The following is a 576,716-nucleotide window of genomic DNA, read 5'->3' on the forward strand; positions in this document are numbered from 1 at the left end:
ATCAACAACCTCCGATATGCAGACGATACCACCCTAATGGCAGAAAGCGAAGAGGATCTCAAGAGCCTCTTGTTGAGGGTGAAAGAGGAGAGTGCAAAAGCTGGTTTGAAACTCAACATTAAAAAAACTAAGATCATGTCATCTGGCCCTATCACTTCCTGGCATATAGAAGGGGAAGAAATGGAAGCAGTGACAGATTTTACTTTCTTGGGCTCCAAGATCACCACAGACGGTGACTGTAGCCATGAAATTAAAGGACGCTTGCTCCTTGGGAGGAAAGCTATGGCAAACCTAGACAGCATAGTAAGAAGCAGAGACATCACCTTGCCGACAAAGGTCCATCTAATCAAAGCTATGGTTTTCCCAGTAGTAATGTATGGCTGTGAGAGCTGGACTATAAGGAAGGCTGAGCGCCAAAGAATTGATGCTTTCGAACTGTGGTGCTGGAGAAGACTCTTACGAGTCCCCTGGACTGCAAGGAGGTCAAATCAGTCCATCCTAAAGGAAATCAACCCTGAGTGCTCATTGGAAGGACAGATAATGAAGCTGAAGCTCCAATATTTTGGCCACCTAATGCGAAGAGAAAACTCCCTGGAAAAGACCCTGATGCTGGGAAAGACTGAAGGTAAAAGGAGAAGGGGACGGCAGAGGATGAGATGGCTAGATAGCATCACGGATGCAATGAATATGAACTTGAGCACGCTCCGGGAGAGAGCGCAGGACAGGAAGGCCTGGCGTGCTATGGTCCATGGGGTCACGAAGAGTCGGACACGACTGAACGACTGAACAACAAATGATTCATACTATAAGGCAGGGGTGCAAAAGGGGGGCCCGTGGGCTCCATGCAGCCCATGAAATGTCTGCTGCCATGGCAGCAGTGTAGGCTGGTGGCTCAAATTTGGTTGGGGCTGTGAATCCACTTTGGATTTCAGTCAGAAACAGTCAGACCTCTAAAGGAGCCATCCAAGGTACTGTACTGAACTTATTTTGGAGCTAGGGCTCAGCACCTTAGATAGCTCCTTTAGAGTTTTGGCTGGTTCTGACTGAAACCCAGAATGGACTCATAGCCCCACCAAAATAGGAGCCACCAGCCTCCACTGCATGGCGGCTCTTCCTATTCCTTGCTTATCTCTGCTGCCTCATGATGAGAAATTGGAGAGATAAGCAGTGATTGCCTTGGAGAGACTGGGGCAGGGAGGTGGCTGCAGCCTTCCGCCTTCCCCAGTGACCCCGAATCAGCCCAGATTGCTCCTGTACTGCCTACGTCCATAAGGCCTCTCTCCACGTAACCAGCAGGCGTGCACACATCCTCTGGACAAAAATGGTCACCACCAATGTATCCTGAGCCTTAAAAAACCTCAGCAGTTCAGGTCTTGCATGTTATCCGGAGAGATGAGGCTTTTGCACAATTACCTTCTGTCATACTAGTAGCCAACAAGGTGATGTTTAGTTGTTGCAGGACTTGATTAGATTTTCAGCTATTGCAAAGCACTGCTTCTCTGGGAAAAATTGAATGCAGAGATTTATACCGTTCAACAGCTTTGTTCAACTCACTGCAGTGAGTTTTGCAGAGCACAATAAAACTACCAACAAGCTTGAAGGATACCCTAAAAACATCTATGTTTATGCTGGTGAAATTATTCTCTCTGGCAGTTGAAACATACTATGAAGTGAAGATTCCCATTCCATTGTAATGAAAACAGCATTTAAAGGCATTTTCAAAGCAATCAGCAAATGGATGTTCTACCATTCTCTCCTATCCCCCTTACACTAAATCTCTTTGCTTTAAATTTTTTATTAAGCCTTATTGCAATGTTCTGAAAAATTTTATAGACCCTTCACAAAGAGTCATTTCTAATTTAACTAGAAAGCAAGAAAATATCATTTCTTGTTATCAGCTCATCTGGTTACAGAACAATAGGATCCCATGTGGCAAATGTGTTCTCTCACTTTGCTCATCATTTTGTCCTCTAATGATCTTTAAATGCACTTGCACAGAGAGGGGAAGGGTAGTACGAGGACTGAGTTCTGGGGCTACTACCTGAGTTCAGAGATGAAGAATAGAAAGACCAAATCCTTCTCCCTTTGGCAATGACTAGTTCAGTAGCTGTGAATTCATTACAGTTCAGACGTTGTCTAGCCAATGCACACATTAGGCACTTCTGTGGCCTAAAGTTTTGGACAAAACATTATCCAAGCCAAGCTAATCTAACCCAGGGCATGGTCTGAAGGTATGTGAGGCAGCCACCTTTCTGAAGCCAAGCAGACTGGGTTTGGTCAGTTCTTGGAGGGGAGATCGCCTGGGAATCCCATGTAACTACTTTGAGCTCCATGAGGGAAGAAAGGTGGGATATAAATGTAATAAATTATTATTATTATACAAAATAAGATACTCAATCTAAACCGACTTGACACATTGCACAATGAGATTCTCCAGCTTCCAACTAGGGGTGTGAAACCTCTATCACATTCCCATGCCAAGAACATGCTTCAACAACCTACTTTAGATAGTGTGACGCCATTGTGTTCTGATACTCCAGAGTACAGAACCAGAAAAAGGATTTTGAATAAACATTAGGAAGAACTTCCTGGCTGTATAAGCTGTTCAACGGTAGAACAGACTGACTTGGAAGGTGGTGGACTCTCTGTCATTAGGGGCTTTAAGCAGAGACCGGATAGCTATCTATCAGAGATGTTGTCGTGGTGGATTTCCTGCACTAATAGCTGGCTGGACTAAATAATCAATGAGGTCCCTCCCAACTCTATGTTTCTATGCATTAGAGCAGCCTTCCCAACCTGGTGCCCACCAGATATTTTGGACTTCAATGCCCCTCAACCCCAGCCAGCATGGCCAATGGGTGTTATAGCCCAAAATATCTGTAGGGATCCCGGTGGGGGAAGGCTCAATTACAGTGCCATCCTTGGCAGTCTAGAGAAGAGTCAAGAAGCGGGCAGGTGGATGGGCAGCTTGAGAATTCAGCCTCAGCCTGAGCAATGAGTTGCTCAGACTGAAGAACCAGCCCAGAGCTACAGATCCAGGTTCAATCTTATTGGCACCTTGTGTCACTTGACTTCCTGCTGAACTAGTAGCTGCAGTACCACCCTCTAGCCATCTGCAATAGTGGTGCTGAAGACAGAAGAGAGAGTGCCTCCTTCCTCTGGCCAGCTGCCACGCTGGAACTGAGCATAAGACTTCTACAATTTCCCATTCAAGGCCCCTGTTAACATACAGAAAGATGGAAGAAATGAATTGCTTTTCAAAGCATGTGCCACGTCGAGGCTGGTTGGTTGAAACTGCTTCTACATGATGGCTTCTCCATGCAATGAGCCATTTATGTGTCCACAAACCCAAAATATTCTGGGTGGCACTTTGTGGTAGCATGAACGCAAGCCATGTGGTAGGGTCTAATCCACATAGTAATCTAGTGCACATAAGTGGCTTATTGCATGAAGTAGATGCCACCTGGCCCCTTCATGGATCACTGCCTTGTTGTGGCGAAGGGGCTTGCGTAAATCAGTGAAGCCATAAGCTATGCCGTGCAGGGTCACCCAAGACGGACAGGTCATGGCAGAGTGTTCTGACAAAATGTGGTCCACTGGAGAAGGAAATGGCAACCCACTCCAGTATTCTTGCCAAGAAAACCCCATGGAACGTATCACAAGGCTAAAAGATATGACGCCGGAAGATGAGCCCCTCAGGTCGGGAGGTGTCCAATATGCTACTGGGGAAGAGCAGAGGGTATTTCCAAGTAGCGCCAGAAAGAGTGAAGCGGCTGGGCCAAACCCGAAAGGACACTCAGCTGTGGATGTGTCTGGTGGTGAAAAGAAAATCCGATGCTGTAAAGAACAATATTGTTTAGGAACCTGGAATGTCAGATCAATGAATCAAGGTAAGCTGGAGGTGGTCAAACATGAGATGGCAAGATTGAACATCGACATCTTGGGAATCAGCGAACTAAAATGGACAGGAATGGGCGAATTTAATTCAGGTGACCATCATATCTACTATTGTGGCCAAGAATCCCTTAGAAGAAATGGAGTAGCACTCATAGTCAACAAAAGGGTGGGAAAAGCAGTACTGGGGTACAATCTGAAAAATGATAGAATGATCTCAGTACGAATCCAAGGCAAACCATTCAACATCACAGTAATTCAAGTCTATGCCCCAACCACTGAGGCCGAAGAAGCTGAGGTTGATTGGTTCTATGAAGACCTACAACACCTTCTAGAACTAACACCAAAAAAAGATGTCCTCTTCATCATAGGGGATTGGAATGCTAAAGTAGGAAGTCAAGAAATCACCGGGATAACAGGCAGGCATGGCCTTGGTGTACAAAATGAAGCAGGACAAAAGCTAATAGAGTTTTGCCACGAGAACATGCTGATCATAGCAAACACTCTTTTCCAACAGCACAAGAGACGACTCTACACATGGACGTCACCAGATGGTCAATATCGAAATCAGATTGATTATGTCCTTTGCAGCCAAAGATGGAGAAGCTCCATACAGTCAGTCAAAACAAGACCTGGCGCTGACTGTGGCTCAGATCATGAGCTGCTTCTTGCAAAATTTCGCCTGAAATTGAAGAACGTCGGGAAAACCACTAAACCGTTCAGGTATGACCTAAATCATATCCCTGATGAATATACAGTGGAGGTGAGGAATAGATTTCAGGGATTAGACCTGATAGACAGAGTGCCTGAGGAACTATGGACGGAGGTCCGTAACATTGTTCAGGAGGCAGCAATGAAATCCATCCCAAAGAAAAAGAAATGCAAGAAAGCCAAGTGGCTGTCTGATGAGGCTTTACAAGTAGCTCACGAAAGAAGGGAAGCGAAAAGCAAGGGAGAAAGGGGAAGATATACCCAACTGAATGCAGAGTTCCAGAGAATAGCAAGGAGAGACAAGAAGGCCTTCTTAAATGAACAATGCAAAGAAATCGAGGAAAACAACAGAATGGGAAAGACTAGAGATCTCTTCAAGAAAATTGGAGATCTCAAGGGAATGTTTTGTGCAAAGATGGGCATGATCAAGGACAAAGAAGGCAGGGACCTAACAGAAGCAGATGAGATTAAGAAGAGGTGGAGAGAATACACAGAAGAACTATACAGGAAAGATCTGAATGTCCTTGATAGCCATAATAGTGCGGTCACTGAACTTGAGCCGGACATCCTCGAGAGTGAAGTCAAGTGGGCCTTAGGAAGCATTAGTAACAACAAAGCTAGCGGAGATGACAGTATTCCAGCCGAGCTATTTAAAATCCTAAAAGATGATGCTGTTAAAGTGCTGCATTCAATATGCCAACAAATCTGGAACACTCAACAGTGGCCACAAGACTGGAAAAGGTCAGTTTACATTCCAATTCCAAAGAAGGGCAATGCCAAAGAGTGTTCAAACTACCGCACAATTGCGCTCATTTCACATGCCAGCAAGGTGATGCTCAAAATCCTACAAGCTAGGCTTCAGCAGTATGCGAACCGAGAACTACCGGAAGTACAAGCTGGGTTTCGAAGAGGCAGAGGAACTAGAGATCAAATCGCCAACATTCGCTGCATCATGGAGAAAGCAAGAGAATTCCAGAAAAACGTCTATTTCTGCTTCATTGACTACGCTAAAGCCTTTGATTGTGTGGATCACAACAAACTGTGGCAAATTCTTAAAGTGATGGGAGTACCAGACCACCTTACCTGTCTCCTGAGAAACCTGTACGAGGGTCAAGAAGCAACAGTAAGAACCGGACATGGAACAACCGATTGGTTCAAAATTGGGAAAGGAGTACGACAAGGCTGCATATTGTCACCCTGCTTATTTAACTTATATGCAGAGTACATCAAGAGAAATGCCGGGTTGGATGAATCAGAGGTCGGAATTAAGATTGCTGGGAGAATTATCAACAACCTCCGATATGCAGACGATACCACTCTAATGGCAGAAAGCGAAGAGGATCTCAAGAGCCTCTTGTTGAGGGTGAAAGAGGAGAGTGCAAAAGCTGGTTTGAAACTCAACATTAAAAAAACTAAGATCATGGCATCTGGCCCCATCACTTCCTGGCATATAGAAGGGGAAGAAATGGAAGCAGTGACAGATTTTACTTTCTTGGGCTCCAAGATCACCACAGACGGTGACTGTAGCCATGAAATTAAAAGACGCTTGCTCCTTGGGAGGAAAGCTATGTCCAACCTAGACAGCATAGTAAGAAGCAGAGACATCACCTTGCCGACAAAGGTCCGTCTAATCAAAGCTATGGTTTTCCTAGTAGTAATGTATGGCTGTGAGAGCTGGACTATAAGGAAGGCTGAGCGCCGAAGAATTGATGCTTTCGAACTGTGGTGCTGGAGAAGACTCTTACGAGTCCCCTGGACTGCAAGGAGGTCAAATCAGTCCATCCTAAAGGAAATCAACCCTGAGTGCTCATTGGAAGGACAGATAATGAAGCTGACGCTCCAATATTTTGGCCACTGAATGCGAAGAGAAAACTCCCTGGAAAAGACCCTGATGCTGGGAAAGACTGAAGGCAAAAGGAGAAGGGGACAGCAGAGGATGAGATGGCTAGATAGCATCACGGATGCAATGAATATGAACTTGAGCACGCTCCGGGAGAGAGCGCAGGACAGGAAGGCCTGGCGTGCTATGGTCCATGGGGTCACGAAGAGTCGGACACGACTGAACGACTGAACAACAAAGATGCCACCTGGAGGCAGTTTCCAGTGGCCTCACAGCTCTTAAGAAGTGAGCTTGTGGGTTTTTTCATTCACATCTTCTCCAAAAACTGTGGAGCTTTTTCTACATATACATCAGTGGAGGCATTAGGTTTGCACCTTGGATAGCTCCCTTAGAGTTCTGACTGAAACCTGGAGCGGATTCACTGCCCCACTGACATCAGAGCCACCAGCTTCCATTGATTGATTGATTGATTGATTGATTGATTGACTGATCGATCAATTGATCGATCGATTTCTATATATACCCACCACAGGGATTGATAGGTACATTATACTGCAGCAAAGTTTCAACACACAAATATTCCCTGGGGAGTCTAAGCCAAAACTACCTGGGGAGTGGAGGGGAGAGAAGGAGGAAGAAGATGATTGGCTGCAGTGACAACAGTTGTCTTTTAAAATGCATTACACTTCAGACTACATCCAGCTAATGCACACATTAACTAACCAATGTGGGCTAAAATGCTGGACGAAACATTACCCAAGTCAGGCTAATAAGGGAAGGTTTTAGTCATTCCCCCGCTTCCCATCCTGCCAACTGTAATTCCTGAATTATGTTCACAATGTGCCCATTACCCAACCAATGGGCTTTCCCATTAACATTTATATGGCATTGTGTATGAGGCATTCCCCGCCACATTCATTCACAGACGGGGAGACAGGACATGGAGCAGCACGCCTGATCCAGTCCAGTGAATTGCTTGGGCACAGTTTTAATTAGAGGCAGTTCAGCTGCTAATTTCCCTGGGACAACACATCGCATTGCTGAGTCATACCCCGCACCACACACACACAAACACACCTCTCCCTTAACTGCCCCCCCCCCCGGCGCAAAGGGATGCTTTCCTGCTGACTGAATGACAAACTGCACTGCAGAAGCGAATGGAGAAAGCGAGGGGCTGCGGGGTTTGCAGCTGCAGTCAGCACAGAAGCCAATGCTCTGTTCTTCTCCCAGCTCTGTAGGGAGCCTGCTGCTGCAAAAGGTTACTGCTCAGATTTTGTAATCAGTTCCGTTCCAGCACCAGGGCTGATCACAGCTGGGAGCCGCTGCCTCCACCTGTCCTAAAACCAGATGCTCTGGTCCAGTCTTAGATGACGTTCCCCTGGAGGGTTTTGCCCCCATCCCTGTAATGCTAGTTCGGAACACAGGGGGATCATTGTATTTAGACATCTTAGGATTTCTCATGCCCTTACTAGTTTGTGCATGATATTTTGCTAGAATGTAAGCAGAAGAGAGGTCGGAATCAGAGGTCGGAATTAAGATTGCTGGGAGAATTATCAACAACCTCCGATATGCAGACGATACCACCCTAATGGCAGAAAGCGAAGAGGATCTCAAGAGCCTCTTGTTGAGGGTGAAAGAGGAGAGTGCAAAAGCTGGTTTGAAACTCAACATTAAAAAAACGAAGATCATGGCATCTGGCCCCATCACTTCCTGGCATATAGAAGGGGAAGAAATGGAAGCAGTGACAGATTTTACTTTCTTGGGCTCCAAGATCACCACAGACGGTGACTGTAGCCATGAAATTAAAAGACGCTTGTTCCTTGGGAGGAAAGCTATGGCAAACCTAGACAGCATAGTAAGAAGCAGAGACATCACCTTGCCGACAACGGTCCGTCTAATCAAAGCTATGGTTTTCCCAGTAGTAATGTATGGCTGTGAGAGCTGAACTATAAGGAAGGCTGAGCGCCGAAGAATTGATGCTTTCGAACTGTGGTGCTGGAGAAGACTCTTACGAGTCCCCTGGACTGCAAGGAGGTCAAATCAGTCCATCCTAAAGGAAATCAACCCTGAGTGCTCATTGGAAGGACAGATAATGAAGCTGAAGCTCCAATATTTTGGCCACCGAATGCGAAGAGAAAACTCCCTGGAAAAGACCCTGATGCTGGGAAAGACTGAAGGCAAAAGGAGAAGGGGACGGCAGAGGATGAGATGGCTAGATAGCATCACGGATGCAATGAATATGAACTTGAGCACGCTCCGGGAGAGAGCGCAGGACAGGAAGGCCTGGCGTGCTATGGTCCATGGGGTCACGAAGAGTCGGACACGACTGAACGACTGAACAACAACAACAACAACAACAAGCAGAAGAGAAACAGGAACTCTTGCTCTTCACACAGGCTCATGCATGTCATGAATGAGCCTTAGGAGGAGACATGGGCACTTAAGTAAATATCTAGGCTAGAATCCAGAGGCATCTCCCATCACACAAAGGAGGCCTATGGCACAAGGTGCTTTCCCGTACCACTGCTAACAATGGAAGAAGGCTGCTTGCACACATGGGAAACATCACTGAATCATGGCCTAAGCTGTTCCTGTCCCATTCTCTAAATGGTACAACTGGGGAGTGCATCTACCCTGCTTACAGTGCACTAGGCTGAAAAGGTGCAACGGTCCCTAGGAAAAGTTATCAGGGCAGATATACATGGGGAGATGGGCATCAGATCATTTTTCAACTGATCAACATCGTTCATTTTCCTCCAAGCTTAACTTTAGGCTGCCTTCATAAGGGACACTATAGCTCCTGGAGTGGCATGGGAATCATTTCCCTGTAGACTGGTTCCATGCTGGTCCAATAATTCTGTAGAGAGGAACTGTGCAGGTTGTGCAAATAATGCCATTCTTTCCCGTGCCAGCCTTGCTGGCTCATAGGGAAAGGACAATAGGAAGGAACCTTGTCCCTCAGCCACCCACAAGGGTCATTACAGATCTTGCTGGAGTGGAGTGGGTCTGGACTATTAGGAGATAGCTCGCACACTGCACTGGTATGAATTGGACTTACGACCACCGTTTTGTCTTACCCTCTTTTTTTCCAGAAAAAAAGTGGCAGGTAAATTAGCCTTTTTAAATTCAAATGGCACTCCCTAGAGATGTGGGGCAGTTTAATGTCAGTGATTTTGTGGATGCAAATAAACCTGATCCTATGAACAGATATGGTCTTAAAGAAATACAGTTAGATCCAGATTTATGCTGAATCAACTGCACTGCAGAAGTGGACTTCCCCACCCCCTCCTTCTCATGGCAGCCCTTCCAGTCCCCTGAAAATACTACATAGAGAGTCCGGAGACCCTACTGAATGGGGTAAACTGTGGTGTGGAGGGGATCCCCAAAATGTGGATGGAGGGACCTTCCAGGAAAGGACTCCTTCCTCTAGTGGAAGGTCCCTTCTCCTGACAGAAGGGAGATCCTGGATCTAACCTGTATATTATCAGTAACCAATTGGCATCTTTCTCTCCCCCCCCCAGAACAGACCTTTCAGCTACCAACTAAAGAAGTAAAAGTGGCCACAGTATTTGTAAAAGCACAATAATATGAATATTTGAGCATGCGTATCCAGATGTTATGAATATATAGCTATGAGTTCTAACTCGGACCAATGGCTTGGACAAGGTTGGTAGTAAGAAACACCACAAACCTCTGCTGCTTTTCAAGGCTTCCTGGACCTGGAGAAACTTTTATTTCAGAAAAGATAGGATTTTGGAACTCAAAAAGGCATTCATCTGCTTTCTGTGATTGTCCTATACCCTATATATTGCATCAGGTTACATCCAGGGAAAGCTTTTTACACTGTCTCAGTGCCTCTAAAAAGTTTTTTATTCTTGGCATCTGCACGCTCCAAGGTTTCTGTTGCTGCAATCAATTTGTGGGATGAATACAGTCCCTAAAATGGGACAAAAAAGTGTTAGTTGTTTCTGGCTGCCTCTTTTAAATAAGCTTTAAAACTGTTTTTCTGTGTCTTTGAAATCTAGTCTGCAAATTAAGATCTGTAAAATCAGTTCACTGATGTCTGTGAGATACCACAATATTTTGGCAGTGGAAGAGGTACACAAAAATCAAGCCTCATTTCTCACCACCTAGCTCCATCTATGCTAACACTAACCTGAATGACCCAAAAAATAAAAATAAAGAGGCAAACCCACAAGAACATGCTTGTTTTTTGCATATGCATATGCATTTTTATTTTTTTTGCTTGTGATCATACTGCATTACTGGTTTTGTAATTTTAAATCTATAGAAAAAGCTCCTGGTGGGAGCCAATGAGCTCATGATGATGGGAACACACATCCAGCACATACCCCTGCATCATCACACACAGCACTCTCTAGGCTGGGGGCCTGTAGAATGCAGTCCTGCAGGGCAAGTGTTCAAGATCTACCCAAGTAAGGAAAGATTCTTTTGCCAAGCAGCAAGGGCCTGCCCATGCAGCTAGGGCAGTCACAGACACACACTGTCAGGGGCAACAGCAGCCTCCAATGGTTCATTCCATAGGGCATGGGGTTGAGATATGGGAGCTTGAGTCCCAGTAGGGTGGGGGTGGGAGAAATGCCCCCACTTACCTGGTGCATGCCCTGGGGAAAAATAATAATGTCAGGGGCAAAAGAAAGGGAACTCCCAGGACGCAAACACACACCGCAAATGTCACAGAGCAGTTCCCTAACCACTGGACCACAGTAGCAGACAGCAACTGGACACAACTGGAGATATTTGTCTTCCTCCTGTTCCCAGCTCCAAGACCCAGTCACAGGGCTTTTCTATACGAGGCATTCATCATGTACTCATCATTCCTTACTCACTGTTGTTACAGGTTCTTTACATGATGTTGAGACCCTTTCGTTTCACTTCTGTGTCTAATGAGCACTTTGGGTGAGTTTTTTTAGAGCAGGGAAAATGCAGCATTTAACTATGAAAGTGAAAGGAAGTGCAATTTCCTCTCATGTATTCGTGCTATTCTGCTGCCTAGAGGTCACATACTGGAAAAGCAGGAAAGGAAACGCTCCTTGTGTAGTGCTCAGATCTCAGTTCTGCAACGAACGTACATATAGCAGACTAACAGCTGATTAACAGCCTCGACAGTTACGAGTAGCCCATGTGATGCTCTAGCTGGTGGAACAGTTTGTTTCACATGCTGGAGACCTGGGGCACAACCCCACACTAGGAAAGTGGGAGGGGCTTCTGATGACTCCTCTAACCCGGGGTAGGGGACCCTTGTCCAGCCAGATGTTCTTGGACTCCAACTCCCATCAGCCTCAGACAACATGGCCAATGATCAGGGATGTTGTGAGTTGTAGTCTAACAACATCTGGAGTGACACAGGTTCTCCACCCCTGGACTAGCCACTCAGCTGGCAGAGCTTTGGTATAGGACTGCACCCTTATTTATTACAAAAATGTATCCCCTGGCCTGCTGGGCAAACATTGATTTATTATTTATTTGATTTATACCCCAACTTTCCACCCAAAAAAGAAAATGATGCTCAAGGTGGCTACCAGTAATAAAAGTGAAGATTTTTAAACACTTAAAACGATCCTAGAAACAAATAGATACAAAACTAAAAACCTCTCCAAACGGTGAACTCATCCTTTTAAAATAGGCATAATTTTAAAACAAACCAAAAGGATGGAAAAAGAGTTGCCATATAAGCCAACTTAAAACAGCCATTAAAAACACAACCACTAAAAGCCTTGGGCAAAGATGAAGGTCTTCACCTGGTACTGGAGATACAGCAGGCTTGGTGCCAGAAGGGAACCTCCCAGCAGAGAGAGATCCAGGGTCGTGGTGTTGCCAGGGAAAAGGCCCTCTCATGGGTCCCCACCAGCCTAACTTCTGAAGATGGAAAGATCTGAAAAAGGCCCTTCAGTCAAGATCTTAATAGCTAGGCAGATTTGTATGGAAGGAGGCAGGCAATCCCGGAGATAATCTGGTCCCACTTCTGCCTCAAACTAGTGCTGTGCCAAAAGAAGTCCCACATTTTTTGACCATTCCCATTCAATTTCACAGAAAAGAAATTGCTTTTGAAAAGAAATTCAGAGGAGAAAAGATTTTCAGAGACATTCTCGTGGGCTGGGTTTGTGGTTCTTCTGCATACCTTACTTATGAGGCAGTCCCAGTGCCAAGCTCTCTTGCCACCTGAAGCGGAAGAGAACACGTGCTGTCACCACATCGTAGCACCTGCCGCCACCAGTGGCACGTCCCTTCTCCCTTTCCCACGTCCTTGGCTTCCCTCACTTCAGTTAAAACCCAGGATAAGACACCTTGAGGTAATTTTTCCCATTGGGCTTTTTCAGATCAGGAAGTGCCAGAAACCTGGGAGGCTGCAGAGCAATGGAGAAATGTGCAACAGAAAGAAAACATACACAGCACACCCAGCACCCTTGCAGTGATTAGGTAAGCTCAAAAACACCACGAAATTCAAAATAAATTATAGTCTAACAATGTCTGGAAGGCCACAGGTTCTCCACCCCTGGGCTAGCCCCTCAGCTGGCAGATCTTTGGTACAGCACTGAAGGCAGAAAAATCGAAGACTCTTTAATGGGGGAAGGACAGATTTTGCCACAGCACTAGCACCACCTCACCCCTGAGATTTTTCTTTTCTTACTCTTAGAAATAAGAGGCCACTTAGCAAAATTTTCATCAACACAATGTCCTGGAATGATACTACATATGGGGCATTGCGAAACCCTGTAGCTCAATTGCCAAGGGGCTGAGGAGTACCCAATAGGAGAACCCAATATTACTCTCTGAAATTGGCCCCATAGGTAGGACCAGAACCACTGGAACACGGTGCCTCTGATACCCAATCCATGGAGTCAATTGAGGAGGTTACCATGGTCAATGGTATCAAAAACTGATGAGGGGTCGAGCAGAATTAACAGGGCTGCACTCCCACTGTCCCTCTCTCAAGGCTGATTCAGTCTCGTAACCAGATCAAAACTCAGAATGGAATGGGTTTAGATAATCAGTATCCTCCAAGAGTGCCTGCACTTGCTTCACCACAACCCTCTCAAGTACCTTCTCTAAAAAAGAGTTTTAGCAACTGGGCAGTAGTTGTCTAATAGTATTGAGTCCGGAGTGGGCTTCTTCAGGAGTGGTCATGCTACTGCCACATTAAGGATGGCAGGGACCACCCCTTCCCACAGGGAAGCATTCATCACTCCTTGAACCCACCAAGTCATACCCCCTTGGCTAGCTTTTATTAGCCAGGAGGGGCAGGGATTGAGAGGGCATGTGGTTGGTCACAGTGCTGCAAGCATCTGGTACTCATCCTCAGGCTGCAGCAACTGGAGCTGATCCCACAAAATCGGGCAGTTGGTAGCATCAGACACCTCTACTGGAACTGCACTATCAACAGCGTCAAGTTTGCTGCAGAGACAAGTGATTTTGTCCTCAAAAGTGTGATGCAGAAAGGTCACAGTGGGTTCTCGATGGGGCCAGAGCCCCATTTGCTGAGGATGGGATTAACAGCTTCTGGACCATCCAGAAGAGCTCTGCTGGATGGCTACTCAAGGACGTGAAGGAGGCAGCAAAATAAGCCTTCTTTGCTGCCTGCACTGCCATGCAATAGGCAAGATTATGTGCTCTAGAGTGTGCTCGGTCATCTTCACTTCGTGTCTAGCCAACATCCAGCCTGTTTCATTGACCACAGCTTCCCCAGATTACCAAGGGGCAGAGCGGGTGCTACAGTGCTGGAGAGGGCACTCAGGTGCAATCAAGTCGATGGCCCTCTGCATCTCACTGCTCCACAGTGAAGATTGGGCCTCAGCTGGATCACCAGCCCTCTTGTGATTCAGATACCTTGCAACCCTGATATCTGTATGCCCACAAGAACAGTGCCTGCACAACTATTGCTTGTTTATTATACCTCACCTTTCTTCCATGGAGCTCAAAGCAGAATACTTGGTTCTTCCCTCGCTTTTTACTCTTACAACAATTCTGTGAGGTAGCTTAGGCTGAGACAGAAAGCGTGACTGGTCCAAGGCCAACCAGTGAGCTTGATAGCTGGATGGGGATTTGAACCAAAGATTCCCCAGTCCTAGCCCAGTACGCTAACCACTACACCACATTGATAACTGGCTCCATTTTATCACAGAGTTCAACATACTTAAACCCACTGAAGCCAGTGGGTTCCAGCATACTTACCTCTGTGTAGGATTATGGCCTATATTTTTAAAAGTAGAGAATCACTCTTGATTAGTCACTGGGTGAGCCCTACGAATACACAGAGCTGGAGGTTTTAATCAGATACTGGACTGCCATCTCTAAGGGGGTAGTTGAAATCAAGTGAAACTTTTGTCAATGTTTTCTTTAGTTTGATACCTAAATCAAGAATTTTACTTCAGCAAAGCAAGTAACAATACAACCAATTTAGAAATAGAAGGCGGGGGGGGGGGGACATTTCCTATAAGCTAGGTAGCCAGTCTTCATACTAAATAATTCTTCCACTGTGACACAATCCTTGTTGCTGAGCTCACAGTTCTGTCAATTCCAAGGGGGCTCATTCCTCGACTGTGTAGCACAGTTGCTTTCTAAATATCCCCAATTGTTATTGCAAGGACGGAGTCATCATCTTAGAACGGCTCCCCTGTAGCTCTCAACTAAGAAGATGGGAGCAGACAGATTTAAGTGTTTGTGCCAATGTAGCACTAAACAGCACAGATGAACAGGGAGTATTCCGTCTGGCATTTTCTGTACTGAAGCATCCATTGCAGCGCAAGGCTGAGCAATTCAAGCTGCACATTTCAAGAGTGATTTAAATGGGGGAGCTGACAATTTGCACTCTCCATTCCGTCACCTAGAGGAAGGGCCACATTTTGCTTTGACTTGCTCATGCAGAGAGGGTTTTCTTCAGTGACTCATGTTAAAAAAAGAAAGAAAGAGGCCAGAATTTAACCGAAAGTTTTCAGTGTAGCCAGGCAACATATCTGGATCAGAGGAAAAGGATCTGCTTACGCTAGGCTACACAAGAGCAGACAAGTCTAAGGAACTGGAGGAAAGCATGGCAACTAATAGGATGCCTTGCAAGTGTAAAATGGCTTTTATGGTTTTTATGGTTTTATCACTTTTAATCTTTTAACTGTTTTCATGTATTTTGTTGCTGTGAGCTGCCTTGGGAGGGCTTCTGCCCTGGAAGGTGGCCAAGAAATATTTTAAATAAATAAATAATAAAATAGATAGTAGATCTTTACATGTTTCCTTCACTTGACCTTCCTTTGGGCTCTTACGACTGGAGTAAGCTGGCCAAATCACATCATGGTAAATTGTCTTTTAGAGATGGCAAAATTAAGGCACAAGCTGCAGTCTTCAAGCCCCTCAGATAAGACCAAGGTAACTTTGTTGGGACAGCCCAGAACTAAGTCTTTTGCAAGTTACTGCTTTAAACTGTTGTGATGAAAATGGCTTCAGAGTGGCTGGATTTCTGAAATTTAGGATACTTCCAGATGAGGATTTTGTTGTGAAATTGCACTGTCCATGGAATTTTACACGGGGCCCAGATGTCATTATCAACAATTTGTAGCCCTCCTGTGTTTTCCCACCACTTCGTCCATCTTTTGTTCTTGCCAGAAAAAAATCTCTTAGGGAGGAAAAGGCAGAATAGCTGCACAGTACATTTTGGCTGGTTATGCAAGGAGTCTTCCATCTAGAACCACCATTAGGCAACCTGACCAGCACCAGGCTTCTTAAGCCCCCGCCACTGGCATGGTGGTAAATTTTGAAGTGCAGGCACTTGTCATGACAGTCCCCTTAGCCATGCTCCCAAGGACAGTCCAGAAAAGCAGGCAGTTGTGTTGATCCATATCAACAAGCAATTTCTAGTAGTTTTCATCTCCACCAGGAGCAGGTCTTTTGTAAAGCTACTGGGTCTTAATTGATCATTCAAGACCAAGCCACCCTGAAATACTCTGCATTACAACAGGGATAGCTCACAACCATATACTGTAGCTGAGAAAATTCATACTCCTCCACCTGCAACTACTATAAGGACTGCAGCTAAGCTCAGAAGGAACAGGGATGACTGACCCGGGGGCAGGGGGCAGGAGGGATGCTATGAGCATCCCTGCGAATGAAAGGCACTGCATCCCTGCAAGCCACAGCTATGCTACACTTCTGGTCCCATACCAAACCCCGTTCTTACACAGCCTTTTGGCTGGTATATAGCTGGTTTTTTTTTTAATTTCCTTTATGGATTGGCACCTGCCACTCAATAACAGAAACGTTAGTCCCTCCACCACACCACCCTCCACCCTGACAGTTAAGTGCTGCTAACTTGGTTTTGAATGTCCTTGCTTTAGAGGAATTCCCTTATTTCTGTCAGACTGCACCATGAGGTGAGAAGCACCCCTGTATGTCTTCTCAGTCTAATAAATTGCTCAACAATTGGTTCAAATTCCCATTCCTTTGCATGAAGAAGTGAGATCTCAGAGCAGCATCAGCATCTCTGATTGGCAATTATAAGCCTGGAATCGCATAGCCAGATCCAGTAGGGATCAGTCCAGTTCTAAAAGGGGTTGCGAGGTCAGCCATCCCTTCTCCCTATCAGACAGTCTCTATTAAGGGAAAGACCTTGGAAATTCAAGAGAGATTTCACAGTTGGACCTGACCGACTGACCAATCATGGAATAAGCTTTCTATTTCTTTGACTTGGGACTAACATATCGCTGGGTGCAATGGCAGTCATCTGTCCTGCGCCCCTATCCCCAAACACTGACACTCTTTGAAATTGCTTGAAAACAAAAGATGTTTGGAAGCACACAAGTCAGGGGTATCAAGCATCTTTCAGTCCACAGCCTGAATTCCATTTCCATAAAGCTTTTCATGGCTGCATCCCCACAGTGGGGTGGGGCTGAAGGCTAAAGGCCAAATCCCCCCAAATACCAACACATTTTAACTTAAAGCCAGTAACTAAGCCACAGGAGAGGCATTTCGAGCTTTCAGAATGGGAAAAAGCTGGGAAACCACCAAACAATTGGCAGTTGGGGAAAGCGGGTGGGGCCATGAGAAGGGGGTGTGGCCATATGGGGGAACCCCAGAGGCCAGATTGGTACTGCAGGCAGGCCACATTTGGCCCATGGGCCTGAGGTTCCACACCTCAGGCAGAAACTTACAATGATGTCAGAAAAATTATAACCATTATATAGAATCATTTACAGAGAGTGAGTTAAGTCAGGGAGTGAAAGTATTTGTATAAAGATTCTTGTATTTTTCAACTTGATATGCTGTTTTGCCATTTAGAAGAATTTTCTTTGTTTTATGTTTAAATGCCATGCCATTTCTGGTTTGCTTTAAAGGAAACTCATTTTTCTTTTAAATTGCTATACTGTGGCTTGATTCTTCCCTCTGCCAACTCACCCTAATCCTATGGTTGTGCTATCAATATGGATGGATGGATGGATAGATAGACAGACAGACAGACAGACAGATGATATATAGATACACACACAGATATACATATGCACACATACATATATTTTTTGTTGTTGTTGTTCAGTCGTGTCCAACTCTTCGTGACCCCATGGACCATAGCACGCCAGGCCTTCCTGTCCTGTGCTCTCTCCCTTTTAAAGATATGGATTGCAGTTTAAGAGAGTGCCATCAGTTATTACTGTCATTTTTATAAGTGTGGGATCTTTTGAAGGCAGGGCAACTGGAGTGTAAGGCAGGGCAACTGGAGTGTAAGCAGGGGAAAACCCTGCTTGCCCTAATTTCTGAGACAGCTGTCCCCACCATCACCAAATCTACAAAAAACATTCTACTCTAGAGCAGCCTCCGCCAACGTGGTACCCTCCAGATGTGTTGGACTGCAACACAACTATAATACTGGGAGCTGTAGTCCAAAACAGCTGGAATGCACTAGGCTGGGGAAGGCTGCTGTAGAGATCAGACTTTATTTCCAGTGAGCCTTGGAGACTCAAGTCATTATGGGAGTAGAAACATCTGAAAAGAAACTTACAACAATGTCAGGGGAGGAAATTATAACCATTCTATACGATCATGTATATATGTAAAGTTCAGCTATACCTGCTTTCTTTGCTCTCTGGGAGATGGAGGGTCTTTACTGGCCACATTGTGTGTGTGTGTGTGTGTGTGTGTGTGTGTGTATGCTGAGTCATGATTGAATGAATTGAAGATTTGCCAAGTTGGCTTACAGTTCAAAAGCCCTGGATCCAGGCCAGCTATACCTTGGCAAGCAAAAACATTTCTTGGTTAGTTGAAAGGGAAAACTACTTCTACTCCAAAGCATTATAGGTAGGAGACAAAGTATTCTGGAGACAATGTTTTTACTGTTGAGGGACAGGTACACTGGCGATTCAAGCTGTGTGTGATCTAGACTGTTTTCCATGATTTAATTAATAAACTGGTAATTATGCCAAGTTTAGTTTGTCCAATACTTGAGGATGTTTGATGTTATCAAAATCCCATTATAGATTAAAGAAGCCATGAAGACAAATTAGCCACTGCATCTGAGACACAGCAGTTAGTCACGGTGATAACTCGGTTATTAGGACTCATCATCACATGCCATGTTGAGAGTTGGCCTAATGTAATGGCCATGGCTAAGAGTGTGAGGTGCTGAGCTGGATGTTCCTGCTTCCAATCTCACCTTCGCCACAAATTCACTAGAGAACCTGTCACAAAATATAGTCAGGAAGGGAGTGACCCAATTTTGGCAAAAACAATCCATAAAGGGAAAAAGTGAAGGATTGGTTTATTGATCATAAAGTAAGCTTTATGGGCCTCAACCCCACTATCCACAATGTGGGGATAATAATATGGCTTGCCTGGCAGGGATGTTGTAAAGGTTACTGAAACAATGTATGCAACTGGCTTTAAACACTCTAAATAGACTAAATAAATGCTATGCATTATTATTACTTTAGGAAGCATAATGTGTTGAAAAAAGGTGGGTAAAGGGGTACCTGTAGGCACCACTGTACCCCAGACACCTTCCTGGCACCTCCCATTGCAGCCATTTTGTGGTGGTGCCCAGGGGAGTTTCTCAAATTGTCAAACATGCCCACAGCCCAATAAGGTTGCCTACCCCTGGTGTAGAATATTTGGATCAGTGGTCTAGAATAGTCATGTCTGGGTTATCTGGGGTATCTATTGCCACTTCATTTCTGGAAAAACTCATGGTGGAATGGGCTAAAGTTTGGTTTACCCTCTCAGTTTGGTTTACCCTCCTATAGGAGGGGCAGCAAGGGCTTACATCTAACACAAATCGCTTTGTCCATGAGTCCCTTCCAGCCCTGAGCCTATGGGTCACAGTACCAGCTAAGTAGTAGTTTGAAGCACGGTGACCATTGCACCTGCAGAATATGACCTTGTATGCCAGTGTAGTGTCAGCCTGGCAGACTGTGGTTTGCTGCTACTATGCTGTCATCATGTCCTACCATCAGCATCTCTAGTAAGGCAGGGATGTGCACAACTGTGTATATAGATGAGAAACAGATGGATTGAGGCATGGTGGAGCAGACTGGCAATAACTTACCTATCCACCATCTGATTGGTATTTCAAGCCATCTTGGAGCCGGTGATATCAGCACAAATTAAAGTTGCTGCTGAAGTTTATTTATTTATTTATTGCATTTATACCCCGCCTTTTTTCCTCTTGCAAGGAACCCAAGGCGGCTTACATTATCCTCCCCCTCTCCATTTTGTCCTCACAACAACAACCCTGTGAGGTGGGTTGAGCTGAGAGTGTGTGACTGGCCCAAAGTCACCCAGTGAGCTTCCATGGCCGAGTGGGGACTAGAACCCGGATCTCCCAGCTCCTAGTCCAACACTCTTGCCACTACACCACACTGGCTCATCCTAAATATTATGAATAAATGTTATATAACTCCCCATTTTATACCATTACTTCTTGTCCTTTCCTCATAAACAGTTTTTATTTTATTGATGTATTTAATTACATTTAACTTTCTTCCCTTGTGGAATTCAAGGTGGTTGCATGGGATTCCCAAGTGGCCTCCCTTCCAAACACTGACCAGATCCAGACCTGCTTAGCTACAGCAAGGTGGCTGCCTCATATACAGATGTTATTCTGAATCCAAGTTCAGAATAAGAATTTGTCCCGATCAGAATGCTTAAATGTATTATGCGCTGACAGCTGGCATGGAATGGAAAATTAGATTCTGCACATGCATGATCAGTGTTCAAGGAGACTAGGCTGTTTTGTAAATGCATGCACAAAAAGTCCATCACCATTACTCTCAATGGTGTGTTACCAATACTCTCGCTGAAACTCTCCCTGGAACTCTTGCTGATCACTGTGAAACTTACCTGGACTACAAAGCCATGCAGCTCATGTGCAGACATCCTTTAACGTTAATCTCTTCCACTCAATGAAGCTCTCATTAACGGCTGCAGACGATGTGAACAAATCATCCAAGCAACTATCTTCCCTATTTGAGTAAAATAAATCCTTTCAATCATTTCTTGCCAACATACAGCTACTGTAGCTGCATCTGGATCAAAAATCCTCTCTTGTTTCCAGTTGTGCTTGTTTTGAGAGTAGGGAGTGTCTGAATTTCTGAGCAGGTCTCTACCACATGGCTAGCTGTGGGAACTACCATTCCCAGGGGGCTTTACCAGTGGAGGCTGGTGGCTCCGATGTCAGTGGGGCTGTATATCTGCTCTGGGTTTCAGGAGGAACCAGTCAGAACTCTAAATAACCTATCCAAAGTGCTGAACCAGTTGCTGAACCCTATCCCCCAAATAGTTTCAGCTGTTGTAATGTCACCAGCCTCCACTGGCCATTGCAATAAAGTGCATGCATGTGGCACTATCGGTATGTATGCACAAACAGTACCAGACAACTCTCAGAAAAAACTCAGTGTTTCCTCCCCAAGAGTTCTCAGATCAAACTCATAATTATTAAGCCAAATCTGAATCAAGCTGAGTGGAGCTCACTCATCACTAGTAGCAATTATGCTCATGATATATTGTAGCATCCTTGCAAAAGAGAGAAACCAAAGCAAGACATTAGATAGATAGGATAGGAACATAAGGAACAGCCTTATATGGCCTCAGACCATTGACCCATCTAGCCCAGTACTGTAGACACTGACTGGCAGCAGCTCTCCAGGGTTCCAGGCAGGAGTTTTTCCTACCCTACCTGGAAATGCTGAGGATTGAACCTGGGACCTTCTGCATGCAAAGCAGGTGCTCTGCCACTGTGCCACAGCCCTTCCCTAGGCAAGTTGAACCTGTCTTCCTTGCCTTGTACAGGAGGGTGCTGATGTAGCCATTTCAGCTACACACATCTATGGAATTGGCTGAATGCTGATCATTTCTAGTCCTCTACAGCTCAGCTTCACCCTATTTAAACTGGAACTGCTCTTGATACAGGCAAATTAGGTGTCTCTCTACAATGGAAGGGTTGAATTCAATGATTCATAATATGTGATCTTCAAACCTGAGTAAGTAAAGCAGTTTTGGGGATGAGAGAGGTGAAGTCAGGATTACAAGGTTTTGCCAGGAATGATTTCCATTTATGAGAACAATGCTGCTCCTGGGTGATACCCAGGGATGCTTTCAGCACCATTCATGAAGGCCACTTAAGTGAGTGTTAGACAAAACGATTTGAAGGAGGGCTGTTCTTGCTGTTCCTTATCAATGAGAAAATGAAGGCAAGAGGAGCTTGCCTCCTGAGCTGTCCCACTTCTTTAATGTCTGACCTTGGGGGAAGGGTCATTCTGTACCTTAGCCCTTCCCAGGCTTGAGAATGTGAAGTTAAAATACACTGCATACAGTAATTGTGAAAAGCGACACTGGTTCTTATTGCAGTATGAAGACTGCAGCAAACCCAGCAAATGAGGTAGACTGCTGAGACATGATGCAGCAGATTGCAACTGACCCCCTGCCATACACACCATTTCTAGTGCAAGTAGGAGAAGAAGAATTGCAGCACAGAAAAGGGGGGGGGCAGGGAACCCATCTACCAGAAGAGATGCTTTGCTTTGGGAACAAAATAGGTGCCTACATCTAATATAATATCAATGAGCTCCACGAGACCCACCCTTATAATGTTCTGAAGACACTCAAACCACTACGGAAACTAGTATGGCTCTTCAGGAGCTTTTGAAAGCTGGCACAGATATGTATTCATAAAGGATGCCATGGATAGGAATTGCTGGGCAGTGGTAGAAGGATGTCGTAAAAGGTGGGGGAAAGAGTTGTTGTTGTTGTTGTCTAGAATTCAGAGATTTGGAGTCTCTCAAGATGAATGCATATCCCTGCAGTGGAGGCTGTTGGCTCCGATGTCAGTGGGGTGGGGAATCCACTCCGGGTTTCAGTCACAACTCTGAAGGAGCTATCCAAGGTGCTTTGCACCTTTAGAATTCTGGCTGGTTCTGACTGAAACCCAGAGAGGATTCAGAGCCCCACTGACATCGGAGCCACCAGCCTCCACTGGGTCCCTGGTTCATACAGTCTCCACAAAATGTACCACAGCAGGAAGCAGGAAGTGCACAGCCATCACCCAGAGCTACACGCTACATGAGGGGTGAGGAACTGCTTTTGGCCCAAGGGCTGAGTTCCATTTCAGAGCAGCTCTTGGGGGCCACATCCCACTGGTCAGTGGGGCTGAAGGCAAAGGGGGGCAGAGCCAATGGCAAGTGGGGGGATTGAAAATATAAAAGACATCGGCATGTTGTAGCTTAGAGCTCTTACTGCCAGCAGCAAAGCCTTTGGAGAGGCATTTCAACCATTTAGAATGGGGGGGGGGGACAACTGCACAAAAGCCTGGAAACCACCAAACTATTGATGATTGGCAGAAAGGGGCAGAGCCATCTGGGGAATCCCAGAGGGCCAGATTTGGACCTCAGGAGGGCTGCACCTGGCCCCTGGATCAGACCAAGAGCTCACCTAATGCAGCATCCTGTTTTCCACAATGGCCAGCCATGGATGCCCCTGGGAAATTTAAAGATACTGTAGGTTAGATTCCTCCATTTCCATGAATATGGTTTGGAGATGGACACATGAAGCCTCATCTCCAAACTGTTGACCCCACGACCTTGAATAGCTGAGTCCTCCTGCTTGATGAAAGCCATTGAGCCCAGCTCACTCAAGGCTGAGCCTGAAACTTTCACACTTTGAAGACAGGCCAGAATGTTACCACATGTGTATCACTCACATGCATGTAAAGCTTTTCCTCTTCTTCCAAAGGTGCCTTTTCTTCCACCTGGTGCCCTCCAGATGCTTTTGACTACAACTTCCAGGATTCCTAGCCATTGGCCATGTTGGCTGGGGCTGATGGGAGTTGAAGTCCAAAAGCTCTGGAGGGCATCAGGTTGGGTAAGGATGAGCTAGAGGTTAATGACTCCAGGTTGACAGATGCCTTACATCTGGACCAAGGATCCACATTGTGCTTCTCCTGCAACATCAGGACATGGCTTTGGTATGAAACTCAGTGGCCACAATCCAATCAAAAGTTAAGTGAGCCTAAAACTACTGAAATCAATATGCTTGATTGAACCATTAAACTGTGACTGATGTGTATGTGTGTTGCAAAAAGAGAACCCCAGAAGGACCATCCAGCCTCCTTTTCATCCCCAGTGTGCTCATCCCAGTTCCTGCACTGAGCCTGCTCACTGAACAGAGGTAACTCAGTGTAGTTTCCTCTCATCCTGGAATAATAGCACTTGCTGATCCCTTAACTGCTGCTGCTGCTGCTATCATAGGCCATGCAGAAAACGTATTACAGCATTGTGGTATCAAGAAAATGGAATGTTTTATCTCGTTCCTTGTAGAACTAGTTCAGCCCTCTCCAGTGGCGTAACACTGTCATGAACTCCAGACAGGCAGGTTCTCCTACTCTGAGGCATCCCTTGACCATTTGATTTGGTCTTGCCTCATGCAAGGATGTGGCCTGGGCAAAATCAGAAGAAGGAATCAGCATCAGGTCTCCCAGGACCTGTTAGGGAGCCTTTGGGAAATAACCATTAGCTCCCATACTTCATTTTCCCTGCTGATCACTGAAATAGTAAGAGGCAGAGCCATGTTGCAGAAGGCTTTGAGATTCCAAAGTGAGTCACTCACACTGCCAGGTGTTACATGTTTGCTATCAATGGGATGGTGATGAAGACATGGGAAACCCTGATATATTCAGCCTGATAAACATGCATGGGGAGGAGATTCAGGCTTCAGAGGAGCCTAGCACAATTTCCTCCCCCAACACTTGCAATACTGCTATAGAAGAAACACTAGAGGGGAAAGGACTGCCTGAGGCTGCTGGAGGAAAGAAGCTCAGAATAGCCACATGCCTATCTGAGATGTTATTGGATCTCATCTTCAGAGGTAATTCCCTTGCCCCATTCAAGTACTGTCAATTTCCAGAACACCACAGTTCAGGTGCCCGATTACAACACCACAGCATTTTGCAGTGCCACACTGGATACTGATTAAACTCATGCTTACTCATACAAAACATGACCTTCAACTGCATTCAGCTTTCTGGGTGTTTTGGCATGTATGCCAGTATTACAAAGACAATGGGATTGAATTGGGGTGTCAAGGGATGGGACATAAATCTGGGTAACTCAATCCCCTTGCCGTATAATGAGATGGATATAGTGAAACAATGGGGCAGCACAAAGCTGGCCATTTCATCCCAGTTATTTTCAGAAAGTATTGCAAGCTGATAGAACTCTTCACACAACAGCCACCCATACTAGGGATATTTCATCTGGACTGTAACGCCATGGCATCTTCTGTAGGGAAGATTAGACTGGAACCTCAATTGAAGCTCTCCTGATATTCAAAATCTCAATGTGATGTCCATACCATGAGGACGCTACCTCTTCACTGTATGCTTTTGCACTCATGCATCTCCAATACTGGGATCCTTCAATGATTTCCATTATCCTCAAACCTGCACTGCATACACAAATGCATACCCTTCTGCATGTCCTTTCCATGTACATTAAGCATATAATCACAACAGAATATAGAAAATCCTGGGTGCATTGCCACATAATCTCCCATGCACATGTCCTGAGACCAACATAAATATCGATAAGCACACGTGCGCCACAGTGCAAGATCTCCCCAGCTATAAACTTAGGCACCTCTGGTTCAAGGAGAAACACACTCCTCGTCAAGAGTCTGAAACACCTGCAGTATTCAGCATTCATGGTCCTCCTCGCTCTGTACAGGTTCATGCATCTACACAATCACTGGGGATAAACCCAGCACTGAGCATTAGGGGCATGCACATCACTCCCCCCTCCATCCTCATGTATCCCCCCCACCCTGCAGTATCAGTAGCAGACATTATGTTCATATAAAACTTAGGGCTGCTTCACATGAGTTTTCTAATCTGTCTGTTTACAGCAGACATAGCATGCTTCAGGATTTGTCCCCATCCCCATTCCACCCATTACTGACATGCTCTCCATCTAGGGAAAATCTCATGTATGGATAAGGAGCTGTCTACAGCAGCAGTGGGTGAAAACTTGTATAGGAGGTGACTATAGAATTATTCTTATAAACTGTTGTGCAGGACCTTTCAAGGACAGCTCCATAAAGCCTTTTCTTTCCTGTTTGATCTACTCTGGGATTCTCTGGTGCCAGAGCTCCTTAATAGCTGAGAATCTCTGAGCATCACAGCATCCAGAGAGGGCACACCAATTCATTGCACTCCCATTATAGATAGCAGTAAAACATATGGGAATAGAGAGAGATGAAGGCAGCACCGGGAAAGTTACCCAGGAGTCTTGGCAAGAGTCTAATGCTGCCCAGATCTGTACCCTTAGAGTTCAAAGCAGCCTGATACCCATCTAATGAGGCCATCTAGGTCTGGAGCCAATGACAGCAAGCTGGCTGAGACTGTATGTGTGTTCCAAAAGGAGACTGCAGTAAGAAGGGTGAGCTAGGCCTTATCAGGAACAGACAGAGCTAATGACTCAGGAGCTGGAAAATCTTTATCTCCCATCTCATCTTGTAAGCACTCCAGAGCTATAATAGACTGGGAGCTTGGAAAGAGACTTGCCCTGTGCCAGCCAGTCAGCAAACAATCAGCATATTCATCCCCAGAGTTCTCATCCTGCAGTCTACCTCAGAGAGTTTGCCAGGGATTGCTCCCACACACACAAACCCCAGAAGGTACAAAAATGACTGAAAGTCACCAAGCTTCCCCTGTCCCTTATCCAAAGATCCAACTGTGCTGAAAGTTCACATTACTGAATTTCTCTATGCAATCACGGGCACAGGTAAATGATGGTGCAGGGAAAGATTTGTGTAAATTGAGTGGCATACGCAGCAAGCTGGCAGCCATCTCCACAATTCCTCATGTGCGTTCCCCAACAGTTGCAGTCATGGAGATGGGTGCTGTCTCACTATGTGTACTGCCCAGTTCACACGAACATTTCTCCATGTGGTCGTGTACCTGTGTACAACACAAACATATGGAGAAACTCAGTACCACTATCCACGCATATTTTTCTGTGCAATACTGGGTGGAACCTGTCCAAGGTAACAACGGAGGTACTGTTTGTTTGAGAAGTTACTTCCAGCAAGTTCCACCTAGGTAGAGAAGCCATCCTAATTTACTTGCCCCAGACTGTGTCATATGCAGTGACCCATTTTCTTTTTCACATATCCTCCTCTAATTCTTCTTTCTCACATGCCATCTGGTTGGACATGTTTGCACATCAACGCATCTGGTTTTTGGTGCAGTGGATTGTTCTGTGCCCAATACAGCCCATTCTTTCCTTTGGGGAACCACTGTACCCTGCCAAGTAGTGGCAGAGAGGGCTGAGTCAGCATACCTTCGGAGCAATGGCAGGGAGTGTGATTCCCTGCCTCAGCTATTGCAAGCAGGCATAGTTCTGAAAATGCAAAGACACTTCCATAGTGTCAAAGCCCCATAGGATCTGAGATATTCTTAGAATGCATCACCATGTAATGGATCCAACCCACTTCAAAGGTGGGCTCTTGTCCTTCCCGAAACCTCGCATGCATTGAATTTGAAATCTAAATTTTGGATCCATACATTTCCCACATCAGGAAAGTTAGTGAAGTGCTTCCTTTAGAGAAGCCTGCTATATATTCAGCGGGGGCACACTGCACCAATATCTGAGTGCACTAGTGGGATCTAAAGCCGAAGTGCTGCAGATCAGGTGACAGAGACCCGCTGCATGCCTAACACCCAAACTGCAGCATTGTCACAACCCTGAAACAGGACAGGTCGTATAGGATCAGCGTAGATGTGAGTACATGTGCAAAATATCCCCTTTTGGCATCTTTGCTTGCCTGACCCTGTAACTGTCCTGATTTTAACCTTGATGGGGGAGGGCGGTGACAGCTTCTGCCACATCCCCAGTCCAAACATCGGGTCGGGAGCTTGCGATTCTGCCTTGCAAAGACTGCAACAACCCAGGATGGGGTCTCCCCCCCCCGCCCCCTTCCCGCCCTCGAGGCTTGCCTTCCACAGCACAACCCGCTTTCTTGGGTCCTGCACCAATCAGAAGTGAACCGCTGATCAGCGTCCTCCTCCAGAATGCACCCAAGGCTCGGCTCCTTCCGAGCTCCTTGCTCCAAGAGCCCCGCGCCTCGAGAGCTGTCCGTTCAGCACTCTCGGCAACACGAGGCCGAGACGACCGTCCAGCCAGCCCGGCGGACAGCGAATGCCCGGCTTCGCCGCTTCGGGACGGCCTCCTTCCTGTGAAATCCCCGCTCGGGGCGGCGTGACCCCGGCACCTCTTCCTGCCTCTCCGCTAGCCCGCCCGCGCGGGGCGACCAGCCGGGCGAGGCGCTGGCTTTGGGGCGCGTGGCGCCTTCTCTCCCCGCCCCAGCCTTCGGTGCCAAAGCCCCGCGGCGACCCCGGGGGACCACCACCGGGGAGAGGGGGGGACCTCGTTTCTGATCCACCCCGAAGCGGCATCTGGGCAAACAGAGGCAAGCAAAGAACAAGAAGGAAAGTGAAACTTACTCGCTTGGGGGCGCGGGGAGACACACGCGCGCGCGCGCACGCACGCGCGCACGGACGGTCCAAGGAGGGCCGAAGACTCGGAGCCGGCAGGTCAGTCCCGCAAAATGCTGCAGTTGCTTCCCCCGCCCGCCCCTCCAGGGCTCCCGCGCGTCGCTGTCTTCTGCAGAGCTCCCGCCTCACTGGCGGAGGGGCTGCTCAGCGGAAAAAGCTTCTGCATTAATCGAGACGGGGACTCGCTTCCCTCGCCCTCCCCCGCCTCCTCGGTGGTGCAGTTCATCAGCCAACCCCGGAGGGCGGCTTTGGCCCCGCCCCTCCATCCCAACTCCGGCCCAAGAGCCCGCATCGAGACTTGCTGAGCTCTGCAGTCTGCATCGGGCGAGCGAGCAGAGGGGAAGCCTGCCGGATCAACGGGAAAAGTCAGCCGCAGCCGCAGCGGGGTGGCGAGCACGGCTGGAGGGAAAACTGCGCGGGAGAGCCGCGAGGGTGGGGCGCGGCAGTGTGTGCCAGCGACTGCTGCACAGCGAGAAGGGACGGCGTCAGTGCCCCAAGGAGGGGAAATGGGATTTTCCGTGGTCGTGCACTGACAGGCTGGGGAAGCTTGCGGTGTCGTTCAGGCAACACAGATAGCGGTGGCGGATAAAGTCTTCTCTGCGCCGCCACCTGTGCTGTGAATGAAGGGGAGGGAAACTTAGCAAGGATGTCGTCTTAGCTCCACTCAAGGTCAGAGAGGGGGACTTGTGATTATGAACAGGGCGGTCCTTTTGCCCAGTGAAATAGTCCATCGTATTGCACAGAGGCAGGAACACTCAGCACTTCTTGGCACAATAATACAGTGTCAAGCTAATGGTAAATTGTCCGCTCCGAGCAGACAATGAATCCCTAATATTCCTCTCCCACGCACCAGCAATGACCACCTGGATCTTTCTTACCATCATGATGAGGGTGTACTTTGGTCGAGTATGCCAGTGGTTCACAACTTTTTTCATTCCAAAGACTAGCCATCCACATGGGTAAAATGCAAGGGACTAGTGAAAGAAAGAAAGAAAGAAAGAAAGAAAGAAAGAGGAACTTGCTATATTCTGTGCTGGAACTGTCTATCACTCAAGAATTTGAATCTATCCAGAGAAAACTACCCACTGGTTGAAATCCCTACAAAGCTGCTCATTAAGGCATAGTAATGGGATGGTGCAGTAGTTGACACAGACAGGTTAGCATGACAGTATTTTGTATCGGTTCCCATGCGCCACAAACCCCAGCTTCCTTTTCCCTAGGAGGTTCACCCTTGGTGTGAGTGTTTCTTTTCTTTTATAGCCCAACTTATCCCAAGGGCTCAGGGCAGGTGAAAGGAGTTTTATCTGAGGTTAAAGGAGAAGATCCTTGCTGACAGAGGACTCATCTTCTAGACATTATGCTAACATTGCTAATGTGGCTCCATAACAAAAATGACTGACCACATGGCCCCCACATCTCTCTGAGAGCTACTAGCTATAAAATCTCAATTTGTGAAAATGAGCCCATTATTTATATGAAGCCATTCCATGATTATTTGGCTGAATCTTTTCGGCAATGGGCAGGGAGCAAGCTTTAGGCAGTCTGCAGAAGTGGACAATAAGATTTGCATTTTGTGAATTGCGTGTGGTCAAGCAATTTCCACATGGGAAATTAAGATGCCCCCACAGGTGATGGAAGTTTTTTTGCTGCTGCTGCTGCTGCTGTTGTTATTGTTGCCAGGCAATTGTGATGGTGACTGTGATGGTGATGGATAGCTGTAACTTTCATTTTGAGAGCTGACAGGTGGATCCTAATCTAGGACAACATTCTGTTTGTGACTCCCCTTCATGAAATACCTGGGATATGCTATCCTAAATTATATGCTAGGGGTGTTTTAACTCTACCACTCTGGGACATCAAAAGGTCTCCTGCTCTCTTAGGAACTCTGCCTATTTTCCATTTCTGTGTTTTATGACAAGAACTCCCTCTTAGAACACCACCACGGGACCACATATGTCAAAGGCCTCCTTAAAATCTGCCAACATGGGGGCAGAGGCAGTCACAGAGCAGGAATCAAGAGCCACAAGATGAAGATGGCAGTCCTGTACACACTTACCTGGGAGAAAGCCTCACTGACCTCAGCGGGGCTTACTTCTGAGTAGACATGTATAGGATTGTACTGCAAGACACTAGAGGCAGTGAACGCTGCTGTTACCCAGGCAACGTTCCAACCTGACCCAAAAGTCATTACAGTCTTTGCAGGTTAGGCATATCCAATGGGCAGCCAGGATGAGTGAAGACATCCCAGGCCCTAGGAAGCCTCTACTGTCCAGGGGACACTCCTGTATCCCGGTGGCTATCCCCCATGGGGCAGCAGCATGCAGAGCTGGGGTTCTTGGCTCTAGCTGCAGCAGATTCTGACAAAATCCACAATCTTCTTGCTTTAAACCCTTAGCCCTGCTCCCCAACTAGAACAAAGCATGCATGTTATATGTTAACATTTGCTCATGTTTTACACCCTTGTTAGCCCTGCTTCCCCCCATTCTGTGGAGAAAAGCAAGATGAGCTTGAGTAAACCTCAGAAGCAGTCTGGCAGAAAGGCTTGGCAAAAGGGAAGAAAATCTCCTACCAGCCAAGGCAGTTGTTGTTGTTGTTCAGTCGTTAAGTCATGTCCGACTCTTTGTGACCCCATGGACTATAGCACGCCAGGCCTTCCTGTCCTCCACTCTCTCCCAGAGTGTGCTCAAGTTCATATTCATTGCATCGGTGATGCTATCTAGCCATCTCCTCCTCTGCCCTCCCCTTCTCCTTTTGCCTTCAATCTTGCCCAGAATCAGGGTCTTTTCCAGAGAGTTTTCTCTTCTCATTAGGTGGCCAAAATATTTGAGATTCAGTTTCAGTATCTGTCCTTCCAATGAGCAGTCAGGGTTTATTTCCTTTAGGATGACTGATTTGACCTCCTTGCAGTCCAGGGGACTCGTAAGAGTCTTCTCCAGCACCACAGTTCGAAAGCATCAATTCTTCGGTGCTCAGCCTTCCTTATAGTCCAGCTCTCACAGTCATACATTACTACTGGGAAAACCATAGCTTTGATTATACAGACCTTTGTCGGCAAAATGATGTCTCTGCTTCTTACTATGCTGTCTAGGTTTGCCATAGCTTTCCTCCCAAGGAGCAAGCATCTTTTAATTTCATGGCTACAGTCACCGTCTGCGGTGATCTTGGAGCCCAAGAAAATAAAATCTGTCACTGCTTCCATTTCTTCCTCTTCTATATGCCAGGAAGTGATGGGGCCAGATGCCATGATCTTCGTTTTTTTAATGTTGAGTTTCAAATCAGCTTTTGCACTCTCCACTTTCACCCTCAACAAGAGGCTCTTTAGATCCTCTTCGCTTTCTGCCATTAGGATGGTATCATCTGCGTATCTGAGGTTGTTGATAATTCTCCCAGCAATCTTAATTCCGACCTGTGATTCATCCATCCCGGTGTTTCTCATGATGTACTCTGCATATAAGTTAAATAAGCAGGGTGACAATATGCAGCCTTGTCGTACTCCTTTCCCAATTTTGAACCACTTGGTTGTTCCATGTCCGGTTCTTACTGTTGCTTCTTGACTCTCGTACAGGTTTCTCGGGAGACAGGTAAGGTGGTCTGATACTCCCATCTCTTTAAGAATTTGCCACAGTTTGATGTGATCCACACAATTAAAGGCTTTAGCATAGTCAGTGAAGCAGAAATATATGTTTTTCTGGAAGTCTCTTGCTTTCTCCATGATCCAGCGAATGTTGGCGATTTGAACTCTAGTTCCTCTGCCTCTTCGAAACCCCGCTTGTACTTCCGGTAGTTCTCGGTTCGCATACTGCTGAAGCCTGGCTTGTGGGATTTTGAGCATCACCTTGCTGGCATGTGAAATGAGCGCAATTGTGCGGTAGTTTGAACACTCTTTGGCATTGCCCTTCTTCAGAATTGGAATGTAAACTAACCTTTTCCAGTCTTGTGGCCATTGTTGAGTGTTCCAAATTTGTTGGCATATTGAGTGCAGCACTTTAACAGCATCATCTTTTAGGATTTTAAATAGCTCAGCTGGAATACTGTCATCTCCGCTAGCTTTGTTGTTAGTAATGCTTGCTAAGGCCCACTTGACTTCACTCTCTAGGAAGTCCGGCTCAAGTTCAGTGACCACACTATCATGGCTATCAGGGACATTCAGATCTTTCCTGTATAGTTCTCCTGTGTATTCTTTCCACCTCTTCTTAATCTCATCTGCTTCTGTGAGGTCCCTGCCTTCTTTGTCCTTGATCATGCCCGTCTTTGCACAAAACGTTCCCTTGAGATCTCCGATTTTCTTGAAAAGATCTCTAGTCTTTCCCATTCTGTTGTTTTCCTCGATTTCTTTGCATTGTTCATTTAAGAAGGCCTTTTTGTCTCTCCTTGCTATTTTCTGGAACTCTGCATTCAGTTGGGTATATCTTCCCCTTTCTCCCTTGCTTTTCGCTTCCCTTCTTTCCTCAGCTACTTGTAAAGCCTCATCAGACAGCCACTTTGCTTTCTTGCATTTCTTTTTCTTTGGGATGGACATAGCCCCAAAACATGGCTCTTGAGAGCCAGCATCTTGTGTAGAGGAACCCAGCAGGAATCTCCAAGCTCCATATGCATTGTCCCTTGTACCAGGAAGCCATTAAATGCAAATGGGTGATATGTGACGGAATCAAACTGAAGTGCTTGGGGAATTCTAAGCTGGAGTTAACAAGATGTGAAATATGTTCTCTGTTACCTCAGCGAAGTCCCCAGTGTGGTTTAAGCATTTCCCACACTGGGGATAGGAACAGGCCACTATTCTTGCTCAACTAATCAGTGTCAAGTGTTGCTACATTCATCTTGACAGTCAATTGCATTGCGTATACTTGCTAGGAAAACTAATATAACTGAAGCCTCACAGCTGATATTCAACACAGATTGCAGTAGAGATTCTCACACTACCATTTTCCCGGAGTCTTATTTCTAATAAGCCCTTGAACTTCTAGAAATGAAAGAAAAACAAATAAAAGAACTATCCTTGTCTGAATGGACTGATGATGCTGTGAGACTGGTGGAATAATTAAAAGATCTATGTTCTTTACTAAGGGACAATAATTAGAATTGCAAACGTCAATAGTGTTTCCTCTTACTAGGTTGCTAATATTATCAGCTATTATTGCTGATCACTTTTGGATCTCTTTGATTTAAGCTTTTGGTAAGCCGAAATTCTTTGTAAAAAGCACCTGCAAATGAACTTGTATTCCCCTACCTCACACCTATTCACACCTTGAGTGCACCTTTTACATGCTTTAGGATTTGGCCCCAAACCCTAAGAAACCTCTTCTCAGATATAAGTTATTTTATCAACATCTTGTCAGGGATTTTAAATTACTATATAATATGTAACACATTTTGCTGGTGGACTTCCCCACCATGTGTATAGCTGTTAATGAAAACTGGAGCATACACGTATGCCTGCCTAAATGAGTAGGCCCCCACTTGTGCAATGTGAGCTGTGAAAAAGGAGTGGACATATCATAGCAGTCTTGAAATCTCTGCACATGCTGCCAGTGAGGAAGTATTGGGCCCAATTCAAGTCATTAGTACTGGTGTACAAAGCCCAAAGTGCCTCAGGACCCAGATACTTGAAGGACCATCTTACTCATTACTGAATGACTGGATTTAAGATTGACCTGGGAGGCTCTGCTTGAGGTACCTTTGCGGAGTGTGGACACCACACACGATGTCAGGGCCTTCTCCGTGGTAGCACCCCAGCTTTGGAACCCCCTTCTGGTACCAGTTGGGCTGTCCCACACAGTGCTGTCATTTAGGTGACAGTTAAACATGTATTTATTTGTGCAAGCTTTTGGAGTATAGACAAATTGTTGTTGACTGTGCTGATGGTTTCATTGTATTTTAATATATTTTTTAATTTTAGAATTATGATTTTAATGGTGTTTGTGTGCTTTATTGTGTTTTATACAGGTTGTTAGCCACCCTGGACTCTTTGTGAGGACAGGTGGGATACAAATCAAATAAATCACACAGGCAGGGCCCAGTCACAGCCTGGTGCCTTTCTGATGTTTTGGACTAGAACTTCCAACAGCCCCAATGCAGGAGTTGTGGGAGTTGTCTTCCAAAACAAGTGGAGGGCACCAGGTTGCCTAGCCTTGATGCAGGTGAGGCAGTGGTGTGTAGTGGTTAATCAGCCTTCCCCAACCTGGTGCCGCCCAGTTGTTTTGGACTATGTATTTTTGTTTATTTATTGGCACATTTTTATCCTACTTTTCAGACAATTATTGTCTCCCAAAGAGGTTCACATCTATCAAAAAGAGAGGCAGGCCCTGCCTTCAGGCTTACAGACTACAACCTCCATCACCCCTGATTACTAGTCATGCTGGCTGTCACTGATGGAAGTTGTCATTCGAAACATCTGGAGAGACCCAGTTTGGGGAAGGCTGGATTGGAGCATGACTAGGACTAGGGAGGTTTAAAGCTCCACTCGGCCATGAAGCTCACTGGGTAAACTTGAGCCAGTCATCATCTCTCAGTCTGACCTGCTTCACAGGGTTCTTGTGAGAATTTAAAAAGGGGGAGGGAAAGTTTTGCCCAGAGCTCCTTGGGAGATGGGTGCTATAAAAATATAATGAATAAATGAATAATGTGCATATGCTTCAGTTCTCATGATTAAAGGCTAAATGTAGAGTGGGGAGGAGGCAAGAGGCTGAGCCTTGTATCCTGTGTGCATCGCTGATATATCCAGGCTGTATGTGAACTGAGCTGTAGAATGCGTGAGGGAAATATTGTTTGTGCTGTGTGCACACAAATGTTACTCTCTGTTGGAACCAGGCACTTTTCTTCTATGGATATCTACATTTTGAATGTACATTTTATTAATTTTAGCATATCCTTGTCAGCAAATAAAATTAGTGTTAAATTACTTCTATGTATACATTTTATCCCCATTTAATTCCCCACTTTTGCCTTCCTCCTTCCCTTAAACACAGCCCTTGCCATTTCAAATTCACTATAAAAATGCCACCCAATTAAAAACTATGTTTGTTTGTTTTTAAGAAGAGCCATCCATTCATCATTTCTATCTCCAGGCACACAACAAAAATATAATCAAAATAAGTAGAAAAGCCCAAGTTAGAAACAAGCAGAGGGAGGGAAGAACAGAGAGAAAGAATAAAGGGAAAGATGAAGAGAGAGAGAGAGAGAGAGAGAGAGAGAGAGACTAGGGAAAAGTGAGGGAAGTAAAAACAACAACCCAGCAACTAATGATGCACAACACACTCATCTCATACTCCTGCTGGTTCCAATTTGCTCTTGCAGCATTGCTCTGTCACCATCTAACAGAATTTTACAGAGAATAAGGCCATGATATGGTAGGCAATTCCCCATAGCTAAGGCCTCTTTTAAGCACTTGCAATCTTATGCATGTCTACACAGAAGTAAGTCCCATTGATGTCATTAGAAACCAGCAGTCCTCCTCCTTAAAGCCTGCCTCCTTATAGCTCCTGTTCCATCCATGTTGGTCATTGGTGGTTTGTTGCAATGCCAAGGCATTTGAAGGCCAGACGATGAAGGACTTTCCAATGAGACATGGAGGAGGAAGAGGAGGTTTCTGATTAGAACAGGTAGGAGCATGTGCAAAGTTAGGAAAAGGCTGGAAGCTCCCTTTCCAGGGAATCAAGGACAATCATTAAATAGAGAGGAATGGAAACCAGAGCAGCATCTGACCAGGTGGTCAATGTGTCACTGGAAAAAGTATGTGGGTTAAGGCTGCAGCTTGTTGGGTTAAGGCAGCCTTCCCCAACTTGGTACCCTCCATATGTGTTGGACTACAACTCCACCTAGGCTGGGGGATTATAGGAGTTGTAGTTCAACACATCTGGAGGGCACCAGGCTGGAGAAGGCCTGGGGTAGGGGCTACAGAGGAACCTTATTCAGGCTGGACAGAAGGGCTCTTTGAGAATGCAGGCATGAAACAAGCAAGTAAATTTATTTATTTATTTATTTATTATTAAATTTATTAATCGCCCATCTGGCTGGTCACCCAGCCACTCTGGACGATGTACAACATACAATAAAAACAGTTTAAAACAATAAAATTCTACAATAAAAACATTTTCTAAAATACCCTAACCCACCCCAAATGCCTGCCTGAACAACAACGTTTTTAATGCACGATGGAAGCTCATTAAAGAGGGGGCATGACGGAGTTCCCTAGGGAGGGAGTTCCACAGAGTGGGGGCCACCACAGAAAAGGCCCTCTCCCTCGTCCCCACCAGTCTAGCTGTCCTGGCTGATGGGACAGAGGGAAGGCCATCCGAGGCTGATCTTGTTAAGCAGCCTGTCTGGTGCTGCTGGAGGCGCTCCTTAAGATAGGCTGGGCCGGAACCATATAGGGTTTTAAAGGTCAAAACCAACACCTTGAATTTGGCCCGGAAAACAACTGGTAACCAGTGCAACTCCTTCAGCACTGGAGTGATGTGATCTCGCCGGCGGCTGCCTTTAATCAGGCGAGCTGCCGCGTTCTGTACCAGCTGCAGTTTCCGAACCATCTTCAAGGGTAACCCCACGTAGAGTGCATTACAGTAGTCTAAACGAGAGGAGACCAGGGCATGTACTACCGATGGGAGCAGATGGTCGGGAAGGAAGGGGCGCAGCCACCGTATCAGATGGAGTTGATACAGCGCTGTCCGGCTCACAGCTGACACCTGAGCCTCCATGGACAGCTGGGAGTCCAAAATGACCCCCAGGCTACGGACCTGGTCTTTAAAGGGTAGCCGTACCCCATTCAACACCAGGTCAACATCCCCCAGCCTCCTCTTGTCTCTCACCAAAAGTACCTCGGTCTTGTCAGGGTTCAGCTTCAGCCTATTCCTCCCCATCCAGCTACTCACCGTCTCCAGACATTTGGACAGGGATTCTACGGCCAACCTTGGTGAAGATTTGAATGAGAGGTAGAGCTGCGTGTCATCCGCATATTGATGACACTGCACCCCAAACCTCCTGATGATAGCCCCCAGCGGCTTCACATAGATGTTAAATAGCATTGGGGAGAGGATGGAACCCTGTGGCACCCCACAAGTAAGTGGCCATGGGTCCGAAACCTCCTCTCCCAGTGCTACCCTCTGGTACCTGCCGGAGAGGAAGGACCGGAACCACCGCAATACGGTGTCTCCAATGCCCAACCCCTCCAGGCGGTCCAGGAGGATACCGTGGTCAACAGTATCGAAAGCCGCTGAGAGGTCGAGGAGAACAAGGAAGGAGCATTCACCCCTATCCAGAGCCCTCCTCATATCATCTACCAAGGCGACCAAGGCCGTTTCTGTCCCATGCCCAGGCCTGAAGCCCGACTGAAATGGGTCTAGATAATCAGTTTCTTCCAAGTGTGCCTTCAACTGCATCGCCACCACCCGCTCAATCACCTTGCCCAAAAATGGCAGATTTGAGACTGCGCGAAAGTTGTTCAAAACTTGAGGATCCAAGGAGGGCTTCTTTAAGAGCGGTCTTATCACTGCCTCCTTGAGGGCTGATGGCATCACTCCCTCCTCAAGGGAGGCGTTCACCACCACCTTGATCCCCTCACCCAGTCTCTCTCTGCAGCTCATAATGAGCCAAGATGGGCAAGGATCAAGTAAGCAGGTGGTCGGCCGTACCGATGAAAGCACCTTGTCCACTTCATCAGGAGGAAGAAGCTGGAACCGATCCCACAAAACCGGTTTGCCACAGGCCGCCTCTTGCTCACTAACTGTATCCACAGCGTGCAGAGTAACACACCTAATCTGATCAATTTTATCTGCAAAGTGCCTTGCCAAGGCCTCACAGGAGGCCTTAGAATGCTCCAGTGGTTCTGGAGCCACAGGACCGACCAGGCTCCGGACCACTTGGAACAGCCTCCTGGGACAGCACTCTGCAGACGCGATGGAGGCAGCATAATATTCCTTTTTTGCTGCCTTCACCGCCACGTGATAGGCTGAAAATACAGCTCTAGCCCGTGTCTGATCGTCTTTGGAGCGAGACTTCAGCCACCGGCGCTCTAGCCATCTCACCTCCTCTTTTCAGAGCTCGTAACCGCGGATTGAACCATGGTGCAGTCCGAGCCCTGTTCAGGGGGTGAGGGCGTTTTGGAGCCACCTGATCTAATGCCCCAGTGATTGCGGCATTCCAGCCACCCACCAGGGTCTCGACCGAGTGGCCGTTGGCATGCCCCAGAGAATCCCCAAGCGCGTTCAGGAATCCATTTGGATCCATAAGACGCCTGGGGCGGACCATTTTAATGGGTCCTCCACCCCTGCGGAGGGGTTGTGGAACCGAGAAGTCCAACGTCACCAGATAGTGATCTGACCATGACAAGGGGGGGTGGATATACCCCTGACTTCCAGATCACTCCCCACTTCTCCAGAAACAAACACAAGGTCTAGTGCATGACCAGCTACATGGGTGGGCCCAGTTGGAATAGGGTGCAGCTCCCAGGAGGCCATGGTCTCCATGAAGTCCCGAGGTGCTCCTGTGAGGATGGCCTCCGAATGTACGTTGAAGTCCCCCAACATACTACATAAACAAAACAAGCCAATGACAACACGCTCTGGTGCAACCTGACTATCATCATGGTGATGTCATCTGTTTGGGAGGTGCTGCTGTTCTCCTCCTGTGTGTTTGTAGTATGAAGAAAGGAAAAGTTTTATTCTGTGTATATGGCCATTGATATGGTGGGAGTCTTGATATTGATATCACATGGTGATCCATGGCAGCCCAGTGCAACCCATACCTTCCCCAGTTGCAGATCAGCATGATTCCAGCTTTTTAAAGGGCTCTGAGTCTATAGTCCTGGCTGTTACAATGACATGGGGAGTCACATCCTTATGCATACCTAATTCCCCACATGTTCATCCATAGAACCCTCAGCTGAAACTCAACAAAGGATAATGGAGTGACAAGAAATTTAAGGTCTGAATCAGGGATAGGCAACCTGGAGTCCTCCCAATCTTTTGGACTACAACTCCCATAATTCCCTGACAGCATGTCCAAGAGACAGAGATTATGGAAGTTCTTGTCCAAAACATCTGGAGGACACCAGGTTGCCTTCCCCTGGTCTGGATAATCAGTGAAAACAGCATTTTGTAATTTAACGTTGTATGTTTTGTTTTCTGTTCTTCTCTTCCCACATGTGCTCACTTGCATTTCTTAAGAAATGCCTTACATGTTTTGCCACAAAAATATTGTGTAGTTCTAGAAATGAGGTGAACTAGCAAATGTTGGGGGGTTGGATCCAGGAACTGCCTTCTTCAGGAAATCCCTCCACCCAGTTTGAGGGAACCCAGCCACCCACACCACACCACACCACACCACACCACAGCTCACCCCATTCAGCAGGCTCTCATGACTCTCTGGGCTGGCTTGCATGGTCACCACAGTGACAGCTGCAGCGTATGCCGGTGGCCATTTTTAACATGCAAGCTGTGGCAGGTGATCACCATACCTCATCATGTCATGCAAACTGGTAGCGTATGCGAAGATTAAACATGGGGTGTTTGGGGGTTATGCAGGGGGTTGTTTAGCCCTCACATGAGCCACCCTCACCAGGTTTGCACAGCATGATAAGCCACGGCATCCACTTGCCATGGCTTGAATATTCAAAAGGGCAGCTGGTGCACACGGCAACCCACTGTGGCTTAAATAACCCATGGTGGGCTGCGCTGTTGGGCAAACCCAGTCTCTGTGTAGCATTTTCGGGGGGCTGGAGGGGCTGCCATGGGGAAGAGGAGGAAGTTCACTTCCACCAATGCAGTTGATTCAGCATCAGTCTGGATCCAACCCTGAATGGATTCAAAATACTTCTGGACAAAATTCTAGATATTTTGAATTCACTGCTTGGTATGATTAAACTGAAGCAGGGCTAGCAGTAGCCCACAGCAGTCAGCTTATTGTTCGGAGTGGTTGAGATTCACAGTCATTATACTTAACTAAGTGAGACAGGGGTTGGATTGTGACAATTACAAGACAGGAATGGACTGCTAAATCCCTGGCTGCTAGTGGATTAGCTAACTCCAGTTGAAGGAAACAATGACCAGAATAAAAACGCAATTCTTCTTAGGGCCAATGGCTGCTCTGAGAAACCCTGAACACACTGGCAATAGGCAAACATTTCCAGAGGCTCAAATGGCTTTTGAGAAGCATAACCTGCCTGTTTTCTCACTAGAGTAGCATCCCACGTTTAGAGACTTATATAAGGAACTGGGCCATTGGTATGCAGGCTTCCAGGTTTACTCCAATAAGCAATATGGCACGCATAAAACGAGAGAACCGGCACTTCCCAAATTTTTAATTCTTCATGGAAGAGAATGGGAAGCCCGTGCACACATGGGCCTTTGGATCATGCCCATGCTGTGAATGGGTTCACTACTAGGGCTGCAGCCCCAATAGTATAAAATTTAATCTATTACAAGGTATGGAACATTTGGGATTAGAAAAACTGTGAGTAGGGGTGGTACATGGCAGTTGTTGTTCAGTCATTAAGTCATGTCCAACTCTTCGTGACCCCATGGACCATAGCATGCCAGGCCTTCCTGTCCTGCGCTCTCTCCCGGAGCGTGCTCAAGTTCATATTAATTGCATCAGTGATGCTATCTAGCCATCCCATCCTCTGCCATCCCCTTCTCCTTTTGCCTTCAGTCTTTCCCAGCATCAGGGTCTTTTCCAGGGAGTTTTCTCTTCGCATTCGGTGGCCAAAATATTGGAGCTTCAGCTTCAGTATCTGTCCTTCCAATGAGCACTCAGGGTTGATTTCCTTTAGGATGGACTGATTTGACCTCCTTGCAGTCCAGGGGACTCGTAAGAGTCTTCTCCAGCACCACAGCTCGAAAGCATCAATTCTTCGGTGCTCAGCCTTCCTTATAGTGCAGCTCTCACAGCCATACGTTGCTACTGGGGAAAGCATAGCTTTGATTATACGAACCTTTGTCGGCAAGGTGATGTTTCTGCTTCTTACTATGCTGTCTAGGTTTGCCATAGCTTTCCTCCCAAAGAGCAAGCATCTTTTAATTTCATGGCTACAGTCACTGTCTGCGGTGATCTTGGAGCCCAAGAAAATAAAATCTGTCACTGCTTCCATTTCTTCCCCTTCCATATGCCAGGAAGTGATGGGGCCAGACGCCATGATCTTAGTTTTTTTTAATGTTGAGTTTCAAACCAGCTTTTGCACTCTCCACTTTCACCCTCAACAAGAGGCTCTTTAGATCCTCTTCGCTTTCTGCCATTAGGATGGTATTGTCTGCGTATCTGAGGTTGTTGATAATTCCCCCGGCAATCGTAATTCCGACCTGTGATTCATCCAACACGGCGTTTCTCATGATGTACTCTGCATATAAGTTAAATAAGCAGGGCGACAATATGCAGCCTTTCCCAATTTTGAACCAATCGGTTCTTCTGTGTCCGGTTCTTATTGTTGCTTCTTGACCCTCGTACACATTTCTCAGGAGACAGGTAAGGTGGTCTGGTACTCCCATCTCTTTAAAAATTTGCCACAGTTTGTTGTGATCCACACAATCAAAGGCTTTAGCATAGTCAATGAAGCAGAAATAGACGTTTTTCTGGAATTCTCTTGCTTTCTCCATGATCCAGCAAATGTTGGCGATTTGATCTCTAGTTCCTCTGCCTCTTCGAAACCCCGCTTGTACTTCTGGTAGTTCTCAGTTCACATACTGCTGAAACCTAGCTTGTAGGATTTTGAGCATCACCTTGCTGGCATGTGAAATGAGCGCAATTGTACTGTAGTTTGAACACTCTTCGGCATTGCCCTTCTTTGGAATTGGAATGTAAACTGACCTTTTCCAGTCTTGTGGCCACTGTGGAGTGTTCCAAATTTGTTGGCATATTGAGTGCAGCACTTTAACAGCATCATCTTTTAGGATTTTCAATAGCTCAGCTGGAATACTGTCATCTCCGCTAGCTTTGTTGTTAGTAATGCTTGCTAAGGCCCACTTGACTTCACTCTCGAGGATGTCCGGCTCAAGTTCAGTGACCACACTATCATGGCTATCAGGGACATTAAGATCTTTCCTGTATAGTTCTTTTGTGTATTCTTTCCACCTCTTCTTAATCTCATCTGCTTCTGTTAGGTCCCTGCCTTCTTTGTCCTTTATCATGCCCGTCTTTGCACAAAACATTCCCTTGAGATCTCCAATTTTCTTGAAAAGATCTCTAGTCTTTCCCATTCTATTGTTTTCCTCGATTTCTTTGCATTGTTCATTTAAGAAGGCCATCTTGCCTCTCTTTGCTATTCTCTGGAAATCTGCATTCAGTTGGGTATATCTTCCCCTTTCTCCCTTGCTTTTCGCTTCCCTTCTTTCCTCAGCTACTTGTAAAGCCTCATCAGACAGCCACTTTGCTTTCTTGCATTTCTTTTTCTTTGGGATGGATTTCGTTGCTGCCTCCTGAACAATGTTACGGACCTCCGTCCATAGTTCCTCAGGCACTCTGTCTATCAGGTCTAATCCCTGAAATCTATTCCTCACCTCCACTGTATATTCATAAGGGATATGATTTAGGTCATACCTGAATGGTTTAGTGGTTTTCCCTACGTTCTTCAATTTCAGCCGAAATTTTGCAAGAAGCAGCTCATGATCTGAGCCACAGTCAGCTCCAGGTCTTGTTTTTACTGACTGTATGGAGCTTCTCCATCTTTGGCTGCAAAGGACATAATCAATCTGATTTCGATATTGACCATCTGGTGATGTCCATGTGTAGAGTCGCCTCTTGTGCTGTTGGAAAAGAGTGTTTGCTATGGTCAGTGTGTTCTCTTGACAAAACTCTCTTAGCCTTCATCCTGCTTCATTTTGTACACCAAGGCCATGCCTGCCTGTTATCCCGGTGATTTCTTGACTTCCTGCTTTAGTATTCCAATCCCCTATGATGAAGAGGACATCTTTTTTTGGTGTTAGTTCTAGAAGGTGTTGCAGGTCTTCATAGAACCGGTCAACCTCAGCTTCTTCGGCATCAGTGGTTGGGGCATAGACTTGAATTACTGTGATGTTGAATGGTTTGCCTTGGATTCGTACTGAGATAATTCTATCATTTTTGAGATTGTACCCCAGTACTGCTTTTCCCACCCTTTTGTTGACTATGAGTGCTACTCCATTTCTTCTAAGGGATTCTTGGCTACAATAGTAGATATGATGGTCACCTGAATTAAATTCGCCCATTCCTGTCCATTTTAGTTCGCTGATTCCCAAGATGTCCATGTTCAATCTTGCCATCTCATGTTTGACCAGCTCCAGCTTACCTTGATTCATTGATCTTACATTCCAGGTTCCTAAACAGTATCGTTCTCTACAGCATCGGACTTTGTTTTCACCACCAGACACATCCACAGCTGAGTGTCCTTTCGGCTTTGGCCCAGCAGCTTCACTCTTTCTGGCTGAAATTCCCTCTGCTCTTCCCCAGTAGTATATTGGACACCTTCTGACCTGAGGGGCTCATCTTCCGGCGTCATATCTTTTAGCCTTGTGCTACGTTCCATGGGGTTTTCTTGGCAAGAATACTGGAGTGGGTTGCCATTTCCTTCTGCAGTGGACCACATTTTGTCAGAACTCTCCACCATGACCTGTCCATCTTGGGTGGCCCTGCACGGCATAGCTTATGGCTTCACTGAGTTACGCAAGCCCCTTCGCCACAACAAGGCAGTGATCCATGAAGGGGGGTACATGGCAGAGGTGAATATAATTATGCATGGTGTGGAGAAAGTGGATGGGCAGGGGCTTTTCTTCTTCTCTGATAATACTACAACCCGGGGTCATCCCATGAAGTGGATTGGTGGGCAGGTATCCTGTGTTGCCATATGCCTTGGGCCAAAGACTACCTGAGCCACAGAGCGCAACTTTTCTGCTTCCGTTGCTGGCAGGCTACAGCTGCTCTAAATAGCTGTCCATGTGGGAAGATAGCCAGAGTGCTTGCCATGGGTCTTTTTGTTTTAACCTGGCAAGGGCCATGAACCTGGTTTTAACCTGGCCATGTTATGAACTGAGGGGAGTTTTAAAACAGATGTCCAGAACAACAGCCTGGAACACCCTCCACTCCAAGCAGCTTCCCAAAAGAACTTCAACTGTGCCTATTTGTAATGCGTGCGGCCTCAGGCCTGAAATGTGTAAAAGACGAACAAAAACGAGAGAGCATCTGGGCATATGCAGAGCATGTTTCTTCAAGCCAAGTTCTCACTCCCACCTCTTCACATCAGAGATTAAAAGATAGGGTTGTGGTTGTTCAGAATTGGCCCACTGCATCCAGATATTAAGCATATTTACTCAGAAGCAAATCCCATGGAGTCCAATGGAACACACTCCCTAGTACGTGTGCTCAAGGTTGTAGTCCTCACGTTTAGTCTATATCTGAGCCAGTTTTGTTAGGAAGGAACACTGATGCCATTCAAAGTATTGAGCTGCTTGTGAGGAGCAAATTCTTCATCCCTCCTAGTGTGGCCATGTGTCCTACTTGGCAGACGACAGTCCCCTATTTGAAGGGCTGTTTGGTCTAGGTCCAGCTTAAAGGTAAAAAAACCCCTCAGAAACATAAGAAAGAAGAGCAGGGCCTTGATGCTGGGAATTAAAAACTGAGAGCCAGTGCAGTGTAGTGGTTAGAGTGCTGGACTGGGTCTCAAGTGAGACAACTTCAAGTCCCCACTCAACCGTGGAAGTTCACTGGGTGACCTTGGGCCTGTCACTGACTCTCTGCCTAACCTACCTCACAGGGTTATTGTGAGGATAAAATGGAAAGGAGAAGGATCATGTAAGCCACCTTGGTCTCCTTGGAGGAAAAGGTGGGATTTAAATAAGATTAACACATAGACCCTGGACAGCAGATTGAACAGGTACACAGGTCACCTAGATGCAGGCTTCCCCACTATGGTAGATGTATTATATCTGTTTCAATTATAGCAATTATTGCTAAATGTGAGCTATACATAAATCTTAGAATAGGCACATTTAATGCATATCGGTGCCCTTTTTTGTCCTCCCTTTTGGTGAGGGGTAAGTGCCCCCCATAGCCACCATCACCCACCCTTGCATGGAAGCTCTAGCTGGCCTTTCAACAGCTAACTGTTCAGGACAGTGGAGGCTGGTGGCTCTGATGTCAGTGGGGCAGTGACTCCACTCTGGGTTTCAGTCAGAACCAGTCAGAACTCTAAAGGAGCTTCCCAAGATGCTATCCGAGTAGATGCACCACCCCTTTGACATTGGAGCCACCAGCCTCCACTGGTTCAGGAGCATCTGCCTCTGCACTGCTCAGGATGTCACCCAGAGCTCCTGCACCTGGGAGATGCAGCCATCACCCTAAGCCTTAATTGTGCAGCAGCTGTTACTGATTAACAGTCACCAGGCAGAGGGAGGGCAGCCAGAGTGGGAGAACCTTGCTGCTCAATCTCATGGTGTCAGTCCTGAGGCTGCAAGGAGAAATGCAGACGGAGAAGGCTATCCATCACCCAGCCTCCAGGGTTCCAATCAAGGAAGGGTGCAGAGGCAGCTCTCTGCTCACTGGGATAACAAAACATGTGATCGATGAGGGAGGTCACTGGGGAAGGTCAGCTGGGACTGCCACATCTTCTAATCACAATCACCGTTGTTCCCACCACCACCCTGAGTCACAGAGAAGGGCTCCATGGTAATCTAACGCCCAGTAGTTATTTAGTAAGAGGAAGTGGCTATGTCTATAAGCAAGCCTGGATGGCTTGAAGGACAAGGCCCACTGTCCTGGTTAAATGAACTTTAAAAAGTGCATAGGAACACAGGAAGCTGCCTTATACTGAGTCAGACCGTTGGTCCATCCAGCCCAGTATTGTCGACCCTGACTGGCAGCAGCTCTCCAGGGATTCAGGCAGGATTCCTTCCTAGCCCTACCTGGAGATGCTGGGGATTGAATAAATTGGTGATGGCCATCAACTTAGATGGCTTCAAAAGGGGGGGGGTGACAAATTCATGGAGGACAAGGCTATCAGTGGCTACTAGACCTGATGGCTATATGCTGCCTCAAGTATCAGAGGCAGTATGCCTGTGTACACCAGCTGCTGGGGAACTTGAGTAGACGGGTGCTGCTGTTGCAGTCATGTCCTGCTTGTGGGTTTCCCAGAGACAGCTAGTTGGCCACTGCGTGAACAGAGGGCTGGACAAGATGGATGTTGTTCTGATCCATCATGGCCCTTCTTATGTTCTTATGAACCTGGGACCTTCTACATGCAAAGCAGGTGCTCTACCACTGAGCTATGGTCTCTCCCATTGTGACACAACGGCATTATGGTACATAATAACACAAGGATTCTGTAATGGTATGCTTAAGGGAAGAATTAAGAGCACAAGGAAATCAGCAAGGGACTGGACTGCTGTATTAAAGGCAGCTCATTAGGTCTTGGAAAACATTGTGCGGTGGTTTGTGGAATAGTCATTAGTTACCCCCAGAATACCAAAGAAGGGCTTGGATCCAGAATCTTCAAAGAAGGGCTTGGATCTAGCTGAAGGTGCCACTTGTGGAATGGGACTTCCATGTCCCCCTCTCCCTCCCCTTCTACCCCATGCCTTCAAATCTCCTCCATAGGGTTGGGTGAACTGCTGCAACCATTTTCAACAGTTTTAGCTCAGTGATGGCATGACCTCCCACAGGAACTTGGCTGGCTGGCGCCAATGCTGGCCACATTTAGGCACCATGTTAAGACCTGGCTCTTCACCCCAGCTTTTAGGTCTTATTGATGGTTGTTGTTGTTCAGTCGTTAAGTCATGTCCGACTCTTCGTGACCCCATGGACCATAGGACGCCAGGCCTTCCTGTCCTCCACTCTCTCCCAGAGTGTGCTCAAGTTCTTGTTGATGGTACTTTGGCTTTGATTTGCTTGCTTGGGTTATTAATGCTGATTTTATACTGTTGATGAGCCTAATGGATTGTGGTTTTGTCAGATTGTTGTATTACTGTATCCTGCCCTGAGATCTATCGATAGATGGCAGGCTAGAGATATTATAATAAATAAATTAAAATGGCATGCTACAGGCAAAATTTCTCTGCTTTCTGTTACTTTGACCTGGACAGATAAATTGCTTTCATTCATTTTGATCAACTTAGGTTCCTCTAGATATTGTACCATCCAGCTAAGGATTAAAAATGCAGCTGTACTAGCTAACGTGGAACACATGGTGTACCTTTGATACTGATATCTCCACAGTCTATATGGCAGGACAAGACCAATGTTCAGACACCATTTTGAGATACTGGGCCATTTCTATTGTCCTCCTTTCCACTAACTGAGACAAGGCACAAGCAGGGCGGGGGTATGTGTCTCTTTGCTGGCTTCCCCTAGGCCAACCTAGACCCTAAATCACTGTGATGGAATTGCCTTGTTGAAATAGCATGACTAGTGGGTGACTCATAATTGGACTCAGCCAACTTCATCAAGACTGAGATGGTGATATTGTTGTTGTTCAGTCGTTCAGTCGTGTCCGACTCTTCGTGACCCCATGGACCATAGCACGCCAGGCCTTCCTGTCCTGCGCACTCTCCCGGAGTGTGCTCAGGTTCATATTCATTGCATCGGTGATGCTATCTAGCCATCTCATCCTCTGCCGTCCCCTTCTCCTTTTGCCTTCAGTCTTTCCCAGCATCAGGGTCTTTTCCAGAGAGTTTTCTCTTCGCATTAGGTGGCCAAAATATTTGAGCTTCAGCTTCAGTATCTGTCCTTCCAATGAGCACTCAGGGTTGATTTCCTTTAGGATGGACTGATTTGACCTCCTTGCAGTCCAGGGGACTCGTAAGAGTCTTCTCCAGCACCACAGTTCGAAAGCATCAATTCTTCGGCGCTCAGCCTTCCTTATAGTCCAGCTCTCACAGCCATACATTACTACTGGGAAAACCATAGCTTTGATTAGATGGACCTTTGTCGGCAAGGTGATGTCTCTGCTTCTTACTATGCTGTCTAGGTTGGACATAGCTTTCCTCCCAAGGAGCAAGCGTCTTTTAATTTCATGGCTACAGTCACCGTCTGCGGTGATCTTGGAGCCCAAGAAAATAAAATCTGTCACTGCTTCCATTTCTTCCCCTTCTATATGCCAGGAAGTGATAGGGCCAGATGCCATGATCTTAGTTTTTTTTAATGTTGAGTTTCAAACCAGCTTTTGCACTCTCCTCTTTCACCCTCAACAAGAGGCTCTTGAGATCCTCTTCACTTTCTGCCATTAGGGTGGTATCGTCTGCATATCTGAGGCTGTTGATAATTCTCCCGGCAATCTTAATTCCGACCTGTGATTCATCCAACCCGGCATTTCTCATGATGTACTCTGCATATAAGTTAAATAAGCAGGGTGACAATATGCAGCCTTGTCGTACTCCTTTCCCAATTTTGAACCACTCGGTTGTTCCATGTCCGGTTCTTACTGTTGCTTCTTGACCCTCGTACAGGTTTCTCAGGAGACAGGTACGGTGGTCTGGTACTCCCATCTCTTTAAGAATTTGCCACAGTTTGTTGTGATCCACACAATCAAAAGCTTTCGCGTAGTCAATGAAGCAGAAATAGACGTTTTTCTGGAATTCTCTTGCTTTCTCCATGATGCAGCGAATGTTGGCGATTTGATCTCTAGTTCCTCTGCCTCTTCGAAACCCAGCTTGTACTTCCGGTAGTTCTCGGTTCGCATACTGCTGAAGCCTAGCTTGTAGGATTTTGAGCATCACCTTGCTGGCATGTGAAATGAGCGCAATTGTGCGGTAGTTTGAACACTCTTTGGCGTTGCCCTTCTTTGGAATTGGAATGTAAACTGACCTTTTCCAGTCTTGCGGCCATTGCTGAGTGTTCCAAATTTGTTGGCATATTGAATGCAGCACTTTAACAGCATCATCTTTTAGGATTTTAAATAGCTCAGCTGGAATACTGTCATCTCCGCTAGCTTTGTTGTTAGTAATGCTTGCTAAAGCCCACTTGACTTCACTCTCGAGGATGTCCGGCTCAAGTTCAGTGACCGCACTATCATGGCTATCAAGGACATTACTATCATGGCTATCAAGGACATTAAGATCTTTCCTGTATAGTTCTTCTGTGTATTCTTTCCACCTCTTCTTAATCTCATCTGCTTCTGTGAGGTCCCTGCCTTCTTTGTCCTTTATCATGCCCGTCTTTGCACAAAACGTTCCCTTGAGATCTCCAATTTTCTTGAAGAGATCTCTAGTCTTTCCCATTCTGTTGTTTTCCTCGATTTCTTTGCATTGTTCATTTAAGAAGGCCTTCTTGTCTCTCCTTGCTATTCTCTGGAACTCTGCATTCAGTTGGATATATCTTCCCCTTTCTCCCTTGCTTTTTGCTTCCCTTCTTTCCTCAGCTACTTGTAAAGCCTCATCAGACAGCCACCTGGCTTTCTTGCATTTCTTTTTCTTTGGGATGGATTTCGTTGCTGCCTCCTGAACAATGTTACGGACCTCCGTCCATAGTTCCTCAGGCACTCTGTCTATCAGGCCTAATCCCTGAAATCTATTCCTCACCTCCACTGTATATTCATAAGGGATATGATTTAGGTCATACCTGAATGGTTTAGTGGTTTTCCCTACGTTCTTCAATTTCAGCCGAAATTTTTCAAGAACCAGCTCATGATCTGAGCCGCAGTCAGCTCCAGGTCTTGTTTTTACTGACTGTATGGAGCTTCTCCATCTTTGGCTGCAAAGGACATAATCAATCTGATTTTGATATTGACCATCTGGTGATGTCCATGTGTAGAGTTGTCTCTTGTGCTGTTGGAAAAGAGTGTTTGCTATGATCAGCGTGTTCTCTTGGCAAAACTCTATTAGCTTTTGTCCTGCTTCATTTTGTACACCAAGGCCATGCCTGCCTGTTATCCCGGTGATTTCTTGACTTCTTACTTTAGCATTCCAATCCCCTATGATGAAGAGGACATCTTTTTTTGGTGTTAGTTCTAGAAGGTGTTGCAGGTCTTCATAGAACCGATCAACCTCAGCTTCTTCGGCATCAGTGGTTGGGGCATAGACTTGAATTACTGTGATGTTGAATGGTTTGCCTTGGATTCGTACTGGGATCATTCTATCATTTTTAAGATTGTACCCCAGTACTGCTTTTCCCACCCTTTTGTTGACTATGAGTGCTACTCCATTTCTTCTAAGGGATTCTTGGCCACAATAGTAGATATGATGGTCACCTGAATTAAATTCGCCCATTCCTGTCCATTTTAGTTCGCTGATTCCCAAGATGTCGATGTTCAATCTTGCCATCTCATGTTTGACCAGCTCCAGCTTACCTTGATTCATTGATCTAACATTCCAGGTTCCTAAACAGTATTGTTCTTTACAGCATTGGATTTTCTTTTCACCACCAGACACATCCACAGCTGAGTGTCCTTTCGGCTTTGGCCCAGCAGCTTCACTCTTTCTGGGCTACTTGGAAATACCCTCTGCTCTTCCCCAGTAGTATATTGGACACCTTCCGACCTGAGGGGCTCATCTTCCGGCGTCATATCTTTTAGCCTTGTGCTACGTTCCATGGGGTTTTCTTGGCAAGAATACTGGAGTGGGTTGCCATTTCCTTCTGCAGTGGACCACATTTTGTCAGAACTCTCTGCCATGACCTGTCCGTCTTGGGTGGCCCTGCATGGCATAGCTTATGGCTTCACTGAGTTATGCAAGCCCCTTCGCCACAACAAGGCAGTGATCCATGAAGGGGGAGATGGTGACATAGAGGCCTGGAAGGGACCAGGTTGTTCCAGCCAAAGCCTTGGAGTGTATTGATTCATTTCTCTCTGGTTCCCACTGCTGTAGAGAGCCATTGGAACAAAGTAGGCTCCCTACTTGGATCAAAAGTGGCCCATTATTCCTTTTGCTATCGCAAAGGAACAATAAGGCTTTTGACTCATCCCATCAAATGTAGCTTCATCTCAAACAGACACTGAAAAATAAGAGTATTGGCTGATCCATTGGCCAGAGGCCAGAACTTGCTCTTCTCACCCCCACCTCCTTTTCTTCTCCTCCTTTGCAGACCTAGGAAGAGGTAGCTTTGTGGCACTTCATGTCCCTGCTCCTTATCAGGGCCAGCCCTACTATTAGGCAGAGAGAGGAAGCTGCCACTGGCAGCTGATTTTAGATGCCACTTCCATGAAAGGAGAGCAAATCGTTATTTAATAAATTAAATGAGCATAATGCAATGAAGGGCTGTGCACGGACCCACCCCCTCCCTGATCTGGCTCAGAGGCCGCTTCAGGGCTTTCAAGGCAGGGGTGGGGGATTGTTTCGGGCCAGTTTTTTAGGGGGTGTTACTTGCCAAACGTAAACTTCACACACACCCCCGATGCAGCCACCATGCTGCGCAAGTCCCCAGCTCCTCACCCAGGCCCTCGGGATGCGCACCAGCAGCCATCACGTTCTGGGCAGGAGTCACCGTCATCTTCACTGCTGCCACCACTGCTACTGCCACCATCATCGCCCCTGCTGTTGCCATTGCTACCGCTGCCACGCCTCTGCCGCCGCCACCACCATCACCACCGCTGCTGTCATCGTCACCCAATCCTGAGCCCTCGGGACCTGCGCCAGATCTTGTTGCAGGGAGCCGCCATTTTTAAAAGGGCAACTGCCTGTATTTCTGGAAATACAGGAAGTTGTCATTTTAAAAATGGCGGCTCCCTGCAACAAGAGCCAGCGCTTGTCCCGAGGGCTCAGGTAAGGAGCTGGAGGTGCTGGCGCAGCTGAGCTGGGCTGCTGAATCTCCGATGCACCCTGAAGCACTGCAAGCAGCCCCCGACTCACTTCAGGCCACTTTGTGTCCCCTCTGCTTGTGGCCCGGAGCAGCCCACTTCGACTCGGAGCTTGGGCTTCAAGCCAAAGCAGTCCACAGCCCTACTGGAATTTATTTTTACTGCCAGGAAGGGGGAGAGTAGCTTGTGGGATTTTCTGCCTGAGGTGCCAAAATATCTTGGCCAGTATTGGGTACTATGCACCATGACTTGGGTGGGGGGCTTTTGCTGTTCCACTTCAGGGAGCAAAATGCCTTGGGTCAGCCCTGCTTAGAGTTGTCTGCTACATTTTATTCATAGCCTATTTATCCAAAATTTGGCATTCATGTCCCTTCATTAGTCCTCTGAAGATTTCATCTGCTTTTGAATGATCTGTGAGCCCTGCCCATAATCCCCCACCCATGCAGAGCGCCGTGGAAGTGGAAATGTGCAAATTCAGCCCAATAACAAAGCACTGGTTGATTGGCTGGGAGATGAATGGTGCTGTTTTAACATGCACTTTTCCCGGCAACACACCAAATTGTAGCCTCCTTATGTACACATACATTACTACCTTCCTTTAATTACCTAACATCCCCATCTGCTTCCTTCCACTGATTCAAAATTTCTTGCCTAACTCCTAAACATCAACAGCTCAAATTTATCTAGCTTTCTTCATGCTGGAAATCACCATCACTTCCAGCTGAAAACTTCCAGCTGAGTTCCTGTGTTAGAACCTGCCTACCCTTCCACAGTCCAGTTCCATGATAACTTATAGTCCACTCCACAGTATAGCGTTGTCACAGAATGCCAGGAGCTCTCTTTAAGAACCTTTACCTGGAAAATGTACTGGATTCTCAAGGGGCCTTTAATATAGTAAAGGAAGACACAACATGAACTTGAATATTTTCAAGTAAATGCTGGGGGCCGGGGAAGGAAATCCCATTCACAAATTAGGTGCCATTTCTGAACAGGAAGTATGAATGCCCATAAGGCTTGTCATTTTTTTAAACAAATGTTTTGCTTTGCTTTGCTTTTTCTAGCACATTTCTATGCCTTTAAAGGCATGATAAGCAGGCATTCAGAAGGTGAACCATTCCCAATTCCCTGTGTTACCATGCCATGAATAACTTCACCAGCTGAATTTCTGTCTGTCACAGAATGACGGAAGGGATCTGTCCTCCCACCTGCAAACTAGTATCCCTAATGACAATTTGAACAAATTACCAAAGTTGGTTCAGGTTTGATGGAGGAAGAAACGTCACCGGTTAGGGTTGCCCATGCCATATTTTTCACTTGCTCTGCTATGCCTTTAAAAGTCACCTGACACACAGACAGTAGGTAGGAGAAGCTTTTTCTACCACTGGCCTTTGTGCCAGGAAAAGCATCAGCTGCTGACAGGTGTTAAAGATGCAGGAGCAAGACCAGTGAAAGTTGGCAACTGTAGCTGCGGTTAAAGAAAGATCCCAGACACCAGAGCACAAGGTTTCCTGCCAAGCCACAGCTTCTCATCTAGAAGCCTCCCCTCTCAAATCACGTATGGGGGTGGGGAAAGTGTACTAACTCTGCACATACTCAATGACACTCTTGCCTTTATTATTGCTCCACATACATCAGGGCTGAGCCTGCGTTTCAGTTCACAATATGCCTTGCTCAGATTAATTTGATTCTCGAATTCACAGCAGGAGTAGCTTCTCCCAGCAGCGATCTCCTTTCTGTACCCAGAACTATGTATAAATTCTATTTTTCTTTACAGCTGGAGGAGCCTAAACTATTGAAGAGAAGGCACCAGAAAGAACTCAAAAGCTGGTAAGAAGCAAGGGCAGACTGCCATGGGAGAAGGACAATCCAGAACTTAGCAGGGTTAGGTCATGTTGTAATTTGAACAATCCTCTGTCTCTCTCCCAGATGTATTAGAGGTTTTTGCAGCCCCACTGTTCATCCAGGCAAAGTGGCAGAAGCTGGGTCAGTTCCAAATAGCTATGGTGCCATCTGCTGGCAGAAAGGTGCAGCTCATCCTAACTTCCTACCATACAAGCGCCAAGGGTATTATTCAGCTGCTATGCAGCCCAACTGGGGCACACTATTTCTGTTTTGCAGGCCATTTGCTGGTACATAGGTCACCAATGGTAAATACAACAGGATTATAAAATATGGGATACATATGCCTAGAAATGCACAATGCAACAAGTAACAGTCAAGAAATCAGGCAGAGATTCTGTTAAGAGACATAGCCATTACTTGGCACACTACAGGTCTGATTCACTCTTTATACCACAGCTGCATTTACACCTATGTTTTCTGCAGTAAACACCCCCAGTATTTGCACCCCAAAGTGTGTGTGTGTGTGTCTACACACACACGCACACACACACACTTGGGATATGGGGCATTACTTCTTCCGGATTCCACATTAGTAATATAAGGAGAACATGTTTGGTCATGTTTGCTTCATAACAAATTGGTCCCACTGTGGCCCCAAATATATGGATGCCTTTGAAATGTGAAGCTGTCACTGGTTCTCCAAGACCCATGTGCCACTCGTGCGATGTGCCGGGAGAGATCTAGAGACTAGCATAGTGGCAACTTCATCTAACCCCTAAGTGGTGTGTCTCCTTCCATCAGTAAGCAAGCCTTGTCCTAGGTCATGATAGTTTTCTCATGGGCACAACACATCTCTCACGTAATAGCCAGTTCTGTTTCTGACAGTCCTACAGTCCAGAACCATCCTAGAGGCACAGAACAGAGCCTGCCGGGTCCTCCTCTAGAAAAATGGAGTCTTCAGCAAGTGAGTGATGTGACTAATCAACTATGCACATAACTTGCCTAGGACAAAGAAAGTACAGGCCAAATAGAAATGTGCTTTAAAGGGTGGTGTGTGGTGTGTGGTGTGTGTGTGTGAATGAGTTGGTCCAAGTTCCAAAACTCTTTGGCATTTTTGCCTCTGAAATGTTAGTAGTAGTGGCCCATCCGGAATTAAATAGGTGAGGTAGTGGCTGTTCTGAATCAGTGCCTGGGCACGGTAATGGACTGGATGAGGGCCAATAAACTGAAACTCAATCCAGACAAGGCAGAGGTACTGTTAGTGGGTGGTTCATCTACCCGGCTAGGTGATATTCAACCTGTTCTGGAGGGGGTTGCACTCCCCCTAAAGGATCACGTTCGTAGTTCGGAGGTGCTCTTGGATCCAGAACTGTCACTTGAGGCACAGGTGAACTCAATGGCATGGAGCACTTTTTATCAGCTTAGGCTGGTATACCAACTACGCCCTTATCTGGACAGAGATAGCCTAGCTACAGTTATCCATGCTCTGATAACTTCTTGTCTGGATTACTGCAAAACATTATACGTGGGGCTGCCTTTGAAAATGGTCCAGAAACTTCAGTTGGTCCAAAATAGGGCAGCAAGATCGTTAGGGACTGGCCAGTGAGCTCATATTACACCAGTACTTTTTCAGCTGCACTGGCTGCCAGTCCATTTCTGGGCTCTATTCAAAGTGCTGGTATTATGCTTTGGCATTCAAAGCCCTTAATTACTTGGGGCCAGGTTATCTGAAGGATCGCCTCCTCCCATATGTGCCTGCCCGGACCTTAAGATCATGCTCAGCGGCCCTTCTCCATTAGCTTCTGCCAAAGGAAGTGAGGCGGGTGGCTACTAGCAGGAGGGCTTTTTCTGCTGTGGCACCCCGGCTGTAGAATGAGCTCCCTAGTGAGGTTCACCTGGCACCGACATTGTATTCCTTTCGGCGCCAGGTGAAGACCTTTTTATTTTCCCAGGCATTTTAGCATTTTAGCTTTCTAGACTTTTAGCTTTGCTGTTTTAAATTGGTATATTCCTGCACTGCTGCTAGGTTTTATTATGGTTGTAATGTCATATTGTGGTTTTAATGTTCTATATATTTTAAATTGTTTTATTGTGCGGCGTTTGGTTTTAATTTTTGTGAACCGTGCAGAGAGCTTTGGCTATTGGGCGGTATAGAAATGAAATAAATAAACTCCTTTTTAAAGATAAGATATTCAGTTCATCTGCCATTCTGTAATTCTCTACCCTAGCCCCAAAGCCTTTGTTTAGCCCTATCACTAATAATGTACTTAATAATGTACAGTCTTTCCCATGGAAGAGAGCAGATGAGTAAAGCAAGACCCCACTGAGTGATGGGGGGGGGGATTCTGAAGCTCCTTGCTTGTCCTTAAAATATTACTTATTAGTAGCCCATCTGGAATTACATATGTGGCAGAGTGATGGCAGCACCATTCCTTCTGGGCAACACTCTTCCCTACCCCTGACAGTGTGACATCTGATAGGAACAGCCTGGCTTTAGCTCTGTTCAAAACCACCACAGGGTTGCTGGACTAAAACAGAGTGGCAACAGGGGCTTGCAGATGAGGCGTTTATCCTACAACCACCTTGCCTCAAACATGGAATTTTATGTGAGTCTAGATGCCATCTTCCGTTTGTAACCATGTTTTCCCACCACTGTTTCCGTCCTTTTTCTGCCAAGGGAAAACAAAATCAATTGAGAAGGAAAAGATGGTTGTCTTTTGATTGGTAGCACTAGGATCCCTTCGTTTGGAAGCAGCCTCCATCTGAAGGGCTGCAATCCTAAACGCACCCACCTGGAAGAAAGCTCTATTGCAGGGCCCACCCAGAAGAAAAAAAAGCAAAAGCAAAAAAAATAAAATAAAAATGGCAGCCCCAGTGGCTATGGAGCACCAACAGGGCTGAATTTAGCTTTTTTTGGCAAGATAATTTGCCCATTTGATGTTTTGTAGCCACTACACAGTGCCAAAATGGTTAAAATGTAAACAAGCTAAATTTAACCATACTGGTGCTCTGTAGAAGTACAGAGCAGTTAACCGATTGCTGTGATTATTTTAATGTGCCACTTTGGGGGAATTCATGTGGATCATTTTTATCTTTCATTATTTGTTAGGTTATTATTAAGATCCTCAGGAAAAGCCCTTCTGTCTGTCCTGCTGCTATCAGAGGCACACTTGGCAGGAATATGGGGGGTGGGCTTCTCGGTGGGTGTTCCCAGGTTCCCTGCCAAGGGAGGCCAGGCTAGCTCCATCTCTGTTGTCCTTCTGTTGGCAGGCAAAGATTTTTTTTTCCCAGACCAAGTTTTGGCTTTTAAGATGACTTGTTTGCTGAAGTCGGTTTTAATCTGGTTGGTGCTGCTTGTTTTTTATTAATGTATTTTAACTGATTTTTTTTCATTTTAATTATCATGTCATATTTTATTGTTAACCACCTTGAGCACTATTTATAGTGGAAAGGTGGGATATCAATCAATGGTTTGCCACTTAAAGAATGACTCCTATAGATTAACCAATTGAATAAATAAAATAAATACAATGAATGGACATCTCTAGTTTGTGGCAGACCCAATTTTCACAGTAATTATGACAATTATATTTGTGCATGTATATGTGGGCTGGGGAAAAGCCAGGTTTACTCAGTGGAAGGAGAGCAGTAACACTCTGCCAGCATCTCTTGGCTAGGGATGGTGGAGGAAGCTGCAACGGAACCAAATGAGTTTGGATTTTTATGAATTCGACCTGCAGATTCTGGACCAGCTTTCCCCTTATCAGGCAGATGCCACAGATTTGCAGACCGTTTTTCTAACTTTCCCAAATTTTGTCATAGAAAAATATCCCCCCCCCCAATTTTACAATGGCCAAAAATGTGCATTTCCCTCATAGGCTAAAGCATGAAAAATGTGCATTTTGGGTGAATTTGCGCATTTCCACACAAATTTGGAAATGTTTTTTTTTATTATTCCATTGATGGGTGGATGACAGAAGGGAAGGTGCCTGACAATCCACAAAACACAGATAGAACAGACTTTATACAATCCATCCATCTGTAATCTTGGCCCTGAGCTGCTGCAGTGAGCCACAGGCAGTCCACTCACTCTCCCTGGTTGCACTGTTCACTGTATGGCCTCATAATCACAGCCCCCCTCCCCAAAGATGCTGCTGCTGATACGTCTCAGCTGGCATCCATTGCAGATTAAAAATCCACTCAGTCACCAAGGCTATCTGTAATCATTAGGACAGTAGTATTATCCTACTCTATCCCTCCTGGGCAGAGTTCAAGTCTAGTGAGTATCTTAGCATGTGTTTTGTTTTTGAGCTAGCCAACTACCTTTGATATGATCTAACAAAGCTTAATTGGTCCATTTTGCCTCCTGAGCCCTAACCAGATTCTGCTATTGGCTACCTCCCTTCCAATGCAGTCTGTTTACTTACTAATATTGCCTGTCTGTATTTCAAGCTCTTTGCACGGGCAAATTGCTTTCCCTGGTCTGATGAGATACAATCAGTGCCTCTCATTGTTCTTCGAAATGCAAACAGAGCCCCTGACAGATCTTCTGAGGCTGTGCTAACAAGCATAGTGATCAAGGAGCAGATAACAAAGATCCCATGTAGAATGCACAGTTGGCACACTTTGCCTAGTGAATAGACCTGATCATTCAGAAGAGTGCACCCAAAATGGCACTAAATGTTCAGATAATAGAGCACAATTGCCCACTGCCTAGTTGAGGTGAGGAGTCAGGCTGACATCAGCTTGTTACAGATGTGAGCATCTCTAATCCACACTCACCAGATGGTTTGGTGTTGGGCTGCAGGAGGATAGGGCAGTGTCACAGGAGATAGAGTAAATTATAGAAGGGGGCTTGAGTTCAAAAAGTTAGACAAACACCGGGTTAGTTAAGTGATATAGCAGCAGGGAGAGATAAAAAGGACATGAGCCACGGTTGCTGGCGTTTTGCGTACTGAAATGGATAGTTACTGCAACTTAATGTACTCCTCCAGTCAAAATTATGCCAGAACGTTGGTCCCAGAACTCCAGCAAGGCTATTATGAAAGAGATGGTGGAGTCAGGGATGGGAAAACTAGGGCTGCTCAAGGTTGCCGATTCTCCAAACCCCACTTTGAAACTCAGTTTGCCTTGCTCCTGTTGTCATTTGTGACCTGTTTTTCTTGTCATTCGAACAGGAAAAGTGCACAGTTCTGGGCACATTTTTTTAAAAGGGCACATTTCTCCCATTGACTAAATCATGAAAATGTGTGGTGGGTCATTTTTGGTGGTGGGGAAATGCACACTTTTTTAAAATACGCATTTTCTGAATGTGATCACAACTTCAGGAAAGTACGAGCTATTTCTGATAAAATGTGTTCCTGTTCAGGGTTTCAAACGGGGCACATTCGGATGATATGCAAACAAATGAAATTCTTGTACATCCTTAGGTGGAGTTTCCATGTATACACAAATCACATCATTTAGGAATGTCATTGATCATTAACTAAGATGGCCAAGGACTGCAACTTTCCCTTTTCATGTTCTCAGTCCCTCCAAAATCAGGCCATTAGAAGGTATGTTGGGGACCGAAGGACTTTATAACTGCCACATTTTTGTTCTACCGTCTACTGCTGATTCCTGCTCTGACCTAGAAAAGCTGTCCTCCTTTCACAGGCCAAAACACTGTATTACTGTATTGACACACTACACGATCTCTCAGAGACCACACACTTCTACCCCTAGAGGAAGGTGAACTCTATTTGGCATTGGCACGACAAGGGGTATGTTACATAACTAAACAGTCTGGTTTTCCTTGAACAGAAGGCTGGTAATGGGATGAAGACAGACACAAGACTACACACCATCTGCCTTTAGGCAACAGCAACTAGAAGGAGAATCAGAAACAAACTACAGGTTAAGAACCAGTTTGTCCATGAACTGTACCACTTTAAAATGCAGAGAGGCAGTTGTATTGCTGAATGCCCCCACCACACACACACACACACACACACCCTCCCCATGAAAAGATAATGTGTCGGTTCTAACCTTCCCTGCCCCTGGATTTTTATTTAATTTATATCCCGCCTTTTTTCCTCATAAGGAAGACAAGGCAGCGTACATACTCCTCCTCTCCATTTTATCCTCACAACAACCCTGTGAGGTAGGTTGGGCTGAGAGTTTGGCCCAGTCACAAAGGCACCCAGTGAGCTTCCATGGCCAAGTGGGGACTAGAACCTGGATCTCCCAACTCCCAGTCCAACACTCTAGCCACTACTTACCTATGTGCATGTGGCTTTTGATGGCAGGGAACAGTGTCATACAATCTCCCCCACCTGTATTCTGAAGTGGTACAGGCCCAGGAGGGATGTACTACATGGTCCCTTAGGTCAGATTTCCTCTTACAGAATCAAAGGGTTGGAAGGGACTTCAATGGGACAAAACTCTGGTTCTTATCAAGATATTTCCAAACAGAGAGGATCAACATGCAGGCAACACAGGAGATAACTTTATTTAAACTTCAAATGGTGTTAAGACAGTCCAACACACCCAGAAGAAACAGGCTGCATGGGATGAGCAGCTCAGCCAAGACAGATGAGTTGGTGAAGAGCAATGTACTTTGCTTGTTGTTGTTTTAATTTTTATTTTGTTTCCTTTAAAAGCCTTTTCCTGGCTTTCCCCCCCCTTTTACCACAAGTATAAATGGTCCATGTTGGAAACAGTCCAGATGGCAGTCATTCCCCGTGATTGTTTCCGCAGCTATGTACAACATCTGGAATTTTTGATTTCATTTTGTCTACATCAGGTATAAAACGGATTGCAGGTTTACAAAGAACTGTCTGAGAAAGAAAGAGAACAAAACAAAACAAACAAAAAGGAGAGAGAGAGAGAGAGAGAGAGAGAGAGAGAGAGAGAGAGAGAAACAAAGAAGCAAGAGCAAAGGTAGCATAGAAACTGGGACCAAAAATCTTCCGAGAAATTTAGAAAGTGCTATAAAAAACCCTGGAAGGAATACCATGCAATTAAGAAACACAGAATTTGTCAAGTACACAGCTCTTCTAAAACAGGAAATTTTAATTTAAAAAAAGCATTTTAATTAGAAAAAAGCTAAAATCGTAAGGTTTGGGCCACCAGTCAGCAGTAGCTAATGAGCTAAGGAGACCCTAGACTTTGGTGCTATCCCAGCTTCACCTCCAAGCCAAGACCTTCATGACTTGGCAGGAGCAGAAGGATGACATGTCTTTGGCAGGGACAGTGGGGAAGGGATGCTACGTTTGCAGATGGGTCGATGAATTAGTGCAATTATCAGTGTTCCAGCAGCCTCCTTCTAGCTTTCCATGGGACTGAAACCCCCAGCTACTTAGCACCAACGCTCCTAGGTAGGAGCCACTAGGGTCCATCCAGCTTTGCCCTTTGGAGTGTCATGATCAGATGGATGAAATCCCAAATTCCCCATTTTTAATTAATTTGCAATATAGGGTTGAAATTGGGATAGCATTAAAATCTGGCCTCTCTTTCCCTCCATCTTCCAACACTGCATTTGCTGCAAGTAGCATGCAGGACGTCCAGTCCAACCCTTGGTTTTTGGTATTTGTCTCATTGCTCTTTGTCCAGTTGACTCTCGATGCTGGTGCTCTGCTGTTCCGGCTGAATAAGAAGGGGATCTTGCCCTGTGGCCTTTCTCCTATCTGGATACTAGACTGCACAAGATGGGGAAATCAAGCTGAGTTCTTTGGATTTGCGACCACAAGGGCCTATAGCTCAGCACAGCTATCATAGCTCAGCTACCACTTGTTTTGCTTATAGAAGATGCCAGGCACATACAGTAAAAACAACAACACACACACACACACACACACACACGGAGGATCTCCGGAAATACCGCTGAGAAGGATCTCCCAGCTGGGAAAGCTGCTGTCAGCGTGAGTAAACAGTACTGGAGCAGATGGACCAAGGAACAGTATAAGGCAAGGTTCATATGTTCTTGTCCAGGTGACTGAGAAGGAAACTTAAGTTCATTAGCGTTAACCCATGACATTTGCAAGAGCTACACCAGAACCATGGCCAAGGGATCAGGCTCCTGCATTTTCTGTTTTAACCTTTCACGTGAAGGAGTCTACCAAAGAATTGTGCTTGAATCTTGTCATTAGCGATGGCTCTGCTAGCTTAAGTTACCTGGGAATTTCTAAGAAGTTAACAGCATCTCAAGTTGTTTTCACTTCATTGGCAACCAATGCTTACACAGCATAGCCAGATCTTTTCAAATATATGTTGGCCAGGCCATTTGGCTATGGAAGGAATCTATGGCCTATGCTCCCATGTGGCCCAAGAGACAGAAGCTGCATCTGCCTACTACCTCTTCTTCCCATATGCTCCACCACCACCTTTTTGACTCCACCTCTGATAAGCCACTCTCCTAATGGGCTTGCTGTAACACAACAGGATCATGTTCGGAGGCTGCGATCAAATAGATGAGGGAGAATAGGTTAGAATTACCAAGACCAAGCTTCCCCAGCCTGGTGCCCTCCAGATGTGTTAGGGCTATAATTCCCAGGTTCTGGGAGTTGTGGTCCAACACATCTGGAGGATACCAGATTGGTGAAGGTGAGGCTAACAGAACATGGTTGTGTGATAGAGCCCCTGCTTTGCATGCAGAAGGTCCCAGGTTCAATCCCTGGCTTCTCCAGGTAAGGTGAGGGAAGATTCCTGCCTGGAACCCTGGAGAGCTGCTGCCAGTCAGTGTCAACAGTACTGGGCTAGATGGATCAATGCTCTGACTCAGTATAAGGCAGCTTCCTATGTTCTTATGACCCTGTCTGATCACATGTCAACTTCAAGGCTACTCCTGAACCTGACACTGCTTCTTGACAAGCATGTCAACAGCTGTTGCTCGGAGTGCTTTCATCCGTCTCTAGCTTAAAGGCAACCCTTTCCTTCTGGGCAGATCCCTCCATGCTTTTGCAAGGGTTGATTGATTACTGCAATGCACTCAATGTAGGGTTGCCCTTGAAGATGCCTCACACTTCCTAATGGGTATGACTGAGACACTGAACTCTTATTCAGACTGTTTTGTGTCAGATGCCCTGGTTGCCCATTTGCTTCAGAGCCCGAGTCAAGGCACTCCTTTTAAGTTTTAAAGCCTTGTATGGTCTGGCACCCTTATTCCTTAAAGACAGCCTCTCCTCATATAAGCCCGCACACCAGCTGAAATCTACTTAGCAAGCTTTACTGTCCATGCTATCCTTTTGGACAATGACAGTAAGACTCCAGGGCTTGCAAAGGATACTGTAGAGTTGGGAAAAGTGCAGGAAAGGGAGACTAAAATGATCAAGGGACTGGAAAAACTCCCCTGCAAGGAAAGGTTACAACATCTGGGACTGTTTAGCTTAGAGATTAGGTAAGTGAAGGGAGACATGGTAGAGGCGTACAAAATTATGCATGGCATGCATGAAGTGGATAGTGTATTATATTTTAATAAATATAAAATAAAACTTTAAAATTCTGACCTCCAAGACATACAGCCAATGGGCCTGCACACATTTGCAATAGGATATAAGGTCCTATTTGTCATGGTGCACATCCACCTTTCTTTCCTCCCCACTTAGGAGCAGGGAACATCATGCTGGAAACTGTGGGGCCCTGAAAGATTCATTTTGAGCAAGCCTAGGAGAATTGCAGATCTAGTCTGTTTACCTGCAAGCATCACAGAGACTTTTTAGGATCAAGGGAGGCTAAAGTTTCTAGTTGTAAAAATGCCCACAACACAAGTGGTTTTAGAACCCTTGTAAACAGAAATGGTCTAGTTCAAACTGTGTGTGTGTGTGTGTGTGTGTGTGTGAGAGAGAGAGAGAGAGAGAGAGAGACAGACAGACAGACAGACAGACAGACAGACTTCCAATTAATTTTAGAATGCCAAATTATCCTCAGAATGTTCTGCCCAGTTCACAATTTGCAACTTGAACATAGTCCTCTTGAACACAGTAGAACTTGCTTCTGAGTAAATATACCCTTGGGAAAAAATTATCTTGGGTTAAATCCATCACAAAGAAACTGAAGTTTAATTAATGATTCGGCTCACAGGAAGGGTGAACTTAAGATGGCTATTTTCCTCTACTACGGGTAGTGCCTGGCCATGTTTTAACCATCTGGATTATATACAAGTTAGATTTATTTTTCTGAATAAACAAAACCTCAAACTCTACACTAAACAATGTACTAATTCAAATCTTCACATACTTAAAATGTGCAAAGTAGTGGCTTTCTATGAGAAGTGGTAACCCTGTCCTCTACCTACCAATATCCTGTAGTGTACTTGCTATTATTAACAGTTTGCTATGATAAGCAAAATGGCCCAATCTCTAAAGGTTCTCCTAAGCAGCAGCCAAAACATACAAAACACTAAAACAGGAAGCTAGAACTGAATGAGGATAGGAAAGTGTTCCTCTCTAATTCATTGTGAATTAGCCTGGTTCAGATAAGAATCCCTCACCCTCAACGTTCTAGCCTGATATAGAGATCCCTTCACCCCACTTAACTGGGATTTATCACTATCAGATGTACTTTTCTGCCTTAGAACACCATTACAATAACACTAGGCCAGAGAAAGTGATTAGGAAGAAGGCACTGAGCTTTTTTAGGCTTATTGCACAAGCCTTACTCAATGTTCCCATCTTTGTGAAAAGTGTTGAGCAAATGCAGTGTAAGCAGCATGAGAAACAGGGTTGACCAAGTCCCATTAAAAGAAGCCATTTTGTTCTAGCCTTCTCCCACTGGCTCATAGCAACTGCTGGGAGGTGTACATCATACAATCAGAAATGAGTCAGCACAGCACATTTACTCACACAGAGTACAAAAAACTCCCCCAGCATGACGCATCACAGACACAGAGTCCAGCTTCCCGTGGCTGGTCCCGCAGACTCATTCAGGCCATTCAATTACAGGTTATTTACAGCATATCCTTATCCTACAAGAGCAAAAACAGGGGAGGAAGGCAAATGAAGAACCTTTATGTCAAACCCAGCACAAGGTTTGGCATCTTGTACATCACTGTGCAAAATAGCCCCAATACAACAGCGTGCTTGGGGTTAGCGTGGGGTGCTCAGCGAGAACATTGCAATTCCAAGAAAACCAACGAGGAGGAAAAGGAACAAACAGCATGGAGAAGGAAAGGCAGAGGGAGAAAGCACCAGACATGAAGACAGGGCCCATCCTGACTGGAGAGATGGCAGAGAAGCCCACCAGGCTGCACACACAGAAAATGTCCTACCTCTAGCTGGGTTAATGCAACTTCTGTTGTCTCCTTATGGCCACAGTCCTAGGCATGCTTACTTGAGCCTAAATCCTGTTCGACTCAATGGGACTTAATTCTGAGTAAACATGCCTAAGATGAGGCTGCAAAGAGTGCCTCCAAATGGTTGATTTAGGAACAAAACTGATAGTGCCTCATTATTTGTGATCAATGAATTTGGGCTTGACTCCACATTGGCAGAGTTATCCATGACTTTTCAATGGTTAGACAGTGATCTGCAAACTTAAAAGGTGATATGGCTATGAAAGAGTGACATGCAGGGATGGACGATGCAGCGCATGGGAGAAATGAGACCACCCTTGCTGCTTACCATGCTTCTTCTCTTGAGAAGTGCAGCTGGGTTCTGCTTGGGGATGCTCATTAGCAAAACAAGATGGCAGGAATTACCCTGAGCTTTTACATGTTCCAGAGAAAGAGGCAATGTCTATCAGCCACAGAGTGAGGCAGTGGTCCTTAATGCAACTGGTCAGCAATAAATGATGATACAGCAGGGGTGGGCAGACTTCAGGTTTCCAGGAGCTACTTGTTTTTTTTTACTAGAATCCTGAGATCCACCAACCAGAGCAAGGTGCAAAAGACATATACACACTGTTAAATATTTCTGAGTCCAGGAAATTGCTAATACAAGAACTGTGTTACATTCCTTCCACACACAAAAACAGTGTCATCCCAAGCTTTTTTCATTTCAGTATAATTTAGGGATGGGGGTGGGGAGTCTTTGCTAAACAATTAGGAGTCAGAAATCCTTGATTTACTGCAAATTATCTAGAGATCTACCAGTAGATCCATCTACCTTCTGCCCACCCCTGCCACAGAGTACTATTGCAGGAGAAAGGTGAAAGCACTAACCTGATAGAGGTTCATTCATTCCAACACTATTCAAGCTACAGCTTTTAGTGCCTTTTCTCTGAATTTTTATTATTGCATATGTACGTTTTTTCAGTACATACCATTGCCCATTTACCCCTTTTGGGTTCTGCCGTCCCCCTCTTCTTGTGTGAGTTTTTAGGTGAACTTCTTTTAAGTTAGTACTTTTTAGTATTACATGACTACAGACATTAATAATGCAAAGAAAATAGCTCCAACTGCAGTGGCCAGGAAAAAAATACCATGGGATTATATATAATGCAGGGCTAAATATTAGTAACCTGCTGTAGGGACTGAAGAAAGAGATCAAGTCTCCTCACCAAGTACTAAGGAAGGATCACAGAATAGGTTTCCACAGAGGTTTCCTTCCCCTCACCTGATGCTCATCAGATGTGTTGGACTGCAACCCCCATCATCCCCAAACAGCATGGCCAATGGCTGTGGATATGTTAAATAAAGAAAGTGTGGCAAAATGACACACTGAGGGTTTTCAAAACTCGGGATACATTGAATAAAGGCAGAGAGAACGGGCTGCAGTGCTTCATACAGCCTGCTAAAAGGCTGAATAGGTCATTCTCTCTAGGCTGCTCTTGTACATCAAGGATGCTGCAGTTCATCTCTGGTTCCCCAACTGCTGCAGCAGTGATTTAAAACTAAATTTGGGTGCAATTCTAAAGCTGGCCAAAGACCAGCTGAGGGGCTGTAAGAAGCGGCATAAGTGCTGCTCTGCCAGCAGAGAGAAGGATCCCAAAGCCACCTCATTTTCCCAACATGCCCCTTCCCCATGCCCAAAACATGGCCATTAACTAAATCAGTACTGGAGCTAGCATAGTTAATCCTCTCCCATTGGAGTCAATAGGGGGGAAGAATAAGTCCCCCTACTTCCCGGCAATAGGATTCCTCTGCTCAGCTTTTTAAAATTGTGCGATGAATGGTTATGTACACAGCAACCATGCATTTGATTGTGGCAGAATGTTTATCCAGGACTACTAAGCATCCAGTCCAATCCAGTCAAAATTTTCAACAGAACTGCTTGCTTTAAACCAGCCAGTGTGCGTTTTCTCCAATAGTCCAAGCCTATTCACCACCTGCTGGGTTTCAGAGTATATGAACAGCTCCAAGGTTTCAATTACATAAAACAGGATATATATGTACATATATGTATAGTTATACAAAGAGAAACAAGCACCTTAGATCTGCACAGGCCAAATTGGCCAGAATCTCCCACAGTGCTGTTGCATGGATCTATCCTTGAGAGAACTGTTGCAGATATATTTCAACAGTAGAGTTACCCTGCAGCCAGCCACCGAAGGAAAGCGGGGGGAAATTGCACCAAGCTATGTTTTTCTTACAGCAAAAAGGCCTCTTTGATTTTATGGTTCCTTAAGATGAAATTCAAGGGATAGAAACATTCCGTGCTCTCTGGCCCCTGTTCTGACTAGCAGCTGCTACATAGCAGACAAGGGCATTCATCTCAAGCTCTACGTTAAGTGAAAGCACATTACTAATATTGATAAAGGCTGGGGCTTGCTTGATGTTAATCAGAAAGTGGTAGCACCTCCACAGGGGTGGTAAGGCCCTTCTGGAATGCCTATCAAGAACTATACCTGCATGCATCTGTGACTTCACCATTAAGTCTGTTTTTTTTTCCCTCCCATTTTTGCCCCTCTGCCACTTGCTTTTTGTAATATCTTGCCTGATTAAGAGACCTAGAGATCTTGAATGCTTGCACATTTTTGTGTTTGTTGGCCTAATAAAAGCATTGCACTGATATGGATTTTGGAATTACTTTTAAAGAGTATCTCAGTTTCCTGACTTGGCCTTCTCCCTGACTAAAATGGAGAATCAGATCAAAACTTAATAAAAGCTCCTATTTGCCATGTGCTTGATATTCTTGGAGAAATTCAAATCCATGAACTCAGTTCTGCTGGAATGTATATTCATAACCCTGTGCAACAGGACAGGAAATTGGCTGAACCACATCAACTGAGAAATGTTGGGAGATCTGATGCAGGGAACACACGAGAAAGACCTCACAAGGTAGTAATGGGAGGGATGACCAACATCTTAGCCAAGAAATAAAAATAGAAGCCTTTCAGCTCCCTATGGTTTAGAAAATGTCTCAGATGTTCTTCTTGGCTCACTGCAAATCCATGGGCTTTATCACTGCCCATTCTACAAGTTAGGCCAATGCAAAAGACATCATGCAGAGAGTAGGGAAGTGTCAACACAAAAAGATGGAGCTATAGCTTTTTGTTTAGCCAAACCAAGATGCCCTCTGCCATCAGCTTCACAGGGCCCAGGAGGATCCACTTTGGAGCTCCAGTCAAAGTTGGGGCCAGGTAGTCTTGCTCCCAACCAGAAGGAGGGTAGACAGGAGCGAGTGTCTGGAAAAGGTGCAAAAGAGAAGCCACGCACCTCCTTCCCACCTGGAGAGGGGGAAATGGCAGGAAATGGCTGTTTCAGTGGTTTGGGGGCAGACGTGGAGCCTGATTTGGGTGCTCACTATCCTTCCTCATTCCCCACGTGGGGAATGAGCAAAGGCAAGCTACATCTAGAGTGTGCAATGGGGGGCTGAGGAAGGAAACTATCACCATAGGAGGAGGTGGGGCAAAGCCCGTGCAAGATTGCTGAGGCAGGTGCTTGTCCTCAACTGTGTGTGCGTGCGCGCGCGCGCATCTGTAGGCATGGGTGGGACTAGACGGCACTGCTGGCATCCCTGCCTCATGAGAGAAGTGGGAGGATGGAAAGTGCCACAGCTCAGTGGCAGGACACAAGCTTTGCCTGCAGAAGGTCTTAAGTGCAATTACTGGCATCTCCTGGTAGCACTGGAAAAACTTGTGCCTGAAACATTCTCCCTGTTCCAGCTGTTTTTCTACTACTAAATGAGAAATTTTGATTCCAACAGAGGCAACATCCTCAGCATACAGTGGCCTAACATGTAAACATGGCTCTGATCTCCTGAGGTCAATTGGCTAGACCAGTGTCAAAAACAACAGAAAGAGCTGAGGGAAATGAGGCAAAGTAGGTTGGAAATCTGGGTTGAGATTCTCCCTCTGACTGGCATTCTTTATTCCAGCCAAAGGGGCAGATGGTGATAATAAAAATTGAGTCACATTTCTTGAGGGAGACCTGTTCCACTCTGAGGTGGGGGCAACATTTGGCCTACTGCTATCCATTCTACAAATGAAATGTCTCCCCATATAGGAATGCTGGGACCACATACCCAGGTGCAGATGTATAGGTAAGCAGGGAGAGAAGAGTGGTTTTGTTCTCTGTGTCTAGATGTCTTGGGATGAAAGGCACCTGCCAGGCCATCTACTGAGCTGATCACCTAAAATAAGTTCCAAACAACATTGCCAATGATGGGAACAGAAATAAGCCCAGCAGACAAGACATTAAATATTACCCTGCCGTCCCTTCCTGGCCTCCTTGTGCTGAAGATGAGACCCCCAACATTTGGCCTGGGCTGGGGCTAAACTGCACACTAGATTAAATGTGTAGGTGGTCATATTATTATTATTTATTTTGGTGTGAGCGCATGGGCCTCTGAACCAGATCAGGACTACTGTGCATAGGTAGGCGGGCAGGTTAGTATTCCAAACCAGCTGCATCCCACCCTAAATTCAAGCCCCACACATAGGGGCTAAAACAAACGGGAAAACCTCAATCGGTGGCAACAGAGGTTTTTTCTCTTTAGCTCCCCACATTGAAGGGGGGGGGATTTGGGGAAACAACTGGGTGGGAATGTTGCCCCCCCTTTTACCAACGTGCAGTGGTCTTGATCTGTATTGGGGGCCAGTAGGCTTATACTAAAGGAAAACCAATGCTAGAATCAGCTACATGCTATGCATTTAACGAAGCGAGTAGTTTAGCCATGAAGTTCCAACATCACCACAGGCTGCTTCCTGTACTCAAAAAGAGCAAGATCTGCCAATTCATGAATAAGGGCTTCTCTCCCCCATACCCACCTTTGAAATTGTGACATTAAGGCAGAGTTTCAGGACCACGGGCAACGCCACAGTCCAGTCATTCAAGTTGCATTTTTGCTCAGATTATCGCAGTTTGACAGCAGCACAACTTCACTTTAAAGCACAAGCACACCCTATTTGCCTTGAAGACCCACGCTTTGAGTCAAGGTAGGACAGGGCTCTGTGGTGCTCAACATGCTTGTGCAAGAGGTCAATGAGGAAAACATAAATGGGCAATAAATGCTCATATATGCTGCATTACTTCCTGGCCCTCCAGTCTAGCCTCCTCCCTCTCCTATTCAGATTAAGAGGGGGATTTTAGCAGCAAATTGGTTACCTCTTAGAAGACTCCCTTAGCCATCATCATCAGCACCATGCAGGCAGAGCACTGCTAACAGTTCTAGATTAATTCAAAATGGGGAAAGTGAAGGCTAGCAGCCAGTTAAATACTTTCTGCTTGAAGGAGACAGAGGGACTTCAAAAAGGTGCCAATGACCATGCTGGCTGGGGGTGATGGGAGTTGTAGTTCAACATATCTGGAGGGCAGCAGGTTGGGGGAGGCTGGTGAGTGTACTCATGTAACATCTGAGATCAAGACTACTTACTGCTCTGGTTTTGTTCACAATTAAACCCTAAGTAAAGCACAGTTTACAAAATAGGGGGTAGGCTTAACGGGGAGGCCCTGCCAATTAATGGGAGAAGCCCAAGGTAAACATAAATTGGGCAATGAACAGCAGAGGCTGCACATAGGGAACAGAACATCAAGAATGTCACTTTTGTATCCTGTCTTATGGCAAGTTGATTTGTCATTTAGTTCTTTGGGCTCACGGAAAGCACTGCAAAATCTTCCATTCAATCCTGCATTTAATTTTTTATTACTTGTAATTAATTACCCTGGTGCTGGCCAACCTTTCTGGCAAGTCTGCAACAACTCAAGTATGAAGGATGGGATAGCACCATTTGAATGAACAGTACGATACACATGCGAAACCCTGTACCTTGTGTTTGTTTTGCTTCACTGCCACTGAGTCAAGGAGCAGTTAGCAATGTGCCACTAGGGAGACGGGTCAGCCACAGGCATGACTCAGCCGTAGCCAGGCCCATGGGCCCTTCTGTTCCTGTTCATCAGGCAAGTCGCAAACACCTGCAGCGTGTGCCACCTGCGGCATCTGTGTCACAGGTTGACTGCACATTAATTACATCCTAAACAGCAAACTCTTTCTCTGAATGTGGATCCACCATCCACACGCAAGAGGGCGGTATCAGCAGGCTCAGGGAAACCCCAAGGTTGAAAGTAATATATAAAAACAAAGGGTTAGGAAAAACAACTAAGGGGCAACCCTCCCCCCACCAATCAGGACTCCGCATGTTCAGTGACCAATTAATATTGACTATGTGTTTGGGGGAAGGAATGGAAAACTATGGAGGGAATGAAATGGGGTATCAGCTAGCTGGCCCATTGAATAGTAGTACTCCACACTGCAACATTTTGTTGCTGATCCCACTTGCTATAATTACATTATATTTATCTTCGGCAAACAAACAGGTTTTGACTTCAAGAGGTTTACTATGGCAAAATTGGGAGGGAACCCCTAAAGCTATATACATTCTGTTTGTTGACTGGGCAAGTACAGAACTTGGCACATAATCTGGAGTCCTGAAAATAGTCACTTTTACTTTCTAAAACCACATTTTCTAGACCTCATGGTTGCAGAGAAAATACTGAAAATATGGGCAGTGTCACCTAAATGCTCAGAACCATACGGGGCCAAGCATGACCTCTAGTGAATCAGAGTGAAGTCTTTGAGGTATTTGGCACTGTATATCTATCTACAGACCCAGTTACCAATCATTCAGTGTAAGAGAAATTCTAGTGGTTTCTATATCACAAGAATGGTGAAGGAGCAATGATTACATTAACATGTTCTATCAGTAAAACTATAATCAAAGGTGTTACGCTGGATCAGAAGAGAATACTGCATAGGGTAAAGGCTGTTCAGTGACACCACAAGTTCTGCTTTCTATATTGTTCTGTATATATCCTGCTGCAGTATACACAGAACTGCTACGATTGTTAAGTTGGAAAAGCTGCAATGTGCATTACGGAGAATGTAACAATTACCTGGCTTCTGCCACAGAAATGAAAATTCAGATGTCTACCTAATTTTATTTGGGCCAAAGGTCCCTTTCCCATTGTCTAATCTCTTCTGGCTGGATGTTGGCAAAGTGGCCTCACAACTTATCAGCAGGCCATTTGAGTAAGTTAGCGGTTAAGCCACTGGACAGACACCCGTAACTTCCTTTTCAAAGTTGCCCTCCAGGAAAACTAGTGAATGGGCTTGCGAAATGTGTAATGAACTCCTTCTCTCATCTGCAGAAAGTGTTAACTTAGGCTTCCCTCTTCCAAATAGGAATTGCATGGAAACTCCCTGTAGGAAAGTCCACAAGGCAATGCATGCCAATTTTATACATCTAATCCAAATAGCTCCCTCAGTATAAGAAAAGAGATCCAACCTAAATCAGAGCACGGCTTTGTACCTGTCAAGATAGCTCACAGTACTAGGGCAGAGAGGGAAAGAGAAACAAGTTTTTTGTTCTGTTTGGAAGGCCTAGCCCTATTCACTGATGTCTGCTTGTTTGGAAATCAAATGACATCCAACACTCAAACTGGAACACTGAGAATGTTGAATTACAGTGCTAGATTTTTGTTCGAACAAAGTCTGTAGAATATATCTACTGCCCTCTCTCCCCAAGGTGAGCAGAAGAGAAAATGAATCAAGGAAAGGGAAGTCAACAAGCATGTCAGTGTTTGTCGGTAGAGGTGGGAGACATACTTCGCTTTGGAGACATTTGATAGCTTTGCTGTCCAGGCGGAGGACCACAGCAAAGCATCCTCCCTTGGTCCCAGCCTACAGGTCTCTTGTGCTTTTAAGAATGAAATGACAAAGAATGGGGCTGGAAGGGGAGCCTATCAGCACATTGTGCATCTTTGAGAAGGCTGTGCTGCTGATTCAACCCTGTGTGCATCTAATGCAAGCTGCAAGGACCCACAAGGCGGGCTTGGTTACTGGAGATCATCCAGTCAGCACCGATATTAGTTTGGAGGGACCGCAGTAATGGAATTGACAGAGTGGTAAAACAAGAAGAGGGTGTACTGAACAAAAGACACAATGAGATAGAACGGCTCCTCCCTGTGGAACCAATGCCAGGTGGTTAAAAACCAAACCAAAGCATAATTCTTAGAACCAAAGAGTAAACAGAATGGCCCAGCTTAACCAAAATAAAATAATGGGGGAAGAAAACAAAAACAAAGCAGAGTTTATTGGGAGTCTGAATGTAAAAGGACCATCATGCAGATTAAATAAGGAGGGTACAAAGACAGAGTTAACAGTCCTAGGCCTTTGCCTATGTTTGTTGTGGTGGGGAAGCTGAAGGGCAGCATCCGGGGGAAACAGTTACGGCAGCAGTTGGTTTGCTGCAGTGGTGACTCTTCCCACTCTCGATGCTTACAGGTTCCTTTCTGGGTTTTTGCTTTTCTTTACTTTATAAAAAGATCCTCTTTTTAAGGAACCACAAACTTGGCTGCTGCCCTGCCTGCTGGCATTGCCCTGCAGAAATGCAGTGGCCAGTTCTGTGAGGAGGTCTCCAGAGTCTCTGCCCCACATAGGAATGTCAATGCTGGCAACCCTGGATCCGAGGAATTTATTAATGGCCCCCCACCGCGCCTCAGTCATACTGCAAAGCCCAGGAGTTTATGACAGAGGCAGAAAACCTAAGAATGAAAACCATCATTCTCCTACCACCATAGTCCTTGGGGGGGGGGAAGCAGTATCTTGCAGAGGAGCAGCAAACTGCCTCCTCTTTCATCGTCCATCTGCACAGATCCCAAAGCAAATGATGGGTGCCTCCCTGCCCTCTGTGGTGTTCTGTTCCAGACCACAGCAGGTTCCAGATACAAAAAACAAAGAAGAACCAGGAGCGAAGGCAGCCGAGACCAGCTCACTCCAGTCTCCGTTCCATCCTGATCCAGTCATCTTTAGAGTGCAGTCTGCACATTGGGGTCCAGGGTTTCTCGGTCAGGAGACTCAATGTAGTTGGCTGCTTCCTGGAGCTTCAGCAACATTGCCATCTGTATGGAAAAAAGACCCCCAAAAAGTTATAGTAGCCCCAGGGCTCTTTTTTTATTCACAGAGCTCAGTCCAAAGTGCCCAAGAACAAGCCAGCATGTCCCTGGTGAATACCCTGCAAGAATATGGAGAGGGTTATTGGTGATCAGGATTCCAAGGTAAATGAGGAGGGAAGCTCAGATCAGTTTATTATCTGTGCTTTGAATAAGATGGAGTGTCTTTACCAAGGCAGCAGACAAGTGTTCAGCCCTTGTGGCACAGAAAGGAGCTCAGACAAAGCTTAAATACAGTGTTTTGCATGATGGAGTCTTGTTATGGTTACTTACAGCTGCACTGTATACAGAAAATGAGGCTTTTTTTTTTAACAGTTATACCCATATCTCAATTATTATGTGCCTTTGATTCAGGTGGGTACGTGGACTACAAGACCTTGAATCTCAAAGGGATAAACATGCTCAGGGAAGGGCCTAACTCAGCTTCACAAATCCAGAGGGCTTCGACAGTTTCCTCCAAGGGGGGATCATGCTTAGAAGACAGGGGGCATCTGAGGAATTAAAGCTGCAACCTTAACAGATCATCTAATTTTTTTGTAAATTTGTACACTGCCCTTCAATAAGTATTACCTGGATGGTTATCAAGCTAAAGAATAACAAAAACCTTTCAAAAAGCACACAACAAGAACAATAATCAATACATTGGTGGGATAAATAGCAGATATTAAAAGCTCATCAGATGTTGAAAACTTGAGAAAATGAAAAAGTCTTTGCCTGACACCAACAAGACTTTAAAATGGGTGCCAGGCAACCCTCTCTATGGAGAAAATTCCATAAAGCTGCATGTGTCCTTTAAAGATAGACTCTGGAGTTCAAAAAATAACAAGACAGACTTGGTTAGTGAGGATGCATAAGCTAACACAGGACAGGTATGGATGGGCTAAAACAGTCCAGACCCATGCCTCTATTAAGCTTCTCCCCTATTGTCACTAATCCATCCTAGATTTCCTACACAAAGCTATACCTATACCCCTCAGTACAAAGCTGCCAGCAGCATGATTTCCAAATGATGGATTTCAAGGCTAGCTCACATACTGCTTAGAAGGGGCATTTGTCCTAGGTGCCCTACCCTAAAGGGGTTGCCAAGCAGCAGCTTCTCTTAGTGTTTACAAAAGGAATATAGGCTACTGTTTGCTTCTGCTCTCTACCGTAGAATGTCCACAATTCTGCCATGGGTATGTGTATTGGCAAAGCCAAAATTATCCCATGTAGCTATCTCAGTTGGTATGTGGAGCCAGCTTCTTTCTCTGGCTTATACGTTTATGCCACCCTGTGGCCAAATCCTCACAGTGCCACCCAGCACAGTCATTTTAAGGCTCTTTTCTCTTGTGAAGGAAATTGTGCTTGCTGAGGTCACCAATGCAGTCTCTGTTATGTGGCAGCGTGGGGCAGAGTCTCCCTCTTGCCCATATGAACATGCAGGCCCTAATGTGCTAAACGGTCCTCTCAGTCAATACTTGTGCTGCTGTTCTAGACTCAAAGACTATTCCCGAGAGAGAGAAAGTAAGTAAGTAAAAAGAAGAAGAGAGAGTAAGTTGCAGAAGGACACAACAGAGAAGGCAACTGCTATTACAGTAGTACAGTTATGTCCCAGTGGGCAGCTGGATGATACACACTTAGCAATTGCCTGTATTGTTGTGTAAGTCTTTAAAGCTGCTGCTGGTCTAGCTGGGACTTCGTGCCCTCCCCGCCCCCCATGTTATTCTGCAGATCCACCTGCCTTGTGGGAGAGTGGCCTGCATAATACAAGGCACTCAAGACAAGATGGTAACCATGGGCCTATTCTGTGAAACCAGCCATCATGAAAGCACCAAAGCCTCATTGTGTTTACTATGGAAAGCAATTCCTGGTGGCTCTATTTATGTATGATGCCAATAGTTGCTAGATGCTGTTCGAAACACAAAAGTGCCACAGTTACTGCCCAGATGTTTTATATCTACAACTGGTATCGATCTTGCACTAATTAAATGTTCAATTAAATATAGTCCTTGGCACGGCCAGCTCCACCGAGTGGCAAGGCCTGGCAGCTTGCCTGCGGTCCATGGATGTCTCAAGGGCCCAATGAGCTGAGCTCTGGAAGCAAGCATAATCTCTAAATCTATTCTGGGGTTGCTCTCCAAACTCACAGGAGATCAGCAAGGAGGGTGGACTAAGAGTTCTGGCAGTGTGCTCTGGAGATGGGGAGGAGGCCCCTTGCCTGGAGTGGGCTGGGAGGGACTCACTGCAGATCACCCACAAAACCTGGAGCTAGCTTGGGTCCTTGGAGTCCCGAGATGTTTCAAGCTTCAAACAAAGAAAACGCACACATGCAGTCTGCTGCAAGAACAAAAGGAAAAGGCAGAGTTTGTTATGCCAAGTGGAGAGGGGGGCAATCTGTCATGCTAGTCACCTCAAGTTTCAGAAGATGTGTGTTGCTCAAGCACAACGAATGGTTCTCCTATGCTTCAAGAATTATGAAGCAAAACTCATACTCTAGATTCTTTGAGAGGGCCCAACAAATATGAAGGGTACAAATGAGGTTTCTTTTAACAGAACAAAATGATACAATTTTATGGAATGGGGTTCATAAAGGGTTTCCAAGTGAGAGGGAAGATTCACTCGCTTTGTTTCATAGTACAGATGGAAACTACTAGCCTGCAGGATGGATGCAGATTTTGGATCCGGCCTGTGGCTCCTCCTCCTCCCCCATGCAACCTACCTTCTGCACAGGGAGAAGGCAATGGTTTTCCGAGGTATGAAAGTGGGGGATGGAAGGGTTAACACTCCCATCCCCACACTGCACCCCCCAACTCTCTGTCTCTTTCTCACACTCACACACACGCCCCCACCCCCGTGCACCAATTAGTCTCAGGAAAAAAGCTTTTATAAATGTTTTTTTCTAAGCCTAATTGTTGTCCCAAGGGGGGGGGGAGGATTTTCATCAAGGAGGAAGAAAAAGAAAAGGGAACAAGTGGAGAAGGGAAGGGGAGAGACAGAGGAAGAGAAAATGGGGTGGCTCTGCCCACTGCTGACTGGCCCCACCCACTTTTGGCTCTAGCCCCTCCCACCACAAACTCTGGCCCCTCCCATCTCAGTAAGCAGCCCCTGAGAGCTTACCTCTGGGGGAATACAGCCCTTGACATAAACAAAGATTCCCCATTCCTGCTTTATAGCCATTGGAAAGTCATCATATGGTGCCTGATTGGCTGAACTACTAGCTGGCTGGGGGATTCTGGGAATTGTAGTCCACCTCTGGAAGGCACCAGGTTGGGGAAGGCTGCAGTAACCGATGTGCCAGCTAAATGTACTGCTACAAAGAAATGGCTGGCAAGGTATGGCAGTGCAAGGATGACCTGGGCCACTCATCCAGCAGGATGCTTCTGACTCCCAACTTAATTCCCTCATGCCAAACATTACAAGTTTCAGTCCAGCCTATTCCTCGGCCGCTGTCCACCTCTGGAGCCTGAAGACATACCAAGGGGTCCGATTCCAGAGAGTTGGGTGTAGAATCCTTGCCACTCCGTTCCTCTGGAGGTGAGATGGTATTGTGGGGCCCCACACTGGGTGGGGGAAGGTGATAGAGCTTTGACTGGTCTTGTTGGGCTGACGGCCATGGCAACGTGTCTCGCACCCACTCCACAGGGTCCTCCCAGGCAGCTTTCTGCCCATGCACCTAGAACAGGGATAGGCAAGAAAGAGTATTGACACTTGGCTGGCATTTGTGACAGCAGTCAGAGAAATGCAGCTGCCACTCTTCCCATCCTCTGGTGAGAGGCAGGGTGGAGGCTCAGAGCAAATTCAAGCAGGAGCTAGACAATGTCTGAAAAAACAGATTTGCTGCAAGATACTTTGCTGTGGATAATTTAGAGCAGAGCAAAAGGGCAGTTTGTAGCCAAGCAATTTATCTCTGCGAATGAGTCTAGGCTATAGCACGTTGCTGGATGAGGATGTGGGGGAAAAGTACCTTGATCCCATCCTTTGCTCCCTCCTGAAGGTAGGGGATGATGGAATTATTCCACAGGTCGATGAACCAGGTTCGGAAGTCCTCAATACCAATGGGGCATGACAAGAAGAAACAAGGGCCTGGAAAGCAAAGTGAGGAGGGCAGGATGAGCTACCAGCCAGTGTGGGAACCCCAAACTCTTGTAATATTTTGTCCACTGGGGGTCACTGCTATGCCACCGTGGCTATGGCTAGGCCAGATACAGGGAGCCAGTATGGTAGACCTAGCAACTCCTCACTATACTGGAAAGGGATACATTAACATCTGGTTCCTATGCTCTTTGGGTTCAAGGGATCAGTTTTGCAACCAAACCGGGATTAAGGAATATACAGGGAGGAACTATATGGCATTAAGAATGTGCATAGCCAAAAGTTGCCATTTGGGTCTAGAACTGAACAATGACAATTCTACTGAGCAGCTCAAAGAAATTCAAACCTAAAGGGACAGGCTGAAACCCTGATGACTACTTATCTACTGTGGCCCAGTCCCACACAGACACCTTCAACAGGAATACCAAAGATAAATCAATGAATTTGGCTGTCAAAGAATAAAGCAGGGCTTAATTTGAGCCAGTGCTCAGCCCAGAAAATTCTCTTTAAAACTAGATCTCTAGTGCTTTGAAGTAATAACTTGACAACCCTCTGAGCATAGGCAGATTGCTTTTTTCTCACCACTGGGTAACCCTAACCACACACTTAACCCACTATAATTACTGACAAGGATGCTCGATGAGAGGCTACTGCTTCTATGCAGTCTTGAGCCCTGGAATCCCTCTTTTGTTTGACCATTGGGAATAGCACACAACCTGATCTGGGATGGTCTTTCATTACAGCTTCCCATCCCAGCTTCCTGAACTACATCTCCAGCCAGTGGGGCTCAAGCCTTACCAATGAGGAAATCAGAGGTACTGTGCTTCTCCAGGAAGGTGTGAAGATGGTACCAGAGCTTGGGTACCCAGTCCAGCACACGCAGCAGCTCTTCCCGGTTGGCATTGACATCACTATCAGACTCAAGCAGCTTCCGGCGTAGGTAGCGCACCAGGAAGCCATTGGCCGGCTCTACGTTATTGGAGAACGTCAGCATCCTGCAGAGTAAGAAAATGTGACAGGTCAGTAATGAGAACCAGAAGAGAGGCATGCATCTTAAGTGAACAATCCTCTTCCAAAGCTCTTTCTAGACCACCCTTCCTCAACCTGCTGCTCTCCAGATGTTGTGGATTTCAATTCCCATTAGCCTCAGGCAGCATGGCCAATGGTTAGGAATTCTGGAAGTTGTAGTCAAAAACATCTGGAGAGCACAAGGTGGGGGAAGGCAGGTCTAGACCAACAGTCAGAGGAGGGAAAGGAGTTGTACCCATTTCCCCACCTCAAACAACAATGGCTTATATAATGCACATATGCGCACGCACACACAAAACATGAATCGTTTACATAGCAGGATAACTGTTTTTGAACCCCAGGTGATCTTGGACCCAACGAGACAGAAGAAGAGATGCTGTCTAAAAACCCAGCACAATCCCTCTGTCTTTGGTGGATTCAGTGTTGCTGCCCTTACCTGAAGCTGAGGTGGAGGCCATGGTTTGGTGTCATCTTCACAGGCTGGTTGGTTGTTCCAATGATGTAAGGGCTGGTGAGGAAGAGGAACAAGAGCTCCATCAGGCACTACATATCCTGTTTGCTCTCTGCAGAGGGCACGTTTGGAAGTCCTTTACTCTACCACTTCACTTTCAACACAGCAGGATTAATCACTTGGGACAGTGTTCCTCAACCTGGTGGCCATGCTGGTTGGGGATGATGGGAGTTGTAGTTCAACACATCAAAAGGGCGCCAGGTTGGGGAAGGCTGCACTAGGATACCTGCATTACACCCATTTTAGAAGCAGAGGTCTTGGCTATGACTAGCACCATGTGTTCTTTTCTCATATCAATCCCTACTCTTCAAGACAATGCAACAAAACAGTGCTTCTCCAGAACTGTGCAGAGTTTGGGCAGGGGGGAGTGGGGAAGTTCCCCTAATAAGAATAGGAGCTATGCCAGAAGCTGGTAGAGAAGTTGTTCTATATTTAGGATTGTAAGATACTGTAAGCTTTCTTGAGCAGGAGTCTGGCCTACAAAGGCAGGATATACATTTTAATATAAAAACAAGTAAGTATACAATAAAACTTGGCTGAGCCCTTAACAACATATGAAGCCCTTCCTGGGCCAAATGATTCCAGAGAACCACAGTAATGGGGACACATCCCTCTCCAGTCAAACTCACAATACAGAAAAGAGTGGTGGTGGCCAACCTTTTCTGGCAAGCGTGCCACAACCATGTGTTTATGCACAATACAACACATACTCAGCTCTCTTTGTCTTTGGGTGGTTTTGCCTGTAGCTTAGTTGGAGAGCAGGCAGAAACACAATGCTGGACAGACAGGCCCACTAACTCTCCTCCCATGTCAGCCACCCATGGCATAGAACTAGTGGCGGGGAAGTCCTCTTCCCTAGGGTGGCAGTCAAGAGACAATGATAACGCAGGCCCCTGAGGCAACAGTAAAGCCATGCCATTGTCAACATCTGCCCACTGCGAGATGCAGCATAAGCAGAAACAAATGCACGTCAGAATGCACTGTTGCACTTGTAACTTCGAACATCCCTTGAGGGCAAGATCTCTATTAAGAGGTATGAGTTGAATGCTAATATATAGCAGTTTCTCACCATTTGTGGTACTTGCAAGTGAGTGCTCCATTGACAAGCTCACTGATGGAACCAGGTTCGCTGAGGTCATCAAGGAGAATGACCAATGGCACATCTATCCCTGTTTCCCGATCAATCTGATTGGCCAGATTGGAGAGGTAAAGCTGTAGGTCCTGGAAAGGAATTATGGAAAGTGGAAGTCACTCGGTCAAAATGGAAGTCACTCGGAGAAAATAGGTATGCACCCAATCGCTGAACGAAGGAATGTGGGAATGTTAGGAAAGGTGATCAGATGGTGGTGAATCCACCAGGATGGGTACTGGGTGTAGGACTGAGGACCACTATCCAGGAATGGAAGGGAACATTGGCAAAGGGCTGGAAGAGCAGGGTGGTGAAGCTTACGGCTCCAATTCCATACCTCCTTAACCAAGAGAAAGCCCCACTGAACTTAATGAGAATTGCTTTTGGGGAGAGAGAGAGAGAGATAGATAATTGCGCTAGACGATTAGGACAAGCATGTCTGAAATTCCTCTGCTAAAATTTCAGGGGGACTGTGATTTAGGAATGAAGGCTATTGGCAGGGCTGTGATCGGGGCCAGAGAGATTGTTCCTGTGACTGCAGAAGTGAAGGGGTAGCTGTTCCCAGCCAGGGGTTTCTAACCTTGCATGACTGCTGGTGCATGTTGAAAGTGTTGACAATGCCATCAGTGACCTCGCGGCCCGAGCGCTCCACCAAATATTCAGCCAGCCGATTGGTCAGGTATGTCTTCCCGGTTCCGCTTGGCCCAGAAAGGATAAGGCGCCGGTGCTTGAGCAGAAGGCTTATATAGTGCTGCATCATGGGCTTGGGGATAAGGGTCTCAAACACCAGGCTGTCCACACACTTCTCTTTCAAGCCTGCGTAGAAGATGGTGGCTGTCACAAGACATCCCCCACTCACACTCATGGCCCTCAAAACATCTCAGGCTCCCTTTTCCATCACAATGGTCCCTCCCGAGCCATGGCAAGCTCCTTTCTTCAATAATCCCCAGATGTTTAATGCTATCAGAATACTGACAACTCCCACTGCTACCACCATGTCAAGACCCTCATCTTCTCTTGGAGTTACTTAGCCCTACATAGCACATAGCAGTCTACCATTTCTCTCTCTCTGCTCTGAATGGGACTCTGGGAAACGTGTTTTATTCTAGCCAAAGTTAGTTAACAAATCAGGATGTCACACCATTGCTTGATACTGGTTTCTTTTAACAAACTTTGGTTAGAACGAACCATAGTTGTCCGAGTTTATATATAACACAGAATTGTGATTTGTTTGAAGTGAAAACAGAAGCTCTCCTTCTCTCTCCTTGTGGGCAGAGGAGGAGGAGATGGGAGGAGAAACGCAAAATCCCAAGCCTCGGTTAGGTAATAATCTGAAAGGGGCCTAGAACTGAGTCTTCTATTTCAACCCAACAGCAAAATGAGAGGAAAAAAAGTATTCCCTGCAGGTTAGCCAAGCACAGATCTTCACCTATAGCACCCTTCCCCAACCTGGTGCCCTCCAGATGTTTTGGACTACAACTCCCAGCATTCCTGACCATTGACTATGCTGGCTGGAACTGATGGGTGTTGAAGTACAAAATAATTGGAGGGCACCAGATTGGGGAAGGCTGACCTATAGCAATACAGTGCTGCAGTTAACAGCTGCTCCAATATACCATCACCATTTCTGAACTTGGCCATTATCTCCAGATGCTCTCTCACTCAGAGGTCCCTGTTTTGTTTTTCTCCTCCTCTGGCCCAGCCAGCTGCTTAAAGCTAGACAGGACAGAAACAAAGGAACGCACGGAGGTAGCCTGCCATATCACTAGTGCTAAATGAATGTTATGAACTAATTGTGGCAATACCTTTCAACGTGACAGCTATGCTGGTCATACCCCGCCGGCAAGGTGGCAGTTCTGGTGGCTCTGTGTCCAAGACTCGTTTGATGTGGCTGATGCTGTAGCCATAGACAGACTCAATGCTGAGCCCCAGCGTGAGAGCAGGGTCCATCTTGGCAACATACTCCTGAGTGAAGACAGGGAGGGACTCAGGTCAAGTCAGACCTTCCAGATGTGTTAGACTACAAATCCCAGCACCCCCAGCCACTTGTGGCCACCAGTTCCTATATCTCTGCCCCAATGCAAAGGAGGACAGTGCAATAGGCAGCCACTGGTTTGGCCTTAAGGACTGCACAGTGGTTCCAGAATAATTCAGCAAGAAGGCCTGTTGCCATTATGTCCTTATGGAGCTTTTTATTCTCTGTCTCTCCTGGGCACAAGAGGTGCCCTTCCATTTTTTCCTCCACTGCTCACTCACTTTGGAGAGGGCATTTTCTGAAAGTAGTAACTCAGAAGAAGACTTGCTAGATTGTTAAGACCAGCAGGTACAGCCAGTTTATCTCCATGAACGCTAGCATTTAACATCCTCCAGTCCATGTTTCTACATACAGCTAAAGCCCAGGAAGACAGATGTGTGGAGTACTTAAAACCTAATGGGTCAATATCCCAAATATTTCAAATGAGGTTTCTCAAGATGAGAGTGCAGCCCAAAGTTTATCATTAGCATCTCACCTTGAATACCTGACAGACAGCTTCATCCAGCATTTTCCAGTCCAGTTTCCCACTCACTTTACTACTGCCCAGGTAGAACTCCTGCTGCTTCAGGTCCTGGAAGCCAAAAAGGGAAGGATAAACATGGCTGGGATCTCGAAACTGCTGCCACCAGTTTTTAATGGCCACTAGATCAACTCGGTAGAGTCCCCACACCATACGTTTTGGCTGGGAGGCACTGCCCCCAGATACTGAACCTCCCTGCACTTCCACTGGTGCTTACCCCTTTGATGATGTGCTGAGGTGGCATGCGCACTACAATCCGTAGCGTCATCTCATCTTTCTGGGGGCCGGCACTGATGCCATCCATTGGCGACAGGTCTGGAAGGGAAAGAGACAGTACATACGCTGCGCAAAAGAAGACACCATTGGCAAGGGATGGGGTTGCCAGGAACCCCCATGGTGTCCACAAAAAACCCTCCTTCCTCTCTCTTCCTATAGTAGCCCCAAAGGCCACATGCAGTGGGGGGAAGGGGTGCACATGCAGGTGCACATACAAAAATGCCTCGGCTTGCAGCGATGGGGAGGTTAAAAAGAAGCAGGTATTTTTCAGCACAAAGTGAACTGTTAACAGTAGCTCTGTGATCCTTTCCCCCCTGTTCCCTGCCCCATACCTGTATCCGTCAAGCTGGGACTGAAAGGGTGAGTGAGCTGGAGCCCTAGAGAGCGTCGCGGAGAAGAGGTGGCAGATGAGCTCAAGACATGGCTTGGGATGGAGCTTGGCACTGATGAGGGCCCTGGAGCCACCTTCAGCCGGTCATTCTCAGCTTTCAATAGATCCACCTCCAGCTGCAGGGCATGGACAGAGAGCAGTGACTGGGGTGAGAGGTCTGATGGCAACAATATAGTTACCCAGAAGGCCAAAAACGGAGGCCATAGCAGCAAATTCTAAGAGATGGAGTTCTCCCCAAGGACAGGACTTTGGAAAGAGACTTCCACAGCCAAATACAATCCCAGGGTGCCTTTCCTACAGGACAGCAGGTGTCTGGATGTTCTCTACTTCCTGCTCATCCTGAGTAGTAATGTACTACTTCCCTGAGAAGTGATATTTAAACAACAGAGGATAGCAGAGTAATTTCCTAGGGTCATGGATCTTCCTTTAAAATGCTGCATAAACAAAATAGGACTGCTTTGAGCTCCGAAAGCCACAGCCCAGATCTTTCTCTCTCTCTCTCTCTCTCTCTCTCTCAACATTGGTCTGGTTCATCTGCCACTGTAGACTACTTCTTTTTTGTGTGTGCAACAATAGATGTGTTTAGAACATTATTACTGGGTCAACAACAGAGAATGAGAGCACTTCATTGGATAAGGCAATACTGATGTCCTTTACCGTAACCTGTCCCATAAAGACTTATGTGACAGTCAAAAGCTTGCTCATTCTCACCAGCAGACCCTGGGCTAGTTGAAGGACATTTATCATACAGCATGCTTGGTCTCTTTGTGAAAACACAGCAACAACAGGTGTTTAGAAACCGATGTTCCTGTGGTGGTCTATGACCTGCAGTACTGCTAGCCTTGCAAAGCATAGTGCCCACCTGCATGTTGTGCATCGTTTCACGCAGCTGGTCCAGCTGGTGGGCTGAATTTAGGGCTTCCAGACGAATGTCCGTCAGTTTCATTTCCTTTTCCCACAACTCTGAGCGCAGCTCTGAGACCTCCTTTTTCTCAGGCTCCTCTTCCTCATTAGTCTGGAAGAGCCTGTGCAAGGGATGAAAAAACAATTAGACACAATCTGAGACAGGTGCACGACTGCTGACAAGGACTATAGTGGGTAAAGGCTGGGAGGGACTGTGCCAGCTGAGGATTGCTGCTTCAGGCTAAGGATCTTTCAGAGGATGACAATCTTCTCTCACTGCTGTGCTCTCCTGCCAAGCCTGAAGTCTTTTTAGTGCCCATATGTTACCAGAAAGATGCTCTGCAAGCTATTTTTTGGCTGCCTACTTAAGCATTCCTCCACGCACCCAGCTCTTAACAACCATGTCACTTGAAGGCATGCAATGTTTAGCACAATGCTAATCAACTGAACTGGATCCACAGACTTGAAAGGGGGACATTATTGCACCCAAGTAGGTGAATGGAGCTTAAACACAATGTTTAAACTCATTAAAACACAATGAGCTGGATCCAGACTAACCATTCTGTGAATGGAAGAGCTCCTGCCATTTATGAAACAGACCACAATCCAGTGGAGGCTTCCTGCTGGAGGTGTGAAGGAACAATGTTTGCCAATTTCCCCTTCCTGCTGCAATCCACTGCACTGCCTCTTGTGCTGCTCTGGAGAGTCCCGAACAGATTTTTCAGGGGTCACAGATGGCTGCAGGAGGAAGGAGGGATTGGCAAAAATTACCTCCCCTCACCCTTCCTCCAGCATTAGTGGATCTCTGCTAGTTGTAAGTCTGGATCCAACCCAGTGGGACTAATGGAGAGAACCTTATTGTTCATCTTATGGGTGTGGGAATCTGAGCCCCCAAATAGCGACCGACTTGAATCCATCTACCTAAAGCATACTAGAACTGATGAAAATTCTTCCAGTGTCAACCGACCCATGGACGTATTCCTCTACCTTCACTCCTGAGAAAGTAGGGGGCTGCACTTACTCAGTATTATCAATGCCCACAGAAGAAGAGTTGGAAGATTTGATGGAGGGCGAGGCTGTCTCCATGGATCCATGCTGCAGCTTGGGAGATGATGGTGCTGAAGAGTCAGGGGTGGCAATTTCCTCTATGTCAGAATACGAGGAGGCAGATTTGGGGCCCTTCTTAATGCTGAAAGCCTTGTTGAAAGAGCTCCTCAACTGAAGGGGGAAATTGAGATGCAAAGAAGGTTGGAATAGCCCTCCAAGACTGATTGCTGGAAAGCAGAGGGTGTTGTGCTATGGAGTGAGCAGGCAACAGAGGCAGCTTGTGCCTTTGACACTCTATTTTGTTGCAACCTGTAATCAGTTTATACTTTTCAGGACACCCAGCCTTCTAAGATTCCCTTTTGATCTGCTTCTCACCCTAGCTCAAAAACCAAATATCATCACAATACACATTTCTTACATTACGTTCTCCCAATGCAACAGCCCTTTAAAGAGTGTATACACATGGGGTCTTCACCATGGTTTAATTAATCACAGGCTCCATACTCACATTCTCTAATGCCAATTAGAATCTCACCCCACCCATAAGCATGCACTGACAGGATGAGAAAACATCTCATCTTTTTGAGCAGCCTCAAAAAGAACATGAATGCGAGCATGTTAAGGGGTATCTAATTTGCATTAAATCCAGCTTAATTATACTCCACAAGCAAGTAAGCAGTAGGTTCTAGAGTGCTCAGAATGTGGATTCGGCAGCAATACTGGTTGCTTTCTAGTATGCCAGTTTCCACAGCTTGGGCTTCAAGACTCCAGAGAGTGGGAGCACTTCTAGTCCCCAATGAAACATGAAATGCCTCAGCCCAAATCAGCTCCCAGCAAGGAGCTGAATAGATTCCAAATGTTGTTACATTACCCCACCATAAAAAGAACCAAGCCGCTCTTGTAGTCAGTAACCATAAACGTAGGCCCTTGGGGGAAGCAGAACTTTTAAACTAGGAGGAACTAAGAAACATACAAAGCCCAGGCATGACCTGTGGTTCCTAAAGGTGATAAGTGATCTGCTCCAGGTAGGGAAAGAAGCAAGACGTGGGCCAGATTCTCTTCTCCCAGATTGAACAGGAATGCAAGTAAGCAATCCTATTCTACCTACTATAGAAGGAAGCAAGGGCAGTTTAGCAGCCTGAGGCTTGAGCTTATCCAAACTTGCACAGGAGTTGGTAGCTAGCAGTAACATGCCACTGGCCAGCTGAGTCCACGCATTTAAGTGCTGCTGCTGTCATGCCAGATGTGGAAGATGCAAAATGGTACAGTCTTTCAGTTAGAGCGTTCTGTGCTTCTTGCAACTTTCTGAAGAGAGGGAAGGGATACAACTGGCAGCTTTATCCATGCATGCAAATAATCAATGGTATTGCATACCACTGCATAAGGAGTGTATTGGGGGCATGGGGGAGGAATAACCTGTGTGCAATGTAATTACACCTAACTATGATCTACTGCCATGACCTCTTGAAGGAAACCTGGATTTCCATGAGTGGGCAAGTCCTATGTTAAGGAAGCCTCAGGTTAGTTGCTGTTTTCTCCATAGCTGTCGCCCTGCCTGGGAAGAGCACTTGGAAGAACAAAACTGATCAAGCACAAGCCCATTTATATGTACTTCCCAGATTTGCTTTTTTGACGTTTTATCACTCTGCCTATGGGCAGTGGCAGCGGGAAGGTAGAACAGACTCAAAATCCTTCCATGAGATGGCAACCACCTTGCTGAAGTTAAAATGGTCTTGTCAGTGCCTGGGAACCCTTTGTATACCTGGAGTTCCATCATGGAGGAAAAGTGGGGTATAAAAGTGATAAGAAAGTCTCTAGACAGGAAGTAGTACCCAGGCATCTGCTCTGTCATTGAGGCACGTAAGAGGGGAGTGCTGCATTTACAGGTTGCATTCATTTCATCACAAGTTCAGACAACTTCTGTAAACCACCCAGAACGCTTTGGCTATGGGGCAGTATAGAAATGTAATAAATATTAATTATTATTTCATAATTATTATGGTGTAACAAAAACAAGCATTTGACTTATTGTTATGGTGGGTGGGGTAACTTCCGATCCCACTAGAGAGTCTACCCACTGTTATGGTAGGTAAGGTGTCTCCTGCATTCACACATGCAGCTGATTTTCCAATGTAACTGATTGTGTTAATGCTAGCACATAGCACATGTAGAGCAGCAGGGCAAAAAATAGGCAATATTACCTCTGCTCTTTGGCTGCGAACAGGCCCTCGCAGTGCTTACAGGCTCACCCCACTGTAACCAGAGTCCTCCTGGCTCAGTGGAGTTTTTATGTTTAAAATCTGTATGCGTCCAATCAGACTTGGTTACAGTCAATTCATCCATTAAGAAATCCATATATCTCATCTCTCTTGATTTGTTCACCTCCAAATCTGGTACAGATTTTGCCAAATCTACAAGTAAGAATGATAAGCTGCTCTCCTTTCCCACAGAACATCTAACACTTTCCAAGATTTAATGGGAAAACACATATTAGTCCAGGAAGCTAAGATCTAAATGGGCCATCCATTTTGCATTCAGTGGCTTGGCTGCCGAGAGACTGGAAAAGCAGCCTTTCCTCTCCTAATCGATATTATGTAAAAAGTATAAAAGTAGAGTCAATTCCAGCATGGCTGTGTGCTTTGCTCTTGAGGGGAATATTCATGTGCAATCCCAACCATGCTCAGGCAGAGCATGCAACGTGCACCCACACGCTCACACAGACACAAAAACAGGCATCAATCCACACACATATTGAAACAGTAGCAGGGAGAATAGCCACTGTAATGGGTGAAGGTGCTACTGGAATGGGGGCGGGGGTGCTATCTTCCCCCACAAGCCAGTCTGGGGGCACACAAGAGGCCAGGGGACTGGAGCTGTGTCAGTGCTTGAACCTGGCCTCAAATGGCATTTGCCAGGATCTGGGCTGTACATCTAGGAAAGCACTTTCCTGCTGTAAGCTGTGGCAGCATTGAACCCTTGCTGGAGATTCCGGACCCAGACCATATTCATAGCAATGATGAATGTGCCTTCAAGAAGGAAGGACCTTTAGCATAGGCACCTGCCAAAGTTTTCATCTCATGTCCTTGGCTAAGCCTAGCCTGACAGAAACGGGAGAGCGTCACACTTCATTGAATCTCATCATTTGGGCCACTTAAAAGGTAATAATTCTCGACAGACGAGACACCCAAACAAAGCTTAGATTGGATCTAGAAGCTGCAGCCAGAATGCTGAGGGTGGCTCTATCTAATCTATCTATCTATCTATTTAAAGGGATTTATACCCCCACCGTTCAACAGGTTCCCAGGGTGGCTTACTCCCCCGCAAAACCCATGCAAGGGTTGCATTATGGTACAAGTGATCTCTGCAACACAACAGTTGCTGAATTTGGAACTTCCCCTTAACAGAAGCAAAGAGAAACTGCCCAACTTGCAAAAAATATATATCCGACCGCTGCCCTGCATGGAAAAGGAAGATACTCAAATATATCCATCAATATTTTCAAGATATACTGTGTGTGTGCGCGCGTGAGAGAAAGAATGTGAGTGAGAGTGGGTGGTGGGACATATAGCTTCCATATATTTGGAGGAGTTTAGAAAAACATGGTGTTTTGTTATATATACACACCTCCCCATTCAATTTAGGGGTAGAGGACAGAAAGCCGCATCAGTTACTTGTGGCAGAATGGGATATGATGTGCTATTATTAAGATGTCTCCTAATGGGTACCTCCCAAAAATCAATTCTTAGAGCCTCTTCTCCACCAGTGACTCTCTAGACCTTAAAGAGAGTTGTCAGGCTGGGTAGCGTCAGGGATGGATTCAAAGCCACATTAACAACAGACGTGAAACTTCCTCCCCAGCTCCAGTGCAGTGGCCCCTTGCAGTGCATCTTGGCAGCGCAGGCGTAAGAGCGAATGGGATGGTTAGTTTCACGAGTGCTGTGCTGTCCCAACACAATGGAGTGACTAGTCAGGAGGAAGACGTAAGGACTGGACTGGTGAAGGGGGGTAGGGTAGGGGATGGGGAAGTTCCAAGCTTACCTCATACACCTGGAAAGAAAAGATTGGGGTCAGCATTGAAGGAAGAAAGGGAGGAAAAAAAGAACATAGCGAGACTTAATCATGCGTTCAGCTCAGATCCCTGCCTGTAACAAGCTACGGTGCACACAGCAGCACAGAGAAACTAGTGTAGTCTCCTATACCAGCCTTCCCAAGGAGATGACACACCTACTGAGCTGAGAGGTTGGTATGAATGAGCTCTCTTCCCCCTTTGTGGACAGTGCGAAAAAGCAGGACTGCAAGGTTACATACAAGGAAAGGGTCACATCAGCAGCACAAGTAATAACTTGCCATGCAGAAACTGTTGTGATGCAACCATTGTCTTAAATAATAATTTTACATGTGCTTAAAAAAATGTCCCCAGTACACTTCAGGTCAAATTACTCTTTTTTAAAGGGTATCCTGAAAAACTTGGAAGCTTTTCTGGTCTCATTCTTGCCTCAAGATAGACTGCTGGAGTGAGAACAGAAAAGCATTCAATGCTTAAAGGTTACTGAGGGCAGGGGGCAGTCATTTAACTTGAAGCATGCTAAGAACATTTTAAGCACATGTGGAATTCTTTTAAGAAAACCCCGATCTTTTTAAGAATGATTGCATCACTACTTGGATAGCATCCCTGTCTACCTTTTGGGCCTTCACATCAATACCATCCTTAAGGCTAGCCATCACTTAGCAGTGGATCTAGCCTGGAAACAAGAGCAGATTCTCATTTGGACTCAAGAGCAAAACAGATGGCAACTAATCTCTTAGCAGAGAAATCTGCTCTAAGTAATCACTAGTACTTTCTGCAGACCAGTAGCCCTGACAACCAGTTGCCATTGTACTAGCTACTGTGACAACATACACAGCAGGGCTTCATCCCCACACAGAGCCTGCACTTACTTCTCCTGACTTTCCCTCCTCCTTGACCTACCCAGCTTTTCTTCTTCTTCTTCTTGGCATCTGCATCCTTGCCACTGCCAATGCTGGAATGGCTGGTAATGCTGTTCAAGCTGGATATACTGTCAGATGAGTTTTGCCTCTTGATCCGTAGCTCTGGAGGACACAGAGAATGGAGGACAGAGACATACTCAGAATCTACAGTTAAGACTAGGGGACTCTTGCATCATTCAGTCAGCTACCAGCTCTTTGTTTCTCAACCTCAACCCTGAACTCAGCTAGCAAAGAAAATCTTCTCTGTACTTGTTCCCATTCATTTATTATAACCACAGGAAAGCTAGAATTCTGCCTTGAAAAAAATCAGCGTATTCACCTAAAAGGCATAAAGTCAGACAGGACCTGGTGAAGCAGAGATAGCAGAGAAGGCAGCAAATGGATGCAGTAGGAGAAGAGGAACAAGATCTGGAACCCTAAGGAAGGATGGGAAGCTGTGTGCATTCAGAGTCAATGTTGGGTTGGTTCCCTATGTTGGGGCAGGTTCACTTTGTGCTGGGGTAGGCTCACCAAGCGGGCAAGCGTGAGTGTGTGCATGTATGACAGAGACAGCATGCATGTGTGTACCAGACCACTATAACCCACCCCTCCACTCTTTTGGCTTCTATCCCTTACATGGAATACCAGAAGGCAGGGAGGGAGCTATAACCATTAGCTGCCTTTATCACTGTGCTATTTTACTGTAACACAACGCTAATGTGTTCATAGTTCAGAGGTGCTCTTGGATCCAGAACTGTCTCTTGAGGCACAGGTGAACTCAGTGGCACGGAGCACTTTTTATCAGCTTAGGCTGGTATACCAACTACGCCCTTATCTGGACAGAGATAGCCTAGCTACAGTTATCCATGCTCTGATAACTTCTCATCTGGATTACTGCAATGCCTTATACATGGGGCTGCCTTTGAAAACTGTCCGGAAACTTCAGCTGGTCCAAAATAGGGCAGCAAGATTATTAACAGGGACTGGCCAGCGAGCTCATATTACGCCAGTACTTTTCCAGCTGCACTGGCTGCCAGTCCATTTCTGGGCCCGATTCAAAGTGCTGGTATTAACATTCAAAAGCCCTTAACAGCTTGGGGCCAGGCTATCTGAAGGATTGCCTCCTCCCATATGTGCCTGCCCAGACCTTAAGATCATCGTCAGCGGCCCTTCTCCATGAGCCCCTGCCAAAGGAAGTGAGGCGGGTGGCTACTAGGAGGAGGGCCTTTTCTGCTGTGGCACTCCAGCTGTGGAATGAGCTCCCTAGTGAGGTTCGCCTGGCACCTACACTGTATTCTTTCCAGCGCCAGGTGAGTATCTTTTTATTTTCCCAGGCATTTTTAGCATTTTAGCTTTCTAGACTTTTAGCTTTGCTTTTTTAAATCTGTATTTTAAATCCATGCATTGCTGCTAGGTTTTATTCTGGTTGTATTGTTACAGTGGTTTTAATGTTTTATATATTTTATACTGTTTTATTGTGTGCTCTTTGGTTTTAATTTTTGTTAACCACCCAGAGAGCTTCGGCTATTGGGAGGTATAGAAATTAAATGAAATGAATGAATGAATAAATTAATTAATAATAAATAAATAAATAAAGACGGCCATTTCCTTCTATAGAATCAAGGTCCCCAAGCTGGAACCTTCCAAATCACGTGGATAGCCTCCATGGATACAGGCAGCTGTCCTATTCAGAAAGTTGTCCTCCATGTGTAGCAATGGTGATTTTTCCATCTCTCTGCCATTCTTATTGCTAAAGCCTGTAAGTCTGGGAAGGCGAAAGAAGCAGCCGGATGTACAACCTATGTGGCACAGCCCTATGCAAGACAGCACATAGAGATAGCTTTACTCCCTTTCAAACCTTAAAGGGTTAACAGAAGTTTTATTGCAGCTGGTTATGATTAAAGCACATTCCATCCCAGCACCATGCCTAATTACTCTTTTTCCTGCCCTTAAAAGAACCATGTATCAATGGATCCCACCCCACCATCATTCCACCATTCAGCAGGTACAGATCAGAAGATCTGCAAGGACAGTGTGTACAGAAAGCTGTGCTCACCTTTGGGTGTAATGTCAGTTCCATTCAGGGCCCCTTGGATAACAGCCTGGGCTTCCGAGTTCTTTTTCTTCAAGAAATCAATAGTTTCCCGTAAGTCCACCAGCTCGGTGTCCTGGAAGATGACACATAACTGATGAATGTCTGGGGTTCTTATTATTATTTTACTCAGGGTTTAGCTGTAAAAATATGTTACGAAAAGATTGTGAAAAGGAAATGAGAGCATACAGTTGGAGGGCTGGAGGTTGCCCTGGGCCCTGCTTTAAACCTCCCCTACCGACCCAGCACTCCGCACATCATCAGGCAAGGTGTCCTTTAGAATTTTGACTGGTTCTGACTGAAACCCAGAGTGGATTCACTGCCCCACTGACATCGGAACTACCAGCCTCCACTGACAATCAAGCCACCGAATCTACCTACCATTTAATTTCCCGCAATGACACCAACCTCACAATCCTCCGAGGAATTGTGGGAAATTTAATGGGTGGCTAGATCCAGCAGCCCAGTGCTGCTTAAGAGCTCTTGCCACCCCAGCCAGGTATGCTTCTCAGGGCCCACTGACAGAGGATGGGAACTACCAGGGGCTACTCTGCCCAGGGCCCCAAACATCCGGAGCTGTGTACATGTACCGCTGCAGGCACAGAGAAAAGACTTTCTGGATTCTCCGTCACTAAACTTCAGTGTGATCAGATCGGTGTTTAAAGAGGAAGGGTTATTAAGCCTTCTCTCTTCACATGTTGCTGGGCAATTATTTTAAGTCTTGTAGAGAAACATTGTATTTTCACCTGTTTCTTTATGTCTTGTAATGTTACAATACTTTGATTGACCTCTGTGAGACTAATGTATCTGAGTAGGCAGGAAGCCTAGCTTTGTTATTGCATATTATGAAGACAGCCATTTGGCAATTTAAAAGTTACCCTTGTTTTGATTGGTCAGGTGGGTCAACAAAGATGATGGCAGCTAGAAGTTCCATAAGGAACATAATAGGTTGGGATTTTTAAAAAGGACAGGGAGAAGTTTGTTAGAGACAGCTGGAAAAGATAACAGCGAGTTGAAGTTACTGGTAGTTAGCTGAAGGGAGAAGTGCTCAGAGCTGGGAAAAGAAAAAGCCAGTCTGAGAGAACTGCTTTGGAGGGAGACCTGGAATCTGGAGCTGGTGGCTGTGGAGAGTAGGAGGCTGAACTATGTGGCTGTGTGATACTTCAGGCAGGCGGCAGAGCCCAGCATAAGGGGGATTTCGTCAGAGGTCTAACCAGAAGGAGCTTCAGGAAGTGATCCTTGATACAGTATGATCATCTCAAAAGCCAGAGGCAACAGAAGGGGCTGAAGGCAGAGGAAATCTGCTGTGCAGCATACCTTCTGGGTTGTGAGGGACTGGCTGGGGTGGGGTTTAGGGGAATTAGATCTGTGTGTGGGGAGGAGTTACTGAGAGTTTATTAGCAGGGAAGACACTCTTGTTAGGTACAGTTACCAAAAATATTTAATTTAAATAAGTTTAAGCATTCCTATCCTATAATAGAGTAACACACTATTCCCTTATGTTGAAAACATCTTTTTAATAAATAATCTGTTTAATTGTTCATACTGTCTCTAGTGTTAGTGCCCATTTAACACCTAAGCAACTTATACCAAGCTACTAGGAGGTTTTAAAGTATTCCAAAAGAATTGGTGGCAGTGGAAAAGGGTCAATTTGTGGAACTCTGAGTTATAGTGGCAGGGAGTTCCTAAGGACCTAAAATATAAACTTTCTACAAATAAAAAAAAATCTATACATGTTTTTAAAGAGGAGAAAAGTGGGTCAGGGAAGAGCATTTCCCCCCCATATGCCTGCTTATTGGACCAGCTATCTTGTAATTCACCCTGTTGTAGAGGCATAAGCCATTTGGTTTAGTAGATTCCCAACACTGGAGAACTGATTGTTATGAGTGAAAAAAGCAGTAGGTTCTGTGACCAGAATCTTTGGACAAAGAAGAGGAGGTTTCCCTTCCCAAGCTGGAAGATCTAGCTTGAAATACGCCATTCAACAATACACAAAAATATGTAAGTAATCATTATAGTTTTACTAACTCCTTCCCCCAAGTGTCTGGAGTCCTGATAGTGAGGTCATTAACTCTGCCACTAACTGAGATTCTGTTTGGTCCTGTGCAGTGCAATCCTGAAGAGGAGAGCAAAGAAAGAAGAGACCACTGCAAGCGGAGGTGTCCCATTGCTGTTTCCCCTCTCACAGGCCTCACCTTCTCTTCTGCAGTCTCTGCAAGCTGTCGGAGACGAGATGTCATGTTCACCAGGCTCTGTTCAAAGGCTGCTACTAAGTTAGCCTGGACAGAAAAAGAAGACGGTGCTATACTTGCACTCCTGGCACAAAAAATTGCATCAAACAGAGAAACAGTGAGGGGAGGAACCACAGATTTGTGATAGACAGGGCTTGATTATCTTGCTTGCCAGCCTTGTCATGGCCAGAGGGAAGTTAGGCTCTAGTGAGTGAGATGAGCCCCAGGGCGTCCTCCAAACCTGGAGCTAAAGAGGAGAGGGGATGAACTCCACCCCTCCAGAGCCTCAAAGTTCTGCCACAACCTGCACGAGCAAAACAACAAGTGCCCACTAGAGGGCGCTCCTATTTCATGAGAAAAGCCCCCTCCACGGTCCACCCCCCTCTCCATTTGCTGTGATTTTGCTGCAAGACAATCAAGGACAGATTGGAGCTCTGGACTGCATGGCCATCACGGATGTTCAGAACTGCATAGACTCTGCCTGAGTCCAGTGGCTCTATCAGAATCTGAGCTGCCAGATGGAATATATTTCTAGGGATCACTGTTGGAGAGTGCAAGTTAACAAACATGAGGGTAACTTCTGAGAGTGTCCTGAGCCAAAGGAAGCCTCATAGTCCAGAGAGTGCAAGACAGAAGTGCACTTATACCCAGCAAACTGTCTTTCCCATGCATTGCACTTTCAGTCCTCATCTTAGTTTGCCCTACCCCTTCCAGCATTTCTTGGCCTTCACCTCTGCAACATTTATTCCATTTCTCCTACATTGCCTAAGTTACCTCTGAATGCAAAATAAGTACATACATAATAATAATTTTAAAAAATAAATTAACAGTTGGCACGAAATCTGAGACAAAGTGTTGGGACTTTGCCAGAGGCAAGAGACATTTATGCCAGACCAATAAAAAGGGGCAACTCACATTAGCTGAGAGCTGGGATGTTAGCGTTGCCACCTTCTCTTGGGATGACTCCAATTCACGGCGCAGTTTGCGGATTTGCTACAAGGGACAGACAGAGAAGGGAGAAGAGTAAGGAAGCAGAAGCACCCTTTGCTCTCCACCAGTGGTCAAGAGCAGCCCAGCAGTGGGGAGGAAAGAGCGGATTTTACTGTACCTCAGACTGCATCCTCTCCTCAGCCTGGTAGCACATGATGGGGCAGAGGAGAGACAGAGAGGCAGGTGGTTAGGGTGTAAGTAGCAGAGGCATTCACAGGCACAGCTGATAGCACAGGTGAGTGGCCATGCGCAGAACCCACAGCCTGTGCTAAAATCTTTCCATCCCCCATTTCACCCTCCTTCTGGGCAACACTACACACCTAATTGTACTGCACCCCACGGTTACGACATGCCAAGCCCTGAATTAGCTAAACCCTACTCCACTTGAAAAGACTGCAGCAGGAGATCACCCCAGGGTGGGGCAGGGGAGGAAGGAGGAGCCTGTTGAAACGTAGCACAGAGAAAGCAAAGGATGGGACAGGCTGGCTGATGAAGGGAACACAGCTTACGGAGGAGTAAGTGGAGGAAGCACTGGATGCCAGGGACAGCACGGATCCATGAACTGCAATAGACAGAGAGAGAGAGAAACATGTGTCATGGGGCAACTCCTGGCCATGGAAGGGAAAACTGGCCACAAAGACACCTGGGGGGCATTAGCACACATGGGAGGTGGGGCAAGGGGGAAACTAAGAGGCCAGGTGTGAGCAAAAGTATGCAACACAAAACCAAGAGCAGCCTGAGCTTTGTTCTCTTGGGGCTAATGAAGAAACTTTGATCAGAAGATCATTTGGTCCTGGAAGAAACTAATGAGATTCCTTTGCTTGTGATGGCTTATGGCTAGGCTGACCATATGTACCGTTTTAAATGGGACAGTACCGTTTTTTTCTTATTTCCTGACTGTCCCATCATTTTAATATTAATGTCAATTTTGTCCCATTTTTAATTTTTTGTTAAAAAAATTGAATGCATGTATCATAAGGCTCCATGCTAATCAATGCATGCAGTAAAACTACTAGTGTGATGGAAGAGGAAGTTCCATTTACTTTATCCAGTCAGGGCCAGGCTTCTTGAGCTAGCAACGATCAGACGCCACCCCCTTGCTTGTCTGCAGTGGCGGGGAATTCAAGAGGCGGTCGCTAAGCCCCATTCAGCGTGTGGGAGCCAGGAGGGCGAGTCTTACTGTTATTTCTACCATCATTCCGCCCATACAGATTCTTTCTGCCTGACATTGTTTGATTCGGACTTTTCAGACTCATATTACGGTTCAACAGGCTGTTGATAAGGTGCTGAAAGACTGAAATTTGCTGCGTAAGATTACCTCATCGGAGAAATATTCATGGTACGATAGTGGTGAAATACAGTCCCCTCTACGTCTACCTAAATGTTTGTATGAGTTCTGTCACTGAAGAATAATTGTTAGCTCAATATGTTCATGTAATAAAACTTTTGTTATTGTCTTACTTTTTCATGAATACGGAATATTACATAACCCTGTCCCATTTTTGTCATCCCAATATCCCATTTTTGTCTCAAGGAAATACGGTCAGCCTACTTATGGCACTTTCAGTGGGAACACTTCGAGGACCATGGAGCCTTGCATGTCTCAAAGAAATGGACCTTGTGGGGCAAAGGGAAAAAGATCTGGCAGTATAGCCACCTGAGGCGCTTTTGTGTTGTTTTTGCTTTTAAATATGTGAACATCAGTTTAATGAAAATATCAAGAGCAAATGGACTGTAAATACCTACCAAGAATTACCATTCATGCAATTAAAACAGCAGGGACAAAGGGCCCAACCCAGACTGAGACCCAGGTGGCAGCATGGGGGGTGGGTAGAATACCCCACTTAACTCCCAACCCAGATCAGGCCCCCACACCTGCCACATAAATTAGCCTTTGTTGCCATATGCAGTGTAAGGCTTCTTTACTTTATTTTTCTTTACAATATTAATGTACCGCTCCATGTCTAGAACAGATTTCGGAGTGGTGAACACAAGAGATAAAACAGTAAAAGGATAAAAAGATTAAAACACCAGATTAAAATTATGCTATTTTTAAAAACTTAGGTAATTTAAAAATACTATACAGACCCAGTGTGATCACACACCCCAAAAGGAAGAACAGGAGAGACAGCTTTAAAACTAGAAGCTGACTCTGCCCCATGGAAGGCAAGCACTGTGGACTAGGTAGGGTGCCTGCCTCCTGATCATGGTGGTGCTGGACATGCTGGAGGAAGGAAGCAATGTTCAAAAGGCCCCTATTGCACCCTTCCAGACCTTCCACCCCTAACTCCCCCATGTCACTTTGCTGCCCCATAAGTCAGAAACCCTTCCCGCAGCTGCACCAACCACCTTCCAAGACATCCTGTGCTCTTGGAAAAGATCTGATGGGACAGAATTTGTTGCGACTGTATCCCTCTCACCATTATTACTGAGGAGGAGACTCTTGTCCTCCTGGCTGGGTGCAGGACTCTCACCATCATCCACAGGGTCACGGAAGGAGCCCGAGCGGATCATGCCCTTGGGCCGGTCTGCCAAGGAGAGGGTGCTGCCCATTGGGGAGGCGTTGTACAGCTCGAAGGTGGAGTCATGAGTGGGGATGCTGTTAGAGCGGGTGATCCTTGGGGTGTTGGCTGTTGTGGGGCTCACTGCAGGAGAAGGGAGCGGGGGAGGAGAGGCTAGTCAGAGTAGCTCAGAGCCAGGGACAGGGTCTAGGAAACAGGATGGACTACACATGGGGATGACAGCCAGGATGGAGATAGGTACAGATAGGACCAGTAAATACACACCACACCTGTGTAACTGTATCCCATACACCAGTTCAAGACCGAAGTTGTTAGGAGCACCTTGGGAGCAACACACAGCACTTGCCTCTCTCTTACTTTAGGGAATATAATATTCCCAATCAACATCAACATCATAACATAATAATAATTTACATTGGCTCAGTATCTCTCACTCACAGAAACCTGTAGTGCACAGTATAATTTCATCCCCTTCCCCTTTAAAAGGCAGGTTAGAATTAGGAGTAATTTACTATACCAAATGGAAGAAATGGAAAGACACAAAAGGATGCAACAACAATCTGTAGGATGGAAAATAATATTTGTATAGAAGAACCTCAAACTTAATTTAGAATGTGTGCTTTATTGTTCATATATTTTATTTTTTCTATTTATTTCATTTATCTCTTAATGGACATATGCTTTTGCTCAAAGGGACCGTATACCCTTGATTCACCCTTTATTTATTCATATATATCAAAGTAGAACTGTCCCAAAACAGCCTACTTAGTTTCATTTTCACTTTTGCCAAGCCCCCCTTCCGCCGCTCCTCAAACCCATGCTGCATTTTTCTGTGTGGGCCCTCAACATTTCACCTATTTTTTATATTCACTTCATTTTCTTTCCCCATCTCTATAGGCAATATGAGTCACCCCCAAGAGACCCCTCAACATGCCTTCTTGACATGACCCTGTCCTTAGACTCTGGGTGAGCTAGAAATGCTATCTTAAAAGGAAGAAAATTAAGGGAAAGGATTTCAGATAGTACAAATAGGCAATAGCTTCAGTTGGACCAGAGTGATCTATAGTCACTGCCTCCAGAGCTTCCTTTTGTAGGATAGCAGAAGGAAAGGGAACAAACCAATATTAGTGAGTGGTGCCTTTCCAACCAGTGGCATGGAGAGAGCAGGAGGAGAGGGCAGCTCAGATTGGTCATCTGATTCCTGCAGCCCTCCAATGGTGTGGGAGTGCCGCCTCTCCTTGGCCTCTTCCTGGGACTGGATTTGATACCTGCCAAAACCAAGGGAGAGAGGAGTAGAACAAGACAGACAGGCGGTATTTTGAAAGGAGAGAACCATTAAAGAGCTGTGGTGATTGTGGCTTAATACAGCTCATCCAGAGAGTTCCTGGTGTCATAATCAGGGGAATTCTAATAGTGAGGCAGAGCTTCTGAAGATCAGAGAACCAAGCCCCAATTTTGCAGTCAGAACCACATAGGGTTGTATTCAATATTAGTCTAATTTAAGCCCCATTCACTTCAGCAGGTCTACTCTAAGTAGGACTGACACTGGATACAAGCCATAGTCACCCCTTTATGCCCATGAAGGTTTGCTGAAAACCTGCCTCTGGGCTGAGTAAGAGAGAAAACAAGGAGGATCAACCTTTTTTCCTGAATTATCCTGATTTTCCCTCCCCGCAAAGTTCCCAATACTTTATAAGAAAGGGTTCAACATTCACAGGTGCAACTGCTTCACTCAAAATGGCAAGTTTAAATATACGAGCTGCAATTTTCAAAGCAAGTCGAAATTTCAAAGTGTCGCTGGTTGCAGTTGGCCTGAGCACCCAATTCTATAGCAGCCTTTCCCAACATGGTACTCTCCAGAAGTGCCATGCTGGATAAGAATAATGGGAGTTCTGGTCCAACACATCTGGAAGGCACTGGGTTTGGGAAAGCTGTTTTATAGCAATGGTAATGCTTAGGAATTGTGGATGACTGGGACCTAATAAGCTGATCGCAACTTTCTAAAGGAAGAACAGGATATCACCACCATCATAATTTCCCTTCCCAAAGGAAATTAATGAAAACAGATAATCCAAGGCTGCAGTTCTATGCACACTCTGTTGCAAATAACCCTCTATGGGACTTACTTCAGAGTAAACTTGTATAGACTGGGCTGCAGTGCATGCATTGATCCCAGTAAATATTTGAATGCTGCTACAAAAATTAATGGAGGCCATATTTGCTTTTACTTAACAGTAAAAGTAAAAGTTAATATAAAGGTTTATTTAGTAAAATTATTGAGTTAATAGTAAAAGTTGCAGTTCTCCAAGGTCTGTATAACAAATTCTGGTGCACATTATTACTACTGTGCTTGCCCTTGCCAGATATGATCAAGCAACAGAGCCACAAAGTCAGGGATGTAACCAGACCCCTGGTCTGATTTGGTTTTAATAGAAACAGGGTGGGCCACTGTTATAAACTACCATGGCTAATTGATTTTCTGTGGGATTCTGCCTCTGTGGTGCTGTAGAATCTCATGTTCCCTGCTTAAGCAAATGATAAACAGCAGGCTCAGAATTATACACGGTGTTGGTTTGTGAGTAATACTTAAAGAGTTCTTTGGCTGGTCATTTTGTACTGGCATGACTAAAGTGAAAAGCTGTAGGACATTCCCACCTGGCTGTAAAATAAGGGATATATTTGACCACCAGTTACTATCTACTGAAAAACAAAAAAATGGGGTTCAGGGTGGGGGGTGTCGGGAAGGATAATTACCTAAGTCCCTTCTTGGGCAATGTATTCCGATCACGGTTAGAGCTGCAAGAACGGAAACGAACAACAGTACTTGTTAATTATTTGCCTGAGTCCAGCTGTGGTTCCTAATGGGACGTAAACTGGTTGTGAAGGTTTGGGAATGCAAAGCATATTGGGCTTAGCTAGAGTTTAATTTGCACCAGTAGTGCCACTAGAACTTTGCCATGTGCAAGGTAAAGAAGAACGGATGGAAGACTATGCTGGAGTTTGTATAAGGTTTCCCCACTACACTACCACTTCTCTACTTCCACCTCTGAAATGAAATTACCTTCTTGGTTACACTGTGAGAATTTAATTTCAGGGGTTGCAAATTGCTTTATGAAGAACCCCCTTTCTAAAAGCATCCCACCCATTATACGGTGGGCAACATCCCACCATATACAGGCAGCCCCATTCCCCTTCCTCTACCTCTCCAGATGTGTGATTCTGGGGCTCCCCGTCCAGGCCATCTCACTGGGCTCCTCCTCAGCAGCAACAGGAGGGGTTGGAGTCGTGGTGGGAGCAGTAGTATTGCCTGCAGAGAAGGCACTGTGCAGGCTCATTGGCATCTGTAAGGATTCCATACTCCTGTGCAACCCTGAAAGCTTGGGGTACATGCGGGGTTCCTTGGGGATGCTGAAGCCACCCATGAGCTCTAGGCCCTGGGAGAAGCTAGCAGAGTTAATGTTAAGAACTGGAGCAGGGCTTGGTGTGAAGCACGATGTGAGGTGGGTGCCCACATTCACTGCAGCTGGGTGTGGCTCTTGCACTTTGCCACCATGCATCTGGTGGAGTTCGTTTGAGGAAGGAAGGTCCAGACTGTTGGAGTTCACCTTGTCCAGGTTGGCCAAAGAAGGGGTTTTTACATAGCTTTTGGCAGCTGACCTGCAGGGGAGGAGTAGCACAGCATTAGGACAGGAGACCTAGGACTTTGCATGGACACGATCACACCCTGCATGGTGAAATATGACTTCTGGGACAAAAATGATTTAGGATCTGCACAATTTTGAGAATAAAAACCTTGATTTTTTTAAAAGCAAGTTTCTCACAATTCTAATTATAGAACTATAATTCTATTATTATTATTTTTGTACAGAATCCTAAACACACCAACACACACACCTTCCTGTGGCTAGGCCTGTGAATCCAGAGCAATGCAATGAGTTTGTATCTGTACCCCTTTACCATCACAGCAAGAATGATATTCCCATCTGGAGACCGCTTATTGCCCCTCAAGTCATTGCAATGCAGTCAGGATTGAAGGCCAGATACAAAGTAAGGTAAGGCTTTGCTGTTATTTCCCTCCTCATATTGAAGAATTCGAACCATTAGGATATTGAGTTTAGAGTTAAATTTACTAAGGACAAGTCAATTCTTTGTCATGTCTAAGTGGGCTCCGGCTTTACATATGCCAAGATTCATTCCCTCAACACAACTGAAATCGTGGCACATCAACATCCAGTTCTTAAAACAAAGCATACATCAAGAACTATACCCTACCAACAACTAGGTAACAAATAGCATGGTGTCTTGTCCCCAGTAGGGTATGGAAAGAGCTCTTGTGACCTATAGGCCAAGAACCCTATTTTATTTATTTATTTATTTATTATTAAATTTATTCATCGCCCATCTGGCTGGTCACCCAGCCACTCTGGGCGATGTACAACATACAATAAAAACAGTTTAAAACAATAAAATTCTACAATAAAAACATTTTCTAAAATACCCTAACCCACCCCAAATGCCTGCCTGAACAACAGCGTTTTTAATACACATCGGAAGCTCATTAAAGAGGGGGCATGATGGAGTTCCCTAGGGAGGGAGTTCCACAGAGTGGGGGCCACCACAGAAAAGGCCCTCTCCCTCGTCCCCACCAGTCTAGCTGTCCTGGCTGATGGGACAGAGAGAAGGCCATCCGAGGATGATCTTGTTAAGCGGCCTGTCTGGTGCTGCTGGAGGCGCTCCTTAAGATAGGCTGGGCCGGAACCATATAGGGTTTTAAAGGTCAAAACCAACACCTTGAATTTGGCCCGGAAAACAACTAGTAACCAGTGCAACTCCTTCAGCACTGGAGTGATGTGATCTCGCTGGCGGCTGCCTGTAATCAGGCGAGCCGCCGTGTTCTGTACCAGCTGCAGCTTCCGAACCGTCTTCAAGGGTAACCCCATGGGTATTATCTGAGAAAGCAAGCCAGGCTACGCAGGCCTGCGGGGGAAAACCCACAGTTCCTACCTGAGTGGTGTTGGTGGAAGGTCCACCACTTTGGCAGGAGTCTGGTGGCCGCCTTGAGCCTTTGGGGTGCTTTCAGGGGAGCCAATGCTCTTGAGCGAGACACAGTCGGAGTCCAGCGCCACAGCTTTGGCTTTGGCTTTCTCTTTCTCCCTGTCCGTCTGATTCACCGGCACTGGCGTGTTCCGGCCGGTGCCAATTTTAGAGGGTTCCTTGAGTCGTGAGACGGAGATGCCCCCTTTTGTGCTAAGGAGGCTGGGGTCGATGCTGCTGCTGACAGGCCGCGGCCCACTGCGCCCACCAGTCACACTCATGGAGCTAGATTTCGCTGGGCGTGGCAGGCTTCGGTACTGGATGTTGGTGCGGGCCCCTGGGGCCATGAAGCCAGGCTCTGCTGCGTTAGAGACATCCAGGCTGGTTTTCCTGCCATTGACCGGCTTGACCGGGATGCCGGAGTTCTTCTGGATCTTGCCAAGTGTAGCTGACCCACCGGCTTGCATCACGGTGGCTGTGCCAGTTGCAGGTGGCGGCTTCTTGTTGTAGCCAAAGGACCCAGAGGTGGTGGTCCGGGTGAGCCCAGAAGGAGGCTTCTTGGCATCGGAAATCCGTTCTCGGCCAGCATCAGAAGATGAACGCTGCAGGCCTGCATTCTTCACGGACAGCTTGTTCTTGTCTGTTGCTTTTGCTTCAGGTTTACCTGAGAGAGTGTTTAAAAGGATCCAGTCAGGAAGCAACAAAATTTGAAACAACTGCAAGGAAACGGTGCTTCTGCAGGCAGCTTTTTGAGGTGCACAAAAGCTACTCATTCACAACCAGTGAATAAAGGGAGGTGTCAGTGAATAAAGGGAGGTGTCAGTGAATAAGGGGAGGGCCAGTGTGATGCAAGAGAAAGTGCCAGTACAGGGATCTCTCATGCTATATTGTACCATTTTTTTAAAAGCAAACTTATCTCAAACATCTGATTTGACAACAATGTATGAACAGGAAGGGGGAGGAGTTTCCAGCCAAATGTGTACTTAGAATTCCATCAGACAGGAGAGAAATAGCACGTTTCTGAAGTGTGTGTTTTTCCCTGTTGAAGACAGGAAGGGAAACTCCCCTCATCCCTTACTATTGGCTATGCTGGCTAGGGCTGATGGGAGTTGTTCAACAACATCTGGAGGGCCACACATTCCCACCTCTAGCGTATGACCAACTCTAGGAGATTAAGGGAGCCAGGAATGTGTTCACTGCATCCTAGGGCTCCATCTCAGTGAAATGTTTAGCATATTCCCCACCCCATCATGCACCCTTGGTTGGGCTTCTCCAGATGAACGGGAAGCTAACAGACAATAAGACTCGGCTCCCTCTTCCAATCTCACCTGCCACTTTGAGAGTCTGGGCCGTGTGGGTAATGGGCGAAGTCACTGCTACAGGCGGTGTCTTGCCCTTTTTCAAGGAGCCTGGGGGGCCCAAACTGACTGGCTTCTTCAGCTCCCCGCCTTTGGCAGGAGCTTCATCGCAGCTTTCAGAGCGCTCCCGTCGCCATTTGGAGGAACTGTGCTCCATTTTCAGACTCCCGCTATCATAGTCCATCTTCTTCTGAGATTTCTCCTCTGGCTCGCTGTACCAATTCAGCCCACTCTCAGCCAGCGAGCGCTTCTCAGAGTCTGTGCGCAGCTGCAGGGCAGATACCAGAGGGGGCAGTGTCAGCTTGAGACCTCAACCCGTGATGCTCCCCAACCCCTAGTCATTGGTGCAATGGAAACTGCCTTATTCCAGATCAGACTATCTGAACATCTAGCCCCGTATTGGCTACTGTGACTGGCAGCAGTTCTCCGGAGTCCAGCATTTTCACCTCACCTTCTACCTGTTCCTTCTTTAACTTGAGATGCCAGGGATGAACCTGGGACCTCCTGCATGCAAAGCATGGGGTCTAGCACTGAGCTGCAGCCCCTCCCTCACAGTACCCCCCAAACTGCTGGCTTTGCAAGTGAAAGAAACATAGTCCTTCAGTGCCAAAGGCACAGATCTGTCCTGCAACAAGTGACAGAAAATGGGGCAAGCTGCATGTACATGCCTGTTGAATCTGTCAGGGATGCTTTAAACTGGATTCCTGCATTGAGCAGGGATTTGGAATTGATGCCCTATGTGGCCCCTTCCAACTCTATGAAAACCCTTAAATCCGCTATTTCATCTACAACTAGTCTGCATTTAGGGAGAGAGGCACCTCTGGGTTGGATTCCATGCAACTTCTTTCCCCAGTCCCAAATCTGCTACTATAGTGTAAAAGGACAGGAGTTTCTCTGGACACCATAAGCGTTTTGCCTACCTACCGCTATGGCAGAGTTCCTGCGGGAAGCCGTGGGGGTAGAAGGCAGGGAATTGAGTGAGGAGCTGGCATTGAATTCTTCTGAGCTGAGATTGTCCGAGGCATCGCTGAGGCCGCTGCTGATAGAACTGCTTTCATCCCAGCTGAAACACATGGAAACAGCAATGGTTAACAACAGTTAGCATGGAGATATTGCTAAGAAGATGAATCAGTTGTCCACATCCACAACCGTCCATGGAGGGAAAACAAGTGTTAGCAACTGGGAAAATTAACTGATGGGGGTGGGGCGGATGGACAGGAAATTCCACCCTATATCCAAAACATTAAAAATAAAGCAGCAGAATTAAACCATAGCAAGACTAACATCTGAGTAACAACACTAGCCAAAGCTCAGATGTTTGCACAACACGGCAAGCCCGGTGCCCATGGGCACCATGCAAAAATGGTTCCTGTGGGCGTCTGGCACAATGCAATAGCCCCTGTGGGTAAAATAAGCCATGATGGGCTGTCGTGTCATGCGAACCAGGTCATTCCAAAGTCAGTCCAAAGAAGAAGATGCTTATAATTTTGATGACTAAGAATGCATGCTCTGGACTATTTTAACATAAATTCATTGTTCCTTAGCACTATCTTACTCACAAACCACATTGGTTAAAGAGTGGCAATAGGATAGATGTGTTGCACTACTTTCTGTGCACATTTGTAAGTAGTGGGGATGGTTTAATTTCCCCTGCTCCATGCAAAATACAAATTCAATTTCAACTGCTAGGCTTGCTCAGAGGATTTAAACAAATGATCAGGATAGTTTACCCCAGGTTAATTGAACCGAAGCAACTACCACTTCTTGGTTCTGTATCAATAGACACTAACACAGATAGAAAACAAGAGGAAATCCCATCCAAAAAACATCCAGTGTATTTTGTAAAATGCTCAGATACACAGAAATTGTGGTTTTCAGCTCAGCTGTGCACCTGAAAACACAGAGCTGGAAATGAAAAAGGCAGCCAGAGCAGTGGTTGTAAATGGCCTGATTCTGGAGCATCCAGGGATACAGTAGATATGACTAACTGTTGCCAATCCTCCCACATGGGATAGAGTTTCAGGAACACCATGAACAGGAATATGTTTCTTGCCTATGTGGAGGGTCTGGGAGGAGCAGGTGCGTTGAATGTTGTTCAGATAAAAGACTTCATTCATCTCCTCTGGTGCTCTGCACCAGAGTAGTGCAGACTCAGCTCAAGTAATGACAGGTTCATATCTGATAAGCGTTCCTTTTTAAAAAGCCCAGGTACCTAACTTCCTTAGGGATCCTTTATAAAAAGGGTCTGCATGCACCAATGCTTGCCAGTCAGGGGATCATATTTAGCATTGCAGTGTAGAAGAAATCAAACCACCTGAGAACTACATTACAGTCTATAAAGGACCAGGGAGGGCTATGGAAGGCTTTGTAGCATTTCCTTGGACCCCCTCCACTGAAGTATTCAGAGGGCTGTGCATGTTTACCCAAAATCCATGCCAAGAAAACACAGATTCTGAGTTTACGTCAATTTGTCCAACGTGTACAAAGTTCTTTGGTTTGCCTGCTTTATTCCAGCCTTACCAAAAAATCTGCTTTATTAGGGTTTGCATCAGGTACCACATTCTGCGTGCAGAATCTCAGAGACAAATAACCCCAGTAACCTATGTGGCAGTCCTGAGTCTGATGTCAGTTCCCCTATGAGCACCCAACTGAGTTCTTATTAATACATGATCTGCGCTCATCTCGGGCGATAGTTATAGTAATTCAACAGCTAGTGAAGGATTAAAATGATTTGGTTAGAATGACCACAGTTCCTTCCTTTGTACCATAGGGTACGCTACTGGGAGCAGCTCAACATCCCAAAACAAGCACAAGGTAGCAGACCTGGATTATATTGCATCTGATTATTTTACACTTCCAGAACTAGCTAAGGGGATAGGGGGCGGGGAAGAGAGAAGTGTTTCCCCAGGAGAAGTGCTAAAGCAATAGACTGACAGGTGCTAATTTGGACATTACTGAATGTCTACACTGTGACATTGTGTGCTGCTGCCAATGTCAGCCAACAGCCTGGGTGTGAAGTATAGCACAGGAAGATCATTAAAGAAAGCAGAAGGGATTGTTTTGGTTTAGCATGGTATGGTTATTATCCTTCATTAGCACTTGCTGATACACAGAACTTCTGGTTTGAAGATTTGAGAATCCAAGAGCATTTGCAAAAATTATCTGGATTCTAGGGTGGGAGAGTTTGAGCTGGAACTCTGACTGAGCATCTATGTGGGCCCTAATACCACCAGCTCCTCCTCTACCTGTTATCTCAGCTCTGCAGAGGTTGCTCCTATCTGCCCAGACAGAGCAACCTTCATCTTCCAGGCAAGTAGGCAGAACTTCCACCCTTCGTATTGGTACCAGCCCCAGTCAGCATTATTCCCTTGCTCTATCATAGTCACACACAAAGAGCCCCCCAAAGTGGGTTGCCCACATTCACCTCTTATTTCACAACTCACTGTGCTTAATACAATACAATGTAATACCAGTTGGCTGACAAAGGAAGCCGAGGGATAACAGAGCCTTTCCCTTCCTCAGAGAGATTTGTGCAAAAGTAGGGATGTATGAGAAATGTGCTTGTTTTTGACCAGAATTTACTCAGTTCACACTTCTCAAACTCAAATGCAATCTATGGTCAAAGTCTGTAAATTTCAGAGCTTACAATGAGAATCACAGAACAAAAAAACTGTATTTGAAATATGCATACGTTTGGAAAATGCACCCAAATATGCTTTACTCAAGTGGAGAAAATGGGTACATTTAAAAATGTGCACAACTGATGCATACATTTGGGGAAATGCACATAAAATACACATGAATTTTCATGCAGAAAGCAAAAACGGCTTACAATCTGATACAGACACAAGTTGGAACGAACTTTGAGGTGGAATTCGGAGAACCTCCAAGAACTTGAGTTTTGCTGATTCTCACATCCTTAAGCAAAAGGCAGCTTTTGATTGTCCCTCTTAAGGTGGAGTCCAATGACCAGAACTGGAGTGGGTACTGGACTCTTTTAATACAATCTAGTGCTGGACTTGGTGAGCAGGTAAGTATGACTGGAGCCAAAGAAGAGAAGATGGGTGAAAAGAAAGGGCTGGGAAGGACACTCCTGCTAAAAGAATCTTTAACATGTCTTCACTCCATCCACAGATCCTTGCTAGCAGCTGCAGGCTGCACTCACCCAACTACATGCCAGAATCTCCAAGTGTTCAACCATTAAACAGATGGTTAGTGCTGGGGATCAGGGGGAGGGAGTATTTTTGGAACAGGGGCAGCAGGGTGGATAGAGATAAAGATTTCAAAATGTGTAAGAAACACTTGGTCTAGAGTAGGTATGTCAGAGAAATCATCAATGCATTCAAATGAGTTTGGATTTCTATGAATCTGACCTGTGGATTCCACAGAAAACTGTTTTTTTTCTTGTGGAAAAACTTGTGGATTGGTTGTGGGGTGTGTGTGTGCAAATGCACACTTGTACAAATGCACATTTGCAAACAGGGATTCTCATACATGCCTTAAAAAATCCAATTCTGTCAATGAGCAGACCACAGAATGAAAGACACCTGGCAATCCACAAAACAGGTGGAACGGATTTAACAAAATGTGTTCTTCCCTAGTCTAGAGCAGACACACAGCAGGAAAGGAGGAGCAGACAAAAACAAAAAAATCCCAGAGGCAAAATCGCAAACTGATGCTCAGAAAGTTTTTGTTTTTTAAAAAATGTATTGTGCTATATGATATGCCCACAATGTTTCAACTAGTTTTCTTCATGAGCAAGAACATCATAAGGTGTAACCCTATGCATGTTTAGACAGAAAAAAGTCCTTCAACTCCCAGCATTTCCCAGCCATCATGGCTGGCTGGGGAATGTTGGGAACTGTGGGATTTTTTTTCTGTCTAAACATGTATAGGATTGTGCTGTTATACAGTCTTATTCCACTAGCTTGTAGCTGCGATTTGCCTAGAGCATGTTATATGAAAAGGTAGTGGTGTGAGATAATCTTGCCACAACGATAAGTAGTTAAAAAATGATGGGCATTTTTTTTCTTTGTGCATCAGTTTGAGGCTTTGCTTCCCCACCACCCCTCTAGAACAAAAAACACCTCAGTCAATGCAGTTCTCTAGGTCAGGGGTGGGCAGAAAGTAGACCAGAATCTACCGGTAAATCTGAGTGATTTGCAGTAGATTGGCAAGGATTTCTGACTCCAATGGTTTTACAATAAAATGACCTCCCCCCTCCCCCAAAAAACCCTGCTGAAATGAAGGAAGTTGGGTGCGGAGGGAACAAGGAGCGGATTTTTGTGTTGAAGGACGGTGAGCTCCATTCACTTTTGGTACTCAAAACAAAGTCTTTAATTCGAAGTGTATGTCTTTTGCATCAGATTCCAGTTGGTCAATCTCTGGGTTCTAGAAAAAAAACCAAACTAGCTCCTGCAAGCCTGAAGCCTGCCTACACCTGCTCTCGGTAGCCCAAATAGTCACAGTCATTCCAAACAGCCTGACTTGGGAATCGCATTAAAAACAAATGTATTGACAGAGCCCTTGGCTGCATGTCCTGCTCCCAGAAACCAGTGTGAAAATTACCAGCTTTGTAATCCTGAATATGCTCAGAGTTCAGGCATATTGTCCTACCTGTGTTATTAATGGGTAAAAAATCAGTGCATCTAATTAATATGCAAGATTAGGGATGTATCTTCTTCCCCGACAGAAGCTCCATGCCATTAAGAGCTGCATGACAGGCAGTAATTCAGCAGGTGAAGGCTTCCCCGCCACTGCATCTAACTGTGCCTGTTATTTGTAACAAGGTAGTTGCTACTGTGAAAATTTGTTCATGAGCTTCAAAGTTTAAACACACATAAAACAACCACAGCTGATGAGAGAGAGAGAGAGAGAGAGAGAGAGAGAGAGCGCAAGAAAAACAGTTCCATTTTAACCATGTTCCCTGCAAAGCAGGAAACATAGAAGATGCAGCTACATGAGCCATGTTTTCTTGGCTCCACCTTCACCTATGCTGCCCACCCTGAGTCCTGGACAAATTCAGTGGATCTGTCTGAACAAGACCTCCTTCTTCACTTACAGCTGCGAGGCAGCTCTACTATATCCCATTCCCCCTGACACACACATTTGGTCCCAAGGGTGAGAGCAGAATTAATGCAGAGGCAACTGGGGAATTGGTTGCACAGATTTTGCAATAGTGCTGGAGAAGAAATGTGAAATAAATAAAATTAAAATTCATCTCCTACCCAGAACCCATCCTTCCCCATCCTGGTGCCCTCCAGATGTATTGACTGCAACTCCCATCAACCCCACCCAGCTTGGCCAATGGTCAGGAATACTTGCAACTGTGGTCCAAAATGTCTGGAGGGCACCAGGTTGGGGAAGGCTGCCTTACTGACACTTCTGGCCTACACAGAAACAGAGTCTTAATAATAAGGACTTCATGTCCCACTAGAACTTCCTGTGGTTCAGCTATGTCCCCCCCCACCCCACACTGCACACTTGTATTTGTTACTCTCCAGCCATATTTCTTGTTCCAGAAAGATCTTTTGGCTAGAGATGCTTGAGGAATCCAACCTTTCTAATTCTGATGCAAACTGACCTGATCCACATCTCCTGAACTAACATGCAGTTCAGTATGTAATTACCCTTTGGATTACATGCTTCTCCGAATTTCATGATGCAGTAACAGGATGGAATGGACCTTTGAATGAACACATGAGGAACTGATCCCTCCTTCCTTGTGTTTGGCCCTCCCTGCGTATCTCTGTTAATATCCAGTGTCTTGAATACATTATCCCCTGGCTGGCTAGGATACAGAATTAAAACAGTGCACTGAAGATAAAAAACAAGACCAACAAAAATCTAAATCATTATTCACACCTGAGGAGAAAGACTCGATCGTTAGAAATAACCAATATCTAGAGAGAGCCTAACCTGTTAATCTTTGTCTAAGATCTAAACTGTAGTACAAGACAAATATCCACTCTCATCCCTACTCTGCCCCTCTCCCCATGGAACAAATGAGCCTTACTGGCACACCTATTGCAGTGAGATAAACAGCTGGGGGGGTGGGGAGAAGAGAGCAGGACTGAAGGGGTGGACATAACAATGGATCACATTTTCTTGCTCTCTAGGGCTCTTCAGCACTTTTACAGCCAAATGATGTCAGTATATTAACAAAGACTCAGTACCCAGAGTCAGGGCCAAATTCTGAGAAACTAAACAAGCACATGGACAGATTTTGACTCTGAAGCTGTATCAAAGTTCTGCTGCCTGTTATGAGGACAGAAACTCCGGAATTAAAGGGTGCTTTTAAACATGGCTTTGATTATGCCATCTCCCAGCCTCATTCATGGAATTTTATGAGGGGTTCAGATGTCGTTGCCTTCAACTCATAACCCTCCTATATTTTTCTACTGCTTCTTCAGTCTTTTCTCTTACTGCAGATAATCCCTTAAGAAAGACGGAATAGGCGCACAGTGACACCCAAAATCCTCTCCAAAGCAAAAATGTCATTCCCAGCATTCCAAAGCCCTTCAATCAGCATCATGCCCTGCCCATATACATATACACCATCTATGTGCTCTGTTTATCTATTTTTAAAGTCATGTCCTTGTAGTTTACAAGACCTTGCTGTTACAATCATGGCTAAATAATTCTGTTAACGCAAAAAGGGAAGATTGTGTGTGTGTGCGTGTGCGTGCATGAAGGGAGAACAGCAACCCCCCCCCAGGCCCCCCCCAGTTCATCTATCCCAAAAGTATTCACGGGAACTCTGACTTCCTTAATTTTTTCTTAGGTATCAAAACACATGTGCACAAAGAGGTAACATCCTGGAAGGTATTATCTGTGTTAGAGAGCACTTCTTTCTTTATCATTACTTTACATATTGCACAACCCAGTTCCCCAACCTCTTGTCAATGCCAGGGCTCATCTCTGAAACAGGTGAACTAATGATAAGGAAGTGCTGCTAACTCTAATCCCAGATATATGTGAGGGAAGGTAGGGAAAGGCCCAGGGCAAAGGGAGTGACTTCCAACAAAGCTTGAACCTAGCACCTCTGCCAGTTGGCCTTGTGGCTTTCTTTGATAACCAGGAAGGATGGAGGCCAGAGGCAGCTAATGGCATCCTCCAGCCTCAGCAACAGAACAGAATCTTGCTGGCAATGCCCTAGCAGGCCATGTGGAATACCCATCTTTTTAGCTGTCAATCAAGTCATCTCAAGTGAAGAATGCTGCTCGGTCACTGCACTGCTCTGAAGCTCCAGGCTGGAGTGGCAGCTGCCATTTCTCCCTGAGGTCCATCTTCCCAGCAATTGAGGGACCCAGAGGGCATCCCAGCTCACGCTGGAATGGAGCTCCTTCCATCAGAATAAGTACGGGTCCCTTTCAGGTCAGTGCTCGGGTAGGTCAGTAGTAGCCCCCTAGGCCATTTTAGCAAGTCTAGACAAGGTCTGGGGCAGAAAAACAATGAAGAGGACAAACACCAGCTTCCTGAATGAAAAAGGAGAGACTGGGGGTGTGGGGAATAAACACACTGGCTCTCCTAGGCTATGATTTATGCACTCCTCTAGTGCTTTAGTCAATGGAGCAATGTCATCAGCTGCTCATTTCCAGAGATATCTGGGCGATCCAATGGGATGAAATAATTCATGTGCTCTCATTCATATCTAATCACATCTCTCACAAAGCAGAAGAATCTTTGAACAAAAGAATATGGAAGCCATGGAACATGAGAGATGCTTTGGTCAAGCGATGTGCATGAGTGAGGGAAATACAATGCTCAAGAGATGGTGATGGTGTAGAGATAATAGTCTGGAGAAGGCATCGGTGGATGGCAGCCCTATTGCAATAATTATTTTGCATTTCATTAATGTCTGCATTGCGTTATGATGCACAGAGAAGCAGTCATCGTTTACTGAGCCTCAGTAAACCAAAGGAAAGGAAGTAGAAAGTTAATCAGACAGTAATCAGAAAGGCCTCTGAATTTGGTGACCAGATGTGAAAGATGAGATGGAAATGAGGTGTAAGGAACAAAGAACCCAATTTCTCCAGGCTATGTTCTCTATAAATAAACAGATATCAAATTGTATTTGCCCCCAGTGAGAGTTCATGGACATGAAAAATTAAAATTTCCACATTAGATACCTAGTATAAGCTTATGGTGTGCTTGCTTTTGGGATACTGTATGCAGTTCTGGTTGTCCTATCTCAAAAAGGGCATCACAGAGCTGGAGAAGGTACAGAAAACAGGAAGAATCAGGGTGCTGGAAAATGATTATGAAGAAATACTTTACAGGTTTTTTTTTAAAAAAGATGACTATGACACCAGTTTATAAAATTACTAGCATGTTTAAACCTGCCATGATATCACAGAGGATTGCTGTCTAAGATGTTGCATTCTCTGCTTGCCGCTGGCTAAATTGTTTAGTGCCAAGAGCAACCTTAACATTATAATTCTAAGGTCAATGAGCAATTTTAGTAAAATTAAAGTACTGGTATTGCCTGCACGTCAGAGACTTCGACCAACACCTTGTTGGCACAAATTGGCAGTCCCAGTGCTTTTGGATGGAAAGCCATTGAGTACAGAGAACACCTTTTCTTGTTTATCATATAGCATGGGGAGAGTGAATAGAACCCCCCCCCTCAAAACGCTAAAACACACCACCTTCCAAATTGATTGTCAGTGCATTGAAGACCAGCCTTCCCCAACATGGTGCCCTCCAGATGTGTTGAACTGCAACTCCCATCATCCCCCACAAGAATGGCCAATTGTCATTTTGCTGGGGATGGTGAAAGTTCTAGTCCAACACATTCGGAGGGCTCCAGGTTGGGGAAAGCTGCTCAAAAAGTACTTATTAACACACTACATTATTTATTTATTCATTCTTTAAATTTATATCCCACCTTTCTGCCAAAAATGGTGCTCAAGGCGGCCAATGATAGCAAAATGCAGATAAAAACAACCTCAGTTAAAACATAAGAACAAACCAATTAAAAGCATAGCAATAAAAAGAAACAGACAGCACCCAACCATTTAAAATCCTTTCAGCAGCAAACCAACTTACATGTCAAAGGCATGCCTGAATAAAACTATCTTTGTCTGCTGGCAAAGGACAACAAACAGGGAGCCAACTTCACCATTCTCAGCAGGGAGTTCCAGAGCCTGGGAGCAGCCACAGAGCAGGCCCTCTCATGTCCCCAGCAAATGTGTCTCTGATGGTGGTGGGACCAAGAGAAGGCTTTCCCCTGAAGATCTTAAAACCCTGGCAGGCTCATAAGGGAGCAGTGTCTTTCAGAAAGCCTGGTCCCAAGCTGCATAAGTCATAAACTGCACTTTGACTTGTGCCGGGAAACGGTCCAGCAGCCAGTGAAGCTGTTGCAACATGGAAGTTATGTGCTCCCTGTAACTGGCCCTGGTCAACTGTCTGGCTGCAGCATTATAGACTAGCTGCAGTTTCCGAATGCTTTTCAGCCCCACATACAGCACATTACAGTTGTCCAAACAAGAGTCCAGACAAGTAGTCCAAATTAAGCCATGTGTCACTGTGGCCAGATCTGGCATCTCCAGCAATGGGCGCAGTTGGTACACTAGATTCAACTGTGAAAAAGCACTCTTGCCAACACCTGGGCATCCATCTTTCAGGGCTGAATCCAACTGTAAACCTGAGACTTGGGGGGTGGGGGAGTGTAACCCCATCCAACAGCAACATTCCTTAATTAACATAAGGAATTCCTTGTACTAGGAAGTGGTGATGGCCACTAGCCTAGGTGGTTTTTTAAAAGTAATAGACAGATTCATAGAGGATAATCTACCTGTCTATTAGCCATAAACATACACATGCAGAGGCAACATACCTCTTGACTACCAAATGCTGTGAACAAACAGTAGAATGCAATTTCCATCATGCCCAGTTAGGGCATAATGGAGATCATGCCTCTTTCCACTGGCCTCTGTTGGAAGACAGAATGTTGTACTAGATGGGCTTTGGTGCAGCTGGGGGTGCCATTTTTCTGGCAAAGAACAAATGCCTTTAACAGTTACATGGCTGGTGCAGATTCTCCCTATATGGCATTGTTAAAAGTGAAAACACCTTGGCTAAGGAAAAGAGGCAGAGGGGAAAGTGGAAAATGGTCAGTCTGATCCAGCAAAGCAATATTTCTTTTCATTCAGAATGGAAACAAAAAGGCTAAACAAACCATAACTACCAGTACACCTGAAACAGTAAAGAAAGGAAATAGCCGGACATTGTGTGATAGGCTTGAATTCCATGGAGATCAATACAAAAGGGATATGAAGCAGAAGGCTCCCCATCTAGTGAGATGGAAGCTTGATTCCTATGCTGACACTTGGGAGCAGACCCGACAGTGCCATGGAAACCACATCTAGGAGCCAACCCTGTCTGGCCAAGGGGGGACATTAGATGGAGCCAAAACTCTGCCCCCCCCAATGGTTCCCAGAACATGAAATTATGCAAAACAGTGGACACTAGAGTTTCTCTATTTCCCATCGCATCCCTCTGTCTATAACTTCCCCCTCTGTCTTGCTCCTTGATTGAGTGGAGATTATGATAGTAATCATCATCGTAATTACTCATACAATGGCCCGAAATCTCCTCCAAGGAAATGTCTTTGTTCTGCTGCTTGCAGTCACACATTTCAGTGCTGAATGCTCTCTCGTGTTTAACACTGACTACTCTTTTGTCTTCCGGATCCATGCCATTACTGGTAGTTAGATCTTTCTCATTCACAATATTTCCACTGGGGCTTCCTTAGATTATTATAAAAATAGGCAGTGTTCCTCTTTTGCTCAGAGGTCATTTTCTTAATGACGTATATGTGCCCAAGTAAAGCAATAACACAACTGGTTCACAGGGCCTGGGAGGAAAAGGAGACATACAGAGGGCAAACTGAGGGCCAAACTACATGATATGTGAAATGTGTAGCACGCAGCTGGCCCTCTTTCTTACTTACTCTAAAGTAAGCATGAGGCAGACCCAATCCAGGTTGGGACCACTCTGTGGGGGCTAAAAATAAAGCTTCCATTGGTGCCAACGGAGGCTTCTTTTTAGCCACCACACCAGCAGTGCGGGGGGGGGGGGATTTCAGAAAATAGGTGGCTGGTGGGGGGCAGGAAAGTGTAAACTTCCCTACCTGTGAACGGTAGTATGAACCTGGATCTCGCCCCTGCATACTTACTTTAAAATTAAGAAAGAAAGAGAGGGCCAGCTGCACACTATGTATTTAACATATCGTATAGTTTGATTCTTAAGTCCCAGATGGACAGTATGTAGTATGAAGGCGCAGTGGTAAAAAGAAAACCTCTGGACTAGCCTAAGCATAACAGTTGTACATCCAGAATACCTGAGAGAGTTGCAGGAGGGTCATCTCCTAGCCAAAACATCTAAATTTCCATATAGCCATTGAATCAGAGAGCCTTGACGCTCAAGAGGTATAAATGTTCAACAATTAACAAATGCCAGTCCAGAAAAATCAGACTAGATTAAACCTATTGCCCAATGCCTAAGTTGTTTTCCAACATTAAGTGCTCCTAATTATTTACAGCAAGATGGAAAACTCTACACTATGCAATGGTCCAACACTGTACAAGGCAGGTGTATAGATAGGTGATTCTTAAAACTTTCAGCCTCTCCTTTCCAACACAGAGATCCATTTAGCCATGATCAGCAGATTTATAATTATATCCCTTCTTAAATACCAGTGACGTGGGTTTCCTGGAAAATTTTCCAGTGCAAATTAGGGTCATTTGCATAGGAAATTTTTTGGAAATGTTCTAATGCCCTAGAGAAGGGGTGGGCAACTTGTGATCCTCCAGAACTTTTAACCAACAACTCCCATCATCCCTCACCATTGGCTATGCTGGTTAGTGTTGATGGGAGCCATAGGCCAAAACATCTGGAGGGCCACAAGTTCCTCACCCTCTCTTCTCGATCATCCCAGAGTGCAGGACACAGAATAATGGGCTCAAGTTACAGGAAGCCAGATTCCGGCTGAACATCAGGAAAAACTTCCTGACTGTTAGAGCAATACAACAATGGAACCAATTCCCTAGGGAGGTAGTGGGCTCTCCCACACTGGAGGCATTCAAGACGAGGCTGGACAGCCATCTGTCAGGGATGCTCTGACATGGATTCCTGCATTGAGCAGGGAGTTGGACTCGATGGCCTTGTAGGCCCCTTCCAACCCTACTATTCAATGATTCTATTACCCTGCCTCAAAGAGATCTAATTTAGTATGTTTATTTTATTTGTATTTAATAAACAAAGCTAAAAAAATGTACCATGTTAATTTTTTGTCCCAATACACCATAAGTATTTGACCTGAAATATTTGAGGGAAAAAATTATTCCAATAAAACAAGTATCCTAATAGAAATATCTACATAATATAACATTTAAATCAATTAAGTGTGCTTTACTTGTAATTTGAAGACAACAGCGTGTACTTCTCCTTACATTGTTTAAATTTTAAGAAAAACACACAAAGGTACTGGAAACTGTTGACACACTAATTAGTTTTAGCAACCCAAAGAAATGTGCATGATATCTTGACAGCCACTTGTCCAATTCAACAGAGATCAGCTCTCTTCCACTAAGGTTGTTGGGGCACTTTCAGTTTCGCTGTCATTATTTATTAGTTCCATTTCACTCGGAGATATATTTCAATGACATATATGTATTCTTTCACATACTTGCTAAGAATAATCACCTGAAAAACATTAATTACAACTTTGAAACTGCCAAGCCTGGCCAATATTGTGTTTTTGTAACTGATATACATTCATTTTTATTCATGAACTTATGAAACAGAAAATTTTCAGCAGAAAATATAAAGCAGTGGAAAACTTCCAGAAAATTTTCTGTTTGGGACAATTTTCTGCCCACATCACTGTTAAATACTCTGGCAGAGTAAATTATATTTCACTCCAGATTTTCATATTAACACAGTCTATAAAGGCAGAGCTCGACCAGTTCAATTTGTTTGGAAATACCATGCAGCAAAAGTGAGAGTCACAACTACAGTCTATTCTGGTCTTAAAAATCTGCAACTCTAAGGCAGAGGCACAAGTAACAAGCCAACACATTCCAAGGTCTATTTGTCAGAAACAAATTGAATACTTCAACCCTGTTTCGTGCAAGAGAACCCTTAAAAGAAGCTACTACAGCATGCAAAACTCTGGTGCTTTCAGAAAAGAAGCCTAACAACTACACTGGTGGTATGTTGCTTTTCCTGGTGTTACCAGGCATCTCCGATACAGCCAGAGTGAGCAATGGAGGGTTTTTTGAGTTGCCAATTACATCCATTCAGGCCTCCATTGATCAAGGTATAGTAACATTCTCCTTGAGGGGACAAAAATGTGCAACTAGGTATTTTTACTGGGTAACTGCACATTTCCAAGTGCTTGAGCCTCTTATTGCATTGTTTGGTGTTAAGTACTACTATTCTATATTAAAAAAGCTGGAGGAAAAAATATACTTTTAGTGAATCAGAAGTGGTTCTAATTTAAACACAGGCAGGTCTAGTGAAATAAAACCCACCCATTTAAAACAACAAATTAAGTGGCCAAGAATATATTAAGGTCATCCTGCCCTCACTTTGGCTATGATACAGTATGTATTGGTTCCTGGAGGGAGAGAAGTTGTCTTCTTTGATGCTCTATCTTCTAATGCATCCCCCTCCAATGGCCAGATGAAAAGCGGGACTGTCAGGCAGCCAGCTTGGACAGTCCGTTGAACAGTGCACTGTTTGTATCTGCACCAACAACTGCAAGAACATATGGAGGGGGCGGCCCTCTTCCCACTGGGAAAAGCACCAATACTAACAAGCCTTCCGGCTTGTGAGGATCCTTGTTTGCAAACTCAGCTTGTTTGGAGCGAAGACAGGATGGGGGGTGGGGGAGAGTATGCAGAGAGATGAAGAAACGGGGAGAAAAGGATAGAACAAGAAGTGCAGTGTCCTCTTGTTCAAAAGCCCAGCTAGCCACCACTTTAAACAGGAAGAAGCTTAACAAATCCTGGGCCCAACCTGCCAGGTGTTAGATTCTCAGTGAACTCCATGGAAATGCAGAATAGTTTGGCCTCTGCAATTCCACATAAAACTCCATAAGTCACGCTTAGACTAGTGGAACTCATTAGTACACACATGTAACCTGGTGTCTTCCAATTCTTGTTGCCTGCTGCAACTAATTCTAACATGGCGCTTGCAGCCATTATGGCCAGCAAGGTTCTCCTGTATCCTTTGTAGCCCAAGTCTCGAGAGGCCATTTTAATGGCATACCCTGCTCTCAATCGGCGTAATATGATATTCTACTACTTGTCTCTCTCCCAGTCTTTCCTATTAAGGTACCCTCAGCCTGAGAATGCTGAGGCTTAAAAGGCAGCTAGGTGTCAATAGGACTTCAACAGCTCCTCTGTAGTGCAGCTCACTCCCACAAATAGAGAATTGAGAAGAGGAAACTCTAACTCCTTTGCTGTCTCACTGTCTTCCCCCAATGACTTGGAAGCCAGCCTCCTCCTCTTTCATTGCCTAGGTTGAGCTTTAGTTGGGTTGGGGTTATTTGGTTCAACATGTTGCTACAATTGTCATGACAGTGAGCAGAGGGGTGAGTGGGATAGAACAGGGGAAAGAATACACTGCAGACTTAGATAGATGTGCATCAGACCTGTGGTGCTGTGAGTAAGAGTGTTCCTTCTCATCTCTGTCTTCCTTGGTCAGGATTTGTTGGAAGGATCTTTCCTAAGCTAAGCGGATAGAGCTTCCCTTTACTCCATAGGAGACGGGATATTTGCATCTGGCCAAGCCGAGAGGGATCATTTTTTAAGTAATGTCCTATTCTACCTACCTCTTCCTTGCTAGTGTGACACCACTGTAAGATTCTTTAACCAACCTGATTATGAGAGTGCCAGATGTCTAGTTTATGCACACGTGTTGATTTCACCACCACGAGTCAGTGTACATTATCGTCAGTATGGAATTGGCACCATAAATGCAAGAAATCACATCCTTGTTGTACATCATGCTCATTACCCTGGATTAACTACTACCTTTTACCTTCATACTAACAAATTGTAAATTTGGATTCCCCACTTCATCTATAAGCATGAGATGATGAGAGTTTATCAAGTGAAAGTTTTGATGCCTTTTATTATGTCTTTGATTTCAAGTCAGCATTCCTGATTTCAAAAGGCGGTGCCACTGATTTCTATGTCTGTGAACTGAGAAGCATGATATAATTAAGAAGCAGACCACTAGGGAACAGGCCATCTCTACAGTACAACAGGAGCCTTCTTCTGTCATTTTTTCACACTGTAAATTCATACATCTTAGGCACAATCCCCACCCCCACCCCAAAAGAGCAAATAGTGGTTGTCATACCTCACCAGGGAACTCTTTCCTACATCTTGCCAGCTTGCAATGCTGCTATTGAATTCAATAGCAAAACTCCCATTAAATTGAATGGAGCAGGACTGCAACACCTACCAGAGTCTTCTAAAAGGCTAGAATTTCCAACAGTTAATCTGGCCTTTACTTTCATAACGATATTTATTTGTTCCTGTCTAACTTGGCATTGCATTAGAAGTGTTATGCTTGCCTTACAAGGAGCATCTGTGGTCAGCTGGCTTCCCATACAAGCCAGAGAGTTACACAGTATTTCCTCCTGTGGGAGAGAGGTTGAACTAAGAGAGGTCACTGTTTCATGCTGAAAATGAAATCATTAACTAGTAGATGTAATGACTATTCTCTCTATGACACCAAGATGACCACAACTGAAATATCACTCACTTTGCTGAACACCTCAGTAACAGGCAGATGGCAGGGAATTGAGTACTGAATGCCTGAGAGTAGAAAGATGACCAGAAAGGATGCTCTAATTAGTATCCAAGAGCTAAGACGAGAGGAAGGAATGGCAGAGTAGACAAACACAAGTGGTTAATGACAAGGGAAGGGAAGGACTGTTCAGGACAGAAAAGGAATGTACAATTATTACTGATGAGAGAGCTAGGAAAGAACAGACGTGGACTCAACATAACTCCCTGCTGAGGAAAAGTGGAAGGCATCACATGGGCATTCTACTGGGAAATGGAATATCCATCTTCGGGCATTTAGCCTCAGCAAGGTCAAAAATTAATGTCCAACTGAAATTTTATGTTTGCACAGATTCATCCTGTTCAGAAATAGGTGAAAACGTGACCTCTTGTCACAGGTGTGCAGAACCCTCAGCCTGCAGGCCTAATCCAGCCCATAAAGCCTTCTTTGCACACAGAGAAGCTTGGCCCCCAGCCAGGGAGAAAATGACATCAGATGGTCATGGCCACACCCACCTGATGCATGGCCCATGGAGGGCCCAGTGGAGGGTCATCCAACCCCTACCCCAAAGTTGTTCTATACCCATCTTCTCAGACCAACTCCTGTTGGAGAAACTACATAAGCTTCAAAGTCTTAGAACTGCTCTAAGGAGTCTGCATTATTTGCATACCTGGTCCTTTTAGAAGTACTTTTCTGCCAAAGCCCTACAAGATAAGAAGACTGGAGTGGGATGGGGAGGAGGCAGAAGAGGAGGCCAGCTATGGTGGGGATGGCGGAACAAAGGAGTGGGAGAAATTTGTCTTCGGTAGGGAAAAGGCTATGGCCAGCCCTGACTGGTCTATAACTCCTATAGGTGCCTTCACAGAAGGAGGTAACAGCCCCTCCTGTTCACTTAGCTATAATATAAGCTTTCAGTTACCTTAAGTGCTTCCACTGGTCACTTCCTCAAGTAAAGGCCTGTATCATCCCCATCATCTGAAAACATTCAAAATGAGGTGACATCTCATCGCTTTAAGAGACTGAAATTCATTAGGGCTTGCAGTAGTTAACGTCTGGCCCTAGGCCATAAATATATGTGGCTTGTGCTTAAACTCCCTCTAAATCATCTCTTTCATGCTCCTGAACATAGTTACATTGAGAGGATTTTGTTTTAAGCACCACATCAAATTCTGGAGGGCTGCTTACGGGACACTGAAGTGGGAAGTAACAAGAGGTTTGGCAGGGCACAAGGAAGAAGTACCAAAGAGGATCCCAAAGACAGAAAGAGGCCACCAAAGTTATTTTGGCAGCTCAGCATGGAACATAAACGCTCCCCCCTCCCTTCCATGCTATCTCTCTCCTCACTTTCCTGCTTGCATCCTTCCCTTGACCTCACAATCACTCCAGTAAGGGGGAGTCAGCCGTCTGCTCCATTACATGTCTGTGGTTTGAAGCAGTTCTGAATAAGCCAAGCTAATCTAGCCAGCAAATCCCATGGCGGCAGGGGAAAAGGAACCCTATGAAAAGAAGAGTTTGTGGGTGAGAGCAAGCAAAAGGAGGCTGCATTTCTCAGAAAATGGTAAATCCCTGGAAGGCTGGAGTCCACAGAGATCAGACTCCTTGCAGCAATGGCAGGTTGGCTGTAGACACAGTGAACTGTTCGGGTCCTTTGCAAAGTCCTCCTGACTGGCCGCTCCCTAAAACTTTCTATAAAGAGCATAAACCTGTAGGATTATATATAGCTTTCATTAAGAAATGAAAACTTTTATTTAAGAGAAACGGGACAATGATCACAATTGACATTATTGTTGTTGCTGGGAGGACACACATGAAAGACATGAGTCTCTGAGACATTTTATCAATATGACCATCTATTGGACTTTTGTGTTAACTCTCTTCTTCTGAGCCATCAGGCTATATGGGTGGAAAATAGAGACTCAGGGGCATCACATTTTATTTGATATGAACAGGAGGGTAATTTTTTTCCTGCTCTGAGTGAACCTAGATGGCTCAGGAATGAGAAAAGGCAAGATCTTGTATGTGGCTCTGGATCTCTCTTTATGCTGATCCTAAGTATTATTCTCATGGCAGGTCACCCACCCAAAATAAGGGCATTATCACATAGTCATATCAGACCAAAACAGATCAAACCTGGTTTTAATTTAACTTAAAAAAAAAAAAAGTTCTATCCCACGCTTCAGTATTTCTACTCCAAGGCCAGCCAACAAGTAATATTAACTAATTAAAAACAACAAACACCAAAATACCAAAGCAAAAGATAAAACATATTTTAAAAGCAGAGACAAAAAAGGATAGCAACAGGAGAGAGAAATGAATTAAAATTATATTTTCAAAGGTCTGGAACCAGATGAAGTCCAGAACCAGATGAAGTCAAGACATTAAGAGCAAGCACCAGGCAAGCCTTGCTGGGGAGAGCAGTCTAAATTTGGGATGCCTTAAGGAAAAAGGCCCTCTCTGTAGTCACCATCACCTTAGAAGGCAGGGGAACCCAAAGCTCATGACCTGTCTAACCTCAACCCTAACTGAATTAACAGAAGCCGCTCTCTTGTTAGTATTCAAAGCATGGCAACTCCAGATATTTGCAGACACCTTCCTAAGAGTCTAGTCACTACACTAGTAAGCCAACCCACAAAGTAACTTAAAATTGGCCAGTCTAAAGCCCTGGTACAAAATATCCTGCAATCCTGAAGCATCTTCACTTCTGGATAGACTATTAAAGCACCACCAGGTTATTCCTCATGGTCTCTTTTGTTCTAGGAACTGACACCTAGCCAGCAGCATGGCTTTGTAATGCTTAACTAGCCGCAGAACCAAGCTACTGAATCCTTTGTTTAACCCCATCCTGAGAATGCTCAAAGTTGTTGCCCCCTAGGTGTTCTCTGCTGAAGTCTGTAACTATCCTTGAATCTAAACTCTCAGGGTGTTTACAGATGGAGGGGTCCTACCACTAACATTTAGAAGGCATTGTGCAGCTGTTCTGACTTTTCTTTCTGAATGGATTTTCTGCAGTAAAAGAAAAGAGGGAAGAAGGGAGGGAAAACACCGGAGAAAAACTAAAAGTGGAAGAAGATGATGTCTGGACTATCCACAAAATGAGGTACAGCAATAGCACTATAAAAGCCTCATCTGGAAGCCTCTCAGTGTTAATCACAGGATCCAATGTACACAGATGCTCTGTTGCACTGATCTGGAATTCTCCTGGATTTGCCCAGCATGTTGCCTATTCTTCATGATCTGCTCCTAGCACCATTCCTTCTTCTGGATCCAAACCCATGTTTCCAGGACCAGAGCTTTTCCTCTGCTTGTGCTACTTGCTCCCCAGATAGAGCTTAAGTCCCCATGAAGCACCCACTGCTGCATTTGGACAATGTCCATTTCAGTGGTGGCAGCCCGGCCATCTTCCTGAGATACTTGAAGGGCCTCCACACATACTCATGAGACCTCCAACCCCAATATTGGGGTTATGGACCTTTACATGTTATTCAGAGATCAAGGGCGGTCCATGCCCTGAAGTGGGAGTAAGTAAAATAACTGTTAGGATTGTTGGCTTTAGACTCACCCTTGCTATGGCCATGTTAAAAGCCATGCGGCCAAGCTAAGAACCAAGGGCATATCGCTGAGGTTCTATGGGGCCATGTCCAACATCTCGACTACTTTTTTGACTTCCCCTGCCTCTTCTCCACATTTGTTATTTTCCTTGGGTTGGCCAGGGTCTCAGGAAAGGCATTACTGCCTTCTACCTCTAATTCTATTTTAGCAACCTGATTCTGCATTGTTTGGGGCTCAGGAGTTCCCAGTAATGGCTTAGCTTGTCATTGGTCCCCCATCATCACCTTTGAAGCCTTTGTTCACACAGGACAAAAAACACTGTGCATAGTGTGACCTTTTAAACAGGGGGCGGTTACTCCATTGTGAGTTTGTGACCAGAAGCCAGAGTAGCCATTGTTCTCTGTCAATTCCCAAGTGATTGTGACCAACCAGGAAGTGAAGTCTTTGCTTTCCCTTTCCTCTGAAACAGGTAATTATACCTGTTCTGACTTCATTTCTCTCTCTTTCTCCTTGTATCGCTTGGCATCTGGTTGTTCTGTACCTTCTGTGGCCAGCCCTTGCCACACCGAAACGAGTTTTGCCTCTTCTGCTTATGCTTCCGAGGACTGCCTTGCTAGTGCCTTAATGCCTTCCCTCACCTTAGGTGAGGTAAGAACCAGGGGCTTCCTGGCTCATAGTTCAACCCTCAGCCACTAGGCTTACAGCAATAGGTTAGCATGCATGGTGCAACAGCTTTGCAATGTGAATAAAGGGGCCAGGGCATCTGTTGCTTCTGTAGATTGGAAGGCGTGAGGAGGTCTCATACGCACACAAGGGAAATCCCCATGGCATTGAGCTGGCTACTTCGCACTGCTGCGTGCAGCCACCAGCACGCACTCTTATGACAAATATGACCCTGAGCAACAGGCAGGCAGCCTTCCCAGCTGCAGCCCTTTTGCTGTCTGGCACAGATTCCAAGTCAAATCCCCTGTGCACAGAGAAGGGGATGAGCCTAATGTTTCCTTAAGGAGAATAAATTACTGAGGGGTGGGTGGGAACATAGGGAAGGATAGGGACAAAAAGCTCATTTACACACTCTTGTTCCTAGTCTCCAGATTCCCCCCCCCCTTTAGTATATTTGCTTTTTCATTTCAAAACAAAGGGCAGAACCCACAGCACTGCCTGGCTTAACAGCCTGCTCCTTAATGAGGACCAACTGTGAGGGAAGTGTTGACTCAGCCTTTTGTTGCCCAGCCGCGTTGGCTAATGTTACAGCCACCCACTCACTGCCCCCACCCAGGTACACTATGAAGTATAACCAAGCCTGGGGCCAACTCCATTTATATGTACAGCAGAGAGAATGAGGCCAAAGACCTCAAACGGGCCACACCCTGCCTCTCTTCCCCCAATTCCTTTCTCAGAACAAATGGGGCTTTAAATCATTCCAGTCAAACATGTCACAAAATAACCCTCTGCCACTATGTTCAAGAGAAGTTTTAGCCAGCATCATTCTTTGCAAAGGAAATGGCAACATGTTCCTTTCACAACGTTTCTTGTGTCCTGTGCCTTCCCCAGTTCCCGTAACAGACAGAGATGCAAAATTCCATGTTGGAGTGTCCCAGCCTTTTAAAAAAAATCCTGGAGAGTGAGCTCTGAATGTCTGTTTCAGTCTCAGCAGCCAGTCCGCCCCCCCACCCCCCACCGCTCTTGCAACTGCTCCAGAATGGTCTGTCATTACAGTAAGCAAATGCAATGCAGCAGAGCTGGGCAGACTTCAAACTTGCAGGTCCTACTTCTATTTTTACTAGAACCAACCAGAACCTAGCACAAAGGACACACGCTTAGAATTAAAGAATACTGAGCTCAGGAATTTGTTTTGAGTAACAGAGCTTACACTCCTTCTACACAAATATCCACTCCTGGTTATCCCAAGCTTTCTTCATTTCAGCAGTATAAATTAGCGGTAGTAGGCAGTGGAACTGAGGGGCGGGGGGTGGGAGAGTCACTTTGTTGCTGCTATCCATAAACAATTCAGAGGCAGAAAACCTTACCCATCTACTGCAAATCATCCAGAGATCTACCAGTAGATCCAGATCTACCTTCTACCCACATACGCAACATAGGGCAAGGTTCCTGCACCTTTAGTAATTTTTTGCAGAAGAGAAAGCTTTGTGAAATTTCCCCTACTACAACATTACTACATAGGAAGCTACCTTAAGCCAGGTCACATAATTTCTCCATGAAGAACCCAGCTCTGTCTACTCAGACTGGCAGTATGCTCTCCATTATCTCAGCAGAGCCCTTTTAAGGGTGCAATCCTATGCATATTTAGACAGAAAAAAGTCCCACAATTCCCAGCATTCTGGCTGGGGAATGCTGGGAGTTGTAGGACTTTTTTCTGTCTAAACATGCATAGGATTGTACCCTAAATCACCTTCTAACTGGGAATGTAAGGGATTAAATCTGGGACCTCCTGTTTTCAATGTATATGTTTTACCACTGAGTTATGGTCCCTCCTGTCTACTATGTAAATGTTCAGAAGAAAGCTGTCAAGTACACCAAGCACAATGGAAAACAAAACAAACAGAGACTGGACTGCCAAAGCCAGATGTCACTGCAGTTACATACAAGGCGTTTGGGTGACCATCTTATTGGTTAACATCTTATTTTTTACTTCCCAAGAAAGAGATACACAACGGGCGCAATCCTATGGGGATAGTCGGCCACCTCTGAAATCGGAAGCAGCCAACTATCCAATGCAGGGCAGGCAGAGCACGGAGAGGATCTTCTCTGCCGTGCTCCAGCTGCCCTGCATTTGCTGCTAGACAGCCAATTTCAGCTGACTAGCCAGGGCACATCAGTGGGGTGGGGGCACGGATGGCGCACAGGAAGCATCATAACAGTGCTTCTCCCCCCTGCCCCCAGGAATGCCCCCTTTTCGGCTGCTCTGCACTGCTCTTACAAGCACAGAGCCAGGGACGAACTGCACCACCTACGAGGTAGAGCGGGAGGGGAGTCAGTTTTCTGGGAACCGAGCTCAGAGCACTGTCGCCAAGCTCGGTTCACAGAAACTGAAAAATCCTATGGCCGTCTAGACATTGTCTAGCCCTCACAAGATTGTGCCCAAACATTATTAAACAAGGAGACCACTTCTTAGGCCTGGCCTATGCATGCAGAGTACAGAATGAGGTAGACAAGTCTTGAGGTAGTAGAACAGACTCTACCATTTCAGACTACAGATAGGGGATCCTACCTTTGAATGCCCCCCAACATAATAAATTACCAACAGACAGAGAACTAGCATATCAGGGAGAAAGGTTCTATTCCAGTTCTTTGCCTGCTGTGCTGGTTTTCTACCTGCAGGGATTTAAAAAAAAAAACACAAACACATAGAAACAGCATACAAAAGTGTGACCCCTACCCCCCAACCTAGTCTGAAATGATATTTATTTATTTATTTATGTTTGTTTATTTAATTGCATTTATATCCCGCCTTTTTCCTCTTGCAAGGAACCCAAGGCAGCTTACATTATCCACCTCCTCTCCGTCTTATTCTCACAACAACAACCCTGTGAGGTGGATTGGGCTGAGAGTCTGTGACTGGCCCAGAGTCATCCAGTGAGCTTCCATGGCCAAGTGGGGACTAGAACCCGGATCTCCCGGCTCCCAGTCCGTCACTCTCACCACTACACTACACTGGCTCTATTAATAGATACTATTAATTCTACTACCACAGCACTCTACCGCCACATTCTGCTACAAGTCTCAGCTGCATTTAGCCTAATCGATGGTAGATAATCAGTGAAATTGTTAGCGTATGTACGGGCATGCAAGTACACTTAACCAGCAACATCCACATAGCACTCTTATCCTTTCAGTTATTTCCTTTCTCTAATGAAAATAAATTACTTTTGGAATAGAATGATTTTCAAAGACTGATATACCAGCCAGAATCAAGTAAAATTTGGACAGGCCCAACTTCCCTCCCCAGTCAAATAGCATCAGTTCTCTTTGTCTCTTTCCCACACACACACACACACACACACCACACACGCTTTGCCAATGTGTCTCCATCCCAAATCACAGCAAATTAGACTGCTCTGGTTCTTGTTTCCATATAGCTCTTGGACTGGGAGCAGAATCTCATTTAAACAAATCAATTACTGCACAATGTTTTGAAGCAGAGCCCAAGGAAAGGTTTAGAAAGGGACACAATTAGTCATGTGAAGGCCTGGGGGGATACATGGGGGGGATACATGGGGGGGGGAATCCCAACTTTTTACATTCCCCCCCCAGGGGTTTTTGGAAAATTTTGAAAAACAACTTTTCCCCTTATTTTTCCCCCTGGTTTCCCCCCCACTCCTCCACTCTCTGCACAGGATTCCCCTGGCCTCAGAATGAAGGTCCCCATTCAGGCTGAAACACCAGACTAACATTAATCAAGACAAAAACTGCTCTTCAAGTTACTTCAATGGCAACTTCAAATGCAAGAAAAAATAAAAAGGTGACAGCCTATTAGTGACTTAATTGATAGAACGTGGGATCTACGCCCAGGAAAGTGTATATAGGACTGCAGACAAAGTCTGCTATCTCGTTCTACTTTCCATCTTCAGACTAAATGCTTTATGGCTTCAACATCAAGCCATTTTTTCTCACACACCCCACTACCCTTTACTTAACATCCAGTTTGATGAAGAGTTCTGGAGAACTCAAAAGCTTGCTTACTATTTTGTGACATCTTGTTGGTAGTACCTAACTGTAGATTTTTGAAGTTCCTTATGGATGAACAGAGTTTCCTGTGCTTTTTGTATATACATGGACGAGGCCATGCTGAGGGCAAGCATAGCTTGTTTTGGAGAGCTAACTGGCCAATACCGAATTTGCAATGTACCTCCAAGACCAAGATCACAGCCTCACTTCCAACTCTGCAGGGACACTTGCATACATCCCATAGTATATATTTCATTTAGCACCTAGGCCTAATTAGCACTAGTAAAGGGCCAAATTAGACATGCCAGCAGCAATTATGTGTGTTTAAATGCAGAGGTGCTCCCATTCTGTAGGAAGGTAAGGGTACTGTCCTGATTTTAACAGCAAAAATGGTGCGCAGGTGCACCCATACTTATTTCCCTGGAGCTTCTCTCCACAGGCATGCTTCTCCACAGAAATCTTAATATATTGAAATATTTATGTACTGAGCATTGTTTTTTAGGGTTTGATTATGTTGTATTTTAATAAAGTTGTAATCTGCTTTGTAAGGGTTTTTTATTTTAATAAGCAAACTATAAACTGAACATAATATCATATAAACAAAACCACTTCAACCTGTGAGGAAGTAAGTGGTGGCTGCAGGAAGGGTTCAGTGCCCCTCACCCCATGCTCCATTTGCTGTTAAAATCAGACACTCTCTCCCTCCCCCACCTCGATTTCTATGTTATTAAGGTGATTTCATGTTCAAAGAAATGAAACCATCACCATCAGGCCTGGTTTGGACTTCAGATACCGACATATGTATTCCTCTGAGGTCATACTTCATATAAGATGATACATCAGGAAACCAGCAGCCAGAGATTCAGCATTACCTGAGGATTCAGGGTATTGGACCCACAAGGGGCAATATCGAATACTGCCACTGCACCTCAGCTGGTTCTGTTGCACTTATGGGACCCATCACAAGTGCAACAGGAAGTAGCACTTCCCAAAGGAAACAAATGAGCGGAAACACCAGTTTCCAGAACAGGACAGGTCAGCAGAGTTGCTTTCTGTGAGTTCTGCTGGCCTACGCCGTTAGGTTCTCAATGCAGTAGCAGTAGGTCCCACTAGCGTGCGGGCAGTATTGGATGCTGCCCATTATCTCCAGTCACAAGGTGGAACTACATAATGGGACATGGGGAATACTGCCAAAAATGTCACATTTTTTGAATGCTTAACCCGTATGTCAAAATGTTCTGTATTTCTCCTTTTCCACCTTTGCCAGTGACAGCCAATGAAGGAAACTGGCAGCAAAATTAATAATATTATATCAAAACAGGGGGTAGAAGTTCCTACATATTATGGAGAAAAGGGTGAGAACTTGACATAGGGATTGAACACAATATTAATACAGCAGCCCACATAAAGTCAAATAATAATATAAAAATAACAACAACAACACTTATTCTGACCTCATGCAAATAATTAGTCAAGCAGAACCTTTAAGTAAATAATATACATAATAATACATCCTGATGGAAGCAAAATGCGAATCACAGGGATGGTCTAACATGCCCAATGTACCTTTGGTACAACACAGAAGTTTAGCTCCCAAATGTAAGCGGAAAAAAGGATGGATGGATTTAAGCCAATGAAATTTAATTTACTAATAAAAAGAGCTGACTTAAATAAATGATTTAAATTAACTTTCTAATTCATATATTTCCTGAACAAGCATGCATATTAGCTGGTTGCTGTAACAAATAAAGCATATTTGTTTGCAACTAAATATAGCCTTTATACTACCAAGGAGTATAACATATAATCTCTGATCATGAAACTTACATGCCTTTTTCACTACAGAATTTCTATCTGCTTAAGGAAGCAACTGTGTGATTAAGAATTTGTTTGATTTTCTCCATACACCTGCAAGGACACTAAATAAGGTCACTTGCTTGAAGTGCCCAGAGCTTTCCTAAAGGAAATGTGGAAGAGAACTGATTTACCCTTACATGGAAAATAAATGTTTGACAACATATGAATATGTTGAATAATAAGCCCAATACCTTACCTATTATGTCATATTTATGTTTGACCTCAAGCCACTTTTTTGCCACTGGTTCATTCTTTTACATAGAAAATAGGCTTTAGATTAATGTGCTGGATACGAGAGTCATAGTTTCTGTTTTGAGAGATTATGAGGATAGACTTCCATCTTTACTAATTTTAAACCAGATTATTTTAGAGATACTCAATCCAACTGATTTTTAAAATTGATTTAAATATAAAAAATGTGATGCACATTTTTAAAATCTGGTTTTTAATTTTTTTATTTTGAATCCACCCTGGAGGAAAGGACAATTCCTTGCCACCAAGACAACAGCCAACCTCTCCTGAAGCGCTAGTCTGTGGTGTCTTGCTTGGGATTCCCCTACTAGGTTTTCATTTGGATATGAGTAGAGTAACAACAGTAGTTAACTGGCAGCTCCAATATGACCTGCTATTAATATGGCAATTGATCAGAACGGGATAAAATTAATGACAGGCAAGCTCCTTGAAGCTTGCTTTGCAATTCAGCTTGGTATTTCCAAGACTTCTCAAAGAAACCTAAATGTTTTCCCAATAATTATTTTCTAGTTTGTAATGGTGCATTAGGGGCTAAGAGGAAACGCCTTATGAGCCTTCCCTGCCCATTTCCTCCCCTCCCTCCCTGTACCTTTCCCCAAACGGACCCTTCTGAAGGATGATGGACCAGTTACAGGACAGCTGGCAGCAGAGACCTCATCATTCTTGCAGAGTGTCCATTACCGGGGAGCATGGGAAATATAGTTCCCAGTGCCTCCCAGCTCACTCCTGTTTGCATTGGAAACTACATTCCACAAGTTCTCCGGCATTAATGGATGCTCTATGCAAGAACCCTGGCTTTAATGGCAAAGCCTGTGATGCAAGTCTCCCTCCCATTCAGAAGAATATGTTGGGGAAAAGGGGGCAGCAGTGAGGACAACTGGTAAAGGGCAAGTTCATTCTGAGATGGGACTGGCCTTCAGCGAGGCTTGGGTTCAAGGTTTTCTGAACTGGGTGAAGTCATATCTAAACCCATCCACCCACCACAATTCTGAATTACAGCATTCATCACTAGATTTGATCCCCTTCACCTAGTCTCCAAAAACATTGATACATGTAGTTAGGAACTTGCATTTTTTACACAGCATGTGCAGGGCTGGCATTTAAAAATTGGATACTGACTCCCAAAAGTTAGAGACAGCTGTCTTCTAACTCTGAAACAGGTAGCGAATGGGCAGATTAACTATCTGTTACATTCCAAACACACGTTTTGTACATTTATCTTGGCTCTGTTTGAAAAAAAGTTAAGACACTTCTAATCCTTATTAAAAGTGTCTATGTGCAGCTTAATATAGATTAAGTACAGGCGAATTAATCCTGAGGAAAAACAACCAATCCTAATCATTCAGTGAAGAAACATTTTCTAAAGCCAAATCTTTCAAATGTCTGTCCATAAACATAACGTGCGCCTAGTGTTGCCAAGGGGCAGTCACATACCTCAGTCTCCAATTCTCCATTGTTTGCCTTCATCTATGTATTCCCCAACCTTGTATCCTCCAGATGTTATGGACTTCAACTTCCATCACTCCCAGCCAGCATGGCCAATGGTCAGGAATCCTGGGAGATGCAGTTCAAAACATCTGGAGGGCACCAGATTGTGGAAGGCTGATGTAGTTCAAGAAAGATGATGCTATATTGATAGGCCAACCAGATATTCTATTTATGGAATAACAAGCCTGGAATCTGGAGATAGAGGTGACTAACACTCCTTTGCTTGGTGGGTCACCTGAGTGTTATATAAGCACACAGTAAAGCAAAACCACCTGACTGAGAGTTTTTAAACATCTCTGCAGAGGCATGGGAGCAATCATGAAGGCCTTAGAGAGGCTGCGGTACTTTTTTTTTTTTAATTGCATTTCTATAGTGCCCCATAGCTGAACCTCTCTGGGTGGTTTACAGAAGTTAAAACATTAAATACAAAATAAAAAAATTTAAAAGCCGTTTACAAAAAAGCACATAAAAGCACACAGACAATAAATACAAACAACATGAAAAGTGAGTCTATCATTCCCCACCATAAACACACACACACACCCCATTACCACCACCACCTCAAATATTGACTGTTTATTTGGACTGGAGAAACCTCCTGTTAGGGGAAAGGTAGAACAGGACAAGACAGTAGTTACCTGGACACCAAGCACGTGCAAATCTATTTAGCTCTGATGAGGTGCTTCCTTCAAACAGATGTCATCGGATGCACAGTAATACACTACCTGGAACATAAGAAACTTCCATTATCTCCACCTGTTCTTTCCTCCAGGTTCCTTCTCTATAACTGCCTCCAATCCAGCTTGCTCATCCATGCTTGGGGAAGCCACGGAAGTTGACAGAAGTTTTTCAGGGAACTAGCCTTTCCTCAGAAGTGGGAGAACAGGGAGGATCTGGTGACTCTAGGCAGTTTATGACTAGAAGGGCTTTTATCCAAAGTGGCTGGAATAGGCCTATTGAAGGCTTTGTAGAGGACAAGAGGCCTTTAATATTATAATAATGGACACTCCTACTAATCAAGGGCATGCCAAGCTTGCAGTGAACCTAGTCATTGAAGCCTGAGTGAACTTGAGTGTAAAAGACAACAAATGATTCAAGGAGAGGGGCTAAATGGTAAAGAGAAGCAGAATGAGTTTGAGAGAGTATATTCCTGGGCCCTCCACACACTCTGATAACCACTCCTGCTCACCTCTCAAATACATAGCATTTCTGAATCTCCTATTTCTCTTTGCTCTGACCATTCCTCTGAATATCACCAAACTCTTTTGATGCCCCATACACAAGTGATCCATATGTTCCTGCTCTCTCCAAATCTGATCCACAACACATTTACTTGAAAGTAAACCCTTCCGATTCTAATGCAACTTGCATTCAAGTATGCTTTAGCTACCCCGGCCTGTGAATACTCTTTCCCCACACTTTGCCAGTTCTCTGCTACAACCCACAAAGAGTTTTTTTGGTTTCTATAATTGATCAAACAAATACAGGAGTGTGAGGAATCTTAGATGTTTGGTCATAAGCTACTTCCCTCGATACCAGTCCATAGTATCTAAAGAGCCTATTCAAGCGACTTCACTCCAGAGGGCACTGGAGCACTAGGCAGCCAGCATACATTGTTGCTGCAATTCCTCTTATATTGGAGAGGAAATTACTGTTTCCCTTCATCTTTCCAGCTGTTTCCCCCCCGCCCAGAAATCACAGTGGGTGGGGGTGGGGGCAGGGGCTGAGTAGTAACATTAAGGAGGAGGTCAGGCAAATACAAAATAGCCTTCAGAAGCTGGGTAGTGTGGGGGGCCCTGTTTAGGAACACCCAAAAAGGAGACCGACAGGATTCATTCCCATATAGAAATTTTACTGAGCAACTTGGGACAGAATTCCTAGCCTGCTAGAAAGGCTCCTCTCAAAGATGCTTGAAAGAGCCAAGGGTCTCTGAAGCTGTCTCTGATTTTTAAAATTATTTTTTCTGGAAATGGAGGAACATGAGTGTGAAATTCAGCCCGTATGCCAGCAAATTAATATGTTGCTTTATTATAAAATGCATGCACACACAGCAATTGTGTCAATCCTCTGAATCATCCAAGACACCACTATGCATGCAGCAGCTCCTGGGCATTTTTTAAAGAATCCTTTTAGTAACCATGCTCACAGTCACAAACCTAATTAACTGATCAGGCAGCTACTGACACCATCATTTGATACAGCTGCCAACTTTTTTCCTGGCAGAGATTCTATACTTTTATTACATGCATAAGAAAAAATTCAGCAAATAATCCTCCCCATCCCAAAGATTACTATATCTCCATACTGGAAAAGAGGTGTAGCTGTCATTTCTAGTTATCATGCCGCTGATAAAGGCACAACAGGAGACCTTTCAGGAAAAAAAAGGATAAAGTGTTTCTCTGGATTAGCTGGAGCACCACATGCCAATGAATGACAGCAAATTATAGGTCCTTCAGCAGCCACTATCAATCTGAAAATGGAACCTCCGTATTCCGGTGCAGTATATCTGTGAAAGCCATCCTCTCTTGTTTGCCAGACACAGAGGGCAATCTCCATTCTGGCTGAGAGTTTCCTAGGGGGAACTGATTCACCACAGTGGAGGCAGATGGACCTTTGGTTTTATCTAATATTAAAATGCTTGTGTTCCTAGTGGTTCAAAATTAAGGATACTTCCTACTTTAGCTTGTTCAGCAAATCTCTTGGCAACAATCATGCTTGCTCATAATAGGGTACAATGTATCTGTCTAAGAATAGAGCTGAGGTCTGAAACTCAGCCACCCTTTCCAAAAGCCACTCACTCGTCACTCCATGAATGATACAAACAGCCAAATTTTCATCTAGTCTTTTTATTATTATTTTTAAGGCAGCCTGTAAGTTGGTCCAATTTCTGAGCTCCTCGGGCTATGTTGGATGGATGCTGTCAGTCTCTCTTTGGCAGTCTTCCCATTTGCCAAATGTAATAATGGGCTAACCTAAACCGGGGAGTCTATCGTTCCCCACCCAGTTTGTTCCCAAATGGCCACACCTCTTTCCGAGAAACAAGACAGAGCGCAACATGCCCTGCAAATAGAATTTGGGACACCTGACAGAGCCTGGCAAGGGCTTGGGGAAAAGTGCTTATACAAGTATGTATGTATGTAGGTTTATTTATTTGTTAAATTTCTATTCCATCTTTCCACCAGATATTGCTCAAGCGCAAAGCATAAAAACAATAAGTAAAACATCAATAAAAATGAACAGCCAATTGGCCAAACTGCAACATTTACAGTGGCCATCATAACAGCCAGCTTATGAGGCCAAAGGACTGTCTGAATATAAATGTATTTGTCTGTGGATGAAAGGTCATTAGAAAAGGGACAAGATAGGCCTCCCTTGGCAAGGAGTTCTAGACTTGGGAACAACTATGAGAAAAGCTCTCTCTTGAGTTACCAGATGTTGGTGGGACAGAAAGAAGGCCATTTCCCAAAGATCTTAACTTGGGCAGGTTCCTATGGGAAAACACAGTCTTTCAGATAATCTGGTCTTAAGTCATGTGGCCAGAAACAAACCAGTAAATAGTGAAGCTGTTGTAACACAGAAGTCACATGCTCCTTATAATCAGACCTGGTGGGTAGTCCAGCTGCAGCATTCTGAAACCAGCTGAAGTATCTGAGCAGTCTTCAAAGGCAGCCCCACACAGAGTCTGTTGTAGTAGTCCAAACAAGATGTAACAAAAGCACATGTAACTATAGCCAGATCTGCCATCTCCAGGAACAGGTACACTTGGCACATTAGCCTTAACTGTGCAAAAGTACATCTGGCCACTGCCAAAACCTGGGCATCTGTTTTCAGGGTCAAATCCAGGAGTACACTCAAACTCCAAAACTGAGTCTTCACTCAAGAGTACAAACTTATCTCCAAGTTAGGTTGAATCCCCTTTCCCTAGTCTTTCTACTAACCAGGAGCACCCCTTGTCTTGTATGGATTAAGTTTCAGTTTTTTCACCTTATCCAGTTCATTACTGACACCAGACACTGATTTAGAACCTGAACAGCTTCCTTGGATTTAGATGGAAAAGAGAGATAGAGTCAGGTATCGTAAGTATATTGGTGCCACCAAACCTCCAAGCCCCAGACAACTTCACCCAAAGGTTTCATATAGGTATTAAATACCATGGGGAACAAAATGTAACCCTGTGGGACATATAGCAATGCCCAAGGCATCTAACAGCAGTCCCCCAACTCCTCTTTCTGTTACCTCTCCTCCAAGAGGCTTAGAACCACCATAAAATGGTGCTTCCAAGTCCCAACCCAGCCAGGTGATCTAAAAGGATACCACCGTTAATGGTATCAAAAGTCAAAGAAAGGTCAGAAGAACCAATAGAAATGCACTGAATGCTCAGGACCAGAGCTGAAAAGGAAGAGGCTGGACTGGAAAAGAACGGATTGCAGCTGGAGTTAAGAGACACGGACAGAACACAAGGAAGAAAAAAAAGCTGAGGCAAATTGAATACTGGCATCCAACACTGAGTGGGAGCCAGCTGTCAGGACCCCCCCCCGCCGCAACAATTTGCATCACTTGGGTGCCTAGCCCAGATGTATCAGAATGTAAAGGGCAATCGGCATTGATGCAAATGCATCCAGAAATATGAACCCTAGGGCCAGAATTGCAGCAGTTACACCTCATTTTAATAAGACAGTAAAGTTCATGAAGGGTTTTATTGTCCTTCCACTTGAGTCATAATGCTAATTCAATATGGAAGCAAAGTTCATAACTTTAAAAGTAACACCTAGCAAAAAAAGTAATTCAGGTGAACTTCTTCTTTGGAATTTGGCTAGAGTTTGGCCACTTAATGAATTAACAGATACATCAAGTCAAGAGAGGAATTAAGATATGAACACATGAAGCTGTAATACTAGAACAGACCAGCGATCCACCTATCCTTGTGATGTCTACTGACTGGCAGCAGCTCTCTACAATCTCAGGCACAGGTCCTGTTCCCAGCCCAGCATCATTTAAAAACATAACGTAAGAGCCACACTGGATCAGACCAAGGGTCCATCTAGTCCAGCATTCTGTTCATACAGTGGCCGACCAGTTGCCCACGGGAAACCCTCAAGCAGGTCACAAGTGAAACAGCATCCTCCTGCCCATGTTCCTCAGCAACTTACTGCCTCTGAGACTGGAGGTAGCATATAGCCATCAGGTCTAGTAGCCAGATAGCCTTATCCTCCAGGAATTTGTCTAACCCCCTTTTAAAGCCATCCAAATTGGTGGCCATCTCCATATCCTGTGGAAGTGAATTCCGCAGTTTAACTAAACACTGTGCAAAAAAGTACTTCCTCTGATCTGTCCTGAATGTCCCACCACTCAGCCTCCTTTGCCATTGGAACTCCTGAAAGTTGAGCTATAGACCTTCTGAATGAAAGCATGAGTGCTACCACTGAGCTATGGTCTCTCCCCAGTCATGAAGGGACCAGGGGCATCTTTATACCAGCCTACAATCCTGCATTTAAAAAGGAGCTTTCTGCTTCCGTTTTAAATGCAGGATCACGACCCCCTCTTTCATCTGTGTCTTCCATGATCATTCATTGCTCTCACCCCTCTTCTTGCCACTTTGCCTCTTTTCACCTCTTTTCATGGAGGGAACTCAAGCAGAACACAATGGGGCAATTTGATAGCTCATTATCTGCAATCTATTTAAAAACAGAACAAAGGGCATTTAGTGCAAGAAATGCCTTGGAGGTTCACAGCGTCATGTAAAGAGCCCACAAACTTCCGTGAAGGAGCAATCTCAATTGCAGGATAAAACCTCCTTGTGAAGAAAGCCCAGATGATCCCTACTGAAGAAGCAAAGCGAAGTGCCTTTGCAACTCATCCCAGCCCCAACTACATGGTGTGGAACACAATACAAGGCCAGAGTGTTGGGTTGGATGTTCAGAAATTGAGGTTCAAGTTCTTGCTCAGCTGTGGAAAACATTTACCATGGGCAAATCACTCTCAGCCTAATCACAAGGTTGTTGTGTGGCTAGAACACTGCTCTAAGGGTGTTTCCAGATGAAGGGCTCCTATGCTACCAATTGAAAGGCACTGTGCATCTTTTCCTCCTCTACAGTTTTTTCTGGGAAAACACAGGAGGGCTACAAATTGAAGATATCTTCTGGACCCCTTGTAAAATGCCATGAACAAGGCAGTGCAATTCACAACGAAAGCCTCATCTGGAACCACCCTAAGATTCTGGGCATGACACATATATAACAGATCTTTAAGAGAGCTTTAAAAAAAGCAGCCCCAAACTTCAAACATCTAATTTGGGCTGGTGCTCTTCTAAACAGTTTAACTAAAACACATCAGGTCAAAAATGCAATGAGGTTATCACCCACAAATCCTGCCTGCTTGGGAGCATCAGTCGTCTTTCTTGAAGGAGACCTGGTTCAAAGATTTCCCCTTTGTATCCAGTTTCCATTTCCTCCTCCTGCAGACTCCCGCTTCCTCATGGAAAGAACTAGGTTTTAGTTATTCAGCAGATGGAGGATGGATACAATCAGAGTAGAGTATGGTTTCACTGCCTCTCAGAACGGAATGCAGTTACACACATACAGTCTGAAAAACTATAGACATCTGGCTGCAAAATTTTCATAGAGAACAGCTGAGTATTTCAAGGCAGAAATTGACAACCTGCACAGCCATTGTCCAAAAGGGAGGCATGTTATGCTTAACATTAAGATGTCTGTTGTCTCATTTGCATTACCAGGAAATGTATGATGTCCAGAAACCATGCACAACACAGTGGCTCTGCAGCCCAGTTAGGTCAATCCAAAGAAAGCAAACCTAGGAATATTTGGTAAATAAGTAGTACTTTGCAAGGTCAACAAAATACCCTTCCCACTGTAGATGGTTCTCCTTCAGAAACAGCTATCACCCAGGCAATATTGCAATGCCCCCTTGGGAAGCGTGCTGCAGATGGAAGGAAGCGGGACATTCAAGATTTAGCTGGGGAGCAAGGTCCTTTTGTTTTCAACTAGTTTGCAAGATCAGGAACGGGGAATGATTCCCCCTGATCAGAATCTAAGGATTTAACTCTCCAGAAAGCAAAACCAGAAAAAAAAGTGAGACTACAGTGAGTTCCAGCATTCCCTCCCCCCTCCCCCCCCCCGCACATACAGGAAGACTTGCGGCTTCGTTGGAAAGACTGCCCGCGTGTTCCCAGGTAACAAACGCCTAGGAAAAGCCTTATGACCAGGTTGCAACGCTCTCCTCCTTTCCTAGGTAAGTTACTTCTCTCCCTGTCTGCCCAGAATAGAGCTCCGTGGCTGTCCACCTATGCCTGCCGCTTGCAAAAACGAACGCCTTTGCGCCCGAGTCGTGGCTTTTGCTCCTTGCAAGCCGGTCTCACGCGACCATGTGCTTCATCGTACGCCAGGGGCTGCTTTACAAATTCAAACCGTCCAAGTCCCACCTATTCTTTCCCTCGAGGCTTCCGCTCCGCCCCTCCATCCCTCCCCGAAAGATCGCATTTCGCAGGGGATGAGACGCAGGAAAGAGAGACCATCGTTAACGCCGGGCGCATTTCAAATCAAAATACGCACGGGAAGAGGAGGAATGAGAGCCAGGTGCCTCGAAGGAACAGCGAGGCCGGGAGCTCCCAAACGGACCGCGAACAGTGCAGAAAACGGAAGGAAGACCACGGATCACAACGGGGGAAATCATCGGAATATCCGAACTGGCTGTGGCTGGAAGAATCGCACGCAGGCATCTCTATTAATTGCATGCATCGTTTCAAGGAAATGCCATAATCCTCCCACCGCCTCCGCCTCCCGGGCGTGCTGGTGTTGTTTCCCCAGAGCGCGATCAACATCGGCGTGTGGCAAGCTGCAATTAAATACGTTATTAAAACCGCGCTCGTTCCCAACAAGTAATATTCTGCTCTCTTTCCTGCTTTGACTGAAAATTTTAGGCGACGCTAAAGGAAGAGTATTGCTCCACCAAAGAGGCTTCCTAATAAGAGAAAACCATTCCCCTTCGTAGCTTGCATCCGACCTTACACGTTAGGGAGAGTGTGAGAGAGACACGGAGGGTAGATGGGGGAATGTCATTTTGCAATTTCAGCCCACACCCATTCAGCCAGGGCTTCCACATTTACAGCAGGCATTGCATTAAACTCGCGTGAGCCCATGCGCGCGCCTTCCCTCGTACCTGGCGCCCAATGGACGCTGTTAAAAGGCTGCTGCTCCTCTCCCCATCCCCGAGTCCTCTCGTTGTTTCTGCTTCGACGTGACCCCCAGCGAGGCCGCCTCGCACCAAGGTCGCGCCGGGGTGGGCACAGAGAACTGTCAGCAGAACCCAGGGCCGGCGCTGGCCGAGGCACTTTCTGACTGGCTGAGGAGGCACCGCTCCCACCCGCTCCTTGGCAAGGGGCCTGCCAGCCGCAGGGCTCTGCCAGCAGCCGCCGCGCTCGTTTCCAGGGCAAGGCAACTGTGAACCCCACCTGCGCCCCCCCCTTACCTGCTAGGCCTGGCGAAATGCACCGTCCGGAGCGCCCTCCCCGACCTCTGCAACGGGGCATGGAGCATTTTCTCGAGTCGTCCCTAGAAACTCAGAGCAAGCCCATCCAGCATCAGCTCCCAGCTAGTCGCAGCCTCCCAGAAAGCGGCCACATGAAGCAAGGAGGGAGGGAGAAGAAGAAATTAGACCCTTCCCTCGGTCCCTCCCCTCCCGCTCTCCCCGATGGCTCCTGTCAGCTACGCTTAAAGCTGCAGCGCCCCATTTCCCCCCAGCGCCGACTCTTGTCCTCTCGGCTTGCCGAAGCTGCCTCTTTAACACCCACTGCAGGTACGGCAGACAAAGGGCTGTTTGGGTTTGCCTAGCCGATTTCTCCTTGCAGCAGAGGCGGCCGCGCAAAGATGCATGCCGCCCGGTGAAAAGGAAGGAGGTTCTCCTAATCAACCAGTTCCGAGGAGGAGGAGGGACTCGCTGTGGCGGCACCCTAACTGCGTTAACCCTTTTTTCTCTTCTTTTTTTGCACCCTGCTATATTTGCCCTGCGAATTCCATGCTCCCAGAACAGCTTTCATCTTGGCAACAGGCAAGCAAAAAGTCTTTGTTCTTCACCAGGCTCTTTCGTCCCTGGTTGCTGGATGGTGTATCTGTATGCTTGTACAGTTAATTGCAATCATATAATCAGTCAGGCACCCCGCTACGAAGGTGGAGAATGCTTAAAGGATTCCTGCTAGCAAGAGGAGACTTGGGTTTTCTTCATCTGGATTCAGCAAAGATCCTCCTGCTTTCAAATACTGTAAAGCTCCTCCATTGCCATCTACATTGACACTTAAACAGCAAATCTGCTTTAATGCCAGCAGACAGCCATTCATGACCCTTTCTGATGTAGCAGCAGCAGACTCCACCCACCACTCAGATTCCTGCATTGAGCAGGGGGTTGGACTCGATGGTCTTATAGGCCCCTTCCAACCTTACGATCTATGATTCTATCTTTAACAGCCTGATGAAGCTTGGTGAGAAAAATTCCTAACTCATCCAGTGGAGGGTCTTCCCACCAGCACTATCTGCTAAATCCTGATGGGCATGTTTGCATGGTCAAACACAACAGTCATTAGCTATAGTTATAGTCATTACATTGCTTATAACCTTTGATTCTCATATATAATCTGTGCTAAGAGAATAATAACTAATGTAATCTATAAGAGCTGGTGTAGTAAGACTGGAACCGGGAAGCCCCCAGCTTAAATCTGACCGTAGTCATGGTAGGTAGCCTTGCATGAGCCATTATTCCCTGATCCTTAACTTCCCCATCTGCAATAGGGGGATATTGAAAGGAAGAAATATATGTGAAGCGTTGAGCTAGTTATCAGGTTTTCATCTATACCATCAAATACATGGAGCAAGGCTGTAGCCCTGCGCCTTCAACCTCAACTAATCCTCCTGCCCACTCTCCTCCCCAATTTGCTGTGACTAGCAACTGATGTAAAGTGCCCCCGGCCAGCACTGTAATATGAGGCTCCAGGTGTTTGTTACAGGAGTACCTGCAGTCTGTGAATCGGAGAAACCAAGGCAAGCTAAACGCCGTAATTTATGGGAGTCACTGTCCTTCCTCTCATTCTATCCTGACCACAGTGCTTGCTGTGACTGTCATTGCCTAGTCCAGAGTCGACTGAGATTATTGACTAAAATGCCCCAAGGGCTATTTAAATGCCAAGAATAAAGCCAGACTGGTTGGCATTAAAGGAACTGTTCAGGTGTTCTTCAAGCTGCACAGTAGCCACCTGTTTTACAATCTTGCTCAAAAGGCAGTTTCAGTTGGGAGAAGTTTCTGGCTATGCAGTCAATGTCTAGGGGATTGAAAGATAGCTAGTAATTACACCAATTTCAGTTTCTGAGCCACAAAGTTTATCAGGCAGACTTAAGCTAGTCAGTATCTCTCAGTCTAACCAACCTGATGGAGTTTTTGGTGGGAATATGCACCACTTGCGTTGTACGCAAGTACAACGAACAAAAAAGTAGACGTCAAGAACAGTTAACTTAATACTTGGGAAACCTGCATCAAGGGGTTTATTTCAGCAAGGGTCAATTACTTCAAATTTACACCATGTTTCTCTCACACCATGTTCTCCTACATTTGAGATTTTGAAATTAAAGTTTGCCTTCCTACTTTTTTATTAACCCTGTACAAAATATACTCCCCTCTCCGCCTTGACTTCCCTCCTCTCATTGCCTTGTCAGAAATACAGAAGCCAAGGAGCAGGTAAGAAGGATAAGCCCCCTCCCAAAGATTTACATTCAGCTGGTCTCCCTGTATTGGCTCTACACAGCTCTCAGACATCAGTCTGCAAAACCCCTGATGTGCAGACATCTGTAGCACCGCCTCCCAAGGTCAGTCTGACCATCTCTCACTGACATTACCTTCATGCTTGTTCAAAAGGGATGCAAAGCCTCTAAACCCAGTGCCCCATTTAGGCTTCTGATGCTGAGTCAGAAGAGTGTGGTAAAATTCAGTCATACCTGTGTTACACCATTTGGGCTGCTGTAACCAGGTCATCCTGACTAAGGCACAAATAAAGCTTAAAGGAGGCAGTTTCAAGCTGAGACATGCTAAGGAAAGACTTAGAAAGGAGGAATCACTGACAAGAGGAAACAAAGATGTCACTGAAGCTGCTGACATCACTAGGTATTAAGGCATGCGAGGTCAGTGGACATGATTCAGGTCTATAGGATCTTTCCCACCCCATTACAAGGCCCTCTTCCCTCTCTCCCACAGACCAGTGTCTTAACTGTGTGGTAAGTATATTTGTGATGGTCTTTTAAACCTCACCTTTTTCAAGTCAGTGTACAGACCTAGATTCTTATGTATATTTCAGTTTGATCCAGAGATGCACAAAAGGGAGAACAGATGGAAAGAAACACCACTAAGGGCAGCTCCACTGAATGAAGCTGATTCCCTGAGTACATCTCTAATGGCCCTGCCAGTCAGTGCATAATAACAACCAAGGCGATTGATGGCCAACCCCATTGCTATTCAAGTCACACAAATGCCTCCTATCAATTTTTACATGCGCTGAATGAGGCTTATCTTCAAGTGTAGAAAACTGGGTGATTATTATTTTTAAAAAGCCCAAAAGACTAACATCCATTAAGAGAGTCTTGTGAAAAGGCTATCATGGCCAAATTCCTCTAACTGTTAAATCCAGTGAAATCGATGGACTTTTCCAGCATTTTCAAAAACTGCAGCTCAATGCAGTAATCCAGAGCAATGATTCTTAACCTTTTGGGGGACAAGCACCTTTAAAACTGTACACTACCATAGTTAGCTGTCACTACTTTACTCAGATATACACTAAAGCAAAATGCTTTAAATAACCTTCTTTTAGCTGCCATTTTGATTGGAATTCAAGAATTGCTGCACGAAATCTGAAATATTAGAAACATAAATTATAATAAACTATGTGCTGCATTTTTAACCCTTGCTGATTTGATTTGACTTGATTTTACTATGTGACATTTTATTATCATTTTTATTGTTATGTTGTATTTTATGTCTTTACCTGTATACCTCCCAGAGTACTCAGATTACTGGGCTGTGTAAAAGTATAATAAATAAACAATAACATAAATCAACTGTTTTATCTTTATCTCATGGATACGTATGAACCAGTCCAAAGGCCCTCTTTCCATGTTTAAAAAACAGTGTCACAGAGCTTCCAGTGTTCCCATTGCTGGCTATGATAAAGGAGCACGACGTATACACAAGGTACTTTTACTTACCATACCTGACAATGGGACAGCCTCACTTTAAGGCAGAGTGCTGTATCCTTGGAGCATGACCCATGTGTTTACATGAGTCAGGCAATCAAGCTAATTTGTTTTTCTTAGATGATATCTACTCCTATGTTGGTTTACAATAGTCAATAAAACTACATAGTAAGATACGTTAGCTCTCAGCACAAAAGAACATTATTTCCCCAGCTGAATGATCTCTCTCTATCTCAGCCATTTAATAAAGGAGCAGAAAGGCTTGCAGCTCCAATCTGAAAGTCGTTTGTTCCTTGTCTTGTACCAGTAATCTGTATTTACAGAGCTTCCTGAACTTTGCAGCAGGATAGAGAGGGTTAAACATAACATTAGCAAAGCTGAAAGAACATGTCCCTATGGACTCAGAAATAAGTAATTCCTTCCTCAAGCTTTCCTTTGCTTGGCTTGGAGCCTTTTTCTCTACTCTCTTGTCAGTGAGCCCTCACACTACACCTTGTTTATTCCTGTGCCCAGAGAAACTATAAAACAGATTCCCTATTTTTTATTAACTCCATGTGTGCGAGAGTAGGTGTAGTATGAGTGCAAGTGTACATGTAAGTGTGGGTACACAGATGTACGAGCAGCTGTATGTGCATGTTTTAAATGTGCAGGCATGTGTGTGAGAGAAGAGAACTGGCTAGTACCTCTGAGCCAGCCTTCCCCAGCCTGGTGCTCTCCAGGTGTGTTCGACTTCATTTCCCATCAGCCCCAGCCAGCATAGTCAACGGTCAGGAATGCTACAAGTTGTAGTCCAAAACATCTGGAGGGCACCAGATTGGGGAAGACTGCTCCAAGTATAGGTATGCTGTGGCTAGCTAGATTTCAAGTGATTCTGTAACTTGGAACCCAACCAACTCCTCTCATGCAGAATTGCTAAGCAGCTCACAGCAACAACAGTCCAAGATACTAAGCAGTGCAATTCACTAGAAATGAAAGCTGACCAGATGGGCCCACAAGCAAAGCACCACAGGAAAGCAGGCTACGGATCCCTCCAAAGGAATCCCCACACATAGCGTGATTAAAAGCACCATCCATTATTTAGTTTTCCTGTGTGCTACTCCACTCTGCTTCACTTCTCCCCTGAGCTCGCTGCCTGCCTTGTAAATCAGCTAGCTTGAAGAAGCCCATCTTCCCCATCCCTTCCTGAAGCCTACTGCTTGCCTTGTAAATCAGCTAGTTTAAGGCTTACGGTTTCTTTCCTTTCTTCAGTTCTCAGGCCAGCATTTGGAGAGTTATAGAAAGAGACTCTTAAATCATATCAGACAGAGGACTGACCTTCTCCAGACTTCTGAAGCTGCCACTCCCCAGCAACCCTGCTTTCCTCCTCCTCTTGATTCCCCCTCCTGATTGTCTCCCAGTTGACTCCAAGGTGACTGATTTCAGGAATATTAACAGCTCAATCCTATACATATCTACTCAAAAGTAAGCCACACTGATTTCCAAAGGCCTTACTCCCAGATAAGTGTGGATAGGATTGCAGCCTAAGTCAGGTATTGCGCTACAGAACCACACATTACAAATTCCCTGTTAGTCGCATGCAGAATACGGTACATATAAAACAAGCAGATGCTTCATGCACCACCATCCTTGGCCATGCGGCAGCAATATTGGGATGACAGGGAAAATGCAATCAACTACACTAGCAGGTCCCTTCAAGTCTGACATATTAGCTGAGCTGACAAAAGCCAGCACTGAATGCCACAGCTCACAATATTCCATTCTGTCCCACTGTTAAAAAAGACTGGAGAAATAGAGGAGGAAGAAATTATCATATTCCAGAAGACAAAGGGATAATTAAGTATTGAGAGCAGAATCTGGACCATTTGCTTTTCATGCATACATATGTCCATATACTTACCTCCTCTTCCTTCTCTCCCATTTTAACAACTTCCTTTCATCACTTGATGGTTTGGAAGTTTAGCTAACCTTTGGAGGCACTGTCAAACAATGGGAGGTTCTCTATGGAAGTGCAAGTTCTGATTACCCTGGTGCAGCCTTACTTTCCAGATTCATTAATCCAGAATAATTACCACCCCTTAATCCCACATCTAAAATCACTAAAGCAAATCCGAATTCCCTGTCTTCTCACAAGTGTGCTTTGGGTACTAGTCTCTACAATATCCCAGCCATGTTGAAGCAGGTTGGAACAGCCTCCATGTGGTGGCTGTGACACACTGTATAGACTCCTGCACCATATAAACGGTCTCCATTTCAGCATCAGCAGATGCCATGAGTGACATGTAAAGTCTCCATGCAATGTGGCCAAAATAGCATGGAAACTCTCTGTACAATGTGGCAGGTTCACATGGCAAACTACTCTATGACCTGGTTTGCACGTTGCAAACAACGCACAATTTGTTAACTGTGGGTTGTTGATAATGAAGTGGGAACTAGTGTGTTGGCTCCAGACTGCCCAACCACTCCCACTGAGTTAAACAAACCAGGGACAGAGTGGGAAGGGGGAGGAACAGCCCAGACTTGCAATCCAAAAACAAACCATGGGTTAAAAGTCTAGGTTGTTCTTCCCCCAACAACCTCCAATTCCAGGTTTGGATGTCATGATAAATAACCCAGGGGCAGAGTATCCCTGGGTTGTTTAACTCAGTGGGGTCATGGGAGCCAGCACGCCCACTCCCACTCATTCATGGCCAACCCGGGTTTGTTTTAACCCTGGGTGGTTGCTGTGATGTGTAAATTGGGGCTATGAGTTGCATGGCATGAAGCACTTGTCACATACAGAAAATGTTTTAGTCAGCCTCCACATACGTGGTGTAATGTATAGCGTAACCCTGCAAAAGTTGTGTGTGGGGAGTGGGGGGCAGGCTGGGGGAGACAGAAACAGTCCTTTAATCACTTTTTTAGCCATTTTGATTTGAATGCAATAGGATGGTTAAACTGTCATTCAGTATAAATGATTTGTGCTAAGTAAGTGATTCCAGACAAATGGGGAACATAACCAAGGTGGACCAACCAATCACCTGGCAGGTCTGCCAACTGTGAAGATCTGCCAACTAAATCTTGACAAGCAGAGGCCAAAGGACAGGACCAATCTAAATAAAAGGAGGAAGCAGCCTTGGTGAGCCATTATTCTCCCTACAAAAATTGGCACAGGGAAGACAGCGTCTGCTGATATGGCAAAAAGAAGGCAGGGCAGATTTATACAGCTCTGATGCTGCCAGGCAAGTGAGATGACAGCTGCTAAGAGAATGTGGCATACTTGGAGCCTGCACCTGTTCTCTTTGGGGTTCAGTCACACACACCATCACTGTCTAGCTCCTGGTAGGTTGAGGCAACTGGAATGCAGCTTGGATGCAAAGACATTCCTCTCTTCCAGAGAACTATTAAAAACTGGAGTGCAAAAATATAAGGTGTTTCATGTTCCTGAATCAAATCTAAATATCGTCACCCTTTGATTGTCTTGGTGTTCCTTAAAGTGGTCTGGGTGACCCACCTTGAGAAAGGACATGCAGATTTCCAGTAGTAGGTAGCTGGAGCACGAAAGATGTGTGCAGAGTACCTCCAAGCCATGGTCTCCCGCTTCCTCCCCTGCCCCAAGAAACTGGCAAAGAGGCTCATTACAGGAGCCTCAGTCTTCCAACAACCTCCCATAAAGGCAGCAATGGAAGGATACATAAATCTACTGCTAATGTTTCTCCTCCTTCTTCCCTTTCCCTGTCTCAGCTGTTGTTGCATCTTTCCCTGCTGTTCCAGTTTATTTTCTTTGTGCTCCTCCACCCAAATCTCAAGCTTCTGTCCTGGTTTCCTGGTGCCCTTTAGGGGTCTAGGTTCTATGTTCAACAGGGCAGGGGGGTGGTCAATTTCCCATAGTTTTGTGGGAATATGGCAAATCAACCTTTGCTCTCCCCCAACACTTATAGCCTATTCAGATTCATGCAGAGCCAGGGCACAAACAGGACTTCTTTATTCATATATCCTCCAGAGTAAGGGTCTGGCTAAGAGCATGCCCATTTCTGCTTAATAGCCAATCAAGAGAAACTGAACCCATCCAGCAGGTGGCAGAACCAAGGTAGGTTGTGGAAAAGTTCTTCATTTGGGGATTTTTCCATGGAAAAGAATGAATGAGTATAATGAAGTCACTTGAGGGAGGGGGATCATTATACAGGAAGAGGGTAAAAGCACTCCTTTGCTAGGATTCACAGTTCTGAAAGGAGGGAACACATATATGGGGGGGGGGGGTGTCTCACGAAACACTTCCCTGTTGAACTGCCATTTGGCCTCTATGCTCCATTTCTTTGTAGGATGTTGGAATATGGTGAAAAATGGTTGGCTCCAAGTTCCATGGAATTGACAGATCCACAACATTTGACAGACCAATTAGGGGAGGGGCCATAGCTTGAGGCAGAGCACGTGCTTTGCACACAGAAAGTCCCAGGTTCAATTCCCAGCATCTTGAGGTAGAGCTGGGAATTATTCCTCTTTGAAACCCCAGAGAGCCACTACCAGTCAGTGTTCACAATACTGAGCTAGATGAACCAATGGTCTGATGGAGTACAAGGCAGCTTCTTATGTTCCTATGTCCTGGCCCAAAAGCATGATCTCCTCTGATGCAAGAGAAACTGAGGAAGGGGTGGTGATCTGTTTGTTGCTCATAGGACTTGGGGTTAGCCTTTCTAACATGCAAATGGGGAGTAAATTAAGTCACCCATGCAGATTTTGCATGTCAGCAAGGTTACTTGAGATCAGATCAGTCCCAGAAACTTAGGGCAATGGTTGCCAACTAGCTGGGGCAGGGTGGGGTGGGGGGGAGGACACTCTGGGGTGCTCCTGTCCCTATTAAAGCAGCTTGGTGTGCAGAAATCAGTAGATTAAGCTTTGGAGGACTTTATCACCTGCTAATAGCTGCACATAAAGCTGATGGCAAGAAGTTGGTAAAAACACTGGTAACCTTACCTGAGAAATTCCTTCACAGGGTTTGCACCCACCTAAAACACAATATTTCTCTATAACAGGTGTAGAGAAATCAGCTCAGCAAAATTATTTAAAATCACCTCTAAATCCAAATTATTCAAATATGGATTGACCGTTTTTAAACCATACATTTTCCTCATTCCCCAGGTATTCTGTGTCCCTCTAACCCTTTGTTCAAATATTTTAATTCACACAGTAGCACTCTTTCCTCACCATCTAAGCAAAAGATAAATATGTTGATTTAACAACAAAAGAATTAGAAGTCAGGGAACCAAGGGGTTAATGGCATTTGTTTTCATTCAAAAATTGCTATGGGGCAGGCAGAGGAGACAAGGGGAGAGGGAGAGAGACTAATTTGTCAGAGAGCTTCTTGGTATGTGTCTGTCTGTGGTTAGGAGAATTAGGGGAGGGGGAAGGAAGCATACAGGATCATGCTGCTAAAACCAATACAACTGGCTTCCCTGCAGTTGGCTGAGGAAAGACCCAATCACATTTAAAAAAACAAACCCAGAAGTAGCTGACTCAGACCGTTAGTGGGTGGATGCAGGTTCGAGGGGGTTGCCAGGCTTGATTCAAAACAAAGCAGCTATATTAAGTGCTCCCAGGGGCAGATTCTGCTTCATTCTTTCCTTTGAGCTCAGTTTCAGGATGCAAAAGCAGTAACCTTTGGGTGCAGCACTCCTTAACTTAGAATTGCACTGGGAAGGTTGTTAAATCTCCTCAATCTTTCTCTAAACCCACCCAACTCTGTAACAAATTCAGAAGCATTCAAGTTAACAGTACAACTGCTACAGAACAGAACAAAGTAGGGTTATGAGTCATGGATTTATCATCAAAACCATTGCAAGTGAATCAGAGAAGTGGGGATCAAGGTGAATCCTCTTTCTTCCTTGAGAGTGCATAGCTCACAGTTGAAGGCACGTCTCTTTCTCTCTCAAACACAGACAGACAGACAGACACACACACACACACACCCTTCTTATACATGCCATCATTAAAATTAAGCTCACTGTTTTAATAGCTATGCTGCACTATGGGAAACCCACAGTAGGGTAAATTTGCCGCACCACATATTCTAAGCCCTGATAGTAGCAATGCTCCTAAACCCATGGGCACCTTTTCAGGTTCAGGGAACTGAATGTGTTCATTCCTTCCCACTTGGTTTAAATTACAGCACAACAAGTGGGAAAGAATGAATAAACACAGTTCCCCATGCTTGGAAATGTAATTTTCCCATGAGCTTGTGAGCTTCAGGAGTAGACACTGTTGGATACCTGCCGAGAACCACACCTCAGCGGGGGGGGGGGGAGGCTGTCCACCTTTGGAACCTCCTTGTCAGGACCCCACCCTGAGCAACAGCTGGGCTGTGACTCCAACTCAGATGAGGAGGGGTTGGCAAGATCAGTTGGACCCAGGGCCCAATATCATAAGTGGGCTTAAGCCCATCAGATCCCTGCACTGGGACCTCCAGAGCCCATAGCCTCAGAACTAGCACACTTCAAGGATCCATCCCACTCCAGTCCAGGGACATTACACACACGTTCATCAGCTCATCAGTGCAGGCAAGGAGCCTGGATAGAACTGACTATGAGGAAGTGGCGTGCTAGGCTCCAAGCGAAAGTCCTGCCCCTTTAAGGCTTTCCATTCTTCAAGGAAGCGGTAGAGCCAGGGTGGGGTGATCTGGCCCTGGAAGAATAAAAGGCTTCAGACCAGTCCTAGACAGTGGAGGCTGGTGGCTTGGACTTTGGTGGGGCTATGCCTCCATTCTGGGTTTTAATCAGAACCAGCCAGAACTCTATTGGAGCTAACTAAGGTGCTGAGCCCATTTTGGGGATAGGGGTCAACACACTGGGTAGCTCCCTGAGAGTTCTGGCTAGTTCTGACTGAAACCCAGAATGGAATCACAGCCCCACTGAAATCAGAGCCACCAGCCACCACTGGCCTTTGTTGGAGCAAGTTGTTCGCTTGTAGCTCTCCACTGTGCTGCAACTACTGGCCTGTCATGCCCCGAGGGCTTCTCGGCAAGGGCAGGACACCACAAGATGAACAGTTTTCCTGCTCCTTGCTGCTGCTGCCTGTTCCTTCTAAGCAAATGAGCAATGTCAAGCGTGAGGAGACAGTGCAGTATCCTCCACTTGCCTTGCTCTTTCCTTCTGTACAGCTGTGCCCCAAAGAGAAGGAAAGAAAATGGGCAACAGTGACAAGAGTGGGACAGAAGTGGTCCCTCTCAGGGAGGGGGCCAACTGAGAACATCTTTCCCATGGACCCTCCAAAATCTGGAGCCAGCACTGCTGTCAGGGCTTAGGATATCTGGTGTGGCACTAGAACTCTGTACCATGACCTGTTCATAGCACAGCACAGTGACTAAAACAGCGCACATAATAATGGTATGTACAATAGAGATGAGTGTACGTGGGGGAGACAGAACTATGTCTTCATTTGTGACTTAGGGACCTTAAGTGTAGTAGCGCAGGGAAAGAATGTTCCTACAAATCTTGTGTTAGCATATTTTATTTTAAAATTTGTATCCTTCTTATTTATTTATTTATTTATTAAATTTATTAATCGCCCATCTGACTGGTCACCCAGCCACTCTGGGCGATGTACAACCCACCATAAAACAATTTAAAACAATAAAATTTTACCATAATTTTTTTTTTTTAAATACCCTAACCCACCCCAAATGCCTGCCTGAACAACCACGTTTTTAATGCACGACGGAAGCTCATTAAAGAGGGGGCATGACGGAGTTCCCTAGGGAGGGAGTTCCACAGAGTGGGGGCCGACCACCTGCTTACTTGATCCTTGCCCATCTTGGCTCATTATGAGCTGCAGAGAGAGACTGGGTGAGGGGATCAAGGTGGTGGTGAACGCCTCCCTTGAGGAGGGAGTGATGCCATCAGCCCTCAAGGAGGCAGTGATAAGACCGCTCTTAAAGAAGCCCTCCTTGGATCCTCAAGTTCTGAACAACTTTCGCCCAGTCTCAAATCTGCCATTTTTGGGCAAGGTGATTGAGCGGGTGGTGGCGGTGCAGTTGAAGGCACACTTGGAAGAAACTGATTATCTAGACCCATTTCAGTCGGGCTTCAGGCCTGGGCATGGGACAGAAACGGCCTTGGTCGCCTTGGTGGATGGTATGAGGAGGACAGAGAGAAGAGGGAACATGACTCCACAGAGTCTCAAGCTGGCAAACAACTTAGTATAAAACAATATTATAAATTTTTTTTTAAACTATTGATTTAAATTCCATATACAGAACAACACAGCAGAGCAGAATAGAAAAACCTGCCCAGCAAAAAAACACAAACAATTAGTGTGGGAAGAATGAGAAATGACGCTTTGCTCATAAAGGCAATTTGGATAGAGTATAACCACCTAGCATTCTTTTAATATAGTACTTGGTTATCCTCTACTGGAATTGCCTTTATGACCAAGGTCATCAGCCAAGAGCTACTCTTCATTCATTCCTATACCATGCTGCTTTAAAAGGCAGATGGTTGAATGCAGGTCATATGCCCTTATCAACTGAAGTTTATTTTGGGTGGTTGTTTTTTACTTACATGCCACCGTTTCTCACTAGCAGTTTTAAACTGTCATAAAAACATTTAAAAAGCTTAAAACATAGAAGAGCATTTCACTAGCTTCCAAAGGCACACAAGAATTTTTTTTAAAAAAAGTTTGTATCCATTTCCAAAAGAAGTCAGTGGAGGTAGACAAGCAGACCTCCTGGTGGAAGACATTTGTCAACTGCAGCCTCTCCTAGGAAATGATGGCCAACTATAGTAGAACAGCCTGGAGGCTACCTCAGGTCTTATGGGGTTGCCTTTAATGACATTGGACCAGAAACTTAAATTAATTCAAAATACAGTAACCCATTTATTAGTGGGACTGGGCTGATGGGGGAGCACATTATATTTACACTAGAGCTGTACTGGTTCCCAATTAGTTTCTGAATACAATTCCAAATGTTGTTAACCTTTAGTGATAAATAGCCTTGGTCCTAGTTTATCTTGATACTCGGATAATCTAAGGGGGTCTTGCTCCAAGTTCCATTTTTGATCGGAGTCTAAACAGACAGAAAATAAGAAGCAGGTCCTTTTCTGTAGTGGCAGCACCACTGTGGCCCTCCCTAAAGAGGCCTGCCAAGGCAGCACAGTTTTGTTTTTAGAAGCAGGTTTCTGGGGTGCTGAGACCTTCCCGACCAGAATTAGCTGGTGTAGGATTTTATGTTTCTAGAATCTGCTGGGTGAGTTTTTTTCTACGCTTCTCCACTGCTTCATTGTTTATGCGTAATTTAAATGGAAAGTGTTTTATGTTTTGCTGTATTGTTGTTTTATACCATGTTTGGCTGCCCTACAGACTCTATGGAGCCATGTTTGCTGAGACAGAGATGTTAAGATAAAATAATAAAAGCTTATAGATTAACTAGAAACACTCCCATGTCCCTACACATTGAGGACCAACCTTGTGGGACAGTTTAGATTACCTTTGCTATATAATACACTTGGATTAAGGATCCGTCCAGTAGCTTCCTCCAGTGGGTAACAAGGATAAAGTGGAATGCACAGCTAAGACAGTCTTTTTCCTTACCCACTGTAAGGTAGAAGAGATTTTGACAGTCTCTCCCCATCACCTATGAGTGAATTAGCAGCAGCTGGCTAAGCATGGACTTAACTGAATACTTTTGTTCAAACCCATGCCCTCTGCCCTGGAGTCCATGACACAGGCCATCTGGAGTTACTTAGTAATAAGAGGGAAATCACTCTCTGCATACTCAGAGGCACTCTTCTTTTCCTCCAGCCAGTGCTGCCAAAGTTCCTACTAGCAAAGAGGGGATAGTCTATATTGTATTCTGTCTAGTAGACAGAAACAAAACTGGAGGGAATAGTGATTTTCTCTCTAGGCATCTGTAATCGATCTGCACTCCATTCCTCATGATTTCATTTCTGCTTAATTGGATAGAAAAATAATTAACTCCATAAGCCAATATTTCCATTTGTGGGGTAGGATGTCGTTCCTGGCCTGTCTGCCATACAGCAGGAAAAAGAGGCTGGCTCCATCTTCACAGAACCACCATCTTATTTCTTTCAAGTCCTCAGCCCCAATTAGAAGTCATACTGGGGGGCTGCTCTGCCAAAACTCCATATATTTTTTTCCTCTTCAAGGGGATAAACCACTCTGGGATACATTCTGGCTTCAGGAAAAAGCCCCATTTCCAGACTTGGCCCAGAAATTCCCTACCTGAGCTCAGCCTAGCCAACAATAATCATTAGGAGCTTGTAAGTATTTAACTGATTAAAGACACCACTTTAACCTTTTAACTTCAGTCAGACGACACAGCACCCACTGCCACATTTTTGGTCCTGAACAGCAGTGCAGTAGCGTCAGAGCTCAGCGGCCAAAGCGCTAGGATGTTTTGATTAGCAGGGACTATGACATCATCTGCCACCCTCCTTCCCTGTTCCTTCCGAGCTTAGCTATAATCCTCTCAGTAGCTGGAGGGAAATGGATTTTCCCAGCGACAATATATTTGGGCAGCTACCCCTGTTGTAATACAAAGTTTGGGGTTGCGGACCTATTCACTTTACAAAACACCTACACAAGACATATATAGTATACACAGAGAGGGAGAGATGGATCAATGCAGCTGCCTGTATTTTTGGTCTCTCCTCGGGGGCGTGGCTATGGGGACTGTCGTGATGAGCACCAGCACTTTAAAAGTTACTGCTACACCACTGGATCTGAAACAGAGATGCTCCAGCTTTCTTGCCCCAGCTTTCAGGGAATGCACCTGTTCTGCATGCAGAAGGCCCCAGATTCAATCCCTGGCATCTCCAATTAACTCTGCCTGAGATTCCAGAGAGCCACTGCCAGTCAGCATAGGCAACACTGGGCTAGATGGACCAATGATCCAACTCTGTATAAGGCAGCTTCTTATATATCTTCTGGTTGCACCTACATCTTCTGAGCTAGCACCTGCCCTGGAAAAAACTGATCAAAATAGTCAGACTTCCCAGCCTTCTTTGTTCAGCTAACATATCACATACGCATTCTGCTGTTGTCAATGGAAAGCTCCTCTTCTATTTACTGTTGATTACAGTTTTATCCCATATTTACTCCAAGGAGCTCAAGACAGCGTACGTAGTGCCCCTCCTTTTTTTATTCACACAACCACCCTATGAGCTAGGTTAGGCTAAGAGACAGACACAACCACCCTATGATTTAAGTTAGGCCAAGAGGCAGTGACTGGGCCAAGATCACCTGGTGACCTTCAAAACTGAGCGGAGATGTTAATCCCAGTCTAAGTCCAATACTCAATTTGCTACACCTACTTCAATTAATGCTGTACTACAGGGGTGAGCAATTTGTGGCCTTCTAGATGTTGTTGGACTGCAGCTCCCATCATCCCTTACCATTGGCTATGCTGGCTAGGGCTGATGGAAGTGGCTGTCCAACAATATCTGGAGGGTTACAAGCTGGCCATCCCTGCAGTATTGTGTATGTATGGAACACTAATGCATTGTTGTGTTCCAGGCAAGGCTTTTTGTTGCCTAGAAGGTTTGGCATCTAAAGTTGCTGGGTTCACTGATATCTTCCTCCAACAAGGATTGGACCATCAAGGTCATTAGCTATTATGGAGGCCAGAGGGTGTATCTAAATGACATTGGGGGTGCTTTTGTTTTAATACAGGAATTATATCTTCCTCCTCATCTCTCACAACTTGCAGTGAAAGACTGCAATTCTAGGAGTCAAAGCAGAAAGGGCTACTCCACCCAGCTTCCGAACTTCATGAATTGCTTACCCATAAGCATTCTTAATCCAGGAGGTGCTGTCACCAAAACTTTCCTAACTGCTGCATCTGGGACTTGCATTACCCATCTTTCTGTGTTGGGCAGCTAGAGCTCATCTGTGGTCAGAAACATGCAACATCCAGGACGCTCAGCAAAGTTCTCTACGCACACATACCGTTCCATTAGTTTACCAAGGAGTCTGGTAATAGTGGGGTCCAGTTTCCTGGCATGATGCTCTAGCAAGCAAGAGGAGGCGCGAGCAATCCCTTAATGGCTCTTTCTAACAGTTACCCAATTGTACAATGACATCAGCATCAAATCACAACCATGTGCCCTGGCTCTGAAACCATCTGGACTAAGCCGCAGAGGTCCGCTTGCATCCACTGTCCATAGAATAATACTTTGACAGTCGTGTGGGGAGGCACACTGCATACAGGCGTAATAGAAGCTATATCAATCAACAACAGCAAGGTAGAATCCATGCCTCAGTTTTCTTAAGGGAAAAAACCAAATCCCCAAACAGGGAGGTGACTAGTGTAAGATCACAGACACAGAAAATGGTGGCATATCCATCACACTGACCATGCTGCAAACCCTGTGTATGAAAGGATACCCTTCCCAAAAGAAACCCAGCATTCTCCTATTCATGTTTGTACGCCTTGTCTGTTGCAGGGCTTTCCAGCCTAAAGCGTGGGTGTATGGCTGGGACTAGTTCCTGACTCTGGGCTGATCTGTGTGAGATGGATGGCTCCCAGCAGAGTCCCTAGGCTGGTATTTTCCATGTGAACTTCAAAGCCCTCCTCCTTTGGTGGGGCCTTTCCTGAACTGCTAAGGTTTTGAGTGTCAGAGCCAATCAGCAGGCCCAGGTCAGACTCTCCAAATCGCTTCCATCTTTTGCACTGCTGAAACATGACACCACACACACATACACACACTTACTTGCTTGCTTGCTGTTTCCACCGGAATAAGCCCCCTTACAAAGGCACTTTTGGGAACCACAGAATAGGAGATCTGCTTGGGCACGTCCCATTCTTATTGCTGCATCTCAGCCATGTGTCCAACCAACAATGTGGTTTTTAGGGGACCGCTAGAGCACTAGATCCTAACACTGCATGTCTGGAATGCAAAGGTGGAAGAAAAACCTCATACACCTCTAGAAACATCAGGCAGGAGTGCCTCGAAGACAAATAAATAAAAACTGGGGGTACACTGCTGTTTTCTATTGGTGCTCTCCACATTGTGTGGAGACAATGCCTATACCTTTAAATGTTTCCAGGCACTGAGAGAGGAAAGGACGGCTGCACCTCCACTGATTCTCTTGAGCCCCTGTTCCTGAACCTACTATGGGGCAAAATTTGATTCTTGCAGCCCACATGGGCAAGGAGGAGAAGGGTGGGTGAGGGGGCCAGTGGAGGCAGAATTACTACATTCTCACTATAAAAGGACAGACACAGTCCCCAGGCAAGGACCCAGAGACCTTAACTGCCTTCCATCTAAACTTTTGTACAAGCTGCTTAACACCATTTCTGGCAGATCCAGGCCCATTGAAAAAGGCAAATGGTACACAGGAAGGTTCCCCTTCCGTTCCAAACACAATGTGTGCCAACCACAGACTGCCTGCAACACCCAGATTACCATTCAATCTCAGTTTCTCCCCAGCAAAATTGGCCCATGTGACAGGGAAGTAGGGATTGATGTATATAGCAGACCTGGCAGCCAAATGGCTTTGTTAGAGCCATCAACAAAACCAAAAACCTGGATGCCCAGAAGGAAAACTGCACTGGAGTCTAAAAACAAAAGAAGAGAAATGACCTGCACAGTTCTGCAGATGTATGCACACAAGTGTTCTGCACAAAAAAATATCTCTTTCAAGAATGTACAATCTGAGAACTGGATACATAATGCACACATCATTCTCCATTACATACAGCCAGATGGCTGTGGCTGCATCACACATTTATTTCCCATATTGACACAGAGCTTTATATGCAGCATACACTGCATATGTAGACTGCTAGATGGCCCTTCTCCCACCCTCACACATAACTATACACATGCATTACATCTCCTAAGACACCCACAAGCAAACATATTTCCAGTCCCATAGCCACACACACTTCAAATCTCCCTACTTTGCTAAACAAACCCTGTGCCAGTCAACAGCTATACATGACATATTACACACTTTCACAACTGTATGTACCAACACCCACCTTTCCCTTCATGCAAGCTGCAGCCATGGAGCCCTAGTCGCTGTTCCAGAGTGATTCCTTTCATTTAGCTTGAGCTTTGCAAAGTAGGGGAACCCACACTAATAAAAAGCACACATTGTATTTCACCTCCATCTGCAAAAGCACAGCAGCCACAATTGCAGGGTAACCAGAGAGGAGCTTGCTGTCACATCACCCAATTAAGGCATCCCGTTCTGGGGAGCGAGCAATGCCAGAGACATGACTGGGGAGTGTTGCTCCCAACATCCTACATTCCGTCCGTCTGACCTAGACAGATTTCTCCAGGTTGCAGAGAGAACGCCAGCTGGCTGAGGGCCAGTACAGTTGGCCATAGCTGTTCTCCCAGGGCCACGTTCACTGAAAGAATACTATATTTCTCTCAGGGAGCAAGGATGGTTCACTGCAATGAATTATCAGGAAGGGAAGGATCATGAAGTGCTAGTGAAAAGCTTAGGCCCTATGTAACACTGATCAAATACCATTTGTGTTAATTCTGTTGAATAAAGAGAGGCCACAGGTTTTTTTAATTAATTGGCAGATGACTTTCTCTCAGACAAAAGATAAGTTAATTGTGCATTCTGTATACACAATGCACAATGAATTTATGGGATGTCCTGCCATAAGATGTGACAATGGCCACTGACTCAGGGTACATCCAGACGAGGCTTTTATTGTGCAATTGCCCTGCCTCATCCATGGAATTTTACAGGGGGTCCAGACATCGTTGTCTTCCATTTGCAACCCTCCCATGTCTTCCCACCACTTTGCTTTTTCTGTATTTTTTCTTTCCACAAAAGTCCATTAAGGAGGAAAACTTGGAATAGTTTCAGTGTCTTTTGATTGGTAGCACTAGTAGGAGCCCTTGAACTGGCAGCACCCTTCAGTGGCTTTAAAAGGGGATTCGACAGATTCAGCCATTTATTGATGGCTGTTAGGGCCAAACTAACCATTCTTCTAATCATGCATAATGTAGCTTTATGTGATACTTTAACTTACACCCATGTAAGCACACACAGCCCCAATTTGGACTGAGACCATGGCACGCTGGGAGGAGGGGTTAAACCTTCCCCACCAATCTTGGAGGCAATAGAGGCTTTTTTCTGCTTCCCCAGACCCCTGTGATCCTGATCCAAATTGGGGATGCACACACTTACACAGGAGTAAAACTATCATGCATAGCTACACTATGCCTGATTAGAAGAATGGTTAGTTTGGCCTTAAGTCATGACAGCTAAATGGAACCTCAGTGTTCCATAGGGTTACTGAGGAAGAAACAACAAGAGTGCGCTGTTGCCCATGTGTGCTGCTTACGGGCTTTCCAGAAGTACCTATTTGGTCAAAGCTGGAAATGGGATGCTGGTCTAGTTGCACCATTTTTTATGATCCTGCAGAGCTCTTCCTGTGATGAAGGGTTGGTGGTAACCACTATGCTCAGGCAACAAGAGTCAGGGCCAGCTCAAGACATTTTGCTTCCTGAGGTGAAGGACAAGATGGTCCCCCCTCCCCAGTCCACGCACAGAAGTTGACTGAACCAGCAGCTGAATTTTACTTCAACACTAGTGATGGGATAGTGTCCTTTGCCACAACTGAGGCAGCAGGCTAGTTTAGGGGGCCCAGGACAGATTGTGTAGCATACACTGCTCTGTCCTCCAAGAGAGGGGAACAGCTGCAGAGTTCATGAGAACAGCTGAGAGACTGCCACCACTGTCCCCCCAAATTGCCTCACTCTTTTCACATGCCAGCAAGGTTATGCTCAAAATCCTACAAGCTAGGCTTCAGCAGTATGTGAACCGAGAGCTACCGGAAGTACAAGCTGGGTTTCGAAGAGGCAGAGGAACTAGAGGTCAAATCGCCAACATTCGCTGCATCATGGAGAAAGCAAGAGAATTCCAGAAAAACGTCTATTTCTGCTTCATTGACTATTGATTGTGTGGATCACATCAAACTGTGGCAAATTCTTAAAGAAATGGGAGTACCAGACCACCTTACCTGTCTCCTGAGAAACCTGTACGAGGGTCAAGAAGCAACAGTAAGAACCAGACATGGAACAATCGATTGGTTCAAAATTGGGAAAGGAGTACGACAAGGCTGCATATTGTCGCCCTGCTTATTTAACTTATGTGCGGAGTACATCATGAGAAATGCTGGGTTGGATGAATCAGAGGTCGGAATTAAGATTGCTGGGAGAATTATCAACAACCTCAGATACGCAGACGATACCACCCTAATGGCAGAAAGCGAAGAGGATCTAAAGAGCCTCTTGTTGAGGGTGAAAATGGAGAGTGCAAAAGCTGGTTTGAAACTCAACATTAAAAAAATGAAGATCATGGTATCTGGCCCCATCACTTCCTGGCATATAGAAGGGGAAGAAATGGAAGCAGTGACAGATTTTATTTTCTTGGGCTCCAAGATCACCGCAGACGGTGACTGTAGCCATGAAATTAAAAGACGCTTGCTCCTTGGGAGGAAAGCTATGGCAAACCTAGACAGCATAGTAAGAGGCAGAGACATCACCTTGACGACAAAGGTCCATATAATCAAAGCTATGGTTTTCCCAGTAGTAATGTATGGCTGTGAGAGCTGGACAAGAAGGAAGGCTGAGCGCAGAAGAATTGATGCTTTCGAACTGTGGTGCTGGAGAAGACTCTTACGAGTCCCCTGGACTGCAAGGAGGTCAAATCAGTCAATCCTAAAGGAAATCAACCCTGAGTGCTCATTGGAAGGACAGATGCTGAAGCTGAAGCTCAAATATTTTGGCCACCTAATGCGAAGAGAAAACTCCCTGGAAAAGACCCTGATGCTGGGAAAGACTGAAGGCAAAAGGAGAAGGGGACGACAGAGGATGAGATGGCTAGATAGCATCACCGATGCAATGAATATGAACTTGAGCATGCCCCGGGAGAGAGCGGAGGACAGGAAGGCCTGGCGTGCTATGGTCCATGGGGTCACGAAGAGTCAGACACGACTTAACTACTGAACAACAACAAATCTAATGGTAGAGCCAGCCCTAATAGGAGTGAATAGTATGGCAGACTTGTTATTTATCTGCTTGCCAGGTTTTGATTACCAGCTCAGTGCCCTCTGTGGTGAATTCTACCGCAAGTTAAGTTTCGTTTTATTCAGCTTCTACTCTGATATTTCAAAAAGTCCTCAAGGGATGCCATTGTGATGTTTTAGTACTCTGATAGAGAAAGAGTTAACATCTTCCATTTTAGGCTAGCTGGTCTTTCATAGCAGTCCTCCCTTTATTTCCCACGAAGTCATTACCTGCATGTGATGAAGTCTAACCCTCAGTGAGAGACCAAGATTTACAGGAGAGGGGATAATATTCACTTCCTCCTGCTTATTAAACTTCAGCAAATGTTTATAAAACTGCCAAACATACTGAAATAAGCAAACCGAGTCCCCAGAGCTGAGAGCAAGACTGGTTCACAGCACAAACTTGGATGCTTTTAAAGCGATAATGACCTCATGGATACTTCCTATAGTATCCTCTTGATTGTTCATCAGCTCTCATGAACTCTTCTCTACTACAGAGCCCCAAACAGTTTTGATGTCTGATGCTGAGGAGAGAATGTCCAGCCAACAAGAATGGGAGAAGGTGATGCTGCATACTCCTGCTGCAAGGTTTCTGGTTAATAATGTGTGATGCTGGGAAACAGGAGAGGTTCTCCCCAAACCCCACTGAACCAGCAAGCTTAGCCAAACAGCTGCTTTTGCCTCCAGACGGTATTAGGAAAAAGAAAGACTACTGGGAATAGCCTGCCAATCGAAAGCTGAAAAGACTGATAGGATACACATGTTATGCACCTGCAAGAGGCTGTGGAAAAGGAGAATTTACCAGATTTGGCTCATGAGTCTGAGGATTGCCATCTTTGCTGCATGCTGTCCATGGTGTTTTGTTTTGCTTTGCTTGTTTAAATGCACAAATGCTGTAAGTTGCCTTGGGAGGGCTTCTGCCCTGAAAAGCGGCCAAGATATATATTTAAATAAATAAAATAAATGCACCTTGCACAAACCTGCAGGCAAATTTCAGTGTCCTCTGTAAAAACAAAATGGCCCTACTTTCTCCATCTGAATGGAGCCACAAAATTCAGGCAGCCATTAGACTTCACCACCCATTTTATAGTAGCACACACTTGTAATAAGTTGTGCTACTAGATCTCCCTCCAATATCCTGGACCTAGGCTGTACAAGACTTTAAACTAAGCTAAGTATGAGCAACTTGAATTTGGCCTAGTAACAAATTGGCAGCCAATGGAGTGCATGGAGAACTGGTGTTATACATTCCCAACAACCAATGATGGCTGGTGCATTCTGTACTAGTAGAAGTTGCCAAATAATTTTCAAGGGCATCTCCATGTAGAGTGTATTATATTAGTCCAAACCAGGAGCGCAGAATCATTTGCAGCCTGAGGGCCAAATTCCATTTCAGAGAAGCTCTATGGGGATAGCATTCCAGCAGTGAGCAGGGGTTGAAGGCAAAAGGGGTGGGTTCAAAAAACAAAAATACCCTATTTTAGCTTAAAGCTCTCACTTCCAGTAACTAAGCCTTAGGAGAAGAATTTCAACATTTTAGAATGTGGAAAAACTGCACAAAAGCTGGGAAACCACCAAACGATTGGTCGTCAGGGGAAAAGGGGGTGGGGCCAGGCAGCATGGCCATCTAGGGAACCTCAGAGGGCCAGATTTGGGCCCCAGGCCTGAGGTTCTGCACCCCTGGCCTAAATAATATAAACCTTAGGATTAGACATTCCAGAGTCCTGACTTCTCTAGGCAGAAAGAAGTTTCAGGACAGGCAGAGTCAAGTCTCCTCATGAACAGAGAGTACTGGAGAGCTATGGTGTTTTTGTAACAGCTAGTAATTTGCTATGATCAGCGTGTTCTCTTGGCAAAACTCTATTAGCTTTTGTCCTGCTTCATTTTGTACACCAAGGCCATGCCTGCCTGTTATCCCGGTGATTTCTTGACTTCCTACTTTAGCATTCCAATTCCATATGATGAAGAGGACATCTTTTTTTGGTGTTAGTTCTAGAAGGTGTTGTAGGTCTTCATAGAACCGATCAACCTCAGCTTCTTCGGCATCAGTGGTTGGGGCATAGACTTGAATTACTGTGATGTTGAATGGTTTGCCTTGGATTCGTACTGAGATCATTCTATCGTTTTTAAGATTGTACCCCAGTACTGCTTTTCCCACCCTTTTGTTGACTATGAGTGCTACTCCATTTCTTCTCAGGGATTCTTGCCCACAGTAGTAGATATGATGGTCACCTAAATTAAATTCGCCCATGCCTGTCCATTTTAGTTCGCTGATTCCCAAGATGTCGATGTTCAATCTTGCCATCTCATGTTTGACCACCTCTAGCTTACCTTGATTCATTGACCTGACATTCCAGGTTCCTAAACAATATTGTTCTTTACAGCATCGGATTTTCTTTTCACCACCAGACACATCCACAGCTGAGTGTCCTTTCGGCTTTGGCCCAGCCGCTTCACTCTTTCTGGTGCTACTTGGAAATACCCTCTGCTCTTTCCCAGTAGTATATTGGACACCTTCCGACCTGAGGGGCTCATCTTCCGGCGTCATCTCTTTTAGCCTTGTGATACGTTCCATGGGGTTTTCTTGGCAAGAATACTGGAGTGGGTTGAATTGGAGATCTCAAGGGAACGTTTTGTGCAAAGACGGGCATGATAAAGGACAAAGAAGGCAGGGAACTAACAGAAGCAGATGAGATTAAGAAGAGGTGGCAAGAATACACAGAAGAACTATACAGGAAAGATCTGAATGTCCCTGATAGCCATGATAGTGCGGTCACTGAACTTGAGCCGGACATCCTCGAGAGTGAAGTCAAGTGGGCCTTAGGAAGCATTAGTAACAACAAAGCTAGCGGAGATGACAGTATTCCAGCTGAGCTATTTAAAATCCTAAAAGATGATGCTGTTAAAGTGCTGCATTCAATATGCCAACAAATTTGGAACACTCAACAATGGCCGCAAGACTGGAAAAGGGCAGTTTACATTCCAATTCCAAAGAAGGGCAACGCCAAAGAGTGTTCAAACTACCGCACAATTGCGCTCATTTCACATGCCAGCAAGGTGATGCTCAAAATCCTACAAGCTAGGCTTCAGCAGTATGCGAACCGAGAACTACCGGAAGTACAAGCTAGGTTTCGAAGAGGCAGAGGAACTAGAGATCAAATCGCCAATGTTCGCTGGATCATGGAGAAAGCAAGAGAATTCCAGAAAAACATCTATTTCTGCTTCATTGACTACGCGAAAGCCTTTGATTGTGTGGATCACAACAAAATGTGGCAAATTCTTAAAGTGATGGGAGTACCAGACCACCTTACCTGTCTCCTGAGAAACCTGTACCAGGGTCAAGAAGCAACAGTAAGAACCAGACATGGAACAACCGAGTGGTTCAAAATTGGGAAAGGAGTACGACAAGGCTGCATATTGTCACCCTGCTTATTTAACTTATATGCAGAGTACATCATGAGAAACACCGGGTTGGATGAATCACAGGTCGGAATTAAGATTGCTGGGAGAATTATCAACAACCTCCGATATGCAGACGATACCACCCTAATGGCAGAAAGCGAAGAGGATCTCAAGAGCCTCTTGTTGAGGGTGAAAGAGGAGAGTGCAAAAGCTGGTTTGAAACTCAACATTAAAAAAACTAAGATCATGGCATCTGGCCCCATCACTTCCTGGCATATAGAAGGGGAAGAAATGGAAGCAGTGACAGATTTTACTTTCTTGGGCTCCAAGATCACCGCAGACGGTGACTGTAGCCATGAAATTAAAAGATGCTCGCTCCTTGGGAGGAAAGCTATGGCAAACCTAGACAGCATAGTAAGAAGCAGAGACATCACCTTGCCCACAAAGGTCCGTCTAATTAAAGCTATGGTTTTCCCAGTAGTAATGTATAGCTGTGAGAGCTGGACTATAAGGAAGGCTGAGCACCGAAGAATTGATGCTTTCGAACTGTGGTGCTGGAGAAGACTCTTACGAGTCCCCTGGACTGCAAGGAGGTCAAATCAGTCAATCCTAGAGGAAATCAACCGTGAGTGCTCATTGGAAGGACAGATACTGAAGCTGAAGCTCAAATATTTTGGCCACCTAATGCGAAGAGAAAACTCCCTGGAAAAGACCCTGATGCTGGGAAAGACTGAAGGCAAAAGGAGAAGGGGACGACAGAGGATGAGATGGCTAGATAGCATCACCGATGCAATTAATATGAACTTGAGCACACTCCGGGAGAGAGCGCAGGACAGGAAGGCCTGGCGTGCTATGGTCCATGGGGTCACGAAGAGTCGGACACGACTGAATGACTGAACAACAACAACAGTAATTTGCAAATATATATTGAGCAGAAAATGGAGGCAGAGCAGGTAAGCATAGTGACAGGTGGTACTAGTACAGCATCAGTCCTGTCTCCCCAAAGCAGAGCATACCCTTGCAGCTGCCCCAACATGGCCACTTTTAGCCAGCCAGTGGTAAAACTCAAGCTGCTGCTTCTTCTCTAATTTGCATTGCAAAACTGTTGCTTTCAGCCCCTAACCTGGCAGGTGAGACATGATTCAAATTCCAGTGGCTTGGAGGAACTACCAGACATCAAAGGCCATTAAGGCAGCTCCTTTAGCTATCAAGTTTTACAAAAGCCAAGGGAGAGATTGTGATTTCTTCTCTTTGCATAACAGAATAGTATATCCCATAACATCATGCTGCCCAAGATACTAACTAATCTGGAAACCTACTCACATGCTTTATGCTTAACCTCCCGATTCCTCATGCCTAGACCTATGAACCCTCTCCAAGAGGGAAGGGGAGCCAGTCCGTTGCTCACTTGCAGATAAACCTGTGCTTACATATAAGTAACTTTCCATTTGTCCACTACAGTCTGGTCCAAAAAGGACCATGGCAGCTTAAGCCAGGCCAGGCACCAATCCTACCTCTGCCCCTTTTTGCATGTATGTGCAAACACAGACACACAGCCCTTTCAGCCCATTGTGGAATAATAAAACAGTCAGATGCTGCTAGTCAGCGAGAACGAGCAAGCATTGCCTCATAAACCACAACACAGAACATGATCCCAGAGGCTGTGTTTGCATCCAGAAAAATACAGCTGCTTCCAAATCCCCACCTCGCCGACTGTCAGCACTGCCAACATGCTAAAGGATTTTTGTTTTGTTGTTTTAAATCTCAAGGCTCTGCACTGGCTGGAGTCCTAAGATGTCCTGGAGCATCTGGCCAAACAGACATCTTATCCAAATGTCTCCACCCCACTATGTATTCTGACTGCCTAGTTTGAGAAGTTGTACAGATGAGCACTCTTTGAAATCTCCTGCAAAGGCTATATAGGGCCAGGATAGTGCTCTTTCTCTCTCTCTCTCTCTCTCTCTCTCTCTCTCTCACTCACACACACACGTGTAGACACACAGATTGCTTGTCTATATCATTTCTAATTCCTGCTCATTCTAAACCAAATATAATAGTCTCCTTGAAGAAAATAATTCCTTTAACTCCATCAGTTCAATAAGTAAATACTTTTTTTTTTCTTGGCAGTGCTACCAGGCAAAAGTCCTAAGGCTTTTAGGGTTCTTTGAAACTTTCCATCAAAATACTATTTATTTTATTATTCATCCCTCTCCAAAAACAGGGGGGTTCACAACAAACGAGAAAAACAAACATTTTAATTTTAAACCAACACAAAGTAAAATGAGCTGTTTCTGTTTCTTTGCTTCAAACATTCTGCCCAGGTGTCAATAAGGTATTTATTATGTTTCTATTCTGCCTTTTTTCCTCTTGCAAGGAACTTAAGGTGGCTTACATGGTCCTCCTCCTCTCCATTTTATCCTCACAATAACCCTGTGAGGCAGGTTAGGCTGAGTGTCAGTGACTGGCCCAAGTCATCCAGTGAGTTTCATGACTCCCAAGCCCAGTCCAACACTCTAACCAGTACACCACACTGGGTCTCAGTATCCATCTCTCTCACTCACTCTCTTTTTCTGCATTTCTCATTTTGATATTTCTGATTGGAATCTCTAAAGTTTTCATGTGATGTTCTGCTCAGAATCAGAACAGAAACTAGTTTGGAATGGGGCAATGAAGGCTGCTGCAGGCAAAGCTTAATATGGGGATGCTGTGCAACCAGCATTTTGCTATGACCTCCCAAGTTGCTCTCTTAATGCTAACACCTACCATTTAAGGGTGTATAGGTACAACCACAGTTAAGAGCCTGTAAGTCTATAAGAACCATAGAACTTGAGGATGAGGTCTGTGGAGAAGAGAAGGAAACACCTTGATCAAATGGCTGGGAAGGCTATTTATTTATTTATTTAGCCTAGGTGGTTCATCCTATTCACATTTAAAGATCTTTAGGAAGACTCCAGGGAAGGGCACTCCTCTTTTAGGACAAACTGTACTAGGAAATACCTCTGCATTAGTGATGCTGCTGAAATTCATAATGTGAATTGGTCCAGCAGGTATTGCTCAGATGCATTACAAATTGAGGGTCATCTCCTCTTTAAGTTCTTCAGCTCGGAACATAAAATGAGATTCTGTACATGTGTGGTCAGCATTCAAGCTGACCAACCTGGTTTGTAGGTACTTGTGCCAAAGTTATTTAATATGAACCTCTTACTCTCAATGAAACTGTCCTTGATTGCTGTGAACATCATGATCAGACTACCCAATCAAGCAGCCTATCTTTGTATATTTTTTGTCTTAAGTCCTAGGCATTCATCACAACTCAGGCAAAAATGTGCACAAGCCCCCCACCCCAAAGCCTAATTTTTAAAACCCTAGGGAACTGTGCAGGCACTGAGCTAGTCCCCAGGGCACTGACCAAGGAAGCCCCTGAGACTTGGGAACAAGTTTGTTGTGCAGCCCCTGATTTTGGAAGCTCCCAACCCAAATGATTCAAGTCTGGATAAGGAAACATTTTTGGCCTATCGAGTCTAGTACTGGTGAGAAGGGGAAGGGGTCTGTCCTCTTTAGACTCTGAGCAGTAGTCTTCAAGGTCCAGCTCCATCCATCATTCCCTGCCAGCACTGGTTCCATCAATGGGGACACTTGGTCACTGGATCCATCAACAGGGGCAATGAGATGCTTACACTTCTTGGGCATTTTGCTCTGAATCTCTGATGGATTTTGAAAGTTGGGGGTATCTCAGGTCCTTTCTGCCAAGTCTAGGTGGCTAGAAGATGTGGCTAGGACTATGGACTGCCCAGTATGGGTGGATTATTACAGGGATTCATGATGGCCCTGGCCATACCTCTGCCTATTCCTGCCATGCTTCTTGGGTGCGGTCAAGAAAAAGAGCAATCATACCTTGAGGTGGAGGAATGTGCCACCACCCCTCTGCCTAGGTTTTGAACAATTTTACAGCCATTTTTTTTGGCTAAAGCAGTGGAGGACGGTTTCTTCAATTGCTGGAGAGGGGGGAGTAGATCAAAACCTGGCAGGGTTCACACTTCTCCTCTCTGAAAGGGGATACTCAAGCTGGCTGGCCCTGCCTTATTTATTTTTTGGTTTGTACTCCTCCTTTCTACCAAGAAAAATGGTACTCAAGGTGGCTTACAATCATAACTAAAATGCATTAAAACAATTAAAATGCATTAAAACACAATTAAAAACATAGCTATAACGCATTAAAAACAGCATCCAACACAACAGACCCACTTACATGCCAAAGACCTGCTTGAATAAACAGGACTTTGCCTGCTGGTGGAAGAACAGCAGAGAGGGAACGAACCTAGCCTCTTTCAGCAGGGAGTTCCACAGCCTGGGAGCAGGCACTGAGAAGGCCCTCTTTTGCATCGCCACCAAATGTGCCTCTGAAGGCAGCATTATCAAAAGAAAAGCCTCTCCCAAAAATCTTAAGTCATAACCAGCACTTTGAATTGTGCCCAGAAACAGACAGGTAGCCAGTGATGCTTTTGTAACAAGGGAGTCGCATGCTCCCTGTAGCCAGCCCCAGTTAACAGTCTGGCTGCAGCATTCTGGACCAGCTGAAGTTCTGAACAGTTTTCGAAGGCAGCCCCAATTGAGCACATTACAGTAGTCCAAACAGGATGTTACTAAGGCATGTTTGATCGTGGCCAGATCAGACACCTCTAGTAATGCACACAGTTGGAGCACTAGCTTCAGCTGCATAAACACACTCCTGGTCAGTGCTGAGACCTGGGCAAACAGATTCAGGGCTGAGTCCAGGAGTCTACCCAAACTGCAAGCCTGAGTCTTCAGGGGACATGTAACCCCATCCAGCACAGGTTGAATCCCTATTCCTTCATTTGCCTTTCGACTAACCAGGAGCACCTCTGTCTTGTCTGGATTAAGTTTCCATTTGTTTGCCTCCAGTCCATTACAACATCAGGCACCAATTTATAACCAGAACAGCTTCACTGGATTTAGATGGAAAGGAGAGGTAGAGTTGGGTGTCATCAGCATACTGGTGGAACCGAACCTCCAAATTCCAGATAATCTCTCCCAGCAGTTTAATGCATATGTTAAATATCATGGATGATAAGATGGACCAGGCCAAGGGCCATGGTGTTGAACAGGAATCCCCCAGCACCACCTTCTGAAATTACCCCTCCAAGAAGGACCAGAGCCTCCCAGTCCTATCTCAGTCCCTTCTGGGTAGGAAGAACAGTTGAACTCCTTCCTGCTGTCTCTCCTACCATTTATGAGAAAGCTGAGTTTGGCATTGCCAGTGAGAGAGCTCTAGAAGAACAGCTGTATGTTAAAGGTGTGGCATGCACCATCTAAGGTTTATAAGCCCCAAGGTAGCACTAATAAAATATATGTCAATAAAAGCTGGAAATGATGTTTATTGCAGCAACGTGCACTGCTGCCCTCCACTAAACACTTTCCTCTGTCCCAGTATTTCAATCACTAGGGGGGCTCACAACCTTTATGGTCCAACGGTGTCCTGTCTTCTGAGGGCAGCCTTCTCATCTGGAATCACTTTGTCTCTTACCATCTGTAGCAGTAAGCCCACCCCCTCCATTGATACCTTCAAAGCCCACTGGTTCCTTTCTCGGCTCAAGGTAGTAATGGCAGCAGACCTCACAGGTCTGCTCTACTGCATTCCCCTCCTTGCAGGCAAAAGCTCTGCTGGAGATTGAACTACAGGTGGCTGAAAGGCATCAATCAGTCAGTGAAGAAGAAAGCAAAATGGGAAAGGATAAAAGAAGAACACAAGTATGAGATGCCCAAAGGCAACCTGAATAATAAATCATTAGACCTCCAGCACCACCTTCAGAATGTATGTTAAATAAAGAATGGCTTGGCAATTCTCAGCATTGGTTAGGCCTCATCTGGAGTACTGTGTCCAGTTCTGGGCGCCACACTTTAAGAAGGATGCGGACAAACTGGAGAGGGTTCAGAGGAGGGCAACAAAGATGATCAGGGGACTGGAAACAAAACCCTATGAGGACAGACTGAAAGAAGTGGGCATGTTTAGCCTTGAGAAAAGAAGACTGAGGGGAGATATGATAGCACTCTTCAAGTATTTGAAAGGTTGTCACAGAGAAGAAGGCCAGGATCTCTTCTTGATCATCCCAGAGTGCAGGACACAGAATCATGGGCTCAAGTGACAGGAAGCCAGATTCCGGCTGAACATCAAGAAAAACTTCCTGACTGTTAGAGCAATACGACAATGGAACCAATTACCTAGGGAGGTGGTGGGCTCTCTCACACTGGAGGCATTCAAGATGAAGCTGGACAGCCACTTGTCAGGCATGCTTTGACTTGGATTCCTGCACTGAGCAGGGGGTTGGACTCGATGATCTTATAGGCCCATTCCAACCCTGCTATTCTATGATTCTATGGCCCTGTCCTGTTCATCTCAGTATCAAAGGACATTCTCTTGTAATATTGCTCTTCAATTGCAAGGTAAGAGATAAGGGGGAGTGTACACTATGTTTGCTTTCAATAAAAACAGACCCATATGTGCAACCTCAGCTGTGCCAATGCTGGCTCCAAAATTTCCTGGCCTTTTCAAACGGATTGCTCAAGGATTTCATTCAGTCCATATTTTAAGTGAACCAGCCTGATTCGCACTTCCCGGACTAATACATGGATCGGAAAACAGTTATCCTTTTATTTTTGCAATTCTCTGAATTCCCCAGTATAGTGCTTGGCTTAAAAAAGTATCAAAATATGTATAACTATATGCACTTTAAGTTAAAATATGTACAAAAATTTGCATTTTAAGAAAAATTATTACAAAATGCATATTTTAGGTTCAAATGCATGCAAAATGAATGTTTTTTGAAAAAATTTAAACATGTGAATTTTTGTGCAGTTTTAGTTTTTAATTGCAGGTTGATGTGGAAACAGGATGGAAGGGACTTACGAATTAACGTATGTAAAACTAGCATAGACTGGAATAGACTGATCCTTCCATCCATACTTTTGAGGTATTGAAACATTGATAATATTTTTGTACTCATCGGTGACATACCTCAAAGCACTATGCATGAGGCAGGTCAGCACAACTCCTTCCATCACACAGCCTGGGACAATATTTGAGCTAATATTTGTTGCCATCTTCTCAAACATAGCTACTATACCTAGCAGGTTTAACATAGAAATAACGTGAAGTAATATCTGTTCTAGAAGCTTTGAGCACCATGAGATTTTTCAGAACTACCCTTTGGTGACGCTGCTAGGATTCCCTGTCCTGATGAGGTGAGATATAAATACCCCCCCTTTTGTGTGTGTGTGTGTGTGTTTAACACCCAATAGCAGCAACTCTGCATTCTCTTGAGTCAATGACACAATCAAAGAAAGTATAATGTCACTTCTTGCAGTCAGTCACTGGGGCATTTGGGCTATAACCTTCAAATCAGTGACTTCCAGAGACATTCAATGAAATAGTGTTGAGTAAGTAGTTTAGAGTTACAGCATGGAAAAAAAAAGGGACAGAGGTATGGAGAATGGGTTTACTAGAGGTTTTAGGACACACCACCAACAAACAAACCCAGAAGAAAGGTTGTTTGTCTCAGTGCCTTTTGAGAACATTGTAGCGGCTATTATAATGTGTTGTACTGTACTATAGCCACCATTCTGAAAATGTTGTGCTCCCTGGAGAAATAATTCTAAGCTACTCTAGTTGCTTTACAATGCAGTCCTATGCATGTCTACTCAGAACTTAGTAAGCCCCTTTGAGTTCAATAGGGTCTGAACCTTCTTCAGAGGTTCTTTGCCTCTGAAATTTTTTTTTTCATGCTTCAAAATGAGAAATGCTTCAAAATAATGTTGTTTTTAAGGTACCAGTTTGAGGTTTCGCTCTTTTCATTTTTTCGCTCGTAGGACTACCATTGATCTCTTTTCTCATAACAGCAGCCAGGCCACACATTGTGCCAAACACTAGAATAACTGTACTCTATGGGTTCCATGTTAGTTTAGCCTTTGGCAGAGGAAAGCAATGTGGAGGGTAGGGCTATAGATAGTTACTAGTTATGATGGCTGTGGATCCAGGATCAGAGGCAGCATAGGGAACAACAGCAGGAGAGGGCTATTGCCCCAATATCTTGCTTGTGGGCTTCCATTATGGCTTGTGGGCTTCCACTGGCCACAATGGGAAACAGGATGTTAGACTGGATTTGTTGTTTATTCGGTCAGTCGCTTCCGACTCTTCGTGACTTCATGGACCAGCCCACGCCAGAGCTTCCTATCGGCCGTCGCCACCCCCAGCTCCCCCAAGGTTGAGCCCGTCACCTCCAGAATATCGTCCATCCATCTTGCCCTTGGTCGGCCCCTCTTCCTTTTGTCTTCCACTTTCCCTAGCATCAGCATCTTCTCCAGGGTATCCTGTCTTCTCATGATGTGGCCAAAGTACTTCCGTTTTGCCTTTAATATCATTCTCTCAAGTGAACAGTCTGGCTTTATTTCCTGGAGTATGGACTGGTTTGATCTTCTTGCAGTCCAAGGCACTCTCAGAATTTTCCTCCAGCACCACAGTTCAAAAGCATCTATCTTCCTTCGCTCAGCCTTCCTTATGGTCCAGCTCTCGCAGCCATAGGTTACTACGGGGAAGACCATTGCTTTAACTATGCGTACCTTTGTTGTCAGTGTAATGTCTCTGCTCTTCACTATTTTATCAAGGTTTGTCATTGCTGTCCTCCCAAGAAGTAAACGTCTTCTGATTTCCTGGTTGCAGTTAGCGTCTGCAGTAATCTTTGCGCCTAGAAAGACAAAGTCTGCCACTGCCTCCACATTTTCTCCCTCTATTTGCCAGTTATCAATCAAACTGGTTGCCATAATCTTGGTTTTTTTGAGGTTTAACTGCAACCCAGCTTTTGCACTTTCTTCTTTCACCTTCGTCATCAGGTTCCTCAGCTCCTCCTCACTTTCAGCCATCAAAGTGGTATCATCTGCATATCGGAGATTGTTAATGTTTCTTCCAGCAGTTTTAACTCCAGCCTTGGCTTCATCAAGCCCAGCACGTCGCATGATGTGTTCTGCATACAGGTTGAATAAGTAGGGTGAGAGTATACAACCCTGCCATACTCCTTTCCCAATCTTAAACCACTCCGTTGTTCCGTGGTCTGTTCTTACCGTTGCTACTTGGTCGTTATACAGATTCCTCAGGAGGCAGACAAGATGATTTGGTATCCCCATACCACCAAGAACTTGCCACAATTTGTTATGATCCACACAAAGGCTTTAGAATAGTCAATAAAACAGAAATAGATATTTTTCTGAAACTCCCTGGCTTTTTCCATTATCCAGCGAATATTGGCAATTTGGTCTCTAGTTCCTCTGCCTTTTCGAAACCCAGCTTGTACATCTGGCAATTCTCGTTCCATGAATTGCTGGAGTTTACCTTGCAAGATCTTGAGCATTACCTTACTGGCATGTGAAATAAGTGCCACTGTTCAATAGTTTGAACATTCTTTGGTGCTTCCCTTTTTTGGTATAGGAATATAGGTTGATTTTTTCCAATCTGTTGGCCATTCTGTTGTTTTCCAAATTTGCTGGCATATGGCATGCATCACCTTGACAGCATCATCTTGCAAGATTTTAAACAGTTCAGCTGGGATACTGTCGTCTCCTGCTGCCTTGGTATTAGCAATGCTTCTTAAGGCCCATTCAACCTCACTCTTCAGGATGTCTGGCTCTAGCTCACTGACCACACCGTCAAATCTATCCCCAATATTATTATCCTTCCTACACAGATCTTCCGTATATTCTTGCCACCTTTTCTTGATCTCTTCTGCTTCTGTTAGGTCCTTGCCATCTTTGTTTTTGATCATACCCATTTTTGCCTGGAATTTACCTCCGATGTTTCTAATTTTCTGGAAGAGGTCTCTTGTCCTTCCTATTCTATTATCTTCTTCCGTTTCCGCGCATTGCTTGTTTAAAAATAATTCCTTATCTCTTCTGGATAACCTCTGGAATTTTGCATTTAATTGGGCATATCTCCCCCTATCATTGTTGCCTTTTGCTTTACTTCTTTCTTGGGCTGCTTCCAGTGTCTCAGCAGACAGCCATCTTGCCTTCTTGGTTTTCTTTTTCTTTGGGACGTTTTTTTGTTGCCGCCTCCTGAACAATGTTGCGAACTTCTGTCCATAGTTCTTCCAGGACCCTATCTACTAAATCTAGTCCTTTAAATCTATTCTTCACCTCCACTGCATATTCATGAGGAATATTCGTGAGCTCATATCTAACTGATCTGTGGGTCTTCCCTATTCTCTTTGTAAAAAGGTGTCCCCAACCAGTCATGTCCAACTCTAGGGTGCGGTGCTCATCCCCGTTTCTAAGCCGAAGAGCTTAGAAGACGCTTCCGTGGTCATGTGGCCGGCATGACTGAACACCGAGGTGCACAGAACACTGTTACCTTTCCCGCCGAGGCGGTATCTGTTTATCTACTTGCAATTCCTTGCTTTCGAACTGCTAGGTTGGCAGAAGCTGGGACTGAAGACGGGAGCTCACTCCGTCACGCAGCACTCGGGTCTCGAACTGCTGACCTGCCGACCTTCCAGTCTGCAGTTCAGCATCTTAACCACTAAGCCACCGCGGCTTTAGTCTGATTCTAAATTGTGCAATAAGAAGTTCATGATCTGAACTACAATCAGCTCCAGGTCTTGGCCTTTCTAATAATCCAGCAGAACTCTTATGTTCTTAATGAGTTTATCGTATGTTGATAAGCAGCCAGTGACCTCATGACATTCTGGTTAGCATTCTAGGTAAGAGTATCCTCACCTTTACAGGACAGAATGAATTTCCTGGGCTGGCACTCCTTCACAACAGGGCGTAAAATACAGCTCTGTCTGAAACTGTTATTGCTCCTTATTATTCAAGAAGTTTGTCCTCTCCCTGGTTGCTGTCCTATTCTATGTGATGCACCTCTCCTCCTCCTGTCCCTGAACTTTCTCCTGCATAGAAAAATCTAAACTGTGTTGTTTTTTAAAAACTATTTTTTGGATTTCTGCACTGTCAGAGCACAGGGCTCTTTCTTATTGGGCCAGAGCATCACAGTGCTAACAACAACAGGTCATGTAGTCCAACCTCAGCTCCCAGGTATGATAAAATTTTCCACTCACTTAAGCACATGTTAACCTCCGCTAATTAGATGGCTCATGACCAGCGCATGTGGGGAGGAAAAATAAGCCACCTTGGCTTATTTTCCCTCCGTGATCATTTGAACCTGCCCAGTATATTGTGCCAAACCTGTAGTGCTACAAACAGAGAGCAGGAGCTACTATTAGAGCTAACATGGAATATGGTTTTTATTGTTTTTTGAGATTTTTGAAATAATTGGTTTCCTGCTGGTTTTTAATGGATTTTGTTATGATTTATGTCTGTAAGCTGTCTTGAATTGAGAGAGAGGTGAGGTATACATGCTTTAAAAAAATACATAAATGCAGGCCCATTGTTAGTTGTGCTTGCGTAAGCTAAGGAATAATTTAATAAAACTCTCTTCAAAAGCCCAAGAAGAAGCTACAGCAGATGGAAAAAAGGAGCTTTCCCACTCTTTTCTGCCACTTGGAGAGTAGAAATATACTCATCTTCATCAGAGTTCAGATTCATTCCTAATCTTACGTCTTTCATAGAAAGCTGCCTTGTATGAAGCCAGACCATTGTTCCATCTAGCTCAGTATTGTCCACACTGACTAGCAATGGTTCTCTAGGGTTTCAGACAGGGGTCTTTCCCAGCCCTACCTGGAAATGCTAGGGATTGAACCTGGGATCTGCATGAAAAACATGTGCTCAGGGCTGGCATCAAGAGTCAGCATGATCAGGTGCTTGCCAGGGGCCCAAACCCAAGCAAACCATCTACTGACAAGATCCCCTTGCACCTGTTCCTCCTGTTCACCCTTGCAATCCGCTTGTTCACCCTCCTCTCACTCTGGTACCAATAGTATTGGTGTGAAGAAAGGAGGAACAGTAAATACCACTGCCTATTTGCTCACTGTCTCTTTGCCTGGCAAGAAAGCAGGTGGTAGTGAGGAGGAGGAGGAGGAGGAGCGGGGAGCTGGTGACAATGGTGATGGGAAGGTAGACTGACTGAGGGAGGAGGGCCCACTGAGAGTGTCTTGCCCAAGGGCCCTCCAAAACCTGGAGCCAGCACAGTATGTGATCTACCACTGAGCTATAGCTATTCCCCAACACAAGATTTTCAGAGATAAAAGGATGAACCCTCAGCTCCAAGAGCACTACATCCTGACTAATGCTAGAAAAAAATGTGGCTTTTCAAACTTGCATATCAAATTCAGTGATTGGTTTTCATGACCACATTTACATTTGTATTCTGTGAATCTGCTGAAATCTGTATTTGCAGCAGACATTCATTTTGGCCCTAATTCAGATCCCAAGACTGTATGATTGGGGCTGCAGTGGTACCAGACCAAACCACATACACTTCTGTTCACCTTGAAGGCACAGGTCCTTTCTCCTTTTCCCCCTCATTGAGCAAGGCCAGACCAATTCTAACTCACAGACATGAACCCTAACCCAACCAGCCTCCTCTCTCAGTTTGCACAACAGTTTATCTGTTAACCAGATGACAAAAGGCAAGGCGCAAACCACTTGGAGGGACAAGGCAGCAGAGAGCAGGAAAGTCCTGGCTTCTTCGCTTTCTATTGCCACAGACAAACCCAGGAGGGGGAAGACAGAAGAGTCTGTATAAACACTGCATAGTGCAGAGACAGGGTCAAGGCATGCTGGAATGACTCACTGTTTAAGCAAACATGACCCAGGCACTGCAAGGGAGAGATCAGCATGGGGGTGGGAGAAGCTGCTTTTCATCCAGGAGAATTCCAAATTTGGAGCAGTTCAACAAGATATTTTGGGAAAGACTACCCCATCAACACAATTTACAAGACTGCCTGCAGTAGCTGCATTAATAGCTTTTTAATATGAATGTAATACACAACTCAGCTGCACACAGCACTTCAGTAATGGGAGTGGTTACGGAGTTACTGTTCTAAAAGCAGTCCAAGACTAAGAGGGGTAAACTGAATTGCTTAATTTTACATTATATCATAAATTGTCTATGGATAAAAATCTTATGAATGTTAATGCTTGGACTCAGGTATCACATATGGACAAAGCTAGTCATATTCTAATATCTATCCTACTTCTTTGTCCACTTGCCTGAAACATAAAGTGATGTGTTTCTGTCTTGCAATTGTTAATTAACCATTTTTTAAAAGGAGGCAGGGTCAAAACAAACAAACCCACCCACACATCTTAAATAAACAGCCTTGATATATAACCCGACACAATAAAAAGAGCAGCGCAAGAACGTTACTGCCTTTTGCAATCTTTTCTGGAAGAGGTCTGGTTTGTTGGTAAGTAATTCTTCCACTGATCTTTGAGAATCAATCCTGTGAGAAGAATCATAGAAGAGTAGGGTTGGAATGGGCCTATAAGACCATTGAGTCCAACCCCCTGCTCACTGCAGGAATCTAAGTCAAAGCATCCCTGACAGATGGCTGTTCAGCTTCATCTTGAATGCCTCCAGTGTGGGACAGCCCACCACCTCCCTAGGTAATTGGTTCCATTATCATATTGCTCTAACAGTCAGGAAGTTTTTCTTGATGTTCAGCTGGAATCTGGCTTCCCGTAACTTCAGCCCATAATTCCGTGTCCTGGACTCTGGGATGATCGAGACGAGATCCTGGCCTTCCTCTCTGTGACAACCTTTCAAGTACTTGAAGAGCGCTATCCTATCTCCACTCAGTCTTCTCTTCTCAAGGCTAAACATGCCCAATTCTTTCAGTCTCTCCTCATAGGGCTTTGTTTCCAGTCCCCTGATCATCTTCGTTGCCCTCCTCTGAACCCTCTCCAGTTTGTCTGCATCCTTCTTACAGTGTGGCACCAGATGACAGTACTCCAGATGAGGCCTAACCCATGCTGAGTAGAGGGGAACTAGTACTTCACGTGATTTGGAAGCTGCTTTAGTTAAGAGATCTGCTGCATGATATTGTAAGGATTATTTAGTAGGTTGGAATTCAAACACATCTGTGTTGTATCTAGAAAGAACCCAGGAACAATTACATCCTACTAGCAAACTCACTGAAATTACCCAACACTTTGACTGTTGCCAGGAAATGTCAGAGATTTGTATAGTCATAAACACCATACCTAATCAGAATTTGCATGTAAAGAGACACACAAGGCAAGGACCTGTCAGCGTGCTCATTGATTACTCTTGCAGTGGAAGGAGAGGACAGCTGAAAAGCATGGAATCATTTGGAGCTTTAATTCAAATGATCCAAGCAAACATTTGACGACGACAACAACCGCACAATGTGATATGATGACTTTTAGGCCAAACTAGGCAATATGCAGGAGATCCATGAGGAGATGGTGCTGGGAAAGGGAGTTAGCTCTTTCTCACTCTGCTGTTATCCAAATTACCCCACCCCTGCTATTTGCCCTACCTGGCAAAATATACATATGGGTATCCATACGTTTTTCCTCACAAGGCATATAACTGGCATGGGGAAAAGGATCAAACCCCCTTCTTCCCAACACCACAGCCCAGATTAGCAGATCACACACACATCGTGGCTGCTATAAAAAAAATTTTTTTTAAAACTATGGGAGCTTCTAATTACAGACTTCCTACTGCACATGCAGCCCAATGGTCTCCCTGGCAGTGGCATTTACTCAAGGCAGAATCCAAAGGAAAGGGTGACGCTTCTGCTTTTCTATAGAAGACTTGCTGAGGGACAAGAAAATGTGCTGGGGCCATTGTTACAGTGATAGGAGTTTTTGTATAGGAGCACAGCGATTCCTGTGTGCATGTATATGCTGTGCCTAGTGTGCTGTGTGTGAGACAGAGAGAAGGACAGAATTCCAGGACAGGTCTTTCCCATTTCCTTCCTCTGATTCCTGTGACAAGCCTATAGCTCTAAGTACATTACACTCAAGTGTCACGGTACACATTTTACTGAGATCTTGCTATGACTGGATAATTCCAAATCTCTGGCTTCCTTTGAAGTCCACATTACCATAGGCTTTGCTGGGAGAAACCAGACTATTGATTATTATGCCTCGTGTTTTTTTGTTCAATGGTTATAAAAGGCTACAGATTTAATTAGCCCTGCATTTAATCCATCTCCTTAGGCTTCCCAGAAGATCTTGTAAATTCATCACCATGATCCCTTCAGGATTCATTCTGAGGGAAGGGATGTTCTTGAAATCCCATGGCAATGAGTTTGAGAGACGAGGAATGGAATTCAGATTATTGATCTTTTTGGTTAAGTCCCTTAGATCTCATAACAACATCAACCAGCAAGGGAATAGAATTCAGATGATTGATCTCTTGGGCTAAGTATCTCAAATCTTACAAGAACAACAACAACAACAACAACAACAACTAATAATAATAATAATAATAATAATAATAAGTTCAGCTATGTATCTCATTTTGTCTTGCTAAAAGCAGTTTAATCCCCCAGACTTTTGAGAACAGGAATTTCACCCCCAGTATTTAAAAAGGTATCAGGTATAGAAAAAACTAAGGTCACACAAAATGCTTACATCAGTTTGGCCTTCTTTCACTATGCAGCACTGACATGATCCCCAAAAGAGTCCCCACAGGAATACCCTTGTCATCACAATGTTTGTGCTGAAGAATTAGAAAATGCCATCCAAACTGTTTTAAAACACTGCTTCCCTCATATACTCATTCATTCATTCATTTTTGCCACTCCATCACCATCATCACCTCCACACCACAGCTACCACTGTTGCTTCTACTACTTTTCCCACAGTCCTTTCAGAAATTTCTTTCACAACTACCACAGAGGGAGGCAGCATGAGTAGCTGTTTATATGCCCTGGAGGAATGGTAATGAATAAAATGACACAGGCAGATCTGATGCTGGTTGTAACTGAGTTGCCTGGAAATTATTACTGAATTTGAGTGAGCCTATGAGAGACCACACAAATGTTTAGTTTCTTGGTTGTTTCAGAATGGAATTAGAATCCCTGTTCTCCCTCCACTTCCTTTGAATATAATGTAGGAGTTTGCAAACATCAAACTCATTGCCACAAAAGGAGCTGTGCATCTACTGCAACTATTTTAAGTCTAGGCAGAGTGCCAGTGTGGTGTAGTGGTTAGAGTGTTGGACTGGAACTTGGGAGACTTGGATTCTAGTCCCCACTTGGCCAGAAAGCTCACTGGGTGACTTTGGACCAATCACTGGCTCTTAGCCTAACTTGCCTCATAGGGTTGTTGTGAGAATAAAAAGGAGAGGATGATTTTCATGTATCCCACCTTGGGCTGCTTGGAGAAATGGCAGGATATAAATGGAACTAACACATCAATAAATAGGTAGCAACAGACACACATCAGTGTAATAAATAAGGAAGATGTGCAGTCTGGATGAGGAGGTTTCTGGCAACAGGATCTCTCACACCATGAATGCAAAAGAGTGCTGTGGAGGAGGGGGGGGAAAGAAACATCAATTTTCAGCACCAAGATTGCAAATGCACCATCTGACAGACAATGACCCCTGTTAAAGGTGATAAGGGAATGGGATAAGGGCAGGCAAATCCACAAGCAAAGTACACATTCAGAATTTGCTGTACACCTGAGTCCCTGGATTTATTGGGGTAGGTGCCTTCAGATCGCAGACTACACCAAAAAGAGATGAAACTTCCACACATTCGTTTTGGGGCCCTAAACCATGATGCCCATCTCAAGAGAAAGACAGCTCCTTACTCTCTTCTTGCATCATACCCCTTTTCCCTGCTGCTAATCTGGCTTCTTTGTCTCAAAAACGTGCAAAACATCTGTAGAAATGCAGGACGTAAAGCTCTGGATTGTGTCTCTACACCCACAGGGGTGCAGAACCTCTTTCAGCTCAAGGGCCAAATTCCATTTCAGAGAGGCTTCCGGGGGCTGCATTCCAGTGGTGGGCAGGGCCAAAGCCAAAGGGATGGGACCAAATACCAAAACTACCAGCATATTTTAGATGAAAGCTCTTACTGCCAACAAATAAGCCTTTAGGAGAGGCTTTTCAATCTTTTTGAATGGGGGAAAAACTCCACTAGAGCTGGGAAACCACCAAACAATCACTGGTTGAAAGAAAAGGGATGGGGCCATGGGAGGCGGGCATGGCCATCTGGGGAACCCTGGAGGACTGAATTAGGACCCCAGGAGGGTGGATTTCGCCCCTGGGCTTGAAGTTATGCACCCTTGCTCTACAGCCTCTGGACTTGGTATGCTGGATACACAAAACAGAGTGGTATTAAGCCTATTGGTCCTGCCACTGGCATTTGTCAGGCCCAGGTGCTTCCCTGGCCATCTATACCAGTATCAAAGTACAGCAGTGAGGATCCTTGTCTAGGATCCTATACCTACAATCTGTTCATTTGCATAAATCAGATAGTGGATGACACAGCAGTTGCCAGCTTCCTGCCAGGCTTTATACTCGGACCACTACTTGCCACAGGGCTGGTGTCATGGGTCAGCATATTTGGGCACCTGCTGAGGCCCACCTCCTAACAAGGAGCCCACAATCAAGAATTCCCTGTGTCTGCTGCTGCTGTTCCTCCTCCTCCTCCTCACCATAGCCACTTGCTTGCTTAGCTGTCCTCTCCTTCTAGCTCCGAAGGTGTGAACAAGCAAACAGTGTTGGCAGTGAAGGGAGTAGAATTATAGTCAAAGCATCCCTGACAGATGGCTGTCCAGCTTCATTTTGGGAGAGCCCACTACCTCCCTAGGTAATTGGTTCCATTGTCATATTGCTCTAACAGTCAGGAAGTTTTTCCTGATGTTCAGCTGGAATCTGGCTTCCTGTAACTTGGGCCCATGATTCCGTGTCCTGCACTCTGGGATGATCAAGAAGAGATCCTGGCCTTCCTTTCTGTGACAACCCTTCAAGTACTTGAACAGCACTATCCTATCTCCCCACAGTCTTCTCTTCTCGAGGCTAAAAAAGCCCAGTTCTTTCAGTCTGTCCTCATAGGGCTTTGTTTCCAGTCCCCTGTTCATCTTCATTGCCCTCCTCTGAACCCTCTCCAGTTTGTCTACATCCTTCTTAAAGTGTGGTGCCCAGAACTGGACACGGTACATGAGATGAGGCCTAACCAGTGCTGAGTAGAGGGGAACTAGTACTTCACGTGATTTGGAAGCTATACTTTTATTAATGCAGCCCAAAATAGCATTTGCTTTTTTTGCAGCCACATCACATTCTTGGCTTATATTCAGCCTGTGATCTACAACTATTCCAAGATCCTTCTCGCTTGTAGTATTGTTGAGCCGTATATCCCCCCATCTTGGTAGAAACAGAGTAGAAATGTGGTTTCTTGAGTAGAAATAGATGCCACCACCTGTTTTCTTGCCAGATCTCCACCTAGAAGTGAGTTTATGTTAGGAATGGTGAAGAGCAGCAGCTGGAGGCAAGGGCAAATGTTGGCCCCAACCCACTGAGGAGTTGGGGCCCACACAAAGAGAAGGGCTGTCCTGAGAGTATCTTGCCCAAGCCCCCAGCCCATCCTGAAACTGTCTATGACCTGCCACAAACATCGCCTGGTCCCTCACAATCTTGCCCCATGTTGCGCATCTCCTGTCCTCAGCCTCTCCTCTATCAAGCATTAGCTTCTCTGGCACCACACATCCATGCTGTTTATCTCTTCCCTCTACAGATGAATGGGTTGGTGCTGATCCTGGTGGCATGATAATGGCAGCTAGAAAAAAGTTAACCACCATGCTGCTGCTTCTGTATCTGACCCAAGTTGTTGTATAATTTGCTTCAGGTGACTTTGCCTGACAGCAAATTGCCAGCCAAAGTACACTGTACTGTAGATAAGATGAGTGCAGCTCTGCCCTGGGATTGCAAAGCATTTAGCACAGATGTGACTAGCAGGTTGTGCTCAGGGCAAGATGGTGGTTTAAATGTTGGGCAGCTGGGTGATGGGAGATAGTCCCTGACATATCCCACTTATTGAATGATGCTACTTGGCAATCTTACTTACCCCTTCATGGACCACTGCCTTCTTGTGGCGAAGGGGCTTGCGTAACTCAGTGAAGCCATAAGCTATGCCGTGCAGGGCCACCCAAGATGGACAGGTCATGGCAGAGAGTTCTGACAAAATGTGGTCCACTGGAGAAGGAAATGGCAACCCACTCCAGTATTCTTGCCAAGAAAACCCCATGGAACGTATCACAAGGCTAAAAGAGATGACGCTGGAAGATGAGCCCCTCAGGTCGGAAGGTGTCCAATATACTACTGGGGAAGAGCAGAGGGTATTTCCAAGTAGCGCCAGAAAGAGTGAAGCGGCTGGGCCAAAGCCGAAAGGACACTCAGCTGTGGATGTGTCTAGCGGTGAAAAGAAAATCCGATGCTGTAAAGAACAATATTGTTTAGGAACCTGGTATGTCAGATCAATGAATCAAGGTAAGCTGGAGGTGGTCAAACATGAGATGGCAAGATTGAACATCGACATCTTGGGAATCAGTGAACTAAAATGGACAGGCATGGGTGAATTTAATTCAGGTGACCATCATATCTACTATTGTGGGCAAGAATCCCTTAGAAGAAATGGAGTAGCACTCATAGTCAACAAAAGGGTGGGAAAAGCAGTACTGGGGTACAATCTTAAAAATGATAGAATGATCTCAGTACGAATTCAAGGCAAACCATTCAACATCACAGTAATTCAAGTCTATGCCCCAACCACTGATGCCGAAGAAGCTGAGGTTGATCGGTTCTATGAAGACCTACAACACCTTCTAGAACTAACACCAAAAAAAGATGTCCTCTTCATCATAGGGGATTGGAATGCTAAAGTAGGAAGTCAAGAAATCACTGGGAAAACAGGCAGACATGGCCTTGGTGTACAAAATGAAGCAGGACAAAAGCTAATAGAGTTTTGCCAAGAGAACACGCTGATCATCGCAAACACTCTTTTCCAATAGCACAAGAGGCGACTCTACACATGGACATCACCAGATGGTCAATATCGAAATCAGATTGATTATGTCCTTTGCAGCCTAAGATGGAGAAGCTCTATACAGTCAGTCAAAACAAGACCTGGAGCTGACTGTGGCTCAGATCATGAGCTTCTTGTTGCAAAATTTCGGCTTAAATTGAAGAACGTAGGGAAAACCACTAAACCATTCAGGTATGACCTAAATCATATCCCTTATGAATATACAGTGGAGGTGAGAAACAGATTTCAGGGATTAGACCTGATAGACAAGAGTCCCTGAGGAACTATGGACGGAGGTCCATAACATTGTTCAGGAGGCAGCAACGAAATCCATCCCAAAGAAAAAGAAATGCAAGAAAGCCAAGTGGCTGTCTGATGCAGCTTTACAAGCAGCTGAGGAAAGAAGGGAAGCAAAAAGCAAGGGAGAAAGGGGAAGATATATCCAGCTGAATGCAGAGTTCCAGAGAATAGCAAAGAGAGACAAGAAGGCCTTTTTAAATGAACAATGCAAAGAAATCGAGAAAAACAACAGAATGGGAAAGACTAGAGATCTCTTCAAGAAAATCGGAGATCTCAAGGGAACGTTTTGTGCAAAGACAGGCATGATAAAGGACAAAGAAGGCAGGGAACTAACAGATGCAGATGAGATTAAGAAGAGGTGGCAAGAATACACAGAAGAACTATACAGGAAAGATCTGAATGTCCCTGATAGCCATGATAGTGCGGTCACTGAACTTGAGCCGGACATCCTCGAGAGTGAAGTCAAGTGGGCCTTAGGAAGCATTACTAACAACAAAGCTAGCGGAGATGACAGTATTCCAGCTGAGCTATTTAAAATCCTAAAAGATGATGCTGTTAAAGTGCTGCACTCAATATGCCAACAAATTTGGAACACTCAGCAGTGGCCACAAGACTGGAAAAGGTCAGTTTACATTCCAATTCCAAAGAAAGGCAACGCCAAAGAGTGTTCAAACTACCGCACAATTGCGCTCATTTCACATGCCAGCAAGGTGATGCTCAAAATCCTACAAGCTAGGCTTCAGCAGTATGCGAACTGAGAACTACTGGAAGTACAAGCTGGGTTTAGAAGAGGCAGAGGAACTAGAGATCAAATCGCCAACATTCGCTGCATCATGGAGAAAGCAAGAGAATTCCAGAAAAACGTCTATTTCTGCTTCATTGACTAAGCTAAAGCCTTTGACTGTGTGGATCACAACAAACTGTGGCAAATTCTGAAAGTGATGGGAGTACCAGACCACCTTACCTGTCTCCTGAGAAACCTGTATGAGGGTCAAGAAGCAACAGCAAGAACCAGACATGGAATAACCGAGTGGTTCAAAATTGGGAAAGGAGTACGACAAGGCTGCATATTGTCACCCTGCTTATTTAACTTATATGCAGAGTACATCATGAGAAATGCCGGGTTGGATGAATCAGAGGTCGGAATTAAGACTGCTGGGAGAATTATCAACAACCTCCGATATGCAGACGACACCACCCTAATGGCAGAAAGCGAAGAGGATCTAAAGAGCCTCTTGTTGAGGGTGAAAGAGGAGAGTGCAAAAGCTGGTTTGAAACTCAACATTAAAAAACTAAGATCATGGCATCTGGCCCTATCACTTCCTGGCATATAGAAGGGGAAGAAATGGAAGCAGTGACAGATTTTACCTTCTTGGGCTCCAAGATCACCGCAGACAGTGTCTGTAGCCATGAAATTAAAAGACGCTTGCTCCTTGGGAGGAAAGCTATGGCCAACCTAGACAGCATAGTAAGAAGCAGAGACATCACCTTGCCCACAAAGGTCCGTCTAATCAAAGCTATGGTTTTCCAGTAGTAATGTATGGCTGTGAAAGCTGGACTATAAGGAAGGCTGAGCGCCGAAGAATTGATGCTTTCGAACTGTGGTGCTGGAAAAGACTCTTACGAGTCCCCTGGACTGCAAGGAGGTCAAATCAGTCCATCCTAAAGGAAATCAACCCTGAGTGCTCATTGGAAGGAGAGATACTGAAGCTGAAGCTCAAATATTTTGGCCACCTAATGCGAAGAGAAAACTCTCTGGAAAAGACCCTGATGCTGGGAAAGACTGAAGGCAAAAGGAGAAGGGGACGGCACAGGATGAGATGGCTAGATAGCATCACCGATGCAATGAATATGAACTTGAGCACGCTCTGGGAGAGAGCGCAGGACAGGAAGGCCTGGCGTGCTATGGTCCATGGGGTCACGAAGAGTCAGACATGACTGAACGACTGAACAACAACTTGGCAATCAATGTCGCTGGAGCTCCTTTTTAAATTTGTTCTTATTTTTCAGAGGAAAAATGCCCACTGTGTTCAACAAGAACTCCAGCAACAACAGCTGCAAAGCAGAGCTGGATCAGTTCCCCTTAGATTCAGGGAACAACATTCAGTTTTGTGAGTCACCGCAGCTGAAGCAATACATTCCTCTCTCTCCCCTTGAAACGTATTAGGAGATCACATCTTAAATCTAAATGTAAATACATAATCCACTGTTGTACATCATCACTCCTTTGGATTAGCATCCCCACAACCAGCAGAGCAATCAAAACCAGAAGGTCTTCAGTTTATTGCTGCATCAGCAGCTAAAAACACCAACATGCAATGCATGGTTACAGGTGTCTGCCTTGAACAGCATTCCCCCAGATGTTTGGACTTCAACTCTGACCATTGGTCATGGTGGCTGGACTGATAGGAATTGTGGTCCAAAACATCTGGACTGAACTACAGTGGGGAAAGCTGGCTTAGAACATTGCATTAGCAGACTCCACCATTACAGTGATTTTTGGAGAAAAAAAGAAACTTTAGGCAGGCTCCCAGCAATGCACGATCAATAGTCATAAATGAGAGGTGCAGATGCAGAAGGGAGAGACCAAGGGAAGCACACTCCTCTGAAGCCCCAAGTTCTTCCCTAGTGAGAACAAGCTTCGGACATGTGATTGCTCCCCACATATGGCACTGGTGCACTACAACTGAGTGGCTCCATGATCTGTTGCAGATTTCTGTTGCAGATAACAGGCAAAACAAAATGCAGGGGCATGGATCCACTCCAAATAAGATTTTTTTAACACCAGTAGTGCAGCACCAGAATCACAGCCCCCATCTGTATGTATGAGGCTGAAGGGACACTCTCTTTTACCATAGCTTCATACAATGAAATTGTTTTGGGGAGACAATTTCTCTCCACACAGCGGTAGAGAAGGAAAAAACTAGACCTGAATTGCAAAATGATAGACAGAAGACATCAGGGCACTTGACAGCTGGTCACCAGAAATGACAAGTGGATAGAGAGAAATGAACTAGTAATATATCACTGTTCTGGGTTACTTTTACCCACCGCAAAAGAGATCTAATAGTTAATTTTCTAACAGTTTTTACTATAGATGTGCTTTCAATACATATACATATATAATGCATTGAAAGCATACGTATAGCATTGTCCTGCTACTGTAAAGTGTCCTCAGATTAAACCTTGAGCACAGCCTGACTTGGCTGAGCCCACATTCCTGTTGCTTTTCACAAAATACAGGGCAGCTGGACTATTTTCAAGAGGGAAGGTGGAAGCACCTTCCCCTGAGAAATTCTTTGAAATTCCCCTCAAGCTTGACACATTTTGGGCACTCCTAAAGTAAGCAACGTGCTGCAAACAAGCCAGAAACCATACCGTCAACAAAAAAGAAAAGAACTCTCTTTGGTGAAGAGCCTCTCTCTCCTGGATTCCCCAAGGGTTGCACTATCCGTACGCACAAATTCATTTGCGTTATGTTCAATCCCTCATTATTCCCTAAGCCATACTGATGCAATTAAGAGCTGACTGGAAAGGGAGGAAATGCAATGAAAAAGGAAGAATATCATAAATACATTTGATGCAAGCTGAAAATGAAATTTGACTCTTAATTCTGCATAGCTTGTTCTCTAAGGTAAGACAATTTGATCGCAATGAAAGCAAGAGTTCTAATAACAGAGCAAGCCCAGAGCACATGGTAAACTATCCACAGAATACCCACTACAGATTCCTAGAGCATCCTTAGTATGACTGCTGAGTAGTAACCATGCTCTGCTACCATGGAAACGTGCCACTGCTCATCCCTCCCTCTCTGAGCATCTGCAAAGCAATCATGGCTTCTTCTTTTTTGCTACTCATGCAAATTCAGCAATCAGACTGGGCAGCTCGCCAGTCAGGTTTCCCAAGAACAGCTGACATGACCATGTAGGAGGATGGCAAATCCTCACCCTAGATTTTAGTATCACAAACACAAATCTGCAGGTGATGGTTTGAATGTATTGGTCAAGTCTCCGCTGGAGAAAAGACTGGCCACCACTCCAAAGCTGTAGTGGCACGAATATTTGAGCTATGGATCAGGGTGTGTGGATCAAACTTTATTTCAAGGAGAAATAAAACTATTTCAACTGTGGATAGGCACAGTAACATATCCCTTGAGGTGACCAATGTAACCAATGTTGGGAGCAGTCAATTTCATGGCAGCGTGCCGGGAAGCTATGCCTGCCTGGGACACATCCGGGAGCCTTTTTTCCTTCATGCTCAGCAACAAGAAAAGGGTTGCCGTTAGCAAAAAAAACCCCACCCCTCACCTGCCCACTCCATAGCAAGTGCAAAATGTTTTTAGAAGTCCCTGGTGGCCCTTCTGCTTTGCAGCTCATTCAGTTACGAACTCACAGGAAATTGCTGCCTGTAAATTGTCCTGAAAAAATGTGTCAGGCTCAGCTATTAACTGCAGGGCAGACCCATTAAATCTGCCACTCACCATGTTGCCTCCTACAGCTACCCTCTTATTCTGGCACTTGCCAAGGAATCACAGCCAGTCCAAAGAGCCTAGTGGCTATGTCATACCAGGTTGTTCACTTAACGCTGTCAGGATGTGTGTTTGTGGGCACGCATGTGTGTACACACTAGAACCCTAGCACCTGTAGGAAGTCCACATGATGGGATTTTCTTTGAGAAAACCACAGAGGTAAATGTGTATCATAAAACAAAATCACAGTATCAGTCTAAAGTCTCTACTGGGTTCTTTTGGACCACCATCAACACCACCTGTCGCAACTGGGGGAAATGACCACTGGTTCTCACAGTAGAACTTTAGAACATGAATGAGACGCAGACATTGCAAAGGGAAAGTATACAGTCACTGGCCAGGTTCGCATGCGTCCATGTGGTTATGAAGCCATGGTGGCATATTAGTCACCCCTGCGCGTGTTGGACGCATGCTGCTCAATTGCCCTAATTACTGCGGCCAGACATGGCTTGTTGGTATGTGAGAACCCAGCAAGCGTGGATGGCTGAGGTGGTTAACAAACCACCCAGCAACCCTACAATAGAGCATGGATTCTGGGTGGTTTGTTAACCATTCCAGCTTTGCATGTACGACAACCCATGCCTGGCGAGGGTAATTAGGGAAAGGAGCAGTCATGCACAAGGGGTGGTTAATAAGCCACCATGGCTTATTAACTACCCTTGTGTCATGCGAACCAGGCCACTGTTAAACTGGGGAGTCAACAGAACTGGGGAGACCAGGGTTCAAATCCCCACTCAGTCACAAAGCTCACCAGGTGAACTTGTGCCCAGCACCAACTCTCAGCCTAATATACTGCACAGGATCATTGTGAGGATAAAGTGGGGGAGAGGATTTGGAGGAAAGGTGGGATAGAAATGTAGTAAACAAATAAACAAATTCAATAGGCAAAGCAGAACAGTCCCATTCATTTTTGCCACACTTTATATTCATGACGTATCATGTGTTTTGTTTTATTTGTAATTGCAGTTAGTCATCCCAAGTACTTGGGGAGAAACAAAATAGAATTTAACTAAATAAATAAGCCTTAATGTACAGGGCCAATATGCTGCCTTAAAGCAGTGATTCAGTTGGTGGGCTGTGTCCCCCTGGAAGACAGGGGTCAAAACTAAAATCATTCACATGCCAAGCCAAAGTTTATTTTTGCACATGAGAAATAAACAGATTTTAATAGCAAAGCAAACTTCATTTTTACAGAGTTCGTTAATGAGACACTTGTGCTTGCTTGGCATCAGTTTGTTTCTTTATGTTAGTTTGAATTACAGGAACACTCAGCAGCCTGTCATTCTCCACATTCTTTGCTCCTTCATTCTCTGAAATATTTGGTTAATGTCATTTTTTAAATCCTCTGCAGTTGCACAATAGGATAAAAGTAAAAAAAAAAAAAAAAAAGCCTCCTTCCTACTGAGCACGTGCACCAAATTCTACCCAGCAACTGGGCAAAAGCATCTCTACCCTTTCACTCAGCAGTACACACTGGCTTCCCCAGAAGGCAGCACATCCAGCTTTGGGCACAACACGGCAGTGGATCCCTGGTGTTCACATCAGCCCCTTTGTCTGGCTTCAGTCCCAGTGGAACATTGGTTTTCGTGTCCTTAGATGTGGAGGGCAGGTAAAGCTCTGAATGCCCTGCCTCAGTAAAGATTTGAGTGTCTGGCTGAGAGGGATATCCTCGGCTAGGTTGCTACTGGTGACTGGAAACCAGATGCAAGGACATGTTTGTTTGTGGACCGCTATGATGGTCATTAAGGATTTGTCTGTTGCTACAGGAATGATTCCCCTTCATGGATCACTGCCTTGTTGTGGCGAAGGGGCTTGCGTAACTCAGTGAAGCCATAAGCTATGCCGTGCAGGGCCACCCAAGACGGACAGGTCATGGCAGAGAGTTCTGACAAAATGTGGTCCACTGGAGAAGGAAATGGCAACCCACTCCAGTATTCTTGCCAAGAAAACCCCATGGAACATATCACAAGGCTAAAAGATATGACGCCGGAAGATGAGCCCCTCAGGTCGGAAGGTGTCCAATATGCTACTGGGGAAGAGCAGAGGGTATCTCCAAGTAGCACCAGAAAGAGTGAAGCGGCTGGGCCAAACCCGAAAGGACACTCAGCTGTGGATGTGTCTGGCGGTGAAAAGAAAATCCGATGCTGTAAAGAACAATATTGTTTAGGAACCTGGAATGTCAGATCAATGAATCAAGGTAAGCTGGAGGTGGTCAAACATGAGATGGCAAGATTGAACATCGACATTTTGGGAATCAGCGAACCAAAATGGACAGGCATGGGTGAATTTAATTCAGGTGACCATCATATCTACTATTGTGGGCAAGAATCCCTTAGAAGAAATGGAGTAGCACTCATAGTCAACAAAAGGGTGGGAAAAGCAGTACTGGGGTACAATCTTAAAAATGATAGAATGATCTCAGTACGAATCCAAGGCAAACCATTCAACATCACAGTAATTCAAGTCTATGCCCCAACCACTGATGCCGAAGAAGCTGAGGTTGATCGGTTCTATGAAGACCTACAACACCTTCTAGAACTAACACCAAAAAAAGATGTCCTCTTCATCATAGGGGATTGGAATGCTAAAGTAGGAAGTCAAGAAATCACCGGGATAACAGGCAGGCATGGCCTTGGTGTACAAAATGAAGCAGGACAAAAGCTAATAGAGTTTTGCCAAGAGAACATGCTGATCATAGCAAACACTCTTTTCCAACAGCACAAGAGGCGACTCTACACATGGACGTCACCAGATGGTCAATATCGAAATCAGATTGATTATGTCCTTTGCAGCCAAAGATGGAGAAGCTCCATACAGTCAGTAAAAACAAGACCTGGAGCTGACTGTGGCTCAGATCATGAGCTGCTTCTTGCAAAATTTCGGCTTAAATTGAAGAACGCAGGGAAAACCACTAAACCTTTCAGGTATGACCTAAATCATATCCCTGATGAATATACAGTGGAGGTGAGGAATAGATTTCAAGGATTAGACCTGATAGACAGAGTGCCTGAGGAACTATGGACGGAGGTCCGTAACATTGTTCAGGAGGCAGCAACGAAATCCATCCCAAAGAAAAAGAAATGCAAGAAAGCCAAGTGGCTGTCTGATGAGGCTTTACAAGCAGCTGAGGAAAGAAGGGAAGCGAAACGCAAAGGAGAAAGGGGAAGATATATCCAACTGAATGCAGAGTTTCAGAGAATAGCAAGGAGAGACAAGAAGGCCTTCTTAAATGAACAATGCAAAGAAATCGAGGAAAACAACAGAATGGGAAAGACTAGAGATCTCTTCAAGAAAATTGGAGATCTCAAGGGAACGTTTTGTGCAAAGACGGGCATGATAAAGGACAAAGAAGGCAGGGACCTAACAGAAGCAGATGAGATTAAGAAGAGGTGGCAAGAATACACAGAAGAACTATACAGGAAAGATCTGAATGTCCCTGATAGCCATGATAGTGCGGTCACTGAACTTGAGCCAGACATCCTCGAGAGTGAAGTCAAGTGGGCCTTAGGAAGCATTAGTAACAACAAAGCTAGCGGAGATGACAGTATTCCAGCCGAGCTATTTAAAATCCTAAAAGATGATGCTGTTAAAGTGCTGCATTCAATATGCCAACAAATCTGGAACACTCAACAGTGGCCACAAGACTGGAAAAGGTCAGTTTACATTCCAATTCCAAAGAAGGGCAACGCCAAAGAGTGTTCAAACTACCGCACAATTGCGCTCATTTCACATGCCAGCAAGGTGATGCTCAAAATCCTACAAGCTAGGCTTCAGCAGTATGCGAACCGAGAACTACCGGAAGTACAAGCTGGGTTTCGAAGAGGCAGAGGAACTAGAGATCAAATCGCCAACATTCGCTGCATCATGGAGAAAGCAAGAGAATTCCAGAAAAACGTCTATTTCTGCTTCATTGACTACGCTAAAGCCTTTGATTGTGTGGATCACAACAAACTGTGGCAAATTCTTAAAGTGATGGGAGTACCAGACCACCTTAACTGTCTCCTGAGAAACCTGTACGAGGGTCAAGAAGCAACAGTAAGAACCAGACATGGAACAACCGATTGGTTCAAAATTGGGAAAGGAGTACGACAAGGCTGCATATTGTCACCCTGCTTATTTAACTTATATGCAGAGTACATCATGAGAAATGCCGGGTTGGATGAATCAGAGGTCGGAATTAAGATTGCCGGGAGAATTATCAACAACCTCCGATATGCAGATGATACCACCCTAATGGCAGAAAGCGAAGAGGATCTCAAGAGCCTCTTGTTGAGGGTGAAAGAGGAGAGTGCAAAAGCTGGTTTGAAACTCAACATTAAAAAAACTAAGATCATGTCATCTGGCCCTATCACTTCCTGGCATATAGAAGGGGAAGAAATGGAAGCAGTGACAGATTTTACTTTCTTGGGCTCCAAGATCACCGCAGACGGTGACTGTAGCCATGAAATTAAAAGACGCTTGCTCCTTGGGAGGAAAGCTATGGCAAACCTAGACAGCATAGTAAGAAGTAGAGACATCACCTTGCCGACAAAGGTCCGTCTAATCAAAGCTATGGTTTTCCCAGTAGTAATGTATGGCTGTGAGAGCTGGACTATAAGGAAGGCTGAGCGCCGAAGAATTGATGCTTTCGAACTGTGGTGCTGGAGAAGACTCTTACGAGTCCCCTGGACTGCAAGGAGGTCAAATCAGTCCATCCTAAAGGAAATCAACCCTGACTGCTCATTGGAAGGACAGATAATGAAGCTGAAGCTCCAATATTTTGGCCACCTAATGCGAAGAGAAAACTCCCTGGAAAAGACCCTGATGCTGGGAAAGACTGAAGGCAAAAGGAGAAGGGGACGGCAGAGGATGAGATGGCTAGATAGCATCACGGATGCAATGAATATGAACTTGAGCATGCTCCGGGAGAGAGCGCAGGACAGGAAGGCCTGGCGTGCTATGGTCCATGGGGTCACGAAGAGTCGGACACGACTGAACGACTGAACAACAACAACAACAACAACAGGAATGATTGCAACAGTCAGTGGAAATAAGTTGGGGGATATGAAATCACTCTGCTAGCATAAAAAGTATATGAGAATTGTCTAGTATATTTGCCCAAGTTTGAAATATTAGACTTCTGTGCTAGATAGGTATTATCCTTAAATTACGTATTGATTTTTATTGTAGAAAAATCACTATATTTTCAAGTTTTAAGGTAAGGGGGTATTAGGTCAATTGAGACAATGTTATGTTCTTTGGAAATACCATATTTAGCCACTGAGGGCACAATCTACCACCACAGGAAGATTTTCTAGCACTTAAGAGGGACTTTCCACTCAGGGCTCCATTCCCCCCAACCACTAGGTAATACAATTTGGCCTCAATTTATTTTTTTATCTACTGTACCATCTCAAATTAATCTCTGGCTTGACTGTCCTGTTTCCCTGCACTTCTGCCCTCAGTGGCTCAGGAACCTGTGTGTTTTGCCCAAGGGAAGAGGCAGATCAGAGTTACAGCTGGACTTTGTGTTTTCAGAAATGGAGATCAAACATTGCTGCTTCTCCCACCCAAAATGCATTGCTAGGAGTCATCTGATACCTGCAACATCTACCACTGACTAACTGATTCAGTCTGCAATCTCCATTTCGAGGATAGGTCTATTTAAACTGTAGACCTCATGGCCATCAAATCTGGCCAAATCTTTGGACTTTTGTGTTTTTTCCCCCACCCCTTGCTTTTTGTACCATTTAGCCTGATGAACAGTTCTGGAGACTTTGAAAGGTTGCACTTTTTTGTAGTATGTTGGTTGGTCCTAATAAAAGTATTGCTGAACTGCGGATTTTGGATTTTTTTCTCATAGACCAGCATGCCTATCTTTGTTTTCTTTTAAAACTATTTTGCATTTAAATTCAAATTTCCAAAGCAGCTTACAAACACAAACACAAAATAAAAGCAACAACAAATAAAAGCAGAGGCAGTGTGAAACACTAAAAATAGTAGCTCCAGAAGAATTAAAGAACTGGCAAATAAAAAGGACCAAATCTGGCACCCCAAACTAATCAAACAAGATGCAGCCATGAGGACAGCATTCCATAATCAGGGTGTCACACTGAAAAGCCCCTTTCCCAGCCACCACCTGCCTAATCTTTGATGTCAGGGATACCCAGAGAAAGGTCAATGCTTTCCACCAAATCGTGCTTCAAGGAAGCTAACCACAGTAAAATACAAAGTGACAGCCAACTTATGAGGCTAAAGGATTGTCTTTGCTTGCTGATGGAAGGTTAAATACAGGAGATTTCTGACGATGTGGACCTGGCAACCCTAGAATCCATCCTAACTTTCTTTTGGGGCCCTACTGAGACTTGGAAATGGGCCCACAGGATTGCCTCCCAAACCTCATATCCATTAACAGTGAGCCTGTACTACTATCTCATGTGGAAATGAGACAGCTCCCCTGCAAGCGATTAAGCAATCAGGCTGTAACAGAAACATGGGCACAACGGGCAGCAGAGCCAATATAACAGCACTATTCAGAGAAGGAGAGGCCCGCAAATGGGGGTGTCAGATGTCCTGTATTTGAAGAGAATGTCCCTTAATTCAGAACATAGCAGAACCCCAGAACACCACAGCCATCTCCTTATTTCATAAGATCACAGCTCCATAGAAGTAGAGAATAAAAAATATAGTTGTTGTTTTAAAACAAACAAAAAAAGAAGACTGTCCCTTAGTTTTGAAATGTTGGTTTGGCAGTCCGTTTTACATAAAACTCCCACGGGATGACTCCCTGAGGCTTTCTCACCCACCTAGAATATGGGCTATGTATTATAACAGCAAGTCTTCTTTATCAAACCACTTGGGAGAAAGGGAGAGAAAGAGAGAGAAACGCCCACACAGAGCAAAGACTGACACATCGCTATGTTAGTCTGAATCCCACATCACCTGCTAAGAATTGTGGTTTGTCACCAGAGCCCTCAAACAGCTGGGGTTTTGCTTGCTTCAAGCTGTCATGTAACCAGCCAAACACCCTCTTTTATACTGTGACAAAATCGAGCACCAGAAATATTTATTTTCTCTTGCACTGAAACAGGAAACCTCCAATATACTAGGATTTTGGCATTAGGACAAGCTTGGGAGATGGGAGACTTATGAAGGAGAGAGGGGCTGGATTTTTATGGAACTGAATATAGGCCAAAACTGAGGACAGCATCCCAAAACCATCTATTTGGGGAAGGCAGGTTTTGAGAAGAAACACTGTCATGGAAACCTGAAATCCAAATGCATCCATCTGTCCATAAAGCAGTCTGGTACTACCACCAGCTATATCTGTTGCACAGCTCAAATGCTGGCTCACACATGCATGTTTATTCCTTGTTGATTTCAACATCAAACAATGACTTCATGTATGACTGTGTTACCACAAATCTGTCACCTGATGTCCCCTAGGACACAATACTTTTTCATGGAGCCTGTTCACACATACTCATCTACCTGTCATCAAGTGCAGAGCAGTCCAACAGTTTACAGGCATGTGTGAACCATCTCCAAGTCTAAAGTAAGTTCAAATCATGATATTATAGGGCCTGCTTCTGATATCTAGTGCCCTCTTTTTCTATGAGGAATCTCTTGCAATAGAGATAAGGTGTGTAGCATTTTCCCCTGCCCTGCTAATATCTCTTCAGCAGTTTATATGCAGAAATTAAGGAGGTGAAGTTTTTCCTAGCATGGATGAGGAAACCTTCACTTGCTTAAATTTCTGCATATCACATTGCTGTTGAAAGCCTAGGGGCAGTAAAAAAGTTGGCAACTTTAATTTGATACTACCCATTACCTGACATGAAACAGCCCTTCATCTCTCCAAATGGATTCCCCGACTTCAGCCTCACAGTATCTAGCTCTGTTCAGATTTATACTGTTAGTGATAAGTTCCATTATTTTAATATCCCAATAATAGCAACGTTAAGAGGCCTCACAGCTGGACTTGGGGCTTGTCACAATTACACATCTGCAGACCAGAGCTGTGGAATTAACAAGGACTCCCTACCATAGCTTTCCATGACATGTGAGTATTTTTAGGCCCAAGTCTACACCCCTTCCCTTGATGGAGCTCTGGGACTTTAAAAATCCCTCCAATGATAAATGGAAAACTCATGACATAATATCTCACTCTGTGAGTTTCCATCTCTCCCAAGCAGCGGGAGGTGAGCAGCCAAAAGAAAACAAGGCCAAAGGCCCTTCATTTCCAAACAACCCAACAATTCAGAGTATAATATTCAAATTAATGATAGAACCATGTAGCGACCAATGGCATGTTCCAAATATTAATAAATCTGCAGAAACCAAGGGATGAAATGACTCCTCATGGTAACATACAAAACCAGACTTGGAATATCCTCATCTATCATTGCACCCAAGCTCCAGTCAACATAGTAAATACCCAGGAGACTTCTGATGATCTTAGGAATGGTTTAGAAAGAACCACCTAAACATGTTGAGCTTTTCTACACAAGGCATTTATTGTGTGCTCATGATTCCTTATTCACAGTGGTTTACAGGTTTTTTAGACAACTTCGTGATCCTCCAGGTTAGCTTCTGTTTTTTTCAGAGCACTTTCCCAGAGAAAATGGGGTATTATTTCTCAAAGCACTGTTTCTCCTGGTATATTTGTGGTATTCCACTATAGCATAGGTCCACCTAAGAGATTATATAATGGAAAAGCAGGAAAGGAAAAGTTGTTTGCGTGGAGGTTGGATCATTATTCTGCAACAAAACTAAAGTAGATATAGCGATTAACAGCCTCATGTAGAAAAGTTCATTAACTATAGAGTTCCCAACAAAAGTTACTTTCCGAGATCCATTCTGGATTGGTCAGATGACCAAGCTCTTTCTTTCTTTCTTTCTTTCTTTCTTTCTTTCTTTCTTTCTTTCTTTGAGTTACCAGCTGACCTCTCCAGACTGGACCCCACTCAGCTTCTTTCATTACACTGAGAAAAAAAATGTAGGTGCTGTGTACAATCCTCTTTGTGTCTGATGATCTCAGACTACACTTTGGGTCAGTTTTATCTGGGTTACAGGGTGTTAAAAAGATATGTAAATTTAAGTGTCCTTAGTGAGATTTTTTTATGCCAGGCCCAATATGGTTTCAACTGACCAGGAAATATGAGGGCTCAATAAATTATAGGATCAGATCCTTCAGGCCCTTTCCACAAAAAATCATGGGAATAGCAGCACACTGATAAGCCATGCTGTATAATAACTCTATTAAAGAACTTAGATTTGCAGTGCTGGCAAAGAATTTGTTTAGTTCTTTTTTGCTGCTTTTCAGAACTAGCTTTCGTCCTATTAACATGTGGCAAGCTGCATGGAAAAGCTGCAATTAAGCCTCTGTATACAGAGTACTTTCTTATGACAAGCTATAGGGCTGCCAGATCACAACCTAGAAATCCTGCCTACCCCCTTAAAAGTTGCAAGACAGCACAAAAGGATACAACTACTGTGCCCCCCTTCCACTTCTTTCATCAGTTCCTTTGTCCACTCTCTTCCACAATCTTCTAAGAGGTAGGACTAGGTAGAGACTGGTAAAAGAGTGGGCTAGAGGTACAATGGTTGTGTCCTTTCCTTCTGTCTCAGAATTTTGAGGGCAAAGGCAGGATTTCCAGGTTATGATCTAGCAACCCTAAATAGAGTGCTGGTCTGGGTCAGTTTCATAGCACCAGAAAATACTTGATTTTCAACTAAAACAAGGTGTTGCTGCAACTTTACCAGGTCTGTGTTTGGGAACAACATGAAGCAATTGCCCAGGAAAACCAAGGAACCATTCTGTATTGCTGATCAAGGATAAAGCATTGTCAGAAGTAGGGATGTACGTATTTTGTTAAATCCATTCCGTCTGTGTTCCATGGATTGTCAGGCGTTTTTTACTCCATCGTCTATTCATTGACAGATATGGATGTTTTTCCGCTTCAGAAAAGTATGCAGAAAAATCCACCACAATTTACAGAAGGTTCATTGGCACGTAACATTTTACATATTTTTCTTAGCTCAGCATACAGTCAATGAGCAGAGTGCACAAAAAACAAACAAAAAAGAAAGTCTGCCACATGGCAGAGGCTGAAGAGAGATCAGAGATGTATAAAAAGTTGTGAGATTTTTTAAATGGTGTATATATCCATGTATTTTCCAGCAACATTGTATTTTTGTACGACTAAACTTGCATACACTTCTAGAAAATTAAAAAATGGTCCACAAATCCACGGAATTCATGCAACTCAGAAAAAGCCAGTCTGCTGCAGAATCCATGGGCTGGATTCACAGAAATCCGAACTCATTTCAATCCATTACAGATTTCTCAAACATCCATAGTCAGAAGTCACAAAACTTACCCAGAGCAGCTCTGTGTTTACCAAGATGGCTAGGTGGTGGGCAATCAAGTCCTAAAACATGGCATAGAAATCAATCTCTCTTCAGGTAATGTTTTTAGGATCTAGGATTATGGATCAGAATATATAGGATTATGGTGACTGGATAAATTTATTATATTACCAATAGACTGGATGAATTGGCACAAACACAAGCAAAACAATCACAGCGAGCAAGGTATTTTCTTGAGAAGTAATAATTAATCAAATCCTCTGTTGTTTTCTTATCTGTTCCCCTGTCTACAAAACATGCTTTCAAGAGGTGTATCCAGAGCTACTGTGGGTAGCAGACATTTGTTACTGACCCATCAGTGGAACAGCTTCATTGTTAAGTGAAGCAAAAATCCAAAAGTACAGCACAGACCAGGGGTACAGAATTTACTTCAGCCCAAGGGCCAAATCCTATTTTGGAGGAGCTCTCAAGGGCCACACTCCACTGGCGAGTGGGGCCAGTGGCAAAAGGGGTAGGGCCAAAATGCCAGGTTATTTTAGCTTAAAGCTCTTCCTGCCAGTAGCTAAGCCTGAGGAGGGGCATTTCAGCCTTTTAGAATGAGGGGGGCGGGAAACTCCACAGAAGCCGAGAAACCACCCAATGGTTGGTGGTTGGGGAAAAGGGGGTGAGGCCAAGGAAAGGGTGCATGGCCTTCTGGGAACCCTGGAGGGCTGGACCGGGACACCCGGAGGGCTGGATTTGGCCCCCAGACCTGAGATTCTGCACCCCTGGCATACACTATCACTCTGATTGGCCTTTGATATCACTATATAGAGAACATCTAATCCCTAGATTTATCTAGCTATCCATTCACCCCCATATGCATCCTCTGCTATCTATTTCCTCGCCAGCAAACAACTTGTGTCCCTCCTTTCTCTGCTCCTACAGAATCTATACAGCAATCGAAGACTGAAAATTCTGTCCATGGCTTATTTGTATCCCATTGTATCCAGTTTAAGCCAGACACCCTTTACCACCTCATCCATCTGCAAAACAGAATTTGCTTGCCTCAAGCCAATAACAAATACATGCTTTGTAGAAAGCAGCTTGCCACAAGCCAGAACTGGGTATTTGCTTTGTAGAAGCACTATACGCATGCCAAGTTTCCAGAACACAAACAAAACACCCTGGTCTCCAATGACTTCAGCAGGATGCATCACCTTGTCACAGCTCAACCTTGCTATTTGCTACTAGTGGTGTTCTCTTGGTAGCAAGTTAAGCGTCACCATGTACCATACTGGCAACTATAGTCACTGCAAAAACACTAATGTCCTCTGCCAAATGCATTAATATCCAGGGGGTGGAAAACAAGCCGTATCCCTTTCAGAATCAGAGAACCTATTTTGCTACGGCAGAGAGATGCTTAAAGTAAGATGGGCTGGACAAAGATAACCTTAGGTGGACAAAGATATTTCAGCTGAAGCTGCTGCATGAACATTCCAAGGCCGACTTCTGATGCTAAGCCATTAACTTTGGCTCTCTCTACACTAGCCTAAAATCCTGCATTTAAAATGGGGCTTTCTGCTTCCATTTTAAATGCAGGAACACGATGACTCCCTTTTTCACACACTTCCTTCCCCCCTCCTTCTCTCCATATTGGAGTCTTCCGTTATCTGTCATTGATCTCGCTCCTCTTCTTGCCGCTTTTACTCTTTTCATGGAGGAAACTGAAGTGGAACACAACGGGGTAATTTGATAGCTCATTATCTGCGATCTACTTAAAAATGGAACAAAGGGCATTTAGTGCAGGAAACGCCTTGAATGATCACGGCGTCATGTAAAGAGCCTGCAAACTTCCATGAAGAAGCCATCTCAATTGCAGGATAAGAGCTCAGTGTGAAGGAGCCCTTTGTGTATGTGTGATGCTCAAGCAGCAGTACTCACCCTGTGGTGATATCATCATCCTCGGTCATTGTTTTGCCCATTAAGTCACTGTCGCTCATGTACCCAGATTTGAGGTCGACGTCATCCACATCGAGCGACTCCACAAGTTCCAGGCGGGAAATGTGGCTGAGCTTGCTGGGGCTGCGCATGGGCATGGTGTGTGAATAATGAGCTCGCTCTCCATGCATGTACCAGCTGGGGGTGCCTTCTGAGCGGCAGCCCCCGCCCACCGAAGGGGCATCCCCAGCCTGCAGCCGGGGGCTGGACTGGCCATAGCGCCAGGAGAGGGGAGAAGAACGGTTTGACAGGCTGGACACGCTGCGGGGATTGGCTTCGTCGCTGTCATAACACGTCATCTCCAGAGAGCTGCAGGAATAGAGCAGAGAGGAAGATTTGAGGGCCAGAAGTGGAAAGAGGCAGGCAGATTCAGCCGGGCACTCCTGAAAGTTAAAACACCTAGAAGTAAGATGCATTCAGAATCACAATTCTTGGGAATATTAGCCTAAGATGGTACAGTCAGGCTGAAGCCAAGCTTGTGCACTAGGCCTAATGGGTGCAGGTAAAGCGCAAGTGCCAAGTGAATAAGACCAAGTCTCTACGCTTCTCTGACAGGCTACGAGATTCAGTACAGGACTGAGCTCCAGTACTTCAGGCTAATTTGCATAGGAAGGTGAACATTCTGTAAGCATAGCTCCCCAAGCCACTGCAGGATTGCAATAGGAGCAGCTGCACCTCCCATCATTCTTTCTACTCAATTATTAAAACATAGGTGTTCTGTTCCACAGCAATCTTGAGAACCTTAACTTATACCTCTATAGTATCTGACACCTGCGCTGAATGCCAAAGCCTGATTTTAAAGACAGAGACTAATAAAGGCCTAGGGGAGCCTTCCCCAACCTGGTGCCCTCCAGATGTGTTGGACTACAACTCCCATCATGGTATACCAACGCACCTCAAGGGCACCAGGTTGGGGGAGGCTGGCCGAGAGCATTGCTCCTGGCAAGTTAAACCAATACAGACAATGTTGCTGCACATGAGTGTATGGACAGGACCAAATCAAAAGACATGGTAGGGAAGCCTTCCATTCCACTTGTACACAGATGTAGCATGACTCAAGGCATGAGAAGACACAAAGTTTCTACTCTGTATTTCAGTGATTCCCACCCAATATGACCCTGGGCTGCCTGTAGGCATCTAGTTGCCCAGTGTGAGAAATAGGATGCTGGACTAAATAGGCCTTTGGTCTGATCTCACAAGGTTCCCTTTAGGTTCTTATGGAAGACTCCTCAAATTCAAACTCAAATCTGCCTGATGGAGCTCTTCCTCACAGTGGGATTCTGTGAGCCTTTGCCTTGCAAGCTTTTCCAATATTTTGGATCACCATGAATGCACAGTTCTCATTTGCTGCATGCACTCCAGGTATTTTCCATTGATGTCATGCCATTGGAGAGGATATTGCATATCCCTCACACTCAATGTGCTACATTTTATAGCTAGAGAAATGGGATTAGTTCTTCAACATGTGCATTATTTGCTATTGCTGTTTGGAATTTGGCTGAACGAGTGTCACAGATGCCTACTGGATATTGCTATTTCTGGTGGTCTGGATGGTGGCAACTCCGCACTCCATGCTCATGCCATCTGATAACTTCGCTATTTACTGTAACACTAAACTGAGCAATCTTCCACAGTACCTCTCCAGGAGTGGGGGTGCTCCTCAAGCCTTTGAAAAGGATGGCAACACGCTAACAAAACTACCTTTGCCACCATTCCCCTGCCAGTTCTTGAATCTTTTGCTTTTATTTTAGTTGCCAGAAGGCTGACCACACCTCCTCTCCAGTGCTGGCCTGCACTTCTACCCTGATATGTAATTTTCCTTTTAAAAGGGAGCAAATAGAAGTTCAGTTATCTATTCCTTCACACCCACTCAAGATCCATTATATGGAGACTGAGTGATGTCACGCTACTACTTTTTAATGGGGACTTGTGTGACTATCAAGCAAAGGCTAAAATTGAGTTAGGTCACACAATTCACCTGATCATTTGAATAACAGCCTACAGGGCACTTCAGCGCTCCATGTTATAGATGTAACCAGCAAGTTTAGAATTCAAGTTTCCCTCCCACTCCACACACCATGATATAAAAAGCAGGCTTGGAAACCAGTGTGTAAAGAGCATGAAAGTACTATCAACACAGCATTGCAGCATGTTGTGTTTCCATTACAAATAAAGGGCATCAGAGTTAATGGTCCTTGCTGATGCCCTGCTCCCAGGCATGCCTTCCATTTAGATTCAATAAAAGCAGTTACTGGACATCAAATATAAAGTGATGATTAAAACCATCTCTGGAATGGATTCACAGCTCCGGGAGAGATGAAGCTTGGCCTTGCAGACATGGTTTCAACAATTACACTAATGCACAAAAGTTGTCATATTAAACTGAAATTAAATGTGGGGTTTTGGCATTTTAATTGGGTGGGAAAGCCCACCTTCCAGGCCATTTCCAAGAGGGAAGTGCCCCTGCACTTTGATGTGGCACAGAGGAAATGGCAGTGTGTTTTGTAGAATACTAAACTTGGTGTCCACAAGAGGAATCTTAAAACTGGAGAAAGATTACCTTCCACCACCTAAAGGTGGGATTTAGGAGCTAAGGTGAGACTCTCCATCTAAAATAATCTCCAGCTTTGTTAATCTAGCATCTATCATACATATATGTTTTTTACTTCTGCTCTCTCCCTCAGGGAGACGCATGAGTTCTGCTTAGTGCTGGGACAGATCTGAGTAACTCCTGGCTTTTATATTTCCCCCCAAAATGGGGAACAGCCTTTGCTGTTTCTTTGTCCTAGTAGCCTTTGTCACAACCTAATATCTACTTTGCACCTTGCACATGTTAATTTAATTGACAATGCAATCCTATGCACATCTACCAGAAAGTGTGTCTCATGGAGTTCAATGCGACAATCCCAGGTAAGTGTTTATAGGATTGCAGCCTAAGTCTGAATAACACCTCCTACACTCATCTTAAGAGTGTTACAAACTGTAAACTTTGGAGCTTTTTCATCATGCCCAGCATTTTCCCTTTCCCACTCCTTTTTTTTTTTTCCCCCCAGTTTTGCTTAACATGCAGCCTGTAGAAGAGTTCTGGAGAACTCAAAAGCTTGCTCACAAGGTCTTTGTGAATAAAGGTATTGCTGCCGCTGGTAGATTTTAAGACATTCCAGCATTACTGAGGGCCCCCTGCTGGCAAAGATGCACACAGCACAGAGTATCGAGTACTTATTCCACCCTGGGGATTTCCACTAACATGCAGCATTGCCTTTCAGCTCCAACCTGATGGAGAGGTCACGAAGGCAGCACACTCCAAATTCTCAGTAGTAGAATCCCACCACTGCAGACCAGAGTGGTTGATTTTAGCAGTGCAGCACAGACCGGAGCAGATGAGATCTGCAGCATTAAGGAGTGGGTTACATTTGGCTCTTCTTGCACTGGGGCTGCTTGCTTGCCCTCAAGTATCAGCAGCTTTGCAGAAGAAGTCCCAATAGCAGGAAGTTAAAACTCATAATACACATGCCTGAAATACATGTTTTAAACAACAAGGTGTAACCATCCAGGAAGCCTGCCAATGGACAGCAGCAAGTTCACCAAACTTACTGCTCCCAAAATAGAGATTGTGTTCTAATGATTTGGAAGGACAGATACTGAAGCTGAAGCTCAAATATTTTGGCCACCTAATGCAAAGAGGAAACTCCCTGGAAAAGACCCTGATGCTGGGAAAGATTGAAGGCAAAAGGAGAAGGGGACGGCAGAGGATGAGATGGCTAGATAGCATCACCGATGCAATGAACATGAATTTGAGCACACTCCGGGAGAGGGTGGAGGACAGGAAGGCCTGGCGTGCTATGGTCCATGGGGGTCACAAAGAGTCGGACACGACTTAATGACTGAACAACAGCAACAACAACAGATGTGGTGGACTGCAACTCCCAGTATTTCCAGCCAACATGGCCTTGCTGGCTGGGAATGCTGGGTGTTGCAGTCCAACACATCTCATGGACACAAGATTGGGGAAGGCTGATTTAAACATTTCTTTACATAAAATAGCTGTAAGTTCTAATAGCCCACACCATCACCAGCCTGTTTTACACTAGTGGTCAGACTAGGAACATAGGAAGCTGTCTGGTGCTGTCTATTCTGATCAGCAGAGGTTCCCTAGGGTTTCAAGCAGGGATGCCAGAAAAAGCTAGGGTATGCTAGGTTTGGATTTTTACATGCAGCGAGTCATTTACAAGAGAGAAACTTCAAAATATGACCCACTCCACCCCACCCTACGACCTGCAGTCTGAAGTGATGCAAGTTCAGGAAGACCTCTACCACCTGGTTTTGTTGAATGTGAAGTTTTACCTTGAGCATTGATGAGACCTAATTTTGCCAGGATATCAGACCTGGAGGTGAAGGACAGGTCAAAGGGTGAAAGGTCAGCACCATCATCTGGGTGTTACCTTACTAAATATAATCCTTGCTCTACAGGTCCCTCTGATCTTTGTTTGCTTTTGACACTCTGTGATTCAGCTCTGGTCATAGGCTGTATTCTTCTGTTACATGGTTTAACCTTTTAGCAGAAATATGGGCGTGGCAGGACATGCCTCAATGTAATATGTTATTTTATGCACTGCATTCACACACAGTTTTGTCTTGTTTAAAGGAACTTCCCCAATGATTCCAGTCTAAAAATAATGCTGTATTATATCCTTAGCTTAGGATTGTCTTACCAGACTGACAACCAGGCTCTTCCAGACAGACAGATCTGCCTACAGCAGGAGTAGGCAACCTGGTTTTGGACTACAACTCCCATCAGGAGTACTCAGTTCTAGCTCAAGAATTGTGGGAGTTGTAGTCCAAAACATCCGGCAGGCACCAGGTTCCCTACCCCAAGCTCAATAAAAATCCCAAAGATTCCTACTGCTTCCACTGCACTATCATATGCAGGGGTGTAGTGGTAAGCATAGGCGCTTATCATGACAGTCCCCATAGGCGCTTATCATGACAGTCCCCATAGCCATGATCCCAAAGAAGAGTCCAAAATGCAGGCAGCTGTGTTGGTCTATTTGCCTGTGTGTGTATTATACATGCCTTTTGTAAACCTAATGGGTGTTAATTACTCATTCAAGACCAAGCCACCCCCAAATACTTTGCATTACAACAGGGAATAGTTCATAACAATATACTGTTGCTGGAAAAATCCATTCCCCCCCAGCTACTGTGAAGAATGCTACTAAGCTCAGAGGCTCGCCTGGTGCCTAAGTTGTGGTCTCTGCACCAGATGAAGACCTTATTTTCCTGATGTCTTAGGGAGGTGGCAGATGATGTCCTCATCCCTGCTAATCAAAAAGTCCCGGTGCTTCTATCCCATGATCCCTGGCTCCGCTACAGCACTGCTTATCAGGTAACAAACATACATTAACAAATACAATGAGGAGTCTTGTGGCACCATGAAGACTAGAAAATGTAGTAACACTCCATGCATCTGATGAAGTTGGCTACAGTCCATGAAAGCTTATGCCAGAATAAATGTGTAAGTCTTTAAGGTGCCACAATACTCTTTGTTGTTTTTGCTGCAATCGAATAACAAGGCTACCCCCTGGGAATACATTCACAAAACAACTATTCTGCACTGAAATGGTATTTGCAAACTAGTAGACTGCCCCAAGCACCACAAAGGCTGGATCTTGCCTGCCCTCCTCCCACCTACCTAAGGCCTAGTTCTCATCAAGATGGTAAACTTTTGTGTGGGCTATACTTCAGACTGCTGGGAAGGTCGATATGATTGAATGCTCATGCATACAAAAAAACAACAACCCTGTAATTCATTAGAACTCCTGAAGAGAACCCCCATGCATAAAACTGTATGCACAGGGGCTCTCTCCAGGTATTCTAATGGACATCTATAGCTTGGGGATGGAGCCTGTCTCCCCCACATGTGTGCATTCTACACATGCAATACTGTTGAAGGGGGCCAAGATGGTATGGGGCCACTCCCCAGACAGTCCATGCTTGTTCCTGTCACTGAATCACTTAGGTCTAGTCACCAAGTACCCTACCTCAACTGCAAGGGGAAAGGACCAAACCATGACCCAACAATGTTATAATGACAGTATCAGGCCAGGAACAGGAGGCAGAAACATGTGTAACTGCTAATTAAGTAATTAATTAATTAATTACATTTCTCTACCACCCAATAGCCAAAGCTGTCTGGCAGTCCACAACAATTAAAACCATAAAATACAACCTGATAAGATAAAATATAAAAGTGTAAAAGTTTAAAATTACAGTATAAAATAAAAACAAAAAAACAAAATAAAACCTAGCAGCAGTGCAACGACTTAAAATACAGTACCAGATTTAAGACAACAGAAACTGAAATACTAACATGCCTGGGAAAATAAGGTCTTCACCTGATGCCGAGACCACAACTTAGGCACCAGGTGAGCCTCTCCGGGGAGCTCCTTCTACAATTGGGGTGCCACAACAGAAAAGGCCCTCTTCTTTGTAGCCACCCACCTCACTTCATTTGCTCCATGTACTTGGAGAGCTCAGCTTGGAAATGCAGAGGCTTATCACATATTTGGTAAGCCAGGATGGTGGAAGAGACTCTTGTATAGCTTTTCTCAGCCTTGCAATCAGATACCTTGGTGTGGTGTGCACAGTTTGTACTGGCTTTGTTCCACGCACCTGCTCTGCCCAGTTGGTTTGGGGCCACACAGCCAGGCTCAATTGGCAGACCTTTTGTGTTTTGCCACATAAGCAGTCCTGAGGCCTGCAATTACATGTATTAAATCTGCCTCTGTGCTTGTTCTTTGAACTTCCTGCATAATCAGCTTCTGTGTCTTGCTTTCTGCACAAGACTCTGCTGTGTGTGCGTGTTTCTGCACACTTTACTACAGAAACTGGGCTTAAAATTTAGCTTCACGAGAAGTTGTTTCTTTTTTTTTTAATATGCCAGTTCTCATGGGTATGGAGAAAAGTCTGAAACTGCATAGAAACATCTGCTGAAATCTGAGAAAATAAAATGGAGTTTGGGTGGGCTTCCATACCCATCTCCCATGTGGCTCTTTAACCTTATATTGCTAAACCTATAAGTCATGTTCCACTTACTCCTTAACTGCCACCAGTCTAGTTTACTCCAAAATATTTTTCAGTATAGAGTTCTCCATTCCCTGGCCATGTATGTTAAGCACTGCATTCTAGATAAATGTACTACACTAACATACAGGATCCAGCAGTTGCATTTCCAGCCTGTTGGAATCTCTAGCTGCTTCTGTACATGACCTCCACATACCCACAGTGACCTGCTGTGTGCTTAGTCAAGGCATGATTGGCTTGTACTTGCTTCATGTAGGACCAGCCGTCATAGAATCATAGAATAGTAGGGTTGGAAGGGGCCTACAAGACCATCGAGTCCAACCCCCTGCTCAATGCAGGAATCCAAGTCAGAGCATCCCTGACAGATGGCTGTCCAGCCTCATCTTGAATGCCTCCAGTGTGGGAGAGCCCACTACCTCCCTAGGTAATTGGTTCCATTGTCATATTGCTCTAATAGTCAGGAAGCTTTTCCTGATGTTCAGCTGGAATCTGGCTTCCTGTAACTTGAGCCCATTATTCCGTGTCCTGCATTCTGGGATGATCGAGAAGAGATCCTGGCCTTCCTTTCAGTGACAACCTTTCAAGTACTTGAAGAGCGCTATCCTATCTCCCCTCAGTCTTCTCTTCTCAAGGCTAACCATGCCCACTTCTTTCAGTCTCTCTTCATAGGGCTTTGTTTCCAGTCCCTGATCATCTTTGTTGCCCTCCTCTGAACCCTCTCCAGTTTGTCTGCATCCTTCTTAAAGTGTGGTGCCCAGAACTGGACACAGTACTCCAGATGAGGCCTAACCAGTGCTGAGTAGAGGGGGACTAGTACTTCCCGGGATTTGGAAGCTATGCTTCTATTAATACAGCCCAAAAGAGCATTTGACTTTTTTGCAGCCACATCACATTGTTGGCTCATATCCAGCTTGTGATCAACAATTCCAAGATCCTTCTTCCTTGTAGTGTTGTTGAGCCATGTATCCCCCATCTTGTAACTGTGCCTTTGGTTTCTTTTTCCTAGGTGCAGAACTTGGCAGTTATCCCTATTAAATTCCTTTCTGTTGTTTTCTGCCCAGTGCTCCAGTCTATCAAGATCACTTTGAATTTTGTTTCTGTCTTCCAAGGTATTAGCTATCCCACCCAATTTTGTGTCATCTGCAAATTCGATCAGCATTCTCTGCACCTCCTCATCCAAGTCATTAATAAAAATGTTGAAGAGCACCAGGCCCAGGATTGAGCCCTGTGGTACCCCGCTCATTACCTCTCCCCAGTTTGAGAAGATCCTATTGATAAGCACTCTTTGAGTCCGATTCTGTAGCCAACTGTGGATCCACCGGATCGTTGTTTCATCTAGCCCACTTTGAGCTAGTTTGCTCATCAGGATATCATGGGGCACTTTGTCAAAAGCTTTGCTGAGGTCAAGGTATTTTATGTCCACAGCATTCCCACAGTCCACAAGGGAGGTGACCTGATCAAAAATGAGATCAGATTTGTCCGGCAGGACTTGTTCTTGACAAATCCATGTTGGCTTCAAGTAATCATTGCATTGTTTTCAAGGTGCTTACAGATGGATTGCTTTATAATCTGCTCCAGAATTTTCCCAGGGATTGATGTCAGGCTGACTGGTCTGTAGTTCCCACATTCCTCCTTTTTACCTTTTTTGAAGATAGGAACAACATTAGCCTTCCTCCAGTCATTGGGCACTTCACCCGTCCTCCATGATTCCTCAAAGATAATAGACAGCGGTTCTGAGAGTTCTTCTGCCAGTTCCTTTTTTATTCTAGGGTGCAGTTCATCTGGCCCTGGAGATCTGAACTCATTCAAAGTAAGTAGGTGTTCCTTGACCAAATGCCTATCGATCTCAAGCTGCAATCCTGCCCCTTCAGCCTGTACTTCGCCTTTGCCAGGGGGGTCATAGACCCTCTTTTGGGAGAAGACTGAGCCAAAGTAGGAAAGGAATTGATCACTTCTGCTTTTTCTTTGTCATCTGTTATCATTTTGCCATCCTTATTTAATAGTTAAACCACCGTTTCTTTCCTCTGTCTTTTACTATGCACGTAGCTGAAGAAAGCTTTTTTGTTGCTTTTAGCATCCCTCGCTAACCTCAGCTCATTCTCAGCTTTAGCCTTCCTGATGCTATCCCTGCAATTCTGTGCTACCTGCCTTCCTTTGTTGCTTGGCCTTCTTTCCACTTCCTATATGTGTCCTTTTTTGTTTTCAGGTCATCTCTAAGCTTTTTGTGAAGCCACATTGGCTTCTGTTGTCTCCCACCTTTTCTTCTTGTTGGAATTGTTTGTAATTGTGCCTTGAGCATTTCCTTTTTAAAAAACTCCCACCCATCTTGGACTCCTTTTCTTGTTAAAAGTCGTTTGCCATGGGACCTTACTTATCATTGTTCTGAGTTTATTAAAATCAGCTTTCCTAAAATTCAGGGTACGGGCTTGGCTACACTCTGCTTTTGCTTCCCTTAGAACCATGAACTAAAGTATAACATGGTCGCTTTCCCCCAAAGTTCCTGTAACTGCTACTTTACCCACTAAGTCCCCTCTGTTGGTTAGGATCAAGTCAAGGGTAACCAATCCGCTAGTTCCTCCCTCCACTTTCTGTAGGAGGAAGTTATCAGCAACGGAAGTCAGGAATTTCCTGGAGGGGGCATGTTTTGCAGAATTTGTCTCCCAACAAATATCGGGGAAATTGAAGTCCCCTATTACTACTACATCATGCTTCCTTGAAACATTGGCTATTTGCTTTTCAAAAGTTTCATCCTCGTCTTCTCCTTGATTGGGTGGCCAGTAGTAGACTCCGACCACCATGTTCCTTTTCTTCTTCGCTCCATTTATTTTAACCCAGGTGCTCTCGATGGGGCTACCAAGCTTATCCTCCTGTATTTCTGTGCAGAGATAAGTATTTTTAACATATAGTGCAACCCCACCTCCCTTTCTGTTCCCCCTGTTCTTTTTGAACACAGTTATATCCTCCAATTGCTATCTTCCAACCATGGGAGTCATCCCACCAAGTCTCAGTTTACTTATCAAGTCATAATTTCCCTCCTGTATTAAGAGTTCAAGTTCGTTCTGTTTGTTTCCCATACTCTGGGCATTAGTGTATAGACATCGAAGACCATGTGCTTTATAGTCTGGCTTTCTTCCTATGTGTTTGTGAAGACTATTATTGGGCACTATTAGAGCTGTTCTCTCCATTGTGGTGCATGAGCCTTCATCCATTGTTACTCCCAACTTTATGTCTCCCTTCCCCGTAGGATTCAGTTTAAAGCCCTCCTGATGAAGTTCTTCATGCTGTGGCCAAACACATTCTTCCCAGCCCTTGTGAGGTGCAACCCGTCCCTTGCCAACAGCCCATCTTCCAGGAAGTATAGCCAGAATCCAAATCTCTCTTGTCAGCACCACCTTCATAGTCAGTCGTTCACCCAGACTATTTTTCTTTCCCTTTCTATCCCTCTTCTAACTACTGGAAGATGGATGAAAAAACTATCTGGGCCCCAAAGTTCTTGAGTTTCCTTCCCAAAGCTTCAAAGTCTGACGTGATTTCTTCATAGCTCTGCTTGGTGGTATCATTTGTTCCCACATGGATGAGAAGAAAGGGATACCTGTCAGTGGGCTTTATGAGTGCAAGCAACCCTTCAGTCACATCTCTAATCCATCCTCCTGGGCGACAGCATACCTGGCGAGTCCACGGGTCTTCATGACATACTTGGGTTTCAATCCCATGCAGCAAGGAGTCTCCCACTACTACTACTCTTCTCTTCTTGTAGCTGTAGGCCTTGGTTTCATCACCTCTGCTTGGCTGACCTTCAGCCTCTTGCTCGCTCTCATGGAGGTTCCCCTGTGATTCTTCCTCTGCAGGCTGTCCTCCATTCTCATCCTCAAGTACCTGGAAACAGTTCCCTAGTTCCACTGCCTCCACTGGTGCCGAGTGTCTTCTAGTTCTTCTGCTCCTAACTGTCACCCTTTTCCAAGGAGTCTCTACTTCATTTTTCCTCACCTCAGCAGTTTCCTCTTCTGCCTCATCTTGCTGTTGCTCTTCTACCTTCTGTTCTTTGCTTTGCTGCTGTAGTTCCCCCATTCTGTCCAAGAACTCTTCGTGTTCTCTTATTCCCTGGAGGGTCGACACTCACCGCTCCGGTCCTCTTACTTTTTCTTCCAGCAGCGTGATCAACTTGCGCTTGTTGCACGTATAGGCCGTGTTGTTCTCAGGCAAGAAAACAAACATGGCACACACCTTGCAGGTCACCACTGGAGAGTCTTGTCCTTCCATAGTCTCTTTTCCCATTTTGTGTCTAGCTTCCTGGTTGTTCTAGAGTAGCCTGTGCCAGGTCCTCTACTCACTCTTTGCCTTTGTCTCCTTTGTCTCTTCTGCCACTGCACTGCCTTATGACTGAGGAGCCCAGCGCAAGAGGGGGGAAACTTCCAGCACAGCAACCTGCATGAGTCAGAGGCCTGATGAGAACATAAGCTAACCTATTGCTAAATTTTGCTTATTTCTACCATATCTCAGTACATGAACCTCCCTAAACAAAGACCTTTGTTTGATCGTCACATTATCCTTGGAGTAAGCCCCACCGAAATCAATTCCAAGTATATATGCATAAGTTTGTATCTAACTGGCTTTCAAAATGCTATTTCCTGGGTATTAGAATGAAGTGAACTTATCACTTTGGGGTACCTTAGCTCGTACTGAACAATGATTCTGATCCAGTCTTCCCCAACCTGGTGCCCTCTGGATGTGCTGGACTACAATTCCCAGCATGCCCCAGCTAGCTCTAGCATTCCTGCTGGCCAGGTGGTAATGATTATAGGCAAGAAAGTTCAAAGCAGTGAAATTAGCTGGGGCAGGGGGTGTGAATAAAAGGTATACTGGCAATCTGGGGCAATGTGTTTGATCACTGGATGTTCATTACTAGCCCTTGGATCACTGGGTTTAGTGGCTAGAATGTTGGGCTTAGATCAGGTTCAAATCCTTGCTCAACCAGGAAGCTCACCCTATGACCAGCCTCACCTACCACTCAAGCATTATTCTATACCACTTTGAGAAACCTGGATGAAGAGCAGGATAAAATATGAATGAATGGATGCCTGATGGGCAAGGGCACAAATGCATCTGTTATACATCTTTAAAGAAACTGATGGCCTCAGGCCTGTTTTGCAGAAGGAGCATGTAGCTATAAGTTTGCACAGACACTTCCTTGCACCGTTGGCTATTTATGATATTTCTGTCTCTGCATGAGCACATCGTGTCTTGTATCCCCACTTTCCCTGTGCATTCTGAGCTGGCCTCCCCAAGTCTTCCTGGGGAGTTCATCCCCTTTACCTTGCTTTGCTTCTCAGCTAGCCCAGCTCTCCCAAGTCTAGCTTTTCTCTATGATTAACTAATACCTTGGCTTTATTCCATGAAGCAACCTCCCCTGATCCAAACCTCTCCACATTTAGCAAAGCAAATCAACTGGAAGCCGCCCAGCATTCCTCCCCTTGCTGCAGTGACTCATCTGGGTGGGGTTCATTAGGAGTGAGGCAGGCAGCGTGAGACTCTCATTCTGCAGCATGCACCACCAGCGGAAACATTTTTGGGTGGGGGTAAAAGACAGGGAGAGAAGACAGAGAAAGTTGAGCAGCAGTTGGATGGGGGGCGGGGGACTGCATTCGGAGGAGCAGTCTATCATTACATGCAGCTGGCTTAGTATTTATAAACTGTCCATAATCAGCATTAATCTTTGGATTTATGCATAAAACAGTGACTTGCTCCAGGTGGCTCACAATAATGTCAAGCCCAGCCCGGTGGTAACAGGAACTTACATTCATGTGGTGGCTCTGTGGGAAAGACGTTAGAACTGCACTGTCAGGAACAGAAGCCTTACTGCTAGGAGCCTTTCTGTCCTTTTCAAACCAGTGTGGTGCAGTGGTTAGAGTGCTGGACTGGGTCTTGGGAGATCCAGGTTCTAGTCCCCACATGGCCATGAAGCCCACTGGGTGACTTTGGACCAGTCACTGACTCTCAACCTAACCTACTTCATAGGGTCATTCTGAGGATAAAATGGAGAGGAGGAGGACCGTGTAAGCCACCTTGGGCTCCTTGCAAGAGGAAAAGGGCGGGATATAAATTTAATAATAAATATATAAATAAAAATCCTGTCCCATTTCCCTATCAGCTTCCCTAGGTAAAACTCAGGATGCAGCTTAGGATCCCAGTGAGAACTATGGAGACGAAGAGCAGAAGTACGCACAGAGTGGTCCCTGTTTCCCTCATTCCCTGGTGCTGAGTGACAGCCTGGTCACAAATTCCATGTACTCAGCTCAGCGAATGAGCTCACCTTGCCAGCCAATGTCTAATCCCAGCCCCTTCCAAATTACAATGATATGGACATGCATACACGCTGCTGAGGTTTGCTCACTGGAAGTCCAAAAAGCTGCTGTCACTGCATTAGCTCATTTGGACAGTAGAAAGCCAAGGGAAAGTTTTATTACAGAGCAGCCGCTGCCAGTGCCCTTTGCTGGGACAATTCCACAGCGTGGCACTAATGCTACTCCTGCCCTTAAAGGAACAGGGATCCTTTGTGAATTATGACACCATGTCTCACTCGGGATGAGCTTCCCGCTCCACTCAAATCTCTCAAAAAGAGTAAACAAGACTAATTGAGCCAATGGTAACAGATGTTTGAAAGGAAGCTTTGGAGAGTGATGGACATGCTTGACATAAAACACAAGGGTTTGAGTTTGGAGCTCTGAAACTGAATCTATTCTGTTCTGAGCTGCTTCCCCAAAAATTCACATTGATTTAAATAAACAAATAGGGATGACCTGAATCCCTATCCTCCAGAGTACACCCTCCAGAGTACATCCTCCAGAGTACACCCCAGATTCAGGGGTTCTGAAAGATGTGATCATGGCATGGCACCAATGGTTTAGCTTTCTGCCATTCTTTCCATTTGGATTTCCAAGCTTTGTAAAGACCACTGCATATGCTCAGTTTGCTATCAGTGCAGCTTCCCATTCCTTCCATTTGTTCATATGTGTGGCTTTTTTCCTTTCAGGTAAGCCATCCGCATGATTGTGTGCATCAAAACACAGTTTTTTAAAAGTATGATTGCATCAGCATTCCTCTCACTTAATAGGAAGTGCAGCACTTGAATTAAAGCTTCTTTGCTGTCCTTCATAATGCTCATTTTAGAAATTATTTCCTCCATCCCCTTGCCACCTACTTGTGTTCAGCTCTCCAGGTGCACAAACACTGAAAAGTCCCGTCCCACCCACTTTCCCTCCTGCTGCTCTATTTTAGAATCACAGAGTTGGAAGTGACCATTTAGGTCATCGAGTCCAATCCCTTGCTCAGTGTATCCCATTTTAAAGCATCCCTGACAGAAGGCTGTCTAGTCTCTGCTTAAATATCTCCAGTGATGGAGAGCCCACCACCTCCCTAGGCAGTTGGTTTGCATGTTTAACTAAAGTAAGAACTGATGTGATTCAAGGTACCAAGTTCCCAGTGACTGCCCTATAATAAACTGGGAACTATAAGCCTGGAGTTTTCTAAAGAAAAGCTGGAATTTCAATGTGCATGATCACTCATGAATGTGGCTTACCTGGAAGGGGAAAAATAATGCAAATGAACAGAAAGAATGCACCAATTATAAAAGGAATTATAGAGAGTTCTGTATGAGCAAATGAAAGACAGGCAGAGTGGGAAATCCAGGACTGCCAATCTATGGAAGGCTTGCTGAGCAGGCAAAATTTGTCCACTCCTAGAGGCACAGGCACAATCCATAAAAGCTTTTGCTTAGTTGAAGGTTGAGTCATGCCTTGTTGCAGTTGGGTACATTGGTGAAACAGCTCACTTCACCACATACGTATCTAGATGTAACAGATTGACTAAGCTCACATTACATCATGCTGCAAGGATTTTACAATTTGGCCCTCAGTCTTTTGTTGTTGGGGCTGCAGTGAACCCTCAAAATGTAGCACTGGATGTAAAAGAATTGAAGAGATGTGTCATCCAACAAACATGTGATCTGTCCTGTTCATCTCACCGAGAATTATCCCAGTGAAAGGCTATTTTAAATGACAATCAGATCTTGGAACTCAGACAGTCTTGAAGGAAGGAAGAAACAGGGAAAGTAACAGAACTGTGTAATTTACAAAGAATGCTTACAGGTGGAGGGCTCCTAGTGTTACAAATCAAAAGCCATTGTGCAGCTATTCCATCTTTTCCTCCTTAATGGATTTTTCTCTGGTAAGAAAAAAAGATGGAAGAAACAATGGGAAAACATGGAAAGGCTACAAATGGAAGATGATATCATCTGGGCCTCCTGTAAATTCTGGGAATGAGGCAGGGCGATTGCACAGTAAAAATCTCATCTGGAAGCACTCATAGACAAAGACTAGAAGTAAAATCTTACAAGCTGGTGGCATTTATGAGAGAGAAAAAAACACTTTGCTTTTCTCCCCAGTGAAAAAGGGACCAACTTCAATTAACAATGCTTCCCTCTGCTGAGGAGAAGGCTTGAGAAGGGGGAAATTATGTAGCTTGAGGCAGGAACATTGCAGCTGGGTTGCTGGATCTCCAGCTGGGATTAATGTGGCAGGAACCAAGCTTCTGAAAAGAATTGCAGAGGTTAGTTCTTCAGAAGCATAGCCCCTTTTAATATAAGAAGAGCCACGCTGGATCAGACCAAAGGTGTATCTGTCCAGCATTCTGCACCCACAGTGGCCAACCAGATGCCTGTGGAAAGCCCACAAGCAGAACATGAGCACAACAGCACCCTCCTGCTCATGTGCTCCAGCAACTGATCCTGAGAAGCATACTGCCTGTGATACTGGAGGGAATATACAACCATCATGATTAGTAGCCATTAAAAGCCTCACCCTCCACGAATTTGTCTAATTCCCTTTTAAAGCCATCCATGTCGGCAGCCATTACTACGTCACGTGATAGCAAATTCCATATTTAAACTATGTGTGCTGTGTGAAGAAGTAATTGCTTTTATTCATCCCGAAATTTCCAGCTTCATTGGAGAAACCAATGAAATATGATGAGTATGATAAGAGAGGGAAATTTCTCTCTATCCACTTCCTCCAAACCATGCATAATCTTAAAGACCTCTATCATATCTCCTTTACTCGCCTTTTCTCTAAGCTTTTCCAGCTTCACACTCAATATGACAAATTATGTACCTGTCTAAAAATGGCACCCTTGTGCTTCTTACTGGATGAGCTCACTAGCTCTTCTGTCCTTTGATGCCAGGAGTGAACAGGCAGGAATTGGTTGGAATGGAATGTGGCCAGATGAATGTTATGTTGCACCCAAACTCCAGATCAACCCCTGTAGCCACAAGTAGGGGGATCCCAGGAGCAGAGGACTCACCTGTGAGTTACTTGGGAGCCCCGCAAGCTGGACATGGTCTCCTCCAGGTTCTGCCGCAGGTCAAGCACATTCTGCACAGTCCTCTTTCTCTGGGATTCAGGATCTGTTGGAAGAAAAGGGTATTAGTTCCGTGGTGAATTGTGGAAAGGATTAATAAATAAAATAAATAATACAATTCAAACAAGTTAATGTATGGCTCTCATCCCTCAACTCATCTGTTACTTGGTTCGGGGCTCCTGAACTGTGAGGAACCTCTGTGGGAAACCAAATACTACTTTTCTGCCCCTTTTGCCAGAGAAAATGTCCAACCTGGATGAGTAAGGCTGCTAAGTACAGACCCTTTCTAATGGAACAGATCATCTGGAAGAACTCTCAGTTTTAATCCAAAGACAATAATATATTACTAATTCTCCTGAATATTCCTTTCATTCTCATGTTAAAAGGTTATTTTGCTATATTACTACACTTCCATGTTCTTTTAACCAGTGCAAATGTTATTCTACTTCTTTCAGTGACTGCTTTTGGTCCATTAAAGGTAATGTTAAGTCATCTATATATAAAGATATGTTATTTGTTCTTATCTTTATATGTCATATCCATGGAAGCACTGACTTGTCACATATAACCACTTGCAGAGAACTTCAGTTATTGCGTGGTCTAAAAATGTAAACAATAAATACAATAAAATCAAAATTCATGTGGACAATTATTATTTTTCAGCATACCCCATTTTGGGGTGCAAACTATCTTTCAAGCTCTTGTCATTCATTCTCCCAAAAACACTGTGACGTAAGCTATTCCAGTTTCAGGAATGAGAAGCAGAATCTATGCTAATAACTAGCATAAGTTCATGCACTGAGTACATGGGTGGACAAGGATATGAATACAAAGTTTGCCAGTCCAACACACTGTCCACTGCCCAGGAAAAACCCATCTAACCAACCACCTCTTGCTTGCCAAAGAACAGCCTGTCTTGCCTAGTGCCACGTACCATGCATATATGTTGTACACATACACACACACACACATGCACACAGACATTCCTTCAGCACATCTTCCAGGATGGTTTACAAAAACAATCCTTCTGCCCCATAGTTCTCATCTGAAGGCTATATGCTACCTCCAGTATCAGAGGCAGTATGCCTATGTACACCAGTTGCTGGGGAACATGGGCAGGAGGGTGCTGTTTCACTCATGTCCCGCTTGTGAGTTTCTGTTGACCGCTGGTTGACCACTGTGTGGACAGAATGCTGGACTAGATAGACCCTTAGTCTGATAGAGCATGGCTCTTACGTTCTCATCCAGACCAGCCATAATTATGGGAGTTGCAGTCCAACACATCTGGAGGGTGTCAGGTCGGGGAAGCCTGGTCCAGACCAAGTATTCATGAATGCTAAAGGCAACCGTGTTATATCCTAATTGCTCCACAGCATCACATACCTGGAACCTAACACATCTGCCATTAGGGAAAAGACTCTCTCCAAGGACTGAACTCACATGCCAACATTGGCCTCCTGCTGAGCCATCATAAGCAGGTCTTATAGTGAACTCAGAACATTCTGCCTCATAGGGTTAGTAGTGACTGATGGAGCTACATCAGTATACACATTCAGTGGCAGCCTCTGTAGCCTGTTATCCTCTATAGCAATGGTTGTCGCACTGTGTTCCATGGACCCCCGGGGTGCCCTGGAAAATTATCAGGGGGCCTTCAGTTACCAGTGTTCCTCATCCAAGGCTAATTCTAGTAGCACTGAACATCTGCCTAGTGCTAGGCAGCAGCTGTGGTAGGTCATAGGGTAGCCTGAACCATAGAAAGATTCTTCAGAGTATATTCGATTATTAATTCTGGAAAAATATAGTAGACATTTTCATCTCATGTTTTATGATGCCTGAGGCACAGGTGTAGCACAGCTGGACAGCTGCAACATTACTTCCCCAAACCCACACTTTGCCCTGTCCTATTTTCCTCTGGCACAAGACAACACACCTGGCAATGAGATCCGAATAGCAAATCTGACTGCAGATTCCTGCTTGTAACCTACCTGGCAGGAGTGGAATCACATGCCACACTTGAAAGACTTTTGGAAGCCATTCTCAGCCTAACCAGAGGAACAGTGGTGGTAACTCTGAAGGAAAAGAGGTGGTGGGGAAGGCGGAAAGGCTTTTTTAAAAAACAAAACAGGAGCCATAACGGAAACTCTGGGAAAGCAGCCAGTTGATTGAAGCTGGAATGAATGACAGCAGCTGATACACTCAGCGGCAGGTATGCTCATTCCCTGGGATATGAGCTGCTGCTCCTCTCAGGAATTCCAGCCTGACCTCACATGCAGGAATTTGGAGTTAGCTGCCCAGTCTGAAGACTGGTTCCATCGTACACAGAGGGATTGCTCTTACATGCTGGCCCATTATCTGTATAGCTGGGGAGCTCTGCTCTGCTTCCCTTGACAATGTGTACAATCTGTGTTCCTGCTACTGTTTACTTACAAATATAAAGGACAGGGCTTTATTGCTTAAGACAAATATAAAGGAAAGGGCTTCACAGAAGAATGGTGAGATTCTAAATGGGAAAGACAAGGGTTAACTGGTAGTTGGTGATGGGCAGCAAAGGTGGGGTGCTGTGACCCAAACATTTCAGCCCTAGATGTTCACTCTACGAATGTTGCCTAGAACCTTTTCTGAGCAGTTGCTCATGCCCCTGTTCCCATCCACACAGCTTTTTCTTTTCCTGAGCAAAGAAGGCAACTGATGGCCCAGGACTTATTCTGCCCCTCTGGGACCTTCCTATTTCAACCCACAGCATAGTCATCAAGCTCAAAGACATCCCGCTACTCTTGTAATACATACTTAACCTGTTGCTACCAAGCTGCCACTTTTAGCTAAATTCCAAGGCAGTCACAAACCATTGCAAGAGTTACAAATCAAAAGAGAAGAGAAGACTGATGAATGGACTGGCATGATCTGGGTTTATGAGGATAGATTAGATTAAGGTATGCATTTGTGGCCTCTGTCACCAAGTCCTCTCTCCCTTTGTGCCCCCTCTGATGAAACTGTTAAAATATAGTTCTCTGGGATAAATTACACATCATGCAATTCTTTCTATGCAGTGGTTCAGGAATGAATAATGACACAGTTCCAATCCATAAGCCTAAACATGCAGTCAGTCTGGAAACACAGCATGAAGCTTTATTTTGACTTATAGTTTCACAAGCAAAAGTTCTGTCTTGTGCTGTCCTCTCCCCTAAACTGTGAAATATACTACTAATATAGTGAAATGTTAGGCCAAGCTGACAAAAGGATTTTTGGGCAACAAATTTTGCCTGGAACCTTTTCTGAGCAGTTTCTCATGCCCCTTCTTCCCATTCACACAGCTTTTTCTTTCCCTGAGCAAGGAAGCAATTGGTTCAAGCCATACAATTCAGACACAGTTCCAGATGTTACAGCCTACAGCAGCCAAGAAGGTGGCTTAAGTCAGTTATTATACATACAGTAGCAGCAGGGTAGGAACCTGAGGTGAGAGTGCAAACCACACACAGGGCACATAGGGTACTCTAGGACCAACAGGATTGGAGCAGGCCCACTTCCAATCTGGATCTGCATACTTAAAATAATAAATCCCAGATGCATACAGAAACACTGCACTAAGCAAACATTCTACCTTCAGCAAATTCTTATAATAAAAGCCAAAACAAAGAGATGCTAATGGATAGTAGACTTGATCACCACCTTGATGGGAGCTCCACGTAAGCTCCACTCTGAGTTTTCTAAATAAAGAACATCCTAAATTGGAGCTGATTTTCCAAGACTGAAATGGGGAAAATGGGGAAAAATGGGAGGGGAGGGATATCAATTCCACACTCCCACCCCCACTCCACACACCCCCAAAACAGAAAGCTGCACATTTCACCCATGGATTCAAGATTTCCAACAGTGTTACATCTCTAGCTCAGGCCAGCCAGCAGAGGGAAACATTTCATACAAACTGTAGTACAGAGACAATTAAAAATATGGCCAGATTTTTTCATGTCCAGTAACTTACAGCTGATGCAGTAATTTACCACACAGCTGAGCCAAAATATTTTACATTCATCTGATAACCTAGACCTGTTTCACAGGAACATCACACAGCTGGGTGTGCAGAGTTATGCCACCAACTGATATGCTAGACAATGAGAAATACAAAGACATGTGCGTTACACAGTCATGACACGAATTCTAGAGCCCCAGCTTACAAAAACAGTGTCAAGCATACTGTAGAACTCCTTGTGTCCAAACAACATCTACTCAGCAGAAACAAACATAATGAGTGAAGTGTTGATTTAACAGGTTAAGCTCATTTTCAAGCTGTGGCTTTTATATGAAATTCCCAGACATGAAAAAAGAGCTTTATTACAAATCATGTAGAGTTTTTTTTAACCATTTCTAGAATGTAAAATTTTGTGTATCATTCATCAATTATATATGTGCAATATATGTGCACTTGACTAACTGGAGTGTTAGCCCCATGCTAACCAGTGTGTGCGTGTGTGTGCATGTGTGTGTGTGTAGGGTCACTTTTTAATCAGTATACTCTGATATCTATGTAACACCACAGTCCCGATTCACACATCAAGAACTAGAAATGAAGGAAATAAATCAAGATCTGTCCATATTCATACATTCCAAATTCCCTATTTACCAGGAACAGTTCCTATTTGCTGGCATCTTCCACTGGAAATCACTGGCCCTATCTTAGAGATGCTGTGTTAAGAAAAATTGAGTGTGAGCTGTTAGGAGTTGTCATTCTTCAGGGTTCTGCTCCCTCCCCACAGCCTTTAGAGCAGCTTTCCCCAACCTGGAGCCTCTCCATATGTATTGGGCTACAACTCTCATCATCCCCAATGAACATAAGGATGATAGGAGATGTAGTACAACACATCTATAAGGGCACCAGGTTGGGGAAGGCTGCTATAGAAGTTAAATCTTGAAGTGAGGATTGGATGCATCACTTCTAGTCTCTGGGCATGCGCATATGCATCTATGCTCTATGCAGTGCACCATTTGCCATGTCACACACTGTAGGTGCTGAGATACTTGAACTGTTGATAACCTATTGTAGAACAACTATGCTTCTCTACAATCTTTAACTAAAACAACAAACATCTTCCTGGCTTTCAACCTGGTGGACACAAGTGATTGCACTATTACAATATGTAATAGTGGGCGAAATAGACTTCAACTACGTGTACTAGTGGAAGGGGTAGAGGGGGCACTTAAGCAGTGATCCCTGCTATGAAAACTGTGGTGTTACAAGTGCATCCCTGTTTTCTTCTGCATGTGAGCTTAGCTTGTTAAAGCTAAAGCAAAAGTCACGAACAAACAATTTGATTCAGCTTTCTAAAAAAGCCTCTCTTCTATCACCCCTCCCATTGCTGCTCTTCATCTGCTCTATAATGAACCTCCAAAAATGCCATTTATTCATTTATATGAAAGGCAACTGGCCAAGCTAGGAGCAAAAAGGGCTCTGGCATCACTTGTGAAGCTTCATATTATGTTAATCCAGTTTAATTTATCCAGCACAAAACATTCCTCGCCCATATACAATCAATCTCACAACACATAAACATTTAAAGATCCTACTTCTCGCAGCCATCTGTTCAACTGCTGGAGTTCAATCCTTTGCAGGCATCTTCTTTAGCACAGTGTGCAAGTTCATACCTTTTCTATCATGTCAGATTTAGACCAGAGTTGGAGATCTGGGTTCAAATCCCCACTCAGTTATAAAGTTTAGGGCCAAACTAGGAAAGGAAAGGTTCCTCCTGGGCAAGCACCGAGTCATTACTGACCCCTAGAGGGACGCCGCTTTTGCTGGCATTTTCATGGCAGACTGTAGTGGGGTGGTTTGCCATTGCCTTCCCCAGTCGTGACTACCTTTCCCCCAGCAAGCTGGGTACTCATTTTACCGACCTCGGAAGGATGGAAGACTGAGTCAACCTGAGCCGGCTAACTGGGACCCAGCTTCCGCTGGGATCGAACTCAAGTCATGGGGAGAGTTTTGGTTGCAATACTGCCGCCTACCACTCTGCGCCACATAACTTTAATTATTAGTAGCTGTGGAAGGCCCCAATCCTATCAGGACTGTGGCACTGGAGAAGGGGGGTTAACTCTGTTAAAATAAAATAAAATAAAATAAAACAAAACATTCTGCAACCAGTCTTGTCCCGTCCCCCCGCATGTTTGCTTCGGTTTCCATCACTTCATCCTTTGAGTTCCTGCTGAATTTATAATCTGACCTTGTTTTCAGTTATAACTGTCTTTAATTTGGGTGTTGTTGATTTTTATTTTTGTATTTAAAAAAAATGCAAATAAAAAGGCATACAATTGATTATTAATAACAACAAGAATCAATCAACATGATAAACTATGTTGCCTACCTACTAGCAGCTCTAGCTTATTAAAAGTTCTACAATCTAATGCTACGCATGTTTACTTCGAAGTCCTAATTTGTCCAATGAAGCATACTTCCAAATAAGCGTGCACAAAATTTCTGCCTTAGCCTTCAAGAAAATGATCTTGCTTTAGTAGCCTCACATGTGTACAAATATCCCAGCAGAAATGTGTCTCTTGTCTCTATGAAGGTATAATTCTGCAGTGTGTGTAAGGTCCATTGCCAAAGGTTTTCAATGCGCTGTTTTAATTGCTATAGCAACCAGACAGTATCCAGGCTTATTCTGGAATACATTAATTTCAAATAGGAAACCTGATTTAAATCAATTATTTAACTGGCCTTTTTCCTTGGTGATTTAAACCACCTTGATTTAAAGCCATCGATCCTGTTATTGAATGCTACCAGTAAATACCCGTAGCGCTTACTTGCAATTTCCTTAGCCAATATTGCATCTTCCAGAGAAAATTGCCTTTTTACAAAGCTCTCTAAATATCTCTTGGCAAGATTCATCAGCCTCATTAATCATGATATTTCAACCAGACTTCCTATTAAAAATCATGCTTGTGTGTAGACAGAGAAAGCCCCAATGAAAGGCATGTTGTCGATGTAATGAAAAGGTAGCACATTATTTCAGCAGCCCAACAACAGGAGGTTGCAGCCAGCCAGCAAGACACCTTTATTGGTTTCCTGCTTTTGTTGTCACAGGCATCTCATACACAAAGGAGAAACTTACTGATGCTAAAAAGGCTATAACCCTGCAATGATCCAATGCAAGTTTTCTAGCAGTGGTATTGCTGAAGGGAGAGACCGCAAGATCATCTCCAAGAGAATCAATGAGTCAAGACAATACAGAAATGAGCTTCTCTTTCATCGTCAGAGAACAGTTAATACCATCAGAGACGGTCAAGCAGTTTGCTATGATTCTGTAAAAGTGGAACAGAACAGCCACAGGAAAAAGGAATTTGGTTTATCTAAAGCCTCACTTAATACTTTCACGTTTCAAATGCTTTTCTTGTATTGCCTTCCTTTTCTAAACTAGCAAAGCTGTACTTAAAATGAATAATTTAAAGTAAGGACTTCTTATGTTTAGAAGACATGGATCTTGAGATGCATGAAAATGTAACAAGGAACGGGCAACATAGGCATCATTTCTGAAAGAAGATCAATACCCCATGGTGTTTGGATGGTATGTATCTACTCTCAATAAATACCATCTATCTCCCTCTCTGCAATTTTTTTCACCTTTAAGAGAGTGAGCACATCTACAGCATTAAAAACAATGGGTTGTATTCAAAGGCTGCATGACTTGAAGGCCACTTGTGCAACCAATATGTCCCCTGCGATCCTCCTCCCTAAAGCTTCCTGTGGCCCCCAAAGGGCCTCTCTGAAAGGTTTGGGGGCTCTCCTGAAGAGAGTGGGATGTGTCATGTGGGACTGAATTGGGAGAGGGGAATCACCCAAACTGGGTGAAGGATCTTTACATGAGCAGAGCTCTGTTGGTGCAGGTTCCTCCGCCTGAATTGGTGTGAATCGTCCCTCCCACTGCAGCCCCCCATGGGACAGCCTACACTGTTCAGGAAGGCCCCTGAACTCTCTGGAGAAGCTTTCTGGGTGCTGCAAAGGGGAGAGGGGAGATTAAAGATCAACCATTGGACAAGTGGAACCTTTGTATATCAATCCATTCATAGGAAGTGGATCTTACACCTTCTACCAGCTCAAGGCCTTGCTTAATTAAAAACATAAGGATCAGACCATGGTCCATCTAGTTAGCATTCAGTTCACAAAATGGCTAACCAGCTGCCTATGGGAAGTCCACAAGTAGAACACATGTACAATAGGACACTTCCACTTGTGTTCCCCAGCCACTGGTATACATCGGCATACTGCCTCTGATACTGAAGCATCATGACTAGTAGCCACGGACAGTCTTATGCTCCATCAATTTGTCTAATCTCCCTTTTTAAAACCATCCAAATTGGTGGCCATCACTACATCTTGTGGTAGCAAATTCCATAGTTTAAGTATGCGCTGTGTGAAGAAGTACTTCCTTTTATCTGTCCTGAATCTCTCACCAATCAGCTTCATGGGATGATCCCATTGGGTTCTAGTATTATGGGAGAGGGAGAAAAATGTCTCTCTATCCACTTTTTCCACACCATGCATATTGGTACATCTGTATCAGTGGCAGTGATATATAGTTACATAGATATTTTGATCCTAGTGACCCCAGCATCTACTTTCTAAAAGACAATTGACATTACTAGACATTTCATTGTGACAACCCACAATTGTGACAATCACAGTTGTGAATTGTGACAACCCACAATTCAGTGACAACCCATACTCAGCCCATACTCTGGGTTGCTGTGTTATGTGAACTATGTCTTAGAAAAGTGGCCAAGTTTGTTTAGAAAAAAACTTAAGCAAGCAACTTTGCATTCAGCGCTTGTTAGATTGTGGTTAGGAGAGCTTCACTGAGAATGCTTTGATACTAGCTAGCACTGCCTCTAATTGCAGCTGAACCCCTCGTAATCTATAGCCCTCTCTATAGCAAACTGCCCTGCATGGCTGCCCTGAAGTTCTCATTACAGCAACCAATACTTTGTTTCCCCTTCCCCAAGCAATGAGAAATCCAGGTGCATGTTATTTGTCAAAGCACCATATGGTGGAATTCTTGTAGGGATGGATGTATCAGACTATTTTCAGTCAGTTTCACATGTTCATAAGCCCATTCTGTCCCATTTCCACATTAATCAGAGAGATGAGTTTAAAATAAAATCTACACAAAAACTGTATGCATTTTATATACATTTAATGGCAAAATTTGCATTTTATATGCATTTTGTGGTAAAATGTATGTTTTAATATGCACTGCAGTGGATTTTCAAGGCTGAAAACTGCACCACAAATTTAGAGAAGTGCAGAATCAGAAAGATAACTGTGTTCCGATCCACACATTAGTTTGGGATGTGCAAATCAGGTCAGTTCACTTCCAAATGTGGACCAACCAAAATCCTAAAGCATCCCTAATCTTTTATAGGGCTGCCTCCTTACCTCTGCACCCTGCCTTTTTTTTGCCAGCCCTGAGCCTGTATCATTAACAAGCATTCTGATCCACAGAAATTAATTAAGTGAAGCTTTTCCTGGCATCGTGTGTAAATGCTTTCGCTGGCGTTTTCATGGCAGACTATAGCGGGTGGTTTGCCATCACCTTCCCCAGTCGTGACTACCTTTCTCCCAGCAAGCTGGGTACTCATTTTACCGACCTCGGGAGGATGGAAGGCTGAGTCGACCTGAGCCGGCTACCCAAGAGCCTCGTGTGGTGCAGAGTGGTAGGCGGCAGTATTGCAACCAAAACTCTCCCCATGACCTGAGTTTGATCCCAGCGAAATCAAACTACCGTCTTGGGTAGCCGGCTCAGGTCGACTCAGCCTTCCATCCTCCCGAGGTTGGTAAAATGAGTACCCAGCTTGCTGGGGGAAAGGTAGTCACGACTGGGGAAGGCAATGGCAAACCATCCCGCTATAGTCTGCCATGAAAACGGCAGCGAAAGCGGCAGCCCTCTAGGAGTCAGCAATGACTTGGTGCTTGCATAGGAGGAACCTTTCTTTTTTCCCCCTTTCCTGGCATAGACAAGTACTATGAAAAAAATCATCTGCTTATTTTATGTGTGACAGGCTGCTGTTAAAGGCATGAGCAGGGTGAATAAAAAGAAAAGTGAGCCAAGCCAAATTTCTTCCCATGAAGACTTGCCATCTTGTGGCCAAGAGAGCAATGCATATCTATTAAGTGCTCTGGTATGTCTCCCTTTCCTGAAACCCTTAAAGAAACATGCCATCTTCAGTCAGAAGAAAATACTAGCTACCCAACTTAGCATTATTACAAATTGGCACCGAAAGGAGAAATTCTCAAAGTGCAGCAATCCTCTCAAAGTGAGAAAATGGTTTGACCCCCCCAGAAAGCATCAAGGGAAGGTAGGCCAGGGAAGCAAAAGTGGAAGTCAGGAAAAATGAAGCACTACACTTAGCAACCTTTCCAGGAAAGGCTACTCCACACTGAGAACTATGGTTCTCAGCAGGTATCTCATCCTCATGCCAGGACTTGGCATTAGAGTACTTGCCAATAACTGACATAGATTTGGATCTGAAGTATGGAGGATGCTTTGGTCTCGCCAAAGTCCCCTCTGAACCATTTTTAACTCTCCCTACACCTTTTTCCATTCAACCCAGGTCTGCAGGTGTTAAGGGACCTTGAGTTCCCAATGAAGAAGCACTGGATGTTCATGACTGTGGCTGCAATCAGCCATAGACCAGAAGCTGTTGAGACTACATGGCACAGGTTTTTGTGGACAATGCCTGCCTGTGTATGGGCCTGCAGAAAATGAACAGAGGACAAGCAGCACCCAAAACAGTAGCCCCCCTGCAGAGATTCCTGTGGGTAGTTGATACAAAATAGCTCACTGTTTGAGGAAATCAGAATGAAACAGGCTCTCTGTTGACTTGTTCTGTGGTGGCTTATTCGGAGGGTGAGTGGGTGTATTTATCAGTGTTTGTGTGTATCTATGTGTGTCTGTGTTTATATGCCTAGTAAAATTAGCCAGGATACAGAAAGGACCTACTTAGATGACTCAAGATCTGCAAAGGCTGCCTTATAGGGAAAGGCTTCACGTATGCAATCTCTTCTTATCCATGGCTTATAGGGTAGCAGTCATGGTTTCTAAATGCATATTCCTAACAGCAGGCAGTTTTATGAATGATATATGATGCTCAGAGGATAAAGCAAGGAACACTGAGACTAGAAATTAGGCTCAAATTCCTAAGAAAATTGCTGGACCCTGTTGCCATCTGCTCTGGAAAGTGATCAATTCCATGGTATCGCTTGAAAGTTCTGTTCACAAATATGTCATTTTCTAAGAGCTCCAGCTTCTCAAAATGTGTTAAAGCTATACATCTGACAATCATGTGAAGATGTACGTGTGTGAGTGCCACATATGCACACATACACCAGCAGAGGAAAATTTAGATGACAAAGCTCCATGCGCCATAGGTACAATTCCATTTCTGTACGTGCAGCAGGATAGTTACTGCCTTGCATGGTTGATCTTCCTAGCTTCTGAGAGTATAAAGCTAGTCAAAAACCCGTCTCAAAATCCCAAAGTCAAAATATTCAAATGTGCTATTTCCAGACAGTTTTTCTCTTCAGCCGGTCAAGGCCAAATTTACAGGCTCCAGTATCTGGCTCAGAAAATGACAGATGACTTGGAAATTAGCACTTGAATTCTCTTGCAAACAGAGGTAGGTATGTAGCAGCATATGCAACACCAGAACTTAACCCCATCTATCCAAATGCGGGGGGGGGGGGTATTCCTTGACTGATATATGTACCTTAACAACTAATCCACCCATACAGAACAATCTGTAAAATATAAATGGAAGAGGGTTCCTCACCATAGATCTGAGTGCTATCTATTACACACTTGTCAGGCTTCCATAAATATGGTATAATAATTAACTGGCCATTAAGCCCTGTGCAGTTACTAAATTTCAATTACTTCCAAACATGTTTAAAGACCGTTACTAATATAACAATCAATCATAAAGATTTCTGATGAATTTTTTACCTATATTTGGGAGTGCGTTCCATACTAAACTGTACCGAACCTAATCCAACATATACTGATCTTGTTTCTGGGACTATTCCAATAGAGCTTTATATTATAAGAAAAATGTATGTCAGAAAATGGATGGCCACTTTGAATCTTAGTAGGTTTGAAAGACACAGGAAGTCCAACTCTTTCCAAAGATACTTCACCATGGGATTGTGTGGTTAAAGCAGACTAGATTATGTAAACTACAGTTGTACAAGGGGTGACATGACAAGTATAGCATTGTACTGCTTTTGGCGGCCATCCCTATAAATCAAGGGTTGAAAACTTGTGACCCTCCAGATGTTTGGACTACAACCCCCATCAGCACTAGCCAGCATAGCCAATGGTGAGCAGGCTGATAGGAGTTGTAGGCCAAAACATCTGGAGGGTCAGAAGTTGCCCATCCCTGCTATAAATAGAGCTCCATTTACCACGGGGTGGAATGCTCTGCAGGTGACAATCCAATTTTAAGAACAAGCAAGAATTGAAACTGCAATAAAGCTCCCAAGGCAATGCAGCCTCCAACTCTGCCCAGATGCTTCCATGGGAGCTTCTAATGAGACTTGAAATGAATATTAATCTCAGATCATCTAGCACGAAGCTGACAGGGAAGGGAGAAATTCAAGGAAGCAGTTGCCCCTGGCAGGGTAAATAAATAAATAGATTTCTGATTATCTACTTGGCTATTACATATTCCAAAGGAACAAATCATGTCTGGAAAACAGAAGAGCTGTGATAAATTAATGGGAGTATAGAAGATCCAAAGTAAGAATAATTATCTAATGACAAATAAAAGTACTAATCCAATGATACGGTCCTAAGAGTTTAGCAGTTTTTGTTCAACACTTTGAGATTCTAGTTACATGAAGTTCCAAGTTTCTATTCAGCTTTATTTCCAGCAGCTCAGTTTGAAGATATTGGCCCCACTCAGTCTCTAGCTGCAGTGGACCTTTTCATAAGAGTTTTTAGGATAGCAGCCAGTGGACAACTGATGGAAAAATTCAATATACTGTGCATGCATGTGTGCACAAAGACATTATTAGCTCCCTAGTGGACTGCATTGCATTTATACCCCAAAAAAATCATTGGTCATTGCTGCGGTACATAGCTGAGTTACTATCTACTAAGCCATGATCAACTAAGTTGCTACAGTACATGGCAATGATTAATGAATAAGCATAGGCATACTCTTCATGCTTTGCACCTGTCAAAGAGCAGATAAATGTATGGGTGTGCTATAAATATGTGCGCCTGCTATAAGACTGCTGAGTTTGTATTACAATCTATAGCATCTCTGCTTTTCTTTTCAATGTTCTCTAAAACAGTACACACTCTCCCAAGGGCTGGAGGCGCCAGAGCTCATCTGAGCTCGGAAGCTAAGCAGGGTCAGCCCTGGTTAGTACTCGGATGGGGAACCACCTGGGAATCAGGCTTCCTGCACTGAGCAGGGGGTTGGACTCAGTGGTCTTGTAGGCCCCTTCCAACCCTATGATTCTATGAATCTATCAGCCTCAATAGCCACCTTGTTTTTAGGATGTTTATCAACATGCCACTGGAGTTTGAGGGGTTGATTTCCAGATCAGGAATTGAAATGCTCTGGTAAAAATGCAAGAGAATGGAATACCAGATGGCTTTCAGATAAAATGAAGATGTGTCTCAGAGATCAGAGCTGGAATTTCAGAGAACTGAGCAGCATCACCCCACAGTTAGTTATACATTTGCACTGCATTTATCTGCGTTGTTTCTGACTCACAGAAAAAGCATCTATGTGGAAAGGGGTGGAGAGGCCCCTGGAAGCAGTTCTTTGGACTAGTGGGTGGATGGTAAAGCAATTAAGAAGGGATGAGTTCAGAGCTGGGATTGCACTTTATACCACAATCTGCCAATTCCGGTCTTCTCCAATGCTTACATTTCCATACAAGCAGCCCGTCATCTGCTGCATCTGACCACAAGATGGCAGTAACAGGCTGGGCTAAAGTCAGAAATGTGCTTAGAAGAAACTGGTCTAGCAAAGCTTAAGAATATCCAGAGTAGCCTGTCTGTAACCTGTCTGCTCTGCAGGCAGCAATCCTAATAGCCTCTGAAACCCATTGTTGTTGTTCAGTCATTAAGTTGTGTCCGACTCTTCATGACCCCATGGACCATAGCATGCCAGGCTTTCCTGTCCTCCGCTCTTTCCTGGAGTGTGCTCAAATTCATATTCATTGCATCGGTGATGCTATCTAGCCATCTCATCCTCTGCCATCCCCTTCTCCTTTTGCCTTCAAAGCATCAGGGTCTTTTCCAGTGACTTTTCTCTTCGCATTTGGTGGCCAAAATATTTGAGCTTCAGCTTCAGTATCTGTCCTTCCAATGAGCACTCAGGGTTGATTTCCTTTAGGATGGACTGATTTGACCTCCTTGCAGTCCAGGGGACTTGTAAGAAGAGTCTTCTCCAGCACCACAGTTCGAAGGCATCAATTCTTCGGCGCTCAGCCTTCCTTATAGTCCAGTTCTCACAGCCATATGTTGCTACTGGGAAAACCATAGCTTTGATTATACGAATCTTTGTCGGCAAGGTGATGTCTCTGCTTCTTACTATGCTGTCTAGGTTTGCCATAGCTTTCCCCCCAAGGAGCAAGCGTCTTTTGATTTCATGGCTACAGTCACCGTCTGTGGTGATCTTGGAGCCCAAGAAAATAAAATCTGTCACTGCTTCCATTTCTTCCCCTTCTATATGCCAGGAAGTGATGGGGCCAGATACCATGATCTTCATTTTTTTAATGTCGAGTTTCAAACCAGCTTTTGCACTCTCCACTTTCACCCTCAACAAGAGGCTCTTTAGATCCTCTTCACTTTCTGCCATTAGGGTGGTATCATCTGCGTATCTGAGGTTGTTGATAATTCTCCCAGCAATCTTAATTCCGACCTGTGATTCATCTAACCCAGTGTTTCTCATGATGTACTCTTCATATAAATTAAAATATTAATAAATATTTATTAAACATTAAATATTAAATTTAATATTTAATATTTAAATACGAGGCTTCTTGACCCTCGTACAGGTTTCTCAGGAGACAGGTAAGGTGGTCTGGTACTCCCATCACTTTAAGAATTTGCCACAGTTTGCTGTGATCCACACAATCAAAAGCTTTAGCGTAGTCAATGAAGCAGAAATAGACGTTTTTCTGGAATTCTCTTGCTTTCTCCATGATGCCGCGAATGTTGGCGATTTGAACTCTAGTTCCTCTGCCTCTTCGAAACCCAGCTTGTACTTCCGGTAGTTCTCGGTTCGCATACTGCTGAAGCCTAGCTTGTAGGATTTTGAGCATCACCTTGCTGGCATGTGAAATGAGCGCAATTGTGCGGTAGTTTGAACACTCTTTGGCATTGCCCTTCTTTGGAATTGGAATGTAAACTGACCTTTTCCAGTCTTGTGGCCACTGTGGAGTGTTCCAAATTTGTTGGCATATTGAGTGCAGCACTTTAACAGCATCATCTTTTAAGATCTTAAATAGCTCAGCTGGAATACCGTCATCTCCGCTAGCTTTGTTGTTAGTAATGCTTCCTAAGGCCCACTTGACTTCACTCTCGAGGATGTCCGGCTCAAGTTCAGTGACCGCACTATCATGGTTATCAGGGACATTAAGATCTTTCCTGTATAGTTCTTCTGTGTATTCTTGCCACCTCTTCTTAATCTCATCTGCTTCTGTTAGGTCCCTGCCTTCTTTGTCCTTTATCATGCCCGTCTTTGCACAAAACGTTCCCTTGAGATCTCCAATTTTCTTGAAGAGATCTCTAGTCTTTCCCATTCTGTTGTTTTCCTCGATTTCTTTGCATTGTTCATTTAAGAAGGCCTTCTTGTCTCTCCTTGCTATTCTCTGGAACTCTGCATTCAGTTGGATATATCTTCCCCTTTCTCCCTTGCTTTTCACTTCCCTTCTTCCCTCAGCTACTTGTAAAGCCTCATCAGACAGCCACTTGGCTTTCTTGCATTTCTTTTTCTTGGGGATGGATTGAGTTGCTGCCTCCTGAACAATGTTATGGACCTCCGTCCATAGTTCCTCAGGCACTCTGTCTATCAGGTCTAATCCCTGAAATCTATTCATCACCTCCACTGTATATTCATAAGGGATATGATTTAGGTCATACCTGAACGGTTTAGTGGTTTTCCCTACGTTCTTCAATTTAAGCTGAAATTTTGCAAGAAGCAGCTCATGATCTGAGCCACAGTCAGCTCCAGGTCTTGTTTTGACTGACTGTATAGAGCTTCTCCATCTTTGGCTGCAAAGGACATAATCAATCTGATTTCGATATTGACCATCTGGTGATGTCCATGTGTAGAGTCGCCTCTTGTGCTGTTGGAAAAGAGTGTTTGCTATGATCAGCATGTTCTCTTGGCAAAACTCTATTAGCTTTTGTCCTGCTTCATTTTGTACACCAAGGCCATGCCTGCCTGTCATCCCGGTGATTTCTTGACTTCCTACTTTAGCATTCCAATCCCCTATTATGAAGAGGACATCTTTTTTTGGTGTTAGTTCTAGAAGGTGTCGGAGGTCTTCATAGAACCGATCAACCTCAGCTTCTTCGGCCTCAGTGGTTGGGGCATAGACTTGAATTACTGTGATGTTGAATGGCTTCCTTGGATTCGTACTGAGATCATTCTGTCATTTTTGAGATTGTACCCCAGTACTGCTTTTCCCACCCTTTTATTAACTATGAGTGCTTCTCCATTTCTTCTAAGGAATTCTTGCCCACAGTAGTAGATATAATGGTCACCTGAATTAAATTCGCCCATGCTTGTCCATTTTAGTTCGCTGATTCCCAAGATGTTGATGTTCAGTCTTGCCATCTCATGTTTGACCACCTCTAGCTTACCTTGATTCAATGATCTGACATTCCAGGTTCCTAAACAATATCGTTCTTTACAGCATCGGACTTTCTTTTCACCACCAGACACATCCACAGCTGAGTGTCCTTTCGGCTTTGGTCCAGCCGCTTCACTCTTTCTGGCGCTACTTGGAAATACCCTCTGCTCTTCCCCAGTAGTATATTGGACACCTTCCGATGTGAGGGGCTCATCTTCCAGCATCATATCTTTTAGCCTTGTGCTACATTCCATGGGGTTTTCTTGGCAAGAATACTGGAATGGGTTGCCATTTCCTTCTCCAGTGGACCACATTTTGTCAGAACTCTCCACCATGACCTGTCCATCTTGGGTGGCCCTGCACAGCATAGCTTATGGTTTCACTGAGTTACGCAAGCTCCTTCGCCACAACAAGGCAGTGATCCATGAAGGGGCTGAAACCCATTACTCAATAACAGATGGATCCCTTCCCAATGCTGAAGGGAGCTACATGGCTGGGTGATCAACAAAAGGAAAATCCCTTTTCCTATTACTAGGAACTCCACCACGTCTTTCTCTGCCAAACAGTATTTATCACACTAAAACAAGCAGACAGGAGTTGATACCCTTAGAGGAGCTGGAAGGGGCTATTTTGTACTGCTGTGCTTGAGTCCAAATTAAGGCCTTTTCAGATGTTTGTTTCTTTTATTTATTATTACATTTATATCCCACCTTTTTTCCTCCAAGGAATCCAAGGCTGCTTACATGATTCTCACCCTCTCCATTTTATCCTCACAGCAACCCTGTGAGGCAGGTTAGGCTGAGTATCAGTGACAGGCCCAAAATAACCCATGGAGTTTCATGGCCAAGTAGGGATTTGAACCTGGATCTCCCCAGTCCAACACTCTAACCACTACACCACAGTGGCTGAGTGTTGAGAAAGGCACATAATCTTTGTAAACCACCCAGAGAGCTTCAGCTATGGGGCAGTATAAAAATGAAATGAAGGAGGAAGAGGAGGAGGAGGAGTCTGAACCACCTCAAAATACACAAGAGTGATCAAGAAGCATTCCCACAACAAAATCTCCCTGTACATTCACATGATAGAGAGAAGGCCAGGTTAAGAGCCTTTTCCAATCTCATCTGATCTCGGAAGCTAAGCAGGGTCAACCCTGGTTAGTACTTGGATGGGTGACCGCCTGGGAATCAGGGGGTTGGACTCAATGGTCTTGTAGGCCTATGATTCTATAATTCCCCAGCTTTGCATATGCGAAGAGATCTAGGTGAGGAAGAGCATTCACCATTCCATGATGCCCCACCTACCTTCTGAAATGGCACTGAGCCATGGAGAATACAACACATCATGTCCTCTTCAAGATTTGAATGTGTTTCAAACTAAGGACACTGTGGGTACTTCTGTTCCAGCTTAACAGAGTCTCCAATGAATTTGGCATGTTTTCTCACTGTCTCAGCTGCAGCCAATCTGCACTTGTGGTGACATTCAATTGGAAACAAACCAATGGCTCACAGGGTGGCCACTTACACATGCCCCCCCCCCCGCCACAAGAGGAATCACACAAAAAAGAACACAGAGATCTGCATAAAATTTGCATAGCCAATGTATATGTATAGATGGAAATTTAGAAATAATTAGTATAATTTAAACAGAAATACAATACACATCATAGTGGGGATAAAAGATTGTGACCAGGTGACCTGTGTGCCTGCTCAGTCTGCTTTCCAAATGCTAACTGCTGATGGGCAACTTCAAAGGCTCTGCTCTCCTTTCTTATGGTTCTTTATCTTTAAACCAAACTTGGACCAAACAGACAATGCCTTCAAACAGTGGACTGTCCTCTCAAAGCCCTTCAAACCGAGGACTGTCCTGTGTAAAGTAGGACACATGGCCACCCTAAAGACTCATAATTCTGTGCCCACATTGAATCAAAACTAGAATCACATTGCAATATACATACCATGAGGGAGGTTTGGCTCAGCCCCCACCACCACTCTGGAACTCCTGACAACATTAGGCTTCTTTGTTCTAACTTGTTCCCCAATCATCACTGGCTCTTTGGACTCCATGGTCCTGCTATCCCACTGCATATATCCTCATAAGAAACAATGGAAAATAAAGGTGACTGCTGAATAGTAGTCTGTGTCTAAGGACAGGACTCTGAACCAGTGTGTTCCAGCCCCCTGCTAATTTTGTAACAACATATACAGTTGACCCCAGAAAAAAGAGAAGTGTTTGGAAACACCATTTTTTGGACTAGCTTCCAGCAGAAATCAGATCCACCACTGCATTTCATGGAAAAGGAGAGTTATTTTGTGCAACCTTCTTGGCCTGAGCACCCTAACAGGCCACAAATGGCAGTACTGCCTTAATAGTGTTTTGCCCTTATGAGACAACACTGCCAATGTTTCATTTCAGCAAAGGACCCACCATTTATTTAAAGTTTCCATTAAGGACATGTTTAAGGGTTTCCTGCCAACCCCTTTCTTCACTACACAATTTCTCTCAGCAAGATGGAACAGGAGGGTTGCTACAGCAACACTGACAGAAACAGGAGCATCACTGGTAGGAAGCAAACACTAAACAGGTTCCACTTTTCCCAAGATGCCCACAATCAAGAGGGTGCAGTCTGTCACACAGAGAGAAATGTACAGATAAACTGTTAAGAGAGTCCTCTGTATCTTATTACATTAATCAAAAATTACATTGGGATCTAACAGCATTTTAACTTTTTGGTATGAATAGAGAGAATAAATAGCTCTCCTACACTGGCAGTTTTGAAACCGAGGAACTCCAGACTCCAACACTGCTTATATCCAGAATGTCTCAGCTCTTTTCAGACTTTTCGTGAGCAATTCCTGTGTGGCTCAATAGGCTTTACTTGCAGTTCCACCCTACTTCTATGCTAATAGAGGAAAGGTTCACTCATACTCAGAGTGCTAATGGGCTCTGCAACAGTGGGATACAAATGTGATAAATATACATTTCTTTGACTCAGGCACAGGGCAGTTAAAGGATCATGGGGAGGAGCGGTTCCCGCAAGAGTGTTTAAAGACAGAGTGGTGATTATAATTCACCTTAGAAAGAATGGGAATACTTCCAGCAAATTACCTGGTATTAAAATGATGTAAGATTGCACGAACTACCCCAAAGACACTGAAACATTGGGGAGGGAAAAGTAGCCCTGTTACCATAGCATATATGACTTGACTTTGGGAAGCAATGAATAATCAAAGTGTGCTAAAAGACAACTATTCCTTAATTAAATGGTCTTAAGAATACACCCTAAAGTGTGAGATGGTGACAAATGCACATAACGACATAGGGTTGTATCCAATGTTAGCCTTACTTAGAGTAAAGTAATTGAAATTAATAGGACTTGTTAGACAACATTAGATACAACCCATAAAGAGAGTCCTGCTGCATCTGACCAAAAGCCTATCTAGTCCAGCATCCTCTTTCCCAGAGTGGCCAACCAGAGGACATGAGACCAATAGCTTTCTCCCAGTGTTGTTCACCAGCAACTGATATTCAGAGACATCCTGCCTCTGATCTTGGAGATCGTATACAGCCATCAAGACTAGTAGCCATGATAGACATATCTTCTAATCCCCTCTTTGTTGTTGTTGTTGTTGTTGTTCAGTCATTCAGTCGTGTCCGACTCTTCGTGACCCCATGGACCATAGCACGCCAGGCCTTCCTGTCCTCTGCTCTCTCCTGGAGCGTGCTCAAGTTCATATTCATTGCATCAGTGATGCTATCTAGCCATCTCATCCTCTGCCATCCCCTTCTCCTTTTGCCTTCAGTCTTTCCCAGCATCAGGGTCTTTTCCAGGGAGTTTTCTCTTCGCATTAGGTGGCCAAAATATTGGAGCTTCAGCTTCAGTATCTCTCCTTCCAATGAGCACTCACGGTTGATTTCCTTTAGGATGGACTGATTTGACCTCCTTGCAGTCCAGGGGACTCGTAACAGTCTTCTCCAGCACCACAGTTCGAAAGCATTAATTCTTCGGCGCTCAGCCTTCCTTATAGTCCAGCTCTCACAGCCATACATTACAACTGGGAAAACCATAGCTTTGATTAGACGGACCTTTGTCGGCAAGGTGATGTCTCTGCTTCTTACTATGCTGTCTAGGTTGGCCATAGCTTTCCTCCCAAGGAGCAAGCGTCTTTTAATTTCATGGCTACAGTCACCGTCTGCGGTGATCTTGGAGCCCAAGAAGGTAAAATCTGTCACTGCTTCCATTTCTTCCCCTTCTATATGCCAGGAAGTGATACGGCCAGATGCCATGATCTTCGTTTTTTTAATGTTGAGTTTCAAACCAGCTTTTGCACTCTCCTCTTTCACCCTCAACAAGAGGCTCTTTAGATCCTCTTCGCTTTCTGCCATTAGGGTGATATCGTCTGCATTTCGGAGGTTGTTGATAATTCTCCCAGCAATCTTAATTCCAACCTCTGATTCATCCAACCCGGCATTTCTCATGATGTACTCTGCATATAAGTTAAATAAGCAGGGTGACAATATGCAGCCTTGTCGTACTCCTTTCCCAATTTTGAACCAATCGGTTGTTCCATCTCTGGTTCTTACTGTTGCTTCTTGACCCTCGTACAGGTTTCTCAGGAGACAGGTAAGGTGGTCTGGTACTCCCATCACTTTCAGAATTTGCCACAGTTTGTTGTGATCCACACAATCAAAGGCTTTAGCGTAGTCAATGAAGCAGAAATAGACGTTTTTCTGGAATTCTCTTGCTTTCTCCATGATGCCGCGAATGTTGGCGATTTGATCTCTAGTTCCTCTGCCTCTTCTAAACCCAGCTTGTTCTTCCGGTAGTTCTCGGTTCGCATACTGCTGAAGCCTAGCTTGTAGGATTTTGAGCATCACCTTGCTGGCATGTGAAATGAGCGCAATTGTGCGGTAGTCTGAACACTCTTTGGCGTTGCCCTTCTTTGGAATTGGAATGTAAACTGATCTTTTCCAGTCTTGTGGCCACTGTTGAGTGTTCCAGATTTGTTGGCATATTGAGTGCAGCACTTTAACAGCATCATCTTTGAGGATTTTAAATAGCTCACCTGGAATACTGTCATCTCCGCTAGCTTTGTTGTTACTAATGCTTCCTAAGGCCCACTTGACTTCACTCTCGAGGATGTCCAGCTCAAGTTCAGTGACCGCACTATCATGGCTATCAGGGACATTCAGATCTTTCCTGTATAGTTCTTCTGTGTATTCTTGCCACCTCTTCTTAATCTCATCTGCTTCTGTTAGGTCCCTGCCTTCTTTGTCCTTTATCATGCCCGTCTTTGCACAAAACGTTCCCTTGAGATCTCCAATTTTCTTGAAGAGATCTCTAGTCTTTCCCATTCTGTTGTTTTCCTCGATTTCTTTGCATTGTTCATTTAAGAAGGCCTTCTTGTCTCTCCTTGCTATTCTCTGGAACTCTGCATTCAGTTGGGTATATCTTCCCCTTTCTCCCTTGCTTTTCGCTGCCCTTCTTTCCTCAGCTACTTGTAAAGCCTCATCAGACAGCCACTTGGCTTTCTTGCATTTCTTTTTCTTGGGGATGGATTTCGTTGCTGCCTCCTGAACAATGTTACGGACCTCCGTCCATAGTTCCTCAGGCACTCTGACTATCAGGTCTAATCCCTGAAATCTATTCATCACCTCCACTGTATATTCATAAGGGATATGATTTAGGTCATACCTGAACGGTTTAGTGGTTTTCCCGACGTTCTTCAATTTAAGCCAAAATTTTGCAAGAAGCAGCTCATGATCTGAGCCACAGTCAGCTCCAGGTCTTGTTTTTACGGACTGTATGGAGCTTCTCCATCTTTGGCTGCAAAGGACATAATCAATCTGATTTCGATATTGACCATCTGGTGATGTCCATGTGTAGAGTCACCTCTTGTGCTGTTGGAAAAGAGTGTTTGCTATGATAAGCATGTTCTCTTGGCAAAACTCTATTAGCTTTTGTCCTGCTTCGTTTTGTACACCAAGGCCATGCCTGCCTGTTATCCCGGTGATTTCTTGACTTCCTACTTTAGCATTCCAATCCCCTATGATGAAGAGGACATCTTTTTTTGGTGTTAGTTCTAGAAGGTGTTTTAGGTCTTCATAGAACCGATCAACCTCAGCTTCTTCGGGATCAGTGGTTGGGGCATAGACTTGAATTACTGTGATGTTGAATGGTTTGCCTTGGATTCGTACTGAGATCATTCTATCATTTTTAAGATTGTACCCCAGTACTGCTTTTCCCACCCTTTTGTTGACTATGAGTGTTACTCCATTTCTTCTAAGGGATTCTTGCCCACAATAGTAGATATGGTCACCTGAATTAAATTCGCCCATGCCTGTCCATTTTAGTTCGCTGATTCCCAAGATGTCGATGTTCAATCTTGCCATCTCATGTTTGACCAGCTCCAGCTTACCTTGATTCATTGATCTGACATTCCAGGTTCCTAAACAATATTGTTCTTTACAGCATCGGATTTTCTTTTCACTACCAGACACATCCACAGCTGAGTGTCCTTTCGGGTTTGGCCCAACCGCTTCACTCTTTCTGGCGCTACTTGGAAATACCCTCTGCTCTTCCCCAGTAGCATATTGGACACCTTCCGATGTGAGGGGCTCATCTTCCGGCATCATATCTTTTAGCCTTGTGATACGTTCCATGGGGTTTTCTTGGCAAGAATACTGGAGTGGGTTGCCATTTCCTTCTCCAGTGGACCACATTTTGTCAGAACTCTCTGCCATGATCTGTCTGTCTTGGGTGGCCCTGCACGGCATAGCTTATGGCTTCACTGAGTTACGCAAGCCCCTTCACCACAACAAGGCAGTGATCATCTAAATTGGAGGCCATCTTGCAATACAAAGTTCCATAGCTTAACTATATGCTATATGAAGTACTTTCCTTTGTCTGTCCTGAATCTCCCACCATTCTGTTTCATTAGATGACCCTAGTCTTCTCTCTTTCCACTTTTTCCATATCATGCATAATTTTATACACTTCTATCATGTCCCCTACTTCCTTGTCTTTTTTTTCTAAAGAAAATAACCCCCAACATTATAACCTTTCCTCATAGGGGAGTTGCTCTGGCCTCCTGATCATTTTCATTGTCCTTTTCTGCTTCTTTTACAACTTTACAATATTCCCTTGGATGGAATATAAATAAGTGATCTGAGCTCAGAAATATGGAGTGTTATTTATTCCAGATTAATTTATCTGGGCAAAAAGAGTTTATGGATGCCTGTTACATACCTACATTGCATATCTCACTGCTAATAACTACCAATCCCCAAACTAAGGGAATTTCCCTTCAAGACTGAGCACTCAAAGCCCCCAGAATCAGCACTGACTTTTGCTGACATGGGTGTTAGTGGAGAACAGTGGATGTGGTACAGGAAAGGCAAAGTTCATTTAACATTTTACAAGAAGCTGGATGAAAAAGATCAAAGGCTACAGTGGAAAGTAGCTGATGATTTAGGCAAGGAAAGTTATTTTATTTTCTACAGTGGAAAGCAAGGAAAGATTTAGGCAAGTTATTTTATGAAAAATAACCAGAAATTTTATTTCCTGCATAGATTCTTTGCTATCACTATACCCACTATCATAGTGCTGCCATCAAGTGTGAAAGCTACCCAATGAATGCAGCCCAGCAATTTAGTACAACAGATTACTGTCAGCCATAGCCCTATGATAATGTTATACAATATCTATCAATATATCCATCCATCCATTTCTCCAACTATATATCCATCCATTCATCTATACACATACCAAGACAGACAGACAGACAGACAGACTACTAAATTCATGGCAGTATTCATCTCCCAGTCCCAAACAAGTGCAATTCAGCACAAGGATGGATGGAAGATTTCTAAAGACAAGTAGTAAAAGAAAGGGATGGGTTGCTTTTCTTGTGCAGTGAAACACTGACTGAATAAACAACATGACACTAAAGGAATGAACACTGTACTATATGCAGATATAAGCGAGATTTCACAGCTGCAATAAAACAGGCATACAACACAGGGCCAAAATCCTGAATAGCTGTGGCTGTTAGTTTTCTCCTTCTGGTCTCTGTTGACCTTCTATTTGGAAGTGAAAGAGTACCAGCCACAGCAACTTTGCAAATCCTAGCACAAGCATTTATGTTCTGCTTCCTGCCACCTTCCCAGTGACCCTGCCTAATGCTCTTGACACCTTCACTGTTTGGAACTCAAATATATTTCTAGGTTAATCATTTCCAAACTCATAAATGGGTCTGAATTCTGCAAACAGAACTCAGTGCTGAAGGCCACTTACAGATCTATGCATATTAAGGCATGTCAGTAATCCCAATTTGATCTCTGCTTCCATTATCATTCTGAAGGGGGCCCTTCATTATCTAGCTAACCCTGTCTCTCCCTATATTGAAGGTTTGAACTCTATCTGGTATGACAGCCTGCAACAAGCTTCAACATGTCCACATGATATCAGTGATGACAGATCAGGTGCTGGGTTGGCAAAAACAGCTTGGCAGCCCCTGATAAAACAGTCATGGTCTGATATTTATGATAGCCACCTAAATGTGGGTCAGCAACACAACTCCTCTCTCCTCTGTATCACTTGGGACATGAAATGCATCCTATAGAAAGCCGCATGAACAACATCCTTGGCACATCAGCCATTTCTCAAGTAATTTGTCTCACATATTCTACCATGCCTCTAAAGACAATTGTGGATACTGCCCCTAATATCCACACCTAAGACCATCTGCACAACGTGTGAACAGAAATCTCCATCCTGCATTCAATAAGCATAAGAATGGGCCAGGATCATTTTTGACTATTTCTTAATGCCAGTATGACTGGTCACAGCTTTTCTGGCATCCTAAGCAAAATATCAAAATGACTCCCTTTGTCCATATCCAATATCCAGTCCTCGAGTTACTGAGCCTGGTTGGCTCTGTTCAGCCGTCTTTGCTCAGATGGCTAAAATCTGAAGACCTTTTCTGTTGTTATAGAGCAGGGGTGTTGAATCTCTTTCAGTCCAAGGCCTGAATTCCATTTCAGAGAAGGTCTTGGGGGCTGCATTTCAGTGATGGGCAGGGCTGAAGGCAAAACAGAGCAGGGCCAAAAGGAAAGGAGGTGGGACCAAAATGCCAGCACTTTTTAGCTTAAAGCTCTTCCTGCCAGTAAGTAAGCTTTAGGAGAGGCATTTCAACCTTTTAGAATGGGATAAAAACTGCACAGGAGCTGAGCAAACACCAATCAGTGGTTGGGGAAAAGAAGGGGGAGCCATCTGGGGACCCCTGAGGGCCTGATCCCCAGGTCTGAGGCTCTCCACCCCTGTTATAAAGGCTTCAAAAGAATGTACAGATGGCATTGCGGTAGGAGGCTCATTCTGCAATCTATGCATGTTTATTATGTATGTAGAGAGCCCTGTCATGTACACAATGCCACTCTCTGCTCCCATGCATGTTTAAGCCCAAATAACATCTGAACAGGGCTTGTACTAGGGCTCATCAAGGCAAAAGCCACAATACTCCCACTTTCTCTCCCAAACATTTTTAGTGGCCATACTTATTTGTTGTCACTCAGGGATGGAAAAAGAATTAAACACATCTCATTAGCACTCAGGGACTGATCTGTATCTTAAATCCTCAACACTTCCTTACAGAATTAGCTACATTTCTTGAACTGCAAGTGGGGCTTTTATACTTGAAATGTTTGCTGACAATCTTGCCATGGAAAATATCTGCATTTGCTGAACTGCTTTCTGTTTGCAACAAGTTTCTTTTCCAAACAGCTAATAAATTGCTCTGGGATATGAACAGTACCCAAAGTTCAGTTCTACACTCATGTTTATTTTTTACTTGTCCTAGACTTCTATTAGTCTGGAGATTTGGATAGCCCAAGGAAAACCAGTTATGAGAACTACTTGAGGCATTTTACTCCCATGTGCCTGCCCTCATTTACATAACATTCATCCTAAGCAGCCATTCTGACCCCATCAGCCCTAGACAGTGCCTGTAAGGCCCTGAGTCATGTACACACATGTTGCTTGTATCACGAGTTACTGCCTCCAAGAACGAGTTCATCAGGGAATGTCATCTGATTACCCACTCTGCACACTTGCTATCATAGCTCTGCCCCCTTCCTCCGCAACATCACATGCTAATGTATTTGAAAATATATCTTGCTCACATTTGCCCCTAAAATCATCATAGCATTTGCTTACCTGGCCCAGACACCGACCCTTGTGTTGATCTCTCTGTCCCTCTCTCTCTTTCAATCTCTGTGATTCATTTTAATATTGCTACCTAATTCAGGGCTAGGCTTTGTCATGTACTTGTTAACATGCAATTACATAAAGGAAGGGAAAGCCTAGGGAAGCTTTGGATAGGGAGACATTTTTCTCCCTCTCTCAGAATACTAGAAGCTGGGGTCATCCCATGTAGCTGATTGGTGGGAGATTCAGGACAGATAAAAGGAAGTACTTCTTCACAGTGCATAGTTAAGCTATGGAATGCACTTCCACAAGATGTAGTAATGGCTACCAATCCGGAAGGCTTTAAAAGGGGTTAGACAAATTCCTGGAGGAGAAGGCTATGAATGGCTACTAGTCCTGATGGCTATATGCTACCTCCAGTCTCAGAGGCAGTATGCCTATGTATATCAGTTGCTGGGGAACATGGGTGGGAGGGTGCTGTTGCATTTATGTCCCACTTGTGGGTTTCCCATGGGCAACTGGTTGGCCACTGTGTGAACAAAATGCTGGACTAGATGGACCCTTGGTCTCATCCAGCATGGCTCTTCTTATGTTCTTATGAAACTAAGTTTCTGTCCAAACCTGGCAGTGTGAACTCCTGACAGAGTGCTTGATTCCCACAGTAGAGGGTGATGTTCCCAATATTAATGCGAGGTGTAGAGAAGCTTTTGTTTAAAAGACTTGGGCCAGTAGGTCAATATGCCTGGTCCTAAATTTGGTAGCAATATTAAAAAGAACAAACCTTGCAGACAGAGCACCAGACATCTTGGTTTCTGGGTGAGTAAAGCAAGTACCATGGTGGTTGTCTAAAGCTAAAATAATCTAAAACTGAATTTAAAATAAGCTTTGTTGTCATAGAGCCAAAAATTAGACTTTTTAAAGCAATCCTATCAAACTAAAGGGATCAGTGTTCTGCCTCTGCAAAACTAAGGTCACCTTGAGCAATCCAGATAAACCAAAGGATATGGTTAGCTATATAGTCAGCACAATATCTCACTGTGTCGGACTGTCCAACTCAGGCACCCATTTGGGGAAGGAACAGAGTGGTCAGATATTATAGTAGTTGTAGTATCAATAAATTACTGGCATTTCCATCATCCCTGGTGATATTATTTTGTTCTTCACTGCCCATGAAAAAAGATTTATCTCCTTAATCCCAAAATATTAAAAAGGAAACAGTCCATTCTGCAGTGGTACAATCCATTCTACCATCTCACTTTTCCCCCATTCTGTTGCTCGTATAGACCCAGATTATTGAAGAAACAATGGAATTTTCACAGCCCACAATTCTGTCTCACATGTGGCTGAGCTTACTCTGTGCTAGGAAGGTGGTCTCTGCAATGCAATAAGCTTCACTCCCCAACATTAGACGCAAAATACACACATACACACTTATTTTCAGGCTTTCCTAGAAATCATCCCTGTGGCTTGGGATATGTGTGTGTGGGCTAAACCTCAGCTTTCTGGATGGCGTGGGAGTTGGAGAGTTGGCCCCTTGTTTTGAACAACAATATACAAATACAACCCCACCCTATTCAGACTTTTCTACAAAGCAGCAGGGTGTATTGGAGCATATGTGTACCAAGTTTTGGCTTCCTAGTCAGTAGAGGAGTACTTGTGTACCCTTTGGGGTACATGTTGAGCCCCCTGTTTTAGGGGAGAAATGCAGAAGTGTCACATATTCTGAATGCTGCAGCAATTGGGTCACTTTGAACTACATATTATGAAATTTCAGGGCTCTCACCCATTGGAGCACACCCTAAAAATGATATCCCCAAGAACGAGTGAGTGAGGTGTAAACCTCTAATATAAAGCCTCTAAAAAAAATTCCCTCAACTATACATCCCAGCCAGACCACAGCTAGTAACAGAACACAAAGATATTGCTTCCTACTCCTTTAGAATCTTACATACCCTACCCCTTAAGAAGCACTCATTCATCCTTATGAACTCTAATGGGATCCTTATGTGCAGACTATCTGTGGTTATTCTAGACTGCCGTTATGTCTTTCCTTTGTGAGGAGCAACAACATCACTCAAAATCCTACAATGGCTAGCTGATCCCCATATCTCCTTCTGAACACCCTGTGTTGCTATGGAGATGGCAGCCGTGCCTTTACTAAACAAACAGAGGTCATGAAAGCACCAGAGAAAGGGGGATACTGCTGAACAGCAGAGAAAGATGAGTGATATCTGAGCAGAGAAGGAAACTGCATGAATGGGTCTAGAAACAAAAGTAGGATCGACAGGGAGCACAGTCCCATTACCAGCAGAGTATGGGACCTGAGGGATATCAGGCAGGGATTCAGCATGTATGCTGAATAATCCAACTCTGGGCAAAAGAGGGGACTGCAGAGAGCCCAGCTACACCAGCCAAGCAAGGCACCAATAGGCCAGAGAGATACACTCCCTGGCCCCTACTAAAGCTTCTGCCTCAGCCTTATTAAGTTGCCTGAGCAAACTTCTCAGCCTTCTCTGGGGCTACTCCCTACTTAGGGAGGCCTGCCTAGCCCCTTCTCTGCTGGCCCCTTCTCTTTCATCAGCAGGTGAAAACCTTCCTGTTTGTTTTTCTGCTACTGGTTTTTGCTTTAGTTGGCTGCTCTTATACCTGTCAAAAAAAAAAAAAAACCCAGGAAGATATTCTCAAGTGCTTGAAAATGCTTTAATAAGTCCAACAAGTTTTGGAAAGATATTTCCTCCTTCATATACCTGCTGTTATTCCTGCTCTTATTGTTCTTATCTGCAACTGTTTTTATTATTGTGCTTTTCATTTGTTTATTGTACTTGTAAATTGCTGTTGTTAGACACCTTGTGCACCTACTGCAGAAAAGTGGGGTATACATTTAAAGAATAAATATATAAACTAGGAGACCTGTTCTTGCTGACTACAGTTCATCTTCACCTTTGCCTTACCCCATCCTCAACTGCACAGGAGCTGGATCTGACAGCACCCAGCTGCAGGCTTTGCAACCCCCACATATATCTGGTTCCCCTTTGTGAAAGTAAGAAACAGCAAGGCTTAAGCGCTGGCTAATAGACAGCAGAGATGCAGGCTAATGGCTCCAGCTTCTCTCAGATTCCCCCATCCTCCAGAAAGCAGTTTTTCCATGCTTACTACGAAAACATTTCTCACTTGTCACCTGGTAAAAGGGTGAACTCAGAAACAGCATTCTTAAGCAGCAAATGTCATCTGTCCCCTTTCACAAAGACAATTTAGCCACACCAGCAAGGCATCATTCAAAAGCCGGTGGCATCCAGGGCTGCAGTGTTCTCTGACATATTTGTACCCTGCCCTTTATCCAAAGCACCAAAGGCAGCATACATGAGATGTCCCCATGTTATCTTCACAACTACCCTGCGAGACATGTTAGGGTTAGAGTGACTTGCCCAAGGCTACCTAGTAGGGATGTCAGAGAAATCCACAGTGGAAATAAATGAGTGTGGATTTCGATGAATCCAACCAGCAGATTCTGCAGCAGACTGATTTTCCTCTGGCGGATTCTGCCGACTTGTGGGCTGTTTTTGTAACTTTCCTGATTTTGCGCAAATTTCATAGTAAAAAAATGCACCAAAAGAACCGGCCAGAAATGTGTATTTACCCATAGGGTAAAGCATAAAAATGCACATTTGGGGGGAATTTGCACAAATTCAGGAACTAAAAATAAATCCGATTCCATCGATGGGCGGACTGTGGAATGAAAGGTGCCTGTCAATCTGTGAAATACAGACAGAATGGATTTTACATAATCCATACAGCCATACTACCTAGCGAGCTATATGGCTGAGTAGGGATTTCAGCTGAACATCCACTGCACTACACCAAATTCAAATCCCCAAACTTAACATGGTAAAATTGGACTCTGAATCCCTGTAACCCTCTTAGTACTCAACTACCTCAGTCCCTATAGCCCAAATTCCACTGCAATTGGAATTCAAGCTCATAGTCTCCAACGACCTCAAGAGAGCACTCTTCTGTCATTGTGAGCACAAAAGCAGCTAACCCAATGGGAACCAGCTGGGCTGAGGCAGCTCTGCCTCAAAAGTGTATCTGTGACATCAGATTAAGTCAGCTAATGACATCAAGTAGAAAGGACAGAAATCAAAGAGGAGATTGAGAGAAGAGCAGAACAATCAAGGAATTTTGACTACACCCAAACCTTGTTGATGGGCTCTTTGATAGTACAGCATGTCAACACACTGGTCCTAGCATACAGATTTGTCCCATATATTAGATCTCTGGTAAATCTAAAACTCAATGGATCCATTAAAAAAAGATGCACACCTCTACTCACTTTCTGAGAGTTCTCCCATCTCCTGTAGACACATAACCATAAGCTGGATAGGTCACTGGTAAAATAAAGGAGTGCAGGCCATAGAAGAAGCCTCCCATTTGCCTGGAAAGGCACCTGCCCAAAAAGGTATGGAAGAGGCAAGAGACAAAGATGTGTGGTGGGGAAGGAGTGCTACAGATCCTCCCCCTGCCACAAAAGGAAGTGGAAGAAAACTATGGGAAAAGCTGAATGTCAGTGGCTTGGAAGGCAGCCTATCACCTACCTTCCTGCTCCAAAGTCCCAGCTCTGTCACAGACAGATGGAAGCCAGCCCAAGGAGAACTGCTCTTTATATATGTTCCTTGCAAGGAAGGGCAAGATATACAGTAAATCTCAGCATTTATTGATCTATATATTTATTACATTTCTATACTACCCATCAGCCGAAGTTCTCTGGACGGTTCACAAAACAAAATGTAATTAAAACCATAAAATACAATAACATAGTAAAACATAGTATAAAAACCGTAAGTTTAAATCAGAATAAATCCAAGTAGGAACCAAGATAGAGCAGTGCAAAGATCTAAAAACACACTTAACACAATTTTAATACTGAAGGATTAGAAAGCCTAGGAAAATAAAAAGATCTTCATCTGGTGTTGAAAAGACCACAATGTAGGTGCCAGGTGAGCCTCTCTGGGGAGGCCATTCCACAACTGGGGAGCCACCACTGGAAAGGCCCTCTCCTTAGTAGCCACCCAGCTCACTTCCTTTGGCAGGGGCTCCCAGAGAAGGTCTGCTGAAGGTGACCTTAGGGTTTGGGCAGGTATATATGTGGGAAGAGACAATCCTTCAGGCAGCCCCAAGCCATTTAGGACTTTGCATGTTAATACCAGCACTCTGAATTGGGCCCGGAAATGGACTGGAAGCCAGTGCAGATCATAAACCACTGATTTAAGATGATCATATCGGCCAGTCTCCATTAACAATCTCACTGCCTTATTTTGGACCAGCTGAAGTTTCTGGACCATTTTCAATGGCGGACCCACGTATAAGACATTGCAATAATCCAAACAAGAGGTTACCAGAGCATGGATAACTTGGTATATCAACCTAAGCTGATAAAAGGTGCTCTGGGCCATTGAGGCTACCTGTGCCTCTGATGACTGTGCTAAAACCAAGAGCACCCACAAACTATGATCCTGATCCTTTAGGGGGAGTGCACCCCTCTCCAAAACAGGTTGAATATCACTCATCTGGGCAGAAGAACCACCCTCTAACAGTACTTCCATCTTATCTGGATTGAGTCTCAGTTAATTGGCCCCTATCCAGTCACCCACCCAGGCACTAATTCAGAACACCCACTGCCTCCCCTAGGTTTGATGAAAAGGAGAGACAGAGGTGGGTATCATCGGCATATTAGTAACACCTCAGTCCATATCTCTGGAAAATCTCCCACAGCAGTTTCATGTAGATGTTGAATAGCATGGGGGATAAAATAGAGCTCTGTGGCACCTCATGGCATAACTGCCAAGGGAAAGAACAATAATCCCCCAGCACCACCTTCTGGAATTGGCCATCCAAGAAGGAGCAGAACCACTACAGTGCAGTACTTCCAACACCCAGCCCAGATAGCCTATCCAGAAGGATACCATGTTTGATGGTATCAAAAGCCGCTGAGAGGTCCAACAGAATCAACAGGGTGGCATTCTCACTGTCCCTTTCTTGGCAAAGGTCATTTCACAGGGCAACCAAGGCAGTTTCCATTCCAAAACCAAGCTGAAAGCCCAACTGAAATGGATCTAGATAATCAATTTCACTCGAGTGGCAGGAGTTGGCCATCAACCACCCTCTCAAGCACCTTGCCTAGGAAGGGGACGTTAGCAACTGATCTATAGTTGTCAACATCTTCTGGGTCCATGTTAAGCTTTTTCAGGAGTGGCCTAATAACAATCTCCTTTAAAGCAGCCAGCACCACCCCGCTCTCAAGGAGGAGTTGACAACCTCCTGGATCCAACCAGACATTCCCTCCCTAATAGGTTTAATGAACCATGAAGGGCAAGGGTCAGGCATACATGTGGTTGACCGGACTTGGCCAAGCACCTTGGCTGCATCCTCAGGCCTCAACACCCAAAACTCCTCCAATAAAACTAGACCAGTTGGTGTTCTGGATACCTCTACAATTAACAATTCCATTAACAGTGGTATCCAAGTCATGATGAATATAAGTGACTTTATCTTCAAAGTGTCAGGCAAACTCATCACAACATACTAGGGAGGGTTCAGCCATCTCTCTCCCTGGCCCAGATTGCAGTATACGCTCTAAGTATGTGAAAAGTGTATTTCCTTCAAGTAACCACAAAGGCCCAGCAATGGTGGGGGGCGGGGGGGAGCTACTTGTCAGGGGGGCACTTTTCCTCCTTACTCCCCCTCTGATGCAACTTATGGCTGTATATGACTTCCCACTTCAGGACAGACAAAATTCAAAACCCTTCATAAACAGTTTCACATGTATGCATATAATTTCTTGTGGTGTGTATGCATGTCCCAGTGTGAAACTCTGGTACTAATGTGACTCTGATACCAATGCCTGTGAATACTAGGAACATGAGAAGAGCTGTGATGGATCAGACCAAGCACAATCTAGTCCAGCATTCTTCTCACACAGTGGCCACTCAGATGTCCTACTCATGTTATAATTGTTAGCCATATTTATATACTGCTTCTCATTTGAACAAATCCTCAAGTGGTTTACAAAAGAATTTAAACACACACACACTAGTATCATGTTCCCCAGCAACTGGTATTTAAAGGCATACAGCCCCCGATGCTGGAAATATATAGCCATTATGACTATTAGCCACTGAGAGCCATGCTAACAATACTGTGTATTGAATTTTTTTTTTTACTGTGTGTGTGCGCAGTAGTGATCCTTTTATGAAATAAGCACAAACATGACTACTGACTGTGTGTGACAGTGACACTCGCTCATGTGCGTGTATAGCTGCTTGTTTTTATCCTACGCAATGACCTCTGCTCACATGACGTGACACCCTATCGTGGGTTGTCACCCTTGTTTGTATCAAGGTTGTTTGTTGTGATGTTTGAACCTGGTGCAGGTTCTTCAGCATGGTTTGTTAACCACGCACAAGCCACCCTGAGAACCCATGGCTTATTGCTGTGTTGTTCAGGGTGGCTTGCTGTGACATCCGAACCAGCCCAATGTATTCAGGCAGCCTCCTGGTTCAAAGACAAATCTAAGTTGAAAACTGCTCCCTCTGACACTATAAAGATTTTAACGGTGAACAGGAATTTGCTATAAAAGGACTCTGCTGTAATACTGAGTTATTATACTGGGGTCCCATTATACAGTAGTAGCAACAGCAATGAATCTCCTTGGCCAGAGAAATATTTTAAGTGATTGGAAGATTCCTTCCAACAACGGGAAAAATAATAATAAACCTGCAATAAAAGGCAATATTGCAGAGCAATAAAGGTTCTTCTGCCCCAACAGAATATCCCTGGATCTATAAATCCTCGCACAGATTTGTATCCCCCGCCCCGTAAACTGAACCACTGACTTTCTGTGCTGTAGCGACACATTACACAGCTGCTCACATGAGAAGCCACTGGCTAGCTCTGCCTGTTTAAGGGCTCCCTCCCCAAACTGGAGAGGAGAAAGGGTTGAACCCTAACCCTTTCTCAGCATGTTAAAGTCATGCACAGGTGAGGGGTGAAGGTTATTTCTATATTAACTCTTAAGCTACAAAACCAGCCTAGTGATTGGAAGGCGGAAGAGCAGGGAAGTCACAGGCTCTGTTCACACAGACAGCTCCTTTATGCCAGGAGCTGCTACAACAACAACAAAAGCAAAAAAGATATTAAGAATCTCTGGATCTGTGCTCTCCTGCCCCATGTGGTCATCCACACAGAGCGGCAGGTCAGATGTTTGCCTGCTCCATAGTGACTGCCCACACAGGAAGCCCTTGACCTGCTAGGGCTATAAAGGCTTCCAGGTTAGGCTTGGATTTTGCCTTACAACAAGCAATCCTCACTGTGTCTGCCTAGCTGCTAAGCTTAGCTCTATGTGTGCAAGGGCTTATTCTACTGCAGCTTCCCCAACCTGATGCCCTCCAGATGTTCTGGACTACAACTCCCAGCATTTCTGACCGTTGGCCATGCTAGCTAGGGCTGACGGGAGTTGAAGACAAAAACATCTGGAGGGCAACAGGTTGAGGAAGGCTGCTCTACTGCTTACTTCTCTATCTGGCCGTATGACAGATTTTCTCTCAGTCTCCAATCCCAGGGGCTTTTACCTCTAGCTTCTTACTCTGCTTCCCTCTCTAAGCCTGCCGAAGCCCAAGAGCCCAAATACTTTGGCTTAAGAAGAACACTGTTATGACCCCATTGCTCTTTTAGATATAGCAGGGGTGCAGAACCTCACGCCCAGGGGTCAAATCCAGCCCTCTGGAGGTCCCAACCCTCCAGGGTTCCCTTTTTGGTCATGCCCCCTTCCCTTGACCCTACCTCTTTCCCCCCAACCACTGATCTTTGGTGGCTTCTGGCTTTTGTGCCACCTTCCCCCATCCTAAAAGGTCGAAATGCCTCTCCTAGTTACTGGCAGACTTCGTTACTGACAATGAGTGCTGGCTTAGTTACTACCAGTAAGAATGTTAAGTTAAAATATGCTGGTATTTGGTCCCACCCCTTTTGCCTTTGGTCCCACCCACCACTGGAATGTGGCCTCCAAGAATTTCTCCAAAATGGGATTTGGCCCTTGGAATGAAAGAGGTTCTGCACCCCTGATATAAAGGTTGTGTTTTCTGCCACAACAGAATTTCTCGCTAAACATACAGTAAGTTTCCTCTGGGAGTATGCAATTTCAGTGAGGTGAAAGAATAGCATCCTTGTTCAAGTAACAGTTACAAAAGCAGAGCCTGTTCTACTCTTTCCTAGTGTGACTTCATTCACCACAGAGAATATGGCTACTTGCACTGCACTATAGGAAACAATGTCAAGAAGTTATCTGAGATATTCCCATGCAAATTCAGTAAACATTATATTCCCAAGAAAGATGGGTGGGTGGGCAGGACAACATCTTCTTCTTAAACCACAGTAAAGATTATAGAATAAGATTCATTATCACACAATGGGGCTGTTCACACAACATGCTAATCCACACTCAGTAGTTGAATGTGGGTTGTTCTGAACCATGGGTTAGTATGTTGTCTGAATGCAGACAGGGTGGCTTGTTAACCATGCAGTGTGGCTCATTTGCTTGAACAAGCTACCTTGAGAACCCATGGTTTGCTGCTGGGTTTTTCAGGGTGGTTAACAAACCACACTGCATGGTTAACAAGCCACCCTGGCTGCTTTCAGACAACACGATAATCCACCATGCAGAAAACATTCTGCATTCAGACAACATGCTTACCCATGGATCATCGAACAACCCACAGTTCAAAACAACACACACTCAATCACTGAGTGTGGGGTAACATGTTGTGTGAACTGCCCCAATCTCTCTCAATAATGAACTCAGCTAGTGAATGCCAACAGGATTTTAGCCCAAACAGGGCCATTGAGAAACAGAGGGTGGTATCAGCATAGAGTAATATTTAAACATCTTTGAAGGAGGGGAACTTAAGGGGGCACCCTCGCCTTCAAAAACAGCCCAAGACATAATGCTGACTGTCAGAGTGGTGGGGAGTATGGAATGGAGTAACCTGTAAGAGGGCATCACTGGTGGCTGGAAAAGCAAACAGGAGCACTCCACCTACAACATTTCATCATCTTCCCTCTGAGGGGGCTTACCCCCTCTTGCAGCAGTTTTTACCAAGTGGATCCTTTTCCACAGCCATTCACAATAGCCTAATTCCCAGCCTCAGGCATTCATATGTTTTGACCAAAAGCCAACAAAATCATGAGACTTAGTCTAAAGTAATAAATGTCAGTCTTTCTTTGCCTTTTGGAGCCACTTGATTCATATTTCTTTTCTGCAGCCTCAAAGGGTAAACATTCAGTTTCTTATTAAATGGAAGCTGACCAGCTCCACAAAATCACATGACTCTAGGGAGCTGGCGTTTCAGAAAAATACATCCAATATGTACCATGAGATATTGCAAAATTCTAGTGGAAGTACCACCACCACCCCCAACCATGTGAGGGTAGCCAAATAAACAAACTACCATGACATCCATCACTTCCCCAGCTTTTATTGACTGGTTGACAGTGAGAGAGATAGCTTATCAAAATACATCACCTACATTATTTTTGAAGATAATAATAATACTTAGTATTTGTATAGCGCTTTCAAGTTTCAAAGCGTTTCATGTGCATTATCTAATTATAACCCATAGGACAACACTGTAAGGGTGCTTCTAGATGAGGCTTTTATGGCGCCGTCACCCTGCCTCATTCATGAAACTTTACAAGGGCTTCAGATGACATCATCTACAACTCATAACCCTCCCACTGCTTCTTCAGTCATTTCTCTTACCACGGATAATCTGTTAAGAAAGAAAAGATGGAACAGCTGCACAATGCCTTTTTATTAGTAGCATTAGGAGCCCTCTGTCTGGAAGTACTTAAGTCAGTATTATTATCTCCCATATTGCAGATGGAGGGACTGAGAGAGAATGGCTTGGTTAAGACCACCTAGTGAGGTCATGGCAGAGACGAGATTTGATCCAGGGACTTCCTGATTCATAACTCAGTCTGTCAGACACTATACTACACCAACTCTATGTTACATAAGATGTTACTTAAGGAAGAATTGTGACTGCCCTTATTGGGCACGTGGAATCTAACTGAACAAGTATTCAAGTCTCACTATTAGTGATGAAAACAGTTTGCAACTGTCAAGGATAATGGCCTGCTTTCCATCATAAAATCGGGTCAAGCTGTCACGTCTGATTCCACCTGGAATTGTTTGTAATCTAGATGCTCCTTGGCCCAAGGCCAGATGAAGTCCCTGCTAATTAGAAAGTGCCAACAGCTGGAGTTGGTGGGAGTTCCAGCCTCTTGGAGGCAAGGGCAGTCCACCCAGGGACTGAGCCAGTGATTGGCTGAAGCAAAAACTGCCCTGGGTTGCCAGGTCTGGGCTTTAAAAGTAGGCTGAGTTGGTCCTGGTGGTCCTGGCTAGTTGCTATCGGAGGAGATCCATGCTTAGGTATGTAAGGATAGGCCAGGCAGATTTATTATTTTGGCTTGAGTATGTGTTCATGAAGCTCTCTGTATATACAGTAGTTAAGTGATTTAACTCTGTACCCTCTTGTGTAGCTTGCTACTTCCATTCTTCTCTTTCGCTCTGCCCATTTATATTGATCTTAATAAACCTTTATCCAACCTTTAGTTGGTGTGGTCTCTCTGCATAATCTCAGTGCTAATTTCAGTGCCTCTTGGCTTATGAGGGTGGCTACTGGGTATTTGGGGAGACTGAAAGGCCAGGTTTGGTCAGTCCTGTTTTTGGGAAGGGGATCCCGGGATTGGGTCCTGGGCGGTCCTCCCTCACAGGAAGGTTGGGGCCGGCCCCGGTGGGATCCTTTTCCTTGACAGCAACCAATACAGTATTCCTTGCAAGTGGCATGACAGACACCAGATTGCTTAGTCCTCTTGAAGCTGGCAGGGACATCACATCATACTTAGGTTTAGGAACAAGTGGACCCAACTGCACACCCCAGGGAGCATTAATGGAGACTAGTGATACAGCTACTAAATTTATACTACAACTGAAGTCCATTGCTTGCTATGGTGAGAGCCATCTCTGCCCAAAGGGTGTTCAGTGCCTCATAACATACAATTTAAAGGGCTCAGCACATTTTAAGGTTGTTCCAGTTTACCAAGAAATGGCTCCAGATGCTACATTAGTTATGAACCAATCCATATTTCCCAAACTATTTTCCTGTTCGAAATGAGGTCGATGGATAGAGAAGATAGATAACCAGTAAGATTTGGATCGTCTTTTGTATGGAAACATCTTCTATCAAGTGTAGAAGTGTAGCTCATTGGCCAAGGTATTTTGCACTCCTTCCTCTTGAGAAGGACACTGAAATGGTTAAATAAGGTGAAGGCAGCAGTACCTACATTAGAGAATGAACATCCCACCCACTGGGACCTGTGGCAAAATTGCTGAAAATACAAAACTGCCAAAGGATAGGCCAATGATTATCAACTCATTCATCCAGTCATTCATTTATTTCATTTCTATACCACCCAACAGCCAAAGCTCTCTGGGCAGTTCACAGCATGATAAAATATAATATAATAAAATATAATATAATATAATATAATAATATATAAGGGTTCAAAGGAGGGCAACAAAGATGATCAGGGGACTGGAAACAAAGTCCTATGAAGAGAGACTGAAAGAACTGGGCATGTTTAGCCTTGAGAAGAGAAGACTGAGGGGAGATATGATAGCACTCTTCAAGTACTTGAAAGGTTGTCACAGAGAAGAAGGCCAGGATCTCTTCTTGATCATCCCAGAGTGCAGGACACGGAATAATGGGCTCAAGTTACAGGAAGCCAGATTCCGGCTGAACATCAGGAAAAACTTCCTGAGTGTCAGAGCAATACGGCAATGGAACCAATTACCTGGGGAGGTGGTGGGCTCTCCCACACTGGAGGCCTTTAAGACGAGGCTGGACAGCCATTTGTCAGGGATGCTCTGACTTGGATTCCTGCATTGAGCAGGGGGTTGGACTCGATGGCCTTGTAGGCCCCTTCCAACCCTACTATTCTATGATTCTATGATTCTATAAAAACTTTAACATTCAGAAATGTAAAACAGGTTGAAAACAGGTTAAAAACAATAAAAACTACAAAGACCTGATTTAAAAAAAAACCCTAAAAAGCCCTATTATATGCTATCAAATGCCTGGTGCCAAAAAGATGACAATGTTGACACCAGGCAGACCTCACTGGGGAGAGCATTCCACAGTCCAGGGGGCCACCACTGAGAAAGTCCTCTCCCTTGTTGCCATTCTCCAAATCTCCCATGGAGATGTTGATCATGGTATACAGGTAGGTTCATACTGGAAGAGGTGCTCCATCAGGTATCATGGTTCTGAGTTGTGTAAGGCTTTATAGGTTAAAACCAGCACCTTGAACTGGGCTTGGAAACATACAGGCAGCCAGTGCAGTCATGCCAGAATCAGTATTATATCCTCAGACCTTCTGGACCCCACTATCAGTCTGCCTGCTGCATTTAGCACAAGCTGCAGCTTCTGAACCATCTTCAAGGGCAGCCCTACACAAACTGCATTGCGGTACTTAACTTGGAGGTTGCCAGAGCATAGACTACTGAAGCCACGTTATCCCTGTCCAGATAGAGGAATAGCTGGCCACCAGTTGAAGCTGGTAGAAGGCACTCCACGCCACTGAGGTCACCTGAGATTCAAGTGACAGTGAAGGCTTCAGGAGAACCCGCAAGCTATGAACTTGCCACTTCAGGGGAGTGCAACCCCATCCAGGATGAACACCCTCCATCCAGTCAGAAGAACCACCCATTAACACCATCGCAGATCTTGTTTGGATTGAGCCTCAGTTTATTAGCCCTCATCTACTCCATTGTCACAGCCAGGCACCGATTTAGCACATCCACAGCTTCACCTGATGGGGATGAAAAGGAGAAATAGAGGTGCATGTCATCAACATACTGATGGCAATACACCCCTAACTCCAGGTGACCCCACTCAACAGTTTCATTTAGATGCAAAATACCATGGGTGACAGAACCGAACCCTGTGGAACCCCATACTGGAAAATCCACAGGGCCAAGCCATATCCCCCAAGTACTACCTTCTAGAGCCATCCATCCAAGTAGGAGCAGAACCACTGCAATGCAGTAACCCCGCCCTGCCCAGCTCAGGCAGTTGCTCCAGAAGGATACCAAAGTTGATGGTATTAAAAGACACCGAGAGATCAAGGCGAATGAACAAGGAAACACTCCCCGTCTTTCTCCTGACATAGTCATCATAGAAACCAACCAAAGCTATTTCTGTGCCAAAACCTGGCCCGAACTCCTACCAAGATGGATCCACATAATCGCTCTCATCCAAGAGCATCTGGAGCTGGTCAGCAACCATCCACACAAGGACCTCAAAGATTTCTTTCAGGTGGTCCAGGACCACTCCCTCTCACAAGGAGGCATTAATCACCTCCTTGGCCCAGCTGGCTTATTTCTGTTGGTTCTGCAACAGCATACCCTGGGCAATGATTTAAGTGTAAAATCCTTGTAAAATCTTCTACCATGCTGTAAGTGGAAAAGTCTTCCTGGCCCCATCTTTCACACATGGTGGACGACCATCTTTCACACATGGTGTCATAACCATTAATTTCACATTTATAATGCCTTCCTCAAATGGAATTAGCTGGCCTTGGAATCACTAATATAGAATCCATCTCTGAACCATTTTCCTCCACAGCTGGTCCTGGAGGCAAAGGCAACTTGTTAACATCACCTTTGCTGTTAAATTAATTCCCCTTCACTCCCCAATTTCAACATTTATTTAAAGGAATAAATTATCATCTAAGAATGGTAACTGAGCTATTTTTGTTGCTCTGAACAATTTAGTAAAATTCTGGGCCAAACCCTTATGCCACAAAGAAGCAACACTCATACAAAAAAAATTTATTCACAGGAACAGCATTCAAACATGTTTGTTGTAAGCTCCATGTGTAACTGATTGTGGTACATCGATAGCTCTTGCAAACTCTTGATACTGAATTAATACTTTGGGAACAGGAAGAATTTTATCATTATTTAATGTTCATCAACATAACACCTGAGAGGAATGTCCATATCACTTGGTGGCTAATCATACATGATTTTTCCCTACAGATAATTTATACCTGGATGCAGATGAGAAAATGCAAACAAAATGACATGATTTACATGCACGTGGTACAGTAAAGGGTAACTGAGAGCACCAACAAACCTGATGAAAAACTGCATCACAAAGAAGCAACAACTGGTAAATTTGGTCAAAAAAGGCCAAAAGCCATTAATGCCCAAAGAGAGCCCAACTGTTTATGTAATATGATCTGAAGGATTCAGTGTTATTCAAAATAGTTTGGACAGCAAGAGATTTTCCAAAGAATAGTTATTGATATTATAACGGTCCTGAGCTACCACTAATTTCCTTAGTTTTTCCCATTTCAAATGTTCTATATACTCTGGTTCCCCAAGTACAGTAATCAGCAATGCTTCAGAGACAGTGAACAATGACTATATGCTACTATTGTACACCTAAACTTTGCTTTGACCCTCTATAACCTGCTCTCTAGATGGTAGCAGTTCCATTGGTGACTTGCCCCTCCCAATGGCTGAACTTCCTCCAGCTGCACAAATGCATGTCCAGCCTTTGTTCCCCCACCCCTGGCTCAAAGCTGATATTCTATTATTCTACTTTGGCAACTCTATCTTTCTTCACTTCAGTAACTGTCGTCTTTCTCGAGTCTGTGCCTTTGGCAAGAAGTTAATTCTTCTCCAGATGGATGGTGATAAGGAAAAGAAAGACTGTTCACCCCCGTGCAGATTTTGAAGATTCTAACTGAGTTTCCAGGCATGAACAAAGGAACCATCTGCTTTAGACAAATCACTGTGCATAGCTACCATACTAAATAGACTTACACCTCAGCTCTATCACCCATAAATAAAGACAATATTCTACTTTTTGAAATCCATCCACACATACTAGAACAGTCATAGGCAACATAAGGCATGCAGACTGTAACCAAATCGGCAAGCCCCCACCCCACCCCCCCACACACTTTCACCTGGAATATCTAACCTGGGGTGTGTAGCACAGGCTTACATTGCTTAGCCTAGCCTCTAATGCCACAGTGGCCTTTTCAGAATTCAGATCATCACAATGCTGAGTCAATGGGATGGCTAACCAAAGTTAAATGGGCGATTACAACAGAACCCCATCTTGGGCAAACTGTTTCTAGCAGTTGGATATATCCTTGGGTAAGCAATGGTTTCAATGACAAGTGTATATTCAGAAGAGACCGGAATGGTGTACTGTACTGAACTGAACAGACTGATGGGCTTGAGTATGGGAGTCTCAAGTTTGAATGTTTGTTCAAGGAATTCACAGGAATTCGCTCTGTGGCTAAGGGCAAGCTGTTTTCTCCCAGCTTAACTTATCTCACTGGCATATTGTTGTGAATATATGTGATTGTTATGAGTATATCGAATAAGAATTATAAAGTAGTTTGTACAATGAAAAATGATGATGATGATGCATACTGATGGGAACACATAGCCTCTCTTGACAAATAACTATGCTGTTTCATTTTATCTCAAAATAGTTTCTGCACCTCTGCCCACGCAGAACAGTTGTTATCTGACTTTTACATTATTAAGATGCATGCTGTCCATTTGAGGCCGCTAAACTGGGTCTCAGCTGTTGCAAATCAGCTGTGGTAAACTGGACAGGCCTTTAGATCTCTACTAACTCTAGAGGGATTGCCACTGCTCGGACCTCCACACAGCTACCTTTCAGGGGTTCTTAAACTATACCTCTTCCTCTACTGCAAGGTTCCTACAGAATTTAGTAAGTATTTGTTTAAAAGGGGGGAAGGGGAATGGAAGGTTAAATACAATATATTACACATTAATACCTTGGTAACATGAGAAGGATCTAAAGCCCTGTCCAGTTAAAAGAGGTCAGGTAACTGGGACTGTCATAGTATTTCCCATGTGTGTGCATGCGCACATACGCGCACGCGCGCACACACACACACACAGATTGATTGTTGACAGATCTATAGCAGTTCTGGAAATAAATCCACACATGTTAATACTCCACAAGGTTTTTTTTTCCTTTTTTACTAGCATGTTCACCCACACATACCATTGTGCTGAAAGAGAGAGAACCAGCAGCCTCCCAATTTATAAAATTGCTTCCCTTCCCTGGTAACCTAGAGGCAATTCACAAGCCATTTCCAAAGGTATCATTAATTTCACCTCAGTCCCCTCTCTCAAATGAGAGACAGGCAAAAAGATGAAGTTCATGGCCCATTAAGTTGCACTAGTTTTGTTCTTTCAAGCCTCTATTCTTGGCTCTCGAGCGATATTGGCTGGGGTGGCAGATCCTTCAGCTACTTAAAAAGGTCTCTTTGAGAGCCATAAAAATGGCAGCTGTCAAAATGAAATCACCAGTCCCACTTTAAAACGCTGAACAAAACTATGCTCAGTCATAAGAACCAGCAAGGGTTGGCCCAGTTCAAAATTTGTGTTCACACCTATTCAGAACATTGTGCTGACTTAGAGGTTTTAACTTACCATTACAGAGACTGGAAGGCAGAGGGCACAGCACAGTGGCTTCATCAGCTACCAGTTGAGAAAAGAACGTTCATTTCAGCCAGATCAGCACTTCTGCTGCTAAGCCATGTGAATCTCTCTTAATAAATCGAAAGAAGCTAAGACACTCAAAACTTGAACATCACCGGGCTTACCAAAGTTTCTCAGGAAAGAAAGTCTATAAATCTAGTTAATTAGGTTTTCACACACACATACAGAATCCCAAGTGAGTTCTCAATTTACCAGACTGTACTGGGATATAGCTTGTCATCCCATCTCCCTGCACTGGGAAATTCGGCATATCCAGCTCTCACACATACAGAGACAGCCATCCCCCAACACCATTTATTAGACAAATGGGACATTTGTCTCAAGCTCCAGCAGCCAGTAGATCCAGGGAGCACAGAAAAGCCAGAAGCTGAGAGAAAGGGAATGAGATCAGAACCAGCATACAATGGAAGTAAAGAAGCAGTGGGAGGCACCAAGACTCCTGAGAAGCAGGGGGAAGCAATGTAAGTACAAAGGCGCAGATGCAGAGCCAGGAAAATGGGGGTGGCCCTAGTCCCTTGCCATTTGTGGCAAAGTACTGAAGACCTGCCCTGCACAAATGCTCCAGTCAGTAGCATCTCCCACCAGCTACAAAGAATGAGCTTCCCTTGTCTTCCTCATGTCACATCTTCCTTTCCATATTAACAAGTTCACATTCCTGAGATACTTCATTACTTTTATTTTAAGATGCTGCTCCAAACTGCATCTGTAGGTGCACAGTCTGATCACCACTCCCAGAAACATGTTATTTAACCTGTGCAATAAATTATCTAAAGGATATACTCTGTGCTTCAGATTAGTGGACCACAGTGATATGGACTGAGTTTTCATTTTTCCTATTTCCTCTGCTTCATCACCATGACTGAGTTACTTTGCCCAGGAGACTGCTGCTCAGATACCCTTTGGAGCAGATTGCAAAACTGATAGATAATAACTAAGCCAGGCAAAGCCCCAAAAGAATAACCCAGGAGAAGAATCTACTGGCGGGACCAATTTGTTCAAACAGAAGGTATTTTGCAATTTACAAATATGTGAGCGAATGCTTTGGAAACACACACCTCTACCTAAATATTCTAAAAACAGAATGAAGCACCTATAGCTAGAAAATAAATGTTAACTATAGAAGACGGAGGGGAGCAAAGGTAGAGTATTATGTTCCACTATCTAAATCTCTAGAAAGGTTCTAACATGCTTTGTTCTCACAGAAGGGACTGTATTCTAGAACAGCAGGGAAGTATCAGTTCCTTTCCTCTCTCTTGTAAAAAATAAAATAGTTTCATATGGAAATTCAAAATTACAGATGGGTCTTTTCTTGGACTTCTGTCTCGTTTCCAAGGCAACAAGGCTCAGTGTCTTCTGCTAGTTGCCATAGCAATTTCACCTGATTTCTGGTTGAGCAATATATTGGAAGATAAAGCAAGACAACTCCCTTTACTGTCATAAGAGTTCCTGGCCTTATGCATTAAAGTTACTGGGGAAAGTGATAAGAAATAGGTCTTTATACAATGCTGTTAACTGGTTGATTCAAAAGGATGGAAAGAAAGGACAACAGCTCTCCACAGCATAATCCATTCCTTAGTTAACCATTGCAGCACCATCCAGATGTACAACATATGGTGACAATCATCTTACTCCCTAGTTAAAGGGGCAAATCACGTTATCAGTAAACTGATAATAAAGTACTCTATTCTATTTTCTCTCTTTATATACTTTCTTTAAATGTGAAGATAAGATCAAGTTGTTCATATGTTTACTCTAATTGAACCACCTTTGTTGGCAAAGCAGGGTAGTAGGTTTCTGGGTTGCACAAGACACTTTTAAGTCAAGAAAAGGGCCTTATTCCTGCCCCAAAAGTGCAAAGTTCAGTCGTTTGAACTTCAACAACTCATGCGGCGACCTGAACAAGAAAGGATTCTTTTTGCATTTTGAGCAAAGGCTTAAATAAAAGCTACACTTAACAAAAAATATTACAGGAGCCTAAAAGCTGGGGTTTATAAGCACAATTAATATCAGGAAGGTGCAAGAAGACAGTCTTGTGCAGCCCTAGTCTCTCTGACCAGGATAGCCAACTGTTGACCAGAGGCAGAACAGGCTTCCAAAGCTATTTTATTTGGCCTCTGGGGATCCTACCACAATCAAATGCATCATTAAAAATTTGCCCATAAGGAAAAAGGGGGGAGAGTAGTCAGGTTGTAAGAAACAATCCGCACACAAATGTCACATCTCTCTGTTTGGCTATGTAAGCGATATGTACGTATTTGCATATAATATTATGCCTGAGCACTCACACTCTGTAATTAGGAGGCCTTTACTGTTAGATGGTGCCAGCTTTATTATGGAGTCTGACCACTCATAGTGGGGAGTCAATTTGTTCTATAAAATGCACTACTGGCCCCAGGACTGCTGCATAACCAAAAAACAAAATGGCCCACGAATACAGAAGCTCACTATCCCTGCTCTACAAGACAAGACTCTGAAGACGGTGGTCTCACTTCAAAGTGGGCAGGGCTCTAAAAGAGAAATGTGTTTCATTGTAAGTTCACATAAACCAAAGCTGGCTGGAGCTCAGATGTGGCCACCAATGAGCAAAAGTTGCTCTGACTGTTCAACAGACCAAGTAGGAGATACAGGTTCCCTTCTAAATGAACAATCCAGTGATCTGAAGCACTATAGAAACAATCATTTCCTAAGCAGAATAAAGCAGGTGTCCCCAACCTTTTTGGACCCATGAGTGCATTTAGGAGTTTGAGATACTGCTGTGCATACCACCACAAAATGCCTAATCAGTGGATCGCCACTTTGGCATCTATCTTTCACGTCTATGGATCTTAGGTTGCATCTTATTCAGCAAAAATGTTTGCTTAGTGTCTATGGGACACTGCAACATCTCTTTAATAAGGGATTGTCTAATTCAGCTAATTGCTGGCAGTGCAATACAGCTAATGCTTCTTTTAAGCATATGTTTTGGCAATGTCTTTTTGCTTCTTTTTTGCGGGGAGGTTATTACACAGAAAAAAATTGTACTGGAACAGTCTTTAATGTTCACTGATGTACACACTCTTTTAAATTATTTACCTGCTTCATGGAAATTAAAAAATGGTCTGTGTAAATGGATTCTCTGCACCTTTCTGACAGCTAAAAGATAATATTACAACATTGTAAGCATAAACACTAACCTCCTATAATGCAATGGATTGAGGACCTTACAAGACTTTCAGTATTTGAATGGGTGGCATATAGATCTCACCTTCAAATTGATATATAAGAACATAAGAAGAACCATTCTGGATGAGACCAAGGATCCATCTAGTCCAGCATGCGGTTCACACAGTGGCCAACAAGCTGTTGACTAGGAATTCACAAGCAGAACACAAGTGCATCAGCACCCTCCTGCCCATGTTCCTCAGAAACTGATGTACATAGGCATACTCCCTCTGATATTGGAAGTAGCACATACCCATCAGGACTAGTAGCCATTCGCAGCCTTCTCTTCCATGAATATGTCTAACCCCCTTTTAAAGCCATCCAAATTGGTAGCCATCACTACGTCTTGTGGTAGCAAATTCCGTACTTTAACTATGCACTGTGTGAAGAAGTATTTCCTTTTATCTGTCCTGAATCTCCCACCAATCAGCTTCATGGGATGACTGTGGGTTCTAGTATTATAAGAGAGAGAGAGAAAAATGTCTCCCTATCCACATTCTCCACATCATGCATAATTTTGTACACCTCTATCATGTCTCTCCTTACTCACCTTTTTTCCAAGCTAAACACTCCAGCTGTTGAGACCTTTCCTCATAGGGGAGTCGCTCCAGCCTCTTGATCATTTTAGTTGCCCTCCTCTGCACTTTTTCCAGCTCTACAATATATATATATTTTAGGTGCAGTGACCAGAACTGTACACAGGATTCTACGTAAATGAAGTTGCACCATAGATTTGTATACAGGCAGTATGATATTGGCAGTTTTATTCTTAATTCCCTTCCTAAATATGTCTAATATGGAGTTTACCTTTTTTACAGCAGCTGCACACTGGACTGACATTTTCATCGAGCTGTCCACCACAACTGCAAGATCTCTTTCTTGGCTGGTCACCACTAGCTCAGATCCCATCAGGTTATACTTGAAGTTAGGATTTTTTGCCTCAACGTGCATCGTTTTACACTTGCTTACATAGAGCCACATTTGCCATTTGAATGCCCATTTATTCCTACTCTCGGCTTTCTGTTCTTTAACCAGTTACTGATCCATAGGTGGACCTCTCCTTTTATTTCATGACTGCTAAGTTTGCTCAGGAGTCTTTGATGAGGGACTTTTGTCAAAAGCCTTTTGGAAGTCCAAGTAAACAATGTGTACTGGATCACCCCTGTCTACATGTTTACTGACACGCTCAAAGAACTCTAAAAGGTTAGTGAGACAGGACTTACCTTTACAGAAGCCATGATGATTCTTTTTCAGCAGGGCTTGTCCTTCTATATGCTTACTAATTTTGTATTTAATGATGCTTTCAGCCAACCTACCTGGAACAGACCTTAAGATAACCAGCCTGTAATTTCCCAGATCTGATCCCTTTTTAAAAATTGGTGTTACATTGGCCATCTTCCAGTCCTCTGGTACAGAGGCTGATCTTAGGGACATGTGGCATATTTTGGTTAGAAGATCAGCAATTTCATATTTGAGTTCTTTAAGAACTCTGGATGGATATCATCTGAGCCTGGTGATTTATTTTCTTTCAATTTGTCAATAAGGTTGAGAACTTGGTTTGTCACCACTACTTGTCTCCATTCCTCAGACTCAGTTCCTCAAACTCCCTTCCTAAAAACATCAGTTCAGGCACAGGTATCTGTCCTTTATCTTCTGCAGTGAAGACCAATGAGAAGAATTCATTCAGCTTCTCTGCAATCCCTTGTCCTCCTTTAGTACTCCTCTAACACCATTGTCATCCAATGGTCCAACTGCCTCCCTAGCTGGTTTCCTGCTTCTGATATATTTAAATAATTCTTTATTGTTGGCCTTGATGTTGTTAGCAATATGCTCTTCAAAATACTTTTTGGCATCTCTTATTGTCTGCTTGTATTGCCTTTGTGCAAGCTTGTGCTCCCTTTTGTTTTTGTTTTGTTTTCCTCATTTGGGCAAGACTTCCATTTTCTGAAGGAAGCCTTCTTTTCTCTAATAGCTTCTTTGACACTGCTTGTTAACCATTCCAGTAACCTCTTGGTGCTACCTTTCCTAACCTGTGGTATACATTTGAGCTGAGTTACTATTACTGAGGTTTTGAATAGCCTCATTTTGAAGGGATAATACCCTCTTCAGTCCCCCTTTCAACTTCCTTTTTAACCAATTCCCTCATTTTTGAGATGTTTCCTCTTTAGAAGTCAAATGTAACTGTTGGACTTCCTGGTCAATTTTCCACTTAAATCTATATTAAATTTGCTAACACTATGGTCACTGTTTCCAATTGGTTCAATTACATTTACATCTCGTACTAGGTCCTGGACAACAGTATTTAGGATTAAAGCTGGGTCGCCTCCCTTCTGGTAGGTTCCATGAACAACTGTTCTAGGACACAGTCCTTTAGGGCATCAAGAAATGCAACCTCATTGCCATGACTGGAACATGCATTTATCCAGTCAATGTGGGAGTAATTGAAGTCACCCATTATTACAACACTTCTTGGTTTGGAGACCTGCCTGATTTTGTTTTCCATCTCAAGGTCACCCTGAGCACTCTGGTCCAGGAGACGATAGCATATTCCGAGCACTACATTACTTTTGGAGCCTGATATGGTCACCCACAGCACTTCTGTGGAAGAGCCTACCCCTTTTAGGTGTTCTAGTCTGCTTGACACTATGCCCTCTTTGATGTACGCTCTTCCCTGTCCTTCCTGTAGAGTTTATATCTAGAGATCACCATATCCCACTGGTTCTCTCCGTTCCACCTGGTTTCAGTAATGCCCACTATGTCCAGGTTCTCCTTTAAAACCAAGCACTCCAACTCTCCCATTTTGGCTCAGAGGCTTCTGGCATTTGAATAGAAAAACTTATACATGGTGTCCCTCCTCAGATGTCCCTGGCATGTGCATCTTTTGCTATGGCAGTTAGGCCTCTTTGATTGGCTATCATGTTCCACCATATGCTCATGGTCTATTCCTCCCCTTCTGCATTTGGGCAATCGAAAACACTTCCATTTTCAGCCCCTTGGAATGATTTGCCCCAAACCAGATAATCCCCAGCTCCTGTCGGCTTTCCTCCCAGGCTTAATTTAAACACCGCTCTGCCATCTTTGTTTATGTTAAGTGCCAGCAGCCTGGTTCCATTTTGCTTGAAGTGGAGCCCGTCCCTCTTGTACAGGCCTGGCTTGTTCCAAAATGTTCCCCAGTGCCTATAAAATCTGAACCCTTCCTCCCTGTGTCACAGTCTCATCCACGCATTAAGACACCTCAGCTTTGCCTGTCTAGCTGGACCTGCGAGGGGAACATGTAGCATTTCAAAGAAAGCCACCTTGGTGGTCCTGGATTTCAACCTCCTACCTAGCAACCTAAATTTGGCTTCCAAGGCCTCACGCCTACATTTCCCCACATCGCTGGTATCCACATGGACCATGACAACTGACTCCACCCCATGCTATCTACTAGGCTATCTAGACAGCTCATGTTACCCGCAACCTTTGCACCAGGCAGGCAATTTACCATGTAGTCTTCACGCTCATCATGAACCCAGCTGTCTATATGTCTAATGATCAAATCTCTCACTACCACAAGCCCCCCTCCCCCTGGAGGCACATCCTCGGTGCAAGAGGATATCTGTTTGTATTCCGAGGAATGGGTCCCTTCTAAGGGATCATTTCACTCTTCCTCAGAATGATGCCCTCCTTCCCCGAGACCCCCATTCTCCATGACCACAGAGGAGTTGTCACCTATGGAGTGGGACACTGCTATTAGGTCCCTGAAGGTCTCATCCACCAACCGCTCTCTTAGCTTCTCCAGGTCAGCAACTTTGATTCAAAGGAACAAACGTGTTCCCCGAGAGCCAGGAACTCATTACACTGAGCACACACCCATGATGTCTGTTCAGCAGGCACATAGTCATACATGTGGCACTCAGTGCAATACACTGGATAGCCCTCATACCCCTGGTGGTTTTCTACCTTCATAACTGGCTGTTGTTGTTGTTGTTGTTATTATTGGGTTTGTTTACCTGGAAAACTAAGTTGTTGCTAGGAGAAGGCGGGGAGCTTAATTATAGATATTTATTTACAGTTACTTACTGTGAGTAGGGAGGGAAGAGTTTACTGCCCTGGCTTCCTCACCCTGTTGCTTAACTCTCATAGGTGCTTAACTCACTTGTGTTCTGATGCTTTGTCACTGGGGCTGAGATGCTTTGTCAGTGGGCTCCTCGCACTCCGAGAGCTGGCTCCCTCACAAGCTTATCTCCTTATAGATAGGCCCAACTGCTGCTGCAGCGAATCTGATTGGAGTGCCTCAGTTGAAAAGCAAGGGAGCCTACGTGTGAACCACTAGTCAGCACTAGCTTCCAGTGGGTGGGAATGTAGGTCAATTGGGGAAGATAATGGTGAATGGGAGACCTACTTAGATCTCCTATTTAATGGGAGATTCTCAGTTCTTTTGGTTGTTGGAGGGACAGCAGGCAAAGAGTAGGTGATTTGGGAAGGGATGTGGTTTGCAAGGCTGAGTCCTTTTCCATCTGTGTGCTTTTAAAAAAAACACTAAATGATAAGCTGAATATTTAAACTTGGGGTGGGTTGTTTATCCTGTGTGTGTGTTTTTTAAAAAAAACTAAATGGTAAGCTGAACTGTCAGACTTGGGATATGTCTTTTTTCCTGTGTTTAAAAAAATACCTAAATGATAGGCTAAACTCTTAGACTTGTAATGGCTCCTTGCTCCTGTGTGTGCTTTTAAACTAAATGATAAGCTCAGCTCTCAGATTTGGGATGAATCTTCTTCTGTACTTTATTTAATTGAACTGCTCTATGAGGCCTAAAACCTGAGACTATGCTGGGCCCAAATTGAGCTAGCCTGCACTTTTTTTGTTTATAAGCAGACTCTTCTACTAGCTAGTCGTGTACAGTGGCTCTTCTCAATATAGAGCTATGAATTGCTTCTATAGCCCCTGTGGCTGCTTCAACCACTCAGGAATCTCTGTTTGAGCAAGGCTGCAAACCCTATAAGTTCTTGCTGGATTTCCCCCCTGGCACTTAGCTCCCAACTGTAAGTTTGTAATAGGTTACCCTTCTGGGATTTAGCACCCTTTGCTGCGCCGCTCTTTTGGCTTCAGATGATAATTTATGAGTTGTAAATGATTACCTGAGATAATGTAATAGATAAGTAACTGAACATACCTTTTCCTTACACAGGTCCTTAACATATTTGGATATTTGGCTGCAGCCCACGTATAATTGCTAGAAGGTTGTATGCATTTCATACAAATCCATGTATGTATATTTAAAAAATGGAAAAAATAAAAATTAATTAAAAAAAAATTTTGGGGTGCCCATGGGCACCAAGTCAGGTAACCCTGGGCTAAAGGAAAGGTGGAGTCTTACAAAAATCTGTAAGACAGTTATTGGCCGATGTTCCTTTTCCCTAATAAAAGTGAACAAGAGCAACTATGTTTGGTGTGAACGCTAATAATAACACTGTGAAAATCTACTGTAAAATGCATGCAATGTGATTTGCTATATGCAAATATAACCTGTAGAGTGTACACAGCATAAGAATGCAAGCAAGGACTTGTCCAAACAGCTAGTTTATAGCATATTAAATGCATCATTGATAGTAGTTTATTGGCCAAGATCTAAATGCCTTTCCATAAGGAAGCACTTAAATGTTTAGTAATAACAGTTTTCTCAGCTCTCAAGCTATAATATATTGTTCAATTTTTCCCCAGCTTGTCAGGTCATTATAATTTAAGGTGCTGTCTTGAATGTTGCTGCACAAGTGTTACAGGCACCTATGGCTAGATAGCATCACGGATGCAATGAATATGAACTTGAGCACGCTCCGGGAGAGAGCGCAGGACAGGAAGGCCTGGCGTGCTATGGTCCATGGGGTCACGAAGAGTCGGACACGACTGAACGACTGAACAACAACAACAACAACATGGAACAGTACCTGTGATGTGTCTGACACCAAGGGACAAAAGCTCATCCTGTGTTGTGCTCCTTATACCTAAATTCAGCCTGCAAAGAGAGGACTTGAAAGGGAGATGAGAGTATTTGCAAGGGGAAATTTGGAGAAGCTCCCCCCCACTCTCTCATACACACACCCCTTTGACCTTGCCTTGAGAATTTAGCAGACTCACTGCCAATGTCAAACTAACAAAAGATGTCTCCAGACTTTATCTGGAGACTAGTCAAATTCTGAGATTCAGCTGTTATATGAATCCTCCTTACAGGATCACCTGTCCCCTACACTAGAGAACACAAAATTCTGCCATGAACTAATTAGTCCTCTTTATGAGGACTGGGGCTTGGACTCCATGGTCTTATAGACCCCTTCCAACCCTGCTATTCTATGATTCTATGATGATATTTTCTTACGAGCCTTCCCTTTTCTGTTCAGTTGATCAATTCTTCCCAGTGCCCAGGAATTACATGATGCTCTACCTTGATCAAATTAAACTAAGGATATGCTCCTACACAGGGCTGCTGTGGAAGGTCATTTGCAGGATTTTTGGTCACCTGTACAATGTTCTCTCCAGGATCACATTCAAGGAATACCAGTTCTTCCAGTGTTTATGCAGCAGGCTTGGCTGTGCAGAGCACAAGAAACCTCCCCAAGAAGCAGGGTTTCACCTTAGAAAAAAATATCTGGGGTTTCTTTCTTCAAATTAGATGGTAACCAAACTTTTAAATGCATAATTGTACAAGTGGTGGTTTAAATAATGCCCACAAAAAAGGCAGCCAACCTTCTGAAGCAAGGTGGGGAGAGGCAAAACTGAAAACTATATCAGCACCGGAACGGGGATCAAGTACGTCTGTCATTTGCAGCATGATGGCAAGGTTCACAGTGGGGGAGGGGGGAGCATGATGATTTCTGTATTGTTTGACATTATTACATTGATATCCTGCCTCTGCTTCAAGGAGCTCAAGGTGGTGTACATGGTTCCCCACCCCCCATTTCATCATGAGCTTCATGACTGAGTGGGGATATGAACCTGGATCTCCCCAGCCCTAGTCCAGAACACCGTACCATGTACATTTGCAATCTAATATCAAAGTATTGTAGCACCAAAAGAAAGCTCAGAACCTAAATCCAAAGCTCTGTTATTCAGTCAAACTGCTACAACCAGGCAGGCAAATGTATTGATGGGTATGAAATCTGGTACAAATGCACTGAGTAATTGCAAACCCACTCGAACAACTCCTCAAGTGGGCAATCCACAATTAAGGTAAGAATGTCCTAAATCACTTTTGCCTTGTTTATATTCATAATCAGTCTTAAAACAGAGCAATTTAAGACTTTCAGCCTGATTCAAGAGTTTCTCCACAGCAGGCAACTCTGAATTAAAATCAATGGAAAATGTACTCGGAGGTCTATTTTGAACTTTTCTGACTGTGCTCTAAACTGCTAGAGGGAGGGAGCAGGAAAAGGGAAATAGCCTTCACACACACACACAATTCACAGAGGGTTAAGCTAGCCAAGCTGTCCGGATGCCCCTCTGTTCTTACACATGCTCTGTGGGCCTAAACCAAAGAGCAACTAGCAAAGAAGCATAGAAATGGAGTTTCCCACTGAGAAAGGGGAAGTAGCCAAAGGGAACTCTCTGATTAGCATCTGCCAAGCTGTGGGTGAGTAATTCACAATGAGCCAGCAAGACATGCTAGGGCCTCTTCATTTCTATGGCTTGCTTCAGTCAAATGCTTTCTATGAACTCTAGAGGGGTAGCCTTGTTACCCTGTTGTAGCAAAAACAACAGCATCTTGTGGCACCTTAAAGACTAACACATTTCCACAAATAAGCCCAGCCAGCCTCAGGTAGCTAGAAACGTCATGAAGAATATTTTCCCCAGCTTAACTAATCACAGACTGCAAAAGATAAAAATTTATCCAGCTGTTTTGCCCTTGCTCTTGGGTGGCTGGCTATATGCCAGAAAAAGTGTAGTGGCAGATAATAGTGCCAGATCTTATCTTAAGCTCAAAGAATCAACATATAAAAATGGACCTTAAAAAAATCAATTTCTTGAAGTCACTAAAAGTTATGAAGGTAGAAGGTGGGCAGGTGAGGGTAAGGACTGAGATGATATGAGAAGCAGTTTCAACACCCCAAAAACACTATTTAAATGCTAAGTACATGTGTGTATCTCTTTATTACGGTTGTTTAAACCTGTTCAGGTTAAAACATGAATATCAGAACACAATTTCTTCAATTTAGCTAATACAGGCCATCAACTGAGCTCTTGTATGCACAGCAGGTAGAAAAAAATTAGCCACCTGTTCAGTGATATATGGGACCTTATCTGATAGACAATTGTTTACCAATCTTTCATCTGGATGTCCTCGGAAGTTAGTCAGAATAAGATAAACTATGCACCATCTCAAACCAGAGTAAAAATTACAATATAAGAGCATGTGTCGGAGTTTCAGGGACTCTTGCCTTACATAGACACAATATGCTTTAAGGTGAAATTTTCAATAATCTGCCCTGAAGTACTACTGTATTTTAAATCTGTATTTTAAACTCCTGTACTGCTGCTAGGTTTTATTGTGGTTGTATTGTTATATTGTGGTTTTAATGTTCTATATATTTTAAATTGTTTTATTGTGTGTTGTTTGGTTTTAATTTTTGTGAACCACCCAGAGAGCTTTGGCTATTGGGCGGTATAGAAATGAAATAAATAAATAAATAAATACTGATGATAGAACATTAAGCCTCTACAAGCTTGTATATTCTTATGATATGTCAAATAAGAAGGTGAGGTACCATAGCCAGGCCGAATCCCAGGAGCCATGGGAGAACACATTCAAATGCTAAGTATTATTAAGATGATGATGATAACAATGGCATTGGTAGATGTAGCTGAGAAGGCCTAGGAGCTATTGCACGACACAACAGCTCACTCACACTGAGGCTGCAGCGCACACAGTATACAGCCACCATTTTGCATATTCAATCCCACTTAGGGGTTGTCATGTTGTGCAAACCCAGTGAGCATGGTTTATATGAGGGTTAAACAACCCTTGCATAACCATAGAACAGACCATGGGTTATGCGAAGGTTGTTTAACCCTTGCATAACACCCATGCTCACTAGATTCTGCTTCATAAGATGGTTCTTTTGCACTGGATTGGCTGAAGCCTAGTCTAGTTGCTACAAGCAGACTGATGATGGTGGGACAATACACCCACAAGACTGGATCCTAATGCCTGTGATGACTTATTAGTCCCTGACCCACAGCATCAAAGCCCATTCAAAAGAAAATATATGTATTATAAATAGTCATGTATGTGTTTGTATTAAAATCAGATTTTATCATGAACTAGGATTACTTTTTTTAAAACCACCAGCTATTATTTCACTTTAAGATTTATATAAAATCAAGTACAAATCAATACAGTTGGGCGGAGCCATTTTTAACCCACCATGATTGGTAGTTTAAATCATATTTGATTCCTGATCTGGAGAATAAGTTTAATCTAACTGCCTTTGGGGTCGTTTACACCCCTACACCCACCCCAGTTATCTGTATTATTATTGTTGTTTTGCTTAGCATTTTCATATAATGGTAGGTCAGATAGTGGTACAGTGTTTGAGGACCAGAAGTTCCATGTAAATAACTAATATGTAGCCTCTAGTCTATTTCATCTCCTTCTAATCATGATGTCCTATATGACATCCACATTCCCCATTTAAGCCAATTGGACTGTTTTGCTATTAGAACAGATAAAACAAATCTAAGCTGGAATATTATATATAATACACACACACACACACACACACACACACACACACTGCACTACATGCTTTTCAGTCTGGATTTTCCTACTAGGCACTAATTGCTGGTGCCAAAACTTCCTGAGTTGTTGGAATCTACAAATGTTTCCTTCAGGCAGCTGCCCAAGTACACACAAGTCATAATGAATAACATGACACAAGGAATCATTATGAACCAAAATGAATGCTTTCATTTGCACCAATCAAGGGTTGTTGGGGTTTTTTTGTCTCTCTACTGAGCCAGCTCTGTTAACAATGCTGACTCTAGCATTCTGTTGCCTTCTGCTTGGTGTACCATACTTCAGGCTCCCTTTAACTGCCTGAGGTTAATGAATTCCTTTTCACTGGCTACTTCTTGCCACACAGGCTGAGTTTATAGCTGATCTTTAGCAGAGTTTTATTCCCAGGCAGAGTGGAGTCTCTTTTTACTGCAACCCTGATTGCATAGCATGTGGGAAGGAAACAGAACTGCAGAGACAATGACAGCTTTGTGTCAGATTCACCAAGTCAGAGGTCCAAGGGGAATGCTACACCCCAAACAGTTTTCTCCACAAATTATTTGGCACGTACGTTGCCTTCTGTGTTCTGTCCCTAAGGCCAACCCAGATATGAACAGTGATGCGGAGCGCAAATGTTTGCAAACCAGAACAGTGTGTCTGGGAGATGCTATAGAGCCCCAAGAATCCTATTCAGATATTACCACCATGATCATCACTTGCTGTATCACACTGTTAGACAGGTGAAAAGACAGGCCCCATATTTGTTTCATGACATGCTAACATCACTTTATGTCTAGATCTGGAGCAGGAGAAAGAGTATCAGAACTGCCATATGTAGCCTCATGCATGCCCCCCACAGCCCTGATCACTCCAAATAATTCCCTTTCTGGCATTTCAGCACTTGAAAGTTCTGTCCTAACATCCACAACCTACGTTTACTGATTAAAAAAAAAAAGTTTTGCTTCTAATCTATGTTATCTTCTTGTCTTTCACAACTTTGGTGGAAGGTACTATCTTCCAAAGCAAAGGCCCATTCTTAACACCACTTCAGCAGCATGACAGATGCTGCAGTGCATGCTCTTCTATGCTGTTTTGCTAATGCAAGATCTCCAAGATTGCACGGGAAGGGTCGACAATGTGGCTACTCCTGGGAGGCAAGTCAACATTTGTGTGGGCTGTAAGCAGCTCAGCAGCCCCTCCCATGTGCTCTCAGGGACCTTATATTAATGTTATGGCATGGGACAGTGTGGCAGGAAGGGAAGCAAAGGCTGTACATGCATTTGTGCAGCTGGAGGAGGAAGTTCAGCCATTGAGAGGGGCAAGTCACTTGTGGAACTGCAAGGCTGACTACTTATGCATCAATAAAAAAGAGGACACAGATTTGCATAAAATTAGCATATTCTTATTTTTATATATAGATTCACATTTAGAAGTAATTGCTATCATTTAAACAGACATACAATACATCTCCTCATAGTGGGGAAGATTGACCAGTGACCTGTATGCTTGCTTGGTCTGCTGTCCAAGTGCTAACTGCTGATGAACTACTTCAAGGCCCTGCCTGCTCTCCTTTTATAGCATTCTTTATCTTTAAACAGGAGTTGGACTGGACAGACCTTCATATAGATGACACCTTCAAATAGAGGGCTGTTCCCTGTAAAGGAGGATAACACATGTCCACCCTACCATGGGAAGAAGTCTCTTTGCCATTATCTCCACACCACTGAAATAAAGCAAGCTAGGACACGGCACCAAAGCAAAGGACACAAAGTCAGCAGCTATGAAGGCTATAATGTCACATGACTAGATTTCCATTATCTGTTGGCATTGTTAAGCCATGCCAGGATATTCCAGTTTGTATTATCTATAGCCATTGACCTTACATTACAGTTTAGAATGACTACCATGTGGGAGCAAGAAGTCTATTCAGCCACTGAAACCCAGTCAGCTCCCAGATTCAGGCTCCTGGTTAAGGAGGCAATCCTAAGCACAGTTATTCTGAAAAGACTACTAAAGTCAGGGAGGTTTACTCTCCAACTCATGGGTATAGGATCAAGCTGTGTAAGAATCAGCACTGTCTCACTTAAAGAAAGCATTTGTAGGTAGATTTGCCAGGTTCTTGGATTGATTCAGTCTCTGCAGTGCTATACCACCACCACCACCAGTATCTGTCCAGTCTCTTTTTTTTCCCCTACAGGCTGCAAAAGTAACTCATGCTGGACTCCTGTGCACACTTTCCTGAAGGTAAGCCTTATTAAACATAAGGAGGTTTCTGAGTAAGCATACATAGGATTGTATAAATGAGCAGTATTTATCTTCCCTCCACTTAAAAACAAACCAAAACCTCCTATTTTTATTAAATCTTTGTGTTCATAGGAACATAGGAAGCTGCCTTATACTGAGTCAGACCCTGGATCCATCTAGTGCAGTTAAAATTAAAGTTAATTTAGGGAGCAATCCAATAGCCACTAGACACTGTCTAGAGAGTCATAGGATATGCTCCTTTCCGGGAACCGACCTCGGAGCCCGCACTCCAAGGTTGGTTCCCGGAAAACTGACTGCCCCTTCATCCACGCTGCCTCAGAGGCAGCTCGGAGAAGCCCACTGTCTAACAAAAAAATGGCTGTCTAGCGAAAAATAGCAAGGCAGGAGAGGCGCAGAGGGAACAATCCCCCCCCCAATGCCTCTCCTGCCTTACTTTGGATAGGTGGTTGCAGGCGGCCGCCTATCTAGTTAGGATAGCGCCCTTAAGTACGTGCAATCCTTACAAACCCTCCACAGCCTCCTAAATTCCTTTGAAGTACTACCTTTCTGAAAGGAGCCACTTGGCTTAGGGAATTCTCTCTACTGCCCCCCACCCACCCTGCATTTCCAATCACCATTCTTCTTTTCTTCTTCCCTCCCCCATCCTGTTCTTTCTTTCTCTTCTTTATTCCACCCAGAGCATATCTTGAGGAATTCTTAAAGAGAATTCTCTTCGTTGGGCAAGAGAAGTTCTGAACTGTACTTGACTTTATACAAACATACAAGAGGGCTTGTTTTTCTCCTTCTCGTCACTCATGTCTTTGAGAAAAGTGGGGTCACATGGTTGCAGAGAAACAAATCTGGGGCTGTTTTGTTTGTCAGTTGCCAATATCCAGCAATAGGAAGGGCTGTAGCTCAGTGGTAGAGCACACGCTTGGTATGCAGAAGGTCCCAGGTGCAATCCCCAATATCTCCAGGTAGGGCTACGAAAGAATCCTGCCTGAAATTCGGGAGAGCCGCTGCTGCCAGTCAGTGTCAACAATACTGCGCTAGATGGATCCAGGGTCTGACTCAGTATAAGGCAGCTTTCTATGTTCCTATGAACACAAAGATTTAATAAAAATAGGAGGTTTTGGTTTGTTTTTAAGTGGAGGGAAGATAAATACTGCTCATTTATACAATCCTATGTATGCCTACTCAGAAACCTCCTTATGTTTAATAAGGCTTACCTTCAGGAAAGTGTGCACAGGATTCCAGCACGAGTTACTTTTGCAGGGAGGTTTGCAAATGTTCTGCATGTTTAGTCAGAAATAAGTCCTGAGTTGTAAGCATGGTATTGCAGGCTTAATACAGTAATACAGTGCCTACCCAATTCCATCTAATGAATTGACTACCCTTTCAGCTCAGTCCTATGCATGTTTTGTCATTTGTGTTTTGTTTTGTTTTTCATTTTGCATGAACTCTAGCTTCAGTGGTGAGGGAAAGGCACTTGGTACATGTTCAGAGTTTCTCCATAACTTAGCCCTAGTTTTGAAAACAGACTCATTGGCTGAAACCTGGTGAAGTCTTGGCACAAATGAAGTTATGGGAAGGAAAATACATTGATAGCTTGTGCATACCAAGGAGGAGGTAGAGGAGAGTTGCACAAAACAAGACATCTGTTTTTAGGAAGAGTTGCTGGAGGATGGTAGGATGAGGAGGGATGGTTGCATGGAGGGGAATAGAATTGGTAGGGGGAGAATGTAAGTGCTCAGTGGTGAAAGAAAAGCATTCTGCATATGCTCAGAGGCACTCTCTATTTAAGAACATAAGAAGAGCCATGCTGCATCAGACCAAGGTCCATTTAGTCCAGCATTCTGTTCACACAGTGGCCAACCAGATGCCCACGGGAAACCCACAAGTAGGACATGAGTGCAATAGCACCTTCCCACCCATGTTCCCCTGCTGCTTATATTGGTGAAATGTAAATAAATTACAGTCATTCTAAATTTGCATGCATGTATATCCTTCAGAAACTTTGCAGGTTCACTCCCTTCCCCAAATTGGAGAACTCCCCTTCCACATGAACTGCTGTACCTATCCTTCTGAAACTTTGCTGGTTTCTTACTTAGGGACAACTCTAGGCTGTCTGTAATTTTCAGAACAATGGTCCACAAGGAACATAGGGAGATAACTATGCCCTCTTTTGGAGACCTCAAAATGTCAAAGGCCACCCTTGCACAAAAACCCTTGTGGCTATGATTCTGAAATTCGGAGACATGATCTCCTCTGATGGGGCAATGAATCTTAAAATGTTTATCCAATTCTTCCAAGTAATAAAAATGTTATTGGCAGTTCCCTTTAAAACAAAATCAAAATATATACCCTGCACCTATTTTTCTGACAGTAGGCCGGTGTAATCCCCTTCTAGGGGGCTACTTTGCCTGAAATGATCATCCAGTTCTGACCAAGAGAAAAAGTTAGTTTTTTTAAAAAAAAATCCCATGTTTGTCAACAGGAAGCATAAAGACTCATTTTCCAAACCTTGACTCAGGTTTGGTGCTGAGCTGAAATGGTCCGACCACAAATTGGCCAGAGCAGAAGCGGGATGTTTTCCAAAATGCTGAATCAGGGTCTGAGTTGAAGTGGGGGGGGGGGGGTCAGTGCACACTTCTTATGTATGTATGTAATCTATATACACATGCAAGTACACCGCACGCGCGCGCGCGCACACACACACATATATATATATGAGGTGCGCTTAGACTCGGATATATATGTCTGCACGTGTGTGTGTGTGTGTATATGTGTGTGTGTGTGTATTTATATATGTAAATGTGTGTTATGGGCCTGTGACCCGGATCTTTTAAGAACCTAGCAACGCCCCTGCTGACATGGGAGCTTCAGCTCTCCACTGGAGTCCTAAGGATACCAGGAACAAATACATTTTAAAATTATTATTTTTATTATACCACCTTGCCTTTTGACAACAAGGCTCCCAAAGCAGCTTATAATGGTGTGTGTTTTTAAGTATGCAATAAATCACAGTAATAAAATACAATTAATAGCAAAGAGTTAGAAGAAACAGGCACAACAATAAAATAAACCACAACAGAAGGTTTAATAATTAAAACAAGCCAATTGCCTGGCAAAACAGAACTTTAAAAATAATACCATTGGGGCAACACTTTCTATATCTCTGTACATGAAACAATGTCTGTTTCATGTATAATGTCAGACCCAGCAAAGTGTAGCCAACCAGAAGGGGCCTTCAGGTTACTCAAACCAGTAAGCAAGGCTGATGGGCATTGCAATCCAACCCCCCTCGAAGAGCCATCCAAGGCGGGCTTAGATGGGGCAAGGTGCCTTTCTGCTGGCAGGGGGGCCCATCCATCCAGGAGGCCCTTTATGCCAGCAGACAGGCCCCCAAATAGGTTATTTCAAAGGGAGGGCAGAGGCAGCCTTGGATCTGCAGGATCAAAGGCCCCTTCATTTGCCATGGAGGTCCCAGGATCAGCCCCTTCTCTATGCCAGCCTGGAGCTAGTGTAACTAAATTCCCCACCCCCCACTGGAACCAACTCAGTGGGAAACAACTGAGAACTGCATGGGAAAGAGACAGGTAAGCCTCCCCCGCATCTCCTCCCCTGTCCAAGCGCAAGCCAGCAGGACTTCAGAAGTGGTGGAGAGTCTGTCATTTTGCACTGAAGATTGCACTGAACCCTGCTTAAGATCGCACTGTTAGTAGCTTTTATACAGGTCAGTGAGTAACCCTTGACCCACTCTGGCATATTGATGTGAAGAGTGGAGATGTCCAGAAATCAACTTCAAGGGCTCAGTAATGCTTGCCTACAAGGAAAAGGCAGCATTTGAAGCCCTGGAATTCTTCTCTAGCTTGGATTCAAATGAGCTGCAGAACAGCACCAATTTTGGGGTAAATAGCTCAATTCATTTCCAAGTCAATCTGATGGGAGCTTAAGGAAGCTTGCCTGTCACTAGCAAGGAGGCTTTAGCAGCAGCTATGGCAAGTCTTACTTCAGCACACTCCGGGAGACTCCGGGAGAGAGCGGAGGACAGGAAGGCCTAGCGTGCTATGGTCCATGGGGTCATGAAGAGTCGGACACGACTTATTGACTGAACAACAACAACATGGCAAGTCTTCCTCCACTTTCTTCCTTTGGCCAGAACTGAGCAGTGCTAAAATTCTGTGTAAGATCCCTCAGATCTCTACCATTGGCTCAGATCCTGACAACAGGCTGGACGTCAGCATGTTGCACCATCGGGCAACTGCCAGGACACCAGTGCCCCAACACAGCCTGCTGTTGACACATCTGCTGGGTTCCCCTTGTTGCTTGGTCTAGGAGCTGTCATTTTAATTTCCCACAATGCCCCTGATGCAGCGACACTCTGAGGAAGTATGGCAAATTAAAATGGTAGCTCCAAGCCACCTGGTGCTGATCACTACTCTCCCTGCTGCCACCCATCACTGCCAGGTAAGCCAATTAGGGCTCACCCATAGAAGGGGGCAGTGGTGTAATGGTAAATTTTGAAGCACAGATGCTCATCATAACAGTCTCCATAGCCACACCTCCAGAGAGAGACAGAAAAATTCTGGATGCTGCGTTGATCCATATTAACAAACCAAGTCTAGCAGTTCTTATCTCTACCAGGAACAGGTCTTTTGTAAAGCTAATGTGTTTTAACTGCCCATTCAAGACCAAGTCACCACAAAATACTTTGCATTACAACAGGGAACAATACATTGTTGCTGGGAAAATCCATTTCCCCCCAGCTAGTGTGAGGATTGCAGCTAGGCTCAGAAGGAAAGATTAAGTTTGAGGTGGGGGGCAGATGACATCAAGGTCCCTGCTAATAAAGAAGTGCGGGCACTGTGTCCCTGAGACCCTGGCTCCACTACACCACTGGATGTAGGAAGGGAGCCCACCAGAGGGATCCCCTCAAACCTGGAGCTTGCTATGCCTGACTATCATAAAACTATTTTTTTCAAGAGGCTACTGAACTTCAACAAGAAGGGAAGATATTGATGAGAGCATGGAGGATGCTCCAGTGGTTAGGAAAACCAGGCCACCTGGATTCCACAGGGTAATTTTACAGAGGTTTCTACATCCAGATAATCAGTATAGCAGCCTCCTATGCTCTTGTGAGGCTGGGATGGGCCACAGACTTTAACAGGTTTGAGGAGCATAAAATCAAGGGAGGCTGTTTTCAGTGCCTGAAAGCAAAGCAGGATCAAGTTGTTCAGGAACCCCCTTCTACCCTACCCTCAAGGTATCTGCTCAGCCATCATGCTGTGTTGGCATACATGTCTTTTTACAAGAAGGTTTTTGCAGCTCAAAGCCAGGGCTGTGTCACCAGCAGAGCCAAGCTCCATACTCTGGGGCAGAATAAAGACAAGCAGGAAAAGTTTTATTCAGGGAGACGAGCAATTCACATTTGCTTTCTGACTGCTGGAATAATATATCCTATCGGACTTAATGAACAAGGGACCTTTTGTCCCTTCCTCCTGGAGACTAGATCCTTGTTTAGAGAAATGCGTTGCAAATACAATTCTCCATGGACTGAGATGGGCTCCATGGCAAAAAGATGCACCCTACCTGTCCGTCACAGGAGCTACCAAGTAGTCTTTCCCCACAATGAGCAGCAATTCTAATAACCCCTTCTTTTCCCAATAACAAGACATAGTTCTCATTCATAGAAAGGCTTTTATCACAAAGCAATTTTAAAACATGATGTGAAGGGAATCCCTGAAATGCAGCCACCTCTAAGGCAGAATGCAACAGCTGTTAAATAACCAACAGCAACACCACCAAGCAATTTAGGACAGGATATTAAATTGTGGGTGAAGCTGAGTCAGGAAAAATTGTTTAGGTTGGAGTTTAGCCAGAAAAAAATGGGCCTAATAGTTTCTTTTCTGCAAAAAGAAGTAAAGCTGTTTTAGATACCACAGAGGGTTCTGGGTTTTATGGCACAGCAAAGGAAGACAGGAGTGCAGAAATACAGTTATCACATGCACCACTAGAGGGCTATCCTGAAGAGGAGGCACAAACATATATTCAAGTCATTACTGTCATAAGGAAGGTTCCTGGAAGTCTCATGTTCAGCCCTGCTTAGCTTTCAAATAGACAGAGCCAGAGGTTCTGCTAGACAAAGGCGCTAATTATCAAAAAAATGTGACTGACACAGGTGTTCTGTTTTTCAGAATTGCAATTAGGATCTGGCCTGCGATCTTACCAGCTCATTACATTCAGCCCACCAATTGCACCCCTGCAGGGTCAAACACTCTGAGCAAGCAGCCCCTTTCCTGGTGCCATTTATCTTTCAGGTTTATTAACAAAGCAGTCCACAGCAGCTAACTTCTGAACATCAGAGTAGCAAATTTCCCTTCAAAAGCCCCATTTCTGAAATGGAAGCACAACTGTCCACCTCTGAGTCTTCTCCCTCTCTCTTTCTCTCTGTTATTACCAGTATTGGAATGCATCCCAGTCTTTAATGCATTTAATCCTTCAAAGCACACTATCTTGAAGAATAGTGCTATTTTTTCTTTCTTAAATGGAAAGCTGTAGATCAGAGTTTAAAGGAATTGCACAGGGAGAGGGAGAGAGGAAATCTATCCAGAATAGAGAATTAAATACAGATTGCTGAGTTGTCACCCCAACACAACAATAAACTCCAAACTGTAGGCCAGGGCACAGTAGTATGCTGTGACAGAATTGCAAGGATGCCATGATAAATACATGGATTGATTAAAGTTCCTCTGAGTTCCAAGTACCAAAGACTGCCCACTGTTATTGGTTATTATATACAACATATATAATACAACTTATATATTATATACTATCTGTTATTAACTGCTCCCACCTTATCTCTTTTCTTTCCAGTTAGCCTCCTTTGAGGGTGGGTAATCCTGCCATGTCTCTCTACAGAGCCAAGTTACATGCCCTCAAATAAGTCCACCCCACTGTATATCTGCAGAGTTTGCCTTTTTCCAGTGAGGGAAGACTCCAAGGCCAAAGATCCCTGCAGAAATATAAAGGGAGGGTTTCTCCAAAGGCAGATATTTCTTACTCTTCAGCAAGCTAAAAGTAAACCCTTCTTGGGTTTAAAAGCAAAGTGAGCCTCCCATCATAACTGAGATAGATGTTCCTGGCCTACTGAAAGTTTGGGAAACATTACCCTAATGAGCAAGCTCCTTTTCCAACCAAACAGATAGATGAGTTCTTACAGATTTCATTATAAAATACCTCAGTGAATAGTATGCCTTTAATTCTGCAGGTTACACAGCACTTGTTTCCTCTGGGGAGAAGAATGCAATCAAGATAGAGGAGACTTCACATATCACATGTGGGAAATTTTCTTTATCCAAGATGGCGTTAACCATGCTAATTCTCGGGCTGTGTGATTAAGTGATGACAGCCTTATTATTGCATTGACTACTCTGCCTAATCCAGGAGTGCTGAGGACTGAGGGAATGTGTTTTGACACATGTAGTCAAATCTGCATGTAGGTGACATTCTAAGAATGCCAGGCTAATAGGAATTATTTATGATGAAAGGTCTGGAAGCAGGTGGTGATGCAGGAAAAGAGCTGACCTCTGTGGAACAACTACAGTTTACTAACCAAGCTCTTTATACATTTCACACAGCTTATTTGCATAATTACATCAAGGCAGATACTTTAAAAAAAATGTAGCACTATAAAGAAAATAAAATCAAACCTCCTCCTGCTTCAGGGTGTAGGAGAAATTGCAGATGGGGCTCTAGTAGGCATCCTCCTTCTCGCATCCTCTCTACAGCATATGGAACATTTTTGTTCGTAAGGCCAGGAATATTTGTAAAAGCTGGCCAGAAAACTGAAGTATTCATCTCCAGCCAAAAAGAAATTCTGCTTTCTCTAGTATGAATCAAGATGATATATACAAATATGAGGGTTGCTGCATTTATTTAATTTTGACCACACTAAATGAAAATATTTTAAGGGCAGTCACAGAGCACCACATGAACTATAGTTCCCAAATCCCTCTTGTTCATTCTTCCACATAAACCCAGTTCTCACATCACAGTAAGCCAGATTTTGTTTAAAACTTGCTTACTGTGAACTAGCGAGGGTGCTGGTACGTGCTGCTCAATTGCTCCCACTTGGGTCCTCCTACTAGCTGGACCAGCTAAACAAGCCAGGGACTCTCCATCCATAGTTTGTTTAGTGTGGCATCTGAACTGGGAACCCTGGCTTGTTGCTCTCCTAACAAGTCAGAGTAATAAATCAAGAACAAACCCTGGCTTATGACTTTGGCTTGTTAGGAGGGGGGCAAAGCAGAGTTCCCAGTTTGGACATCACACTAAATAAACCATGGATGGAGAGTCCCTTACTTGTTTAGCCATGCCCACTGGCAGGAGAAGCCAAGCATGAGTAATAAAGCAGTGTGCGCCACATGTTTGCTCATTCATGGTAAGCCAGAGTGTCTTGGCTAGCTGTTAAATTATTTTCACGTAAGTCTGTGTATATATGTGTGTATTTGCATACACTCACACAAGTGCACACACAATATTCTGTATTCATCCTTCTCAAGACTAGGTTCCCATGAAGCACTGCATTAACTCAATCATTTGGAGTCAGTTGCTGCCTTCAAGCCTGTTTCATGCTGGGAAAACATTTCCTCCACACTTTTCAAAGAGTCTCAATTTTCCTTTTCCCTGCAGTTATCCAGGATCCACTGCAACAGTGGATGAGGGATACTGAACTAAAGAAATCCAATCTGCAAATGCAAGAGGCAACGTGTAACATCCCTATACCCTAGCCTCCTGGGTTTCTTCATGTCATTCTCTCTTGATCCATTTGCAGAAATATTGCTGCAATATTGATTTAGTTGCCAAAAGTGATCTATTTGCAGGAATACTGCAGCATCCAAATCCAGTATTGCTAAATTAACAGCTACCTCTTTTGTTGAAATCTACAGCTGACTGCCCAAGCGTTAGGAAATGTGGAAAGGATAGACAGAAGATATGTTCAAGGCAGCATGGAAACTCTTTAAATATTCTCAACACCAAACCACTGCTCTGCTGTCTCTGCAACATGTATCTCAAAACCCAAACCATTAATAAAAAAAATATGTCCCACTACATTCAATAGCACATCTCCAAGCAAGCATACTCAAGATCAGGCTGTAAGGAAGCTCAAAAAATGGCAGTCAAGAAATTCACAGCTACAAAACACAGAGAGACGTACATGGACTGGTGAGCTGAAGCAGAGGCCGCAGCTGTAGATGCATAAAGCACTCAAGGAGCAGCCAGCAAAACACAAGCACAAATCCCACCTTCTTACACTGACAGTCAACACACCATGAGCCAGTGCAGAAAATAATGTGTTAAAACACAGAATGTGCATGCCATGTCAGGCAGGGCTAAGGAAGCCAGTAAAGTGCAGAAAAATAGACTTCACATACAAGAGCAGGTTTTATTCTTATCCTGACTAAAGCCTACTGTGTACCACACCATGTCTCTGTAGTCCCAAAGAACCACAATCCTTCAGGATAAACTTGAAGTAACAATAATAGGAACATAGGAAACTACCTTATACTGACCATTGGTCCATCTAGCCAAATATTATCAACACTGACTGGCAGTGGCTTTCCAGGGTTTCAGGCAGGGTCTTTCCCAGTTCTACCTGGAGATAAAACCTGGGACCTTTTGCATACAAAGCATGTGGTCTGCCATTCAGCCATGGCATCGTAACATCTGTTAAGTGAGGGTAGACATATGGAATGTTCACACAGGAAGGTGTACATGAATATACATCAAGGATGGGGAATCTGTGGCCCTCTAGATGCTGTTGGACTGCAACTCCCATCAGCCCTACCCAGGACAGACAATGGTGAGTTGTAGTCCAACAACACCCGGAGAGCCACATGTTCTCCATACTTTGTATACATGATTTATCCTACAACGTTACTATTTCCATATAGAAAATGTCACATGTGAAGTGACTGTCAATGGACAGACTGAATTTTATTTTTTAAAAGGCGACTGGCTCCCTAGATTGAAAGATCATTAAACTCTAGAAATCCCCTGCAAAGGTTAGGGATTAAAGACCATTGTCAAATAAACACTTAACATTCCTTGATTAAGGTGATAAAAGATTTGGGCTTCCAAAGTCTTTTTATATCAACAGAATTTTCCAGACCACAACATTATTCTTTCAATTCATTTCTGGAAATGTTTTCCAAATAATAATAAAAAAAAGACATTTGAGGAGGTAACCCTGCAGTGATAGTGGTGCTAATGGCTCAGTCAACATTATCTGGGCTGGCAGGGCACTTCCTTGAAAAGACAGATATGGCTGACATTTCCTTTTGCACATGCATCTCAATGGAAATGAGTTTATTGCTCATCAGAATCATTCTTTACCTGATGATCTTTGAAAGTCTGGTTGGATTCTTTTCTACAATTATTATGAAGGGACAAGTGGGACCAGCAACAAAAGGTTGCAGTGTGCAGTGGTTCTGTTCTTCAACAAATGGCTTTGTGTTATTGATTGGCTTTTGGATTTGGTGACCTGGTAAAGCAAGGAGATAGAACAGAAGAGCAGTGTTGGTTATGTACACAGGACTGGTGAACAAAGCCAAGAGCAGGATATGTGGGTTGATCAGAATGCCTCCGTCCAACATTACACAACCAGACACCCCGCTCACCAGCATCTCTCCCATAGCTGGGCAGAAAAGGAGAGCTGGGATAAAAAGGCACAGCATGCCAGATCCAGCGTACAGGCTGGTGGTTCATCAACCCTTGGATAAAGTATTAGGGGACATTTTAATTTAGAAAACAAGACAGCTAAGATGGGAAGATGATCTTTTTATGTACGATGTGGGGAATGGACAGAGAGAATATATTTTACTTCTCATAATACTAGACATTGGGGCCACTCAATTATAGACAACAGATTCAGGACAGAAAAAAAGAAAATACATCTTCACACAACATATAATTATTATTCTTTTGAATTTGCTGCCAAAAGGCATGGCAATGCCCACTGGCTTAGATAACTTTAAAAGAGGATTAAGTGAATTAATGGACAATAACCAGTCTATCAACAGCTATTAGGTAAGACAGCTATAGTGGTCCCCCCAAAAAAGTTTGTGAACCCCTTAGGATTTCTACGTATTTCCAACCCAAAATGTTATAAAATCTTAATCAAACCCCATAATCCTAGATAAAGGACAACAGATCTAAGTAAACAAATGACATGCAAACAGGAAGCTTTTTCAACATTCATTTATCCACACCTGATTCAACATTATATATCCATGTGTGAAAAAAGTATGTGAACCTTTAGATTCAATACCTGGTGGCACCCCCTTGACCAGCAATGATTTCAAGTAAGCATTTCCTGTAAGTGTCGGTCAGTCTCTCACATCAGTTTTGAAGAATTTTGGCCCGTTCCTCCTTATAGAACTGCTTCACCTCAGTGGCATTTGAGGGCTTCCTTGCATGAACAGCTCACTTCAGGTCCTGTCACAACATTTTGTTGGGGTTTAGGTCCAGACTTGGACTAGGCCGTTCTAAAATACAGAATTTCTTCTTCTGTATCCATTCTTTTGTAGATCTGCTTGTATGTTTAGGATCGTTGTCTTGTTGCACGACCCACTTTCAGTTCTGCTTCAGCTCACAGACAGATGGCCTGATATTTTCCTCTGGAATCTTCTGATATACTGCAGAATTAATGGTTGTGTCAATGATGGCAAGCCACCCAGATCCTGAGGCAGCAAAGCAGGCCCAAACCATCACATTCTCACTGCCATGCTTGATGGTTGGGATGAGATTCTTCTGTTCGAACTCAGTGTTTGTTTTTTGCCAAATGTAACATTTCTCATTGAGAGCAGAAAGTTCTACCTTTGACTCATCTGTCCAGAGAACATTGTGCCAGAAGCCTTGGGGATCATCTATGTGATCTTTAGCAGACTTCAGATGGGCAGCAGTTTTCCTTTCAGAGAGCAGTGGTTTCCTCCTGGCTATCCTCCCGCAAACACCATTCTTGTTCAGTCTTTTTCTGGTCATTGAATCATGAACACTCACATTAGCCAAGGTGAGAGTAGCTTGCAGATCCTTGGATGTTGCTCCGGGGTTCTTTTTGGCTTCCTGGATGATGTGCCAGTTTCTTCTTGGAGAGATTTTGGTGGGACAACCACTCCTGGGTAGAGTGACTGTGCTCTTGAACCTTCTCCATTTGTAGACTGTCTGACAATGGATTGGTGGAGTCCCAAATCCTTAGAAATGGTTTTGTAACCCTTTCTAGACTGATGAGCAGCAATAACTGCTTTTCTGATGTCCTCAGAGATGCCTTTTGGTCATGGCATGACATGTTTCCACACAAGCATATGGTGAAAATCAAACTCACAAAGCTTCTGATCCTTTCATAGGGTAAAAAGGTAAAGGTGTCCCCAACCAGTCATGTCCGACTCTAGGGTGTGGTGCTCATCCCCGTTTCTAAGCCGAAGAGCCAGCGCTGTCCGAAGACGCTTCCGTGGTCATGTGGCCGGCATGACTGAACACCGAGGTGCACGGAACGCTGTTACCTTTCCCGCCGAGGCGGTACCTATTTATCTACTTGCAATTTCTTGCTTTCGAACTGCTAGGTTGGCAGGAGCTGGGACTGAAGATGGGAGCTCACTCCGCCACGCAGCACTCGGGTCTCAAACTGCTGACCTGCCGACCTTCCAGTCTGCAGTTCAGGGTCTTAACCACTAAGCCACCGTGGTCCCCATAGGGTAGGGCCTCCCAAACTCACCCGTGAAGATCTACCTAATTACTTCAACACCTGACTCTAATTATTCCCTTTAAGTGGGCTGATGCAACCAGGGGGTCACTTCATTTTGTACATACGCTGACTCTTAAGTACTCATGGTTTGCCTAATCTGTACATTGTTTTATTTCACAAGACATGGAATTGGTTAATATAAGCACTATTGGATATTTAGAAAAGGACCGGGTTGGATTTACGAAGGCTGTCATGGTAAAACTATGGAATTTCCATAATTATCATTAGGGTTCACAAACTGTTTCTCGCCACTGTAAATTAAGCCTCCATGTGGAGGCAGTAAGCCAATAAATACCAGTTATTTGGGTGCCACAGTACAGGACGTCTACTGCCTTCATGTCATCCTTGCATGCTTCCTGAAGGTACCTTGTTGACCACTGTGGGAAAATGGACTAGATGGACCTTTGGTCTGATCCAGCAGGACTGTCCCTTCTTATCAAGGTCTACGCTTAATATATTATGTAAACCTATTATGTAATATTCCCTAATTTGCATTTGTATTATATGGGACTGGGTAGCCATGTTCCCTTGTTGCAGTATCATTTCATCTTCATACAGTTATTATAAAAGGCAGGATACTGATCAATTAACTTAAGAGTAGACCCACTTTTTCCATCACAGAATCTCAAGAGTTGAGTACATTATTCTCTCCATGTTACAGTAGTGGAGATGCAGATACAAAGAGGGGAAGTGACTCAGCCCAAGGTCAAAGAGGACATATATGGGAATATGAAGCAGCTTCTGAGGCCAGTTCCTGAATAGGGAACTGAGCCAGTCAATAAATAGGAAACCCTTTGTGAATATTTTGTCATTTTCATTTAAAATTGCATCAGAAAATATGCAAAGAAATTCAGAAAGTTGAGCTGCAAACCACTAAGTCTTGAGCCGTCCATAATTAGATATACAATACTTGTTTCGAATGAAAGGAAATTGCTAGCTTGAGTTGGGTATGTACATTGGGTTTCCTCTGGATGGACTTAAGAGCGAAGTTCATTTAAAGACTGGCATCAAGCTGGCAAATTCTGTTTTGAGTTTTGGATGTGTGCTGTGAATTGACAGCAGCAGTGCCTGCTATTATTTAAAGCTATGGAATAGAGCATTTTCAAGGAATGGAGTAGCAAACAAACATTCTAACAGAGCTACATAAGTCATTCTGGAATGGAGTTTTATGGAACACAAGCATACTATCTTCATTCTTCCAGAGACAGTCAGCCACATGAGACCCTCGTGCATGCATGCAAGGCCGATCATACACTAACTGTGTTTTCAATGGACTGTTGTATTGAAGCATTATGACAGGCTAGTGGCTGTATAGCCTCAGGGCATGTTAGCTGGGGGAAGGGAACGTCAGATTCCCAAAGCACTCAAATGTTAAACTGTATAATTGCCCGCCTTGTACCAAACAGTTCATAAGACAAGGCATCCCATCCCTTCACTCCTGCAGAGAGGCCATTAGACCCCATGGATAGGGCCTTGCAGACCTCAGGGAATTTCCATGTAAGCGTGTGGAAAACTGGATGAGCTACACACCACCATTTAAGCAACTCAAGACCTCTGGTTAGAATCCCCACTGCCTTTCATTTAGTAAAATAATTAATAAGCAAGGATCTTCTCAAGTCTTAGAGAGGATACCAACTAGCCTTTTTAGATTATTGCTCCTAATGGAAGACTAACTCATTGGCATAGCCTGAGTGAGATGGCAAATAGCTCTGGGAAGAACATCTTTTCTTACCTGTTAGAACTTTTTTCCTCTTCAGGCTGATTCATATAAGAAAAGCACCCCAAAGAACCTCATTCGCCTTACACAAGCTGCTTCATTTGCCTGTACTCTTTGGAGACAAATTGAGGCTGGGGTTGCTATATATAATGTAAGTATTGATCATTCATATAAGCAAATCTTTCATGAGAGATAAAGTGGTAACATTCAGTTTGCCAATGCTTATGACATAATGCTTATGTGATTGAATTCACAGGCCTTTAAACTATGTGAAGAACAGCTACAAATTTTAGATCAGGACTCGATGTTACATTTGTCATGGGGATTGGAAGGAGGATCCACTGATGTGGACCATGGGTGATAATACTTATTGTAATGGCCCCAACTCATGTAGTGAGTTGTATGAACCATCACATCCAGGTGATAGAGAAATCACCACAAGGATGCCGATCCTATGGCAAGCATAATGAATAGACAAGTGGTTATTGGTGAAACTCAGGAAAATCCAGCAAGGAGAAAGGAATTGAGTTCAACTCTGTACTTCTTCTGACCAATTAAATCACATTCAATAATCATATGGGAAATGCATGACTATTTCATCATGCACTGCATAGTAAGTGGCACCCCATGGTTTGGAGGAAGATGCTTTTATTCTATAAGTAGCAAAAACAGGACGGGACCAGGTTGAGTCAGGTTATTTCCTAAAGGAGGGCCTCAATCTGTAGTCTCTCAAAAAGGTGTTCAGGGGCGCAGACAGGGGGCAGGAGTGACCTATGGTTGAGTGACATTGGAGTTTCAAGATTCAAAATGCAGCTACATTGAAACAGTTTTCAAATCTGATACAAATATCCTAAAACAGCTATGATTACAATGACAGCCATACATTATTATTCTGATAATAAAAACGTAGCAGGGGTTCAGCCGCTTGACACTTGGGAGACTGAATCAACAACACCATAGCTCTTCACAGCCACCTAGCCTAGTTAGCCAACACAGTTCATCCAACTTGTTTCTTATCATTCCTTTTCCCCAGCCCCCATATCTCTAGGCTTTCCCTACTTCTCATTTCAGATCAGCAGTCTAGAAATGTTAGCTTTATGCCAATTTTACACCTAAATGCACATCAAGGCCCTGCCTATGAATCAGCTCTCACCGTGTGAATGCACCGGCCATAACCAAAAAAAGATCCAACACTGCATTAAAAAGCTCTATTTCAGATGAGACAGAAAATGCTAGCGGACCCTCACCACTGACCACTTCGCTCTAACCTCTTGTGAAGTCTTTCTAAGTTTGCAGCAATTCTAATAATATTGGCAGAATTTATATATATTTACATTAGCTCAGATATAATTTGAATCAGCACCTGAAATCTCCCCCTCCCAATTCCCACCTAAAGACAAGCCCATGCAAATACTGTAGTTGACCTGTCTTAAATCTCCTCGTCAAAGATCCCCAATGGCCCCAGCTCATACTGCCTAGATGTTCTTGACATGAAATCTATGCACAGGGACAGCTGTTACCTAGAACCTTATATGAAAGGTTAGAAATCACTGGCTCAGGATATTATAAAATGGGGCTACAGCGTAATTAATCCCTCCCCCCGCAGTGAATAACATAATTTGAGTTCAGCCATCATGATGATGTTAGATGTACTGTACACTTCGTCTGCCATTGTTCCCCAATTATATTTTATCTAAACAGATGCAAATCGCTCTCCAAGGCACTGGATGACAGCAGGCAAAAAGCACTGATGTGCCCATTGTTCTTACTATAGTAGAGGGACGCTCTGCATGGAGATCTTTGTTTAACACTTACTCTAAACCCATTTTTAGAAATGGTATGATAGATGCTCTGGCTTTACTGAGAGATTCTCATGTTTTAGCACCAACTCATAAAGCCATATAAATTAGGGTAAATATTTAAGTTTCATCTTTTTAACAAAGTTGCTAGGCCTTCTCAGTTTCTGCAAAACTCTTTTCTAATAGTTTTGCAGATGTATTAGAGAACTATTCTCTGTAGCCTCTAGGAAAGAAAAAGGGGGGGGGAAGAATCTTTAAAAGTCAATAAATAGAGCAAATTTGGTTTTCTGAGCCAGTTATTTTGAAACTGACCTAACCATTTTTAGTGATCTGTCTTTGATGACAGGAACATATAGGCTGCTATTTAAAACACATTTACTAGGAAGTAGGTCTCACTGGTCTCAATAGGACCTACTTCTGAGTAAACATGCTTAGGGTTACACTGTTAAATCTGGCAATAGGCCACTGGCTTATCTTTAGGTGCCTGGATCTGGGAGAGTTTCAAGATGTGACTGCTAACCTCCTATGTTATTTCCTAGAGGAAGCCCCTAGAATGTGTGCATTTTCCATGTGATATATATGTTCTCTGTATCTACATTGCCTACAGTGTTCAACACTTTGTGCCAATTTCTACAGACAGACTAACAGCATGCCTGGCCAGAAGATGTTCTATTCTCCAGACCTGCACACGCCAGCATCAGTCAAACTGAGGCACATCTCTACAACCTGCCATCACAAGGGCTGTCAATCGTGTGATGCACCTACTGCTTAACTTGGCTTCCAGCATTCTAGTTATGACTGCCATGTTGAGTTAGGATACTGGATATGTGGACATGCATGTGCATGTTATCGTAAGGAAACGTGACAACCAGAACAGTGCTGGCAGCCCCAGCAACCAGCTGAAAGAACTGTGGGAACAATGAGAGGGAATGGAGAAGGGTAGAACCAATGGCTTGATGATGAACAGGTGGCCCACAGCCTATCTGTTAACAAAGTGGGATATTTGTACCATTCTAAATGGTAACACCTGGCTGCTAAAGATCAGAAGCTGCCATATAAGCCAGGCCACTGTTCCATCTAGCTCAGTATACACCAGGAGTGAGCAACTTCAGGCCCAGGGGCCAAATCTGGTCCTCCAGGATTCACCAGATGGCCATGCTCCCTTCCCCTGGCCCCACCCCCTTTCCCCCAACCACCAATAGTTTGGTGGTTTCCCAGCTTTTGTCCAGTTTTGCCTCCATTCTAAAAACTTGAAATGCCTCCCTAAGGCTTAGTTAATGGCAGTAAGAGCTTTAAGCTACAATATGCTGGTATTTTTTGTATTTTTCATCCGACCCCTTTTGCCTTTGGCTCTGCCCCCTTTGCCTTCAGCCCCACTCACCACTGAAATGCAGTCCCTGAAAGCTTCTTGGAAATTGAATTTGGCCCTTGGGTGAAAGAAATTCCCCATTCCTGGTCTACATTGACTGGCAAAACCTCTCCAAGGTTTCAGACTGGAGTCTTTATTCCCAGGGACTTTCTATATGCAAAGCATGTACTCTGCACTATAGAGAATGGGACACAGAAGTACCTTTAACTACCTCATATTTAGCCATTTAAAAGCACACTGTTTTTTAAAGGAAGCAACATTTCCCTGGTGTCTCTGTGACATCACAGCCATGTCAGCTGTTTTTCCAACACTTAGCACATTAGAGTAATATACTGAAATTGAATGTATGGTTGCTTGTTGTATGTGTTTTATTTTATTATATAATCCAACTCATTTCAGTAGGAATGTGTTTTTTAAAAGCCTTGTATTTGTTAGTGGAAAAGCAGATTATACATTTTTAAAACAGGAATCGTGAATTGCCCCAGATCTGGCTGTCTTTCTGTGTGGACATACCAATGCTTATTCATACTTGATAGAGCTACTTGTGCCTTTGCAAATGGAGTGGGATAGGTGGAATGACTCTACATGGAACTTAGCTATTAATATTTTGCAAACATCAAATCAGACTAAAGGTATTTCTCTTCCCTTGAAAATGTACACATTCTGGCAAATGTGCACATAGGTTTCAGTGCTTCTTGACTTTTCCCAGCAGCATAGATCCAAGATGAAGATATCTGTTTTCTAAAGCCATCATGTGGGAGGCATTTTCAAGCTGTGAAGCACAGATGTAGAATGGAGAACTTCCATCTCTTGAATCCCAAAAGGAAGCTGGCAACAGTGCTGTTTTGTCTTGGAAAAGTATGAAAGGGTGGAAACCAAAAACCACAAGTATATCCCAAGACTGCTTGATCTAAAGTTAGTGTCCTCACCACCTCCTTCTTGTTCATTTGTTTTTCCCATTGTGGGAGTCAAACCAGTTGTTAACCCTTCTGCCATGTTTAAGCATCACAGTTTATAACCAAGTACTACAAAGGCAACATAAACTCTGGAATGCAACTATTTCAATTTTACTTGAGCTGCAGTCTAAGGGCTGCGTCACACAACAACTGTATTTTGGTACAGGTGTCTTTTGCTACAAAATACTCTTGTCTCATATCAGTTGAGAATAGCCCACACACCTTTAAATCACTGTCTTTCTCATTGAAATACAACAGCTATGAAAGAATCAGGGAGAAGCTTCCATGTATTTCACCAAGAAAAGCAACCATTTAAACAAGCATGTTCTACTCTCAACTGACATGAGGCACTCATATTTTTTACTCTACCATGAAAGAAATGACTATAACTTGCTAAAATCAATACAACACTAAAAGCTTCTTATCCCTTTAGGGAACAACATCCTTATAGGTGAACGCTTCCCCGCAAACCAGCATGCACCTCTGTTCACCTATGACTGCCCAAATGAGTAATCCTTGCCTTCATTAATTGGCCTTTAGGTAATGTCATGGACTTAACTTCTGCAGCAAAGAAAAACATACCATGTTGGTTCATCCACGTTATTAAAAAGTTAAAAGGCTAGTAATTCTTGTCTATGCTTAATAAAGGCCTAATACTGGAACAGAAGATAAACAAGATGTGAACAAGAATTGTCACAACTCTCAGTGCTGCCAGTCTACAGAGTTGATTTCACTGCTAGATGCTCCTGGGTATTAACTGTGGGATCCTTCACCTTGATTCACAAAGGGGGAGGTGAGTACAGATTGGTCAGCTGTCAATCAACTGATTTGTGAAGTGAAGGAAAACTCTCAGAGTCTAGGCCAAGCACACCATTCAACCAAAAGCTGAAGAAAACAGACAAATCTTCAGTGGAGGCTGGTGGCTCTGATGTCAGTGGGATTCACAACCCCGCTGACATCAGAGCCACCAGTCTCCCCTGCAAATCTTCTACACCTTCCACAATCTTTCATGGCACAGCATTGTTTCATTCAGGGAATTATGGTGCCAAGTTTTACAGCAAGTGCAAAGGTAATTCAACCTAATCCCCTTCAGACTTAACTGGGCTGAAACCAAAAGAAGGTTTGACTGTGGACCATCATGTAAAAGATAACAGAAGATTAAGAAACAACAACTTGCAAGAGTGCATAGTTGATTGTACTCCCTAACCAGCAAGGCACATTCGCATATGTCAACACTTCTACGTGCTTAAATAATCTGAGCTATGCCCATATTGTCCAGTCATTTCTCAGCCTATCTATACTACAAACATTAATGGCATGGCTTTCCTCAAAGAAAACTGGGAACTATAGTTTGATGAGGTGCTGAAAAATCTCTGTTCAAGATACCTAACCTCTGCCATTGCATTCTCCCACCACCAGCAGCTGCTCCCAGAATTCTCAAGGTTCCCTGGGGCAAGTGAGTCAACAAGTGTTAAACCAGTTTAAGTCTTTAGTTTAGATATGTCATCTGCCAAGTTATTTCAGACTCATCAGTAGAATCCTGCATGTGATTTTTCCCAAGAATGAGCAAGAGCACAATTCCCACAGGTTGTAAGAGAGGCAGAATAAAACCTGTCTGCACTCTAAAAGAATGGGTTAAGAAAGCATCTAGACCCAATGCCGCATGACAGGATGGCTGGTAGGGTATTCACATGTGTCACAGCTGATGCATAGTGATGCACAGTATTACAAAACTAAATACTTTCCATTGTTCCACCGCATCCTTCTAACATACATATAGAGCCATGAGACAGCATCACACTGTCATTTACCAATGAGTTCACGCTGAGTATTAGAGATAACGCCAGTAAGTAGCAAAGCTCCAATTTGGCTTGACACCCAATCCTTGAATTTCCAAAGCTTTTGTTTTTAGTGCTTCAGTCTGGAACAATTAGTGGAACAGTCTGGAACAAATTTCAGTCTGGTGTTCTCGGTCTGCATTCTCAAAAGGCTGTAAGAGTAGTGAACCAAACAACTTCAGAGAGGTGTCATCTGAAAATTGTTGTTGTTGTTGTTCAGTCGTTAAGTCATGTCCGACTCTTCGTGACCCCATGGACCATAGCACACCAGGCCTTCCTGTCCTCCGTTCTCTCCCGGAGTGTGCTCAAATTCATATTCATTGCATCGGTGATGCTATCTAGCCATCTCATCCTCTGCCGCCCCCTTCTCCTTTTGCCTTCAATCTTTCCCAGCATCAGGGTCTTTTCCAGGGAGTTTTCTCTTCGCATTAGGTGGCTACAATATAACTGAGCAAGTTTAATTTCATGTAGGTTGGTCACAGCCCTTGGAATTCAGATTCTAAAGGTGAATCTATACTTTTGATAACCAACATAGGTTTGGGAACCTCATCTGGTGCTTCTCTGCTGCAGTCTGAACTTTGTAGGTAGGATGCTTTCCCCCTAAAACTGCTCTCCCCACACAGAGTTCCCAGACACACATCTACTACCATCAAGTGGGAAGATGCTCCTGGAGATAGAGGTTTCAGAAGAGCAGCTAAGGAACTCCCTGCCTCTACTACTTCTCCCCTATAATTCATGCCTGCACCCACATCTGCCTTTCTGCAGTAGATGGTGGAAATTTAGTACAAGGTTCCCAGAATCATCTTCCCTATGAATGCATGAATCGACTAATGTTTTTCAAAGGTCCCCTAAGTGTGCTCCACACCAGAACCAAGAAGCCTCTTTCTGTCATCTAAGCCTGTAAGACAATGGCAGCCAAAGCAGCCATGACATAACCTTCTGTGACATCACAGCAGATCACCCATCAAGTGTAACAATATGAAGGAACTGCTGTGTTCAGTCTGAAAGGGTTGTGCTTCCTGGGTGGAATCAGGAAGTAGCTTCTGGCCTGGGAAGAGAGAAGCCACAGCCTGAGAGAGTCCAGCATTCTGTTCCCACATTGGCCATATGGGAACAGATGCCTATGGGAAGCCCACAAGCAGGACAAGAGCGCAATAGCGGTCTCTCCCTCTCTCTCTCTCTCTCTCATGTTCCCCAGCAAATGATATTCAGAGGCACACTACTTCCAATACTAGAAGTAATATATACAGTCTTCATGACTAGTAGCCACTAGCAAGCAGATCCCACTTGCTCCACTGCCTGCCCCTCAGTCATCGTAGTACCCATTCTTGTTGCCTTCCTTTAATGCCCCTTATGTGGATACCCTCCCACTTCCCTTGCTTCATTACTGTTCCTTTCTGTCCCATCTCCCCAGCCCCTTGCTACCTATTCTCACACTTCCAATCCTTCTGCCTCTCCTGCTCCTCTTTTTATCCATATCCCATCCTGCCCTCAACTCATCTCTCTCTCTCTCTCTCTCTCTCTCCTTCCTTGAAATGTTCCTTCTTCAAGGATTGCAAAAGGAAGATAGGGGTGGGAACACGAGGGGATATGGATAAAAAGAGAAGAAATTAAGCCCACTAAAACTCTATTATCTAAGGCCTTGAAAGTACAAATGCTGGAATTCATATTGAGTCAGGAAGCTTAAATTAGCCTTGTTCTTGGAGGAGCAAGAAAAGGAAGTGTATACTGGCAAGTACCTACACTCCTCACTTCTCAGTTGCTGTGCTTCAAGTCAGAAGACAACTGCTTCATGAAACATCACATTACAACCCTGAACTCTTCAGAACTCCCCCTTGCCATAAGGAAAATGAGTTGCTACATTATCCAACCCTATGATTCTATGATACTCTGCTACTCTGGCAAAAGGATTCCATCTCCTGACAGTACTAGGATCCCCCTCTCAACAGAACAAAATAGAAACTTCCTTCTAGACGCTTCCTGCTAGGAACAGTCAAGTCCAAATTCTTCCCTCAAATTAAATACAAAATACGTTACTCCCTGGATTTGACATGACAAAAAAACCCCGAAGCACAGCATGAAAGAGGCAGCTGGGAAAAACACCATTTGAAAGGAACAAATTAGAAAACAACAAGCACAATGAGAGTATCTGATGAGAGCTGCTCTGCAGTGTCACTCTTGCTTTACCAACAGACACAGCAGCTACTTTTGCATTACCACTCATCTCAAAGCTGCAATGCAGACAGCATTTCTTGCTCTTCTGCCCCTCCCACCTGTGCTCAGCTCCTTGATCTAGTCCAGTTGCAATGCTGTTATAAATATGCCCCCTTTTCCCAACCTGCCCCCATGGTCTGCTTCTCCCCATTTCAGGTTACATTCTGCTTTCTCTGGCCTTGAGAGCTGTCTTCACCTTCTTCATTTATAGAGCAACTTCAAATTCTCCTCACCCCGATACAAGAAAGTGGGAAGAAACCAGTTGCAAGAACTGGTTGCAAGTTCCAAGAAACCAGCTGTAAGAGGTGAAGAAAGATCTGCAGAGCAGGTTCTGAGTGCCTGGGCTGGAAATCTAGTTGTGCTTTACTTCTCATGGCAGTGCCCAACAGAAATAAGAAATGAGACACAGTGAATTGGGAAAGACACACATCAGAATAACAAGTGAAAGACACTCACTACAGGGAACCTGCAAAGAATACAGCAGTGGCAATATGGTTGAGAAGACAATGATGCTAGCAGGACTGAAATCTGTGACCAGTCCTATCTTCAAGCAGCTAGTTAGACTGCAACACTACACTTGTCTTATATTGACCCAATTCACCGTTCCCATAGCTGCTTTTAAATTAAAATAATAATTAAAATAAAATATAACATGTAGTTTGGCCTAAAGAGAGGGGGAAGAAACACAATCATTTCAAAATTATATGGAGAAATAATGGAAAATTAGAAGCTAGAAGAAGAACAGTAGAGCTGAAGTCAGGGGGATGACATTGAAACATTAAGGAGAAGAACATGGTAAGGTGTCATATATCATTAGGGCCAGACTTACTTCTGTGATCAACACAAGGATGTACCGTCACAAATGGATGGCATCATTAAAGAGGTTATGCACCTTTAAAAAGAAGTAATCTCCTGCTCTGCAATGACCTGGAACAAATCTCTCAAGGAAATGCAGCCTCCAACTCCACCTGGGTGCTTCCATGGGAGCTTCTAATGAGATCTGAGATGAATATTCATCTCAGATCAACTAGCATGAAGCTGACTGGAAAGAAAATAATTCAAGAGAGCAGTTGTCCTAGACATGGTAGTGGGTGTATGGGGTGAGAGACAATGTGGTGTAGTGGACAGAGAGTTGAACTTAAACAGACAACACTGGGTTCAAGTCCCTATTATTATTATTATTATTATTATTATTATTATTATTTCTATACCGCCCCATAGCCAAAGCTCTCTGGGCGATTTACAGAAGTTAAACATTAAATACAATATAAACACAATTGTATATAAGGGCACTCACTGGGTGCCCTTAGACTGGTCCTTACCTCTCAGACCAACCTACCTCACAGGACTGTGGGGATAAGTATGTCACTTGGAGGTCCCTGCGTTCTAGTATTATGTTAGAGAGGGAGAAAAACCATTAGCAACTAAGTCTATAAAACTCCAGAGTCTAAGGTGTGCATCACTGTTAATAAGGAAGAAACTTTGCAAGAATACCTCCAAGTAATGACCATTCTGGACATCCCTCTGCACTGGGCCAGTTTACATAACAGTAGCTTTGTTGGTGAGACCAAGAGGACAGACTTATGAGTGTAAATACTTGGATGCCATAGAAAGGTTATCAAGAGAACAGGCACTAATTGATTGCTTTATTCCATCAATGATTTCATGCTTTCAGCAATCTAAAGTTCAGAAGAAGACCACATTAACAGATGGCCAAACTATAATCTAGAAATGAAGTCTCAGTTCCTAGCCCATCATTTTCCTTTCCCAAAGAAGATTTAAAGGAGTTATCCTGCAAATTTCTTCCCCTTCTCTAAATTCACCTGTATGAGTGGTACAGTCAGCTACTCAAGGGCATCTAAACAATCAGTTCAAAATGTGCCCTACCACATTTTAGCATTTACACTGTAAATTTTACACAATTATCCTGCAAGTCCTGATTCACAGGCAATGGCAGGAGTAGGAATAGCTAAGCTGCTGCCCTTCTGCTTCTTTGTAAACTGGACGCTGTGCACTTGGCACACAGAAGACAGATAATTAGGATGGGAGCAGAAACTGACTAGTCTCAATGCAGAGTCTGGAAAAGTCCCTTCTCAGTTTCACCTTGGCAATGGATTCAGTTTAAGGCACAAGAGGAACTTTGTTGCCAAAGAAAAAGCTGACAAGGGATTTCTCCAGACTTTGCCTTGAAATTAGTCACATTCAGTTCCCATGGGCCTGCACTTCCCTCTTTGCAAACTCTGCACTAGATCATAACATTATGGGAGGTACTCCAATGTCTTGTTGTTCAACATCAATGATACTGTGAACACTGTCCAATAGGCACATAGGAGTTACTTGTTCAAACAAGGTTTTCAGATTCTTCAGAGAGAAGAGACTAGTTTTGCTCTTTGACTGAAAGAAGCAATGCAAAGCTGCAACCAGATAACATTTTAAGAATGCTTATAACCTCTGTTCATCGTAACTTTGAGCAGTTATTATCTCCAGTTATTCCAGAGCTTAGCTCAGTCAGCACACTGTTTGTATTTATTCTGTTGGTGTGTGTTTGAATTTTATTCTATTTTCCCTAAATGTATTAATTTTTCTCAGAGAGGGCTCCCCCCCCCCCCACACACACACACACAATCAACATTTTATAAGATTTAACAATATTATTTAAAATGTCCAAAGTATTAGACAGAAATAAATGTTATTGAGATTCTGACTTTGTTCCAAGGCACATACTTAGGAAGTGGTGCGAGGGAACATTTTTCAGCATCCTAACAGAAGAACTGATTAGACAGAATCATAGATCTAAAGGCGACCTGAAGAACATCAAGCCACAATGCTTTTATATAATTATAGCCCTTTTCATATGACTATACTCAACTGATTATAAGAGAGGTAGAGGCCAAAACTGCCCAAGATTTGAGGCGGGGGGGATGAGGAAGACAAAACCCAAACTGAATTAAAGTTCAGCTAACGCTTTGCAGAACAGAAAGCAATCAACCAGTTATTTATGAGAGAGTGCCTTCTTCTTTACCAACCTGCCAAGTCACTGAGGTCATCAGAGGGTATGTCCCTGGTGGTTCCACATGGACCTACAGCCTGGTTGGAGTCCACCAGGAAAAGAGCCTTCAGTGTGGAGGCCCCCTTCCTGTGGAACTCCTTTCCTTTGGAGGTCGGGCAGGTGCCAACGTTGTGTTGCTTTCAGCACCTCCTGAAGGCATTGTTATTTCGTGAGGCCAGCCGTGTTTTATTAAGTTCAGAATCTGTTCTTTTAAAATGTTTAATTATGGGATTTTATTCTTTTATCTTATTGTTGACCATTCCAAAATCTTTGATGTGGAGCGGTATATAAATATTGTAAAATAAATAAATTTATGGCACATGAGTCCTACCTTAACCTAACCTATTATGCCAGAGTGATGGCCCCAGCTTCTTTACAGCAACCCTTATTGTGGGGGGGCACCATCCCTGCCTTGGTTTTCTCTATGTCAAAAATGAATTGATCCCCAAACCCTTCAGAGTTTTCTCAGAAATAGTTTGGTGTCATTGGTTATGTGGAATTAAAGCTGCCAAAATACTGGGATTATTTGTGTTCAGCGCCCTTTAGATACAAAGCACTTAGAGTCCAATTAGGGTAAAGGAAGTGAGGGATTTATCAAGAAAGGGAGAAAGGGAATGAGATACCATATAAGCAATATTATTTTCAAAGAAAACAAAATTCTAAAACATAGTTAGAAACTAACATTTTAAAGACAACCTTAATTTATACTTCACATTCTGTAGAAGTAGGCTAGGTTATAGTTATATCAGTATATCTTTCTAAATCACCCAGAGAGTTTAGGCTATTGGGTGGTATAGAAATGAAATGACACAAGTTTCTCATCCACTGTCAAGATGCCTTCCCCCCCTCGTCTGAACCCCAGTCTCCTGTCTATTACTCGATTTCTGGGGTTGGCAGTAGTGTAATCTCTTAAGGTTTTTCCAGGCTGATCAGTCATTTGTAAATCCATTAATTAGCAATGGTCTGGCTTGCAAACAGTCTCCAATCCTTCCAACTGAAAATCTGTGATGCACATCTCATCCTGACAGAAATTTGAATAGAGAGAAGTATGAGGACCAGATTCACTGCGTCCCCAGAGAGATGCAGCAAATACTATCAGATTGGCAAACATTATCATAATAGTGCATCTATTGTTTACACCAGGGGTGGGCAACCCACAGCCCTAGGGTTGCATGAGGCCCTCAGCCTAATTTCAAAAGCCGTCTGTATGTGATCGGTTCAGACATCTGGCAAGAGAAGCCTGTCCTTTTCCTGGCAACCTGCTGCTTAGGAAAGAACACAGGAGTGACAGAGTGAGGAAGGGGTGGCAGAAAGGGAAAAGGGGCGACTCACCCACTTTTGGCTGTGGCCCCGCTCATCACTGGCTTCAGCCATGCCTGAACAAAACCTGCCACTTGTCCCAAGATCCATCTAGTCCCAGATTCTGTTTCTAACAGTGGTCAGCCAGAAGCTTCTGGGAAGCTTACGAGTGGGGCATAAATACAACACCCTTCCCTTATTGTTTGTTCTGAACACTAATTCTGCCATGGAGGTTCTATTTAACTCTAACGGTGAATTACTCTTCACTGAACTAACTTGCAGGTTGCTATGCTGGTACAGGTACTCAATAAGATGAGCTCCAGCACATGAAAAAAAAAATGTAATCCCTTAGAGCGCCCTTCCCCAGCCAGGTGCCCTCCAGATGTGTTGGACTACAACTCCCAGCATCCCCCAACCAGCATGGCTGGCTGGTTGGGGAAAGCGGCTTTAGAATAATCCAGTGGAGGTTGGTGGCTCTGATGTCAGTGGGGCAGTGAATCCGCTCCGGGTTTCAGTCAGGACTCTAACGGAGCTAACCAAGGTTGGATAGCTCTCTTAGAGTCCTGACTGGTTCTGACTGAAACCTGGAGCGGATTCACTGCCCCACTGACATCGGAGCCACCAACCTCCACTGGAATAACCTTGTTCTCCAGTTAGCAAGTTAGATAAGTAAGAAAACAGAATCCAACATAAACAGTTAAGCCTGCTTAAAAAAAAAAAAAAAACACCTTCGTGTGATTTCAAAATCTACACAAAAACTGAAATATGTTCCCATTTTATCCTAACTATACCCCTGAGAGGTAGAGAGTATGACTGGCCCAAGGTCACCTAGTGGCTGAAGGGTGATTTAAACCCAGGTCTTCTCCATCCTAGTTCGACAAGTCTACCCGTTCATCACATTGGCTCTTGTTTAAAGATAGGTAACTAAAAGCCTATTTTGTACCTATTTTGCATTCACATACAAACATACACTTGTGGCCATGCCTGAGGTTACATGATCATAGACGTTTGACTTTCATGTCCAGTTCCCTTACAGCACTGACCTTCCTTTACCAGTCCGCTCTCTATGTAACTATCAAATCCATGTCCCACAAGCTTTCATAGCTAACCTCAGCCTCTAGTTGACATGAAATGTATAATTTGTATGTTGAAAATAGTCAATATAAAAACAAATGTTTCTGCTGCAACATCCTCTAGAGATCCCTCCCAATACATGAAGGCACATTCCTCCTGCAAAGTCTGTGAATGTTCTTTATAAAGTCTTAAATATTGTTGAGGAATATTAATAATTCTGAAAGCACAAATACTTCATTGGCTGCCACTTGTAATCCCCCTTCTCCCAATCTCAGGATGGTTAAAATATGTGAAGGAGAAACTGTCAAATCCTCCCAACCAAACCACCGCCATAGCAACATGCACAGTTCCCTGATCAATTACTTTACTTTTCATGTTCCATTAGAATCTTTTTTCTCTTAAAGTAGCAGGCACACTTTCCATGTGTGTATCAGATTTCAGATTTCTGCTGTAGAAGGACCATGAAAACGTTGATACCTCCATCAGCCAATGAGGCCCAAGCCTCATATATATGATCACTGACTAACAACACAATCATGAACCGATTATATGGATGTAAATTCCACTGAAATGAACAGGAAATCTTTTTCAAGTCATATTGGGATCGAGGTGCAAAACAGTAAGCTCACTGGGCAGGGTCTATGATACCTCCATGCTGTGCATGGCCTCAAACAAATTACTGGTGAATTACAGCTGCTAAACTAAGAACCCATTTAATGCAATGAGACTAATTTCCAAGTAGGCATGTTTAGGATTTGGCTGTAAGAATACTAATTGTTAGACCAGTGTGGTATTACAGCAGTCTTCTCCAATCTGGTGCCATCCAGATGTTTTGGTCTTCAATTCCCATCAGTGGCAGCCAGTAATGGTCAGGAATGCTGGGAGTTGTAGTCCAAAACATATGTAGAGTGATGAGTTAATGAAGGTTGTACTACAGTAAAAACTGTCATAATAGTTAAAAGAACTATCCAAGACAGAGAAAAGCAAACAGACTGGGAGAAAATCTTCTGAGATTTTAGTCAAATGGTGTGAACATTTCACGTTACTACAGAAAGAATGAAGAATCTCTCAAGGAAAGCCCAATAGGTCATATCCAACAAGGTCACTACAGACTAAAATTTGATATAGGCTAATGCAACTGACATGAGCAGGGAAGGGGAGTTCTTAATAAGAAGGAGTTCATAGGATGGGCAAAAGTAGTAGTAATATCATAGACAACAGGAAGAGTCAAGAATGGCTATAAGATTAGCTTTCTTACATCTGGCTCCATTATAGTGGGTCCTCCTGAAAGGAATATCTTTAACATTTCCAATGCCCAAGCCAAAAAAATGAAAAAGCTCCTCTCTCCTCCAACAGTCCATCAATAATACCCCACCCTGCTCCCCATCCCCAGTATATAGTTGGCCACTTTCTCCCTCTGCAGTGGCACAGAACATCAAGATGGTACTGAGAATGCACAGTGCATACAGGTATCAAAGAGAAGCCATATCTTGTAGAACAGGTGCATGTTCTGGGTGTGCTCTCCACAACACACACACACACACACACACACACACTGAAGCAGATGGCAAACAATATTTATGGAATAGGGTATGACCAAAATTTAGCATCTGTTCAAAACCATGGAGTCTACAAGGTTTCTTCAATGCAAGGAATTTAAGTTTTGTTTTTTGCTTGTTTGCTCCCTTTTAAAATTATCAGAATCTCCATAATTCACCAAAGAGTATAAAGTACGAGTGCATACCCAGAATCTCTTAACACAGCCTTCCCCAACCTGGGGCATGCTGGGATTTGTAGTCCAACACATCTGGAGGGCACCAGCTGGGGGAAGGCTCTCTTAACAATTAAGGCATTAACTAATCTGAGTTAAGTTATCATGGATGCATACTCTTCCTTAAGAACAGAAGAAGGGTCTTGTAGAATCAGACTGTGGTCTACCTAATCCAGCATTCTTTGTAAGAATTCCAGTAACCTAAAGTCACTATGGCCTGGTTAACACGTCATGGCTACCAAGGGTTTAAAGAAACCCTGGGTAGCTATGAACAAGTGGAAGCAGGTGAGTATGCTGATTCCTGACCGACTGACCACTCCTACTGAACTATACAATCCAGGGACACTTCATCTCTGGATTGTTGTCCATGACATATGAACCTGTAATTGTGGTTTGTTGCCGGAAGAACCACCTAGACTTGTAACCCTTGGGTTGTTCTTGGGTTACAAATCTGCACTGTTCATCCTGCAACAACTGCCAGTTCTGTGTTTGGAAGTCATGATAAACATCCCAGGGACAGAGCTTCTGCTTCATTATCAACAAGCCACAGTTAACAAACCATGGGTTGTTTGTGATGCGCAAACTGGGTCTATAAATTGGCCAGTGGTCTACAAGCGGACTATTATGTCCTTTCTGCCCAATTTGTTCCATTCAGTTCTCTGCAGAGTTGCCACACTAACTGGAGTGTTGTTGTTTTTCCACATCAACCTACCAGAGAAACTGGAAGTTCTCCAGAGTTTAGGGTCTCCTCCAGAACACTGTATGTTTATGGTTGAATGAAAGCAAAAGTAAGGAAGTTGAAGAAACACTTTAATAGCCTTGAAACAATCAAGACACTGACCACATCAGTTGTTTTTGGTTTTAGTCTATGTTTAAAATAATAATAAATTTCTAATATATACAAATTATATACAATAAAATATTGTATACAATTAATATTAAAATAATATTAAACTTCTAATATATACAAATACATATTCCTGCCTCCCAGCTGAGCTGAGCAGAGCAAAGCAAGCTGCTCCAGCTGGTCCAGGGACTACAGAAGCAAGCAAGCTCCCAGAGAGCGAGCGACCAGAGCGAGCGAACAGGGGGAGCAAACAGGAGTTGGCCAGGGGAGTTGCAGTGGTAAAAGAGACAAAGGAGACAGAGGCTAAGAGGTAAGTGGGCTACAGGAAGCCCAGGGGGATGCCCTTTATCCTTCTGAGTGGCTGTGAGCTCACCAGGTGCTTCTGAGAGCTCCAACTGAATTGGAGGGGTGTGTGGCCTGAGTACTCCCAGCAGCTGAGTGGGCGGGAAGCTTCAGTCTGTTTCCCGCCTCCCAGCTGAGCACAAAACAGAGCAGAGCAAGCTGCTCCAGCTGGTCCCGGGACTACAGAAGCAAGCAAACTCCCAGAGAGCGAGCGACTAGAGCAAGTGCACAGGGGGAGCAAACAGGAGTTGGCCAGGGGAGTTCAGCAGGGGAGGTCAAGGGGGAGGTCCCTAACATTTTTTTCTTTTTTAACTTTTTTTCATTTATTTGTCTTGTAACACACACTTCCACACCAGTGGGACTCTGCTTTTAACCTCTACTGAGTAGAGGAGCAGGGACAGGCTAGTCTAGAACAATCACAAAGCTAGACACAAAAGGGAAAAGAGGCAATGGAAGGACAAGACTCTCCAGTGGTGGTGACCTGCAAGGTGTGTGCAATGTTTGTTTTCTTGCCTGAGAACAACATGGCCTACACCTGCAACAAGTGCAAGTTGATCACACTGCTGGAAGAAAAAGTAAGTGGACTGGAGCGGCGACTGTCGACCCTCCGGGGAATGAGAGAACACTAAGAGTTCTTGGACAGAATGGGGGAACTACAGCAGCAAAGGGAAGACCAGAAGCTTGAAGAGCAACAGCAAGATGAGGCAGAAGTGGGAAATGCTGAGGTGAAGAAAAATGGAGTAGAGGATACTCCTTGGAAAAGGGTGACAGTTAGGAGAAGAAGAACTAGATGCCACTCTGCACGAGTGGAAGCAGTGGAGCTGTGGAACCGATTCCAGGTACTTGCGGATGAGACTGGGGGACAGCCTGCAGAGGAAGAATCACAGGGGAACCTGCATGAGAGTGAGCAAGAGACTGAAGGTCAGTCAAACAGAGGCGATGAAACCCAGGCCTACAACAAGAAGAAGAGAAGAGTGGTAGTATTGGGAGACTCCTTGCTGCGTGGGATCGAGACCCAAGTATGTTGTGAAGACCAGTGGACTCGCCAGGTATGTTGTCTCCCAGGAGGATGGATTACAGATGTGACTGAAAGGTTGCTTGCACTCATAAAGCCCACTGACAGGTATCCCTTTCTTCTCATCCATGTGGGAACAAATGATACTGCCAAGCAGAGCTACGAAGAAATCACGTCAGACTTTGAAGCTCTGGGAAGGAAACTCAAGAACTTTGGGGCCCAGATAGTTTTCTCATCCATCCTTCCAGCAGTTAGAAGAGGGATAGAAAGGGAACGAAAAATACTCCGGGTGAATGACTGGCTACGAAGGTGGTGCCGACAAGAGAGATTTGGATTCTGGGACCACGGGCTATACTTCCTGGAAGATGGGCTGTTGGCAAGGGACGGGTTGCACCTCACAAAGGATGAGAAGAATGTGTTTGGCCACAGCATGAACAGCTTCATCAGGAGGGCTTTAAACTGAATCCTACAAGGAAGGGAGATGTAAAGTTGGGGGTAACAATGGACGTAGGTGCATGCACTGCAACGGAGAGCACAGCTCTAATAGCGCCCAATAATAGTCTTCAGACACATGTAGGAAGAAAGCCAGACTATGAAGCACATTGTCTTCGATGTCTATATACTAATGCCCAGAGTATGGAAAACAAACAGAACGAACTTAAACTCTTAATACAGGAGGGAAATTATGACTTGATAGGTATAACTGAAGCTTGGTGGGATGACTCTCATGACTGGAATACAGCAATTGAAGGATATAACTTGTTCAAAAAGAACAGGAGGAACAGAAAGGGAGGTGGGGTTGCACTGTATGTGACAAATACATATCTCTGCACAGAAATACAGGTGGATGTGCTTGGTAGCCCCATCGAGAGCATCTGGATCAAAATAAATGGAGCAAAGAATAAAAGGAACATGATGGTGGGAGTCTACTACCGGCCACCCAATCAAGGAGAAGATGAGGATGAAACTTTTGAGAAGCAAATAGCCATTGTTTTAAGGAAGCATGATGTAGTAGTAATGGGGGACTTCAATTTGCCCAATATTTGTTGGGAGACAAATTCTGCAAAACATGGCCCCTCCAGGAAATTCCTGACTTGTGTGGCGGATACCTTCCTCCTACAGAAAGTAGAGGAAGAAACTAGAGGATCGGCTATCCTTGACTTGATCCTAACCAACAGAGATGACTTAGTGGATAAAGTAGCAGTTACAGGAACTCTGGGGGGAAGCGACCATGTTGGACTTCAGTTCTTGGTTCTAAGGGAAGCAAAAGCCGAGTGTAGTCAAACGCATACCCTGGATTTTAGGAAAGCCAATTTTAATAAACTCAGAACAATGATCAGTAAGGACCCATGGCAAGCAACGCTAATGAGAAAAGGAGTCCAAGATGGGTGGGAGCTTTTAAAAAAGGAAATTCTCAAGGCACAATTACAAACAATTCCAACAAGAAGTAAAGGTGGAAGACAACAGAAGAAGCCAATGTGGCTTCACAAAAAGCTTAGAGATGACCTGAAAACAAAAAGGACACATATAGGAAGTGGAAAGAAGGCCAAGTAACAAAGGAAGAGTACAGGCAGGTAGCACAGAATTGCAGGGATGGCATTGGAAGGCTAAAGCTGAGAATGAGCTGAGGGTAGCGAGGGATGCTAAAAACAACAAAAAGGCTTTCTTCAGCTATGTGCATAGTAAAAGGCAGAGGAAAGAAACGGTGGTTCAGCTATTAAATAAGGATGGCAAGACGATAACAGATGACAAAGAAAAGGCAGAGGTGCTCAATTACTACTTTGGCTCAGTCTTCTCCCAAAAGAGGGTCTATGACCCCCCTGGCAAAGGCGAAGTACAGGCTGAAGGGGCAGGACTGCAGCTTGAGATCGATAGGCATATGGTCAAGGAACACCTAATTACTTTGAATGAGTTCAAATCTCCAGGGCCAGATGAGCTGCACCCTAGAGTAATAAAGGAAGTGGCAGAAGAACTCTCAGAACTGCTGTCTATTCTCTTTGAGAAATCATGGAGGATGGGGGAAGTGCCAGATGACTGGAGGAGGGCTAATGTTGTCTCTATCTTCAAAAAGGGTAAAAAGGAGGAACTACAGACCAGTCAGTCTGACATCAATCCCGGGGAAAATTCTGGAGCAGATTATAAAGTGATCCATCTGCAAGCACCTTGAAAACAATGCAGTGATTACTCCAAGCCAACAGGGATTTGTCAAGAACAAGTCCTGCCAGACAAATCTGATCTCATTTTTTGATCAAGTCACCTCCCTTGTGGACCGTGGGAATGCTGTGGACATCATATACCTCAACTTCAGCAAAGCTTTCGACAAAGTGCCCCATGATATCCTGATGAGCAAACTAGCTCAAAGTGGGCTAGATGAAAAAACCATCCAGTGGATCCACAGTTGGCTACAGAATCGGACTCAAAGAGTGCTTGTCAATGGGACCTTCTCAAACTGGGGAGAGGTAACGAGTGGGGTACCGCAGGGCTCAGTCCTGGGCCCAGTGCTCTTCAACATTTTAATTAATGACTTGGAGGAGGAGGTGCAGGGAATGCTGATCAGGTTTGCAGATGACACCAAATTAGGTGGGATAGCTAATACTTTGGAAGACAGAAACAAAATTCAAAGTGATCTGGATAGACTGGAGCGCTGGGCAGAAAACAACAGAATGACATTTAAGAGGGATAAATGCCAAGTTCTGCACCTAGGAAAAAGAAACCAAATGCACAGTGACAAGATGGGGGATACGTGGCTCAACCACACTACAAGCAAGAAGGATCTTGGAATTGTTATCGATCACAAGCGGAATATGAGCCAACAATGTGATGTGGCTGCAAAAAAGGCAAATGCTCTTTTGGGCTGTATTAATAGAAGCATAGCTTCCAAATCCCAGGAAGTACTAGTTCTTCTCTATTCGTCACTGGTTAGGCCTCATCTAGAGTACTGTGTCCAGTTCTGGGCACCACACTTGAAGAAGGATGCAGACAAACTGGAGAGGGTTCAGAGGAGGGCAACAAAGATGATCAGGGGACTGGAAACAAAGCCCTATGAAGGGAGACTGAAAGAAGTGGGCATGGTTAGCCTTGAGAAGAGAAGACTGAGGGGAGATAGGATAGCACTCTTCAAGTACTTGAAAGGTTGTCACAGACAGGAAGGCCAGGATCTCTTCTCGATCATCCCAGGGTGCAGGACACGGAATAATGGGCTCAAGTTACAGGAAGCCCGATTCCGGCTGAACATCAGGAAAAACTTCCTGACTGTTAGAGCAATATGACAATGGAACCAATTACCTAGGGAGGTGGTAGGCTCTCCCACACTGGAGACATTCAAGACGAGGCTGGACAGCCATCTGTCAGGGATGCTCTGACTTGGATTCCTGCATTGAGCAGGGGGTTGGACTCGATGGCCTTGTAGGCCCCTCCCAACCCTACTATTCTATGATTCTATAATTCTAAATGTCAAGCACGTCTCATATGGCTAAGCCTGAGAAATGAACTAACAGCAAAGCAGAAAGAGACCCAAGAAAAAGGAACCAGAGCTTCAGTATTGTTCAGACTACTTTAACAACAAAACTTCAGTATGAGTCACAAGCAGTGGAAGAAAAAAAAACCTCTCAGACCTTCAGTTCTGTATTCCAGCCATGTTAAGAACAGAATGAAGTTCTGCAGCACTCCATCTTTCTGGCTTATTAACATGTGTTTCAAGCTTGCCTCCCCACTCTCTCAGTCTCTCTCTCAAGGCATTTTGATCAAGGGCCTGCAACATGCTGCAAAATGATGTTGCTCTCTGAACACGTGCATACTCTCTTTAGGTTGTACATGTCATTCAACCAGCAAAGTGTCATGGGCAAAGTACACACAGGTACAATTTTCTAAAATGGTGTAATTCAAATCTTACAGCTTTCTCACCTTGGGAAAGGAGAAGTACAGACTGAAGGACATTTCAGAGATTAGTGTGCAAGGCTAATCTTTAAGAAAAACTAGGCTCTGTTCCTTGATTTGTTACATCCTCTGTCTATTTACTTCTTTATATATTTGTATCCTGTCCTTCCTCCAACATGCCCAAAACAGCATACATGAGGTTATTTCCAAGGATGACAGTTAGTGGCTGTGCTTCTACAACAACGGAAGGAGAAGCTAATGGAGAAATATGGGATTTTTTAAAAGGAATTGGCTTTGCTGTGAGCAGGGTTCCACGAGCAGATTTTCCACAGCAGTAAAAATTGCTTCACAGAACATAATTCCTGGTGGGGGGTTGGAGTGAACATTATCTGACTGGCAGGGCTGCTCAAAGTCCAGATGCACCTGCATTTCAGGAGCAAGCCTCACTGAGCAAAATGGGAGTTACTTCCGAGTAGACATACATATGCTTGTGCTGGGAAAGGGGGAGAGAATACAAAGACAGAAACCAGTTCCCATTTGAACCCACAGGACTTAATTGACCACAACAGGAGTTACTTCTGAGGAGACAGTAATGGGTTTGTTATGGGAAAGAAACCAGCAAACACAAAGACAGAAACCAGCCCCCACTGTAACCCGCAATATATCTATAACGAAGCTGTGAAGTAGTTACTTCCTAAGGCAATGAATCAGAGCCTCGAGATCACGCTTGATCGCTTAATCACACTTAAGGAACTGGGCTTTAAAGTGTGCCATTTCAATTGAGGGGTAATCTCTGTAAGTTGTGATGTGGGCATTTAAAGGCAAGCCTCATTGACCACAATGGAAGTTACTTCTGAGGAGACACTAATGGATTTGTTGTGGGAAAGAGACTGAAACCAGACCCCATTTTAATGCACAGGATTTCTATAAGGAAGCCGTGAAGAAGTTACATCCTAAGGCAATGAACTGGAGTCTCGAGATCATGCTTAATCGCATTTAAGGAATTGGGCTTTGATATGTGCCGTGTCAATTGAGTGGCTTCTCTGTTATTTCTGTAGCCACTGAGAGGGAAAGCCTCATTCAGCACAATGGGAGGAAACACCCCTTGACTGGGGTCATGATGAAAGGCACACCCTTGGCCAGGGCTAGCATTCCTGAACTAAATGCAGGGGTTGGGGCATACAACCCCTGTACGGGGGAGAACCTGACTTAAGAAAAAGAATCGGACTTTAAGTAGTCTCAAGAAACCCATTTTTTTCCCTGGTAAGCTCCAGGGTGGCTGCTGGATGGCCACGACGTCATGTATCCCTAACAACCTCAACATGAAGCCGGCTCGGAGTAAATTGCTGGTGAAAACACCACCAGTGACTTGCTCACGGCCTACCCAGCATGCTTCATAACTAAGCAGGGATTTGAACTTGGACCTCTCTGGTTCAAGTCCATCTCTCCATCCACTACACTGGCCCAGTTTGGGCATACATATCTCAGCTTATTATTAATCCAAGAGATGCATGAGCCTTGTGTCCATGCGCTCCATCCTTGTCCCACCCCTTCCCTTCTCATTGGGACATCGTTGAAGTTCATAGTTTCTCATCACATCCAAATCAGGAAACTATGGTTTGTGCCAGATTTGACCAATCTGAAACTGTCTGAGGTTACTTTCAGAACCTGGCTTGTTCCTATCCTGGCAACCACAGTTTCCCAGTTTGAACATAATGAGAAACTATTGTTAATTAACCCAGTTAAGCTATTGTTAATTAACTTTCAGTCATATTGTTCCAAGAAGGGAGGAGAGAAGAGGCAACATAAGGATGAACCATGCAGGCACAAGGCTCATACATAACTCAGCTTAGCAAGTTGAGATACGAATGTCTGAACTGGGCCATTGACTCTCACCTATGAATTGTGAAAGCCTCCAGTTTCCAGCAAGTGTATTCACAGATATTAAATAAATGAGAAAGCAGAAAACTATCTGTGATAGCTGCAGAACAGAAAACTGGCATGGCCCCATAGTATTTGAAGTCAGAAGAGATTCCTTTGAGGGTCTAAGGGCATCACATCTACAAGTCATATGAGAGTGTCTGTCTTGGGACAGAAGCTGCCCCCTTGTGGGAGGAGCTGTAGCTCAATAACAGAACACATGCTTTGCACGCAGAAGGTCCTGAATTCAATCCCCAGCTTCTCCAGGTAGGGCTGGAAAAATTCTTCCCTGAAACCCTGGGGAGCCACTGCCAGCGTCAACAATATTGGGCTAGATGGACCAGTGGTCTAACTCAGTATAAGGCAGCTTTCTATGTTCCTATGAATACCACTGATTTTGTCTGGCCTCACGTGCAGCATATTATAGAAAACTATCTACAATAATCACAGTGCCATCCCACCAGCCTGTGTCTAGCTAAAACACGCACTGAATGACTGCAATTGCTTTCAATGAAAGAAAACAGAAAGCCTTCCAAGAAGGACCATTAATATCTTCTGGTATTTGAGAGGGACAACCCCTGCAGCAAAATCATGAATGCACTGGGTAAAGGTTCTTAATAGCATTCCAGATGACCAAAGACCTTGGGTCACGCTTCTTCCTATATATTACATATACAGATATTGCATATACAGACACATACTAGGACTGCAGACTTTAATTGGTTGAATTAGTAGATCAGCTAAACCTTTAGTTGATTAATCAAGGTAGAATCATTTTAATCTGTCAGGGCAAATCTTTATCAATGTGATTATGAATCAAGGGCACACTTCTCTTAAAAAAAGACTGTTTTGGTTCTGGTGTATTAACTATAGAGAATGAGAAAAAAATATTAAAGATTACCTTCTAACAACATGGTAGCTTGGGCATTCTTACACTTCCTTAAATATTTCAGAAATATTATCATTCACATAGTGGTTTTTGAGTGATCAAAGCAATTCACATACAGTATCTCAGGATTCCATACAACAAATCTATAAAGCGAGTCTGCATTATTATTCCCATATTGCAGGGAGTGGGGCTAAGGTTGAAAGAAAAGGCTTGCATAAAGCCCCTAGTGAGTTCATGGATGAGTGAAATTTGAACTGGGTATTTTTCCAGCTCCTACTCTTTGCCACTATTCCTGAAATGTTGATACTATGCAAATTCAGTATATTCACATTACGTTCACTTGATTAAACAGGTAAGATATTAATCAGCTAAAAATTATTTCATTGGCTGACAGTCCTAATGTATGTATGCATATATTCACACACTATGTTATACCAAGGTGCATGGTTAAGGAAATCAGAACCTTTGCACTTTTCCTAAAGCAAACTCAATCTAAACCTCCTTCAAGATCAGCACCCATTTTTCTAGCAATATACAAGAAACCGAGACACCTTTCAGGAGATTTCTACCCCCATTTTGCAGGCCTAGTGACTTTAAGAGGTTTATTTAACTTCCATTCTGCATGTTGCAAACAGATTTGAAAACTCTGGGTTGCTTGATTGGCATGTGTGTAATGTCATTCATATGCTGAAAGACCAGGGAAAAAGTGACACGCAGGAGTCAAAGCAAGCAACTGCTGAAGTTCTATTCTAGAGTCGCAAGTTCTATTCCTACTACGATTTTAGTGTATACCCTATGGTCCTTCAGTTTCAAATGGAAATGTGGTCGACTGAGAGCATCAGCTTGATCCTAGTTAAATACGAAAGGAGATACTGGCTAATTGATACCAAGGGTACATCTGTACCAGCTATATTTAGCCCAATACATACCTGAATATACCACAAACAGATGATGCAATCTGCACTTCATCTTGAGTCCCCTCGCTGATTAGGGTGCCATATCCAGGTTTCTTAGCATAAACACTGAAACCTTACTGAAGAGGTGATCAGTTCCTGGATGTCCCTTGTGTCAGGCAAACATCCCAGGATGTCCATCATCCTGACTTTCTCTACTACTATAAGGGAATTTCTCTCCTATTTTTTAATCCTGACATTACATATAATCTATGCAACAAACTACACCAAAAGACATATTATTTCCTTTCTTTTATGGGAAACCGAGTTGTTATTTTCACAGTCCGAGCTGCCAGTCTATCCCAGATAGACATGGCTACATTCGGACATAACACTAAACCATGGTTTAGCATTAAAAGAACGTGCCTAGCTTCCGTCCAGCTCACATACTCTTCCCGTTTCCATTTTAGATTAACTGCAGTTTAGTGTGCTGTATAAACACTAAACTGTGGTTTATCTTAACTATGGTTAGTGAAAACAACTCAGCTTAATCAATTACGGTTTGAGATTAGCTTGTTTCCACTAACCATAGTTATGATTAACCACAATTTGTCCAGGTTTGGATGACATGGAAGTGAAAGTTTTGAACTCCTCCTCACACCTGCAATGAGGAGGTAGTGCGAGCACAGGAGGAGGCTATACTAATTCTCATAATTCTCATTACATCTGAACCAGCCTAATGTGGTAGGGCACAACTACTTGAGCACATATTCAGCATTGTGTATAATTCGTGAGCTGCTCACAATACTGGGAGGAGGAAGCAAAAAATATGGAACGTGTGGAAAGTAGCACTGTAACATGAATGGACAATGAGCACACTGAAGCATAAAAAAATACAAAAAGGAGCACTAATACAGAAGGACTCCAAATGTGCAACACTGATTTACATCAGCATAATTATTGCAGCAGAGCAATGCTCTGAACCTCTGTAATGGTATCTTCTCTTTCTCTGTCCAGTCCCTGATAAAAACAGACTTTTTACAAGAGTGTCTCTAGCTTCTGGCATGTATTTTGTAAGATGGAAACACACATCACAAATCAAATAAAAACTGAGGTCACCTCGTCGAAGTAGATAAGGGTAATCCATCTGATAATTGTGTTCTTAGATTTCTGAAAAGCCTTTGATGAAGTCCCTCACAAAAGTCTTCCAAAAAGTTAAGCAGCCATAGGATAAAATAAAATGTCCTTTTCTGGATCAATCAACTGGTTAAATACAGGAACTGGAGAGAAGGAATTTATGAGCTGTTATCTCAGGGGAAAGAGGTGTACAATGAGGTGCCTCCAAGGATCTGTACTGAAACTTGCTCTTGTTAACATATTCATTAACAACCTGCAAAAAGGTGTGATCAGATTTGCAGATGATGCCAAATAATTTAAAGCAGTTGAATCATAGGCATGCTGTGAAGACTTTTCGAAAGCTCTCATAGCTCTACAGGGAAGGACAACAAAATGGCAAATTAATTTCAGTGATAGTAGATGCCAAGTGACACACTTCGAGGATGAATAACCCCAGGTTGAGCACAGAATTAGCTATTGCTACTCATTTAAGAGGTTTTATCATGTACCTCTCTGAAAATGGTAGCACTAATGTGCTGCTGTCACCAAAATGATAAACAGAACATTATGAATGATTTTAAAAGAACACAATACAGCACATCTTGACAAATCTGCCCATCTTATGTAAGAAAGAAAGAAAGAAAGAAAGAAAGAGGAAAGGGCATGAAGAGGTGCAACGAAGTGACCAGGAATATGATGTCTTTTATTCAAAGAAAAGCTAAAGAGGTTAGAACTTCAACCTAAAAAAGAGATTCCAGTGAGAGGATAAATAAAACATACAAGACATGTGGACTGAAAGAGGTAAGTAAGAGACTCTCTTACTCTTCCTACAAGACACAGCAGAAAGAAGAGAAAATATTTTTTTCTCACAGTTCATATTGAATTCTCTACCAGCAGATTCTGGACACCGCCAGGGCAGGATATTGGGTTAGAGACATGCAAAACTGATTTGACAGAATATAGGTGTTTATGTAGTCTTACGAATTTCCTATAACCTTCCCTCCCTTCACCCAGATCAAGAACGCCTGGTAAAAGCATGGACAATCCACATATGCTCAGGATGCTCCAGGATGAGCAAAGTAATGAGTAGAATGAAAAATCCAGTGCTCCAGGCTAGTTCCCAATCCTGCATTTTGCAAGATTATTGGGAACTATGTGCACATGTTTAAATATGCTGTAGCAAGGGAAGAGGGGGAGATTCTAGGGATTTGGAAGCGCCAGAAACCAGGCTTCATGCTTCATTTACCTCTCCTTCTGGTCAAGGCTAGGTTTGACATACCCTTCAGCTGTATGATTTATTTCTTCCTTGGAATGGGGGGAGGGGGATATAGGCAGCAGGTCAATTCTCAGTTGAGGCTGCAGCGTGCTGCTCTTTCTGGAGGGAGCTTCAGGGAAGTGGAAGTCCGAGTGTTTCGCCTAGAAACACAAACCAGCTGCTGAGCAACCCGCTTCATCCATCCCCCACCACCTAGGCACAACCAGCCCTCCAACTCCTGCATCACATTGTGGTGTGACTGTGTATATATATCCACTTGTAAACCACAGAACCTGATCTTTGCTATAGCTAAGAGATAGGGGTGAGCGAGATGCACTACACAAAAGTTTTACTGCATGTATCTACAGACTTACAATTCCCAAATTGCAGTGCTCCCTGTTATTCCCTCCCATGAATTTGCCAATGCTCCCTTCTTCAAATATACATCTCTTTTTGCTGCACCAGACCTGCATACCACACTTTCCCCCAATTCTCACAATGCCCAGTAATGCTAACATAAACCCTCCAGTTGTGTGTTAGCAATGCCTTTCTACCCAAGCTCCAACTCTATCCAGTGTGCTAGGATACCAAGAGCTGCTTTATGCATGATGGTTTACCTACACAAAGATAAGACACTCATGTTTCAAAATGGCACAAATATTTCATTTGCCATTATTAAACTGTATCATCTTCAAACATCATGGCATACACCAGTGCACACACTGTTTTCCTACACAGATATTTTCTCAGTGGTAGATTGCTGCCTTTCATAGAGCCAGACTACTGAGCCATCTAGCTCAGTATAGTCTTCATCAGCCTTCTCCAACTTGGTGCCCTCTAGATGTGTTGGACTACATTTTCTAGCATGCTCCAGCTAGTCATGCTAGTTGGGGTATGCTGGGACTTGTAGACCAACACATCTGGAGGGCACCAGGTCAGGAAAGGCTGGTATATATTCAGGAAGCAGCCCTCCAGGGTTTCAGACAGGTCTTTTTCCCAGCCCTTCTTGGAGATTCAAAGGATTGAACTTTTGCACGCAAAGCATGTGCTCTGCCACAGAGCTACAGCCCTTTCTCCATTACTGTGCAATGCTGCTCCAGTAACACTTATTCTAGTTCCCCTTCCTACATTATTCAACAACTGTCCCTACAGTAATATTAGTATCCCTACTGTACCCTCCCCACATTCTAGCCCCATATCCCACCTGTCACAGATCCTTCAGTCCTAGCACTATGGCTTCTCTGTTATTCCAGTGCTGAGTTTCCCCATCCCACAGTTACTCCTAATTCCCAGTCTCCTTCACCATACACATTGTTCTGCCTGTGTGCCTGCAACCGTATCTCCTCCCAGTTCCAGCTCTGGTCTGCCACCCCACAAATATAGTGCTATTGACACCCCAATCAATGCCCTTTCACTAGTTCAGCCAGCAGCAACAGTTGCCAGTCAACCCAAAGGGTGTGGTAGTTTTACAAGATATAGACAGCACGTGATTCAAGAATGCAGACAGTTCAAAGGATCCTAAGTTTCTAGGAGTGCCAGTCTAATGCAATACCCATACTCCCAGACTTCTCCACTCCCAAATGCAGAAGTTTCTGTTTGACTTCTCTCCTCCCTGCACACAGCTCAGTTAGAGAAGAGCACTCACGGTGAAGTGGGGAGAGGAGGAGAGCAGGGAGTTGTGTATTCCGTAGTGATGGATCATTACGAGCTGTTGCATAGTAACCAAATTGTTGGTGCTCAGGAGGTGCTGCTATTTATTCCCCCTATGCTAAGCCTATGACATTCGCAAAGCAGCCATTCCTGGGCGGATGTCTCTGATAGAGGGATTCCAGGTGGGGAAAGACTAAGAGCAGCAGTGAAGCACTAGCAACTGCTGTTCCTATGCAATCTCCCTAGTAACCAAACAGAGCCTATTCCTCTCTGTCTATTCTAGGAGGCATCAAGACATCCGTCCCTCCCTACAGCCTTCTACCCCTCTTGTCATGTTGCAGGCTTTCATTTCAGCTGCAGCTGGCACAGAGCTATGTTAGCGACCACTCCCCTCTTTCACCAACAGCAACCAGAAGGCAATGATGGCTTACTCTGTGCCCAGCATGTCTGCTATACCTTGTGTGCACACCCCCTTATGGGAAAATACATGCACAGCCTAGCTTACAATCCAGCTGTCTACAGCATCTCATACTCCTTGCTCTCTCCGCTCTGTGGTTGACAGCCCATGTTGCATTCACAATTTTTGTTTCCCTCTCTCTCTCTCTCTCTCACACACACACACCCCTATCACTGTGTACCCATGAACTGCCTACAGGAAAAGCAGAATGCAAGCATGACATCGCTGCAAACACAGAAAAGGATCATTGCCATAGTCCCTCCCTAACAGAATAAATGGGGTGTTATCCATTTTAGCACCAATACTTGCATCCCCCCCCCTGCACTCTCCAGTCACATACAACCAGTCCCCCTGAATTCCTGGTCTAGGTTTGTTCTATTTTTACAGTTCTCCCTTGCTAATTCAACCTGCTCTGCTTCATTAGCTTGAAATAAAGAGGGTCAGGGGTTGTGGGGAGGCAGTTTCTCTGTTCCTTGGCCTGGCTATACGTTTTGAGCAAGAAGGAATCAGAATAGTTTCTCTTCCATCTTGCCTACTTCTGCTACCTGTTTTGTCTTTTCACAGAGAAAAAAAATTTGGCTCACATTTATTTATATGCCAGTTCAGTCAGGTAGGAGATGCTTCTTTTGCCAAGGAAATGAAGAGACTATTTGCTGTACTCAAGGGGCAAACAAAAATATGAATGAATTAAAGTTCCCAGAATGCTGACAGCTATGGAATGACCTGGCTGAATGAAGTGGCATACAGATGATAACCTTCCTCTGGAGTAGAACTCACCCCTTACACTTCCAATCCCCTTGCACAGGGGCAGGACAAGGCAGACCCGAAGCAGCATCAATTTGCAAAGAGAGGAGGGAGCCAGATGGAGGATCTCACCCCAATGCATGCAGGCAGGCAGCCCCAACCCAAGAGCGGAGGTTCACACCTGCCCTCTGGAGGAGCGCTTCCTCCTCCCACTCAAGTCTCCCCAGTAACCTTCACCGAGCAAGGCATCCATCCATCCATCCATCCATCCATCAGGAGCGCGAGAAGCGCAGGGAGAGACCCACTCACCGAGCATCTGGCTGAAGAGCAGCTGCTCCAGATCGCCCAGCACGGTGACCACCAGCTCGGGATCCACCTTCAGGAAAGCTTTCTCCTCCGTAGGCGCCCCCTTCCCAGCCGGCTGGGGGGCCGTTTGCTGCTGCTGCTGCTGCTTCTGCTGAGCCGCCTTGCCTTTGCTGGAGAGGATCTCGTCGTCCGACTTGAGGTCGTCGCCGCTGCCGGCGTCGGGCGCCTTGCTGAGGGGCTTGACCTCGGCGTAGGGCCCGCGCGGGATGCGGCTGGGCTTGCCCAGGTTGGAGGGCAGCGGCGCCAGCGGCGGCGGCGGCTTGTTGGCGGCGGCCGGGGCGAGCTTGGCCTGGAAGAGCGAGTGCTCGGAGCGGGAGAGGTTCTTGGACATGAGCGACGAGGGCGCCTCCTTGCCGCCTTTGAGGCTCCGGCCGCCGAAGCCCTTGGCCGCCTTGGCCATGTCGTCGCTCCACTTGGGCTCGTAGAGCTGCATCTTCTTCTCGCTGTCCGTCAGGAAGGACAGGTTGGTGAGCGACTTCTGCTTGCGCAGGTTCGAGGCCAGCGGCACGCGGCCCTCCACGCTGCCCGCCTTGAAGACCTTCAGCTCGGCCGCCTTGGGCGCCGCCACCCCGGCGGGGCCCTTGGCGTTGGCGCGCTTCTGCATCATGGCCTTGTGGCCCTCGGGGGTCGCCGCTGCCGCCGCCTTCTTGAAACCCCTCAGCTCCTCTGGCCCTTCCTCGCCGTTCAGCTCCACGTCCTGCGGCAGGCTCTTGACGCTGCTGCTGCTGCTGCTGCTGCCGCCGCCGCTGCTGCCAAGCATCTTCTTCCCGCCCGCCGCGAGGAAACCATTTAAGAGCCCAGCCTCTGAAGCACGGAGGGAGAAGAAAGAGTGAGAGAAGAAGAGGAGGAGAAAAACGGGGAGGACGGGGTGGGGGGAGAGGGGGAGGAAAGGAGGGAGGAGGAGGTGGGATAAAACAGAAAAAGAGACACGCTATCAAAGCAGCCGGTGCCACCTTCCCCGCCCCGGCGCGCTCACCGAGGCGCACAGCCCCTCCTATCTCCTCCAGCGCCGCTGAGGAGACTGAGGGGACCAAAGCGAATGCCAAGGCAAACAAAAAAGGGGGGGCTCCCGTCCCCGCCCGACCGCGAGATGCTCTCCGGCTCGGCAGAGAAAGGGAGCGGAGCGGGGGGCGCGAGAGACGCGCGCGAGGCTATTTCTGGCTCTGCGAGGAGGAGGCGGAGGAGGAGGCGGCGTGTGTAATTGTGCGCGAGGGCGAGGGTGTGTGTACATATCTGAAGCTGTGCGCGTGCGCGCGCACTGCCTGGGTGCCTGCGCGCTGGAGAGGGCTGGAGTGAGCGCTGGGAGAACAAGGCGCTTTCGACAGCGGCGGGCAGGCAGGCAGGCAGGCAGGCGCAGCAGGGTCGGAGGGACTTCACCCCTCACCAGGCAGGGAAGCGAGGCTTGGCGCGCAGACGTGACTAACACTCTGGGGCCATTTTTTGGCTCTCGCGCGACCCCACAGAAGTCTCTGCCCTGAGAGGTGCAATGCAAGTAGCCCCAAGGCTGAGCTTTAAGTTGACTTTAAAAAATAAATAAATAAAAGATGCTTAAAAGATGCCCAGATCCAAGACGTCATCCCGTCTGTTCTGGAACCCTTTCTCCCTAAGTCTCAGTCACGTGGGACTAATAAGTAGCGAACACCAGGGAGTCTGCACATGTTCACATATGTCCTTTAGGGTGCAATCCTATGCATGTCTAGACAGCAATCAGTCCTACAACTCCCAGCATGCTGGCTAAACCTGCATAGGATTGCGCCCTTACTTATCTTTTCCAAAGATGAACCCTGGCACTGAAAACAGGAAAGCCCCTGTTGAATCTCGACATGTTCTCTCCAGGATACTCATTGAGCCTTACGGCTAACCAGATTCTTCCCTTACTGCAGTTCCACGGTAATAGTTCCCTAATATAAAGGACACCTGCCATAGCCCAGTCTGCTTTTGCTCTAATAGCAGCATGTATAGGTGGTTGCAATCATGTGCTTGGAAACTGCAGCCTATCAGTTTCCTAGCATGTACCCACGTAACAATATATGCACATATTACATCATGTGTTAACGAACTTACAAATGGAAATTTTCCCCTTTCTTATCATGAAGGAGCTTCCACATAGGAATTCAGTCAAATATGAAGTACCCCTTACTGTCTCGTGTCAAGTATGAAAAGGTTCAACTGCCACTCAGAAAGAGCCAGTCTTCCAGAAAAGGAATGAAGGAATCTGAGCTCCCTGCACCTTGCACTGGCAGAAGAACAGTCTCTCCCCCCCCCCCCCCGAAGAATGGTTTTCTGCTTTCTCATGTAGGACTGACAGTGGCAGTAGGTTGCTGTATCTGTGCAGTGATCTACACCAAAGCCATTTCTGCAAGAGGCTGATCTTAAAAATTATTCTTGCTACTGAATCTATGTATAACAAAGCTAAATTACGTGCTACTGAAATTATGTGGACAGAGCTTCCCACGCACACTTGACTCCTCATTCCAATGCAGAACACAAACAACAGCATGCATGGGGAGGGCGGTGGGGGCACACTACAAGTAGTTTTGAATGTCACTCTCCCAGATGGGCTGTGCAAGCTGCACTGACCCAGCAGTGCCTCCATCTCCAGTCAGTTGTGTGGAAGGGACTGGCATAGCCTGTGCAAGGTAGTTTGCAGGGGTTTCATATGCTGAATCAACTTGTTTGTTTTCGGACTAGCATTTGTATCCTGCCATTCCACTGCCTTGGCAGCTCACATTAATTTAGAAACTATTCATAATGTAAGTCAATTCAAAAAGCAAATAAAGAGGAAATTTTAAAAAAAAATCAAGAGGGAAGAGCAGAAAGTCAGTCAAAGGCCTGCAAACCAAACCATAGTCTATTGGGTGACAAGAGCCCAATTCATAGGGGCCCAGATAGATCTTCCAGAACAAAGAGTTCCATATCCTGGGTGCCACAACGGAGAAGGCCCTTCCCTATGCTTTTTCCAGCCATACTTCTGACAGAGGCAGAATGTGCAGAAAGGACTCCTCAGTTGAGCTCAGTGGACAGGCAGGCTCATATGGAAGGAGAAGATCCCAAGCGTTTAGGGTTTTAAACATGACCTTTGTTTAAACACTTTGTACTGTGCCTGGAAATGGGCCACTAGCCAGTGAAAATGGTATAAAGAAGAGTCACAAGCTCCCCAAATTAGGAGTTTTTAGAGTCCCAAGGAAATGACCTTCTGGACATACCCTTGCAATCTTCCAATTACAATGAGAACCAATGAGAACAACAAGAGCCGGTATAGCGTAGTGGCTAGAGTGTTGGACTGGGAGTCGGGAGATCCGGGTTCTAGTCCCCACTTGGCCATGGAAGCTCACTAAGTGACTTTAGGCCAGTCACAGACTCTCAGCCCAACTTACCTCACAGGGTTGCTGTTGTGAGGATAAAATGGAGATGAGGAGGATTATGTACACTGCCTTGAGTTCCTTAAAGAGGAAAAAAGGCGGGATATAAATTGAATAGATAAATAAATAAACCAGTGTTGCTCAGTGGCAAAGAGATTGCACTGTGAAGTCTGCAGTTCAAATCTTGTTTCTCCCAAAGATTCACTACTTGGCCTTAGGCAAGGTACTTCATCTCCAATAGGGAGAATAATACTGGGGTACCGTACAGGTTGGTTGATGAAGTGGCACTACATTTGCACATAACGCCAGTTCATCAGTTGTTTAAATTGTGCATTGTTGGGGTCATGTAGAAGCGTGTGGGTGAGCGAGCACGCTGCCTCCAGCGTGCTCACCGCTCCCAGATGCATCCAGTTTCTGAAACAACACAGGAAAACCCTGTCCCTGCAGTGTTTGACGTGATGTCTGAACCCAGAACTCTGGGTCATTGAGGGACAAACAACCCAGAGTTTGAACCCATGGTTTACTGTTGGGTTAAAACTCTGAGTTGTCTGTCTCTCAAAACCCAGAGTTCCGGGTTTGGATGTCGCATCAAACAACCCAGTTCCTCAGCTGTTTCAGAAACCGGATGCAAAGTGGAAGCGGTGAGTGGGTGGAAGGCAGAATGCTTGTTCGCACGCATGCGGCCCTGACAATTCATGGGTTAAACAACCCATGAATTGCTATTACTTGTGAACCAGGTCAATGTGTGTTAAGTACATTGACCACTCCTTTATCAAATATATGAGAAGTATTGTTAGTAGTTGATTTTACATGCTTTAGAAATATGATGATGATGATGATCTTTCAGGCCAGAAAGCGTGTCACCTCTGTCTTCTATAGGACCTAGCAACACTATTTGCGCTAACGTGGTGCTCGAAAGATACTTACTTGGAAATACATCCCACTGCTTTCAGTGGAGAATCTTTCAAAATCAACATGCATAGGAGTGCAACTTCAGTGTAAATAGCAATTATAATAGTACTGAGCTGCGAGCAGAAAAATCCCTCGAGTGGCAGGATTAAAACAGTGCATAATATGGTGGGCCAGTTTCCAAAAGGATTTCTGTAAGTCGAACGATAACTGGCTCGTAACTGGTCGAAAAAGAAAAAGTGCTAGTAGACAGATTCATCCATTCTGAGAAAGGAACTGGAATTTAAGCAAAATAGGGTCAACCTGATGATGTCAAACCAGGCAAGACTCAGCTTGTCTATTCATGGGAGGGTAGTGGTGGTTCCCACGGACATCTATAAAGCAAACTGCTGGGAGAGGAAGTGCCCACTCAGTCCTGAGTCACTGCAGCACTGCTGGTCAGCTGAAACCAGCCCTCAAATCCCCAAACAACTTAGATAAAGTAGGGCAGGTCTGTTATCTCTGCATGGACAGACAGTGACTTAGAGCCTTTCATGTCTCATCCATGTTACTCATCCTATGTGGGCTCTTGCTGGGGTTTCGCTTGATCTGCAGCTGTTCAGAATACTTTGCCTTCCGGGCATTACAAGGAAGGGATGCCTTATCAGAGGCTGGGCAGGAACCAAAAGAATCTGAAGAAGCACTTTATACAAACAGATTGATATTGGTAGAGAGCTGCAGCACAAAATTCCTTTTCCTTGCATGGGATCAGATTCATCCCAACTGAGCTTCCACTCTAGCCCCCACAAGTCCCTGTCACCACTAATTCATTCCCAACTCACCAACAGCTGGCTTAATCTAGCCTTTATCCTTATCTGATGAGCTTCCACACCAGCCCAGTTTGTTAGCTGGTCTGCTGCTTATGAAAAGAGGAGGCAAAATCATTGCAAATGGGCCAAGATATGCATTTAGTCCTCAGGGAACTAATTTGAGCTAGTTTGAGAGGTAATCTGGCTACAGCCATTTCAAAGACAGGTGACCAGGGAACAGAAGAGGACCTGATGTGTCTGATAAGAGGGAAGTGATTATGAATTTAAGGGATAAAAGTAGGAACGTTGGGTAAGCTTGAGGTCATTCGCATATTTGGCATTTCATGATACATAGTTGATGTTTTATGGTGAACCACCAAATATACTGACATAGGAAGGTGTCAACAGTGGCCACAAGACTGGAAAAGGTCAGTTTATATTCCAATTCCAAAGAAGGGCAATGCCAAAGAGTGTTCAAACTACCATACAATTGTGCTCATTTCACATGCCAGCAAGGTGATGCTCAAAATCCTACAAGCTAGGCTTCAGCAGTATGTGAACCGAGAACTACCGGAAGTACAAGCGGGATTTCAAAGAGGCAGAGGAACTAGAGATCAAATCGCCACAATTCGCTGGATCGTGGAGAAAGCAAGAGAATTCCAGAAAAACGTCTATTTCTGCTTCATTGACTACGCTAAAGCCTTTGATTGTGTGGATCACAACAAACTGTGGCAAATTCTGAAAGAGATGGGAGTACCAAACCACCTTACCTGTCTCCTGAAAAACCTGTACGAGGGTCAAGAAGCAACAGTAAGAACCGGACATGGAACAACCGATTGGTTCAAAATTGGGAAAGGAGTACGGCAAGGCCGTATATTGTCGCCCTGCTTATTTAACTTATATGCAGAGTACATCATGAGAAACGCCGGGTTGGATGAATCACAGCTCGGAATTAAGATTGCCGGGAGAATTATCAACAACCCCAGATATGCAGATGATACCACCCTAGGTATTAGCGAAGAAGATCTAAAGAGCCTCTTGTTGAGGGTGAAAGTGGAGAGTGCAAAAGCTGGTTTGAAATTCAACATTAAAAAAAACTAAGATCATGGCATCTGTCCCCATCACTTCCTGGCATATAGAAGGGGAAGAAATGGAAGCAGTGACAGATTTTATTTTCTTGGGCTCCAAGAGCACCACAGATGGTGACTGTAGCCATGACATTAAAAGACGCTTGCTCCTTGGGAGGAAAGCTATGGCAAACCTAGACAGCATAGTAAGAAGCAGAGACATCACCTTGCCGACAAAGGTTCGTATAATCAAAGCTATGGTTTTCCCAGTAGTAACGTATGGCTGTGAGAGCTGGACTATAAGGAAGGCTGAGCGCCGAAGAATTGATGCTTTCGAACTGTGGTGCTGGAGAAGACTGTTATGAGTCCCCTGGACTGCAAGGAGGTCAAATCAGTCAATCCTAATGGAAATCACCCCTGACTGCTCATTGGAAGGACAGATACTGAAGCTGAAGCTCAAATATTTTGGCCACCAAAATATCTTTTGGCTAAGAGAAAAGTCACTGGAAAAGACGCTGATGCTGGGAAAGATTGAAGGCAAAAGAAGAAGGGGATGGCAGAGGATGAGAGGGCTAGATAGCATCACTGATGCAATGAATATGAACTTGAGCACACTCCAGGAGAGAGCGCAGGACAGGAAGGCCTGGCGTGCTATGGTCCATGGGGTCACGAAGAGTCGGACACGACTTAACGACTGAACAACAACAAGGAAGGTGGGATGAAAATATTTAAGAAAGAAAGAAAGAAAGAAAAAGGGAGGGAGGGAGGGAGGGATGGAGGGAGGGAGGGAGAATATAGATACTTTGGTATTCAGCTTATTGTGAATGAGAGACCAGGCCTCCCCCCATGGGTAGGCTACACTCCTTAGAGTAGGACAGGAGGAGATGACTTAGTACCCTCCAAATGTTTTGGACTATAACTCCCATAAACCCCAGCCAGCATAGCCAATAGTCAGGGATTATGGGAGTTGTAGTCCAAAACACCTGGAGGGCACTAGGTTGCCTCTCCCTGGATTAGGACTACAAATGAAGGCTAGACATTGAATTTCTGTTCTGTTCTATGTGTGCTCCTTTGTTCAATATTGCTTTTATTATGGCCATAATAAACGTGTACTTTAGGTTTTTGACACCAGGTGTGTAGTGAGGTTAATTAGTTGGTTTAGAGGTACCGAGGCAGCAATCCTTTTTCTATGTCTTCTTATGGATCTCTGGACAGGCACTGTGCCCAACCAACAGGAGATGTCAGGCAGCTAACCATGACTGGGGTCAAGGTCCTGATAGCCAGGCTAGATGAATGGGAATTTCCTTGTGGCAGTTTTGGGAGGCAGTAGAATCCACATGAACCAGGGGTAACAGAAGGGTTCATAAACAACCATGAGTCTTGTGGCACCTTAAAGGCTAACAGATTGATTATGGCAGCTTTCCCCAATTGGTGCATTGTGATGTGTTTGGCTACAACTCCCATCATCCCTAACACACATGGCCATTGATTGTGCTGGCTGGGGACTGTAGGCCAACACATCTGATGGGCACTGCATCAGGGAAGGCTGTCTTATGGCTGAAGCTGTTGTGAACCAAAAAGATTCAATAGACTTAGTTATCCTCCATGATACTTCAGCCCATGGTCCATAGGTGTTCACTGCCTAGATACTCTATCAACTAAATACAAGTGATAGAAACAAGAGTCCTGCCCACAAAAGCTCTAGATGTGACCCAGGAGGCATGTGAACAAGATCTCCTGTGGATATATACATATTTACCCCCAAGTTAAGCAGCACCTAGGGGTGGAACTGGATCAGGGTCACAGTGCTGTGGACTTGGGGGTGGGAATAAGTCTTTTCCTCTGCACTAGTTCCCTGATTTAAATTACACCCCCAACACATAAGCTATTGGGGGAATTTAAATCACAGAGTGATGAAAACGGTGAAACACCTCCCGCCTGTCACTGTTAACTTCTGAAAACCACAGGAGATCCTGTTCACAGATCTCCTACATCATTTCTATTTGTCTTTCAGGTGCTACAGAATTTGGTGTCCTTTCGCTGTGACAAATGCAGCTAATGTTCTCACATTTGTTTCCACGTCCTCAGGATCACAGACGAATGGCTCTATCCTATGTGTGCCAAGACACTGACACAGAAGCACATGTGATCATGCATAAAGGAAGATTCTGTCCCCTTATGCTGGTGCAAACCCCAGTCCTAATACTGGTGCATCCACATCCCCTGTTCCACAGACAGAGCCATGGAGTGGGACTGGGAGGCCTGCTTGAATCAAAGCCAGATACCTGTGGCTCCTGTCTAGGCTTACACACAGGAGCTCAGCTCAATAGTAATGATTCCACCCCACTCCCGCAGCTTCCTTCTCATACACAGCTGGACTCAGCTGTTGCTTCTGCATGCCTTCACTGTGAGGCTTTTGTCTACAGCTACCATATCTAGGGCCGCGGTGGCTTAGTGGTTAAGACGCTGAACTACAGACCGGAAGGTCGGCAGGACAGCAGTTCGAGACCCGAGTGCCGCGTGATGGAGTGAGCTCCCGTCTTCAGTCCCAGCTCCTGCCAACCTAGCAGTTCGAAAGCAAGAAATTGCAAGTAGATAAGTAGGTACCGCCTCGGCGGGAAAGGTAACAGCGTTCCATGCCCCTCGGTGTTCAGTCATGCCGGCCACATGACCACGGAAGCGTCTTCGGACAGCGCTGGCTCTTCGGCTTAGAAACGGGGATGAGCACCGCACCCTAGAGTCGGACACGACTGGTTGGGGACACCTTTACCTTTACCTTTTTACCATATCTAGGCTGCAATCTTCTGCACAGTTACCTGAAAGCAAATCCCACTGAATTCAGGGATTTACTCCTGAATGCAAAGGCATAGGCTGGGGTTGCCTGTTGCTTTCTATTTTTATTGGCATTTTTGCAGGCCTGACCCAACAACTCTTCTAGGTCTTGTGATCAGAGTGTCCACCAGGGCCAGCTCTACTATTAGGCAGAGTGAGGCGATTGCTTCAGGTAGCAGATGCACCAGCTGTTCCTCCAGAGCCCCCTGGCTATTCCTCTCAGTTGGAGGGCAGAGTTGTGTGCATGCTACACAGCTGGTCCTGCACCCCTGAACAAGCCTGCCGCCCACAGGTGTGCTGAAGTATGCTGTCCCACACAGGAAGCATTGAAGGAAGGTTCAACTGCCCGTCCAGTCAGCTCCTGTATATGGAATGGAATAGGCAACATCTTGTATTTCACCTCAGGCAGCAAAATGTCTTGGCCAGTCCTGGTGCCCACACACTGCCCACTGATTAAGGACAAATGGAGCACCTGCTGTACACTGAGCAACAGGGACAGATAACTACATGTGTGGTTGTGGTAAGATGCTTGCATTTGAAAGGCTGAGAAATAGCCATCTTTCTATTTCTGCCTGGGTGGAGAATGGGGGATGAAAATGGCTGTGATATGTATATTCAATCATGGGATATTTCTGCGATTTGGCATTTCATTTCAAGAGCCCTTCAGAGTCATGTCATGCAGAGAGCAGATCAGGTGGTTTCCCACTTGGCAAATTGGTGTGGAATGCCCTGTCTGCCCTACAGATTAGAAGGTTTTCGGTTTCCTTTTTGAAGCAAAACCAGTCAATCCAATGTGGAGTAAAGCCCCAGGGGCAAAACTACTTGTGCTCCTGAAGGAAGAATAAAGCTCAAGGGGACAACATGAAAATGAATGTTCATTTCTATAACCCCCAAAGTGTGCTCAATCCCCATCCCAGCTCCTCTGAAAGTAGCAGGTTTCATGCAAGCCACAATGCAAGGAACAGTTTACTTTCCTGTCTTCAAAGGTTCACAGCAGAGAGTGAGGCTTTGGCTCCAAAGAAATCCCCCACCCATGATCTATAGTAGCAAAGGAGAGAGCCCTTTACCTAGCAGCCAGAAGTATTTTATGCCAGCAAATCTATATTATGCACTCAAGTAATACATGATGCAAAGCAAAACATTTCATAATGAATTTGCATGATTAATAATTACTGCAATATATGTCTTTTTGCAGAAGCTGCAATTGCCTTGGCAAGCACTGAGATTTCAGAAGGTAGAGAGAAAGGAGGGCCATAATTCATTAGCTAGTAGGAAGTGAGTGGCATGCAGGTCAGAAGAACTACACATTTGAACAACTTCCAGAGTGGTAACCCTGTTAGTCTATTGCAGCAAAAACAACAATCTTTTGGCACCTAACAGGTGTACTACAGCAGGCATCTCCAATCTTTTTGGAGTGGTGGGCATTTCTGGAATTTTGAGAGAGTGTCTTGAGTGTCAAGAGTGTCTTGCTCTCATAAAATGGCTGCTGGGGGCAGGAGGAGTTCCTGAGACAGAGGTGGGATCTGAGCTCCAAAACAGAAAACCATTCTTTTGAACCCAAAGAAAGATGGAGCTCGAGGGCAGCCCTTTACTTTGCAGTATGTTGGCCTCTCAGTTAAAACAAGTATTTTTTTAATTAAACAGATCTTAAGAAATTTTAAAAAATCAGGAGGGGAGGGAGCCTGTTTGGTGCTGGGAGAGATGTCCAAAGGCACCAAGTTGAAGACTCCAGTATTATGGCATAAGGTTTTGTGGACCAGACCTATGTGTGTATGCATATACGTGCCAACTGAGGATAACATTACACATTATAGGACCTGAATAGGAATGGGACATATTGGATTCCTCTGCTCCTTCTGTAACATGCAGTATATCTTACCTTGTGCTGTGACATCATTATCCCACCTCCACTGGCAGCATCCAACGATGTGAGGTAGGAGGCAGGGAAACATTGTGCAATGACATCAGCATGGCATGATGCATGAAAATGGTACTGCACATGGAGAAGTACAAAGAGAAATGCAATGCTAGGCTGCGGGTTTTGGCAGCAGGCCTGTGTCTGCCCCTGCTTCAATGAGCTTCTGAAACAAGATAGACTTTGTCACCCTCTTAAAGTTGTGCAAGCAGGCAAAAAGTTGCATTTGTGCCCTCTAGAATGTAAAAGGCAGAGCTCTGAATGGTCAGGGTTTAGAGATGTGGGTTTTACATAGCTTGCCATTTCTCATGGAAAAGGACCTACACATTATCTGGGAAAATGGCATCTTGCAATGTTTCTAATCATGAATGTTGCTACTGTGGTATTCTGTGTGCATCCCCTTATAATAAAAGGAAAATTAACGGAAAACCTTTCAGAACATAACATCTCAGACATCCCATCTGATGAGAGAGGAGCATTTATGTGGACTCTGCTCTGCTCCAGTTCTGGTGGAGGAAGAAGAAGAGGGCAGGGAAGTGATTGGCCAGCAGCCAGGTAAGAGTGGCAGAGGTGAAAAGGCACTTCAGCAACCAGGATGATGGCTGTCCCCCTCAGTTTTTAACAAGCCATTGGCAACTGGCTTGTTAAACCACACTGAAGAGCCATCATAGAATCATAGAAAAGTAGGGTTGAAAGGAGCCTATAAGACCACTGAGTCCACCCCCCTGCTCAATGCAGGAATCCAAGACAAAGCATCCCTGACAGATGGCTGTCCAGCTTCATCTTGAATGCCTCCAGTGTGGGACAGCCCACTACCTCCCTCGGTAATTAGTTCCACTGTCGTACTGCTCTAACGGTCAGGACATTTTTCCTGATGTTCAGCTGGAATCTGGCTTCCTGTAACTTGAGCCCATGATTCCATATCCTGCACTCTGGGATGACTGAGAAGAGATCCTGGCCTTCCTGTCTGGGACAACCTTTCAAGTACTTGAAGAGCGCTATCATATCTCCCCTCAGTCTTCTCTTCTCAAGGCTAAACATGCCCAGTTCTTTCAATCTCTCCTCATAGGGCTTTGTTTCCAGTCCCCTCATCATCTTTGTTGCCCTCCTCTGAACCCTCTCCAGTTTGTCTGCATCCTTCTTAAAGTGTGGTGGCCAGAACTGGACACAGTACTCCAGATGAGGCCTAACCAGTTCTGAGTAGAGGGGAACTAGTACTTCCCAGGATTTGGAAGCTATACTATTAATGCAGCCCAAAAGAGCATTTGCCTTTTTTGCAGCCACATCACATTGTTGGCTCATATTCAGTTTGTGTTCTACAATAATTCCAAGATCCTTCTCGCTTGTAGCATTGTTGAGCCAAGTATCCCCCATCTTGTAACTGTGCATTTAGTTTCTTTTTCCTAGGTGCAGAACTTGGCATTTATCCCTATTAAATTTCATTCTGTTGTTTTCTGCTCAGCGCTCCAGCCTATCAAGATCACTTTGAATTTTGTTTCTGTTTTCCAGGGTATTAGCTATCCCACCCAATTTTGTGTCATCTGCAAATCTGATAACCATTCCCTTCACCTCCTCATCCAAGTCATTAATAAAAATGTTGAAGACCACTGGGCCCAGGACTGAGCCTTGCAGTACCCTGCTCATTACCTCTCCCCAGTATGAGAAGTTCCCATTGATAAGCACTCTTTGAGTCCGATTCTATAGCCAACTGTGGATCCACCCGATTGTTGTTTCATCTAGCCCACTTTGAGCTAGTTTGCTCATCAGGATATCATGGGGCACTTTGTCGAAAGCTTTGCTGAAGTCGAGATATATTATGTCCACAGCATTCCCACAGTCCATAAGGGAGGTTACCTGATCCAAAAATGAGATCAGATTCGTCTGGCAGGATTTGTTCTTGACAAATCCCTGTTGGCTTTGAGTAATCACTGCATTGTTTTCAAGGTGCTTACAGATGGATCACTTTATAATCTGCTCCAGAATTTTCCCAGGGATTGATGTCAGACTGACTGGTCTGTAGTTCCCAGGTTCCTTCTTTTTCCCCTTTTTGAAGACAGGGACAACATTAGCCCTCCTCCAGTCATCTGGCACTTCCCCCATCCTCCATGATTCCTCAAAGAGAATAGACAGCGGTTCTGAGAGTTCTTCTGCCAGTTCCTTTATTACTCTAGGATGCAGTTTGTCTGGCCCTGGAGATTTGAACTCATTCAAAATAATTAGGTGCTCCTTGACCATATGCCTATCAATCTCAAGCTCCAATCCTGCCCCTTCAGCCTGTACTTCGCGTTTGCCAGGGGGGTCATAGACCCTCTTTTGGGAGAAGACTAAGCCAAAGTAGGAATTGAGCACTTCTGCCTTTTCTTTGTCATCTATTATCATTTTGCCATCCTTATTTAATAGCTGAACCACCATTTCTTTCCTCTCCCTTTTACTATGCACATAGCTGAAGAAAACCTTTTTGTTGCTTCTAGCATCCCTCACTAACCTCAGCTCGTTGTCAGCTTTAGCCTTCCTGACGCCATCCCTGCAATTCTGTGCTACCTGCCTGTACTCTTCCTTTGTAGCTTGGCCTTCCTTCCACTTCCTATATGTGTCCATTTTTGTTTTCAGGTCATCTCTAAGCTTTTTGTGAAGCCACATTGGCTTCTTCTGTTGTCTTCCGCCTTTTTTTCTTGTTAGAATTGTTTGTAATTTTGCCTTTAGAATTTCCATTTTTAAAAACTCCCACCCATCTTGGACTCCTTTTCTCATTAGAGTCACTTGCCATGGGTCCTTACTGATCATTGTTCTGAGTTTATTAAAATTGGCTTTCCTAAAATCCAGGGTACGCGTTTGGCTACACTAGGCTTTTACTTCCTTTAGAACCAAGAACTCAAGTATAACATGATCACTTTGCCCCAGAGTTCCCGTAACTGCTACTTTATCCACTTAGTCTCTTCTGTTGGTTAGGATCAAGTCAAGAGTAACTGATCCACTCATTCCTTCCTCCACTTTCTGTAGGAAGAAGTTATCAGCAACGCAAGTCAGGAATTTCCTGGAGGGGGCATGTTTTGCAGAATTTGTCTCCCAAAAAATATTGGGGAAATTGAAGTCCCCCATTACTACTACATCATGCTTCCTTGAAACATTGGCAATTTGCTTTTCAAAAGTTTTGTCCTCGTCTTCTCCTTGATTGGGTGGCCGGTAGTAGACTCCAACCACCATGTTCCTTTTATTCTTTGCTCCATTTGTTTTAACCCAGATGATCTCAATGGAGCTGCCAAGCTCATCCTCCTGTATTTCTGTGCAGAGATATGTATTTGTAATATATAGTGCAACCCCACCTCCCTTTCTGTTCCTCCTGTTCTTTTTGAACACAGTTATATCCTCCAATTGCTGTATTCCAACCATGGGAGTCATCCCACCAAGTTTCAGTTACACCTGTCAAGTTATAATTTCCCTCCTGTATTAAGAGTTCAAGTTCATTCTGCTTGTTTCCCATACTCTGGGCATTAGTACATAGACATCGAAGACCATGTGCTTTATAGCCTGGCTTTCTTCCTACATGTTTCTGAAGACTGTTATTGGGCTCTATTAGAGCTATTCTCTCCATTGTGGTGCATGAGCCTTCATCCATTGTTACCCCCAACTTTACATCTCCCTCCCCCATAGGATTAAGCTTAAAGCCCTCCTGAAGAAATTCTTCATGCTGTGGCCAAACACATTCTTCCCAGCCCTTGTGAGGTGCAACCCATCCCTTGCCAACAGTCCATCTTCCAAGAAGTATAGCCTGTGGTCCCAGAATCCAAATCACTTGCATCAGCACCACCTTCGTAGCCAGTCATTCACTTGGAGTATTGTTCTTTCCCTTTCTATCCCCTCTTGTAACTACTTGAGGGATGGATGAGAAAACTATCTGGGCCCCAAAGTTCTTGAGTTTCCTTCCCAAAGCTTCAAAGTCTGACGTGATTTCTTCATAGCTCCGCTTGGCAGTATCATTTGTTCCCATATGGATGAGAAGAAAGGGATACATGACAGTGGGCTTTATGAGTGTAGGAAACCCTTCAGTCATGTCTCTAATCTGTCCTTCTCGGAGACAACATACCTGGTGAGTCCATGGGTCTTCACGACATACTTGGGTTTCAATCCAGTGCAGCAAGGAGTCTCCCACAACTACTACTCTTCCCTTCTTGTTGTTTTGGCCTTGGTTTCATTGCCTCTGCTTGACTGACCTTCAGCCTCTTGCTTGCTCTCCTGTGGGGTCACCTGTAATTCTTCCTCTGCAGGCTGTCCCCCAGTCTCATTCTCATGTACCTGGAAATGGTTCCATAGTTCCACTGCTTCCACTGGTGCAAAGTGGCTTCTAGTTCTTCTGCTCCTGTCACCCTTTTCCAAGGAATATTCTCTACTTAATTTTCCTTGCTTCAGCATTTTCCTCTTCTGCCTCAGCTTACTAGTGCTCTTCAAGCTTCTGTTCTTCACTTTGCTGCTGTAGTTCCACCATTCTGTCTAAGAACTCTTCATCTTCTCTTATTCCTTGGAGGGTCAACACTTGCCGCTCTAGTCCTCTTACTTTTTCTTCCAACAGTGTAATCAACTTGCACTTGTTGCACATGTAGGCCATGTTGATCTCAGGCAAGAAAACAAACATTGGACAGACCTTGCAGGTCACCACCACTGGAGAGCCTTTTCCTTCCATAGTCTCTATTCCCTTTATGTTTCTAGCTTTCTGATTGTACTGGAATAGCCTGTGCTTTGTCCTCTATTCACTGGAAGTTCACAACAAAGTCCCTCTCGTATGGAAGTGTGTGTTACAAGAAAAATGATTTTTTAAAAAAATTATTAGGGATCTCCCCCTTGCTTATTTAGCCCTCAGACGAGCTGGAGCAGCTTCCTCTGCTCTGCTCAGCTAGGAAACAGGAAACAGGCTGAAACTCCCACCCACACAGCTGCTGAGAGTAATCCAGTCACATCCCTTCTGCTCAACTGGAGCTCTTAGGAGCATATGGTGAGCACACAGCAACTCAGAATGGAAAGTCCCTGGGCTTACTCCACATGGTGGCCCCCTTTCTTTGGAGCTCCCTGTCCCTGGAGGTCAGGCAGGCACCAACATAGTATTGCTTCCAGCTCCTCCTGACTAGCTGAACAAAGGCTAACACTACTTTACTGGTTAACAACTAGCTTCATTACAACTGCAAATTCTAGGAAACTCTCAGACTGCAATGAACTAGCTAATCCACACATCTATGAATATCAAAAGAGGAGGAGATGAAGTAGAAGTTGGGAAAGTTGCCAGCAGTCTGGGAAAGAACTTCACAGCCAGAATAGCTTCACAGGGATGCCCCTCCCTTAGGGTGGTTCCCTCCTACGTTGACTTCCAGGAGTGGCCAACCTGGTGGAGTGTCTGAGCCCTGCCCCTCACTTTTCCCGCTTTGCTCTGTGATGGACTCTTGTGTCCTTCAAGTCATGCCCTTGCCCCCCCTTCCACTTGCGTTCTCATGGTGGAGGAATGGGGGAGCCATTCAGCCTGTGCCATCTGTGTGTCAAGGTCCTGGGAAGAAAGTGTCACCATATCTGGGCTCACTGGGGAGCTTGCCTCCCTCTGTTCTGGCTGTTCCCATTCTAATTCTGAATCTGAGCTGCCAGACTTCTCCACACACTGATTCATTCCTGACAGAGGGCATAGCCATCTGGGGGACCCTGGAGGGCCAGATTAACACCTCAGACAGGCCAGATTTGGCCAACAGGCCAGAGGTTCAACATCTCTAGTCTAAGAAGTTGCATTATTTGGGTTTGGGTTTTTATTCAGCCAGTTTCTAATTTCCAAAGAATGTGCTCTTCACATGCAGAAATGGAGAAACTGTCATAGCCAATGGAAGGTCCAGAGACAACATGTCCAATAACTGCAATAGGCTTGCCTGTGGCATGGTGGAGTTTTTTCACAGGCTGCTAAGTGATGGCGCTCCAGGGATAAGGAGTTGAAGCTGGTTCCTGACTTTAGCCTCCTGCCTTGGGGAGTCTGCGGTGGCACCCTAAGCACATTTATTTGGGAGTGAGCTCCACTGAACTCAGTGGGACATTTCTAAGTAAACATGTTGCTCATCTGTGACACAATCAGCAATATAGCCATAGCAATGCCTAGATTAAAGCCAGCAAGCAGAGATAAGCAGGCACCCACCACCACCAGAAGCTAATAGCCTGAACCACACTTCTCTGCCCCATCCCCAGTCATGCCCTAGGGATTGGAGCCTGGCTGAATGCATTCCCCTCTATGGTATTCAAATAAATAAATAAATAAATAAATAAATAAATAAAGGGAAGTGGGCTTTGATTATAGTCAGGGGAGGTTTTTTTTGTTTTTGGCTAATTATCTTTCCTGTGGGAGGGGGCACTTAGCTTTATCTGGTGACTTCACAGAGGATTCCATGGCAACAGACAGGATATATCTCATTAGAGGACATTACTATGTGAGGGGAGAGAAAGAACTGAACAGAAAATTGCTTCAGGCAGAGAACTCAAGAGTCAACTTTTCTGCATGCAGGCAGAGCCAATAACCGCTCTTAGATCACACCACAGGAACTTAGGATTTGGGAAGTGGGAACTAAGCAGATCTCCTACAGCTTAAAGCCTGAACTGATATTTTGATGAAGCATGACCCACCCCCAATAAACAGTCTAAAAGGAAATGTTTAAATTCTTCCAGCCCTGAGACAAAGAAGTCTCCACCCTCTGCCCATCCAGAATGACCAATATACCAACCAATGCTGAATGTAAAGTCAATTAAACTAGATCAGGTATTTTTAATCAACTTTAATTTAAAAATGGCTAAGTAGTTTAATATTTAGAATGTCCAGTTTTAGTTTACGTAAAAATGCAACAGGCAGTTCTTGAAATGAAGATTGGTAAACATAATTAGTTGTTGGTCTAATCAAGTACTTCAAGTTTTGCTGGTGTACATTGTGGATTTAAATGGCCAATGGCATTGGTTAAAAATCCTAAATTAAGCAATAAAGTACATGTGATACACTTCAAGCTAAGTTGATTGGAACCAAAATCAATAGCTATGGCAAGCAACTAAGATCTAGTATCAGTATCTGTTAGGAGACAGAGACCCATCTTGCACATAATGATAAGCATAATTTAGTGCGAGGGAGACAAGCCTCAATAAGCCTTGGGCTCAGGTGTTCCCTCTTCCCTCTCCTCTGGTGCAGCCACAAGTAGATCAGAAGTATCCACTTCCCTTTTAAGGTAACTTGAGTTCCCTATTAAGTTCAAACTCTGGAAAATCTGGTTAGTTTAAACCAGGAATAGGCAACATGATACCTCCAGGTGATTTGGACTACAGCTCCCATCAGCCCTGGCTAACATGGCCAATGATAAGGGAGTTGTAGTCCAAAACATCTGGAGGTACTATGTTGCTTTTCCCTGGTTTATACTATCATTTGTTAACAAGCCAGGATCATAAACCATAGTTTGGTCCTGGCTTGTTTGAAGACCCTATAGCTTAAACTAACTAGAATTCCCCCATGTTCAGACAAACCAGAAGGGGGAGGGGAGCATGTGAGCCCAAGACTCACCAGTGCTTGCCCATGTAATGTTAAACTATAGTTTAGCTTTACATGCAAAAAGGACCAGAATTAGGAGATTTGCTCATGCTGCACAAAGATTGTCAGTTCCCAGTTGCAAGGAATAATGAAAATATTCATGTCACAGGCTACAGTTCCACCAGTTTAGTCCCCCCTTGCACATATGGCCATCAGGTACAGAACAAAGAGTAATTACAAACAGATGAAGCTGCCTTACACTGGGACAGGGCATCAGTCCATCTATTCAAGTACTGGCAGTGACTCTCCAAGATCTCTAATAGATATTTTTTCCCCCAGGTCTTCTATCTGAAATCCCTTTAACTGGAAATGGCAGTGATTGAACCAGGGATCTCGTACATGCAAAACATGTGCTCTTTACCACATGCACTATGTTCCCTCTCCTACAGCACTGGAAAAGCAATACTGTGGTTGTTCTATGAAAGGTAAAGGAAGAAGAAAAGCAGCCGCCATAGCCAAAAGAGTCAATAAGGAACGTACATGCCAACTGAAGCAAAGAGTACCAAATATTCCCCCTGGACAATACTGCAAAAGGCCACGACATTTTCCCGTGGAGGAACCAGTTGCCCCAGATAACCATGCAGCAAGTGCAGTACTGAAGAAGGTGTGGGCACAGCCATTTGTACACGCAGTTGCAGGATCCTGGAGCACCCAGGATACCACACCAATAGGCCACTGAAAGAGGAAGTGCCTGTGTGAATCTCTAAAAGCCTCCCCCAACCTGGTGCTTTCCAGTTGTGTTTGACTGCAACGCCCATCATTCCCAGCCAGCAATAAGTGTGCATACTAGGACTGCTGTTTTATGTAGTTTTAGGCCAGTGCTTCTGAATCCTCAAGGCAAAACAGACCAATATTCCCAAACATGGAACAATTTCCAAGGAGTAAGCAGTGTTGGTCTGTTGCAGAAACCTCTTTGTTATCTAAACATGGGGAAAGTTTATTCAAGGAAAACAGAGAAGATACAAACTGGATATAGAAGAAAAATAAACATGAAATAGTGTGCTAGCTAATCCATTGTCCTATCTTAAATGTTGAATAGCCCAGAGCAATTACTAAAGCATTTCAGGTCAGCTTTGTTATTCTAAGCTTAGCTAACCAACTCTCTCTGTCACAACATGTGGTAACCGGAATCCAACAAACATGAAAGACTAAAGAAGGGGAAATGTGGCTATTTCTACTGAGATTGAGGGGCTAGTGATATCACACAAACCCTCATGGTTTAGTGCAGGGATCTCCAACCTTTTTGGGCCTGAGAGCATATTTTGGATTTTGAGGAAATGTTGTGGGTGCCTCCACAAAATGGTTGCTATGAGGGCCCATGGCCAGTCTGAAGATGGCTGCCAATGGGGGCATGGGCAGTCACAAAATTCAAAGAGAAATACAATACATCTCACCAAGGTATGGAATGGTGCTGTCCTCATGTCCCGCTGCTTTTAAGTTTCCCAGAGTTCACATCCCAACAACAAACTGTGGGTTCTCTTCCTGGGTTGTTCATGGTTAACAACCCACAGCTAAACCATAGTGCAGGGTTCACACATAATGACAGCCCATGATTCAACAACAACCCTTGATTCAATGACAACCCATATTCTGGGTTGTTGTTACATATGAACCAGGCCACAGAAAACATGACTGTTAGATCTGGTATACTGGAAAAAAGGTGACTGTGTGGTTCTTCCCTCCCAGACACAAACATGGCTTTGTATAAAGAAAACACAACTTCCATCAAAGCAAGCAAATATTAATTTTCTCCATACTTTGAATCATGCAGGGAAGTCTATAGAGATTCATAATGTTTGGAAGAAGCTCATATTTCAGAAGGCAACTGCTAAAACTGCTGCCACCAGAAAATGAAATCCCAAAGGAGATTGACAGAATCATCTACTATCTTCTTACCTTCCACAGAACTCCTTGTATGATAGTTCTCCATCCCACCATGCCCCAGATCTTGCAAATTGTACCCTGGCCGCAGATTTTCCAAGAATATAGTAAGTTGAGGATGCAAAAAGGCTATTTTTGTATCGTATTTATTTGAAAGAATTTTCAGGTGCTTTTAAGGGTGGAATGCTCCCAAGATGGCATACAAGATAAAAGAAACAAAATAATAACTTTCGATAAAAACAGTGATTACAACTAAAACCAGCAGCCCCCAAATTAAGAAAAGGATAGTGAAAACAGGCCAGCCTTCAGAACTTTCCTGAAGACCTCCAAAGAAGGACCCTGACACACTCCCTACCCCATGGAAGCTCATTCCCGAGATGTGGGGCCACTACCAAAAAGGCCCTCTCCTTTGCGCTTACCAACCTAACCAAGCTTTTGGGAAAATTTAAAGCCTCCACCCCACCCCCATCTTCACAAGCCTTTGTGAATATCTCTCTACACCAACCATCCCCAACCTAGTGCCCACCAGACATTTTGGACTACATTTCCCAGCATTCCTGACCACTGGCCTTGCTGGCTGGGAATGATAGGAGTTGCAATCCAACAGATCTGGAGGGCATCAGGTTAGGGAAGGCTGCCTTATAGTATGCCTGGACTGATCTGTGGAATTTCTGAAGTCCGGAAGAGATTTTGAATGTCCAGAGCTCCAGCTTTTATTTTATGAACAGGAGATGCAATCCACTTAGGCGCTGCTTACACACAAAACCCATTGACAGGAATGAAGGTTGTGCGCCAGAGCACTGCTTGCCAAATTGAAACGAGGAGATCTAATCATCTTTAGTGATGTTGTAAATTTCACTCCCTCAAGGAAAAACTTTTTTTTTTTTCTGGAGTGGTTCCACATCCTACAGATGTGCTAGATAGCAAAGTGTAAGGCTGGAAAACAACAACAGTTTTTAAGGAAGTACAAAAAGAGAAAAGCTTCACTTTCAATCATATACACCAACCCTCTACCAAGACGGTGCCCTTCAGATGTGTTGGACTACAACCACCATCATCCCCCACCCAGGCTGGCTGGGGCATGCTGGGAGTTGTCATCTAATACACCTGGGGGGAACCAGATTGGGAAAGGCTCTGTTGCCTCTGGTCAAACACATTTTGCAGGGTTTTTCCAACCCATCCCAAAACCTGTTTAGCAAACGTAAAAGTAGGCGAAGCGCACACACTTGGAGCAGCAGTCCCTCTTCCAAACTGCCTTCAGGGCCAGGAGCGTTGCTAGGTTCTTAAAAGATCCAGGGCACAGGCCCATAACACAAATTTGCATGTGCATATGTCCGAGTCTCAGAGCACCTCTTTCTATATATGTGTGTGTGCATGTGTGTGTGGGATGTGCCTGTGGTGTGCTTGCATGTGTGTATGTGTGTGTACAGATTTCTGAAAATTACAGACAGCCTAGAGGTGTCCCTAAGTAAGAAACCAGCAAAGTTTCAGAAGGATATGTGCAGCAGTTCATGTGGAAGGGGAGTTCTCCAATTTCTTTGGGGGGGGGGAGTTATTTGCTTTTCCTTCCCTTCACCCTCCACCCCTCAATAGTTTTTGAGTACATTTGTATGAAAATGCACAGGTCATTAGAGGTGTCCCCTAGGCAAGAAATCTGCAAAGGTCCTGAAGGATATATATGCATGCCAATTTAGAATTGCTAGAATGTATTGACATTTCTCCAATATTAGCAGCAGGGGAATGTGGGTGGGAAGGTGCTATTGCACTCATGTCCTGATTGTGGGTTTCCTGTGGGCATCTGGTTGGCTACTGTGTGAACAGAATGCTGGACTAGATGGACCTTGGTCTGATGCAGCACAGCTCTTCTTATGTTCTTAAATAGAGAGTGCCTCTGAGCAAATGCAGAATATTTTTCCTTCACCACTTAGCACTTACATTCTCCCCCTACCAATTCTATTCCCCTCCATGCAGCCATCCCTCCTCATCCTATCATCCTCCAACAACTCTTCATAAAAACAGATGTCTTGTTTTGTGCAACTCTCCTCTACTTCCTCCTTGTTATGCACAAGCTCTCATTGTATCTTCCTCCCCATAATTTCATTTGTGCCAAGATTTCACCAGGATTCAGCCAATGAGTCTGTTTTCAGAACTAGGGCTAAGTTATGGAGAAACTCTGAACATGTACTAAGTGCCTTTCCCTTACAACTGGAGCTACAGTTCATGCAAAATGAAAAAAAAAAAGACAAAACATGCATAGGACTGAGCAGAAACAGTAGTCCATTCGTTAGACTGGAATTGGGTAGGCACTGTATTAAGCCTGCAGTACCATGCTCACAACCGAGGACCTATTTCTGAGCAAACATGCAGAACATCAGTGTGACTGAAGACCTCCCTGCAAAAGTAACTTGTGCTGGAATCCTATGCATATTTTCCTGAGGGTAAGCTTCATTAAACATAATGGGGTTTCTGAGTACATACATAGAATTGTATATATGAGCAGTATTTATCTTCCCTCCACTTAAAAAACAAACCAAAAACTCCTGTTTTATTAAAGCTTTGTGTTCATAGGAACATAGGAAGCTGCCAGGGCCTGGGTCCATGTAGCCCAGTATTATCAACACTGACTGGCAGCAGTGGCTCTCCAGGGTTTCGTTTTGGCCCTACCCGGAGATGCTGGGGATTGAACCTGGGACCTTCTGCATGCCAAGCGCGTGCTCTGCCACTGAGCTACAGCCCTTCCTATTGCTGGATAAAGGCAACTGACAAACAAAACAGCCCCAGATTTGTTTCTCTGCAACCATGTGAACCCACTTTTCTCAACGACTTGAGTGAGGAGAAGGGGGAAAACAAACCAGTTTAGAACTTCTCTTGCCCACCAAAGAGAGTTCTCTTTAAGAATTCCGCAACTTATGTTCTGGGTGGAAGAAGAGAAAGAAAGAACAGGATAGGGGAGGGGAGGGAAGAAGAAAAGAAGAATGGTGATTGGGAATGTGGGCGGGGGCAGCTAGAGAGAATTCCCTAAGTCAAGTGGCTTCTTTGAGAGAGGTGGTACTTCAGAGGAATTTAGGAGGCTGTGGAGAGTTTGTAAGGATTGCATGTATTTAAATAAACTTTATGAGGTGGGGTGGCTTACGGCTTTTTCTAGCTTTTTTTAAAACTGTAGAACCTATTTAAAAGCCCCAGCAGTTCCTCGATCATGACGCCACATAGTCCTAACCCTCCTTTTGGAATAATTTGAGTCCTACAGCTATTTAGGAGAAATTAAAGTGGAGGGGGAGAAAGAAGTTTGTGGAGGCTGATTGGATTGTCTCCTGTACTGAAGCTACTAAACTTTGAAGCTACTAAACTTCTGCAGAATCCAAAGGTTCCAGTTTAGGGCAGTAAAATCAGATGCTGTGTGAAATACCAGTATTTCACATGAAGCTCTTTCTTCCCTTCCTTCTCCCTCTTCAAAATTTCATTGCAAGCAAGCTCCCAACAGTGGGCATGTAAAAGCAGAAAAGTAGGGAGAGAGAGAGAAAACAATGAGCAGACTGTGGAAGGAAGGTGGCAGTCGCCCCTCTAGCTTAAAAGGCTGGTGCACTCAAAGTAGAGTCCCTCAGAGGGAAGAAGCAGGCTTGTATTAAGTAGGGCTGTACACTGCTTCGAATCCGGATCCGAATTCTGAACCGAAGCAGGGTGAGTCGGACCAAATCAGTCCAGATCCTAAGTGGGTCCAGATCAGTCCAAAGTGGGTCAGATCAGTCTGAAGTGGGTCAGACTGGTCCAAATTGCCTCAGATTGCTTTGGATGATTCTGAAGCCCTGACAGCCTGTCTGGGAAATGTAACAATTTCCTTAAGGTTAGGGAGGGGGAGAGGAGGAGTTAGGAGGGGGGAACTGAGCCTTGGCAAGTGACATTGAGCTGCCAATAGGGCTGAACTTTTAACCCAGCAGTCCCCAACCACAGTGGAGTGATTGAGAGTGGGGTGCAATCACTATAAGGAAAGGCTTCAATGTTTGGGCTATTTAATTTAGAAGAAAGGCAAATAAGGGGGGATGTGTATAAAATTTTATGGAGTAATGAAAGTAGAGCAGTTCCATTAATAAGCTGAGTTCAGTGAGACTTTTTCCCAGGTAATGTGTATTGCAGCCAAAGAGACGTTTAACTTTTTTTCCCTTAATGAGGAGCCTCAGGTCATCCAATGAATCTGAATAGTGGCAGATTCAGGACAGACAAAAGGAAAGTGCGATTTGCACTTCAAAAAAACACCTACACCAGAGATTAGTGACCTCCTAAAAGTCACTTTAAACACCTTCTGAAAAAAGCCCCTGGACCTAACTGTCTGACATTTGCCACATTCAGTCAACTCTATAGATGCTGACAGGTCCCCAAATGCCATGCACTTATGTGGAAGCACAAAAGAATTATAGCTTTTTGCTGTAACAGATTTTCTTGAAAAAAGCAAATTTTACCTGTGACTAGCACAAAATCCACTGGACCTAACACTCTGAAATTTGGCAGATTCAATCAGCTCAATGGGAGCTACCATGCTTCCAAATTTCATTTAGTTATTGTACAAAATAAAAAAGTTATGGCCGTTTCTGTTTTCCAATGCAAGTCAATGAGAAAATGTAAAAAGGGGGGGCAAATAGGGCAGCTCAAATGATCTGGGGCACAGCTCAGAAGATTCGGGGCCCATGCCCAGGTGGCCTATGTTCAACAACACCCCTGTTCAGGGCAATCATTGATCTCCACCCTTTGATGCAATAGAACTAGAACCTGAACAGAAATCTCTAGACAGATGCCATAACTCAAGTTTTCTCTTCCCTGTAGAACTCCTGCAAATCAAGAAGGGCATCCCTGAATCCCAAAGTTGGTACAGTACATCAATTTGCGCATTGGAATGACTCATAATTCACAAGCCTAGACTAGCTGTTCTCTCCCGAGTTCTCAGAACACATTTTAATAGCAAAGAGTGAAATATTCACTTCTGTTGCTACAGAAGCTCCCTTCCCCACCACCGCACAATATAATATACTGTGACATACATGGCACAATGGAAGCACTCCAGGAAAAAATCAGACCAACCTCAGGCAGTTGCAGCCTTACTTTAGGCCTTTGCTTGCTTTATCCATACCAAACTGCAAAAATTCAGTATGAAGCATATCTCAAATCCCTAATAAACATGGGAATAGAACTGAGTAATTGACCATGGATCTTGGAAAGTTAAAAATGATCCATAAACGAACCTCCCCCTTCTCTCTCTCTCTCTCTCTCTGTTTTTATATTCTTTGCACATCCCTAGAGCATCCCACCATTCTCTTCTTCAGAGCCAGCTCCTTTGCTACCTTGGCAACAGCCATCCCAGTATCATTCAATTTAAAAAAAGAAGAACAGAAAGGTCTGATGAATTGACAAAATCAATTTGCACAGGGACATTTCTTTCTCCACCCCCACCCCACCTAATAATTCCTACAAGGAATAAGGTAACTCAATTTCCCCTCTTCCTACCTCCCCACTCCACAAAACTCCCTGGTGTATCAGTTGCTGCAATAAGCTGCATGTAGCCTGCAAATATAGCTGAGCTGGAAGAAATGCCAGTGAATGGTTCATTGAAAAATGACTTTGTAAACGTGGATTCAACCACTGGCCTGGTGGGGGTGCAGGTAAAACACTTGTGTAGACACGGTGCATCATACAGCAGTTTCTATTAAGTGCCGAGGCTTTATTTCCTAATTATCGTCTTTGCCAAATAAGTCCCCTGTGAATATAAGATCTCTAGATGTCAGAGTGCATCTACCATGGAGCTTGGTGGCTGCATTTTGCTCTCATTTTTAATACAAACTCCAGCCTCATTTTCAAAACATCCTTTGAAATGGGGTCTCCCTGCTTTTCAGAGGAAGGGAAAGAGAGTAAAAAGACAGCGAGAAGAAGGGCTGCACAGTCTTTGAGCAAAGATAATTGAGCAATTAAACAATTAGAGGAAAGGAACAATGCTGCTGTATTCCTCTGGCTGTGTAGAACTGGGGGTTAATTTCAGTTCCAGCCTTCTGATGGGATGCGACCTGAGCCTTCTCCCAAGACAGCAGTGAAATCAGTTTATTCTACATACTGTCCATTCCTCCTTTTCTCAGGTAGGCAATGTTTCACGGGAAATATCCCTACGAACTGACGAAGGTGGGAAATAGGTTCCCAGAATAATTTATGTTTATAGGCATAATGGTGTTTGTTCTGGCCAAAAGAGCTGAAAGGAAGCAATTGCCATGATCCGTAAAATTACACTGGAGCTCTTGTACCATGCAATATGTTGTAATGAGATGGCGTTGAGCTGGATGACCTCAGAGTCCCTTCCAGCTCGGTGATTCTGTGGCTGTACTGTTGAGGTCTGAACAACGGAAGGACTGCTGAAATGGTCAAACCTGTCAAAGAAGTCTGACTTTGTCAGGTAAAATAGTGCAGAAGAATCTTGTGAATGAGGTCACCAGAGACTTATGGCAACTTTGTGGTACAAAAAGTTGCCATAAGCCTCTGGTGACCTCATCCAAAGGAAAGCAAACTCTGACTAAAGTGCTTGCGTCCCTGGAGGTCTCCCTGCTCTGAGACTTGGGGTGGAATGGCATAACTGTGTGAAAGGGTTTGAAAACCAACAAGATCATCAATGTCAGCCTTCGCCAAGCTGGAGCCCTCCAGATGTGTTGGACTGCAACACCCATCTTTCCCAGCCAGCATGGCCAATGCATCTGCCATCCAATACATTAGGAGGGCACCAGGTCAGGGAAGGCTGAATGATAGGACTATTCAGAGCAGCACATGGAATTAACTCCCAAGTGGGATTCCTTCGCATTTCTGTGCAAGAGATGAATGTATTCATTTCACAAGGTAGCCTTAGGTGGAAAAGAGTTGCCATTGTGGAATGGAATTACAACAGGGAGTTATTTGCCATGTAATTTATATTTTAATGTTTTTTAAAACAATCAGGATGTCTACACAGGACTATCCAGAGCAGTACACAGAATTACCTTCCTTATGTTTCACACTCTTAACAGTGTGCCAATCCTGATATTTAAAGAGCAAACCAGCTGAGGAGGCACTTTTCCTGGTGTTTTCTCCTGTGGGGATTCCAGACACGTTAACCTATCTCACATGTATTTCGGCTTAGCATAGAAATGTCACAGGCCTTCAGCTACCACTTGCATGTTGCAGCTACACACATACACACATTCCAGTCGAGGACATCTGATGAAATGGTTCTTGTCTAGTCCATGAAAGCTGATGACACCATAAATCTGTTAGCCTTTAAGGTGCCACAGAACTGTCATTGTTCTCCCAGCTGCAGAACAGCTTGGATACCCCCATGGCATTCTAAACATGTATACATGAACAAATTCATTTTGAGGAAATGGGTGCAAAGGCTATTATTTCTGTGTTATGGTTTTCTTTTTTGGCCTTGGGAGAGGTAGCAATCCCATTTAGCCTAACTTCCTTGAGTTTCTCAAGGAACATGGGCAGAAGGGTGCTGCTGAATTTGTGTCCTGCTTTTGAGTTCCTGGTCGACAGCTGGTTGGCCACTGTGTGAACAGAATGCTGGACTAGATGGACCCTTGGTCTGATCCAGCAAGGCTCTTCTTATGTTCCCCTTTGTATGGTCTTATGATGAGAAGAACACAGCTACTTAGAGAAGAGCGTATACAGAAGCTGGCAGAGTATCTGAAAGCCAACTCTTTGCCCTAAGTGCCATGGTTGAACATAGCTCCAATAAGGTCCATTTAGTTCATGCATCCTGGTTGGATCCCTGTATCCCACTTGGAAAAGGCTACAAGGGAATCCCATGTCATTTGCATACAGCAGAGTGAATCTTATGTGCTTGGGAATGAGGCCCAATCATCACCAGTGCTAGCATATACCCAAGGAGGTGGCCATTGATGCTCCTTACCAGTTTCCCTACCCAGCCATAGATGTGAAGGGAGTGCAGCATCTACATCCACTCTCTCACATCCTCCCATGCAGCTGCAGCTCCAACGAGTGGGAACCCAGTCCCCATGCCAGATCTGCATTCGCCCATCCCTTCCAGCCTGGTCACGCCAGATAATGTTTCACCCACAGGGCCAAGCGGAGGCCCTTTCCTTGCCAAGCACTACAATTTCTAGCCACAGTAAATTAAACAGCAGGAACTTGCGGAAGGGCTGCCGGAGAGATGTGGCAGTGACCCTCAGCTTTCTCTGCTCCCAGGCAGGTCATGATCCAGGACAGCTGTTCCCGGCTGGCCCTTGACTCACAGGGATCGTATGTCCTAAAGAGAGTGGGAAAGCAGAGACCAAACCCAAGGCAATTCTGCTCCCACGTTGCTGGCGTCCGTGACAAGATTATACTGCAGCTGGGAAGCAAACAGATTCTCCCCCTTCCACAGTGGTCTGTCATTCTTTTATAGAGTAAGTAAAGAGCGTGGCCAAGCCAATTCATGAGGAGGGAATACAAGGAAAACTGCAGAGTTCGGGTACTCTAGGTAAGCCCTCTCAGAGTTAAAGGGCTCTTAGCGCTATTTATTGAAAGGCAATGAATATGCAGCTATTCCATCTTTCCTCCTTAATGGAATATTTATTTATTACATTTCTATACCACCCAATACTCAAAGCTCACTGGGCAGTTCACAAAACAAAACTTAAAACCATAAAATACAATAACATAGGGGAGAATCCAGTACGGCCACTGGGCCTCCACCCGTTCTATCGTGCCAGGAAATGAGCAGAAACACTCAACTCCACAATGGGACAGGTCAGCAGAGCTCCCTTCTGTGAGCTCCGCTGACCTGCCCCATTCCAAAAACGAGCGTTTCTACTCATTTCCAGTTGCTTCAGGAACCGCTAGCTTCCCATTGCCCTAGCGGTGGGTCCCACTAACATGTGGGCAGCATTGGGTACTGCCCATTGTAAAACATAATATTAAAAATGTTACATTTAAAACAGAATAAAACCAGGTTTAAAATAAAATGAAGCCAGCAGCAGGGCAAAGATCTAAAAACAGACTAACACAATGTTTAAAATGGAAGAACTGAAAGTAAGAAAAAAAGGCAGAGGAAGAGGTGGGAAAACAGGGGAGATGTACAAACAGAAGACTACATTGTCTGGGCCCCCAAGGAAATTCTGTGAATGCAGCAGGGCAAGTGCATAATAAAAGCCACACCCTGGAGCACCCCTCAGGTCTGGCAGGGTCCCCTTTCCTCAATAGATTAGGACTGGCCTGAGCTGTGAGTGTGGCAGCACAAGGGGGAGCTGTGCTCCTGGGTTGCTGGTTCTCTAATGAAGTGTGTACTGACTCTTCAACCTGCTATCCGAGGTAAGCTCTCTGCCCACAACTATCTCTGCCCCAGCTCCTGGAAATCCCACTCTGCCCTCCGTCCCCTTTATCGTTTATCTATGTGATTTCACTCACAACCAGCTACAGATTATAGCTTGTGTTGTCAAAGCCCAGCAGAGGTCCAAGTAGCAGATGCAGAGACAGCGTGTCAAAGAACTTCCTTGTAAATAAAGAGTGAACATTAAGCAAAAACTATATGCTGTCATTTTAACCAATAATTCCAATACTAACAGTAAAACATACTCGCACGTGCGCACACGAACACACAGATCCTTATTTCTATACAGCATATAGCAGGGGTGGGCCAGTTGTGGCCCTCCAGATGTTTTGGCCTACAACTCCCATCATTCCTCACCAGTGGCTATGCTGGCTAGGGCTGATGGGAGTCGTATGCCAAAACATCACCAGGGCCACAAGTTGCCTACTCCTGCTATATAGTCATAAGGCCTATGCAGGCATTCTCCCTCACGCGATTCCAACTGCATGAGGAGGGGGAGAGCAGGGCTGTGTGCATTGGCCATCTCCTGCTCTCACTATGCCATATCTCTGCTACTGCCTTCTGCATGTTAAATCATACAGGGAGCCTATCCAGGTAGAGCAAGCCCCCTGCTTCAGAAACTCCCGCTGCAGCAGGTGGAAGGTGGTGACAAGGACATAACAGAAGGTGCAAAGCCAGCACACAGGGCCGCGCTCTGTCCCCTCATCTGATTGAAATCATGTGAAGGCGAGAATGCCTGAATAGGGCAGGCTCTTGTCTTAGTCCAGGGGTGGGCAACCTATGGCCCTCCATGTTTTGGCCTACAACTCCCATGAAATCTAGCCAGGATAGCCAATGGTGAGGGATCATGGGAGTTGTAGGCCAAACATCTGGAAGGCCACAAGTTGCCCACCCCTGACATAGTCACTTATTTGTATATTGCGTTTCTGTATTTGTTCTATGCAAAGCAGTTCACAACAGAGCATGACAATACTTCTATATCCTCCTTTTCTCTCTCATCCTGTTCCAACTAACCCCTCTTACCTAGAAGGACACTCCTAAATACTTGGAACACTCCTGTCCATCATGCAAAGCTCCTCACTAACATTCCAAAAACCCGAGAGCATGATAATTTGTTTTCTTTAATGAAGTTGTACAGCTGCTTTTGGAGCTTTGGGGAAAACTTCCACACATCGCTATGCAGATTGCAAGCTGTGAAAGTTAGTTCATTTTAGGCCAGCTGTAAATCAAAGAGAACCTTCCTCAACACGTTTGCATTTTTATCTCTGTTCATGTAGCTTAATGCCACTTTGTGTATTACTTTTCCTAAACTGGAGATTAAACAACTGCATCAGGAAAAGAGGGTAAAACAGAATACCTGAATAGCTACATGCATTTCCATGGTTGTGCTGCATGCACATTGTCAGGAAACTGCCACCAGTGCATGCAAACTGGCATGCATGAAGCTAGCCACTCACATCTGTATTTTACATGGAACAGTGATTCTTAAATTGTGTTCCATCTAGGGATGGCAGAGAATTCCGCCACGGATCTCGGTGAGGCCGAATGCCAGTGCATTCGGCCCCCCGAAATCTGTGGCGGAACGGCCTGCCACCCCCCGCCCCCCACGGATCCCCCCCAGGACGAGACTTACCTGGGGCGGATCTTCTGGGCAGCGGCGGCGGCTGCGGCTGCAGCGGCTGGTCTTCCGACCGGCTGCCGCCACCACCATTTGCAGTTGTTGGTTTTTTTACAGAGACATGATAGGCTATGTAAGTTTTTACGTAGCCTAAAACGACTGGGTAAAAAAAAAACAAAAAACCTGCAAATGGCGGCGGCAGCCGGTCGGAAGACTCCGAGCGGTCGGTCGGAGGGCTCGGGGGGGGGGAACCGCGTACGCAAATGGCGGCAGCTATGGCCGCCGCCATTTACGTTTCTTATTTTGGGCCATCTTAGTCTACGTAAATATTTACGTAGACTAAGACGGCGAAAATAAGGGGAACGCAAATAGCGTAGCAGACGCTATTTGCGTTCCTTATTTTGGGCCATCTTAGTCTACGTAAATATTTACGTAGATTAAGACGGCAAAAATAAGGAACGCAAATGGCGGTGGCCGTAGCCGCCGCCATTTGCATACACAGTTTTTTTTTTCCCCAGAGCCCTCCACGGCTGGAAATCCGGCTGCGGACAGCTCTGGCCTGGCTGGGCCTGGCCGGCTGCTCCGCGGAGCTGCTGCGGAGAACAGCCGGCTGCGGAGGATTCCGGGGGGGAAGGAACGGATCGCCTCCCCCCCCATCGAGGATTCCGGGGGGAGGGACGGAACGCTTCCCCCCCACCATCAACATAATCCGCGAAAGGTAAGTGACTTTCGTACATCCCTAGTTCCATCCATCCACGTTTATCGTGTGTTCAGCAATGAGGACATCAATACTGGCCAGCAAGTTTTATGGAATTTACTGTGTTGTTGGGCACATTCTTAGTTCACATGGAACGATGGAGAGGCTCAACACACTTGGCCAGTATTGCATGAGACCTGAATGCATGCCCCAGAACAGCCTTCCTCATTTTGGTACCCTCCAGATGTATTGGACTACAACTCTATGCATTCTGGGAGCTGTCGTCCAACACATTGACTGGGTTCACACAACACACTAACCCACACTCAGTGGTTGGGTGTGAGTTGTTCTTGAACTGTGGCTTATTTGTTGAACCGTGGGTTAGTGTGTTGTCTGAACCCAGGATATTTTCTGCAGGGTGGCTTGTTAACCATGCAGTGTGGCTTATTTTTCTTGAACAAGCCACCTTGAGAACCCATGGTTTATTGTTGATTTGTTCAGGGTGATTCACAAGCTGCACTGCATGGTTAACAAGTCACGCTGTGGAAAATGTCCTGGGTTCGGACAACAAACAACCCACAATTTAACAGCAACCCACACTCAACCACTGAATGTGGGTTAACTTATTGTGCGAACAGCCCCATTGGGAGGGCACCAGGTTGGGGAAGGCTGCCCTTGAACATGTTTCCATAAAGTTCCATACCTGTCCATTCCCTTCCTCCCAATAGTTCCCAGCCTCTCCCTTTTGGTTCTCCACTCTTCTTTGCTAAACTCCATGCCTTTACCATTGTTTCTTCAATTCTCATTTTGATAGATACTCCATTTTTTCAGCCATCTTCTCAGTCAGTTTCCCTCAGTGTTGGCCTCTGAGGGCCAAATTACACATTACATTTCAGAGACCTAGTTCTAGGTTATTATAGCTGTTTTATCAGTTCCAGTGCTTTATTGTTTATTATACTGAGCTGTATTTTTTAACATTTGCATTGTATTTTAGATTTTTAACTGTGTTTTAAAATGACATTTTAGTTTTTTAACTGGTTGTAATCTACCCAGAGAACATTAGTTATTGGGCAGATTAGAAATGTACTAAATAAAATAAAACCAAATACATACATATGTACATTTAATGTGTAACATGTAGCTACATCTTCCTTTTTAGTTTTCTTGATTACAGGTGCTTGGGGATGATCCTTGCAAGGAACACAGTGTACAAGGAGGAGAGATCTATCTCTTCTCTCCCCGGTGCGATCGGAACTAAATTCCCCTCCCCACACCAAAGCTAGAATGTTTAGGGAAAACGTTCCCTTTGGCACTGAATGGGAACTTTTCCCCTATGTGTTCTAGCTGTGAGGTGGGAGGATTTTAGTTCTGACCACACTGGGGAGGGAAGGGATAAGTCTCTCCTTCCCACATGCTGCGTTCCTAGTAAGGTTCGCTCCTGCTTCACCCCTGCATGCCTGTAATTAGTACAAGTAAAAGTGGAGAGGTAGCTACACACTATGAATTAAGTATATGTAATTTGGCCCTGAGACATTATTAAACTTGAAGAGAAAAGTCAAATTGAAACTGGTCTCCATTTAAAAACAACAACAACAACAACAACAGTAACAATAACTGCAACTGCCGTTAACAGAGGTAGAAGAAGACCTTTAGAAAATGGACCCCCCTGGAATCTGCCACACTGTATGGTCATCCCTGGTAGGGCAACCTCCAGATCTGGGGGAGCCCTCGGCAGGAAAGCCCTCCAGTGGTCCCCCAAGGTGGCACCCCTCCCCCAGCAGTAGGTGGCTCCACTCCTATTTATTTCAACTTGGATGTAGGAATGGGTCGGCAGGCTGGCCAAGGAGATGGCGACAGTGACAGCAGCAGAACTCTCTGATGAGATCTGGGCGGTTACCATAGCAATTGCCCACAATGCCCTGTAGGGTGTCCGCTAAGCAATTGCCAAAATGGAGGAGAAAAGAGGGCAGTGTTTTGCAGAAAATTTGCATATGCTAATGTATATGTGTAGATGCGAATTTAGAAATAATTATTATAATTTAAATAGAAATAAAGTACATCTCACCAGAAATAAAGTACATCTGTGAAAGACTGTGACCAGGTGACCTGTGTGCCTTCCTCTTCATGTGCTAATGGTTGATGGGCAACAGGTCTTTTGGTTCATTATCTTTAAACTGGAGTTGGACACAGGACAGCATTTCAAATAGAGGACACCTTCAAACAGAGGACGGTCCTCTGGCAGCCCTTCAAATAGAGGACTATCCTCTGTAAAGTAGGATGCCCTAAGTGTATCGCTACATGGCATTGTGGGGAATTACAGTGGTGGTCAGCTTCTGCTCATCAGAGCACCTGAAACGGGGGCCTGGGGCATTAGTTGCCCTAGAATGTTGCTCACAGGTGCTGGGCTTGACCCCTGCCGTCTGTATCTGCCCAGCACTCTTGTCTCTCACCGCTCCCTTCCGACCAACAATATACAACTTCTCCTGCCTTGAGACCCTGTGACAGCTTGTTCATATAGCTCTCCACTTTCCACAGGGCTGTCTTTTCCTCAGCCGTCTGTTTCCTCAGTTGACAATTCCCTCTGTCTCCTTCCTTTGGCCAGCTTGCCTCTAGTGTTCATTTATTATTTATTTCTGCCATTTACAAACCTGCCTTTCTATAAAATATTCAAGCCAGCTTACAATCAAAAATAAAACAATACGCAACAGTAAAAACAAGGAATGGATAAAACCAACAACAACACTCTGAACCAAGGTTGCTCATCCAGCTCTTCCTACCCTGAAGGCCTGTGTGAAAAGGCAGCCGTGAACAATGGGTGGTGGATCATGAGCCCTACCTCCTTGTGCCATTACCAGTGGCAAGCAGTGCAAAGCTCTCTTGGTCTGGGGGCACTCTATGTGGCTGTCCCTCCACCTCACTCTCAAATAGCTATTCCTAGCCTGTCGCTGAGATCACAGAGAATCTAGATGTTGTGCAGAGCCTTTGAGCTGAATGCATACAAACCATCAGCCGTGGAAGGCACCATCTGCCCTCTCATTCACCTCTGGTACATGTCATGCTATTAGGCATATTGCAGCCTTTCCCCTCCCTTCCCCCAATAATGATTTTGCCCATTCCCTCCCCCGCCTCGGCTGCATTGGACGTGACATGACCCATCCTCTCAGGAGCTGCTGAGCTGACTCCGGAGCTCCCATCTGTCAAAGCCGTCAGGTTACCAGTAGCACTGGGTAAATGCCTGACAATCCACTTGCCTCCTCCCATTTAAACACAACACATCCCTAGCTGCAGCAGCAATGACAATGGAAAAGAAAGAACAATGCAAGGCAGGTGTGTGTAGCGATGCACGTTTTCAGGGGAAATTTGAATCGGAAAATGTTCTGGAAATTTTTAGGTTAATTTGCACAGAGTGATTTGCATCAGAAGAAACAATCACTTTGCATTGGAAAATGTTCTGATGCCCTAGACACTGATCTAATTTAGAAGGTTTACCTTACATGGGTTTAGCAAACAAAGCTAAATAACATACCTCAGGTAACAAACAAAATTGTCCCAATATACCACAAGTATTTGACCCGAGATATTAAACCACACTTATGGTGCAATCCTATGCATGCTTAGACAGAAAAAAAGTCCCAGCATACCCCACTGGCTGGGGCATGATGGGAGTTATAGGACTTTTTTCTGTCTAAACATGCATAGGATTGCACCTTTAATTTGACTGAAATATTAGATTATGTAGAAACATTGTGTAGATTTTAAAAAATTGGAACACTTGTAAAGAATTAAAGACAATAACATGTACTTTCTTTACATTGTTAAAATTTAAATTTCATGGAGGTTGGGGACAAACATTGAAAACTGTTAACATACTGATACATTTTGCCAGGCTTGCCTAATGTTGCATTTGTAAATGGCATTCATTCATTGTTACTAAGGTACTTACGAAATGGAAAAATGTCCACACAAATGTGAAGTGGTGGAAATTTCCCTGAAAAATGTTCTAGCTTGAGAAATTCCATCCCCACCCTCCATTCTGTTTTAGAAAATCTTCCACATCACATTACTGGGTGTGTGCTACACTTCTTCTCTATGCCCTCACTTTATAGGACTCCCTCCCCAAGGACTCTATGCCCTCTTTATAGGACCTCCAAGGACTCCCTTTGCCATGATTTTTGCTAGATGGGCCTCTAGCTCATCTAGCTGCCGCCCGCTACTGGAGAAGGGCCTGGAGCCTGAGAGACCTTTGGAAGTGCCAGATCCTTGACGTCTCCTCTCCCCACTCTGCCTATGAGCATGCCCCCTCCCTCTCTATATATCTTCCTGAGGTTAGTGCTCAGACTTCAGGCAAGGAGGTGCTGCAGAGCTTTCCGTGGCAGCTGGGAGGGGCTGTGGAGATCCATGATCGGATCTCCTCCTCAGAGGCCGGAGGTCTGTCTCTGGCCTTGGATGAGGGGATCCACAGGGTCTTGGGTGCCCCGGATGCTGTCAAGAGGCCAAAAGAGTGCTGTGTTTAAGAACACTGGATCAGAAGCCTGAATAGGGCTTTGAGGTTGATTATATTTCTATATTTACTAGTGTAAAGCCCATGTCACCATGGGCACTAGTAGTCCTGCTCCTTTCCCGCTTTTTTACCTCTCAGTGTCATGCCCCAACTGGAGGAGTCCTCCTGAGAGGAGCTAGAGGCCCCAGAAGCCCAGGGTGCCCCAGACCAGGGACTGCCACCAGACCCACAGGAGCCTGAGCACTTGGGGGAAGTGGCTGCAGGGCCATCCTTGTCAGGAGAAAGGGACGTTGCCTCTGAGGCAGAGGCTGAGCCACCCCCTGATCCCCGGGACCATCGTTACCTGAAGGGCCAGGCTAGCAGGGCTCCTGTGCGAAGAGTGCTCGCCTCCAGAAAAAATCTCCTCAGGAGAAAGGGACTCCTCAGGAGTAGGCTCTGGCACAGGAGCTCTGATTGCTACAGCTGAGTTCTGGGTGGGGTCTGGCTGGCTTTGGGCTTAAAAGTCTTCACTGGAAATCCAGCCAGTGGTGGAACAACTTGATCCATCCAGCCTCTGTTGTGTACCTTGTCTCCTGAATTGTGCCCTATGCCTGATACCCTGTTTCCTGACCTTTTGGACTGCTCAATGACCCTGATTCTGGACTGCATAATGTACCTAACTGATTTACTGTGTTTGACCTCTTGCTTGTTATCTTGACTACTACTATCTTGATGATCCTTGTTGCCTGCCTGCCTGCCTGCCTGCCTGTGTTCTGACCTCTGCCTGGATTTTGACCACTGCTGCCTTAGCTTAAACCTCCTTGGACTGAAACCTGTGTGCCTGGCCATTTGCTTGCCGAGTTGACTACTCTATTGCATTGCTCCCTGTCCTTGCTTGCAAATAGCCAAGACTCGATCTAGAGCAGGACACTCAGTCCCCTCACCACAGAGCAGCTCATAAATAATACAAGTGTGGCTCATTCATAGTGAATCTGCCCTCTGAAATTTGCTTGTGGTGCAGCCCCTCCCCTTCCCTCATGAACCCTGACTGGCTGCCTCCACCCCCTTCCCCCTCTCTGCTGGCAGCAACAGCTTAACCACATGGCTGTGCCTGGGGCTTGCCTTCACACCACACTGATTGGCCAAGCAGGGTTGTCAATCATCCTGCTGGCAGAGGGGCTGCCCTGCCTGTTCGGTGTGGGGAAATTAATTGCTATTAAAGCTCAAGCTTTGAACTTTTTCAAACTTTCAAAAATTTCTGCATGTCCACACTGCTCAAGGTTCAGTTTAAAACAAAAATGAGTAAAATCAGTCTGGGATATCTTGAGTGGTAAACTTTACACTACTGTATTCTTATATAAGATTTTTGTTTTGTAATTAAGTTTACTGTTTTTGCATCCTTTGCTGTTTTTATTCTGGTTTGTTGACTGCAATAAATAAAATAACCTCCCAATTTTCACCTCTGTTAAATTTAGCATAGTTCATTGCCTAAAGTTGACAAAGCTGAAAATTATCCAGATAGTTTACATCATTTAACAGTTAAGCTATCAGACAATGTGGCCAGGAGGTATGAAATTATCAAGACAGCAAATCCTGTCTGTAGTTCTGGTTCTCCAGCCATACGTCATGATAATAATTACACCTAGTTGGTAGCTTCAGACTTTATCTCTAAACATTCATCCATGGAAATCTACTTGCTGAATTCAATGGATTCACTTCCAAGTGACCATGGTTACAAACAGGCAGAGAAAATAGAGTTCCTTATGCCTTTTACTAAGAGGGTGGGGATAGACGTGGTGGTGGTGGTGAGTCCCTATAACTAAACAGAAACATCAGAAGCATTTGAAGTGGTCCAATGCTGAAATTACAAGGAGCTAGGGACCATCTGACCCCCTTACCTTGTGTAAATTCCCCATTAGCTACTGTTCTTATATGGTTACAGGGGACCCACTATTTGGCTAACATTGGAGGGAGTCAAGGGTGGGGCTTGCAGATATCATTATGGACTCCCCTACTCTCCCTCCCCCTCCCATTCCTCCTCCAATAATTCAAGCACTGAGCTGGTCTAGGAGAATCAATATATCTCTGTCCACTCCTTCCATCCAGGCAGTGGAGGCTGGTGGCTCCGATGTCAGTGGGGCAGTGCATCCACTCCAGGTTTCAGTCAGAACTCCAAAGGTGCTATCCAAGGTAGGAAGCACATTGAATAGCTCCCTTAGAGTTCTGACTGGTTCTGAATGAAACCTGGTGTGGATTCATAGCCCCACTGATATCAGAGCCACCAGCATTCTCTGCATCCAGAGAGCCCTTTTTTGCAAAGCTCCTTCATGGGCCCATAATCTTGTTACCACAGACATGCTGTCCATTCTTCTCCTGAGAAGCCCCAGGGTGGATCTGCATCCTATGCCCTAATGGGACTAATTCCATTGCAGTCCAGTAATGTGGCTTATCACTCCCCCCTGGAGCTGCTGAACTGGGAGCACAAGAAAGGTTTCCTGAAGATGCAGCATGAGTCAGTAACCGATCCCAAGCTTCATCTTTCCAAATCCTAGAAAAGGGCAGCCACTCTGTTTTACCTGTAGTCACAATTCATTGGCATTAATGCCATTTTTTTCAGAAAACATACCTGCCCCAAAGACTAAGGCAACTGGTTAAAATTTGAAAAGGTGAATGCCATAACTCAGATGGACCTTTTCCTTGAAACTATTTTCCCTTAAACAAAAAAAGTATGAAATACAAGAGGATCATGAAGCAATGCTATAGGAGATAAGCAAAGCTTTTCTGGTGCTCACCACTTTAGAAAAAAAAGAGGAACGAGATGAGTAAGGCGCATATGTGTGTGTCTACAAACACACACACACACTTCTTCCTTTCTTTCTAAAAGATGGGAAGATGCAATATCTCTTTAACACAGCACATGCTTCACATGCAAAAGATCCCAGGTTCAGCCCTGGCATCTCTAAGTAGGATTGGAAAAGACTCCTATATGAACACCCTGGAGAGCTGCTGCCAGTCAGCATGGACAATATCAAGTTAGATGGCTCAAAGGTCTTACTTGATATAAAGCAGCTTCCTAGGTTCCTTGCAAATTAGTGTGGGATGAGGGACAGTTGTGTTTGTAACTAAGAAGTCACAGGCACTATCCAATGGGTGCCCATAATACTTGTATACTGACATTCCACACAACATTTGGAATCAAAGAGGAAATGCTAGCTGGAGGTATATAGCATTTTCCCAGTGTCAGGACCAGCAACTGCCATAGCAGAATTATCTACCTCCTTTCACCCAGACATACTATGTAAAACTGAATTAGGATCACTAGTTTTAATATTGTCCTGACCACACCATTCCTGAATAATCACTGTCACCTGCCACTCACCTTTTAAAAAATGCTACACCAATATGAACCTATAAACTATAACCTTCATGTATGGCATATGAGAGCTGTGCAGATGTTTCTCTTGCTCTCTTAGCTCAGTATCGGCCAATGTCTCCTCCACTCCTGAAAGATGTACTGACATTCAACAACATAAGACCAAGCTTCAGGACACGTTTAGGGTGATCTAAGGCATTCAAGACAAGTCAATTCTCGAAGGGAAATAGAAATAACTATTTAGCCATTTAGGAAAAAAGATTCTAACTAAACTACTGCCTGCTCATAGATATTAACCTAGGTCATGGGCATTCCTCCCTCTAATAGTGAACTCAGCTGGTGAGTGCCAATAGGACTGTAGTGAAACAAAGCAATTGAGAAACAAGAGGGGAGCATCAGTATGCTCAAAAGGACCCCAAGCTTTGCAGAACTACCAACAAAAAAAGCTTCAGAAAAACCATAAAGGAGCACAAAAAAGGGAGGAGGGGAGGCCAATACACCCCAAATGTCATGTCCCCTGGTTCTGAGGTTCTGCATTACCCATCTTCAATTCAGATGGGTCAAAGGGCTCCCCACTTCAGGGGGAGCGCTTTACAATCCCTTCTAAACTTTTCTAGCCTGCAGATGTAGCTCTCTTTATCATCTGACTCTGAGGATGACTCCCCTGCAGTTTTCCTTGCCCCTCAGTCATGAAGGAGCATGACACCAGCCCTTTAAGAACTATAGTCAGCATCTAGCAGGGGTGGAGCCAACGGAAGACCAGGCTCTGCCAGACATCTTAAGTCTCAGTTGACTGTCCTCCTTTGCTGTGACAACCGCTCCTTATGTCAGAATACTCCAATCAGCACTTCATGCAGTGTGCTATCCAAGGTCCTGATGTGGCTTCTGCCTTACCTGATGTGATCCAGAACAGACAGTGAATGCCTGTGCTGCGGTCTACTTCCCCTGGGCCTCACGCCTAGATGGGACACCAATGAGGACTGAGCACGTTCAGAGGTCACAGAATGCTAACTGTTTGTTGCAGGTGGAGAATGAAAATTCAGAAGGGAGGTGTGTGTGCGCGCGCACAATGGAGTATCCTGGAAAAGGGCATGGCTGGCTGGCACACTGAATAGGAGAACTGCATAAACCAACACACTGTTGCAGGTCCCACTTATAAGACTTAATAGTGACCAAATAACACTTACGTATCCATTCCCAATTAAGGGCACAATCCTATAAAAGTTTAGACAGAAAAGGTCCTACAACTCCCAGCATTCCCCAGCCAGCATGGCTGGCTCGGGAATGCTGGGAGTTGTAGGACTTTTTTATGTGTAAACATGCATAGGATTGCACCTTAAGCTGATTAAGTTCCTGTTAAAAACAAGGTCTGCTTCTCCCTCCAATCAGCAGCATGGATGTCATGCAAGAACACTGCATGGTTGTCATAAAAAATGCTATGAATAACAAATATGCTCTTTACGCTAGGGAAAGTGGAAGAAAGAACGCATCAGACTGCAACCTACCTTGGCAGTTTGAGATAACTGACTTTATTCAGCCCTTGTGACTATGGGTATACTATGATATTTTTCTCTTGGAAATCAGGTGGTTGTCCCACTGTTCAAACTAGTACAACCATAGAGGTAGACTGTGTGAATATGTTTCCCTCTGGGAGCCTGTCTACCAAGGATCAACATATGAATTGCTCAGAACTTGGTGGACCTCTTCCATAGAAGAGAAAGACATTTAAAGGTGTGTTGAATATATTAGCTGGAAAACCAGATAATCTTTGATCAGAGAAGCATCCTTGGAAAGAAATGGCAATTGGCTTAGGAATTAACATTTAAACCAAGATAGTATGAGAAAACAAAGGGATGAGTGGCTTGGTAAGAAATCATAGCTACCATTTGATTAAGAAAATACAAGTTCAAAATACAGAATATCCTATCCCTTGGACAGCATAATTCCTCAATTAATGCTGCCACACCCAGCAATACATTCTGGGTTCGATCCAAAGTAGCACTTAGCAGAGTTTGCTCACGCCAGAAGAAGGGGTGGAGAGGTGATCTTCACAATGTCTCCTTCCCCCTGCACCCCCCTTTGCCTTCTGAAAGGTTGCTTTGGAGGGCTGGGGGACCCCTGGAGCAGCATAAGAAGAGATGCAGGGGGGCTGCAGGGGAATCAGTAAAGATCACCTCCCCACCCACTTTCTCCAGCAGGGACCCTGATGCCTTCCGTTCATGGAATGGCCAATCTGGATCCAACCCACTATGTGATGAGCATGGGGAAAATGTTCTATCCCTGCAACAGAAGTGCTTCCTTCTGGGAGGGTGTCTGGATCCTGCACAGCAAATCCATAGAGTGTGTGTGTGTGTGTGTGTGTGTGTGTGTGTGAGAGAGAGAGAGAGAGACAGAGAGAGACAGAGACAGAGACAGAGAGAGACAGAGACAGAGACAGAGAAGAGACAGGAGCACACCACATGCCAAAATTTTGCAAACATCTAGGGAATAAACTAGGAAAATGGACTTTGATTTTCCTATAATATTTTAAATTCAAGTTTTCTAAAACTTTTGTTCCAAAGTTCTCTTTGTCTTGATATTCTGCTACTGGCCTTGAGATACAAAGCATTTTTTGTTAACATAAAAAGGAATTTTTGAAGCAACCTTCACTGTTAACTGCCCTGTCATTCAGTTATAATGCTCAGTATCGATGGGACTAATTGATCAAGGGTTATTTCTAGCATGATACTGTACCTCCAGGCATATTTAGCTAAACAGCCTCTGTGAGCCTTGGCTGTGTTTTGCTTACAGATCAGGTTTTCAAAATAGTTCTGATCCAAACATGTGCCTATATATTCAGATATGTGGAAAAATCCGAATGAGTTATCAAACTTCAGCTTCTCCTTCTGCTTTTTATTTGCTTATAACTACTACTACTCGACAGGAAGCTCTGGCGTGGGCTGGTCCATGAAGTCACGAAGAGTTGGAAGTGACTGAATGAATAAACAACAACACTACTACTACTTGTATAAACCGTAGGGTGTTCAAACTGATCCATATTCATTAGCACATCACTTTAAGCCATGAATGACGACTTAATGAGCCAGAATGTGAACAAGGAGTATGCTAGTACACGCAGCCAGTTTGCTCTCACTTTGCCCTCTCACTTTGCAAAAGTGGGTAAACTAACCAGGAAAGGAGAGCTTCTTGTTGGCTTATGAATCCTGGCTTATATGGGAGCAACAAATCAGGATCCCAAATCTGGTCATCAAGAGAAGCTCTCCATTTCCTGGTTTGTTTATCCACATGCACAAAGGGAGGGGCATAGCAGGAACAAACCATATTCTGCTCATTCATATTCTGGTTTATTAAGGCATAATTCATGGCTTAAAGTGACATGAAAACGCAGCCATATTGTCCCAGTAATCTATTTAGGACCATATATACTCTGTAAAAAGTTAAAATTCTTTGTCCAGGCAATCCAAATTCTCCTCCAGGAAAAGCTGAGTTCTAGGAATCATCCGTATTACTTATGCTAATCAAGCAAAATCTACATCATCAATCTTACTTTGCAACTTTTATTATTATTTCGCATAATTTATTCTTGCTTTACTAGTGATGGGGAGGAAAGGTGCTATGCAGAGTCCACGTCCACCCTCCTAGATAAATCTTATTCAACCTCCTTTTTGGTTTCTGGGTTTTCAGCAAATATCACCCATGCACTTCCAAGCATATTGTGAAAGTCATAAGGGCTAGAAACTTGATAGAGGGAGGAGGAGAAAGAGAAGACTGAGATTCTCAGGGAGCTAAATTCTGTGGTTCACATTTTGCACTTTTTCTGCTTTGCATTGTTACTCTGCTTAAATGAACAAGCTACCAATACTGGAATGTGAAAGTCCATTCCTGAAAGCACTTAATATTCTTCTGCCATAGGTAATGACATTCTCCCATTTATTTTGCTTCTTGAAACAGCAGTCACGATGGTGACATACCTCAGATCTTAGACTAATAACATATGCTGCTAGAATTATCTTAGCTTTAAATGAGATCAGTACATCCCATTTTCACTGGCAGTGCGCCACCAAGTATTGCTCCCTAGGTGTCAGGGTGGAAACTGAGCCAATAGGACCCCAGAGCAGTTCTGATTCTGAGGAGGGACAGCAATCCATGGGAGAGGAGCTCGCTCATCTCTCACAAGCACAGCAACTGGCAGAGATTCCTCCTGCCAGCATTCCTGGGATAGATAGTGACCCTGGCAGAGAGAGAGCACTGGAGGGGGGCTTGCTGGACACTCAGCGCAGACACAGGGAGTGATGACAGATGGAGGGCATGGAAAGGAGGCATAGCGCTCATTCGGCGTGCAAGCAACGGTCGCGTCCTGAGGACCCAAGGGAAAGAGGGAGGATCTCTCCCTAGCCCATAAGTTCAGGGTCTTCCCGTGATTCTCCTTCAAACAGGGACCAAACGCCTTACCTGGAGCTTAGGCTACTCTGCTATCTTTCCCCAGGGCTGTTCCTTGCTTAGCCATTGGTGATTAGCACCTGAAAGAGTCATTAAGTTGTAAAAGGAATAAAGCCTTGAAAAGAATCCTTTTCGTCTGTGTCTTGAGTTGGCCATTGGAGGTGACTGTAAGAGGCAGCTAGGGCACTCCTGACACTAGGCAAACAACACAGGCTCCTCAAAATGTTATTTTGAATCTACTCTTATAAATCCCACTGAGTTTAATAGGACTAGCTCCCAAGCAGTTGCATATGATTTTAGCCACAATACATGAGTGTGAAGAAGAACAATATTTCATCTCCATTTGTAAGATAAGCCATGACTTTGGTGCTGGATATCCTAAGGACTGGAGACTTGCAGTTCCCTCCAAATATTCTAGTTCATTGGAAAACACCACGCACTGGTCTATATAATTAGAATGTTGTCTCTTTAACATGCATGTCTCAACTTATGAGTACAATCAATGTACCACCTACAGCACAATCCTATACATGTTTACTTCAAAGTTAAGTCCCACTGTGTTCAATGGAACTTACTCCACATTCCATAAGTGTGTTTAGGGTTGCAGCTGTAATTAAATCAACACAGTAAGCTCAGAGTTGTTTCCAGGAAACGGTTCTTCTAGTGACCAATACAGGGGTTTTTGTCATAATTCATAGTCAAACCACTCTCTGAATGGTATGTCCCAAGACAAGACAGCAATTGATGAAGGCATCTAGGAGTCTGTGAGAAGAACCATTTTGTCCATATACATAAGACCTGCCACTAATCTCCCACAAATGAAGCAATCCTTTCTTTAATAATATTATTTGAAAGAGAGTGTATATATAAGAAACCAATAAATATCTCCATGAAACTCATTCCATAGACATTTTAAATTGGTACCCATGTCTTTTCCCCTGAAGGCTTGGGGAAGGGAGGGTTGAGCAGAAAAACGGCTGGAGGGGAAAGAGTTAAGCAGCTCCTCCCCCTTCAGTCTTTTGCTCAAGACTGTAGCATCCCAGGACTACTTTTGTTTCAAAAAGAAAACATTGGGAGGAGGGAATACATGTCTTTATTCTATTCAAAATGCCATCTTATAATTCCTATCATATTTTCAGAACCTGTCCTTAAATAATCTATCTGGTGCTTTTTCTTTGAGAATGCCAAGCAAAGTCATAAAAATCTGTCAATCAGTGAAAGCCTGGCTATTTCCAGAATTGCTTCACCTACCTGTACGTGTCTACTCAGAAGTAAGCCCAACTAAGTTTAATGGGTCTTACTCCCAGGTAAAGGTATACAGGATTGCAGCCAACTGAATATCAAGCTCTTTTGATTCCTTTAACAAACTGCAAATTAACTCCATATTCCACTTTATTCAGCATCTATCACTACATACAAAATGCATGATGTATTATTATCATTATTATTATCATCATCATTATTATTATTACAAGAATAAAGAGCAGCTACCTAAAGAGAAAGCTCCCAAAAGGAAACTTCTAATGGTTAGTGACAGCCACCTCCAACCTTAGAATTATTGTAAAAATTATTGGGAAAAATCCCTGTCATGTATTGAAATAATGATACAATCTATGACACTTCCTCCACTAAGGGATACATATGTGAAACATTCATCCAAATCGAATTGGTCTCCTCTCATTTGAAACTGCCAAATTGCAGGGGACAAGACTTTAATGCAACCAGACACCGCCAGCACAGAGAATCCCAAGCTATGGGTTAATGCTTCATGAATGGAGAATCTACATGCAAATTTGTCACTAGCCTCCTCTTCTTTCACTCTGTGGGACCTGCTCAAGCTTAGCCTGATCTTCTGAGCTCAGTTCAGGAATCTTCAATTGTCAAATACCTGGCCCATTCAGAGCCATTCATTAGAGTAGCTTTGAATGGTCTTAAAATATACAAATGATCTTCAGCAGGTTTCAGTCCTGCTGTTTTGCTTCCATAGCTCCAAAATCAAAGCAAAAGGAAGGAGGCGACCAGGTGGTAAAGAAAACTAAAACATTTGCATTTTAAAATAATAGAAAATGTTTTCACTACATTTGTTACCATGGTTGGCATTGGTTACATATCTGAAGAGTTTAGGATCCTGGCATTCCTCTCTGTAGGCAACAAGGATACTCTTGACTGTTTTTGTTCACCTATTCCTAACTCATACAGTTGCCTAGGAATTCCTCTCCAGCTGTTGCTGGAAAAGAAAGGGGGTCACACAGCCAATAACTGATGCACTGAACAAATGCTAAAGCTACATCTGCTTTTTTGCTCATTCGGGCATGACAAATACTGTTCTGTGATACACAAACAAAAAGAGACAAATGCTACTGGAGTGACTCTAGATTTAAACCTGGTTTAGAAAGTATGGGATTATCCTTTTTTGACCACAAGTCAGTTACTATTCCATTGTCCAATAAGGGCCACATAGGTGGCTACCAACTCCTACATTCAGCACACAATGGCAGACTCATCCTCCCCCGTAACCAACCATATGCTATGCACTCTGATCCATTGCCTCCCCATAAAGAAGAGATCCTTCCAGCATTTCTACTTACCCATGCCTCTCGGGCAGAGTTCAGGCCCTTCAGTAGGACTGGGCTGCTGCTGCGCATCACATGCATTCTCCTCCTTAGGGAGGCTGTTCCTCTCTTTCTCACCCTGTCGCCTAGTAGGCAAAGAAAGCACATCAAGCCAGTGTCTCCATGCCCATTCTATATGTTCAGCTACATCAACAAGCTACACAGAGGTTTTCTTATAGTTCAGTCCCTTGTCTGGCCTCTGTCCAGGACTTCTGAGCAGCTCCTTCTTAGAAGCACTAACTCCCTTGGCCTAAGGTGCCAACTCACACAGCACTGAATATTTCAGCTGAAGTAAGCTGTACTGACCCCAGCCCATGGTGAGGCAGTCATGCAACTGTTGTAATATGGACCTCCATCTTACATCTCATCACACCTTTAGTGTGTGCCTCAGCAAAGTAGTAACATGATAAATGTGGGGTGAGCTAGGTACATGGGAAAGCAATCATGCAACCCATTTACCATGTGTAAATCTCTGCATAGATCCATTTAAACCAATTTCTTAACATGTCTGGGCCTGTGTCAAGGATAGGCATAGTTAGGCATCTACCAGGGGCCCACACCTCAGCAGGGACTCACTAAAACAGCCCCTTGGACTTGCTCCTCCTCTTTATCATTGCAACCTGCTTGTTCATGTGTCACTTGCTTTGGCCCAGACAATGGTACTGGTGAGAAGGAGGAGCAGTAGATAGCACTGCCCATTTGCTCAGTAGCAATCTGCTTGTCAAGCAAGCAAGTGGGAGCCATGATAAGAAAGAGACGGAGGAGCAACAGCAGTTAATGACAATGGTGGTGAGAAGGTAAGACTCACTGAGGGAGGGGTCCCACTGGTGAGTCTTGCCCAAGGGCCCTAAAAAGCCTAAAACCAGCACTGTTTGCCCTACCTACCTTGGTTCTAGCACTGGCCTCTAAAGCGGAATTGCTTCTCTTGTTACTAAGCTCCTTCTCCCATATTTGGCTCACGTATTCTGCATATTTAACAAAATGCTAGCCTTTATCTTTAAAAAAAGCAGGATGTGTGGGGAGACTGCCTTTCCTGGGGCAGTTCTGTTGGCATTTTGATAGAAGGAGAACAAATTAGGAACCATCCTCTCTCTCTCCCTTTAAGCTGGGTGCCTCAGACCAATATATCCAGGAACATTTCCCTGTAATTTGACAAAGTGACACTTACCGATACTGGAAAGGGGCTACAGTGGCCATGATGGGATGGTTGTGCTGAGGCAGTGAAGAAAAACTGATCGGCCCAGCATGTAGCACAGGGCCCTTATTCAGGTTGCTTGTGTCCAGCGAGATCACCTGAGGTTTATCTTCTGGCTTGGATGTTCCACTTCCTTTGCAGATGGCTTCTGAAGTCCACTGGCCTTTCACTGGATAGCTCTGAGGCCTTTTTGTGGTGGGTCCCTCTGAAGACCTGGACAACAAACTCTCACTATACAAGCTGAGATAGGAAGGGCTCTTCCCCGGGAGATGAGAGGCTTTTGCAGGTTCAGAAATGGTGCTGGGCTTCCCGAGACCCTTCTTGGCACCGAGGCTGCCGCTATCTTCCCCTTGTTTTGAGGTATCCTTGACTCTCTCTGTTGCCTGAATGACAGCTTTCTTAGCTCTGGAATTGGTCTTCGGCACCCCCCGGGGGCTGCTGCAGCCAGGCATCATGCTCAGGCTGAGACTGGAGTCCAACCCATCTGCCCCACCATGGCTCTCAGCCCCCTCGGCCTGCTCAGGGCTTGCGGCTGCTGGAGGCTTGAGAAGGAGCTTCTGCTTGGATCCTTTAGGAGCTCCACTGCTGGAGCTAACCAGCCCCTTCCCTGTCCTGGGCGATGATGCCCTCTGTGTGGGAACAGCTCCCACACTGTTCTGCCTTGGGGGCAATTTAGGAGATGCTGCCAGCGTGTGTATCTTGCTGTGGGATGCTGCTCTGGGAACAGGTATAGAGGAGGCATAATGGCTACGTCCAGCTGCATTCACATTGGCTGCTCCATTCATCATCAGCAAGGCTTGGTTGGAGAAGGATCAATCTGAGAGAAGAGGAATGCAGAGCAAGTTAAGACTGGAGCTTCTGGAGACAAGTCCATCTGCCACAGGGATAGGCCAGATTTTCCCCTGGGGATAGCCTCCCTCCAAGTTCCCTTTTACTGAGCATTCATCTAACTTTTTTCAAGTTGCCATCCCTCAAGAAGGAAGGTCACTACCCATATAATATGGGTATGTTGGGTCAAAGCTCAGCAGCTCAGAAAATGAAACAGTTGCTTGGATGTGCTAAGATTCGTGTGTTGACAGTTTTCAGTGCCTTCCTTTCATTTTAAACAGTTACATGATGTAAGGGAAGGATATGCTATCACGTTGTCATGTCTTAAAATATTTACAAGTATTCCAGTAAAAAAGATTTCCAAGTAAAGATCTGAATGTGTTTGAATATAAACATTTAAACCACACAATAAGTGGACTTTATTGACTGTTTGCTCCTCATCAAATCTTTCTGTTCAACTATTTTTGGCTACTGGGGGAAAAACTTTTTCAGATATTTATACAGCACATCATAGTGTACTTTTTAAAAAGTTTGGTCAACTAATATAAGTCAAACATGCTAAATGAAATCCAAATCAATTTAGGGCATTAAAAAAATCCAGAAAATACACATTACCAGGAAGTCTAATTTTTTTACTATCGTTTTTTTCAGTGACCTGCACAAAGAACCAGTGTTGCCAAAATGTTGCTTTCTGTTTCTTCCTTATATGTTGTTAGCAACCAGGGAAATTCACAAGCACTTGAGGTTAGATATCTAATGAAAGGAACCTTTTCTTAACTTTCCCTTTTCTGATACTTCGTTTCAGTACACCAGCAGCTCAGGATAGATGTGAAGCAGACCCCAGTGCTGGCCCAAGGAATACTCCCATGTTACAAAGCCTTTGGTTGCAGCTGGAAACTTGCATATCACAGCTGACTCGCACGTCTATTTCCCTCCCCTGGAAATCCTACTGCTGGTGGACAAGTGATAGACACTATGTGGCTTAGCATGCCATTACAGGCAGATTGCATAAGTGATGTATTCTTTTATCCCAGGCCAACAACTTGGATAATATAATGGAGATAGAATAATGATTATGTAGCCAGAGTTGAAATGTACTTTCACTGTTAAGTTCAATTTTATATGGACCATTCATTTTTTTATCCTCATTAATAGAGTGTTCAAATGATATAAAGATGCCCTCAAAATTCAACCCTGTAAATAAGGAAACAAGTTGCAACAAAAACCTCTATCACAAAGTTGTCACCATTTATCATGAGAACCATTCCATAGAAACCCAAGTCATGAGTCTCAAGGTATGGTTTCACTGATATGTTGCCACCACCAGACTTCGCTTTACCACTAAGGGTGCAGTCCTATGCATGTTTAGACAGAAAAAAAAAGTCCTACAGTTCCCAGCATGCCTCATCCAGCCTTGCCTCCTAAGAATCCCACTAACAAACATTGAAAAGCACCAAAGGTACTTTTGGTGGGAGACAAGAGGAGGTTGGGGGATGTTGACCTGGTGTTGAATGGAGTACAGCTACCCTTGAAAGACCAGATCTGCAGCCTGGGGGTCATTTTAGACTCCCAGCTGTCCATGGAGACTCAGGTGTCAGCTGTGAGCTGGACAGCACTGTACCAACTCCATCTGATATGGCAGCTGCACCCCTACCTTCCTGACCATCTGCTCCCATCGGTAGTACATGCCCCGGTCTCCTCTCGTCTAGACTATTGTAATGTGCTCTACGTGGGGTTACCCTTGAAGATCGTTCAGAAGCTGCAGCTGGTACAAGAACATGGTGGCTTGCCTGATTAAAGGCAGCTGCTGGCGTGATCACATCACTCCGGTGCTGAAGGAGTTGCACTGGTTACCAGTTGTTTCCCAGACCAAATTCAAGGTGTTGGTTTTGACCTTTAAAGCCCTATATGGTTCTGTCCCAGCCTATCTTAAGGAGCTCCTCCAGCAACACCAGACAGGCTGCTTAACAAGATAAGCCTCGGATGGCCTTCTCTCTGTCCCATCAGCCAGGACAGCTAGGCTGGTGAGGATGAGGAAGAGGGCCTTCTCTGTGGTGGCCCCCACTCTGTGAACTCCCTCCTTAGGGAACTCTGCCATGCCCCCTCTTTAATGAGCTTCTGCCATGCATTAAAAACATGGTTGTTCAGGCAGGCATTTGGGGTGGGTTAGGGTATTTTTAGAAATATGAAAATTTTCTCTGTTTCCATTTCCCAGGTGGTAGCTCAGCTAAAACATGTTTTAATGTAGAATTGCATTGTTTTAAAACTGTTTATATTGCTATACATCACCCAGAGTGGCCAGGTGACCGGCCAGATGGGCGATTAAGAAATTTAATAAATAAATAAATAAATAAAAATGCCACAGAAAGTTGTCACATGCCAGACAGAGGTGCAGTAACTGCGGTAGTCCATTGCAACACCTATCTCCTATAATCCAACGCTCTGGCAATTCTCTGCTGCACTGTTCTGTACCACTTTCTCCCAAGGGCTCCCATGCAAAAGGTCCATTTCCAAGCCTCTACTTAATGATCCAGGAGTCTCCAATCCATGATGCTTTGGGCCTAACCCAACTACAGGGACATCAGATGCTGCAAACAGCTTTTAAGAACATAAGAAGAGCCACGCTAGACTAGATGGACCAAGCCTCCATCTACTCCAGCATTCTGTTCACACAGAATGTTCACACAGTGGCAAGCTTGTGGGAAACCCACAAGTAGGACATGAAGGCAAAAGCACCCTCCCACTTGTGTTCCCCAGCAACTGGTATACAGAGGCATACTGGCACTGATACTAGATATAGTGTATAGCCATCATGACTGACTAGTAGCCATTGATAGCCTTATCCACCATGAACCTGTCTAATCCCCTTTTAAAGCCCTCCAAATCAGTGGCCATCACTACAACTTGTGGTAGTGAATTCCATAGTTTAATTATGTACTGCATGAAGAAGTATTTCCTTTTATCTGGCAACAAGGGAGGGGGTCTTCTCGGTGGTGGCTCCCCAATTGTGGCACACTCTCCCCGGCAAGGACTGCCTGGTGCCAATTTGTTGGTGCCAGGTGAGGACTTTCCTTTACTCCCAGGCTTTTGACAGCATATAATAAAGTTTTAACCGTTCCTGGGAGTTTTATTGTTGAATGTTGAAATTGTTTTTTGTATGTAAATGGTTTTATATTTTATATTTAAGGTATTTTTAAGGTTTTCATCTTTTGTAAACTGCCCAGGGAGCTTTGGCTATTGGGCAGTATAGAAATGTTACAAACAATAATAAATTAGCAAGTTCTGGCCTGAGTCTCCTACCAGTTTTCCACCAATCAGCTTCATGGGATGATCCCAGGTTCTGATATTATGAGAGAGGGAGAAAAATGCCCCTCTCTACACTGTCTCCACCCCATGCACCATTCCCGAGGCTTTTGCTCTGAGAAGTGCTCTCTGCCTCACAGCCCTTCCTGCATTGCAGCACCTTGCCCTGCCACTCATTCTAATCAAACTTCCTGCATTGCAGCCCAGCACCGGCTGCCCTTGGAAGGAAGAGCCTGAAAGGCAAGACTGAGGGAAGAGAAAGGAAGGGGAGAGGGTAGACTCACCGGAACTGTGGGCTTACACACAGCCACCACCGATCACATGCTGCAGGTCCTTGCGTGCAGGAATGCAAGATCTGGGAGTTCCATTCCAATTTCTTGCCAGATGTTTGTTGACCCAAACATCCTTCTTTCGTGCACACATGATCCTATGCTGCCTGCCAAGCAGTGATTCTGAAGCTCAGGGGCAGGACAGCTCTTGGATACTAAGCTAATTTATGTGGCTAAGCCTGGTTGATGATGCATGCTCAGCCGCCCCTCACCCTCCTCAGACCATCAGGCATTTATCAATAGCTCCCTAACAACCAAGCCCCTCTGCTTCAAGAAAGAAAGAAAAATCCTTTCCCATTTGTCTCGATTTTCCCCGACCCTCTCTTCAGCCTATTTCTCCAGCTGCTGTCTTGGCTCCAAGTGCACTCCATCTGGAAGAGCAGGAAAGAGAGCTAGTTCCTCAGAGGAAGTTTGCTCTGGTGTGTGTGTGTTTAATGGTACTTCAAGGATGCTATTCTCACTGGCTCATTTCTTAAGATGCAAGAACAAGCCTAGGGAAGAAATGTATTCTGGAAGCGGGAGGCGGAACCTCCCAGATTCTGACCTGCTACACAGCCCCATGACCAAGTTGCTTATCTCTGTATCACTATCAATCCCCTGCCCCTGCTTCCCGCATAATGGACACCTTATACAAATCTACATAACTTAGGTGTGATCATTTTAGCTTAAAGCACATGGCTCTAAGTTTGTCCTATTTATTCACAAACACAGGTCTGACTCATTTTAATCATCTGTATTAAAGGAAATCCCTCATAGGCCTTGAAGCAACATGGCTTTATCTCCTTCCTGGTCACAGCAAGATAAACCATGACTTTCCCACACAAGCAGTCAAGGAGGAGTTACACATTTCAGAGCTAAACACCAGAATCACAGAGGAATATATTAGTTTCCCTCATGGAGCCCAAGACATTTTGCTGCCCAAGCCAAAGAAGATGGCGCCCCTCCCTTCCATGTACAGATATATTAATTGGACTGGCAATTGAATCTTACTTCAAAACTTACTACTAAAGATGATGATGGTGGTGGTGGTCTGGATACCAAATGCATCCTTAATTCAATTTTCCACTAGGCAGAAAGACCAATGCATAGGTTCCATTAAGTCTCTGTGGTTCATAGACAGTGTGTTGAATCATAGCATTAAGAGTATCTAACCCATCTGGTGCAGGTATTGGGGACTCCACCGTTTGAACATGGGACCTTGTAAGCTAAGGCTGAGACTTAGCCTAAGAAGCTACCTAGATATATGTGTGCTCAGGTCTCTTATTCTGGGAAAGGAATAGAAGTGTGCAACATTGGTTCCTGTGACTGTCAGACAGTATGAAATGTCTTGATTGGCGAAGTCTGGTATAAACGGGAGGATCCTTGCCTGGTCACCAGAACAGTTCCTTCCGTATTCCAGGCTCCACCTTAAGGCAGCGTAGCTGATGAGATTCCCTGATTTTTCTCAGCCTCCAATATGGACTACTTAATTATCTTGGGCTCTCTGGTTCACCAGCTTTCTCTCATCTGGCAACCCAAGCATTCCTGCTCTAGTGCCCAGGCAAGCTCTGCACCTGCCGCTGTTTGTGCAGTGCAAAGAATTAGACTTGCAAGAAGCTGGCAAATGCATCCAGAGAGCAACTTTGCCAAGGCACTGTGCCAGGGAAGTTCACAACAGTGTCTCTTTCCCAGGGAAGATGTGAAGATTTTGACAGCAAAATATGAAGGGAGGAGGGAAGATCCAGGGAGAGAGGAAAGGGATTTCTAGTGATGTAACAGAGACTCCCACATATACAGCCTGCCAGCCAGAACTGTGCTGCTGAGTCAGATGCCAAATAACATTGGGTTACACAGTGCCGGGCCTGGTTTGGAATGTCTCCCATCTAAGCTAGGAGGGAAATATAGGTCAGGCTTTCAGAGTGCATCAGAGGATACAGTACAATGAGTGCAAAAAAGCAAAAACAAAACTCAGGTTGATATAATTTCTGTAATCCCAGAGCAGAACCAGACTGGCAGCGTATTTAATCTTTTAAAAAGCACAGCACGCTCAGAGAACCAGGCTGCCTCCTCTGAAAAGGTCACAGGCTTTCAATGCCATCCACCAGCATGCAGCTAAATAAATGTGAAAACCTTGTTTCCTGCAACCCTCGTGCCCTCCTCAGTCATCTGATCAGTAGACCTGTCCCATTCAAGAAGGGGAACGTATCAAATTATGGAATAAAATGCTTTATTTATCAGACAAGGCCTTTTTGTTTTCAGATATAAGCAACAACTGCACAAACTTTGATTGCATTGGAAAGCAGGAGACGCAATGTTTCCTTGGGGTTATTTTGATTAGGACAAGAGGACAAGCTGCTGCCCAGAGGGAGAGAGGAGAGGAGCAGGAGGCAATCCCCAAAGCCCGCAGAAACGATTGTCCTTTTCTATGATTCTATGATTCATTAGTCCTGAACGCTAATGAAGCTGAGCAATCAAGGTATATGGGCAGAAATGTCTTAGGGCATATTCAGGAGGCCATTTTGAAGGGGCCCAGATATGCATCTAGGTCACACATACACCGTCTGAAATCTGAATGTCCTTCCTGTGCTAATATCTCCATTTTATGCTAAGCCCTTACCTGTCCTTCTCAATCCATCCTATAAACCTTGGTGAGGTTAGGAGTAGCATGACCATGCAGACCACACAGTGTAACACCATAGTCAAACAAAAATGTACCTTTATTTTGCCAGTACATGATTTGCAAGCTTCTTGCACTTCTAATTTAAGTGCACAAGTGCAGAATTGGAAACAAACTCCTATATAGACTAATGCGTTAGTGAATCCAAGTCTGATCACAACAGGGCCCAGAGCATACCATTCTCCCTGTGCTCCTGGAGGACAGGCCTAAAGTAAGTCAGTAGAGGGCTATCATGTAATGTGCAGTACCTTTAAAGTGTGCCTCAAGAGTTTTCATTGACAAGAGGTGAACATCCACACGTTCCTCCATTCCAGTTGTCAAAATGCTGATTGAAGTTCTTAAGGAGAGAAATCCACCAGTCTGGAAACAACTTTCCCCTCTGTCCTTCCCATGGCTTTACCTCCATATACAATTTGTCCCTATTTCATTAGTTCTTTCAATTCTCCTAAAATGAATGAAGTCTCTTATCTAGACTAGGCTATTGTTTGTAACCAGTCCCCATCAAGGGGGGGTGGGGGTGGGGGTGGGGTTGTGCACACACATGTGTAGCTGTATGCTATGGCCTTTCTTGCCCCAATCCTCCTCTTCCCATTGCATACTGGTGTCAATCTCAGCCATGCCACTTTCCTCCTAGCCCCTCCTGATTCATCCAGCCTTGAGCCCTGTGTCCTCAGGCCCCCAGAGCTCCCATCTAGCTCAACTTCCAGTCTTGTTGACCTCAATTCTGCTTGCCAGGAAAGCTCTCCTCCTCACCTGGGGATGACAGCATTTGCATGTTGTGAGTGGGTCATCACTGACCCCTTGGGCATCTATATTTTGGCATCCCTTCCATGTAATGAACCATCTGGTCTCTGACTTGGTTGGGGTTCTAGCTGTGCATTTTGGTGGGCTCTGTGGCAGCGAACACATCTTGTTCATATAGGGACTTAAGAGCCTGCATCAGGGAAACTCCACTGAGGAGCACCAGACAGAGAAACATTCTAGACTATCAAGATACCATATCCTATATGACCCATTGGAAAGTGAAATAGTGAGGACAATGCATGACAATGGACGAGAAGATAACACCCAACTGGGAGGGGTAGCCAATATCTTAAAAGACAGAAACAGGATTCAAGATGATCTTGAGTGGATGGAAAACTGGGCCAAAACTAACAAAATGAATGCCAATAGAGATAAATGTAAAGTTCTGCATTTAGGTAGGAAAAATCAGATGCACAAAAAGAGGATGGGCAACACCTTGCTTGACAGCAGCACATATGGAAAGGATCTAGGGCATGGGTGGGGGGTCCTAATCCAACCCTCCAGAGATCCCCAGAAAGCCATGCCCCTTTCCCCTGGCCCCAGTCATTCGGTGGTTTCCAGGCTTTTGTGCAGGTTTTTTTCCCCATTCTAAAGGTTGAAATGCTTCTTCTAAGACTGGCAGTAAGAGCTCTAAGTTACAATATGCTGGGACTTTTTTGTATTTTGTCCTCACCTCTTTTGCATTTAGCCCTGCCCCCTTTGCCTTCAGCCCCACCCACCACTGGAATGTGGTCCCTACGAGCTTCTCCAAAATTGAATTTGATGGGTCGAAAGAGGTTCCACACTATTGATCTAGGGGTCTGAGCAGAAGCTAAACATGAGTCAGCTTAAACAGGTAACGAAATTCTAGGCTGCATCAACAGAAGTATAGTGTCCAGATCACAAAAAGTTCACTCTACCCTGCTATGGTGAGACTTCACCAGGAGTACTTTGTCCAGTTATGGGCACTGCAGTTTAACAAGGCTATAACAACCTGGAATATGTCCAGAGGAGGGCAGCAAAGATGGTGAAGGGCCTGAAGACTAAGTCCTATGAGGAAAGGTTGATGGAGCTGGTATGTTCAGCCTGGAGAAGTGATGATTAAGGGGTGATATGATAGCCATCTTTAAATATTTGAAAGGCTGTCACATAGATAATGGAGCAAATTTCTTTTCTGTTGCTCCAGAGGGTAGGACTCAAAGCAATGGGGTCAATTACAAGAAAGGGGATTTTGACTAAACAGTAGGAAGCACTTCTTGATGATACGAGCTGTTCAATGGTGGAACAGACCAACTTGGAAGGTGGTGGACTCCCCTTTATTAGAAGTTTTTAACCACAGGCTGAATGGCCAGCTATCAGGGATGCTCTAGCAGCAAATTTTCTGCATCAGCAGGGAACTGGACTACATGACCTCTGAGGTCCTCTCTAACTCTGATTCTATGACACCATTTTTGTGAATTAGAAAACAAATTAATCTTTCATTGAAAGAAGAGCATTTAACTGAGCTTTGACAGTTAAATGCCCATGAAGGTTTGACATCCCTAAATGAACAACCATTCACTTGCGATCCTTTTTACTGCAAAAGAGTGAGGCATACAACCTCCTGCATCACTTTGCATCTGATCAGTGGGTGGCAGTTCTGGAACAACCGTCTCTCTTTGCATTGACAAGCAAGGCAACCAGCTCCATCTATATCAGGACTGCCATGGAAATGGCATTAGTGTCTCCAACTCGTCATTTCACCTTGAACTCCAGCATGAGTTTTGATCAACACATCAACAGTGTGGTGTAGTGGCTAGAATGTTGGACTGGGAGCCGGGAGATCTGGGTTCTAGTCCCCACTCGGCCATGGAAGCTCACTGGGTGACTTTGGGCCAGTCACAGACTCTCAGCCCAACCTACCTCACAGGGTTGTTGTTGTGAGGATAAAATGGAGAGGAGGAGGATCATGTACGCCGCCTTGGATTCCTTAAAGAGGAAAAAAGGTGGGATATAAATGTAATAAATAAATGAATAAATAAATAAATAAATAAATAGGCCAGAATCCAGTATTTTTTTTATCTCCACATCAATCAGAGGGCAGGCCACTAACACCACATTAAGCAGATAAGAGGAGGCAGCTAGGAGGGAGGCCAGACTTTGCACTGACAATGCATTTCCACAATGGAATCCTGTGCTGACCTACTGAGGTCTTCCTTGACTCTCCCAGGGGTGTTCACTCCTTCTCAAGTCACAACTCTCTCTCTAGAATGGGAGAGGACCATGGCTTTCTCTTTGAAGACATTGACTGCCTTTCAGATTTTGCAAGTGATGTGTGTGGGTGCACGCGCTCCTATCAATCAAGGAGTAACTAAATTTAAACAAATGTCTTTCTTTTGAAAGTGGTGCTTCCAAGTTGGTAAGCAGTAGATGACAAGCTTCAGCCACCACTCATAGAGCAAAATACAGAAGTTGTTGTATGTATGGAGAGAGTACATAAATGGAATGTGTCTTTGCAACATTTTACAGTCAGGAGACAGGATGCATGTACACTGGTGTGAATCATGCTGTTCACTTAGTGAGCTGTCTCCAAATAGATGCTGCCTTCTTAGAAATGGCTGTCAGATCCCCATGTGTATGGCTCACCAAATCACTCTTACTTTCTTGCATGTGCATTTGTAAACCTGGGAGTACATGATTCCATGGCAGAATTTGGCAGTGTGAATCCTCCTAGATGTGTCGTTTGATCGGTTTTCATTTTGTTAGTTTGACAAGCGGCCTGGCTGTCACGTTCCACTATGACTCCAGCAACTCTAAGGTTGGCCTTGCTTTCTGTCCCTTAAAATGGCAGCCTCAGCAGTTTGAGTTTAAAAAGCAGGGATTACCAGCTATAGAGTAGCCCTTTTAAAATCCATGAGGCTGCTCCAGATAAAAGGCAGTACTTCTTCACACAGCGCATAAAGTATAGAATTCACTACTACAGGATGTAGTGATGGCCACCAATTTGGATGGCTTTAAAACGGGGTTGGACAAATTCCTGGAGGAAAAGGCTATCAGTGGCTACTAGTCCTGATGGCTAGGTGCTACCTCCAGTACCAGAGGCAGTGAGCCTGTGTACACCAGTTGCTGGGGAACTTGGGTGGGAGGCTGCTGTTGCTCTCATCCCCTGCTTGTGGGTTCCTGGTCAACAGCTGGTTGGCCACTGTGTGAATGGAATGCTGGACTGGATGGACCCTTGGTCTGATCCAGCAGGGCTCTTCTTCTGTTCTTAGGTACATGATCACAGATGGAAGCCACACCACTATATAAAAGTCTCAATTGGTGTTCAGCAATGTAGAACCTATTGCAGAGGTGCAGGCCCTCCTGAGGGCCAAATCTGGCCCTGTGAGTTTCCACAGATGGCCATGCCTCCTTCCCCTGGCCCCACTCCCTTTCCCCTGACCACCAATAATTTAGTTTCCCAGCTTTTGTGCACGTTTTCCCAGTTCTGAAAGGCTTTATTCTGAATTCCTCTTCCCACTGATGCTTATAAGCCTTCCTGTCTCCTATTACCAGATCCTAATGCTAGTATTCAACCTAGTTCTCGTCTCCACCTATGTACATGCTCTATACAGCATTGGAGCAATTGTGCCCCAGATGAGGTCAGGAGAGCTCAGTTCCAGAGATGTGGCTGGAACATAACTTATGTATGAGCAGGACCTCTATCCCCAACAACACAATTCTGCTTGTTCCATCCACGGAATCTCTGACTATACACTTATCATTATACAATGTTACTTTGTACTAGAGTGACATTTTCCAAAGGGATGAGTTGCTTTGGGAACCCAATTAAGTAGTGATTATTCTATAGGCAAATGCTTTTAAAACTACATAAACTCTTGGGGAGGTGGCATAGCTCAGGGCTAGGGCACATTTGCATACAGAAGGTCCCAGCTTAAATGCCTGACTTCAGTGGAGCAGGTTGCAGGTGATTGGAAAGGTGTCTGTTAAAGAATAAGTTACAAGTTACAACATGGAGAAAATTGTAAGTTACTAGAAAAGAACTACAAATAGCAGTTCAGTGCTTCTGTAAACTGCATGGCTCAGGAGCAAACTGGTCAGCTAACTCATTTTATAAGCATAGGTTGCAATTCTATATGCACTTACCCAGAAGTAAGCTCTATGGAACTCAATAGGACTTAACTCTGAGTAGACATGTATAGAATTTTGCTGTTGGTCATGAACATGAATAACAGTGGTTGAAAGGATCCTGATTATATACTTAATATTGAAAGAGTTGACCTTCCTGCTAGGTCGTTGCTCTCTGTGCTGTGACCTTTCAATAGGATAGCAAAAAATCAAGTATTTAACAAAGTCCAAAGCAATTAGAAGACTGGAAGGGACTTGATACTCAGACATTATGCTATACCCACTTACCTTGGAGTAAGTTCCATTGAACTCAATGGGGCTTACTTCTAAGTAGACATATAGAATGTTGTATTGTGAAAAATTTAGTCTTGAATTTGATTTCAGTCAAGATGGTAACCAAATTTAAGAGTGCCACATGGTTCCAGCCACTCCTAAGCTGTATCCCAACTGTAGTTTTAATGAATCTCTTCACTGGGAGACAGCTTTTAGCAGGCATTGCCCACATTCCTTCAAGCATACTTTGTAAGTCATAAGGGCTAGTAACATGCTTAAAAAAATAAAAATAAAAGAAATAAAGCTAAGATTCTCAGGAAGCTGAACTCTGCACCATGCCAAATTCTGCACTTCTTCTGTGTTCCCAACAGCCCTTGTCATGCTTTTGTCAGTATGAAGGGGTACCATCCATGAGATTCCATGCTCAGCATTCTCCCCTCCCCTCACCCCATAGGCCTCGGCTTTGAACAGACAACCCCCACACAACAGCAGGCAGAGAAAGAATCCCCAGAGCCACCTGGATACTAACAGTGCATGACACTGGATAACATTCTATCCAAAGAAACAGCAAGCCTAAGCTTGTTAAGCACTTTCCCCCATCGATCTACTGAAAAGTAACTGACAAGAGGCATGCACAAGTCCTTTTTATAGTGCAACCATTTATATAAGGTGTTGTGAAAGTAGGTGATAGCTAATTTAGTTTGCTGGCATATTTTAAATGCGTTACCTCCAGCCTTCTGTGCTGCTGAATGTTCCATACTGCAATTTACAAAACTGAAAGTAATCACACGTATAAACCTGACATAATAAAAACCAATGGGGGTGATGTGCAAGTAGGAGGTACGCTCACACTACTCGTTGATGTCTTAAAGGACTTAGGTACCCATTAGATACATTTATTTGGGGAAAAAATCATATTCAGGAACTATCCAGACAGACAGTATGATCTCTTTGGAGCACTAACAGTTAAAGAGCTGCTTGGTTTTGGCCACAGATAAGAGGCGTGAAATGAGACTCAAATTGAGGAACATGCAGGCTGCAAATGTGGAGGCGTTTTGAATATTTCAGAGGTGTTATCCAGCTGCTAAATGATAGAAGGGAAAGATTCCAAAAAATGAGGGCCTGTGGATACATTTGTTGCCTGCAGTAAGTATGTCAGCGTTTTCCAAAGGTTTACAAACAACAATGACAGCAGACCTATCTTCTTCCCAGCTGGAAAAAGGAACAGATGGGTAGTGTGCAAGTCTGTGCAAACTTGTAATACAGACACAGCAACGGGAAAGCTAAACTCAAACGGGTGAGCTTTTTCATTTTCAATAGCCCTGCATTTTCAGTCACCTACATCTGTGGTGCTGAAAGGACAGCTCCTGGGGGGTATCTTCAAGGCTACATCCCAAACGCAGCTGAGGTTTTTAAAACTATAAGGAATTTGCAATGAGAAATGCCTACTGATATAAAAGAGAGCCAGACATTCTATGCGTTGTAGATTACATGGTTTTGAACCTTTCTTTCCTGCATGATCCATAATACTCAAAAGGAGGAGCTGAAATTTATGCCAGGGATAGCAAAAGTTTCTAAAGGCATCTCCATGCTTGCTGAGTGTACGCTGGTGTTATATCAGTGTTCTCTGCAGTAAACATGTAAAGTGTGAGCAACATATACACATGTTTGAATACTTGCATAATGCATCAGGGAGCCCAAGTGATGGGGAAAGGGCAATAGCTCGGTGGTATGATTGCATGCATGCAGTGGTATACTTGACATGCAGAAGGCCCCAAGTTCAATCCCCAGCATCTCCAGGTAGGGCAGGAAAAACTCCTGCCTGAAACCCTGGAGAGCCCCTGCCAATGAGCGTCGACAATTCTGGGCTAGATAGACCATCGGTCTGACTCCTTATGAGGTAGCTCCCTGTGGTCCTATAAGTTTGCCACAGAAAGTGTGGAGCTGCCCCAAGCCAAAGGGCCGGATATAAATATTTTCGTACGGCCATGATCTCATTGTTGCTGCTGCTTTCTACTAAATCCACCTCTCCTGCTGTTCTACTCAATCCCACCTATGTAGCTCTTCATTCTACTTGTTCCTTCTCCCTCGAGAATGTTTTCTCTAGAATTCTTAGCACATATGCCTCTCATTCCCTGCCACACATACATAATCCAATCCTCAGCCGGCCTATCCTTATTTCCCCTTCCCCTTAAATCTCGCCATATTTCTCTGTAATCCCTAATACCCTAGCCAACTACACTATTCCCCATTGTCCTATGAAGGGAAGGCAGCAGCAACAACAATGCTACTTGGCTCCATTATGAAAGGCAACTCATGTTAACTGACATGTCAGCAAACCAGATGCCTACATTCTATTCCTGTATTTCCCAGTCCTATCTCTCACTGGCTTGGAGAAGGAAGGAAGGAAGGAAGGAAGGAAGGAAGGAAGGAAGGAAAAGAAACATGAGCAAGCCTCTGTTTTAAATTCTAGGTCTGGTCTCATGACCATCTCATCCTATGACAGCAGAACAAAGTCAGCATATGCTGATGTTCATAAACATTAAATCATGGTATTGCAATTGTAGGAAAATGCTGGATGCACAGGATTTGGCTCTGCCACTCATAGGTCCACACTTATGGCAGCTTTGAGTAGCATGGCCAAGACAAATCTGACATCACATCACACACGACTATCTTGCAAGGAGTTAATGCAGCTGGAAGGATGAGTGGGATGGATTTTTTCCCTCTACCACGGCCAAAGCTAAGAGGGCAATGAGTACAGGCCAGGGGTGGGGAACCTCTTTCACCCTGAGGGCCAAGTTAATTTTGGAGAAACTCTCAGGGGCTGCATTCCAGGAGTGGGCAGGGATGAAGGCAAACGGGGAGGGCCCAAAGGCCAACAAGGTGGGGCCAAAAATACACAAAGTACCAGCATATTGTAGCTTAAAGCCCTTACTGCCAGCAATTAAGCCTTAGGAGAGGGATTTCAACCTTTCAGAAGGGGGCAGGGAGGGAAACTGCACAAAAACTCAGGTACCACCAAATATTCAGCAGTTAGGGAAAAGGTGGGGGATGGAGACAGGGGGTGTAGCCATCTGGGAACCCAGGAGGGGCAGATGCTGGGAAAGATTGAAGGCAAAAGGAGAAGGGGATGGCAGAGGATGAGATGGCTAGATAGCATCACCGATGCAATGAATATGGACTTGAGCACACTCTGGGGGAGAGCGCAGGACAGGAAGGCCTGGCGTGCTATGATCCATGCGGTCACAAAGAGTCGGACATGACTGAACGACTGAACAACAACAACAACCTGAGGTTTCTCACCCCTAGTATAGGACATCTCTCTTTCTTTAAGCACCCAGCAGACACTCTTGACTAATCCAAACATGATATTTGTTTCTTAAATCACAATTTGATGATACTAAAATATGCTAATCTTGGTTTGTGGTAATTAAATGTCAAAATGATGAACTACATATTAAGAAAACATGATTTATACCCCACTGACAATGCAGACTTTCCAAATTTTAAAACAACCCATCTTAAATAAATTTCAAGTGAAAATTAACAACATTTTTCAAATAGCTGGTACTAATCTGAACATTTGTCATACAGTCTTCAAACTTTGTCTGCAAATTTATAAAGACCCCATGACCTGAGCCAAGAAAAACATGAGTGAAATTCACTGAGTAAAACTGAAATAGCGCCTATGAAAGTTTCCATTACGGCACCAGAGTTTCAGTCCGCCTCGCATGAAATTGAAGAACATGAATACAAATAGCACAGGATAATGCGCTGGGTCTAGTCCATGAGCTAGTGAATCCTAAGAAATTTGGAGAAATCTGGCCTCATGCTATATGTGGAGCTTATCCCTTCCTGCAGTCTGCATGCAGCATCTGTTCTTCTTCAGGGCCACTTCTAAAACTACTTTTCAAAGATGCAGGTATACGTGCCTGTATCTTACAATGAATGAAAATGTCCTCTGGGATAGGTAAACACACCCCGTTCTTAGGGAGGAAGTGAGTTCTTTGGGTTAATGTCAAGAGTTTTACTGAATGTCCAGTTTTTCCTGGAGATTATGCAATAATTCCTAAATTATGTTAGCCTTTCTCCATCCTGAATTACAGCTGTGTGCAACTGCAGCTTCAAACAATAATATTGAAAACAGACTTCAGAGAATCAGAGCAGGATGGATTTTGCAGGTTTTAATAAATACACTTGCCAACTATTCTATTCTCTACTGTCATATGAAGGAGAGGCAGGAAAAGAGGAAAAATAAAGCTCCCTCTTTATTTTTGGTTATTTCTTTAAGCGAGCCTTTTAAATTATGTTCAATGCACTATTGTTTAAAAGGGTTTTTTTAATGTTTATGATTTTATTTTAGATTGGTTGTGCACTGCCTTCAGGGCAAAAAGGGCAGCATAAGAATATTAACAATAATTAATTATTTGACTCCATTATGAAATGTGGCCTTCTAAAACTGGAGTCAGCAAGTGACAGCATAAAAGAGAGGTAGGCACACTTCAGTCTTGCAGGATCTATTTTGTTTTTAACTAGAACACCGAGGTCTACCAAATCAGAGCCAGACACAAAATTGTGGGTCGGGGCTGGAGTCAGTTGTTTCCACCCGCCATTGTACTCCATAAACCATACAGTAGGATATACACCAACCTACATGTGAGTTATCAGAAATTCTAGCACAACATTCTAAAACTGGCCAGCAGAGCTAAAGGCTTGGTCAGATGCAACCAGTTAGTACATCTATTTCACAGATGAGGAACACTGAGGCTGCAAGATAAGCACAAGACAGCCAGGGCAAAAGAAAAATTCTCTTGCAATTTTACTTGCTCTCATCAAAGTATTAAGAGTCAGAAACCCTTGGAGATTTACTGTTAATCACCCAGAGAACTATCAGTAGATCCCAATCTATCTTCTGTCTGCCCCGGAATAGAATTAAATACCATGGGTTGGATCCAGACTAGTCATATTTAGAATAGATCTCATGAAATCAATGGGACAAGTTAGTCATGACTAGAGTAAGAAACACTGATTTCAATGGGTGTGTTCTAAGCATGACTAAGTCTGGATCTAACCAGATAAAACCAGTACAGAGCAGGCTCTTTCCATCAATGATGAGCCCCTGGGATATTTAGTATTTATAATCCAGGGCCAACTGTCCAACAACTGGTCAAGCAGTACTCCTAGCATTTAAAACAGGCAATGAGAAGTTGGGAGTCTCTTGTCCTCAGGTTGTCAGGTCCTTTCAGAGAAAGGCTCCTTTAAATAGCTTTTTTTTAAATCAAGAGTGTAGATCAGAGGTAGATAACCTTTTGGGGCCCATAGGCACATTTGACTTTTTGAAAAAGTGTTCTGAGCACCACTACAAATTGCTGTGGGGGGTAAAATGTCGGGAGCATGCCCTTCTCTGGATTTCCACCTTTTTTGCCACCCCGTTCTCTGGATTCCCCATTCATGCCACGCACTTCAAGACATTTGTCAAGAGGATGCTCTTTTCCCCAGCTCTATTAAAGTCTAGGGCATGAGATACACTGTAGATCTTCCTGTAACAGGAATTACTGTTGGGAAAGATGTTGGTGGTAACCCCAGTTCTTCATTCTTTGAACTTTCAAAGTGCTGATAACCTGTTTGTTAGCAGGAAGGTCTGTTTTATAGGTTCAGCATGACAGAAACCCGACTGTATCCATTTACAAAAAAGGGGGGAATGCTCTGAAGATGCATGTCCTTGGGAAGTAAGGAGAGAAGCCTCTGTGGTGTGTTCAGCAAGTCCCACAGTGGCCTTTAGGGTCCAGAACTATTGTACATCTCAGGTGAAAGTGTGAAAATTTAGCTAGGATCCCCACTGGTTCTAATGATGGCTCTTTATTAGCCCAACTGGACAAGTAACCATACGGAAGCTTCTGAATTGCAGAGCACTCTTCCTCAGGCAGGAAAACCGCAGCCTGAAATATTCCTATCTATCCTTCTAAGACAGCCATCCCATTACAAACATATCATCTGAAAAATTCTGCATGCTCTCTGGACATTTGGGATCAGCACAGCAGGAAAGGGAGAGGAAGCTATTTTTATTTATGCTGGTTCTCTGTGGCATTAAAAGCCTCTGCAGGACAGAAGCAGCTTGTGCTGTCTTAGCATATTGAAAGGAACAAAAGAAATGGCTATTTTTACATCTATGCCAGAGAGCTGGACTATACCCTGCCTCCAAGAGAGAGGTTGCTTTTCACAAGCTGCCTCACTAACTTATGTTGTCCTGAGCTGTGCTCCCCTATTATGCACAGTGGTGAAATGGCTCTCTCCTTGGGCTTTGCTATTGGCCACTGGTGGAGGACAATGGGCACTAAATGGCAGATGACTGTTCCAAGCACCTGGGATATGAGTCATATCCACCAGGAGCAGCTAGATCTGCTTCGCCCAGCACAACTGAATGAATATCTGCCAGAAGAGCTGGAAATTAGCTGTTTAGCATTTGAATTGGGCAGCAGAGAGGGACAGGACTGATGTCACTGTGGATTCAGTATTGCCTGTGTGCTTGCTTCTGCACCCCTGCAATATCTGCCCACCTCCTGCATTTGTCAATACATAGTGAGAAAACCATTTCAAGCATCTCCAGTCTACCCTATCCAAGGGAAACTGGTCCCTTAAAGGCTGCCCTGAATAATGCAACTAGTTTGGAATGTGGGAAGGTACAGGACACAAGCCATTTTCCACTCACATCTGCCATCCTAAAACTGGTGCACTTTCACACCCTGCTGGGCTCAGAAACTGAAGGCAGAGTGGAGCTGAGAAGACTCTCCTTGCTCATACAGCCTGATCATCTGTCCCCCCTTCAGCTTCCTAGCTAGATTCAGAAAGAACATGAAAGTGCCGTCTTAGCATGCCCAATAACAGCCTTCCACAACCTGGTGCCCTCCAGATGTGTGGGATTACAATCCCTATAATCCCCAACCAGCATGGCCACATTGGCTGGGGGTGATGGGAGTTGTAGTCTGACACATTTGGAGGACATCAGGTTGTGGAAAGCTGCCCTGTGATTTGCATTCTGGATGACACTTCCCATTCACTCTGAAGAGCCAGCCACGTTGCTTCCACCCTTGTTGGTTTTCCAGGTGAACTGAACATGATGCTGTTCTTGCTTTTCTGGACAGGGGAAATTTCAGTATTTGGTTACTTTCAGTGACCCTGTTCTGACCAGGCTTAGTTGGTATGATAACCCATTCACCCAAATGAATGTTGACCACGCTTTGGATATGTCAGTCTCCTGTGCCCACTTTCCACCATATCTTCCTGTCATCTCCTCCACCCTGTGGTTTGTGGGACAGCTGTGATCAATTTATTTTCATTAGCACTCCAAAATCACTTCCTTTCTTTCGGTAATTGGAAGGGGACCAAGTGAGAGCAAAGGATGGAGCTAATTATCTGGGTCAAGCCTGCATTGTGGTAGGCTTAGTGAGTAGCTTTCACTCTCCAAGAAAAGTGTGACACAGCACTAAAGGGGACTCATGCACAGCAAGCTTATGCTTTCCTTGCCTGCTGGAAATGTCATTTCACTAATTGCATGGCCCACATTGCTGGTGCATAGTTCATGGGAAACAAACTAGAGGCAGTCCATAAAGATGCAGAGCTTACGTATTTCTTATTAAATGGTTTGTTTATAGCAAACGCACATGCACACAAAACAAGCCTTTGAGTTAATTCAATTATTTGCTGAAATGGGGGATTTGCTAAACATCTTGAGAGCACTTTTCGTTTCTGCCAAATAGTAAAGTAATTGCGACTCAGTGTTTATATAGATGACACTGGATGCAAACCAGAGAAAGATTATATGAATAAACAGAAAATAGGAAGTGTGCTTCTTGGAAGGCCTGCATAGACAGTTGCAGCTATGAGTGAAGGTGATCATAGTTGCCAGGTTATTTGTAATGCTGGTTAACTGTAATGATTTATAATGTGTGAGGCATTTGGTGCTGAATCTGCCATTTGGGGGATGCTTCCAAAGCATTTTTCACAATTCTCAGCTTCCATGATAATTTTTTGCCTTGTCTAATAATATTCGCTTTGACCAAGGTGAGTTATCTGGTCTAGCTGTTACGGAGCTCATCTCTTCCAGCAAAGCAGATTGCTCCTGCTTTACCCCAAACTAAGCTGTGATCTTAAGCACACTTACTTAGAAGGGACTCAGATGGGTGAGCCCTGCTATATCATCACCCATGTGATGGCCTGGACGGTGGAAAGAGGGAAGGAAGCCACTTCCACCTCCATCCACCCCAGAACTGGAGATAGTGACCACACTACATGCAGTCACTGGCCTTCTGGAGTGACCTCTGACCACCAGAAAATGCCACTCCAATAGAGCCAGAAGTGAAGGCAGCATGGAATCTCTATTCTCTGGGACAGGGGACCTTAGTGTGACCAAGACACACCCTAAACATACACCCATGACCAGAAACAGAAGCCTCGCCTGGAGCCACAACAAGACAACCCACTTTTTGTTATGTAAGTAGATTTATTAAGTTTTCTCATGGATTCTTTTCCTTTGTCCCTTTTGGTGTTATGAGCCATCATGTTTACTAAGCCTTATCATCAATTAAAAATTGAATAAATCCTGTTCTCAAATGAGTCTGCTGGATCACTTGGGAAGTAGCTGCAGGGGGGCCTTCTCTCCTGAGTAGGAAATACAGCTGTGACATGATTGCTTCCAATACAATCCAGCTGTCCCAAGTGGGAAAGGATTTAAATGTTCTCACAGCCCCACGGAGACCCCCACTAAACAGCTATGATCGCTAGCAGTAGCAACAACCACATACATAGAATGGTGGAATCAGGCCTTGAGCTTTTCTTCAGTTCCCGCCCTATTTCCAAGCAGCCCTGGGACTTTGGAACATAGGAAACTACCTTATACATTGGCCATCTACCTCAGTATCACCTATACCAGGGGTGTAAAACCTCAGGCCTGGGGGGCAAATCTGGCCCACCAGGATTCCCCAGATGGCCACACCCTCTTCCCCTTGCCCCACTCCCTTTCTCCCAGCCACCAATCATTTGGTGGTTTTCCAGCTTTTGCGCAGTTTTCCCTCATTCTAAAAGGTTGAAATGGCCCCCCTAAGGCTTAGTTACCCATAGCAAGAGCTTTAAGCTAAAATAGGCTGGTATTTTTGGCACTGCCCCTTTTCCCTTTGGTTCCACCCACCACTGGAATGCAGCCCCCAAAAGCTTCCCCAAAACAGATTTTGGCCTTTGGGCTGAAAGAGGTTCAACACCCCTGATCTGCACTGACTGGCAGTGGCTCTCCAGCGTTTCAGACAGGAGTCCTTCCCAGCCTGACTTCAGCCTATAGGACCTTTGGCATACCAAGGATGTGCTCTGTCACCAAGTTACAGCCGTACCTCTTACCAGTGTACAGATGAATGGTGATCTCAGAGTTGTAAGCTGCCTAACCCGATAATTTTTGTGCTTTGTGCATGTCTAGAGACGTTAGGACAGTTGTCCAACATCCAAGATACTGGAGTTATTTTCCGGAGTGGTTTTTGAAGCAATATTGAAACAACTGTAGTGTAGTTGTAGCTACACCCTTTCCTAAAACCAGAAATCCAAACACTGAAAGTCGAGTAGTCTCTGGGCCTGTTTGCATGTAATGCTAAGCCACTGTGAGTTAATTACCACATGGACCTTTGCAGCATGTGTCAGCTGCCATTTTGTATATGTGAGCCACAGCAGGTGGACAATGTGGTTTCTTCGGATGACACACATGTCATCTGAAACTGGCGAAGGTGGGCTGTTGCCATAGTTAACAAACCACCCAGAACCCATGGGCTGTTTTAACCACACCAACAACCCACCCTTGCTGGATTCAGACAACATAAGTAGCCACGGTCAAGTTTGGAATATTGAAAATGGCTGACCGTATGCACCACAGCCCACCATGGCTTAAATAAGCCATGCTGGGCTGCTTGATCGTGTAAACCTATCTCTCTTGTCTCTGCAGCCGCTTTGCAGTGGTTGCACAGCAGGAACGGTTGCCCCTGGTGGCTAACAGACAAGCAGAAGAAATGCTTTAATATCAACAAAGGCCAACAGCATTTATTGGGAAGTGATTGAGCCAGAGCAGAGGAATATCCCAGTGTTAAAAAATATGACATCCCCTTACCTTGTAGAAGGGAATAAGACACTTTCCAAGTTCACCTCCACCATCCAATTCCATCTGTCTTTTATGCCTGTGATGTTAACTCTATCCTCAAGATACAGCAACATACAGATCTAAACAGAATTAACTAACTGTCAGAAGGAAGTGGTTTCAGTGCTGTCTTTTGTGGCTATGCTCAGAACAGGCTTAGGGCTGCTAAGTCAGCAATACGCTCTCTCTCTCTCTCTCTCTCTCTCTCTCTGCAATTGACAATTGTGCTGTGCTGCTTTGGCCCACTTAGCTACTCTGCCAATTAGGAGCTGGCCCGGCTTCAGGGCCTGCCAGATGGACTGATGCCAAGGAGCTTGTGCTGCTTCGAATCCCTTTCCCAAGGGGACTGCAAACCCCAGAGCAGGATTCAGCTGCCATCACCCTAGCAACCACTAATTCTGTGAATGGAGCTTGAAGCTCCCTTGATATAATGGCCGCAATGGACCAGAGAATGCAGTGGAACATCCAAGGCTATATGAGCAAAGAGAGGCAGAGGAGTCCAAGATGGACGATGCCAGGACAAGAGTGATGGTGTCTGCAAGGAACATGCCTGAGAAAAGGCAAAGACAGTGTTTGGAGGGGGACTAAAACCCTGGGAGACATTCATAGAACACAGGACAAGGGGAGGATGGACTAAGAAGGCAATCCTGGACTGAAAGGATCTAGGACAGCCTTCCCCAACCTGGTGACCCCCAGCTGGATGCTACTACAACTCCCAGCATCCCCTGCCAGTTGGCTAGGGGATGTTGGAATTTGTAGTCCACTCCATCTGGAGAGTTCCAGGTCAGGGAAGGGCGATATAGGGAAAGGATCAGATACTGGTGGAGAATCTTAGCCCAGTCACAGCAGTGACAAGTGCTTAGACGATTCCGTATGCACTAATTTAATTTGCACCCACCACATTAAAGGTGGGACAAATGAAGGATTTATTTCAAGTGACTGGCACTCAAAATTCTTCACTTGAAAAAAAAAAAAACTTTCCTGTGCATCCTTCGGATTGAATTGGTGTATTTGCATTGTACTTATCTTGTTATCAAGATATGAAAAGTACTGTATGATGAGCCTGAATTAGCTGCCTGCAACCCATGCCAAGGAACCCTAATTAAGTTCCTATTCTCTAATCAGTGGTAGGAAGATGTGTGGCAGCTCAAAACCTGAAAGGAGCAGATCCCTGCATTGGAAAGGCAGCCCAGGTTCCAAGCTCAGGTGACTGCAGGCCAGTTTTATCCACTTTATCACCCCTGGAGCTCATTGGGTGAGTTACGATATATCCCTATCTTCTACCCACGACATCCCTGTGAGGCCGAGAGGGATTTGGCCAAGGCCACCCAGGCAGCTTCCTCGCTGAATGAGGCTTTTAACTTGATTCTCATCCGCCTCCAAATCTAACTCTCCATCCATTGCATTGGCTCACAAACTTGTTTTAAAAATCCATTTGGTCCACGTCTCTTTGACGCGAGGGTGTGGAAGTGGCAGGATCTCTCTTGTTAGCCACTCCCGGCACATCACTTTTTAAGAGGAGGACAAAAGAGGAATTCCATCAGGGAGAAGTAGTCTTGGGAGCGGCTCAATTCGAGGGAAGCCTGCTTGCTTTTCCAGGATTTCAGCCTAGCAAAAAAATAGTAATTTCTAAAAAAACGACTCTCTGGGGTTAGGAGAAAACAAACAATATTTATGGAAACCACACACAGATGGAAGAGAAATGATGTGTCAGGGCTCTGCCTTCCCTTTCAGCCCCCAGCACATTAATATTAGCTTCACATTCAGGCCGAGAGCCCAAATCTTGGCAGGGGACCAAGTCCAGCTCTGATCCAATCTTGGACAAAGCATGAACAGGCTGGAGTAACGCCATGAGTGCTGATGCAATTTCCCTGGTGTAACCAGAGGAGAATCTGGCCTGGGCTGGACTTGCTGAATGTGAGCCATGTGTGCAAAGCAGCCTTTCTGTCCCTTCCCACCACCCCCTCTTCTGCCTCACTAGGCCTGCTCACACCACGAAGAATGAATGACCAAGAATGAGTTGCTGTTATGCAACCAGCACAAAACTTGTTCTATAAACATGGAGGTGATCAGTGGAGAAAGAAGCTTTTGGAGTGGGACAGTCTTCCCATCGAACCACAGCCTGGACAGCCACTTCAATCACCGAGTCAAAAACCCGCAGACCCCACGCTGCTCCCTCACCCTTCACGGCCCAAACATCACCAACAGCATGGCAACAGTTCAGCACTGGCCATTGTGGACCAAGCTTTTGTTTTTAGTCCCTATTGACTCTCTCAAGCACTGCATGGAGTGGGAAGTGACAAAGCCAAGGAGCCAGACCCAGGATTCATTCTGCACATCAACCTGAAATTATTTCATCCCTGAAGAATGAACAAAGAGTCCCATGAGACCCCTTTGAGACTAACAGGGATGTACCCCAAATTTATCCATGTTTACCCAAAGTTCTATTATGTTGAATAGGGCTTACTCCCTGGTAAGTGTGCTTAGGACTGCAGCCTTATTGTGGTGTGAGCTTCCATTGGCGACAGCCTCTATCAGCCTTGGGTGGGGAACCTATAGCTCCTATCAGCCTCAGCCAACATGGCCAAAGGTCAGAGATTAAGGGAGTTGGAATCCAGCAACATCTGGAAGGCCACAAGTTCCCCACCCCTACCCTACATCATCATACGTGTGGAGACATATATGGGCAAAGAGAGGCAGAGGACTCCAAGATGGAGCATGCCAGGACAAAAGTGATGGTCCCTGCAAGGAATGTGCCCAAGGAAAGACAAAGACAGGGTTTAGAGGGGGACTAAAACCCTGGAAGCCCTTCACAGAACACAGGACAGGGGGAGGAGGATGGTGCAAAAGATGAAGAACCAGCTTTACAACGAGACACTAAGTTTACTCTCCAGAGAGCAGAATACAACACATGAGCCAATCAGTTCTGATGCTGTTGCTCCATACTGAGCCAGTCTACTGGCCCATCTAGCCCAACACTGACTCTGTTTCATAGAATTTTAGAGTGGGAAGGGACATTGGAGGTCATCTAGTCCAACCCCCTGCTCAATACAGAATGCAACTACAGCATCCCTGAAAGGGGGCCATCCAGCCTCTGCTTAAATACCTCCAGAGAAAGAAAACCCACCACCTCCTTACAGATTAAAGGCAGACTCACTACTTTTCTTTTATTTGTAGCTGTTTTACCTGAGACCAAAGTAGCAGGCAAAGGTGTTTTTTCCCCTCCAGTGCTGATATATCAAAGTTCCTTAATCTGGAGATGCCAAGGATGGAGTGTGCATTCAAAACGTGCTCTTCCACTGAGACATAGCTCCTCCCGGGGATGTATGTCCCCAAGTGCATTTGTCATCAGTGATTCTGCTTCCTGAAGAATGAGAGGGAGAACTATTCTGAAGCTTCCTATATTCCTGCCATGGTATGCTCGGCTGAATAAGGGAACAGCATCTGTTCTACAAATGATGTCAGAAAGGCTGCTTTGGGGACACACAAATATGGGCAGAGAGCATGCGCAATCCTTGAATATGTATGTGGCGCACTGTTACTGCAGTACAGTCAACCACTCATCATACGCACACTAACTCCGGACCCCAGACCTCATGAGATCATGAGTCACAGAAATCCCATGTCCATGGCATGCTTCAGAGAAAAATGAACACAGGCAAGTCCTTCAGAGGTGCATGAGAAAGAGAAAATGGCTGAAACTTCTTTGTTCAGCTCATGCAACCAAGGGAAGAAAATCCCTAGAAAGAGGTGAGCTCAAACAAAGATATTTGCAAAATGGAAATGAAAGGGCAATGGCTTTGTTCACCAGCTGGGCTTAACTTACAAAAGCAGTTCCTAGACTTGTAATAATCATTACAATAATCACTTACCCCAGTCCTCAGCTTGGCATAACTGCAATCACCTTTGTCCATTCATGCCCAATCATTAAATGCCTTCCTAAGCTGCATTTATTTATTTTAGGACATGTTTTTTTTAAAACCCTGGTATTGGGCCCAGGGTACCTGAAGGACTGCTTTCTCTCATATGAACCTGCCCACTTCCCAAGATCTTCAGCAAAGGCCCTGCTTTGCATCCTACCACCATCAGAGGTGCAGCTGGGCCTTTTGAATAGGGGCACCAAGGTTATGGACCCCCCTCTCCCCATAGGACCCCCACACTACAGGCTTTTCAGTGTGTAGTTAAGACCATTTTATTGCATCAGGACTTTGGTCTTGACTACGTTTTTTTCTGGTTTGCTATGGTACTTTTATATATGAGGGCTTGTGTGTGTGTGTTGCTCTATGATGATGATACCATATATGAACTTGGAGCTTTACAAAGAATATGTGTGACAGCTCCCTGTCCCAAGGGGCTTACAGTCTAAACAAAGACACAAAAGAAGCGACTTTGAAGGCCTGTAGGTGGGAAAGCAGCCAATAAATATTAAAATAAATCAATAAATGAAATATCCTTCCTTTTAACAAATGTTTCAAGGAAGGTAAGATAAAATAAAACAATAAAGCACACCGATAAAAACAACATGATAAAAAGAGCCATGAGTTGCACAAAAACAACAGACCAGGAGCAACTGAACAAAACACAAAAAAGGAGGCGCAAATACCATTTTTAAAATTAAAAAAACAAAATAAATCAAACTGCATTAAAAGCCTGAGAGAACAGGTTGGACTTAGTGTACTGAAGTCACCAGGTGTATGTGAGTAGGGAGGGGATTCCATAATTTCGGCACCACCGCAGAGAAGACCCACTCTTCTGTAGCCACCTGCCTAACCTCAGAAGGCCTCTGGAGAAAGGCCTCTGACAAAGGTCTTGACTGTCAGGCAGATTCTTGTGAAGGAGGGCCTTCCTTCAGATACCCCATTTCTAAGCTGTTCAGGGCTTTAAAGGATGAAGTCAGCATCCTGAACTGAGTCCAGAAAGAAAGTGGTAGCCAATGCAGCTCTTTCAGTAACTCCAGGAGATCCTGCAGCCCTTCCTCCTCCCGATGTCCAGGCTACACATTTTCTAGAGTTGACACAATCTGCCTCAGTGTGTGTCTAATGATGACCCCCTTTCCTATGCCCAGCCTATGAACACTGCAGGGGTCTACTGTGACCATCCTTGCAACAGCTCCCTCCCACAGCCAACTGGGGTGAAGCAGAATGAACGAACGAAAAGGGGAAAATCAGCATGTAAGGAGTAGGATGCTTGGGGCAATGATCAAATGTTTCAAAAGAAGGCCTTCAGTGGAGGAGGGAGTTGGCAGTTGTGTGATCAGTGCTCCCAGGAAGACGACGGGTTTAGAGCTCTGTGGGAGTGTGTGCTGGATTAAAACAAACAAGGAGCTGTTGTCCCTGTGGTGTTCAACCTTAAAAATAAAGATAGTTTTGTCATAACTGATCAAATCTGGCTTCAGAAGCTCTGAAGATCTGCTGTGGAGGCTGTCAAAGCAGCCAGGCTCTCTATATAAAAGGTAAAGATGCAGAGATGGCCTGTCTTAGTCCAAGTGGGAGCGAAACGTGCAAAGCACACCCCATTTCAAAACAAAAATCCAGCTGCTTTATTTCTTAAATGAGGTCTGGATTCCGAATGTGTGAAAGGACAGAATGTTGTTTTGGTGATTTAATTTAATAAATAAAAATTGATGAGCTTCACACAATGGGGCAGGAAGCAAGCCTGTTGCTTGGCAACACTGCCGCACTGAAGGCTTCCAACAGGCCTGAAACTGATATTAGGCAATGCTCCTTGAGCGAAAAGAAGAACAGCCGGAATGGAAGAAAGGGGATCTACATTTAAGAATAACAAGAAGGAAAGAAAGGCTGAGATATTCTGCATAGGATCCAGTAAGATTTCCAGACTAGCCCCCAGTAGCAGCCCCATCCTTGTTAACCCAAGGAATCATGCATGATATTCCAATTATGGAGCAAAAATTTGGAGGAGGAGTGTTAAGAACAGACCCACCCCCAAAGGTTTACCGTTCTAGGAAGGTGCCGTGCTTAGGCCTAGGTGCAGCTTTGCCTGGTGAGATGGGGTCAGCTGAGTCTTAGAAGGGCTAATGTCTCAGCAATATTTGTCTGGAACCAACAGGTATCCTGGAAGCTGAAAGCCTCCAAGCACAGAATTCAGGGCAAATTTCCCATGTCCACAAAGCTTTGCAAATGGGCAACTGCTTAATCTAGAGGGGTTGTGCACTGGGATCATGTTTGTGTGTGTGTGTGTGCACGCATGTGCGAGCATGCATATGCTGTCTTCCTTGACATTCCTTTGACTGAAGATGCTCACAGACCGGGCCTGAAAATTCTCCTCTGTCACTGCGCAAAGATCATTCCTGTGGCAGATGCATATGAATAGGATTCCCATGATGGAATAGAAGTTCTGCTGTATATCAGGAAATAAAAGAGTATTGAAATAATTGTAATGAAACACTCAGGGGGTGGACGTACTGGAAGGCTAGGCAGGTCTTTGGTCAGGGGTGGGCAACTCCAGGAGGTCAGGGGCCTATTTTTGCCCCACCCCCTATGGTGCCAAAAAATAATAACCAAAAAATTAAAATGGCATCTGGAGTGGTACAGCGTGCCAAAAGGGTCAAAATCAGCTTGTCTGTAAGGATCAAAATGCCTCTCTGGGGGCAGCAGGGCCTCATGTTGCCCACCCCTGGGTTTGGTGTTCTGAATGATGATGAAACATTTGTGGTCTGCCCAGCTCACAGCTCTCTGTCCCAGTGACATTAGAAAAGCAGCCACTGCGGCGTCATCGCCTTTTTTGGCGCTGTCATTGCTGCCTTTACCAAAATCCATTTAAAAGGCTAGATTCTTTTTTAAACCAAACAGCTAGCAATTATGCAAAGTCGCTAGTAAACATATGCACAATTATTTGTTTTGCATAATTTATTCAGAACACTAATCACTCATTTCCTTGGTGATTTAAAAAAATGTTTTGGCACAGAAAACACAAAGATATAATGGCATAACTATGGGGAAGAGCCCAGGTGGAAAGGCTAGAATACCAGGATCATTTCTCAGTGTGGGCCCCTGTATAAATCCAGTGAAGCCCTATTATGTGCAGGAGAATCACTGTGTACATGTGACCTGAGCAGAGGCTTTAGCCCTGGTGTCACCACCTCTCAGTCATGTCAACGTAAGTGCCGTTTCCATCCTTCTTAACAGCAGATCCTTTCTAATCCCTACTCTGTGATTCAGCGCAACACTTTCCAAATCCATCAGCACAACAGCTACTACGGAGTATCCACACAGGGCTCATGCAGCCTCTCAGCTCCAGATCTGTACTCTTAAAAGGCAAAGAGAAAGGAGGTGGGAACGAGGAAGTCTTGGCAGAGTTATCACAAATCAGTGAACAAACACAGGCACTCCCAACAACCAGAAGGTCACTATCCTCTTAGCTGACCTTAGCCACTCTCATCAGTGATCCCATTACACACTTAACCCCTCTTTGACTAAACCTGGCTTTATATTTATATAGATCACACCTTCAAATTCTCCATCTCACTTTGTGTTAGAGGTAAATGGGAAATTAAGGGTGCAATCTTATGCATGTTTAAGCAGAAAAAAAGTCCTACAAGTCCCAGCATTCCCCACTCACCTTGGCTGGGTGGGGAATGCTGGGAGATGTAGGACTTTTGTCTGTCTAAACACACGTAGGATTGTACCTAAATAGGGGAAACTGAGAGCTAAATAGCAGAGCAGATGCAAGGTGCCATGACTGTTGTTAAAACAACAACAACTCAGGCATGATTGCTAACTGCATAGTTTAAGTAACATCTGGTTTGACCCTCAGAATAGGACAATATGCAAGGAAAGTTCTCAGCGAGCTCCTCTTCTTTCACTCTGTAGGGTAGTCTTCTCCAACCTGGTGGCCTCTAGATGTGTTATACTACTACAACACCCATCATCCCCAGCCAGCATGGCCATTGTAGTCCAACAGATCTGGAGGGCACCAGGTTGGGGAAGGCTGCTAGCGGGCCTGCTCTACTTTAGTCCAAAGAGACATGCTTTGATGGTCATACTCAGGATGTCTGCTAGATCCCCTTAACTTTAATGTGCATCTTTCTCTTCCTCACAGCTACATTTTCTCGTACAAGCTCTAGGTTAGCCAGATCTTCTGATAACCTCAGCACAGGCATCCTCCTCCTCACAGCCACTGCTGCCAACTGCATGCCTGCCGCTGAAAAAGCTGGGGCTATGTAAAGAGCAGCTGCTCCTGCTCTTTGTCCTCACTGCTTACTTTCTCATTCACTCTGGCCCAAAGGGGAGATGAGCGCAGGCAGTAACAATACAATGGAGCAGCAGCAGGATCACAGGCTCTTGAAGGTGGGCCCCTGGCCAGGGCATGGATCTTAGCAGGTGCCCACCATGCTGACCATCAACACTGGCCCCAAACAGAACCTGTAAAAGTGAAACTCAAAGGGGGAAAGGATGCATGCCCTATGGCTACAGATATATGAATCTTACAGATTTTTCTGGTTCCACCCTAGCAGATTTTGTCCCATTTCCCCTACTGGTGTTGACTCGATGTGTAGCAGGTCAATCCAATACGCGGATTCCTTTTTTTCATGGTGGCAATTTGCACCAGTTGGATTCACGCGTGTGCGTGTGTGTGTGTGTGTGTGTGTAGGGATGCTGGAGAAATTTGAGATAGACTAGAATGAGCTCAGATTTCGAAGAATCCAACCTGCGAAATCTCCTGTGGAGCGACCCCCCCCAGGCCACGCACAGCCCGTCGACTTTTGGATTATTTTTTTACTTTCACGAAATTTATGCATATAAATTCGTAGGAAAATACGTACGTTTCTGCTGTGGAAACGTTGAATGGAATGGGGGACAATATGCTAAATGTTATATACTAAGGTAGATTATGTAAATACTTTTGTAAATTATTTACATAATTATTTACATATTTTTCTGCATAACAAAAAAATATTTGCATCTGTCTGTGGGCGGATGATGGAACAAAAGGCACCTGATAATCTGTGAAACACAGAGTGGATTTTACACAGTCTGTACATCCCTCTGTGTGTGTGTGTGTGTTAAAACTGGCGCAAACGAGGTCATATTTCTCCACCCACACCCACCCTGGTCTTTTGCAAGTGCACAAGGGCCCAGATTCAGCTGTCCAATCCATGTGTGTAGTCTTGCCTTGTCAATTTCCTTTTATGTTTTAGTTGTCAGCTGGAGCATGGAAGTGGAGTAGTAACATACAAGGAAACTGACAAGATGAGACTGCATACAGACTAATTTGTGCACAGTTGCAAAGGACCGGGGGTGGGGGGAAATAATAGCAAGACAAAGGAGGAATCCATTAGTGCAATTCAGAAGTACCACAAAAGAAAAAAAAATGCGAATGAAGTATGTTCACCAAAGGGTGGGGTGGGGGACGGCACACAGTATCTCCCACTTGACAATGTAATCCTCTCGCAACTGACATTTGTCAGAGCCCTCCTCCCTTTCAACCCTTCCCGGGGTCTCCAGCAAATCCAGAAAGGAGAGTTATTGGCTCCCCTTCCCTTTTCACATCTCCTTCTCAGAGCAGTTACTTACGTTGCCCAACTTTCCCCTCCATTTATTGCCTGCCTTTAAATTTGCACTAATTTCCCCTCCATTTTTTAGAGGCTGGGAAGTAAATGGAGGGGAAATTTGCAGAAATTTAAAGTCTGGGCAGTAAATGCTACAATCCGCCGCTGCCTACCAGAATGGAAACACTGTGGAATCCTGTCGAGCTCAAACGGAACAGAATTCCCAGCATTACACATTCCTTTCTGTGGCAGATAATTGATCTGCAGTTCAATATCTAGGAACAGAGATTAAGGGTGCTTCCAGAGAAGGCTTTGATTGTGAAATTGCCCTGCCTCATTCATTTTACAAGGGGGGGTGTCCAAGCGACATCATCTTCCACTCACAGCCCTCCCACTTTTTCCACCACTTCTTCTGTCTTTTTCTTCTGTTAAGGAGGAATGGCTGCACATTGCCTTTTGATTGGTAACGCCAGAAGCACCTGGAAGCACCTGGAAGACCCATTATGTTAAGAAAGATGCAGGATAATGGTCAAGCTGAACTAAAAAAAAGGTGTCCCCAACCAGTCGTGTCCGACTCTAGGGTGCGGTGCTCATCCCCGTTTCTAAGCCGAAGAGCCAGCACTGTCCGAAGACGCTTCCGTGGTCATGTGGCCGGCATGACTGAACACCGAGGTGCACGGAACGCTGTTACCTTTCCCGCTGAGGCGGTACCTATTTATCTACTTGCAATTTCTTGCTTTCGAACTGCTAGGTTGGCAGAAGCTGGGACTGAAGACAGGAGTTCACTCCGTCACGCAGCACTCGGGTCTCAAACTGCTGACCTGCCGACCTTCCAGTCTGCAGTTCAGCGTCTTAACCACTAAGCCACCGCGGTCCTCAAGCTGAACTACTGTGGCATAATAATCTTAAGGGTTTCCAACAGTGCAGAATGAGTCCATCCTGTTCCTTGTGCTGATCTCCTTTGGAATGGAAAAAGTGACCAGGTGCAGTGGCCGCTCCCTCGCCCCAAGGCAGGGAAGCAAAAGTCACATTCCCATCCATGAAGACAAAGAGGGTGGGCAGCCTAGCCAGCAAGAAAAGTAGAAAGCTAGAAAGGCAGGAAAGCAGATCTCAGCTGCAAAATTGGGAGGGGGGGCGCACAGGATTGGAGTAAAGGAAACTCTGGGGTTGCAAGCAGGGTTGCTTCTTGTGATGAAATACTGGTATCGGGTACAGATGAGCAACATGGGACCAGGTTACCTGATGGATCGCCGTCCCCAGTACAGACCCATGCAGTCACAAAGACCGTTGGAGGAGGCCTTGGTGGTTGTGCTGCCACCTGCAGATTGCCTTCTGGCGGTAACCCAGAAGTGGGCTTTCTCTGTGAAGGGGCCCACTTGGTGGAAGACCGCTCCCCCTTGGTATCCAGGAGGGGCCAACTGCATGCTTTAGGCACCAGTGAAAGGCCCACCTTTTTGGCCAGGCATTTCCAGACTGACTGCACTGCCCAGTTTGTTGATTATTGGTTTGTTGATTGTTTTGTTCTCCGATTTAAACAGTTTTAATTGAGGATGTGTAAAAAATGTGTTTTTTTAGTTATTTTAACTGAGGTGTATTTTCTGTTTTAAAATGTTTTAACTGTGGATGTTTTGTATTTTACATGTCCATGTTGACATCCTCAAGATGTCTTTTTAGTTAGAGTCAAGCCGCGTGGATCTACATTGGTTAAATCCAGGATAACGGAGATTGGCTTATGGGCCAGGCTCAGAATTATAGGGCTGCCCCATCACTTGTCCTCCCTCGCCACGGAGCTGGTGCCTCCATCCAACCCCACAGACCACCCCGCCCACAATCACGCATGATGCTCACAGCAGCACAACCCTGCACAGCTTCTAAGATTTGGATGCTGAGGGCAGTATCCAACGTTAGCCCTAGGTCCGATTCCTTTCAACAGGTCTACTCTAAGTAGGATTAACTTTGGATGCTGACCAGTGACGCTGCTCTCTCGAATCACCCGCTCCCATCCATCCGGGGCCCTGATGGCAGGCGTACAGGCGTCTCACCGGCAAAATGCACAGAGTTTACCACCGACTTCTGGGTAGCTCACGTTGGGGTGCTAGGGAAAGTGGAATGCAAAAGGAAGAGGGGCCGACCGAGGGCAAGATGGATGGATGATATTCTGGAGGTGACGGACTCGACCTTGGGGGAGGTGGGGGTGGCGACAGCTGACAGGAAGCTCTGGCGTGGGCTGGTCCATGAAGTCACGAAGAGTCGGAGGCGACTGACCGAATAAACAACAACAACAACAACAACCACGTCGGGGTGCGGTGGGGGAAGGGGCAGGCCCACTTCCTTCCGACTTGAAGCCCAGCTCAAGAATGCCCTTGCTGCGTCTCCTCCCGCCGCCACATGCAAAGCTCGGCCCCAATTCGTTCCTGGGGGGGCGGAGCGACCGAATGGTCTCGCCCATCGCCCCCCCCCCCATCCGCGCGCCTGGGCGAGGTTGCTCTAGCTGTCCAGATTTAGAAGAACAGAAAAGGGTTCGCCTGCTGCCCAAAACCTACCGTGCAACCGAACTCCGGACCACACCCGGCTCTTTCCCGTCCCTACGGCGCCACGTGGCTTTGGCGCCCAGAGCCCCGGCTCCCTTTCCAGTCCCGGATCCCTACAGAAGGAGGCGGCGCGTGGAAAGGCGGGCGGGCGGAGCGGAAACGCCACGCCGCGCGTTCGGCCCGGATCGCGGTCGTGCGGAGCGGCGCGCCCGCCAGCCTCGCCTGGGCGTGCTGGGTGCCCGCGCCGCAGCCGGCCCCGCCCCCCGCGAGCTCGGATCCCAGCGCCGGGCGGGCAGGCGGGCTTGGCAAGGAAGGCAAGGGACGGGCGAGAGAGGAGGCGGCCCTTCCGCGGGGCGGCTGAGCGCCGGACGGAGCTGCTGCTGCCGGCTCCTCGCGCAACGCCGGGTCGCCGGGTTCCTGCTGCTTTTCGCGGCAGTTGCCCCAGGGGAGGCTGGTGGCTCTGCTAGCGGTGGGGCTGCGGATCCATTCTGGGTTTCAGCCACATCCAGCCAGAACTCTAAAGGGGCTATCCGAGGTGCTGGGCCTGGGGTTCAGCACCTTGGATAGCTCCTTTGGAGTTCTGCCTGGTTCTGACTGAAACCCAGAATGGATTCACAGCCCCAGCGAAATCGGGACCACCAGTCTCTACTGAGTTGCCGGGCGAGGACTTCTTAAGACAAGGGAGGGTAACTAACGGGCTGGGGCCGGAATTCACTTCAGCTGGTGCTTTTCTGCCCAATGCGAATAGCGGGGGGGGGGGGGATCCGGATCCGGTCCAAAGCGGGGGGGGGATGTGAAAGGGTTAAAGCTTCCCTACGCACACCCAGGAGCCACATCCAGATCTCTCCCCGCCCCCTCACGCCTGCGATGTACATTTGAGAGGTCAGTCACGCAATTGCCACTTGCGTGCAGGCCCGTAGCCAGCCTAAAAGTTCGGGGGGCGGTTCATCTGGTTTGCAAAATTGTAAACTCTTTTTTAATTATTTGTTTAAAAAATAGGGGGCAGAGGTCTTTTAGGGGGAGGCAGGCCCCTTCTCCCCAGGTACAGGCCTGCTTGCGTAAATGACATTTAGTTTGGCCATCTCCCCAGGCAAGTCCACTCACCCCAGAAGTTGACAGGAGAGTGCGAGGACATCTGGACATGTAAATTTGAAACCTTTTTTATTCCCAGTAGCATTGCAAGTAATCTCTGATCACTGCCAGTACAGTAGAGGTGAACACCACCCATAGTAAAATATCCCAGCAGGCACTTCCATTACACAGGCATTATTTATTACTCCAGTCCTGAGCAGTCCTACCAGGAAGGTCAGTTTGGTTTGGTTTTGATACAGGACGTGGACTATGAGGAAAGCCCATGTAAGCTTTCCACTTGCGCCTGGCCCGTTGATGTGTAATGTTAGCACTTCCCATGTGTATTTGTCCACGCCATCTGTTGCTGACGTACTAACAGTAACACATAAATGGGGTAGTACTGCACATACCAATTGCATTTAGGGTGCAATGCCAAATGCACTTAGTAGGAAGTGGGCTCCATTGAACACAGTAGGATGTAGACATTTTACCCAGAATTAACATGTTTAGGACTAGAATGTTAAACATGATCAGGCACCAATAGAAATTTGCAAAGTAAATTTCCTCATGGCCCACACCCTGTATAAGTCAGACCTAAATCCCCATTGGATTCAGGGTGTTGTTGTTATTTACATTTCTTAGACACCTTTCTAAAAAAAAAACCCTCAAGGTATCTCACAACAAAATTAAAACATACAAGAATTGAAAACAGCTGAAAACAATTATCAATAAAATACCACAGCCCCATGGTTTGGTTCACACATGTTTGTACATCACTCAGTTTTGCCACATATAATGACTCACAGGCACAGGCAAGTGTGGGAAGTGACTCCATGAAGAACAATATATTTGCACTGAAGCAATCTGAAATTCTATCTGTCTGTATATTAGATTTGGAATGGCTCATTCACACATGTAAGCCATCTCTCAATATTGCAGCAAGTGAACCACTGAAAAGCCCTGCATATGACATGTGAAAATGTTGTGGTGCTTTATCCATTCATATATGCAATTTATCAACTGCTGGATCAATGTATGTGAACTATCCCTTACTTTGTAGTAAATATGTTTCAGATAGGATTGTGAGATAACATTAATTTCCTATTCCCAAACACACAGAAATAAAGTATGGAGCATGATTCTGCCTCAGATCATTTGATCTTGTTTTTTTAAAAAAGCAACTCTACATAATTGTGCACTATTTACATAATTTACCCTGATTATATGTATTCATTTATTGCACAATTGGAACCTTATAGCTACAGAGGAGGGAGGATAAGGAAGGAGCAAAAAAGTTAAGATACAAAGGGCAAAATAACTGTGCAAAGTAGAGAAACCCTGTACATTAGTACACTCATCAAAGGATCTTCCCTCTTCTGGGCCTTCACACATTCAAACCTTCATCTGCTTCCTTGAGGTCTAGATACTTGTTTTTAAAGATGGGCCTGAGCTTCTTGGATTCTGAGCTTCTTGGAAACCAAGACTCCTCACAAACACACACACACACACACCACCCAAAAGGGGGGGGTGGAACTGATGAGACTATGGGAGATCCTTTATGGTAACTTTACATCAGAAATGTAATAAATAAAATAATAAATAGATATAATAATAATATCTCTGGTGAGAAATCCCCACACACACACACACACACATCCCTAAAAAAACACTCTGACAGATTCCCATGACTCCACACTGTACAGAAGCTGTGCCAACTCTGGTGGCTGGTGGTGACAGCTGGAGTCAGATCTGGAGATTATGGCAGGAGTAATTTGCATTAATCCTTTGCACAACAGGCTCCAAGCATGATGACAGGACACTGACTACTATGCTTCCCAATGCCTCTCCCCCCCCCCATGCCTTTGGCACTAGATTCACACACACACTCACACACACACAAACACACACAACCTTACACACAAATCGTACAATTTAGTGCTATTGTCTTGCTGTCTGTGGAAATTACCACAGGTGATTGCAGCAAATAGCTTTGGGGCATGTCTGTGTGATTATCAGCAGGAAAGCTCTATGGGGAAAGGGTTAAATCCTCCCCCAACATCCTGCAGTCCTGATCCAGATTGAGGATGGCTGCTCTATGGCTGCTGTTAGTTTGGAAAAGAGGAGGAGAACCTCAAGCTTGGAATTCAAAGACATGTTTAAAATCCAGTCTGGTTTGACCTGAGTACTGTAGGTTCTCCATTACACATTTAACCATTCACTGGAGAGGGTGGTTGATCTTACATTTAAATCTGCCTGCAACCCATTTAATTTAAATTTCTCCACACCATGCATAATTTTGTACACCTCTATCATGTCTCCCCTTACTCACCTTTTCTCCAAACAAAACAATCCAGGTGTTGTAACCTTCTCTCATAGGGGAGATGCTCCAGTCCCCTAATTATTTCAGTTGCCCTTTTCTGCACTTTTTAAAACTCTACAATATCTTTTTTTAGGTGTGATGAACAGAACTGTACACAGTATTCCAAGTATGGTCACACCATAGATTTGTATAAGGACAGTATGATATTGGCAGTTTTATTCTTAGTTCCTTTCCTAATTTTGCCTAACATGGAATTTGCCTTTTTCACAGCAGCCACACACTGGGTTATAGAGCACTTCTGATTTTCAAAGTGCTGTGTTTTTAATTTTTTTGCCTTCTGTTACACTTTTAGTTCCTTCTTTCCAGTTTCTGGTTCCTACTGAGCAGCTCCTACTTCCTTTTTCAAAATGGAAATGCAGATAAACATGCAAAGGGATAACCAAGGTTACGTACGAATAGATTAAGGAGAAAAACAAGGCTGAGTTCATGTGTATCCTCACACTGGGGGTGGAGATGGAGGCAGAAGTGTGCATAAAAGTGATGCCATAGACCAGCCTTCCCAAACCTGGTACCCTGCAGATATGTTGGACTACAACTCCCATAAGTCCCAGCCAGCATGGCCAGTGGCCATGAGCAGTGGAGGCTGGTGGCTCTGATGTTAGTGGGGCAGTGAATCCAGTCTGGCTTTCAGTCAGAACTGTAAATGAGCTATCCAAGGTGGGAAGCACCTTGGATAGCTCCATTAGAGTTCTGACTGAAACCTGGAGTGGATTTACCACCCCACTGACATTGGAGCCACCAGCTTCCACTACTCATGAGGGATTATAGGAGTTGCAGTCCAAAACATTTGGAGAGCACCAGTTTGGGGGAAACAGTTGCAGCAGGTTGAAACATGGAGAATTGTGATGGCAGAAGAATAGGAAATGTGTGTGAAGGAAAGTGACAGAACAAAGTATGAAGATTCACATCCATGATCAAGCTCAGTCAGGATACATAAATTCATCTCCATATCCTTGATGACACCCCACCCCAAAATAGCATTGAGGCAGCTCCCCATGGCTGCCCCTTGGCTGTCTAGAAAGACACAACTAAGCCTTTGAGCTGTTCACCCTGAAGTCAAGGCCAGCTGGAATGACAGGGAATGCCATTTTCACCCAAGTCTATCCCCACAATATGAACAAGCAGCACCTGCTTCCCAAGGGTGGTATCCTGCTTCCCAAGGGTAGTATCCTGCCTTTCAGGAGGCTGTTGTGTTGGACAGCTCTCCAGTGACAAAGCTCTCTGCCAAATCAGGCCTTGCCATATCCTTCTAAAAATGTTCTCAGCTCCATTTGCAGTCGAACAAGATACCAAGATGAGCCTTTGGCCTCCTTGCACACCTCTTGTGCCCGGGTGAATGTTATTAATGAGGAATATAACACAGAAGACAAATTGTATATTTCTGACAATGCAGTATTTAAATTCCACGCTGATTTAAGGAACAGTTGATTATAATAGTAATAGTAATAATAATATCACCATTTAGCATTTTAAATACTGCGTACAATGTCCAAAGCTTTTCACAGTCATTGTCTTGATAAGTCTTTCAGCAACCTTGTAAGGTTAAAAACAACAAAGTCTTCCAAAACTTTAAAGACTTAATCATGTATTATGGAAACACTTTTGTGGGCTCTGCCCCCTTCATCAGATGTATGAAGTGGCATCCTGAGTTACAAGGGTGGAAGAACTGTAAACAGTGAGGCTAGAAGGAAATGCAATGCATCAAGTTTAAGCAGTGATAGTTACATTATTCCTGCAGTGGCCACTCACAAAGGTAGATCATTATTAGTTCTGCATATTGCAGATGGAGCTGATAGCTTGCTTAAGACCACCTAGCAAGGTCATGGCTGAAGTGAGATTTGATCCAGAATCTTCCCAGCTCCCAGCTCAGTCTGTTAGCCAAATTGATGTGAGAGCACATTCACATGATTTGGTGTGATGCATCCACAAGCCCTGATCTAATGCCAGAAGAATATTTGCTCTAACTACTGTCAGCAAGACGCGGACAGACATGATCTAGTAGACATTGTTTACTTGGACTTCCAAAAGGGGGAGAGGAGGTGGGGTCAGTGGAAGGGGGCATGGCCACCCGGGGAACCCCAGAGGGCCAGATTGAGACCCCAAGCCTGAGGTCCCCCACCCTACCCCACCCCACCCCTGTCCTAGATTCTTGTTTTCCAGGAGCTGGCCCAGAGCCCACTAAGGTTAGAGAGCTGTTTGTTTCAGATATCAGTTGTGCCAGCATGACATGTTAGAAGAACATAAAAACCCTGCTGGATCATTCCAAAGGCCTATCAAGTCCAATAACCTGCTTCCTACCATGGCCAGCCAGCTCCCTGTGAGAAGCCAACAAGCAGGAAATGAGGGCACTAGTACCCTTCCACCCATGTTCCCCAGCAACTGGTATACATAGCCATACTGCCTCTGATCCTGAAGGCAGCATACATCCATCACAAGGACTAGTAGCCCTTGATAGTCTCACTGTCCATGAATTTGTCTAACCTCCTTCTAAAGGCATCTAAGTTGGTGGCCATCACCACAGCTCACAGAAGCAAATTCTACAATGTGACTATGAGCTGTGTGAAGATGTAATGCCTTTTGTCTGTCCTCAGTCTCCCACCCAGAGCTCTGCACTTTTAAAGGCCCCACAAGTAGCAGATAAACCAGTCTGGATAACCTCATATGATGGAGGACAGTAGTTAATAATTCGTTAAAGGAGAACTCTCTGGCAGCAGCCACTGGGTCATTTGCTTATTCCTTCACAGCTCCCATAATGCTTAACCACAGCATCCAGCCCATAAGGGTTTTCTCAAAGCCTGTAAAGGGAACACAGACAGTATAAGGTTCCTCTGTTTGAAAGTAGCAGGTGTCTTCTTAATGTGCTTGGATTAGGCTCTATAGGCTCAACAATGAGAGAATGGAAAGAGACCTCCCTGTTTCGCAGATTCAGACCTTGGAAATGGGAATGGCCTGGCAGAGACTTTGGCAAAGAAGCAGCATGGAGAGCTGTTAAAAGCATTAGCTCATAGTGTCTGTTTGTGTGTGTACATACAGTATGTGCAGTGGTGATGCCATAGGCTAGGTGACATGGATCCTGCTTTTTGAATTGCCACATCAGCACATTAATCTGTGTGTCAGAATCCTCTCTGGCATGCAGATACACCAGTGAAGAATTTTCAATGTGCTGGCTTCAGCAGGAAATTATTAAGTGAGTAAGCTGGCTGTACTCAGTGCCTTCTTTGAGAGCAACATAGCAACATCATAAGAGTTTCTGGGTTGTTGTTTTTTTAAAAAAAAATTGCTCCAAGGCTTTTACAGCAGTTACCTAAAACTTTACAGGCTGTGACATATTAATAACGAAATATATCAAGGGCACCATCCTATGCATGTTTAGACAGAGAAAAGGCCTACAACTCCCAGCATTCCCCAGCCAGCCATGCTGGCTGGAGAATGCTGGGAGCTGTAGGCCTCTTCTCTGTCTAAACATGCATAGGATTGCACCCTAAAGGTTTTAAACTACCCCCGTAATTCTACAAAATTAATTTATGCAGCATTCAAGTCCATCTGTTGTAAGGGTTTTATTGGCACATTTGGAATGAATTGGTCAGTTCACACAATGATGTTTTGGGCATTACATTAATAAAAACTAGTGAAATCTTTGGATTGTACAAGAGTACCCTGTATTCCTTACTCTTCTTCTGTGACAATGCGCCTCACGCAGAACCACCACCAATTGGCCCTGTTTTTTAGTGGCCACCCATGCCACATGAAAACGGTTTAAGGCTGCAGGCTTAGCAGAGATTAGAACTGGAACTAACATTTGTGAATAGAATTTGCTATGTAACATGTTTGAACTCCAGACCAGGTTCAAATTTGTGATCCATATGCCACTTGCTGAATTCTGACATTTTGCTGTTTATCTGTTCAGCATTTGCCAGTTTAGCTAGTGATTTGTTACTCTGCTTTCAGCAAGTGTTATGGACTAACCAATCAATGACTTATTGAAAATCAGAGTGCCACTACAGAATGAACAAAGAAGTGAATGGATAATGAATAACAAAGGGAGAGACTATGTAGCAGAATCAGCAACATACAACTGAATGCTAAACATCTGTTTTTGCAAAGCTGAATGGATATTATGAACTGGACCACAAATGCTTTGTATCTGTGTGTTCAAACCTGGAAATCTTATGAATGTAGAGCATTCTTCGAATAGTCATTTAGTTCTCTGAATGCTCAAAGGGAATACAATTCCATTTACCTAAATAGCCTGCAAGGACTTCCAGAGCTCTTCAGGTAATTTCATTAGTTCAGATAAACTGTGTTACTTACATTAGATTATGATAACAAACTTGTAGGAAAGGATTATAAGGGTGTGTTGTTTTTTTTACTGGAGTGACTTTTTAAAACACAGGATGTCTAACACCTTACCATATATGTCTGTCTATCTCTCTCCTTCTCTGTTTCCTCCTGTTCTCTCCCAAACTTCACTTAAAGCAAGCATGAGCAGAAGGCAGATCTGGGTCTACTGCTGGTTCTCTGGGCAATTTGCAGAAGATTGGCAAGGGTTCCAACTCCCAAATATTTAACAATAGCAGCAACAAAATGACTCTCACATCCACCCTAAATTATACTGCTGAAATGAAGAATGCTTGAGATAACCAGGAATAGATTTTTGTATGGAACAACAGTGAGCTCCATTCAGTTCTGGCATGCAAAACGTATTCCTAGGCTCCAAATTCCTTGCTTCTAAGTATATGTCTTTTGCACAAGGCTCTGATTGGTGGATCTCAGGGTTCTAATGAAAAACAATAAATCCTGCATGCCTGAAGTTTGGCCACCCCTAACTTAAAGAAAGAGAACATTACAAAGATGTTATGAGTATGAACAGCTTGTAGTTGCTGAATGACCTAGCTGAAAGCCAGAGCTGTACATCCTGCAAATGCAAAATGATTTCTTTATCATGGAAACAAATCTGTATGTGTGGTTTAAATGTCTGCTTTACAGACTGAAAACCTACCTCTCTAGCTGTCACAGCCAGACCAGCTAAAGAGACTTTCCCCTGAATTTCCAAGTCATAATAAAACCTTCTTAAGATTGATAAACACAGTGCTTTCATTGTCACCCAAAGATTAAGGACTGCACATTTTAGAGCTGATTCCTTGCCTCCAAAGTTGTCTCTTTGTAAATTTGCTAATACTCTCCCAAATGTGTAATGCTCATTTACCAACAGGTGGGGTTTTCCCAGTGGCTGACTTCATAAACACAGCTGCAATGTTGTGGGTTATATGCAATGCTAGTCCTTCTTAGAGCAGACCCATTGAAGTGAATGGGACTTAAGTTAGGCCAACTTTGGATACAACCCATCTGCAGAGCAGCATATGTCTGTTTATGTTGAGATTATTGTATCTGTGGAACTGTAGGGAAAAAAACCCTTGATGATGGTACTGATGGTAATGATGATACAAATGGATTCATATATTTCCTAAGCTGCCAGTAGAGATAGACTCTGCATGTGTCAACTTTCTTTGGTGCATGCTGGATACAGATGTGATATTTGAGTAGCTCTTTTGAGTAGTCACTCACAATGTGAACCCAGCTTCAAAACTGGCAGAATAAATAAATAAATAAATAAATAAATGTCCTTAACTGTCATGACTTCTCTTGATGGTGGACTGTACAATAATTTTATACTGCTTATTATTCCTGTTTTATTTGAGCTTTAATGTCAATTTCTTGTTCTTATTTTTGCTGTGCATTTCATTGTGGTGTTTTTATCTTGATGCTCATTTTTATAAGTCACTTCAAGTACTTTGTTTTAGAAAAGCAGCTAAGTAAAGCATGCTGCAGTCCTGTGCACATTTTCCTGAAAATAAGCACCACTGAGCACAGTAGGGCTTACTGCTGAGTAAGTAGCATGAATAAGTTTACTCCACATGTAAGTCAATAAATGCATAATAAATAGGCACCCATCCCAGCTGTTGGAGGAGGAACTGGTTTTTCCTTGGTTCAATCAGAACACCTGTTGAAAACCTGAAGAATCTGTTTTTCAGAGCCCCATGACTGGGGAAAAAATGTGTTTTAAGCATAGCAAATGCAGTAACAAACCATCTCTGCCTCTTTTAAAGGATTGCATCTGCATCTGTTGCAATGTAACTATGTTGAAATTCATAGTATATATAATAGTGGTGTTGAACCTCTTTCAGCCAACGGGCTGAATCCCATTTCAGAAAAGGTGGGGGAGGCAAAAGAGACAGGGCCAAAAATACCACCATGTTGTAGCTTAAAGCTCTTACTGACAATAACTAAGTCTTGGGAGAGGCATTTCAGCCTTTTACAGTGGAGAAAAAGCTGCACAAAACCAGGGAAACCACCAAACAATTGGTGGATGGGAGAGAGGGAATGCAGCTGAGCAAAGGGGTGTAGCCGTCTGGGAAACCTGGAAGGCCTGGATTGGGACCCCAAGAGGGCCAGATTCGGATTCTGGGCCTAAAGTTCTGCATCCCTGGTATATAAGACCTTGTTTTAATGACTGACATACTTTTAATGTAGCAAAGCATAATGATAATTCTGCAGTTGAGCATATGTGGGGGAAACCAGTCCTGAATGTGGACACAAAGTGTGGGTAACAGGCTGTCAGGAGCACCCTAGTGGCCTCTTTCAGTACACTCCAATAGCCAACTCAAGACACAGACGAAAGGATTCTTTTCAAGGCTTTAATCCTTTTACAACTTAAAGACTCTTTCAGATGCTAATCACCAGCGACTAAAAAATGAACAGCAGAGTAGCTTATGCTCCAAGTAGGCAGTTGATCCCTGTTGGAAGGAGAATCACTTGAAGACCCTGAACTTATGGGCTAGGGAGAGATCCTCCCTCTTTCCCTTGGGTCCTCAGGACGTGACCGTTGCTTGCACGCCAAATGAGCGCTACGCCTCCTTTCCGTGCCCTCCATCTGTCATCACTCCCTGCGTCTGCGCTGAGTGTCCAGCAAGCCCCCCTCCAGTGCTCTCTCGCTGCCCGGGTCACTATCTATCCCAGGAATGCCAGCAGGAGCAATCTCTGCCAGCTGCTGTGCCTGTGAGGGATGACCTGGCTCCTCTCCCACAGATTGCTGATCCTCCTCAGAATCAGAACTGCTTTGGGGTTCTATCGGCTCAGTTTCCACCCTGACACAGATCATCTCTGAAGATGTACGAAAGCAGACATCAGAAGTTGCAGACACCAGAAGTTGCTGAGTCAAATTAGAACATTGTGGTTAACACAAGAATGCAGCAAACTACCATGATGCGAAAGAGAAACGAACAGGCTGTTATAGGCCTCATTTTATAGCTACCATGTAATGGAAATATAATGGAAAATAGTTTAAAGTGTTTTTTAAAACCTAGTATCTATAAACACTAAGCAGATATCTAGGGATCCAGAAATCTGGATGTAGTGTTGTGAAATGATGGGTTTATACAGAACACCTTTATTTCACCTTTATTTTGTCATTGAGTAATGACAAGCAGCCCACACACCAGGAAGAAAGGTTTCCAGGTCAGAGGTTGTTGGTAGCAAGCAGACCTAAGTGCCCTTGTATTTTAGAAACGGAGAACCAAATGCAAGTCCTTCAGAGCCACTTCAGGAATTATTTTTAGAAGTCAAGAGTCTGTAACAAGGCCAGCCTTAAGGCAAGACAAACAAAACATCCAACTGGAGTCTCACATTTCAAAGTAGCCTTGCAGCAGTGTGCTTGCAGGGATGGAGAATAAAATTGATAGATACTAGTCAATATCACCACCCCACCTCCTGCCAGCCCTCCTGCCCCACTTTTCTTTAATGTAACAGTGGAGCCTTCCTCCAAAGGAATAGAAAGTTTGCAGAGAGGGGAGGTTGGTCAATATCACCTCGCCCAGCACTTTGCCAGCTTAGTTCTAAGGCATGTGTAGGCAACCTGGTGCACTCCAGATTGGACTACAACTCCCATAATCCCTTACCAATGGCCATGCTGGCTGGGGCTGATGGGAGTTATAGTCCAAAACAGCTGGAAGAGAGTGGGTTGCCTAACCCTGCTTCAAGGGCTGATTCATGCTTCTATGTGTATATTTCACTTTGTGTCAATTCACTCAGGGCCAAAACAGACATTACTTTGAATCCTTATCTACCAGCCATGTCTTTTTTATTCTAGAGCAGCCACAGGGGGACCAACCTGGATATTAAAAGCCCCTTCCATGCCCCTCACATGCTAGGGTTTCAATCCAGATTGGGGGCCCCTGCACCTACTCTAGAGTAAAAATGCAAAAAAGAAAAAAAAGACAGAGCTGCTAGATACAAATTTAGAGTGATGTCTGTTTTGGCCCTTAGGCCACAATCCTGAACGCATTTACTAGGGGATAAGCCCCCTTGAAAAGCACAGGAGCCACCTCTGAATGAACATGTATGGGTTGTGCTGTTAATGACTCACAGCCAGTGGAGGCTGGAGGCTCTGATGTCAGTGGGACAGTGATTTGCACCTTGGAACCAAATGCAAGTCCTTCAGAGCCACTTCAGGAATTATTTTTAGATGATTCCTTTAGAGTTCTGACTGGTTCTGACTGAACCCTGGAGCGGATTCACCACCCTACTGACCTCAGAGCCACCAGCCTCTGCTGCTCACAGCTAAATGTGTGAAGAACATCCACCATTATGTTGGAGGTGATGTAAGATGCTATGAAAACTTTGACTCGTGAACATTTCACCCATGATAATTGTTGTGCATGCAATCCATCAGGTTGTTTCAGTCACTAGCTAATGATGCAGTGAACCTTCCTTATGAGAGATGAGAGATATGGGAAGCACTCCCCTGGTTAGCACAAGCAAGCAAGCAAGCGAGCGAGCGCTGGCAAGGCCAGTCCGAGGCTCTCACTTGCTAGCACTAACAAGGGGAACCCCGGGAGATGCTGCTGGCTCTGTGGGCCACACTGGCAGCAGCCACAGGTTGTACACCTTTGCCACACTGGAAGCTTTTAAGCAGCTATGAACATGTGGGTCATGGTCCTCTGGACCTAGGCACATCCTGCTCAGAAAGCAGGCTTTGATCTCCTTTATCCAGCCAGAGCCATTGGTTTTCAATGGAGGTAGCGATCTGTAGGCTGGCTCTCTTAGGAGAGCCGCCATGGCCAGTGATGGGATGGGATGAGAGCCCAGCCAGGGCTTGCCTAGGAGCCTGTCCAGCCAAAGATTATGCTCTTAAAAGGGATGCCTGTTTCCAATAGAAGACCCCGAAGGGAAGTGTCTACCAAAGGCCACAGTCTTGTCTTGAAAAGTTATACCTAACACTACTCTTTTTACACATCTCATATGCACTCAGATTGAGATACTAACAGGAAGCCAGAATTACACCCATGACTTCTGAAGGAAACAAAGAAAACCACTCTTAAGGTCAGGCTGGTTTTCAGTCCTCTGGCAATACTTGAATCTTTTCCCTGGACTATTTTCAATTTTTCCGCATTTTTAAAATGACGAAACAGACCCAGCTTCACATGGGTTGGAATAGTCCTTTGTTTGACACAGTAAAGCCTTCAAGCAACCTTGCACAGCTGTCAGAGATGGACACACTGGGCTGCCCCATCTGAGTGAAGCCTTGCTCACTGCCACTCCTAGGCATGGCACCTGCCGTGGTGCACCCTTAAAGCTAGCTGCCTGAGGAAGGGGATCTGCCCACTCCCCTCCCCTGAGGGGTGGCTGCCCCACAGCAGGGGGAGGGGGCAGCCATATAACTCCATCCCATGGCCTACTAATATCTCCCAGCATCAAACTGTATGGACTGCAAAGCTATGTGCTGGTTAGGGAAGCCTGCCCCTAGTGGCTAACAATGTTACTGCAGGCTTCAACCACATGGACACATTTAAATTACATACAATTAAATAATATGCTTTTAAAAGGAAATAGCTCTGAGGTACACACCCCTGGGGTACCCTTTAGTATGCATGCCAGGTTTTGGATGTCTAGGTCTTGTGGTCTTGGTGTTATGGCACTGACAGCTGGACAGACAGACACACACACACACACCCTCTTGTGTGTCTGTTGAACTGGATGGTCTTATAGGCCCCTTCCAACCCTACTATTCTATAATTCTATGATTCTCTTTTCTTATTATAGATAAGGTCGGCACCAGAGGTGGACAGAAGGCTCAACAGTGACTATGATTCTCAAACCATTTAAATCAGAGTTCTTGGATTTTAGTGAATTTCACCCCACTGAATGCACTTAAGCTTGGCAGCTGCTGTGGCACAAGTGGACCCTTCCACTGACACAGGGGGAGCAGCATCCTGGGCCAGGCAAAGCCACTTCATTCTGGCACCACAGCCCTTTACAATTTGGCAAAATCTCCCCGTCCTTTGTGCCTAAAAAGGTGCAATGCGCCTTGATGGTGAGGAGGCACAGACACACTACAGCAGCACGTCCAGTACCATGGAAGAGCCATTGGTGGGCCAGCCTCCCTCCCCAACCTACCTACTGTCTGCCCCCAAACGGTCCCCCAAGTGGTGTAAATATGCTTTCTGGGTCCTTGTTAATTAACACTGTCATTGCAGCAATGCTGGTGGCTATATAAAATATCCTGCATGTACCAGGATGAGTGAAGGGGGAGAAAACTGTTTCACACACACATACACACACACACACACACAGCACCACTTTTCTGTCCAATCAAAAGACAGGACCTGGGTGCATGGGAAATACAGGTGCCAAATCCAGGATCAGAGACGGCACCTGTAGCTTTTTACATAGAAAGCTGAATTCCACCAAGCGTTCTTTTTCTGGCACAAGGCAGAAGAGTTGACAGAAGGCTTGCAGTGGGTAGATTTTTCCGCCCTACATGGGAACCATTCTGAATCCCTTTTCAAGGAAGCTATTGGTGGAATGGAAGATGGGATAATAGTAAATGGAGAAGTCATCAATAATCTTAGGTATGCTGAAGATATGGTACTATTGGCCAATAGTGTAGAGGGCCTCCAAAGGTTAATAGATCATGTAGTGGTGGTAAGCAAAAGATTTGGTATGAGGCTTAATCAGACCAAAATGAAAATGATGATCATGAATAAAGATTCTAACATAAATGCTCAGTTTTTATTAAATGGAAACCATTTACAAAGGGTAGACATTATAACCTATTTGGGAGTTACCCTAGATGAAAATTAGGACCATACTCATGAAATCAGAATTCACATTAAGAAAGCAAGAAGTGCCTTTAACCACCTTACTTTGTAACTTGATTCTAAACCTTCATATTCAGACTCACATGCTAAGAGGCTACATTTTCTCAGTGCTGATGTACAGATCAGAGGCCTGGACTCTCATAGAAGCTGCCTGTAAATGCCTGGAAGCAATTGAGGAATGGTCCTACTTAGAATATCTTAGACACATTATGTAACAGATGACACCATAATCCAGAGAATAGGAAAGATCAAAGAAATTCAGAAATGTGTAAAAGAACAGATGCTATCATACTTCAGTTGTATAATGCATAATGAGAAATATCGGCTTTTACAACTCATAATGCAAGGCAAAGTGGAGGGAAAAAGAGGACCTGGACGACGGAGGACATCATAGCTGTGGAATTCGAGAAAGCGGACAGGAATGACATCTACTTCTTTATTTCGAACAGCAGTAAATACGTTTACGTGGGCCGAAGTGATCACCAACGTCAAATGTGGATACGGCAGAGAGCGAAGAAGACGGGAACATTGCTCAGCAATAAAGCAGATGCTTTCAGTGGAGGCTGGAGGCTCCAATTTCAGCGGGGCTATGAGTCCATGCTGGGTTTCAGACAGAACCAACCAGAACCCTAAAGGAGCTATCCAAGGTGCTAAACCCATTTTAGGGATAGCCCCTGGAGGGAGCACTCCTATGGCCGCTAGCCAGCAGCTAGACGGCCATAGGATATGTGGTTTTCTGGGAACTGACCTCGGAGCCTCGCGGTCAGCGCAGAACAACCCTGTGCTCTGTGCTCGGTAGAGGAGCATGGAGTGGCCAAAACAGGGCGTTCCTGGGGGCATTCCAGGGCGGGCAAGGTGGAAATGCTGGTACGACACATCCTATGTGTATGTAGTGGGCTCTCCCACACTGGAGGCATTCAAGACGAGGCTGGACAGCCATCTCTCAGGGATGCTCTGACTTGGATTCCTGTACTGAGCAGGGGGTTGGACTCGATGGCCTTGTAGGCCCCTTCCAACCCTACTGTTCTATGATTCTATGTGTCGTCCAGCGGCCTCCTCCCCCGCTCTGCCTTCCCGTGGCTAGACAGCTGGAATCGGCATCTAGCCGCAAACGCAGGGCAGGAGAAGTGAGGAGGGATTGATCCCCTCCGTGCTTCTCCTGCCCTGCATTGGATAGGCAGTCACCTCCAATTTCAGAGGTGGCTGCCTATCCCCATAGGATTGCGCCCTTAAAGTTCTGACTGGTTCTGACTGAAACCCAGAATGGATGCATAGCCCCACCGAAATTGGAACCACCAGCCTCCACTGCATGCTTTGTATGCAAAGGTCGCAGGTTCAATCCTTGGCATCTCCAGCTGAAAACAAAACAGAAGGATCAAGTAGCAGCTGATGGGGAAAGAGCTGTGCACAAGACCCTGGAGTACTGGTGCCGGTCAGAGCAGAAAATACCAAGATAGATGGGCTAAAAGTCTGACCTTGCCTAAGACAGCCGTTTATGTTCCTCTTGGAAATATGGGAGCCCCTTCAATGTCTGGATCTGCTTTGGGGATCTGTATTCTGTGGAGGGGTGGGCAACTTGTGTCCCTCTAGATGTTTTGGCCTACAACTCCCATGGTCCCTCACAACTAGCTGTGCTGGCTAGGACTGATGGGAGTTCATGGGCAGATGCTCCTGCCGGCTGTAGCCTTTTTTCACAGGCTATGTTCAGCCTGCATGTTGAAGGTTGCAGGGTGAGAACAAAGCCAGCCCCACTGCACTGCATGCTGGATTTGGATGACACGCCACCCCATGCTACAGCGCTGGGAAGAATGCAAATGGAGATCACGTGCAGGGCACGCATGGGGTCAGGGGAGAAGCCACGATGGCTTCTTCCCCTGCCACAAGCATCCAAACCCAGTCATAGTTTGTTTTTATTGTCATTTATGAAAGCAGGCCAAAATGTTTGGAGGGCCACAAGCTGCCCCCTTCACCACCACCACCCTTTGTGCAGCAAGAAAAAAAGGGCCGGGAGGAAATCTCCAGGAGCACAAACATATGTTTATTGAGCCTAATGTGTTTCAGAAATCTTCAGGGGCCCTATACAATATTATATATGGCTTATAATGTTGTTTTTAACAAATATAACTTTCATAAAAGCCAATAAAAACAAACTGTGGAAACAGGGTTCAGCTGGGAGGACCAACTGGCATCCTCTTTGGCCTGCAAAGCAATTTTATCTGGTCCTTGGTGTCCCTGCCAAGTTTTAATGAAAACATTTTGGCCCACAGTTTCACTGGTAAAGAAATGAAGATTTTATTTTAAAGAACGATATTCCACCATTTAGTCCCTCGGGAGGTGTGGGGGTTGTAAGTTATGGTCTGGCCATGCCTGAATCCACATCTGTCATTCCTGTGATGCCCTCAGCACTAAGTAGCGCCTGTTCTGTTTGGACAGATCTATACTTCGTGTCATATCATTACAATCCCATCATAGTAACTTTATATTCCTCTGCGCATTCGTACTTTGTAGGACACACAACAACATTTATTGCAGCATATTGGAAGATGTGGAATAAAAAGCAGGAAATAACACAACAAAGCAGTATAATGAATCTGTAATGTGCCCCAACAGTTATCAGTGCACTTCAATACCACTATAAAGCAGTAGCGTAGATCTAGCCAAAGTCTGTCCACCCCCCACAGGTTGTGTTGTGCAGCAAAATGGGCATCTGGATCCCAGGGGAGCCCTGGCTGGGGAATAGGGTGGCCCCTGAGAATATACAAGTTGGTCCACCCTGCGCTAGAGTATTAGTACTGGCAGAGTGTGGCCCCTTGTACCCTCTCCTTCCCTATATTTCTAGAGTAGTGATTCATCATTGTAAAGCCATTAATTCCAGCCCTTCTCCAGCCCGCAGCTGAAATGAAGCACTCTCTGCTAGAATTAACCTAGTGGCCTCTTGGCTGGGCCAGTGCTATGCTGTGCTGTGCATGCATCTGTGAATTAAATGGCTGTGATGAGCTGTGGACAGATCATATAGCACAGTGAAGGTGCAGAAAGGAAGCCTCTCAACTTTGGACAGCAGCAAACAAGGCTAGAAGGAAAGCAAGCACAACTGGGAGCAAGATGTTCCAGTGGGTTGCCGGCTACTCCCGCTATAAAAGGTCAAAGTTTTAAAGCAAAGTTTCCCAGCCTGGGGAAAGCTGATTTAAGTGTCATCGGTTTTACCCAGTGCAGAACAAGCCCCTTCAAAATGTCTGCCGGGAGTGGGGGGGGAAGCAGGGAATCTGGTGATGGTGTTAGGGGGAGAGGAGGAAGTGTTATAAATTATTGCTTCTGCCTGAGCACTGAGAGATCTCAGCCATGTTCCACCACCCCTTTTAATCTGAAGTGACACATCTTGGCAGTCTTAATGCAGGTCTCCCAAAGACCCCAGAGAAGGCGAATCATGGGAGAGTCAGGCATGGGATGGTGCTACCCCCAGCAGCCAAGGAAAGGAGTCAAGAGGAGATCAACATAGATGCCAAACACAGAGGGGTTGAAAACAAAGGAGCAGATAAAACATCCCCAGTCCTCTGTGCAGGATTAAAAGACAGTGCAATGGGTGGGGCAATACTGTCCCATATTCTGGGAGCTCTTGTTGCCTCAACACATGCTCTGCACTTAAGAGAGTGGGGTGGATGTGTCTTAAGCAGAAACATGTATTCTCTGATCTGAAACACTCCCCATGAGTTCTGCAGACATACTTTTAAATTAAACAGATTTGCATATATTTGCATTACTTTTGCTCATCATAGAGGGGGATACAGCTACGCCCCTTTGCCACACATTGCTCAGTCTCCCTCTCAATGGCAAAACACCTTTGATAGCCGTCTTTAAGGACTAGAAACTTGCTTTTGTTGTTTTGAAAAATAAAAACCCTGTCAGGGTGAGGGGAGGGGACTGCAGGGGCAGGGAGCTGCAGTGACATTGGATTCTGCCCAGAATGCTGAATTCTGCGGCCAGGGCCAGTTTCTGCAGTTGCAGGATGCACATGGCCCTTTTAATCAGAATATGCACACAGGCAACAACTCTTTTTCTTTCCCGCTAATCCCATTCTTAAATATGCGCTTCAAAAGAAAAGGCTCAAATCCACAAAAATATTTAGATATGATGCAGTGCACTCTTCTTATACTGAAGCCCACTTGTTGCCTAAAGGTTCAACCCTATGCATGTTTAGACCAAAAGAAAAAGAAAAAAGACATGCCCTCCCATGCTGGCTGGGACATGCTGGGAGTTGTAGGGATTTTTTCTCTATAAACATGCATAGGGTTGCATGCTAAGTGCAAGATGAGAAACCGATTCTATGAACAGTAGCCTGTTGTCCTCTCTGGAGGTAACTACGTAATAAACCCCCCAAAAGTGTTTTGTTTCAAGCCAAGCAACTTCCGAGGGGAGATTGAGAGTAGTGAAGTAGCAGTAGTGTGTTTGTTTTTTTACTCTTTCCCCAGCTATGGTTTCCCTCACTCCAAATCCCCCTCTAAGTGACTTCCCCATCCACCATAATCCCCTTTGCTGTGTTTAATGTGCATTTTTGCAGGGATACCAGTAGTTACATATTTTGTCCAGTATGGGGTGCTGTCCACACTTGGCAACTCCCGAAGAGCGGTGCAGGAGCAGGGAAGTCCAGCTACTTCTTTCTGAACCACTGATGAAATCACTACTCAAAAGCCAAGGTCACCTCTGGAATCAATACATTATAAAGGGAGTGGCTTCCCCAAAATTGAGAGGGTCAATACTCTCCGGGCTGGACAATCAACTTGTGTACTGAAATGCCCAGAATGGTGTGAAGTCCTAAAAGCTGCAATCCTAGACACATTTACCTGGGAGTAAGCCCCACTGAACTCAGGGAATTTACTTCCAAGTAAACATAGGATTGCACTGTTAATCTAGTTTACTTTATGGTACAGGAAATCAAAAGATGATTTAAGAGGGACCTGTGCAAATTTGTTTTGGAAAATAAAATCCTAGATTTTAATGCCACAATGCATCATGATGCTCCTACACAAACTAAGACGAAGTTTTTTCTGATACATCACGGTGCTTCAACCTTGCAGACACTATGTTGTTCACACCAGCAACATTCAAACAGGAAGAAACCCTTACTTTTCAATTCATGATGACATCTAAACATTGACATGACATACCAGACAACCAAGGAATTTGCTAGTGTCCTGTTCAGTTGAGAAAGATAATTCATGTAGAAAGCCTTCTTGAGGTGTTCAAGGACAAAGATGATATTGGTCTACACCAAGGATAGGCAGCCTGGTGCCCTCCAGGTATTTTGGACTACATCTCCCAGAAGTCCCTGCCAGCATGGCCAACGCTCAGGGGTTCTTCTTCACACAGCACGTAGTTAAACTATGGAATTCGCTACCACAAGACTAAGTGATGGCCACCAGTTTGGGTGGCTTTAACAGGGGGTTAGACAAATTCCTGGAGAAGGCTGTCAGTGGCTACTAGTCCTGATGGCTATATGCTGCTTCCAGTATCAGAGGCAGTAAGCCTATGGACACCAGTTGCTGGAGAACATGGACAGGAGGGTGTTGTTGCACTCTTGCCCTACTTGTGGGTTTCCTGTGGGCAGCTGTTTGGCCACTGTGTGAACAGAATGCTGGACTAGATGGTCCCTTGGTCTGATCCAGTGTGGCTCTTCTTATGTTCTTATGTTCTAGGAACTGCAGTCCAAAACATCTGATGGCACCAGATTGCCTACCCTCTCTCTATATCTTGGGATGCTCATAGTGGAGAATGCTCAATATCAGCAAGATAAAGTGACTTCCTTCTGGCTCGACTCTGTTCAGGCTACCAGTTCAAGGTACACTTTTGCCATCTCCTGTCCTGTGGGTAACAGCCCTACATCACCCTCAGGGACTGCTGCATTTTCTGAAAGCCTTCCTCCATGGCAGACAGGGGCCACAACTCAGTGATAGAGCACATGCTTTCCATGCAGAAGGCTCCAGGTTCAATCCCGGATATCTCCAGTGAAAAAGAAAAGGATGAAGGAGCAGGTGACAAAAAAGACCTCTCTCAGCCTGAGGCCATAAAGACCTGCTGCCTGTTAGAGTAAACAATACCAGGCCAGATGGATAAGTATCCTGACTGGTATACAGCAACTTTCTATGTTCCTAGAATTCAACAGGTGTTGCTTTCCCCAGCATGGAAATGCAGTAATGGAGAAAGGCTTGATGAATTCATGCTAGTCATGAAAAGTTAAAGGCACAGGTAGCCTGACAGGAAAATGGTTGCAAATTGAATACTCCATTCCTGATTCTGCTGCAAATGCAAGATGTGCATAGATATGAAGTATTGTATAGTGGGTAGAACTATGGGCTTTGGCTGGGGAAACCTGCATTCAAAATTTTACTCAGCCATGTATCTCATTGGCAGCCTTGACCTTGAGCAGCCTAATCTATTTTACAGGGTTAAAATGGTGCCAGGCAGAGGGGAAGAGACCATGTATGCTGCTCCAAGTTTGTTAAAAGCATGTTGGGATATGCACACACTAAGAGTCCATGCAGACAACCATTTTACTCCACATCTGCAACTTAAGGTATAATAAAATTGGCAGCACTAGGGTACAAGCCGACATATGAGAATGTTCACTCAGGATTAATTGGGTTGTTTGTGCATGCTCCAAGTGAGATCACAGCATAAGATAGTTCTAACCCTCTTTTCTTATGGAAATTTGAAGACACAGTAATGCAGGTTGCGTACTCAGGAAAACATGGTGGGAGTGTTATGAGAACATGTGAATTATTAAAGAATCATATCAAGCATAACTTCCCTGCTGTGTGCTTGTTTGGTGACATTTACAATCTCTTCTGTCAATATTTTGTTTTTGATTACATGCAGTTTTATGGCCAATAGTTTAGGATTGGTTTTTTTGTTTGTTGTTGTTTTTTAAAGTCAGAATAGCTAACCAGCTTAAAGGCATTTTTCAAAAACCAAATGGAAGACCTTAGGACAGCTTCAGAGCCATGCTTCCTCCAAACTGGCTTAAGGTGCAGTCCCACGCATTGCACCCTTGATGATCGGAAGCCCCCAGACTAGGAGGTTTATGATCCTCCAATGAAGGGCAGGAGGAGCAGCAGAGGTGATCTTTGCCTCCCCATCCTCCCACCCTGCATTTTTTGCTAAAAGGGCTTTTTTGCCCATCTAGCTGGGGTGTTTTGGAGGGGGAGGGAAGGAGGCTGGAGAGGCCACAGGGCAAGTCATATCCTGGCCTCTCCAGTTTCCTCCCCTCCCCACCCACCAAAACACCCCCCTTTTCCCCCTCACTGAGGTCACATTTCTAACCTCGGAGGCCAGCCAGTACGGTTCTTTGCACAACAACTGCAGTGGGGGCTGTCAGATCTCCGATTCTTCCTCCAAGGTCAAAGAATCCTTCCGACATCGGAGCTGAGAAACTGCACTACCCTGTGGCCCCCTCAGACACTGTCCAGGGGCCATAGAAACATCAGTATGGGAGCCAGAGTGGTGCAGTGGTTAGAGTGTCGGGCTGGGACTCAGGAGACCTGTGTTCTAAAACTCAGCCATGAAGCTCAGTGGGTGACTTTGGGCCAGTCACTGACTCTCAGCCTAACCTACCTCACAGGCTTGTTGTGAGGATAAAATGGAGAGGAGGAGGACCATTTAACCCACACTGGGTTCCTTGCAAGAGGAAAAAACAGAGGATATACATGAAAATAAATAAACAAACAAACAAACCTAAGAGAGCACCTGTGGAAACTGACATGCAACCAATGGTGCTTCTAGATATGGGCTCCTAGCCCCACCAATCAAAAGGCATGACACAGTAATTTCCTCTTTTGTTCCTTAACGAATTCTTTGTGGAAAGAAAAAAGATGGGAGTATTGGGAAAACACGGGGGGGGGGTGTATAAGTGGAAAATGCCATCATCTGGACCCCCTGTAAAATTCTGCAAATGAGGCTGTGCAATTGCAGGGTAAAAACCTAGTCTGGAAGCACCACAACTGTGCTTAATTAAGCTCATCTTGTTCTGTAGGCAATGCAGTTGTATGGTTGTCGGTCTTCCTGGCTTTTCAAAAAGCCTTCCCTGAGTGTAGGAAGGGCATCAGAAGAAAATGAAAACTGTCATGGGCTTCCACTACACAGATTAAAGTGCTGCTTCATTAGGGCAATTTAGAGACAAATTGGTCCTCAAGTGGATTTGTTCTAAAATGGTGCTGCCACCTGCTGGGGCATAGCAGATTCGTACATACAAACAAAAACAGCCCCACAATTTCACTGATACTTTTATAACTAAGAGTGCAATCCTGTGCATGCTTTGACAGAAGAAGTCCTACAATTCCCAGCATGCCCTAGAAAAAGTCCTACAATTCCCAGCAAGCCCCAGCTGGCAGGGGCATGCTGGGAGTCGTAGGACCTTTTCTGTCTAAACTTGCATAGGATTGCTCCCTAACTGATGTTTATGTCTTACATTGTCTGCAAGAGTAATTTAGCATATACAAACCAGCATGTTTTTAAAATGCACATTCCCTGCTCTGCCCTGCCTGCCCACTACCAGGACTGAAATGTCTTTGCGGCGTTCCTCAACATGTCATTGTCTGGATGTGCTGGGCTACAACTCTCATCATCCACAGCCAGCACAGCCAATGGTGGGCTGGCTGGGGTTGATGGGAGTTGTAGTCCAACACATCTGGAGGGCACCAGACTGGGGAAGACTGCGTCAATGGCTGCATAATGCTGAAATCAAGAGGTAAACCATTTTCCAGCAAAGAGATGCTAATGATGGGAAAAGCCTCACCTCTTGATTTTCTGCCTGTTATGGAACTGTTCAAAGGACAGAGGTAGCAATCGGTCCTTTCTCTATGTGGACTTTCTTTAAAGGTCTAGTGTAAGAGGCCACAGGAACACACACACACACACACACACACACTTGCATGGGGCTGTCTCAACAGTGCGGGGTGGAAACTTTTAACATTTGCTTTGTGCTGCAAGTAGGCGAGAGGAGGCTCCTCTGACCTTCACATTCCTGTGTCAGAAATAAGTTCAGCAGGTAAAAATTGTCCCTACTACAAAGATTCAGTGATGGGGAAACTTCAGCCTGCTGAATTTCTGTCTGTTGTGCAGCTGTTAAAGTGGAGGAGCTCTGCTGGTGGGGAAGTTGGCAACTGTTAGTGCAATCAATCCACTAACTGTTAGTGCGGTCAACCCGGTACTTGGTGCACAATTTGGCATGGCCATATCCTCAGCTTTTAAGCCATGCCTCTAGCGTTTATGGCTACAAATGAAAACTTGAACCTATATGAACAGTATCTTGTGAAGCCCCATGTCCAGAGAGTGACCTGAGTTGGTCTTCCGGTGACCAGCCTGACCAGCTCCCTAATCATTGTTCCGTGGATACCAGTGGAGGCTGGTGGCTCGGATGTCAGTGGAGCAGTGAATCAGCTCTGGGTTTCAGTCAGAACCAGTCAGAACTCTAAAGGAGCTACCCAAGGTGCTTCACACCTTGAATAGGTACTTTGAGTTCTGACTGAAACCCGGAGCAGATTCACCACCCCACTGACATCAGAGCCACCAGCCTCCATGGATAAATACATTCCTGTCCCCCCAGCCCCCCCCCCCGCCGCCGCCGCCGCCGCCACCACCACCACCACCTCAGCTTCCTTAGTTCTAGTGGCCATCTATTCTCCATCTCCATTTAACATCTTCTCTATGACCCCATGCCTGCCTCAAACATGCCTAGCTTTCTTATTTGGGATGTTGAATCTTGGAAGAAAAAATATTGAACAACAGCAGGTATATGCAAATATACAGAATTTACATGATTTTTTAATGCAACATATATTACTTATTGCAGAAGCTAAGTTTCTTTGGTGATGTGTGGAATTTGAATTTTTCCTGGTGTAAATGATGTCCACCACCTTGGATGTCAACACTCTTTGAGCCAAAGCACACTTTACTTTAAAGGCATAGCAAGCAGCTACGCAGTTTCTTTTTTCCTGTAGAGAAAGCACAGGCTCCTGATCTGGATCAGGGCCCTAGCATGGGTGTAAGGGGGGGGGGTTAACTCCACTCACTGCTGTGCCAATCCAGATTTGACCCGCACACACCTGCTATATATACTGCTAAATTGTGATCTATTAAAGCAAGTGGATCATTTTTTGGTTATATATATTTGGGGGGGGGGATCTGGATCAGCACTGCAGCAGGCGGGGGGTGGAGATTAAATCCCCCTTACCACCATGCTAGGGTCTCAGCCACATGTACTCTAGAGCAGAGGAGGGCAGAAAGTAGATCTCTAGATTTTGGGACTTCAACATTCATTAACGTTGGCCATGCTGGCAGGAGCTTCTGGGAGGTGAAGTCCAAAACATCTGGAGATCTACCATATGCTCACCCCTGCTCTAGAGTAAGAGGTGTTGAACTTCTTTCTGGCTAAGGGCCAAATTCAATTTTGGAGAAGCTCTTAGGGTCAGCATTCCAGTGGGGGGTGGGGGCTGATGACAGAATGAGGTGTAGCAAAATGGGCAGGGCCAAAATGCTAAAGTAACTAAGCCTTAGGAGAGGCATTTCAACTTTTCAGAATGGGAAAAAATCAGCAGTGCACTGCATGTTCAGATATGAAAGGCCAAGCGAGAAGCTCCTTTAGAGTTCTGACTGAAACCCGGGATAGATTCACTGCCCCGCTGACATTGGAGCCACCAGCCTCCACTGCATTAAAGACCTAGCAAGCAGCTACATCTTTTTTTGTTTCTTACTCTAGACCAGAGGTGCAGAACCTCATCCAGCCTGCCTGGGGTCCTCATCCAGCCCTCTGGGGTTCCCCAAATGGCCATGCCTCCTTCCCCTGGTTCCATTTTCTTTTCCCTAACTGCCAAACGTTTAGTGGTTTCCTGGCTTTTGCACAGTTCCTGTTACTGGAATAGAGAAACTTGCCACATCCTTCCAAATAACTCCAGGCACCGTCTGGACAATTCAAAAAGCTGGCAGCTCTCTCCTTGCTGCCCAGACTTCAAATCCAAATGCTGCTTTATTGAAAACATGCTGCAGAGCTGACTCATCTCACGTCAAAGTACCCAGAGCTATTAAAGACCCAGTCAAGGGACACCTAAACAGTTGAACATGCTGCATTACTGTTGAAGTGGCACTCTTGATGTCACAGGACCACATCAAGCTTGCAGTCCTAAACCTGCTTACCAGGGAGTAAGCCCCATTAAATGCACCAGGACTTATTTCTGAATAAGTCTTACTGAAAATTGGTACTAGAAGCCTGTAACCAAGAATATGGCTAGTTTATTTCCAAACAAGCATAGGGACTTAAGTCTTCTTCACCCCTGTAGCTCCAGGCCATGCACAGCCAGCTCCTCTCTCCATTCCCCAATCTCTCTTCCAGATATCCTTCTCCCTCTCAGCCTTGATCTACACACGCAGTAGAGGGAGATGGAAGAAATGGACTGAATCACTTCAAACCACAGGTAGAGTGTTGCATTTTCATATGCTCTTTTCTATATTCAAAATACCCAGAAAATAGAAAGCCAGCATAGCAGGCAAAGAAGCTGGGTGAGCACCTTTCTCCTGTATGCAATAACTTTCTATCTGCAGGGAAACATTAACATTCAAAAATGATATCCCTCGCCTGTGATAAATCTATTCTGTTCTATCACTTAGTTTCGCAGCAGGTCTAGACCAAGCCTCAGGCCTTTCGCTTAAAAATAATATTTTTATTAGATTTTCTGTTTTTATACAATACAAATAAAATAGGAGGATGGGGTTGGGAATAAGTTGGAACACATCCAAAGACACATACAAGCTCTCATTGATACTCAAGTGTACATATTAGTGCATGACGACCAAATGTCCAAATATGTGTCTGGAGACTGCTGTCTGTCACAAGCTGCATGTTCAAATACAGGAAGAGTGGCAAAGTCCTCTGTGCATTGAAGAGTTGATGGTGTGGACTTGGACTTCCAGTATTGAAGCGCAAGTCTTTTTGCTACCATGAGTGCCCTCAAAATCCACTTTTGTTGACCATCTGATAAATCCCAGAGCACAAGGATATAATTAAAAAGCACATGAACATGTCAATTTCAGCTATTTTTCTAATACAGAATTTATACATAGAAATACCTCCATCCAAAACAGAGCCCCCACAGGACATCCCCACATCATATGAGAAGGTGATGAAAAATTCCATACTGCAACACCAACACTTGGCAGTTGTGGACATCTTTTTCTTTAAAGGTAAGGTAAGGAAAGGCAATTTCTGTTGTATTCCTTTTAATTCCATTAGATCCTTCCCTTGAAGGTGAAGGTGCCTCACTCTGCCCATTGGTGCTGAGTTAATATGCACAGAATCAGGCTATGAAGGTTCTGCAGCAGGGACAAACCTTTCCTGCTGAGCTGGGCATTAGCTATTCCCACCCTTTTTCATCATTATGATGCACATTCTCCACCTTCCCTTCCTGCCTGGTTCCTTCCTAAAGGTTGGGTTTCCTGATCTTCAGTGGGAGGAAAGAACTGCAGCAGCTTCAGGGAGCTGAAAGATACTGTGACACCTGCTCCATCACCTGTGGAGTTTTAAAAGTACCAGATCCCCAGAGCAGATAAGATAATAAGTAAACCGAGTTTAGCATTAATGCCGTGCAATGGTTCTCTAATACAATTACCATTTGATTTGGTTAAAAAAGATGGAGGAATTTGCTAGGATGTGCTTGTCTAATGGGATTTTGAGCAGGATTTATAAAAAAAACAAACAAACTGGGATCCTGACATTTCCAGAGAATCCTCTCCCCCTCCCACTCAGAAAAGAAGAGCAGATTGGGAGCAAATTGGGCTAGCTCAGCCTAAGTATTTGGAGAGGGAAACACACGCAGGATGATTAGATCAATTCTGTAATTAAATCAATTAAGCTCAACAGCTTTTTCTTTCTTTCTTTTTATGGCTGGCCTGCCTTCTGTGCATCTAATAACAGCCTCTCATGATGCAGGCAAAGTTTTCCCTGGCATGTAAATATCACAATGGGGAATGTTTTCATAGACTCATAGAACCATAGAATAGTAGGGTTGGAAGGGGCCTACAAGGCCATCGAGTCCAACCCCCTGCTCAATGCAGGAATCCAAGTCAGAGCATCCCTGACAGATGGCTGTCCAGCCTCGTCTTGAAGGCCTCCAGTGTGGGAGAGCCCACCACCTCCCCAGGGAATTGGTTCCATTGTCATATTGCTCTCACAGTCAGGAAGTTTTTCCTGATGTTCAGCCGGAATCTGGCTTCCTGTAACTTGAGCCCATTATTCCGTGTCTTGCACTCTGGGATGATCAAGAAGAGATCCTGGCCTTCTTCTCTGTGACAACCTTTCAAGTACTTGAAGAGTGCTATCATATCTCCCCTCAGTCTTCTCTTCTCAAGGCTAAACATGCCCAGTTCTTTCAGTCTCTCTTCATAGGGCTTTGTTTCCAGTCCCCTCATCATCTTTGTTGCCCTCCTCTGAACCCTCTCCAGTTTGTCTGCATCCTTCTTAAAGTGTGGTGGCCAGAACTGGACACAGTAGTCCAGATGAGGCCTAACCAGTGCTGAGTAGAGGGGAACTAGTACTTCCCGGGATTTGGAAGCTATGCTTCTATTAATGTGGCCCAAAAGAGCACTGGCCTTTTTTGCAGCCACATCACATTGTTGGCTCATATTCAGCTTGTGATCGACAACAATTCCAAGATCCTTCTTGCTTGTAGTGTGGTTGAGCCACGTATCCCCCATCTTGTCACTGTGCATTTGGTTTCTTTTTCCTAGGTGCAGAACTTGGCATTTATCCCTCTTAAATGCCATTCTGTTGTTTTCTGCCCAGCGCTCCAGTCTATCCAGATCACTTTGAATTTTGTTTCTGTCTTCCAAAGTATTAGCTATCCCGCCCAATTTTGTGTCATCTGCAAATTTGATCAGCATTCCCTGCACCTCCTCCTCCAAGTCATTAATAAAAATGTTGAAGAGCACTGGGCCCAGGACTGAGCCCTGCGGTACCCCACTCGTTACCTCTCCCCAGTTTGAGAAGGTCCCATTGATAAGCACTCTTTGAGTCCGATTCTGTAGCCAACTGTGGATCCACCGGATCGTTGTTTCATCTAGCCCACTTTGAGCTAGTTTGCTCATCAGGATATCATGGGGCACTTTGTCAAAAGCTTTGCTGAAGTCGAGGTATATGATGTCTACAGCATTCCCACATTCCACAAGGGAGGTTACTTGATCAAAAAATGAGATCAGATTTGTATGGCAGGACTTGTTTTTGACAAATCCATGTTGGCTTCGAGTAATCACGGCATTGTTTTCAAGGTGCTTCCAGATGGATTGCTTTATGATCTGCTCCAGAATTTTCCCAGGGATTAGTTCCCAGGTTCCTCCTTTTTACCCTTTTTGAAGATAGGAACAACATTAGCCCTCCTCCAGTCATCTGGCACTTCCTCCGTCCTCCATGATTTCTCAAAGAGAATAGACAGCAGTTCTGAGAGTTCTTCTGCCAGTTCCTTTATTACTCTAGGATGCAGTTCATCTGGCCCTGGAGACTTGAACTCATTCAAAGTAATTAGGGCTTCCTTGACCATATGCCTATCGATCTCAAGCTGCAATCCTGCCCCTTCAGCCTGTACTTTGCCTTTGCCAGGGGGGTCATAGACCCTCTTTTGGGAGAAGACTGAGCCAAAGTAGGAATTGAGCACCTCTGCCTTTTCTTTGTCATCTGTTATCGTTTTGCCATTCTTATTTAATAGCTGAACCACCATTTCTTTCCTCTCCCTTTTACTATGCACATAGCTGAAGAAAGCCTTTTTGTTGTTTTTAGCATCCCTTGCTAACCTCAGCTCATTCTCAGCTTTAGCCTTCCTGACGCCATCCCTGCAATTCTGTGCTATCTGCCTGTACTCTTCCTTTGTTACTTGGCCTTCTTTCCACTTCCTATATGTGTCCTTTTTTGTTTTCAGGTCATCCCTAAGCTTTTTGTGAAGCCACATTGGCTTCTTCTGTTGTCTTCCACCTTTTCTTCTTGTTGGAATTGTTTGTGATTGTGCCTTGAGAATTTCCTTTTTTAAAAGCTCCCACCCATCTTGGACTCCTTTTCTCGTTAGCGTCGCTTGCCATGGGACCTTACCGATCATTGTTCTGAGTTTATTAAAATCAGCTTTCCTAAAATCCAGGGTATGCATTTGACTACACTCAGCTTTTGCTTCCCTTAGAACCAAGAACTGAAGTCCAACATGGTCGCTTCCCCCCAGAGTTCCTGTAACTGCTACTTTATCCACTAAGTCATCTCTGTTGGTTAGGATCAAGTCAAGGATAGCCGATCCTCTAGTTCCTTCCTCTACTTTCTGTAGGAGGAAGTTATCCGCCACACAAGTCAGGAATTTCCTGGAGGGGCCATGTTTTGCAGAATTTGTCTCCCAACAAATATCGGGGAAATTGAAGTCCCCCATTACTACTACATCATGCTTCCTTAAAATGTTGGCTATTTGCTTTTCAAAAGTTTCATCCTTGTCTTCTCCTTGATTGGGTGGCCAGTAGTAGACTCTGACCACCAGGTTCCTTTTATTCTTTGCTCCATTTATTTCAACCCAGATGCTCTCAATGGGGCTGCCAAGCTCCTCGTCCTGTATTTCTGTGCAGAGATATGTATTTTTCACATACAGTGCAACCCCACCTCCCTTTCTGTTCCTCCTGTTCTTTTTGAACAAGTTATATCCTTCAATTGCTGTATTCCAGTCATGAGTTTTACCTGTTTTCTTTTAATCTGTCAGACTGCTGTTAAAGGAACAAGCTAGGGCAGTTAAAAAGAAAAGTTGGTTACCCTAAAATAAATAAAAACTAAAAACACAGACAAAGCATCCATCCTCCCCATTGCAATATTGCCACGTGCACAAGAAGAGAGACTGGGTTGGATCCAGACTTTGTCATACTTAGAGTAGACCCATTCGAATCAATGGTACTTAAGTTAGTCATGACTTATCACTGAAAGTTATTATGGTTGCAATCTTAAGCACACTAGAACTCATTTGGACATACTCCCATGCAAACATATGGAGGATTGGAATGGCAAGTGAGTAGCCTATGCAAACATACCAACAAGGGAGCCCCTTTGAATGTAGTGGAACTAGCTTAAAGTGCATAGGATTAAGATGCATGAGCATTGCTGAGCATGGGGAGAGGTTTCCTCTCATCTTTAGGCAGTTTTCCAAGCTTTCCAACATCATGAAGCTATTCTGACTTGGGCTATTTTTGGTATAAAATGCACAGTAACAAGCACACAGGACAAAACAATCATTCTCCGAGAAGAGAATTTAAAGCAAGGATACAGAGCACATCTCCTATTCGTAAGTTCCCCCATTAGATCAATGAATATTATCTGCCTACTGCACAGGAAGTATACATTTGTTTCTCATTTGTCCATATGTCTTATCCCAAGACTGCACATCTTCTGCAGAGATCACATTTCCCCAACACACGGTAGAATGTGTTTTTTTTTACCTGGGGCAACAAAACCCCTTACTAGAGAGCACGTTCATTGCTACTGCGACTGCTGTGTGGAATGCAGTTGTGCAGGCATCTACTGGGGTTTTCTTTTGCAACACATTAGCAATGAACAACAAAGCTCCTCCATGCCTGTGTGTCCCACCTTGGGGCAGTGGAGGCTGGTGGCTACGATGTCAGTGGGGCAGTGAATCTGCTCCGGGTTTCAGTCAGAACCAGTCAGACTTCTAAAGGAACTATTCATGGTGCTTTAGAGTTCTGACTGCAACCCAGAGCGGATACACTGCCCCACTGACAGCAGAGCCACCAGCCTTCACTGCCTTGGGGAACTCAAACAGGGCAGAAAGGGTGGCTATGAATATTTGAAGTAAAGAACAGTGCAATCATATACATATCTACTTAGAAGTAAGCCCCACTGGGTTCAATGGGACTTATTCCCACATACGTGTTCAGGCTGTTAGACTGCAGCCTAACTGTATTATTTTGTGAGCTGTTAAACCATTAAAAAACACATTTAGAGGCTGTCTAAAATTCCATTGTGATGGTATTTGGGGCAGTGTTGTCATTGGCCTTGCTTTAAAAATGTCCTCATGACTATCTGTTCCCCTTCTCCTATGGTTGAGCACTCATTCAGCCATATGTGTGAAAGGGTAAACAGTGGCTTCCTTGCCTGCAGCAAAGCTACCCCACACACAGAAACACCTCATATACATAGATCTATTTCTTGTGGACAGACTATTGTGCAATTGCTATTTATTTATTTATTTATTTAATTTCATTTCATTTCTATACCGGGGACTTGCAAATCTCTAGCACCAGGACTAAAATGCAGCAAGAGACACAGTGTCGCAGACAGTCCAAAAAGCCCAAGATCTAACTTTATGTGAGGCCCAGCTCAAGGGTTCCTCAGAAGAGTCCTGGCCAGTAAAAAAAATAAAATCATTTGCCCATGGTTGAAAATCTACACAGTTCCAGGAATATTTGCACCTGCTTCAGATGCAAGTCCCACCTGACCATGGAGAAGGAACTTTACTTGCACAATACCTCTCAGAGTTCAGAGTTTGCAATCCAGACCACATAGGACATCCTAAGGCATTTCAAGTCTCTTCCCCCCCCATCCTTTTTGTCACCCCCACCTTCCCCAGCTGCCGTGAAAAGCAGAACTCCAATCGTAGCAGTGGAGGCAGGTGGCTCAGTTGTCAGTGGGGCTATGGATCCACTCTGGGTTTGAGTTCTGACTGAAATCCAGAGCAGATTTACAGCCCCACCGACATCAGAGCCACCCACCTCCACTGAATTGTAGTGCTGCAGCAAGTGGATGAAAAGAATGCGGCAAATAAAAAGAATGGTGCCGCATGTCCTGTTTAACTGGGGATTTCAGGGAGCATCACCAGGTTGCAAATGCCAACTCTACTGCAGGTTCCTTCCATCACATGCAATCCAGCAAGACCACACAGGAAAGCAGATTTTATTTATTTTATTTTATTTTATTTATTTCATTTCTATACCGCCCAATAGCTGAAGCTCTCTGGGCGGTTCACAAAAATTAAAACCAAACAACACACAATAAAACAATTTAAAATATATAGAACATTAAAACCACAATATAACAATACAACCACAATAAAACCTAGCAGCAGTACAGGAATTTAAAATACAGATTTAAAACAGCAAAGATAAAAATTTAGAAAGCTAAAATGCCTGGGAAAATAAAAAGGTCTTCACCTGGCGCCGAAAGGAGTACAATGTAGGCGCCAGGCGAACCTCACTAGGGAGCTCATTCCAGAGCCGGGGTGCCACAACAGAAAAAGCCCTCCTCCTAGTAGCCATCCGCCTCACTTCCTTTGGCAGGGGCTCACGGAGAAGGGCCGCTGATGATGATCTTAAGGTTCAAACATTTCCACCGTTATGTGGATTCTTGCCAGGAAGGGAGGACTAAATTTTTTGCAGCAGCCCCACATGGCTGAGAGGGAATGTTTGAACTGGGTCTGAGTCATTTGACCTAATTGCTTTCAAGTAGCGAAGTTGAGCAATGTCTGCAAATGCCTTGTATATTTCCCCTCTACCACCCAGGATTTAGCCGAAGTGGAAGGGGTACACTCCTTTATCCCTACCCCGATCTCTCTAGCCTGGTCCTCTTTTTTATGTACCGCGTCGTGTTAGGCAATACCTTCTCCTTCCCTTCTGAAGAGTTTGCTTTCAAGCAGTGTTTACCTCCAGAAAATCCAGGCTGGATCATGCTCAGTATGCGCAGCCTCTCTGCCTCTGGATGAAGAAAAGAATGTTTCAATTTCCTGGTTGCCAGCCTGTCTGCCTCCCATCCCTTTTTCAAAATGCTGCTGCACTTAAACTATGTCTAAACACAGCTTGCAAGGCTGCCCCGAAGATTAGACACTCCAATGATAGTCCTCACGTTAGGGGCTGGTTTCTCACTGAGCAATGCAGGGAAATCATTCGTTTCAACATGGAGACCTGCGGGAGGGGGCATGGCCTATCGCGTTGAAAGATGGGCAAAACCTTTCTATAATGAACTGATCATGAACCCTGGATATTCCATCATAACTCTGCTCCAGCATTTGAATTACACGAGCAACTGCTAGCATTTCTTCCATTCATTCCCTGGACAAAGATTTCCCCAGCGAGATACACAGCTGTTTGCTGGAAGACTCACAGGGCACAATCCAGAGGGACTTAAGAGTTTCAGTTCCCTTCAAATTAATGGATTTTCAGTCTGATTGTGTGCATGTTTACTCAGAAGTAAGTCCCACTGAGTTCAATGGAGCTTGCTTCCAAGCAACAGCCAGTGTGGAATAGTTGTCAGGGTGTCAGGCTAGGTCTGGGGAGACTCAGGTTCAAATCCCCACTCAGCCATGAAGCTCACTGGATGACTTTGGGCCAGGCACTACGTCTCATAAGAACACAAGAAGAGCCCTGCTGGATCAGACCAAGGGTCCATCTAGTCCACCATTCTGTTCTCACAGTGGCCAACCAGCTGCATGTGGGAAGTCCACAAGCAGGACATGAGTGCAACAGCACCCTCCCACCCATGTTCCCCAGCAACTGGTGTACATAGGCTTACCGCTCCTGATACTGGAGGTAGCGTACAGCCATCAGGACAAGTAGCCTCACCCACCTCACAGGGTTATTGTGATGAGAGCAATGGGCAGGGGACCATGTACTCCTTGGAGAAAAGGCAGAATATAAATGTAATAAAGAAATACAGTGTGTATAGCAGCCTTGTCCAACCTGATGCTCTCCAGATGTGTTGGACTCCAACTCCCATAATCCCCCCACCAGCCTAGCTAGGTCAGGGAAGGCTGGTGTATAGGACTGCAGCCTTACAGCCCAGCCTATGCAGAGTTGTTGTTGTTCAGTCGTTCAGTCGTGTCCGACTCTTCGTGACCCCATGGACCATAGCACGCCAGGCCTTCCTGTCCTGCGCTCTCTCCCGGAGCGTGCTCAGGTTCATATTCATTGCATCGGTGATGCTATCTAGCCATGTCATCCTCTGCCATCCCCGTCTCCTTTTGCCTTCAGTCTTTCCCAGCATCAGGGTCTTTTCCAGAGAGTTTTCTCTTCGCATTAGGTGGCCAAAATATTTGAGCTTCAGCTTCAGTATCTGTCCTTCCAATGAGCACTCAGGGTTGATTTCCTTTAGGATTGACTGATTTGACCTCCTTGCAGTCCAGGGGACTCGTAAGAGTCTTCTCCAGCACCACAGTTCGAAAGCATCAATTCTTCAGCACTCAGCCTTCCTTATAGTCCAGCTCTCACAGCCATACATTACTACTGGGAAAACCATAGCTTTGATTAGACGGACGTTTGTTGGCAAGGTGATATCTCTGCTTCTTACTATGCTGTCTAGGTTGGCCATAGCTTTCCTCCCAAGGAGCAAGCGTCTTTTAATTTCATGGCTACAGTCACCATCTGCGGTGATCTTGGAGCCCAAGAAAGTAAAATCTGTCACTGCTTCCATTTCTTCCCCTTCTATATGCCAGGAAGTGATGGGGCCAGATGCCATGATCTTCGTTTTTTTAATGTTGAGTTTCAAACCAGCTTTTGCACTCTCCTCTTTCACCCTCAACAAGAGGCTCTTTAGATCCTCTTCGCTTTCTGCCATTAGGGTGGTATCGTCTGCATATCGGAGGTTGTTGATAATTCTCCCAGCAATCTTAATTCCGACCTCTGATTCATCCAACCCGGCATTTCTCATGATGTACTCTGCATATAAGTTAAATCAGCAGGGTGACAATATGCAGCCTTGTCGTACTCCTTTCCCAATTTTGAACCACTCGGTTGTTCCATGTCCGGTTCTTACTGTTGCTTCTTGACCCTCGTACAGGTTTCTCAGGAGACAGGTAAGGTGGTCTGGTACTCCCATCTCTTTCAGAATTTGCCACAGTTTGTTGTGATCCACACAATCAAAGGCTTTAGCGTAGTCAATGAAGCAGAAATAGACGTTTTTCTGGAATTCTCTTGCTTTCTCCATGATCCAGCAAATGTTGGCGATTTGATCTCTAGTTCCTCTGCCTCTTCGAAACCCAGCTTGTACTTCTGGTAGTTCTCGGTTCGCATACTGCTGAAGCCTAGCTTGTAGGATTTTGAGCATCACCTTGCTGGCACGTGAAATGAGCGCAATGGTGCGGTAGTTTGAACACTCTTTGGCGTTGCCCTTCTTTGGAACTGGAATGTAAACTGACCTTTTCCAGTCTTGCGGCCATTGCTGAGTGTTCCAAATTTGTTGGCATATTGAATGCAGCACTTTAACAGCATCATCTTTTAGGATTTTAAATAGCTCAGCTGGAATACTGTCATCTCCACTAGCTTTGTTGTTACTAATGCTTCCTAAGGCCCACTTGACTTTACTCTCGAGGATGTCCGGCTCAAGTTCAGTGACCGCACTATCATGGCTATCAAGGACATTACTATCATGGCTATCAAGGACATTAAGATCTTTCCTGTATAGTTCTTCTGTGTATTCTTTCCACCTCTTCTTAATCTCATCTGCTTCTGTGACGTCCCTGCCTTCTTTGTCCTTTATCATGCCCGTCTTTGCACAAAACGTTCCCTTGCGATCTCCAATTTTCTTGAAGAGATCTCTAGTCTCTATGCAGAGTTAGGGATGCAGAGTTAGGGATGCAGATCTCTATGCAGAGTTAGGGATGCCCAAACCATGGGATTACATATGCCTAATTCTGCATAGGATTGTAGCCTTAACACACACACATGCATGCATGTGCACACGCACACACAGTGGACTCTTATACATGTCTGCTCAAAGCGAGTCCCACTAACTTCAATGGGGACTTACTCCAAGGTAAGTGGGTATAGGATTGTAGGCTTAACTAAATTCATTTCAGTGATTTAAGGATGTTTAACTTCCTTTCTGTTGTTAGCATAGTAGTCAAACAGTTCAATGTTAGATTATCGTGTTAGGAACATGAAACCTGATCTTATGCATGTCAGTCTGCATCTTTTGGGATGAGCTAAGGAAAAAAATAGTTTACCCAACGAGTAAATAGCTTGCAGAGTCTGTCTCTCAAAGGACCTCTTCAGCCAAACAAGGTCCAAACGAGTGGTTGATTCCCACCACTTGGTAAGTGCACAATCAGTGATTTGTGGGAAAACACCACTCTCTGAATCCAACCCGATATTGTATTTAAACTGATGATTGGTAGGAGCAGCACTTCCTTGAGAAAACACACACATCACAGAACTGTCTCCCATCTCACCAACCTTGGAGAACTGCTGCTGGTCAGATGGGTAAATATCCTGTAGTGTAAGACAACTTTCTATGTTCCTAGAATTTCAACAGGTGCTGCATTCCCCAGCATGGAAATCCAGTAATGGAGAAAGGCTTCACCTGATGAATTTCTGCCTATTACACAACAGTTGAAAGCACAGACAACCTATGAAAAGTGTAGGAAACTGGACACCATCATTCCTGATCTTGCTGTAAATGCCAGATAAGCATAGATAGGAAATATAGTACAGTGGGTAGAGCTATGGATTTTGACTGGGGCAAGTGGCATTCAAGATCCCACTCAGCCATGAATCTTACTGGGTGGCCTTGAACCAATCACTATCAGCTTAATCTATTTTACAGGGTTAAAAAGAGGGGATCATTCATGTATGCTGTTGTGAGCTCCTTAAACAAGGGTAAGCAACCTGTGGTCCTCCAGATGTTTTGGCCTACAACTTCCATCATCCCTAACCATTGGCTATGCTGGCTAGGGCTGATGGGAGTTGAGGGCCAAAACATCTGGAGGGCCACAAAGGGCCCACTCTTGCCTTTGAAGAAGGCTGGGATACACACGCACACAGATTCTATACGGATAACTATTTTACCCCACATCTGCACCTAATGTATTATAACCCATCACTGCCAACACTTGACTAGGCTACAAGCTAACTTTGTAAACACGTCCCCCATCCCAGAAAGGTGAGCTCAAATAAGCTATGATGTGAATACGATGATCAATGCAGGACCCTGTTGCTTAGCGAAGCAGCTGTCCCAGATCTCACATGGCTGGCCCGGAGTATTTCTGCCTAGCTTTTCCAGTAATATTAATGACTCTGCCAGCTCCACTGTATCAGCCATTGCTCCTAGGAGATTCTGCAGCACTGAGTCCCCTCCAGAAGCCACCACCCGATTGCATTTAATCCACTAACTGCTGAGGGAGGAAACTGCCTTAAACCCGTGTGTGGCTGAAGCAGATGCTCACGGTACCGCACCGTAACTTCGGGAAAGGAAGGGAAGGGAAGGGAAGGGAAGGGCTTGCTTGGCTTAGATTTAAAGCGAGACACCTGCTCCTCCTGCTGGCTTCTCTGGGGAGCTGCAGGGAGGGAGTACAGACAAAGGGCTTGCCTATTATTCCATGTTCTCTCTCTTTCCAGTGGAGCGTGCCTTGATGAATATAAATAAAGGAGTAATTCTGTGAGATAATGATCCTGCAGAGAAATGATGCAGGCTTTCTTTTGCCACTCAGCCACCCACTTGCTACTATCAGGCAAGAGGCACAAAGTCAAAAGGACACACCGCAGCCCTGGATTTCCACTGTGGGCAACAGTGCTCAGTCAGATCCGTTGAAAATCTGGGTCTGGCATCAAGCTTGCCCCAGCTTTCTCAGTCGATTGGTTCGGATTCCCATCTCAATCCTATGGGGCATTATAATAACAAAAAGAGAGAGGCCCTCTGCTCCTTGCTTTCCTGCTCCCTTACAGGTGAGATCCTCATCCAGTCACCTAGCAGAAGGCATTGGGACTGAAGGAAGACTCTCAGTTTAGCTTCAGCAGCTCCGTGTTTGGTACCAAGCATGTGTCCAGCATCTCTGGAGAACCACTTGGTAGAGAGCAGATTCACTTGCCCAGAGCCAGCAATAGAGACGCAGTTGTTTCCTCAAATCTCTAGATTATTATTTTTGTATGTATTATTTTATATCCCACTTTTCTGCCAAACAACTCAAGGTGGCATATATGGTTCTCTCTCCACCTGATTTTATTCCTCACAACAGCCCTGTGAGGTAGGTTAGGCTGAGAGATAGTAACTGGTCCAAGGTCAGCCAGTGAGCTTCATAGGTGAGTAGGGATTTGAACTTGGTTATTCATATGATGATTTTCCTATGTCACATAGGAAAAAGCATGTACATGTGCCTCTAATCCGCATCTATTTCATTACATGTATGCACAAGTATGGGTAAGTAATTTGACTGGCCTTGGGTTCTTATGCACATGGTGAAACAGGAAGATACATGTTTCATCAGTCACATGGGATGGTGTTAGTGATGTCACCCCAAGAGCTTCAGAATAAGGAATGTATTGTGAGACCATAAGAAAATGACACAGTACTTTATTAGAATGTATCGTCTTTGTAATGTATTTAGCTAACATTGCTTTGTATTTTTTATTGTTTATTTATTTGTTACATTAATATCCCATCTTTTCCTCGAAGAAGCCCAAGGCAGCTTACATGGTCATCCTTCTCCTCTCCATTTTATTCTCACAACAACCCTGTGAGGCAGATTAGGCTGAGAATTAGTGACTGACCCAAAGTCACTCTGTCAGCTTCTTGGCCAAGTGGGGACTTGAACCCAAGCCTCCCCAGTCCCAGTCCAACATTCTAACTACTACACTACACTGGCTCTCCATTATGGTTTGCAGCTATGGTACATCTCACAAACAAACTAAAGTCATAAATAATGAACAGGTGACAAGCCTAGAAGAGTCATCTCCAATTTGATACCCTCCAAACATTTGGACTACAATTCCCATCACCCTCACCATTAGCTATGCTGGCTGGGACTGATGGGAGTTGTAGGCCAAAATATCTGGAGGGCCACAAGTTGCCCACCCTTGATTTAGGAATCATGCACAGTGTGCATGACTTGTTCCCTAAGTCTCAACTCAGTACCCATAACTTCAGCCTTGATCTACAAGGGGAGAGGTGTGTGTGTGTTGGGGGGGGGGTAACCACCCTAACAGTACAATCCTATACATGTCTACTTGGAAGTAAGTCCAGTTGAATTCACTGGGGCTGGCTCCCAGGTCAGTGAGTGTTGCACTGCAGCCTAACCCTATTAAAAGCAGAATTAATCCTCAAGAGGAGCACAGAGCAGCTGATGGAATAACAGGCCACTGAAACATCCAGTTAAAGGGTCTAATCAAGGCATTACTGTGGAATTATGATGACAGCTTAATGAGCTAATCAATACATTTGGGGGAATTCCAACAACAGTGACAAGTTAGAAAAGGAGGGAAATGTCTAGAGCAAGGAGGGTAGGAAATGCCTCAACCCTAAAGCCACTCACTTGCAAGTATCCCCACTGAAAGCAGGCAGTACTCAGGACTACATGACTTCAAAGCTCCTTCCTGACATGCATGCCAGTCTCTCTGCCCCACATCATGCCAAGAAATAAAATAGACCATGAACAGTCCATTTTATTGGACTGTTCAAGCTGCACTTGGATTTCCTACTTAAACCTGACTTGAATCCTAATATTTCGTGTTTGCTTTTCAGCGACTGCTACAAGATCAACCACGTCCTTAAGTTAATTACAGTAGCCTTCCTCAACCTGTACCCTCCAGATGTGTTAGTCCAAGGCTAGCTGGGGGTTGCTAGGTGTTGTAATCCATGCTGGCTGGGGATACTGGGAGTTGTAGTCCAACACATCTGCAGGACCCCAGGTTGGGGAAGGCTGCATTAAAGCTACTGAAAAACTGTGTGTGTGATAGAAATTTCTGCAGTAATTTCTTGCATCTGACAAACTGGGTTTGGGCCCATAAAATCTCAAGCAACAAAAAACATGTACATCTCTAAAATGCCACAAGTTGCTTTGACAGTAATTCCTCCAGTACACGCGTGTCTGGTAAAGCATTGCCATATCGGTGGCAGGTTAAAGCCCCTCTTTAAAGTACATCTTTCCAATCTTAGAACAGTTGATCAAATGATGAAACAGAAGTGCTTCCTTTCAACAGTGGCCAGCATAGCAGAACAATGCCCCCTACTGCCAGCAAAGCAAAGAACCCAAAATCAAAACCATATTGAATAAGTACTGGAAATGAGATAACCTAAAACTGCTTTTAGAAATTGATCAAAAAAGCTCATTTACACAGGAAGATTCTGCCATCCCTGCGAAGAAACCACGGAATTTAAAACGGATCTTTGCAAACACTTATGAATATTCCCTCATTATTTCATGGGTTTCTGTGTTTTTACAGAGTGGTATTTCATATGTTAAATTTTTACATTTAAAATATAAATTTTAAGTACTGCCTGCCCCCCCTCATGAGGACTGTGTCTTTAAAAGCAGCATATTAATGAGTATATAAATAAATTAAAATGGGGGCAAAGGGGGAGAAGAAACCTGACACGGCCTATTTGATCTGTGAATCAGTAGCTCCAAGCAGCTGACAAAGCCAAGGGGGAGCATCTCTGCAACTCACCATCCTGCCTAACAGGAGTCTGTTTCTGAACCTTTTCCCAGCAGCCCCTAGGCTAACAAGCAACACAGTGCAGCGGCAGCTGCTAGAGCCATCTGGGGTGGGGAAGCCTTGTTTGGCCACTGGCTGAGGCAAGATACCTGGTCTCAGCCATTCACTTCTTGGGACATGGAAGGCTCTGCCTGTCCCACAGGGCTCCGCGGCAAACTGTTGGAGCCCAGAGCAGATGTTGCTGAGTGTGTCGTTGAAACCGCATCTCCCTGCTTCTCTTGTCTAGTCTCATCCAGCACCCAGAGAGGCCCAGCCAGGTCCCATCAAGAGGAAACACCTTTTTCCTGCCCCGTTGACCACAGCAGGGATGCCTGTTGTTCAACAGGAAAAAACGTTGGATCTCAGCAGTCTATTTATAGACCTACCTCCTGCTGTTGTGACAGAGGGCAGGAGCCCCGGTAGCTGTTAACTGAGCCTCTCTCTGGGCAGCCTGGGGCTGTTTGTGTTGCAGGCCAGCCCCGGGATTTCCGAACCGCATCTACAGAAACAATTCCTGTTGATGTCAGCTGTGCAAGCAGGTAAACAAAGATCCCACCCGGGCACCTGGCTTCCTGGATGGGACACCTTCCAAAAAGCACAAATGAAATGGGTCGCTCCAGTGTGTTTATGGGCTTCATCAGCTACACAGTGGAGGCTGGTGGCTCCAATGCCAGTGGGGTGGTGAATTCACTCCAGATTTCAGTCAGAGCCAGTCAGAACTCTAAAGGGGCTATCCAAGGTGCTGCCACCACCAGCTTTCATTGCCACTACACAGAACTCCAGGAGGTGTTGCAACAGGCTTGGCGTCAACCTTTTTGCTGGCTCTTGCTTCCATTCTAGCAGCCTGATCCTCTATACCAGCCTTCCCTAGCCTGCTGCCTTCCAGATGTATTGAACTACAAGTCCCATCATCCCAGCCAGCTGGGTGGGGATGATGGCAGTTGTAGTACAACACATCCAGAAGGTGCGAAGTTGGGTGAGGGTACTCTACACCATGCAAAGGACTTGGCGGTGGGAGAGGGGGATATGGAAAAGGGTAAATGCCGAAGCTAAGGATGGCTGGAGTAGTCCCCTTTGCCCTAGCATCAGTGCAGTACCGCACTAGCAAGGCCAGTAATAATGCATAATATTATGGGGTGTTAAGGCTGGATAAAAGGTCAGTAGATTAAACACCAGGGATAGGATGGCACTTTTAATGGCAGAAACGACTGCCTGTACTACAGCAGGTGATGTGGTGGCACAGGATCAGGACACCAACCCTTCACCCCTGGGTCTCATCTTGGAAGGGGAAGAGGGTCATAGAGAGCAAGGGATAACCAATGGAAAGGCCTTCTAGGCAGCCTGTGTTGTTCTGTTACAGAGACTCTGGAAACCACCATTCCACAGAGCAGCCTTCCTCAACCTGGTGCATTCCAGATGTTTTGGACTACAACTCCCAGGATTCCTGACTATTAGCCATGCTGGCTGGAGCTGATGGGAGCTGAAGTCCAAAACATCTGGAGAGCATTAGGTTGGGGAAGGCTGATGTAGATTGTTCCCATCTCTAATGAGATTTTTAACCACATTGAGGAAGCGCTGCTTCGGCATTCCCGCCAACCAAGACATCATTTCCCACCTCTTTTAGCCCATTGTCCTCCATCATTCCAGACACTCCTTGCTGTCAGCCTCTTGCTCCCTCTACAATCCTCTGATGGACCCTGACCCACTATTTGGGAATCAATGCTCCAAGCCTTGGGTGCTGTCCTGGTCCAATATAGAACAACGTCTTCTCATTAAGCCTTCTCAGCATCCTCTTCCAGGAATCCATCCCGATTCTTGCCAGCTTAAAACAGAAAACCTCTTTCCATGTTACTTAGGCAGGCCAAATGTGCTTGCTTACCTTCCGAGTCCTCCAGGGCTGGATAATCAATAGTAGATGCAATAGCGAGAAAGGGGCTTCTCTGGCAGCAAAAGCTGTTCTTTTCCCTGTGCTGAATCAGCAGGTCTCCCCCTCGCCTGCTGCATCTCCCCCCCCCCCCGCTTGAGTGGGAAAAGGCTCTGCCAGCATCTCTGTCATCCATGACTTAATCTCAGCAATCACTGCTGGGGTTTCCACAGCACATGCCAGACCCCCCACTCGATTATGCCCCACTCGGCCGGGTCTATCATAAGGGGAAGGAGTAATTTGTCAAAGGTCCTGCAAGTGCCAGCTCTCCACACTGAGGGGTCACCAGAATAAATTGTGTAAACTAGTCGGCTTCACACAGGTTCAGCTTGTCTCTAAATATTTATATATGCCTAGAAAAGCTCTAGGATAAGGGAGGCACTGCAGGGGTTCAACAGGAATCAGAGAATCATGGACTTTTAGACTTGGAAAGTAATCTAGTCCAGGACTGGGGAGCCTTTCTTTTCTTCCATTGGGGACCCTCTAAGATAATCTGCCTGTTGGGGGTCACATCCCTGTGGTGGGTGGGCCCAGATCCACCTTATACTCTTTGTCTCTCTTTTTCTCTTAAGATCATCACTACCCTAGACTGTTTTTCTTCTCTCTTAATATTCCTATAAGAAAAAGAGTCTAAGATCTTAAATTAAAATCATCACCACCCCACACTCTCTCTTTCACACACACACACACACACACACACGGCCTTTTGAAAGTGCAGATCCACATTTTCAGAGCTCTCGGCAATCCATGCCTAGGTGGGAGGAGGCTACCTTCTCTCTGCCCAAGGAGAGACACCTGCCAGATCCTTGCTTTCAAGGCCAGATCCTTGCTTTCAAAGCACTCTTTTATTCCCTGCTCCCTGGGACACTCTGTATGGCCTCCGCCTCTCACCTTTCATTAGGAATGACTCCATATTGAAGAGGTGGGGAGACTCCAAAGATGCCATAGTTCACATGCAGACCATGTACCACAGGTTCCCCACCTCTAATATAGTTGAACTCCTGCTCAATGCAGGATTGACCATGCAGACTGCAACCTCAGCATCCCTGACAGATGGCCATGTGATGTCTGTTTCTAGTTCTCCAAGCCCACCACCTCCCAAGACAGTCTGCTCCACTGTCAAGTCAAAACTGTTGTATTTTCTTATGGTTTTGGTGTGAGCAGAGATGTGACCCCTGCTGCTAGTTCTGTTGTATGGCATGTCTGAAGACGGATTGCTGGTCTTTAGTTTATCTGGATTCTCTTGTGAACTGTTTTATTCTAGGTTACAAGCCACTTTGAAGACCTTGATAGCTAGAAAGACATGGTAAAAATGTTTTAAATTTATAGCAGCAGGAGTGACAGTTCCAATGCCCAGCAGGCAGGCAGGCACAGCTTATTATCCATGTCAGTTTGGGGAACAGCCTGACTGACCTTAATGCAGGGGACTGAAAGGACATCTAAGAGCATGCAACAGAGATAGTCCAAAGAGCAATTCACATCATCAAGGCAATGCCCTGCAGCATGTGTATTAAGGGGATCCTTGCTGAGGTGACAACACCTGTTGAAGCAACTGTGTGATTACAATGAATAGGTGATGTGGGACACATTCCTCTAAAGTTGCCTTCCCCAACCTGGAGCCCTCTAGAGGTGTTGGACTGCAATTACCATAATTCCCAGCTGGCATCTGGAGGGCACCAGGTCGATGAAGGCAGCCATAAAGAAATGTAGGAAGGTGGCAACAATAGATAAACACAATGACAAAAAGGAGGAAGTCCAAAATGGCGCAAACCAATATTTAGGAGAGGAGTCTTGACAGGTATCAGGATCCTGTCGTAAATATTGGTTTGATGCCTGTCAAGCCTCCTCTTCTCCTGCAGGGGAATATTTTCATACAAGGACAGATCTGCTCTTTCAGCAGGTAAACTCTTACATTCTTGTGGAAGAATGGAGTCTTGAAATGCCTAGAGATCCTTGCTTTCATAAATATTGGTTTTGCACCATTTTGGACTTTTTTCCTTTCTGTCGTTGTACAAATTCATATGAGCTGACATGCTAGAAGGTGAGTTAAGTGGGACAGCATTGCATTTCGATCATGAGCTCAACTCCCTCTACCACCTCAAAGCTTACAGAGGTAGGACAGCGGGAGCAGTAACATTGTCCAATGCGAGCCAAGCTGTGAGTTGGGGATGCAGTGCTCCTGTGCCAGCACATGGTCAGCTCTGATGCCAATCCACTTGCCCAACATTTCAGGTGCCAGTTTGGTCACATGCATTGACCCCAAATCTCTTGACATTGGTGAGCATCACCTTGGAGCAGCCCTTAGCCCACTGGTGCTCTCCAGGTATTTTGGAGTTCAACTCCCATCAGCCCCAAACAGCATGGCCAATGATCAGGAATGTTGGGAGTTTTAGTCCAAAACATCTGGAGGGGCCCAGGTTGGGGAAGGCTGCCCTGGAGTGTATTCTGTTAGTTGTCCTTCCTCTCCCTTTCTGAAACCTCAGTCATTCCCAAGATCCCCACTGACAGAATAGGTGCACCCATCCAAAGCCATTTTGTTGGCTTTAAAAGATTAGTTAGCTCATAATAATAAATAGTTCATATTACCACTGAGCTGGCCAGAGGTATATTTTCTCCTAAGGAATAATCCCATGTGATCTGAAACTCTCATTGCAGTGGGATGAGGAGACTCTTCCAACTGCTAAGTAGTGCCCCTCATCTCAGACAGAGACCACTTAGGGCACAATTCCCAGCATTCCCCAGCCAGCCATGCAGACATGACATGAGCCATGCTGGCTGGGGAATGCTGGGTGTTGTAGGCCTTTTCTCTGTCTAAACATGCATAGGATTGTGCCCTTAATTGAATAACATTTTTAAACAAATGTATTTACATCTATTTTGTCACAAGATCCAGGACTAGTTCCCATGCAATAAGCCTCATAGAGGATAAGGCTATCAATGGCTACTAGTCCTGATGGTGATATACTACCTCCAGTATTAGAGGCAGTATTGCCTCTCAATACTGGTTGCTGGAGAACACGATGAGGAGGGTGCTATTGTGCTCATGTCCTACGTATGGGTTTCCCACAGGCAGCTGGTTGGCCACTGTGTGAACAGAATGCTAGATGAGATGGACCCTTGGTCGATCCAGCAGGGTTCTTCTTACATTCTTATGTATCAGTATACTAGTGTTGCCAAGGTCTCCTGCTGGCAGTGACATGGGGGAAGCCCAGCTCGGAGAAGGGCAGGAGGACTTCTAGCCTCAGCTGAGAAATGGAAATGCCAATACCCAATTCACCTCCCAGTTGCAACCTTTGTAGGATGTAGCCCATTCAACATGCATCTGAACTTTAAGAGTTCCAAGAAATACATCTCCCAAGACCCTCCTAAAGAAAAGCCAAGCTTGGATTATCACCAGGATGAAACTGTGGCAGGCAGCTGTGCTCAGAAACAATCTAGAGAAGCAGAACATGGTACCAATGATGTTCGCTGAACATCCCTGGCAGCAGGAAAGGGGTGGGGGGACATCCTTTTTAGGAGCTGTGCCAAGCTGTTGCCACCTCCAGCCTGCCTTTCAATAAACAAGGGCATTGCGTGTTGCATCTGCTGTGCTTTTCAAGGCTTCACCCCACTTGGCAGACAAGAGCCAATAAACTCCTGCCCCCAAACCCTTTAAAAGGAGATCACACATCATTCTTTATTTATGCCTTTGTTTATTCCCTGCCCTATCCAGCAGGCTCAGGACAAATTACAGCAAAGCCATCACCAGCAAGGAGTAGATGAATCACTGAGCCAAAAGGGTTCACGCTCTAAGGAACAAATATAGCAGGCTTGGAGAAACAACAGAGGACTTTTTAATCATCATGAATTAAGATCAACTAATTTGTAAGGATTATAAAACTTTAGAAAATTAAGCCACAGCATACCAATGGGGATGTCAAAGTTTATACCAGTCTTCCCTGACATGGCACCTCCAGACATGTCTGACTACAACTTCCATAATCCCCAATAGCCATGCTGGATGGGGATGGTGGGAGTTGTAGGTAACACAATTGGAGGGCACCAGGTTGGGGAAGGCTGATTTATGCCAACTTGCCTTATGAGGCAACCCCCCCCCCAAACTCCTTTGGGTGGTCCTCAGGCACCCACTGCTTCCTCCCTCCCTGCTGTTTTACTTCTCTTTGTCAATGCTGCTTTTGTATGTATGGATTCTGGGTTTCCGAAGCAGAGGCTGCCTCTCGCTCAATGTGTCTGTACAACCACACAGGCATGGCATTTATCTGCTATGTATGTAACAACAACAAAAACAGCCAGCATTTTTGGCTTAAGCAGCTTAATCCAGCTCAGAACAAACTAGTGGTAAAGTGCGCGCAACAGCCCTGCAAGAAAACTAAAGCAAAAAACTGGGAGTCTGATTTTCCAAAGGAAGAATGAGATGCATTCATTGTTAGTTGTTCCTTCTGATTTATCCACTTCCTCGGGAACTAGAATGCCGTTTGATGATTACACACGCTCCTTCTCTCCCCCCTCCCACTTCTTTAGCGCCCACAACTCTCAGTCAACTTGGCCTATTTCCTAGTAGACTATTACCAGAAATGACTCCTCCCCCGTGTCATGCTCAGAAGCCTCCAACAATACACAGAGAGTGCACTGGCCAAGCCAGCCTTAAGCTAATATTCTCTTGGCCTGTAGAGCTGACAATGAGAAAGGGGGGCTGTAAGCAAAGCCCACTTACTGGCTTCCAAGGCTGTGTGTTCCAGCATCCCTCTGGATGGGGATGCTGGAAGTTGTAATGCAAGACATCCAGAGGGCCCCAGGTTGGGGAGGGCTGGGTTAAGGATTGGAGGTGAAAAGCCAAGCAGCCAGTTCCCCACCCCCTGCTTTCTGAGACTAACCATTTGGAGAGGCTTCGGGTACAATAAGCAGCAACAGATCTTTTTGTGCACAGTACACCATGCACTCCACTACAGGGGAAGGATTTGTACATGTGATCAGACTGTGAGCTCTAGGACCTCTGGAACCAGGGCGGGCCCTGGACTAACCAAATGGTTAGTCCAGGGTCAGTTCCTGCCTGGAACTCACCAACCTCTTCATGAGGGAGATATACAAGACCCTGCTTTGTAAACTACAGGGGAAGAAACACCAAAGGGCTCCTTTGCACAATAGGTGGTAATATGAGCTGCCCCTCTCAGTTCCCCGATGAGCTTATCTTATGACACTTGTGTTTGTTACATTCACACTGTACATTTTTGGCTGTTGATTTTAGTCATATACCAAAATATGTCAGGTGTAAAGTGGCCCTCCAAGAAAAACATCCCTTGTGCTTCCTCTGGCACAACCTGTTTGTAATGTCCAAAGACCCCTATTGTGTATTGCTGGGGGGGGGGGTGGAGAGAGCAGGCTGGAGACAGCCGATCCTCTTCCAACTTAGCCTGGTTTGGAAGCCACAATCATCCCCAGCACTGCACATGGAGCCTTACCAGAGCCAGGGCCCTCCAGATGTGTTGGGCTACGGGTCCCAGCATCCCCCAGCCAGCCTGGCTTGATGATGCTGGGAGCTGAAGTCCAACACATCTGGAGGGCCCCAGGCCCAGGAAAGCTGCCATATGGCATAGGGCAGGGTGAATCTTTGAAGGCACAGAACTCTGCCCCCTGCCAAATCAGAATGCTTCTCTCTGCTCAGGGTCCCCTTCTGCGCATCCTGTTCATTTCACATGTTGCACCTCAAGCCAAAGCAGGCCCCAAAGGAATCAGTTGGGTGACAACAGGTCAAAAGGATGAGGTGCAGTCCCAAATGCAGGAGTGGGCAATGTAGGACTTGCAGCCTTCCAGACGTTGTTGTACCCCAGCCCCCCTCAGCCCCAGCCAGCATGGCCGATGGGCATGGATGATGGGGAATGCAGTCCACAAACATTTGGAAGGCCATAGGTCCCGCCAAGCATGGGCTAGGGCAATGAGGCCTTCTGCCAGTATAGAAGTGCAGGAAGTTTGGACGGGGGCAACCTGATACAGACTGCTTCTCTGCCTTTGCTAAGAAGTGTGTTAGGACTGCAACCAGTGGAGGCTGGTGGCTCCAGTTTCGGTGGGGCTGTCCATCCATTCTGGGTTTCAGTCAGAACCAGTAAGAACTCTAAAGGAGCTATCCAGGGTGATGGGGGGGAAATAGGTTCAGCACCCTGGATAGCTCCTTTAGAGCTCTGGCTGGTTCTGACTGAAACCCAGAACGGATTTACAGCCTCACCGAAATCGAAGCTGCCAGCCACCACTGACTGCAGCCTAAGTGCCTCCGAAGTCTGCGATGTCCAAGCAGATCCGCTCTCCCATGGCCAAACCCGGCTTCAGTGGGTGTCAGTCTAGACCGGAGAGGGTAGGGGGCTCCCGCTTCTACCCGCTGCTGACCTTCGGCTGAGCCACCGTCTTTCCGAACAGGCACCCTGCCCTCCTGGCAGCTGGCTCCGGTGCAGATCAGCCCGCCAGCCAGCCTGATTGTACCTTCGCCGCTTGGCAAGGGCCGCCGAACAGAATGTACCATACGGCCAAATAAAGAAAGAAAAAAGAGAGCGCGCGCACCCAGCCAGCCCTCCGCTCCTCTCCTCTCCCCCCCGCCCCCGGTCTCTCCGGGGAGCCCCCACAGGCTGACCTCGACGCCTCGGCTGAAGAGCGGCAGAAGCGAGCCCCCGCCCCCCGCGGGCCCTGGCGACAGCGGAGAGGCTCCCTCGCGCGCACCCCCCCAGCACCCCGATCCAAGAGGCTCTTGTGCCCAAGACGCGACGCGGGAGTCGGGACTTACCCTGCTGGGCTGCCTGCGCTTCACCCGCCATCTCCTCTTCTTCGGCTTGGGCGGAGAAGATCCGCCGTCAGCGCCGGACTGGGGTGTCCCCCGCGCGCCCGCCCGCTTCCCCTGAAGTTCCTCTCGCTTTCTTCGTCCAGGCAGCCCCAGCCCGGACCGGGAGGGATCTGCCTCTCCGACAGGGCAGGCTCCTTCCTCCTCCTCTTCCTCTTGGTTGCAGCTGATGCCGAGGAGGAAACTGCCGGAGCGTCAGCTCACAATGCGAACGGCGCGCGGAGGCGACAGCAGCAGCAGCAGCAGCATCCTGAACAAAGTGCCGACCCCCGGGGATGCCGACTGGGAGGGGCCGTCACGTGGGCCTCCTCGTTGCCCCTCCGGCACACGCCAGCCCTTTATGCTGCTGCTGCTGCTGCGAGGGAGGGTGCCAGCCTGGTGTGACGTGACACACAACCGCGCGCGCGCGCGCGCACACACACACACACACACACACACGCTGGTTCGCTGGCTTCTTCTTCTTTCCTGTTTTGTTCTTTTTTTTCCCCCTGATGCTTTCTCCAGAAGGTCCAAGCCCCGGCTGGGTGGAGGCAGGCAGGCAGGCAGGCAGGCAATCTGTTTATTCCAGCGTCAGACTTTCTCAGAGAGAGAGAGAGAGAGAGAGAAGCAGAACAGGTTTAACCCTTTGGCCCCGGTGGACCTGACAGCTCCATCTCTCCCGTCCGCAGGGATTCGCCTGCCAAGATCTTGGGCCAGCGGCTTTCCTGCCTTCTTCTTCCCGATACGTTGCCGGGATTGGCGGGGGTGGGAGGCAGGAAATCTCTCCTCCAGTTGTTGGCTTCCTTCAGTTAATTGCAACAATGGTCTTCAGAGGGACGGGCGTGGAATGTGTGCGGCGGTGAGGTTACATTTCGAGCTTATCCGGAGGATCTTGTAAATTGTAACACACGCACGCACGCACACGCACAGAGAGAGAGAGAGAGAGAGAGAGAGCCGTCACCCGGTCAGATAAGGAAGGCAGGCTTCGGGCTTATCCGTATGATCTTGCGAATTGTGACCCCTCCCTCCCTACAACAACCACATCATTTCCTTTGCCCGATCCACCGGCGAGTCCCTCATTAAGCTGAATCCATTCAATCGCAGGAGAGTGACAAGGAGAAGAGGAATAACTTGCTCGCTTTTTTCCAAGGAAATAACCCTGCAGCTGCGCGCCTTTTTTTAAAACAGCGGGCTGGGGTGGGGGGTGGGGGGTGTTACATATGCTTCCCCACACGTCTCATTTCCTGCCCTCAAGTGAGCTTTGTTAATTTCACTTCTGATATCAAAAGCTGGAAGGTGAAATTGACAAGACTCCCTTGGACTTTCAGGCATGCATCCAGTCCATCTAAGCTTTGCCTGCAGAAACTACTTAGCAGGACTCACTGAAACGGACATGGAGTTCTCCAGATTTGCCTCCAGACTTTGCCTGGACTCATTGCAGAGGTGAAGCCACAGTCTTGCTCTCATTCTCATGTCCCAGCTGGACCTACTGCACAGGCGAAAATGACAAAGCAAAACTGAAGACCCAGGTCTGTCAAAAGGAGGGTTAGAACTGAATCTATCATTCAGCCAATTAACACATAAATACATTATCATGGCAAACTCAAGAGAAGTCCCATGTTAGTTTCCCTGCCTTGAAGTAGGGGCATCTCACCTCCAAATCATATTGGGCAGGATCCAGCTAAAGTGAATCACCTGAATGTCCCATTGATTTAAGCATATGCTTAAGTCTCCCATTGAAATAAAAATGGAATTTCACCTTTCGTTGGATCACATTCCTATTATTATTATTATTATTATTATTATTATTATTCTAAGAAAAGAAAGGGCAATAGCATTGTAATGGGAGGGGTCACATTACAGGCACCCTCCAATAAGTGTTGGGGGCAGTTGCAGAACCACATTCCATGCAACATTCACAATAATGAATGTGCTATCTTGAGAAAGAATCGCAGTCTCCCAGCAACAAAATACTGAGTACTGGAGAAATGGTATATCCCACAACTTGAAGCACAACCTTGAAGAAAGACATTTGGATACCCAAAAACAAGAGAGAAGAGATGATGCTCTTATTTTGCAAATAAATTATTGTTTGGAAAAGCCGTTTGGAAACCAGAGGAGAAAGGAGCAATACCTGCCCAAGATATAGAAAATCCAAGTGGCACTACTCCCACTAATCAAGGGACACAGTCTAGTAAGTATTTCTCCTGCGAAAGCCTCTTTTGAATGAACAGGAGCTGCACAAGACTACAGTACTGTTCTTACACAGTGACTATGAGTTTGAGTGGGGCTTGCTGGTACTGCCACCAGGCTTCCTAAGGGCCTTCCTAAACCATTGGTGGTGTGCAAAAATAAGCACATCATCCCTTTGAGGTTGTGCTTCTGTTGAAGGACACAAATGATCTGGTTTGCATGTAACAACCCAGAGTATGGGTTGAGTATGGGTTGTTGTTGAATCATGGGTTGTTATTATGTGCAAAACCTGCACTATGGCTTAACAATCTAGGAAGAGAACCCATGGTTTGTTGTTGGGTTGTGAACCCTGTTTTTTGTGGCTATCAACCTATAGTTAAACCATAGTGCAGGGTTCGCACATAATGACAACTCATGATTCAACGACAACCCATGATTGGGTTGTCATTACATGTGAACCAGCAACTTCCCCAGCAACTAGACTGTAATATTTTGTGGGGACTGTAGCTCAGTAATAGACCACATGTTCTGCATGCAGAAGGTCCTTGGTTCAATCCTTAGAATTTCCAAGGAGCAGGTAGCAGGTGATGGGAAATACAAGCTTTTCTGCCTGAGGCCCTGGAGATCTGCTGCCAGTCAGGGTAGACAATACTGAGCTAAATGGGTCAAACAGTCTGACCTGGTATAGCGTAGCTTCTCATGTTATTGGGGATGTACTATTATACTGCTGCTGCATCACACTGTAGTTCTTGTCTCTGAATTCTGTACATCTGGGACAACAAGATGACAGCGGTGCCATTGTGGTGATGCTTGTCAGCTCCATCATTTAAGTCCTACAACACAAAACTCTGCATCATTCACAGCCACTAGTCTAGATGCATAATTTCCCTGAGATGGATAAAGCAACTGGCAATATGCACAGCAACAAGAGTTCAGGACAAGATGATCATTTAACTTAAGCCCCTGTAGTCCCTAAGGAGCCAGGATTTCAGCTAGGGAAAGGGCTTTCACAAGAGTGGTTTGACATAAAAGAGATAAGAAACACAGAAACAATAATAAAAAGGAACACTGGCAGATTATCCCTATCAAGCACCAATGATATAGAGAGCTTTGGCTATTGGGTGGTATTGTTGTTCAGTCGTTCAGTCGTGTCCGACTCTTCGTGACCCCATGGACCATAACACGCCAGGCCTTCCTGTCCTGCGCTCTCTCCCGGAGTGTGCTCAAGTTCATATTCATTGCATCGGTGATGCTATCTAGCCATCTCATCCTCTGCCGTCCCCTTCTCCTTTTGCCTTCAGTCTTTCCCAGCATCAGGGTCTTTTCCAGAGAGTTTTCTCTTCGCATTAGGTGGCCAAAATATTTGAGCTTCAGCTTCAGTATCTCTCCTTCCAATGAGCACTCAGGGTTGACTTCCTTTAGGATTGACTGATTGGACCTCCTTGCAGTCCAGGGGACTCGTAAGAGTCTTCTCCAGCACCACAGTTTGAAAGCATCGATTCTTCGGCGCTCAGCCTTCCTTATAGTCCAGCTCTCACAGCCATACATTACTACTGGGAAAACCATAGCTTTGATTAGACGGACCTTTGTCGGCAAGGTGATATCTCTGCTTCTTACTATGCTGTCTAGGTTTGCCATAGCTTTCCTCCCAAGGAGCAAGCGTCTTTTAATTTCAGGGCTACAGTCACCGTCTGCGGTGATCTTGGAGCCCAAGAAAGTAAAATCTGTCACTGCTTCCATTTCTTCCCCTTCTATATGCCAGGAAGTGATGGGGCCAGATGCCATGATCTTCGTTTTTTTAATGTTGAGTTTCAAACCAGCTTTTGCACTCTCCTCTTTCACCCTCAACAAGAGGCTCTTTAGATCCTCTTCGCTTTCTGCCATTAGGGTGGTATCGTCTGCATATCAGAGGTTGTTGATAATTCTCCCAGTAATCTTAATTCCGAGCTGTGATTCATCCAACCCGGCATTTCTCATGATGTACTCTGCATATAAGTTAAATCAGCAGGGTGACAATATGCAGCCTTGTTGTACTCCTTTCCCAATTTTGAACCAATCGGTTGTTCCATGTCTGGTTCTTACAGTTGCTTCTTGACCCTTGTACAGGTTTCTCAGGAGACAGGTAAGGTGGTCTGGTACTCCCATCACTTTAAGAATTTGCCACAGTTTGTTGTGATCCACACAAGCAAAGGCTTTCGCGTAGTCAATGAAGTAGAAATAGACGTTTTTCTGGAATTCTCTTGCTTTCTCCATGATGCAGCGAATGTTGGCGATTTGATCTCTAGTTCCTCTGCCTCTACTAAACCCAGCTTGAACTTCCGGTAGTTCTCGGTTCGCATACTGCTGAAGCCTAGCTTGTAGGATTTTGAGCATCACCTTGCTGGCATGTGAAATGAGCGCAATGGTGCGGTAGTTTGAACACTCTTTGGCGTTGCCCTTCTTTGGAATTGGAATGTAAACTGATCTTTTCCAGTCTTGCGGCCATTGTTGAGTGTTCCAAATTTGTTGGCATATTGAATGCAGCACTTTAACAGCATCACCTTTTAGGATTTTAAATAGCTCGGCTGGAATACTGTCATCTCCGCTAGCTTTGTTGTTACTAATGCTTCCTAAGGCCCACTTGACTTCACTCTCGAGGATGTCCGGCTCAAGTTCAGTGACCGCACTATCATGGCTATCAGGGACATTCAGATCTTTCCTGTATAGTTCTTCTGTGTATTCTTGCCACCTCTTCTTAATCTCATCTGCTTCTGTTAGGTCCCTGCCTTCTTTGTCCTTTATCATGCCCGTCTTTGCACAAAACGTTCCCTTGAGATCTCCAATTTTCTTGAAGAGATCTCTAGTCTTTCCCATTCTGTTGTTTTCCTCGATTTCTTTGCATTGTTCATTTAAGAAGGCCTTCTTGTCTCTCCTTGCTATTATCTGGAACTCTGCATTCAGTTGGATATATCTTCCCCTTTCTCCCTTGCTTTTCGCTTCCCTTTTCTTTCCTCAGCTACTTGTAAAGCTGCATCAGAAAGCCACTTGGCTTTCTTGCATTTCTTTTTCTTTGGGATGGATTGAGTTGCTGCCTCCTGAACAACGTTACAGACCTCCGTCCATAGTTCCTCAGGCACTCTGTCTATCAGGTCTAATCCCTGAAATCTATTCCTCACCTCCACTGTATATTCATAAGGGATATGATTTAGGTCATACCTGAATGGTTTAGTGGTTTTCCCTACGTTCTTCAATTTAAGCCGAAATTTTGCAACAAGAAGCTCATGATCTGAGCCACAGTCAGCTCCAGGTCTTGTTTTGACTGACTGTATAGAGCTTCTCCATCTTTGGCTGCAAAGGACATAATCAATCTGATTTCAATATTGACCATCTGGTGATGTCTATGTGTAGAGTCGTCTCTTGTGCTGTTGGAAAAGAGTGTTTGCTATGATCAGCGTGTTCTCTTGGCAAAACTCTATTAGCTTTTGTCCTGCTTCATTTTGTACACCAAGGCCATGCCTGCCTGTTATCCCGGTGATTTCTTGACTTCCTACTTTAGCATTCCAATCCCCTATGATGAAGAGGACATCTTTTTTTGGTGTTAGTTCTAGAAGGTGTTGTAGGTCTTCATAGAACCGATCAACCTCAGCTTCTTCGGCATCAGTGGTTGGGGCATAGACTTGAATTACTGTGATGTTGAATGGTTTGCCTTGGATTCGTACTGAGATCATTCTATCGTTTTTAAGATTGTACCCCAGTACTGCTTTTCCCACCCTTTTGTTGACTATGAGTGCTACTCCATTTCTTCTCAGGGATTCTTGCCCACAGTAGTAGATATGATGGTCACCTGAATTAAATTCGCCCATGCCTGTCCATTTTAGTTCACTGATTCCCAAGATGTCGATGTCCAATCTTGCCATCTCATGTTTGACCACCTCTAGCTTACCTTGATTCATTGATCTGACATTCCAGGTTCCTAAACAATATTGTTCTTTACAGCATCGGACTTTCTTTTCACCACCAGACACATCCACAGCTGAGTGTCCTTTCGGCTTTGGCCCAGCCGCTTCACTCTTTCTGGCGCTACTTGGAAATACCCTCTGCTCTTCCCCAGTAGTATATCGGACACCTTCCGACCTGAGGGGCTCATCTTCCGGCGTCATCTCTTTTAGCCTTGTGCTACGTTCCATGGGGTTTTCTTGGCAAGAATACTGGAGTGGGTTGCTATTTCCTTCTGCAGTGGACCACATTTTGTCAGAACCCTCTGCCATGACCTGTCCGTCTTGGGTGGCCCTGCACGGCATAGCTTATGGCTTCACTGAGTTACGCAAGCCCCTTCGCCACAACAAGGCAGTGATCCATGAAGGGGATTGGGCGGTATAGAAATAAATAAATAAAGCAAGCAAGCAAGCTCTTACAATGTCAGATAGCCCACCAGCTGTTTGATGCATGCATGCCTGAGGGCACATTTATAGGTGCACACCAGGTGGGCTAGCACCTCTGTGTGCTTTTGAACTAAGAATGACCCTAATTCAGTAAGCAAAGACAGACTGAAGCAGCAGCAGGGTTACTGCCTATCCCTACTGAGTCACAGAAGAATGGCTGAATCAAAGCACATCAAGAGCAGTACAGAAGCTGAGGCGGCTGGACAGTCCTTGGCACAACCAGAATTACTGTGCCCACCTGTCTGATTCCAGGGACAACTTTGTAATTTGTAGGGTCAATTAAGTCCACAAAAATGGTATGCATTTTTTAAAAGACAAACAGTACAAGAAATGCATCCAGGATTGTATTTTTTTCAGGATGAGAGGAAGTGGGCAATTCGGATAGGGCAGGGGTGTGGAATCTCAGGCCCATGGGCCAAAGTTGGCCTGCCTGGGTTCCCAATCTGGCCCTCTGGGGTTCTCCAGATGGCCATGCTGCCTTCTCCTGGCCCAAGCTCCTTTCCTCAGACTCCGGGCATTTGGTAGTTTCCTGGCTTTTGTGCAGTTTTTCCCAATCTTAAAGGCTGAAATGCCTCTAGTAAGAGCTCTAGAGTAAGAGATCTAAGATAAAATATGCTGGTGTTTTTTTGGCATATTTGGTCCTGCCTCTTTTGCCTTTGGCCCCACCCACCGCTGAAATCTGGCCCCCAAGAACTTCTCCAAAATTGAATTGAGTTCTCAAACTGAAAGAGGTCTGACACCCCTGAGATAGGGGTTGAGAACTTTTGTCCAGTTTCATTTTAGACACACAGTTGCTGCCTGTTGAACATACCCAGAATCTGATTCAGAAGCCCCGGCCTTCTGCTCATGCTTATACATTTCTTCTGGAAGGAGGTGTGGGGTAATCAGCTCATCCCAAATTGCCTTGGTGATTTGAAGATTTAATTAGCTTAGGGTCACATGAAGTCTCTCCACTTATGGTGTCTTTTCCCCAAACAGGAACCCTATCCTTCCCCAACAACTTACCCAGATGTTTTGGACTGCAGCTCCCAGCATTCCTGACGATTGGCCATACTGACTGGGACTGATGGGAGCTGAAGTCCAAAAAACGTGGAGGACGCTATGTTGGGGAAGGCTGATTTATCTTATATAGCCCAATGGATGCCTACTCAAAAATAAGTCCTGCTGTGTTCAGTGGGAAACACCCCCCCACACACAAGTAAGCATGCATAGGATGGCAGCCTTAATACTTAAGAGCCAGACGAGTGAGAATTTCCCCAAAATGCATTTTTATTTTATTATTATATTTATATCCCACCTTTTTCCTCTTGCAGGAATCTAAGGTGGCTTACATGGTCCTCTTCTCCATTTTATCCTCACAACAACCCTGTGAGGTAGGTTAGGTTGAGAGTCAGTGACTGGCCCAAAGTCACCCAGTGAGCTTCATGGCCAAGTGGAGGTTTGAGCCCAGATCTCCCGAGACTCAATCCGACACTCTAACCACTACACCACACCGGCATTGAAATGAATAGGATTGACTTCCAAATAAACATGGTTTCTTTCTGTCTGTCTTTCTGTCTTTCTTTTACTTTTGTCTAACAGTTAGTGCACTAGGCCAGTGTTGCACTTGGCCATTCACCCAGAGTGACAGTGCAATCCCACACATAGCTGCTCAGAAGCAAGCGCCACTGAGTTTCTGGCCTTGCTTCCAGGTTGGTGTGGATAGGCTTGTGACATGCATAATTATTTCTTTCAGGGCACTGCTCACCAGGCCACAGCCGCTGCAGTGGCCCTTCCGTTACACACATACTTACTTTATGTTAAGATTTTATGAACCGTGCCTTCATCCCAAAAATGGACCTGCGGGTGGTATACATAAACATTTGAAATCTACAATGCATTTAAAACCAGAGTTACACATGAAACAACAATGCAATCAAACTGAGAGGAACAAATAGTCAACCAGCTGAAAATTCAATAGTTTAACACACCTGGGCAAAGAAAAAGATTTAACCAAGCATGTAATTGAATACAGCATCAGTGCCAGGCATACCTCCAATGGAAGGGCAGCCCAAAGTCAGGGTGCCACCACAGAGAAGGCCCTGTCTTTCATACATGCACGATGCATGTCTCCTAAAGATGGGAGAAAGGTTCCTTTGATTATCTTAATGCACAGGCAGGCTGGCAAGAGAGGAGGCAGGAAGCTTGCAGGAAGATGTCTGTTAAAACGTTTAGTGGGCTGGCTGGGATTGGGGTGTTTTCTCTATATCTATGCAAGGTTGCTTAGTAGCCTATCCACTATAATCAATGGGGATAGACTGTTTACTGAAGTTCGGGAAAGAAAGCCACATTTACCCACGAGTGAATTCTGAAGACTGTTACTTTTGCAACTGTATACGCACCAGTTTGCAAGAAGCAAATATAATGGGATTGGAAAGTGGACTCTTGGCCAGCTGTGTTTGGAGATCCCTTTATTCAGCTATACCACATCAGTATAACATCCAGCATCTCTGCTGGCCAGTGCCAAGTTCCCTCCTCATTGTATCTCATGATGTTCCTGTGAAGAAAGACTCCAATCTTCATAGCATGTGCCTTACTGGATGAAATGAAGTGGTGACTTGAACAAAAAAAGCAGGGCCCTGCCTCTTTAAGGAGCGCATCTCCTCTTCAGGGACAGACACGTCACAAGACTCACAACTGCTCTCAGAGAAGCTCTGCTCGCAGCTCCACATCAGAATTCCGCACTGACCTTTCACCCACCACATGAGGAGCACAAGGGTCCTTTTGTGTCATATGCCAAGCCTAACATGCTCCCTAATGCATTTGTGATCAGCCAGCAATGTCCACCATAAACCCCTTTATGCATGGTGAAATATATGTCCTATGCAGAAATACTATTCAGCCTGCATCTGAGTCAAGCAGGCCTGGCTTGGGTAGTGTTGGTGGTGTTACGAAGCCAAATCCTCAATCCGCAAAAGCCACAACCTCTGGCATAAAGGTGGCCAGCACTCCCGAGTTCTTAGGAGAGCTGGTCTGCATAGTCTACTGCAACTGTTTTAGCTTAGGACTGGCCTATTTCTGAGCAATAGACATGATCACATCTCCTGACCAGGAAAGGAATGCCTTATAACAAATCAGACCCTTGGTCCATCGAGTCCAGTATTGGCGACACTGACTGGCAGCGGCTCTCCAGGGTTTCAGGCAGGATTCTTTCTAGCCCTACCTGGGGATACCAAGGATTGAACCTGGGACCTTCTGCACGCAAACACGTGCTCTACTCCTACACTATGGTCCCCTGCTTAAGAAGTGACTGCAATGCCACCCTACTAGGCTCACCCATTGCAGGTTAAGCTTTCCAGCGATCACTCAGTCATACGAGTTTTTCGTTTCAGGCTAGGGCCCATGCCTTCCTGAGCACCTTGCCCTTTGACCCAGAAGGTCTTCTTATGAACAGAAGATGTGCACGAGCAGGCTGTGCTTCCTCAGTGGGATGGAAGATGCACTCTGCACACACTCAGGGGCACTACTTCACATTTTTGGAGCTGGATTTTAAAGTAGGCAGTGAGGCTTGGCACTGGCTCAGATTAACCTTTGACTTTGTAATAATGGCACGGGGACTAGCTAACCTCACCCCACTGGTATCGTCTGTTTCTTGTAACCAGTTTTTGCAAATGAGCTCTGATATTATCAGATTGAGCTTTTGCTTTCCTATTCACTGTCTCCTGGTGCCTGGATCTTGCCTTCCTTGTCTGTTTGTGCCCACCTTGGGATTCCAGTTGTAACCCATACCTGCCAAAACTTTACGGATTTTTTCCTCTCCAAATGCATAAGATCTATCTGTGATTCGAGTTCTACAACTGTCAAGAGTAAGCCAGGACATTTTTTATGATTCAGGCGGAGAATCCAAATGTTGTCTATCCCCACCCAGTATAAAACATAGCAATACACTAAATAATAGATTTCCTACCCTTCAGAGAACCCCAAGGTCTGCTGCCTGAAGTAGTCCATCTCTCCCAACCCAATGGTGGCGCTGGCCCTGAGAACTGTGCTTGATATGTTTCTTGAACACCTCCACAAACTCCACTGTGATATAGGTTGTGCATGACAAGACTTCCTGCCTCACGGAGGCTGTGAGTGATTTCAGACATTACAACTTTCCTACATGGAAATCGTTTCCATTTAGGAAAATATATGAAAAACCATGTGTGGGGTGGCACATGAGAAAAGTGATTTCACACATATCTAGTATATTGTCTGAGATCAGGTGCACAGAGCCAGAAGCAACAATCTCTCAATGGATGCAATGTTGCCCATAATGATCTACACATGGCCTGCAAGCTTTTTCCTGTGAAGACAATGCTTTCCATGAACAGCCAAGCAGCCCACCTGTGTTGCCCTGTCACTTGCCCATCAAGTGACCCACCTTGGAAATGCTTGTTGAAAGGCAGTATATAGTCCTATATAGCTTGGGACTCTTGATATTTGTTGGGCTGTCTTCTCCCATACCAGAGTGCTTGGTCACCAAATCATCACCCGGGACTCTTCTCCAGGTGCCCTCCCCTTCTGAAGTACGACAGGTGGCTACTGAAGAGCTCCCCACGTCTGGAATGCCCCCCCCCCCGCGAAATGCATCTAGCATTAATGTCATGGGCAGCACAATCATAAACTATTCAGAGGTAAGCACCATTGAGTTAAATTAGGCTTACTGCCAGGTAAGTGTATATGGGATTGCAACCTTAGGCACCAGGTGAAGACTTTATCCCCCCCCCCCCCCACCCCAGGTATCTGAGAGCTTTGATCATCTTCGGACTTTTACTGTTCAAGCAGTGGGATGAGGTCTGCGGCTGCTACTAAGATTTTTCTTCTTCTTCTTGCTACAGTGTCATATTATTGCATTTTTATTGTGCTTTCTCAGATTGTATTGTTATAGTCTCTTTTGTATGACTTGCTGCTCTGGGAACCCCAGTGGTGGAAGGTGTGGGATGGATTTTTATTATACAAATAAATCTAAATTCATTAAGTGCATATACATAAGTAAGCCTGACAGTTTTCACACTAACTCCAGGGCAGCCTGCTTCACCCTGACACTCTCCAGATGTGTTGGACTACAGCTCTCATCACCCCCAACCAGGTGTGCTGGCTGGGGTGATGGGAGTTGTGGTCCAACACATCTGGATGGTGCTAGGTTAGGCAAGGCTGCTCTAGAAAGCTCTAAATGCTGCCAAGACAAGGGCAGCCTGATTCTGTTCCAGCCATCTTAAGATCCCTTTCTGGGTTGAAAGCCAGGGTGAAAATATTTTAATAAATAAATACAATCTTGATCCTTTGCAGCCTGGAACTTACTTCTAGCAAGTGTCCATAGGACTGCAGCCCTTATCTCAATGGGATCCTGGCAATCAAGAAGGTGGCACAATACAGATTTTAAAGATTAAAGGAAACCCAACAATTGGGAGAGGGGAAAAGATTCCAAACACTCCTTACCTTTGCTAGAGATTGAAGTCAATCAACAGTTTATCATAAAAGAGAGAGAACAGCAAAGTCCACAGATGAGATGTTGGGAAAAGGACTTGATATCTAAACCAGATGCACATTTGTCAATATGGTTTGGTCCCTGCCAAAGAAATAGCAGAGGCAGAGTGGCATCTTTCCCCTGGACAAACTTAGAACAACTAAGTGTGCAGTTAACACTGACACCTGCTGGCAGCTTGTGTTCATTGCAGTAATCACATCTTTTGGGGAAAGGGAAGATGAGAACTGGAAGAGCATCTCAATGCTGAGGTGCAGAACTTATGGCCTTTCACATGTTGCTTGGCTCCAAGTCCCATGAGCTCCAGTCAGTATGGTCAGGGATGATGGGAGTTGTAGCTTACCAACATCTGGAGGGCACTAGGTTCTTCACCCTGGCTTAAAGACTAAGGCTGCAATTTATACTAACTTACTTGAGAGTGAGCCCTATTGAAATCAGTGAAACTAACTTCGGAACAGACATGTACAGGACTGCGCTACAACTCATTTATGTTGACACATTATTTCAGAGACTGAGCCTAACTTCCTCAAGTATGGTCAGATTCTATGTTACTGAAAGAGCAGCAAAATAGGATCTCAAAAGTAAATCTGTGGTTTAAAATTCAAACAAATTGTTTTAGCTTGGGAACTAGTGAAAAATTGCAAACTCTCCACCTTAGGCTCAAGGAACTTAATGCATGGAAGATGCTGATGCAGTTCTATGAAATAAACTGAGAAATGGAATGCTTATTCCAGTAAAACAGCCTTCCCCAACCTGGGACTGCAACTTCCTTCATTCTCAGCAAACAACCATGCTGACTGGGAACTATGGGAGTTGCAGTCCAACACATCTGGAAGGCACCAAGTTGGGAAGGCTGCAGTAAAATATCAAAGGGATTTTACAGCTAGTTAGCCATAATTCTTTGCAATGTTCAGGAGGGAGGAATGTTCTCCGTTTTGCAGATAAAACTGCTCAGATTTGATCTGCCTTGGACTCGCTTTATGGACAAAATCAGCAGCACAGCAGTGCCCACGCATCAGTTCTCAGGGCCTCATACAAACTTGTAACATGATCCCTCATCTGATTTTGCAAATTGGAGGATCAACTGATGTCCTTTATTATTTATTTGGGGCACAATCCTATGCATGTTTAGACAGAAAAAAGTCCTACACCTCCCAGCATTCTCCAGCCAACCATGCTGGCTGGGACATCCTGGGAACTGTAGGATTTTTTTTTCTGTCTAAACATGCATAGGATTGCATCTTTATTTATTATAAATATTTGTATGCCACCCTTCAATCATATTTCCAGGGTGGCTTACAAAAAGAATAAAAAAATGAAAATGAAAATACCAACAAATAAAATCAACTGAAAACCACAAAATTATTTTTAAAAGAACACCATAAAACAGTCAGCAGGATTAGCTTCTTTAGGTCCCTTTGTTTAATCTCTTTATGTTTCTGGCTGCTTGATTTGTATCTATAGTAAAACCTTTGTGTATGTGTGTAGTAAATGGACAGTTCTCACAATGGAGGGCTGTGAACAGTGGGGTGTCCCAAGGATCTGCATTGGGATTGGTCTTAACATGTTCATAAATGATCAAGGTTTTTTTTTAATTATTTTATTTCAAATATTTCTAGGCCGCCTTTCAGGGAAAAGGCCCTCCCAAGGCAGCTTACAACATTAAAATTCATTTAATAAAAAACAATACAACAATAAGGCAGCATTCATTCATAAAACAACAGACACAAGCAATAAAACATTACTAAAAACCAACCGTGTAATTGCAGAACAGTTCAGTAAAACATCAGGGGAAGGCCAGAGTAAACAAGTAGGTGTTCGGGGCCTTCCTAAGAGTCTGCAGTGATGGATCCCTGACAGCAACCAGTTCCAGAGGTGTGGGGCCACTGTGGAAAAGTTAAGGGTGAGTGGTGAGGTAGCTGAATTTGCTGACAACATCAAATCATTTACAGTGATTAAAACAAAAATAAAGAGCTCCAGAAGGTTCTTTTGAAGCTGGGGGAATGGGCGTTAAAATGGCAAATGCAGTTCAATGTAAGCATGTATAAAATGATGCACACCGGGGCAAAAAACTGTGATTTCACATATACGTTGATGTGGTCTGAGCTGGCAGTGATTGACCAGGAAAGGGATCTGGGGTCGTGGTGGCTGTCTTGATGAAAAGGTCAACCTAGAAGGTGGCTGCTGTAAAAAATGTGAATTCCTATATTGGGGATCAACAAGAAAGGAACTGAAAATAAAACAGCCAGTATCATACTGCCATTATATAAATCTATGGTATGACCACACTTGGAAAACTGTGTACAGTTCTGGTCACTGCACCTCAAAAAGGATATTATATTACAGACCTGAAGGAGGTGCAGAAAAAAGCAAACAAAATGCTGGAGCAACTCCCCTATGAGGGAGCATTACATTTGGGGCCTTTTAGCTTAGAAAAAGGGTGAGCAAGGAAGGACATGATAGAGGTATATAAAATTATGCAAGTCATGATGATCATGGATAGGGAGAGACTGTTGTTCCTCTCTCATAATACTAGCAGCCAGGGTCATCCAATGAATCTGAATGGAGGAAGATTCAGGAGACACAGAGGGAAGTACTTCTTCACACAGTGAGTAAACAAAGGAATTTATTACCAAAAGGTAATAGTGATGGCCACCAACTTGGATGGCTTAAAAGGGGATTAGTTGTTGTTGTTCAGTCGTTAAATTGTGTCCGACTCTTCGTGACCCCATGAACCCCATTCACACCAGGCCTTCCTGTCCTCCACTCTCTCCCGGAGTGTGCTCAAGTTCATATTCATTGCATCGGTGATACTACTTACTGGCGTGATCTCTAATACTCAGTGTGAACTCATTGGTAAATGACAGTGTGATGCTGTCTCATGGCTCTATGTGTATGTTAGAAGGATGCGGTGGAACAATGGAAGGTATTTAGTTTTGTAATACTGTACATTACTATGCATCAGCTGTGACACATGTGAATACCCTACCAGCCATCCTGTCATGTGGCATTGGGTCTAGATGCTTTCTTAGCCCATTCTTTTAGAGTGCTGTTGTTGTTCAGTCGTTAAGTCGTGTCCAACTCTTCGTGACCTCATGGACCATAGCACGCCAGGCCTTCCTGTCCTCCACTCTCTCCCGGAGTGTGCTCAAGTTCATATTCATTGCATCGGTGATGCTATCTAGCCATCTCATCCTCTGCCGTCCCCTTCCCCTTTTGCCTTCAATCTTTCCCAGCATCAGTGACTTTTCCAGTGACTTTTCTCTTCGCATTTGGTGGCTAAAATATTTGAGCTTCAGCTTCAGTATCTGTCCTTCCAATGAGCACTCAGGGTTGATTTCCTCTAGGATTGACTGATTGGACCTCCTTGCAGTCCAGGGGACTCGTAAGAGTCTTCTCCAGCACCACAGTTCGAAAGCATCAATTCTTCGGCGCTCAGCCTTCCTTATAGTCCAGCTCTCACAGCCATACGTTACTACCTGGAAACCATAGCTTTGATTATACGAACCTTTGTCAGCAAGGTGATATCTCTGCTTCTTACTATGCTGTCTAGGTTTGCCATAGCTTTCCTCCCAAGGAGCAAGCGTCTTTTAATTTCAGGGCTACAGCCACCGTCTGCGGTCATCTTGAAGCCCAAGAAAATAAAATCTGTCACTGCTTCCATTTCTTCCCCTTCTATATGCCAGGAAGTGATGGGGCCAGATGCCATGATCTTCGTTTTTTTAATGTTGAGTTTCAAACCAGCTTTTGCACTCTCCACTTTCACCCTCAACAAGAGGCTCTTTAGATCCTCTTCGCTTTCTGCCATTAGGGTGGTATCGTCTGCATATCTGAGGTTGTTGATAATTCCCCCAGCAATCGTAATTCCGACCTGTGATTCATCCAACCTGGCGTTTCTCATGATGTACTCTGCATATAAATTAAATAAGCAGGGTGACAATATACAGCTTTGTCATACTCCTTTCCCAATTTTGAACCACTCGGTTGTTCCATGTCCGGTTCTTACTGTTGCTTCTTGACCCTCGTACAGCTTTCTCAGGAGACAGGTAAGGTGGTCTGGTACTCCCATCTCTTTCAGAATTTGCCACAGTTTGTTGTGATCCACACAATCAAAGGCTTTAGCGTAGTCAATGAAGTAGAAATAGACGTTTTTCTGGAATTCTCTTGCTTTCTCCATGATCCAGCAAACGTTGGCGATTTGATCTCTAGTTCCTTTGCCTCTTCGAAACCCAGCTTGTACTTCTGGTAGTTCTCGGTTCGCATACTGCTGAAGCCTAGCTTGTAGGATTTTGAGCATCACCTTGCTGGCATGTGAAATGAGTGCAATTGTGCGGTAGTTTAAACACTCTTTGGCACTGCCCTTCTTTGGAACTGTAATGTAAACTGACCTTTTCCAGTCTTGTGGCCACTGTTGAGTGTTCCAAATTTGTTGGCATATTGAGTGCAGCACTTTAACAGCATCATCTTTTAGGAACTTAAATAGCTCAGCTGGAATACTGTCACCTCTGCTAGCTTTGTTGTTAGTAATGCTTCCTAAGGCCCACTTGACTTCACTCTCGAGGATGTCCGGCTCAAGTTCAGTGACCGCACTATCATGGCTATCAGGGACATTCAGATCTTTCCTGTATAGTTCTTCTGTGTATTCTTGCCACCTCTTCTTAATCTCATCTGCTTCTGCTAGGCCCCTACCTTCTTTGTCCTTTATCATGCCCGTCTTTGCACAAAACGTTCCATTGAGATCTCCGATTTTCTTGAAAAGATCTCTAGTCTTTCCCATTCTATTGTTTTCTTCGATTTCTTTGCATTGTTCATTTCAGAAGGGCTTCTTGTCTCTCCTTGCTATTCTCTGGAACTCTGCATTCAGTTGGATATATCTTCTCCTTTCTCCCTTGCTTTTCGCTTCCCTTCTTTCCTCAGCTACTTGTAAAGCCTCATCAGACAGCCACTTGGCTTTCTTGCATTTCTTTTTCTTTGGGATGGATTGAGTTGCTGCCTCCTGAACAATGTTACAGACCTCCGTCCATAGTTCCTTAGGCACTCTGTCTACCAGGTCTAATCTCTGAAATCTATTCCTCACCTCCACTGTATATTCATCAGGGATATGATTTAGGTCATACCTGAATGGTTTAGTGGTTTTCCCTACGTTCTTCAATTTAAGCTGAAATTTTGCAACAAGAAGCTCATGATCTGAGCCACAATCAGCTCCAGGTCTTGTTTTGACTGACTGTATAGAGCTTCTCCATCTTTGGCTGCAAAGGACATAATCAATCTGATTTCGATATTGACCATCTGGTGATGTCCATGTGCAGAGTCGCCTCTTGTGCTGTTGGAAAAGAGTGTTTGCTATGTTCAGCGTGTTCTCTTGGCAAAACTCTATTAGCCTTTGTCCTGCTTCATTTTGTGCACCAAGGCCATGCTTGCCTGTTATCCCAGTGATTTCTTGACTTCCTACTTTAGCATTCCAATCCCCTATGATGAAAAGGACATCTTTTTTTGGTGTTAGTTCTAGAAGGTGTTGTAGGTCTTCACAGAACTGATCAACCTCAGCTTCTTCGGCCTCAGAATTTAATTCAGGTGACCATTATATCTACTACTAAGGGCAAGAATCCCTTAGAAGAAATGGAGCAGCACTCATAGTCAATAAAAGGGTGGGAAAAGCAGTATTGGGATACAATCTCAAAAACGACAGAATGATCTCAGTACGGATCCAAGGCAAAAGGGGATTAGACAAACTCATAAAGGATAAGGCTATCACTAAAGCTATACTAGTCACGATGGCTATATATTACCTCCGTTATTAAAGGCAGTATGCCTCTCAATACCAGTTGCTGGGGAACATGACCAGGGGGATGCTGTTGTGTTCATGTCCTGCTTGTGGTCTTCCCAAAGGTATCTGGTTGGCCACAGTGGGAACAGAATGCTGAACTAGATAGACCTTTGGTCTGAGCCAGCAGAGTTCTTCTTACACCCTTATGCACATACCCTGCAGTATGGGGGAATAATATGCCCAGCTGGTAATATGATATGTTTGAGCCTCACACAGACACACGTACCAAGATTGGGAAAGTAATATTGAACAGCTTATTTCCCCCTTCCTAACAAGAGACAACATTTGCAGAGCAATTTCTCTTTAATTGTAAATATTAAATAAACCCACCTTTTTCCACATGAGAATTTGAAAGGGCATGAAATTATTTATTTCATTTATAGCCTGCCTTTCCTCCAAGGAACTCAAGCTGGCATATATGGTGCTCCCCCACTCTCCCATTTTATCCTCACAACAACCCTCTGAGGTAGGTTAGGGTGGCCCAACCTACATACAGATAGCGAGTGGCCCAAGGTTGCCCACTGAGCTTGGTGGCCGCATGAGGATTTGAACCCGGGTCTTCCAGTCCTAGTCCAATACTTTAACCACTGCACCACTTTTTGATAGGAGGAAGCATGCTGGCAGCCAAAACACAGCCCATTTTAGGGCCGGCCCTACCATTACGCAAAGCAAGGCAACTGCCTCAGGAGGCAGATGCTGGGGGGCAGCGATGGCAGCAGCAGCACTGCCCCCCCCCCATTACCTTAAGCTGCGTGTGCCACATGGCCTGTCCTGCACTCCCTAAACCAGCCTTTCCCAACCTGGTGCCCTCCAGATGAGTTGGCCTGCAACTCCCCTCATTCCCAGCCAGCATGGCTGCTTGATGGGGATGATGAGAGTTTCAGTCCCGGGTTGGGGAAGGCTATTTTAATGGAATACGCATTACATTCCTCAGTTTCTTATTTCTTAAAACTGCATCAGCATCTTGCCTGCATTAAGTGCCTTGGGCCTCAACCTGACTCAAGGGGAGAGTTTGCCATTTTTCGCTGCTGGGCATAGTAACCCAACACATCTGGAGGGCGCCAGGTGGGGAAAGCGTGCGGTAAACTGGCGCATTGCCCCCAGGTGCAGTGAAGGACGGCTGCTGTAGCCCCACTAGTCTTGAAGTAAGGTTCGGCTGCCAGTCCAGTCGGCTTCTGCGCATAAAGCTGGGGTGAGGGGTGGCTGGGGGCACCCTTTCGTCTTTTGCCCCAGGCAGCCAAACGTGTCGGGCCGGCGGCTCGGCCCCGAAGCCCGGGCCTTCCTCCACCGTCCTTTTCACGCAAGCGCCTGCCACTACTCGGATACCGGAAAGGAGTCCGCCAGGGCACCAAAATTACCAGGAAATCCCGGCTGCAGGCGAAGAGACTGCCGGGTGTGCGCTGCCGCCCCGCCCCGCGGGCCTCGCCCCGCCTCGCCCGCCTCCCCCCGCCGCCGCCGCCGCCTCCCGGCGGCCCTCGGTCCTGCCGGCTCCCGCGTCGGCCCGCCTCTCGCGCGCGCGCGCTCGCTCGCCATGGCGGCCCGGCGGGACGCGGCGTCCGCCTGCAGCGCGGACTCCTTCCAGCTGCGGCACCTGCACCTGGCGCTGTGCGTGGCCTTCGGGCCGGCGGGCTCCGGGCGCGTGCAAGGCTCGGTCCGCCTGGAGCTGACGTGCCTGCGGGACCGCGCGAGCGAGCTGGTCCTGGACTCGCACCCCAGCGTGGAAGTGGGGGGCGCCGGGCTGGCGCCGCCGGGCAGCCGCTGCGGCGGCGAGGGCGAGGCGCTGCGGCCGCTCGCCTTCCAGGACCGCGCGTTCGCCAGCTACGGCTCCGCGCTGCACATCGCCCTGCCCGAGCCTCTGACGTGCGGGGACACGGTCGTGCTGGAGATCGCCTACCGAGCCGGAGGGGGGCCCGGGGTGAGCCAGGCGGGCGGGCAGGCAGGGGCGGGCGGGCGCAGCGAGCCGAGTCGGCTCTCGTCCCGGCCGAGCACCCTGACGTGCCGGGTCCCTCCCCCGGCCGCTGGCGGGGCACAAGGGCCAAGCTCTGCCCTTCGAACCGAAAGCCCTAGCCGCCACCTGCGGGTGCGTGGGGGCTCCTGGCCGTGGCGAGGGAAAGACGCTCTTCATGCTCGGGAGCGGCGCCCGCATCTCTTAGCGCGCAATCCTAGCCGCTGTTTTTTCCTGTGCTCTGCGGGGCAGTGTTCCAAAACTGGCCGCGTGGGACTCCTCCGCCCGGGTGCGCCTCGCCTCCATTGCGCCCCGCCCCGCCATTCCGCATTTGCGCTCTCGTTGCTGCTACGCCATTGGCCACCCGGCCTGTGGAGGCTGGTGACTTTGACTTTGGTGGGGCTGTAAATCCATTCTGGGTTTCAGTCAGAACCAGCCAAAACTCTAAAGGAAATATCCGAGATGCTGAATCTATGTTAGGGATGTGGGTCAGCACCTTGGATAGCTGGTTCTGATTGAAACCTGGAATGGATGCACAGCCCCACCGAAATCGGAGCCATCAGCCTCCCCTTTCCGCGTAATCCTGAGGCTTGGAGTGATTTCGGTTGTTTGGCAGGCAAGGGAAACAGGAAGTGGAAGCACGCACGTGATTCTGGTGCTTGCCTTTCAGTCTGTGTTATGAGATGCCATTTCATTTGCATGCTGTGTATGCACATCTTCCCGTCATCTGGACTGCCAGCAGTTTCCTGTGAGAAACCCCTGTTTCTTGCTGTTAAACAGAAACATGGGGAGGGGTGGGTGGGTGGGAGGAGGAAATGTACCCCTGCTTGCGGTTTCTGGAGCCCCTGCTTCACAGTGCTGAGGTTGGTGACTCGACTGTCCCCTTGAAGATAAACAACTTTCTCCAGTCAAAACTATCATTTTTATGCAAAACGCATAAGTGCTTGATGACCTCAGATGAAAATAACAAATAAGGAATGGGTCCTCTGCACCCCAAAGTTTGGGCCACCCCATATCATACATGCACATGGCCAGCAGAGTGTCCTTTACAGGATGTCTTCAACTTGAGTCTGAGCAAAATTTTTCTGTATGCCCAGAGCATACTCAGATTGATGTACCGACGCTAATAATTACAAATATAGATAGAAAACAGTAAAGCACTGGGTCTGTGGACCCCACATTAAGCTTTGGGCTGCTCCAAGCCATACACACACATCCAGAAGGGTGTCCTCTATCAGATGGGACTGTCTAGACTGAAGTTTTCTATGTGCTCAGGGTATTGTCAAGCATAGTGCACCATGCCAATAATAGCCAAAATGCATGGAAAAGAATAAGGAACTGGAGCTTTGTATTCCAAATTAAGGGTTGGGTCATCCCAAATCATAAATCCACATATTCAGCAGAGTGTCCTCTACAAGGTGGTATTGATTTGACTGGTGCGTTGTCTACCCCTGCTATAGGGGATTGAACCTGACCTTTTACCTTTGAGCTACAGGGTCTCCCAAATATAGCACTGGGATGTAAGAGGTTTCTCTAGTCCAGCCTTATCCAACCTTAGGTCCCCAGATGATGTCAGAATACAGTTCCCATCATCCCCAGCCAGCATGCCCAGTGGTCAGGGATAATGGGACTTGTGCTCTGACAACATCTGGGGACCCAAGCTTGGAGTAGGCTGTCCCTAGACTCTGCTTGGATAAAATGCTAAAAGAGAACTCATTCTCAAAGGTGCCAAAGGGAAACTTCTTTATTTAAGCCCAACACGTGTCAGAGACAAAAACTCCTTTGTCAGGCAATCTTATAAAATGCAAATACTGAAAACAAGCTAAGCCACCTTACAAAGATGATGGCTATCCTTCATACACCATCCAGGATACAGCCACCACCTTTATAAGTGGGCTTGGTTTGTTTTCAGCATTTGCATTTTATAAGATTGCCCCTGACAAAGAAGCTACTGACCCGGTTCGCACATAATGAGAAACCACCATGCATGATTTTCCTGTGGGGCTTTTGAGTATGGAGGTGGCTGCCATTTTGAAAATTTAAGCCACAGCAGGTGCACACCATAGCTTGTCATTATGTGCAAACTCAGCGAGGGTGGGTTGTAGGGGTGATTGACAAACCACCCAGAACCCATGGGCTGTTTTAGGGTTGTGGGTGGCTTGTCAATCATCCCAACAACCCACCCTTGCCCCGTTCTCCTGTAACCACAAGCTACAGTGTGCCCCCACCACAGCTTGAATATTCAAAATGGCGACCACTACTGCAACAAGAAGCCCCATGGGGAAATTCACCCATGGTGGCTTCTCACGTGCAAACCAGGTCTCTGTCACTGAAAAATGTTGGGCTTAAATAAAGAAGTTTCCCATTCCACCTTCGAGAATATGTTCTCTTTTTGCATTTTGTTCAATTTGGGTGCCTCCTGTCCAATTTTTGTAGGGCTCTGCTTGGAGACATTAACTGGAGTCTCTGCTGGAAAGCCTTCCTTAAAAAGATGCACAGCAACATGGCTATACTTCGAAGCAAAGCTGCATTCGCAACAAGATATTGTGCTCCCCTGCCTTCCCTCAGTTAACTGCCTTCCATTCTGAGGATGGACAAAGTGGTTGAACTCTATTTCAAGAGAAACAACAGGCTGGTTACATTAGTTCACTCATCATGGAGGTTGGCTAGTATTAACATCATGATTGGCAACCCTCAGAATAATTTATTGCAATTTGTCTGTTCAGCCATGTAATGTGGCTTCAGTTGACATCAGTGGAAGGGAATCTCGTACAATTATACTCCTAGCTGATGCACTGACTGGCACAAGATTACAGGCAGGAGTGTGGAACATGCTGTAGGGATTCCAGCCCCCATGGTAAGTGCAATGGCTAGGCCAAATCTTGTTACCCAAGAACACATTTTAACCAGCCTTTTTTATCTAAGGCAGTAACAATGATCCTTTCCTACCTCCTCACATACCCCTTATAAATGCATCTTCACTGGTGATTTTGACAGTCTAACCCACATGTGAATAGAGAACCACTGGCAGGTCATTACTCAGGATTAATTTCGTGAAGTGCAAGGGTGCAATTGTGAGCATGCACCCCTACTTGGGAGATCAGCGATCAGGATCTCCTAAGTTAGAGCCACCAGGATGGTGGCAATAGGAATCAAATCTGGGCTGTGGCACTGAAGAATGTGGTTTTCACCCTCTTGCCTCTGCTATTTTTCGAATCTAAACCAGTCTCTCCCATTCTCATGCACACACCCCTCTGCTATTTGTTTTGTACCTACCTCATACTGATAATGTTCGCCCCATGTAGAAAAATAGGAGCTTTCAGGTAGGGGCATTTAGATCAGGAAAGCGGCATGGGGAAAAAGTTAACAAACCTCCCACACTATTACAGCCCTGATCTTATTCCACCCCCTCCCTGTGACACCTCCAGGCTGTGCGGTTCTGATTTACATTAATGTATTCCTTGTGGAAGTCTGGGCAGCAGCACATTAGATGAGTGTGGAGTGTGCACATGTTCAACTTAATTCTGTTAGAAAGAATTCATAGCAGCTCTCTTGAAAATGTGAGGATTTGGATTTTACAAAGCAGCCCACTTCAGATAATCCCAGTGGGCTTTGTGCTAAAGGATTTGGGGGTGTGGAGCACAGTGCTTATCTCTTGACCTAAAGAGATGTGAAGGATTTCCGTTTCCACAAGGTATTTCTACTGCAAATCTCTGCTTATCCCAGGCATCAAGTGGATGGAGCTACTAGTACAGTATTCCCCAACCTGGTGCCTGCCAGATATGTTGGACTACCACTCCCATAATCCCCTGGTGAGCAGCTGGCTGGGGATTATGAGAGCTGTAGTCCAACACATCAAGGGCACACCTGGTTGGTGAACGTTGTACTAGAATGATCTTTGGTTTGCTATTGTGGCTGCTGACACTGATAAACATCTGTCTGTTTGGGGCCTATATTAACACAAGACAGATGAAAGTGCCCAACAGCGTGATCCTCTGCCTGCTCTTATAGATATCCTGTCTGGATTCTTATCAAACAGCCCAGAAGGAGGGACCGTTTCTTTACACCTCTGGATTTCCTGTGCTCAACAGGTCCTTTTTCCGAGGTTTTCACACCCCAGCTGTCAAGAGCACGTATTCTGCACGCATCCAGGTAAAGTTTCCCATTGCTCATAGAAGGCTGTCTTTTGTCTTTTGTCAGGTATGTTGGCTTACCCCTGAGCAGACCGCAGGGAAGCAGAGGCCCTATATGTACACTCAAGGCCAAGCTGTTCTGAACAGATCCTTTTTCCCTTGCTTTGACACCCCTGCAGTTAAAAGTACATACTCAGCTCTTATAAAGGTAAGCTGCTCCCTAAGTCTAAGGGAGCGCAACAGCTAATGATATAAATTCTATGGGGGAGTTGTATGAAGGGAAGGACATGCCATCCATTAGACTTTATTGAAGCAGAAACTTCCATACAGTTTATCTATTACATTTATATCCTGCCTCTCTTCCATCCTGGAATTCAAAGTGGCATCAGGGACAGCCCAAGACATTTTGCTGCCTGAGGTGAAAAGCAAGATGGTGCCCCCTCCCATTTCAGTGTACAAATGCCAACTAAACTGGCAGTAGAATCCTACTTCAATTGGACAGCATCACCCACCGCACCTGAGGGCAGCAGTGAGGTAACTTGGCACACTCAGGCCTGTCCTATAACACCATGTTGAGGCCCCCTGTCCCCAGGCAACTGCTGCCTGAGGCAGCCACCTCTCTCCACCTAATGATAGGGCTGTCCCTGGGTGGCATGCATTGGGTTCTTGGGTGGTCTCCCATCCAGACATTGGCTACTGGACCCACACCAGCATGATTGTTGAATCATGAGCCTTCCGCTACAATCTCCTGTCCAATAAAAGCACAGAGTCTTGATTCTGAGGAATGGGGACCAAATGAGGATCAGTCCCTGCGTGTAACACATTCATATATTCTCTCTTGTACATGGAGACCTTTAGGTTTGCGCAGACATTACAGATTTTATTTTACTTATATACCGCTTATAGATTTTATTATATTAAGACGTATGTAAGTATTATTAATAAATATTGTATAGAGCAGCCTTTCCCAGCCTGGTTCCTTCCAGATGTTTTGGACAACCATCAGCCCCAGCCAGCACGGCCAATGGTCAGTGTTGGGAGTTGTGGTCCAAAGCATCTGGAGGGTGCCAGGTTGGAGAAGGCTGGTATAGACTATGGATACTCTACATTGTATTGCAAGAACGCTATTGGGTTTCTCTCCTATCTCATTTGTAGCAAAAATCAATTAGTGAACAATGTGAAAGTGGGTGAGCCCTGGTCACAAGGTAAGACAAGAACTGTCCCTAATCAGTGAGCGCTCCTTTCTGCCATGCCACAGGCATTTCTTTCTTTGTTTTTAGGTCCCTGAGGGTTTCACAGCAGTGATGAGCGCAATTACCCAGGAGAAGCAGAAGGACAACACTTTCTTCTTCAAGATGCCACAGCCCATTCCATCCTATTTGGTTGCCCTGGTTGTTGGTGACATAGTTTCTGCTGAAGTGGGACCCAGGTAAGAGGCTGCTGCAGGGATAAAGGTAAACCAGCACATTATTTTCTGCCTGTGTGTACTCATTAGTTGTGCATGTATATACACACACACACATATGCATACATATATACACATGCACACACAATATTCAAACTGATTAACAGTAAGACTATGAAAAAAATGAAAACTGTAGTTAAAACACATCCAGAATTAAAAAACCACACAATAGAACAAAGTAATTATATTCAGCCAAAGTAATGAAAGAGGCTTTTGCTTAAAGCTGGAAGGACAGTAGCCCAGCCCTATTTCTATGAAGAAGAGTCGATAAGCAGAGTCATAAGAACATAAGAAGAGCCCTGCTGAATCAGACCAAAGGCCTAAATAGTCCAGCATTCTGTTCCCACAGTGGCCAGCCAGATGCTTGTGGGAAGCCCACAGGTAGGACATCAGTGCAACAGCACCCTCCTGCTTGTGTTTCCCAACAACTGGTATACAGAGGCATACAGCTTGCGATACCATATAGACATCAGGTTTAGTAGCCATTGATAGCCATAGGTGCCGCCTAGACTCAGGAGTGTAGGTGAGGTGGGTCCAAGCAGAGCAAACATCTTTTATCTAGACCTATGCATTGTTCAGAACAATCCTCCTTGTCTCCTGTTTACTGTGGGAGGGGGTGGGGTGAGGGGTTGTTTAGACAGCATAGGTCCTTGAATATTATCATCCAGTCATGACTGTGCATTCTTGCTCATAAACTCTTGCTGTTTGTGTTGTGATTTCTATCACAAAAGGCTTAAAGATGATAAAGCTGTAGTGGGGGCAGTAAAGCAGATCCCGTTGGGCTCCAACTCCCACCAGCACTGACCCTTGGCCATACTGGCTGGAGCTGATGAGAATTGAAGTCCAACACTACCCAGAGGGTCACAGGTTCACCACCCCTGCAGTAAAGATGTCATCAGACATTAATTGTCTGACCCTTGTTTGGCTTTCTGTCTGAACCCAGCGGTTACTGACTTAATCTTGATTTTTTGCTGTAATTTTTAATACGTCCCGTTTGGGGGGCCAGAGAGCACCACCTTCAGGAAAAAGAATTGTTTAAAGAAGCAAAGTCCATTAACTGTTAGAGTGGCTCCATTCCTTCATATCCAGTGCAGAGTATGTTTGTACTTATCCCAAGCAACCATGTGAGGGACTGTTTACAAGCCGGGGTTCATTAATGTGTTGTACATCACTCTGTATGTGGCTATGGATGTTTTCTTGCACCTCTTACAGACCTCCATCTGTTTTGTTTCCCCTCCTGCTAGGAGTCATGTGTGGGCTGAGCCCTGCCTGATTGAGGCTGCGACGAAAGAGTACAATGGTGTGATTGAAGAGTTTCTTACAACTGGAGAGAAGCTTTTTGGGCCATATGTGTGGGAAAGGTAACTTGTTGTAAACTGCTTCGGGATTTTTTTTTTTTTAAATGGGAAGCAATAAACAAATATTGTACGTAAAAGAACAATAAATAACAGTACTTCTCCTGCTGCAGAACTAGTTACTGTAGCTATGAAACAGGGATGAATTTCCTCAAAGGGACCACACCCTCACCTTGATCCATATTTGGCATTGATAATCCTTATCCATTTCCTTAAGTGAGCTCACCTGAACCAGAAGGGCCCATAGCTCAGTTGATAGGGCACATGCTTTGCATGGAAAAGGTCTGAAGTTCAATCTCTGGTATTTCCAGGCAGGGCTATGCCTGGAACCCCAGAGAGCCAATTATATTGTGGACCAGCCTTCCTCATCCAGGTGCCCTCCAGATGTTTTCGATTTCAACTCCCATCAAGCCCAGCCAGCATGGCCAATGGTCAGGCATCCTGGGAGTTGTAGTCCAAAGCATCTTGGAGAAGGCTGATGAAGACAATACTAAGCTAGATTTACCAGTGGTCTGACTCTGTATATGACAGTACATTCATATGATAACTTCTGGATTCATACTTCACCCTCTATGGAGCATCTATAGCTCAGTAGTAGAGCACATGGATTTGCATTCAGGAGGTCCCAGTTTCCATCCTTGACATCTTAGGTTCTAAAAAGGATCAGGTAGGCAGTGATGGGGAAGACCTCTGCCAGAGAGTTGCTGCTGCTAGAGTAACAACATTGAGCCGGATAGACAAATAGTTTGACCTTAATATAAGGCAGCTTCCTGGGTTCCTAGGAACTCTTGATGGCCATGGGACAGAGATTCCAAAAGGGTAGCAGCCATTCTCACTTTGAGAGAGCGGGGCTGTTCACACAACATGATAATCCACATTCAGTGGTTGAGTGTGGGTTATTGTTGAACTGTGGGTTGTTCGTTGAATCATGGGTTAGTGTGTTGTCTGAATGCGGGACATTTTCCACAGGGTGGCGTGTTAACCATACAGCGTGGCTTATTTTTCTCAGTCAAGCCTCCCTGAGAACCCATGGTTTGCTGTTGAGGTGTTCAGGGTGGTTAACAAGCCACACTAAAACATCCTGGGTTCAGACAACACGCTAACCCACAATTCAACATACAACCCACAGATCAACAACAACCCACACTCAACCACTGAGTGTGGGTTAGTGTGTTGTGTGAACATCTCCAGTGTGGTATGTTGTGTGAGCCCAGCCAGTGTGAGTTCTGCCACCAGTCCAAATGCATGGCGCTTCAAGTCTATGCAGACTGCCTCTGTCTTGCTCAACCTTTTGGACAAATCTGAGTTCCGGCAGCTGAAGGTTGAGAGAGAAGCTCAGCCACTCCCACAGCAGTATAGGTGGTGACTGGAAAGCCAGTAAGTGGGGCAGGCAATAGCAGCAGGACATTATGATACCTTAAAGGAAAATGAGTGCAATGCTGTATTTTACCTTAAAGGAAAATGAGTTTAGTGGGGGGTGGGGGGTGGAAGGTTGAAATGTGATTGTCTTAACAGCGGTTGTCTTCTTGCTGATAGGTTTTGCTTTTGAACAGGTATGACGTTCTGTTTATGCCACCTTCATTCCCTTTTGGGGGGATGGAGAACCCTTGCATCACCTTTGTGACACCGTGCCTGCTGGCTGGGGATTGTTCCCTGACAGATGTGATCATCCATGAGATCTCACATAGCTGGTTTGGAAATCTGGTCACCAATGCCCATTGGGGTGAGTTCTGGCTGAATGAGGGCTTCACCATGTATGCACAGAGGAGGATCTCTACAGAACTCTATGGTGAGTTGCCCCTTATTGATGTCCAGGCAGATAGATGCTTATATTGTGCTTATTTGCAGCAATGGCACCTGCAACAAAATGTTGCAGTATGAGGTCCTGCTGTTCAGCATTCCAGCCATACCATACCATTCTCCTCTCCTATCCACAGTTTTCGTTTTTCTCCCACATTCAGTAATCATTCTATGGCCACTGTACAATAGCCAAACACTGTCTTCATAGGGCTGTTTTGGGGGCTCCTCCCCATAGTTTTTTTCACTTTTGTTTGTACTTCTGCAAACCTGATTGTTCCCACAAGCCTGCTGATACCTCCCTCTTGTGCATGGGTGGCATCATTTTGTCTACATAAGCAACAGCACTCACAGCCTGAACATCAGAAATAGAGGGAATGGTGATAATACTTCAGTAGAACCTGCCTTCACACCAGGGTTATTGAACATCTGTTGGTTTCCTCTTAGCAGAGATTTACTTCAAAACAATCACCCTCATCCTTGCTTCAGCGGAATAGCTGTGTTAGTCTGTGATGCCAAGAACATCAGAGGGGTTTATTGTGGCAGGAGCTCGCATAGGCAACAGTCTACTTCAGGGATAGGGAACCTCTGGCCTGAGGACCAAATCTGGCCCATGGAGGTTCCCCAACCCCCTTGGCCTCCTCCAGGGGCCAGGGCTTGGCCTCTAAGTTCCTCCGCCCACTGGAGGAATCCCTGCTGTTCTCTCCAGTCACAGATCGGACATGACAGCAGGGATGTTGGCAGCAGGGGACACAGCCAGCACTGGGAGAAGCTCCATGCCTCTCTCAGCGTGGGAGAAAGGCCAAATGGGCAGGGCGATGATGTCGTGAGGGGAGCCACGCCGGTTGATGTCATCCGGCCCACAGAAGGTCAGGTGGGGGGCAATTTTGTCTCCCCAGCCTATTTTGTCAGATGACATGAGGTAGACTGAGAACATAGCAGGTGTATACACACATGTGGCGGTATATGTATCGGCCCCAGGAGCGTAGCCAAGTCATTTGTAGCGTTAGAGGGGCCTAGAGATCCATAGTGCTTGCTTAAGTTCATTATTGTTGCAATTCCCTGGCTAGTAAGCCTCTGAGCATGTGAAGATGATTCAAAGGGCCGATAGCGCAGCCTAGCACGTTCTATACTAATGAGTGAGAGTGTTATCAAGCACTCCGCCTGGGAAGCGAAGTTTGTTTATCTTAGGTAGCTGTGCTTGAGAACCAAGTGCTGTTAGTTTATGCTGGGAACGAATGCTAGGGGCGCTTGCTGCTGCTGTGCTGCCTCATGGCTAGCATGTATTGTATAAAACCCGTTTGACCCAATGGCTCGTGGTTCAAAGAAGCTGTCTGATCCAACCATTGGGTACACCTGTGTGCTGTAAGTTACCCAATAAAGCCTCCTTGTAAGTAAACCTTTGATTTATCACTATCTTGGCACCTCTAACCTAAGAGTTCAGCGCCCACGGCCGGGGCAATACAGTGTACTAACAGGATAACACTGAACACTAAGATCACCTGGATTACTAAGTATATATGAATACAGTATATATCAAAGAGAGAAGATGAACTCTTTTTTTTTGGTAGCACAAATTCTACGACTGAACTTCTGTTGTTGCAGTGTGCTTCTCAAGGCCCGGTTGCTGGGGAGCATGAGCGGGAGGGTGCTGTTGCATTCATTCATAAGCATTGGTTGGCCACAGCAGGAACAGGACGCTGGGCTAAACAGGTCTTTGGTCTGCCCCAGCATGGCTCTGCATTGGCGCCTATTGTACTATATGTTCTGCTCAAGCCTTGCAGGATTGTACAGTCTCAGATGCACATGAGGGATTGCTTGTGTAGGCCAGGCCAAAAGTCTTTTCCTTGACAGCTTTACTTTCTGTGGTCAGGGAGAGTTTGTGTAAAGGATTCTGCCAAACAGTCCCCTGTATGAATTAATAAATAAGCGATACAGCCACACAAGCGGACTGTATGTACCACATGCCCCCCTGAGGATTTGATCTGAATTTCAGACTTCCAGCTTGAGGAACGGCAAGATGCGCTTGCTAATGATTAAATATATGTCTATGTCCTTGGGGTGGGGTTTGCTTTTCTTATATTTCCAGTGGGATCTGCCATGACCTGCAGGGTCTCAGCAGTGCTGTTCCTCCATCCTGGTAGCTGTGATGCTGGCTTCCAAATGATCTCTAAATCACCTTTGACTGATCCCCAGAGTACCAAGAAAGCCATTTAATTTCATCACCTAGATTTCGCCAGAGGCTTCAGTAAATAGCTCAGTTTCTCCTGCTGCTTGTTCCCTGAAACCAGGTGCTGCTTACACTTCCTTGGAAGCTGCTACAGGGAGGGCTTTGCTTCGTCAGCACATGGACAACACTGGGGAAGATCATCCTCTCAACAAACTCCGGGTGCAAATAGAGCCAGGTCTGTACTGATCTTCTAGTGCCTTCAGTCATGCCAGTGGTTCTGCATGCAGGAATCTGAGCTCCCCAAAGGCATAGCTAACAAAGAGGGAAGGACAATTACAAGTTCTAAAAGGCAGACAACTGACTATCGTCATCCCTACCATGACCACTGCATTAGGGACACCCTACTTTGTGAGAGTTAAGGGCTCTAAAGTGGGCGTAGTCTGTAGATCAGGAGTGTTGAACCACAGGCCTGGTTCGACACCAGTCAACTGGGGGTCCCAATCCAGCCCTTCAGAGTTTGCCAGATGGCCACACCCCCTTTCTCCCAACTGCTGATCATGGAGGCTGGTGGCTCTGATGTCAGTGGGGTAGCAAATCCACTCCGGGTTTCAGTCAGAACTCTAAAGGAGCTATCCAAGTTGCGGATCGCTCTTTTAGAGGTCTGACTGAAACCTGGAGCAGATTCACCCCACTGACATCAGAACCATCAGCTTCCACTGCCACTGATCATTTGGTGGTTTTACAGCTTTTACATGTTTTTCCCATTCTAAAACATTGAAATGCCTCTCCTCAGGCTTAGTTAGTGGCAGTAAGAGCTTTAAGCTACAGTATGCTGCCATTTTGGGCCCTGCCCCTTTTGCCTATGGTCTTATTCATCACGAGAATGCAGCCCCTGAGAGCTTCTCAGAAATTGAATTCAGCCGTCACGCTAGAAGAGGTTTGAGACACCTGATCTAAGTGATGTAGCACTAATTCTGTATTTAGATCTAGAATTTCTAGATGGCCTCTCTGGGAAGTTGCTAACTCTTTGTGGCCATGTTCAGATGACCAGTAGGAGAAACAACTCGGTATGGGTTGTTGTCCCCACGCATGCCAGTTACACAACTGGCATTTCCTGTGCTGCATCATGGGTTGCCGTGTCACCCAAACTTAGTGCGTGGTGCAGTGGGGGTGGCTTCTCAGCCACCCCACAACCCCTACTGCAAGCCATGGGTAGGCTGGGTAAGAAGTCGTCTCCACTGCGCCGTGTTTGGTTGACATGGCAACCTGCAATGCGGCACAAGTAATTCGGGAAATGCCAGTCGCGCGACCGGCAGGAGAAACAACAACCCATACTGAATTGTTTCACCTACTGATCATCCGAACCTGTCACTTATCCATCTGTAATCCACAGGGAGCAGGGATCAATTGTGAGGGTGGTAAATGAGAGGGAGATGGTCAATACCTTGCATATTAAGGTTCTACCTTTGATCCTTTCCAGTGGGGCTTCTGCTCTCATTATCACAGCAATTGGTCATTTTGTAAATCTCAGCCGGTGTGTTTCTTCCTGCTAGGTGTTGATCCTGAGGACACCTATAATGAAACCCCTTATGAAAAGGGCTACTGCTTTGTGTCCTACCTTGCCCATCTTGTGGGGGACCAGAGCAAATTTGATGCTTTCCTACAGGTACTGAATGTCAGCTTGGAACTTGTCTGTACTTCACGTGAGTCTCGGGGGAACTCTTTTCCTCAAATGTATGCTTGCTAGGGATGTTTCTTTGCAACCACACTTGGAATACTATGTACAGTTCTGGTTGCTGCACCTCAGAAAGGATATTGTAGAGCTGGGAAAGGTGCAGAAAGAGGCAACCAAAATGATCAAGGGACTGCAGCAGCTCTGCTATAAGGAAAGGTTACAATGTTTGGGGCTCTTCAGTTCAGGGAAACAGGCAAGTAAGGGTGGGGGAGGGGACATGATAGAGGTGTATAAAACTATGTGTGGTGTGGAGAAAGTGGATAGACCTCTCTCCAAATACTAGAATGGGGTCATCCAATGAAGTTGAGTGGTGGGAGATTCAAGACAGACAAAAGGAAGTTCTTCTGCACATAGCACACAGTTAAAACTATGGGATTCGCTACCACAAGATGTAGTGACGGCTACCAACCTGGATGGCTTCAAAAGGGGATTGGACAGATTCATGGAAGACCGAGCTATCAACGGCTTCTAATCAGGATGGCTGTATATTACCAGTTTCAGAAGTGGCATGCCTCTGAAGACCAGTCACTGGGGAGCTCAAGGGAGAGGGTGCTATTGCACCCATGTCTTGCTTGTGGTCTTCCCAAAGGCATCTGATTGGCCGCTGTGGAAACAGAAAGGCCAAGAATCAGAGCAAAGAATTGTCCTTACTTATCATTCCCCACTTCAACGGCACATGTACTAAAACTGATTTTCCCTCCCCCCTGCTCCCCAAATCTAGTTTGTTCAGACTGGAACAGCAAGATGTTTTATTTATTTATTTATTATATTTCTATACCACCCAATATCCAAAGATGTGAGCTGAAATAAGCAGACGTGCTTTGGGGCAAGAGAGGCTCATGAGTTACTGGTTAAGGAGAGTTGAAGTGCCGCAGGTGTACCATGCAGACCACAGCATAACTCAAGACCGGTCTCTATCTCTGCGACAGGCTTATGTGAACGAGTTCAAGTTTCAGAGCATCACAGCTGATGACGCTCTGGAGTTCTATCTGAAGTATTTCCCAGAACTGAAGAAGCAAGGGGTGGATACCATTCCAGGTCAGCAATACTACATATACTTAAATTTACTCTGTAGTCCCTGGGCCAAGAGTGTAACCTTGAAGCTAGTTTACTTGTAGCAGATGGAGCCTCCCCAGTTCTCCTAAGTCACATTTGGTAGAACCAAAACATCCATTCTTTACATCCTTGGCAACCCTTGTAGCTGCAAAGGACATCTCCAGGAAGATACTAACCAAGTATAACCACTATAAAACCATAATTCTGAATTGGCACAAAGCTTTGAGCACCAGGAACTTACCTATCTTTCCTAACAGTCAAGGTGGTTGTGAGCATAACATTCCTGCCAGTGTTCTCCTGGGCCATCCCACAAGCCAGTAAGCTCCATGCTTGTATGCTATTTTTTGCTAGCTTGCATTCAGTTGCTGTGTGCTGCAGTTCTGTTCACTGCACCCACTCTTCACCACAATTGCTCCCCAGGTTGCATTCCTGAAATACGCAACTTGTCTTCTAGTTCTGACAGGTTAAAGGTAGCAAAAGTCCTGCCACTTTTAAAGGTGTGGCATATGGTTACTAGCAAACAGTGTTAAGAATTAAAATGAGATGAAAAGCATATCAGCCTGGCTCCTGGAAAACATATAGCGATGTAGGAAACTACTTTATGCTGAGTTAGGCCATGGATCCATGTAGCCCAATACTGGCAACAATGACTGGCAACACCTTTCCAGGGTTTAGGTAGGATTTTTTCCAGGTCTACCTTGAAATGCCAGGGATTGAACCTGGGGCCTTCTGCATGCAAAGCAGGTGCTCTGCCACTGAGCTACAGTCTTTCCCCTCGAAGAAGATGTTGCTGAATTCAGCCCTAGGATGCTTCCAGACAAGGCTTTTGTTGAGCAGTTGCCTGCTTCACTCACGGAATTTTACTGGTGATCCAGATGATGTCGACTTCCATTTGTAACTCTCCTGTGTTTTTCCACTTCCTTCCTACCAAAAAAAAATCAGTTAAGGACAGAAAGATGGAATAGCTGCAGAATGCCTTTAATTGATAGTGGTAGAAGCCACCTGTCTGGAAGCAGGCCTCGTGGCAAGCAGCCATATGAATGAGTCAGACAATTAGTCCATCTAGCCCAATGCACTCTGTTTCAACAGTCAGCCACTCTCCAAGGACTCAGGCAAAAGTCTGATGCCAAAGATTGACTTGACGCTTTGTGCCTGCAAACCATATGCAGTTGCACTGCGGGCCCTCTATGCCTGCCCTGTACATAATACTTGCAACCCAGATCACTGTCATTATGTCAAACCCTCAGTGTTTTTGGTGGCTGCTGGCAGGAGCATGGAGACCTTTGATGCGATGAGCCTAATGTCTTCATGGCCCCTAGGAAAGAACGAAGCAGATATTCTTGAAATCTTATGAAAGGAAAAGAGCCTACCCCTGTCTCCTCAAACTGTAAAATCTCACAAGTATTTATTTTAAAACTTTCTACAGGGTGAATGCACAAAGCACTATGCATCAGTATAGAATCATATGTCGCAAGAAAGCAACAGAAACAAACCCCAATACATCATAGGAAGGCGTTGCTTAGGAGAACATGCTTAATGGCCAGCTACACATAGTATGCAATGAAGCTCCGATGGGCAGGGTTTTTTGCAAAGAAAAACAGCTGGGGGGATGTGTTTGGGTGGAGAAGCAGTGGGGAGGAAGAGGGATGGTTAATTCTTATTCTATCTTCCATTTCTCTGCTACATGTTTATCCTCACAAACAAGTAACTAGAACATGTGGGGAAGGGGTCAAAACAGCTTAGTGGGAAGGGTTGCATGAACAAAATGGTGGGCAGGGGAGTGGCGAAGCCCACCCTCCACCACTGTTTGTTCTGGAAAAAAAACACTGCCTCCCGAAGATGCTTTGGTTTACAAAAATGGTCAATCCGGGCTCCGTTAAGCTTGTTTGATTGTAATGCCATCTTGAGAGTTCTTTCAGTGGAATGCAAAGCACTGATTATAAATCTCTTAATGAAGTATAGAGCTTGCCCCAATGTAATTCATTGGCCAGCAGGCTCCTTCATACAGTGCGGCTGGCTGGGGGATGCTGGGAGTTGTAGTCCAACACATCTGGAGGGCATCAGGTTGGAGAAGGCTGTTTTAAAGGTCGTAGACCAGAAACATCCAGGGAAAATAAATGTGAATTTTAGAATGGGGAAGTGTTGAAATATCACTGATAAGGCTGTGCTGCCAGTACGGGATGTCATTTTTTCTTTAAAGACAATACTCCCCACCTGCATTTAAGTTAGAATCCAGGGTACACATATATAAGTGCATCTGTGTGGACATGTGATTGGTAGCCTAGCACATGACTTGGAGAGGTGCTGGTGGAGCAGAGGTGCCTAATATTATACTGCTTAGAGAAGAGGAGGAGACAGGCTGGGTACTAGGCAGGCCATATTCTCAGTCCTATCCCTGCCCCTGCTCCTTTACTCATGGAGGCCTTATGCCAGGGGTGGGAAACCTCAGGACCAGGGCCTAAATCTAGTCCTCTAAATCTAGTCCTCCTGGGGTCTCCAAATGGCCACATCCCCTTTCCCCCAACCAGTGATCATTTGGTGGTTTCCCTGCTTTTGTGCAGTTCCCACCCCACCATACCATACCATTCCAAAAGGTTGAAAATGCCTCTCCTAAAGCTTAGTTACTGACAGTAAGAGCTTTAAGCTACAATATGCTGACATTTGTTAAAATGTTGGCCCCACCCCTTTTACCTTCCACTCCACCCCCCATTGGCTTTGATCTTTCCCACCACTGGAATGTGTCTCTCCCCCCCCCCCCCCGAGCTTCTGTGGAATTGAATATGGCCCTGAGTCCGAAAGAGGTTCCGCATCCCTGCCTTTTGCCTTTCCGCTTTGCCTGAAGCAACCTCCTTTCCCCTCTCAGCCTCGGATTGCTCTTTCTCCTGTTGCATCAAGCCCTGCTCTCCTCCCCTAGGTGAGGAGACAGCAGTTACATCAAAGAGGTCTTCCTTGCTGAAGAAACACCTGGAGGACTGGGACTAGCCTTGCCTGTTCCTATCATTAAAAGGAGATCAAAGCACACTTTCCCCACATCCCAGAACTCTACATGAGTCAGTTTAATTGCAGGAACAACTAAACTGGTGGTGTCATTGGAGTCCTTTAGGAATCATATTCCAAAAAGCTGCTCTAGCATTACATAGTGGCGCAGAATGCATGATGGGACGCCTCTGATTCAGATGTTGCCTCCACCATGAACTTCACTGACAAGAGAAGCAAACGGCTCCCTCTCTCCCCACTGGAGATGATGATGATAGTGTCCTGTTGTGTAGTGCTCTAAGAAGGATTGGTGAGCACTTTGGACAATTGAAGTGTTCTATATAAATCTTCAGTTGTACTGTTGTTTATAAAACTCCTAACTTCTGCTATTGGTTCCAGTAAGCTTCTCTTTTGTTTCCCCTCTCCCCCGTGCCCCGTTCTTGTTCCTGCGGCAGGTTTTGAGTTTGATCGGTGGCTAAATGTGCCTGGTTGGCCCCCTTACCTTCCTGACCTTTCACCTGGGGAGGAGCTGATGAAGCCAGCTGAGAAACTGGCAGAACTGTGGGCATCTGCCGACCACAACATGGAGGCCATTAGATCAGTAAATATCTCTGCTTGGAAAACCTACCAGCTGGTCTATTTCTTGGATAAGATCTTGCAGAAGTCTCCATTACCAGATGGTGAGGTTCCCTCTGCTATGCTGAAGGAATTATCACGGCAGTATAAAGAAACGTGGTGGATGGTGGCCTAGCAGAAAGCACACTGATAACTCCAGGAATGAGAGTTCAGAGGATAGGATTGAGTAGCATGGCTTTTTGAGCGTGATCGTACGTGACCTTTTTATGTGTGGATACTAAAGGCTTTCTAGGGACAGAAAGGTCTGTGATCCTGTCTTTCCTATGCCTGTGATCTTAAAAATAAAATAGAATAGCTTCCAGAGGGGTAACCATGTTAGTCTGTTACAGCAAACACGCACACACAAATTTTGTGGCATCTTAAAAGACTAATAGATTTATAACTGAATAAGGTTATAGAATGGAAAAATGGAAAACAATGGGGCCAAAGGCCCTCAAAACACAGGAGACTACAATCTGTAACATATTTATGCACAGCTCAAATATATAAAAAATAAGCGCAGTGTCCATTCAGTGAAAGGAGTAACTGGAAGATCATGTTATTGCCTAGTTTTGCAATGCAAATTTCCCTTAGGTTGTGGGAGAAAGAACTGACCTTAATTATGCATTCATATTAAGGGAATGTTGAGAAGATGAGTTCCTTGTACCTCAAGATCTCCAAAGCACAGAATGCAGAGCTGTGTCTTCGTTGGTGCCAGATTCTGCTCAAGAACAATCATGAGGCTGAGTTTGGCAAAGTGAAAGACTTCCTTCACAGCCAGGTTTGTGGTTGATGTGTCTTCCTGTCGAAGGCTCCTAGGCATGCTAATTTGGTAGCTTTCATCCAATAATGAATTGCCAGTTCTTAGTTGTAAGTTGTGGGCAGTGGCGCAACTTATATTATGTATATCTTAGTTCGCTCATAAAATTATCGTGTTTGATATATTCAATTTTAAAGTATAGTTTATTCAGACAATAATTACAAACTTACTAACTGGGTTCACTTTTTAAAGTTTTCAAATATAATGATAATTTTATGAGCAATCCAAGATATACATAAAATAACTTTAGGAACATAAAGGCTGTTCTAAAGCAAACAAGTGACTTTAGACTAAGTATTGCTTATTTTTCAGTTTTTCACAAAATGTCAGTTTTTTCCCGGAGAAAACACGGGGGGGGGGGGTGTTCCATGGCTTCCACATTTCTGGAAATTTTGTATCTCTACTGAAATCATAGCACCATCAGGACTACAGGAATAAAATGGACTTTATTTCTGCTGCCCTGGTGCTGAACACAATTATTTGGGAAGAGGCTGAACCTACCTCTTGCTGCCAAGCAAGGGGCAATTATTTTAGCAACAAAAACTTCTCCCCAAATATCAGGGATATTTTGAATGCTACTTCCGCTATCTTGAACAAGGAATGTTTTGCTTTATTTACACAAGGTACTTAATCTTTTATTAAATAGCCATATAAGCAGTAGACCATAATGACAAATTGCCATCCTTAAAATGTGCTGCTTACAAAGGATGATTGACCACCTAAACTGAGAAATTTTACGGGATCTTTGAAAAGCAAGTAAAGAAGGAATGCTGGTGGATCTCAGACACAAAGGCAATTGCACAGGTTGGTACAATTCCCAACGTGTTTCAAAAAATGCTTTCTCACAGGATGTTCATACTCCTTAATCAAAACTGCTTTGGACAAAATTTCATGCTACAGTTTTGGTGTGCTGCAGCATGAAATTTTGTCCAAAGCAGTTTTGATTAAGGGGTATGAACATTTCCCCATGATAAAGAGTTCTTCTAAACACGTCAGGAATTGTACCAGCCTGTGCCTTTGTATTTGGTGTCTTTTTGCTGTAACTCATTCTCCATTTTTGTGTCTGTCCTGGTGGATCCCAGTGATGACGGCAAGAATTCAAGAGGGTTGGGACTATTCCTGTAAAAGCGGTGCTCTGATACCAGTACAAAAACATAGGATCTGAAGAGCAGCATGTAGGCAGACCCCTAGAGATGAGCCACCTTTGTGCTTACAATGAGCAGTCAGCTGGCCAAATTAAAGAGAAGCACTGGCATGACAACAAGCATGCTGAGATTTGACCAACCTTGAACACAAAGGTGGGAGGCGTAACACCTCCGTCCAGAACCACACCGCTTGGCATCTATTCCCAACTTCCCTCCCTCTTTGTACCATTAAATAAACACATGAAGCTATCTTTCTATGGAGTCAGAGTCCTATCTAGCCCAGTACTGGATATTCCAAGGGGTAGATGTGGGGTGCTGGGGAGAGCTCATCTCTGACCTTATGCTAGACTTTGGAGGAAAGACATTTTGTTGCTTCTGTGTTGAGCTGGGTGGTAATTATGAGAGATGCAGTCCAACATGACTGGAGGGCACTAGGTTGGGGAAAGCTGACTTATAGCATTGTATCAAAACCAAGGCCTGCCAAACCACTCGGGAGGGTGAGCTGGCCCATCCCAGGCGGCAGACTGTCCATTATTCAGCTTATTCGGGAGCCCACAAATGTTAGCCTGCCTTGCCAGCCAAACAAACTGTGGAGTCCCCTCTCCTCCAGAAGTTCTCCTGATTTGCACGGGTGGGTCCCATGTCAGTCTGAGCTTTGGAAGCGGCAGGAAGCCTTTCCTCCAAAGCCCAGCATGAGGTCAGAGATTAACTCCCCCCCCTTCTCCTAATTTGGGCTGGTGGGGCAAATGCCTCAAAAATGTGTTTGCCAGAATAAACATTATATGCTTGTCAGCAGCAAGTGCTTTTGTGGAACTCAAAGTCAGGGGTGAGCAACTTGGTGCCCTCCAGATGTTTTGGCCTACAACTCCCATCATCTCTCATCATTGGCCATGCTGGCTGGGGAATATGGGAGATTCAATCCAGCACATCTGGAGAGCACCAGGTTGGGGAAGGCTGCTGTAAGCAAAGCTCTGCAAACAGGGCAGATATGGAATAGTCCATCCTGGATTCATTTGCAGTTTCTCGGGGCTTCTAAAGCCCTATTCGGGAATTCAGCATCTGGAAAATCAGGACTCCTAATTGCATAGAGCGCCTCCACAGATACAGGAAGTGCTCCTCTTCAGGCCATTGTCCTGCATGAGCACGGGGCAATAGAAACATGCAAGGAGGGGGGCACAGTAAAGTGCTCCTTCTCCGTGCATATTTATTCACAGATTCTGAACACCTGAACAGGGCCTAGAAGTTCTTTATATCACTGCTTACATTGTTTATACATACATTTGCACCTCATCTATGCAGTTGCTAGGGTATGCCAGCATCTCTTTCTTGCTTTGGGGCCAGAGGGTTGGATTCAGATGGAGGGCCTGCAAACTCTGAGGTGACCACCACTCCAACGCAGGGCAGGCGGAGCGCGGAGGGGATCTTCTCTATGCTCTGGCCACCCTCCATTCGCATGATTTCGGCTGTTTTACTGCAGGACTTCGGAGCAGGGTGGGGGAGGCTGGATGACGCATAGGAAGCATCATACCAGCACTTCTGTACTCCCTGCCCCTCCCCACCGCTGGGAACCCCCCCTTTTGCCCCGCTCCACACTGCTCTTCCAAGTGCGGAGCCCAGGGATGATCCACACCACCTATGAGGCAGCAGGGGAGGGGGCGCAGAGGTGGTTTTCTGGGAACGGTCCTTGGAGCTCAGGCTCCAAGGTTGGCTCCTGAACAATCTTATGGCCATCTATCTGCTATCTAGCAGATAGGATTGTGCCCTAAATCATACTGAGAGAAGATCCATTGAAATCAATGGGGCTGAAGGTGGTCATGACCAAATTGAGTCCCATTGATTTCAGTGGGTGCACTCAAAGTATGACTATGTCTGAATCCAGAGCCTGAAGAAGCTCTGTGCAGCAGCATGTTGTCTTGTTACAACATGCAAGTTGTGACTCATACATCTCCAAAGCCCACTTCTCCCAAGATCATTTAGACCCAGCCTTGGCCACTTCTGGACGTTGGTAGAAGTGTCTAACTGATCTTCCATATACTGAAAAAAAGATTACAGTCTGACCTGTTGCAATAAAAAAGGAATGTATAGCCAACTAGGATATCTTACGATCAGTTTTGGGGAAGGATTTCCTAGTCTCTTCCTAGGACTTTCTTTGATGCTATAGGTGTGGCAGTGAATCATCCTATGCTTTTATTTCAGGGAAAGCAGAAGTATACCCTACCCATCTACCGAGCCATGGTGAGTGGTTCAGAGACTTCCCAAGCACTGGCCATGGAGACATTCTCTGCCACTGCTTCACAACTCCATGTGAATGTCCAGAACTATGTCAAAAAGATCTTGGGGTTGAGGACTGACAGAAACTAAGAAGAAAGCCATGCCAAAGCACCCTATTGTTTGAGCCTCAGCAAATGTCTGTATAAAATATAGGTGGTTAAGCGGGGAGGGGAAGAATGGTGCTTGCTGTCAAACCCTATTTCAGGGTTTATGCGATGGGGGCAGGTCCCACAGTCTTTGGAGTCCTATGTTAAAAATGCTGTAAAATTCTGAGGCTTCCCAGAAAGTGAAGCTTCCTCATGGAAAACCTGCTGGTTTCAACTTTTTCTTTTCTTTTTTAAAGTTTGTAAATGTAAACACAAAATTATATACAAAAGATTTCTATGTATACCTTTCCAAAACGTCAAAGTAAATTAAATGTACTAGTAACCTTTTTTGTTGTTTTTCAATAAACAATAGCAGCCAATAGTCATTACATCTGTTAAATTTTTATCTGCCGCTTTTAGCTCCTACATAGTGGCTGGGCTTGCATGATCACAGAGGACAAATAAACTGTGGTGGCTTATTTCCCCTCCCCATGCTGGTCGCGTGCTGGGGGGATTAGCATAATTACCCCCAGCAGCATGGCTTGTCATGTCATGCGAACCCGGGTAAGGTGACTTGTCAATATGGGTAACAAACCACCCAGAACCCATGGGCTGTTGTAGGGCATACGCAAGGAGGGAAATAAGCCACCATGGGTTCTTTCCCCTCTGTGACTGTGTGGACCAGGTCAGTCTGTGAGTAGTTTGTAGGCCACCATGGCTTAAAGTGACATCTGAACACGGCCTGTGAGTTTAGCCATTCACGCAATCTACTTTCCCCCACTTCTATTGACCTGGTTCACATGATCACCACAGTGGGATGCAGTGCCAGTGGGCACAAAGTTGGCAGTCCAAGTGCCATCTGCCACAGCTTCTCATTACATGTGAACCCGGTGAGGGTGAGTTGTTGGAGTGGTTGACAAGCCACCCAGAACTCATGGACTACTTTAGGGTTGTGAGTGGCTTGTCAACCACTCCCAACAACCCACCCTTGCTGGGCCGCACGAAACGAGAAGCTACAGTGCCCCCAAATATTCGTGGCTTCTCCCAAAACAGTGCCCCCAAATATTCGTGGCTTCTCCCACTTCCCCCAAAGTGACCATTGCCACCACAATGAGAAGCCCTATGGGGAAATTCACCCATGGTGGCTTCTCATTACATGTGAACCAGGCCATTGTGGGTATATCAGTTAGCCTCCAATACTTAACATAAATAATTCTTGTAATAGTTACCATATAAGGATGCTAACACAGCAATCCTAACCGCTAGATTTATTTATTAGCTGCCCATCTGGCTGGCTGGCTGGCTGGCCACTCTAGGCAGCGTACAATACAAATAACACAAAATACAACACATTTACATAATCAACAAGATTTACAAAACAAGTTTGCTCTAAAAAACCCTAACCTACCCCAAATGCCTGCCTGAACAGCCAGGTTTTCAAAGCCCGGTGGAAGCTCATCAAAGAGGGGGCAAGGCGGAGATCACTAGGGAGGGAATTCCACAGAGTGGGGACCACCACAGAAAAGGCCCTCTCCCTATTCCTCACCAGCCTAGCTGTCCTGGCTGATGGGACAGACAGAAGGCCTTCCGAGGCTGATCTCATTGAACAGCATCCTTGGTGTTGCTGGAGGCTCTCCTTAAGATAGACTGGGCCGGAACCATATAGGGTTTTTAAGCTCAGTGCCAACACCTTGAATTGGGCCCGGAAAACAACTGGTGACCAGTGCAATTCCTTCAGCACTGGAGTGATGTGGTCTCACCAATGGCTGCCTTTAGTCAGGTGGGCCGCCGCATTCTGCACCACCTGCAAGTTCCAAACCGTCTTCAAGGGTAACCTCACATAGAGCGCATTACAGTAGCCTAGGCAAGAGGAGACCAGGGCATGAACTACTGATGGAAGAAGATGGTCCATGCAAGGCCTGAGTTGTCATAATGGAGGCCACTCTTAATGACTTTCCCAAGACTAGAATACGGCCTGAGCTCTATTGCCAAGGACCCAGCCCTAGGAAAAAATGAAAAGGTGCATTGGATTGTCTTGCCCAAATACCAGAAACACAAAAACCTTGTGAATATCCTAAGAATACAAGCAGTAGTTTTGTAACCATGTGGTCCTTCACGTGGGGAAGAGTTTTTAGTGAGAAATTCTCTTTTAAAACAACACAGTCAAACATCCAAATGTAAAAGAGCTTATTTGGGGGAAATGAAAATATGGGGGAAAAAACCAAGGGTACACAGTAATCTCACACACAGAAGTCCAAATAAAATCACTGACTCATCTAGTTACATGCTACCTACTTGAGTAGAGTCTTGGGTTCCAGAGCATATGCAGAGTTCATTGCAGAGAGAATAATCAGAGAGCATATTGGCCTCCAATTAGATATTATATGGAAGCTTCCAAGAAGTGAGCCCCTTATTTTTATAGGAGTCTGAGTTCAATAAAGGCTGACCCCTTATTGGAGACCGATCAGTGTTTTGTCCAGTAATGTAATACCCTCTGTTTCTGATGCCAGTGGAATAGCCAGCAAATCAAAATTCCTTAGTAGCAGGACCCACCTTCTTAACGACTCTAAACTTACATTTCAAAACAGCCAGTCAGTTTGAACCAGTTAGCCTATTAGAAAAAAGAGCTTAGGTTTTGGGATGGGTATTGGAGAACAAAAAGATGAGATACGCCTGTTCAACCATCTTAGCATGCCGCCAGCTTACCAGACACTCTAGACTTGTGGCCTTCCAGATGTTTTCACCTACAATTCCTATCATCCCTCACCAGGACTGATGAAAGCTGTAGTCCAAAACATCTGGAGGGCAACAAGTTGCCCACCCCTGCTCTAGGGGGCATTGTTGGACTACATCAGAAGTAGGGGTTTGTTTGTCACAAAGAGTAACGGATACAAGGTGAAGATTTTGCACAAAGTTTGATAAATTCAGTTTTATCAATGTTCAACTTAGGTTTTTAATTTTTTAATTTTTATTTATTTATTTTGCATGCTGCCCTTTTAATGCAAACACTCATATGATGGTTTATATACAGTAAAACATATAAAATATAAAACAAAAATAAATTCAAAAGCAAGAACAATGGTAAACACATTGGTGTTATGGTGATTTCAGTTCTTTCTAGAGGAACAAGCCTGGGAGGGTGGTGTTGGGAGATTTCTGTTCCACCCCATGACCATTTGCCTTTGGGGTGCCACAGGATTCTATCCTGTCCCCCATGCTTTTAAAACTTGCATCTACTGAGAGAAGTCCTCTGAAGGTTTAGACTAATGTACTATCAATATATGGTTGATACTTTGTTTCTACCTACTTGTTTCATCTCCACCTACTAGTTCTAGGAAGGTTGTGGAAACACCGAACAAGTATCTGGAGGTAGTTTGGGGCTGGATAAGGGTATTCAAGCTGAAACGTAATCCAGGTAAGACCAAGGTACTGTGGCTGGGGAAACCTGCTGTTCTGGATGGAGATGTGTGACCAGTGTTAGATGGGCTGCACTACCCCTGAAGGGCCAGGTACACTGCCTGGAGGTTCTCTTAGACTCAGCACTATCTATGGAGGTACACAGACATGGTGCTAAAGTAGGGGCAGGGGTGATGACCCCATGGGGCAACCCCACAGCCTCTCCCCAAATATTTTCTGCTTTTCTTTCTTTACTAGCGAGCACAGTGCATCCGCTGCTGCGCTTGCCTCATTGCCCCTCTTCGGATTGTCAACACCAGTCCTGAAAACTCCGTGGCTTCCTGGGATTATACTTAGCATGTGCTAGGCGCGCATGCTCAGTCATTCCTCTGCTTATCAGGCAGAGCATCAGGGACTACCAACCTGCCTGGATGCCTTATATGGGCATTGGAGCGGGTGAGCAGGCAGTCCGGAAACCTGGAGATTAGCAGCTAATTGGGTAGGAAGAAGAATGTCTACAGGCAATCACCATTTCTTACTCATTTTTGCAAGCATTTTTTTTAACCTATCAGCTGAACTCTCTCAATTTTTCTTTGCAATCTCCCCCCTCCATGTGAAGCAGCTGAATGGACTTTGCTTAATGATGGATAGCAGCCTCCTCCTCCACTTATTTAATTAACATACATACTATTACAATGTCCACTTGTTAACAGATGTGAGAGTGAAAGAGAAGGTGTGTACATGCATGCACCTTGAGAGCTTTATTCTGTCTGTGCAACAATTCAGAGAAACTAGAGGGGAAGCAGCAATAGCCAGCAGGTATACTGGTTTCACTTTTTAAAAATGGGGGGACGACGACTTCGGCAGCCCCTCGCTGTCTTTTAGATTTCAAAATAGTTTTTTTTTTTTCCTTTTTGGGGTGCCCTGAGGATATGCAAAGGTGTGGATTTGGGATGTCCAAACTTGCTACCCATGCTTACTCTTGAGTAATCCAGCCCTTCTTACTTGTGAGTAATCATTCCTAAATTGGATTTCTGTACTGTGCTGCTTCTAACTGATACTACTAAGAAGGCATAGAAAGGGCGTGGTTATTGGGATATTCATGTAAAAAGATGGATTTGGGTTCCTCAGAATTTGCCGCCTGTGCTGGATTATTCCTGATTAATCCAGTTCTTATTTGTGAATACACATGTGTAAACTGGATTTTTGTACTGTGTTACTTCTCCCTGTTACTTTGGGGGGGGCGTTGTGGGGGTTCTTGCTTATTTAAAGAGGTGTATTTTGAATACTGTCCAATGGCTTGCTGGTGGAGCAGGTCAACGTGAGGTCAAAGGAGTGTTTTTTGGTGGTGTTCTGTGGGTCAGAGAAACACACCTTGCAACTCTCTACTTTGCACTCCTAGAGTTATTGCTGCTTTGGTTTCCATTTTATATGTGAACTGTTGCTACTCTACTAGACAAATGTGAGTGCAAAGGAATGCTTTACTGTAGTGTTAAGATTAGACCCAAACTCTCCCTTGCGATCATGATCTCTATTTCCCCTTGTGTAATGGGTTTCTTGTGATACGTTCCTGGCATATAGAAGGGGAAGAAATGGAAGCAGTGACAGATTTTACTTTCTTGGGCTCCAAGATCACCGCAGATGGTGACTGTAGCCATGAAATTAAAACACGCTTGCTCCTTGGGAGGAAAGCTATGGCAAACCTAGACAGCATAGTAAGAAGCAGAGACATCACCTTGCCGACAAAGGTCCGTCTAATCAAAGCTATGGTTTTCCCAGTAGTAATGTATGGCTGTGAGAGCTGGACTATAAGGAAGGCTGAGCGCCGAAGAATTGATGCTTTCGAACTGTGGTGCTGGAGAAGACTCTTACGAGTCCCCTGGACTGCAAGGAGGTCCAATCAGTCAATCCTAAAGGAAATCAACCCTGAGTGCTCATTGGAAGGACAGATACTGAAGCTGATGCTCAAATATTTTGGCCACCTAATGCGAAGAGAAAACTCTCTGGAAAAGACCCTGATGCTGGGAAAGATTGAAGACAAAAGGAGAAGGGGACGGCAGAGGATGAGAAGGCTAGATAATATCACCGATGCAATGAATATGAACTTGAGCACGCTCCGGGAGAGAACGCAGGACAGGAAGGCCTGGCGTGCTGTGGTCCATGGGGTCACGAAGAGTTGGACATGACTGAACGACTGAACAACAACAAATGGGTTTCTGCTTGGTTAAAAAATACGGTTTGTGTTATACTGTACAATCCCCCCCCTCTCACTCACACACACACACACACACACACACACACACACACACAAACATCACTTTGCAGGCATGGTCTTACCTGCAAAGAATGTGCTTCAATTTCCCCTTGTGCAGTAGGTTGCTGTTTCCCTTTTCTATGTGATGTGCTACTGCTGTACCAGACAAATGTGAGTGCAAAGGAGTGCTTAAGTGTGGTGGTGAGATGAGACCCAAGCTCTGCTTTATTAATCCCTCCTAGGACTTTTTGCATCCCTGTACATTTCACTGGTGAATAGGGGTAGCTGTAAGGGGCGGTGGAGGCCACACACCTTATCTCCCAGCACAGAACCGAGTGTGACAGCACCCACCCCTTCTGAACCTAGGTAGGATGCCATTCTTCAGTTTAGTTAACTGTAATACATTGCTTAAATGTACTTAGAACTTGCAAGGGAGATGGTTGGGTACCAAACGAGATGTAGCTGGCTCTGCCTCTAGTGATCTGCCTTCCACCCCACCAGCGTCATGGGTACCAGCTGCCACGGGAGGTGCAGCTGATGTTCTTTGACAGGAGTGACTTTTACTGGCCTCAGTAGATTTGCCAGCTATGTTCCTATCTGCATAAAGTATACCTGGCCATAGTCATTCAAGCCCTGATTACATCTAGATTAGATCATTGCAATGTGCTCCACATGGGTTTGGAAGCTTCAGATGGTGCAGGACACAGTGTCCAGTTGCTTATTGGGGCTTGGTGATCAGAACATATTATACCCATTCTGTATCAGCTACACTGGTTGCCGGTGTGTTTTCAGGCCCAATTTAACGTGGTGGTGGTGGTAGTTATCTTTCAAGCCCTAAATAGTTTGGGAGCAGATTACCTCCTGTAAATACCTCCTTATTATAGGTAATAAAGTTCTTACTACCTATAAGAACCTGCTCAGGCCCTAAGATGAGCCAGAGAGGACCTGCTCATAAGCTTACCATTAAGATCTATCACTGCCTTCCCCAATGCAGTATCCTCCAGATGTTTTGAATTACAACTGAGATCATCCCTGACCATTGGCTATGCTGGCTAGGGCTCATGGAAGGTGTAGTTCAAAACATCTGGAGGGCACTATACTGGAGAAGGCTGATCTGTCAGGTTGGTGGGCAGAAGAGACTGGGGCTCTTCAGTGGTGGCCCCATCCCAGTGGAATTTCCTCTCCTGGGATGTGCATTTGGCCCCCACTTTGCTGGTTTTTAAGCAGGTCTTAAAGACTTGGCTTTCGTTTATTTATTTATACTGCATTTTAAGTCTTTGCACTGTTGCAAGGTTTTATTTTTATTTTATACTGTAATTTTAAACTGTCACACTTTTGTATTTTATTTTATCATGTAATTATAATTGTAATTAAATGTAATTAATAAAATTGGCCTTTCCAGACTATTTTTAACTGAATAAGGCTGTTGGTCCACAATTTTTAACTGCTGTTGCTTTTATGTATTATATTATGTATATATTAATGTTTTATGTCTTAAATAGATTTATAAAACTCATTGATTGTAATGTAAACCGCCTTGAGACAGCCTCTAGTCCTGATAGGAGTGGCATATAAATAATTAACTAGAATTTTTATTTTGTTTCTTTAAGTCCCAAGTGCCGGGGACAATAACAACCTTTTCACATGTCTTTGAAATGATGCCAATGATATTCTTTTTCTTTCTTTTTTTAAATAACTGCAAGTTTGGATGGAATAATCTCAATTTCCCAGTAGAATAGATAGGAAATTGTAAGATGTGGTGTGCTCATAAATAGACAAGCTTCCTGGGAGAGTGTATTTGTTCAAAACAATCTTCAGGAGTGTATTCTACACAGTGTTGCGACACATACAGAGGGCACCAGATTGGGGAAGGCTGAGTTAGTAATATTAGCAAGTACAGAAGACAACACTGAAGCAGGAAAAAAACTGAATATAATTAGCATTTATATGATCATTTAAATCAGAAGAGTAAACCAGCTGGCCAAATGGGAGATTATCCAAGGAAAAGAATAAAGGGCCTAAGATAAGGATGAGCCCTGTGAAACACCAAAAAGCAGTGAAAACACATGACAACTAACAGGAACACAAAATGGGGATTGGAAATAGGAGGAATAGTACACAATGATTATATCCTGAAATCCGAGACTGTAAAGAACAAAAATAATGTCAAATGCTGCAAGAGTGAGAATAAAGTTCCTTCCCACTATGAATAAGTCATTAGATATTTTAGCAAGGGCAGGTTCAAAGTTCACGTTGATTCTAGTTATTCTGTTGATTGCTCTGCATGTCTTGTACCAATATATTTTAGCAATAGAGCAGTAAGTGATCAAGAGTCCCCATTTTTCTACTGCATTTTCAAAGTCAGGGACTACACACTCCTGTTGTACTGTCTATGGTTAAGCTTCCTAACAGCTAGTATCATTTCTCTGCGCTGCCACTACCTCCGCCCTTGCAGTAGTTGGTGATTGCACGTTGGGTGGGCCATTCGCCTCTTGTGGTTTTCCTCTACTGTCTGCAGCTCTCGGCTGCTATCACAGCCAGTTGGTGTGGGACCGGAAGGAACCTCCCCGGTGTGACTGCGCAGACTGTAGACTCTGTCCTGCAAGCAGTTGTTACTTCTGCTCTTTTTAATTTCTTGGGGTTTCTGACGTGTTTTCACTATAGGAGGTTTGGGCACCATCTGCTAGCTGAAGCGGCAGGCAAAATGGAACCAGAGAGAGATGTCCATGGAGAAGCAGGCGGAGACTTGGGTAAGAAAAAGGAAAATTGACACTAGCAGATCTGTGCTGGAGTATGATCTTTAAACCGTGGGTGCAGAAAGAGGGCCAAATTCCATTTCAGAGAACTCTTGTCTGCATTCCAGTGGTAGGCAGGGCCGAAGGCAAAAGGGACAAGTCCAAAAACAACAGAAGTACCAGTGAAGTTTAGTGTAAAGCTCTTACTGTAAGTTACTAAGCCTTAGGAGAGGCAGTTCAACTTTTTGGAATGGGAAAAAACTGTACAAAAGCCAGGACCACCAAACCACCAAAGATCCGTGGTTGGGAGAAAGGGGATGGGGCCATCTGGGGAACCCCAGGAGGGCTGTATTTGGCCCCCAGGCCTGTGGTTCTGCACCCCCAATAGCTCTGTATTTCTAAATGGTCTGTTACACGGCACCCGTGAAGATCAATTACCCTGACATTAATCTGCAAGGGGCCTGTAGTATTATCTATTCCAGCCTTCCCAACCTGGTGACCTCCAGATGTTGTTGTTGGGGGGGGGTGCACTACTACAACTCCCAGCATTCCTGATCTTGCTGGCTGTGGCTGATGGGACTTGAACTTCCCAACATCTAGCAGGCACCAGGTTGGGGAAATCTGATCTATTAATTGGTTCAATATTCATCTCTAACTAGGTAGAATTTGGATTTTATTCTTCAGGCTGCTGTTCTCTATATAGTCCAGGACTGGTCCACTTCTGTCAAGGCTAGCCATCACTAAAAATGGTCATTGAGCTACTACTCGCTGTTCTGCTCCGTGTGCTTGCAAACAAAATGGTTGATATCCAGATTATTTCTGTGCAATATAGCAGGTGGCGATGAGTGGCTGCAGGGAGACAGACATGAGACTGGCTGGCTTTTTGCTGTGTAGCTGAGGAACAAGACTGCTAGCTCTGTGGGCGTTGTTTCCTGAGGAGTAGTCAAACACTGAAATGCTAAAGCCTTATTACAACTATACCACTAAAGATCTCGGAGGCGAGAGGGGTGGCTGGCCAGGCATGTGTCCTCTTTTACAAAGGGCAGTCTTCTGGCATATTTGAAGTCATCCTCCATTTGAAGGGCTGTCCTTTCCAAGTCTGGTTGAAAGATAAAGAACGGTAAGTATTGTCCATCAAGAGTTAGCACCTAAACAACAGACTGAACAGGCAGGCACACAGGTTCCCTGGACACAGTTTTCCACACTATGGCCAGATGTACTGTATTTCTATTTAAATTATCAAAACTATTTCTAAATTTGCATCTGTACATATAAATTAGCATATCCAACTGAATCACTGTCCTCTTTTGTCCTCCTTTTTTGTGATGCATATTCTCTTTTTTGGCAATTGATAAGTGGCCACCCTGGGAGTGAGGAGAGAGAGATTTGTTCCCTACCTGTTTGGCATTTTGATCTGTACTTACAGTAGTTATGCATGACAAAGCTTATCCCCTCCCCCAGAAATGTACTTTGCTTACCCCCAATATTATTTATTTCTGGTGCAGTCATTGCATTCCAAAGTTTGCTTTCAATGTTTTAAAGCTTATTTGGCCTGATGATTATCTCACTGCCTTAATGCTGTTAGAAAATACATTTTGAGAAGAACAAGAAAAAAAAGTGATATAAATTGGAATCTTGGGGTGAATCTGGATCAGGAGGGACAACAGCTGTCATTTTGAATGAAATTTTAGTGCAGACAGTTACCAAAGCTGTGAGAGGGAGAATAGAGATCAGACAGCATGACGGCAATTCTGGTTTTGTGCTATGTGTAATGGTGGCCAGCCAGTGGTGTAGTAGTAAGTTTTTAAGTGCAGGCAGTCATCACGACAGTCCCCATAGCCACACCCCAAAGAGAATCCAAAAATGCAGGCGGCTGGGTTGATACATATCAACAAACCAGTTCCAGCAGTTCCTCTCTCTGCCTGGAGAAGGTCTTTTGTAAAGCAAATAGGTCTCAGTTGTCCATTCAAGACCAACCCACCCCCAACTACTTTGGATTACAACCAAGATAGCTCACAGCTATATATTGTTGCTAGGAAAATCCATTTCCCTCCCCAGCTACTGTGAGGATTGCAGCTAACCTCCGAGGAAAAAAGGAAGCCTGTGTGTGTGTGTGCGTGTGTGTGTGTGTGTGCGTGTGTGTGTGTGTGTGAGAGAGAGAGAGAGAGAGAGAGAGAAATGACGTAATCTTCCCTGCTAATCAAAAAGTCCCTGCATGCCTTGGGTCCACTACAACACTGGTGGCCACTGTGCAACAATTACATGACAAGAATATGAGCATATGGGTCCACCAACCAATGGTTTCTTTAGTTACCAAATTTATCTAGCACAAAAACCAACCTGGTGCCCTCCAGATGTGTTGGAATGCAACTCCCATCATTCCAAGCCAGCATGGACACCAGTTTGGGGAAGGCTGTGATAGACTAATGTCAGGTGGATAGGGCACTTTAAGGCAGCCAAAAAAGTGGCAGAACTGAAAACCTTTGAAGCTCTGGCCAAAAAGAATGTAGCAGGTTGACTATCCATGCCTGTATAATCAGGGACGGATGGTAAGTGCTGAATGCACTTCAGTGTTGGTAATCTCTGTACTAACCCTGGTGGGTTCCAGCAATTACTCTGACATGCAGGTAGAAACAACAGGTGATTTTATGAGGGTGGTAAACAGGGAAGGTTTTCAGTCCCTTAGAAAGGGGCACACACACATGGATCCACAGTGTAACTGTGTCAGTTTAACCATAGGCCTATGCAGCCTAAACAGTACATTAGGCCTTCCTGTTACAGGCAGGGGTGTAGTGGTGGCAGGTCACGCCAGGGCTTCGCTCCTGCACTTTCATTGAAGCCAGCCCACAGTCGGGTCACAGTCTGCTAGGGGAGGAGGAGGGAGCAGAGGAAGGGAGTGCGGGTGGCTGGTGGCTGCCTCCCCACCACGCAGAGCCTGCCAGACAAAGGGGGTGAGGGGGGTAGCCTGAGGGAGATCTGCAGCCTCCTCTCGTCTCCTCCTCAGCTCTCGGCTTCTCCAACCGTCCATGCCTGCGCGCCTGTCACTGCCCTCATCGTCCTGTAGCGTGGGCCACCCATTCAGGGCTGCTGCTGCTGGCAACAGCAGCAGCAGGAGCATGGGGAGGGGAGCAGCCTCGTCTGGCAAAGGGTTAATTTTCCCTCTCTTGCAGCCTGCCTTCTCTTGCTGTGCAAGGGAGAGAGGGAGGAGCTGCCCACAGTGCCTGAGACTGTGCCATAGCCATCTGGTTTCCGGGAAGGATGGGAGCACATGGGCCAGGCTAAGTTGTTTGCTGGAGACTCTGATCCTGATCATCAATCCTGTGCCCCACCCACCCACAAGCCCAGCCAGTTGTAGAGCGACTGCAGCCCAGCATGGACGGGCTGCTGCAGCAAAAGACATAATGTGCCCCATGCCCCAGTACATGCTGGCCAACATCAGACCCAGATAGGTCAGCTCAGTCAGTTTGTTGGGTGGTGGTGGTAGCAGTGGGGTGTCGAGTATGGGGTGTGGGAAGGGCAGAAAGAAGAAAGAGAAAATCTATATGAGTGAAAAAATAAATGAAAATAAATTTTAAAAATTAAATTAAATGATAAGAAATATCTGGGAATAAACCCCATTGATATGTATATGCTTACTTCCAAGAAGACATGTATGTGGATATCAGCTGCCTCTCCTGCCTCTGCACAGCCCGCACAGCTCTGGGCAGGGACTGTAGAACTTCTCTCTCACCCTGCCTTTCCCAACCTTGTGCCCTCCAGATGTGTTGGACTGTAAATCGTATCATCCCCCCTCCCAGCCAGCATAGACAGTATGCCGCCTGGAGCCGATAAGAGTATTCATCCAGCAAATCTGGAGCGCGCCAGGTTGGGGAAGGCTGAAGTCTGCTGTGTTTCTTCTTGGCTGTTCCTGCAGAGGGTGAGGGCCTAAAGTGCACATTACCAGCAATCCTGACAGTCTTTAAATAAATTTGTTAAGCAAAGCAGCTTTTTTCTTGTTCTCCCTCTTCCCTCCCACACACACACCCTCATTTCCCCCATATATCTGCTTTGCACTTCCTTGAGAGTAAGCCCCCATACTTGAGAATAAGCCCCATGGCCATGAGGCTTTATTCTATCCATATGATAGGATTACTATTTTATCTGAGGTAGGAAAAAATACATTATCATTGTTGTCCATATCTGATTATTATTTATTTAATTTGGGCACAATCCTATGCATGTTTAGACAGAAAAAGTCCTACAGTTCCCAACATTCCCCAGCCAGCTAAGCTGTTCTATCTTTCCCTGTTGCTGGTCACCAAAAGACAGTTTGAATAAAATATGTCTTCAGCTGCTTCCGGAAGATGCACAGACTGTGATTTTTACAATATATGTGGTACTTTACAAAGAATCATAAGCAAAAAAGTCAGGTCTCTGCCCTTAGAAGCTTACAATCTAAATTTAAATTTAATTTGTAATCTAATCAAAACTTATTTTTTGATTATATAAGGTATTGATTATATTTATGTTTTCCTTTTTCCTCACACTGCTTAGGTATAATGTGCCTTTAGGAAGTAAGGGTGTGGAGATGTGAATGGCCTAGACCCTTGTCCTTCTCTTGAAAATAAGCACCATTGCTTTGTACGTTTTATTTAAAAACACACATAAAGCTGTTTTGCATTCCCTTAACTGGGGGGGGGGGGCTCATTACTGCATCACCCTTAAAACTCCTGATGCTTAAACTTGTTCTTGGCAGTTCTCCAAACTATACCCCAGTGCCAATAGCCAGAGCCAGCTAGAGCACCATCCTATCCCACTCCCACCATTCCAGGGCAGGAAAGTAGAACAGGACCGCAGCAATACACCAGTTCCCTCAGTAAGTGTGTTTAGGATTGGTGCCTTTTCATGCTTTACAGTGCAGGGGGGAGGGGCTGGATAAATTTTATGGAAAATTTTCTTTCACATCTTGATGAACATGAAAAAAATGGAGGCAGATGGGTGGTGCAAATGAGAAGCAAGATGATGTCTTGTTCAGCTATTGAATTATTAATATTCATTGTAAGAGTTGGTTTGTGCCAGTTTTTAGGATTTACCACACAATCCTATGCATGTTTACTCAGAAGTCAGTCCCACTATGTTCAATTGCCAATTGGGCTTCGTCCCAGATAAGTGTGCATAGGACTGCAGCCTTAGCTGCCTTCCCAAGATCTCTGTAAATGTAATTCAGAATAAACACCCATTGGATTGCACTGTTAATTCTTGAACATTAATTTCTACAGTAAGCAGAATTGCCAAATGCAACCTGCTCTGTCGGCTACACTTTTTGGTACAAGGCTGGCATGTACCAGGGCAAACAAACTCTGGTGGAGGGAAGGGAAACAGAAAAAAATCAGTTGTGGGGAGGGGCAAAAGAATGTGCGCGTGTGGTTCAATCCAGCTGGGTGTGTTGTGGGCAGGGAGAGATATAATGAAGGAGTTTAGGGAAGGCTAATGGGTAATGTTGGGGCGCTAAGGGAGGGTGCAAGGGGGCTGTTTAAATGAGAAGGGATCTTTCCATGAGGGCTGAGTTGAGAAGGTGAAGCTTCCATAGAGTGCCATATTTTGAAAACCTAAAATGTTTGTGTGTGAGTGAGCGGGTGAAAAAGATTTTCACTGCATTTTTTCTCAGACATCCAATTGAAACACCCCTGCCTCACTCTCAGCTGCACTGTTTTTGGATCCCTGTTGAAGGTTGTATATCTTACAAGGTTGTACAACCTTAGAAGGGGCGTGGCTGTGAGGGGGCGTGGCTGTGACTGTCACGAAGGGACCCTGCACTTCTGACTTTGCCGCTACATGACTGGTTACAGGGCTTTTCCCCAACAGTCCCACAGTTTAGTTTGTTCAAAACTGCCAAGAAAAGGATGATCTTCTTCTTCGCTGGTGATTCCCCACTGCTACTTTGCCAGCCCTCGCAGACCTGATACGAGGCTGGAGCCCTTCTTCTCTCTGTGTCAGTGTCTCTTCGACTCCTGACCCTGCTTCCTCATCAGGAGGCAATGCTCAGACACCCAGGTCACAGCAAGGGCTGTTGGAAGATGTAGTTCCAAGAAGTTCTAAGACTCCACAGACCGATCACAGTTATTGTTTCAGACCCTCTGAATGCTTAGGGCAGCCTTCCTGAACTTAGTGCCCTCCAGCTGTGTTGGACAACAACTCCCAGAATCCCCCAGCCAGCATGGCTGGCTAGGGGATACTGGGAGTTGTAGTCCAACACAGCCGGAGGGCACCAAGTAGTGTTATTAGAAGATCCTGAATATTTAGGTTTATCAGGTGACTATTATGAGGCAGATGTTAATACACACAAATAGCTAATATTTTTGAGAGGTCAGGGTGGAAACAAAAATTTGTAGGAAAGAACCACTGTGGTCTAATAGAATCACTGTGTAAAGATGTGATGACCCTTCTCTTGTCCTGATTTTGGTCTGCGTACTCCCTTTTTCCTCAGAAAAATATGGTGTGAATGACCTAAATCTGTCTGGACACACCAGAGCTGCAAGGCAAGATGCATTCTGATCTGGAAGTTCAGGTTCTACCTGCAGGGATGGTTTGTTTTGACTCCAGTCTGGCTGACCTAATTGAACAAAAGGCTTTGGGAGTCACTGAGCCATAGGATTCCATGGAACCACCCTATAAAGTACACATGTTGCTAGGGTTGGCACATAATACTAGTTAATTTGGAAGCAATAGCAGAGCATGGAGGTGGTTGCCAGGCAACGGCAACGTTTTTCTCTCTCTCTCTCCTTCTCCCACAAAACAGGCCTCACGCTCATATGGGTCCTTCAGCAATAGCTGCTGGCCTGTGAGCACCAGTGGCAGAACCAGAAAAAAACCTGAGGAGGGGCATAGAAGAGGCAACTAGGGCTGGTCCTTGGGGCCAAAACCCAGGGCTACACAGCCCAAGGGGTCCCCAAAGGACTACCCAGACAGTGGCAAATGATGGTAGCAGTAGCAAACACACCTGGCATCAGCACTTTGGCCAGGGGCTGATGCTGGAGGTTGCTACCACACCATTCCTTGTTTTTAAAACATGTCAAAGTCAGGGCCACCTGGCCAGATGGTTACAGATGCTTTTTTTTTGTTATTGTTATACTTAAAATATCCTTTTCATTATCCTTTTCTTACAACAAAATGATGCTCATTTCCCAGTAAATATGTTTAGCACCAGGTTAGCAGAAGCAAACGCCATTTAATTTCTGTAGTCATGATGGTGCTATGATTTAAGTGAGGCAAAATTGCACGTGCTCAAGAGTATTTCTTTTTGTAACAGAGTTGACTAACAGTTCTGGGTTTCGGTTTTTCACTTTTACATATCAGGAATGTAGAAGCAGTTATAAGAACGGAATGGGGGTAGTGGTGGAGAAGCATCATAGAATAGTGGGGTTGGAAGGAGCCTATAAGACCATCGAGTTCGACCCCCTACTCAATGCAGGAATCTAAGTCAAAGCATCCCTGACAGATGGCTGTCCAGCCTCATCTTGAATGCCTCCAGTGTGGGAGAGCCCACTATCTCCCTAGGGAATTGGTTCCATTGTCGTATTGCTCTAACAGTCAGGAAGTTTTTCCTGATGATCAGCCGGAATCTGGCTTCCTGTAACTTGAGCCCATTATTCCGTGTCCTGCAGAAATGTTAGTTGTGTACTTCACAACTGTAGTAATACGCATAGTTGCCTAAAGCCTTCCCCCTCCCCAGGTAAGACCATTAAGTCCGAGGTCTAAAATTACTGAGCTGCACCATTGGGTCCAAGCATTGTCTCACTTTAGATTTCTGAAAGGGAAATAATGGTATATTTGACTTTACTGCCCCCATTTTAAACATATTTTCTCTGAAGTAGTCCTATTGATTTTGATGGAAATAACTTTCAAGTAAGCATGCTTAGGATTGCAGCTTTATTTTAATGTTTCTACTTAGTTGTAATTTGCGTGTGAAAAGTGCCTTTCCTTAAAGTACCTACAGGGATATAGAGATGGTGGAGGGGGCTGCTTGTCGGGGGGGGGGGCACTTGTGGCTGCTTGCTTTTCCTCCCAGTACTATCATTAGTTTCATTGAGAGAGTAGAGGGCCCCACAGACATGTATGTACAGCATGGGAGCAAAAGGCAGCATGGGAGCAAAAGGCATGTTACAGGGGCCTTTTGCGAACCTTTCTTTTTCCACATCATGGGGACAGTATCTTCCAGGTTGAAGGAACAAGCTCCAACTAGGGATGTACGGACTGTGTAAAATCTGTTGCGTCTGTGTTTTGCGGATTGTCAGATGCCTTTCATTCTGTCATCTGCCCACAGATGGATGTGAATTTTTTTTTCGTCATGCGGACAAATACGGAAACATTTACGGAACTATTTACATAAGTATTTACATTACTTACCCCAGTACGTAACATTTAGTGTATTGTCCCCTATTCCATTCTACATTTCCTCAGCAGAAACTTACATATTTTTCTACAGATTTATATGCGTAAATTTTGGGAAAGTAAAAAAATCATCCGAAAGTCCATGGACTCCACAGGGCCTGAGGGGGTTGTTCCGCAGCGGATTCCGCAGATCAGATTCTTAGAAATCCGAGCTCATTTTAATCCATCTCGAATTTCTCCAGCATCCCTAGCTCCAACACATAAACATTTGATGAGTTGCAGAGGGGGGCCCATCAGATGAGTATCTAATGTTGCCATTCATAGCACCACAATATGGAAGTGTAAAGTTTGCCCATTGAGCATTAATTTGCAGAACCATCTATGCACCTGAAATATACAGCTTAAGTGACAGGGGAAGCAGTAACCCTTCCAGGTTGACCATTTTCTCTGATTGATGTCATACCATCTTCCTCCCACTAGCAATCTTGGGAAAGGACAAGGAAACTGAACTGAACAGCATGCAGCTTCTGCCCACAGATATAGCAGAGGCTGTGTGTGTTGACCCTCTTTAGGCAGTGGAAGGAGAGCCAGAAAGCTGATTTTAGAGCCAGAGGTTAAAGGGGAGCAGTTCCTGCACGCAACTGGGCAGAAGAGAAATGCACAATGCACAATGCCTGCTTGGCACAGCACTTGGCTGTTTCGCTTTGTTCTTCAGCACTCAGTTCTCACCAGGGAAATCAACTTCTGTTATTGTAGCAATATAATCCCTGCCACCAAATACAGGGAAGTTGTCTTTTTATTTTCAGTCTACTCCTTTACATGTTTGAGCCCATAGGGAACAGGGTCATTTGGAACATACTATCAGCCACTAGAGGGTAGTCATGTATAGGTTTGCTTGCCCAGCACCTGTTGTCCCCCTCCCCCCCTGCAAATTGGATTCTCTAGGCTGGGAATTCTTCTCTGGAAGACCAAGAGGCATCAGGATGTGGGCAGCCACATGGATGATTACAACAATGGGCTAAATCAACTCCTTGAGCACTGTAAGGAAACGGAAAGATGTGGACAATGCAGATTATAGGCCAGTACTTCACTAACCTGCAAGTGGTGAAGTGTCTTCTTCAGGCAGCATTGGCTATGTGCCCTGTTCACATGACAGGGTCAGCTCATTGAGAGTTATTTTTTAATCCTCAAATATCGTGGGTTATTCGAGGGTTAAACAACCCTCGCATAACCCTACTACTAATCCAGGGCTATGCAAACGTTGTTTAACCCTTGAACAACCCACAATACCTGGGTTTGCATGTCATACCATAACCCTAGATCACCCCAATTGGGGTTGCATATTCAAAACTCTTACGAGTCCCCTGGACTGCAAGGAGGTCAAATCAGTCCATCCTAAAGGAAATCAACCCTGACTGCTCATTGAAAGGACAGATAATGAAGCTGAAGCTCCAATATTTTGGCCACCTAATGCGAAGAGAAAACTCCCTGGAAAAGACCCTGATGCTGGGAAAGACTGAAGGCAAAAGGAGAAAGGGACGGCAGAGGATGAGATGGCTAGATAGCATCACGGATGCAATGAATATGAACTTGAGCACGCTCCGGGAGAGAGCGCAGGACAGGAAGGCCTGGCGTGCTATGGTCCATGGGGTCACGAAGAGTCGGACACGACTGAACGACTGAACAACAAATTCAAAACTGCAGCCAAACGTGCCTGGCACACGCTGTAGCTCATCATGGGTCACATAACCCATGATGACCAAGCCATGTTGTGCAAACCAGGTCTACATAAAACTTCCTGTGTGCAGTCTGACTGGGGTCTCTCTGCACTGCTGCACATAGAGGGCTTCTCACAATATGAACTATTTCCATGGCATGGAGGAAGTGTGTTATAGGGAGGTAACTAGAAAACCAAAGTCAAAGCTGACTACTGCTTTTCCACAAGTACAAATCTAGACAGTGCCTCCTGATATTTGCCTGCAAAGCCAGACAAGCATAGTTTTAACAGCTCTGCAGTTGACTAGGAAGCAGTTGATTCCTATGCCTCCTTGATTTCAGAGCAGATGCCCATGAGCAGGCCCATTATTTTGGAAGTGTAACATCCCTAGCTGACATGAGCCTTATTCACACAATAAATATGAATGAATGGAAGGGGGAGCAAAGTCATATCTGTTGGCCCCACTCCTTTAACTCCCCTCTGCAACGCACATTAATTGGAATGCTGGAACAGAGCCTTCATGAATATGTGTCAGGGGTGCAGAACCTCAAGCCTGCCTGGGAACCCTGTCTGGCCCTCTTGGGTTTCCCAGATGGCCACACCCTCTTCACCCTCACCCTGCCTGGTAGTTTCCTGGCTTATGTGCAGTCCTCCCCCCACCCCATTCTGAAATCTTGAAATGCCTCTTCTAAGGATTAGCTACTGGCAGTAAGAGCTTTAAGCTAAAATATGCTAATACTTTTGGTATTTTGGCCCTCCCTCTTTTGTCTTTGGCCCGCCCACCACTGGAATGTGGCCCCTGAGAGCTTCTCCAAAATTTGGCCCTCAAGCTGAAAGACGTTCAACACCCCTGATATATGTGATCTGGGACCTACTGTCTCTACTTGCATAGAGTGGCCTTCCCCAGCTTAGTGCCCTTCAGATGTCCTGCACTCTATCCTAGAGTGCAGGACACGGGATAATGGGCTCAAGTTACAGGAAGCCACATTCCAGCTGAACATCAGGAAAAACTTCCTGACTGTTAGAGCAATACGGCAATGGAACCAATTACCTGGGGAGGTGGTGGGCTCTCCCACGCTGGAGGCATTCAAGATGAGGCTGGACAGCCATCTGTCAGGGATGCTCTGACTTGGATTCCTGCATTGAGCAGGGGGTTGGACTTGATGGTCTTGTAGGCTCCTTCCAACCCTACTATTACATTATTCTATGTGGGAGTTGAAGCCAGCAGGCATAGTCTTACACTATGTGTTCATATCCATGGATAGTGCTACTTCACTATCATAAGAACAGAAGAAGAGCCACCCTGGATCAGACCAAGGGTCCATCTAGTCCAGAATTTTGTTCACACAGTGGCCAACCAGCTGCCTGTGGGAAATGAATGCAATAGCACCCTCCCAGTCATGCTCTCCAGCAACTGGTATACATACCTATACCGCCTATGATACTGGAGGTAGCATATCATGACTAGTAGCCATTGATAGTGCCTTATCCTCCATAAAAGTGTGTGATTCTCTTTTTTAAAGCCATCCAGATTTGGTGGTCATCACTACGTTTTGTAGTAGCAAATTCCATAGTTTCACTATGCACTGTGTGAAGAAGTACTTCCTTTGATCTGTCCTGAATCTCCCACCAATGAGCTTCATGGGATGACGCTGGGTTCCAATATTATGAGAGAGGGAGAAAAATGTCTCCCTTTATGATCTCCCCTACACGTCTAGCCTAAATTTACTAGTTTACTTCCCAGAGTCTGAGAGAATATCAACAAGTGCAAGGAAACAGTTTATTCTGAAATGCAAGTGTTGGTTTTGGATAAAAACACTTCAGGGTTGATTGCAAAAATATCCATGTGAACAGAGTTTTGGAACATAGGAATCTGCCTCATATTGAGTCAAACCACTTGTCCATCTAGCTCAGTGTTGTCTACACAAGCAGTGTTTTCAGACACACACGAGTCACTTTTAAGCCAAACATGCACTTTTAAACATGCACTTTTAAACATGCACTTTTAAACCCAAACATGCACTTTTAAACCCAAACATGCACTTTTAAACATTTAAACATTTTTTAAGCCAAACATGCACTTTTAAGCCAAACACAAGCAGTGTTTTCAGACACACAGGAGTCACTTTTAAGGCAAACATGCATTTGGGAACCTATTTACTAATTAATAATGCTCTACAGTAGGGACTGTCAAAATTATATCCCAAATAAATAGCTATTGTACAAGTATAGACTTCTGTTATAAACTGTATCACTTGCATGTTGCTATGGTATTAGTCTTAAAATAAAATAAAATTATTTTAAATTTGTTAAAATAATAATGAGAACAGCAACATTGACTATTCATTATTTCCTTTCTCATTTCTAAAATCATGTGAAATATCCTGAACTTGTTCTGCCATTTGGGTATCATGGGCTGATAGTTTAAAAGAAAATATGGTCCTAGCAGGCAAAGACAGAGTTTTATTCCCTATCAGCCTTTCCCCAGTCCTGACTGTGGGAGTACCACCCTCCCGTTCCTTCTATTCTGAGTTTACATGATGAGCTGCAGGGTTTTTTTTAGGAATAATTACTCCATGGTAAAACCTCTGGGATAAGCCCAACTACATGAATTCAGCATTAGTAACACTGTAATCCAAAGCATAGTGGAAAGGAAAGGAAAGGAAAGGAAAGGAAAGGAAAGGAAAGGAAGGTTTCTTCTGTGCAAGCACCAAGTCATTGCTGACTCCTAGAGGGATGCCGCTTTCGCTGACGCTTTCATGGCAGACTGTAGCAGGGTGGTTTGCCATTGCCTTCCCCAGTCGTGTGACTACCTTTCCCCCAGCATGCTGGGTACTCATTTTACCCACCTCGGAAGGATGAGTCAACCTGAGCCACTCCTGGCACCCAGCTTCTGCTGGGATCCAACTCAGGTCGTGGGGAGAGTTTCAGTTGCAATACTGCCACCTACCACTCTGCGTCACACGAGGCTGGAAAGCATAGTGGAACTTATTTCCAAATAGCAGTGCAACCCTATAGGTGTCTCCTCAGAAGTCAGCCCCACTGAGTTCAATGGGACTTAGTCCAAGTAAGTGTGTTTAGGTTTGCAGTCTTAATTGTTTAGGACTGGAGTGTAAGTGCATTCTCTCTGCTGATTTCTCCTCCCTCCCTCCCTCCCTCCCTGTCTCAACATCAAGAACAATGTTTTCTCTTTGTGGTGCTTGTAAATTAAATAAATACAAATAAATTATTACAGAACCAACCTCTCTAAGACAGAATCTACGTTGGGCTGCTCACCCCACCCCTGCACGGCTCCTGTGACTTTTAAATTCAACAGGTGAAGCTTTGTCCATCATGGTATTAGCATACCTAGAAAAACTGAACCTGCTGGATTTCTGCTTGCCACACAGCTGCCAAAGCCCAAGAGCCCCACCGGGGAAAACCAAAGCTGGTGACTCAAGTGTGACATCTTTGATTTCAAGCTGAAGATTATGTTAGTTGGGGATCCACACACAGAAGACCTCTCACCAATCCAAAGGGACCATGTATAAGACACAAAAGACATAGTACTTTTGTGTCTCCCTCCCTCCCTGTCTCAACATCAAGAACAATGTTTTCTCTTTGTGGTGCTTGTAAATTAAATAAATACAAATAAATTATTACAGAACCAACCTCTCTAAGACAGAATCTACGTTGGGCTGCTCACCCCACCCCTGCACGGCTCCTGTGACTTTTAAATTCAACAGGTGAAGCTTTGTCCATCATGGTATTAGCATACCTAGAAAAACTGAACCTGCTGGATTTCTGCTTGCCACACAGCTGCCAAAGCCCAAGAGCCCCACCGGGGAAAACCAAAGCTGGTGACTCAAGTGTGACATCTTTGATTTCAAGCTGAAGATTATGTTAGTTGGGGATCCACACACAGAAGACCTCTCACCAATCCAAAGGGACCATGTATAAGACACAAAAGACATAGTACTGCATTGATTGCTGTTGTTGGGGGAAATGCTAGAGTCAAGTGGGAGAGCTGGCCAGCCTGACCTGGTGCCTCCTAAGTGGCATAAGAGCATTGGGGCAAACCCCATGCTAGGCAACATTCTCAGAAATGCTATTCTATTAAAGTTTGACGTCAATAGGGTGTGGCTGGCACATTGCCTGTGGCCTAGCCAGCTAGGCAGGTTGGTGGGCCGTTTAGAGTTCCCACAAAGCTGTAGCTGCTTGAATAAATAGTTCACCCACCTGTAAGTGCCGCCATCTTTCAATTACAAAAAGGAGAAATAGATCTACCCAGATCCTCACAATCTTACAAAGCAAGCCCCTTAATTTACACCTGTAAGGCAGGGCCAGGTACAGAGTGAATTAGTCCCATTGAACCCAGTGAGACAATGGATGTTTTCACAAGTGATGGATGCATAAATCCTTTTTGCATTTCCCTTGCCTGTCAGCTGAATGAAAAACCTACATTGTTTTAAAATGGCTCTCTTCCACTTTCTGGCTTCTACTGACAACTTTTAACAAATAAAGCAGTCCAGGCAAAAAAAGTATCCTTCACATGAAATAGCCTGCGGTCTTGCCTATGGTGGGACCACAGTGGCTTAGTGGTTAAGACACTGAACTGCAGACCGGAAGGTCGGCAGGCGGCAGTTCGAGACCCAAGTGCTGCATGACGGAGTGAGCTCCCATCTTCAGTCCCAGCTCCTGCCAACCTAGCAGTTTGAAAGCAAGAAATTGCAAGGAGATAAATAGGTACCGCTTTGTCAGGAAAGGTAACAGCGTTCCGTGCAACTCGGTGTTCAGTCATGCCGGCCACATGACCATGGAAGCATCTTCGGACAGCGCTGGCTCTTCGGCTTAGAAATGGAGATGAGCACCACACCCTAGAGTCGGACACGACTGGTTGGGGACACCTTTACCTTTTTTACCTCTACCTTGCCTATGGTAACAGAAGGGGGCAGTGGCAAAGCAAGGAACTGCACAGGACTCTCCCAACCCTGTTCTTTCTGCTCTAAGGAATATAAGTTGGGCTCTGCTGGATCAGACCATATAACCCAGCATCCTGTTTCCAACAGTGGTCAGCTGATGTCTCCAGGAGACCACTCACAATCCTCCCCCACAGCTCATACTTAGAGGCATAGTTGGCTCTGGTCCACCAAAGCTTATGCCACAATAAATTGGTTAGTTTTTAAGGTGCCACCACAAGACTCTCTCTTGCATTTGGTATGACTGTCTAAACAAGGCTTCTTCTTTGGAATTTCCCTCTGTACCTGGAAGTCCCATTTAGTTCCCACAGAGGTCCAGTTTTCTTCCACATAGGGGTATCCTTTTATTCCTTCTTGAAAATGTCTGTCTTTGACAAGCAGCCATAATAATGGACTCTGTATATTTATCTGGGAGCAAGTCCTCTTGGATTCATTGCCACAACTAAGTAAAACATGCATAAGATCAGGGTGTGCATAACTAAACATAACTAACTTAAGTCCCACTGATTTTGCAAGGACTTAAAGCACAATCCTATGCTTGTCTACTCAAAAATAAGTCCCATTGACATCAACAGGGCTTTCTCCCAGGTAAGTGGCTGTAGGATTGCAGCCATAGGTGTGACTAAGGTTCCTAAGGTTGCACTGGGTTCCAGTTTGTTGTGAATTCTGTGCCACCTATGTTGTGGCACAAGCTTTCAGGGACTAAAGCCCACTTCATCAGATGTGCGATTGTACTGCTTTGTTTCCTAAAATTCATCAACCATGTCAGCAAAATCCTGGCCTCTGCAACTGACCGGAAGTGGGTGGTGGGGTAACAGAAAGGAGTGTGCAGGCCATGTGAAAATGACATATTACCAAAGAGCAAGCTTGGTGGTTTTGACTCACACAGGATTCTGAGTGTCACCTTCAGCCCATGCCTTGTGGCCTCCCATGGGAAGGCAGGTGACAGCTGCCCCCATCAAATCAAAACCCATTTATATAGTTCTATTCTTGGCAGGGGAGGGGAAAGCAGGCGGGTTTATCTGCTTTGATGAGCAAACAAGCACGAGTGATATGAAAAGTAGAAAAACACTATCCTGGGTGAAACTGGCACAGGCCCTGCCAGTTCTCCTCTGGTAATGATTAAACTGTCGGCCCAGATTTCCCGGCAAGGTAGGCTGGCACGGACCCAGGTGGCACATATTATGCAAATTCCCCAGGCGGGAGCTGAGTACCTGTGCTCGGAATTCCCCTAGAGGTGGAGATCATGTTACTGGAGACGCTTAAAAGGGGCAGCTATGGGGAGGGGCTGAGCCATACGCGGGGAGTGGAGTCACGAATACCAGGGCACAGGTGAGCAGGAGCCGAACACTCTCTGGGACGCTGCCTTATTAGCCAGCTACTACTTTGTGGATTAACTGCTGTTGGATCACCTGCCTGGTAGGTTTGAAAACAAAGGAGGGGGGAGATTGGCTGGGGAGGATGGATGTGGCATATCTGTGCCTGATCGATGTTCAGTTCTTGCTAAGGATGTTGTGGCTGCTGCAGTGTGCTCCGCTAGCTGGTTATTTCCTGGCCATATGCAAGTAGTTGCTGACCACCTACTCTCCCCCCCCCCAACACACACGCATACTTGTGTGTCCACACACGAGGACAGTGGGATGCCCATTACTTTCGTGTGCTGTTTATGAGCTTCCAAATGCATCTGACCGGCCATCGTTGGAAGCAGAATGCTGGACTAGATGGGCCCCGTGGTCTGATCCAGCCAGTCGGTACTTCTGTTCCTATGGGCTCAGAGAAGCTAAAAAGTATTTTTGCCTCCAACTCCAGTCCATCAGGTAGTTTGCAGTTTTCTGGCAAGGGAATGCCAGGCCCAATATGGCTCTGTGCCACCAGGCTTCTCCTGTAATTTAGCATTCATATACTTCCAACTTTGCTGTATAGATCCCGGATCTGATGGGCCTCCCGTCCTGCCCGGAGGATTTACAGTCTATACATCAAGAGGAAAGGGCGGGAGAGAGATTAGGGATTGGCAATGATGAATGATAATGACTGAGCGGCTAAGGTGAGGCTAGCACGAGGCAAGAAAGACTAGAGAGAACACTGAACACTGTTCAGAGAACAACGCCATTGAGAAAACAGCTTTGTCTTCAGTAGCCTGGAGCATCTGGTAGGGCTTGCCAAAGGGCTTGCTGGGGACATACACCATACAAAAGCTGGGGCATGGAGGTGCTTTAGAAGTATGCAGAGAGTCAACTTTGACTTGATATCTGTAGCCTGTGCCTAAAAAGAGACAGCCGGAAAAACCAAATAAAATGCAGGTTTCTTAGAGGTCACTGGGATTGAAGGCTGATGAGTTGGGGACTTTTGAAGTAGTAAGTGTAAAAGCTCTTCTTGTTTGTTTTTTAAACCTCTTTCTTTATTTGTCAAGCTTGGGGGGGGGGATACAATTTCGATGTCAAATTCAAGTTGTCACAGCTGTTCCTTTTTTACTTCAACCAAATGTTAACAACAGGCAACGGGAAATGATATTTTTGATTAAACTGGAATATAGCTTGACTTATTGCCGGATTTCCTTAGCCAGAAATCAGTTGCTCTTTATTGGGGGGGACGGGACACATCTCAGATGCTGGTGACTCCTGGGCTGATCCAAGCCGCAAGGGACTTGGAAGGGCTGCTGAGAATATGCAGGAGCAGTGTCGTGCTGCTGGAAACCAAGAGTTAGCCTTGCAAACCTGATATATGCAAAAACCTTGAAGAAGGCAAAAAGGCTGGTTGATCAATGCAAGTTCTCAGGGATGGTGCCACTGGCACTATGCTGTGCTAGCAGTTTTGTGCTAGTTGGGCTGGCCGGATCCGACCCCGAGTCTTAACCACGTCAATCTTCTGGCAGAAAATTCCATGGCGGGATCCTGCGAAATCAGCAACCTCATCTCAAACTACATCAGTGCCATGTACCAGCAAGAGGAAGCACCACCAGACCCAGACCTGCTGACCCACCTTGGCGATGATGACAACATTTCTCTCACTTTGTCTAATACACTCTTGACTACAGAGACGACAGGTAGGTGTCCACAGTTTGGTGCTGCAAGGAAATCTGGGCAACAACATAAGAGAGAAAAGGTGGTTCCAGGAGGAGGGTTTCTCACACTAGCAGTCCGAAGGCTCCATGCAGTAATTCTGTCTTTTCCTCTTTGACGGATTTTCCGTGGGGAGGAAAAAAACAGAAGATGTGGTGGGAAACATGGGAGGCTTACGAGTGGAAGATGGCGTCCTCTGGACACACACGCCCAGTAAAATTCCATGAATGAGGCAGGGCAACGGCACTATCAAAGCCTCGTCTGGAAACACCCCAAGAAAGCAGGACATCTTGTATCCTCCAGGGAACATTTGAAACACTGGCCTGTTAGTCCTGGAAGGCCTTGCTTCCCACTGCAAAAGGACTGCATTGCTATCTATCAGCAAGCATGTCTCCACTTTCCATGGGCGATCTTGGGAAATCTCCTTGACTATCACCAAATGCACATGAAATGCTTTCAGCACTTGAAATGCGCTATATATTATGGTATTATTAGTCATAATCATAATACCATTTTCCCCTTTATAAGGTGTGGTGCACCTTATTTAAATCGTTGACCTTACAGAGGGAGGAGAAGCTGAGAAGGTCAAAAACGAAACCCTAAACAAAGTGTTCAGTGCTTTTAGACTTGGTATGCTATGGGGAGCTCAGAGATCTCTTGGAAGTTTCTCTAGTCTAGTCTGCCTTTCCTCTGGAATGGCCTTTTGAAAGGGGGAAAGACACCCCCCCCCCCAGGGCATTGAGCAACACCATACAGTATTCTAATGGAGTCATGACTGTTTGAGCTGGGAGCTGCTGTCCCAAATGACCTCGCCCCAGTGGGGAGTGGCTTGTTCAGAGATAAGGGAACAGGTGACAGGTGTATGTGTTAACCCAAGCACAGTGACTAAGCAAGATAAATCCTATGCGTAAATGAACTGGCCGCACCCTGTGCTACTCTCGGCCAACAGATTGTTCCAGAGGCTGGGTTGGCACTGGCAAAGCAATTGCCAATGCAGCACCTGCTAGACTAAGCCTGCTCCTTTCTTCCCAACCCCCCCTCCTGACCCCCCTCTGCAGGCAAACCAACATGGTATGGTGAGATGCCACACTGCTGGAGCAGGTCTCAAGTGCTGGAGTGGATCAGCTACCATGTGGAGAAGAACAAGTATGACGCCAGTGCCATAGACTTCTCCTGCTGCAACATGGATGGCTACACACTCTGCCAGTACACGCGGGACCAGCTGGGACTCATCTTTGGGCCCCTTGGCGATGAGCTCTACGACCGCTTGCATGAGATCGGTATGCGTCTGCGTCTGACCCTCCCTTTCTAGTGAGCTAGGAACTCCAAAAGAGTTGAAGAAATCAGGTGGGATCTCCCAGTCTAGAAGTGCTATTAGCTCCCTGAAACTGTGTCTGGCTGGAGCGGACAGCTCTTCAGAAGGTGCTGGCAAATCATGATGGACAGCGCTAAGGTTGCTGCCTTTTATTACTAGCTCCACTCCTGTGCCTTTTAACATCATCCACACACATGTGTGCACACATTTACGAGGTGAAGCTTTCCCCATTGCTTGTACCTTCATGCCCAGGGGGTGGGAGATCACTTGCTCATTGTCAAGTGCTGTTAAAGGCAAAAGAGCAGGGCCATTGAGAAAGGTGGCAGCTGTAGAAACTGTCATAGGGCCCACTGTTCCCTATTTATGAAGGGGTGGTTCCAAATTTTTGGTACCTGCTCCTCTTTTGTCCCAACTTCCCTACAACCCAAAGCCTTGAGAGTACAGCTTTTCGCTTGTCCCTGAATGAAGAAAGGAGGGACACAGAGTCTGCATTGACAGCACTTGGTCTTATTACTCAAAAACATATTTTCCCCCATACGCTTTTGTAGCCTCTGTCCCAGACGAACTTGGCTGGATCATATCTGTGCTGAGACCTGAAGATGTATCCCAAGAGGCCCTTCTTGACTCCAGTCCTTTAGGTGAGGGGAAAAAATTGTCTTGGTTGCCCTCTCTTGTACTTGTTGCCCATGGGGGGTGTGTGTGTGTGTGTGTGTTTAATCCTGATCATCTTCGTTGTTCTTAGACCTGGGGAACTCATGCAGTCAGGATTACCTGGACGAATTGAAGATAGTCAACCTTTTCTCACAGCCTGACCTTGGCTACATTTCGGGGGCCACGTCACCAGACAGCTCTGAATCTCTAGCAGGTATGGTCCTCCTGTTCTCTGTCAGTGTCCTCTGCCTCTTGCCAGGCTCTGGATCAGGAATCACAGGAGACACAATGGTCTTAACAGATCCAGTTTCCCATATGTTCTGTCCTGATGAGCAGAGAAAAGATTTGGTACCCTGGGGGCCATTCCCTTCACCTGGGGTCTCCAACATAGTGCCGTCTGATTTTTTTTATTTTATTTCTTATGTTGTTGATGATGACTGAGGCTGGCATGTTGCAGAGCAAAGAGCTGCCCTCCAACACCACCATTACTGTGGTTAAAAACAGTGGCTGTGTTTTGGAGCTCAGCCCCCACCTCTGCCTTGAACTTAGGTTTTTGGGCAAGTTGTTTTTCTTTTAGTCCCACCAATTTGCCTTCTAGAAAATGAGGGTTTTGTGACCTGCCATGGATGCCATGACAACCATTTTATGAATGGGCAAGCCCTCCCTTCATGGCAGCCATTTTGTGAGAGCACCCATGACATTCTTTTGAAATTTGAAATGCACCCAATGATGCAAAGTTTAGGGACCCCTTTGGGATATTGCAAGCCCTCTGCCTGTATCCCAAAAGCAAGAAGCCCTAGAACTGGAACCTCAGCATGAAGTGTTCCTCTGATTCCAATGCCTTACCCGCATTCTCATAGTAGAGAGCACTTGCGATAAATCCCACATGCATACAGTGTGAGCCCTGCTGACTTCAGGACTCTTACCAGAAGCTGAGATTCACATTCACATTCCTTTCTCCTCAGGGACAATGTCTCAGAGCCCTCAGTCTCAGGACTCCGGTGGAAGTGACCTTGATCTTGATCCCATAGACATGAAGCACTGCCCCTTTTCTGATGGTGAGACATGGTCAGGGATTTATCAGTGGGAGGACTGGATTTCAGGAGAAGTGTGTGCGCATGCATGCTTGTGCATGTGACAGAATTCTCCAATATCAGAAGCCACTAGATCAGCCACTCCTTCCTTCTGCAGGTGGTATATTTGCTACTCTTACATTGGTGATCTGCTGGCTGCATTATTTTATGCCCCTTATATATGTTATCACTGTATTTGTCCTTTTATCATATTATGTACACTGCCCCGGGATCCCTTGTGGACGAAGGGCAGCTTACAAATTTTACCAATGAAATAAAATATAAATAAATGCGAGCAACACTTCCTGTAGGAAGCAAGAGTCAGAGGCTAACTCTGAGTTTGTTGCATACAGATAGGCCCAGGTTTGGGCTCTAAATCAGTTCTATCAATTGTTCTGTATGTATATTTAGGATCGAAGTATGTTACTTTCAGTTCTATGGTTTCCCACTCAAAATACCCTACAGGCTACTTTTCTCTTTGGGAGAGACTTGGATCTTTTCCCCCTGTGGAAAGGGAGAAGGAATTTTGAGAGGGAGATTATTATGAGTGGGAAAGTGGCCCATGGAGAAAGTAGTCCTTACCCTTTATCGGGGCACCATTCAAAACTGCAGCATTCCATGGCTGCTTTTTGTATAAGGGGAAAGTTAAACACAACTACTATCTAAGGAGTGAGTCATTAATTACAACCAATATAACAGTAGCTAATATGTCACCCACAGAAGTAGCTGATCTAATGACTTCTGATACTGGAGAACTCTGTCATAACTCAACATTGGATAGGGTAGAATAGATGAAAATGTAGCCAAACAATCCCCTGGCCATTGGAGACATGAAACTGTGATAATTGAGGAAATTGATACTGGACTGGCTATACATGTTGGTTGCTCTAGAGCAGCCATGTTCAATGTGGTGCCCTCCAGATTGTTGGACTACACCTCCCATCGTGGCAATTGTCTGCACTGGCTCAGGATGATGGGATTTGTAGTCTAATGCATCCAGGGGGTGCCATGCTGGGGAAGGCTGCTTTAGAAACAAACTCCTTTTCATAAATGGGCACACTCTGCTTACTCAAGTAATGTGTAAACTGATTAGTTGGCCAGTAAATTATTGATGTGAAGTCATTGCCACTGGGAAAACAGCTGGGCAGGGATCAAGCACTACATCCAACGGGCATATGCCAGGTTTCAAATTCTACTTCTCAACTACTACTCTTCCTTAAAGAGGTTGTGTTTGAACTTGGGATTTCAGAGATGCCAGGTGAAGTGATGTGGTGCATTAACCATAAGAGCTTGATGTGCTTTGGGGCATGACATTAAGTATGTCCTTTCCCTCTTTCTACAGGTGACTATGCAGAATATAAAAAAGAAGATCTCAAGAAGCGGAAAAGAGGACGACCCAGGAAAGTCAGCAAGGACAACAGAGACTGCCTGGAGACCAAAAAGAGTAAAAATTGTACGTGGATCTCAACCTTGGGAATCCAGATTTTGCCCCAGTATATTCTGCGGCACCACTCAGATTGTGTGCTGCCTCGTTGGTGCCCTTATACAAATAGGTGTCCTGTTCAACCACGTGACTTGTATGAGCTGACCCTTTGCCCTCTATCCATACGGCAGCTCACAGCAAAGATTCACACCCCTGATCCATTAAGACAGCCCCAGAGACACAGCAACTCCTTTGGTGATTGTCATAAAGGGCATTGGTGCAGAGTGGGAGAGGAAATGTAACACTGATAAGCTTCATGCCAGATGGATTGTCCCCCTGTGTTCCAAGGATTCAGGGCCGAGTAATGCCTGCTAAACTATCTGAAAAGTCTTCCACGTCCATGGAGGTGTGGAACCTGCTCTACTGCACAGCTGAGTTGCTTGTGCCATGATAAGATTATACTGCAGGGTGATGCAGTATAACTGCAGTATAATGTTTGATACCCTAGCTTGGCATTCCATTCGCATCAGAGGCAAGGGACTCCTGCTTGTGGTGGCATCTAAATAGTTGAAGAATGTTGCCTTCTGTTGCCTTTTTCATAACTAGCCCCAAGAGGCATCCACCTATGGGAATTCATCCGGGACATCCTAATTCACCCAGAGATGAACGAGGGGCTGCTGAAATGGGAGGACCGGCGAGAAGGCATCTTCAAGTTCCTGCGCTCGGAGGCAGTGGCCCAGCTCTGGGGACAAAAGAAAAAGAACAGCAGCATGACCTATGAGAAGCTAAGCCGTGCCATGAGGTATATATCTAAGATATTTTTAAATTAACTTTCAACACACATGTATATATGTATAGTAAATCCCAGGGTGGTTTACATAAAAAGAAAATACCATTAAAATAATAATAAAAAACGATCCTGTCTGTCATAAGAAGCACAAGAACTAAAAGGTAGCAAGATCTTAAAAGCCAGGTAAAAAGAGTAAGCAGGACTAAAAAGAATAAGCAGGACTCAACATTTGTCTGAAAATGCCTGGGACAATACTAGGGTCCTTGTTCGACACCAAAAGGACAGCAAAGTATGTAAGTGCCATATTAGCACTACAGTTCCTGGAAGAAGCACAGGGAAGGAGGCATTAGAGAAAAAAATAAGCTGGGGGACCAACCTAACCTATCTCACAGGGTTGTGGTGAGAATAAAAAGAGAATCTCATATTCATAATCTTGAGTTTCCTGGAGGAAAGGTGGGATACAAATCTGATAGAAATGAAAATGAACCCCGTCCCTCAAAAGGTCTTTCTTTTCTCCCCTCTGCCCCTCCCATTGTTGATCATGGACAATCATTCCTCCCTTGAAACAAGCACCATCCAAAGTTCCTAGTCCTCTGTGTGTCTCTTGGGACTGCCTTTTCAGAAAGCCCTGACTGTCTCTCCTTCCCACAGGTATTACTACAAGCGGGAAATCTTAGAACGAGTGGATGGCCGGCGACTTGTATACAAATTTGGGAAGAACTCCAGTGGGTGGAAGGAGGAAGAGCTGCAAGACAGGAGCTAAGGAGCTGCAAGACAGGAGCTAAGGAGCTGCAAGAGCCACAGACTGATTTGGCCCTGGCCCTGGCCCACTCCTGCTTAGAGGACCAGCTCTAAGCACAATGCACTGATATGGGCTCCAAGCCCTTAAGCTGCTGTCTCAAGCAGTGTGTGTTAGACTCGCCCCTCTATGGGGCAAAGTGTGTGGTCTGGCTCCCAGCCGGGAGCTCAGGTAATTACAGCTGATATTTTGGCTCAAGTAGGTTATTGTGAACCATTATTATTTTGTTGGGATTGGACTCTGGCTTCCGCCGCCTCTGAATAGGATTACAATGCCTTTGGCTGTCCGAGGCCCTGCGCAGAACTCATTGAGGCAGAAGGAACAGGCCGTTCTTGGCGATGGCTTCGTCCCAGAGAGCCTTTCACAGGACATCAAATGGTCTGCTGATCCATAATGAATGCTGTGGTCGACTGTGCACACAGGGATCTAGGATTTGCCACTCTATGCCATCAGAATATGGGAAGGCTGATCTATCCTGATATCCACTTTGGAGTGGTAGTTGGACATACTGCTCGCCACTCAGCTGCAGACTGTTTACCAGCCAATGCTCCTGTTCTAACAGGTCAAAGTTAGCTGGCAGAAGTCAGGCTGGGCCACTGTGACTTTCAGATTGCTTTGGAGGGCACAGTTCAGGAGCCCTTTGCTTCACTCCTCCCCAGTCAGTTGGTGTGTGTGGTGGGCAGTCGTAAATTTTGAAGTGGAGGCGCTCATCACGACAGTCCCTATAGCCATGCTCCCAAGGAATGTCTGAAGATTCAGGCTGCTGTGTTGATCCATATCAACAGACCAGTTCTAGCAGTTTTCATCTCCACCAGGAATGGTTCTTTTGTAAAACTAATGGGTCTGAATTGCCCATTCAAGACCATGTCACCCCAAAATACTTTTCATTACAACACAAAGCAATATATTGTTGCTGGGAGAATCCATTTCCCCCAGTTACTGTAAGGATCGCACCTAAGCTCTGAGGGAACAGGGAAATCTGAGATGGGGTGGAGTGCTGCATCCCTGTAAGCCCTGGTCCACTACATCAGTGGTGTGTGTGGCAGGGGGATTCCTCTTCCCAAAAGGTCTGGCAGCCTTCCCCATGAGTAGCCTCTTCTCTCTCTTAATTTATGTAATATATGTAAGCAAGTTTATATAATGTACATAGATATCTATTATTTTTTTCATAAGGTTTGTGTGATTGTGTAAGGAAGCACTGGGCATTTTTCAAAACCAATGATTGTTGTTGCTAATATTCAGCTGGGCTGAACAAAAAAGGAAATCTTTTTATTTTGAAATCACAAAGTGTTTGTAGGATGTTGTACCTGCTCGTTGGTGACTCCAGGAGAGCCCTGCGCCATGTACAGGCCTCCTGCTTTTTAAGAATAATTAACCAATAAATCATTGTTTTGTTGGTTTTTAAATCTCTGTGTGCTGCACATTGGATAAATGTCATTACCTGGGGGGAAAAGTAGAGAATGGATCTTCACTGGGATGGGGGAGAGAGAAGAAAAGTGTATCTCTCATATTGACATCCTAGAAAGATGTCCTTCATGAAGGATGTCCCTAGCTGTTTGGATGCCTTAGATCAGCTTTCCCCAACCTAGTGCCCTCCAGATGTGTTGGAGTACAACTCCCATCATCCCCAGACAGGTTAGGGAAATCTGCCCTAGCTATGTGCAAGAAGAGCATGACATTACTGTTAATCCGTATCTATCTTACTGCTTCAGTAAGGACATAATACACTCAAAAGTGCTGTGTTTATCAGACTAAAGCCCCATGACTTCTACAACTTATTCTACTCTCCAGCCTCCAGCAACACTCTGTTCCACAACTGAGCATGAAAAGATCCTTGCACAGAGAATAAATAAGAACATATAAAAAGCCATACTCCATTACACCCAGGGTCCATCTAGTCCAGCGTTCTGTTCGCACAGTAGCCAAACTGCTGCCTGTGGGAAGCCCAAAAGTAGTCCATGCACCCAACAGTGGCGCTCTCCTGCCCGTGTCCTAATTTCTGGCCTTCTAAAATCCAAAGACACATTTGGATGTAAGAGGGCATAGTACAGCACCAGCAGGTCTAACACTATATAAGGCAGTTTTATATGTTCATCTTTCAAAACAAAACAGCTCTCCCTAGGCTCCCTTTCCTGATTGGGGTGGGGTAAGACTGCAGTCACCCTATAAATCCACTGTAGATCAAATACAATCCTGGCAGGTAGTTAAGAGGAGGGGTTTGCCTGCTTCAGTATCTCTTCTTGCCTTGGAACTTTGTACTCTTTTCCAAGTGTTCCAATCCTTCTCCTGCCCATTTCTACCCCGCCCCATGCACACTTGCACAATTTGAGTGCCTAAATACAACAGCCCTGTGAGATAGAAGAGAGTGATAGAGGAGAGTGCTATGGTGAACTGAAGATTTGCACCTGAGCTTCCCCTATCTAAGCAAATGCCAACTTTCTATTCACTGCACCACCCCTTGATTCTAATGTAGATGCTGTTTACAACAATCCAAAGATTCTTGGTAATGGAAAACCCTGATGTATACTCTGTAGGAGAAACATACAGAAACATAACCATTGCCACCACTAAGCATTCAAAAGGAAAATCCATCTGACTCACATGTGCGCCACCCCTTTGATACTGGTGGCCCATCAGTGTATGTTTGCCATTCTTCATGTTTCAGGGATGGAGTTTTTGAAGAGTCATCACTACAGTTTCAAGACTTTCTCCTGATAAACAAGCATAGGGCCCACTCTTCATCATCCTGGAGTGAGGGGATGAGAAGAGCAGAACTAATGTAATGCAGCATGGATAGATACTACCCTGTTTGCTTCTAAAGCCCCTCTCGCGCAGTAAATGCCCTTGTCTGAAAAAGTCCTAGGTTCAAAAGGCTAACACTTTCATCAAAACTGAAAAGGCGAGGAAACAATGGCGCGGGCACACCAAAATAGAGGAGTTTAATGCAAAGGCAGGGTCAAACTTCTCCAAAGCCCGTGTTTAAAGAGAGGAAGTGTCACAAGATCCACAATAAAACTTGTGGGAGTGTCAACATGCAAGTTCCTAATAAAAATTACATCAGCAAAACAAAGTTTGCTACACAAACATCCAATGACTTTATGAATCATGTGTTTCTTGTTATCACTATAGCAGCTCTAAACAGATGCAAATGAACAATTAAACACTATTTAGCTGTGGCTGGAAAATGACTGAAAACCCTGGTCAACAGCCAGCCTTAGTGGAGGACTATTTTCAGAGATAGGTGGGCTAAGACCCCAATCCCACTCGACAAAGTGTCACCTAGTCCCATTGCTGCAGCTGCCATTCCTTCTGGGTTGACAACTGGAGGAGTCTGACATTCCTCAAAGGGCCAGATTTGACAGAGATTTCCTGTTGCTGATCTCTGATTTATAATAAAGGTTTGGAAAACATCAATACCATATATTAAACTGCTATATGTGCTTGCAAGAGATAGCAGCTGTTTACCAGCTTCAGTCACATGAAAATGTAACTGTTTTTTTCCAGTCCATGGCAGGATACTTTGTAGAGTCCACAGTCCACGAATACATCTTTTTTATCCTCGCAACAATAAGCGGTAGGTGAAGCTGAGAGTTTGACTGGGCCAAGGTCACATTCAGTGAGCTTCATGGCTGGGCATAAGGATTTTAATCTGGCTATTCCCATTCTCAGTCCAGTACTCTATCCACTAAACTGCACAGTCTTTTGCACCATGTGATTTATGTTTATCTATTATGCCACCATTGCCAAGTCACAGAAGTACAAGCTGAAATTGTCCTTAAACCAACAGCATTGCAATATTGCGGAGGAAAAGGTTTTCAAAGTACTGCCGTTTTTTACAGCAGAAAACTATTATAATCTGTAAAAATCTTTTTCAGCATCTCTAACTTTTCACGAGAGATTTATGTTAGAAATCATGACGTAGTTGACACCCTTTACCAGTAAAGTTCAAACTCAAAGCTTAATTCGCAAATGAGAGGTGCCAGGGTTTAAGCTTCCTAGGAACCGCACCTTTGGACCTGGAAGCCCCTACTCTGAACATGCTTAAGATAGCCACCTGTCCTACTTTACAGAACATACTCCTCTGTTCTTTAATCTTTAAATTTGCAAATATAACAATAAAAGGAGGGGTAGAAGCCACAAAGAGAAAGGAAAGATGAAGAAAAAAGGAAGAAAATATCCTAAAACACATACTGTATCTATATGCAATAATCATTTAAATCACTCTTAATAAAAAAATAAAAAGGAAAATAAGGATTTTAGACTTATGTTTCAAATATATACATTATTTAGATATATCCATATATCTACATAAGCATTCATATGAGACTGATGGCTGTAGGAGATATGTTCCAATGTGGGAAGAGCAGTAAGATCTTCAGTCCATTGAGTGATAGGTGGTGGGTGTTTATCCTTCCAAGCTTGAAACAGAAGTCCTTTTGCAAATGCAAGGGCTATTTGAAGGGCTATTTGAATGTGTCCTCTGTGTCCTCTGTTCAAATGGCTGTCCAGCTCAAGTCTGATTTAAAGATAAAGCCATAAGGAGGGACAGCAGGAGCTTTGAAGTTGCTGTCAACTGTTAGCATCTGGACATAGACTGAGAAAGCATACAGGTCACCAGATTACAGTCTTTCCCTCTATAGTGAGATATATTGTATTAATGTTTAAATGATCATAATTCTGAGTCGATGTGCATCTAAAAATATAAATTTGCATATACACATTTTATGCAAAACTGTGTCCTTTTTGGTCTTCTTTTTTGGCGATATTTATGTGGCCACCCTAGGCACTACTCTCTTTTAGCCAGCCTTCAAATAGAGAGAGAAAGTGTCCCAATTAATGCATGGTATGGGCATTATGAGCACTGTGGTCAAAAGCAGACACCTGAGCTAAGTTGTGGGGTGCCCTGACTCAAACCCTGTTCAGTCCTCCAGTTGTGAGATCCTCTGTTCACCCTATAAAAATAATGGTGTGCAATTGCATTGCTGTGTAGGCACATTGATGCCCACGATAAATGCCAACTACTGGAGGTGATACAATTATTTGTGAGACAAGACAGGGGTGCTTCTGGATGGATGGCTCGTAGCACTACCAATCAAAAGATACTGTGCAGCTATTTCATCTTTCCCTCCTTAATAGATTTTCTATAAGAAAAAAGTCAAAAGAAGCAGCATTGGAGGATTACAAATGGAGGACAATAGTTGTCTGGACACCCTGCCCCCTAAGAATGAGACAGGGTGATTGCATAATAAAGCTTTTGTCTGGAAGCACCCTGAGGCCAGATTTTTTTTTTTTTTTTTGGCTGATTGTAGCTATTCTTAAACCTGGAAGAAGACTGCAGATTACAGAGGTGTTAAAAGAATCAGATGAATGCTGGAATCTCACTCCTACTGCCAGGTACATCCTTGTTTACATTGACCTGGTTCCCATGATCACCGCAGCTTTACACTGATCTGGTTCCCATGATCACCGCAGCTCACCGTGGCTTATGTAAACCCTGGCCATGGTTTGTCGTGTTGTCTGAACCCAAGCAGCATTGCTTGTTGGAAGGGAAAATAACCCTCAAATCACCCATGGTCTGTTGTAGGGTGGTATGAGGGTTCTTTAACCCTCAAACAACCCCTGCCATCCAGGTTCAGATGACACAACAAACAATGGCAACCCCCAGCCAGGGGAAGAATATTCAAAATAGCCATCTTCACACATTGCAACCCACCATAGCTTAAATAAGCCATGGTAGGCTGCAGTGATCATGCGAACTGCCCCACTGTCTTATTCATTTGGTGTTCGACTAAACCTTATGGTCCTACTCTAGAAGATGTAATTCAGTTAGAAATATGTACTTAATATTAAATGCTGTACATCAGCCATACCCAACCTAGTGGCCTCCAGATGTATTTAACTAGAACTTCCAGCATTCCTGACTATGGCCGTGCTGGCAGGGGCTTCTGGGAGTTGACCTCCAAAAAGCTCTACTTTCTGCCCATCCCTGTTCCAACCTACCAAGTTCACAATTCACCACATCTGTGCATTCAAGATAGTGGTTGAACTTGGATGTGGTATATCATGGACTCCATAAGTGTTAGAGCATTGACAAAGGCAGTTTGAACTACACAAGAATAATCAACTTCTGGTGCCTTCATTTATAATTTCCATATACATTTCAGCATTAAAAATGTGCAAAGCAAGAGGATTCCAGAAAAACGTCTATTTCTGCTTCATTGACTACGCTAAAGCCTTTGATTGTGTGGATCACAACAAACTCCGGCAAATTCTTAAAGAGATGGGAGTACCAGACCACCTTATCTGTCTCCAGAGAAACCTGTACAAGGGTCAAGAAGCAACAGTAAGAACCAGACATGGAACAACCGATAATTGGGAAAGGAGTACGACAAGGCTGCATACTGTCGCCCTGCTTATTTAATTTATATGCAGAGTACATCATGAGAAACGCCGGGTTGGATGAATCACAGGTCAGAATTAAGATTGCCGGGAGAATTATCAACAACCTCCGATATGCAGACGATACCACCCTAATAACAGAAAGCGAAGAGGATCTAAAGAGCCTCTTATTGAGGGTGAAAGTGGAGAGTGCAAAAGCTGGTTTGAAACTCAACATTAAAAAAACGAAGATCATGGCCTCTGGCCCCATCACTTCCTGGCATATAGAAGGGGAAGAAATGGAAGCAGTGACAGATGTTATTTTCTTGGGCTCCAAGATCACCGCAGACGGTGACTGTAGCCATGAAATTAAAAGACGCTTGCTCCTTGGGAGGAAAGCTATGGCCAACCTAGACAGCATAGTAAGAAGCAGAGACATCACCTTGCCGACAAAGGTCCGCATAATCAAAGCTATGGTTTTCCCAGTAGTAACGTATGCCTGTGAGAGCTGGACTATAAGGAAGGCTGAGCGCCGAAGAATTGATGCTTTCGAACTGTGGTGCTGGAGAAGACTCTTACGAGTCCCCTGGACTGCAAGGAGGTCAAATCAGTCCATCCTAAAGGAAAGCAACCCTGACTGCTCATTGGAAGGACAGATACTGAAGCTGAAGCTCAAATATTTTGGCCACCTAATGCGAAGAGAAAACTCCCTGGAAAAGACCCTGATGCTGGGAAGGATTGAAGGCAAAAGGAGAAGGGGACAGCAGAGGGTGAGATGGCTAGATAGCATCACGGATGCAATGAATATGAACTTGAGCATACTCTGGGAGAGAGCGGAGGATAGGAGGGTCTGGCGTGCTATGGTCCATGGGGTCACGAAGAGTCGGACACGACTTAACGACTGAACAACAACAACAACAACAACAAATCCATTCTTAGGCTGCTGCTTATGCTTATGTTGCTTATACAGATTATTACCTCTTCCAGCAGACAAAATGAGATTTCTCCTGCCATTTTGGACAACAACTCAGCAATGAGTTATAAATTATAAATTAAGAAAGCAACCATCGCCAGCAGTGGGCTGATTCGCACAGCAGAGAAAGGAGGAAAGCCTCAAGAATGAACAAAACCAATCACACAGCATAAAACCAGAAATGGCCATACATGGTGAACCACCCTTGGTCAGAATAACCTTAAACGTATTTCAGTCACATCAAAGTGCTGTGAAAAAGAATGGCCATGAAAAAATGTACTTAAATGCCTAGAAAATAAGATCCGCTGAGAAAAGAGAAGCTTTAATTCATTACTTGATTCTGCTACAGCAGGGGTGGGGAGCACGTGGCCCTCCAAACATTGTTGGACTGACCTCTCATCATCCCTCACCACTGGCTATGCTGGCTAGAGCTGATGGGAGTTGCAGTCCAACAACATCTGGTGGGTCATAGCTTCCCCACCCCTGCTCTACAGATTGCAGACAAGCTGAAAACAGTCTCAGAACTTTTCTCAACAGGGCTGTCCCAAAATATCTGCTGCCTGAGGTGAAGGACAAGATACCGCCCCCCCCCCCCAGGCCCATTCCACCTACTGACTAGATTGGCAGTTGAATTTTACTTTGACACAGATGATGAGGCAGCATCCTTCATCTCACCTGAGGGCTACAGGCTAGCTTAGGGAGTGGAGGGCAGGTTGCATGGAACACACAGCTCAGTCTGCCTAATGGTAAGGCCAGCCCTGCTTCTGAATGCTTGAGTCAGAGCATTTGACTATTTCCAATTGCCCCCTGAGTATGCATTCAGAAGAGGTTTTGGGTGTAGGTGGACATAAGGCTCAAAACAGACATGTCTGAGTGGCCATGTGTCCTCATTTACAGAGGACAGCCCTCTATCTGAAGGGCTACCAGAGGACCGCCCTCCCTTTTGGAAAATGTCCTCTCTTGGAAAGGCAGTCCTGTTCAAGTCTGGTTTAAAGATAAAGAGTTCTAAGAAGGGAGAGCAGCAGGCGCCTTGAAGTTTCCCACCAACAGTTAGCACCTGGACAGCGGACTGAACAGGCAGGTACACTTTCCCCTGCCCCCAAAAATCTATCTGGCATTTTTCGGCTTTTAAAAGAAACTAAGGGTGCGGGAGTGGTTTCACATTTGCCACAAAAGCCAGCTGATCAGCACTCTGCATAAGCCAGCTTCCCCTTCAAACAGAGAGAATTAATTACTCCCAGGTTCAGTTCACTTTGGAAGTTTGTGCATCGGTCCAAAAAGAAGTGACTGTGGATCCACACCAGGCCCAACCCCCCCCCCTTTGTATTTCTGTCTCAGGCCTACGTGTGGGGGAAGAGGTTTGCATGCACATTCTCTTGTTGTTGTTGTTCAGTTGTTCAGTCGTGTCCGACTCTTCGTGACCCCATGGACCATAGCACGCCAGGCCTTCCTGTCCTGCGCTGTCTCCCGGAGCGTGCTCAAGTTCATATTCATTGCATCCGTGATGCTATCTAGCCATCTCATCCTCTGCCGTCCCCTTCTCCTTTTGCCTTCAGTCTTTCCCAGCATCAGGGTCTTTTCCAGGGAGTTTTCTCTTCGCATTAGGTGGCCAAAATATTGGAGCTTTAGCTTCAGTATCTGTCCTTCCAATGAGCACTCAGGGTTGATTTCCTTTAGGATGGACTGATTTGACCTCCTTGCAGTCCAGGGGACTCGTAACAGTCTTCTCCAGCACCACAGTTCGAAAGCATCAATTCTTCGGCGCTCAGCCTTCCTTATAGTCCAGCTCTCACAGCCATACATTACTACTGGGAAAACCATAGCTGTGATTATGCGGACCTTTGTCGGCAAGGTGATGTCTCTGCTTCTTACTATGCTGTCTAGGTTGGCCATAGCTTTCCTCCCAAGGAGCAAGCGTCTTTTAATTTCATGGCTACAGTCACCGTCTGTGGTGATCTTGGAGCCCAAGAAAGTAAAATCTGTCACTGCTTCCATTTCTTCCCCTTCTATATGCCAGGAAGTGATGGGGCCAGATGCCATGATCTTCGTTTTTTTAATGTTGAGTTTCAAACCAGCTTTTGCACTCTCCTCTTTCACCCTCAACAAGAGGCTCTTGAGATCCTCTTCGCTTTCTGCCATTAGGGTGGTATCGTCTGCATATCGGAGGTTGTTGATAATTCTCCCAGCAATCTTAATTCCGACCTGTGATTCATCCAACCCGGCATTTCTCATGATGTACTCTGCATATAAGTTAAATAAGCAGGGTGACAATATGCAGCCTTGTCATACTCCTTTCCCAATTTTGAACCAATCGGTTGTTCCATGTCTGGTTCTTACTGTTGCTTCTTGACCCTCGTACAGGTTTCTCAGGAGACAGGTAAGGTGGTCTGGTACTCCCATCACTTTAAGAATTTGCCGCAGTTTGTTGTGATCCACACAATCAAAGGCTTTAGCGTAGTCAGTGAAGCAGAAATAGACGTTTTTCTGGAATTCTCTTGCTTTCTCCATGATGCAGCGAATGTTGGCGATTTGATCTCTAGTTCCTCTGCCTCTTCGAAACCCAGCTTGTACTTCCGGTAGTTCTCGGTTCGCATACTGCTGAAGCCTAGCTTGTAGGATTTTGAGCATCACCTTGCTGGCATGTGAAATGAGCGCAATGGTGCGGTAGTTTGAACACTCTTTGGCGTTGCCCTTCTTTGGAATTGGAATGTAAACTGACCTTTTCCAGTCTTGTGGCCACTGTGGAGTGTTCCAGATTTGTTGGCATATTGAATGCAGCACTTTAACAGCATCATCTTTTAGGATTTTAAATAGCTCGGCTGGAATATTGTCATCTCCGCTAGCTTTGTTGTTACTAATGCTTCCTAAGGCCCACTTGACTTCACTCTCGAGGATGTCCGGCTCAAGTTCAGTGACCGCACTATCATGGCTATCAGGGACATTCAGATCATTCCTGTATAGTTCTTCTGTGTATTCTTGCCACCTCTTCTTAATCTCATCTGCTTCTGTTAGGTCCCTGCCTTCTTTGTCCTTGATCATGCCCGTCTTTGCACAAAACGTTCCCTTGAGATCTCCAATTTTCTTGAAGAGATCTCTAGTCTTTCCCATTCTGTTGTTTTCCTCCATTTCTTTGCATTGTTCATTTAAGAAGGCCTTCTTGTCTCTCCTTGCTATTCTCTGGAACTCTGCATTCAGTTGGGTATATCTTCCCCTTTCTCCCTTGCTTTTCGCTTCCCTTCTTTCGTGAGCTACTTGTAAAGCCTCATCAGACAGCCACTTGGCTTTCTTGCATTTCTTTTTCTTTGGGATGGATTTCGTTGCTGCCTCCTGAACAATGTTACGGACCTCCGTCCATAGTTCCTCAGGCACTCTGTCTATCAGGTCTAATCCCTGAAATCTGTTCCTCACCTCCACTGTATATTCATCAGGGATATGATTTAGGTCATACCTGAACGGTTTAGTGGTTTTCCCGACTTTCTTCAATTTAAGCCGAAATTTTGCAAGAAGCTGCTCATGATCTGAGCCACAGTCAGCTCCAGGTCTTGTTTTTACTGACTGTATGGAGCTTCTCCATCTTTGGCTGCAAAGGACATAATCAATCTGATTTCGATATTGACCATCTGGTGACGTCCATGTGTAGAGTCGCCTCTTGTGCTGTTGGAAAAGAGTGTTTGCTATGATCAGCATGTTCTCTTGGCAAAACTCTATTAGCTTTTGTCCTGCTTCATTTTGTACACCAAGGCCATGCCTGCCTGTTATCCCGGTGATTTCTTGACTTCCTACTTTAGCATTCCAATCCCCTATGATGAAGAGGACATCTTTTTTTGGTGTTAGTTCTAGAAGGTGTTGTAGGTCTTCATAGAACCCATCAACCTCAGCTTCTTCGGCCTCAGTGGTTGGGGCATAGACTTGAATTACTGTGATGTTGAATGGTTTGCCTTGGATTCGTACTGAGATCATTCTATCATTTTTAAGATTGTACCCCAGTACTGCTTTTCCCACCCTTTTGTTGACTATGAGTGCTACTGCATTCTCTACTCAAAAGCAAATACCTCAGAATGCAGCAAATGTGCGTCAAAACCACTTCCACCACTCTACTGTCTGTCTTCAAGGCCAGCGTCCCAGCGTCAGAAGTTGGTATCTTTGGGCACCTGCCAAGGCCCACTTCCCCTGCCTACTGCCAACCCTTGGAGCCTCTTGGCCCTGCTGTTCCTCCTCCTCCTTGCTGTCGCTGCTTGTTCACCTGCCTTTTCCAAGCATGCAAACCCCGACCAGAGTGAGAAGACTGAGCAGCATCCTTCATTTGCCCTGTGCTCTCCCTCAGGGCGGTTGTACAAATTGAGTCCAGAGGGAGAAGGCAAATGAATGGGCTGTGAGGAAGCAGACCCACCCAGCTAGCACGCCCACTGACAGCATCTTGCTGAAGGGCCCCCAGAAACCTGGAGCAGGCACTCTGTCTTTATTGCTTCACATCTGTCTGCAACTAACATACGGGTTGCTTGTGTAGTCATCATAGACCTAGAAGCAAAACCAGTTGTGTGTAAAGCTGCATGCTGACTTGGATCCAACATACGTCAAAGAATGCCTCCTGCCCTATGTCTCATCACAAATTCTGTAGCCGACTAAGTACTATAATACCATCTGTGACCTAGTTTGGCCAGCAAAGGAACAACAGGATGGTATAATTATGGATGCCCCGCAGCCATAAGACTCCCACCCCTTGAAAAACAGCCAGAGAGGTCAAGTGTGAACCTTGATTAGAAGTGTCATAAGTCATTTTATGTGGATGGCCTTGGCAGACCAGAGCTCAGACTCTAGAAGGCTACTCTAGAAGTAGGTGATACATTTTTTGTATTATTTCACTGATCAGAAAGTTGAAATTTAACATATCTGTGTATTTATTTGAATGTTTTGCTATCTGTCCAAAGATCTCAGAACCGGGTGGGCTGTACATGTAAATAAAGAATATAAAATGCAGGCACTCATTTCTTTGGTACTAGCAATGAGCTTGCCCTCTATGGCAGTGAGGCTATGGCAGACTAGATGTAAGGGAGAAGGAGGCATAGTTCTAGCATGAAATCATGAAGCTCAGCCAAGAACAGATTGGCAGCACGGGGGGGGGGGGAGGGCACAGTTGGGGTGGGTGAGGTATTTATTTTCAGTCAATAGCTAACGCAGTACATTGGCAAGCAGGCAATAGAAGCTTGTCACGCATCCTGTACTCTGGCAAGCTTGTCCTGTTTGCCAAGGCTCCGCTGTGGTGGATCTTGTTACCCAACAGGGCCGGGAGAATGTTTAACTAACTCAGGTAGTAGAGCAACTCGTGCTGCTGAGGTTGTTCCAACCACTGTTCCTCAGCATCCTGGTCTTCTGCAGAGAAAAAGAGCAGTCACCAAAACCAGGGAATATGGATGGGCTCTTGTGCAACTTTTGCAGTTTGGGCAAGAGATGGGGCAAGCCTGGTGGGCAGAAGCAATCAAAGGCTCAGGCTGCAGCGTACTAATATTTCCAAGGAAACAGTATGCAGAGTTGTCCCAGAGCGGTTTTTCCAAAGTACAAATCCTAGATAGTCAGTGCTCCTAGAAACACCTGTGCTGGCAGTTCCTGGAAATAATTCCTCCAGGGGATGGGAGAATAGAGCTTGTTCGTGGAGGGTGTGGCCACCTCTGCCAGAAATCTTCCAGGTCCTGGCTGAGGTGGAAAAAAACTACTACCACTTCTATGGCCTCCCATCTCCTCCAGCTTGTAATCTGGCTCCTCCCTCTTGCAGATCCTGAAACAATTAACCATCCATCTACTGTAGCAGCTTCCCATTGGCCTGTAGCAAGTGATTCCCTAATTAGCTGCAGCCTGGGCAAACCAGTGTGCTGCATGTGAAGTGCTGGTGAGCACTGGAAAAAGCAAGACACCATCTTGGATGTAACCCCCATTCTATGTCCACTGGAGTAAGGAGTCCCCAGGCAGCGTTGATTCCTATTATCTCTCCCAATGTGTGGACAGTGCCATCCTTCCAAATGAGAAACTAAAATCAAACTGGGATTCTTTGAGCAGCCCACACTACAGCTGACTGGCACAAGTTGGCTAGATATGCCCAGTCCCATGAGTCTATACCTGGGGCCTTCAACACGGTGCCTGTGGGCCCCAATGTGCCTGCAGACACCTTTCTTGGTGCCCACCAGGCTCTCTATGCCTCCTGATTCTCATGTTTTTTAAATTAAAACTAGGAAGCTGGTATGCTGCAAATGAAGTGCTGCCTTCCTCCAGTGCAAGCTTTATTTGGGTTCAAAAGAGTGGTTTTGTGTTTTGTTGCTCAGTTCTCACATCTGCCTTGTACTTAGATTCTTGGGAAGGTACTTTTCTTTTAGTCCCACCAGTTTGCCTTCCAGCAGTTCTTCTCCCTGAGCCCCTGCCAAAGAAACTGAGGTGGGTGGCCAGGAAGAGGGCCTTTTCTGCTGTGGCACCCCAGCTGTGGAATGAGCTCCTTAGAGAGGTTTGCCTGGCACCTATGTTGTATTCCTTCTGGTGCCAGGTGAAGACCTTTTTATTCTCCCAGGCATTTTAGTATTTTAGTTTCCTAGTTTTTTAGCTTTGGTGTTTTAAAGCTGTATTTGGGATTTTCCCCAAATATGACAAATACAAAGCTGTATTTGGGATTTTCCCTGAAGAAAGATTGGGTGGTGATCCTGCATGGATTGCTGTAGCAAATAAGACTATTACTTGCACAAGCCAGCTGGACCTAGTTCTGGATTTTCTGGCCTTATAGGCACCTTTTAGCAGGATATAATTTGTTCTTGTGCTCTCTGCTTGTGGGACATGGTATAATTTGGAAGATGCTGTTGACTAATTTATTAGGAGTGTTTGCAGACAACAGAGCCTGTCTTAGCGCTGAGAATGGACCACATGGCCTTGTTCCTGTTCTTTAAGAACTTTGAGGCAGGCTGAAGTTCTACAGGTGTGTGACTATTCCTGTCACACTGCTACAGGAAAAAAAAAAAGCTGTAGCTGCCAAAAATCTCCCTGTCGCACACCTATTCAAAGCACAGGAGCTCTATCTTGAAGATAATCAACAACCCTACACAGCTGTCTTAGGGCAGGATAGACTGGCTTCACCTGCAGATACCTCCAGGGCAGGCCTAGATTTGCTAATTGGTCCACCAATCAGGTATTGTATTTATTTTTTGCATTTTTAGCCCACCCTTCCTCCAAGCATCTCTGCAGCATGGATGGTTCTCCCTGCCCCTATTTTCTCCTCACAACAACCCTATGAGGTAGATTAGGCTGAGGGATAGTGACTGGCCCAAGGGTACCATATCGGCTAAGAGATTGAGCAACAAATCAAGAAGCCCTGGTTCGAATCTCCTCTCTGCCAAGCCCTTCAGCAAGCCACTCTCACTCAGCTTCAAACCTTCCTTCTGCAATGGGGGAGGGGGGGGGATAATAATTCTGGTTTATTGTATTTATTTCATGTATATCCCTCCTTTCTGTCAAAAAATGGCACTCAAGCTGGCTCACAATAAAATCCAGATTAAACATAAAATCTTAATTAAAACATAACATAAAAACAAAGAAAAGCACAATTAAAAGCTAAAAGTAAAAGAAATAAACAGCACCAACCAAATATAAACCCCTCGAGCAACAGACCAGCTTATATGCCAAAGGCCTGCCTGAATAAAACATGCCTACCAACAGAAAGACAACAGGACTTGTTTTAAAGATTAGAATTAGAGGATTAAAAGATTAGAACTCAATAATGCACATGAACCACTTTGAATAATTGAAAGTGTTATACAAATGTTGTTGTTGCTCCCCTATAACTTGTAGACACTGGGGAAGTGATTTATCTCATTGTTTCTTCAGTCCCATCCCTACTCTAGAAATGCACTCTAGCAATGACAGGGCAAGAAAGAACATGTGATGGGAGAAAGAAGATGGGTGGTTCTGAAGCTTCATGTCAGGCTCCATACCAGCAATAGAGGCCTAAGCACATCACCTTCCTCCTAGCCCCAGACATGCTTACAGATGTCTATATTACTAAAGAGATTGGGGTAGAGTGGAGAGATGATGTAGGACTCTGCCTCTTGGTCCAATCAAAATATATACACAAAATGAACTGGAGTTGGGGGTAAGTAAGTATGGCAATTGCCCACAATTATTTTTAGGGAGGCCCACTCCACACCGTGAGGCATGTGACTGCTTGGTACTTGGAATGCTCTACAGCAACATTCCCTAACCTGGTGCCCTCCAGATGGGTTGAAGTACAACTCCCACCATTCCCAGCCATTGGACATGTTGGCTGAGGTTGATGGGAGTTGTGGTCCAAAATATCTGGTGGGCACCAGTTTGGGGAAGGCTATTCCACCAGAGTAAAAGCTCAATGAATGAGTAGATATGAAGCTTTGTTGATATTTTTGTTGTACAGAAATTGGATGGAGTGATGTTAACCTTGGAAAAAATCTAGATTTTGTGCCACACAACTAAGTGTTAAACAACCCTCATATAACCCTACTTCAAACCGAGGGTTATGCCATGTGAACCAGGTCCGTACAAGGTAGTTTCCTATGTTTCTATGACACAAGTGCAATAGTGCCCTCCTGGTCATGTTCCCAAACAACTGGTGTACATAGGCATACTGCCTCTAATACTGGAGGTAGCATATAGCCATCAGGACTAGCAGCCTTATCCTCCATGAACTTGTCCAATCCCCTTTTAAAGCCATCTAAATTGGTGGCTGTTGGTATGTACAGTATGGGGTTGTCACTTGCATTGATTACATGGTCTGTTAGAGATTTCGGATTCATGCTACAAAATGTGTTAAATATACTTAAAGATCTGGAGAACAATAAGAAGTGACAGGAAGAATAAGAGCCTTTCTACATGAGGCTTTTATTGTGTGCTTGTGATTCCTCAGTCATGGTAGTTTGTGGGCCCTTTACACAACATCCTCCTCCTCCATGGCCTCTCCTGTGCTTTGTAACCATTGGGGGGAGGGGGTGTCTAATGAGGAAAGTCTGGTATATCTCTGAATGGCAACTTGCAACCTGGTGTATTTGCGCAATTCTGCTATACCACTGCGCTACCTACTAGTTGTATAATGGAACATATAGAAAGGCAGAGAAAGAAAACCCCCAGAAAAAAAATGTGTAAAGGAGCTGATCTTAATCCCACTAAGAATCCAGAAGCAGAAGCCTTAGTAAAGGTACAAGTTAAAAGCCTCATGTAGAAAAGCCCTGAGAATTGACAGGGATGTCAGAGGCAACAAGAGTAATTATTCAATATGTCAGAAATCACTCATAACTTGAGTCTTCCTATTGCATTTTTTCCTTGGATGACAATTCTACTACACTGAAGCACTAATTTTCTGTTGTTGGGGGTTCAGTTTCTGCAGGATCATCCTTGCCATCTTTCTCACTAACTTATGCTACATACCCAAGATCATGTGGTTGATTATTACAGTTTAATAAATGTGGAATGCAACAGCCTTGTGTAGGTAGCTATTAACCTCAGGTCCCATGCTTCACCGATACACAATACATTAAAAGAAAGCAAATAATTCAGCTTTTTATTACTCCTTAACCACCCTTGGTGCACATTAAGTGATCTTAAGTATGCGCTCTTAAAAGGCTGTCAGTGGGGCCTTTTCTCTTGTTCATAATCTTGTGTTCTCCTTGGCAGCATTGTTGTTTAAGCCATGCCCAGATTCTGCCCCTGCAACACCAGCAACACCCTTGCTAATTATACGGGTAACATAATAAACCAGAGGGGGTGGCAGTTGGCATGGCTCAATTCACAAGAAGCTGCCCCTGCCAGGAACTCCTCTGGTATAACAATAGGTTGTTTGGTCATTAAACAACCATTGCAACCATTGCCTCCCCTCAGGGGAAACACCATGGTGATTGTCATCTGGAAGCAGGAGCAAAAGGCAAGCTGAAGGGCATGGCAAGCTTGACAGAGGGACACTGAAGGTCATGCCAGCTGTATATAGCAAGCTGACTCCCTTACACTTGTTGCTGTGGGACAAGCCTGTACATGCAGCCTCTTCTGTCTCTCAATAGTCCCTCCAGTAAGGGACACTTTCTCTGTCATCTAATCTTTCTCATTCATTAAGGTGGCTTCTCTGGGTGCTTTTTTGCATGTGTTACTGGCTTGGAAAGTCTGAAAGAATGATCCACTCTGACCTGCACAACAGAATTTCCCGGTGCATTCCTCTATCAAACTTTACTTAACTCCCCACCAATGTTTTGCTATGACATGTCTTCTGGGAGGGCGCCAAGACCCCAGTCCAAAGCTATGCAGGCACATGTACAGATCCCATCAGAATCAATGAGACTTACTCATGGAAGACATGCATTTTGGGTTGTGGTCTGTGTCTTAATTTGAGGGAAGCCACTGGCAATCCTTTCAATGCTGCTTGATACTCTCTGGGTCTGCTCAGCACAATTAGCATTTAATGACTCAGGAGTCAGGAACACCCTCTCATTCCACACAGGCAGCCCAGGAGCCATTTCTTTCGAAGCTTGAAGGTCAAACTCATTATGACGTTGGCAGTGCTATGTGTTTAAATGCGGAACTGTGCCAACTGCTTATAAAGACAGGGGTGGGGCCTGATGTGAATAGCAGTCAATGAGGATCATAGGAAGCTGCCTTCTACCAGGTGAGACTATTTCCCCATCCAGCCCAGTACTGTCTACTCCTGGGGTGTTGAGTCTTAGGCCTGTGGGCCAAATCCGGCCCTCCTGCGACCCCAATCTGGCCCTCCAGGGTTCCCCAGATGGCCACGCCCATTCTCCTGGCTTCACCCCCTTTCCACAACCATCAATCATTTGGTGGTTTCCCACCATTTGTGCAGTTTTTACCCATTCTAAAAGGTTAAAATGCTTCTCCTCAGGCTTGGTTACTGGCAGCAAGGGCTTGAAGCTAAAATATGCTGGCATTTAGGCCCCACCCCATTTGCCTTTGGCCCTGCCCACCACTGGGAGCTTCTCTGAAATTGAATCTGGCCCTCAGGCTGACAGAGATTCAACACCTCTGCTATGCTCCCACTGACAGAGGGCTCAAGCAGAGAGTGATCTTTCCTATTACCTTCAACCTGAGATCCTTTTAACTGGGAGTGAACCCAGGAGGACCTCCTGCATGCAACTACCACTGAGCTATGGTCTCTCCTCACAGAGAGTAGAACTGTCCTCCTCACCCCCTACAGTTTATTTATTCAATTTATTTATTCTTATTTATTTCAAATAAATAAATATTTGAACCCCAACAACATTTTAGGCTAGAGCCTTATGCCAATTGCTTCTTCTGACAAGCTCAGATTCCTGCATAACAGTCTCCTCAACCGGGGCCATTGCACACATGTGAGTTAAGCAGCCAGATGTGAATTAATGCAGTTTCATCGTGTTAAGACACCTCTGACATGTTAGATCTTCAGCATCTCAAAGATACCTACATGTCAGTAACGGCCTTGGGACCAACATACTTAAGAGGCTGCTTCCTTCCTTATGTTTCATCATAAGGGGAGGGACCATAGCTCAGTTGATAGGGCACATGTTTTGCATGCAGAAAATCCCAAATTCAATCCCTGCTATTTCCAGGTAGAGCTAGGAAAGATACCTCCCTGAAATCTTGGAGAAGCACTGCCAGTCAATGTAGACCAGGAGTATAGAACCTCAGGCCCATGATCCAAACCTGGCCCTGATGGGGTTCCAGTATGGCCCTCTGGGTTTCACTAGATGGCCACTCCCCTTCCCCTAGCCCCAACTCCTTTTGCCTAACAACCAGTCATTTATTGGCTTCCCAGCTTTTGTGCAGTTTTTTCTCATTTTAAAAGGTTGAATTGTCTCTGCTAAGGTTTAGTTACCGGCAGCAGGAGCTTTAAACTAAAATATCTTAGTATTTCGGCCCTACCCCTTTTGTCTTCAGCCCTCCCCACCACTGGAATGTGGTCCCTGAGAGGTTCTCCAAAATGGAATTTGGCCTCTCGGGCTGAAAGAGGTTCAACACCCCTGGTGTAGACAATAGTGAGCTAGCTGGACCAGTGGTCTGACTGCATATAAGTCAGCTCATTCATATGCTCACTTGCTTCTTGATTCATACTTCAGCCTTTGAGGAGAGACCATAGCTCAGTGGTAGAGCACATGCTTTGCATTCAGAAGGTCCCAAGTTCAATCCTCGGCATCTCAATTTTTAAAAGGATCAAGAAGGAGGTGATGGAAAAGATCTCTGCTGGAGAACTGCTGCCAGTCAGAATAGGCAATACTGAGTTAGATGGACAAATAGTGTAACCTGGTATAAGGCAGCTTCCTATGTTCCTATCATGATCCCTTAGACTGAGATATGTGTCTTATAATGATGCTGTTTACTTATTTATTTATTTTTAAACATTTATATCCTGCTTATTCTCCAAAGAGTTCTCGGTGGGGGCTCCCAGAGCTTAGGATGATCTTAGGGTCCAGGCAGGTATATAGTTAGAAAAGGTTAGAGTAACACAGCTCCTGAACATTTGGTAAAAATGTAAATGTGCCATTCACCATGATTCTCTATGGGTGCAGAAGCATCTCTCTGTCCGTTGGCATCTCTCTGGTGAAACCCCTGTATATTTCGCACTGGAAGCTAGAGTGGAAAACCATTTCAGATTCAGATGGGAAGTGCCAATAAGCACTGCAGTGACTGTGATCTCTTTCTGTCTCTATGCAGAGTTATGTGATGCATCTACAGTTGCACTGTACCACTTCCGACTGCAGATGGGAACTGAAAGTTTGAATGCTTCCCATAACACCTCTCTGCACATACAAAGATAACATGTCCGAGAAATAAGAAGGGTAACACTGGTTATGACCTGTAGGAGAAGAATCAAATTTTCCATGGTACAAAATACTGCATGTTGTAATTGGAAAGTACATTATTCTCACAACAGAAGTGCTACCTTGAGAAAAAGAAGCTTCGGTAGAGTGGGCACTTACATATTGCCAAAAAAAAGAGGAAATGCAGCACCAAAAAAGAAGACAAAAGAGGATACAAATTTACATAATATTTGCATACACTAATATTTATATACTATTAGCATATGCTAATATTTATGTATATGTGGAACTGTGGAAATAATTACTATAATTTAAATAGATAGACAGTGCATCTCATCATAGTGGGGAACACTGAACAGGTAACCTATCTGCCTGTTCAGTTGGTTGGGCAGCCTCAAGGCCCCTGTTCTCCCTACTAATGGTTCTTTATCTTTAAACTAGACTTCGACTGAATTGCCCTTCAAATACAGGGTGCTCTTCAAATAGAGTACTGTCCTCTGACAGCCCTTCAAATAGAGGAATGTCATCTGTTAAGTAGGACACCTGGCCACCCTAGGTCATTTGCAAAAAATAAATAGCAGTTGTTGCAACAAACATGGCCTGATTACAAAAAGATAATAGAGGAAGGCTTTCCCAAATCCAAGAAACCTCTTTCCTCTGACCCATACTGGCTAGCTGGCTGGCACTGGTAAGATCTCCAAGAGAAGTGATTATTTAGAATTTTCCGAGAAGGTTATGCTGTAATGCATGTTACTAAGTAGTCCCCTCCAAAAAACCCCCAAAATCCCTCTCTGATTCTGCTTTGCCATTAGTTACTCCTGGGCACTAAAGGAATTGTACAGGCCTCTTTAAGAAGCCTGATCCTTTCGGAGCCCAAAGGCTGACAAGTTTGCACCCTGAACCACACCTGACCCTGGGAAGGGTGTGTCCAATAAAGGATTTTGTATTGCTCCATCTCTCTCTCTCTCTCTCTCATGGATGAGTAAACACATCACTGAAAAAACACCTCAACTGCTGCAGTTACATAATAAATGCCTCACAAATGCAAACTGCACGCAAACTACTTGCTCAGGAAAAGATAGCAAACTCTACTCTAGCCCAGTGCTCAAATTATGCTGGAGGTGGGGCAGAGATGTCCTGGTCCTCTACTTTGGGTTACCAACCTTTTACTGTTCTTAGGAGGCTATGTGGGACATGATTTGGGGTCTGAGAGTGGGACTTTGGGATTTCATTAAGGGTTCCCGATATCCTCTCCCCACCCAAAATTCAAGCACTCCTGCTGGGAATGCTCACTCCTATGTGATTACCAAACGCCATAGTCATGTGCCATAAAATCAAGCTGCATTCTGGCAGAAAGAGAGTTTACTCCCCCACAGGGCCAGCCCTACTATTAGGCAAAGTGAGGCAGTCACCTCAGGAAGCAGATGTTGAGAGGTGGCACCAAGGTGTTGGAGGAGAGAGCTGTGGGCCACATGGCCTGCCTTGCACCCCCTAAGCTACCCTGCTGCCTTCCAATGTAGTAGAAGATGCTGTCCCATTGCCAGTGTCAAAGAAAGATTCAACTGCCAGTCCATTCAGCTTGTGTACATGGAATGGGAGGAGCCATTATGTCCTTCACCTCAGGCAGCAAAATATCTTGGGCCAGCCCTACTCCCCCAGGACCACAGTTACCAATCTGAAATGGCATATCTTACTTCTATGTGAGCTGCCTTGTAAGGTCTATGTCCTAAAGACAGCCTATAAATACTTGTATAAATCAATAAATGAGCATATGCCATGGCAGGAGGACCACAGATTTCACCAAATATGGCTCATCCTCATACAGACCATGTGCCCTATTTGCTCAATGCATAATATACATAAATGCCAAGAGGAAGGGGGAGAGTAATGGAAACAGTGAAGTACAGAAGAATTTAGATGCCTACCAACTTGTTGTATAAAACTAAGGCATGTTCATGGGACTGTGCATCTCTTTCCCCCTATTTCAGCATTCCTCAATCTGCTGCCCTCCAGTTATGTTGGACTCTAACTCCCATCAACCCATTCTGCATGAAGAATAGCAATTGTACAAATGGTGCTTTTCCTGGCATAAAGATGCAGTGATGGCTAGTGTTTCATCTGTTGAATGTCTGCCTGTATTAAGGCACATGAGCCTTGCCAGGAGGAAGAAACACTATGAACAGTTCAATTACACACACACACACTGAACTTGGTAGTCTTGTTTTATCTCCTTAGGCCTAGCCTGGTGAATAATAACAACCAAAGCCCAGCTCTTTATCTGTTTCCTTACATTTGCAGAAGCTTTAGACTTGTTTGTGTGATGGAACAAGAGCTGGGAAAGTGAAAATAAACCTCTGGTTTCTGTGTTGATTCCCATTCGATAACTGTCAGTTCTGACCCTCCACAACAATCTTTGTGAATGAGTCACTGGATTTCGTGTGTGGTGGAGTTAGCCTAGTTCAATTATATGATCAGATTATTTGGAGGAAGGAGACTGGAGCCATGGGGCTGGCTTATAACTGAGGTGATTACTTATTTGGACAAGTCTTTCCAGCAGAAGGAAAAGCTAAGCCTTTGGTGCCCTCAACAGCATTTGTGGTGCCCTGGCTTCCTGTGGTTAGCTCTGCATGATCTGCAAGCAAAATAACATTTGGCAGATGCCATGCACCAATCAAGTCCTCCCTCCTTTTCCCACAGACAGGCATTCATTTTGATTACCAGGATTCATCCCTCCTTCCTATTCACCACCACCACCACCACCACCACTTCTGCCTGCAAATATCCTAGGCTTCATATACACAAACAGGGGTTAGAACATTTGGGGTGGGGGATGGGGAGAAATCACACTGTTGTGACCCCTTTGGGGTATACCCATGAGCATCCATGTTTGGGTAAGGATCAAACATGCAATAGATCTCTGATCAGCAGAGAGGGACATAGAAAGTTGCACTCCCACCTGCAGCTTCTCCCTTCCCCCCATCTTCCCCTTTCACTGTCTCACATCAGAAGGAAGCTTTGTATACACATCATTCTCCAAATCCGCCTGCATCTACCCTGTCTGCAAACAGGAAACACTGCTCTTTGGCAGTGGGGCGGGGGCAGAAGCTGAAACTCTGCATTGCCCACAGTCAGGCTAAGAGTCTGCTTCTGTCTCTGCATCCTGGTAAGAGGCATGGCCATGACACAAAAGGAGTGTTATTCCTGTTGCCTCATTGTTGTGATTAGTATACTACAACCAGTATACCATCTGTAAAAAGAACTACCCTTAGGTAGTTCATGCAGTGTGTTTCTCCATTTTGTACCAGAAACATTTGGATGAAGGGATCATGTGGGATAGGCCAATCTTTTGAAGAAGTAACCACATCATTGCTGTGGTTCCCTCAACCTGACCAGCCCATAACATATGTTTCCCTCAACCAAATATGACCAGTGTGACATAAGATCTAGCCACAGGAACTTGGCATCCATGTCACACTTTTAATATATGAACTGAGCCTCAGTGGGTATGCAATGCATGACCACAGAATGACAGGCTTCTTTGTAGGTGGCAGATATCAGAGAATGGAGATATGAACAAATGCACTCCCCCATTCTTATTCTTCTGTCATCCTCACCGATGACTTGGCAGAAATTTAAGAAGTGAGCTGAGAGATGTTCCCTGTCTGCAGCACAGCAATTACGGAGGGTCCACAGGGACAGCTATGTATGTTCTGAGTTCTCCTCTCAGATGGAAAACAACACAATGCCTAGCAGGGCAGGGGGGCTATAAAGAGAAGAAGGCTAGATATCACGGGTGGGCAACCACAGGCCCAGCGGCCAAATCTGGCCCTCCTGGCGTCTCAATCCAGCCCTCCAGGATTCCCCATATGGGCACACCTTCTTTTTGCCCAACCACTAATCACTCGGTGGTTTCCTAACTTTTGTGCAGTCTTTTCTCCATTGTAAAAAGTTGAGATGCCTCTCCTAAAGCTTAGTTACTGGCAGTAAAAGCTTTAAGCTAAAATATGCTGTTGTTTTTTATATTTTGGCTGCACCACTTTTGCGTTTGGCCCTGCCCCCTTTTCCACTGGAATGCAGTCCCCAAGAGCTTTTCCTAAATTGCATTTGGCCCTTGAGCTGAAAGAGGTTCTCCACCCCGATACAGACATATGCGCACATACACACCTACCAACACTACATAGGCACACACACGGCAAAAGCTCAGGCAAATAAAAACACAATTCCAAAAGAAACCCCTCAAACACAATACACACACACACACAACTCCCAGGCAAACACACCCACCACTCACACCCACACGTACTCTGCGAAAACACACGCCACACCAAAACAAACGATAGCGTGGCTCTAAGGGCCAAAACAGACATCACTTTAAATGAGTCTCTAGCAGCTATGCTGTTTTTATTTTAGAGTAGGTGCAGTGGGCCCAGTCTGGATACTGCCCCCCCCAATTGCTCCCATGCTAGGGTCCCAATCTGGATCAGGGACTCTGCACCCACCTAGAGTAAAAATGAAAAGGAAAAAAGACATAGCTGCTAGACACACATTTAAACTTTAAAGTAATGTCTGTTTTGGCTCTTAGTGCTGGAAAGAAGTGAAGGTGTAAAGGCTGGTGGGCTCTGCCTTTGGCCATCCCCCATTTCCTGGTTTTCTGAGCAACTCTTTGATGAAGAAATAAGATCTAAACTTGAGTTTCTCTTTCTCAGAGAGCATGATGAACATAAGGCTCAGTAGCAGTGCAATCCTTTCCCCTCCAACCCTGTTTCCTGGCATTAGGCCCAACCTTTCTTCTCTGTTTACATCCTTCCTTCCCGTAAATGACTTGAAGATCAAGCTGGCCAATAGCCAGATACACCTGTCTGACAGGTAGAGTGGGACAGTTTGCCCGGGCATTGGCAAAGAAAAAAAGTTGACCAACTCTTCAAGGATCTGCATTGCAACCGGGATATTATAGGAGGGGAGCCTGGGGGCAGGGGGTGGGATGGGGAAGACCAAAGCAGCCTCTTCTAATTAGGTCATAGCAGGATTTCTCACCATTCTTTGGCCTTAATGTGAAATTTCAGTAAGAAAAGACTAAAAGCCATTTCAGCTCAGTGCAGCATAAACGCAGAGGTTTGAAGTGTTTGCACATTGGGGGGTGGGGATGTCCGCCACTAGCCTAATTCAAAACACTGCATATCTTTGACATCTGTAGAATACCATCGTCCCTCTCTTTTGAGATTTTGAACTAGGAACTCCAGTGGGTACCTTCGAAAGTGGGTTACCAGCTCTTTCTCTCAGTCTCTCTGCTCTTCAATGATCAAGATCCTGTTGAAGGGTCAGGAGTCCAATGGGTAGTGCAGTCAACAAGCACTTCAATGGAAGGCTCAGTTTCAGAGGCAGCATACCTCCATCTGAATGCCAGTTGCTGGGGTACAAACTGCTTTATAATAGAAAGGTGAGATATAAACCTTAGAAATGTAATTAAGTACTTTCTTTGCAGTCACTACAGGTAGAAACTTTATCTTCTAAAACAAGTGGAACTACTTGAGATTCTTGGGAGGCTCAATTCTGCATCTATCCAGTACTGCGCTCTCTTTTTAAAAATGCACACAGCCCTGGACTTCATGAGTTAAGGAGTCTCATGGGATTATCATGTAGCTCAGGGGTTGGCTGCCTTCAGTCTTGTAGGCTGGGGTGGGGTGCCTATTTTTTGTATTAGAAATGTTGTGATTGACTGATAACATTTTAAATATCTTAAATGATCATCCATACAATCCTGCCTGTTTGCTAAGATCTTTGGGGGAGATGCTCATTTGCCTGTCAGTTAGATTGATTACATTGGCAGGCACAAGAGACAGGGCCTTCTCAGCAGTAACTCCACAGCTGTGGAACTCTCAACTGATCTATGCATGGCTCTTTCACTGCAAGCCTTCAAATGGACCTTAAAAACTTACCCATCCTGGGCAGCGTTTTCCTAACAGTACTGCTGACTTGCAGGGCAATCCTATATATGCCTACTCAGAAGTCCCATTGCGTGCAATGAAGCTTATTCCCAGGCAGATTGGTACAGGACTGCAGCCTTAATGTGTCTTACATAAAACTTTGTGGTATGGTTTAGGCCTTCTTTAAAACCCGTTCTCTTAAATAGTGCAGTATGGACTGGTCTTATCATTTTAATGCACCTTAATGCAACATGTTTTCGATATGCTGCCTTGTGTGCAGGCACCAGGCCAGTTACCCCACAGTCTACCTTCTACCCACCGCTAATATACACATGTCATTTCCTATATCCATCACTCTTCTGAAATTCAGGCTTCCCTTTAACACAGGCTGCTCAACATGTCATTTTTAACCAATGGGCTTTTAACCAACCTGATTGCTACAAGATGCAGCTCCCACCCAGGCAAGGAGACTGCTGTTGCTTTTGTGTTCCTTCTCTAGTGAATTTAGCTTATTCCCAAGGAATATTTATTTATTTATTTATTTATTTATTGCATTTCTATCCCGCCTTTTTTCCTCTTGCAAGGAACCCAAGGTGGCTTACATTATCCTCCTCCTCTCCATTTTATCCTCACAACAACAACCCTGTGAAGTGGGTTGGGCTGAGAGTGTGTGACTGGCCCAAAGTCACCCAGTGAGCTTCCATGGCCAAGTGGTGACTAGAACCCGGATCTCCCAGCTCCTAGTCCAACACTCTTGCCACTACACCACACTGGCTCATAGTGGAATACCACTGAAAATGAGCAGAGCTACAGAAAAATAGTAAGACTCAGAAAAACCTAGCCTAATTTCCTGTTTGTTCTCTTTTCTAGTTTCCAAAAGCATTTCAGGAAAAGAATGTTATGTGTAGCTTCCATTAAAAGATTTGACTGACATGGGGAGAAAAATTCTCTTTCTTTCTATTCTAGTGAAATGCGAAAACAGGATCTGACTCTCACTGTGCCCTCCACTCCCCAGCTGATGTCCTCTCCTCTAGAGGCCAAGTGCCAAAACCTTCTGGGTTTGGTCACGGGCCAAATCGCCTGCCTCAGTCAGAAGCGCCTGATCCCTGATATTTTGTCAGAGTGTGGCATTTGGGTGGGTGCTGTGAACAGGGTGAGCCTACCTGGTAATTTGGCATAAGCTCAGTCCCCGCTGGGTATTTAAACACATAATCCCCCTTCCAGTAAATGAGTTAGCTGAAAACCAGCCTGATTCTCTCCCATCCATCTTCCTGTAATCACAATTGCATACAGCCTAAAACTCAGAAGAAGGGTCCCTGATGTAATTTAGCTGGCCTGTCATCCACTGCCAACTCCTCATGCAATTGAGTCGGTAAACAACCCAGTGCCTGGGTAGTGTTGATTTGTTTAGCTTAGGTAAATGGAGCAAGTACTGAGCAAATCTCCTTGAACCTGTTAACCGAAACAGAAACTGGGCCATGCAAAATTTGCAAAGCTTCACCTCTGCCCTTATGTAACACAAAACAATGCGCAGCTTCATATCACAAGTCCTACCAAAGCAAGTGCATATTTGAGGAGCACAAGCTTTGCAGAGCAGAGCTTTCCCCCATTTAATATTAAGTAATAGCCATGACTGGCTCAAATACAAGTGCACTGAAAAGAACAGTGAACTAGCCAAGTAAGTTGGAGGAGAAAAGGAGAGGGAGAGAGGAGAGGTGGTCTGGACCAAGGGGGAACACAGATAAGCTCCCCCCGCCCCATCTTTGGCCATGGGTATGCATGGAGGTCAAAGGAACTGACAACACCAAGCAAAAATATAACAGTGCTCCCCCGTGAGTACCTGAGCGGGATGGTGAGAAAGAAGAAGGGCACTCCTGTGTGAATAACTAGGGGCTGGATTTCTGGAGGAACAAGCAGGTTCCCCCGCCACCTGCTTGGAGCCTTCAGTACCTCACACCAGGTCTGGGTTTGTTTGTTTTTTGCAGCAGCAGCAGCCAGGGTGCACATGTGACAGTATGGGGGGAGGGAACACTACTGGGACTAGGAGATCCATGGGGTCCCATTACATTGAGGAAAAAATGCAAGGCCAAATTGCAGATCATGGTTGAGGATTTTAATGGAATTTGCCTATATCTGTTGTCCAGATCTTGTGAAATTTGCTAGAGCCAATAAGAAGTAGTGTTAGAACAGAACAAGCAATATTCTGAACAGTTGCTGGCCCATGCTCTTCTGAAGCCAAACAACACGTTTCATTAAAGATGTAGCTAGCAGCAATGTTACCCCACCCGTTTTTATTTTTCCATAGTTTTGTGGATTCCAGTTTTTATTGGGACCCCTCCCCAACAAAGTTCTTATAAAGTCATTTTAAGAACTGTAAACTGAACTGGCTTTCCCCCATCCCTTATTTCTTATGTGTCATGTCTTAAGTGTAGACTGCAAGCCTGAGGGCAGGGACTGACATGCTAAATATCTTTGTAAGCTGTTCTGGGAGCCTTTTTGGCTAAAGGGCGGGGTATAAATGGCAATCAATCAATCAATCAATCAATATAAAGTCCCTTCCAAGTCTATGGCAAGGGTTCATCAGGTTTAGAGATCTCTAGATTGTATCATGTATGGATTACTCTCTGTAATTGGCACTCCTAGGATCTGGCACAACAAATTAAACTCTGGAGCAACAAACCAGTTGTCCAGCTGATGTCTGGACAAATAATCCAGTATATTCACATTGTTTCTGAACTGGATCTAACCAAGGTTCACTCCAGGGAGGCATTAGAAGTTGGCATTGTCAAGCACCTGCTGAGGCCCACACTGTGAAGGAGGCCCACCCACTGCTACCACCAGAGCTCCTGGCTCTGCTCCTCCTCTGCCTCCTTCTTGCTGTTCATCTGGCCCCTCCAAGCAGCAACGAGAAGAAGGAAAATATGCAGTAACCTTCATTTACCTTGTCCTCTCCTTCTGGGCAGTTGTAGGGTGGCCACTCACACACTGCCCCCCAAACAGAGGAAATGCGGCACCAAAAAAGAGGACAGGATTGGCATACAATTTGCATATGCTAATTGATGTGTATGTATGCAAATGTGGAAATAATTAGTATAATTTAAATAGAAATACAGTGCATCTCACCATAGTGTGGAAGACCGTGACCAGGTGCCCTGTGTGCCTGCTCAGTCTGCTGGGTAACTTCAAGGCCTCTGCTCTCCCTATTAATTATTCTTTATCTTTAAACCAGACTTGGACTGGGTTCACACAATCGCCCATGGGTGCCATCCTTTGTCATCCAAACCCAGGAATCATGGGCTTTGTGAGGGTTAAACAACCCTCGTAGAACCCATGGCCTGTTTTAGGGTTGTTTAACCCTCGCATAACCCACAACCCCTGGATTTGGATGGTCATGGCTTGGATATTCAAAATGGTCACCAGCATGCACCACAACCCTTAAATAAGCCATAGTGGGCTGCTTGATCATGCGAACCAGCCTTTGGACTCACCAGCCTTCTCTAAAGTAGGACACCTGACCACCCTATGTGCCCAGGGGAAGAGGACAAGCGAATGGGCAGTGGTGAAGAGGCAGTGGGCCAGCCCAGCGAGGAGAGTCCAGTGATGGCATCTTGCTCAGGGAACACCCAAAATTCAGAGTTAGCACTGATTCATTCATCTTTATTATTAATTTATCACATTTTTAATCTGCCCAATAACCAATATTCTCTGGGTGGATTACTAACAGTTACTTAAAGACGATTCCTGTTATCTCTTTACATTTTAACTCTGCTCCCAGCGAGAGCTGCCGTTTTAAAACCATGACGGGCCTGTTAAACTTAAGTAACTGTGTGAACATCGACATCAGTTTCATCAGTTTCAGAGTAACATGAGATCCATCTCGGGGTGAAGAGGGTAGAGGCTGGGGCTAAAGCGTTGGCTGGGCTGATATGGAGGCGGGTGATTGCTTTTGTGGGTGGAGGTTTTTCCTGCCCTTCCTCACGGCTCCCCAGCTACTCTGTGTCCCTTGACTGCTCTGTACCGCCCCATTGCACTGATGAGCTCATGTTGCCTCGGTAACCATCCAAGGCTAATGCCAGGCAGTTTAGTCATTAGGAGCAAAGAAGAAGGAACAGGTTGGTCCACATCTATTTGGCTTAGGGCAAAACTGCCAGAGCACTGGGAGCTTGGAAAAACGCCCTGGGTATAGCAAGCGGAGCATGTGGAGATGATGGCGCAGGGATCCGCAAGGACACCAATATGGGGGTAGATTAAGGCTTCCAGGTTCAATAGGAGAAAGGAATCCATCTTAAATAGTAGACAGAAGGGAGAATTTCAGGTGGCACAACTTTTCCCATTATTTATTTAAATAGGTAAGTTCAAAAGGTCAGGGCAGGCTAGAATCAGTTATTATTTTTTTCCACCTATATATCTGGGGATCTCAGGGTAACACATATGGGGCATACAACAACTATGAGAGGGGTAGATTAGTTGGAAAGACAGATTTCCCTCAAGGACATCCAGTGAGCAGGTCTGAGTCATGGCTGAGCAGGAATCCTTTGAACCCAGGTCTCCATTGTACCACAGTGGCTCTCCAGAATGTGTTAAACTAAGGCCATAATCCAGAGGAGTGTCCGACCAACTTGGTGTGCATTTCTGAAACTTGGGGGAGTTTCAACAGTTTGCCAAAAAGCACTTGGGGGTGGGGTGGGGAGTTTCATTGAGCAGATGCAAGCTTTTGGATGCAGCTAAAGTGGGTGTCTAGATTATGACTTAAATATTCTGAATGACTGTAAATGAAGAATTTGTTAAAGATGTCATGAATCCTAACAGATTAGAAGTTCCCAGTAACCAAAGAGGTTGACCCAGCTAGTGGAGAAACACTTGGCCTTGACACCAAACCCTTCAGTTGCTGAGAGGTGGGGAAACACCAGAGCTCTCAGAGGAGGGAAATAAAAGAGGAGGCATGGATCTCTGAGGAGAAATGGGGCAGGCAGTCTGAGTTCAGGAAGAAGGGGGAAGGCAGTATGAGTTCTGAGAGAGAAGGGAGGGGGCATAGACCTAATGGATGGGGTGCAGGTTAGCGCCCCTATCCAGGATTTCCAAATACATAGGAAGATAACCCTGCATTTCACAGTGTTCCCTCATATACATACTATCTTAGCTCTGGCATTAAAAACAGGAAGGCCTCACAGGAAACAAAGGCCTTACAGAATTATAGCACATTTTTAACTCCTTGAAGAGAAGAGAAGAGAAGAGAAGAGAAGGGAAGGGAAGGGAAGGGAAGGGAAGGGAAGGAGGGTCACTCCGTCAGCTTTTCCTCTCCTTGAACTGTATTCACTCCAGCTGGTCATTATAAGACCTTTGCAACTAAGAACTATGCCTGAGTTTCTTCCTCTTCCCTCCCAATCCCTTTTCCTTTGGGGTCATGTCTTTTAGACTGTAAGCCTGAGGGCACAGTGTTTTACTACTGATTTTTGTAAGCTGCTCTGGGTGCCCTTTTTTTTGATGAAAAGCTAGGTAAAAATCCGTTAAATAAATTTAAACTCCTTACAGGAGTTATAGCACATCTGTTTTAAATGGCACAGTTTGTCCAATTTTATATTGTATGTATTTTGTTTATTATTATTTATTTATAAATATTTTTAAATCATATTTTTTTCTCCTTAGCTTTAAGGAGATATATTATTATCTGGCGTTCTTACTCCTGTTCTATTAAATGCCATAAAAATGATGATGACACTCTGCAAACCTCTGGGAACACTTATCCCCATATTAATCTAAAAAATCCCCTTCAGTCTGTTGGGAAAGTCCTATTAAGAATTCCATATGCATGCTGATTTTGATTATTTAACATTTCTCTTTTAAAAAAATTAAAATAGTTACATTCCTTGCCAGCACTTAGAGACCCAGTGGGACGGAACAGGGTAAACACAGTAGATCACAGCTTGACCAACAGACTGTAAATCAACAACATTCCCTTCACATAGGGAGACAAAATTATATTAATGCCTGTGTACACACATTGATAAATACAGATACATACATAGTTATTCATTGGTTGTTGTGATAATGAGTACCTGCAAAACTTAATCTAATAAAATTAGACAGATATTATTGGTGTGAATTATAAATATTTTCAAACACAGATACACGAAGTAGATTTATTAGCATTGGCCATTGGCTGTAATAAAAGAGAAGGGATGATCACAAGCATAAAATTATTTACATAGAATATGAAGACAGCAAAAATACAACCAAAAATCACAGAAAATACAAATAAAATTATACTGCTTAAATTTTAAACCAAATATGAAAATACAACTAAAATCAGACTAATCAACAAATATTAACTAAATAACTACTGCTAATCACTTCAGGGCTGTAATGTGCTTTAACCTGCTTTTAGCACCAGCAGCCAGGACACAGCTTGCTTTGGTCCCAACAATCTTGTCAAAGTCTATAGCGCCTAGACTATCCGTTTAGATCTAACCTGCACATATAGCAGGCAATCCTGCAACTAATGAGATAACCATTGAACCAGTTCCATAAATGCACAGGCAAAGTTCTAGACATACTTTTTGTTAATGGTCTTCCAGAACTTTTGCAGTAATTGTCTGAAATAGTGTCACAAAATAGAGGTGGACAGAAGGTACTGTAGATTGGCATCTCCTGTTAGAGCCCTAAGTGGCTTGCATTAGAACAGCAAGAGTTTCTGACACCTAATTGTTTAACAATAGCTACAACAAAAGCCTGTAGTCCTATGCACACTTACTTGTCTCATTTAAAGGCAAATTGTATATCTCTGAGCCTCGCTGTTTCCCAGCTGTAAAATGGGTATTTATGTGTATGAATGCTGATACAACTTGCTGTTCCTTAAAACTGCAAAGATAAACAGACACAACAAGCCTGCCATGGCTGGCCTTGTACTAATCGCCTACATTTCCACCAGAGTTCCTCACCTGCAAAATAGGAGAATTAATTTATTCCCTTTCACCTTTCTGCATTTCTGCTAGTGAATGTTAAGAGTTTTGCATTAGAAGGTCTAATCTATAATAACTCAGATTTGTATTTTTATAGGTTCTCTTATATAGATTTGTCTTTGTCTTTGAAGGCTCTCTCATGGTATGGCTCTGCCTCCTGCGCTCCTGTTTTTCATCTGGTTCTGCTTCCTGCCGCTATTTTGTACCTGGCTTCGGTTGGTGGACCTCAGGGTTCCTGTAGAAAACAAAGTAGATCCTGCAAACCTGAAGTTTGCCCATCCTTGCTGTAAAAGCACACATTAGTGGATGAAAGGACAACTCGGAAAGACATTTCTCCAAGACCTGAGTGTCTTTTATAAACATGCTCACAGACGGATTGATTGTCTTGTTCTTTATTGCTCTGCCCCATTTTGATAAATTCGAGAACTGAAAAAAGATTGTGAGATATGGAGGGTCCGAATAAAAATGTGGCACCTAGTGGTCTACAGTAGAGGGTGTTTTGGGGTGGATTGTTGTTGTTGTTTTGCAAATTAGGGCTAGAGTTCTGCTATTACAAAGTTACAGAGGTTACCCACAAGCATAGATGCCCTCATGGTATCTATCTAGCCCTCCATTCATTGTAGTAATGGTGTACTTAACATCCTGGACAAACAACCACGCAGGGCCAGGCTTATCATGAAGCAAGGTGAAGCAGTCCACTTTGAGTGGCAGATGCTACAGACAGTGCCATTTTCCTATATCCAGTCTCTACTCCTGAGTGCAAGGATGTGTATTATCATTATTTTTTGCTTCAGGCGCAAAAATGTCTAAGGCCATCACTGAGACTACAAATAACAAGTACTTAAGCCGGCACACTGCACGCTTGTACATGCATGGTTCTGCCTCTGGCAACCAGTCCACATGTCTTCTGTTCCCTGCCAGGTGCTGGCACTGGAATTCTCTAGCAAGCCTGTAGCAGGTCAAGGACTTTCAGCTTATTGACGTCAGCGGTAGCAATACCTCCCTTTCTGCAAACATTGTGGCTTCCCCAGAGAGTCAGGACACAGGGGCCAATATGTACTGTAAAACAACCAATGCTGTTGAACCGTCAGGAAATAGCTGTTTCGCTTTGAGGAAGGTGAGATACAAGGATGCAAGACTGAAGAATGACTCCTGCGTGGGTGCCTATCAAAACAAACCAGAACTTTCACCAAAACTGAAAACAGCAGCCATGTTCCCTATAGTCTCGAGGGTACCATTTTCTATACAAGCAGAAAAGCACATTGTCTCTTGTTGTTGTTCAGTCGTTCAGTCGTGTCCGACTCTTCGTGACCCCATGGACCATAGCACGCCAGGCCTTCCTGTCCTGCGCTGTCTCCCGGAGCGTGCTCAAGTTCATATTCATTGCATTGGTGATGCTATCTAGCCATCTCATCCTCTGCCGTCCCCTTCTCCTTTTGCCTTCAGTCTTTCCCAGCATCAGGGTCTTTTCCAGGGAGTTTTCTCTTCGCATTAGGTGGCCAAAATATTGGAGCTTCAGCTTCAGTATCTGTCCTTCCAATGAGCACTCAGGGTTGATTTCCTTTAGGATGGACTGATTTGACCTCCTTGCAGTCCAGGGGACTCGTAACAGTCTTCTCCAGCACCACAGTTCGAAAGCATCAATTCTTCGGCGCTCAGCCTTCCTTATAGTCCAGCTCTCACAGCCATACATTACTACTGGGAAAACCATAGCTTTGATTAGATGGACCTTTGTCGGCAAGGTGATGTCTCTGCTTCTTACTATGCTGTCTAGGTTGGCCATAGCTTTCCTCCCAAGGAGCAAGCGTCTTTTAATTTCATGGCTACAGTCACCGTCTGCGGTGATCTTGGAGCCCAAGAAAGTAAAATCTGTCACTGCTTCCATTTCTTCCCCTTCTATATGCCAGGAAGTGATGGGGCCAGATGCCATGATCTTCGTTTTTTTAATGTTGAGTTTCAAACCAGCTTTTGCACTCTCCTCTTTCACCCTCAACAAGAGGCTCTTGAGATCCTCTTCGCTTTCTGCCATTAGGGTGGTATCGTCTGCATATCGGAGGTTGTTGATAATTCTCCCAGCAATCTTAATTCCGACCTGTGATTCATCCAACCCGGCATTTCTCATGATGTACTCTGCATATAAGTTAAATAAGCAGGGTGACAATATGCAGCCTTGTCATACTCCTTTCCCAATTTTGAACCAATCGGTTGTTCCATGTCTGGTTCTTACTGTTGCTTCTTGACCCTCGTACAGGTTTCTCAGGAGACAGGTAAGGTGGTCTGGTACTCCCATCACTTTAAGAATTTGCCGCAGTTTGTTGTGATCCACACAATCAAAGGCTTTAGCGTAGTCAGTGAAGCAGAAATAGACGTTTTTCTGGAATTCTCTTGCTTTCTCCATGATGCAGCGAATGTTGGCGATTTGATCTCTAGTTCCTCTGCCTCTTCGAAACCCAGCTTGTACTTCCGGTAGTTCTCGGTTCGCATACTGCTGAAGCCTAGCTTGTAGGATTTTGAGCATCACCTTGCTGGCATGTGAAATGAGCACAATTGTGCGTTAGTTTGAACACTCTTTGGCGTTGCCCTTCTTTGGAATTGGAATGTAAACAGACCTTTTCCAGTCTTGCGGCCATTGTTGAGTGTTCCAAATTTGTTGGCATATTGAATACAGCACTTTAACAGCATCATCTTTTAGGATTTTAAATAGCTCAGCTGGAATACTGTCATCTCCGCTAGCTTTGTTGTTACTAATGCTTCCTAAGGCCCACTTGACTTCACTCTCGAGGATGTCCGGCTCAAGTTCAGTGACCGCACTATCATGGCTATCAGGGACATTCAGATCATTCCTGTATAGTTCTTCTGTGTATTCTTGCCACCTCTTCTTAATCTCATCTGCTTCTGTTAGGTCCCTGCCTTCTTTGTCCTTGATCATGCCCGTCTTTGCACAAAACGTTCCCTTGAGATCTCCAATTTTCTTGAAGAGATCTCTAGTCTTTCCCATTCTGTTGTTTTCCTCCATTTCTTTGCATTGTTCATTTAAGAAGGCCTTCTTGTCTCTCCTTGCTATTCTCTGGAACTCTGCATTCAGTTGGGTATATCTTCCCCTTTCTCCCTTGCTTTTCGCTTCCCTTCTTTCGTGAGCTACTTGTAAAGCCTCATCAGACAGCCACTTGGCTTTCTTGCATTTCTTTTTCTTTGGGATGGATTTCGTTGCTGCCTCCTGAACAATGTTACGGACCTCCGTCCATAGTTCCTCAGGCACTCTGTCTATCAGGTCTAATCCCTGAAATCTATTCCTCACCTCCACTGTATATTCATCAGGGATATGATTTAGGTCATACCTGAACGGTTTAGTGGTTTTCCCAACGTTCTTCAATTTAAGCCGAAATTTTGCAAGAAGCAGCTCATGATCTGAGCCACAGTCAGCTCCAGGTCTTGTTTTTACTGACTGTATGGAGCTTCTCCATCTTTGGTTGCAAAGGACATAATCAATCTGATTTCGATATTGACCATCTGGTGACGTCCATGTGTAGAGTCGCCTCTTGTGCTGTTGGAAAAGAGTGTTTGCTATGATCAGCATGTTCTCTTGGCAAAACTCTATTAGCTTTTGTCCTGCTTCATTTTGTACACCAAGGCCATGCCTGCCTGTTATCCCGGTGATTTCTTGACTTCCTACTTTAGCATTCCAATCCCCTATGATGAAGAGGACATCTTTTTTGGGTGTTAGTTCTAGAAGGTGTTGTAGGTCTTCATAGAACCCATCAACCTCAGCTTCTTCGGCCTCAGTGGTTGGGGCATAGACTTGAATTACTGTGATGTTGAATGGTTTGCCTTGGATTCGTACTGAGATCATTCTATCATTTTTAAGATTGTACCCCAGTACTGCTTTTCCCACCCTTTTGTTGACTATGAGTGCTACTCCATTTCTTCTAAGGGATTCTTGCCCACAATAGTAGATAGATGGTCACCTGAATTAAATTCGCCCATGCCTGTCCATTTTAGTTCGCTGATTCCCAAGATGTCGATGTTCAATCTTGCCATCTCATGTTTGACCACCTCCAGCTTACCTTGATTCATTGATCTGACATTCCAGGTTCCTAAACAATATTGTTCTTTACAGCATCGGATTTTCTTTTCACCACCAGACACATCCACAGCGGAGTGTCCTTTCGGGTTTGGCCCAGCCGCTTCACTCTTTCTGGCGCTACTTGGAAATACCCTCTGCTCTTCCCCAGTAGCATATTGGACACCTTCCGACCTGAGGGGCTCATCTTCCGGCGTCATCTCTTTTAGCCTTGTGATACGTTCCATGGGGTTTTCTTGGCAAGAATACTGGAGTGGGTTGCCATTTCCTTCTCCAGTGGACCACATTTTGTCAGAACTCTCTGCCATGACCTGTCCGTCTTGGGTGGCCCTGCACGGCATAGCCTATGGCTTCACTGAGTTACGCAAGCCCCTTCGCCACAACAAGGCAGTGATCCATGAAGGGGACATTGTCTCTTCCTTGGGAGTAAATCCATGTTATTTTTCTAGTGCAGCTTTTCTGTTTATGTGTATCAGAGGAGAGCAAATCCGCATGAATATGCCTTATGCAAGAGACCTTGATTGGAGCAATAGTCCTGTGACATATATAAAAAAGTGAACAGCAAATGAAAACTTTATGCCTCAAAGGAGTTTTAGTTGTATTCCAAGATTAAATGTTGAGAACCATGGCAAATCCACTGCAAAAACAATAGAAACTGAGAAATGTTGCCAACATACTGAATCAATAGATTACATCATTGTTCATTGCCTGTCATAGTAAAATATTGACTACCTAACAAGACATACCAAAACAAGAAAAAGATATCTATAAATAAATATTAAACATCCATACTTATGATAAGTAGCAAGTCTAGGAAGAGTCAGGGCTGTATTAATCGTTATACTAAATATGCCAAAGAGTAAGCCAAGGGTGGGGAACCTCTTTCAGTCCAATTCAGTTTCTGAGAAGCTCTTGGGGGCCACATTCCAGTGGTGGGCAGGGCTGAAGGCAAAAGGGTTAGGGCCAAGAATACAAAAAACACTAACATATTGTAGTGTAAATCCCTTGCTGCCAGCAAATAAACCTTAGGAGGGGCATTTCAACCATTTAAAACAAAGAAAAAACTGCACAAAAGTAGAGAAACCACCAAATGATCTGGGGGGTTGGGGAGTGGGTCTGGCCATCGGGGGAACCCTGGAGGGCCAGATTGGGACCCCAGGCTTGAGGTTCCCCACTCCTGATATAGGCCATACAGGTGGACACCTAGGCCACAAGAGCTAAAAGGGTGTCAACAATAGACACAGTGGCTACCTAACCAGGCACTGCTCATTTTGGTCCTTTTTCTCCCGCACCCTCATTCCAGTGTATGTTTCACTGCAACCACATGGTGTTCGCTCTTTAAAAGGGGTGTGCCATGCTATTTTACTTGCTGTGCAATGTGTTAGAGCAAAATCAGGAGCATGGCATTGCTGCTGAGCCCTGAACCCTGGGGAACTTAGGCAACAATACCTGTGCAAGAAGAGGAGTCAGATCTGGGGCATGGTCTGAAGGCTCATGATAGAGCAACCCTGCTGAAGCTAACCTGGATCTGGTCAGTACCTGGATGGGATACTGTCTAGAAATGCTTCTAGTCTGCTTCTAAGTGTTCTTCTTCTAAGTGCCATCATGGAAAAAAGGCAGGATATAAATGTATGTCATAGTAAAGAAATACACTCTTATTACTGAGGGTGTGTGCATACATGAAAAACTGGTTCGGTGGCTGAGTGGTGTACCTCCTTAAAGAGGGGCCATGGAGGAGAAGGATGACTGGTGAAGGACACAAGGGGATGCTGAGTGTGCATGGTCAACAATAGTTTAGGGCTTGAAGTATAAAGAGAAAGATGGTTGAAGAAAGCTACGCTACTAGGCCCCATCTACATGGGGCTTTTACTCCAGTTCTACACCCCCAAATCGATAGTATCACATGGCGCACATGGCTCTCCGTAGCTAGCCCAGTCTTTCTTGCCCTAAATCCGAGTTTTTTTCAAACTCATTTTGTGTCGGATTTTCCTGTCACAGTGGCTTCAGTGCTGTTTGGGAGTCCGTGACCTCAGCTGGCTTCAGTGTGGGCTGATGGAAGCAGTGCTGATTGGCGGAAGGGAAAGTAGCATGGGGCAGGTGCACGGGGAGGGCAGAGGGGTAAACATGTCTACCCAGAAGTAACTCATTGCTGCAGTTCCACGTCGTTGCCTCTCACTTTAAGTAGTCAAACTTGGGAGTGGGGGCAGGGGAGCCAGCCCTGCTGTTTTGAAACTGTGCAGCTACACAGGAACACAGCTGAGAGATGGTGGCTTGCTGCCTCTCACTTTAAATAGCCATTGAACTTGGGAGTAGAGATGGGAGCTAGCCCTGCTCTTTTGAAACTGTGCAGCTATGAACGGTGGATGCCTGTTGATTTGACGCTGCGCAGCTAAGAAAGGGTGGATGCCACCAGGGTGGACGATTTTCATGAAAATGTACTCAGAAGCACTACATTGAGCCTGTGTTGGCGGGGGGGTGGTGGTAAGCTTGTTGATTGGGCAATTAATATACATCAAAGACAACGTGCTAGTTGCCCTCCCTCCTTGCTGGCTCCGCACTCTCTGCACCTCTTGCACTTCCATTCATTCTGCTCAGGCTGGGCAGCAGCCACTGCCTGCTTGTCTGCCTCATAAATGTGTGTGTGTATGTGGGGTATGCATAGTTTGTCATGAACATCTACTCGTAAGCCAGTCCTGCATTGCACTTCATTGGACATGCGAGGGAGGGGGCGCAAGCTTCCATTCATTGGTTGCCCCGCACCTACCCAATTGCTGACATTCATTTCTACTTGTGGCGGGACTTGCCTGCCCCACCCCAACTAATGCGCCTTCAGTTCCCGTATACACTTCAAAAGCAGAGGAATACAGCACCATGTGTACCGTGGAAAGAGCTAATTCAATTCTATGCAAATGTGGATTTTGCCCAAATCGCTTCACAAAGCGTTTCCATTTAGATTGGCCTCTGGAAATGAACTGTGTCACAAACAGCAAAGTTGGATGGTCTCATGCAGGTGACCTCTGCTCTACCCTGTGGAGCTTCACTTGTGGGGTACAACAAGACTCTATCTTTGTCCCCTTTGCTTTTTAACATATGCAGCTGATGGGAGAGATCATTTGGAAGTTTGGAGTGAGGTGTCATTAATGATATGATGACATCCCACTCTATTTTTCTTTTTCATTGAATCCAAGTGAATCCTTGAACACTTATCTGAGACCCACAATGGCAAGATCAGTTACACCATGTGTGTCTGTTTGTGGAGGTGGTGGGCTAGGATGAGAAACGGTCTGAGTAATATACATTGCCATCTAAAGGGGGTGGGGAGCTATAAGACCATTAAATCCATAGTCTAAAATTACCTAATTGCACCACTGGCTAGATAAGGGCTAATCCAGGTGGATGGATGGCAAGTACAGAGCTATGGGGACAGTGGTCTTGCCTACAAGTGATTACATACAACTTCAGATAGCAAGTTTGTAGCCTCAAGATAACCTTGAACCCAGCGTTGCTGCTTGTTAGCCACCATCATCCATGCAGTGCTAATCTCCTGCAATGCACTTATACATGACTTTGAAGACTAACTGGGAATTGCATCCAATACAAAATTCTGCTGCTCTCCTCTGGTAGGAGCAAAGCAGAGACCGCAAATTATACAAATGTTTACTCAACAGCATCAGCTACAAAAGAGTTTCCAAGTCAAATTAAAATTGTTTGTGCTTACCTTTAAGCCCTAAATACCACTTCGCACCTGAAGAAGCACCTCATTCCCCATGTTCCTCTCTGTGTACCATGATTTGCTGGATAGGCCTTTTTAGTGAGATAAAGTCTGTGAGAGTAAGAAGCAGGGCCTTCTATATGATAGCACCCTCATATGGAAATTACTCCAGAAAAAGGCTCATTCGTTAACTTTGTGTTGCCAGTTTTCACCAGTAGGTGAACATCTTCCTTTACCGGAAGGCATTCCTGAGTGCTGATGTTTGTAAGTTGGTGCTGGAGTTTTACATTTGGGGTTTTATAGTGAGATTGGGATAATATTGTGGTTTTTATTGAGTTGATTAATTTTATTGTATTGTTTACATTAGAATAATTATCCGTCTTATGTTGTACACTGTGCTATTTCAAAGCTGATCGTTTTAACAACTCGCAGTTATTCTCAAATGAGCCTACGGCTCACTGCCTTAGAGGGGTCCCTGAGGCCTACATAAGGGAAATGATTATAGGGTGTTTTCTCTTATTAAAGGGTCCAGAAAAGCAGATTAGTAGCAGGTCCCTGAAGGGGCTTTGATCTCAAGCCTTGAAACTCTATCGCTCTGGTTACTGGTCCACATCCTTTCTCTAGTCACTAGGATGATAATTTCCTGGACCGGACAAGGGGTCTCTTTGTGGCTGGATTTATCTCAGCAACATATGTATCTGAGCGCATCAGGCCCCAAGTAGATGCCCATCCAACTGTAAACAATGCTGTTCCTGTGAAGCAGGAGACAGGCTCTGTCTACATTCAGTTGGCAGAGCTAAGCTAAAGGCAGAAAGGCATAACAAATCCTATATGAGGCAGCTCCAGATTGCCCATGCTCCTGGCATAGGAGGGAGGACATGATGATGTGGTTGAATTACACAGGACCAGGCCAGCACACAGGTGTTCTAGGGCATTAAAGGACAAAACTTTCTAGTCATTGCCACAGGGAAGCGCACATCAGCATCACCTAAGAGCTGTCATGCTGTGTGGATGGCACACATTTAAGGAAGCCTCTGAGACAGGGAGTTTTAGGTCTGGGAATTAGGATGAACATAGCTCCCTTAAGTTCCATCAATTCCCTCTCAGACTGAGAAGTACTGCCCATGGTATTCCTGCATGATTGGACTTAAAGAGAGCTGGTTCACATGTAATAACAAACCATGGTCTAATTAATCATTGTTTGATGAATTGTGGGTTGTCGTTATGTGCATACCCAGAGCTATGGGTTAACTATGGGCTGTCAACCATAAACACCCCATGAAAAGAAACCATGGTTTGTTGTTGGGATGTGAATTATGGGTTGTTTAAACCATGGGTGGTTGTTACATGTGAACCCAGCATCGTGGGTTGTTCGTGGGTTGTTTCACCAGGCTACAGAAGTGGCGGGCAGGAACAGTAAAAAAAGCCCAACATCTTTACATGCCAGTACTACAGTGCCACAAAGGCATATAGGTTACAGGGAAGGAGCAGGCGAAGGAGGAGGGAAACAAAAACTCCAAGACTGAGAAAACAAACCATAGTTTGTTCGATCATCTGCCAGACAAACCCTGGGTAGGGCAACAAACCATATTAAATAAACCCTTGGTTAGTGTTACATGTGAACTAAGTCAGAGTCACGCATACGGTAAGTACCATTTCCTTTTCTCTTTTTTCTTTTGAATTACTTTATTTCTCTTTTTAAAAACAAAACTCTTGAGAGGGTACTCTGTTACTGCACCTCTCTCAAGCAAAGAAGAGCTCATATAGCCTTAAAAGGAGGAGGAGGCAGGACAAGCCCTCCATTAGGCAGAGTGAGGCAACCGCCTCAGGCAGCAGTCACTGGAGAGCAGCAGTGGCAGCCCCACCAGCCGTTCTTCCTGAGCACCCCACCATCAACAGCCGTTCCCCTCATTTGGGGGACAGAACTGTGTGTGCCACACAGCCTCCCCTGCACCCTCTAAACTAGCATGGTGCCCTCAGGTGTGGTAGTGGACCCTATTGCATTGCCAGTGTTGAAGTAAGATTAAATTGCCAGTCCAGTTGGCTTCTCTATGTGGAATGGAGGTATGTGTCTTCTTTTCTTTTGTCTCAGGCAGCAAAATGTCTTGGGCCAGGCCTGGGAAAGGACATACATTAAGCTACCCTCTTCTTCTACAGCAAGCAATGACTCCCCTCCCTCACTCTTTTGTGAATTACCCCCCCCCAAAATTTATTAAATTCTTTGCATATTCACCCCCTCTAGTACTACAGTGCAGATCTACCCTATGGATTGATTTTAAGTAGGGCTGTGCCCTACTTCAGCCTGAAGCCCGAGCTCCGAGTCAAAGTGGGGTGCTTCGGGCCACCTCCAAGGTGAAGTGGAGAGGGCCCGAAGCGAGTCTCTCCAAAGCGCTTCCGTGCGCTTTGGAGCGATCCGGAAGCCCAGTTTCCACGTCACCACCACCGCCCATCCCCCAGCTTCTGACCAGGGTCCTCTGGACATGCGCCAGCAGCCATCTTGTTGTTCTGGAGGGTGGGGAGAGCCATTTTTAAAATGATGACTCCCTGTATTTCTGGAAATACAGGGAGTCACCATTTTAAAAATGGCTCCACTCCTCCAGAAGAACAAGGCGGCTGCTGGTGTGCATCTAGAGGGCCTAGGAGCTGGCAGTGGCGGCACCTCACCTGGTGGCACCGGCGGCTTGCCTGGCCGCTACAGCAGCAGCAGCTCCCCCGGCAGCGCTGGCGCCAGCTCCTCCAGCAGTGGCTCCCGTGGCAGCAGCTCCTCCATGGTGGTGGGGGCCCCCTCCAGGGAGCAAGGGCCCAGGTAAAGAGCTGGGGGCTGGGCAGCGTTGGGGCGGGAGTGAAGTAGGATTTGGATGTCCAAATCCCACTGTAGCTTCGTAGGCTGAATTGAGTTGGGGGGGCCCCTGATCAGCCCAAGCCAAATTGGGCCTGCCTCAGAAGCCCCAAAGCAGCCTCCGTTGGATCCGTGCACAACCTTACTTTTAAGCAGCAAATGTATATACCATTGTCCCTTACAGCAAGGCTATGCATTCATTATATCAGGACAGTATATCCTGCCACTGGTACTAGATAAAGCATGAGGATTAAGCAGGAGTCCTGTGCTAGAGGGGGGGAAACCAGGGTGGTGGTTTTTCTTTTGTTTTTTTGCTGGTTTCTGGAAAAGCCTGAAGGGGTGATCAAAATGGGAACCATTTGTATCCATGTTTACCCACACATCAGACACAGGTACCTTATGATTTATTTTATCTTATTTGCCATGGGATTGACTGTTAACATGGGAAGCAGCCCTTTGCAAACCAAATAAGGTTGGGCTTGGCTGGCAGGCCACGAAGAAGGAGAAGGAAAAGAAGAAGAAGAGAGCCTGCAGGCAGGAGAGCAGCCCTTCCCTTAATTTGCCAGTGAAATTTCCCAGGAAGCAAGCTTAGCTGTAGCTAGCAGGTAGGTAATTTTAGATCCATGTCTCGAGGTTATAGCTGATCTGGATGAAGAAACACACAAAATGTTTGGCAGAGGCATTTGGCAAATTAAAAAAAACAAAACCCTTTTGTTTCTGGCTCCTATGATCAGCACTATTTGTGTTAGACAGTAACATTTAGATCAGGAGTACAGAAAGAGATTGCCTCTCCCAAGGCCCAGATATTGGCAATGAGCTTTAAGCTAAAATACACAGGTATTTTGGCCCCACCCACCAATGGAATGCAGCCCGAGAGCCTCTCCAAAATGGAATTTGGCCCCTGGGCTGAAAGAGGTTCAACACCCCTGATTTAGATTATGGTCCCACAACTGAGGGATGGGGGAGACAGCCCTGATGAGATGATTATTGTAGGTGCACGGTTCCTTCCTTGGTATCACTCTCTTGAAATTAAGAACACAATCCTATGCATGTTTAGACAGAAAAAAGTCCTACAACCATGCTCGGCTGGGG

The 576,716-nt window shown here is 44.9% G+C and overlaps 3 protein-coding genes across 7 annotated transcripts; 2 read left to right on the top strand and 1 right to left on the bottom strand.

The window, feature by feature from the left end:
• Positions 1–73,402: 73,402 nt before the first annotated feature.
• NAV1 (neuron navigator 1) lies at positions 73,403–457,953 on the bottom strand. Its single transcript, XM_084853627.1, has 32 exons — positions 457,873–457,953; positions 373,600–374,443; positions 372,408–372,517; positions 325,485–326,345; positions 220,298–220,400; positions 203,804–204,169; positions 106,340–106,478; positions 105,386–105,683; positions 104,028–104,721; positions 102,225–102,680; positions 101,778–101,819; positions 100,143–100,291; positions 98,922–99,146; positions 97,011–97,063; positions 96,620–96,643; positions 96,427–96,504; positions 95,476–95,559; positions 93,245–93,356; positions 91,190–91,311; positions 86,195–86,391; positions 85,133–85,295; positions 84,212–84,386; positions 83,821–83,918; positions 83,559–83,654; positions 82,854–83,013; positions 81,629–81,864; positions 80,989–81,140; positions 79,845–79,916; positions 79,178–79,374; positions 78,252–78,370; positions 77,763–77,960; positions 73,403–74,257 (listed from the first exon to the last, which is right to left on the bottom strand). Exons 2-32 carry the CDS (start codon positions 374,412–374,414, stop codon positions 74,165–74,167), a joined length of 6,687 nt encoding a protein of 2,228 aa, XP_084709753.1. The 5' UTR covers positions 374,415–374,443; positions 457,873–457,953; the 3' UTR covers positions 73,403–74,164.
• A 19,404-nt stretch (positions 457,954–477,357) lies between these two features.
• RNPEP (arginyl aminopeptidase) lies at positions 477,358–500,680 on the top strand. Of its 2 annotated transcripts, none has more exons than XR_014790681.1 (11): positions 477,358–477,767; positions 481,998–482,138; positions 483,211–483,359; positions 484,640–484,756; positions 486,304–486,539; positions 488,839–488,952; positions 490,271–490,383; positions 491,382–491,490; positions 494,940–495,085; positions 495,738–495,880; positions 499,261–500,680. XR_014790681.1 is itself a non-coding variant. In XM_084853628.1 (11 exons), the coding sequence occupies exons 1-11, from the start codon at positions 477,384–477,386 to the stop codon at positions 499,423–499,425; spliced, it is 1,896 nt and encodes a 631-aa protein (XP_084709754.1). In that variant the 5' UTR covers positions 477,358–477,383; the 3' UTR covers positions 499,426–500,680. The 2 variants fall into 2 exon arrangements, 1 of the variants encoding a protein (XP_084709754.1); XM_084853628.1 differs by having other exon boundaries at positions 494,940–495,164.
• Positions 500,681–507,522: 6,842 nt separating this feature from the next.
• On the top strand, positions 507,523–533,371 carry ELF3 (E74 like ETS transcription factor 3). 4 transcript variants are annotated; one of them, XM_084853629.1, is made up of 9 exons: positions 507,523–507,821; positions 525,724–525,894; positions 526,969–527,190; positions 527,774–527,863; positions 527,968–528,090; positions 528,842–528,934; positions 530,292–530,402; positions 530,979–531,174; positions 531,814–533,370. In XM_084853629.1, exons 1-9 carry the CDS (start codon positions 507,776–507,778, stop codon positions 531,923–531,925), a joined length of 1,164 nt encoding a protein of 387 aa, XP_084709755.1. In that variant the 5' UTR covers positions 507,523–507,775; the 3' UTR covers positions 531,926–533,370. The 4 variants fall into 4 exon arrangements, with proteins under 4 accessions (XP_084709755.1, XP_084709759.1, XP_084709756.1 ...); XM_084853633.1 differs by lacking the exon at positions 507,523–507,821 and adding an exon at positions 511,638–511,722 and having other exon boundaries at positions 531,814–533,359; XM_084853630.1 differs by lacking the exon at positions 507,523–507,821 and adding an exon at positions 524,147–524,270 and having other exon boundaries at positions 531,814–533,371.
• The last annotated feature ends 43,345 nt before the right edge of the window (positions 533,372–576,716 follow it).

Source organism: Heloderma suspectum, chromosome 4 (genome assembly GCF_057233095.1).
Source record: "Heloderma suspectum isolate Gila_16-S chromosome 4, 16-S_ref, whole genome shotgun sequence".
NCBI classification, from domain to species: domain Eukaryota; kingdom Metazoa; phylum Chordata; class Lepidosauria; order Squamata; family Helodermatidae; genus Heloderma; species Heloderma suspectum.

What these genes read in the sequence shown, in the direction of transcription:
- NAV1 (XM_084853627.1), bottom strand. Translation starts at nt 374,414, where the DNA reads ATGATGAATGGAGCAGCCAATGTGAATGCAGCTGGACGTAGCCATTAT. An exon ending in CTGTCTGTCAGGTATTCAAG is followed by an intron (nt 83,014 to 83,558) that starts GTGAGATGCTAA and finishes GTCTTCACTCAG; the next exon opens with GAGTATGTTGCCAAGATGGA. An exon ending in CTCTGGAATCGGACCCCTTG is followed by an intron (nt 74,258 to 77,762) that starts GTATGTCTTCAG and finishes TTTTCCATACAG; the next exon opens with ATGGCAATGTTGCTGAAGCT.
- RNPEP (XM_084853628.1), top strand. Translation starts at nt 477,384, where the DNA reads ATGGCGGCCCGGCGGGACGCGGCGTCCGCCTGCAGCGCGGACTCCTTC. An exon ending in TCTGCTGAAGTGGGACCCAG is followed by an intron (nt 483,360 to 484,639) that starts GTAAGAGGCTGC and finishes CCCTCCTGCTAG; the next exon opens with GAGTCATGTGTGGGCTGAGC. An exon ending in GATCTCTACAGAACTCTATG is followed by an intron (nt 486,540 to 488,838) that starts GTGAGTTGCCCC and finishes CCCTGAAACCAG; the next exon opens with GTGCTGCTTACACTTCCTTG.
- ELF3 (XM_084853629.1), top strand. Translation starts at nt 507,776, where the DNA reads ATGGAACCAGAGAGAGATGTCCATGGAGAAGCAGGCGGAGACTTGG. An exon ending in CTTGACTACAGAGACGACAG is followed by an intron (nt 525,895 to 526,968) that starts GTAGGTGTCCAC and finishes CCCCCTCTGCAG; the next exon opens with GCAAACCAACATGGTATGGT. An exon ending in CGACCGCTTGCATGAGATCG is followed by an intron (nt 527,191 to 527,773) that starts GTATGCGTCTGC and finishes ACGCTTTTGTAG; the next exon opens with CCTCTGTCCCAGACGAACTT.